The 576,716-nt window shown below is 38.0% G+C and overlaps 29 protein-coding genes, 3 long non-coding RNA genes and 7 other non-coding genes across 103 annotated transcripts in view; 23 read left to right on the top strand and 16 right to left on the bottom strand.

Moving 5' to 3' along the window:
• Positions 1-1,932, bottom strand: part of LOC139995889 (phospholipase A1) — a 2,239-nt gene extending 307 nt beyond the window's left edge. Inside the window, exons 1-5 of one of the 2 annotated variants that reach the window (XM_072019816.1) lie at positions 1,171-1,930; positions 878-981; positions 498-808; positions 318-413; positions 1-221 (exon numbers count right to left, since the gene is read on the bottom strand). The exon at positions 1-221 is cut by the window's left edge and continues 25 nt beyond it. In XM_072019816.1, the coding sequence (XP_071875917.1) occupies positions 1-221; positions 318-413; positions 498-808; positions 878-981; positions 1,171-1,656 (1,218 nt within the window). In that variant the 5' untranslated portion in view covers positions 1,657-1,930. Of the gene's footprint in view, positions 222-317; positions 809-877; positions 982-1,170 lie in introns of both variants that reach the window. The other variant, XM_072019815.1, reaches the window with a different exon arrangement.
• Positions 1,933-2,177: 245 nt separating this feature from the next.
• Positions 2,178-5,539, bottom strand: Rrp6 (exosome component Rrp6). The gene is made up of 6 exons (XM_072019771.1): positions 5,309-5,539; positions 4,967-5,212; positions 3,366-4,880; positions 2,743-3,275; positions 2,423-2,579; positions 2,178-2,349 (listed from the first exon to the last, which is right to left on the bottom strand). Exons 1-6 carry the CDS (start codon positions 5,414-5,416, stop codon positions 2,296-2,298), a joined length of 2,613 nt encoding a protein of 870 aa, XP_071875872.1. The 5' UTR covers positions 5,417-5,539; the 3' UTR covers positions 2,178-2,295.
• Positions 5,540-5,576: 37 nt separating this feature from the next.
• On the top strand, positions 5,577-24,800 carry Nuak1 (Nuak family kinase 1). Of its 7 annotated transcripts, XM_072019739.1 has the most exons (14): positions 5,577-6,314; positions 10,090-10,203; positions 10,390-10,589; positions 10,651-11,121; positions 11,204-11,720; positions 11,820-12,981; positions 13,057-13,428; positions 13,498-13,883; positions 13,987-14,283; positions 14,402-14,437; positions 14,832-15,001; positions 19,162-22,906; positions 23,018-23,350; positions 23,430-24,800. In XM_072019739.1, the coding sequence occupies exons 2-14, from the start codon at positions 10,106-10,108 to the stop codon at positions 23,518-23,520; spliced, it is 7,878 nt and encodes a 2,625-aa protein (XP_071875840.1). In that variant the 5' UTR covers positions 5,577-6,314; positions 10,090-10,105; the 3' UTR covers positions 23,521-24,800. The 7 variants fall into 7 exon arrangements, with proteins under 7 accessions (XP_071875840.1, XP_071875834.1, XP_071875837.1 ...); XM_072019733.1 differs by having other exon boundaries at positions 5,577-6,309; positions 19,162-23,350; XM_072019736.1 differs by having other exon boundaries at positions 11,820-12,969; positions 19,162-23,350.
• A 125-nt stretch (positions 24,801-24,925) lies between these two features.
• On the top strand, positions 24,926-25,431 carry LOC139995916 (uncharacterized). The gene is made up of 2 exons (XM_072019864.1): positions 24,926-25,210; positions 25,267-25,431. Exons 1-2 carry the CDS (start codon positions 24,969-24,971, stop codon positions 25,424-25,426), a joined length of 402 nt encoding a protein of 133 aa, XP_071875965.1. The 5' UTR covers positions 24,926-24,968; the 3' UTR covers positions 25,427-25,431.
• A 149-nt stretch (positions 25,432-25,580) lies between these two features.
• Positions 25,581-27,524, top strand: LOC139995899 (uncharacterized). Its single transcript, XM_072019842.1, has 6 exons — positions 25,581-25,871; positions 25,949-26,308; positions 26,381-26,500; positions 26,578-26,678; positions 26,757-27,083; positions 27,194-27,524. The coding sequence occupies exons 1-6, from the start codon at positions 25,821-25,823 to the stop codon at positions 27,261-27,263; spliced, it is 1,029 nt and encodes a 342-aa protein (XP_071875943.1). The 5' UTR covers positions 25,581-25,820; the 3' UTR covers positions 27,264-27,524.
• Positions 27,429-31,068, bottom strand: LOC139995874 (nitric oxide-associated protein 1). Its single transcript, XM_072019789.1, has 5 exons — positions 28,957-31,068; positions 28,556-28,852; positions 28,139-28,460; positions 27,793-28,013; positions 27,429-27,718 (listed from the first exon to the last, which is right to left on the bottom strand). The coding sequence occupies exons 1-5, from the start codon at positions 30,182-30,184 to the stop codon at positions 27,537-27,539; spliced, it is 2,250 nt and encodes a 749-aa protein (XP_071875890.1). The 5' UTR covers positions 30,185-31,068; the 3' UTR covers positions 27,429-27,536.
• Positions 31,069-37,113: 6,045 nt separating this feature from the next.
• Positions 37,114-41,156, bottom strand: LOC139995710 (uncharacterized). Its single transcript, XR_011802044.1, has 2 exons — positions 40,545-41,156; positions 37,114-40,430 (listed from the first exon to the last, which is right to left on the bottom strand). It is a non-coding gene; the product is annotated as an uncharacterized lncRNA (long non-coding RNA).
• A 10-nt stretch (positions 41,157-41,166) lies between these two features.
• On the top strand, positions 41,167-56,427 carry LOC139995708 (MAP kinase-interacting serine/threonine-protein kinase 1). 2 transcript variants are annotated; one of them, XM_072019409.1, is made up of 5 exons: positions 41,167-42,822; positions 46,354-46,488; positions 49,631-49,987; positions 50,111-50,681; positions 50,834-56,427. In XM_072019409.1, the coding sequence occupies exons 1-5, from the start codon at positions 42,768-42,770 to the stop codon at positions 51,294-51,296; spliced, it is 1,581 nt and encodes a 526-aa protein (XP_071875510.1). In that variant the 5' UTR covers positions 41,167-42,767; the 3' UTR covers positions 51,297-56,427. The 2 variants fall into 2 exon arrangements, with proteins under 2 accessions (XP_071875510.1, XP_071875509.1); XM_072019408.1 differs by having other exon boundaries at positions 46,351-46,488.
• A 1,523-nt stretch (positions 56,428-57,950) lies between these two features.
• Positions 57,951-62,496, top strand: Skp2 (S-phase kinase-associated protein 2). 2 transcript variants are annotated; one of them, XM_072019953.1, is made up of 6 exons: positions 57,951-58,436; positions 59,503-59,817; positions 59,896-60,193; positions 60,353-60,789; positions 60,865-60,992; positions 61,092-62,496. In XM_072019953.1, exons 1-6 carry the CDS (start codon positions 58,249-58,251, stop codon positions 61,436-61,438), a joined length of 1,713 nt encoding a protein of 570 aa, XP_071876054.1. In that variant the 5' UTR covers positions 57,951-58,248; the 3' UTR covers positions 61,439-62,496. The 2 variants fall into 2 exon arrangements, with proteins under 2 accessions (XP_071876054.1, XP_071876055.1); XM_072019954.1 differs by lacking the exon at positions 57,951-58,436 and adding an exon at positions 59,215-59,408.
• Positions 62,497-62,540: 44 nt separating this feature from the next.
• Bor (ATPase family AAA domain containing bor) lies at positions 62,541-65,884 on the bottom strand. The gene is made up of 4 exons (XM_072019952.1): positions 65,552-65,884; positions 64,656-65,130; positions 63,551-64,574; positions 62,541-63,461 (listed from the first exon to the last, which is right to left on the bottom strand). The coding sequence occupies exons 1-4, from the start codon at positions 65,745-65,747 to the stop codon at positions 63,324-63,326; spliced, it is 1,833 nt and encodes a 610-aa protein (XP_071876053.1). The 5' UTR covers positions 65,748-65,884; the 3' UTR covers positions 62,541-63,323.
• Positions 65,885-66,665: 781 nt separating this feature from the next.
• On the top strand, positions 66,666-73,643 carry LOC139995448 (uncharacterized). 2 transcript variants are annotated; one of them, XM_072018927.1, is made up of 6 exons: positions 66,666-67,188; positions 67,267-67,758; positions 67,839-68,422; positions 68,523-69,062; positions 69,127-71,664; positions 71,764-73,643. In XM_072018927.1, the coding sequence occupies exons 1-6, from the start codon at positions 66,938-66,940 to the stop codon at positions 71,925-71,927; spliced, it is 4,569 nt and encodes a 1,522-aa protein (XP_071875028.1). In that variant the 5' UTR covers positions 66,666-66,937; the 3' UTR covers positions 71,928-73,643. The 2 variants fall into 2 exon arrangements, with proteins under 2 accessions (XP_071875028.1, XP_071875027.1); XM_072018926.1 differs by having other exon boundaries at positions 66,666-67,758.
• A 562-nt stretch (positions 73,644-74,205) lies between these two features.
• Positions 74,206-82,463, top strand: Yps (Y-box binding protein ypsilon schachtel). 2 transcript variants are annotated; one of them, XM_072018992.1, is made up of 7 exons: positions 74,206-74,368; positions 75,888-75,951; positions 76,757-76,790; positions 76,894-77,155; positions 77,251-77,561; positions 78,713-78,775; positions 79,127-82,463. In XM_072018992.1, the coding sequence occupies exons 1-7, from the start codon at positions 74,308-74,310 to the stop codon at positions 79,169-79,171; spliced, it is 840 nt and encodes a 279-aa protein (XP_071875093.1). In that variant the 5' UTR covers positions 74,206-74,307; the 3' UTR covers positions 79,172-82,463. The 2 variants fall into 2 exon arrangements, with proteins under 2 accessions (XP_071875093.1, XP_071875094.1); XM_072018993.1 differs by lacking the exon at positions 78,713-78,775.
• On the bottom strand, positions 81,445-85,906 carry LOC139995449 (SET and MYND domain-containing protein 4). 3 transcript variants are annotated; one of them, XM_072018929.1, is made up of 8 exons: positions 84,873-85,906; positions 84,708-84,802; positions 84,391-84,595; positions 84,196-84,317; positions 83,707-84,111; positions 83,440-83,641; positions 83,127-83,342; positions 81,445-83,014 (listed from the first exon to the last, which is right to left on the bottom strand). In XM_072018929.1, the coding sequence occupies exons 1-8, from the start codon at positions 85,904-85,906 to the stop codon at positions 82,678-82,680; spliced, it is 2,616 nt and encodes an 871-aa protein (XP_071875030.1). In that variant the 3' UTR covers positions 81,445-82,677. The 3 variants fall into 3 exon arrangements, with proteins under 3 accessions (XP_071875030.1, XP_071875031.1, XP_071875029.1); XM_072018930.1 differs by having other exon boundaries at positions 81,445-83,342; positions 84,873-85,023; positions 85,141-85,906; XM_072018928.1 differs by having other exon boundaries at positions 81,445-83,342.
• Positions 85,907-86,268: 362 nt separating this feature from the next.
• On the top strand, positions 86,269-102,968 carry LOC139995454 (growth factor receptor-bound protein 14). 4 transcript variants are annotated; one of them, XM_072018974.1, is made up of 12 exons: positions 87,551-87,655; positions 87,835-88,268; positions 88,968-89,158; positions 89,270-89,429; positions 89,503-89,633; positions 90,032-90,118; positions 90,219-90,353; positions 98,476-98,709; positions 99,058-99,159; positions 101,361-101,629; positions 101,712-101,805; positions 101,867-102,968. In XM_072018974.1, exons 2-12 carry the CDS (start codon positions 87,875-87,877, stop codon positions 102,191-102,193), a joined length of 2,124 nt encoding a protein of 707 aa, XP_071875075.1. In that variant the 5' UTR covers positions 87,551-87,655; positions 87,835-87,874; the 3' UTR covers positions 102,194-102,968. The 4 variants fall into 4 exon arrangements, with proteins under 4 accessions (XP_071875079.1, XP_071875077.1, XP_071875076.1 ...); XM_072018978.1 differs by lacking the exons at positions 87,551-87,655; positions 87,835-88,268 and adding an exon at positions 86,269-86,399; XM_072018975.1 differs by lacking the exon at positions 98,476-98,709 and having other exon boundaries at positions 87,226-87,655.
• Positions 102,969-103,255: 287 nt separating this feature from the next.
• Positions 103,256-106,669, top strand: LOC139995465 (uncharacterized). 2 transcript variants are annotated; one of them, XM_072018995.1, is made up of 5 exons: positions 103,256-103,449; positions 104,413-104,698; positions 105,200-105,253; positions 105,341-105,495; positions 105,573-106,669. In XM_072018995.1, exons 2-5 carry the CDS (start codon positions 104,485-104,487, stop codon positions 105,951-105,953), a joined length of 804 nt encoding a protein of 267 aa, XP_071875096.1. In that variant the 5' UTR covers positions 103,256-103,449; positions 104,413-104,484; the 3' UTR covers positions 105,954-106,669. The 2 variants fall into 2 exon arrangements, with proteins under 2 accessions (XP_071875096.1, XP_071875097.1); XM_072018996.1 differs by lacking the exon at positions 103,256-103,449 and adding an exon at positions 103,625-103,878.
• On the bottom strand, positions 106,066-110,923 carry LOC139995467 (metabotropic glutamate receptor 6). Its single transcript, XM_072018998.1, has 11 exons — positions 110,349-110,923; positions 110,128-110,287; positions 109,934-110,070; positions 109,723-109,871; positions 109,445-109,641; positions 109,009-109,370; positions 108,707-108,965; positions 108,404-108,550; positions 107,895-108,218; positions 107,533-107,815; positions 106,066-107,469 (listed from the first exon to the last, which is right to left on the bottom strand). Exons 1-11 carry the CDS (start codon positions 110,679-110,681, stop codon positions 106,863-106,865), a joined length of 2,958 nt encoding a protein of 985 aa, XP_071875099.1. The 5' UTR covers positions 110,682-110,923; the 3' UTR covers positions 106,066-106,862.
• A 184-nt stretch (positions 110,924-111,107) lies between these two features.
• On the top strand, positions 111,108-114,053 carry LOC139995455 (sodium-coupled monocarboxylate transporter 1). The gene is made up of 13 exons (XM_072018979.1): positions 111,108-111,440; positions 111,521-111,680; positions 111,761-111,826; positions 111,918-112,037; positions 112,102-112,256; positions 112,329-112,469; positions 112,539-112,647; positions 112,721-112,830; positions 112,951-113,134; positions 113,208-113,294; positions 113,367-113,548; positions 113,611-113,809; positions 113,878-114,053. The coding sequence occupies exons 1-13, from the start codon at positions 111,241-111,243 to the stop codon at positions 113,941-113,943; spliced, it is 1,779 nt and encodes a 592-aa protein (XP_071875080.1). The 5' UTR covers positions 111,108-111,240; the 3' UTR covers positions 113,944-114,053.
• Positions 114,054-114,084: 31 nt separating this feature from the next.
• Positions 114,085-115,733, bottom strand: Rcd-1 (Required for cell differentiation 1). The gene is made up of 3 exons (XM_072018991.1): positions 115,311-115,733; positions 114,824-115,218; positions 114,085-114,759 (listed from the first exon to the last, which is right to left on the bottom strand). The coding sequence occupies exons 1-3, from the start codon at positions 115,644-115,646 to the stop codon at positions 114,558-114,560; spliced, it is 933 nt and encodes a 310-aa protein (XP_071875092.1). The 5' UTR covers positions 115,647-115,733; the 3' UTR covers positions 114,085-114,557.
• A 1,803-nt stretch (positions 115,734-117,536) lies between these two features.
• Positions 117,537-120,480, top strand: LOC139995458 (scavenger receptor class B member 1). Its single transcript, XM_072018983.1, has 4 exons — positions 117,537-118,680; positions 118,755-119,029; positions 119,167-119,419; positions 119,513-120,480. The coding sequence occupies exons 1-4, from the start codon at positions 118,012-118,014 to the stop codon at positions 119,843-119,845; spliced, it is 1,530 nt and encodes a 509-aa protein (XP_071875084.1). The 5' UTR covers positions 117,537-118,011; the 3' UTR covers positions 119,846-120,480.
• On the bottom strand, positions 120,402-129,643 carry Emp (epithelial membrane protein). Of its 2 annotated transcripts, none has more exons than XM_072018981.1 (6): positions 128,565-129,643; positions 124,488-124,825; positions 123,277-123,774; positions 122,984-123,182; positions 122,400-122,608; positions 120,402-121,912 (listed from the first exon to the last, which is right to left on the bottom strand). In XM_072018981.1, exons 1-6 carry the CDS (start codon positions 128,620-128,622, stop codon positions 121,655-121,657), a joined length of 1,560 nt encoding a protein of 519 aa, XP_071875082.1. In that variant the 5' UTR covers positions 128,623-129,643; the 3' UTR covers positions 120,402-121,654. The 2 variants fall into 2 exon arrangements, with proteins under 2 accessions (XP_071875082.1, XP_071875083.1); XM_072018982.1 differs by lacking the exon at positions 128,565-129,643 and adding an exon at positions 125,825-125,958.
• A 1,444-nt stretch (positions 129,644-131,087) lies between these two features.
• Nd-49 (NADH dehydrogenase (ubiquinone) 49 kDa subunit) lies at positions 131,088-133,082 on the bottom strand. Its single transcript, XM_072018984.1, has 4 exons — positions 132,807-133,082; positions 132,222-132,670; positions 131,632-132,103; positions 131,088-131,539 (listed from the first exon to the last, which is right to left on the bottom strand). Exons 1-4 carry the CDS (start codon positions 132,920-132,922, stop codon positions 131,134-131,136), a joined length of 1,443 nt encoding a protein of 480 aa, XP_071875085.1. The 5' UTR covers positions 132,923-133,082; the 3' UTR covers positions 131,088-131,133.
• Positions 133,083-133,306: 224 nt separating this feature from the next.
• LOC139995468 (uncharacterized) lies at positions 133,307-136,774 on the top strand. Its single transcript, XR_011801975.1, has 2 exons — positions 133,307-133,942; positions 134,064-136,774. It is a non-coding gene; the product is annotated as an uncharacterized lncRNA (long non-coding RNA).
• On the bottom strand, positions 134,728-139,007 carry LOC139995460 (ankyrin repeat and SOCS box protein 16). The gene is made up of 5 exons (XM_072018986.1): positions 138,478-139,007; positions 137,334-137,677; positions 136,539-136,779; positions 136,228-136,471; positions 134,728-136,033 (listed from the first exon to the last, which is right to left on the bottom strand). The coding sequence occupies exons 1-5, from the start codon at positions 138,502-138,504 to the stop codon at positions 135,480-135,482; spliced, it is 1,410 nt and encodes a 469-aa protein (XP_071875087.1). The 5' UTR covers positions 138,505-139,007; the 3' UTR covers positions 134,728-135,479.
• Positions 139,008-140,786: 1,779 nt separating this feature from the next.
• On the bottom strand, positions 140,787-148,622 carry LOC139995462 (uncharacterized). 2 transcript variants are annotated; one of them, XM_072018989.2, is made up of 4 exons: positions 147,743-148,622; positions 146,130-146,530; positions 145,550-146,012; positions 140,787-145,228 (listed from the first exon to the last, which is right to left on the bottom strand). In XM_072018989.2, exons 2-4 carry the CDS (start codon positions 146,502-146,504, stop codon positions 144,951-144,953), a joined length of 1,116 nt encoding a protein of 371 aa, XP_071875090.1. In that variant the 5' UTR covers positions 146,505-146,530; positions 147,743-148,622; the 3' UTR covers positions 140,787-144,950. The 2 variants fall into 2 exon arrangements, with proteins under 2 accessions (XP_071875090.1, XP_071875091.1); XM_072018990.2 differs by lacking the exon at positions 147,743-148,622 and adding an exon at positions 147,133-147,695.
• Positions 148,623-148,969: 347 nt separating this feature from the next.
• On the top strand, positions 148,970-149,925 carry Rpii15 (RNA polymerase II subunit RpII15). Its single transcript, XM_072018997.1, has 3 exons — positions 148,970-149,192; positions 149,323-149,396; positions 149,572-149,925. Exons 1-3 carry the CDS (start codon positions 149,064-149,066, stop codon positions 149,759-149,761), a joined length of 393 nt encoding a protein of 130 aa, XP_071875098.1. The 5' UTR covers positions 148,970-149,063; the 3' UTR covers positions 149,762-149,925.
• Positions 149,926-150,099: 174 nt separating this feature from the next.
• Positions 150,100-151,913, top strand: LOC139995461 (hsp70-binding protein 1). Of its 2 annotated transcripts, none has more exons than XM_072018987.1 (5): positions 150,100-150,356; positions 150,449-150,689; positions 150,764-151,166; positions 151,295-151,532; positions 151,599-151,913. In XM_072018987.1, the coding sequence occupies exons 1-5, from the start codon at positions 150,313-150,315 to the stop codon at positions 151,807-151,809; spliced, it is 1,137 nt and encodes a 378-aa protein (XP_071875088.1). In that variant the 5' UTR covers positions 150,100-150,312; the 3' UTR covers positions 151,810-151,913. The 2 variants fall into 2 exon arrangements, with proteins under 2 accessions (XP_071875088.1, XP_071875089.1); XM_072018988.1 differs by having other exon boundaries at positions 150,418-150,689.
• An 827-nt stretch (positions 151,914-152,740) lies between these two features.
• On the top strand, positions 152,741-155,230 carry LOC139995469 (uncharacterized). Its single transcript, XR_011801976.1, has 2 exons — positions 152,741-154,000; positions 154,685-155,230. It is a non-coding gene; the product is annotated as an uncharacterized lncRNA (long non-coding RNA).
• A 1,182-nt stretch (positions 155,231-156,412) lies between these two features.
• On the top strand, positions 156,413-197,024 carry Dsb (scavenger receptor class B member debris buster). The gene is made up of 10 exons (XM_072018980.1): positions 156,413-157,347; positions 171,719-172,508; positions 191,122-191,213; positions 192,208-192,368; positions 192,972-193,110; positions 193,397-193,600; positions 193,808-193,952; positions 194,187-194,441; positions 194,658-194,776; positions 195,166-197,024. The coding sequence occupies exons 2-10, from the start codon at positions 172,328-172,330 to the stop codon at positions 195,595-195,597; spliced, it is 1,728 nt and encodes a 575-aa protein (XP_071875081.1). The 5' UTR covers positions 156,413-157,347; positions 171,719-172,327; the 3' UTR covers positions 195,598-197,024.
• Positions 197,025-197,422: 398 nt separating this feature from the next.
• On the bottom strand, positions 197,423-210,286 carry Sw (cytoplasmic dynein 1 intermediate chain short wing). 40 transcript variants are annotated; one of them, XM_072018931.1, is made up of 14 exons: positions 210,137-210,286; positions 209,599-209,719; positions 209,425-209,521; positions 209,242-209,347; positions 209,027-209,157; positions 206,539-206,676; positions 204,856-204,876; positions 202,013-202,060; positions 200,361-200,537; positions 200,065-200,221; positions 199,573-199,945; positions 199,070-199,301; positions 198,564-198,991; positions 197,423-198,415 (listed from the first exon to the last, which is right to left on the bottom strand). In XM_072018931.1, exons 2-14 carry the CDS (start codon positions 209,698-209,700, stop codon positions 198,254-198,256), a joined length of 2,172 nt encoding a protein of 723 aa, XP_071875032.1. In that variant the 5' UTR covers positions 209,701-209,719; positions 210,137-210,286; the 3' UTR covers positions 197,423-198,253. The 40 variants fall into 40 exon arrangements, with proteins under 40 accessions (XP_071875032.1, XP_071875035.1, XP_071875036.1 ...); XM_072018934.1 differs by having other exon boundaries at positions 200,361-200,513; XM_072018935.1 differs by having other exon boundaries at positions 206,563-206,676.
• Positions 210,287-226,731: 16,445 nt separating this feature from the next.
• Positions 226,732-228,840, top strand: LOC141445917 (uncharacterized). The gene is made up of 3 exons (XM_074112114.1): positions 226,732-226,891; positions 227,223-227,540; positions 227,603-228,840. Exons 1-3 carry the CDS (start codon positions 226,861-226,863, stop codon positions 227,632-227,634), a joined length of 381 nt encoding a protein of 126 aa, XP_073968215.1. The 5' UTR covers positions 226,732-226,860; the 3' UTR covers positions 227,635-228,840.
• LOC139995980 (U1 spliceosomal RNA) lies at positions 228,671-228,832 on the top strand. Its single transcript, XR_011802105.1, has one exon. It is a non-coding gene; the product is annotated as a U1 spliceosomal RNA (small nuclear RNA).
• Positions 228,841-229,693: 853 nt separating the features above from the next.
• Positions 229,694-229,855, top strand: LOC139995975 (U1 spliceosomal RNA). The gene has a single exon (XR_011802100.1). It is a non-coding gene; the product is annotated as a U1 spliceosomal RNA (small nuclear RNA).
• A 1,815-nt stretch (positions 229,856-231,670) lies between these two features.
• Positions 231,671-231,832, top strand: LOC139995979 (U1 spliceosomal RNA). The gene has a single exon (XR_011802104.1). It is a non-coding gene; the product is annotated as a U1 spliceosomal RNA (small nuclear RNA).
• Positions 231,833-249,863: 18,031 nt separating this feature from the next.
• LOC139995433 (lachesin) lies at positions 249,864-508,633 on the top strand. 2 transcript variants are annotated; one of them, XM_072018894.1, is made up of 10 exons: positions 249,864-250,017; positions 433,071-433,165; positions 456,442-456,649; positions 487,231-487,389; positions 491,969-492,097; positions 492,894-493,031; positions 497,068-497,217; positions 498,327-498,371; positions 506,264-506,329; positions 506,791-508,633. In XM_072018894.1, exons 1-10 carry the CDS (start codon positions 249,924-249,926, stop codon positions 506,955-506,957), a joined length of 1,251 nt encoding a protein of 416 aa, XP_071874995.1. In that variant the 5' UTR covers positions 249,864-249,923; the 3' UTR covers positions 506,958-508,633. The 2 variants fall into 2 exon arrangements, with proteins under 2 accessions (XP_071874995.1, XP_071874996.1); XM_072018895.1 differs by lacking the exon at positions 498,327-498,371.
• A 4,452-nt stretch (positions 508,634-513,085) lies between these two features.
• Trnat-agu (transfer RNA threonine (anticodon AGU)) lies at positions 513,086-513,159 on the bottom strand. Its single transcript has one exon. It is a non-coding gene; the product is annotated as a tRNA-Thr (tRNA).
• A 1,136-nt stretch (positions 513,160-514,295) lies between these two features.
• On the top strand, positions 514,296-514,367 carry Trnap-agg (transfer RNA proline (anticodon AGG)). The gene has a single exon. It is a non-coding gene; the product is annotated as a tRNA-Pro (tRNA).
• Positions 514,368-514,723: 356 nt separating this feature from the next.
• Positions 514,724-514,845, bottom strand: LOC139995981 (U5 spliceosomal RNA). The gene has a single exon (XR_011802106.1). It is a non-coding gene; the product is annotated as a U5 spliceosomal RNA (small nuclear RNA).
• A 1,383-nt stretch (positions 514,846-516,228) lies between these two features.
• Positions 516,229-516,301, top strand: Trnaa-agc (transfer RNA alanine (anticodon AGC)). Its single transcript has one exon. It is a non-coding gene; the product is annotated as a tRNA-Ala (tRNA).
• An 11,519-nt stretch (positions 516,302-527,820) lies between these two features.
• Ptp10d (Protein tyrosine phosphatase 10D) lies at positions 527,821-573,970 on the bottom strand. Of its 5 annotated transcripts, XM_072019718.1 has the most exons (20): positions 573,143-573,970; positions 548,681-548,927; positions 547,551-547,826; positions 547,205-547,411; positions 546,649-547,002; positions 545,405-545,577; positions 543,921-544,284; positions 542,467-542,736; positions 541,264-541,566; positions 540,194-540,472; positions 538,286-538,695; positions 537,122-537,499; positions 534,639-534,831; positions 534,330-534,344; positions 533,758-533,926; positions 532,999-533,251; positions 532,290-532,547; positions 531,166-531,550; positions 529,360-529,449; positions 527,821-528,151 (listed from the first exon to the last, which is right to left on the bottom strand). In XM_072019718.1, exons 1-19 carry the CDS (start codon positions 573,239-573,241, stop codon positions 529,388-529,390), a joined length of 4,695 nt encoding a protein of 1,564 aa, XP_071875819.1. In that variant the 5' UTR covers positions 573,242-573,970; the 3' UTR covers positions 527,821-528,151; positions 529,360-529,387. The 5 variants fall into 5 exon arrangements, with proteins under 5 accessions (XP_071875819.1, XP_071875821.1, XP_071875820.1 ...); XM_072019720.1 differs by lacking the exon at positions 529,360-529,449; XM_072019719.1 differs by lacking the exon at positions 534,330-534,344.
• Positions 573,971-576,716: the final 2,746 nt, after the last annotated feature.

Below are 576,716 nucleotides of genomic sequence, written 5' to 3'. Positions count from 1 at the left end.
TGCGACAAAGAATGTTCCTCGTTGAGGATAATTTATCGCGTTTATGCCCATTTCGGCACAAATAGTTTTATCGCACGATTCTGTCGCTAGTTGTATCAGGTTTCGATACGATAAATCCCAATGATGTGCCCAAAAAGTACAATTATGTTTAACCTCGGATATCAAAGACTCCGTTAAGTAAACGTACGAACGTCCATGGCTGCATATAGATTTATTAATTGCTAAAATCAATTTGATATTTTATCTGAGGAAAAAAGCTTACACTAATAAACTTTTTTTAATCTGATAATAAGAAATTACTTTAAACGTATACTTACCTCGGAGAGGAATCGGTAAATATTCAAAATACGAAGAATCGATTTTTACGCAGCCAGGCTGGCTTCTGCCACCGTTAGGATAGAAATCAACATGACCTAATACAAATTGTTCGTCCGTTCGTTCATTCTCGCAATAGCATAAAACACGATGTATACACAATGTATGTACAAATATCAAACCTATCGGTTCTGGTAAACCTAATCCGATCTCCGAAAGTAATTTCCCATTAGTATGGATAATATCGACGAACGGTGCATCGGATTTGTGAAGTTTCATCGTAGAATGTGCATTCTTGAAACAAGGTTGTGCAGGATCCAATCCTGTTATTCTCTCGACTTCCCACTTACTTCGCCTTTTTTTCAGTTCTTTCGCAGCAAACCCGCAAATATGTGCTCCAAGGCTATGGCCTACTAAATGCAATGGTCCCCAATTACTGTTGTCGGAATTACTATGTGTGCTTGTTGTTGCATTCTCTATATGTTCTAGAAATCTTTACAAGACAATAAGCTCCATGAGCTTGTGCGGTTAACACCTATACAAATAGATACGTAAAGCAGACCTTGCAATTTGATATCCTATTACTTTTGTGTTAACTGCCGCTTTGTAGTAATTCCAAGTATTGCCTCCGGCACTCCAATCTACAATTACAACATTAACGTCGTTCTAAAACATATTAGAGAATAAACAAAATTATTGTTTGAATTACCGGCGATAAAAGATTAGAAAACTAACGTTGCTAACATCTGTTACAACATCCATTACTTTCTAGGGGAAAGAAGATTCCGTTCGTCTTTTAAAATGTACTTTAACGTGTATGGAAAAGAAAGAAAAAAAAGAAAAATTGTAATCTACCCATTGAAGAAATGCTTTTTCCATTTCATTGATCCACGATTGTTGACCATGCGATAAGAATCCGTGAACTATTACGATCGTCCTTCGTTCGATTTGAAAATCTGTCCACTCCAAGCCAAATTGTTTACCGATAAGTACCTGAACGCGTCGTGGTTGTTTTCTCGAAGAAAGTAAAAATTGAACATCCAAAGAATTTCCACTCGAATTGCTCATAAAAAACCATTCTAAAATCGCAGCTACTCCTTTTCCTAAACCAAAACAATCCACTTGATCTGATTGGGAATTTTTTCGATAGTCGATAAAACTCGAGGAATTCGAGAGTGTATAAATGAAAGCTGTCAGATTGCTATTACGAAAACTCGATAAATTGTTATTAATACGATCTCCACTTGTATCTATTTTTACATTTTCTTCCAAAACGTGATTCTGCATGGCAAAAATCGCAGACAATCTGACGAGCAGTAATGCAATCCACATCATTTTCATTACTGAATTTCTGATCGTAACAGAACATGTCTACATATCTATCTACGTATATACGTCTGTAACAACCAAAAAAATTGAAGTCATGACCTAACGATAACGTAGCTTACATTGCTAACTTCAAGTAAACTAACATTTCAAATTACATAATTGTGAAAACATCCTTACGTCTTTTCGACATTATAGACGTTATATTTCAATCGAAGTAAAATATTCCATTGATATTTTTTTTTTAATAATAAACTAATTTTTCTTATTTTTATTTCCAGTGTTAATATAATAAAGCGTCGTTTTTTTTTTTTTTTTACAAATAACTCCTCGATACATTAAAATAATAAAGATTTAAAAAAATCCTCAAGTTTAAAATATTCTCATAACATTGAAAGTATCAATATGAATGAGAGACATTATAAATAATTTTTATAATTTCGTTAAAAACAAAAAAAATATTAAATTTTAAATACGTCGCTATTAAAAGAATTATTTAATTCGTGCCTTCTTAAACTATTATTTAGAAGTGTATCTATAAACACCACCATTTATTACATATCATCTGTACATGAAACACGCGATGTTGCATTATTTACTATTTTCATTAGCGTCGAGAATGAGAAGATAATACATTCTAAAAAATATTGCAATTTATATATTCAATTTTTGCTTCTTCCTTTTCCGTGTTTTTTCTTTTTTCCTCTTCTGGAAACATAACAAAATAAAACGTTAATATTTGAATATAATTGCACGAAATAAATGCCATACATTTCCTTACCATTGTTTGTTCAAATTTTACTTGGTTGGATACGTTTTGACTACCTCCTTGAAAAGTACTAAAATCTACGACTTTATAGTCGAAATTTTTTGATGGCATCATACCTTTCTTTTTCAACTCCTTAATTATACGGTCCTTTTCTCCTTTTTTTCTTGCGCTATAAACACATTCAATTTATCAATAATTCTTACCTTACGAAATTTTATATATTTTAAGCATTGATAAACATTACGATATTAAAATTTCAAGATGCTTAGCTTAAAACATAGAACTGAGTAATACGACCAAAAATAAAATAACAAATTTTTGAATATACCTACCGTAACGAATTAATAGTTTCATTATTTGATGGTTGTTTCCGAATTTTTGTAATACTTTCTGGTACATTTTGCTCTTCGCTTAAACGTTCAATTTCATCTGATTCTTGTTTTACATATCGAGTGGTTTTGGTTTCTAACATCGGAGTTGGATTTGATAAATCATCTTTAATTTTTTTATCTTGTACTTCATCTTGTTTGTTAATATTTGAATCTCGTTTTCTTTTACGACCCGACATTTGACTCAGTGGCATTTGAGATGGTTTTTTTGGTAAATCTGACACACTTCCTTCTGTCACTATTTGAGAAACACGTTTAAAATGTTCATAAACTCTGTTTTTACTCTCTTCCATTTCATCTTCTTTCCTTTTTAGTTCATTCAAACGATTTTCTTCTTCTTGTCTTAGCCTTTCTCTTTCCTGTGCTTCTTGTTCCGCTATCATAGGTATAACCCGTTTGTATCGTTCAAACGGACTTACGAAGAGAAACCTTTTTTTTCTATTACCTTCCTGCTCGTCCATTTCTGCTTCCTCATTCTGTAAACAAGCAAACAACCACGAAAACTACAACCGTCGATCTTTCTTAATTTCTCTACAAGATAATTAATTTTATTATTCATACGTTACCTCGGACGTAGTTGGGCTGTCAAACACAGTCACTACATGCTTCGTCGCAATATACGAAGTTTGCTCTTCTATTACGTTGTTTCTATCTAACAAACATGGTAAATCAGCTCGTGCTTCCATACCACTGGGAATATCATGAGGCGAATACATCCACGTTTTTGAATCGTTAACAGGATTTCTTTGCGTCAATCTTTGCCTGATGTCATCTTCAATGATCGGCTTAATAAGTGGCTGTTCCCTAGCCTTCAATATTATTTTATGTAGTTTTAATAAATTCTGTCTAACCAAAGGAGGAATAGAGTCGCAGCATGCCAAAATTCCTTGCATTTCACGAGGTAACGTTTCAGCTATGTTCAATAACATATGATTCGGCAATACGTAAGCAATACTATCATCTTCTTGTCTGGCAGTTTGATCTCTCCACTTATGCAATTCTTTTAGAGCATAAAGCTGTTTATTATTAAACATTTTCTGGCTCTTTCTATACATAATCATGCAACTTTCCTCTGTCCAAACTGGTTTTATATAAGTCTTTTTACAAATCTCTGTACTTCTATCGTATACAGCTTTCAAAATATTGATTTGTCCATTAGCAACGTCAATTAAAGAGTTCTTTAATAAATCCTTTATGTACAATAAATAATGCGTATCCTCCCTGGCATATTTCATAAGTTTCTCTGGTAAAGGTCTTATGCGCCAATCTGCCATTTGAAAATGTTTATCAGGATCTACGTTACAGTAATGTTTTAGTAAATATGCTAAACTTAAGTACGGCAGGTTAAGTTGTTTCGCCGCTTGATGCGTATCAAACATATTTACTATGTACAGAGATAAGTCTCTCTGAAGCCACTGAATGTCTAAATCTGCTCCGTGAAAAACTTTTAGTATCGTAGGCTTAGTAAAAATTTCATTTAGCTCGTGTAATTCAGATCGTAACGACAGAGTATCTATCAGGTAATCTGTATCGCCTGTTGAGATCTGCATCAAACAGGTGATTCCTTGGAAGCTTCTATACGAATGATGTTCCAAATCTATAGCAATTTCTTTATACCGTTTTAGATCTTCTATCAATAACTGAATATCCGACGGATCTTTGACCATTACCAATAGCGTTTCATCCAGGGATTTATACTTTTTTGGTAGCGATTTTTTCAACTGATCATTAGGAGGGACAAACATATCCAGCTCGTATTCGTAAGGATGACTAAAGATTTCACCATTTTCACCTTCTTCCAAATAAATAGCCAAAGGTTTCAAAGAATTGGGTTTGTCTTTAATTCTAGGGCACCAAGGTTTAGAGCTATTGTCAATTTTGTCTTTGAACGTTAGCTGCGGCCTTTGAATATTTTTACCAGCTAATAAACGAACAGATTGAATATTCTCCGAGGCTTGGGATCGATAAACTTGTTTGTTCCATGAACCGTTAACTCCATCCGGTTGACTCTTTGCGCTTGACACCAGCAATTCTACTTCGGTATTCTTAGCGATGCCACATTCTACGTCCATTAAGGCATTCTGCGATGTACAGCACGTTTTGAATTCGTAAAAATTAAAATTTAAGCATAGAAAAACATAGAAAGAATATCTTTTGAAAAACTTACGGCTTGGTCCAAAAGCATGTCGTTCGCTTCTAATAGAAGATCAAACTTCTCTTCGATATCAAGATTCGATATATTGCTCTTTATGCCAGCTAATCCCAATAAATGCTGCATAACGTCCAATAACAATTTTGTATTTTCATCCTTGGTTTTGAGGAAACTAGGAAAACACGAGTAATAATTGAAATTCGATCCACTTGGTAAACTATTAGCACATTTAATTCCAAGTTTTATGACATTGAATGCTTCCTAAAACATAAAGATCATTTGATACATGATTCTTTGAATTGCGTTCGAAAGAAGAGACAAATTTTACAAATTAAACAGTTAGACGAGTGTAATTACCTGAACGTAATCGTGAAAATTCTCATATCCAGGTATTAATTGGTTAACTTGTTGATCCTCATTTTCCGACGCTTGGCATTTGCCACTGCAATCTTCCGTAGTATCCATGCCGTTAATTATAAGCAGTTATTCTTCTTCCTTCCTATAAAATTATTCGATAGCGCGAAACAAATACACAAAAATGCAACTACACTGAACGTAACCTACGTACATACATTGGCGAATCTAACCTATAATTTCCAAATTTTGTATTTCTATTACGAGTATCATGCAAACTCACCAACAACAAGTAGCCACCTACATACCGTATTACCGATTTAGCCGTGAATATGGTATAAAAATCTGTTTTCTCCAAAAACCATATCAAGTAACTTTAACAAATGCCAGTTTCGATAATTCTGATTCTGACGAGATTTCATGCATATTATGATCATTACATCCATAGAACGATCTATGATTCTATCATAAAGTAAAGATTATATCTTATATAGAAAAGGAAATTGGAAAGTAGAGCGTGGTTCGCGTATAATAAAGAATCGTGTCGCATTATATAAAAAATGTCGTTAATACATAGCCAAGGATGTTTTTTCTATAGCGGTGTTCGCATCGGCGAAATGCAATCGCGACGAAATTAGCGAAATCGTACGAAACTCTTTTAAAACGCATACACTCGCAGTGTAGAAAATGACGTCGAAGGATGGCGCTGGTATCACTATAATCTATCCATTCCCTGTTCTCAGTGTTCAAGTCCAAAATTAGTAAATAAAGATGGTGGCAGCGCATGAACTGTGTGCGGTATCGTCACGCGAAAAATGTCTGGTAAAATGAAATGGAAACGAGGAACGTGTACGATCTCTCAGAAAAATTCAAAAGTCGTAGAGACTTAGTGATCGGAGTCACGGCAAAGACGATAATAACAGTGTAAATAGTGTAACTTTCGTATAGTTCCCCGGGAGCGTAAAGCAGCCGCAAAAGAGGATAATTTGGCTCCAGAGTTCACTGTAAGGTACAAATTCTCGCTATTTTTAGACTCTACCCGAGTGTCGATTCTCATTCAGAGCGTCCGTTCGTTCCATCGACGAATATGAGTGCGAAGAAGGAACGTCTATCTCGATTAATCCTGAATAAAGAAACGTTAGGAACAAGCGTCGATTTTCTATCGTGGGCGTTTTCGATTACTCGATAACGAAGAAGGAAAGCTCGTTGTCATCGTCGTTGTCCTCCTCTTCGTCGTCGTGGTCGTCGTCGTGGTCGTCGTCGCGGTCGTCGTCGCGGTCGTCGTCGCGGTCGTCGTCGCGATCGTGGTCGTGGTCGTGGTCTTGGTTGTGGTCGTGATCGTCGACGTCACTCTCGCTTTCATTACCGTATTATCTCGGAATGACGTTCACTCGATGTTTCCTTTTACGTTTATACAGCGAACGATAACGATCGAAATAATTAACGGATGTTCCTAAAGAACTCTTCGAAATATCAGAATGCTATTTTTATCGGCAGGAACCTACATACCGCGCTACGCGCTTTAGTTGCATACGATGCACAAATACATGTACGCACACAGTGACATACATTTTATTTAACCCAATTGATAGAACGATTCTCGCGTCAATCGATACGTCTTATTACCCGCATCAGGAAATTAATTTACCGATCCTATCACCCATTACTGTCACGTTCTTACCGACAATATTTACATCGAGTTTCACCGTATACACTTGGACTCACGGAATTCGATTTCGATCCTGACCTTAGCAATTTGTCGCAGAACGTATAACGACTCGGTGTTCTCACGACGTTTTATTCGAGATTCCTTCGAACGTCGTCTATCGACTCTTTGTCTTTTCCCTAGATTGGCTCTTTATCTTTCTTTATTCTCTTGTTAATTTTCTTTTCCTCGTTAATACGGGTTTAACGTAATACCACGAAAGATTTACGAGGGCAGAAATAGCATAGATCCAGATGGTCGCGAATGAAATTCACCGAGTAGTCTATTAATTCTTGGTGACTCAAACTTTTGTCGCGAGAAATTGCGATCCACGCGTACAATCACCCACGACCAACGTACAGAGATTCATTCATATATGCAATGCGAGTCGCGCGATGGAATAATAAGGGTTTTAATAATAATACGTGAATCACAAGATGCCATACAAGCCACCGGATGACGTCACGTTCAAACGACATCCTCTGGCCCGATAAACATTCTACGTATATCGAACAGTTTGGAGAAGCACTTTCGCGCTGCTTTCTCTATGGTCGTTCGTAGCGAATGTCGACGAACCGAAAGCGAGCGCAAACGGCTGTTAACGGTGAAACGATATCGGGAAAACGGGCATATAACGGTTAACGCTTTTGCAAAGGATTGGAAACTGTAGCAGATCGCGTTTGGAAATTTCGAAAGTTTGCGGGGGAGAAAGAGCAAAGAGGAGCGGAGAGAGTGGACGAGTAGCTCGAAGAGACGAGAACGAGATGGAAGAGGCAGAGCGGTGCACGAAGATTCGTAATCCGTAGCACCGATTTGAAATAGATGAAAGAGGCGATAGGATCGGAAGAGACGTAACAACTAGGAACTAGAAGGAGGCGCGCGCGTGCTCGTACGTTTTATCGTCGACGTTTCGAGGTCGCGGGAAGAAAATCAAAGTTGGCAAATTTTTCGAGCGATCGTTGCCAAACGGCGCCTTCGCGCGTCGACCCTCTAGTTCGCGCGAATAGTTCCGCTTTAGCAGGTTTGCCGACTTGAAAAATTTCGCCGAAAAGCAAGAAGTAGACTGGATGGGAGGGAGGAGAGAAGGAGAACGAAGAAAGAAGGAAAAAAAAAAAAAAAAGGAGAAGAGAGCGAGTCGGATTTGGAAGATACGACAAAGCGCGAAGCCGCGCGAATCGGCTGTGCGATCGGCCGCGCGCGTTTATTTCTAATTGCTCGGTCGAATTTATCTCGCGTTCTTTCAGACTTCGCGCGTTGACAGAAGATATTTTAGACTCGGTCTATAAATAAGAGGTAAAAATTATCATGACCTGGCTACATCGTTCCTACTAGCGCTGTGCATCGAAATCGCTCAGCGGCGAACGTTCGTTCGCGTCGCGTCATCCGATCGTCGAATCGATCGCGATCTCCAGCCGCGTTTTCCGTCGTCCGGTCGACCTCTCGTTTCACGAACGATGCTCTCGTTCGATCGAAAAAAAAAGGTTGGCGATCGACCACCGGATTTGGTCAGGAAGTGGAGAAAGAGAGAAAAAGGGGAAATGGAAGTCATTAGGACATCAGCCCTGAAGCTGGTCTGCCCACGCGGCGGGTCTACGTGCCCGCTAAAAATATCGAAACGCACCACGATCGAATATCGAGAACAAGAAAGACTACGTATGCGCGCGCGAGCGCGCGTGCGATTTTCTACGGGCACGTGTTCCGTTCCGACCCGCGCCACGATTCTTCGACGATTCGATCCTCGCGTCCTTTGTTTTATTTCTTTGATTATTTATGCCTATATAATCCTTTTAGTATAGAGTATCCTATAGTATTTAGTCGGTATCGACTGCCGAAAAAAATTCACCGATTCGCAAAATTTGATTTCCGTTGTTCGCAATTACGCGGATAATGCAATTGCTGACGAATCGCGAATCGCAGAGTCAGACTGGACGATCTAAGAAAGAGAGGGAAAGAACGGTCGGGTGGTTTCCGTGAAAAGTTTCTCGTTTGGCAGGCGTGTTGGCGTGGCTTCTGCGCGACGATCAGCCAAACGAGCTCGCCGCGAGGAAGTCAAGGTGGGCCTCGAAAAATATTCGTACGCTTTTCGGGGAAGGAAAGGTATACAGAGGTATACGCATCGAGGTTACTCACCGAGAGGTAGCCAGGCAAAGCGAAGCAAAGCGGAATTCGCTCGGAAACGGAGGCCAAGAGTGAGGATCGCACGCGCGGTCCAGCCAAGCTTTTCGCTTTCGTTTCGTTCGCGATCGTCATTCTCCTTTCTAGGTTTTCCTTCGTCCTCGAATCGCGAACCATTCTACTCGTTGTCCGTACTCTGTCGTGGACGATGCAGAGATATCTACGCGTCGCTTTCGCTTTCGCTTTCGCCGTCTCTTGTCCGACCGCGCTGCCAGTCGTTGGAGACGACGGAACTTGCTCCGTCGGAAGAAACAACGAGATTTCGGTTCGATGAAATCCTATATCGATTCGATTCGATTCGACTGGATTCGATGGAATACGGTTGGCAGCGCGCACAGCGCGGACAGGAAACGAGCGTGCGTCGTCGGGGGGGTAAGCGTCGCTAGAGCCGTTGATCGGCGGGAGAGACGCACGCCGGCGTCTCGCAACCGAAAATAAACTCACCGCATTTTGTCCGTCTGTCCTTCCTTCTCGGTTTCACCGTAAATCCGATAATCGTACTCTGCCTCTTTGCCGTTATCCTCGATCGCGAGACCGCGGGCATTCAGCCTCCGACTTCGAACCTCCAGCTTGGAGGTCGACCCTAACAACGAGTCATCTTTCGAAAAAAATAATATCTCTCTCTCCCCACCCACCGAGTCTCTTTCTAGTCCGGTTGAATACGACCTCGTTGCCGATTCATCGTGCGCGTCTCGCACCGCGAATACAACACCGTTCCAAACGTTTTTTCGACGCGGACACTCGATATCTTGGAATTTTCTTGCTAAACGAGCATCGACGGAAACAGCTGATGAGACCAACCACCGCCACCTTCTTCTCCTTATCCTCCTCCTCCTCCTCCTCCTCTTTAAACCTTAAAGGCCTGTTTTACTCGATATTACACCGGTACTCGCTTTGTTTTCAGATAAGAATAAGAAAAAATGGTGGTAGGCGAGGCGAATATACACAACATAATGGGAGGAATGGAGAGCACGGGCGGGGTGCGACTTCACAATCACAAACGGAAATTGAAGCAGAGGTATGAAGCGGAGAAGACCGGAATTCTAGACGATTGGGGGAGGGGGCAGTAAGATTCGCGTGTTCGCTAAATACTTGCTGGAACTTACGTAACGCGAGAGAGATGATAAGAGATAGTAGTATGTAGTCGCGTTGCGGATATCACGAGCACGCGAATCAATCCGTATTCCTTTTCTCTTGCTCTCAGGTTCGACATCATCAAGAAGCTCGGTCAAGGTACTTATGGTAAAGTTCAATTGGGAATCAACAAGGAAACCGGGCAAGAAGTTGCGATAAAAACTATTAAAAAATGCAAGATAGAAACGGAAGCCGACTTGATCAGGATACGAAGGGAGATTCAGATAATGTCGAGCGTTCAACATCCCAACATTATTCACATATACGAAGGTACGGTCTGGTCTGGTTTCTTCCAGAGATCGAAACTCTCACGTCGATCGCGTTTTTCCAGTGTTCGAGAACAGGGAGAAGATGGTGCTGGTAATGGAGTACGCAGCCGGTGGCGAACTCTACGACTACTTGAGCGAGCGCAAGGTGCTGACGGAACACGAGGCTCGACGAATATTTCGACAGATAGCCACCGCAGTTTTTTACTGTCACAAGCATAAAATCTGTCATCGGGACTTGAAGCTGGAAAACATATTGCTAGATCAGGTTGGAAACGCGAAAATCGCGGATTTTGGCTTGTCGAACGTGTTCGACGAGCAACGACTGTTGAACACGTTCTGCGGCAGTCCGCTGTACGCCAGTCCCGAAATCGTCAAAGGTACCCCGTATCACGGCCCCGAAGTCGACTGCTGGAGCTTGGGCGTTCTTCTCTATACTCTGGTGTACGGTGCCATGCCCTTCGACGGCTCCAACTTCAAACGACTAGTCAAACAGATCTCACAGTCCGACTACTTCGAACCTAAGAAACCGTCGCGTAAGTGTTGACTCGTAGCTCGCTGTTTCTCCGTCTACGAGCGGCGTCAACGTGGTTCCACCTAATCCCGTGTTTCTTCCAGCCGCCTCCCCTCTTATCAAGGACATGCTGACCGTTTGTCCCGCCAGAAGAGCCGACATCGAAAGGATTTGCACCCATTGGTGGGTGAACGAAGGTTACGAGCAGAATTGCTTGGACATCGCGGAGGACTTGGCGGCTCAAACTCCCGTTCGATTGGATTTGTTGCTCTCTCTGGTACCACAGTCCGCGAGCGCGGAGAAACTGGTCGTCGGGGACCAACAGCCAGCCGCAGCGGACGTTCCGAATAACGTGTCTTCCGAAACTCTGATACCTACCAGATGCCATTCCGTCGGCAGCTTGATGGAACTGGATCAGAGCGGTTCCGATAGACGGATAAGAAGAGAGTTAATCGAGGAGGAGCAGAGGACCGCTCCGATCGGTGGCGACGCCAAAAGGAAATTGGAGACAACGCCGTCGATGGACGAAACGGCTGCCGCCGATGCCAAGAGAAAGGAACGACCTCGAAGGAAAGAAAAGCGGGACGAACCCGAGGCTAGAATGTACAAATCCGTGTCCAGGTAATCGATACGAAGCCTCTTCGTCGCGTCAACGTCCTTCCCATTGAACTCGTTCGTTACTCTGTTTTTCTCTCTTCTTTTTTTCCCCCCCTTTTGTAGGCATCACTCGGCGCCTATTCCAAACTCGATCACGGAGGAAGCTATGGAGGTGGATCCAATGGTAACCGTTCCTATTAGCAAGACCGTCGACTTGAACAAGATCGAATCTACGGCAGCTTGTCTAGAATTGATCAAAGAATGTAGCGAGAGGTCACCGAGCAAGGAGAGAAGCAAAACGCCGATGATTCACGAACCGGAACAGCGACCGCTCGCGGTGGACGAATCCCGGCGAGTCTCGTCGGAAGATCGCGCCGTCGTCAATCACGACGAGGAGCGCTTGCCGGACGAACGCCAAGCGAAATCGTTAGACGACGGACACCGTGACGAATCGTCGAAACGTTCGGAGATGGAGCACGATCAAACGATCGCGCGTTCCGCGACTCCCGTCTTCGAACCATCGAACGAGAAGACTTTGGCCGGAAACGAGAGGTTCGAGAGAACGTCGTCGACCGGCGTTCAAGAGGAATCGATCAGCCTCGAGGCGACTCAACGAGAGTTTAAGAAGCTGAAAGAAAAGGCGCTGTCTCTCGATTCGGAACTTTCCAACGAACCGCGAGACGCTGCTGGCAAGACGTTCGAAAGGAGACGCTCCAAGATATTCGAGACCGCGGAGAAGTTCAATCAGATGGCGTCGAACGTGGAAAACGAGAAACCTAAAAAGATCTTTATACCCGGCGTGAACGTTGGAGGGGCGAAGCGCGTGTTCGAAAGAAAGGCCAGTCTCTCTTCCATTGTCACGCCTCCGCCTACGAAATGCGTCGCGTCCAAAATGATCATCGACGTTCCTACGACGGACGCGAAGAGGAACGAAAATTCGAACGACAAGACGAAGCCAACGCGAATCGAACGCGAGGAACAGGAACAGCAGGAGCAGGGAGAGGAAAACGAAGAAGAGGAGAAGAAGAAGGAAGAGGCGAAAAAACGGGCTATCGACATAATAAGTGGTGCGATTGGTAAACCACCTATGCAAAGGAGGATAAACGGATCTCCGCCAATTTCGCCCTCCAGCCAAGAACCAAAGAAACTTCCGTCAAAGATATCGGTCGGTACGAACGATTCGCGTTCGGCCACGCAATCCTTGACTACGACACCCACCGAAACCAACTTCTCGTTCGATGAGAAAACAGCGGACGCGGACGGACGAGCGACGGTAAGATCGACGGTAAGATCGACGGTAGATCGGCGAACGAAAACGTTCTAACCGTGCACGCGTTTTTATTCGATCGAATGTTTTCAGGTCTCGACAGAGGCGTTCGACAACGATAACGACGACGGCGACAACGACGACGACGAACCGGAAGAACCAAAAATGTCCAGCAAAATGGAAATCACTCTAAAGAGCGCGACTCTACCCAGACCACGAAAGACGAGCAAAGCCGAGATCTCCGTGACGAGTACGAAACCCTACAAGGCCCAAGTTCCGTTCGCGTTCAAATCCGAACTCGAGGCCAAGATCGACGCGTTTCAGCCACAGAAACTGCGAACGCAACGATCGGAAGTGGCGTTTCCCGTTGCAGCCGCGGTACCGCAGACCAATCGAAGCTCCAGCTTGGAACCTGAAAGCAGACCGAGGAGCGGTGCGCCGAAGGAGAGGATAATTCCGATTCAGGTATTGAACTCGAGCGATAATCTAATTCGTCGATTCTTGATCCGTTCGATACACGATTTCCAACGACAGATGGAAGCGGATCATCGGCATTCGCGACATTCGTCGACCACGCCTCCACCTTCCAAGCCGCCACCGATGCCTCAAAGATCGGTTTCGCAGCGGTCGGGCTCGTTGTCTCGTCAATCGACCGCGGACTCGGATACCGATAGCGCTCTCGGATCGACCGTTGGTCCCGAGCCGATCCGAAAGAGTCCTCGAGAATATATTATTCCTATCGCCGTGGAAGGCGGTGGATACGTGACCCCCAGATCCGGTAGCGTGGAGCCTGAGAGCAAAACCGGTGGCACACCGTCTAGCGCCAACGTGCCCCGCTCCAGATTTGGTAGACCTCGACGAATGAGCTCGCTGTTGTCGGATGCGAGCGAGGATGAATCGCCGTTCTCTTCGTTGCACAGGTAGGGCTTTATCTCTTCGTTTCGAGTCCTGCAGCTTTCGACGCGCGTTCGAGCGTCCGTACGATAGCAAGGAGTCGATGATACGCGTTTTCGTCGCTTGCAGAGACAGCGAGGATCTATTGCAACGACACATGCATCGATTGAGAAGCTCCCGGCCATCGAGACAGCCACCGGAACACGTGGACAGCTTGTCCTCCGGCGAGGACGACGACGACGATGGATTCGAATTGTTAACCGCCGAGAACCTATTCTCCACTCTGCTGTCCAGAGTGCGAAGCTTGACACAAAGATTGAACGTGGACGACAATCGTACCACCGGCTTCCCAAGTTCCCGCCTGTTTGGAAGACTAGGATCCAATTCCTCGCAAGCGTTGTGGGGTCTAAACAAACCACTGTCGAGGTAATTTATCGATGCCGTTTAGCCATCCTTTACCGTCTGTCTTTCTCTCTTTCTCGCGCGAGATTGCTGAAATATCGAGGATACCTAATGACAACGGTTTAACGCTTGTTTGTGCAAGCTACCAGACGTATGTCGAAACGAGGACCGTGACTACGTGAGTCCAATTGTTACAACAACTTTAGAACAATGTAGTCTATGCCGATTATTTTAGAAGGTAGCGCAAAATATATCACGAGTATTCTATCTCGAACGTATCGGCTCGCTGCGATAGTAACGGCCGTTCTCCTCGCCGTTCGAAACGCGTACACTTTTGCCTCTCACGCTTTCTTTCATACGCTATACTTGGCTGTCGGAGCTGCGCTCTCGAAACGCCGGCTTTTCGGGCGATCTCGCCGGTTTCCAACAGCCAGCCAACGAACGGTTGCGTTTCGTTACGTTGACGAGATCGGAAGAATAGTTTCGACCAACGACCGATGGAACGCGCGTGAAAGCAAACGTTCGCAATCCGTAGGAGAATCACGCAAACGTTTTATCTGTTTGGAACCTAGGCGGTTGTCGGAGTCGCAGTTCAGGCATACGCTCGGTCGAGAGGGTGACATACTGTCGAGGAAAGATTGCTCGAGCACGTCGAACCCAGGAACTCCGAGCAGTCCAGGATCGCATGGTAATCCATCGAGGGAAACGGTATTCGATGTCGGCAGTAACACTTTACCAAGAGGTAAGATAAACCTGCAGCGATTATTCTACGATCGTTCTACAAATTTTACCGTAGAAAAACAACCGTATCGTGCTGCGAAATGAATCGTTCGTGTCCAACGAGGGTGAACCCTCTGCGTTCCATGTTCCACCTGCTCGTCGTCGAGTTTCGATGGAAGCAACGATCGTCGAACGGATCGTCGAATGGATCGCCGGATCACAAACGGTTCACGCGGCTCGAGATTCTACCCAGTGTCAAAATTTCCTCGTAACTTTGGATCTTCGGTTGGATCATCGTGGTTCGTGAAAAGACGAGCTTCCGCCTATTCGCGATCCTATTTAATAAGATATATTTAACGAGGATATATTTTGTCACTGGTTGAAATCGCAAGCCGTACGAGAAAATGCCGAATGCGTTTACTCGGCATGCATTTTCTGGTACAACCTAGCTGTTGTCGAGTCGTTGATAGACAGAGCGTATCTTTTTCTTTATTTTTGCCCATCACCCTCGCCCCTCCCCTCCCCTCCCCCTGCCCCCCTCCAACGATCCTCTTTCTCTCTCCAACGACCCGCTTTCTCCGTCGATCATCCATCTTTCCTCCCCTTGCCGTTTCTTTTTCATTTTCTTTTCTCTTTTCGTCTGTCTCTCTTCCTCCGCCGAGTATCTTTTTTCCGATGTTCTTGCCTGACGATGTTTTTTTGCAACATTTGATACTAACCTCGTTTAGAAATGTATAAAGATATATGGTTCGTGTTTGGCACAGGTGGGTAAACGTTTCAGTGATTTGCGACGCGTATAGCGAAATCGAGAAGGTCGAAGGCTGATCGAAACGTAACCGGTACTCGCGCGTCTCCTTTTGAATTTTGGACGAGAGAGCACCGATATTTTTTTTTTTTTTTTTTTTTTTTTTTTTTTTTTTTTTTTTCGGTGGCGGCTTACACCGGCTTCTTCGTTGCGCAAAGTACAAGTGCGCGAACGAGATACAGTTTTCTAAGCGCATGTCTGCACCGTGTTCTTTGCAAACGGTACCTGCCTGTTGTTCCGTTTTTCTTTCCTCTTCTTCTTCTTCTTCTTCTTCTTCTTTCTTACACTCTTTTTCTTCATTTTTTCCGCGATAGAACCGCGCAGACCGAAGACACGCGATTACGCGATCAAGCATCGAACGATTAATCTCCGCTCGCGTTCGAACAAGTTTGAGCATTAAAATTACTCACAGACGTGACTCGCCGTACTTTGCCTAACACGTAGAAGCCCGTAATACACGCAGTAGCAGCGAGTTGCGATGTTGTTGATTTACATACTATCCCATTAACACGAGCAGCCGCAATTCACTTTTCTTCTTTAATTTATTCAGTGTCACGCTAAAGTTTACTTTTTAAAGCATGATTGCACACGTTACCCATATACACGAATACACGAGGAAATTCAGTTCTATTACTCTCCAAGATAAAATCCATCTTTGATGAAAATTTACGCATCTACTTCGCATCTTCAAGTCTATCGTCGACTCTTCAATCAGCGATCGGAGCGGATATTCCAGAGTTGATATTTTCGGTATACGCGCACCGTCCACCACGATTGCTTCGTTTTCCATCGACCAAACCTCGATCCGAATCGGCTGCGCATTCTTTCGCTTTCTTCTTCGGTACCACGTTCGTAACCGCACGTTCGTAACGTCACGGTCGTTGGAACGAAAAAGAAAATCGAAGAGAAGCAAAGTCGGCCGTAAAATGAAAACGGTGAGAAGAGACGAGATCGATCGAGTAGCCGATTTTTCCGAACGAATTGCTAACGAGAGTTTGTTCCGCGCGAAGCGACGCCGGCCGGAATCGCGCGAAGAGGAACGTCAGCCGACAGCTGAAATTCTTTCTTGTTTATACGGGCGGTGATTCGATCGCGTGGTTCGCCAAAGTACGAGTTTCGTAAGACGCGCGCAACGCCCGAGCTAACGGCTTAACGCTTAATTATCCATTTTCCACGCGACCGGCGTAACTCTCGTGCGATTAATCGGCAAAGATGGTGGAAAGGTGGCATCGTTCTTTCGTCGGTCGGGCAACGAACGAACCGTGCCGATGGTGCGACCGATTATCGAAAATATACACTGGAAAATCACGGTAGAATCGTTTTGTCTAAATAGATGTAATTGACGGTTTTTTTCTCACGGTTGTTGCAGCGACCGTGCGAGTGACTCTACGTAGGCGGGCGGATGCTAATCCCCAGTAGGCAAAGCAAGTTAGGTACTATGCCAGCACACTTTTATCCGACGAACGTCACCTCGTCGCTCTGTTGCCGCACGATCGATCACGCGAATGTTCGCGATCGTTCGAGCGACGTGCGGCCGACGTGCGGCCGACGTTCCGATGTTTGCGCGACACTCGGCCAAACTCTGCACACCTATCGAACATCAAAGCCGCGCTCACCAACGCGCTCCACTCGTCGTAGCTCGACCGCGGTCGCGTTCGTCTAGCGCGCCGCGTGACAAACGATAGCCGACCCGGACAGAAGGAAGATCTCGCGTCGATCGAGCACGCACGCTGCTCAACGAGAAGACGTGGAAGCGATTTTCCGAGTTTCCGCCAATCGACGGACGCAGCCCGGGTCAATTGCGATCCATCGACCGGGTCGTCATCGCGCTCTTTCAAGGAATACGCCATCGTCTCGCTGTCACGACGCGTGGCAATCGGCGAAGGATCGCTGGATGCGCGAACACCAGCGATGGATCGATCGATCTCCGAGACCACGTATCCGCTGTGTACCGTCGAAAACTTACGCTATTAAGAGGAAAGATACTTGGAAAAATTGTACACCGCGAGGCGAAAGGAGCTAACCCTTGTTTGAGATGGCTGATATTTGTTGTGTTTTTAAGAGTTTAAATAACAACGTTTTATTACTTTTACATTGTTCTCAGCATGCTTTGATAACGCTATCATATCGTATTTAATACCGTACACTCTGCATTATCCTCGACTTGAGTTTACATATTTCACGCGTTCTGATTTTCGTCGCTCGACACGACATACGTATTTATTTCGATGTTACTCGACCGCCAAACGGTTGATCTTGCGAATCCGTTTGCGAGTCCTCTGTTAACGTTCGAGTCGAGTTTAACGCCGTTCGCAGCAGCCGCGGCCGGCCACCTTCCAATGGATTCGCGATGGATTCGCATAGTCAACCATCGCGATCTCCAAACACCGTTCTGATTTCTTGAAACCCCACTAAAAACCTATAACCTGGTGTCCGTACGCACATAGAAAGCCTCATATGCTGCATGTCATCGTTCGGCGAGTATACGAGTTTACTCTTGACAATTTCTCGTGTCGATATACTTGGAGACGTATGTCACGTACGCATGTATGTATGTATGTATGTATGTATGTATCTATATATATATAGATATATATAGATATGTATACACATCCGCGTGTAACTGACGCGTGTATACGTGTGAACGTGCGCGTGATGCGTGTCCGTACATCCTCGTCGATGTACGTTTTGGAAAGGGGGATGGTATCGTTACACAAGTACCGATTACACTGTACAAACCCCGAAAGTGCCAGACATCGAACTATCGACGCCTTTGCCCGTTTAGCGGCGCGTTCGGTATCAGTCCGTCCCTCGATTCGTTCGTTTCGTCCGTACGTTTCGTATCGTTTTCCAAGTCTTTTCGCCTCCTCTTTTCCCCATCTTCTCTTTGCTCATCTTCTTTATTTCTTTTTAAATTTAGTTTCCTGCGACGACATAACGGTACAGAGAGACGATCGTTCTCGGACGCTTTCCACGTAACGTTGGATCGAAACAACCGGATCAAACAACCGGGTTGTCCGTTTCGTTCTTTTTTTTTTTCCCCTTTTCTTTTCTTTCTTCTCTCTTTATCGCGTTACGATACGCTGCGCGCGGGCAAACTCGTTCATCGTTCGGTTCAGTGGCCTTGGAGCCGTTTCTCTCTCTCTCTCCCTCTATCTCTATCTCTATCTTTCTTTCTTTCATCGGTTAAATTTATTTATTAATTTTTCGAGAAATTTTATAAGAGACGAAAGAAGAAATTTCATGTATGTAGAAATAAAGGAGTGTAAATATGGAGAAAGTCGGAGTATTTTATCCGCCTCCCGTCATAAAGACAACGACGAAACTTTTGGACGATCGGCCCGAGAACACATGTCATCCGGAGGTTTGTTTTTCAGATAAAGTAGCACGCGAAGACGTAGAAGCGGAAGCAACGCGAATGAAAAAAGAGACGCAGGAATCGTTAGAGCAAAGCTTCACGCCGAGCTTGACCAGACGATTGGGCAGAACGTTGATCGAGCAAACCAGACGATCGTTGACGAGATCACCGTCCGTTTCGCGCGAAAGCCGGGCCCGTTCGGCCGAGAGAGACGCGTCCGAGGCGGCGTCGTCGTCGTCGGCGGCGGCGGCGGTCGACCGATCCGTCTCCACCGTTTCCGACCAGTCCGAGTACAAGCACCGATCGGCGAGCGATCGACGGGCCATCAGGAGAACCAACAGCCTACTGGAATCGTCGACCGGATCGCTCGCCTCGCCCCGTCGTACCGTCGTCGGTCTCTTCGACGACGAGGATGATCTCGCGGATAATCGACACCTGCACGGTCGTTCCTCCTTCTTCTCCACGTTTCCCAGGGACACGGTGGCGCGTGGCAACCTCGGCAGATGGTACAACGAAACTGGCGGTGGTCGAGCCAGCACGGGCAGACTGCGAAAGGACAGCTTCCGTTCGTATCGTACGGACAAGATTCAGGAAGAGACGTCGGACGACGCGTTCGCCGGCGACAGAAGCGGCTCGATCTCGGAGTACGCTTCGACCTCGGCCTGCGACTCCAACACGAACCCGTTGGACGACGACGCTTCGCCGACCGAGTCTTGCGCCAACAACGCGGTCGACTACAAGCCCGCGTACAAGTCGGATCCTTCGTCGAGAAACTTGGAGAACAGGTTGTTAGCCGCGGAGAACTTGATCAGGGAATCGAAACTGAAGAACTTGGGCTCATCCGGCGCGGTGAATCTAACGTCCAGCTACCGAGACACGGACAAATGCGAGAAACGATCGTTGATCTCGGTGGCGGAAACGACCGGAGCCTCGGCAACCTCGAAGCGGCGAACCTGTATCCCCAGCCTGAGGCTGCGATCCGGCTCGTTGACCAGAGAGCCGAGCGCGGTCGTCGACCGGCGAAAATCGTTGGCGGATTCGCAGGACGTGGCGAATCTCGTGGCGCGAACCCTCGTCCCGGAAAGATCGTTGCTGAGCAAGTTTTTCAAAACCGCCGCCAGCCGATCGGAGAACGAGTCGACCAGGGACAAGGAGAAGGAAACGACGGAGGTAGAGAAGGAGAAAGAGAAGCCGCAAAAGTCGAAGCAACGTCGGATATCGCGATTCCTACGGCCGGACTTTTTCGATACGCCCAGAGAGGAGAGTCGTTACGCGAAAGAGAAGGAAGCGCAGAAGGCGGCGGAGAACGAACGTCGCAAGTCTCGGTTCATGAAGCGGAAAAGCGAGAACAAGGACGCGGCAGCGGTGTCGAAAACCACCGTGCCAACGACGACGAGCCGAGAAGGCAGCGTCGAGACGGAGAAGAAACGGGAGAAGGAACTGAAGAACGAGATCAATTGTCGGAGAAGGGATCGATGCTCGCGGGAAAGGGAAACGGCGACGGAAACGACAGAGCCGATCGAAGGTTCGCGAAACGGATTTCTGCACTCGTTGGAGAAGAAGCTGGAGAGTCTTCGGTGCAACGACGAACAGCGTTCGTCGGGACGAGAGAAGACGACGGCGAGATCGGCAGCGAGCGACGAGCGAACGATCGGCAACGAAGCGTCGCGGGAACGATCCGCGCCACCGGTCGACCGTCGCCTCTCCTCGGCCTCCAACGAACGCGTTACCCTCGAAAGAGCGAGCAGCGTCGAGGATCTCTCCCGGCCGAAAAACCCGAAGCGAAACTCTCCGAAGAGCAGAGTCTCTTCCGTGCTCGGTTTGTTCAAGACCGCGGATCCGAAACAGCTGGCGAACGGCACGCGATCGCAGACCACGATCCTCGGCAAGCTGAAGAAGAGTCCGCCGAAGGTGCTCGCGGATCTCACATCCGTCGAGGATGCGACCGCCGCTCCTACCGTCGGTAGCAAGATACCGACCAAGCTGGTCGCCAACGCCGACGCCAGATCCGCGAAGAAGATCGGCGAGGCGAACAAATCGGACAAGCCGGAAAAACGCGTCTCCTCGTGCGAATCTTCGAGGCGGTTCTCGTCGAAGGAGGGACCGAGGCAGGACGGAACACCGTCGACCGCGAAAGAGAGGAGCGCGTCACGCGAGAAAGAATCGGCCGGGGAGAGAGGTAACTGGAATCGAGACGCGGAGCAAGCATCGACGGATACGAGACGCGAGAAACCAAACGACGACGAGAGAAGATCGACGGAAAAGAGATCCGTGGCGATCCCGGGCAACAGAGGTAAACGAGCGAATCGGTGTTCGCTGGAGAACGGCGCCTCGTCCACGGAACCGAGCAGATCCGAGAACGCGGAGAAAAAGACGGGAAAACCGACGAAAAAGACGTGCGAAACGTCGGAAAGCAACGACTCGGACGGCGTGAAAAAGAAGAGAATAGTACGAGTGACGAAGAAGGTGGTGAAAAAGTCGACGGTCTCCGGCGGTGGGACCGGCGACAAATCGATCGACAAATCCGGCGACGCCGATAAAACGTCGGAAGGGAAGGAGAAGCCGGCGAAACCTCGAACGAAGAAAAAGGTAGCCGGTATCTGCGACAAGAGTTCGGTCGAGTCAAAAGTCGCGACCGGTAGCGCGAAGCCGGGCAACTCGGAAGAAAACGGACTTGGGACGGAATCGGGGGACAAGAGCGAGGAAAGAGGTACCAACGACTATTCCGAGGAGGAAACCAACAACGACGAACCGAGGAAAATTCAACGGGAGTCTCAACGACCGAACAGGAACAATCTGAAGCTCGATCTGTCCAAGATACCTCAACACTCGTTCAGGAACGCTACGCCCAAGAGGGATTCGCCGAAATCCGATTCCCCGTCGTCGACGACGAACCAAGATCTCCCCGGCAAGCTGATGGAATGTCTGTCGAAGGTGACGCATCGCGCCAGCATCGCCGGCAACAAGACAATCGTCGACAAACCGTTGCGCGTCAGAGACGTTGCCGAACTGAAGCGAGAGGTGACCGAGTGCGCCAAGATCATCGAGAGCCACGCGGAATCGGCGGTGAACGCGGTGCAAGATCCGCCGGAAGCGAGAAAGTCGAGCGCGATTCCTTCGGAAGTTTCGACGGAGAACGAGCGGCCGATAACGAGCGCAACTACCGCCGTCACCGGCACCGATTATCCGAACGACGTTCTTTCGCCGATGGACGATCCCGAGAGCTTCGATTCGTGGTCGATCAGCTCGGCGGAATTGAGCCACGCGCGACCGGACTTGCACTCGCCCACGTCTCCGTCGCATTCGTTGTACGCCAGAAACGACAACTCTGACAATTCGGAATCGGTGATCGATCGAATACGCAGACGAAGCTTCTACTCGCGGTTCAACGATAGACGAAGACCGTCGTTGACGGCTCCGCCACCGGGCGTCGCTTTGCCCGGCAGCGCGACGCTGCCGAGAAAATTCAGCTTCAGCGGACACCGCGAGCACCGGGATCGCGGTAGATACGGAACCGGATACGCCGGATTCGCCTCCGCGGTCACTTCGAAGACCGGTGGCGGCGGCGGCGGCGGCAGCAGCGGCAACAGGTACGCCACTGACAAAAGGTACGGTTTCTATAGCGAGGATGGCGTCGCGATAGATCGTCGCAATCGATCGCTCGACCGAGCCGCTCGCTACTCCGATACCGGCTACGTCACCGATCTCAAGTCGCCGACCGAGCACCCGGTCGTACTCTCCTCGTCCTACGATCCTCTCAGAAGGTATCTCAGGTCGCCGACCTTCGACCTGTCCGCCTCCAGGTCGAGATATCACAGCGTCGACTTTACCGCGGATCCGGATCTAGCCACCGTGTACAGACCTTCTGCTTCCAGCTTGTCCAACGACTCTGTCAGCCTCGGTTACTCCTCTCTGCCGAGAAAGTACGCGATCGGACTTGCCGAACCGAAAACCGTCCAGTACTACGAGGAGTTGCTATCTCCGAGCACCGCGGACTACTCGCCGTCTAGGAGGTCGCCGACGTGCAGCGAGTATCCGACTAGGTGCGAGAACGGCTACTACAACGGAAATTCGGATCTACGCGCAAACGCCGCGAAACGGAAAACTTGCACGGAGAACGCGAGAACGCTGGAGCTTTACGAAGATACCGATCCTGCTTCGTCGTCAGCCGCTCCCTGCGGCGACGAACGATCCACGGAACAGAGGAGGTAATCGCTCGTCTCTCCTCCTTCTACTCCTCCTTAGTTCCTCGACGGTTGTAATATCGCGTTTCCTTTGATTTTGCAGGAGCAAAGGCGGCGAACGTACGACCCAGACGAAACATTCGCTAGCCACGTCCGCTGAAACGACGAGCCGTTGCGCCAACGACCACAGTTAATCTCGTTTTCGCCGATTCGCGCGACGACGCTTTACGCGCGCACCCAACGTCTCGCTACTTTTGTTCGTTGCGCGCATTGATTCCAGCGTTATCGTCCACGTTTCTCGGCCGAGTAATCGGTAACGTGCGTTACGGTATACGCGTATTATCCAAGTGATTGCGACAGTTCGTCTTTCGTAGAAGATACTCTCTTATTCCGCGTTGCCAGACGCAAGATCGTATTTCTCCCACCATCTCGATACGACCTCGTTCTAGTCTATTTATTTAATCGACGTAGGATTTCGAGTGCAATCGCAATTGCCCGACCGTACCGAACGCTCGTCTCGTCTCGTCTCGTCTTCGTTACGAAACGATTCAACGGCCTAAAACCACCCCGTCTCGTTTTCCCTCGAAACCGACGAAACGTACTTCTTCGTCCGCCCCGCTGTTTTCGTCGGACGTTACGTTACGTCGGACGCTCGGTCCATATTCGTTGTAGCAAATGTCTCGTCCATTCTGCCAACTTCGCGTTTTTCTCTCTTCTTTACTTAATAAATCTTAATATGCGACATTGCAATAGTTGTTTTCTATGGCTGTTATCATTATCGCTATTATCACCGTCGCCATCGTCGCGATGACCATAGCTATCGTCGTTATTATTGTTATCGTTATTGTTACATCATCGTCGTCGCTTTTATTTTTACCACTATATTATATAAAAGTGTGCCTTGAAAAAATGTTGTTGCCACGTAAATTGTATATCTTTTCCGAGAAACTCGACGTTCGTATGATCCAACGAACCGCGTATACGTTTTCTCCTTTTTCTCTAGTTTCTCCTTTCTCTTCTTTTCGTGTTATCTGCTCGAAACGCGTGTATGTGTCGTTACGAGCGGTTTTGGCTGCAGTATTTCTAAAATTGTAAGTTAAGTTAAAGCTTAAGGCTGACGCGAGATACGTAGCTGTTGGAACGGCTAGATACTCCAGCTATCGGATTGTCGCGAAAACGTGAACGCTGTACGAGAGTAACGAGAGCCAGTTGCTTCGTCACGCGCAACGTTTTCGCATTTTTCGTTGATCGATTCAACGGCATTCGTTATCCCGAAACGCGTCTCGAGCAGCGTTTCGCGTTCCCTCTCTATATTCTCGCGGAGCAAGTTTTATCTTGGTCGTATCTCTGCAAGATCCCTTCAAAACGTTGCAGGTATTCGCTGCGAATCTCTGACTGACTAGCCACGGTCTTCCGCTTCTTATGTATGCGTTTTCTACTCGTATTTTAAAATAAACCATGCTATTCGAACGAGCATCGTTCGCCTGCTCATTGTTAAACTCCGATGTTTCATTGTTCGTTTGTCCGTTCGTTTGTTTTTCTCACGCGCCGTTTCGCCAACCAATTTTCCGCGTACGAAAAATTCCAGTAGCGCGTTTCGCACGACGAAATTCGCACGGGCTGACGGACGAATAAAAGCGACATGAACCCTGTGAAACTGCGATTTTATACCGAGCGATACGAGAAGGAGAAAAAGTACTTTCGCCTGCAAGAAAAGTTCGTAGCTATCGCGCGTACGAAACCTCTAACCGGTAAGTTTTACGCAAAACACGACGCAATCCCGGCTTCCGAGGTTCGACGAGAGTACGTAGATTTGATCTCGAAACGACTGGTCCTCTCACCGAAGGATATTTACTCGTTCAAGCCACCGACGGTCAATATGGAGTACGCCCTACAAATACACGTTACATCCGGAAATATAAACGATCGCAATTTCATAGGTATGGCTGGTTCTCGGAACCCTTGATAGCTCGGACCAAGGATCCAAGGTTATCGTTTGGCCGAAAACAAACGGATTTTATCGCTAACGAGCTTCGAATACGACACGTTCAGAGAGGTTTACCGACCGAGAAGTTTCTAGGAATACCTTTCAAAGTTTAAACGACGCGGCTATGCTATCGTTTGTCGCGATCGTCGATAAAATTCAATATCGATGTTGTGTCGACTCTGTTTCCTGGCAACGAACGAGCCACACCGATCCCGCGCCGACATGGCCACTACCACCACCACTGCCACCACCACCACCACCACCACCGCCGACCACAACCGTCAGCACATCGACTCTGCACGCCGTACACTTCGTTTTTTCGAGAATACTTTTGCCAAAAACACACCGATAAAACGGTGATCGCGTCATTTATCCCGCCGATTCGCCATCTAACGGATTCCCTCCGTCTGCCAAAACCGTCATCCAAGAAAATGATCTTCAGATAAGTACCACCGGACGTTTCGATAGTCGCGCACGCTATCGCACCAAACGATCCGAGCGGCGATCATGATGGCGGGCAAGGGTTTCTGTGTGAAAATACGACTAGAGTTACACGCGGTAAGTAGTCATTCGAGAGTCGTGCAACGTCCGATCGATCTTCCGATCGAACTAATTGGAAAAATAACCTCTTTCAGATTACGTGTCCCGGTGTATGGCTATGTCCTAACGGAAAAATAGCATTGCGAATAAACAGTTTTGGTTCCACCCTAGAATCTCACAGAGTATCACCGATTTTTCCACTATTATTTCACAACGAGTTTAACTTTAAGAAAACTTTCACACGGCTGGCTGCTTTGACAGACTTGCAACGGATTCTGCAGCAACAATCTCTCTACGCGGAATTGATACAATGGCTTAGTCCGTGCAACCAGCCCATCCTTTTGGCTACATTTCAGACCAGTTTGGCCGATCTTCTCTATCCGCTAACTTATTGCAAACGGTTGCTGCCCGGAGTCGACGTCGATCTGCTCATGGACCCGACCAAATATTTCCCCGTTAGTATCCCTTCTCTTCGACTATATGATACTCACGCTATCCGTTAAACTAATTCCAAGGCGTTTCAACAGGGTATTATAGCGCCTAAAATCGAAATTTCCACGAAAACGGTGATAGAAGAGGTGAAAACGATTTACGACGGGAACCTCGACAGGCCGTACATCGTCAATCCGAAAACCATCGATTCCAAGGTAAAACGCTGTATTCGCGTTAATTTACGTTACGTTTGGCTACGCTGTTTCGTCTTTCCACCGATCGTAATTTTCAGCAAAAATCACACGCTCTCAGGAAACGACCCGTCAAAGGTATCATCAGGCAAAGAAAAGTTTGTCATAGTCGAACCAAGACGAAAGCTCGAGTTTGCCATCTGTAAGTATACCACCTTGCTTATCTATTACCCGCGATGCTTATTGCGATCTCAATTTTCTAAAATTTCGATTTTTACAGCACACAGTGTCGAAACGATCCGTGTAACCACGTGGAATATTCGCGCGAAGGCGAACTCGCTCGGACCAATCAGTGTTACCATCCGATGAAATACGAATCAAAGTGTCGGAACGATATTTACCTCGATACCGATACCGACACGGAATTCGACGTGCCGCCAAGATGCTACCGGGTATCCTCCGTTTGTGGCAACCTACACATCTTCGACAGCTGCCCCGTCTGTTTCAAGTACAAATGTTACTTTTCCAACGAATGCGACGGGATCTGTCCCGACAATCCCGCTCATCCGCAAAAAGATCATTCGATATCGCAACAGCAGATCTCTACGTAAGTTTATCGTGCGCGTAGCGCGATCCATCGTCTTTCCAACGTTTCCCACAGCTACTTCCAATCTTTTCTTCTTCTTTCTCTTCTTCTCTTTGTGCTTATTTTTGCAGAGGATTACGATCAACGTTGCGTCCGTCTTACGGAGAGAAAGGTAAAGTCGCGTTGCACGGCAAAAGATAGCGAGCAAAACGCGCAAGATCCATTGCCTGTTAACCATTTCCGTTAGCGAAATGAAATTACCAAGAGAGAAGAAAAACGAAGAGACAACGCTTTATTACATCAACGTACAAAGGGGGGGGGTGAGGGGTGGGGGAAAGGAGCAAAGTTCTCGCAAAAGATTGGCAATAGTTTTACAAAATTATGTACTTACACAGAACCAAGACATTCGGAGTAAACGTACGTGAGAATAAAGTGCTGCCTAATCCTGATAACGTAGCGTAAGCAAGTTGTCGTTTAACGTTTAACGTATACTCGCCGACCCAACAAATACATCGGAGTACCGTGCACCTTCGCACCCCGAAGACTCACCGATTTCCTTAACAATGCCGGGCATCTCAAGTATATACCACGACCTTCGGGTGTCCATGCTCTTAACGAGGCGCTTTCGTTTTCCATGGGCGTGATCGCGATCCAACCTGTCGATTATAATAGATTAAACGAAACGCGACAAAATTCACCGCCGCGACTATCGTTTACCACATCGATCTACCTATACTTGACAATACAACGTCAGCGACGGATTCCTCGCCGTTCACACCGGTTATCTGTCCGATCTCTTTCGGTTTCAATTTTGGCCATACTTTTAATCGTTCGGAATCACCGATAGGTACGCGGAAAGCACTCGTCCCCAACAATCGATCGTAGACCTCGTCCGCATCGGTGGTACAACACATCGTTATAGGCAGATGCTTGCTCGCAAACAGCGTGCATCTATCCCAAAGGCAGAGAACAAAAGAATTAAGAAGTTTAAACGATCGTCAACCAGCTAATAACTCTACGTAACATTCGTATGTATCGTATACGTATCTTCGAGATACAGAGAATATACTAATTACCGTATAAAGTGTTCTCCTTCGAGATAGTCCAACCTTCCCATACCAGCCACGAACACGGTCTGTTTCGGTTTAAACATGAACGTTCTCGGTGTGATAATTTCTTGCGGTAACGTTAACGACAGTTCGTCGGTCGTTAACAAGTTTAGTATTTGATCCGCCTGAATGGTACCGGGAGTATCGTAGCACCAACGGCTCTGTTTGTACTCTGGTCTAGATTCGTCGAAAACGGGTTTTCTAGTCAAGTCCTTGTACGATCTTTCGGAAAAAGGATCCGCACTCGCGTCGTTCAACGATTTCTTGCCGAACGATTTCCCAACGTGCTCTACAAACGAACGAACAAACAAAAATCGGACGAACGTGAGATTGTGGAACAACTCGAGGAACATTTACGATAATACGTTCAAATTGCTCGGCTACCTTCTAACGTCGCAAACTTCATATTCTTTGTCACTTTAAACTGATAGTTTTTGTAATGTGATTCTTGTATCCTATAAAACCTCTCCCTGGAAAGCCTTACTGTTCTTAACCAACGTTTTTCTTCGGTCGGATTTAAAATTGGAAACTTGAGTAAGTTCAACGTAGTTCCTGGCCAAGCGGACACCGTAGCGCGTTGCACCAGATCGATAGCTTGTACTTTACAATAATCAGAATTTAACAAAGTATTGAACAAGGAAGATTTGCCAACGTTTGTACAACCAATCAAATAAACGTCACCTGAAACATATCGACGATTAAATAAATATCGTATCTTAGACGCTGACAACTTTCTCTTTGATTTCTCTCGTTGGAACGAAAGAGACGCGATAGATGGTACGTACCTTTGTGACGCCATTTGTACTGCAACTTATTTATAAGATGCTCTATGCCGTAGCCGGTTTTCGCGGAGGTAAGTTCCACGTGCGTAATGTTTTCCCTCTTTACGCCGGTTACATTGATCACGGAATCTAATAAACATTGTTTTACGTTCTCGAGGAATGACGGGCTATCAGTGGGCAGCAGGTCGACTTTGTTCCCAATCAGGAAAATAGGAGTAAAAGGATGCAAAACGCTCTTCAAATCCGGCCAAATACTGCAAGGGAAATCGGTCAGATCGATTATCAGTATGACGGCGCATTTTTTACTTTTGATCACTCTCAATAACTTGGGATAATCTTCGATCGATACTTTCACTTCTAAAGCCGTGTTGTAGAACTTTAAAAAATGACACCTTTGACATGTCATGGATTTCAAGTCTTCGTCGTCTTTAAAGGAAAACAATTCCGACGGTAAATATCCAGGGATCGCTGGATCCCTGCAGTGCAATAACGCACCGCAACCACCGCACGGTACACAACTTATTTTCGAATTAGAATCCGATGTACCGTAACAATTCACGTTGACCAAAGTATCGTCGAATTGTTCGTAATCGGACATCCAAGTATCTGAAACTTTCCGCAATTCTGCATTTGGCATATCGTCCGTATCTGATAGATCGACATCGTCTTCCATGGACTTTACGAAATCTTTGAAACTAATCGCGCTCAAACCGCTCTTCTTCATCTCCAAATACTTTTCGTACAAATTCTTGTACTCTTCGTTTGATACGGTCGTCGAACTCGTTTCTTCGGTGTCATCCGATATTCTCGAATCGATCATTTCATACGAATCTACCATCTCGTACGGCATGTGTACAGGCTTTCGTTTCTCTACAGTTTCCTTTTCAGAATTATTATCCTCTTGGTCAAAGACCATCTTACTTTTACCTTCCGTTAGATCGTTCAGCAGTACACTGAAAGTAGGTTTATGAGCAATTTCTTCGTACCTTTGCATTTTCTTGTAGTCGAATTTCATTTTCTCCAACTTTTTCCGCTTTAGAAATCCCATTTTTACATTTCCAGAATCCAAGTAATCGCAATACAGCAATTTATCTCGGAGAGCGAGAATCCTTGAATCTACTTCTGCTTTGATCGACTCAGCGTTTCTATACAAAGTCGCATGCCCAAAGTGCCGTAATTTCAAATTACGGAATACACCGTAATTATGCGATCGAAACAACCAAAATTTCATATCTGAGTTTTGTACGATGATTCGTGCGAAGATACAATGTCAATAGTCAACGATATCACGTTTTATAGAGATACTACCTCTTATAATCTATCGATATATTATTCAAACTTGTAACGTCCGACATTTTACGATCGAAAAATCTATCAAAATCGTTGCACTGTATCAACCGTTACGTCCAGCTTGGTAAAATAAAATACATATCGCCTTGTGAGATTGTACATAACCTCGAAATACTTTTGGCCCATTGAAGACGTACACACGTGAACGAAGTTACGAGTCGAATGAATCGACACTACCGTGTTAGCGAAACGTTGAAAAGTGATGTATCGATCGATCGATATGTCGATCAAGTTCGACATTTGTTGTACATCCGAAGTATATCTCAAACAGTTAATACTATAAAACATGTTCGATCGATTAACAGATTATATTAGGGATAAACGCTTTAACGTTTATATTTATCGTTTATATTTCATTGTTAAATTGATGAAAAAGTTGTAGAAATACGTACGAGTAGCGGCATTTTATAACATATTATCTGGTATTATACAACGTTATTATACAACGTTTTGATTATTTTAGCTCGTTACTCGCACGCAAATAAAAACTGTCATTTTTGTGTAAACGGTGTGCAACTCGCAAAAGTCTTTCCACTGTCGTTTCTACCATAACAAATTTAAGTACTAAAAAGAAAAATTGAAAAAATGTTTCGATAGTAGGGGAAGGGTGCGGTGCGAGCTATATCGGTCGAAGACACGAAAGGCGGTCAGGGTTGAATACCTGAATCTCTGCATATTTACCGCACTCCATATAGTAACTGTAATCGTATTGGTTTATTTTTAACGGTCTTGTTTAAAAAATTCCATCAACAATATTTTTTTTACTATATACATATGTATATGCGAGCATAGATTAGTGTTATTTTACATTTGCTATAATTGAATACATATGTATGTAATACATACATACATACATACATATATATATATTCGAATCCATAAGAATGCCAATAGGAATGAGACGACAGTTTATCGAATTCAAACACAGTTCATTACGATTTTCATGAAATGCATTAGGTATAACGTTTCAAGGATAAAGGTAAAACAATGTTCATCTCCGTGATGTTTTTTTTGTACGTATGTACATACGTACATACTGCGAGCTACAGATGGCAGTAACGTCTCCGTTACTTGATCATCGATTTCGTTCAAATATTATATTATACGTGTTCCCATAAAGGGATAATGAAGATACAATTGAGACAAAAGGCGATAACGTAAGTAATATAAGAATACAGCTTGCGATGCTTATAAAATAAATTCATTCAATGTTGTATGCAAGCATGTTTATATACGTGTCTTGCGACAATTTGCATACGAATAATAAAAGTCAATGAAAAATGCGAATCTTGGGATTCTATCACACGTAGCGCGTTTGTTTCTCTCTCAATGCTTTGACATTAAAATAGTTCAACGTAGAAAAAACATACGTATAAATAGTTATCGACAAAGCATACGTGACTAGTGACATGCACGTACGAGGTCGTCGAGTTTAACTCGTGTCAGCTGCACAGAGGTCGTCCATCCTTTAGTCGTGATATCGAATAACGTTAATTTATGATACGACAACGTATAATTCGTGATATTGAGACAATTTTTATCTTTTTCTCGTAGAAATTTCGGTAGGTGGGCTCATCGAACTAGGAGGAAGGACAAATTTACCGGAAGTCATCCACTGATCAAGCTTGCTTCACGGACGCGGGAAAAGGCGGTTCTTCGATCGTAAAAGATATATGTACGCATATATGTATATGCGTATATAGGTAATATGTAGGTAGGTAAGTAGGTAGGTAGGTAGGTAGGCAGGCAATAAGCAGTAGACAGATAAAAGCGGACGAGATCGTGCACAGACACGTTACACGCAATTGTTATTCTCGGGAAAGGAAGAACAGAGAAGGAAGGAGAGCGACAAGAATTATGCGTTAACAAAGTAAATATTACCGATAGTCAAAATATCCCAAAAAAGTTCAAGCTAATAAAGCAACGATCTGTACCGATGCTAATTCACGATCAAATAGAAAATATTTTAACAAATAAATCTTTCAAAGAACTTGGTACGAAATTTAACGCGCCGGATCGTAAGCAATTTTCAAACGGCTTAGAAGTTCCGAAATATCGCTTAACTCGGCAGCTCGTTGTCGCCGATTAAGCGTATTTTTATAGAATTATTTTAATTTCTAAATACGCATTTGTCCCAACGAACAGACAACACTCCGAGTGTGCCGATTGGATGATCGTCGTCCGTCGTTCTTGGATATTTCAAACGTCTAAAATAGACTTTCTCAAAACTGCTCGGTACGATAGTCTTACCGAGTTGAACAAAGTCACGGTTAACGACGAAAGGATATCATTGAGCAAAAATCTAAATCCATACAGAGATCGATGTACGCTTAGTGTTAACATCCCGAGGAAGAAACGCGAGACGCGTGGAACGAGAGAGTACAGGAGAAAGGAAAGAGAGTATAACTACCAAAATCAATGCGACGCGTTTTATCGTCAGGAATCTGTAATCGAACGAGTGCATTTAACTTTGACACTCTAACCTCTGGATAAACAAATCCATTTGCATCTCCCAGTCTTACGCGTTGCGGTAGAAAATTATTGTCATCGAATCGATTACTTAATATTCCATTTCGATGTTGCATCTATCTAGAAACGATCGTTCATTTGGGTGAATTCGGCTCAAAGCCCAGAGGTCGAAACGATTCTATCTCTGGACGGTCATGGCCACGCGTATAAGCGCGAGTGATGCAATAAGCTAGTTGGAACCTACGACGTATGGATTCGCCTGCGTACACAGATACGAGATCGCTCGAATACTGGTAACGACGTAGTTTCGCTTCTTGATCTATCAACGGCGTGATCGTTATGCCGCCGAGCCAATAACCTCCTAACTGAAAACCTTGACGAAGACGCGTTATTAATGTTTCATTCCGTTCAGGTCCTCGACGTTTAATTTAATTAATTTAGTGTCACTTTTAAACCCTCAATGTTGTTTCTACATCGTTTTATTTCTAGTCTAGCTTTCCCGCATCTCGTAACATAATTCAATTTCTAATTAAATTTATTGCATACGCGCGAGAATTAAAACTATGCAAATGGCATCGATTATGTTTTATTATATATTATGAATAATGTTATTTTAGTTGATTTATTTGCACTGTTTAGTACAACACGGAGAGTATGATCGTGTTGGCGAAGATTGTTTGAAGAGTGATTTAAGATGATCAACCTCTTTGTGAGGCCCGAATAGTAATGTTTACAACTTGGGAAATTACGGTCCGAGTTATAAACAAAGTTCCGTTCAAAATCTTGAAGATTACGAATTTCTTTGTATATACCTAAAATAAATATTTTCCAAAAATTATAAAGTACCGTAAAATGAAGAAGAATAAAAGTACCGGTTTTGCAGCTTCAATTCAATTGTAGACAATCGGATAGGAAGTGTTGTACGGTTAGGTCATACCGTCGCGTAAATTTCTTTCCTAACCAAACAATATTTTCTGTTGGATTTACATTCTGGAAAATGGTTTGGTAATGACTATATGACGTAGCTATAAAATTTTCGTCAGATTTACATTTTGAACATTACGGTTCATGACTAAGCTTAAGTCGCTCAAAAACGGTACTTTTATACGATATTGTATTTTTTTTCTTCTTTTGTCCCGAAAATCACAACTGTCCTGATCACAAAACAGGACAGTTCGATAGCACGAATTTGTGTGTTCCTCGAAGTTACGTGAACGGGCCTTGTAATAATAGTCCGCGTTCGTTAAACACTCCGCCTCTATAAATCCTTCCAAGAAGGTATGAATTTCAACCGTAAATACGACTCGATAGCGAGCGAAGAGTCGGAACGGAATGAGAAACAACGTGGTCGATCGGAGAAGAAACGTAAATACGTAACAAGCAGAAACACGATATTTCTTACATGTTCGGTTTGGGTTAAGCTTTTCGCTTTTCTACTCTTCTTCCTTTCAGATCAATATGAATCGATCGTCGACAAAAAAATCGCTTTGAGGCTGCGTCACGTATTCAGGATTAATTAAACGTATCCAGGGCGGAATATATATTCCGAAAGCTTTCGAATACGATCCGGTATCTACCTTTTCCTTTCCAACGAATCGTTCTTCGTTTTGCGAGTGTATTTTGTTAATCGTATGTCCTAGTTTCAATAATTCAGATACCGACACTCAATGCCGAGTTATCTCGCTTTCATCTTAAACACCATCGAAATCCGTCTTTGATTATAGCGATCATCTCACCACGCATACAATATGAATGATACTGTTCTATTGCGAACACAACGACGTACACTAATAGTTTGAATAAGCGTTTATTTTAAATTTCGTTATCGTGTCTGGTCGTATCGAATCGAGGCTGCTCGGATTTATTTGCGCTCGAGCTAATTTTCTGCGTGGATCATTTTCTTCCCGTCTTACGCTTACACGTGTAGAGATATGTGCTTTCTATCGTTCACCGTCGCGCGTTGCTATATTCTTTTATTTATATACATACATATATGATAGTTTCGGCTAACACGCGGTGCTCATCATCGTTATAACTCTGTTGGGTCTATACGAAATAATTAATCAGGCCCGCATTCCTTGCGCTAACATTTTCTTCGGCTCTGCATTATACAAAGTTCTTTTATTGTTCACTCACACGGTATATTTGCTTGTCCACGCTAGTGTCAGAAAATAACTATGCAACTACGCGTTTGGCGTCCGATTATACAATGTATGTACCTATATTTTGAGGTGTACGAACAGCAAGTTCGTGCTAACAGAAAAATCTCTCTGATTAATTTCATTTCATTAATTCTAAATTCATGCAAAATATTTGGTTCGCGTTTATTCGGTGCCAATATTTCGGCATTGCCATTCGCTAGAATGGAACAAATAACGGGGGAATAAACGACTATTATATATCTACATCAAAGAACGAAAAAGGTCGATTAGGGTATATGTAACAATACAGAAGATACCTGTAGAGCAAAAGAACGCTTCTCTTTTCCTTTCTGATGACAGTTTTCTTATTATGTACATGTATATCGAACGCGTGAAATCACGATTCGATGAACTTGTCTAAAACCTAGTTTCTCTTCGTTTTCGATGATTTTCAAATACGTCGTGAAGCTCAACATTCTGAACAACTTTCTCCTATACGTATAATCGGCGATCGGCCTTAGTTTTCCAGCTACATGTAAAAATATATCGCCGCTGGGGGCCTTAGCTTTCAAGCTATATTTTATTAGTAGTACATAGTACGATCGAATAGTTGAGTAATTATTCATTGAATCTCGCTAAGTTGAAAACAGATAAAAAAACACGTGGAAAAGAGAAAAAACGTTAATGTTTGGAATCGCATGGCACGGGAAGTTTGAAACTCGTAAACAATTCTTTTTCTTCAAAAAGCAACGAACTTGGCTGTATTACGATTGAAACAGAGTGACGATTCATTCTTAATTAAGAGTTAAACGATGCCCGGTTAAATGCGGTTAAATGCAGCGGCCCTTACTACCATGTACTACCAGAGAGGTAATTTCCTCTCTGATACTGCTAATCCAACTCAACTTAAAAACTAAAACCGTGCGGCGAGATATTTTTGTGTATAATTCAAAAACTATGGCCGACCGTCTGTTATAAAAAGCTGTTCAGGATGTTGAGCTTTAGAACATATTTGAAAATCCGAGAGGATATAGCTTTTGAACAAGATCACCCGCGTTTCTTTGTATTTATTCGAGTTTTGACATGGAGAGTCGAACAGGTGTGCAGATGGCGACCAAATTTTCGACGATGCGCGGGAAATGCTCGTTTTCGAGAGTAAAACGGGTCCAAATCGCTTTTACGCGTCTGGCACGAGTCCCGTGCCTAACATATCGTTATAAATATCGTTTATGCTAACTGGTGTGTTCGTTGCGACTCGTTCGACCGTCCGAAAGGTACGTAGTATAATATAATATAAAATTCAGCAATATTCAGCATTTCCGAGTCCGCCTGCTCGGTTACAAGTGATCGTACCGATTCAATCCTTTCGATCGTTTCGAGACCTATCGAACGATTCCATCGGAAAGCGAATCGTATCAAGGTCTACAGAGATATCAGACGAAACGTCTAAACGTCGTTTCAGTTTATGGTGTATTATTAGAAATAATTTTCGATTATGTAGGGCGCTTAGGCAACAATTTCGTAAACTTGCACGAAGCTGTAGATTACAGAACTTATTGTTTATTTACAAGCTTATCAATAACGACGTTATCGTGTCGTGCAAAATTGTGTAATTTTATCGTAAAAATACCAACGCGCAAGCAACCTTATTCTCTTCTCTCTCTCGCAAAATTTGTTTTGTAAAAACATTTCTGGTCAATGTCGCGCAGCAAGTACACGAATATATCACGCAAGATGAACTCGTTATCTCGTTTCTCGTAATAGGTCAGATTACACGTAATACGATTCGTCCAAAACGTCGAATCTTTGAAAATTATCTGACAATTCGGATCTCGTTGCATTTCTATTCGAGTATTCGCCTTTAATTCGCTCCTAATATTCTCATTATCTATTCACGAGTTTGCCTTCGATTCGCTTGTTCGACGGTTCGCCTTTATCGCAAGGATTCGCGCTTTGTACATCGCAAGAAACGAAAAAGAAATACCACTTGCTTAATCTTATCGGGCTCGTTCGGCAGAAAATATTTACCATTTTCCATCTTTTTATTTGGTGTGCGTTGAACTGTCGCGAGACATCATTGATCGTATGTACATACCTAAGTGGTACGTACGTTACGTGTCAGCGCAAAAAGGATCCTTATGAAGGCGAATCTATAAGGATGTTCGTTTCTGGGAAATAAGATAAAAGAAGAAGAGACGGATACATGCGACCAGTTTCGCTGATGAATATAATTTGCATGTCGTTGCTACAAAAAAAAGGGGAGGAGGGGAAAGAGATAGCGATATCGCGACACAGTCATAATAAAGGTACTTAGACACATATGTATGTAAATCTGTACTCGTTTGCTACAATAAAGTCAAGGTTACAGAGCCTACAGGGTAGATCGTAAAAACTGGCAAATACGAGGTTGCTATTGGATAGTACCGGTACGATGTTTTAGCGATCCGATCGGCGAAAAAAAATGGAATACGGTAAAGCTACGAAACGCAGAATCGTAGAAAATTTGATGTGTGATCGATACCAGATCAGGCCACTGGTCTTTCTCTCGGGTCAAGCAAGTTCGTTGGCATTTTTCACGCAGGATGGTTTCGTCCGTTTTTCAAACCGTACACTGTTAATCATCGAAATTCTCGTATCCACTCCTTAATTTACAGTTTACTAAGTGTTTATAAATGTCGGTTCAATTTATAAACTAAGACCTTGATTAATTCGCTCGCGAAAACGTGGATTTGCAATTAATTCTGCTACTATCTGTACCGATGCGCTCACGAACGAACTAAATTATTTCCGCGTCTTATTACGTCGTCGTAAGAATCTACTAGATTTAGTGAGAACTTTAAGCAGTACCTAACGATGAAATTACAAATAAAAATCTTTTCCGAAATATGACTGATACTTTTCTCTCTCTCTCTCTCTCTCTCTCTCTTGGTTCTACATTCTATACTCTACACTATTCAAGGTGCTCGTTCTCTCTTTCTCTCGCTCTCGATACCATTCGATAATATCTATCAACGGATATATCTATACACGTCCCTTTGATCTTAAGATAACAAGTAATGAATTACATATAAATACATTTATGTATTTAGACGATACGAGGTGTGCGAATATTGCGCGTATATACATCGTCGTGGCGAATCAAAAGGATGAAACTTTGAAAGGAAAAAGGAGCTCCGAATTCTTGTGCATTGTAACAAGATATCTGTTTACTATGATATCGAATAGAATTAGATTAGTCGTAATAACCAAACATATATCTAGAACGCATCGCTCTCTTTTCGAGTAGGTATAAGCAGATATAAATCTGTATGTAATTTATCGGTTCTCAAGCATAAATAAGTTTGCCATTTAAACAAAAAATACAAAACATCGAAGGTGTTGTGTAAAATTTCGTGCGATAAAACAGTCGACCAAAACTGAATATCATGCGGAAGACCTTGGACAAAGAAACTTTTGCGCGTCCTATTATTTGACCCTGAATCGTGGATCCACGTGCTGCGTGAAATCATGCCTTCACGCTCGACGCTCGACAATCGACGCTCGTCGAGTATATCGTTCTCGCTCCTTTTATCTTCGTTGCTTGTGAATCAATTAACTCTCGAGAAAATTTATTCGACGGCAATTTCTTTTCGAAAATATTTCGAAATATTTCGCGAATTCGCATAGCCATGTGCGAACGCTGGAAACGAGAAAATCACAATTACTTCTCGCTATCTTTTAAACGAGTAGCGTAATTCGAACAAATTCGGTTCTTTTCCGCTCTCTATCGTATTTACCACCTTCTTTTTTTTTTTTCCGCGTATTAATACCGATTGTTTTATCCAACGATTTATATTACGTAAAACTCTGAAAATCTATCTGCTTCGGTATTACTACTCGTTTAAACTATCTTATCGGTTTTCATAACCTGTTGTCGTTGTTGTTGCTCAACTTATTAAAGGTTATATTAGACGCCAAGATATTCAAATTCGAATCGTCACAACCTATTTCTTAACCGTCAGACGATCCTGCTTCTAATAAGCAGGCTATACCTTCGTTCAAAGACATCCATAAGCTTGCGAATAAAAGTTTTAGAGAGATGAACAATTCGTTCCGAGTGACGATCGACTTGGCAAATTACATAACATAGTATGCGCGGCTTGTATCACACCGTAATTGTTCTGCTTTAACTTTATTAACACCGGATATGTAATACACACGTCGTTCGCATTATCTGTCTTCTTCTCTCACTGCTAGACTAAATGCCATTAACCATTATTCGAAATCGAATTCCAACGATAACAGCTTGGCAATTCGATTAGCTATTCAAGAACCAAATATCGCTGCGATTTATCCAAAATTTCGTTTATTTTTGAAAGACGGCACTAGGTGAATTCGCAGTACAAGTTCGCAACGCGCATTTCTCTCGCTTCGTTAAACGATAAAAGATAGAGTATAGCGATAATCCCATTTGGATGAGTCACTGACTACCGAAGAGCGATACAAACTCGTTAAAATTAATGAATTCTCGATGATTTCATCGCGTTATACATAGAACCTGAAGTAATTAGATAAATTTTTACCAGTGCGGTATCGTGGTCACCTCTTTGATTTTACAAATATTGTTCGATGAGTTACAAGCAATGGAGCTTCCTAACGTCGCCGTTATAAATACGTGTATTCCAAATCGATTTAAACGATCGATTCTATCTAAAACAGTCGATATCACGCGCCAGAATCGAGACAACTCGAAAAACGATTATGAACTAGCAGTGACCATTTTGAAAATTCAACTTTTGTTATCTTTTTTCATCCTTGGTTTCTCCGCGATTACGCCTTCCCCTTTGGCACCTGCTTACATTGCCCTCCTTCGTTTATTATTCATAGCTACGAAGCCTCTTCAAGTTACATATATACTTACATAACCCGCAACCCTTAAACTCCTTTTCACGTTGTAGTCAAACGCACATTTCGCCTTATCTTGTGTTTCGTCATCGTGAAACGTCAAAATAACGTAGGGAGGAATGTGTGTCAAAAGTGGAAGAAAGTTACGTAAATCGATGGCATGGTGGTAGGTATTGTAGTCGGGTACTGCCGGTTCACCGGGCACGATCGAGCAACTCTTGCCACGTGCAGAAACCGGTTTATGCTGTTATTTTGTGCGACCGAACAACATTGTCCTTTAAATTTTCTGTTTAGACAAGAAATCGCGTTCTCAGGGTAAAAACTCGTTCGATGCATTCCATTTTTACGTAATAATATTTGTTGATTCCGATCAACGATTAAATCTCCTCGATGTTTAAATTAAACATTGTTTTCAAGCGATTATTCGAAAAATCGTGTAAAAAGCCAGAAGCGCAATTTCCCATTCGTTTATACAAACGCACTGTACAAAGATGTACATAAAGTATATATGCTCCTTCTATAATCGAACATTTTTCTCGATTTATTAATTCGATGCGATATGATCGATATCTGATTGATTATCACATCTATGATGTGGATGATGCAACCAATGATGTGCTTTTGTTCGTTAAACTTTCTGCAAGACGATATCGGAGTTGAAGTCAAATATGTAAAACGGTGGCTGAAACATCCAGGTAAACAATCGACCTTACAACCTTACGTAATATAAGAATACGGCTAATAAACTTATCACGCAATACTATACCAATTATACGGGCAACAAGTTCACGCGATGCTGGCTGATTGAAAACAAACTTCGATAGTCAACACGAGTCTGCGCGTAGCGTAAAAATTATAAGCGCTGTTATGTGTGCGTGCGTGTTTCAACTACTATAGAACTCGACAACGTTGCGTCTATCTCTTTCTGTTTCTCTTTTCCATACGTACTTCTTTCTTTGTCTTCTTTCCTGGTGTTTCATCTCACCGTGACGCTCCCTCGCGCGAGCACGCGTACACACACAACCGCAACAACAAAAACACACACACACACACACACGCTAGAAACAACCGATGTACGTATTCTCTCTCGGTCGTCTCTCTCGATTCTTTTTCTATGTCGCGTGATGTTATACGTGGCCATTGTGCGCGCGCATCTCTTCCTAAAACAACGCACGTCGCAATCACCCGCCGATATTTCCCGTTCCTCTGCGTTTATCTGGCACTCATCCTATATAATGTGGGTATAAATGATGCTAGATCGTAAACATTTCGAGAATATAATCACACCATTCGCTCGAAAAATGCGTCGTGTCCAAACTCTTAGTAAAAACGTTTACGATGAATATTACGTATGAAATGGCGTTATTACCGGCAAGTCGATTCCAAACATACGAGAGCGAATCAGTGATTCTCAAGCGTTCTTCATCGATTTAATATTCAAGGAAATAGAGGAAGAAGCAACGTCAAAAAGTGAAAGAGAGGAAGAAAGGGGGAAAGTGTTTTTAACGTTTAATTTTCCTATTGTTAGCCCGAGTATTAAATTACTTACGACTACTTTCAATCGCGATTCGTAATTCATAGGACAGCTTTCTAAGCGAAATTTGTATGGTAACAAGCAAATGTCAAAGTAAGTATTCGATTATAAAATATCCGACGATGAATTCATTGAAAATAGAATTGCAAATCACGTAAAGATTGCATCATACGATTCGGTAATTACGCGAGTGTAGTTCGAAGCGTTCGAGAACCCCTGGCTAGAAGCTACGTGACGCGGCGTCGTTTCAGAGGGCGTCGACGAAGTCGCCCGATCCTACGTAGAAGTAAAACGACACGGGAGTGGGGATGTTAGAGGGAACGGCTCGAGCGTGGTGGGAGTAGCCAACATCGATGCTGCCGGGAGTGCCGGGACGAGAACAGCGAGGTTGGAGTGGGGAGCAGGCTGTTAGTAAGCGAAGTGGCCATCTTGCAGAGTTCAGTCGGAAACCAACTGCCGAGCAGTGAGGGAAGGTAAAAGGAAAGACTCGATGTGTTAGCTGAAGGATTTTTAATGCGCTTCCGAGCCGGGCTACCGCTACGTGCGAAAGGCTGTGCGATACCGACAACGGAACAGCGACCATCCGCGGAGATTTTCGTATACGGAGAAACTTTAGTTTATCCGGCGAAAAGTCTCGGAGTACGAGCAGGAGATTCGAGGGTACAGAAGTAGCCGAAGTTTCGACGTTATAGAGAGGAAATCGAGGAGGAGTTTGGTTCCAGCGGAGAAGATTTATCCGCTGACAAAACGTCTCATCGGTTCGAAAGTGATAGGCAAGACGATAGAACTATTCGTATACCTATAGTTCTGAAGACAGTGAAGAGATAGAAATAGAAGAAAAGGAGGAAAAGGCGCGCAGTGTTTAAGTCTGTGATAGTATTTATTCAAACGATTCAGCTACGACGCGTATCATCTACCATAGTAGTGTAGCATCGTTTGTCACTTCTGTAAATCACGAGAGCTACAGAAACAGAGAAATAGTCTTTATATATTTATTTATATCTGTGATACCGACACTGATATACATCGAATTATCCCGAGACAGAAACATCGAGAACGAGCGAGATAGAGAGCGAAAGCAAAAACGGGAGTACGTCGGTAAAGGGAGAAGAGAAAGGATCGAAGAAAGCAACGTACAGTGGTTTGAGAAATTGAAATAGTGGGAAAAAAGATTATATCAGTAACTTAGTGGATTTACATGTTTTTGTATATACGACTGACTCTTTTTTATAATTATTGATATCGGATTAAGAGATAGGAGGAGAAAGAGTTTCGTTGCTGTTCGCTAAACGAAACGGAAAGGAGACTCGAAGAGAAGAAGACGAAAAGGGAGCAGAACGAAGTTTTGCTTCGAACGAGAACTACGTTTTCCTCTTTTACCCCTTTTATTTGGGATATTAAACCATCGAAACTAAGTGGAATTGTTTCGTGCAAAAATGGTGGAGAAAATCTTGGAAGAACGAGGAGACGGGAGTCAAGAAGTTACAAGAGGTAAGAATATCTTTCCTTGTCCAAATATTTACTTCGAACCAAACGCGATCGCAACGATATGACATACGAAAATCATTCGAGACAATTTTAACATTGCTGGTAATGTCATGAACCAATCGAAACAATGCGATGAAACGAATGAACACATCCGTTTATATTAAACTTTTTCTCTGTACTTTTCGATACGCGACACTTTGTTTCGAATAAATTTCATCGCGATGTCGTTTTCGTTTCGTGCGAGCTTCGTACTTCGTTGGTCGAGGAAAAAGAAAAATATTTCGATCGATTAACTGTTAAATTAATCGACTGTATGATTTGGATAGAAAGGAAAGAAAACGTGTAAAATAAGCAATCCGCGCGAGGTGATAGAAATTTTCAAGTTCAATCGGCGAAGAGAAACGCGGGACGTGACAATCGAAGTCGGTTGACGGAAGAACTTTCTCGAAGCCGGTGCACCGTGTTCCCAGTGTTTCTCGCTTCGAGTTTTCTATCTCGAAACCTTTCGTTTAAATTCGTTCTAAATTTGTTCCTATCAGAAAAATTAAAACTCGAAATAAGATCTCTATCGCATACTTAGTCTTGTAGGTTAGGTATATTTTTGTATAACTAAGTTACGACCATATAATTCGAACGGTCGTTAAACATTTATAATAATCGAATCGACGTTTCCGTCGAATCCTACTTAATTTATATTAAATATAATTTTACATTTCTCGTTTTTTTTTTTTTTTAACTATACCGTTCTAACTCTTCTTTTAACTACTTCATATATGTATGTATATGTCTACGCCTAAAAATGCCGATTGAAAAACTTGACAGTATCAAAATGGACACATACACACATCGATCGCACTACATCATATGTATTTTATCTCGTTATTTTGACGCGTGTAATAGGTTATTCTTAGCATTTCGCTTATGTGTACTTTATTCGTATTTTTTTTATCGTTTCAATCGTTTGTTTCGATGTTTCGTTGTAAAATCGTTTCTCGTACGTCGAAATCGAACAAATCGTAACGTATAAAAATAATGTAAATTCGCAATATCGGTAAGAAGGAATAAGAAACGAAAATGTACAGCGAGACAAAGTGCAGCGAAGGGTGCAAAAGTTGATACGTATTATGAAAGAAAACGAAGCATAGCCGGATGAAAGCGCGACACGACGCTAAGACGATGCAACGTGCATCGTTGAATTATTTTTGAGGGTCGAAGTGGGTTAGTCGGTTCGCGTTCGAGTTGGACGCAAATCGCAAAGGGTGTCGGTAAGGGTAACCCAAACAAAGAATTGAAGGAGCGAGAGAGAGGGAGAGAGGAGAGGAGAGATCCTCGCGCGCATGTCAAATTCGTTAGTAAATACTCTTCGTTTTAAAGAGAATGGTTTCTTTCGAAATGCGAAACGTAATCGTAAGGTAACAATTTTCTAATTGATATCGCATACGCCATGATCGATCGTTTTGAAAATTTTCGCAGAAAGGACCAAACGGTATTGCCGCGAACGAAAAGACAATTAGTCGTTGCTAGATCCGTCGAAAAGCGAGCCTCGGAGAATTTTTAACCTTGAAATGCGTTAAAGTTAGAATACAGTGTTCGTGTATATCGATTGTACACATTGTCAAGCGTGAAATGACATTAGACAAACGTTCAAGAGTGAAACTGAATTTCGTAAAGGAGGCGTTTTTTTTTCTATTTTTCCACTTTTCTTTTCTTTCTTCGTGAAAATTCATAGACGAGAAAGGAAATATACCTCGTTCTCTATATATACATATGTATATATATAGATTTACGTTTAGGTTTTTTATATCGAATGGACGATTGTCGCTGGTTTTGCGGATACAGCAACATTATCGTACGTGTGTATATCTCGCGTAAGATGGCGGCGTTCCTTTTCTGTGCCAGTCATTGAACCCTGAGCTCTTGGTACTTGCCGTGCTTGGTTGTGTTTCTTCTTGCATCGAGTTTCATTGCGTTGCATCGCATCGTTGATACAGGCAACAGAAGAGTATACACATTCGCTCTTGGCCAAATTGCGATTCGCTTCAACGTTAACGATTAACCACGATGTCTATCGTATTTGACCGGGGCTAAATCATTTTTTGGCACGTTGAGATTGCGATTATTTTCGTACCGAGAGAATTTATGATATCAGAACGCGATAACCTTTATTCGATTGCATATTGAAAGTAAACGTATCTTTCGGTCGGATCTTTCCGCCGATAAACGCGAACTTTTGTTCGCGACAGATTCAAACACTCGTCGTCGATCGGATCGTTTAAATTCGAGTTGCGAGTTTGAAATTGAAACAAAGATCGTCGCTCTTTATCGATTCATTAAATACATATTTGCAGACGCGGTGTTACTCGATGACCCACGCGTTGTCGGCAAATACGGTGATCACGCGCGATTCCTCATATTTCATCGAACAGCTTCGTGCGTCTAGTCAACTTGATCTTGACCTTTTAAACATCTTTTATGCTACTTTTCGACGCTCCGCTTAATTTTTAATCGTAGTTTTTCTTGCGTAACGACAGATGGTTTCACATGGTTCTCGCTAACTTGTTGTGCACCTAAATCAGAAAGCCGTATTAAAAAAAAAAAAAATTTTTGAAACTAGCTTCGTGTTTCAACGTGTCGTATTATTTACAAAATTCGTCGTGCCTTCTTCGCTTGCACGTGTATATCACGGCCAACGAAGACTCTATCGACATTTTATAATTTCCTTCAAGAGAGTGTATGACGCTAGATAGAAGTCGCGTTAACTCGACCGTAACGATGTATTTATACATTCAGTTATAGGAACGAATCAAATAATGTAATCGTCCATGGTTGCTAATATAAATATTATTAATATGTATCGAGCGAAATGCGTAACGTACTGGTGTTTGTAATTTTTTAAGATTTGTAATATTTTCGTGTACAAATAAACAAGCCGTGTCGCATTTGATATAGCGTTAATGAACGCGTGGGATCGTCACGTGTATGTATCTATGTACATACATATGTATGTATATACTTGGTCGGTTGATTCTCGAGAAATTGTTTTCACGGATAAACAAGAGTTGCCCGATTCCCGCTTATTATCGTATATCGAGACTTTGCAAAATTTTTCTACATATTACTTTTCTATACTCTCGGTCAGTTTTTCTTTCTGTTTTTATTATTCTTCGTTTGTCCCTGATAATTACTACTGTAGCTATAAAACACGAGACACGGCTCGTTTTTAATTCTATAACAATTTACACATAGAACAGATATTCATCGTTTAATTTTGCGATTATGTTTTTTCATGTACTCTATAAAACGAGAATAACGAACGAAGAACGGCAACACTTTCTATTCGTTTTCCCACGTGATTTCCATATTATTTATATCTATAATTATACTATAATTTAGTTATTACTGTGTTACGATATTGTGATATTATACGTACATTCTCGTATGAACGTTTAACCATATACGTTTATATATGTTTAGTCTTAGAACATCTTGCAATTAATCGAGCATATATCAACAATTTTTGTTTTGTTTTAGAAGAAGCAAGTTGTAGAGAGACTGTGAATTCCACGGGAGAATCAATGAGCGCCGTGCAAGCTCGACAAGAGGAAGCTAGGCGCAAAAGACGCAAGAAGAAACGCTCTGGATCGTCTTTGATGTCAGCTTGTTTTCAAGGTAAAATTTCATCCGCGGAAAGACTCGTGACACGCTGCGAGAAAACGAAAAAACTTGTAGACTCTCGCGCTGTGATAAATATCGATAATGGTGGATGGGTAATTGAATATTCGGGTACTGTTCTTGTGTCGTTGGCCGAGCAGCAAAGAATTTCTTCCCGGTCGACTTCATCGAATAGCGTGCGCGTTGTTCGGCCAACGACAACATACGCATAGTTTATCGCTCATTTATCGCGTAGCGATTATCGAATAATTCTTCTTATAAACGTATATATTTTTGAAAAATTTCTCATTGGTTGATCTCGAGATTCGATGTACATACCTATCAAAGATCGCATGTACGTAGTTTTAATTCAGCTACTTCGGTCGAACGATATAAGTAGGATACAAAGATTTTTCTAACGTGTACCATTATGTTATCATATAGTACGAAAATCAACGGGGAAAAAAAGAGAAAAGAAATAAAGAGGAGAAGAGTGCAAAGATCGATCAGGGTGGGTTACGGCAAGGTAGAAATGTAAATAATAGTAAACAGTCAATTCGTCGTTTGACTGCGGACACGTGTTTGTGTTAACGATCTGTCACTCGTGCTTCGATGACTCACCTCACGCAGGTGTGTTATCCTATACAAATTTAGAATCTTTGAGAAATTCATACGAAACGAATATATTAGTCGATTATGCGCGCAATCTCGATTTTTTTCTCGCAATAATAATAATAATAATAAAAATATATGCGGACTGTACTACCTATAGTAAATACATCGCTTGCTACAATATGAAAAGTAGTTACCGCGGGGGAATAGAAAGTAAAGCACGCCCGAAGGCGTAGGAAGTACAGAAAAAGTTGATTTATTCGTAGTAAAGATTATTAACGTTTATAACAAGCTTATTTAAACAATTTTATTGCGTATAAAGAGTACGGTGCGATTCCTATCTAAAAAGAAGACAACGCCTAATAGAGGATCGATGTATCCATAAATTGAATTGTGATGTAATTTCGGGGCCACTCGCAAGGGCCACTAAGTATCTTGTAAGCAAAAATTAAATCGAGCATTGAACGTCGATGTAGAAGCGACATAAGGCTTCGGACGGTTTAAGATCGGAGAATAGTCGCGAAAAACAAGATATCGGACAAACTAAAAAGCGAATAGCAAAGCGTATTTGTTTTATTCGATTATTTGGACGATGTGTCGTTTGATTCGGTTTTTAGTTCGTCTATCGTGTATTCTAGAATTGGATTAAACGAATACACAACCTCCTTTTGAAAAATTATTAGCCGAATCGATTAGTCGAAACTATTATGTCACGTTATACGATCGATTTCGTACAGTTCAGTAGACTAGTAGAATTTCAGTGTTCGAGAAGCTTCCGTTTCGTATTGCTAGTAGTAAACTAGGCATGAGCGCACCCGTATACGTTCAAATCTGGGCCACGGGTTAACTCGTCGATACGTCTCGAGTCTCGAGCTCCTCCATCGCCTCTTCAGATTTCTACCTTCTCTTTCTAATCTTTATTATCCTTTCCCCTCGTTCCTTTCCATCGTTTACTCTCACGTACACGCGCATCTTTTAACCGTAATTCTTTTGTAGTTTTCACAATTTTATTGTTACGAAATAATTTTCTTCCTATGAGATACTTCCATCTTTCCTTCGTGTAAAAATGTTATATCTCTATGTTACTCGTTCCTGGATGATACTCTTGCTTCGTTTGATATTTCCCAGTCGGGGGAGTCTCGTAACTCGCAGCTTCTTGTTTCAAGCGGTCCCTTGTTCGTTATCGTTATACACAGATCAAATCCTCGTATGATCAACAGTCACGTGTATTCTAACGCGTACTCGTTAAATATGCTAAAATTGTCAAACTTACAAAGTGTTCCGTTTCCCTATATCGTCGATTATATTTACTCGCAATACGAAACTAGTTAACAAGGATCATAGAAATATCACTGGTAAATACACACTTTACGGTGTTAAGTGTATGTTATGAGAATCAAATAAAACGCATAGGTTATGCATCAGGACGTCGGATTGAAGAATATATGCCATGTGTACGTGTACAATAGAATCGGTGCGGCGGTGCAATTTAACATAGAGGGGGAGAAGGAAAGGCAGCGGAGAGACGGTGGAGGCATGAAAATGTATTATCGGCTTCTGGTTGCTAGGTATTCGTCGGCGGTGTTGCCAAGCAGAGAGAGAATCGTATCTTTGGCGCGAGAGGCAAATGGGTGGGAGCTAAGGGGAGAGCAAAACTGTTGATTAGGGAACAGAAAAGGAAAGGTAAAAAGAGAGTTGATAGCAGCTTACGATACACCGAAGCGACGTAACGTTGTAACGTTGTAACCAGGCAATGAACAAACGAACGAGCAGCCGTACAGAATGAAACGGAAGCGTCGCGTTATTGCGTCGTTATTGAGGAAGCAAGAAGCAAGCGGACACGCGACGAGAGAGGGTCGGGCAACGGCTAACGGAGATCGAAAGTTCTCGGTCAGGAAAAAAAAAAAACAGAAAAAATATATTAGTTATACGCGTACGAAACTCTTAACGATTCGTTCGTTGATACTCTTCCGATTAGACGATCGATCGCGCTATAGGCGGAGCTCTCGGCTATGATCGATCCTTTTTAGAATCGTCGATATTCAGCAACGTAACGATGCTGTATCTAACAACAGCGTCTTTCGTTTCTTTGAACTCCGATAACGCATCGTAATGTTAATTACACTATAGAATATACAGAGAAGAATAGACGCGATCCGAATCTTACGCGAATTTTACGTTACTGTACTAGCGATCTTTGCTTTGAATAAAGTACGAGTTACTCCGATAAACGCGATAATAAAGGATGTTGTGCTTACTACGAAACTCTGTTCGTTTTGGCGTACGTGACGCGATGCGATTATTTTTGGTCAACCTCGCTCCTCTCTCTCTCTCTCTCTCTCTCTCTCTCTCTCTCTCTCTCTCTCTCTGATCCAGCCTCTCCTTCCCCTCTCCATCCCTATTCGTTTCTATCCCCTTTTCCCCTCTTTTATTATATTCCTTTCTATGTTCCTCTCCGTTCTCGAAATTATTCTATTACGTTTTATTTATTGTTGTATCACTGCAGTTATAAAATTAGTATTAAACTACGACTGCGTGTTTGTTTCAGAACTGTACAAATTGACCGGCGAAGTTCTTGGAGAAGGTGCTTACGCTTCAGTTCAAACTTGTAGGTCGCTTTATACCGATCTGGAGTATGCTGTTAAAATTATCGACAAAATTCCCGGTCACGCACGAGCACGTGTGTTCAAAGAAGTGGAAACGTTTCATCATTGCCAGGGCCATCCAAATATCATCCAATTGATTGAGTTTTTCGAAGACGAAGAAAAGTTTTATCTGGTATTCGAGAAAATAAACGGTGGCCAACTGTTGAGCCGGATACAAGAAAGAGTTCATTTCACCGAACGGGAAGCCAGCGAGATAATTCAAGAAATCGCAAGCGCGTTAAATTTCCTTCACAAGAAAGGTAAAGCCACTTTTATTTGAATTATTTTAATTAACATACACATCCGGTGTGTGATTACGGTATGCACGTGCAACACCTTCAAGTTTATCCTCTTAACGAACGCGTTATCTTTGCTGTTATCAGGTATCGCCCATAGGGATCTGAAACCCGAAAACATTTTGTGCGTGTGTCCGGATAAGCTGATACCGATTAAATTATGCGACTTCGATCTTGGTTCGGGTATCAAGTTCAACAATTCGTTGTCGAGTCCTATAGCTACGCCGCAACTCTTGACGCCAGTCGGTAGCGCCGACTTCATGGCTCCAGAAGTTGTGGGAGCTTTCACCGGGGAAGCGAATTATTACGATAAGCGTTGCGATCTCTGGAGCCTTGGTGTGATTATGTATATACTCCTCTGCGGTTATCCACCTTTTTATGGAAATTGCGGATCCGATTGTGGTTGGGAGAGAGGAGAAAATTGCGAGGATTGCCAAAACCTTCTATTTAGCAGTATTCAAGAAGGCAGGTACGAATTTCCGGATAACGAATGGAGGTGTATTTCGGAAGATGCGAAGGATTTGATCAGGGGCTTGCTGGTCAAAGAAGCCCGTCAAAGGTTCAGCGCCGAGAGTATTCTGAAACATCCGTGGATCAATCCCGGCCCAAGCTCCGTTGAAAATACAGAAAAATCTCTCGTAACTCCTAGTATTATCAGGTTCGTTATTCTTGGTATTTACCGATCGATCAATTTTAGCTAGTTGTATCAATCGACGTAAGAGATTTCAGTCGCGAATTAGTTTAACGTAATGCGGTAATACGCGTAATAAACGTAAGAAATGAAATTAACGGATACGTTTCTCTTTATAGGAGGAATAATTCTGCTAGAGAACTGTCAGCGTTCGCCGAATCGGCGATAGCCGTGAACCGAGTGATATTTCAACATTTTTCCGTAAATTTGGAGAATTTGGCGGAGAAGAGGGAACCGAGATTATCCACTTCGTCGACGGACGAAGATAACCATCCTTACGGGCACATGTCCGACTCGAACAGTGAATTATCGGAACACAGTAAGGTTTGCGCGACTCATTCCTCCAACGAATTTGACGTAAACTCGCGCTTGAAATCTTGTTCGATTCGTTCGAGTACCGATCTGACCGATTCGAAAATCATGGCAAAGAATCGATTGATCTACAAGGAAACGTCGGTACCTCAGGTGTTGGGTTTGTCACCGCCGAGCGAGAGTCGTCTGATGCAGCGCCGTTTAAAAGCTCGTTCGGATCTACTCGAACGTCAGACCAACAAAACAGTTATCGAGTCCGTTAGTGGCTGAAAGGTGACATTCCTACGAACGAAACGACAGTCTCCTTTCTTGGTAGCGCGTATAATTCATGTTTACACGGATACGAAGAAAGCGTGTACAGTAATGTTATCTATCGTTAATTGACAAAGAGTAACAATGACATAAGTGCGACATTACGATTGGCTAAGCGAAGGTTGTGTTTCATTAAAAATAACAAGAGCTGCGTTACAATGATTCGCGCAACGATCGACGGTTATTAAACACACACACACACACACACACGAACATATCTATACAGCAACACACGGAGCGACGACATAAAACGACGTGTCTTTGCTCCGATACACGATTAACCACGCGCGACGCCAACGATACACAACACTCGATCAGACAATAATTTTTCCTGAATTTCTATATTTCCTACAGAATTCAGAGAAATATCGTGTCCGAATATATCTTTAACTTTATATTTTTCTCCATTTTTCTTTTGTGCTCTTGTTTCGTTTCGACGAGTCTGTTCAATATGCTCCTCGTCTTTGCGCTACAAATTTTTTAAATCGATACAAGCTATTCGTTCGGTTTATTTGTTGAACGTTCTTTTATACGATACATTCGTTAAATAGTATGAACGAACATAAGCAGAGGCAGCACAGATTCGATACACATACATATGTACATACGAAAAATTGAACGATCGCGCATCTTTTAATTTCGGTTCAGATTACATTTAGCACAGAACTTGAAGGAACGTACAAAAATGAAAAAAAATTTGTAATATGTACATTCCACTGTCGGTATCCGTTAGACGAGAACATATAGCATAATATAAAAAATAAGTCACATTAGATATACAACGTTTCTGTACTTTCGCTATTATATGATATCTAGAAAAGTACATACATAGTATATGCTCGTTCATATCAATTTATCGAAACGGATATACAGAGACGCAAAAGAAAGAAAGAAAGAAAGAAAGAAAGAAAAAAAAAAATAATTTTGATGAATATTTTTACCGATCGTGTACGCGTATATTTGCTTCGTTTCTTTTTATTAAATCGATTTCTTTTTAGTTCGGCCTTAAATATTTTTGCAACTATAGCTATTATTCAACAAAATATCTCCGAGTTACGTTTCTCTTTTCTTTTTTTAACGATAACTTGTTCGAGAATTATGAAAAGCAGCTACAGCAACGCATCTTCGGACGAAAAAAAAAACCAAAAAAAAAAAAACAAAAAAAGAAAAAAAAAGCAGCGGTAAGAAGAGTAAACCGCGCATCTTGGTGCATGTTACAAATAGTTTGCTCAGTAGGTTTCTAAGAATGTAGTAGAGTGTAAGTTCGAAAATACTGTAAAGCAAATTCCAAGGAAGGAACAACGCGCATTTGTATCGAAGGGAAAAAGGGGACGACAACTACGGCCATTTTTTGTAATTTTCTCTTAAGCACCTTCATAGAGAGTTAGTACGTAAGGAAGATTAAAAGATTAGTTTAACAAAAAGGAAAAAAAAGAAAAAAAAAAATACAGAAAAAAATTGTACCTGCGTCGTAAGTGATTAAGAGTATACGGAGCGAAAGAGAGAAAAGGGAAAGTACATGGAGCAGGAATATGAGAGAAAGAGAGGGAGGGAGAGGGAGAGGGAGAGAGTCACATCCGATAACGTGCGCGTGCGTACGCACGTTAACGGACAAACTTTCTCAAAGAACCTAGATTACATGAATATCACATCCAATTAATTACTGTTACGTATTTTTGTAGAGTTTTATCGACGAAACGTCGTTCTATCGTCTGCCCACCTACTACGCGTTTACTCTGTCGATTATGATCGATCTCTCTTGTTCCGTCTGATGATTTTCGTTGTCATAAAATGTAAATATCTCGCATTCCCATTACCTCGCGGTACACGATGCAGAGGAAGATCGTGACGCTACAAATTTCCAATGTCGTGTATCGTCAAGTTTGACAGAACTTTCGTATCGTGTAAAGGACATTTTTATGGATAAAATTTTGCGTGTTCTTTCGGATTGATATCGTAAGCAAATAATATAGAAAAGAACGAAACGATGAAAAATTGCGAACATTTTCCTCCGAACGGTAAACGAACAACTCGTTTCGATTTATTTTACGTATCATAGTTGCATAGAGTCGTGTTGTATGGCGGGGAGACTCTTTACTCAGGGCAGTTACGATGAGCTGCGCAAATTTGTTACAAATTACATACACACTATCGTGTTTGAAGAAAAGAATGAGGAAAAAGAGCTTATAATGTCTGTATGCGATCGAAGTCCATCCAGGGTTGAAAATTAATCGTTACTTGTTCTTTCTTCTTACGAATTAACCCTGAAAAGCTTTGTCCAATGACATTACGATATACATTGCATATACACAGACTAATAGTCGACGCAAATATCTCGACAGCAGCGTTATTAGACTTTCCTCCCAAGGATGGAGGATCATAAAACGGAACTCTCCTATAGCAGATATCATTTTGCCATATACATCAACATACATACATACATACATACATATTTTATTCGAATCCCATGGACAACAGACGCCACAGAGACTAATGCGTATAAACGATCGTTAACAAATGTTTGGTTACGGTTACACCATCAAATTCGTCCATCCAAATGTTTCAAGTTCCAAGGAAAATTGGCAATTCCCTTGAAAATGAAAACATTTGTTAGCGGAAGTAGCGTTAGCGATTTCTCGTAATGAGAAAAATTATGTATGAATACGCATGCATCGTTGTTTGCATGTGCTTACGACGTAGAAACGAAAAAAAGCATTACACGTTAATTACATCCGTGACTTTTTTAATCACGAAAACCATTAAGAAACACGAATATACCGCGAGTTCTTGGCCTTTTCTTCCTTTTTCTTTTTTTTTTTTTTTTTTCCCTAAATTTTCTCACAAATTGAAAAATACGATGACGCGTGACCGAAGGAGTATGCGCGCGAACAAGAGAATAACGACGACTGGAAGAATACGTTACCATTTGCGCGGGATCGTATCTTTCGAGTTACAATATTCCTCAGCATTATTGTCATGTGTTATCAATGGACGCCTTTCTTTAGGATCTACGCATCTTTCTTTTTCGATTTTCTAGCGATGCATTTTTATTATTCGTTTCGTTTGTTCGATTACAATAACGTATGGCGTAACCAATCACAGCCTTGGTAATGCAATATTTTCATGAAAACTGAATGCATTCTCGACCGATATCCATTTTTCACACGGTATGTTTTTCTTACAAAGTATTTCGTTCAATTAGCGTTCCCTCAAATTGCCATCATCTCGATAAAAATCTCGATAAAAATCTCGATAAAAATCTCGATAAAAATGTCGATAAAATCTCGATATCGATCGAGCGTGCGTCGTAACAAACGTGTATCATCAGTATGTTAGCGATATATAACGATAATAATTTGTCGAAGAAACATTGAAATGCAAGAAGAGAGTACGTAGAGTAAAGGACGAGCAGCGACAAGTCTTGCGTCAAGGAAAGCAACCGAATCGCACTAAGGATCCATGGCCATAATAATATAGATCTATAAATTGTAATAGCGCGAATGAATTTACGTCCGAGTGCGAAAGTGTACATGCTGGAGAGCATGTGTATTTTGTGTATTTTGTATGCGTGTACGAATGTATGTATATATTTGTATGTTCGTTAATGCGTATGCGTGTGCGTATGTGTCGTTGCAAGCTCGAATGATAAAACAATATTTAGCCTATAAGCGAAATGGTAAACACCTTTGTATAGGTTTGTAAAATTAACAGTTAAGGTAAGATATTACTGCGCTACTCTATCGACGAGTCTTTCTTCGATCATCGTGAAAAAAATTCGCGCGTCTTATAATTGTTTCGTATTTATGTTTAGGACGATGTATACGCAAACGCGTCTGTAGCGTAGAATTTCGTTTGCTGGTTCATCGAACAGCGTGATATATAGCGATTTAAAGCGTATACTATTCCAATAAAGAAAAAACTAAGATATCGCATGCGTATTCCCCATTCTCAAAGTCGAACGATTCCCGCTTAAAATTTAAACGACGCGTAACTTTCTAATAGATCGTATAATCGGCACGTTGACGATCTTCGATCGATCGAAAATTATAAGAACCGGTGAAAGAGTATTGCGAACATATCCCAATGGTATGCTAACACAGTATACGCACGAGATGCGCAACGTTACTTGTGAGTTTCTTCCTGGCAATACGCAGCAAACCTATCTTGTTTCGCATTACCGCCCTGGCATCTTCGAACTACGGTTCCTAATCTTAAACGAAAGAAAAAAGAAGCGCGTTGCATGCTGGTGCGTGCTATTGTACGCTGTTGTATGTCCCGGAAGAAGCAGCATTTTTGTTACGTTCTTTTTTATATTATACAAAAGAGCAGTATAAAAAGAGGGGGAGAGGGGGAGAGAGAGGAAAAAAGAAAAAAGGCCCTTAAAAGACGAATAAAGAATATTACGAATGTTTTTTAAACGAACGTCAGTTCCTTTTCTTTTTCTTTTTTTCCTCGTCTGCTTCTTATTTTAGCTATTCGCAAGCCTGAAGGTGCGTGTTGCGATTCCTTTACGTTTTATCGATATTCACGAAGAAGCCCGTCGTTGCTCTCCTTCGTCGATTTTTGCATGACCTATCAGCTATATCGAGTCAAAAGTAACAAACTGACCGTGTGGACGATGCTCGTCCATTTTTTCTGTGAAAAAAAAAACCGCGAAATTTTAGGATTCTCTTCTGCACGGAAACCGACCAACCAACCGAGAAAGAGAAAACGGACAACGATGATGGTAAGAATGGAGAGAATGCATTTTACCATACGAAAATATTGTAAGTGTGAAGCATTATTGCTAACTCTATACATATGTATGTATGGTTTTTTTTCGATCGTACGAACAGAAACAGTTTCCAAAATACACAATCTCTTACGAAGTAATTTTGGCTGGAATTCGAACTCAAGATACGAGAGAGAGAGAGAGAGAGAGAGAGAGTATAGTGAAAGAAAGAACGAGGGAGAGAAAGAGAGGAAGAGAAACATTTTCAAAACTTGGAATTGTCCGAGTTGCGAACGGCATTGTTTTTTCCGTGTAAAAGCGAGCAAGTCTTATGAAAACTTTGTAAGCTTCCTAATAAAATAGCATTTAATCGATAAACTAGCACCTATACGCATATATTGCTCCTTTCTGTTTAATAGCTTCGCCTACGAAGGTATCGTTGCTTGCCACAAGAATACTTTCCTCGATTTGTTGCCACGATCGTTGTCGAACAAAAGACACACGGTACAATTCTTCCGATTAATTCGTTGGATTTTATTTCAAACTCAATTGTAAGTCGTCAAGGTTTGATTCTCTAATTTTGATCAAAATGTGGTGCTCCATTTGAATTCCAAGTACACGCAACTGAACTGCAAAAGAAGAAGTTCATTTTGGATTATAACGTCTTCGAAATTGCATAGCTTAAATATACAGAGCGCCCTTCTAACTCATGCTTGAATATTCTTTGATTTGTCACGATACACAGAAATGTTTGATGGTGGAAATTCGATTGTCAGAATGATTATCTCACGTTGACATCTTATGAAACTTGGTAATAGCGATGTTTCTTTAAATTTAAATAAACATGTACCGCGCCCCATGTCCCATGACCTCGAAGCGACTTGGGTCGAAAATAACTGACTGATGTGGGAATTCGAGGAAAATGAATTACGATGTATGTAAATGAATGTGACGATCGGTGAACGCAGGCAACGCAAGACGCGAAACAACTCCCATCCCTGTTTCCTTTCGTTTATAATGTACGTGTATTATTGCTCCGAAGCGTATCGACCAAATATATCCCCACCTGCATCTCCTTCATTGTATAGATTGTCATCCGTGTTAACGCGACACAGCTGATCTTCGATAAACGTAACTGTCGTCGTCGCCGTAGGTCGAGCAGGACAACTATGGATCGAACGAATTCTCACGGTTCCAACTCATCCGCGGTGGGCAAACAATTAGAAAAACTACCACCTTTTAAATTAGGCTTTTCCAAAGATAGATTAATTGGCAAATCGAACATACGTGTATCGAAAATCAACGGTATAGTTTATACGATTTTTAAAACGTATCGTTTTCCTATCGCGTGGAACAAAGAAAATCTATTTACTAAGAAATTATTATTTATTATTATAAAAACTATGATATCGATTAGATAGTGTGTTACAATTACAGGAGAATCGATCACACCAAAATTTTACTCGAAGGAATACGAAAATAGAGCGAACAATTTCAACACGGTTCGTACGTTGGAGAAAAGTACGGAAGAGCAGGAAAACGGTGGCACAAGTGGTAGACGGCCACCAGTTTTACTTAGCAGCAATGCGTAATTTAAATCTTATGAGAACGATACAAGGCTCTTCTTTCTTCGTTTCTCTTTATTCTATTTTAATCGATCAATGATTCCGATTTCAGGTACGGCTGGTGGCACGAACGAGGATTGCAGCCGCTTCGATCTCGATTCGACTTCCATAAAAAAACGTCCGATTTAGTCAATTTCGGGACAAACGTGCGAAACGAGAAACGGAAGATCGAAAATTAAGAGAATCGAAGTAGCGACGTATGCATATAAATATTGCCAGAGACAAATTCCTTTGTTTATTTATTAGATTTTTTAGTTAAAAGCTATACGCACGTACGTTCGTTAAAACGTAAACGAAACAACTTGTAATAAATAGAAACAGGGTGAGTAGAAATGAAAATAAATTTTCCGACTTGGAATCGGCCGGATCGAAGTCTCTAAGGAAGCAGTCGCGGTTACGCAAACTTTTAAAACAATAACAATCGGAAAAAACATAGCAGCGCCGATCGGATGGTTTAGAGTTTAAGTAAGTAATGTTAAACAGTTGGCGCGCACGATCGATCCCTCAATTTCCCGCCGTCTCGAGATCATTGAACCGTCAACCAATCGGATAAGAGACCAAGGGAATAGATCGAATGGTCGCGAGTTATTCGAGCAATTGGGATTCGTCGCTAACGATTGTTTTCCATGCGTGGAACCAGTGGCGATCGAAAAAAGGTTACGGTGACCGGATTCCGCCAAAAATGAATTCTGTCGTGGCGGAGCACACGAGGCTCAACGAGCACTGTCTCGAGGATTCCAAAGAATTTTCGCCTCCCGAAAGGTAATCTTATTTTACTGCAATTTCCCGCCTTCGAAACAAAACTACCCAGTTTTTCGTAATCATCGTATACATCTCTCTTACCTGTTGCTCAGGGTGATGCAGGTGCATATTTCGCGCCCACAGGTAAGGTTAAGAACCTTTCCCAGTGAATAATTCTTGCCAAATCTATTCGCAAGATATAACAAATTTTCATTCTTTTCATCGAAAAGATCAAAATTCGTTCACGATTTGTTTGTCACTCCAGATACTCCAAGTTTATAAATGACAAATTCACCAACGAAAAATATTGAAATCACTTTTTTTCCCAATTACGTTCTTCGACTGGTTGCTCTACCACAAAAAAACTATTTTTTCTCTTCATTCGGAAAATTAATAAACTGTCGGTTGGAGAATTGGTTGAATCAACGTAATTTCTTCTGTTTCGATGCTTTTGTAGTTTCTTTTTTTCTTTTAGTAAGATAGTGGGAAGATCGTGTTTTTTGATTTATAAGTATAATTACTAAATTATCAAACTCACAAATATTTCTTTAAAAATATCCAGTTAATAGCTATACTAATTCCATCCTTATCGCACCATATCTTTTAAATTGCTTTCCTCTAGTGATTTTCACTAACTACGAGTTATATTAATCATGTTCAGTTACTCGTATGATTATTTATACTCACTAGATTCAAATACAAATGTTTACTAAAAATTGCTTGGTGTACATTCTGGTCGATGTGGATTACCAGTTTTTTTTTTTGTCCATCTATTTGTAATTAGAAGTTCTATTTATGTTCAGTTTGACAGTGCCCTTTGACCTACAAATATCGAGCTATTTATGATGTAAGTCGAACATAATTTTTCCTATATGCCAATCTGTAGGTTTCTACACAATTTGTGCACTTCTGCATGACAAAACATACTAGTCTTAAGGAAGACTTAGAATTTACTATGTCCAAAGGATCACCTCCTTCACCCTGGTGGAACAGGTTGCCCTTTTTCTACTCTCTTTTTTATCTGATCATACTATGCAAACGTAAGCTTGTTGGTAATTAATTTTGTACATGCAAATATGTTTGACAGCAAACAACTACGCTTAGACGACAGCTGTAATAACAACTTAAACGACAGTTTGAACAGTATCTCCAAACATAGTGCAAAATGGTCGTATTCTGGTGATACGAGCCTTGTAGAACCTGAAATCTTAGAAGAAATGGGTGTCAGTATGTTAGAAGATGAAGCATCGAATTGTGAAAGTACAAAAAAATCTCATTCTTTGGAACAAACAATCTCGCCTACTATATTGGATAACAATGGGCAATGTAAAAAGATGAAAGATTCTCAAAGTCAAGAGTGCATTTATAGAGGTTCCAGCTTGGATAACACTAGTATAGACAGGTTTGTATTTTAACTGTAAAAATTCTTTTCATCGGTTTGCTTACGTGTTCATACATTTCTTAACGTATTTTTCAAAAGTTTGGAAGCTACTCGAAGATTGGATTCCAATCCGTACGAACTGGATGAATTTGCAACGTATTCGACAAGTGGAAACGAATCTGGTTATTCCCCCAGGGTGGAAATAGATAATTTTATCGATACGAAAGAAACTTTTCCTAAAGACAATCTTAATGTTTCAACCAGGGAAAGTAGTCTTGAACAGTTCTATCTATGTAGGAGAAAAAGAAAACCTTTGATCCTTGGCGAAAATAAGTTTAACAAATTATCCGATGAGATGATTTTAATGATATTAAAATGGCTTCCAAAGAAATGTCTGGTAAGATTACAAATTAATAGAAATAAATAACACAGATAATTAATGGGCAAAGCATATGAGTAACATCAAATATTTTATGTCCTGTTCGCCTTTTTCTCTCTCTCTATTTTTTTGTCTTCTTTTCTTTTTTTCTTTTTTCTTTTTTCTTTTTTTTGTTAGGTACGTTCCATGTTGGTCTGTAAACGATGGTGTCAAATAGCGCGAGACGAAGCGTTATGGAGCAGGTTGGATTTAGGCAGTAAAGTCTTGAACGAAGGTACATTGGGTCATATTTTGCCACGAGGTGTTCAAATACTTCGACTTGCACAAGCAGAAATTGCAGATCCTGTATTTCTTGAAAACAGTGAAGTTCTTATCGACGGTTATATTAGTAAACTGCAGTACTTTGACCTTTCGATGGCAGTGATTTCTCCAGATGGATTGGCTATGTTATTATCTAAGTGTAAATACCTTAAAAAATTATCTCTAGAAAAGTGTATAGTGAATAGATCATGTTGCAAAGCTATCAGTGATAATAATGACTTAGAAATTTTAAATTTAACGATGTGCGAGGGTATGGACATTGAATGTATCAAGCATTTGACGAAGCTTACAAAGTAAGAAAAATTATTTGCAATAGCGTCGTTGGTTAGCGAGAAATGTTTTTTAACGTGTTATTTTAATATTTTCAGCCTCAATGCTGTCAATATGGCTTGGTGTGGTTTAGATGCCGATACTATGGCGTTACTTTGTAAATCGTTACCTTCATCCGTTATGCGTTTAAATATAGCTGGATGCAGAAAAACCATTACAGATGATAGTAAGTACAAGTTTCGTGGTTTCGAAAATTTATGTTAAATCTGGTTATCCGTCATGCTAGTTCGAGTGACAGTATTTTTCTTTTTTTCCCTGGTTTCAGATGTTAAGGATTTAGTGAAAAGTTGCCCAAATATGATAGAATTAGATTTGAGCGATTGTACTATGCTTACAATGAATACTGTCCGTAATTTACTTGATTTGTCAAAATTAGAACATCTGTCGCTAAGTCGTTGTTATGGTATACCTCCGTCGACGTACGTAACATTGGCGTATATGCCATCTTTGTTATATTTGGATGTTTTTGGTGTAATACCCGAACCAGTACTGAAATCATTACAAGTTACCTGTGGCGAAACCCAACTTAATAAGTTCCTATACAGTTCCATTGCAAGACCAACCATTGGTGTCCGAAGAACAAGTATTTGGGGGCTTCGCGTTAGAGATTGAACGTAATTACTGTAACTAATTGATTTTGTACACAAATAGTGGTAAAGACCAACTAAATACCAAAGGGAACCTGAAATGTACGTGCGTGCCTTTTTACAAAATATCTTCTTAAGAAGAGACTGATTTTACAATCCTATTGAAATAAAATTAAAATAATATGCTTTTTCTATATCATTATCTTTGTCTTTCGTTCTTTCTTTTTTTTTTTTTTTTTCTTCTAAATTAAATACATTTTAAATTCGTTTCTTTGCCAGTATTTACGTAGAGAGGGTAAAAATAATTGAATGCTGAGAAAAGTAGTTGAGAAAATATATGTATATTTGAAAACTTGCGCGTCTTCTGTATCAATGAACTCGTAAAATTCACATAGCTCGATTCATATAGCGTGCGAAATGTGAATGTACTAAGCACGATTGTATGCTACATAGAGTTCGAAAGAATTACATGCACTCCTGTCCATAAGCCACCGGACACTTGCTTATTTTGACCACAGTGATTGTTTGAATGTAAATACGTCTTTCTGTATTGATACTTATTGTTTACCCATAAGTTACTCAATTAAATCAAGATATACATGATTTTATACTATGACCTATATCATAAAATAAAGTTAGCATTTATATCAAATATTAAAATTACATTATGTCACGAACATGTACGATACATTAATTTTGTTCAAAGTATGCAAGCGTCAAGTAACTTGTAGATGGGAGTGTATATAATTTACTGAAAGAGTTAAGTATGCAAATGTTGCATGTGTATATAAAATTAAATATGACAGTATCAGCTTAATTTTAATCTCACCAGCGGTATTTTTTGAATAAATAATACTTCTAATGAAAAAATAATTTTTTTCGCTTGATATGTAAAAGTTTATATTTTTAGCACTATCTTACTCTTTCTTTCCTTGCTATTCATTTTATTACAGATGTCACATCTCGTGTTAACATGTTAATTAATATTTCTTTTCAAATCGAATTTATATTTTAGTGCTTGTAATTTCTTTTATACATAATGTCGATGTTGGTAATAAAGAACATTTATTTTTCAAACAATAAGTAATTAATTTAAAAGAATTTAATTTTTTAAATAAATAACAATAAAAAGATATTAAATATTTATTAATAATTATAAGAGTACACTTGAACTTAAATGTTTTTTCTTAAATGTTTATATCGAATTATTTTAATGTGTATATATCTATGATTATTGTAATGTAGATACAGAATTTTATAAGATAGGATACATGTACATGAACTCTTTAGTAGTACTGTTGAATGATCCTGCATCCTATTTTCCACAATTTCTTATCAATTTAAAACCTACTAGTCTGGATTCCTGAGAATTTTCAATTACTACATATTTAATCCGATAAATTCGCTAATACGAAATTGACAATATACAGTACATCTCAAGAAACTTACTACTTAGAAATAAGTAAAAAAAAAAAAAAAAAAAAATGACAAAACTGGTAGTAAAATATTAAAGTACATATTTTAATTTTAATGATTCGTGTAAGTTTTTTAGGATTTGTACGACTTCTGTCTCTATTAAATTGTAACCGAAGTACGTCTTAGAGCTTATTCGCTGTCAGTCAAGCACTCTTATATACAAATACATGCACACACGCACACAAATATATATATATATGTATGTATATATATATAGAAGTGTACGTAATGTTTAATCCAGCTAGGAATTTACAACAAATATACTTCTACCTTAAAATATTTATACACGTATATTTTGTATAGAAAACAAAAAGTCAGTATTAATTACGTCCTCTCGTAACAATATCATTTACACCTTCTCCACTGTCGTTTACTAATAATTGATTTCTTAATAAAATATCGTTTGCAACATTTTGTGCAATTACGGTAATTAATTAAGCCGTCGCTATGGTTGTTGTGTCCGATGATGATTCGACTGGCGTCTTGGATTTTATAGGCTGAATCTCTATTTCTTTTTCAGTGGCGTAAATCGATTTCGCCTCTTGCTTTTCTTGTTCGCTCTGCCACTGAACCTATACAAGTCGCAAATAGAAACAAATATTATAAATAATTTCTAAACATTATAAAAAAGTGAGAACGGTAAAAAGTAATTATATATCACCTTTTGCTTGTGTTGCTTAACAGCCTCGTTACACTTATCTATAACCATTTGTTCCGTTAATACACCATCTTCGGAAGCATAAGCTGCTGCTTGCCAGGTGACGCCTAATTTCGCTAGTTCTCTTCCAGACATTCCTTCGGTTATTTCGGCTACTTTACTACAAAGCGCGTTATAATCAAATTGTGCAACTTTTAATCTTTTATTGCCCTCGATCGCTGGTTGAAGAACGAATTTGTCGAAATAAAGTCGAACTAGACGTTCACGTTCTGCCCGACCTGGTAGGTGAAACTCTACCATTTCATCTAATCTATCGTTTACAGCCCAATCGAATTGTTCTGGAGTGTTTGAAGCGAGAATCAACATGAATTTGTTGCTCTGCTCACCAGTTCTGTAGAGGAACGCATTTAACATCGCTCTCAAATCTTCTGAAATATGCTCACTCGATCGCTTCCTTAAAAAGGCATCCGCCTCGTCGATGAAAAGCAAAAGACCTTTCCTGGATGTTGCTGCCCAGTCGAAAACTTTATGAATAGCAGTAACACCATCTCGACCCAATGGTGCCAAATCACCACCAGTCACAATCGCGTAGTCCATACCAGAGTGTTCCGCCAACTTCTTTGCGAACATTGTTTTACCCGTCCCAGGAGGGCCATGCATCAATATATTTCTATACATCCCGCGATTTTGTTTCGTATTCTTCGTAGCTATCGCGATATCGCGTAATCTTTCTTCGAGCTTTGGTGCTAAAACAACACCGGATAAAGCATCGGTTTGCTTAGTCTTTAATTTCTTTGTCGCTTGGATAGGATGCTGCAACGTATCCAATACTGTAAATCTAGAAGTTTCTCGAACGAGAGACGGTTTTCCTAGCCGCGATTCTATGTATCGTGCAGCGACACCCGTTGTACCTTTCGCGGTATATACTCCGAAAGCCAACAAAGACAAGCCTCCAGCTGCAGCGATAACTTTATCCCAGTCTTGAAGAAAAGCTGTGAGACCAGTGCCTAATACCGAACCAGCGGTTCTGAAATTAATATTCAATAAATATCATTCGATACATTCAACTCCGCTATCGTATCGACGCCCAAATTCTTTTTTTACTCACTTTATCGACTCCAAAACTGTTACTCGTTTTTCGGACGCTTTCACCCTAATTTGCTCTATATTCAGATCTTGATTTTCTCTGTCTATTTTTGCTTTCGCTTTAACCTCTGCTTCCAACTTTTTCATTTCATTTTTGTGTCTCAATTCCATTTCATGTTCTATCGTCGCTTTCCTCATTGCTTCTTGCTTCGCCACTGATTCTTCCTGCCTCCTCAAATTTTCGTCGTTCATTCTCTGTTGTTGTATCAGTTGGTCATCGTATCGCTTTCTTGCTAATTGATCTTGATATTGAGCTCTCATTTGATGTTGTTTAGTTTCTTCTTGCAAGACTTTTCTCCTTTCCTCACCGTCAATACGTTTTTGTTCTGCTTTCATTTGCTCTATGCTAGCTTCGTACTTTTTTACTTCTGCTTGTCTTTCCATTTGTTTGGTAGTTTCTTGCATTTTAGATAGCTCCAAAGCCTCTTTGGCATGCACTATAAAAACAAGAAGAGAATAAGAATTTCGTTTGAGATACGCCGAATAAAATGCAAAAACTCAAATAACTTACATTACAAAATTTTTTATTTTACGCATCAATGTAACGTAATTATGAGAAAAATAAAAAAAAAAAATAAAGGAAAGAAATTATAGAATGATTGAGAAATGAAAAATTATTAATAAAAGTATTGCAAGTTGCGTAAAAGTTTACCGCTTCGTAACTATTTTCATTGATGAAAATAATTTCTGAAGACGGTATTCGATAACGAATCATTGCATCATCATAGAATTAGACTATTATCGGAGTATCATGTTATACAGAACATGAGGTCCTTAACCTAAGAAATCGTTGTTTGCTTACGTAACTTCGCGTAACAATATTTAATCGAAAGAAAAAATGAAAGTAACCGATCATACAAGATTTTTCGAGCTCCTTGGCAGCTGATGCTGCTCTTTCTAAAGCACTCGAGTCAAATCGATACGGTTCCATTTGAGAAATTCTAGGCGGTGGTGCACGATCATCTCCGCCTCCAGCCCCATCGGATGCCGGTGGTTGTACAAATTGCGAAAAGTCTTGCGGTTGTGCATTACGATACCCAAAAAGCCACGACATGGTTTACCGTACTTTAAAATGCTGTTATAATCGTTAGCCGACTAGGTCGATAGTACTCGTGTCTATTAACCTTCCTGTTTTTACTATCACGAGGAATTCCCACGTGCGCTGCCAGCGTGAAAACTGAAACAAGTGGATTGTGGACCCATTTATCTTTCTTAAAACCTTATCTGAACAACGAAACGGACGGAAATGGAAAGTCCAAATTATATTATATGTACCTTACATCACATCAGTTTACATATTTTCAGTAAATTTGTTTCTATATAATAATCTGTATAATAATGAACAATAAATAAATAAATGACATTTAAAAGTAGCTAAAAAATTCAAAAGTAGAAATTTGGATATTTAAAAATATTATTTATATCTTCGTTATTTTCTACTGCAACGCATTTCATAATAATTGATATATATTCTTCCAATTTTATTTCAAACTAGAAACACTCGTTATTCGAAAATAATCATATATAATTCAAATAATAATATCATGTTATGTATATTATATATGCGTATGTATTCCGAATTCCAATCTTATTGTTATTCCAAGTAGGTATATAATTTAATTTAGTATATTATAATATAATAATTTGCCCATTGCTTATTGCTTTGAATTGTTTTTCATGTAAGATACATATAATAGGGTTTTTTTTTCTCAGCAAATGGTAATGGTACAGCTATTATTAATAAATAAATAAACATATACATTCTATTCGAAAATTATAAAGTTCGCATTCTTTTTATTAGGTTATAATTTATTTGAATTTGAAACGGAAGTGTGTATGTAACTGCTGAACTGATGTAACATTAAATTTTCAAAAGGAAAGATGCCGCTCCGTGCTCCGTGTATGAATCAATTTAGTTGAAGCAACGCCGGGAAATTTGACTTTTGTCCGCCATATTATAGTATGTTCGTACTATAATAGCGGAAGGTTAATCGCAATAAAAGTTGTAAAATATTTTATAGAAATGATCATTCGATCGGCGATTTAATAAGAAAATGTAATGTTTTAGTCGAAATTTTTTCTAATAAATTACAAAATATGTAAATAACTCGGAAGACGATGATTAATATGTACTACGTAGTAGTTGCTACGTCGATAATGTCGTCGAGTATAACGCAGCAAGGTTCCGGTAATTCAGTGAATGTGCTCTTTTCAAACATGGAGAGGTTACTTGTTTGAAATAATATGTGGGAATTAAGAAATCGGAGTGTGATCATTTTAGTAAGTGTGTTGAGTGGGTGCGTGTTTCTGTACAGCGTTTGGGGATCGATTTTTATTCTTACCATTTCATTGTTTCTTACGATTTATGCGTGCTATTTTTTAATTATCAACGACAGCTTATTGTCGCCGCACGCGTTCCTTTTACTGGATTACTGCAAACACATTTCTTTCGAAGTTCGTACGAGTTTTGGGACCGTCATCGATCACGTATACCGGTACATCCGACAATATTTTGAGGCTGCGATTCGCTGTTTTCGAAAACGATACCTAACCCAAAGACAACCCTACTCTAGGATGGAAAGACGACGAGGATCGAATTATCAGCTTAGTACCGATCCTTATCCAAGTAGGAAAAGTTCTTCCCATTTTGGATCGATCACGCAGCTTAGCCCGATTCCAAAGAATTTACAAAAAGCCAGTGTGTCAAACGATATCAGTTCGAAAATTTATTTTTATCCTAATTCCGAACATTCGTCGTACAATCACGATTCCTTTGTTGCCAAACGTACTTCGACACCAATGTTGTCACGAAATAAAGAGGAATTGGAAAATCAAACGTTCAAGTTGTCACCTTCTGGTCAAGTATTATCAAAGAGACCGTCTCCTCTGTATGGACAGAATCATGTTCTGATGCAGGTAGAAAATTCAACGTATTTTGATGCCGAAGGTTCTTCGTGGAATTCTAGCATAACCTCTAAAGTAGATACAAAAGTAGGAGAAAGAAAAGGTATTCAAACAGCTACAGGGCCTCTCTTAGCATCGACTAGATACAACATCGATCCCAAGTAAGTAGCCTAAACTACCTTAATCGATCATAGATATTCGTAGCTCTATGCGAGTACAGAAATTTGTAATATAATTGCAGAGTATACAATGACGTAACCTCTCCAGGACTTACGGCTCGATTGACTAAATATGCAACCGAAGCAAGCAACAAATTGGCTCATCAATCCAAATATCGGGTAGGGCAATTTCCAAAAGTAAATCTCCATGCTAGTTCAGTTCCATTGATAAATGTGAAGTCTATGAAAACAAGGACACCGGCGACAGTCAGAGTAGCACCGTCTCATACCATACGATATTCTCCACCGTCGAAGCAAAGTATTTTGTCGAATGTGCATCACTCTGACAATAGTTGTTCCTCGCCTAGCGTCGCCCAAGCTCTAAGGGAAATATCGCTAAAAAGACACGCTTCGAGGGAAGATGTTGCTTTCGACCCGGCAAAGAAACAACGAAGAGATATCGTTGCTAGTAAGGAATTTGAGGTACAGGATGAAACAAAACAGAAAAGGAGCAGAGAAGAATCCTTGAAATCCGAAGAAGATAGTTCTCCCCAAAGTAATAAAATTGTTCGACCCACGAAACGTACCAAGACACCGTCGTGTTACGATATTATAAATTCACTCAGTTCTAGCAAGCACGTTGTTTCCGGCGTCAAAAGGAAAGCTAGTAAGTAGTAGATCGAAATAATTTGTAATCTTGTAACGATAACGATAACGATAACGATAAAATACTTGGATTTGTTTTACATTTGGTTTGTTTATCTTAGGAGATTTTTCACGAAGCGGAACTCCAGATTTTGAAAAGCATTTTAAATCGTTGGAATGTGTTCAAAGTGCTAGTACGGAAACGATAGCACAAGTTCCGAGCACAAGTCCAAAATATCCTGACTACGAGTTAGCGGAGAGAAGAAATAATTCACATGCGTGTAACTCTGTCGATAAGCTACAAGAACAATCACCGTTGAAGGGAATTTTAAAAGCAAAAGGAAATTTTAACAATAGAAGCGTAGAAAATGAATCAGACCGCAAACACACAGAACGTTCGAATGCGCAGAATAGCGATAAAGATAGTTCCGTAGAATCGGTCGAGTCCATCGAATCAGCCAAGTTAACACACAAGTTATTTATGAGGGCAGAACCGGAAAGAAACGAGAAGTTACGGATGTTGGTGGAAGAGCAGGGTAATATACGAGCAAAGTTTACTACCGACGATGTAGAAGAGATAAAGAAGGAAGATATTACAGACATGAGGCAAACGAGCATGAAAGCAAGACTTCAAAGCATGTTTGATGCCATATCTGGTAAAGGTAAGGAAATTCAACGTACGAGTACGTTCATTTTTAATTTACGAATATTCGTTTTTATTTCCAGCTGCCAGTCGGATTAATCCAGATGTGGTGATTCAAGCGGAGGAAGTAAATACCGTCAAGTCTGTTGCATGTACTGTCACTTGTGCGACCCTTAATTCTTCAACTACCACTACGAACGTTAATACCACACCCATTTCCACATCGGCTGTGGCACCTAGTCTTGGTAAAAGCGAATCGAATACAAAGTCGCCAAAGTACGTGGCTTTTAATTTACCAGCCAAAAATACTTCCTCGAATACGAACGTTCAGTTTGCCGATACGTCTGAGAGGAAAATCGAAAACGTCGTAACTTCCGTGGCAGATAAAACATCCAATTCTACTCTTGGGATTACGTTTTCGACTACGAAATCTGAAATCGTATCTCAGCCTGTTGTTTCGAACTCAACTGCGACTAGTTCGACAAGTTTGAACGTACAAAATTTCGATTCTAACAAATCGAATACGTTCACATCGACAACAAGTACTTCGCCGATTCGTACCACGTTCATCTTCGATACCGTGTCTGCCAATAATAAATCTCCTTTACTCGCTGTTCCCGCAACAACTAGCATTTTTGGGACAGTAACCACCGCTGCTCCAATACCTTCGGTAATTTCTATGAGTACGACTGCGGTAAACGCTAAAAACGAGCCGAGCGAAAGCAACCCAAAGACAAACGTTTCGCAAGTTGCAGCAATTTGTTCGTCGAGTGTGAACGTATCGATCGGAAATATGAAAGGCGGTATGATCTTCACATCGCCACACACAAATCTAGTAAATTTGAGCAGTGTCGCGGGAAAGACAGAACAGAATACAGGATTTACATCGATCGACACGAAAGCAAACGTTATGCCATTTACAAGTGTCGCAAATATTACTGGCTCGAATGACGCATTCAATAGAAAATCGAACGTGAACGTATCGACGCCGTTGTTTACATTTGGAAGCAAAACCAACAATCTACCGACAACGTCCACCAAGACCGAAGGATTCGTATTTGGGTCAGCAGGGAATACGTCAGGAAATAGCGAAACGTTTGGCGCTTCGACGAGTACGTCTCGACAGGCTTCGATGATTCCTAACGCAGCCACGTCTTCGAACAATGGTAATAGTGGCACGCAAGCTAATAGCGTTACGAATGCAAGCTCAGCCAATACCGGTTTCGAAGCAAACGCAAAAGTTAGCTTACCTACTTTCGGATCATCGACGAACTCGACCTTTGCGTCGTATCCTTCGTCCAGTTCGTCCGTAAACGATAACAAAACTGGCTTTTCTTTCGGTAAAGCATCGATGACGACAAATACAGCGACCGGTACCTCGAACGTAGGTCTATTCGCCGTTGCTAAAAATAATTTGCCTTCGAGCTTTGGAGCTTCATCGTCGACGTCGACGACGTCGACAACGATCAATAGTAGTATGGCCCAGATCGCTCCGAATACCGGCTCGATATTTACTAACTCGTCGTCCGCTCCATCGATCTTCGGGACAACGACAGTGAGCAATCAGTCAGTTTTTGGTACGTCTTCTAACTTAAGCGCCAGCACAGCAACCTTCACTCTGCCGAAGAGCACGACCACGTCAGTTTTTGGTTCTAACGTTGCCACTACTTCTGTTGGATTCGCATCCACGAATTCGATGCCGATCTTCTCGAGCATAGCCGGTGGATCATCTATGGGAGCAATAAGCACAACTTCCATTCCGATGTTTGGTTCTAGCGCGAGTACGTCCACATCGGGAATAAACACCAGCGAAAAAAACAACGTCAATAGTAACTTGTTCTCAAGCACGAATTTGACCACCTCGATATCTATGTTTTCTACGACGAGCAATATCTTTGGTCAGGCGAATTCGGCAACAGGTACGAGTTTCAAAAGCAGTTCGGGAGTGTTTGGAAGCAACAGCGGTTCCACGTTATTCGGTTCGACGCAAACAACTACGTCATCGACGTTCGGCGCTACGAATGTTTCCAGCAATTCGACCGCTTCCACCTTTGGTTCTACCAATATTCCCGTGAGCAACGCATCCGTCCCAGTTTTTGGCACTACGACTACCGGTACCCCCGATTTTGCCTCGCAAAATCAAAATAAGGAGAATCCAGGAACGCAAACTTCTACCTCGCAAAACTTTGGTATGACCTCGATATTCAGACGCGACAATACCGGTGGTGCTCCCGTGTTTGGAGGCGCGAACAGTGCTACCGGTCATTTCAATTCTCCCGTGCCGAATAACACGTTTGCCGGGCAAAACGTGCCTATCTCGTCGAACCCTACGTTCGGCATGGGAACTGCACCCACGTCAAACGGTCCACCAGCATTTAGCGACAGCAACAAGGTATCACCGTTCGGAGCGCAATCTTCCACCTTTGGGGCTGCCAACGTGTCCTCTACTCCCACTTTTGGAAATGCTAATGCAAACGAAAGCAACACATCTGGAATATTCACATTTGGAGCAAACCAAAAACCACCGCAACAGAACGCTACTACCGCGTTTACCTTTGGCAGCAATAACAATACTTCCGCTTCTACACCTTTCCAGTTTGGCACGACAACTTCGAATTCAGGTGAGAACGATTTTCCATCTTTCTTACAACTTTAATTACACCAATATCTTCTCGTATCCTCGGTTATACGTTTCGATTAATACATTCTAAACAATTCAGGTACAGGATTTAATTTCGCCGCTCCAACAACAACCCCATCCATCAACTTCGGCACAACTAATTCCACAACGACATTCAATGCTTCCGCACCTGGTATGTTCAGCATCGGAAGCGGCTCTACCGCCTCAAGATCCAGAAATACACGGACCAGAAAATTGAGATGATGGAGAATGTAAATCTCGCTAGCATCTTACCGAATATTCTTCGTCGAAATATGTAAACGCGTCATTTGATTTTTTTAATACCGTTATTCTGTAATTCTAGCATCGTAATTCGACAGAATCTTGTCAAACAATGATGTCCCTCAAATTCATGCAACACTGAGAACAGAATTATAGAATAGAATCGACATTTTAACGTTACAGTTTTCACCATCGTTGATCTTATCCATCTTGTACATACGAAAAATGTTAAAGCGGGTCTTTATCTGTCACTGTGTTAAAGTCTGCTTAAGTTACATTACGTGTAATGCACATGCATATATATATGTATATACATATATATATACACGTACAGATATATAGAAGAATAAAATGCGTGATTGTTTTATTAAGGAAAATCGAATACCTATTACAAGCGTGTTTGCTGACGGAACATTGTATATTTATAACTTTTAACGTTCATCGATCTATGAATCGTCGAGCACGCTAATTACTCTTTATCTGCTAACTTCTTACCAAGAATCGAGTTTTGATAAACGTTAAAGGTTCTTTAAATTTATACGAGTGGCATTTATTATACTATATCCGGCTACCAAAATGTTTTGGACATACGATATTTAAATATTGTAAATTTTCTTCCTTTTTGTTCTTTTCTTTTCTTTTTAAACATTTTCTTTTGTATTTTTTTTTTTTTTTTTTTTTTTTTTTTTTTTTTTTTTTTTTTTTTTTTTTTTAAACACGAACAAAAAGATTCGAGCGACGAAAACGCTTCGTGTTTCGAAATAAGTTATCAATTTCCAGATTTCGATAAACATATTTTTTGTTTTGAACGTGACGAGATCGTTAATTGCAATAGTTTATATTTCGTTTTTATTTTTCGTATTACTTTTGTCCCTTTTCCTTTTTTCTTGATACGATAGCTACTTCGGATACAGAAATAAGACTTATAGGTGTGTAAACGAAGATCATTTTCGTCTTCTTTATTCGATACAAAGGAAAAAGTAAAACAATTGTAGAAGAGAATGGGCGAAGAAGAAGTAAAAGGGCAACAAAGAGTATTAACGCTCGCCGACAAATTGGTGTAAGTACGTCGAATAAAAAAAAGTAAGTGAAACGTCCACGACGTTTATAATCGAACGATTGTATCTTACGATCGAGGAGAACAAAATACTCGATCGATATGTGAAAGTAACGTGATAGCGAGGCAACGGAACATACAGGCGCGGCTCTCTATGCCATGTAAGAAACGCGTAATTATTTTTTTCTACATTTTCAGTCAGATATATCATCTCCGTAAGGAAACGTTGTAAACTTTGAAAATTGTCAGAAATACGAATAGCAATAGTGTTGGAGAAATACATTTTACACTTGCGATGTGGTTTTCCCTTACAACCTTTGTCCTTGGTTGTTTATATGTACATATGTATGTATACTAATACATAATTCCACTGTGTATTCGCTACGATTCGGTTTCCTAGTCTATAGCGTTAGTCGAATTTCACTGTAAAAGGTTCGTTCGTTAAAAATCGAGCCGATCTATGCCTATGACCTGTATCTTGTGCCTCTGGTATGTGTTTCAAAACAAGGTGACATAAAATCTATCCGATAATGTCGTTAAAATTATTACAAGTACGAACGGTACGTCAATGCTTGTCACGATATCCCAATAACTGCTCTACGTTTGTATTACAAAAACAAATAATAATTCTAGTACAAGAATTTAGTAGCAATGTTATTCGCGGCTAATATTAAGAACGTTCCGACGCGAAATTGTATCGCCCATCCAAATTCCGTTGGAAATGTCGTTTTAGATTTGGTGGTAAGCCAAAACGGTGAAAAAGTCTAATCGAATTTCATTGGTACTTAACGAAGAGAAGGAGGGTGAGGAGAGGGGAGCGGGGGGAGGGAGACAGAGAGGGGCAGAAATTCGGAATGAAAGCGCAATTGAAAAAAGAAGAAGAAGAAAGGAACGAAGAAGGGGAGAAGAGACACGAAAAGAAGAAATGTCAAGTAATGTAAATCGTATCGATATCGTTAAATGGTTAGCGATCGGTAAAAAAGATCGAACAGAAAAGTAAAGGCGCGCGCGGCCGAACGAGGAAGAAAGCATGGTGGTGAGCGAGCGTGCGAGGAAGAAACCGAGGAAGTAACGCGTGAGTTACGTCACGCGCGTTCCGTGAAACTCTAGCCAGGATTGGTCAAACGAGCGGGTTTGTTTGCGAGCCAACCTATCATAGAGCTCGTTAGACGGGAAGGATGTTTGTACGGTCGCCTGGAGGCGCAGCCATGTTGGGAACATTAGAAGGGAACCAACACCACAACCAGAAAGACGGGAACATCTAGGTTCGGCAGCGGCGTGTCTTAACACCTTAACACCACCACCATGGCTGACCCGGAAAAACAGCCCGAACAACCAAAGGCTGGCCAGCAGAAGCTGATCATCGGTAAGCGAGTCGTGCATGTACCTTAAATATCGTGTCGCGTTTAGTTTGCCGGTATGATAATCAACTAGAACGAGAGCGTGTTGGTTTCTGCGACGATCGCTCGCATGTAATAATGGCGTCTATGAGAGCAGCAGACGTTCAGCCATGTGGCATGCGTCCGGCAAGCCGGTTACCATTCCTCTTTGCTTTATCTACGTTTTCTCTAATTTTTTCCATAGAAGATCGTCGAATTTACAATACGTTTATTTCTCTTTCGTCCCTCCCCACTCCCTCTTTCTATAGTTCTTCCCTCCTTCTCTCTCTCTCTCTCTCTCTCTCTCTCTCTTTCTTTCTCTCTTTCCGAAACGGAATAGCTTACACGCGCTTATCGAACATCGAGTTGTACGAAATTTCTCTTCGATTCAAACACGATGAAAAAAAAAAAAAAAAAAAAAACGAAAGAGAATAGAAACGCGTAGATCAGAATGTCTGCATTTTCTGTTTCTTTTTCTTTCCGTTTTCTTGTTTTTCTTTACTCCATTTTACTTCGGTTCGTTATCCCTCTTTATTTCACCCTGCCATTTACGTTTACATCATAACCTTAACCCGTGTATCGAACAAATAAAATATATAATGTATAATTCGTAATTCGTAGTTACGTCATAGTTACATGCAGTAGTAATTTCTGGAAATTTCCCTACTGCCTCTCTCGTACGTTTTCAACGTTTTTTTCGCAAATCGACCTAAACACTAGTTGGGTTACGTAAGTTTCGGTATACCTATTCGTTAACGTTCGCTTCCGTTCGAACGGTTCGTTTTCGGAACGGACTTGAGCGCGCTGCCATCGTCAGTTTCCACTTTAGATTGGCTTCGCGGAAACTTATTTTCTTCGAATGAAAAACGAAATAGGAGCGAAACTGCATTTTCAGTTGAAGTTTAGAAACGTCGGCTCATTACGGATCGCTGTTCGTTTCCATTTAGAACTGGATATTCTCGTTCGTTGATACGATTCGAAGGAAAATTGAAATGTTAACGGGCAAAAGTCCAAGAAACTGTTACCCAAGGAAATTCCAAAATTTCAACGTATTGTTTACCCTGCTGCGAAAGATCGGTAACGCGGGCTGTTTGCTATATAAACATGGAATTATCCTAAGAATAATTGGCTTTTGATTACGAACACATCGCAACAGTTAGTAAATATAAATATTTCTCGCGAATGGTAAGGTAAATACTTGCTGCAAAGAGGATAACAAGCTAAACGATATACGTGCCTTGATTTTACAATTAGATCAGTGGTGCGTTTATTCAGAGCGGACGAGACATTTTTAATATATCGCCATTGATTTTTGGTTTTCACGCTGTCGTTTTATCAATTTCGATATTTAGTCGTACCGTCTGCTCCGGTTTCCATTTTTTCGAACAAACCGAATCGCCGGATTCCCGAGAAATGGCTCGATTGATTTGTTTATCGACTAATACGACGCATAAGATTCTGTGCTAGATATTTAATTAATACTATTTTGTTTTCGTTGGGTTTCAGCTAACAAAGTGACCGGGACTGTAAAGTGGTTCAACGTGAAGAGTGGGTACGGATTCATCAACAGGTTAGTAGTAACGATTTACCGTTTTTCATTTGTTTTTTTTTTTTTCTCTTTTTGATCGATCGATCGATCGATCGTATCGAGAAGATTTGGATTTCTAAATTTTCGAACTCGGAATGGCCGGCGAAGCTTTCCAAGCGCGGGTTCGTACTCAAGCTCGATCCAAACGTTCTAACATTGGCGAAGTAGACGCTTGCTTCGACACGTGCATCGTCGAATCACATTCGTTCGTCCACGGTTCCTCCTTTATCTTTGGCTATTTCTAGCATTTTCCTATCCGCATCCCCACCTTAGTCCATGGCACTCCACCCCACTCTATGCTACTTCTTTTCTAGTTCCTTTTCATTCTCTTCCTTTCGCTTCTTCGCGCCACTATACATATACCATACATACCATGTATACATGTGCGTACGCGTATACGTATAAGTAGGTATCGGACGCGCTATGCCTTTGCACAGTGGCCAAAGCATCGTTCGTTTTCGCGCAGCGCAACGATCTTCGTCGTAACGCGAGTTTACCGTAGGTCAGAGAAAAGTAAATAGTCGGACATTTCTTTCGCGATCGAATCACCACCGTTCGCTCATTCGTACCTTTGTTCGCGCCGTTTGCGCGGATTCAATGGTATCGTTTCAAGTACACGGTGGTAGAGAAAACGACTGTCTGGATACCCATTGGATCACACATGGAAATGCTTTCCATTTGGTCCATGTTCCCAGACGCACAACGAATTTTCATCGAATCACGAACAAACTCGTCTCCTCTTGGACAATTCGATCGATTTAACGACGAACCGTTTGATCTGTTTTAGGAACGACACCAAGGAAGATGTATTTGTTCATCAAGTGAGTAGTACATTTATTTTGGTAGTGGTTGAAAGGAACGAGCCACGATCGGATCTCGAATATGCAAATCGCTGATCACGATGATAATTTTCTGCTCTTACAGTCAGCCATCGTGAAGAACAACCCGAGAAAGGCTGTGCGCAGTGTCGGCGACGGTGAAGTGGTCGAATTTGACGTGGTAATAGGCGAGAAGGGTCATGAAGCGGCCAACGTTACCGGTCCATCCGGGGAAGCAGTAAAAGGTTCGCCTTATGCTGCCGATAGGCGACGTGGGTATCGCGGAGGTCATTGGTACATCAGTCAAAGACGTGGAAACACTCGACCTCAACGTAGACCTCGAGAAGGTCAAGACGGTTACGAAACCGGTGAGTAAAAGGCGGATAACGTTGTCTTTTGTTGTCGAGTTTGAAATGGAACGAAGGAAGGTAGGAGAAACGTGTTTGCTCGTCGTTGGTTTCAGGTGAGGGTAAGACCGGGGACGAAGCGAATGTCGGCGAGGGAGGCGGTCAGCAACGACGTTACAGGGTTCGACGACAATACGATGGCTACTATCGTGGATCGCGCCGTTCTGGCCCATCGGCGCAACAACAAGGAGATAACACCGGCGACGGTGGCGAACAAGGTGGCGAGACTGGCGGGGACGGAGGCGTGCCACGTGGTGGCGGACGCGGACGCGGAGGACCCTCTCGTCGTTACTTCCGTCGTAATTTCCGCGGGGGAAGAGGTGGCGGACCTCCGCGTCGTCCTCGTAGCCAGGACGGCCAAGTAAAAGTCCGTAACGATTACCTTCTTACCTAATCTGTTTTTCTAGCGACTTTTGCGATATCGAATCTCTATCCTTCGGTCTTTGCTTTCTATCGCTCCATTTAGCGTGAAATTATCATTGTTTCTCGTTAACTCCTCTAGTCTACTCGATCTACCTCTCATTCGCTCTATCGTCGTACATTTCGAACGTCGATTACCGGAGAATCGGCCGAGGAATAACGCGACGCCACGAAAATCATTGTCTAGTGTTTCACTCAGCTTAGTAATTCGATAATCCTGCATGGTAGATTTCGTTATCGATTTCGACTTCGATCTCGACAACGTCGTTGTCGTCGTCGTCGTTGTCGATTCGATAAAAACCTTTCGATTTTCCTATTAGATATCACGTGAAAAACTCGTGGTAGATTTAGAGTCATTCCATATACTTCGAAAACCATTCGATGCGCTATCGTTATCGTTCTCTTTAAATATACATGAAGAATTATTTTCAGTTGTAACTTTTTCCTATACGATTTTTCGCTTATCGAGTCGTTATTTCGAAACGACTTTAAAAAGCGATAACTCCAGTACGAACGGTTATATGGATCGATTAGAAAGCTAGTCCGGAGATTTTGCATTGTTCCTTTTCAAATCTTTAGTTCTTCTTCGTACGATACACTTGTAAATACTCACATCGTAATCAACGGATCGCACATATTACGTGTCTCTTCCGTTCCTATGTTGTACTCTTATTTCTTTTTTATTCTATTCTCTAAGTTTGGTCGTTTGTACATTTCTTCAATTACTTTTTTTTTTGTTATCTCTACTTATTTATTCATCTATGTATCTATCTATTAATCTATCCATCCATCAATCCACCCGCCCATCCATCCATCCATCCATCCATTTGTTCGTTCGTTCGTTCATTCGTTTGTTTATTTATTTCTATGTATGTATGTATATATATATGTGTGTGTGTTTATATACATTATATTTACACACACACGCACACGCGCGCGGGCACACATATACACACACACACACACACTCTTTCGTTAGTTCCCTGTCGTATTGTTATCACGGCGATCACAGAAATCGTGACTGTTCGGTCCGTTGACGAATCTTTGGCGTAGAGCTTAGCACACACTATTGCACGTATCTTTTTGTACTCTTTTCAGTCGGAGCAGAAGTCGGATGCACCTAAAGATAAGGATGCACCTGTCGCTGTCCCTGCTCCACAGGTAACGTGGCTTTATTTTTCTCTGATCCTCGCTTCGTATCCTCCCGATTGTACATCCGTCGCTCTACGCTCTCCTATGCTGTAACTATTCTCGACTTACCATTTATACACTACTTTCTTTCTGCACTTTACACCTTGGGATCAGTTTCTCCCGGTATCTCGTTAGCCTTGATCCTTTTTTCAGCGTGGACATCCTGTTTCCGCGCCTCGATGCTTTTCATCGCTCTTTCGTGTCGTGCATCTTTCTTATCGTCAAATTATTTCCGTTTTGCCGTCTGTTTTGCGAATCAGCAAAGCATGGCTTCTAATTCGGATATAAACGATCGTTGAACTTTGTTCGTTTGACTTGCAGGAAAGTCAGCCGGTTCAGAACACCACCACCGAAAGCACCGCTTAACCAAGAGTAATGGTACCACTACAACAAAAACACTCCTTTTAATATATAACACCAACACCCGTTATACACCGAAGCAACAGCAACGACAACAGCAACCGCAGCAGCAACAATATAACATAACAAATGAAAAAAGTTAAAAAAAAAAAAAGCGAAACAAAAAAAAGCAAGAAATGGAAGGAAATTGCGGAACATCGCTCCACACTCTCCCCGGCAGAAGAAGAAGATTAAGAAGCGTGTCCGATATGCTGCCGGAATTAGTTGATAGAATACGCTGGAAAGCCTCGTCGCGAAGAAGAAACACGATCCACGACATGTATCGACTACGAGCGAACAAACTCTCGAGTTGGACTTACCGCCGTACGACCACTGTTTTCCATTATATTTCTGTGAAATTTTACGGATTTTCGATTGTGTAAATCTGTCACTCGTCGAAATTCTAAAGATTCTAAGAAAAAGCGATCGGAAGAGACGCGGAAAAGAAACGTAGCCGACGAATGACGGTTTTATTCCGCGAATTGGGACGAAACGGCGGTAAGTCGTGTATTTTGGAGTATTTCGTCCGACGACGGCGGTGAATATGGTAAAGAAAATGCGCGATTGTAACGCAACGAATTTCGTTCTGCGTCAAGTTACGAAAGTTAGGTAATCTCGATCGTGGAAGAAACAACGAAGAGAGAGAAGAGAAGAAACACGGTGATGGGCTACACAATACGAATTCGAATAGGCGAAAGTGGTATTTTTGTTCTTGTTTTTGCGTATTTATTGTTTCATACGTTTTAATTTTTCTTCAACGAAACGCATTCGATCGTTTTACGCATATATATATGTCTTTGAGTTTAACGCGATGCTCGCAGAGTTTTTCTCTTGTCCGTGTACATGTAATCGGTAAATGCGCGCGCGCGCCCCTGAAATCATAGGAATACGTTACTACGCGCGCTTACCTGTCATTGTGCCAGCCAGCTTAATCGTTTCAGTTTCTCTCGAAATTAATCCGTTCTTTTTTTTGCTCCCCCCCCTTCATTGAAATGCAATGTTCGATTCGTTCGGAAAATCAGTCGTCCGTCGTGTCGCTTTTGTCTCTTCGGTCCTCGTTGGTTCGTGGCTTTATATGCTTTGTAAAATCGCAACGAGAAGATTCGTTCGATGATCAGCGACTAAATGCAATTACAAATCTCATTGAATTTTCTGTCTGATCGCGTAATTTAGTGACGCGAAACAAATTGGTGCAGTACCTTTTACGATCGCTCGTATCAAATGACGCGATCGATGCCCCAGGAGGGCACGAAACGTATTATCCGACGATAAGCAACGAGATGTCACGCGTAAGGCGTTAACCGAGAATCCGATCAATTTTTGCCGTAATTTTCGGTCTAACGAGTCGATAACGTTCGATCATGATGGAAGAACATTGCCGTCGTTGCTCGAACGTATCGATCCTCGGAGATATCGGAAATTTCCTCTCGATTGACAATGCAAACCTGCGGTTTGTCAGTGAGTAAATGAGCGAGCGAGCGAGCAAATGCGCGAACGAGTGGGATAGAGAGAATGAGAGATAGAGAGATAGATGTGTGTGTGAGAGAGAGAGAGAGAGAGAAATATATATATATATATAGAGAGAGAGAGAATAAGAGAGGACGAAAGATTTATACACTTTTGCATGAAAAACGGAACAATTTTTTAAATTTTAGTTTGTAGTTCTATCGTCGGAAAATAAAATGTACAATTTTCTTTCCAAACGCTTCGAAGTTGAGCGCGCAAATCCGTTGCATCAGATTTTATTTCATTTCAAGCGAACAAGATATCTTTTAGTTTTTTTGTCTCTGTCTCAATATGTGTTGTCTGTGTCGTCATCGTAATCTTTACGGTCGCTATCGTTCTATCGTAAGGCCTTTTTGCGATCTTGGGTAAAAAGGCTTGTGCGTTAGTCGCCTCGAGTGCTTTTTGCGATAGAGCCTGGAACGGTGAAAAACACGATCGGGAGAAAAGAGCGACGAGGTGAAGACAGAGTGGAGAGTGTGTGTGCGTGCATGCGTACAAATATAGCGTAAAATGAGGAATAACAACTGCTGATCCTCGTGTTCCTCCGCGGTCGATCGAAATGAAAGCGGGAACAGGGAAGATAGTAGCGCGTCGGTTCGTCGTCGATTCGTCGTCGATTCGTCGTCGAATGCGCGCTGCTTGACGTTTCGCGTTTTTTTGTACGCGATCCATACAGAAGGATGTGTTGCCGCGGGACGCGAGCTAGCGACGAGGAAGAGGAGACGAAGAGCGTGAAAGAAAATAAGGTAAACGACTCCTAGATGCAGAACGTTGTAATTGTATGCGGAAAAAAGAACGATGCATGTGTTGGAAGTGAATATCGGAATTAAAAAAAAAAAAAAGAAAAAAAAAAAGAGGAGTCGTGCGCGGACCAGTATGCTAGCAGGCAACGCAACGTCGAACTCGAACCGCGTTTGAAGTGAACGGCGAGCACGGAGCGCGCACGGTCGCGAACGGTGATCCCTCGAACGAATTGTAACGTCGGCTCGTTCGCGTTTCGAAGGCCTGTGGAAATGCGTCGAGTAGAAATCGTACTCTGCGCTCTCGATACTCTCGTATCGTTCCCCCTAGCGCGGCGCGTGTCTTTGAAATCGCGCTCGTTTCTCGACCAGGAACGAGAACGAGAAGATGGCGCGTCACGATTCGCGTACCACTCGCTGCGACAGTCAATTAGTTTTAATTCAGCTTTTCGCGAGGAGCGATCTCAATGATGAGAGAGTCGTCCCGGATCGCGCGGGACGCAACGGATGATGAAAAAAGAAAGGAGCGAAAGAAAGGGGAGAATCGAGAGAACGCTGCCGTGTCTCTCGAAGAAGAAAGGGTAGTCATCTAATTACACGTAAAGGAGGAGACGTAAATGTTGCCGGTCGCGACACGGATGCGTCGCGTTTGCCGCGCGCGTCCCACGTGTCGCCGCTCGATCGAAACCACCCCGGCGATCCATCCTGCTCTCCTCGTCCTTGCCCCTTACCTTCATCTTTACCTTCCCCCATTATCCCTGTCTTCGCTTTCACCTTTACCCTTGTCCTTATCCTTACCCTTACCCTCACCCTTACCCTTACCCTTACCCTTACCCTTTCCTTATCCGGTTTCCGATCCGTATCTTTCATATTCTCATTTCCTCGAAACCCCAGTGAATTTTGTACCGAAATGCGAAACTTTGAAAAGCTACTTTCATATACGGAATTTAATTTTTTCACGAAACATGTGCATTATAAAAAATAAATGCCAAAAAAATCGCAAAACTCACGAACCGAAGGTGAAGTTTCTTACGTTTGCATCGAGCTCACTTTCTTCTCCCTTTTCCCCGATCCTTTCGCGCGCGATTTCAACAAAAGAAGCTGCGCTCCTCAACGTTTTAACGGTTTTATTCGAACGACCTTCGAGACGAGAGAAAGCTGCCTGGAACTAGCGTACGACGGTCGTTCGATTTCCTGTTGGTTTCGGGATCGGTTGGTTCCGGTGATTCATTCACGGAAAGCAATCGGCAAGGAATCGGGCCGATAGACGTTGCCTTCGTCCGCCATACAGGCACTGGCTGCGATTTCAGCCAGGTGCGTGTCCTTGTGAGGCGGTACAGCCACTCTGTGAAATTTGCTCGCTGCCTCGAAGAACGCCTTCGACGCTCTCTCGGGTTGTTCCTCTTCCATCGCGGCGAATCCCTCGGCGTACAGGTGCTCGCACTCGCGCACCCGGTCCAGCGGTTCTCGCAGATTGATTCTTCGTCGACAGGACGAACATTCGATGGATCTGCTGGGATCTCGGGGACGCGGGTGTAACTTGGAGCATCCCTCGGTCGGACACCTGCGATCGAAAACCAATTCTCTCTCCCTCGCTCGCTCTCTCTTTATGCCTCGCTTTGCGAATGCAGGCGCGGATACGCGGTGTACTATACGTTGAAGAAACAAGTTCACACCTCAGTCTGACCATGTCGTTGGTCAAAGTCTCGAAGCGTGGCCAATCTTCGCGGCAAGCGGTACACTCGCAACGAAACCAGTATCTCGCGGCGAGAGTTTTCCGTCGATCCTCCAGGCTTCGTTTGGTGAAAATCGGCCCGTAGTTTTCAGCCACCACGTCTCCGGCTCGGAGACTGCGAATCGCTCGAATCACGATAGATCGACCGACAAAGTATCTGTGGGAAGAGAGAGCACGATTTATCGAGTTTAAGCTACGCGTAGTAGCTATACAGTGAACGGTCGGTCGGTATAGCTACTAAAGCTGTGGGATACCTGGTTACCGCGGGATAACAGTCGTGATTGAAGCGTGCAACGGTCGGATAGATGGCCACCCCGATGTAAAGGGGCCTGCTACCGCGGAACCGATGTTCATTTCCGAGTCGCGTCTCAAACACCTCGTGAGCGTTGAACTGCAGCAGCTGAAGATGTTTCAGCAGCAGGCCGGCCACCGCGATTTCTCGATCGTTGGGCGTCTCTGAAACGCGAACAGCACGCTGCTGAAATTGCCGATCGATCGCGACACGGTCCGCGCTCAAGTACCTCCGTCCCTCGTCGCTGTCTCGAAAAAGCCGACTCTCTGCAAACACTTGAGAAGAAACGCTGCCATCAGCGATCTCTCGAAAAAATCCTTAGCCGTTCGGTGTTTCTCGTGCGTAACGAGATCGTACACCCGCAGATCGACCGCGTCTCCTTCCACGAGTTTCTCTCGCTCCGTTCCACCAGAGACTTCCTCCACGGGTTGCTCGCGCCTCGAATCACGCAGTTTCTTCCTTCGCGAACGACGTTTCGCCGACTTGCTGAGTTTCGCCTGTGCTTGCGTGGACGGTCGTGCGACCTGTTCCTTCTCGTTGCAACTTAACGCGCGGCAAATCTCGATGCAGCCGGCCGGTCCGCTCTGAGTGATCATTCGCAGAGCGAGCATGCTCAAAACGCTCATACCCGAACCTGACGAAACGACAGAAGCGGTTGCATTTCGACGCGAAACACGGCCTATATGGATTATCTCGAGAATCGCTACTTATATACTACCTATCAGTAGCGCGAGAACTTTGCACTCGTATTTATGATAGCTGGCCATCGCGACGTCTCTGCACTCTCTGCCGCAGAAGGCGACGCTGCTGCAGTCCGGACATCCTACCGGTGCTACGAATCTGAAAGGACGACGGTGGTCCGTAGGAAGCTGCCGATACAGAGCGTGCGTAGCGAAATCGTGCCGTGACTCACCTCGAGAAACAATGTTGACAATGCGTACCGAAGAATTCCGGCAACAGAGTAGCCGCAAACGGCGCCTCCACGACCAACCTGTCCCCCGGTTCGATCGGTTTGGCGGCGATCGCTCGTTTGCCCGCGTTCTCCGTCTCCTCGATGTCGAGCAGGCTGGAGGCGCCCGGCAGCCGCGGATTCTCGTCGCTGGTCAATCGGGTCGCAGCTGCGAGCGAATAGAAAGCCAATCTATCGTCTTTTCGCGATATTCTTTCGATCGACGGAGCAAACGTACGTTCTTCTCCGTTGGTGACAGCTACGAATCGCGACTCACCTACCTTTATCTTGCGACGGTGTGCTCGCGGGCAACAGTTTCTTTCCGTTCGCTCGTACGAACGTCTCGCACGCCTCCTTCGTCCGAGCAAACGTCGCCCTGAAACAGCACTTTTCCTTTCAGCCGGGTTTTATCTTTCGCTTCGTCGTCCCGACTCGTCCAGGCTCACCGTAACTCGTTGGGCAGATCGGCGTCCATTTCCTCGACGAAACTTAAATCACGAAGAGCAAGCTCGTGCTCGTTGCAGGCAAGAAACGTTTCGGCTCTGGCTAGGAACGCGAGCGGTAGTCCGAGACCTCGATCGACCGTGCGACATTTTCCTGAAACGGGACAAGGGGAGAAGAGAGAGCGAACGAGAGTGGAAGCGGAGGAAGCCGATCGGAGGATCGATCGATGGATCGATCGTCGCGAGTCTACTCGCAAAGAGAGAAACAAACCTGGAAGGGGAGCGCGAAGAACGGCCTGACCGAAGAGCAACAGAGCTTTCCGTCGTTGGGCCGCGGCCGCGGCCTCGAATCCCTCGAGCCTTCTCGCTCTGGACACGTTGGCGTCTTTCCCGCGGTACAAAATCTCTGTTCGGTTTAACGTTTCCAACACCGTGTCCTTCACCTTGGCATCGGTGAAGATGGCTCGAATCCTTTGCTCGTCGCTGGTCAGCCGTCCGAAAACCTGGCAGATCCACCGCTCTCCTGCGACTCGCGTCACGTTTTCGCTGAAATCTCGGAAGAATCCCTTCTTTCCGGATCTGAGAGTCTCCAGGGAGCACAGATCCCTGTAAGATGGTGGGTCCGCTCGCGCCTCGTCGATCGCGTTAGTTCGCTGCATTTCCAACTCGCTCGGATCTCCGCGAACGCTCGCCCTCGAAATCGGTGAATTTCGGCAGAATTTCGGCAGAATTTCGACAGATTCGGTGGAGATAGCGCGTTTACGAGCGAGAAAAGCGGCAAGATCGGGTCGCGAACGATCCAGGAGAACGAATGGCGAACGTAGCTTCGTTGTAGCCGTTGCGACCCTTTCGCCAACCGGTCGAATAATTTTAGACAAAGTCGACCTTGCTATTTCCGTCTCGAATTTTCTCGCGAGTGCGCCGCGCTTCTGCCAGCGTGTCTCCGTCGACGTCCATCGTAGCTGCCGCTGTTGCACCATCTTGCGCGTCCTTCTCACCTTCTCGTTTCTACCAGAAATCGAAAGATTCCGCCGCATGGAGGAAAAAGCGGGCAATGTGGCGTGGAAGACGACTCGCGAGGCTCGTTCCGCGCGCGTCGCGTTTCGGCCGGTTAGCGAGCGCCGCGAGTCTGCTCCGTCAAGCCCGCGACCGATTCTCAGATCGTCAGTCGCGCGTCGGAAATCGCGGACGTCGCGCGTCGAAATATCGCGACCGCGACCGCGATCACGGCCATTCGCGTTCGCTTGGCTGGTATTTTGCGGCCCGGCCGCATCCGCGGTGAATCCGCGACGGAGATATCGGCGCTGGAGGCTGCTGTTCTCGGTGTCGAAGCGACGAGACGGAGACGGAACCGGAAATCGAAACGGAAACGGAGACGAAACGAGGTTCGATCGAGAGAAGCGCCGATGCGACGCTGCGACGCGGACCAGAGCAACGATTTACCGAGATAAGCCGTGGGAACGGCGATAACGATAGAGAAAAAAGGCGAGTTCGTCGAAGCGCGGCTGACTCCGAGTATCTTCGTGTGACGTAAGTCGATAAGTCGACCCGCGAACGCCTCCTTTTCTCGTCGGCCAACGGAACGCGGATTTTATCACGCGCGCACCGCGATTTCGACAATTTCCACTCGAAACGATCGTCGTCGTGTACCCACCCGTCCCCTCTCCTTCTCCATCTGCTTTACGACGCGTCTCTTTCTTTATCGCCTCTCCTTTCTATCGACGTCGAACGCGCGTATCGTCTCGCGCCTCGTTTCTTCCTCCTTCGTTCGAGAGGAACGCGCTCATCGCAACGATATACTGCTTCGAATCCGTTCGCACGAGTTCGGGAGTCGCCGAGAGAGAAGGTAACTAGCGCGCGAGCTTAACAAACGACCGCGAAACCGACAGGCTCCAAAGTCGAGAAAACGAGAGAGGAATTTGCATCGTCGCGTATTACGCCAACGGAATTTCCACGGACACTCGTCCTTTTCTTCTTCTTCCCTTTCCTCTCATTCTTCTCGTTCTTCTCGTTCTTCTTATTCTTCTCTTCCATCTCCTTCTTCGCTTCTGTTTTCGCGCTCGAACGCGCCGCATAGGTGTACGCGCGTCTCTCTCCCAGTCGAAACCGAGATCGAGCGCGCGCGCTCTTACCATCGACCTGCCAATTTAGACACGCGCTGTCAATTGAGAGTCGAGTTAACCCTCGTTAGCCTTGCTGCGTCTCGCCAGCAAATGTACGAAAATGGACGACCGATGAACAATCCCTCGAGTATAGATGTCGATCGATCGCGTTCGTATACGTTCGTCCGACCCTATCCTCTACCGATCGCGTTCTTTTCGATTTCGTATCACCGCCGATCTTGCACCTTTGCTTCGGCTCTCGCTGCTAAACTCTCTCTCTCTCTCTCTCTCTCTCTCTCGTTCGCTCTACTTCTTTTTCCTTCTTCGATCGATAGATCGCGAGAACGATCGCGTGATCGCAACCGACCTCTCGCGCTACGTAGTTTTATGTCGGTAAACGCTGGACAAGTACCCGTACCTTTGAAACAGCGGTGCGATCCGTTGGACGAAATGCTCCGTGCATTAGATCGCGAGGTGCACGCGTTCGTCGCGCGAGTACGAGGATCCGAGCGATCGTCGGCCCCGTGCCTGTCGCGCTGCGCCGCGTTGCGTCGTGCCACGATCCTACATACTTCATAGCATACGGCAACTAGAGACTGAATCGATCTTTCTTTCGAATATCAGGAATCGTGACGTAACGCGAGCCGAACAATGACGCACAAGGCGAATCGGAACGAACGCCACGTAAGTATGTATATGTTGACCTCGAGCCGCTTCGTCTTCGACCGCGCGCTTATCTTAACGGTTTCATTTCCCGGTAATCGAACACGAAACTTGCCCCACGTTTTCACGACGACGAGGACAACGCGAGCTCGAAACCCGCTTCATCTACTAACCCGCTACGATTCGTTCGTTTGTTTCAGAATCGGTGACACGATAGTAAACGTCGCGTTTTCGAATACGATGTTGCAAGCTGGCGACCACGATTCCGTCACCGACCGCCCCCTTTATCGTCGTTTACCGCACCATGATCCATCGTCCATCGACCCGAAACGTCCGCTTCCCGACGCTATGGAACCCACCGTCGAAATCCACGACGTTTCCATCGACTTGCCGCTAACCGCTATATCCTCGATCGGAAGCACGCCGACGCTCGAATCCGCCGTAACTACCACGGCGACCGCCTCGTCGGAGAGTTTGCGCGTCGAGACGGACAACGAGCAAAGCGTTTACAACGTCGCCTTACTAGACCGATGCACGGATCTCGTCACTCGTAACGATTCCATCTGCGACAGACAACGCTATGCCTCTACCACTTGGTTCTCTCTAGTTCGTCGACGATGTTCCAACATTCGCGGTAAGTTGAACGATTTCGATCGGTTGCTCGGAATCGAACCGTTCGTCTTCCCACAGATTACCGATCTCTTTCGTTTCGGATTACGTTTCTCGTCGATCGCGATTCTTCCTAACGCTCCGACGGCGTGTCAGAGAAACGAATAAACAGGTGAAATCGTCTAAACGCGTACAACCGAGTAAGAAGCGGTTGGAGCGATTTTTCCCTGGTATACGTACTTGCACTTGCAACGATCGTGCGTCGCTAATCGCTGGCAAGCACGCGCGCCTATTCAAACCGAAAGCTGTCACGTACGTGTATTCGCGGACGACGCCAGAGTTTCACCTTCGTCGACGGATTCGCGCTAAAAACGCGTAACACTGGTACGCAGCGTGGAACGCCTCGCTGTTGGATTTTCCGCCGATCGCCGATTCCTCGAATACTCGTAGCGCGTATCACGCGCCAATTAATCGCCCATTCGAGTTTTCCTTCCGTCCTTTGCGAAGGCTCCTCGACTCTTGACGGAATTAATGTTTCGAACAGTCGTGTTCTACCGACGTCGGAAATACGATGGTTCGCCTGGTATCGCTCTAGTCGATGAAAAGCAAACGTCAACAGCCTCTTTCTTTATCTTCTTTTTCAAACGTCCGCCCGATTCGTTCGCGTCTAGAAAAATAGTTCGTTTAATTCACGAAACGTTTGTTTCGTACGCGTTCGTAACAGGTTGGCTGCCAAGGATGTGTTCCTGCCTGGACGCCGACAACGCACAGTTTCTCGGTCCATCCACGTGCAGCAGGTATCAACGACTCAGTCCCAGGAGGAATCTGTTCGAGATCGCCTACCGATCGATGAACAGAAATCGTACGGCGAAAAGATTCGCGCGACCGGACGAAAGCGAGGTAGACGAGGAACAGGTAAATGGACGCGTCGCGTACCGACCGAACAACGAAAGTGGCGTCGAAAAACCACTGACGACGTTTTTTCTTTCTACCCCTGCTGGCACCCTCTTCACCGGTAACGCGTAGACGGAGGAATTACGTTTTTACTGCGACGACGACGCTTGCTACGACGTGATCGTCGAGCACGATCTCCGTGCCATCGACTTGTGCAAACTTCTGAAAGCGAAAAGAAGTACGGTGGGAGTCGACTGGTCGATCGTGGAGACATGGCCAGAGCTAGGAATAGGTCAGTATCTGTCGTTTACCGTTTCTTCTTGAAGCCGTCCTAACGACTTTCACGAGTTACGAAACCGTTACAGAGCGCGCGTTGGAGGACCACGAGGACATTTTGGCTGTGCACAAGGAGACGAAAACGTTTTCCGCGGAGCGCGCACGGAAATTTATCTTTCGCGAAGATTGCCTCAAGTACGAGTTCTTCCACGATCCGGAGGTCAGTATGAAGATCGAAGTTGTCAGCTCGTGTCGCGCGTCCGTATTTCATCGGTTTTGCGCCAGTTCGCGTTGATCGATCGTTAAACGGCAAACACTGGCTTTCGTAGAATCGCGCGATGCGTTACGAAATTGCAAAGTTCGCGCGCTTCCTCGCGCGTTCTGCCTCGGCCGTTCGCTGTAGCGCCAATTTCATCGATAACTCGACCAGTAGTTGCTCGACGGCTTTCGACCTACTATTACCGACAGCGGTCGCGTCGCTGCCTCCGAGAGCCGTTCTTATCCCTCGGCGGAAACGCAAAACGCTTAGACGCGTGCCTTTGCTCGTGCCACGTGCTGGCGATTCGCGTATCCGTTGGCAAAACACGAACGACGACGTAAACGAGTGTCGCGTTGCAGCTCTTCCTTTCCACCGAGATGATCGACGTTCCCACCGTTTTCGCCGAAGACTGGCACGCCTTGGACGAAACGGAAGCGGCATTACGAGTGAGTGGAAATTCGATCGATCTTCCAGTCGACGCACTTTGTCGCGCGCACGCAGTTCCCTCGTAATTCTTTGATCAGCGATTCCCTTTCGACGTTTCAGGACTACCTGGAGAACGAAGAGATAACGGAATGTCCAGAGGTATTCGGTTTAGCGTGGATACAGAACGGACGCTTGAACATTTGGAGGAAGATCTGTTTGCTTCTTCGAGATCGAGAGCTCTACCACGCGAAAAAGGTAAGTCCGCCGAAAGACGAAACGCGTTCGCGGATCGTTGGTCAAGAACGAAACGTTTCTCACTACGCTGTTACCTTCTTCCTACGTCTAACTGTACTCTTAGATTATCGGGTCGTCGGGTTGTTGGATTCGCGACGCGCGATCGAAACGCGGCGAACGCGTGGTGCACGTGCTACCGCCACGCGGTTATGCCATTCGCTCCATATCGAGCAACCACCACCGAACACCGTTGAAACGTCGACGGACTCGCACGACAGTAACGACGGAATAACTGCGAACGGGTAGAACCGGCGCGAGTCACCGAAAACCCGTTTCGCCGGTTTACCGAGCGAACAGCTGACAGCGACAGCGTTCGCGTGAAGCAGCGTTTATATTATCCCGCGCGATACGACAAGAATACGACACGGTTCCGTTCCGACAAACGTTCTTGCCGCCGATAACATAGGGGTGTTCGTATATGGCGTAGCTTGTCCGTCGTAGCGGACGGCATCGGCACGACGAAATACGCGAAACGTGCTCTTTAAACGGGACGAAAGAGCCTGTTGTTTCTTTTCCTATTAAGAACAGCGCAAAGGCAGACGCGTACGCGGATCGCGCGGTAAAACGTATTTCGTCGATCGTTTCTCGCCACCCGTTTTAATTCGATTTGCTCTTTCCACGATTCTCGCCGGATCGTCGCTCGCCAGAGTCGTGGATCAACGATCGTGGCGATCGCATCGAAAGGGACTGCGAGAAGAGAGTGTCGCGAAAGAAGGTCAAGGGGAAACGTCAAGGGGCCGATGAATCGACAGACGGAACGATTCGCCTCGCGCGTTCCACGTCTGGTTTCTGTAGGGTTCGATATGTCGTCTCGGCGTCATAACGCGTCGACGCGCGAACGTTAAATCGACGAGGCAGGAGGAAGTTGGAAAGAAGCGTTCCACGAAACGGCGAACGCAGCACGATAGGTGGGAACGTGCACGCGCGACGGATTTCCATGCGAGTGAATTTCAGCGAATAGAAAGTTTACTCTAAAACGCAACCGCTGCTACATCTACAACGGCGGTCGATCATTGCTATGCCGATCACGGCTGTCTCATTCGCGCTTCGCGAGTAGCTTGCCGGGCTGTCGAGGACGTCGATCTTACGACGCTCGATGCTCCGAGTCTTGGCGCGCCTTCGTTCGCAGCTGTGTCTATACGGCATCGACTTTCGTCTCCGATGACATCAGCCTCTGAACTACGCGTCCAGCGTCCAAATTCGCGCCAACAGAAACATCGGTTCCTGAAAGCTACGACACCATCTCCGTCCGACGCAGAACCAAACGACGCGACGCTATACGCGCAGTCAACGCGAAACGATCGCTCGCGGCCTACGTACGCCTTTCTAGGATGCTTTCCGCTTTCCTAGTTGCTTTCACCGACGACGAACGCCGAATCGTCGTCTCGCTACTCTCGCCACCGCGAGATCCTCTCTCCCTATCGGTTCTCCTCCTTTTCTCGTTTCCTTTTATCTCTTCGCTTTTCGTGTCGTTTCGCACGCTTGAAATACGCGGCCGACACTAGTCAGAGAACGAGCACGGAGACGAGACGGATCGCAAGAGACGGTACGGCACGGTTCGAACCGCGCGTCGCTGATTCGAAACCGTTCGTCGAGTTCGCCGTGGCACGGCGGCGAATCGGTCGGGGCTGACACACATTCGCCCTGGCAAAAGAGCTATTCTGCTATGAACGCTGCTCCCTGGGTCGTCGACCTGCCTTCTGTTGCTTCCTCTTCCACCTCCTCCACTCTCCTTTCTCTTCTACGCCGCTCTACGCTTTCCTCTCCTCTCCGCCTCCTCTCCGCGCGTTTCCTCCACGCTCCTCGGTTCTTTTCTTATTTTCCACGCGTTTCCCTCCTTTCTCTTTTGTCGCGCGGTGTTGGCCGGCCTCGTCCTTTGCCGGCTTTTTTTCCGCTTCGGCTCCATCCACCGCTTCTTCGTCCTGCTACATCGCACTCTGCTTTCTTCCGCTTCTCTCCGATCTCTGCGATTCTAGTTTCTTTCGCCGATCGATCCGTTCGGTCGTTCGCGTTGCAGAAATTCCGAAGCGAAACCAACGACGATTTCAAGATCGAGGCGAATCGCGCAACGTCTTGGTCGACGCGTCCACCACCCTAGTCGGAAATCCGATTCGAGCGCAAACCGTTCGCGGTTCCGGAATCAAGAGTTTCGCGACAATATTCCGTTCGTCGATGGTCTCCAACGGCGGACCTCGAATATCGTTCGAGTCTCTTTCGTCCACAAGATGGGTATCGCATCCGCGTTCAAAAAATTGCCAGCGCGCGTTTCTAATGCCAAGTTGTTCGCGCTACGCTCTTCTTCTCCTTTCGTCCGTGTCCGCTTCTCTCTCCCTCCCTCCTTTTCCTTCTCTTCCTCTTCCTCGGCGTCCGGCACGTCGTACTTGCTACACCGTTTCCTCGTTCAGGGTGTTGCCCAAACACAATACGTTTTCGCAATGCGCGCGCGATATTACGATGTCCGTTGCATCCACGTCATTGTTCGCGTTCGCGATGCGTAACGCACCACGAGAGTGGTTCGTGGTTTTTCGTTTCCATCCTTCTCTTCGTCGTCTGACACGCGATCGTCGCTCGATGCTCCGTTGCAAACTCTACCCTACTGTTGTCGCCAGGTGAAAACCAGTCGATTCCAAAGGTGACGATCTTTGCGAGAAAACAACGCCAGTTCGATCGAACGTGTATGTCCCTGGAACCTATACGCTTCAGACTTTATCGCGTAAACTTGTTGGAACCACGTTCGATCACGAGTCGTATATGTTTAGCACACGACGTTTATTCGTAAATGTTGCTTGTAAAAAGAGAAAGAGAGAGAAAAAGAAAGTTTGTAAACAATCTGGAAAGTTGTTGCAGGCGCTGCGAAAAGCTTTAAAAGTTTCCAAGGTGTCAGAATTCGACGATACAGAGGCTGAAATAACCGCGTGCAATTGTAACAGCGACGATCGTTTGAAATTTTTAATTATCTAGTAACGAAATAACAAATACATTTTTCTTAATGTTCGTTGCAAAAGGATACAGAAGCAACGCCAACGATTACGATCGACGACTAACGTTAACGACGAAAGTAACGAACGAAATGTAAACAAATAGAACGTTTTCGTTTCTCGAATCGATTTATTTTTAAATTATGTTCGAGAACTTGTAAATGTCCCGATCAGCTACCTGAAATTAGAACGGAACGTCCGATTTCGACCATCGGTCGTTGAGCGAGATAACGAACGCTGATCCGTTTTGAACGCGCGAGATCGATTCTTCGCGCTGTAGCCGTTGCCGCCGCTCGGCTATCCGGCCAACGCAACGCGTCCTCGTCCGTTATTACGTTCGTTGTCGCGCGTTTCAAATTCAAAGCAACTTTGCGACGAAATCTCAAGCGGCAATCGTACAGGATTTCCTAACGCTTTTTGTCACGCCGAAGATTAATTTGACAAAACTGGTAGACCGGAGATCACGCTGTTCCTGCGAAACGAAACAGTGTAAATTCGGATTAACCCAAACCGATTCGTGTCACGCTCGATTCCTCCTTTCTCGCGTACCGTGCGAGACCGAAACGATCGTGCCCGCAACGGGATGTTCGCCTCAACACCCATCGAATCGGCGGCTGTTTCGTCGAATTCAGCGAAAGGTCGCGCCTATTACGCCTTCGAAAGCAACGAATTCGATCGCGAATCCGAAAACGAACATTATCGATCTCGTTCCTCTTCGCGAGACTCGGGTATTTCAACGAATTTTCTGGGTTAAGGTGTGCTCGAGGTAAAACGAGCGTCGTCTTCTGGCACGCGGCCGAAAGGTGTGGATTTTCCAACCGCGTAACCGTCGTTTTTAGTGTCATCGGTCGAAATACGCGACCCTTGCGTCTTCCTCCTTCCTTCTCTCGTCCCTATTTCCTTTTACCGGCTTTCGTTTAAAAGCGGATCTTTTCAACAAGCTGGACAAAAATCGATTACCAAAAGATGCGAACGAGAAGGAACGAACGGGCAAACGATGGCACGCGGCTGTCACATATCCATTTGGTCAACCGTCGATCGATCGATTTGCTCAAAGTTTCTCGTAGCCGCCGGCATTCTCGCGAACCAAACGTTAGTTTTCCAGTTTGGTTTACCGAGCTACCGTAACGATTCGTCTTGGTAAAGTTCGAAACACTTTGCTTCTTTCCTACGAATCGCCCACGATCGCGATATTATAGAAAGAAAATCATAACTCGCAAAGGAAAAATATCATTTCTCCTTTTCAAAGTTCTTTCTTCTTCGACGAATCGAAAGCGATGGTCGATTACGAAGTTTCAAAGTTTCGTATTGGACGATTAGGCATAGTTTTGATTTTCTTCTCTGAAGGCATGCTACGTATACGTATAACAAGACGAAGAAAAAACGAAAGACATGGAGCGTTCGTTGATTCGACTCGAAGACGGAAGAAAGTTTGGACTCTGTCATTTCGCACGCTACGATTTATTTACCACGGCCGACGCTCGTGTCTTCTTCCTGCTTCCCCTCCTCGACGACCTTACCATTCGACGGTTCGCATCCGTAAGGTTTCGCGAGGCTGCGAAATCGCGTCCTCCAGAAACCGTCGCATTTTCGAGACGGTTTGCGACGATGCCATAAATTGCCGATTCCAAGTTCGCTCGACGAACGATCGCGAGATTTTAAACACGTAACACGTCGTCGAACGTGTAAAGACGAGCATCCAAACGGTCGGCTGCGTAGGCAAATCGGCGGGACAGGGGAGGGAAGGAGCGGAGAAAGAGAGAGCGAGCGAGCGAGAGAGAGAGAGAGAGAGAGAGAGAGAGAGAGAGAGAGAGAGAACTGCTTATTCGTTGGAACACAAGATCGGGGTCGAAGAAGACGGGGGTGGGCAGCAGCCAGCTGATTCGGGAGAGTTCGTGAACGACCGTAATCGAAACGCGAGGGAACGAAAGAGGCGAGGTAGCGCAGCAGCGCACGTCCGATGCAGTCTGCCGCGACCACCGGGAAACCAGCTGACTGGTCGGTTCGGTCGCGTTCGTCGAATCGTTCGGCAGTCTTCGGATCTTTGTTCGTCTCCGTGCACGAGGCGGCTACCGGCAAGCGACAAACCTTTCCGTCAGTCGTCAGTCGCCGTTTCGACACTGTCGAAGGGTAATGCGCGCGCGTGTCTATTACCTCTTTGACACGATCAGCGTTACCTTGGTTGCTTGAAACTCGCGATCGGCCATCTCGTTACCGCATCGGTCGACCGTAGACGGTCGATCAGAACGACGATCGTTCGTCGTTCCGAGACATACAACGGAGAACGAAAGAACGCGATTAGCGTCGTCGCGCAGTCTACTCGTTACCGGTAGTCGCTTCAGTCTCTGTGTGCCACCCCTCCATCGCTTGTTTCTCCCCGTCCAGTTCTTACACCCACCTACCCATCCTACATCCCTCTTGTCTCTCTCTCTCTCTCTCTCTCTCTCTCTCTCTCTCATTCTCTCCCTGTCCTTCCCCACTCCTCTCTCTCTCTCTCTCACTCTCACTCTTTCTTTATTTTGCCCGTCGGCTACCCGGTCTCTGTCTATCCATCTGATTTTCCGCTTCTCGCTTTTCTCGCAGGCCTCCTCGTTCGCGTCGTTGTCGCGTAGTCGGAGGAGAAGACGCGAGAGAAATCGTTGGCAAGGATACGAATTTTGTGGAACGAGAGCGTGATTTTTGGTTGCGTGCTCGTCTGCTCGGTCGTGACGACGAGCAACTGTCGCGGTTGCGATCCAAGGAAAAAAAACGGATCTTGTGTTTTAAAACGAAGGAAAGCGGAGGAAAAAGTACGGCTAGAGAGGACGAAGAAAGGAAAGGGGAGGAAGAGAAGAAGGAAGGAAGGAAGGAAGGAAGGAAGGAAGGAAGAAGGGAAGAAGAAAAAGAAGGAGAAACGACTGTAAGCGAAGCGCTATGAAATCCGATCGGTACGATAGGTCGGTATTTCCGAGCGGAAAGGACACGGTGGTATCGCGTAACGGATAGCTGGTTCGCGCGACACACACGTATCGCCAGTTCACCGTCGAAATCGTCGATTTCCACCGGCCGGATCGGAAATCCAGTTCCCTTGGCGTTTGGATTTACGCGAAGATTTCGAGCGTGAAAGCCGAATTGCCGTGGCTCGACATTGCTCGGGTGGTAAGTGAAAACGCTACGCGACCACAGACGGTGATGCGAAAATGAAATTTTTCGACCAGTGTACGCTCTTACTTGCTCGTTGTCGGTCGATCGGCGATAACTCGATACGACGACGGGGTACATCATAGAACAACCAACTACGACCGTTTGCCAGTAGTTTGGATAGCGACCCGCTAGAAAACCAGACCATCGACGCTCGATTCGCGAACACGCGATTTATCGAGAATCTCGAATGCCAATGATAAACCAATCAAAGTCCGTTGGGATTTGCGTACGAACGATGAATCGAATCGGATATCATCGTAGCGTTTGGTTCGTAGCTCTCGTTAGGGAAAAAGAGCAGAAGCCAGCGTACATATATAGATAGGAGAAAGTATCGAGCGGAGGGTAGGTTCCGATGATAATTTACGGCGGACCCCGTTAACGACCGATCGGATCGGAGCCGGTGCCGAAATCCCCCTCGTTTCGAAACACGACGCAGAGCTTCGTATCAGCAAACTGACGATAGCGCGATCCGAGACTCGCCGCGTTATTCAGTCGTTACGATTCACTTTCTATCGAGATCGCCTCGTCCAATTTTCTTCCTACCTATGCGCCTGTTCGTCTATTTTTCCATTCTCTGATTCGGAATCTCTCCATCGACGATCGTCGATTTCGAAATCGATATTGGCATCGGCAGTGGCGCCGGTCGGTATCGTCTTCGCTTTCGTCGTCGTGATCGTAACGGTCGGTTGCCACCATAGCCGGTAAGATTCGGATAAGCCATTTTTGCAAATTCCTTTAGTCCGTCGAAACGCGAGGTTCGCGCGAATCGCGATGAATAGAGTTAACGTCGCGCCTATCGCACCGCCGATACTCGTTTACCTGATCGAAATTAAGCGGTCTGGCGTCCGATCGTCCGATCGTCCTCGCGAGCCATCCTTCGAGCGTCAAAAGTGGCAACGAGCGACCGATCGCGCGTTTGTTTCACAACGCACGTTTCGCAAAACTCGATTCCAGCGATTACGTTCGAGTAATCTCTTTTGTCGAATTCGTTGTCTCGCGCCGATCGAATCTTGTTCGAAATATACTATACGCGGAGAACGACGCGGATAACGGCAACGAAAGACGCGTAAGAATCTGGAAAAATTAACTCGACTCCGATTAATCGGTTTCCGATTACTCGGCCAGCCGCCTACACGTTATACTCACGGTTTTCTTTTCTCGGTGCCGCGTTTCGCTACTCCGTTTCGCTACTCCGTTTCGCCGTTGTGTTTCCCCTTTCACGAACTTCTACCGTTACACGTTCTCGCGTTATTATCGTAATCGTAATACGGCGGCGTGGCCCACATACAGCCGATTCACATTCGTTCGTTCGTATTATCCGCAAAACTCTCTCTTTCCCACCTTCGTCCGTGACGCGTTTCATCTTTCGCGATCCGAGTATCTAAAAACTGAAACTTGGCAGATCGTTGGCCGTAATTTCCAGTTGTGCCACCGTTCGTTGGTTCGGATAAGCTCTTATCTTTTTCTTTTGCGTTCGACGCGATGCGACGGTTGCACGTTGGCGCACGTGACCAACAGGAACCCAACGGAACGTTATCCGCACGAAACGCGAATCTTGTCGCTCGTCGTCTCTCTATCTCTGTAATCGCGAGTGCTCGCGCGCTTCTGGCGTTACCCTTTCCAGCAAACCGGTTTCAATTTGATCCCGGCTACACGTCTTTGCCGTCCGATGCCTTTCGATCATCGTCGTTCTTCCCCTCGAATCGGCAAAACGCATTCGCCTTCGTCTCTCGAACGATCGTAAATTACGAACGAACGAACGAACGAACGAACGAACGAACGAACGAACGAACGAACCGGTGGTCGAATCGAGAATCGATCGGTCGAGATAGGACACGTTCGCCGCGCGGTAGACGAGAGTGATCGATGTTGCAGCAACGATGACACGAGCGATGACGTAACGATTTCGATTTCGATTTCAGAAAAGCGAACGAGCGTTTCCGTTCGCCCACTTGTCGGATTACGCGGTGTACAAGATCACGAACGCCAGGAAGAGATACAGAGCGCCCTTCCCCTGGGGCATCTGTCTCAGGTCGACCAGCACCGCCCCCAAATCCAAAACCACCGCGGAGCGTGGAGAAACCGGACTCAAGGTCATCGTTTTTCACAGTGAAAAATCCCGCGCCTGTTGGCTAACGGCCATGAGGCTCGCCAAGGTAATCGAACGTTCCTTCGCCGTCTTTCCTAACTTCCGTCTCCGTTTCCTTTCTCGTCCGTCCGATTCGCCCCGTCTTCGCCCCGTTCCGCTCTTCGACGCGGAAACCCCTTTGCCTCTTTTCGCCTTTGTCACCATCGAGAAAGCCTCGTTGTTTGCAGCCGCGTCAACGTGGTTTCCATCGGCCGCGCGGTTACCGTTGATCGATGCCGAGGTGTTTCCTTTCGCGGATAATTTCGACCAAGACGCGAGAATCGCGGCCGTTTTCCTTCGCCACGGTGACGAGAGCAAGCCGCGCGTCGAAACAAATCTGGCTGACATTAACCCGTTTCGTTTCGTTTGGTTACAGTACGGCAAGCAACTCAGGGAAAACTACAGAGCATTTAAGAACAAACAGTGCGAGCAAACCGACAGCCCGAAGGATCGATACGTCAACTACAACGTATCCAATGTGAGTTGAAGTTTTTCGCTGGCCGCAGGCTTTCGCCGATCGCGCGCGCGCGTCCGCAAAAAACGATCGGCGAATCATCTCGGATCGAGGTTGCATCGCGACGCGCGGTTAGTCGCGGCTCTCGCGATCCGCGATTCCATCTTCGACCAGGGGGAAAAAATGCAGCGAAAAGAGCGGGCGGGGTAAAGAGGTGGCGGCGAGGCGTGACGAGGCGGAGCGGGGCGCGATGGGACCAGCGAAGAACAGCGCAGAGAGAGAAGAGAGGAGAGGAGAGGAGAGGAGAGAAAGGGTGGGAGGCGGCAGAGTGGCCGAGAGCGGGTCGCGTCGAAACAGAGTTTCGAAAATCGAGCAAAAAGCCCGAGGCGGTTAGTTGTTGCTACGCGGCGACTATCGATCATCTAGGAGGTAGACGCGAGCGAGAACGGGTACGTCGCCGTGCGTCTCTTCGACCACGGACCCGGGTACGGCGAGTATCGCGTGCAGCGTCTTTCGCTCGTCGACCGATGGTCGTGCCGTGCACGCGTCACGCGTCGCGCGATCGATACCGCCGACGTTCGACGACTAGTCGTCTCTCTGTCGCGTTTCGTGATCCACCGCGACAACCGTATCGACTCTCCGACGTTGATCGATCGTTTGCCGGTGCCGAGTAGATCCGGAAGTTGGCCGTTGCCTCTGCCTCTGCCCCTCTGCCTCTTCTTCTTCTCGGCATCTTGACGTTCTTCGTTCTTTCTCCCTCCCCACCGAACCACCGAGACACGCTCGCGCGCATCATCCCTCTCCACTGCTTTCCCCTGTCGACCGACCGTCTCTGACTGCTGCCGCCACCGCCGAGGCATCGTCGCGCTGTGTCACCCGGTTTCCAGCTAGTCTGCTGGACGACCCTCTCGCCACGGGGATTACTCGCCACCGATCCCGTTCTCGTTCTCGTTTTCGCGCGTCTGCGCTGCCGCTTGACTCGACCAATCCTACGGAAATTCGTTTCTCTCGTTTAGCGAATCGTTGTTTCGTGTCGTGTCCGCTCTCCTCTCGACACACGGCCATGGTGGAAGTACGTAGCTCGTTGCTTATCGCAGCTGGAAAAAAGAGTCGATCTCGTCAACGTCGTCGCCGATTACGAAATCGAACAGCGGTGTCTCGTTTCGTAAGATCGCGTCTTCCTTTCCCGAAGGAATCGTCGTTCGCGTCGCAACCGTTCGCCAGTGTCCGTCGACGAAAACGCACGGTTGACCTACATTCGACTCTCGTGTATTTCCGTTCGAAGGAAATATCGTAACGGCATTGGGCGCAGGTGCGGCATCGTTACATAAGCTAGTACCGCCTCTCGCGTCGTCCCCCTGTGACGAACATCGTCTAGTATCGACGAGGACGTACCTTGGGGGAACGCGGCGAATAGTCGCGCGCAATAGGAGGACGATAGCGCAACGGGAAGGAACGTGTAGAGCCGTTGTCGAGCATTCGCAAAGATCGAGTCGAGTAGCCGAGAGAACCGAACCGGCGGCGCGTACATCTTTTGTTCGTGTCAAGGGCTTTTTCTTTTCCGTTACGATCATCGAGTATTTGTATTATTATTATTTTCCATGTAGATCATAGGTACCGTTTCATTCGATTATTTCGAACGCGAGGTGTTTCGACCGTTCCACTGTCGCTCGTTTCTCTCTCTCTCTCTCGGCTACTCGGATCCGATCGAAAGTCAAGTCTGGAATCGCGAACTGCTCGATCGTTCGAACGTACCGGCATCCCCGAGCGAAAAACGAGACCGAGTCGAAACCTGATATTCCGATTGCGAACGAAATCCGCGCGTGGCTCGACGTCTGGTCTGGTCCCCTATCGTCTCGCCTCGTCCCATGCCGCACCGCTCGATGCTCGCCTAGCAACAGGCGTCAGGGGTTATCATCCCCTCTTCGTCTTGCGATTCCTACTTCCGCTTTTTAAGTCGTTCTTCGAACCGTTGTTGTTCGCGACCGTGGACGCGATCTTTTCCCCGCCTGTCTCGATCCATGCTCCGCTCGCTCTCCGACTTTTCCCGATCGGCGGTAATCATCCCGTTCCTTTTCGCTGCACGACGAGAGGGCGACGAGAAGGCGTCGAGAAGGCGAACGATACCGGAGGGATCTCGCTCGCGGTCTCTCGAGTCTTTAGCCTCTCGTTCACGGTTTCGATCGAACGATCCAAAGTCGTAAGACGGAGTGTGGCGTTCGCAGGAATCGGTGCGATCTCGCGTGGCCATGGATTTTACCGGCAGCGTCGGAAGAATCGTGGACGACCCGAAGGAAGCGAAGAACATCGCGGAAAGCGAGGGTATGAACTGGCGACGAACCTGGAGGCCGTTCTCGAGACCGCCGCCGGGCTGCACGGTGGTTAGACTGCACGGACTCGACGACGGTATCCACGTTTTGCAACCGTGGTTTCACAGAGGCCTGAAGAGAGATATCGCGGCGGCGATCGTTCGAGACCAGGGTTCGGTGGACGGGTAAGTCGAGTTCCCGCTTTCGAGTCGTTGGTTTCCAAACTACACGAAACTATCTATCTTATCGTCTCGCGTGTTCTTTCAGCGTGTTCCTGGTAAGGGAGAGCAAGAGCAATTTGGGCGCTTACGTGCTCACCTACAAGTACAGCGAGAAGGTGTTTCACGCGCAAATTCAACCCGTGAGTAGAGCTGTCGCGAATGTTTCGCGTTCGACGTAACTTACATCTCCGTTGGTTACAGGTTTTCGACGAACGATGCAACTGCTGGCTGTACACCCTCGACAAAGGCGTAACCCGATTCTACGATTTGCTGCAGCTGATCGAATTTTATCAGTTGAACGCGGGCTGCTTGCCCACGCGATTGACCCACTACGTGCAGAACGGCGTGCCGGAAGTGTTGCCGCTTCCGGTTCCGATGGCGTTGACGCAGACGGAGGATGGCGGTGGTTCACCGGCGTCGCCGACCGAGCTCAATCGACGGCGACTCGGTGCCGCGACCGAGAGCACGATGGCCGAAGGCACCGCGGCCGCCGCCTCGTCCTACACCGTCAGCTACAAGAGCATCTGAGGATAGGAATTCCAGCGGCCCGTCAGCGTCGACGAGCGTTTGGTCGCCACCCACTGTTCGCTGGATCACGCCTCTCGACCAAACGGAATCGCGAACGGGTATCGCTCCGGCGACGCGAACGTTCGATCCGCGCGCTCGGGTTGCTGGAGTTTGTGCCTCTGCAGCTACAGCAAGTGGAATCCGTAGCGCGAATCGCGTCGATAGCCGTCCGGCGGAAACAGAGAACGTTCAAAGATACGAGAAAGAAGAAGGAGAAACGGACGAAGGAGAGACGCGGCTCGGGGTAAAACCCCCCCGAGGAGGTTTTGGCCGAGGGACCGAGAGCGTCGCGGCGTCGCGCTTCTCTGCCGTTCTCGCGAGCCACTCGTCGCTCTCGGCGAACGGATTCGTTCCGGCGAGGATCGCCGGTTTTTCGAAAATCGGCTTTGATAGCGGTTGATCAATCCCGATGTTTCGAGCCGACGCCTCGACGGTTGCACCGGCAGACGCGCCTGTCGCGTTGTCACGAATCGATTCGTCGACGCGCGCGCGAGCTCGTCGACGAGTAACGGAGAGCGAACGCGTAGCCAGCGACGCGACGACAGACAGAGAGAGGAGAATAGCCGCCAGAGTTGGCGCTCGGTACGCAAAACGACGTTAATATTAAGACGATCATTATCGATGCAAATTACGATAAAATATATATTTTGTACGAAAGGTAGTAGAACGGACGATCGAGTCGCGTTCCGTGAGATCTCGACGTTCGGGCGGAGAACAATAAAAAGTTAACGAACAACGGAAGACGGTTGGCTTGTTTTTCTCTTCTCATCCTTCCTCGTTTTCGCGGGAAACGCCTCGGCGTAGACGACCCATCGTGTCCCGATGGCGCGAGGGTCGTCGCAACAGGTAAGCGGCGCGCGGCTACGACGCCTGAGAAAAGGTATTCCGGCAGGTAACGGTCGCAAACGGAGGAGGAGCATCGTCGTCGCGTTCGGTCTACGAGAGGAAAGGAGAAGGGGGATCGATGGAACGTTCCGGCGGAGAGGTGGAATTCAGGTGCGAGTCGTAGTTGGCTCGACGATCCTCAGTTTACCGCGGCCAGTCGACGCGACGCAGTCCGATCTTCGACCCTCGCTTTTCCGCGTCTCGTTCCTTTCTTCTCGCGTTTTCTCCTCTTACGTCATCGCGTTCCTCTTGGTGGTGCTTTCGTTCCTCGCGATCGACGAGATGCGAATCGATGTCTTCTCGGACCAACAAATTCGACGCATCCGCAACGAGTAAGTCACAGTCGAGTAACGCAACCTGTTACGGCGAACGCGCGTCCACCGATCGACTCTGGTGTCGTAACGCGCGATTCGTCGTCGCACGAGGATAGACTCCGAAGATGGAAGACCCGTTCTCACCGGGCAACGAACACTAGCTGGTTGGAATCGACGGCAAAGCGGTTTCGTCAGTCGTCTTGTAAACTTACAACGCGCGCGATATACCCGCTGTACGCGATACGCCGCACTCGAAACCGGTTCGGTGACGTACTCGTCGATCGTCGGCGCAGCTACGAGTGCCAGTCTTCGCGGTCCTCCTAGTTTGTCAACTACGATCGTTCGTTGTTCCGTCGCGAGTTACGGAATTTCGCGTTTCCATCGCGCGGATTCCGCTTTTCGCTAGACGCTACGACGGGGGCCCGTTTATCCGTGTTGCGGTACCAGGTACGACCGACCGGTTCTCTCTCCCTCCTCGCTCCTCCTTTCTTTCTTGCCTCCTCCTCTCTCTCTCTCTCTCTCTCTTTTTGTCTTCCTCTGTCGCGTCCGGCGTTCTTCGATACGCCATAGTCCCAAAGTCGCGCGACGATCCACGAGTTCCGTTCGGTTGGCATACGGACGCCGAAGAAGACTCGGCAAAGTGACGCGTCGGAATTTCCATAGCGCGGCGATCGAAGGTTTTGCCTGTCGTTCGGATCGAAACTCGACGAGGTGGAATCGGTGGACGCGCGGCTGGCGACGCGGCGATCGTTTCGAACCAATTGGTCGTCGTCGTCGTCGTCGTCGTTCGTTCTCCGCGCGTACGATACCGCTGCGTGCGATGAGTCACGTCTCCGCGTTTCGCTCGTTTTGCTCGCATCGCGTCATCTCTCGCGGCCATAGTTTTGCCGCGTTTTCCATCGCGTGATCGACGCATCGAACCTTCGTTCGATATCTTTTTGTCCGGCGTTGGATCGCGAGCGCGTGCGCTTTCTTTTCCAGAACCGGTATGACTGCGATGCAGAAGGTCGCGTTCCAACAACCACGCTGATCGAACGACGCGACGGCTCCGAGATGAATCCGTCGATCGGACTGTTGACGGTGGCAGTGCTCGCGATCGGTACCGCGATCGCCGGCTTGAATCCAGGGGGGGCCGATTGCGGCGAGCAACGCTGCTCCACCGTCGAGTATTGCAGCCCCTACGACAAGCGGTGCAAACCGTGTTCCTCCATCTGCGACGCCACGGGTCGCAACTATCAGCAAAACGAGTGCATCAAAGATTGTCAAGGTGAGCGACTCGCGTAATTTTCGTTGTTCGGCTGGAACGGTATTTCTCGGCTTTTTCGGTCGATTGGCCGAACGAGCCGAGGATACCGAGCATCGACGTTTCCAGATCGATCGGAAGAAAAGCCAGGTAGCGCGGGCCGAGCGTTTCCGAGCGTCGTACACCTGAACCCGAAGGGGGTTCGAGTCCGTTGACTTTACACCTGACCACCGTCCCTCCGTCCACTTCCCACACACGCGACCGTGCACGATGACTCATCCTGCCGACCTCCTATTCGCCTGCCAGCCTGCTTGCCTTCTTTTCTTTCCTCGCTCTTGCTTCCTCTCGGCTCCTTTCGCCCGCTATCTCCTTCTCCTTCTCCGTCTTAGGCCGTTAGTCGCCTCTCGCCCCGCTACCGTCCGAACAACGACGTTCCCTTCCCCGGCCGAAGCCAACCGTCCAACCTCTCCCTTGGAAAATATCGCTACGGCCAATAGCTTTTCATCCTTTGCCTTTCCATTTCAGAATACCTGCACGACAAACGATACGTTCTTCTCGAGCAATACGAGGATTTACGAGGTAAGTAAACGACCGTGATCGCGTCGTCCTAGTCGTGAGAAAAGAAGGGAAAAAGAAAAAGAAAAAACGAACGTTGACGATCCGCAGGGGAGATGGAACGATTGTGGATACTGGCGGCGATATCTATCGCTGTAGCCTTTACGTCTCTCGTATCGAGCCTGTACCTGTACGTGCAAAAGTGTCAACGATGGGAAAAGATGCGAACCACCCTGAGTCGAGCTATCGCCGGTAAACGAGCAAAGGTGAGAGCGAGCGAGTTTTTCCGTCTGGCGATCGAACGCACCGCGTCGACCGTACCAACCGATATCTTGTTTCTCAGAGAACGTCGAACGGCGGCGGCGGCGACGACAACGACAACAACAACGATCGCGGTAAATCGACGCTTCGAGACGCGGAATCGGGCACGTCCAGGCACAACGGATTGAAGCTGACGATGCCAACGATAAGCGCGAGCGTGGCTCCTTCCCGATTCTTGGAAAACGAAAACGGACATGGTGGGAACGGTACCGGAAGCGCGAGCGGAAGCGGCAGCGCTAATGGAAGCGGAACCGGTAACGCCACGCCGAACACGACCACCACTTCGCTGTCGAGAAGGCATCCCAGCGAGGACACTACTCTCGATTACGCTTACGACAATCCAGCAATGACGCCCAGCCCGGAAACCGTCCAACACAGAACGAAGCGCGAGAGCTCGTTTTGAACGGGATATCCGATCGATTCGCCACTGTACATAGGTTAATTCTAAGCATCGTACTTAATCGCGCTCGTCCGCGCGAGAACGCGCGCGACCTTCCGCGGATCCTTATCAGCCATTCCGTCCACGAAAGGCCTTTCGAGCGAAGTTTGCCCGATTTACGGTAACGGGGTCGAGCTTCGCATAGGTCAGCGACGGCGCGTAACCCGCCGACCGATCGATGGAGAAGCGCGCGCTCCACGCTCAATTCGAATGCTCAACCGTCGAGTTTTACTCTTTTTCGCGATCGCGCTCTTCTCTCTCTCTCTCTCTCTCTTCCTTTTTCTTTTCCTCCTGCGCTATCGACGGCGAGACCCGGGACAGAGGCAAAGAGAGGGAGAGAGAGAGAAATCGTTTACGTTCGGCTGTTCGCGCGAACCTCGCTGATCTTAGTTTAATAAGTCGTAAGACAGCGATTCGAATCGTCGCGATCTTTCTTCGTCCAGCGTTCGTCCGATGTTCCTCGTCGTGAACGATCACCGTACCGGTGGCCGTCGACGACCAGGAATCCGATGTCTTCCAGCGAACGAAACGTCGCGGTTGCTCGAGCCGCGAACATAAGGAAAGAAACGAAGAGAAAAAGTTTGCCGCTCGTTCGCAAGTATTCCTAGTTTTAAGACGTTTTTTTCGTTATCGATCCGGTAGTTTGCGTCGGAGTAAGCAATAAACGCAATAACGCACGACGTTCCCGTTTTGCGTGTACCTTTCGTCCTTGTGCATTTCCGCACGGGCAGGATATCGGGCCGGAGATGGGAATAAGGAAGGGGTGACAATGTTTGACGTGAGAAAAGAAAAGAAAAGAACTCAACGTTCTCGTCGATGCACAGAAATCATCGTGTATGTTGGAACGAGGTGACCGATAGATCTAGCGGCGCGTTAGGCGGAAATTTGCTCGAACCGGAGAGAATCGCCGACGACCGGTTTCGATCGATCGCCGACGAACGACGGCGAGGCGGACACGAGCTCCGGCGTGATCGGCGTACCGGGCGTCGTCGGGTGAGACGAGTGTCTGGCCATCACCAACTCCCTCGTGTTCTTCTCCGGTTTGATCAACACCACGTAGACCTTGGGTAGAAACAGGCAGAGCAGCTGGACCAATCCGTTCAGCGACAGCGACAACGCCAGAGTAATCACCCTGACGACGTTGCTCGTGGAGGCCAAGTAGAGGGGCACGAACGCCAGCCACAGCACGATCGTCGCGTAATTGGCGAACGCGATGCGTCGGGTCTCGTTGAATCCCTCCGGGCACTTTCTCGTCTTGATCGCGTAGAACGTGGACGCGACGGTCAACAGGAACGGGTAGATCAAACCGATCACGTAGGAGCCGTCTTCGGAGCCTCGACACACTCTTACGTTCGCGTCCCTGCTGGGATACGAGCGCTGGATCGCCGGTGGTTCCTTGAGCAGCCAGCCGACGTCGAACGCGATCTCCACCAGAACGAGAATCGACGCGATCGTCAGCTGAGATCTCGGGCTGGTAAACCTGTGGACACGCGTGGAATCGCGTTACTACGGGTTACCATCGCGCGTTACCATCGAAATTTACCGTCGTTTGCGGGGACTGCGGCCGGGATCGTTGAATATCCTGTGGATTCGATTGATCTTGGTGGAGAGCGCGGCGTAGCAGATGGTGTAGCAGAATCCGATGCCGAATCGGACCACGGCGCAACTTTCCACGCTTGGCTTGGACACCACGGCAAACGTCATCGAGAAACAGCCGAACGCACCGACCAGCAGCAGAAACGACAGCTCTCGACCGGACGCTTTGATCATCGGCGTGTGCCGATAGATCCAAAACACCGAGCAGACGAACGCCGTCAATGCCATACCTGCGAACGGAACGCGAATCCGTCAACGTTCTCGTCCTCCGATCGTCGACGCGGCGACAGGCCGACGAACGGAGATTACCGGAAACGGCTACCGTCATCGCGACGATCGCCCACGGATTCGAGTAGTCGACGAACTGTTCGGGAATAGGTTCGCAGCCGGATCCGTTCTTCGTCGGAATCGTGCCGGGGACGCACTCTTCGCATCTCAGCTCGTCCACCTTGTACCGATAGAAACCGCAGCTTTGACACCTCCAGCAGCACGGGTCCTCTTTGCTTCTCACCATGATTCGATTCGAGCCGCACGGCCGGGAACACGTCGACGTCGGAAAATCGCCGGGTTGTTCGTCTCGAAACCACAACTTGTCCCGATCCAGCCGCAACACCGCTTGCCCGTTTTCGTTCACTGCGTGCAACCCCGTACGCGTCTTTCCGTTTATTCGTCTCTTTCTCTCCCCCTCCTCTCTCTCTCTCTCTCTCTCTCTCTCTCTGATTCTACTCGCGGTTTCACGGAGAAGAGAGAGAGAGAGAGAGAGAGAGAGAGAGAGAGAGAGGAGTGGGGAGAGGAAGAGAGACAGAGAGTAATCTTACGCGTGTAGTTGCCGATGACCGCCCAGTGATAGAAACCGTTTGCCTTGCGCTGATAATTCAGGATGGAGTATCTCGGAGGTCCGTCGACCGCATCCACGAATTCGAATGCGTTGCCAGCTTCGTCTGAAATTGTAGTTCTTATGGAACTTTACGTTTAGCTGTGCCCTCGCCCTCCCATCTCCGAAGGTAAAACTACTTTTCATATTGTAACAAACGATGTATACCGTAGAGCGTACAGCCCGCAGATACAATATAATAATTATAATTATAATAGTAATAATAATAATAATAATAAGACGAAGAATAAGGAAGGAAGGAGAATAACGATAATCTTACCTTTGAAAGATACGTTGGTTAGATATTCGAAGAACGCGTCCATGTTCGGAGGACGCATCTCGTCGCAAAGTCCGATCGAACCTTGGCCGCAAACCTCTGTTCGCATGTTGTGAAGAGCATGAGCCACCGCGTATACAGCGTCTCGAACGAAATGCAGAAATCTCCGCTGTTTGTAGCCGGTGCTGCGCTCGATCTTTAATCTCGGATCTTGGCAATCGACATGCCGCTAGAAAACGTTCGAACGGCACCTCTCTCTCTGTTTAATTTACCTCCGTCTCGTTTACCTGGTCGATGTAAAGACTTACCCTGCCGGGCAGAGTGGCAGCGATCGTCGTTGCCTCGAACTCGTCCGTGCAGTTGTGGTAGGTTCGCCAAAACTCTCGAAACCAAGGATTGCTGCGCTCGTGGTCGAGCGTCAACGTCGTAAAGTATTCGTCGAAGCCGGAGAGCGGCGCGTACAACGGTTGAACCGCGAGAGCACCCTCCAACATCGCGGTTTCTCGAGTCTCCACGTCGCGATTATCCGGCCACGAGTCGCTGCCCAGCCAAACGAATCGCGAGCCCACGCCGACGCGTCTCGCCGCCTCCAGCACCCGCAGAGTCGTCGATTTTTCCGCGAACAATACCACCACTGCGACATTCCGTCGTACGTGTACGTCGTACGCCGCATCGCTCTCGTTCAGAGCATAGACTCGAGATACGTACCTCGGACGTCCGTCTTCTCGGCGATCGTGCGCACCACGTTGTCGTAATCGTCGTCGGTGAAACGATCTTCGCTGATCCGATGCGGAGCGCTGAAGCATATGGAGTACTCCGAGGCGAAGGAAACCAGCGTCTCGTATCCGTGGTCTCCGTACTCCGAGTCCGTGTAAACCACCGACACGTACGACCATTCGAACCGGCTTGCGGAAACGTCGTCGAACGGATTAATCGAACGAATCGAGGTAAGTCGGACGGAGAAGGAGCGTGGAATGCCGACTCACCGAAGAACTTCCAGCATCGCTCGCGCCTGGTTCACGTCGCTCGGAACCGTGCGGAAGAACCGTGGGAATCTCTCCTTGCTGCTGAGAAACGGCGACGTGGCCATGTACGAGATCTGCGGCACCGGGAACAGAGCCAGCACCGACGCTACCTGCGAACCGTTGGATCTCGAGTGGTTGGAGCGCGCGTTCATCGACGGCCGATGCTACCAACCTGGATGGTGACGGAGCTCGATTGAGCGCCGAGCACCGCGACCACGCGTTCGAACTCCCCGTTTAAGAACTTTGCCACGCTGCGATCCGCGCATCGGTATCCCTCCTCGCCGGACCGGTTCTCACGCGCCATGAAACCTACGAACATGGACGCTCTCGAATGGGGTGGACCGCGAGATCGCGCGCCTCGCTTACCCTTCACGAAGTAGAACGCTTGCTCCAGAGCGTAGATCGGGTGATCGCAGGTGTCGAAGGCCAGCGCGCCGAGCCGCACACCCGGAAGTATCCGCGGATTCTCGTTGATACGTTCGATCGTGTACAGCATCGCTTCCAACGGTTGAACGCCGTCTTCCCCCTGCGAATAAACGTTCGAACCAGGTGACATCAGCTGCCCGCGATTCGCCCTCGTATCTCACCTGTATCTCGCCGCAACTCTTGCCGTTGTTGCCTTTACGATGCACGGGAAACAGACCTCCCAGCAGCAGCTCGCCCGTCACGTTGGCGTACCGGACCCGACCGTCCCCGATAGTCGTACGCGGAGAACGTTCGACGGAATTGGACAGAACGGTGGCGAACAGGCTGATCGTGCATAGCACGCGAATCATGACCGTCATCGCCACCGTCAACGTCGTCGTTATCGTCGTTATCGCGCGTCCTTCCACCGTTCCGCTGTGCGTCGACCGTCGAAGAATCAGCCAGCGAGGCAAGCAACCTGCGTGCGACGAACGCGATTCGACGAACGAAAGCATCTGACCCGCAGGATTATACGCCGGTGGACGTAGGGAGTGGCCGATCGCGGCGAGAACGCGAGGTCGTTGCGGAAAAACGGAGATCGATCGCGGGGGGAAAGACGCGGGTCGCGGGCGGGAAAACAACGATACGCGAGAGAAGGTAAACGGAATCGGGCGGGTAAACAGAGAGAACAGCGGGCGGACAGCAATTTCGTTAAATGCGTTGCCGTCTCGTGGCTGGGCCGCGCGCTCGGTGGCACACGAGCACGAGGAAGAGGGAGAGAAGAGGAAGTTAGCATAGGTAACGGAGGAAGCGGAGTGGGAACGATAACGATGGAATCTCCAATTATTCAATCGTGTCTCCGAGCTGGTCCGTTTAAGCGACGCGCTCCTCGTCCGTTTCCCGACTTAGAAGCGAAGCAGCGACCGTTCTCTTCAGCCACGTGCTTCTCGCTCCGTTTCCTTCGTTCTCTTCTTCGCTTCGAAAGTCGCTGTGTGAATCGTCGAGCGATACCGGTGAAATCGGTGGCGAGACACCGAGATCGACGCGAAAGGAAAGCAAAGAGCGCCGGCAACGATGGACGGTAGCGGCGGTTCGACGCAGAGGTCGTTCGATACGATCGATTGTGTGGTGTTTGCCGGAATGCTGGCGATCTCGGTTATCATCGGCGTATATCAGGCGTACAAGTCGCGAAAAAACGAGGACGCGGTTCGCGAGTACTTGGTGGGCGGACAAAACATGTCCATCTTCCCTATAACGATGTCGCTGATAGCCAGGTAATAGGAAGAAACGATCCACCACCGTTCTTCTCCTCTTCGTTTCTTCTTCGACCATCAATTTTCTTTCGTCTTTTCAGCTACATATCGGGAATAACGATTCTCGGTCTACCAGCCGAGATGTACGTCTACGGAACGCAGTACTGGTGCGTGGTGATCGCCGATTTGTTCGTCTCGTTGACGATGACCATGGTCTATCTACCGGTGTTTTACGGTCTCGGCATCACTTCGTCTTACGAGGTAACGCGGACACCACCGCTCCTCCTCTAGTCAAACGTCGCGTTCGCTGATCCTTTTCTTTGAATTTCGTTGATTCGCAGTATCTCAAGCTGAGGTTCAACGGCGCCGTTCGACTCATGGGTTCCGTCATGTTTGTCATAAAAATGGTAAGACCGAGCAAGAGTTGTGTGAGTGCGTGCGTGCGTACGCGAGAGAGGAAGGACGAATTAAAGCGAAACGTTTGGCGTTTCGTTGCAGTTGCTGTATATCCCCCTCGTGATATACGTTCCCGCGGTGGCGTTCAATCAAGTCACTGGAATAAACCTGCACGCGATCGCGGTGCTAGTCTGCGTTGTTTGCATATTTTATACCACTTTGGTAAGAACACGATCGACCGACTCGAGAGAAAAACGTGGACGAGCGTGTCTCTGTGTTGTTTCAGGGTGGCTTGAAAGCGGTTGTTTGGACCGACGCGATTCAGACGATCGTCATGTTCGGCGGAGTGATAGCGATTGCGATAATCGGTACGAACCAAGTAGGCGGATTCGAACAAGTTTGGAGGAGAAATCGCGACACCGATCGAATCGAATTTTTCGAGTAAGCGATTTACTCTTGTCTGTATCGTACGACTGCTCCTTCCTTTTACTCTTCGTATTGCCCGATCCACAGTATGGACTTTGATCCAACGACGAGACACACCTTCTGGACCGTCGTGGTCGGTAACTACTTCAACTGGTTGGCCAGCTGTTCCGTGAATCAATCGATGGTGCAACGATGCTTGGCCATGTCCAACTTGAAGAGGGCCAACGTGTGAGTCGTCTCTATCCTTTTTCCTATCTGCCTCGTGTTCGCTGAGATCCGTAATCTTGCCTTCTTTAGAACGATCGCGATCATGGCGATCGGTATAATCAGCATCGTTTCGCTGAGCTGCTACACCGGCATCGTCATCTTTGCGGCGTTCTACGATTGCGACCCTATCAAGACCAAGGTACAGGATCCATCTCTGCCCCTTCTTTCTTCTTCTTGTACCAAATACAGCGAAACGAATTCACGCGTTACAGCGAATAAAAAAATCGGACCAACTCCTACCGTTTTTCGTGATGGAGATGACCGAGTCGATTCCAGGACTGCCTGGACTATTCGTCGCGGGGGTGTTTAGCGCGGCGCTCAGGTACATTCGCACGTATCGTTTGAACGTGTCGAGAAAGCGAGAGAAAAGAAAAGAAAAGAAAATAGAAAAAACATACAGAGAAAGGGAAGGGAAGAGATCGTCGTCTCTGTTTCCTTTTAGCACCATGTCAACCGGATTGAACTCCATGTCTGGCGTCATCTACGAGGACATGATAAAACCGTGGCTGCGAATATCTCTGTCGGAAGTGGCGGCCAGTCGAGTGATGAAGCTGACGGTGCTGTTGATGGGGACCGTTTGCGTGACGCTCGTTTACCTCGTCGAGAAACTCAGCGGATTGATTCAGGTAGGGATTGGCGGATCGACGCGCGCCGCGTTTCTATTCGTCGCGAGTACACGCGTTCTGGTTTCGTTGTCAGGCTGCCAAAAGCTTGTCGGGGATCACAGCGGGACCGTTGCTCGGAGTCTTTACGCTGGGCATGTTTTTCCCGCTCGCAAATTCCGCGGTAAGATAAACCTTGAAACGTTTCCTCCGTTCGCGCGACATTCCGCCTTTACCCGAATCGATGACGTCGCAGGGAGCGTTGGTCGGCGGGTTTGTTAGTTTGAACTTGGTCGCTTGGATCTCGTTCGGCACTCAGGCAGCCATATCCAGTGGAGAGATTCGTTTCCCGACCAAGCCAGTGTCCATCGACGGATGTCCGGAATCGCTCAAGAGTCAGGCTACGAATTTTACGCTGGTCGTCGAAACCGCGATCAAGTGAGAAAATAGTCGATTCCTTCGGTCGGCCGGATACATTCTCGCGTTCTACCTATTTCCAGGGAACCACCCTTCTTCCTCTACAGAATGTCGTATCTTTGGTACACGTGGCTCGGCTGTATAACAGCGATACTCGTCGGACTGCTCGTCTCGTGGATCACGGGGCCGAACAAACGCACGCCGGGCGATGAGAAGCTCTACACGCCCGTTATTCACGGTCTGTTGCGCGATTCGGTCGCGATCGCCGCCAAACGGCAACAGGTACGACCTGGTCGCGGTCTTCTCCTACCCGATACATCTCATTTTCTCCGTTCTCTCGGTATTTTCAGGAGGACGTGGTCACGGAACTCGAGAAAATGGACGGACGGAAAAGTGGTGGCGCGACCACAGCTTGAAGCAGCGTTCGAATGGGTATCGTCGGATGCAGGAGCCGTTACGATTTTCGCGATTAAAAAACAGACAAAATAAACGCAAAATAGAGATGTACAGACGCGCGTGTATATATGTACGCATATATACACAAGAGCAAGCATACATACACACGTATATTTTTTTGTATTTTCCATTTACAACCTTCGTACAAAGAATAATTACAAGCGTAGAGGGCGTTCGTCGAAATGGGGGTAAAAGGTACGCAAGGAGGAAGCGAAAGGGAAAAGTAGAGAAGGAAAAAAGATATGCGGAAGAAGAACACGGCCACGGTTTCTCCTATCGTTTCGTTCGGAGACTGTCGATTCCGTATCTCGAAGGCCACCATCCTTTCTCTTCCACCAATGGCAACGTTTCGTCGTTTCTCCGTCTGTTTTTAGATTTCACCGTCGTATCGAGTTTCCCACCACTCGTCGCGGTGGTAATCCCACATCACGTCCCACGAGGCGACATGGGACGACGATCCATTTCGTATTCGGATCTATCGCTCGGCCGACACTCTGCCGTCTGACAGACTGCGGTCGCGTAACTGACGATGGCGTATCCGTGTTTCGTCTCGACTCTGGGAGGCGAGCACGGTCTAAGAAGCAAGAGGCGACAAGCCGATAGTTCTAGGATCCTGTTGACCCGGTTGCGTCGGAGGCACGGGTTGAGGGCCGGTCTCTAAATTCTTTAAAAGCTGATTCAACCAATGTTTCGTAGACGCGTCTTCTTGCAGACAGGTGGCGAACGTGTTGTCCCTCAGCTGGTCGGGTAAACACTGTCTGAGCGCCAGCAATGCCCTATCGAACGATAAACAGATGTATAGTTTTCGTCGTTGGTTCGTTGCTTCGTTCGCCTTCTTACCTCGGATTGTCCGACAGTCTGAGATAACATCTGACCACGTGCTTCAACAGCCTGGCGGAAGGATCTTTGGCCAAGGATAAGACCATCTTTCCTAGAATCATGGCAACGTGACTGAATCGATCGTACGTTTGGCAGATGTAGGAAAGACCGCTATCGTCGAGCAAAATCTTCTGCAGGATGAACGTAGCCACCGTCTTGCTTAATTCGGAGCCGCTTTCCATGATGCGTAAGCAAAGCGGGATAATTTCCGTAGTGAGCAGGAACGTAATCACCTCTTGCTCGTCGGTCTTTACCAAAGCTCCTATCACTCCCAAACTGGTCAATCGTAGATACTCGAACGGACGGGTCTTGCTGACCGTGTGCAGAAACGGATATAGGAACAGCGGTACGTGAGCCTGAAAAAGAAAGAAAGAAAGAAAAAAAGAAAATGGTCGAAGAACGGAGCATGCGCAAGTATATATATATATTAGTACGCGCGTAAACTCACCTGCAGAAACGAGGATCTGGTTTCCGGGTGACTGGCAACGCACTGCAACAGAGCCAACGCGTTGCACACTCGATTGCTCTGATACGCGGTTAGAGTGGCTGGATTGATAGCGGGATATATGTTTATTATCTCTTGAAGCAGCGACGCGATCGTTCCGAACGAATGCCAAAGCATCGGAGCCAAATCGGGCACGACCTCTCGTTTCTTGCTAAGTTCCAGCAACGCGTTCTCTCTCGTCTCCGAATTCGACAATTCGATTATCCACGCGTAAACTTTCTCGCGATCCACCGCCGATTGCAACGCGGCCGGACTTTGCTGCGAACTCATTTTCGTCATCGGGTCTTTCGGGGCCAAAGCTTTCACGGCACGACCGTTATCGCTGTGATCGATCGATTCCTTCCTTCTTCCTTATTTACGTCTTCCTCGTCCTAACGAAACACGCACGATACGCCGCCGATCGACCGGTTTCGTCGCAAAGCCACGGCAAACTTTGAGGTTAGGCGAGACAAGCTTGCACGATACGATCGGCCAGAAATTACCGAGAAGCGAAATTTATCGCGGCACGCGTGCGCTCTTTAGCGAATCGATTACGCGACACACGGACGGCAAACACGTTCGTCCTCTGGAAAACGAGCAAATATTTTCTTCTCCAGACATTCGTCTTCTTTGACACCGAAAAACGATACCTTCTTACTACGTGCATCTACTTCGAGTTAACGACGGACGTTTATCGCCATCTATCCAGAACTATAGAAAGCTTCCGCTCCATCTATCCGTATACACGCGTATCGACGGTTAATACGAGCAACCGGTTAATACACCGTACTTGCGTGCTAGATACGCGTTTATATAGGGCAGCGCGTCGCGTGCCAAACGACGGGAAATTGTTCCGTGCTGATTAGATGGCGCGCAAAATTTGTTCGCGCGACGACAACGATCGTACTTGACGAAAGATTCCAACAACCAAAAAAATTTCAACAGCCGAACATAGTCAAAAGCGAAAATGAAAGCACGCCAGCTTCGCTTTTTTCGAATTATCGCTGTCGCGCGGAAATCTGCATCACGACGATTCGAGTCCGATTATCGAGAGTTTTTTTTTCATTTTCTACGCCCATTTCTCCAATTCCAAGCGATTTTTATTTACCGCTCTCTTTCGATATTCGAGATCCCGCAAACTTTCGATCCTTATTTACTACGTACGTTCGCAACGAATACGTACGTTGGTATGGGTACGTATCTCCGACGCGTGTTTCATATCGTTCGGACGTATCGCAGGAAGGAAGAGGAACGATAAACGATTTGGCGAATAGCGTGTCGTACGAGCATAGATAGGGAGGAACGCGTGGTAAGGGATGGTATAACGCGATTGCAGTCGACCGATACTTTGTTGCAACTGTGAAATCGAAGCGCGACAAGTGAGAGACGTTTGTAAGACGATCGCCGTTTCGGTAAACTCGTCGTCGTTTTAGCGAGTCGAGTAACGCGCTCGCCAGTTTCTTACGTAATCGTGTTCGCACGAAGAAGACGGGAGGATAAAAATCGGAGCCTCGGGTCGCAGCTACCGTACGTACGAGTATCGTTACGTCCGCGCTTAAAAGGCGAATGGTAAAGACAATATTACGCGAGACATCGCGGCAGAAGCGGGTGAAAAGGGCATCTGCCAGTCACAACATGCCAAACACTCGCGATAAGTTGGAATCGTTTGCGTCGCGTCGCTTCAACGTATTGACGTATTTGAAATCGATTTGCGTGGAAGCGGAGAGAATTGGCGGCGCGTTTCGATCGATCGGATGAAACGCGACCCGACCGTCTGATATCTCGTTCCCTTGAACGAATTTTTAGATCCGTGCAGTTGCCGTTGGCACGGCGGCGATCAGGCTACAGGCGTCGGACGAGAAACGTGGGCCGACGGGTCGCGTCGCAACTCGCGACGGTAGTTGGGTGTTATCGTCGATCGTCATCCGAGCCTTTTTTCGTCTACGAGCGATAAACGGTAGCTGAGTGGCCGCGAATCGATTTGGCGGACGAAGCACGCGGGATCTGATCCTAATTCGGCACAGCCACCGTTGTTACGGAGCGCAGGGTTGGGCCAAACGGGATGCAGAAAAATAAACGCGCGCGAATATGCGGCCACTGTCGCGTTCGGGAAAAAGGAAGGGAGGGAAGGAGAGATAAAAGGAAGAAAATAATCGAATGGAAAGAAGGGAAAGAAGGGAGAGAAGGGAGAGAAGGGAAAGGAGGGAAAGAAGGAAACGCGCGATAGGCGCGATAGGTTTGGGTATGTAAAACGCGGGGCAAGGCAGAGAGGAAGTTTTTCGATGGTCTGTGCACGGATTCAAAGAATATCCCAAGTTTGGCGGCGAACGGGGGTCATCGCCGCTACGACGAGGTTATCGATGAATCGAAGAAAGGTGGGGAGATTTTTGTACGTCGTCGTGAACGTTCCGCGGAAACGTGGAAGTAAAGCTCAGTAAAGCGTGGAAAACGCGTCGAAAATCAACGGAACGCAGCGTCTCGCATCGGAAAGAAAGGCTGCTGGCGTTCGTCGTTCGACGAGAGAAAGGGTGCGCGACTTTGAAATCGAAGAGTAGCAAAGGCTAGACGGAATCGAGAGCGGGACGCTGGGTTGATTTGGAAGCGCGAGCGCGCCAACTTCGAACTCGAGTAGAAGCGATCGAAAGAACGCGGCGAAGGTGGCACCATGGGAGAGAAGAGTGTAGCGTGGGCGATTCGAAAAAACTTGAACGGAGGATCGCAAAAACGGCGAGCCAGATTGGTATACGGATTCGCCGCGTTGATCAGTCTCGCGACGTTCGTTCTGTTTTGGTGCACGAACGTGTTTCGCGATGCGATTCTCTCGAATCTCGAGCTACGGAACGGTACGCCGACGTTTCTTATGTGGCAACGGCCGCCGGTCGGCCTTCGAGTCAACGTTTACGTTTTCAATTATACGAACGTGCACGAGTTCGAAAGCGGTAACGCGAGCAAGCTGAAGGTGCAAGAGGTTGGCCCGTTCGTCTATCGAGAGAATTTCAGCCGAGCGAACGTCCGTCTCGACGAGAATCGAACGGTCACGTATCAGGAGCAGAGGAGCTTTCAATGGATCGCCGGGAAATCGGAAAGTCAGAAGGTGATCGTACCGAACGTGTTGCTCATGTCGACGCTCGCGTATTCCCGAGATCTCAACTACCTGCTGCAAATCGGCTTCACGATGCTTCTGGCTGGATTGAAGTTACGCGCGAAACCGTTTCTCGAATTGCCGGTCGGCGAATTCTTTTGGGGCTACGAGGACGAACTGTTCGAAATGGGCAAACGGTTTCTACCGTCGCGAAAGGTCCTACCCTACGATAAATTTGGAATTCTGGCATTCGTACGTATTATTTGCGTTTATGCGGCGCAACCGTCTGTTCGATACGCTGTTCCATACGCCGTGGCGTGTTGCAGAGAAGCGGCTTGAACGGAGATCGCATCACGATGCACACGGGAATCGACGATCTTCGCAATCTCGGGCTGATCCAGCGAATCAATGGACGCGAAAGTCATCGAGTGTGGGATGACGAGAAATGCGACCGAATCTACGGTACCGACGGCAGCATGTTTCCACCGGACTGGATCGAACAGCCGAACGCCACGCTTTACATCTACGCGAAAGAGTTTTGCAGGCAATTGCCGTTTCGTTACGAGGGTCGCAGCTTCTCCAACGGTATTCCCACTTTAAGGTCAGTTCTTACTCCCTCGTCTCCGTGCTGTTCCATTCCTAGTCCGTTCCTTCCTAGTCGAATAAAAAACCCTTACTTACCGATCCGAAAGCAAAAGTGTCGTCGCTCTAAACGATTCATCGATCGAATTACCATAGGTACAAATTACCTAGCAACGTTTTCACGTCGAGCCGTGGCAAAGACTCGTGTTTTTGCCCGAAGGAATCGTACGATTCGATCAACAGAATATGCCCTCCAGCTGGAACGTTGAACGTTTCCGCTTGCAATCTCGGATCACCGTTGATCGTCTCCTTTCCCCATTTTTACTCGGGCGACGAGTCCTTGTTCAAGAAGATCGAAGGACTGACACCCCGAAAGGAACTTCACGATAGCTACGTGGATCTGCATTCGGTAGGTATTTCGATCTGCGACGCTACGCGCGTCCTTACCAACCGTTTACGCGGATACTCGTTTTTGCGGCTTACGCGAGCTTATTCGTTTCAGCGTTTGGGCGTTACAGTGGCTACCAGAATGAGATTTCAGCTGAATCTAGAAGTACGAAAAGCGGTTGGCATGCCGTTCTCGGGAAATCTCGAAGACGGCACGATCCTGCCCTTGATCTGGATCGACACCAGAATGGACGATCTGCCGGAATCGATTCGCCAGATATTTTATCGCGGTCACTACCTGGTGAACGCCATCGAGGCCGGATTTCAATGGTGCAGCCTGATCGGTGTCGTCATCTCGTTCGGTGCTTTACTCGTCGCTTTGAAGAGAGAAGACGAATCGAACGACGCGAAACCGGTCGTCGATCGAACCGAACTCGATCGGCTTTGACAGTTTAGCTACCTACCTTGTCCGTGTTCGGCTAATATATACCACCGATCCCTTGTCTCGGCTCCGACCTCGGGCCCCGACTAATTCGCGTCAGTTCAAATAAAGATCGATCGCGCGATCGTGCAAAGAGGTCGCTCTTGCGCGCTCGGATCGCGCGATCGTCGCTACAGTCCAATCATTATCCTCGCTCTACTCCCATACTCCCCCCGCGATCGTATCGTAACAGCTATACACGCGAATTCACGTGCGTGTGCTTGTCAGCGCGTTTGTCGATTATCCAAGGAAAATCGCTTCGAAAAAAACAAACAAAGGCCGGTTGCAGCCGCGAGTACCACGCGCGTTTCGCTTCGATGCCTCTCCGCGTTTCGGCGTACCGATAACCTAGGTCGCATCCGACGACAACTTCGAAGAAACCAGATAAACGTTTTCGTCGTTTTTCCCGTCTCCTACGATCGCGAACGTTCGTGCGAACGTTTAACCATCTATCGCAACATCTGCGATAGCTTTCGCGACCGTATCGACCGACTTTTATCCGCGAAATCAACCGGTAAACAAATACTTGTCGCACGCGGTTTTATTGTAAATTTCCACGACGTCGTTCGAAATCGTCTCCGATCGATCCGATTTCAAAACTATTTGGCTACTTTATATTTCTGTCTTCCTCCACCTCCTCCTCCTCCTCCTCCTCCTCCACCTCCTCCAATTTCTCCCCCTTCTTCTGCTTTCCCTCTCTCTCTTTCTCTACCTCTCCCGCACCTCCTCTCCACCCCCTTTACTGCATCGTAAAAAACTAAATTCATCTAGAAATCTAACCGTAGTCTATCTCGAATAACGTGTTTACAACGAAATACAAATAAACGAAGGTAAATGAATAACAATTAGATCTCGACGGCCACCAGGTACGTCAAAGTCCGAGGACGACGACTTGGCTCGCGTCTGATCTCGCACACTCGATCGAGTGTACGTTGGACGGAAGGATTTTCTCTTGTACGGTAACGAGAGACGAGAATCTTTATCGATCGCTGACGCACACGGTCTTCGATAAATCGGCCATCGATGACGATGATTCCTCCGGACGATGGAGCTCGTTCCACGATAGAAATTCGTCCGCACTTTCTTCCTACTACTTTTACACCCCACCTCTGTTCCTAATTCCTTTCTCCTCTTCGCACGCTCTCGTAATTGCTCTTCTCTTCCTGTACGCGCGTATGCATGCGCGCGCACACACGTACACGCACACGACACGCAACACGTTGAAACTTCGATGCGTACTTCCGTCTTTTCCGCCTAGCTTTCCTACCTCGTTCGCTTTAATTCGCACGAATCTACAAAGACGCGAACGATTCGGTGGAAACCGAGGTGTATCGCTCGAGTGGAATACACGAGCGAACAAAGCGAGAAACGGCCGGCCGTCGTTATACTATCCGGCGAAAGTCCTCGTAAAAGGTAAACGTTATCGTTACGCGAAACAACGTGATTGCCCTCTCTCCCCTTTTCTCTGAGAGGGAATATGAACGACGACAACGACAACGGCAACGACAACGACAACGACAACGACAACGACAACGACAACGACAACGGCAACGACGCGACAACGATAACGACAGCGATTCGAGACCGAAACGATTCTTACGCAGCGATCTTAATTGTTTCTCTCTCTCTCTCTCTCTCATTTATATATCTCTCTCTATACGTCTCTCGCTCTCTCGATCGTTGTGTATCCCTTGGAAAATTGCCAGGGTGAAAACATAACGCGTACACGGTCGAGATCGCAAGACGTAGAAACGGTCGACCGAGCAACCGGACGATCTACTTGGAACTCGATGAATTCTGGAAAGCCGGGTTCAGCTGACCGGTTTTGCCCGCGGTCGCGTTCGACGGCAACGGATTGGTGAGGTGTAGCTTCTCTTGTCGTTTGGCGGCGCGCGCCAGGCACAGGAGCGCTCCTATCAAAACGATCGCTCCTATCGCTGCCAGAGCTCCGGATACCGCCGCTCGAGCTATCGGTGGCACGTCCACGGCCATCTTCATCAGGCTTCGCATCTCTGCCGGAAGTTCGTCGATACCCTGCGTAACGAAAGAATGCAGAATAACATCGTTAGCGCGGCGCGATCGATTCTGGCCGGGTGGCCGTCGTGTCATTCGACCGAAAGCGTGATAACGTAGCGGCAATAAACCATCGATAATAGGACGCTATAGCTACGACAAAGCAACGACGACGAGCATGGAGAGAGGCGACAACCGCAACAGTGCGTACATACTGAATTATCGACACGAACGGTCATTCCATCGAAATGAATCACGCGTAGAGGCGTCGAACGACGCGACCGCGCGTACTCCTTCCATATTACCGTCACGAATACTTAGCCGCGTAACGAGTATCGGCATCATCGCTTCAGCCATTGTCACCGTCACTGTCGTCGTGGCTAATCATCGCTCCCCCGTCGTAGCTTCTTTTCACGCGATCGATCCGTCCCGACCGATAGAAACAACGATTCGAATGATCGTGTCCGCGGTGAAACGATCGAACGCGGTATGCGATCGATATACTCACGTCTTCGAACCACATGATCGGGAAAACGATATCCGGGAACGAGGCGACGTGTTTAATGTCCCGTACTTGCTTCACCGCTAGATTTATCTGAATTCTTGCTTTCGCTCTCAATGATGTGCCCATCATCGGTTGAACGTCGATGTAGAATTGATGTTTCTCCTCGACGGGCGGCGATATTCCGCTTACCGACTCTCGAAGCGACGGATCAGCTGAAAATCGTCGTTCGAACGACATTTGTGAAAGTTAGTTTTGGGAAAAAAAAGGCCCGATCGTGCACGGACCGCGAGTTCTCAGCCACGGTTCTTCGGCCCCCCAGCTCGCGAAACCTGCTCGATTTCATCAACCGTATTCAAAACCGTATTCAACCTATGTACCGCCGACGATTTCCCCAAGCGAGAAAAGTTCTCACGCGCGCTCCACCGGCCCCGCGCCGACCGAATTCGTCTGTGAATTCGTGTTTGCCAGAGCGAGAGAGGTACGACGAGCCGGAGCGGGGCAGTAGATACAACGAGATAACGGACGCGGACGTAACGAGCACGGATATACGTATGTTAACGCCGAGTATCGTAGATCGGCCATCTTACCAAGGTAAAAATGCGGAAAACTGAGCAACACCGGCGAATCGTACTGGCAGAGCGAGACGTTGAAGGTTCCCTCGGGAGCGCAAGGTGGTCCCGCTGGGCAGAAACATCGCTGTGTTTCCAATCTGTTCGGAGAAGCGAACGCGCCGTTCGCGGGCACGAACCTATACCCGGGTACTCCGCCAGCGATGGTCACCTCCTCCTGAAACGAATCGGTCAAACGACCACGTGCGAACGAGCGATTCGATGCTGAAAGAGGGGATGCCCCTACTTTTACTGCTGCGACCACGCGTTACCTTAAACACCAGGGGCAATGCCCTGCAAAGATCTTTGTCGAACACTTTCAGCACCGTCTGTTTGGTGATGCGAGGCGGAAAGATGCTTCCGTCGCTGCCAGCGACGCTGTCGCACTCCGCCGTGGTCCAATGGCCCAGGCTGCTCTTTCCGTTCCACTTGTCCAGAATTCCGTATTTACCGATGTCTCCTTGGCCGGTGTAGATGGTATACCAGTCGGGCGTTGTCCCGTTCTTTCCGTACAACAAACCGAACTGATCGTACGGCAACTTTTGATCCTTCGAAACCACGTCCTTGGCCAACCTGAGCAACGGGTCCTCGTAGCCCCAGAGCAGTTGACCGATCGAAACCTCGACGAACGGCTTTATGTTCAGTATGTCCATGATCGAGGCTATCGCCAGCCTCAAGAAACGCGCTGCATTCTTGGACTGGGTGGTGGCCGAAAGCATCGGTATGTTCGGCACCACGACCAAATCCTCCTCCGAGCCGACCGACAATTCCTGCAAATTTTCCTCCGATAAGATTCGTTTTCCACGCGATCGTTATTCGTCGACGTGTTCGATCGCCAATACCGGCTTCCCTTTTTCATTGAAAACGAACGAAACCACGTTTTCACGGTTCTCCCGAAGGGATAGCGTTACGATTCCCCTTTTCTACGCGAACGCTACCGCGTGTACGCCTCCGCGTGTACGCCACAGCGTGTACACCGTCGACAAACATATTGCGTTCGATCGTTCGCACTCGCTAGCGACCCATATTGTTATCGTTGCCCGCAAAAGTAACAATCCTGGGAAAGAAGGTGTAACGCGTGCGACGCACACCTCTCGGAGAGAATCGTGCCACGTCGACCGAACGCACCTCGTCGTTGCCGTACACCTTTGCTTTTAATTCGCGGAAGCGCGTTGCTCCGCTATTACGATCTTACTCAACTCGCGTTGATCGTTACCAACACATAGAGCGTTACGTCACACCGCGCGAACAAACTTACTCTCCGTAGCCGTCTCCTACGAAACGAGAAACTATCTCGCCCGCTCTCTGCTATGCTCTCCTCTTACACCCCAGCCACGATTCAAACCTAATGTATCTTCTCTCTCTCTCTCTCTCTCTCTCTCCCTCTACTTCTCAGTCTCAGACTGCTGAAATCTTTTTGCCGTTACTTTTATCGTCGCGAAAGGGAACGCGATTAGGTATGGATAAAGATCGGCAGGCTCACCGGTACGAAAACGAACTCCTTCTTCATTTTGTACGACAGCGTATCGTTATCGTTGAATTTTACGTCGACCTTTTCCCAGTGTTGCGTGTACACGTACGGCCCGAGTTCCATCAATGCTGGTTTCTCGCCATCGTTTAAAAATTCATCGGCGTTCGTCACATTGTAAATGTAGACGCTCAATCGAGGTGACACCGGAGGTTCCCTCCACCAGTTGAACGTGCGGCCACCATCTCGAAGGGCGATCTCTCTGTTCAGCAAAACGTCGACCAATTTTGGAAAGACCGCGGCCAAAATCGCGGCAACGATGATCATCAGTGCCCCGACAGCCACCGCTGCCCCTGCGATCAAAGTATACGCGTTAGTCGCGCGTTGCGTATGCTCGAGGAAAAGGAAAGAAAGTTGGTCGGGTCGCGACGCCTCGCAATCTCGGTCGTCCCCAGGCTCCCCTCCCCCTCCCCCTGCCCCTGTCTCTCACACCATGCCCCGCTTCTCGTCGGAATCGTCGCGTTTCCATCTCGCTACACGGCTATTTTACCGTTTCTCGGTCAATTTCCGTATTCGTATTCACGTTCTTCACATATAAACCATTAGGAATCGGAGTTGCGACCAAAAATCGAAGAGCCGTCGATACCGATACCGACGACTACAACGACACGATGTCGCGCCAACTTACCGCTCGCCATATCGCGATATCCTCGATTCGGACGATAATTTATTCAAACGAATCTAAACAGGAATCGAGAAACGAGTATCACCGTAGATTTCTCGGTAAACTTTTCATCGCGCTGAAACTAGTCGGGTTCGTTCGTTTCGTTGGAGAACTCGAAACGATTTTCGAAACGATTACGAAACGAGTCGATAGCGTAACGTTTAAATCGATCGATCGGTGGATGGTGCGCGTTAACGCACCGAGCCAACGTCGCGTCGCTTAATTTTCTAATCACGTAACGCGAAAGACACGAGTGGTACGAGCGGTGACCTTCGAAACGAACGGTCCTACCTTTTCAATTTCCATAAACGAAACACAAAGTTTGGATCGCGTGGCTGACCTCGACCAACTCAACCGACCGATCGGAACTCGATCGATTCGTCGGCGTTCCATCTGCGAGCAAAGAAAGCCGGTGAAGTCCGGCTTGTAAAACGGAACGAAAAGAAACGCACTGCCGAGAAGAAGCACGCATCGGACATGCGAGGCACGGCTTACCGAGTCGCGGACGTCACGCGTCCGACCTTACAAAATCCTTGGAGTCGTCGCGTGTAGCATCGTGACCTCGCGATCGAACTTTCGAAAGATCGCCACGACGCGTTACGACGCTCGACGTAACGACTTTGCTTACCGTGTTCTACTTTTCGACGCGAAGCTCCGGCGATTTCAAAAGTCGACGCGCGCTCGGAGGTCGCAGCGAATCGTCGACCAAGTTTGCACCGTCTCGTACGGCAAACGCTTCTCTCGAACACGACCGATCGTGGGTCGTGCGCGTTTTCCACATCGACGACCTTGCGGTGCTCAGCCTTCCAATTCAGCTACGATCGTGACGGACAACCATCGAGCCACCGGTTTTATCTAGGATAACTAACTCGCGGTCGAGATCGATAGGCCGTAAGATCGGTCCGAAGCTGAATCGCTCGCTTATACATACGTGATGCGCATCGTCTCGCTGTTAAACATCGCTCGTAGCGACCCAGCGACGAAGGTCGCGGCCACCAACATCCGTCCGTGGTACACGTACGACGTCGCGTTTTGTACGTTGTTTGCTCGGTGGCCGTGCTCGATCGTACGATGCAACGCAGAACCGCCCGATCAGCCGAAATGTCAAATTGGCAAATATCATCGATGACATCGACGGGACCATCGAGTCGGCGGAAAAAACGAGCCCACGTTTCAGGTTCGCGCGTTACGAATCTTCTTGCGCAACTATCGATTCGCTAGTGGACAGACATCACCGACGAGGAAAAATGACGTTCCGATCGAATGGACTACAAAAGAGAGAAAGCCACGTTTGGCCGTCGCGTCGTAAAGCTTGGTAAAATCTCGTAAAACGTACCGTTTCTTGCACGATTCTTTCGCGCTAAGTCTAATCGTACGAGTTAGGATCATCGGTGTCGCTTTTATTTGTATTCGATTACTCTTACATCGGAGAAGGGGGGGGTGGAGGTCGCGCGCGAATTGCGCGTAGCACCGAAGAAATTACACCTAGGTGAAAGCGCGATCACGCGAAGCGCCGGTCAACGGGTGTGCGTGCACCGCGGTGCACGCGCACGCTCGACCGTTCGTTTACGCAACTGGCAAAATCGAGGCGAGAATGGAATTTCGTAGGTCGCGTTCCGCGAGAGCGGTTCACCTTCGGCGCGAGTAAACGGACCGAGTAAGTTGCCGACACCAGTCCCCAACGAGCAACTTCTTTTCTCGATCGAGCGCGGACTCCCTTGCACCGCTCTCCTTTCAACAGATCGCTAACACGGAATACCGTCGCGACCTCCAAATTTTCCAATCGTCTTTCGCGACCTTATGGTCCCTCCTGTCGAGCAAACGTTCTCGTCGACCATCGACCATCGACCAACGACCAACGACCAACCGCGTTATCCGACATCGATTAACCGCGTTCGCGTCCAACGCCTCGCTCTCTCCCTTGCCGTCAGAGCCGACGATATTAACTCGAAAGGAATGTAACGCGTTCGCTCTATCGACTAGTCGGTGTAATCGCGACACGTACGACTTGGAACGAGAGAGAGCTCGTAGCTACCGCGCGATTCTCCCTTTCCTCTGTCTTCCCCTTCGTTGCATTCCGTTCCATTCCTTTCCATACCATTCGATTCTCTCTCGCTCGTTCCAGTATCAAGGTGTCGTGTCGCGTTACGTTCGATCGCGAGCAAATCGATCCGTCGGAGATCAACGACAGTGACAAGCTATGGAAACAACGCACCCGAGTGATCGCGAATTTGTTCACTCGAAACATCGAGTCGAGCATCGCGCGAGTATCATCCTCCTCGGAACGCACGTAACCCTCTTCGATTTTGAAATGCCGAACCTATATACCTACCTACGCGTACAAACCGGCAATTACTCGCGATTATATAAGCTCGTACGCTTCCTGCTCTTACTCGGAAGGTTTCACGCTCAACGGACGAAACCAACTACGATCGGACCGATTCAACCTGAATTATCGTTCCGTCTTTTGCGCCGGTTTTCTGTCATCGTTGACGGATCGCCGAGACGTCGGAGAATTCCGTTGAAGGCACGGTAAATGGATATCGAGCCAGAAAATTGCATAACTAGACGATGGACGTCAGAGACAAACCAAACGAGTTCCCGGAATCGTACGCGCGGACGTAACGAGTTCCCTCTACATCTTCCCCTCGACTTATTAGCCGCAACCCCACTCCCTCGATATTATTCATTTTCCGATACGAAAACGATACTCGTAAACTGCACGGTACGCGAGTCGATCGCACCAGTTTATACGTATCTTCTTCCATCGGCTTGCGACAATTTTTTCTTCGCCGCTCAACTTTTCTCATCTTTTACGCCGATTTTCGCCAACTTTCAATCTCTTTCTAGCAAATCATAGATGTTGGTCGCTCGGTCGATATGCATAATAATGTATTCGAACGAGAGCGAACCGTTGCACACGGGCATTCGCGTTCGAAACTCCCGGTCTTCGAGTGAAAGTAAGCGAGACTTTGATTCGCGCTCACGCTCGACGGATTTTCATCGTCGCGATCGATTTTCCTTGGAAATTTCGTTGAAAATCGCAACCTGACACGATCCGATCCGATCCAGCTCGACCCGATCCGATTCGAGGTACGACACGACGAATACGGCGCAACGCACGGTGAATCATCGCGAGCTAAGCGTACGAGATGACACGTTCGCTAAATTGAATTAAAAACGCACCGAGCGCGATGCCTGTGTAGCGCCGGTAACAACGTCTTTAACTGTCTCGTTAATATTGGCCCCTCGTGGCCTACGAAACAGCGATGCGCGATCGAGCCGACTACATCATAACGGACAAACCGTTTCTCTTTTAGTTTCAACTTTAGCCTGCTTTAAAACGTTATATCCTCACGATTACTTACACCATCGCCTAAGGAATCCTCCTTGCAGTTTCGCGCAAATCCCACGATGTACTCTCATCTTGATCAACCGATTGTTCTCTCTTTCTCTCTCAATCCGTTCTTCCTATTCTCTTCTTTCTTTTTTTCCTTTCTTCGTTTCTTCCTTTCGACTCAATGCTATCCCTCGATTATCGTCTCTCTAACGATCAAACGCTCACTGCACGCCTTTTTTATTCGATTTTAATACAAGTTCTCTTCTTTTCTTCATCAGACGCGCCGCCACGTTTCTTTTCGCTTCTTCGTTCTTTGCTTCTCGTTCGGATCTTCCTTCTAGCTTCGCTCCTCGTACTCGTCCTCGCCCTCGTCCTCGCCGTCGTCACTGTCGCTCCCGCTGTCGTCTTCGTCGTCGTTATGGTTACGGTTGTCGTCGTTGACGTCCAAGCCTTTGACCGCGATGCTTCCTATACAAGAACGAGAGGAAAGGCGGCGGTGGTACGAAGAACGACGAGAAGGAGAAAGTCTATTCTCCTTTCCAAGCGACAAGTGTGCCACTGGCGGTACGTCACGTCGCCAACGAACCAACGATACCGCTCCGTTGTACGGTAGACGATCTACGCCAAATACGCGTTATAACGCGGCCAAAGTACGATTCACCTCTCTCTCTCTAGTCAACCAGTTAACCCGCCTTTTTACACCGATACCTAGGACCACCGCACGACCAACGGTAAAACGACGATGATTTCTTCTTTTGTACCACGACGGAACTGCTTTTATCCGCTCCTGATATACGTATGTTGAACGCGGGGGAGCGCGTGCGTGCGTTCGTGCGCGCGCGCGCGCGCTCGAAATCAAAACGACCGAACGCGGGCACGATTGAGCTTCGATCTTTCAAATAATCGCGACCGACTTACGCTCGTGCGGTGATCGCGAATGAAACTAAAACTACGCAGGATCTCGAGGGAAATCGAGCGGAAATCTGTGTTACGTCGCTGGGCGAAACGTTCGCTGCGAGGTCAGCCGATACACTGCTCGACGGACAACCCAAAGAACGTTACTACTCTCTTACCGTTCCACTGGATCCTGAACGGCGAGCATGCGGTTCAGGTGAACGATTTATCATTGCCCCACTCCTTTTCCACTTCTCCGCTCTTCCTTCTTCGTTTCGTCTCCATTCATCCGCTCTTTCCTTCGTTTCTTCGTTCCGTTGTACTCTTCCTCGCGTCGCGCTGCCGCCATCACCTTTGCCTGCCCACTTCTCTCTCTCGCTCTCTCTCTCTCTCTCTGTCGCTGTTTCCACTTTTACATTATGCCTACGTTCCCTCACCCCTCCTACGATTTCTTACCAGCTAATTCCTCTCCTTCTCTTGTCTCGCCTCATCTCGTTTTCGCGTTCTACCTCCTACATCGTGTCATCCCTTTTCTCTCTCGTTTTGCTAGTTCACTTTTCGTCGCTGTTCTTCTACCCACCTATACCACTTACTTTTCCACTTCTACCTACTAGATCTACTTTGACGTACCGTCGTCACACCCCATCATACGCAATGCCGACCACTCGTCCTTATCGGCTCTCTTTACCTTCTCTACGATCTTCCATTACCTTGTTTCCTTGCAATTTGTATTCTCTACTTCGCTCTTTCCTCACTTTTTGTTCCCTACTTGTTCTTTTACTTTTCCATCGAATTGTCGTGTTTGCATCAACTCGCGCGTCAAAACGTTTAGCATAGTAGAATAATCGTACAAACGGATGTAGCGGAAAGATCGCGGGAACGTTCATGAACGCATTAATCACTTTTAATGCGTAAATGATACCGCTAAAAACGATAATTCGCAGAATTAATATACTTGATTGTATAATTCAATGGGAAAAAACGTGTAAAATCCTGCTCTATAATCTAGGCGATTGCAAGCTGGTAACAGGGAGGAAGGATGAATAAGGCGCGTGCAAGGGAACAGACGAAACGGAGCGTTCGTTGGTGCGAACGAGTACATAATTGCCATCGAATAATTGTGTAACGAACGTCCTGCCTTTGTCCGATATATGCCGGGATCACGGAGAACGAACACCTTGACCCTTCGGTTGGAAACTAATCCCTGTAATTTCGTGGAAATGGAAAGACATTTCCGGACATCTCGGACAATCCGGAAACGATCGTGATAATGTTACATTATTCGTAGAATCGTGTTTGTTCAAATATATTACGTAAATGACGCGTGACATTGTTCGCGCTGCAAGTAACGCGGCATTATTATTTCATCCACGTGCGCATACCACGAGTAGATTTTCCTCCTTCCTGCTTTTTCCAACCAACCAACCCACCTGCCCCTTCCTTCCCGTCTTTCGTCATTTCCGTTCTTATTCTTTTCGACTAAAATCAAACATCTGCAACACGAGTTATATTATAGGTAAGGATAAGGGGTCAACATATCATCAAACATTTCGACCTAAACGGTAATGAATATATTTTATTTTTCTTACTTATCTCTCATCCCCATGTACTACGTACACAAACGAGAATGAATAATAACGTAATGGTACCTACGAAATTTTCTACGCACGAGATATATTTAACGAAGAAACAAGATGAACGGCTTATCTATCGATTTCACCGAATACTACATCCAAGGTACCGATAATTGCCACAATATCGGCGAGGAAGCACCCAGGACCCATGTGACGCATAGCTGCCAAATGGGCAAATCCCGGTGCTTTGATTTTGCATCTGTAAGGTTTGCTACTACCATCGCTCACAAGGTAAACGCCAAATTCTCCCTTTGGCGCTTCGATCGCAGTATACGTAGCTCCAGGAGGCACTTGGAATCCTTGAGTGAACAACTTGAAATGATGTATCAACGCTTCCATGCTAGTTTTCATTTCTTCCCTTCTAGGAGGTACGATCTTTGCATCGTCGACTTTCACTTCACCTTCCGGCATTTGATTCAAGCACTGATAAATGATTCGTAATGATTGACGCATCTCCTCCATGCGGCACAGATATCTAAAAAAACAGCGGAAAGGTTCGATCAATGATTTATCGCGAGATACGATAGGTGATCTTTATCTTTTTTTCCATTTTCATCCTTTTATTACCGATCGAGACAATCTCCGTTTACACCAATTGGAACGTCAAATTCGACTAAATCGTACGCATCGTATGGTGCTTTTTTCCTTATATCCCACTTTATTCCGGAACCTCTTAGCATCACACCACTGAAGCCCCAATCCAACGCCTGCTGCATCGTTACCGTTCCAATGTCCTTTGTACGTCCGACCCATACTCTGTTTTCCGACAACATATCCTCCACTTCGTCTAATCGTTCTCCGAACTTCGAGGCCCATTCGTATATGTCATCCATTAAACCCAACGGCATATCCAAAGCAACACCACCGGGACGAATGTAAGCAGCGTGCATACGAGCGCCACTCACGCGTTCGTAAAATTCCATCAGTTTTTCTCGTTCTTCGAACAGCCAGAAAAACGGTGTCATAGCTCCTATATCAAGGGCGTGTGTTCCAATATTCATAAGGTGATTCAGGATTCTTGTGATCTCTGCAAACAGAGCTAAAGCACACAAACGATTTTAACCAAACCAACTTTTATTTACCTCTCTATATGCCTCTTTCTTTCTCTTTCTCTCATCCCTCGTCAATACTATATTTCACAAATGTCAGTCACTTACTTCTGATATATTTTGCTCGTAAGGGTACTTCGATATTCAATAATTTCTCGATAGCCATGGAGAAGCACTGTTCGTTGCACATCATTGAAACATAGTCTAAACGATCGAAATAAGGTAAAGCTTGCATGTATGTTTTATATTCGATCAATTTCTCTGTACCCCGGTGTAAAAGACCTATATGAGGATCTGCACGTACTACATACTCGGCATCCATTTCAAGGATTAACCGTAATACTCCGTGTGCTGCTGGATGCTGAGGACCAAAATTGATTACAATGTTTCTATATTCCGTTGATGACACGTTCGATAAACTGCGCGGCATCTCATTCCAACGTAGTTTTGCTTCAGGCAATTTGCCGTCAGGTATGAGCACTTGGCTATTTTGTTCTTTTAAGAACTTTTCGTACTCCTCTTGCCCTGGAAACCACTGATGCGCGCCTCGTCGTTGGCTGCAATATTTCCAATACTTGCTTCATAACTTTGCGTTAGAATACATAACTGTTTCTTATAGGTTATAATATCGTTACATAACCAAACATATAAACGACTTTGGTGAAAATTGGAAGCTATTTACGCTAAGCTTACCTTTCAACATTAACCAACGCTTCTATCTTCTTGGCAAGAATATTTCCTCTCTCGTTCCATATTCCAGTCGATAACCTATTAAAACGTAGAAAAGATCCAATCGCCTTGACAGCCATTGTCGCTTCAAATGGTATTGCTTTAGTGTATCGTTCAAACTATACACTTCTCTATTCCTTGTTCCTCCTCACCTTCTTTCTTACGTTTTCCCTTACATATAATATTATTCTTCCTATTAATATGATTACCTATTGTTAGCCACCACCTCCCTGTCAGCATCCTCTATAGCGTTTTCATTTCGTAGCGCTTTAAATCGACTTTACTCGAAGCAACCCTACTCTCGATCGGCTGTAAATCGATAATCGGCTATATCTCGATTCGATAAAATCATGTCTTCGTACGACAGCGTGAATACCGCTATTGCCGCAGCACATCTTACCACAATTTCTTCGTTTACCCTGTACCTACCTATTTATGCATATGTACATAAATGCATCGTCCGCATTCTTGTTTGTACGATGATGATAATTGTAACAATGTATCGAACGATCTGTGTATTTATATTATGTAACTAAACGTGTCTGTTCGGTATATTAAATAGACTGCTAGAAATATCGTCTATTGTCGTAATATTCGTACGGAAGAGCTTAGTCACCGTATTCCTACGAATTCAGAATACACGTAGGAAAAAAGAGAAAGAATTACGCATAAACATTTTATCGTTTATACAGCAATCATCTGTTCCATTTTATCTGAAAATATTATACATATATTGTATGTACGTACATATGTTTATATTTCTTAAATATTTAGTTGATCATAGCGATATCGAGTAAGCAAGCAGAAGCTGAAAACTATACAAAGTTGAGACAGAACATCTACCGCTACAAGAATATGGAAATATTTTGCCGAGGAAACGTAATGAGAATATCAGGTACGAAGAAACGTCGAGAACTCGCAGAATTAGAATTACGAGTTTGGATGCAACAGTCACGCGATTCGTCGAAACAGCGACATTCCTACGCCTTCTTTTCAATTTGATTCTGATTATCGGTATGATTGTTTGTTTAAACCGCGAATAAACTCGAGTAATTCATTTGATCGATATGGAGGGAAATTAGCTAAACTCGTATACACTTGTATGTATCATTTCATTCCATCTATCTTTTCACGTCTTACGACATTTCCTAACCAATATATGTATTATGTACATATACATATTTATTTGTACATATCGTTTTTTTTTTTTCTTAATTCAAGATATTTAATGGGAGAAAAATTATTGCAATTGCAATCTCTCGATGAGCTGCGTTTAGGAAAGAAACGTGCGTACTTGTAAGTACATGTATACACATACATCAGAAAAAGAAATAAATTTATCGCTATGTTCGTTATACGAGAAAAAGATTAAAGAAGGAAAAGAGAATTGTTATATATCTCGAGATTCGTATAAGCAATCAATTGCGCATGTTCGTACTCGCAATTTCTACGCTGATGCAACCGATTGCCAATGCTTTGACGCGGGTCACCGTATCGGGGTTGCTATTTCGAGGATGGAATAAGAAAGGGTAAGATGAGGTAGTTGAGAATGAATCGACGTCACACTATCACTGGCCAACATTCCACGCGTTGCATTTCGTGGGCAACCCAGCTACGTATATTTGTGCCTGTTGTACACACGCACATTACACTTTTTCTATATCTATATATGTTTTTTTTTCCAGATTTACACACGATACCTTGTTTTCCTCTCTCCAACCATTTTTCGTCTGCCGTCCGTTCCCCGTTCCATTCAATTTCAATCGTTTCGTTCCGTTCCGTTCCGTTTTACATATTTTTCGAATTATTCGAAACACTTTGTACAAAGAATCACATGTTCAGCGTTCGTGAAACGAGGCGGTTTCTTTAATCATGATATACAATATAACACGGAGATATCGTTTATTTCGTTTCACCTCGTAAATCTTATGCAGCACCACAAGTGTGCAAAACATGTATATACAATGACACATGTAAGTATATGTATAAGAACGGCTACGTATACGACAAACGTACACACACATCCGCGCTATTCAGGCCCTTATTTTATTTACGCGGATATACAAATTTACAAATATTAGGACGCGTGCTAAATAAATATACAAAAGTTTAATGGATAAGTCGGTGGTAGGAAAGGGAATAATGGCGTGTACGTAAAAATCACGAACACGATTTTCAATCATGACGAAAATGAAAGATCTGTCTGAAATGAAAATATATACCCTCATAGGAATAGAATTCGACTCTGTATCTTTTTTCGTAATTCCGGTCAAATGGATAGTACATGGACGAACGCTCAGACTCAGAATGAAAAGATGCGCCGGTTGACATCGATCGCTATATTCGTGAAGCACGGTCAGAAATACGTTCGAACGAAATGCACATGTTCCTTAAACATGCTAGGTCAAACAACACCGAGATATGCGAACCGATAATTTCAAACGAATCGTATCAACGAATAGACAAGAATAGCGAGAACAACGCAGCGACGAAAGAGTCGACGAGAGAGGCAGCGATGGTGACCGAGCGCAACGAAGAAGGAGGAGAAACAATAGCACGCTTGCGCCATATGCGATACGATACGATCATGTTGCGAACAGAAAGCCGCAACGAGACGTCGATTGGATCCGACGACGATCAGTGAAAATCGTAGAGGAGATAGCGATGCAACGACTGAGGTAATTGTAGCGTACGAACAATTTTGGGCAATTTAGTACCGCAAAGTTTGCGAACTATTAGTCTGGCTTGATGAGTCAAGGGCAATGGAGTCCGTGCTGCTTCCATCACAAGGGCTTTTTGCGCGTCTGTCAAACTACTCGATCTTCTTATCATGCAAGGATCGAAACTTTCTGCCGCTTCCAACAACACCTTCAGCAATCGTGGCTTATCCGCCGTGTTCTGAAGAAAGTTCAATATGCCGTGAGGGTCGCGGAACTGCGTCTTGATGACAACTCTTGCCCCATATTTGAGTAAAAGGGCTACCACCTCGACCGAAGGATTCTCGTTCGAAGCGACGTATTCTGCGAGAACCGGTCTCAACGCGGGACCTTCGTCGCTGCGTATCACCAAGTTCGGGTCCGCTCCTCGTTCCAGCAACATTGATAGGATTTCCAGTCTATTCGGAATGTTGTCCGCGCAGGCAACGTGTAGGGGCGATCCGATGATCGGCGAGGTAGCGTTCACATCAGCACCTAAATTCGAGATCGTTTAGTCGCAAGGTTATCCAGAGATCGTTTAAAACAACTTTAGATATATTCTACTTATGCCATAGGATGGAATTATCGAGCGATTAAGCGAGAAATTCGAGGAATTTTGTACAGAAAGGCAGCGGATGCACGGCGATATTAGATGGTGAGTCGAGACAAACACGAACGCGTGAACTTACCCGATTTCAACAGCATTTGTACTATCGAGGGATCTCCTTTCAAAATGGCCAGGTCAAGAGCCGTGGGTTTCTGATACTCGGGTCCGAGATCGAGACGAGCGCCTTGCTTTAGCAGCAGATCGATCACCGTCGGATCGCCGCCGAGGATCGCGTAATGCAGAACAGTCCTGTAGTCGTGTCGCGAATCGGCCATCGAATTAACGTCAGCTCCATAGCTCAGCAGAAGCAGCACCGAAGCTATACCCTGACACGAACACCACGTTTTCATCCAATAAATATAGCTCTCGGTTTTCGCCAACTCGATCATTTACCTGTGGCAGTCTCGCCGCTTTCATCAACGGTGTGAGTCCAGCGCGATCCCGCGTATTCGGTTGAGCCCCGAACGCTAACAACAACTCCATGCATTGCAGATCCAACGGAGAGACCAGATTAATTTCCGATCCAAAGAAGTATCTTTTATTCGGATTCGCGCCAGCTTCCAGCAGAACTCTGGCCACCTCTACGTGCCGATTTCTCAAAGCCAGCCGCAGCGGTTCGTCGCACAAAGTTGTCCTGCGCAAATCATCGTATATATTACCGTTATATCTATTCTATTCTCTCTATCCCTTAATTTTAATATTATCCAGTCCGTTTTCTTCCCTTTCTTTAGCCGTGCTTCTCCTTTCTCGATCTTTTCCCGGTTTCCCTCCCTCCCGCTCCATCTCTTCGTCTCCCTCTACCATCCATCGTTTCTTAACATCGACAAAAATAAATGACGACAATTTTATGCGCGTATACAGGAGATGTAATTAAATCTAGCGATAGGAATTCATAGTATGGAAAGCGGCTAATCTTTGGCTCCTGCTCCAAGGTCGTTGAGGCAATTAATTTCTCATCAAAAGATCACGCATCGACGTCAGCCATGCTATCTGTATAATTACGGTTGGTGTTTGTCGATCAAGATCAAGATCGTGACTAACGTAGGATGGATAAACATTGATAAACAGACTAGAGTAATTAGCAGAGAAAAGAAAGGCTCCACAAAGGGCGAACGAGAAAGAGGAAGAGAGGGAAGAGGATGGATAGTAAGGAGATGGAAGAAAAAAGGAGAAGACAGATCATCGTACCTTGGAAAAAGTTCTCCAGTTTCCGGTCTATGATCGACTTTGGCACCATGCTCGAGCAATACTTTTACTAAATCCAAATAACCATGTTCAGCAGCAAGATGCAACGCCGAATAGCCACATTCGTCGGTCGCATCGATGTCCGCGCCACGTACCAGCAACAACTGAGCCGCTTCCGTGTACCTCTGCCACACGGCGTAATGCAACGGTCTCAATCCCTGCGTTACAGGCTCGTTCGCCTTTGCTCCGCAGGCCAACAGGATTCGAATCTCGTCGAGCGATTGCAATCGAATTATAGCATCGGCTAGCTCTCGCTGCAATGGATTGGCGATGCATTCCGAAGGCATCTGTTGTGCATATACGAATTGAAAAAAACAAGGATTAACTGTACAGTTGCAGATTCTCCTTATCGCTATAATTTTTTAGCTACAAAAGAACCGTTTTATGGTCACATCACTTCCATCTAGTACTTCTCCAGTTCCCGATTCTACGGTCGCCGTGTTTATTGCTTGTTGAACCTCGAGTCGACGCGCAGTGTCGCTTGATTCTCGCGCGCACGAATCACTGAACCAACCGCAACAGATACGATTTGCTCTCCGACGGAACGATCGAGATCTCGTCTGTTTCGAACGTCGCCGCGTCGAGACCGTGCCAAAGTGGTGATACAATTTTGGCGATGATATCGGAAGCGCGTCGATCGAACCGATCGAGAAACATCTCTTAGCCTATTTTTCTTCGGGAACCACTCTACTACCGTTTATTCTTCTTTCTTACACCATTTTGTGTCCTCGCACACTATCTTTTATTACTTTGTCTCTCGAACGCGCATCTTCTTGCCGCTCGTTTATTCTTTTCTTTCACCTTGGCTCACACGCCTCGAAACGTACGTAGAATGGAATCGTTGATTCGTCGATTTTTAGGCAAGATAGAATTCGATGGCCCGTTAAATGACACTACGCGAAGATGCGATGCAACGCAACTACTTGCGAGACACAGCATGACGCGATGATGCGACGCGATGCCACGCGACGATTCGAGGTGAAAGAGAAAAACGTTCGTGCGACAGTCTTTCTAAATTACGCGTGATTGCAGAAAATATCGCGTTTGACGTTTCTTTCGCAAATCTCGTTCATGGTTATTTACTCACGGTGAATACTCTGCGATGCTCCAGCATGTAGAATCGATGTTGTAAACTGTCTTCTTTGTCGGAAAGTCGGTCCTATTTAAAGCTTCGAACGGTGATTCCGCCCGAAAATAACACAAAGGGAACGCGCGGGAGTGTGCGCACCAAATCATCTGTTCGCGACAACTACGCAATTTTCGTTTCGAAGAACTCGATTCGAAGTCGAGTACTCTTGTTCTTGTCTCTTTCTTCGATCCTCCGTTTTACAAGCCCATTTCTTTCAAAATTTCCCAATGTATCATCGACTTTTCTCTCTTTCTCTCTCTCCTTCCTCTATTCTTTTTCTTCGCAGCTTGCTTCGCATCCTCTCGAGTTTTCGCCCATCGAAATCAAAATCGATGCACGCGTCTTTGGCGAATCGGCATTCATGTCCGTACGTCGAGATAAACTGTCCAGTCATTATCGCTCTAGCCGTCTCGGTCCGTTCACTGAGCATCTCTTCTCAACTGTGGCTCGATGCTAAATCGAATCGACAGCACACGAGTTCCAATATTTGCGGGCCTCTCTCTCGTAGCAAAATCCCTCGCAAACTTGGGAACTCGCAAATATACGAAGAATCACGATATATCAATACCTTTTACATTTACACGGTGTGTATAGAATTGTTTGTTTAGGCAACCCGAAAAGGGAAAATTCGCGAAAGACCGTGCTTCCAAGAGAAGACTACGGTTCGTGAAAAACAACCAAAGTACTTGAGTGTTTCGCATTTCCTTCGTCTGCCAAATACGTTCTAATTATCGCAACTCAACGAAACGCAATAACATCCCCGTAGAATTTTCGGAAAGATCGATATTGATATTCCTCTACTAGCATAGATATTAACTATCGGATTTTAACGACGAAACAACGTGATTTATCGTTAATATCATACATGGGACCGTGGCAACGAAAATAAGTGAAACACAATTTACGATTTAACGAAATAACTGAACGCAGTCTCATTTTTGGAAGTACTTTTATTAAGAAATACTTTGCACTTATTAAATGCCTTATATTCTTAATTCATTTTAATTATAATAATTATTGTTATAGCGTTGTCCTATCTTTCTACTTAGAAGCATGCTTCGCTAACACACGTTACACGACCCTAAATTATAAGCAATTTTTTTTTTTGTCCTTAACGTACAGCTTATGCGTAAATCAAACAACAATACTTTAATTTCACGAAGCCGACAAGTGCAGAGTTTTCAATGGAAATCTTCGCAACCTACGAAAAATTCTGTACAGAAGTGCCTATGTGTTGCGATTCGAGGAAACTTCAAATTCGTTATCGTTGCTGCGATTTTAGTGTTCTTATTATCGAATAATAGATATTTTTATGAGCTACGATATCGATCGTTATGCTGGAGGGCCGATTTATCGGAAGTTTCCTCTCTCGAAATCAGTTCGGTAATCGTGCGAACGATGCCGTTGCCCTTTTACCGTCTCTCTGCCTCGTCATACACGCCATTCCATGCGTTTTTATATCCTTTAAGGGCCACGACAGAAATTCTAGAAACAAGGAAGAAAAAGAAATACAATTCGATACTTTCTCCTTCTCCCACACCCTCTATACTTCTCTCCTTTTACTTCCTCTTCTCCTTGGTAATCTTTTAAATTTCAATTTTTCACAATAAGAGACTCAGAGTGACGAGTGCAACACACTTTCACCAGAACGCGGTCCAACTTAATAGCGCAGGGCTTTGCGCGACATTTCCATATCATGTATCTATATTTGCCGCTAATCGCTAATTTATCCGTCTATTTGCGACGCGTACTCGCGTTCCAAACGCGCGTGCGTGCCTCCCGAAAACACGTGTCACATCGGACGATCCCGTCTTTTCATCGGGAACAAATTATCGCCCGATCGCATTTCATTTCCTTCCGAACGATAAACGTTCCAAGACGGACCTCGCTCGATACGACGCGACGTTACGTTTAATACGTATACACGCTACACTTTCTTAACGGTTACACTAAATTTGTTATTCTTAAGGAACCTACGTTTAGAAAATTGGACTTTTTATAGGCTTGTGTTTTCTTCGAAAAATATCTATAGAACGTTCTTCACGATTGTAATTCGAGCAAGGAATCGATCGATCGGTCTGTTATACTTCGGGACGGGAAGATCGACCGAGAGTTTTACCAAATGGACAAATCTTCTAATAAAGTACTCATCGTTCAAGCGGAGTTCGGAAAGTGCAATTTTCCATCATCGCCACCTCTCCCTCACTCCTTGTCTTCTATTCTTTCTCACTCATTCTTTGTTTCACTCACCCAGTTTATTCTCTCCCTCGTATAATACCATATCTCGGAAAACATGTTTCTCACGGTAAAAGTTCAATACTTTAGCATTTTAATGGAAGATATAATACAAAATATATGTATATAAGTATATGTATTTATGTAAATATGGATCAAGCAAAATGTGATAAAAGAGAAGAAACAATGGGTGTGTAATAAGACCAATGCAAAGACCGATCGATCGCATTCTCCGCTATTCACAGGATATTGATCTCGGTAACTGTAAAATAAAATCTTAATATAGCAATCGATTGATTATCGTACGAAATATAATAGCAAAGTCTATCTACAAATAATAATACCGCCATAAAAACGTATTCCGAAGCGATAACCTAATTAAATATAACGTAAACTGCCTCGAAATGGCTACGATCTACGTACTGCTAAGGAAATGACTATAATAATAATAAGAGTAGTAGTAGTAATAATAATAATAATAATAGTAGTAGTAGTAGTAGTAGTAGTAGTAGTAGTAGTAGTAGTAGTAGTAGTAGTAGTAATAATAGTAGTAGTAATAGTAATAATAATAATAATAATAATAATAATAATTAATAATAATAATAATAATTAATAATAATCGTAGTAGTAGTAATAATAACAATAGTCATCAATTATCGTTCACGCTTCTTTGATTGTTGTTTAGTTACATATTTTAAGGGCATTATAATACACGTGAGTATGACACGGCTTTCCACTAAAAATATTTGTTAGATACGCTGAGCATTACTGACTTAAGCACTGTACTAAATTTACGTAAAATGTATCGTTATTATTAGAAAACTAATTATTCTTCATTGGTTTGAAATACTGGTTTTTAATAGATCTGTATAAAACCTTTGTCAACTGGAACTCTTTGAACGATGATTCGCGCGATACGAAATCTCAAGCGACGATACTATGTATCTTAATAAAAAACTACTCTCCGTTACTTATTCGTTATTCCAACATCCGATTTTAACCGTACAACACTCGCACATACGCTGTACCCTTTATCCCTTCCTTTGTTCTTATTCGACGAAGATCTTGGATCGAATTGAATGTCAACGACCAAACAGTATGAAACGAAACATAAATCATTAGGCTTAACAGAAGGAAACGAAACCGGATCCATTTTAAAAAGGAAGAGCAGGAGAAAGGATAGATAAAAACATAAAAATTACAGAATGTCGCAAACGTTTCTCCCTCCTCTCTTTCTCTCTCTCTCTCTTCCCCCCTTCCCTCCTTTGTGCAATTCGAAACATTTTATCCAGCTACAATACAAAATTAAACAGATTGAAAAAGAGCGAGGGTAAGGGAGGGAAAGATGGAAGGAGAGGAGGGAAAAAGAATTTCCCGCATATAACAGATTTTTCCAATTCGTTTCCAACTCGATTTTGCGCGAACGAGATTGAATATCAGGTCTTGCCATGTATCGCGAGTAACCAAATGTTCACAAAGTTTCCTAACCTAATTTTTAGTTGTTTTTTTTTACACGGTATTCCGTATATTGTCAAGTATAAATAAAGTCAGGATTTATCACGAGGCCAGAATAAAAGGCAGATACGTTCTGAATGTTAGGAAATTGTATAGCGTTTTACTCTGAATACTTTTCTTATTTTTCCCTTCTTTCTCTTTCTTTCTGTTTATCATCATCAGCAGCAGCATCATTGTCGCCATCATCAATATCATTATCAACGTCATCATCATGGTTGTCGTCCTCGTCGTTATCATCATAATTATCATCATCATCATCTTCTTCATTATCATCATCATTATCATCATCAACACCATCATCATCGCCATCATAATCAACATCAATTATTATCGTCAATATCATCATTACTCATCATCATCATTATCATTATCATCATCATCATCATCATTATCGTCATAATATTTTCTTTTCTTTTTCTTCTTCTTTTCTTTTTTCTCGTATCTGGCACTCTTCTATTTAGGCTGTTTCACATTTACGGTAATTTACTTTGCTGGATTATTGCATTGCATGGAAAAATATGGCTTTATCCGAATGCTATTTAACAAAGGCAATACACTGTACGATTATAGTCTGTGTGTGTGTGTTTGTGTGTGTATATCTGCGTGCGCGCGTGTGCACATACGTGTATTCTACGTTAAGATATACGTGCACGCGCGCTGGTCGTGTATGCACAACTTCAAGTGTATGTAATCATTGTAATCTTTCGAAAAGGCAGATCCAGTATTCATAAAAGGATCGTACAATGTATATTCGATCACCTCTATGAAAACTGCTGGATTTTGACGATAGATTATGTTATTTGTACACTAGCATGTAAAAAGCATTATGCTACGTATGTCATGATCGTTCATTTTCCGTTTCTTTTTTTTGTTTTCTTCTTTCCTTGACAAAGTTAAATTCCAACGAATACCGGTTCATCGAGCATTTGAATGTGTATAGCTATCGATTTATGTATACATGTTCATATGCTCATGTATAATTATCGATGCAACAACTTCTGTTCTCATAACTGTATATTTATAGGTGTATGTATATACGTGCTTATGTGTGTACATGTATGTGTATATATATATGCATATATAAATATATAAACACACGCATATACAAAGGCAGAAAGAAGACACCTTCCACGCGCAAAGTGTCTACAAAAATATTTGTATAGTAGATCCAGATTTGCGGTATAAGAAGATTCGACGTGGTTGCGAATCAGCCACGTGTTACCAGTCTTGAACGTAGTGACTAATTCGTTCATGGACGAAGCTAATGATCTTGTAACAACTACAATATATATCGTACGTCTTTTTGAACCGCGAGCTTCGATACCATTCTTACCGATTTAATTTCGCGCTAAATGAAAGCAAGCAAATAAACAACATTCACGAACCTGTTAATTTGTCCAATTTGTTGAACATTTTGTTCGCTTCAATAGGGCCAAAATTCAATGTCTAGAATATCGGATTAATTCCGATTATTGTTCGGATTCGAAAGAAGCAACTTAACTGAGTATGCATACATTTTATTCAAGTATATATATATATATATCATATATAATATATACCATATAAATATTTATATATATAATATAAATATTTACATTATAAATATTATAATATATTATATAATACTATAATATAGATATATATATACATACACTTTTATATATATATATTTATATACATACATATCTATGTACGTATGTACACATGTACGTACGCACGCGCGCATACACTCAAACACAGGCGCAGACACAGACTTACACTAGGCAGACAGATAGAGACGGACAGACAGGCAGGCCGAACATGACGTGCGCGCACGCCTACGTATATACACACACATATACATATATATATGTATAAATAGGACGTAATAAAAAATAACCTATTCTACAGATACGTATTATCAAAAGATTTCGAGTGATCGTAAAAATATGATTTGCGTGACACGTTCAAACTTTTCCATGAACCGTATTTTGTAAATCTGTTGTAGCAATCTGTGTATAGGACTCAAAAAAATACCTCTTACGTTATCCATGTACGCAAGGTGTATGTGTCACTAAGTAGAAGAACGGAACACGGCCCAAAACTGAACCGTACGGATGGTCTTCGAACGCTGCATCGAGACGCGTTATTTCCTTTGATTACAGTATTACAATATAGTATGGAAAACCAGAAAAGAAGAAAACTAGTATTATTTACAATCAATATTAAATTATTTCCAACTGAATCGTATGAAATGAGCGAAAATTCAATCATTAAATGAACGAAATGCTCTTGCATAACTTTTAGATGATCTTTCTTCCCTTTTTTCCATCACTCTGCTCTTTTCATTTTGATGCTGCGTTCGAAAACTCGCATATGATGCATATGTACACAGAACCGAGCTGTTCGAGACTAAAATCGTGTCTACTGTGTACGATACGTACACTTTGTTAATTATTTTCTATTAAATTACTATCTTCTGTAAATGCAATGAATGTGTATAGTATAACGAGTTTGGCGAAAACGCACTCGCATTGGACATACGTGATCACGTGAATCGTGAATGTATAAACGAGAAACGGATAACTCAGTGTGAGTCAATAAAGATGGGAAGAATGACAGTCTGGAACAGCTCCGACGTGGCAATAAAAAATTTGTTCGATTCAACTCAAGTCTAAAAACTGGCTACTTTTCGTACAGCACTACGGTAGGCTGGAGTTTAGGCTTTCTGGCAAACGATAGTTCATCATATGATATGGCGGACTTGCAGGACTTCCCGGTTGACTATTCATACCAAGATTACTTGAACCACGACCGCGTTTTCGCCTTTGCAATATACCTTTTCTAACCATATAGAATCGAATCGTACTTATCGGAATTTTGTACTTTTCCGAAGCAACTTGAAATGTCATACCACGTGCTACCATATCCGAAGCTTGCTTCAATTCTTCTTCCGAACGTCTTTGTCGTCTCTGATAACCTGAAAATTAAATAATGATAATGAAAATTACACAAAACGCGATGGAAACGACTTTATCCTGTTATCGCTTGATCCGGTAAAACTTCAACTTTTTTATATAAATATAATGCCTAATGTACACGATGACTACATAATTATTTCTCGATAATTATCGTCCAGTGTCCAATGTTTATGTTCAATATCAAAATGTTACGAAAAGAAGAACATACATCATTTTATATAAATTTTAATTGTAAAACAATAAAGTCCTTGGGCTTTTTTCTCAATTCTTTTTTTATTATTTGTTCTTTTTTTTTCTTCCACTCTACTTTCGTTTCTTACCTTCGATCGCAGGAAACGGACTACTAGGATTACAATTACTGCTTGGAACCATACTAATAGAGTATGGTTTGACATCATGCTGTTGGGTAAACTGCTCATCCGGCTCCATTTTAACCATTCCCGGCGTTTCAGTTAATGTCGCTTCACAAGCGCTAAGGGCTTTTTCCAAATGCTGTAACGCCTCGCTATGTTCCATATTCATAAAATTTGATGAATTTGGATTCTGCGGAACTGGTGTAGTACTGTGTGATGGAGCGCTTGCTGTACTAGTCGCAGCAATTGACGTAGTCTCTAAAAAAGTAGCACTCGAAGTTCCGTCATCAGATGGAGTTTCCTCGCCTTTGTAATCAGATCCATCCTGCTGTGCAGCTGTAGATGGTACAACAGCGGCGTTAGAGTCACATTGTTGAGAACTACTTTCACTCGAAGAATTATCATTCCCTTGAGTGGATAAACCACGAACCTAGTAATGATATTAATGCCATAAAGGATGAATCGAATCAAAATGTACTTGTTCTAAAACATAATTTACAAAGATAAATAGTAAATCGGTACTTGAACAGTATTATTATACATTTACCTGTAAAACTTCAGCAGCTTGCATTAATTTACCTAGCTGCTGTTGCTCCACATATACTTCACCACGATACATAAACTCCACTAAAGCTTGAAGTTCCCACATTCTCATATCTCTCAAAAATATAATAGGATGAGTGCATGGTATTTCTAATAGCAAACGTTCCAAATAATCACTACAAGCGGACAATACCACTTTGTGACATTTTATAGAGCCTCCGTCGCAGGCTAAAGTGACATCGACAAATTGTTCAGAACTTAAAAGTTTTGGAAATGCACTGTGCATATTTGACTGATGAGAGTTCCATGAAACACAAAATTGTTGGCGGTCCCCACCGGGATAATTACCCGGGTTATGTAAATTGCTCCCGCCTTCCATTATTCTGCAGCTTTAGAGCAATCTTCCTGTCAATAACAGATTTCCTTTTATATATTACTTATTTTATACTTTAACAACCCAAAAAATATTTTTTATATTATCAGAGAAATGCTACAAACAATCCAACATTGAACAATACATAAAGCACAATTTCAATCGTTATGGAATGAATATCATAGATAATTCTTCAATTTCTGTATCGTTGTAAAATTTATGACATCACTTTATATATTATTCCAAATGCTTTCTATCTTATCATAGATATTGTTTGTGTTGATATTATTATCAAATTTTCTCTTTCCCTGTATCTACTAAACGATGTTATCTTCTACCTTCATTTACATCAAGGTATGTGATGTTAAGAATATTTGATGTATTTCGAAGAAAATCATTAATGCAAATTCATTGAACTTCAAACCTAACATAAATAGCAATAAATAAAAACTACATACAATGATTCGATAGGCAAATAGATTATCAAATTTCTTTTACTAGATCATTGTAATTTGGTAAGCCGATTAAACAATAAATTTGACAATAGAGTCCATTCATAAAAATAAGAAATATAAAATGCTTGCTAAATGTAAAATATGAAAAAACCAAATATAAACATAGGAGATAGACTTACTTAAGAAAATTTGTTTAATACAATGTACAATATGGCTGTATTACCAAAGAAACTTTAGTATCAGTAATACGCGTTCGACTACTGCCATAAGTAATTATATATAAATACACAATATACCATTGGAAAATGTAAAAGATACAATTACGATCGGATATTCGAATTGGTAATTCTGCCGTAGCTTAGTAGAATTAGAAACGAGGAGACCAACATCGAGAAACTTTTAAAGAAATTCCATGGCACTAGCCGAGAACGAATGTGCAACAAAACAAATCTGTCGTCGGAAGCACATAAACGAATTCCTCGGGAAAAATGTTTAAATACAAACTTTAGTTACGCGGCGTTTATCGTAATCACGTGCTCAAAGCACACTAGCCGACAGGTTAACCAAAAAATATTCAATGTACGCGATCAAGTATAAGATTTTTTTGTCAATAGAAAAATGGTGAAATCTTTGTGGGAGACGCTGTCGGCGTGAGTGCCATCACCCCCCAGGAACGCCTTGAACACAAGTTTCGTCTTTCTTTTTAATTTCCGATATCAAATCCTATGAACTGTCTGAATGTAGACAACGAAATGTAACATGAATTTCCCAATAAATGATTTCACTCACGAATTTCCAGCTCGATCAACTCCTCTCAGATTTTCGCGTCGCTTTCGGGAAGAATCCCTTAAGAAAACATTCATCCGCCGAGATTTGCACTAGCTAGGGGAGCTGGAACGAAAGGGTGGGGGTAGTAAGGCTGGGGGTAGCTTAGTGGAACACTAGCGCACCTCTTGCCTTTCCTGTGAAAACTCTTACGAACGTTCAACTCCCTGAGCCTCACTCTAAAATTTTTCTATCTATACTTATGCATTATTTATCTACCTATATATTTTTACTATACGTCGTACAAATTTCTTGCTCTTTTAGTACAATAATTTCACCGTTTTATACAATCTCTATTAGCAAATTAATATTTCAATCAAAATATTTCTATTCCACGCTTTCTATCATACTAATCTTCTATCATATTAACGGATTATTTCTCATTTTATATTAAATCTCATCTTCTATCGAATAACTACACTAACGACACGTACTTCATGTTTTTAGCGGTTGAGTAGTTTGAAAATAATAATTCCTGAAAATTCGTTTCTTTGTTAACGTCTCTCCATTTTTCCTTAATGCTAAAATTTTTACGAATCTCGACAAATCTAATTATGTTGCATACTTGTTAATTAAAATAAGACGCTGTTTCTTCAAACTGAATTCTATATTCTATGCACATTCGCGCCATTACATGAGAACGCGCCACAAATTTTAACGAAATTAGGTTATCAACATCTTCATCGATTCAAGCTTCCAACGTATAGCACCAAAATATTAAAACACTACTCAGACGACAATTGGTTAAAGCGGTTATTTTTATATTAACAACTTTATACCTCTATGTTTTTAAATTTTCTCTTTTTTCACTATATAATTTATAGATTCCTGTATTATATAATTTTCACCTATATAACCGATTCAGACATATCTTCTATTAAAATTATCGATTGTGTCGCAACCAATCAAAATAAATTGCTGTTTGGTTAATTTCATTCGTGAATTTAATTGGTTTAGAAAAATGTTCCAAAATAAAATACTTATGTATCTCTTTTTCTTTTATTGACAAATAATTATTATTTGATACGATTCTGAGTGTTTCTATAATTAGTTATGACGAGATGTAATTTCATGAAATAGACATATATACGAAATTGTCATTAATCTCTAATACGTTGATTCATTGTATAATCTTAAATCTATGTATACCATGATTAAAAGATAACTATCTTTTTTTGTGCATGGTATTGGATAAACATTGATTTCGTTGCATTTTATATCTGTCTATCTATCTATCTATATATATTATATTTTACTGCAAAAGAAGGAAGCGTGAACGCGCAATATGTCTAAAATAGGTGGTTATGATACGCACGATGATGGTCCAGGTTTCGTCGGCATTAGATTTTGTCAAGAATGTAATAACATGCTATATCCAAAAGAAGATAAGGAGAATAAAGTACTAATGTACGCAGTAAGTATTATATATATATAAGTATGTGTGTGTGTGTGTGTGTGTGTGTGTGTATATATATATGAAATGTACGTTGTTTTTTGAATCAATACATTGAAATTTGTTTAATTTAATCAATTTGTTTTTTTAGTGTAGAAATTGTGATTTCAAACAACTTGCTGATAGCAATTGTATCTACGTAAATAAAATTATGCACGAAATAGAGTAAGTGAAAATAATAACTTGTATATTCATACATTCACAGCAACATTTATGAAATTTTGACAAAAACTTGTACAAGAGTACTTTCTTTTTAAGCATATACTTAAAGGCTCTTAAAAAAGGATTTATTTAATACATTTACTGCTATTCCATCTTACTATAATTTTTATGATTTCAGCGAGCTGACACACATTGTTGCGGATGTGATATCAGATCCTACTTTACCAAGAACCGAAGAGCATCCATGTCCAAAGTGTAACCACAGAGAAGCAGTATTCTTTCAAGCACAAACAAGACGAGCAGAAGAAGAAATGAGATTATATTATGTGTGTACTAACCAGCATTGTTCTCATAGGTGGACAGAATGAAGTTCTACAAATAGTTTGTACATATTGAAAATTTGTATTTTTATAATATACAATTCGTATTACATACAATAATACATAATAATATGTGATATATACAATATGTGTTATGTAAAAAGGAAAAGAAATGTAATAAAATATATAAATGTTTTGTTTTCTTATTGATATACTTGATTGCAAAATGTGTGTGTGTGTGTGTGTGTATATGATATTGTATTAAATTTTAATAAATACATGTATTTAATGGTAAAATATAAAATTCTTCAATAATCTACAGTTATAATCTAAAGCTGATAATTGATGGATTTATATTTTTTTTTGAAGTTTCCAAGCACTTTCGCGCACGCGTGTGACAAAGTTATTTACGCCTTTAACCAATTTTGTCTAGTCTCAAAATTGTTTCCAATAAGAAAAACACGCCATCTGGAAATTCTCCTCGTTTCTGGAATTTGCATCTAGGAGGTCATTAGCAGTGATACAGATTGAACTCTATAATGCTCTCTTGTCTTTATTTTATTAGAGAAACGTTTACGCGAGACTGATTTAATTGATTAATGGGTGCAGCGCAGACGACTAAAGTTACAGAAAAAATGGAGAAGTAAAACTGACTTTTTATAATGTCATATTTATTTATGATTGATATCTGAAAGTAATTATAGGTTATCCGTTTTCGGATACCACATATTTCAGTTCTCAACATCCAAACAGTCGAGAAAAAACAGAAGAACAACCTCGCGTAAACAGCAACGCGAGGCCACTATCAATTGAAGGACCATCTAACATGAATAACACTGATCCGCAAGTATTTGAACCATTACCAAATCAACCTAGGCAACCAACAACTGTACAAGGATTGCTTAGATTTGCTGTAGAAGCAGGCAATTCTCAGAATAGAAACAGTAATATCCAATTACAACCTATGGATGAAGAAGTTGGTAACATAAATGTATTTTAACATTATAGAATATCCATTGGAAATTGATCAAAATTAAACCATATTTACAGAGGCGTGAATTTCTGAAACAAACACTCAACTCATTATCGTGTAATGTAACCGAGGAACTACAGAAAGCTATTGAATTGTTATCAACTGTAGTTGACCTGTGGTCAGACAATGACACAGCAGAACATGAAGCTGCATTAGAAAGGATTGCAGATTTTGTAGATAATATAGATATTGCTAATGATTTTTATAAAATAGGAGGTTTTGCAATATTTGGTCCATGTTTAAACTGTCCTTATAGCAGTATTAGATGGAGAGCAGCAGATATAATTGCCGAACTAGCTCAAAATAATCCCTTTTGCCAAGAAAGATTTCTAGAAACTGGCCTATTTCCCATGTTATTGAATATGATAGATACAGATCCTGCAGAAATTGTTAAGATCAAAGCCCTATATGCAATTTCCTGTAAGTAAAAGACTTTTATTCAAATAGCAATTGTATTGATTTATACTTTGTTCATTATTCATTGCACCTATGTCATATTTACATTCATTTATAATTGACGATTCAAATTATTTATACACTAAATATAGGCATTGTTCGAGGGCATCCAATATCCCTGAAATACATGGACATAAACGATGGATATTCTGTCCTCTTGAGAGCTATGCAAAGTTCGATAAAGAAGTTGCAAATTAAATCTGCGTTTCTCTTATCGTCTCTTTGTAACAAGGAAAATGTAAATAATTTAAAATTGACCTTGGTAAATATGGGTTTGATCGAGCAAGCGATAGGTTTACTGGCCATCGGTGATCTGCTTCCAGAGATAAGGTAGTATATAATTTTCATCATTTTTTATACAAGCGAAACAAAGTAAAACGATCCTTCGTGTTTCAGAGATCAATTGTTAAATATTCTCGATGGTTTGACCAACGATGATTTTCTGCCTGCTTTAAAAGAATGTCGGCGCCCGGAACTGGACTTACAATCTACATTGGAGCAATACATAAGGGATTTAAAGCAAGAAGAAAATCCCGAGCAGATAGAAGTATGTTATCGGGTGTTGAAGAAAGTTTTCTCTGACCAAGATACAAATCAAGAAAGATAATTATAGTTTATAATAATATTGGATTTCCTTTACGTGAATTAAATTTGTATATCGTAAAATATTATGATTAATAAATAAAACAAGTGTATTTTGTTTTTATCATATTCTATATATTTTGTTTTATCAACCGATTAATGAAGCTATGAGAATGAAATTTTTTCAATTGGAACGTGCAATGAATGAAACGATATGAAATGGTGAAAAAAATATTGCAATCGAAGGATAAGATATAAGTAACAATTTAAAGACAAATAATTATTATGATATATTACGTCATCTCTTTTAATGTATATACAGAGTGGTCTAGTTAAATGGAATCACCTAAGTGTCTACCTTATTTATTTTTGTATGGAAGAACTTTCCATACTCTGTACATTGGATTTTGTTTTTCGTTACATAGATGACATGCCGATAATACTTGTCAGTGTAGAAGAGCACGAGAAGCAGTTAAGTCTAGAATAAGTAGAAGCGAAAGAATACAGGCATCTCCATTAACGTGGATAAATGCATTTTCGGTGCTGAGAAGGTACAATATCTGGGTTTAATAGAGAAAGAGAGGGAACCAGATTACTGGAGCCAGGTTACCGAAGGAAGTAGTTGCTAGAATAGAAACGAAAGAGCCTTTTTTGTGCACGTAGCACAAATACAATCACCACTGAACAAACAGCTAGAGAGCACGAAGAAAAAGAATAAAACGCCGATACAGAAGTGTAAATGATCGCTGGGAGATGTTTCATTATTGCGTCACATCCCGCAGAAAATGTAGAATTCTTTTCAGTGTCCCAGCAGAAGATAGGAGATTCATGAGGATTAGTCGGATCCATTTTTTTTTTTAATTTTTTGATCAGTAAAAACGATATTTTCAGCGTTGCTAAATTTTTAGACGTATGTTAGAGGGTATCATAGCATATCACACGTAGACTACATAGGTCAATTCTCGACATTCAATATACAGGATTATTTACTGAAGCGGGAATCCGCACTCGCGAGAATTTGACAGTATAGTCACGTGTACGCTTATTACTACGATCAGTTACAAACAAAACATGACTCGCCATCTATAAGTTATTGCTAGAAGTAGAGTTAGTTACAGGCCAGAACACAGAGGGAGTTTGGTATCATCGATCACTACGGCGCGTGGTGTTGTACATTTATTTGAAAAATAATCGTGTACTACGATATCGCTACATATTTACGTTTTTACAAACATTATGACCCATTTTCTACTTCGTTCGGTATTTTTCATTCTTAACGATTCGAACATTTTCTGTGACATTGTAATTTAAAATGTTTGTTAACGATTATTCTTTGTAAATTGATCCCTACTATCTGATTTTGATTGCTCGGCTATAAATACATCGAGTGCAAGAATAAAAAAGGAAACAAAGAAAGTGACACGGCAAAACGTTTTATAAAATTCATTTATAAATTGTTCGCACAGCTAAACTTTAAAATATTTTCTGATATATCTTGGAAACTATTCGAGATAAAGGAACGATGTTAATAGACAGGCTTTTTTGAGCGAGGAATATGATCGTGTAAACAAGTCTGGTGACATCAAACTTTCTCTGTGTTCTCGCCTATAATTAATTCTAGTTTTAGTAACAACTCGGAGATGACGCCACACGTTTTAATCGTAGCAATAAACGTACATGTGATCACGTTGGTACATGTTCCTATTACAAGTTTGTGTCTTTTAGTTATGGAGGTAACGATCTTACATAGATATGATTAATAATTGACAATACGATTTTACATAATATAAATCATGTTTTATGTTACACCCTTGTATGTAGCAGTAATATTAACTGCAGAACTTCAGATGCAAATAAAATAATGGTAAGCTAAAATAAATATATTTGAGAAATACATATCTATGATTCCATTTAAAAAATCGCACTCGTAAGTGCATTGCTTGATTTATGGAAAGAAAAAGATTCTAGAAGGATAAAATTGGTCCCATTACTTAAACAGGAGCTACAATCTGGCTTATTGCATATTATATATAGCATTGCTCTGTTTGTATACCTTCATTCGCGTTTTCTAACTATAGTTGGTGATAACATAAGTTTAGTAATTGGAAACACAATGGGTTAGCTGTGATTTATGAACTTGTCGAAGAAAAATAATCGTAACGATTTCCCTTTCACGTATAATATCATTTTGCACAAGAAACAATCACGACGCGCAAGTAAATTTGAGTAACTCAAGCTTATACATTTAATTGGTTACTTAACGTGAAACACGCGAAACAAGAAAGTCATGGGGTTAACCAATTCGTTTTTGTTGGTTAGAAACGTTGCCTGTTTCCCAATTTTGCATTCTTTCAAATTTTGCAATATTTCTTTGTATCTTACCTGAACCATCTTTATACCATATTTTCTCTTTACGATTATACGATTATTAAATTACGTCAAATTATGAAATTTCTAATTTTACGTGCTACCATATTATGGAACGATAAATTTGCAAATTATATTTCTTCTATGAAAATAAATATTATTTGATAATTCCAAATATTTAAGGTATCTGTATTCGAGATATAGCGTAAAAGGATAAAAATATTTCATCAATAAATATTTTTGATTGAAATAGAAAGGAAATATTCTATATCGGTATGGTTATTAAAAAACGAATGGAAGTTTTAAGGATGTTGAGGAATTTGTTTTACAGTCAAGCGCGTTGTTCAAGTGAATTGTTTTAGCCAACGACAGGTCATTTATTTTCGAAGAAACGTTTTCCAAATGACTGACATTGGTATTGTGAAAAAGTATCGCGACGTGAATTTTAGATTTTTGCGCCAATATTGACATATTTTCTAATTACACAACTCTGACGTACGTTCTTTTCGGCTAAAATTCGTATATTTTTTCAGGTTGGACGTCTTCTGGCTGCAAATACATATTAAACCTCATGCCTGGAATAAAATTTAAACGAATGTTCTACGAATGGTCAACATTTTGTTAACGGATACTCGAATAATTAAATATCCTATATCATAAACATTATTTCAATAAAATAATGTGTTAAAATTCTCCTTTACATCTATGAGAATCTACGAGAATCTATGAAAATCTATGAAAATCTATGAAATATGCGAAAGAATACGTATATATTTTGCAAACATTTAATAGGAATTCAAACGATGTAAACCGAGATTAGAAAGAGTCGAACAAAATAGCGCGGAAAATTGTATTCATTTGATCGTAGCGTCATTAATTTTGAGCGTAGTCGAAACACTTACACATTATTCGTTATGCGCATATGTACTATTTTTTTCTATTCAGTCGATAAACTAGGTCGGTCCAAATCCGGATATTATCAGAAGTATGAATTCACGATTAACTTATTATACTTAATTATCCGTTTGTATCTGACAGTGTACGTTTTAACGGTCCGTAAAAAATAATTAGAAACTATTGTTAAAATAAAAATGCTTTATAATAATTTTCTGTTCATATATATATATATATATATATAAAAGGATATACAAATTAGTTTGACCAGAATATAAATCTTTCATTATTAATAGTAGGAAAGTTAATGGAATTCTTTGTCGTACGAGATTATATGTACACTCTACAAGATTGTTAGAATAAGTTTAAAAATAAGATTGTTGAAGATCGTTCTATGCAACAGAGCCAATTTCGCTGTAATTTTAATTATATTTCATTAGAATTGCATGTTAATTACTCCAAATACATGGACAAATGATTTATTCTATATTATCGTATATTAAATTTACGATAAAGAATAATTAAAATTACGATTAAGAATAAATTTAATTTATTATGCCCTACATAGCGTATGAAATTCCCATTTTACTTGGAATAATTCAAAGCAAATTAGTTTGTGAATTCTCTCGTGTTATACAACCTCGTATCAATTATCGCTAATTAATTATCGAATTGTGCCACTACATGCATCGCTGCGATGTATTTATACGAAACAAAGCTTTAAAGCTTATCCTTCATCGTGCTCATTCTCTCTATCCGTCTTTTACAATCCCGTTTTGCAATTTTCTAGGATTCTGACATAAAAAATATACGAGACGAAGCGTTTTACGAAAATATATTAATATATTAATTTATTATTTATTTAATATTTATGCCGACCACGAAGAAGTTAAACGGATTAATTTCATGACCAACGTGCTGTAACTATTTTCTTTGCATAGATTTTTATAGTAAACATTTATCTTTTTACGTTCGTTGGTTCGTCGACATTCTGGAAACGATTGTTCGAAGCGTGCGAGATAGTTTCATCATCGAATAAGCGACGAATATTATCCGTGGAACCGTGACGCGACCTTCCAAGGGTTGAAACGCGGTCGAAAGTAATCCGCGCGACACGCTGTAACATTAGCCACATAGTTTTCCACGGCGTTTCCAGCGTTTTCCACGCGATAAGAGAGATTTTCAGTTCGCATCGGACTGGTTAAAGCGAGCAAAGTTTCGTTAAAGAGAATCCGACAAGAGAGCGAGGTTCGACGAGTGGCGTATAGACAGTTCTCGGGACGTACCTTTACCTGCTGTCCCTACCACTTTCTTTGGCCGGTTGGTGGGCACCGCGTTCTCGTTACCGTGGTCCACGCTGCAATACCGTTTCGCTATCTCCTCATTCACCTCGCGATTCGACAGGATCGAACAGCACGCGCGCGTATCTTTCGAACATTCGTCTTCGAGCTGTCAAACTTTCGGAAACCAACGATCCTTTGTTCGATTCTACGCCTTTTCACGTTCGTGCGGCGAATCTTCGTCGAGGAAGAGGTCGAACCGTTCTCAGAATTTTTCAAATTTTGTCCCGCCAAAGTGATGGATTCGGCGAAAGTCTGCCCGTTCGACGTTGCTACGCACAGAAAGAGATACGTTCGTTCTTTTGGATTTTGATCTCTCTATCTTGATCTCGCGCAAGCAAATGTAGAGAGTAAGATACCAAATTTTCAACAATAAAAATAAAGGATAAGAGTTTGCGATAGAAAACTCGACTGCCTCCCTTCCTTCGGTCGCTGATCGCTCCTGAAAAATCATGTGCCATCGCTGCTTCGAGGGTCACGATTAGTCGTATACTACCCCGCTGGAAGCTTCGCCTTTGGTACTCAAGTTTTTCACGCATCGCTCGACAAATTTTCAAAAAGAATCGTCGATGCTTGATTTCTTTGGATAGACGATACGCGCGAGGAAGATACGCAAAATCGATGAAAGGGACGAATCCGACGGTGATCGTCGGTCAGTGGAGAAACAATCAAACGATAAGGTGACAAGCAGGCTTGGTTGCAAGGTGGAAAGTAGGTTGAAGAGGAAATCCTACGAGGGATATCGTGAGCAAGGGAAACGGCGATCACGGTCTAAATGAGTACGACCGACAAATATGCGCGTGTAGCACCTTGCTGATAGAGAAACCTGCCTCGTATGGTTTTGTTCCTTCCAATCGCTTACCTCGACGAAACTGTTGTGCGTTACATAAAGAGGGATTTTACCGACCAGTTAACGAACCTGGTTGTGCGCGCATATAGGGAACGTCTGTCGGCTACTTTACGTAAGTAAATATGAATAATTTCTTATCTGAAAGTGGCGAAGAACGTGGATGTTACGCATTCTATCATCTACGATAGAGCAAAGAATACGCTCACGAGTCTAATACCATGATCTATCTAATACGGTGATAGCCCTGTTTTGCGATAATTTTATTGGAAACTTTCAGAGGAGTCGTGGAAAAGAGGGATCGTCTCGTTCGTTCGATAAAAGTTGCGTTTTCTGTAAACGACGCGCGGCTCACTGGTCGATCCTGTAACAAGAAAATTGTTGGAATTTAAAGGCCAACGAACGGATACAGAATCTATCAGATGATTTCCAGCGTAGAAAATTATCTGCTAATTCGTGAATTAATATTCTATATTATTTTACACGATAAACGAAGAAAGCATGCGAAACATCGATCGCGTACGCGAATTACAGCGGATGGCGGAGAATTTGATCGAACTCGTCGCGCTCGAGCCTTCTAACGGCTGATCAAATTTTTCGCGTTGATAGAATAGACTCGTGAAATATTTCTGTATCCGTGGATCGAATAACCCGCGAATTTTGTTAAACCACCGATAAGAGAAATATTTCGATTTGTATATCGTATATATATCGATATGTACGTATTCGTACGTGCAATTTTAAAGACAGCTACGAAGATGTTGAACGATCACGTATTGTTTACCTAATTAAATGCAATAATTAAAGAGTGACTTACATAAAATTTTTTCAAATAACATTTGATCCTGAGGTGAAATAGAAAATGTACCGTGTACTCGATGAGCTAATTTTCGTAAAAACGATAAAATGGTAAATTTTGAAGTTTTAAGATAAGACGATTCTGCGTTCATGGAGAATATTTTCTTCTCGACAGGTATTAAACGATCTGCGATCGCGTTTTCACATAAATCGTTTTCACGTAAATTGGATTTTTTGTAAAAAAGAACTTGACGAAGCTTTCTTCGCTAAACGATATTACCCTAGTAATCAGGCTGCAGATTCTTGCGCGAATTTATATTTTCATCGGCACGATTAAAATTTTGAAAATTCTAACTAGTATTCTCCTTTGGATATTTTATCCATTTTTGTACATTAGATACGCGTCCTCTGTATTTCTGTATCGTTGGATTTTGCAAAACTGCGCAAAAATCTCCAGTCAATCCGATAATTATATAGACTACGTATTATTTTCGTTTTACTAACCCGATCATTGATAGAGTCTCGTTGGCACTGCAAAGTTTCGGCATAAATCTAAATATTGCGCTATGCGCGTGTTGGATGCAACAGGACATCGAGGTATGACCTTTCACCTTAACGATTACCGCAAGGTTCGGGTAGCGTTTCTTTCCGTTTACAAGGCGCTTAGTTTCTTTCTCGCAATGTCGTTAAACCGTCGTTACGGCACGTCCTCGTGAATTCAGATAAACGTCTTAACTTAAATATCATGGCGACGACTTGGTATTTGTTGGATCATTGTTAACAGAACAGGAACAGTCGAAATTTCGTTCGAACTCGCTCGAATTTGATTTAATAATTATACCGTATTTTTCTACGATACTATTTCACCCCTTTAAACGCAATTAAACAAATAGGTCATTTATACCGCTTAGAAATCGAGATTAAATAATTCGTAATTTACATATAACTTTCTTTTGTAACGAACGATATCTGTTCGATCGATCTTACACAGAACCATTAACCCGAACTTTTCTTTGTATCGTTTCACCTGTAGGCATGTTTCGCTGTATTATTACACGGTACGTTGACTGGAACTACTGGAACTACTCAAACTATTATTTGATATTTAGGGCAAGTTCAGCTGCCTCGCAACGTTGATCAGTCACTGTCAAAACGTTTAAATGTCGCTGCAAACACGCTTGTTCGCCTTAAAACGGAAATAACTCTTTATTCGTTTGCTTCTGTAAATAAATACGTATTTCTCAAATATATACGCGAACATGTAGTTTTATTGATACAGAAAATCACGTTTTATCTTATCTCGAGTAAAAGTTTCGAGCAAACGTTTCTGTCAAAACGTTAAGTATAATTTCTATATTTTTATATAACTTCGGGATGTAACAATTTCGCATGGAATCGTTCTTAATGAAAAAAAAAAAAAAAAAAACGCATTTGGAAATAGTAAATGCTATAAAATTACGTGGTCCACTCTGAACAGGCTTTCGCAAAGATATCACTTTCTCTTTATGATCGCATCAATTTTTTGACCATTCAAATAAGTATACTTATCCAGAGCCTTTCGAAAGTAAATTGGAAGAATTTACCTTTTTTTTAACATCTTCGGCAAATCGAGACTCGGCATATCCTCGAAAACAAGTCAAAATTTGCCAAATTACGACAAACCTAACCGTAAACGTAAGCCTTTATGTAATTGTTTAAATAAATTTAAATAACAGCAAATAGCGTAGAGGACTTTTAAATGTTTAACGTTCGAGTAATTTCGCGGGTATTTTGTCGATATTTTACAAAGATCGTCCGCATTAACATGTTATTACATAAAGCAAGAGCAAAGATAAAGCAATACTCGGTAAAAAGTGACAAAGTCGACTTTCCCTTTATTTTTAAAGACCTTGATATAGCAACGTATTTTTGGACCTTTACCGTTTTGAGACAAAATGGATTTTACACGTCGAGGTGTACTCCTTTGCTTAAATATTCATAATCTTATAAATATAAAATTAACGTAATACAACTTTTTTAATGACGTAAAAATTAATTATCGTTTCACAATTGCAGAAAGTTGGTTATTTAAATTTCGAATTCGACGATCTAGTAGACGATATCGTTGCTAATTTACTGTTGCAAAAACACGAACGAAACGCAGTCGTGCTTCATAGGTGACCGAAGAACCAGTGAACTTGAATATTTTATCTCACCGGCGACGTATCGATGATTCGCGTTTCAACATCGCCAAGCTAGATTTCTCGCAATTGTCCAACAGTTCACGGTATAACGAGGAAGGCATCGATCTTCTTCGTAATATTACCGAATCATTCGGTGAAAATTACCTAACGCTTTTGAAAATGTATTTATTCCACTGTTACATGTTCTTAGAAGGTGAAATCGTTCGAGTAATAATTTTTTCTTTCACCTTTCGCGAATAGTGTGACGTAATTGATTAGAACCGTGATACGTTACTGTCATCGATCTTTCGATGAAATCCAACTGATTTAGGACAATGACGAAGAAAACGTAAAGGATGAACGTAATAAATTTTGCGACAAATATATCTTCCGCGTTCTGGAAGATAGCTTGGAAACTGAAAAATCTATGATTTGTGAAAATTGATATTTATAAAACGAGACGCGTCCGTACGCGATGAGGTAATTTTTATAAGCTGTCACTAATAATTTTATCTAGGCGAAATAAGGGACTGGAAGCAAGCTAATGGTACAAACGATATAAACTTTTATCACGATTCACGTAGAATATCGTAAAAATATCGAGAATTGCGGTTTCAAATGGAAACCACAAGCTCGGGATAAATGCTTTCCTGTATCTTTTCCACGATATCTGGAATGTTTACTTCGAACCGTCTGCCTCTTCGCTTACTAGGATTTTTCTGTAATAGTAGCATCGGTTCTATAAAGATAAAGCGTTTTCAAAATCTTCGATCGAAAAATTACAACTTTTGCTGAAAACTTGATAACAAAAAGAATTCTTTCTTTTATACATATTATTCTTTACATATTCTTACACATATAAATATATTCTTTACAATTTGTCCAGATGTGGACTTTCGGTAAATTGGTTTAACGATGTTGCGATTGTAGTACGTAAACGTCCGTGTCACTGAAGAAACGACGGAAATAACTGTATAAATGCGATTGCGTTGTGTTCGTTTTATGGGAATTGCGAAGAATTCGCAGATAATCAGAGTGGAAGATCGATCGAGCGTTTTCTTCGTAGTCTTGTTGGTCGATCGGATGGGTAGCAGTATTGGGAAGCATTGGCTGCGGTATTGGCACGATGATCTAATCCAAACGAAAGAAATAGAATATTCGATTTTCTTTGCATATAATCTCATTTCTGAACGAGGAGTAGAAACAGATTTCCAAGTAGAATTTATAGAGCGAGATACAAGGTGCAAAAATATGTAAAATATCCGAAATGGAACGCTCGTTATCATATTTGATGGATGAAACAAATCTGTGTTTAAGTCGTATCTCTTTAGCCATACTATTTTATTTAGCGCATGCAAATCGATCGACGAACCCGTTACTAATTCAACTTGGAGCCTATCATTTAGGATTTCGTTATATTTATAACGCAATATATACGAATACAATATCTATTCGATTGTTGTCGATCTATATCGACGAGTATAACGTCCACCGTAGTTAAGCTCGTAATATCGTACTTATGACAAAAACGGTTGCGTTAGACTTTCGTTTTCGAAACTATTTCTATATATTTTCTATAAATAACAGGAAACTGTGGAATTAATCGGCATTTCTATATTAGTGACCGTTTTAGAAAAAGGAAATTAAGTAGCCGTTAACGTACACCAACTCGATCGAAAAAGATTTCAAGGTTCGATAGCTATCGAAGGCGATAGATACTGTAGTTTTACCGTAAGTCATCCATAACCACCATCGTTTTCTTCGCATTTGTTTATTCTAGTACTAAGCACGTCGTACATTGCCTTGTCGTGTTTGCATCAAGTCGGATTATTACTGCAACCTAATGTACAATCTCTCGTAAGATAGTACCATAGACAAATGCTGATTATTTATTGCCGATGTACGGAGCAAATATGTTTGACGGAGGCAACGCTCGAGCGTGGAATGCGTAGCGATATGTAATTTGATGAAATGATTTCCATTTATAGGACGTGTTCTTATTTCACGCGACGTATACAGTCCTATTTTTTATTCGTATTATTTATACATTTGCATATCAACGGTTTAACAAAATTATTATAAAACTCGATTTTCCTTTCGGTCTCTAATTATGGTTAGATCGTACGTATATCCTTGATATTGTGACTTTGCTTTCTTTGGAAATATCGAAAGGTTGTGAAAGCCCGATCTGGTTGTAGGTTCTCGGTGCAATAACGGTAGGAAATGTGCGTCACGCTTGTTTCTGTCCCTCCTCGCGGGGACGCAAATAGAAAGTCAGGAATCGCAGTTCCTCCTTCGCAAATAGACGGCAAGTGAACTCTGTCAGGCACACCATTCGTCCTTGCGGTCATTATATCTACGTATTTCTACATAGTCAGCGGATACAAAATACATCGTACCATCGTTATCGATCGAACATACTTAGAATTTGTTAAATTCCACCTTCGAATTAAATTTCGCTTCTCTCCCTTTTGGATCTTAACGAATTGAAAATTTTGCATTGGCCGTAATGAAATTTAATTTTTTAAATATTTGAGAAAATACTTTCTATGATACGTCTAGCACTCTCGTAGCATTTGACAAGTTAAATAGAAAAAGCTCGGTCAATATTGACATACCCACTATTAATGTAATAGCAATTAGGACATCGCAGATAATCGTTTACTGTTATTTTCCTGTTTTTAAAGAGAAAAATATACATATCGAGTTCGTCGATGAAAGATATAACAGAGCGAATTAACTTTGAGTAACTTTTATCATCTTTTTATTTGAATTGTCGATAGATGACGCATCTAAGTACATTCGATGTAAATTACGACGATTGGTCGACGTTTGATTCGTAATTAAATCGAAATACGTATTTAAATTATCGATAATTGGAAGAAGATTCGGCGTTGTCACCGAGGTAGCGAGCTTTAGAAAATAATCCTTTAATGAAACAATTGTATGGAAAGAATCCTTGAGAAACCGTTTGAATCGTTAAATCGTTGATACGTTATTAACGTGTAAAGTTTCAAGGTGCCTAATAATTACCTTGAAATACGTTGTCAAGGTCTTCGTTTTTAACAATTTTTTCTTATACATATAATGGGTGATCGGTTTTAGTTTTCAAGCGGTACACAGGACATACGACCGGTATCACGCATGCCGCGTGGAGCTGTCCGTGTGTTACCTCCTCATAAATCTTAACATTAAATCTTTCAAATACCTTCATAGAAACGTATAAACAATGAAAAAGTAATAAAAATTCCTTAATGTTTCTTAATATCTCTTTATTTATATACTTTTGTAAAGAAAATGTAAAAATGTAAAATTGTTGTATCTTTACTACAAAACAAACGTAACGTATATAATACAAATTCTATTTTGGATACGCTTTTATAATAACGATGACTGTTATTACTTTACTTTAAGCTTAACGTTTAGTTTTAGAAAAATATCTCGAACATATCTTTCCAAAAGTATACAATACGACGTCTTAATAGAATATAACGATCACTGTAAGCTCGCATAGTTTTGTAACACGATATAAAAAATTGAAAGTAAGGTGTAGCATATCGATGAAAGTAAATGTAGCTTGAAACATTATACAGAATCATTGCTATACCAAATTTCAGAAATGGTTTACGCTCCAAATACGAAACGAAATAGTAGGAATCAGACGCGACCATGCATTGCCGCTTTCTCTAAAACGTTCGATACGATCGAATCGCAATAATACCAACAGTATTATCCTGATACATCATTGAATAACTTTTATGATCATTCAATGAAGAAATCGTAACAGGTACCAGAAACATCAAATCCATATTTTTATAGATTTCAACACTTTTCGTGCGATACATAAAGTAACTCACGAAAGTGCTCGAACGTTCTTGAAAACAGAGTAATTTTTTTTTTTTAATCGGGCCAATCAGTTTGTGTTTTTTCGAGGATTTAGAAAGACTGGTTTACTAGATGAGACGTAAAATCGAACTTGGTATGCACTAGCTTTTGGTAACTGACAACTTCCGACGATTTTTCGACATCTCTCCACTTAGCTCAGGCTGATTTTTATAAATCGAATATCTTAGCGAGACTTTGCTTGACTTCGTATGACGATTTTGTTTAAAAAATTTGGTAATTATTGGAAATAGAAATGACATCACCGACTTTAGTGATCTTCAAATATATATATATATCATAGCAAGATTAACATTCTGAACAACTATTTTTTATACGTCGTAAAATCGCTCGCTCTTTTTATTCGTGGTAATCGTCGCTCGGTCTTAATTTTTAGGATGTCCGCAAAAATCGTTCAATAATACATATAGTATCAAATATAAATTGAAAAGTATGAAAGAGTTGTTCAAAATATTGACCTAGACAATATATTTTAACGTTCTTAAAATCGGAGAGATCGTCCATATTGCCAATAATTACCAAAAATTCTTCTCTCCATTGTATAAACTATTTTCTAAAACAACATCTTAATCTTTATGTATGAACTTTCCTTTCGCGAAAACATGACACAAAATTTTTAAGATCGATAGCACCGAGAACCTTGTTATCGAAGAGATGCGTTGCGTTTAAAATGTTCATCCTTTCTGTTCACGTAGTAATCATAAAATACGTAATTATGAAAATACAAAAAAGAAAAAGAAAAAAACATAAAGAAAGAAACGAACGCGCTTCGACGTTAATCTCGATCAAAGCGTACTCTACCAACCAAGAGGAGAAGAAGAAGAAAGAATGTTAGCGAGAGCAAGGAAAGGCAATATAGGATTGCGTTATAGGCGTTGAAAATTTCAAATGCGTGTAAAATGTACATGTACAATGTACTTACGTGCATATGTATCTACGCATCTACATGTACTTCGATCTGCATTTGTAGCGAATACACATGATCGTTAAACATTTCTTAAGGCCCTGGAGCAACCCAACGTAATTCTTTCTTAATTTATCGAGTCTTGCAAACTTCTATGCAATCGCGAGCTACTGTAACATTTACGTTTCGTTACGTTTACTAAACAGATTTTTACAAAATAGATTTGTCTTTTCAGGATATCAAAAAGCAGTAACGTTATAATATACTCGGATGGCTTGATTCTAATCGGTAATTTAATATTTGAATTTTTAACGTGGGTTAACAAATTCATTTTACAAAACATAGATTAAAACGACCATTTCCAAAACGATATATTTTAAAAAGAATTATTGAAAATTTCTTAAGAATACAACTTGTATGTAACTTTTTCAGTTTCGTATTTGCATTTTCGTATTTGTCGTACAAATTAGTATTCAGAGAAAATTAGTATTTACAGAAAAGTAGAGGATTAGTACAAAGTACATAGATCCATTGTTTGCACAAATAGATAGAACACTGTTACGTTATAATTGATCTACGATGTTATTTATGTCGTACGGGGCATTTGATCGTAAAGATATTGTTATATTTTTTAAAAGATTATACAAATTTTATAAAAGACTATATTTTTCTCTAATTGCGTCGATCATTTTTAACGAGTATATCAGCTACGTAAGGACTATATTAGTATACTCTCTCATTGATATAATCTGTCATAACACGCTTCATTAAAAATATATGGAAATGAAAGTTGTATAGAGATAATTTCTAGGAAAGAAAGTATTTAAGACTTCCGGTATTTAACACCTAAGTATTAAATGCATCTTTGTAGAGAGTAGAAAACCACATGACGTTTAGAGCAGCTATAATCCTAGAATTTCATTTCAAGCAAATTTCTAACGTAAATGTTAATTAGATATATATATAATAAAACGCATAAAATTACACCTATCTGGAGTGTATTTCGTTCTAATAACTCGAAACAGTTTCAACTTGTTCCAATTGTACAGAACGCTATACGCTATCGTCACAAATTTGAAATCACTTTTCCAACTGTACTCACCTTCGATCATCCGCTAATTTTATTATCAATACGTTAATGCAGCGAGTATCGATATTAACATCTATTAAAATTTTGTCGTTAAACGATTTTCTAAGACAATAGAGTTTTAATCATAAATTCATTTGCTACTCCTTTGATTCTCAATGGAATGCGTAGTAATCCCAAATTACTCATCACTGACAGGTCTTTGAAAACATCGACATTCGGCGTGTTTGACGTTGATGGAATGTATCGTGGAATATTAACGCAATGCTAACGTCAGAAGTAACCTCTATAACGAAGAAAATGTATCGTAACACATATGTATGTGTACGTATACGTGTTTTGTAAATTAGACAGTTGAAACTTGATAATTTCTGTGACTCGAATGTATAATTATTTCTTCCTAGTTACGATTGTATGATTATGCCATTTTTCGTTAATCATTCGTGCCATATAATTTATCCGGGGAAATACGAAGAAACTATAACAGATTACGATGCACTTGTATCATATTTACATGAAAAAAGTTCGGTTTCGGTATTAATTTTCATTAAGAACTATTTACTTGTTCTACGAGGTACTTCTCGTAAATATTACAATATCTCGATTACGTTAATCGTATTTCTTCTTGTACTATTAATATGTAAATATGTATCATTAAATAATTTACTTGTATATACATAATAAACATATCTGTTATTATATTTCTATTCAAAAGCCAATCGTTATTCAAATTTTTTGTATTTAGCATTTGGATCCTCGAATCACGCTTAATTCAGCTATACAAGTATTTATTATATTTGTTTGGAAAAGGAGTATTTAACTAAAGCAGAGTACAATATTCGTACAAATAAGAAGCGTGTACATAAAAAGTAAATCTCCAGTTACAAACCAATGTTCTTACGTGTGTTTAATGTTTATTTGTCGAATATTTATAAAATAGTTCAAAACAAATATCTCGTACGAAGAGTTAGTCGATCGTCCAAAGAGTATGATTCTGTCTGTAGCTACTTTGTTTGACGAGCAATAACGTATTCCATTTTGTATTATTAAACGTTTCAAAATACTAATATTAGGTATATGTTTGCCTTTGAAAATCAAATCTTAGAAGATTATCAATATGGATAAGTGAAACCCGCGTAGAAACAACCAATTATTCTATGTGTTTAAGTAATCGCTCGATTAATGTTTCAGTAACGAGTAACGTACATATGTACACGGATAAGTACATAGCAAGTCCACTGTATTCATATATAATTTCTCAATAATTGTAAGATATTTGTACAGAAATTTAAATGATCAACAAGCTTTCCAAGGATATTATATTCATTTCGTCATTTTTCGAAATCTAGGCACTGAAAGTTTGAAATAGTTTTCACTTCTAACACTCGTTCATTTCTATAGCGTATACGTCGGTGAAATCGGTTCGTCGTTGAATCACTGTCATGAAATATCAAATTTTTCACAAAGTTCGTGCGATTTTTACGCAAGATAATTTCTGCATTTGCCGTCAAAATATGCAGTTGATTACGATGCTTACATACCACGAAATTAGAAAAATTTATAAACTTCTCGTTAACACATTATCGTAATATAAAACGATTTAATTTATTAACAATCTAACTCGCGATTGGTAGACTGATCGCAGATGTTTATGTAAATTCACATTTTTATGAACGCAAGCGAAGAATATACAAGTCCAGATATTAATGGTTTAAGGAGAGAAACCAATGTAATCGAAGTAGTTGTCAAGTTTTTGTAATAAAGTTGGCAATCGTTTTAATAAAATGAATAATTGGTTACTAGTTGAAATATCGTGCAATGATCTATCAAGTATCTCGTATTCTTGTCGAGGAAATTCTCAGTTCTCAGGACTACAGAACCATTATCTTGTCTCTTCGGGGATGTAACGGTTTCATTGCGTGTCTATCGTTGGACAAATCCTATTTTCGTTATGCATAACAGCTCTAGTCATCTGACAAGGCTATTTCTTTGTTGTTCGAGTTTTTTCCTCGGCTCGGGACTTTTCACGGTATGTTAACGTAAGCTATAATTGGCTTAAACGATTAATACGATCTTATAACTAACTTTTTTATCAATTTTGTAATTTGTTTACTATTTTGCGATCTATATTTATTTGGAATTTGTTTTATTTATCGTGTATAATTCTCGTCTGACGGCTTCAGAGTTTTACACGCGACTCTTATCTCCTCTTCCTTCGTCCTTCTCCACCTACGCTTTCACTACTCTATATAGCCTAAACGCTTGGCCTATAGACTACACGTATAGTATAGTATGTATATTTCTACATTAACATGTCACGGTTGAGATCGCGGTTCATCCGTCAGGCACGCGTAAAATCTAATTCTAGATATTTTTAAGTTCATAATTATTCGTTCTTTATACTTCAATTGGTAATTATGTAGTTTATATATACCTCGAGTATATCTATATTTTATGTTTTGCTGATCGGGAACGAGTGGTTCCAGCGCGGTATGATCGTTGGCTGGTATATTACACTTTGCATTAATTTTAGTACAATCAAAGACTTTTCGTATATTTAGTTTCTTTCGCAAAAAATAAGCGCTACGGCATAGTTAGACTTTAAGCTACTGTATCCGTCAGATGCACCGCGATCTCTGAGATGCACACGAGCGGCACGACACCGGTTGCGATCCCGTTGCGGTGCCGCTATGCGATTGTCGCGGACAACCGATACGACGTTGCTGCGATTTCAAACTGGCTATGGATAGAACGTAGCTATACACGAAGCAGTGCCTTGCGTATTTAGTATACAAATATTTTATTACAGGAAATGGTAGAAAATACTATACAATGGTAATGTTCTGAAAGGTGCTATCGCCACGATGCTTAGGAGTTGAAAGAGGATGAAACAAACTTTTTAATTACTTTCTTACTTACGAGTATCGAGTCGTTCGATGAATCGGCAGCGGGATTCAGCTAAAGGATACCGGTACTGTAATGCGACTTGCCATATTCGACGACTTGCTCTTTCAATGTGTGATCGAAAACGAATAAAATATACATATCGAGCCTTCCAGTCGTATTCGTGTATAATCTTTTACGGACATATTAGAATATTCGAAAATAATGGTAAATAGGTGTTCGCTACACCATACGTGTATATGTATAATTGTTTTAAAAAGAGAAAGGCTTTCGGTATAATTTTCGAATTTCTTCCGCTAACAATACGATGTCAAAAGAATCCGTTCGATGGAGAAAGGTAATTAACGATGCACGGTAACGTTAAAACAAAAATATCGATATTATATTTGGTTGTTATGCTGTGCGACAATTTTGCGATTTGGCAAATGACGTGCAATCACTGCAGTATCGTTTGTTCGGTTGTGACATCGCAGACTTGTATACATTGCATAACTACAAATAAATCGCACAACGTCGCTGACGAGATCGCAACGAGACGTCGCACTTGCGATATCGTAGGGGGATCGTGTGCATTGCACAATTAAAAATATTATCCTGCCGAATCGCACAAGGACACCGCAACGACGAAGCGTTGCTCGCCTGCACCGAGTCTGAAGGAATTTTTACAAAGAAAAAGCTCCGCGGGGTTAAGTGACTATGTATACGAAAGTATGTACACATATATAGGTATAAAATTAGAAAATCTTTATCCAAAATATTTTATCAACAAATTCGTGGACTAAAGTAGATAAGCCAAGTATGTGTGATAAAATAATACTACTTTTTAACGTAATAATCAGACAAATTACTTAAGGTACATATTAATGAATCGGTATAAAAAATATGGGAAGTGAAAATAACATGGAAATTGTCGTAATATTTGTATCGAAGTGAAATATATATTCGTGCGACGACTATCGTCGAAGACAAATTGCTCGTGGAAATAAGAATACAGTTAAGCAAATTACTCTCTGATACCTTTCCGGAATTCGATATTTACAGAATGTAATCTCTAATATCTTGCAAAATATCCCGTTATGATCCTGTTACACAAATATTAGTTTAGTAAATCAGGGAAGTTTACGTTTACAAAGTCGGCAATTATATACCAAGGAACGTAGTTATTTTTAATTAAACCATATCTGGTTAAAAAGGAAGTTTAAAAGTGGAAAGTATCGAAGATTAATGAAATTAGATGAAACTTTATATCGCGGAGGATCCCCTACTAGGAATATATTTATCTTCATACGTGTAATTGGAACAAAATATGCTGCTGTATTGCAATGCATATAAAGAATAAGAATGAAAATATAAATAATGTTGCGTCATAAAATCATAAAGTCGTTTTCGAAATAATTGTGTCTTATAAACAGTAAGACGATATAAGGTTTAATATATGTAAATAGTTCTTACACGAATATACAATGGTACGAAAATTATGAAATATTGTATACGCAAGGGAATAAACTGTAACAGTAATAAGATGCTTCAGTCATGCTTAAAGTAGAATTCACTCAACACGAATTACATGTATTCGTATGTTTCGTAACGTATGTTGGACAGATTAACAGTTTTTTCCAATCGGCGCTTTCTATTTTTTGCATGTACGTGTTAAAAATTAGGATATTTTAAGATAGATTTCATTAAAAATTCAAAAGTAAATAACAGCTGATTGAAATAGCTTTCTCGAGGTTCTCTCGTAATGGGTCAACGAGTAGCTTCGTACCTCCAACTCGAACGTAAGAACTCTGATTTTACAAAATTTATGAAGTTCGTCGATTCGTTCGATCGAAAGTCAGTCGTACTTCGTTAAAAGATTTAAACTTTTCCCTAATTTTTAATAAACTATACGCGTATCTACAAATTCTGACAAAGTAGTAGTACCTTTTTTATCTCGAGACAATATTTTTCCTTTAAAACACGATTATATTTTATGTAACACAATGCGGTGTTATATTATAACGAGAGAAATATTCTTTACTACTTTCCCGATCATATATAACCATCGTATATAGCACACGAGTAAATACTAAGTACTTGTGCTAACTAGCAGTGAAAGTGTAAGTACTATTAGGAATTCTCTGTGTTGTTCGAAATTTCGTTTTCTTTAACCTTTAACCCTGTTACCATTGTACGTATAGAGACCGAAATAACTTTCATATTCCATGACGAAACTATTTACGCTTTCTATGATGTTGTTATATTTTTATCGAGGTTTCGCTTATAGTATACATTTATTAAAAATTATTTGCGTATAAGTAAAAATGCGGGTTTGCGATTCATTTTTATACAGAAATATAGGAAAGTAAGAAGCGCAATAATACAAAGAGATAGAACGATGTATTTGATACATTTAAAAATTAAACCAAAGAACATTTGTTACAGAGTGTACTGAAAATTTCAATACGAAAAACTTATAAGTTCTAGGTAGTTTTACTTTTTACGAGTTATAATGATACGTACGTACTTATATCTACGCTTCTTCGCTTTTGTTTTCGCCCGCGATTTATTAAAATTATTTATTTATTAAAATCTTTCCTCGCTATCATCGATAGATCTTTTCCCCTCTATATTACTTCTTCAGATACTGCTTTTCTCCCTTTTACGTGTCTTTGATACATCGTGGACAGAAAACTTAACAATTTAAATTAACTCACTTTACTAACATCGACTCTTTTTTCTATTTCAGAAGACGACCCTACAAAGATAGAAGCGTGCGATACCCGAGCGAAAGTCGCAGAGGATCGTTGAGGTTAAAGATGGAGAATAGCATCTCGTAAACGGTCGTGAAAGCGTAATTCGAGCTATTAAGTAACAGCGAAGAAGAGAGATATAGGGGGAAATAAGTTCGAGCAAGGAAGAATCGATCCCGATCGCGAAGAAATAAGCAAACGATTCCTGTTAACGATGTTTTAAGAAGAGATCGCGTACATCCCCGGGAACAATGTTCGGAGAAGTGACGTGAAACGATACTTTCAAAACGTAACAAATCGTAGATTAACCGAAACAAAATTTCTACGGTATAGTGGCGATAAACAGAGCACGAATTATCCAATTACCCAAATTACCGTGAATCTTAATAGTGAGATCATTAACAGTAAACTAACTCTAGCAACGGTAATTATCGCTTTCGTGATCTCTTCGACGTTTCTCATAGTATATTACATCGTGCTTAATATCGAGGAACTTTGACGAAGCCCGATCGGTATAGCGTTAGAAAAGCAAAGTTAGAACAAGTTTCAAGAAAATTGTGAAATTTCTATGATTATCGTGAAATCTGATTGCGCAATAGCTCAAAATGAAGTTCTTGGGGTCATTGTTAGGGATCAGTTCGCCAAAGAAGATGGGCAAAGAATACATGAAAGTAGGAAGAAACGCTTTATTCGGACAAAGAACGAGTCAACACGATGGCCTGTGCACGGACAAGGTTCCACGACCTTTGTCCTTCCTCGTTTCAAAGAACGGGAAACTCAAGCACGGTAAGCATATCGCAGCTACTCTATGATTTTCTGTACGGTTCCGTTAGATCGTGATGAAACGATCCGGTGTTCAAAAGCATTAGCGCGTGTATTGTACCGCGGAAGTACGACGATCAGAATCTCAATTCCGTGAGATAATGCGGTTCAATTCTTTTCCAAATTTAAATACGTCGGTAATCGTAATTCTTGCCAAGCTTTGATGAAACGACAGACTAGAATCGGCAGATCATTTTTTAAGTTAGCAAACATTGAAAATTGCTTTTCTGGTATTTAAACGATATTATCGCTGGTTATGGCTTTCTTCAGATACAAGTCTGAGTATTTCTACAAATACTATATTCTTTTAAACCTATGCAATTATACCTAAATATTTAGTTAGCTGCCGTCTTAGTCCATTATTCTGTATAAGAAAATTTTTCAATGTTTTTGCAACTAACATAATAGCGATTATTGGAAGCAAATGCGTAATTATAAGATCTTCGTGTTTTATTATAATATCGATATAAAAGTTACATATTACACATAGTAAACTTTTCACGATAGTTTCGGTTTTATATTTTTGCGTAATAAATAAACTTAAAACGACACGTCGCGATATTAAAAGGGATGAAAAAAGTAGCTGTAGAAATCCTTAAAAGGCATGTTACTCTGAAAGTTAAACTTCCTTCGAAGATGTGTAACAGACTAGAGAGTTTTCCTGCTTCCACCTTAAAATCAGGAAGAAATTCTTAATGTTACCAGAGAAACTTGAATTATCATAAGAGGTTCTCGTTTTCTCCATGTATCGTAAGGAATGCGTTTGCTAGTCGTTTTCAACTTAACTTTAATTCACCAAATGCGCTCGCTGCATAACGTTGTTTCAATGAACTTGAAATCGATATTTTATCTTATTTGGAAAAACTTTCTTGCAAAGAATCTTCCGATATGAATACTATTAACTAAAAAGAATGTAACTAGAGACAAAAATAACTGAACTGTAAGTAGGTATGCAAGTACGTACCAATAAAGTTTATTACATATATATAATATGCTCAAATTTTATTTATTATATATTCTTCTACAGATCATTTACTAAATGGTTGAAATTAATATTTATAGTTTTGTGTAAATTATCTTCATAATACAGTATTATATATTTTACCTTCAATTGTAACGATTTGATGATTATCATAATTTGATAACGTTATTAATGGACAAACGAGTATATTTTCTTTGTAACGAACGAACGTTTCGACGATTGCAAAACTTACAAACGTTCATGATTATGCGTTTAGAGAAGTATCTCATAAATATTCGATACCACAAGGATCAAACCTATATCGTCGTTTGCATAAATGTAAGAATGCAACATGGATGTACGGCAATTTAAGTTATTTCTTTAATTTCATTGGAATCTTTCTACTTTTTCAAACTTTCCATGCAATTGGCCAGTGGCTATTGCCGGGAATTTCACTCGATTGAAAAGTTTCGAAGAGAACGGGACGTCGCGTCGCGCTGCAGCGTTCAGATCGGATTCTGACCAAGCCATGCACCGACGCTCGTGACTGTAAAGCATGTTGGTTATAGTCGAACATAATCCGAAGGATGCGTAACATACGCGATAGTAGGACAACCTGTTCTACTAGCCTACTGCACCTCGACCTCCGATATTGGAAATAGTTTCTTCATAGGCTATTGTCACATCGATATCGTGTCCTGTATTTTCGCTTTTAGCAAACGCTACAGAGAAACCAGACAGTTGTTTCTACAAATCGCGTTGCCTGCTTTTATGGGATCGCACTTTCGACGTGGTGTATCATTTCAGGATGTGCCTTTCATTCCGAACCAGTTTTTCTCAGTTTTTATCTTCCGCTCTAATAAGGTGAAAGCAACGTCTTCTTAAACACTACCGAATTAAGAGGATCGTCAGAATGATATCTCGTCGGTGCTCTTATGGATTTCGTAGTTTAATTTCGGTTTCTTTGGCACGAGTTTAGCGATATTATTAAAGATTTGTTGTCTTTGCAATCACTCATCGACGAGCTCTCTGGGAGAAGGAACCTATAAGAAAAAGTCGCGAATCAAGCAATCTTCTTGGCAAAGAAGCTTTGATTCTAACTTTCCAATATTAACTACGGTTAAGCTGCCAATTATAACAGCTCTCTTACAGAACTTTCTTTTCTTTCTACATGCTCGAAATAAATAAATATTTCATAACAATTCAACTATTTGTCGATCGATACCCTCGATACATTTTTCATAGACTTATAGACTATTTTTCCAGACATCTCGTCCCATTGTCAATCCCAGGAACGTGAAAGTGCTTTTGGTAGAATTGTCTTAATGTCTTTTGACGTTTTTATCTTATCGTTTGACGTCGATGGCTAACGTTGTTCGACATTTGAAGAATTAGAAGCTGGTTTCGTTGCTATAGCATCGATATCGTGAACGATACAGTGTACTATCTTTTTAATTACGAAATCAGAGGTTTCGTTTTTACTCTTTTATTCTCTTTCATTGACCACGATACGAGATTAAAAGCAGGTAACGCGTTTGACATACGCGAGAGATCATTGAAAGTAACGTCTTACGAGAATGTACATATACATATAAACTTCGATCTTGTACTTGTTATAATGCTGTTCGTTTTTGTAGCGTAGTCCTAGTTTTTGTAGCGCAGTTTTACTTCTTGAACGACGAACGACGGAATCACGGTTTCTGCAACGCAATTGTGAAATACTGTTCGAAATGAGCGTTTGGGTACAGCGGTAAATTACACGAGTTGGTAGCGCGTTCCATTTTCTATTTAAATTATAAATCGTTTTTCAGTAAAAATAGGTAGTATAATGAATTTTACTTAAAAACCGTAGCTTCTTGTTTCGACTCTCACTCGGCTAGCTAAATATTAATTATAACGTGTTAAAAAAATTGAGTTGAAAGATTCGTGCAGGATCTGTGAGAGCGTTTCCCGAGGAAGGAAAAATCTCCTTATTCCGTTCCCGAAAATTGATAGGAAAGTTATAAACCAAGAAACCATCCTCGAGGTTAGAATTATATATCGGTAAAACAAAAATTGTTAAAAATGAATCCAGGCATGGGAATATGATAATGATCGAACTCACCTAGCTCGTTATATCTCGTCCTCTTCTTTTTCGGATATTGAATCATTTTCAAAGTAATTAGTGAAAAAATCAGCTGACAAATCGATCGAAGTTTGTACTATAAGTTAAGTACAAGCAGAGTACCATAAAATCGTCGCTACATGGCAATATCGATCTATAACGCGTTCACCGTTCTGTATCCGAAGACGAGCATGTGTACTAATCGTAATATCGTAAGTTGAACAACTTAATGGTATTCGGTTTACAGATAGGAATAATGTAAAATACACGCCTATATATATATATGTATATTTGAGATTATCGTTGAAATGTAATTAGTAGAAAAAATCAAGGTAAAGGGATACCACAGTAACCAGAACAATTACAATTGTTTTCTGTCGCAACTGTAAACGCTGATGTTTATCGTTATAAGATTACTTCATTCTTTTACAGCCCACTCCAACCGGGGAATAATTAAATAAATGAGACGCGTTATATAAGCAAATAAACGTCGTTAAATATCATAAAGGAAGGAAGAAAGTACGATATATCTTACGAAATAAAAAAACGAAAATAGCGCAATCGGGTTAATGAAATTTCTAAATAGGTACGTCAAAGATGAATCACAAAGATGATGGCACAAGTCGGCCATCGATACGGTCTATATCTTCCTTAATTTATTAAAATAGAATTGATCGAAATTACATATGGAACGGTTAGGTCTTCTTAAACTTTTTTTTTTATTCGAGAAACCTCGATGAAAGTTAATATAAGATGCCGCACATTCTGGAAAATTGACGCTACGTCCGAGCTCGTAAAAAGATTTTGAAGGATAGAACATCGTTAATGAACCGCCTTATATCGAAATAAACGATTTAACGAGTATAAAGATTGCGAATGCTTATGCATTTGTGGAAAATTTTAGACGCACAAACGTACAGAATGCATCCAATATGCAAAGATATATAAAATACATATTCATATGGTGCCCGCTATAACGTTTTGCGGATGAAGCAAGCTTCTATTTAACTTTTATTTCCTTAGCTTCTACATTCGTAAAAATGCGAGTTTATATTAAGAATCCGCGGTTTAAAACCAACGTGTGTAAAAATCAATGTTTAACGCGTACCATTGGAAAATGTGAAAGCTTCACAGTTTTATCAAAGAACGATTTTTCGGACGATCGTCGCTATATCCCTATCCAAACCATCACATACATCTCCGATCTAAATCTGTTTCAATAGCCGATAGCAGACAGAAACTTTCCTTGGCTGGGAAAAAATCATGCACGGTTATTCGTAACGCGTCGAAGTTCTTCTCGCAGCGTAAACCCGATTAACGAATAGCCCCTTCCGCTGGAATGCAGTCAGGGTTACAAAACCGCACCTGTTCAAACATTTTTACACGGTGGGTTGCAAAATATATGTACCAGGGCTAGCGCGTTTCCGAAGCATAAGCCGGAGAGCTAGAGAGAGAGAGAGAGAGAGAGAGAGAGAGATGTAAGGCGCTCGTAGCGATCGAAAGCAAGAGGGATACGCACGTATTCGTGGACTTGGCAATTTTGAGATTACTTTCACTCTCGGCCGTTCAGAGAAACTCTGGAAGAAGTACGGTCCACAGTAACGCAGACATTTTTGACTTGCTCGACCGGCTCCGTCACGTATTCGATATTACGTGATTCATAGGCTATTAAGTAACCGTACTGATGAGATAAAAGTACATAACATCTATAACAACTTGCCGATGGTCCTCCCAGTGTTGTAACCTACTTCGTACTGACGACGAGTCGCGTTATTTCGTTTCTATGGAATCATCCGTTTCGAGTAGTAACGCAAGCTCTTTATATTTCTATGACAACTGACCATTGACGACTGAAAGAATTTACTAAGACAATGTAAAGTCGTATTAACCGATTACGAGGAGTTTTTGGAGCTTAACAAAAAAAAAAAAAAATAAATAAATAAAAACAAATTAAAAAAGTACAGGACAAGCAAACAAATAATTCCTTTCAGCAAGCTTTTGATTTTCAAAGGAAGATCAATATTTTTGTATATATATTTTGTTCTTCCGTTACTGATAGATTATTTTTCAACGATTGTTGTTGAGACACGTTCGAAAGGGAAGAAGGAGGAAGAAACTCCGGTATTTGCAGTGTTAAATAGCATTATAGCGAAGCCGATTAACTCGCTATGGTATACACGACAAGAAAGAAAAATGGTTAGAGAAAGTATTTGCATACCATTTTGTCTATATTATAGCATTTAGTACTAGGTATATGAATTTTCGTACGGCTATAAAAATTTGATATCAAGAAAATGATACGCAGAACTTGATGAAAAAATGCTTCATTTGAAAATCGGAGTATGTGTAAACATCGTTCAGAACCGTGGAATATTTAGTTTTCGTAGAAAATGGACGTTCCTTTGCCTCATTATACTCGTAATACGAGCAATAGCATTGTATAGTTACGAAGTACTATAATAATAACAGTATTCGATCAAAGGGAAGTAAAGTTTGCTTCAGTGAAGTAAAGTGGTTATATAGTTAATTACATCCTGATATTTCATCTGTGTAATTAGTAATAAATTGTTCTAGCATATCAGAATGAAATATTGTCGCTACGTATAAAGATAATTATATGCAAGCGCTACTATACTTATGAAATAATAACATACAAGTCTCTTAGAACCTGTGTATTTATTGGAATGCCGTATGAAATCTAGGGCATTTTAGCGACTTTGATATTTTATACGTGGAATTATTATAAAGCTTTTAAACACTACGTTTCACGGGATATTTCAGATTTTATATGTAGCAATACATACGTTGGAAAGTTAGGATTCGTTTGAAAAAGGTAAAAGTCATCTTTTACAACTTTTTCATGCGTAATGTTTCGTAATTAAAATTTAAACAACACATTTTGGAGATTAATGCCAGTTAGATATATCGTGTATATATATATATATATATATTCCAACAATAACCGATAGCTTTCGATAACTGTCGCTTGTTACAACATCAACCGATTTCGATAAAATGTCCAGCATGCTCATACGTGTATAAATGACTCCTATCGATATTTTGTACAAATTGGATACTCTTCTCCGTTTTTATTTTCCAATTGTTTTATTATAAACCAATTATTTAATTTATACAATACGGCACGAGTCGTTACGTCTCGACATCTAAACGAGTGACGAATAGTATGAACGGCCTTGTATCAAACGCATGTTTCGATGTTCTGTCGTGCCGGTGCCGCATCTTTATACGCGTCTTAAAATATAAAAAGTATTTTACATCAAAAAAGTAAATAAAGTAAAAGTTGAAATTTTCCAATAGATGAAACGAGTACCTGTCGTAACATGTTTGTTGGCCAGCGGTATACATATTTTATTCCGATACGAAGGTAATCTGTGAGATACTCGTTTCGTTCTTATTTTAATGTTTGCATAGTGTACGCGCAAGAACGTTCGATCCGAACATCTATTTCGAGAAGTCGATATTTACGATCGCTTCCTCGATGCCAGTTCAGTGAAATTCCTTTTAACCGAACGAAGATTTAGCTTCAGCCCCTGACATTTCCTTTTCCTTCTTGATCGTTACCTTGATCGTTAATATTTCCACATTCGTCAGACGCGAAGCATTTTTTTACTCTTCATTTCTCAAGGAATATGTATAGCTTCCTTTATTGTATATCTCTATCATTCGTACGTGACAATAATATATAAATGTTACAACTTACTACTAGACTTTGGATTTTTACGCATTTATGGGAAATTCCAAGGTGCAAAAGTCACCAAAAGCAAAACGGCACCTGATCTTGTACCATCAGCATTATTCTTCTCGATTAACGAAATAGGTAGTGTGTTACAATCGAAAACTATTCTTTGTATCTTTCGAGGAATCAACGTCTTTAAGTCGTACTACTTTTAAAGCAAGAATGCGATATATTACCGCACTATTGCTTATCAGTTTGCTTTTTAAAAGTTCGAGAAATAAAAATTATATCAATGACCTATAATAGATCTACCTTTTATCAAGATCAAGATATTTCGCCATAGTGCATCGTTTACATTTACGTCACAGGAAATGTAAAACGATTCGGAATAGATGGTGCGCGTAAAAACGAAATACGAGCGAATTTATTCTACAAGAATTCCTCGGATATTGCCCGTTATCCTACTTTCAGGATATACACTTTCTACGATTGTTGCTTTGCCAATCTTTTGTGGTAAATTGCTTATGTTTAAACGGGAATTGGTAAATGAAGCGTACATACGTACGAGTTAACTGTTCCTCTGTACTGTGAGTCACTCGTTCTTAAACTCATCGACAGCAAATTTCAGCATAAAAATGATTTAATACCTCAGTTTGCGATGATGTATTGCTATAACAGTAGCGAGGAAGCGAAACTATCTTTCTTTCGAACGATATTAGTAAAAACGATATTTAACAGGTAAATAATGAAATTTGTAAAACGCTATTAACGTCTTAAGGTAATTTATAATTTTGTTAGAAATATAAAAATATATATTCGATCGAAGCTAACGCAAAATGTGTTAAAAAATATAAAATTCATTTCATCAACGATCTAAAGACAACTCTACAACTATATTTCTACTTAGACGTACAAGATGTGACGCACAACTACTTTAAGGATATTCCTCGTTACATTTACTTTTCTATAAAGAGCTGTTAACATTAACATCGACAACAAAATATCAAAGTTGCACGGCTATATGTTTGCTATTCGTCTCGTGCGTCTTTATAAATAACGTTCTTCCGTTTCGTGCCGGTGACAAATGTATTAAGTGCATTTACTTCGTGGAAGTATTTACTAACCGTTAAATACGCTAAGATTGACGATAACAAATAAATGATTGACATTTAGCGTCACTGCTACACGTACTATTTCCTTAAAAATGTGTAAAAAAACTAAAGTGTTTGGAAAGATTAAAAGATGATAGCGCTTAAAATAACATAATTCTATATAGCTTCTTCGGAAGAGCAAATTTAATTTCTCTTTTCATTATAACTAGAATAAAAAGTTGTATAGTATATAAATTTATATTTTCGTCAATTGATAGAAAATACGAACGGACTATGGTTTTTGAAAGATATTTTAAGACTTTTTGAGATGCGATAGTTATACGACGCGAGGAATAAAAATATTTATTCGTAACTTTTAAACTATACAATAAAACATATACGCGTGTCATCGCACGACTTCATTTAAAAAACAGCGTAAATACCTGTAGGACATCTGTATATTTATTCGTCTCTTTACGAGGTACGTCTACTATGTATGCAGGATGTCACACGCAATTAGGGCAAGCCGCAGCATTAAAGCGGCAGAGGATAGAAAAAGCGATCGTTAGGAAAAACGAAATGCTTTCGAATGATGCATCACGCGATGCATGTATCTTCTTCGAAAGTGGAAACGTTTCATAGATTTCAAGGTCACCTCGATCTTTTTAAATGGAACTATCTATCTCTTTTATTCGCCATACGTTGGATGTTTAATTCTCTACAAAATGTATTAACGTACTTGCATCGAAAGATAATTGATTTAACGTGGTAAAATTTATCGTACGAAAGGCAAGGAGAGCATAAAGAAAAACAAGTATTGCGTTGTCTTTCCGCCTTAAAATCTGGGACTTGTCGACTATTTCGCGCGTGATAATTTCCGCGCCAAAAGGATCGGTCTCGATCTTAGCCTAACGTTCGTGTCCCGCTACGACGACCAGCTCTCCTCTTTACGTTTGCCGTCTTGTCGTGACACGCACCAGCATCAAATTGCCGGAATTGCTTCCAGGATTGGCTCCAGATACTGTCGAACGTATCGAGATGGAGATCGACGAAGGCGCTTCCCCGAGGTTCGTTTGCGCAGTCTTGGATGCGGTACCGGGTCTGTCGAGTCTACCGAGTCTATCCTTAATGCGATTCTCTTTGATTTCACTATCTCCTAATTGTTCCTCGCGGGAGGCAACAACTGCCGGCACTCGGCCCATACCGGGATGACGCGCGTTTTGTTTGATCCGACGGCGAGGCGTCACGGACGCTGCGTCTTTCCGCCGGTCGTCTTTACGGATCGATGTTGACGCTGGCACCTCGTCGATGTAGCGGCTCAGACATCCTGGGAGGCGTAAATCATACGTATTTCCCAGGATGGCAAGGTATCGCGGATTTCTTGCCGCTACTTTTTTGGATTCTTGCATGTAGGATATGCCTCTCCCTCGGACGAGTTCTTCTTAGCGGGATCAACGTTCCGTGGCACGGACATTCATAGACATTCATAGAGAGTTCAGGACGCACAAATCCGACTTGCAAGGTACTCCGATAATTTCGATTCAGTTTCCTCAAGTGGTAGTGACGTCGTCGTTTCGTACTACGCTCTCGATTGTTTGATAATCGTGAAACGGGAATGTCCCTGCACCCGTTAACGTCCCTGCTTACACGCCGACGCTGTGGAAAATATCGTTTTTCGGGAGATAGTCGTTCCTGTTGCAGAGGATCGCTCTTGCCTCTTCAGAAACGTCACCATCGGCGTCCGATCGTCCTTATGTCTCCGCAGAATTGACCCAAGTTCCGAGTTACGAGAATTTCGCGTTATCCACGTTTGGGCTCGTCGGAGATACTAGCAGGCGGCGAGCTCCCCGAGGAGTTTAAACGCTTGGAGTTTCTTCGATAGAAGGCAGATACTCACCGTATGATCCTCGCACATTGAGTGTGACAGCTGTATATAGCACACATTTTGTATTATTTACAACAAACATTATAGATTTTCAGTTTCGAGTCTGATTTTTCAGTTACGAAGGAGTCCAAATGTTTAAATAAAATCTGGGATAAGTTAAGAATGGGAAATTCTTTTGTCCGAATAAAACTTTGTTAAACGTCTAAAATTGTAATCTTTTAGGACTTATCCGAGTTATTTAGAGTCTTCGATGAACGAAAAGCAACGATTGTCGATCTTTAAAGAAATTCTTTGATCAGCGTGGGAAATTAAAACGAATTAACGGCTTAAGCCTAATCTCTTCAATGACCTTGGCGTAGAATTACATCTGTTCCAGATTCCCTGACTTAAAAGAAAAGGAAAATGGAAAATCAAGCCGAGCACGTTTTAGTTCGCGTGCTACTTTTGAAGACCTTTCACATATTTTCCTAATAATAGTCTGGGAATCGATTGTCGCAACGTTCAAAGCAAAATAAAGCTAAGACCTTCGTCTATTCACGATCGTACGTAACACTCGCATTTTTTTTCGAAACTTTGTGCAACCTAGAGACATGGTTTTTGTTCTACCGGATGAAAATTATTAGAATCATCGATTTAACATTGAAACGTCCATTGTCGAATTGGCGGACTTTTATTTTTTTTGTTCAATATCCAGGTACAACCCTTCTGCAGTTTTATTGTACGCATATAGATGAAGATACTTAATGCTGATACACCTATGGAGAAATATACAGATGTTATTACACTGTGGATTTTTATGCAAATATTTTTACGAACGCGGCTAAAGAGATGGAACCCAAAATAAAGACTCGGCTTACCTGTTAAAAATTATAACGATTATCGTACTTTATATATTTATTTATTAAATTCATTCCGCGTGTGTGATATGATATATTTTATCAATAATATAATTAGCGAATGGTAGAAAATTTTATCGATCGATTTGGACGCTCGATATGAAGGGATTGTTCGAATTATAATAAAGCGTACAAACGCGTCTAGTTTGGTGGACCTGAAGGAAAGATACCATAAAACACGAATGAACCGTAAATTTCATTCCTGAGAGATCGTTGGCCTTATATGGTGCAAGAAATAGCTGCAAACGTAGCTTCCGTTCAGCGATTCTTGACAAGCAAGCAATTTTTGCAAAGCACCGTGATTATATTCGACTTAAGGGAGATTTTTAAATTCCGTTTCGTACGACTACCATTGACTTCTTTCGTCTGTTTTTACCTAAATCCTAAGTAATTAAAGCTTCACGTAAATACCTACTCGTATTTCCTTGTCTCCACCAGCATTAAAAATTGAATAAATTTAATATTTTCGATTAAGAAACATTATGTAATATCGATAATAGAAGTCCATATTTAAAAAGAACAATATTAATTACCATAAATATATATATTTCATAAATTATAAGCAATTAAAATAATTTTCGAGCGTTAAACACTAATAAAACGATAATAGATTGAATAATTTGCTTCATTTATACTTTCAATGTTCATGTTTTATGCAAAAGTATCTTATCAAAGAAATAAATTCGCGTCATTGAATAAATATTGAATATGATCGTTAAATAAATATTCGAACTTAATAAATCGCTTTGATATTCATTGAATTATAAATTACATTTAACGTCTAATAAAAATCGGACTAGTAATCGAATTATTTATAAAAAGGAAAAGCAAGGTGATCGAGTGTACTTAATTGGTTCGTTTCATGTACATAATAGCAACGCTCCGTTCTTGTCTTAGTAAAAAGTACATTTTATTAACCAATTCGTTTAGAAATCTACGTATAATGAAATTATTAATAATTAAATTATAACAACTAAATCGAAGAGAAAGAACGTGCAAATTAATAAAATTAATATCGTATCTACGGATGTATTAAAACTGATAAATATTTGCGATTCGAATCGATTGAAAATTACTGAATAATTTATAAAGTATCGATAAATGGTTATAAATTAAGCCTACAACAAGTAAGAATAAGTTAAACTTAAAATAATTAAATAAATTCGTAAACTCGCATCTGTTAACTTACAAAAATATGTTTGAAAAATTTGTATAAATAGGAAAACGCTTCAAGTAGGCAAGCAACGAATAGTCATGAATAGTCTCGTGAATAAATAGTACTTCTTGCTAACAGATAATCGCGAGAGTTCTTGCATTACAGTACTCTAACGATGATGATAGTTAAGAATGCGAAACCGTAGGAATTATTATAGGTGTTAGCAGGAATAATATGGGTTTTTTTTTATACAGAACATATAAGTTTACACAACAGGTGCGATTAAAAGCGAATTTACGTCGTAAATTATACAATATCGCTAAATATTCAGCAGAAATTTAACTAATATTGAAAGTATCGCGACAATATGACAAAATGTGTCGAGTAGTTTAAAATATTTTACGATATTTACATATTTAGAGGAGGGCAATTTTTTATTTGTATAATTTCGATAGAATTATATTTACGATCCAGCTAGTTTAGAATAACATTTGCGATCGAATATTATGAAACAGGTTTCGATTATGTATGGATATTGTAAAAAAGAAAATAGTAATTTCATCAGGGTTAGATTATTTATTGATAGGTTAACAACAATGTTAGATAAGAGGCATTTCAAGGAGAAAATATTTTTAACTTGCACGAGATTAAATTTAATGCTCGCTAAATCTTTGGTAAACAATCCTTAAACGGATCTGAAAACTTTCTACAAGATAGATACGATTTCTAACTTTTTAACTAAAAGAACTGAAAATAATAATCGTAAAATTGGAAAATAAAAATAAACGATGCCATATTTCAATCTGATATTCATCTATAGTCGTAGTTTAGTGTCTAGCATTTAAATGATAAATTAGAGCGTAATAGCATATCTAGAAGAATATAAAAACTAAGCGCAGCACGACCTGATGAAGATTATAAATATGATTAGGTACGTGATAATCGTCTAGTTAACTTATAGTATAATAAATTAGAAAATAAATGTCAGCGATCAACGGAAATATCACAAAATACTATAACTTAATATTTTATAGTAGGTAGTATTATAGTTATCGAATAGCAGTTGCAATTTAGCTTTCTGTCAACGCTACAAAATATATTACAAAACCATAGGCTATCGATTTAATCGAAATACCTATTTTTCGATAAATTTGAAATTGATTTTTGTCGCTATTGGTCAGATCAAAACTTTACCTTAAAACAGTTATTCAGCTTCGAACACTTAGTTTCATTGCGAATCAAAAAAATAGTAACGGATACGCGTAACGCTTGTCGATAAATTTCACAAAGTCATTTTTTATTCATACGTTGTACAATTTAATACAGGAGTAAGACCTTGGTTTTCAGATAATCATTTTCAGATAATCATACGAGACAGTACGCTTTATTCTAAACTGTTTTATAAATATTAAACAAGAACGAAGTGTCTGAATAAAAATGTAACAATTTCATTAAGTCTTTATTCATATTTTCTAATTACGGTCTCCTGCAAGAAATTTTTCAAGAAATCATTTTAAAATTTTCCACCAATCAACGTTCTGTTACGATGATCGTGCCACGTAAATAAAACTTCTCGCGACGATAAAAACTTTGTTTCTCAAGAAAACCAAAATTATTACGATATTCAAGTATCGGCTCGCACTTCAGACTAACTTTGTCATCGATATTCAGAGTTTATATACTAAGTGAAAACAATGGAAACGAAGGTGAGGATATCATTCTTGGAAGGTCTTTATCAGGGTGCCGATGTATCAACTGCCTGGAAGAGATCTAGAGGTGGTCGCCTGAAGTGACGTTAGGGTAGAAGAATTTGAGGTTGAACAATCGACCTTCTACCATAATATAGAAGATTAACATTAGACGTGCTTCGAACAGCCGAATAGACAAGGCTATCGAAGATTGAAATACGGCTGACCGAGGCGCGTGTTATCACGACGCGTCAACAGATTTTCATCTCCAGGTTGTCAGCATTTCGAGGACACACAAGCAAAGCGAACTAGTAATCAACAGCGGAGGTCGAGAAGGGAGAGATCGTAAAATTATGCAATGACTTTGATAATTTATACCGCTCATGGTTTACGAGCAATAAGTTACTTTACAGTGTCGTTTAAGTCGCCAAACATTTTGAGCTAAATGATAAAAATTTTATCAATCGTCCGTACATGATAAAACGAAATTCTTTTTTAACGTATAACGCATCCATTGTTTGTAAACGTAGATACAGACTATCCCGTCGATCGTATTTAGATTTTTGTAGTAGACTGCGCGTTATATAATTTTAATAAACATTTTTAATTGCGCCCTTGTAGGTCTTGCAAATAGTCCTTGCAAGTTTTTACCGTACTTTGGATGATCATCTTGCGCGAATACACAGTTCTGTTCAGTTAATCGGTTGCTCGTTCATTTGGCAAATCATATTTTTTATGAGATGACTCAGACCGATGGATGTCATAATAATTAGAAACAAGAATATACGTATATTTCGACATGTCGTTAATTTGCATAGTTCCCAATGTCGCGAGAGGCGGGATTTAACGAAAAAGTTGTAAGCAAATTCCTCAAGATTTTATAAGCTAAACACGGAAAAGTTAATTTCTAAATGGGTAAGACTCGATAGGAAACGAGGAGAAATACCTTGATAATCGAATTCACGATGCTTTACTAAAATTTCATACCCATCGACAAAGAATGACAAAACTTACGAATGTGAAAAAATCTGGTACCGATCATTCAGATATTTCTAGCGTCGAGTATAAATAAGATTAGAACGAAGATTGGATGGAATCGTGTCATATTAGATACTCGTCGCTATATTGGTTTCTTTAGCAGTTTAATTTCTTTCAAAAATTTAATAAAATCCATTATCTCTTATTCTCTGCTCTTGAATGTATAGGAAGATTTTAATATTCTATTTATAGATGATGCTATTTTTAGGATCATGACCTAGAAAACGAGTATCCCACAACATTCAGCCGAGGGGCATTATTGATCTATGAACTCGCGATTACGCTAAACTGCGTGCTACTTGCCTGTATAACACGTAGGGTTGTCGGAAAGTTATCACGGTTTCAGTTACCGGGTAAGAAAATAAGAACGTTGGAAACTCTTCTATCGTAGAACGTAATAGATACTGCCGCGTCTTTCTGGCATCGAAGTCTCCGATCAACACGTTGCACGCTATAGCGTTTGTTTTTACGTTGTCAAAAGTCTTGTCGAAGTTGTACAACTCGCAATTACATAAAGTGAAATAAGTAAATTACCAATAATATTTACAAAAATTCAAGTGCAAGCATTTGCGGCGTTATAACATGCTTTTAATGGTAATAACTAAATACTAGTACAACTGCTGCAAATATAGGTATTATATTATAATACTATATATGCTGTTTGCGCTTCTCTTGTAACGCGCGTATGATCAAGGCTTTTCTCGTTTATGCTCACCATTTGTAATTTAATTTCTTATACAGTTGTTCCTAATCGATCGAAAGCTTTCTCGAAAGAGAAAGAGTAACTTTTACTCAAAATATTCTTCCGTCAAATTATCGAAAGTGTCTGAAAAACCGTGGTACAGCCTGTATATACATGTATATGTATTTATGAATCAGAAAAAGATATGACATAACAGGAATTCCATCAAATAAGTCACCAAGTATCTAAAAACGGGGATCTCCAGGGACGCCTGATTTAAGAAAATGTCCTTGGAATAGTGTATCGATCCATTCTCGATATGGAGTCTCTATTGATATACGTGTACTACCCATCCAATGTTTTGAAGCACAAGGTTATCGAATATCAAGAAAGAAAGAGAGGAAGATGAATTTCAAAAGATCGGCAAGAAACGTATCTTATGCTCGATGAAGCGACGTTATAGAATCGTTACTCGTCCTTGAAGTGAGAGTGAAATTTTTCGAAGGCAAATCGAAGAGCGAGTTCGTCGATATTAACCTTGGGTTTAAATCACGTTCCCGTAAAAATCCACGGAGTCGGTAGTTATATTAGAAACGTTACACATACGTGTAGCAGTAATATACCATTACCTATACGTTTAGAGCGTATATGATAGAAATATCGTTTTCGTTATGCATCGGACTCTTTAAAGTCACGATGACTGTCGCCTACGTATATACGTTGATTACCTAAATAACGATTAGATATTCAGGCACGAAAACGATGCGTTCTTGGTTTTATTCGCTTTCAAATTTTTCACTTTATAGTAACATAAAGTAACATACGTACTACTTAAAACTGGAAAATTGAAAAATTTTTAATATCTCCGAGAACGAGCTTCGCAATTCGTCTTATCTTCATATCTTGGAGACTGGACTATTCCTTCTTCTTTTCTTACCAATTTCTATTCGCCATGCCAGAGAAACGATTAATTACAAGGTTTTGAAATTAAATTTTGTTCCACGAGATTATTCGTGTTTCATATCGGTGTCGTATTCGCTGTCTCGATCTAACAATTTCAAAACTTTACGTTAGTTTCGTAACTGAAACGTCCACGCTTTAAGACAACCAGCGATCTTACGACGAGTTTTAATTTCACATTGACATATATTCGATATTACAAATATGCATCTGTGAATTGTAAACGAGCACACCAGGTCGAAGAAATTAGATGGACGGAAGTTGACCGTGCATTTTCAACTCCACTTATCCTACTTTCCTAACGATATATGTTGATTTTAAAGTATTACGTGAATAAATATCACATCCTCGTTCCCAAAGTAACCTTTCACTCTAACGCAAGTCGATTCTGCTTCGATGATATCCCAGCTTTCCTTTCGGATACTCCAGCGACTAAATGCGAATTAACATTTCGGCACGAGTTAACCATTTATATAATTTTTCCATTACATATCGAGCTATCGTAGGGAAAATGTTCGTTCATCGAAAACATCGGTGATATCTTTTATGATAATTATCCAGCGGAACTATAAATTATACGTAATTATTACGTGTATAGGATGACTCAATAAGGAGTACTGTCCAAAATAATGCTACTTAGTTACCTATCGGTTCTATCGAAAAATGTTTTGAACGAATTGTATCGCATTTGTATCGCATGCGGATGAAAATGACCCAAAAAACACGATGCGTTTAACTTCGTTTCGGGACAGGTTCGAAGAAAGAGAGAGTCGAGAGGATGAGAAAGGCGAGGAATAGGCTAGAAAGGTGAAGGATAATGAGACTCGGGGAAAACCGTGACTAAAGAGAAGTTCTTGGAAGGTATAGCATATTGAGGAAACTTTGCTTGTCAAGGTTATCAGGGCAACGCTAATGGTCTGTCAACCAGCTTGTACCTTAAATATACAAGGAAGGACGAAGCGAACCTTGTTTTGTCGTTTTAATAATTTCACAACGGTTGGGAAAAGTGGAATCGTCAGAAATGTCGCGATGCTTATCGTTTAATAAAGTAAAGGAGACGTACAAACTATGGCGTACATGGCAGACAAGTAAAGTAAATTAAATTTTATTATCTCCATACCATGTAATTTAATTAAAAATATAAACTGTAATGATATAGGAAGCATAGTGGTGCGTTTATAGAAGAGTAAAATCGAACGATTTAATTTTATAATTACATACAATAGAATCTTCCGTTGTTAAAACTTTATTATCCATATCTACTCGTTATATCAAATCGCCGTAACATCCAAACGTTCTACTTTCTCAACGTAATATCTGCTAGTAAGAGATGTCTTTTTCTGTTATAGATAGTATAATGCGTACGGTGTGGTTTTCATACCCGCAAAACATCTTACTAAAATACGAAATACAAAGTTTTGCTAAGAAACAGTATCGATTCAACGTATAAGAAATTATATTTCATTCCGCGATAGATGAATGCTTATTTCATAAACGACGAACATGTACACTATGCTAGACAGCAATTTTACTACACAAAGTGAAGCAGCAAACGAGCAAGAGTATATAACTTTGCAGAATTGCTTATATTTTGTATTAAAATGTTTACGTAATTCAACAGGCAAGAAAATAGGTCCCTTAAACGTTTAAACAAACTATCGGTTTTCTCTATTTTTGTTCGAATAAGTGAACTTCAATGGTCCCAGAAACGTTTGTTCCATTTATACGCGATATTTATTGTCTTTAATCATTTTGCCTGTTTCGAGTATACGCAAAATGAAATATCGTTGAAAGTACTCAGTTCCTAAACATTCGAGTCATCTTGTTCTAATTGCGACATAAAATTACGAAATGGTTGGTCGTAATTTTAATCTGTTTCTACTTTATTAAACGCAATCGTAGAAACTGCAGGAGTGCATAAAGCGAGGTGACATTATCGGTAAATCTTGATGTACAAAATGACACGCAATGTACTTTACGAAGACATAGATACATTTAATTCTCATAATATACATTTCATATTCAAACGTTTACGTAAACTTTACAAAACTTTCTCCTTAACAAAATCCTTTTGATCGTATCATTAAATAATTGATACTCGTTTGAATGTCACGATGTAGTATTTTCAGAGTAGGCTAAATGTAACAGGATTATCTAATAATACATCGCTTTAACGAGATAGTTACTATGACTCGGAATGTTATGTCATTGAAACTCTTGGGAAGCTACTTTACATTATTATTTTACATTTCTTAAAGTAGGAAAACGATGATATATACAAGCGATAAAAAAAAAAAAAGTAAAATTCACGTGAATTGTAATATAACGCGTAAGACATATTAACTTTTTTCACACTGATATTGATATTTCGATAAAATGATTTGTTAATTCGTTTATTCTACTTGTTTGTACTTTGCAGGTAGATTGTCAGCGATTTTCATAGGAATTTTAACGCTTGTGATCGGTATCATATTGAGCAGCATTCCTTGGGTGGATTATATCATATTAAAGGTAAGTAATCACAGATTTTTTCATTTATGATTTATTATTGAGTACAGCTTACTATAAAGTAACGTAACAAGTACAAAATCGTTACTTTTATTGTTAACATTAGTTTTTGCATCGATCGGTTCTGCGAGTCAACGCAACGGATAACGTTATAGATATCCTACACGAGGAATAGTCGTATCTGTTAAAGCTACATATCGAGTCTAAATACTTTATAATTTTATTTGAAAAATTTAAAAGAAAGATTAATCATCTCGTTGGACTCGCAACTTCATCGAATCGAACGAGTACTGTTATCTACTTAACAAGATACACGACTCGATAATGTTTATTAATATTTATTCTGTCGCGTAATATCCAATAATAATATCCTCTCAAGATCTTGAGACATTGAAAACATTGTTTGACGAAATTTCATTTCAACTTTATGTTTGCAGTTAGTATCGGCATTAGATATAAGAAAGAACAAGTTAAAGTTAAAATAATACTAATGTCTAACGTCTAATAGAACAGTTCGAATGTGCACAAATCTTGAATTACTGGTATTAACAAGAAATGGAATTTATTTCTTATTTATGTATTATTTGCGCTTTCACGAAGAACAAACCATGTATATATACGTAGAATTTATAATTTCCGCTGACAATATTAATTTTAAATTAGTTTTTGTATTTATTGTTCGACGGTATCGATCGTTTCCATCTTCTCTAAAATTCAAATTTGAAATTCCAATTTGTTCTTTCCCGTTGTACACGCGAGTCTAAAAAAGATTTATGAAACGAAAATAAAATAGACTGTTTAGAAGAGTAAGGTAAGAATGTAAATTTGGAATTAAATTCAAGCTCAAAAGATAATGATTTTTTCCCAATGTACGTACAATTACTTAAAATTAACTTCATAAACTAGCTGTACGTGTTTAGCGTATATGTTTTAGCTTTAGATTTTATCGACTCGTTTTAACATTTATTCCGTGTACAACGTTGTGTTTTTCGTTTAGCAACTACGATTATGGAATGGTTCTCTTTCGTTTCAATACTGGCAGAAGCCGGGGGTAGTTAGACTGACAAAAGTATACATATTCAACGTAACTAACGCAGAAAACTTTCTGCAATATAACGAGAAGCCAAAATTGCAAGAAATTGGTCCATTCGTATATAAGTAAGTACGTCGATGAAGTAACATCGAAACTAATATTCCGACGATAATTTATTTTTTATTTTATTTTTCTCCAAAATCTTAAATCTTATCCGATCTGTTCCAAAAATCATAAATTTTAACTTATAATTTCAACCGAGTTAGTAATAATCCACTATGATTTATGTAATTGTAAAGTACGACTGCTTTTATATTTCTTTTTTATCTTTATAAATGTACAAGTATTTGTAGTTTTAAATTACAAAATACTTGTAGTTCTCACAATTTAAGAAACTGAATTGCACGCTTTGAATCCTCGTGGTATTTCAGTTCAATATTTTGATCGATACTTTCGTACAGTAATCGCAGTTCGATGAATTTTAAATTGCCCAATTAGTAATTATTTTAGAACGTTTGGAATATTTTGTTACGGAAAATAATTTTGATCGATCTATTTCTAAGTTTTCTCGTAAGAAGTCTAAAGGCAATTCGTTCTCTCTCTCTCTATATATATATATATATCGAATTAAGTATGTTAAGATTCGAAATTTAGACTATTATATATCTTTAGGCTTGTTCGACCGAAGAAAATATTTTATTAAAGTATTTCAAACTTATAATTTACAGAGAAGATATGGAAAAGGTAAATATCGTTTTCCATAATAATGGTACTGTAAGTTATCAACACAAGAAGATATTAAACTTTGTACCAGAAATGTCGAAAGACAAGAACCTTAAAGTAATAGTACCAAACATTCCGTTATTAGTAAGTAAATTTTTCTTATAACATACGAATTTGAGAGTAGTGGAAAGATTTATTCTGGAATTTTATAATTACGCTTTAAATATATATCGATGTTAATTATCGATGATATCGTAAAATATAAAAATACGCCACGTCGTTAACATTACTTTACTAAAATATTTTTCTATTTTTTATACGATAGCTTTTACGCAAATATCGACACATTCGAGAATACGTTTCAAAATCTAAACGATTTCTACGAAAGAATTTTTTATCCGATACTCGCGTGCGTCACATTATTTTTCAGACGTTGTCGACACAAAGCAAGGGACTACCTCGAATTATTAATTTGGGATTACACATGTTTTTGGGAGGAATGCACATGACACCGTTTGTTCCGGTAACTGCTCAACAACTTGTCTTTGGATACGACGATCCGCTAGTTAGCATCGCGCATCAATTTTTTCCGAAAGCAAGACGTCCCATGAGTCAAATGGGGCTTCTTCTTGGGGTAATTACAAAAATATGCGATCAATGTAGCGTATGCGATTGAAGTACAGATAAAAGATATAAAAGTGAAAGATTAATCGTTTATCTTTAAATACGATTAATTGATTATTTTTACGTATCCATATTTTATAGGTATCGTATAAAAGAAACGAAATGAATTTTGTTTACTTTTACAATAGGCATAATGACGATTGAACTTTAATTGCAGAGGAACGGCACGTTAGAAGAAGTGTCCACTATTTTTACGGGGCATACAGACATGAAAGAGTTTGGATTAATAAATCGTTTAAATGGATTAGATCGTTTGCCATATTGGCCAAACTCACCTTGCAATTCCATTCGAGCTTCGGAAGGTAGATTTGACTAATTCAATCATTACTTATCCTGTAGGTGAATTATTTGTTATTACATTTGATAAATATAAGCGCACCTCTGAACGATTCAATTCTAAACGTAATACGTTTAAGCGTTCAATTTATAAAAATTATAACGAAAAAATACTAATTGCTGCAATTAATATTTTTTCTCTAGTACGACGTATAATAAATTCGTATGTTACATTATAATAACATATTTATTACCCATAGGATCGTTTTTTCCACCCCGTGATAAAACTGGCTCGGATATCGTACATATTTGGGACAAAGATCTTTGTCGCGTTTTACCTTTGAGATATCGTGGTCCAGTTAAAAAATCTGGAATCAAAGCAGATTTATATACACCGCCTGATTCTGTGTTTGGACGTCCCAATGAAACTAGCCCAGAAAACGAATGCTTCTGTTCAGACGACATGTCCACCTGTCCTTTCAACGGATTGCAAAATATCAGTCCTTGTCAGTACAGTAAGTACCAGCTAAACTGTACTACGCGTGTAACTGTAATACCAAATAAACTGAAAATTGTTTTTCGTTAAATTTGATTAATTCGGTAGAATATATCTATATTTTTACGAGCGTGTAAAAATTAAAAGTATCGTAAAATATTTTCTAAGAACGTACCTATATAACACGCGGCAAACTTTCTTTTTATTATTACTTAAACTACTCTTGAAATTTCAGCTGCACCTGTTTACCTTTCCTTTCCGCATTTTTACAAAGCTGATCCCAAGTTATTAGACGCGGTACACGGATTAAAACCAAATCGGGACATACATGAAACTTACTTTAAAATTCAACCGGTAAGTAATTTTCAAAAAACAAGAAAAAGAAAAGAAAAAAAGAAAAAATAAATGTATCGTATAAGAAAACGAATAATATCAGATTTGCAATTATATGCTAAATGCAATTTAATCCTCCGTGATCGAAATCTCTTGTTTCCTTATAAGAGAACGAGGAAAAGATTACGATCGATCGTAATTTTTTGCTCTGATCCAAAATCTATAAACTGTTAATCGTCGTCGTTTGGTATCGTTGGAATGATAATACGTCGATGAAATACTATAAGACGATGGAATAAAATAAAATTTAAAAAATAACATACGGATGTGCGTAGCTTATAAGCCACGTGACGTTAATACAATCGATATCTATAAGACATATACTACAACGCAACTTGTTTGATTTCTAGAAACTTGGCGTGCCGTTGGAAGGAAAAGTGCGCGTTCAGTTAAACCTAAAGGTGGAACACCAACCATACATCGGTGTGGTGTCGAATTTTCCCGACATAGTATTTCCTATTATGTGGATCGAAGAGGGTATCGAAGAACTGACACCTTCTATCCGCAGATGGATTTATTTAGCAACAACATTTAGCGACGTTGCTGCCCCTTGTACCTCGTATGGATTAATTCTAGTCGGTATAACAATCGTATTCGCGGTTTTCGTGAAGGCTTACAACAACGTGATGTTTACGCACGAAGCGATCGAACTAGGCAAACGAACCATAAGAAGAGGTTCCACGTTGTTAGTAAATGGACAGCACAAGTTATTAATTACACGAGAACAATACGTTTTGCTCAGTAACGATAACGACGAGAAGTCAGCAAGAATAGAAAAATAATAAATGTCTAGCTGTAATAGTAATACGATTGTATTTTTAACGATTAACGAATAGTATTGGATTCACATTTAGGTGAGTAATCGCCAACAGCGGCAGCGAGTAATCGCGTAAATCGCCTCGTAGCATAGGATTTGTAATCGTTTGATACTATAGACCAAAGTTTTCGTTCCAATTACCTGAAGAATAGTTTGATGTATATCGATTGCAATAGCATGGGTTTGGCAAACATTCGACGATCATCTACATATTCTTTTTTGATCTTTCTCTTTTCTTCGACCGTATCTGTGATTTCATCTTTTTATTTATATCGTCGATGTACGAAACAAATCGTGCTTGGACGAACAAAAACGGGTAATAAAGCGGTCAGAGAATAACGTTCGACAAGTTTAGTGGCTACAAAAAGTATTTGCTTCTTTTCCCAATAAAGTATTTCTCTTTTTATCGGACTCTACATCTCATTTTCATAATACGTATCAAACTTTTATCCTCGTACGAAGGTACTACTAAATAACACGAAATATATTTGATTTGTAAGAGTAGGCCTCGGTGTGATGGGACTGTCTTAATTATCTATTCAGCTATTAATCTATACATATAAAAAAAAAAAAAAAATGATAGAAGAATTATGTTTGTATATTGAATAAAAAGAAAAAAAAAGACAATCATCCAGGAACAGCTCCTCAGCTACAAAGTCCAAGAAACTAATTTTTGGAATTTTTGTCTGTCTGTTGGTTATTGTTACGTCGTACTTCTCAAAAAATCGAATACTTTTATAATTTTTTGTTCTTTTTTCCTTGCTTTTTCCCTCTCATTTCACTCCTCCTCTTACAGAACCTAATTAAACAGCGTATAAATGCAATAATAAACAGAGTGTTGTGCAAATACTTTTTCTAATCACTGTACATATATACGTTCAACGAATTTGTTTAACTACGATAGAGTACGCCTTGTACATAAACTTACTTCTGCACGATCAAAATCAAGTGGAATATTAGCACTATGTATGTATGTGTATGCTAGTTGTTAATTGCAAGCGATAGGAATTGATATTATCGAATAATATGTTTGATTTTTATTATTTAGGATTTTGTTGTTTTTAGAATCATAATAAATGAGAAAATCGAAGAGTTCGATAAAATTTCAATCTTCGAATGTAACTAAAAATAATGTTCCAAGTGAAAATCACATATAATATTATATATATGCATTACATTTTACAGCTGGCAACTAATAAAATTTACTTACTCGTAAAATGATACTTTATAAAAGTAATATGTCGTTTAATTAGTTTCGTTATAGGCATGTTTTAGTAGGTCTAAAAGATATACTTGAGAACAACTGAACGATCAAAATTTTTATTTTATTTTAATTGTTTGTAAAAGTACGTAATTTTGCGCTTTATTATATTTTTAGGTCGATTGGTAAATGAATCATTGTTACTGATAATAAAATTTATTATTATTCTATATGCTATATATTCTATATTTTTGTTGAAACAAGAAATATCCGAAAGGGTCAACTTTATATCTGAAAATACGAGGATTAATTTTAACGTGTGAATTTTTTAAATAAAATTTTATTTGTATCACTGAAAAAAATAATTAACTTATTTACTACCATAATTATTATTATTCATTATAACTTAAATTTAAAAATACGCATTACAAAACACATTTAACAAAGTTATATCAGATTGTATCTAGAATATTACCGAGTGTGTAAAGAATTGTAAGCTAAATAATTCCTTCGTAAAAAAAATTTATACTTTAGAATATGCTTGACTTGAGCTGAAGTACGCATTTGGATATAGCACTATACAACGATATCACATTTTAGATAAAGCCCAGCAGTTTATTATAACGCAAGGATAATATTATATTTACATTTTTAATCGACGATAATCTTCGTTCAATAAATTTTACTATTCTTGCTATGCTATAAATTACACATTACAAAAAAAATGATGAGGTTTATATTACGTCAAACTTTTTATAAGAATATAAATAATAATATAATTATTTAATAGTTATCGTACTAAATTAGATGAATGTTTAGAATTTTTTAAATGTTTAAATATTGGTGTTATTTTCCACGTGTTAGTGGTAAGAACGTTAGCGTGAAAAGAATTTACATTTTTGAAAATTAATTCTGAAAACAATACATGTATATTTTGAAAAAAAAAGAAAAAAAGCTCAGAAGAATAAAATATCATATTACAATTTATCCGATGGTGTCAAGTCTCTTCTCTTAATTACGTTCTCGTTTTCCTTAATTTGTCGTTTTAAATCGTGCTTAATAGCGTTTCATTATTTACATGCACAGATATGTTCTACACATCCTTAATAAGCTACTGATTCTGAGCTAAAGTTGCTCCGTACAGGTAGGTATTTCTATTGGACACGTGGACTCTGTAGCCGTTTCGATACGCAGCAATTACGAATGAACGAAGTACTAATACGTTAGTTTTGCCGTTGAATAATTTATACAGAATAAAGGTGTCTTAATTAAGGATACACCTATAAATTATAATTAGTGCAATACACTTTTCTTTTGCTTCTCGTAAGTTCTTTTTTAGGATTATAGATATTTTATAAATTCATTTGATTTTTAAATTTAAAGTATTCAAGCCGATCTTACCGATAATTTCTAAAGAAAATTATCTGAGGGGACATGTCGCTAGCAGCGGAGGCATGGAAGTTAACGAAGTAGGTTCTCTTAAATTAAGTTTATGCAGTTCTTCGTCCGCTTTGTTGTGTTTCAGCTCTTGCTGAGTGTACAAGAATTTGTTCCACTCGTCGATTCTTGGATGTGCTAGATGCTATATTTACAGAAACACGTATATTTACAATTTTCAGCGTTGAAGAATAATTAGAAAGTGAATTAAACGATATATCGATAATTTAAAATAATTATTTACGAAGCTAACACATTAGTCAAATACTAGATTAATAAAAAAGCGTTATTACCTCAGCAACATCGTACACCCAAATCTTTCCGGTATCATCACCAACGGTTACGTGTAAACCGCTCGGTGTCCATGAAACTCTGTTGAGAGCCGGAGAACCATTGATCACGACACTAGCGGTGGGTACTTCGGTATCTTGATTCAGATTCCATAAATCTAATCGTCCTGAATCGTCTACCGCGGCAAAGAGAGCTGGATGGGTCGGTGACCACGCAACGTCATAAACATAATCACCATTGTGCTCGAAAGAATATAGAGGTTTGCTCTCTTTAAGACTCCAGAGCTTAATCGTCCAATCGATGGACGATGTTAAGAATAGATGTGAGAAATCTATTCCACCTTGTACGGCGTGTGTGCTAATTCCTGTAACTGGTCCTTGATGACCTTCGTAAGAATCTAATACACCAGCTTTTGTACCATGACGACAAGCTATCGAACAAATGCAGCGAGTTAGAACGGTTTGTAGATTAATTATTAATTTAATTTCTTTTCACAAAATTCGTTTACCGGAATATACAGTTCCTTCTTCGCTGCCTACAACGAAATTATTAACATCGCCATGAGGGAACGCCAAACAAGTGGCGGCAATTGCTTTCGATTGTTTAGTGTGAAGCTCCAATGTCTCTTGCGGTTGTGACAACATGTCTAAACTCCAGGAGCATAGTTTGCCATCGGTTGATATGCTTATCAAATTGTGCGCGTTTTGTGCCCCAACAACGTTTAGACAATATACAGGATGCTGAAAATAAAAACTAGGATATGTATATCGATCAAGTCACGTTTATACCGTCACGGATAAAATTTCATCCTTCACGGTACATTTTGTATTATTTTACAGATCAATAAAGTTAAATAAATACGTTAGGCGAAAAGTAGAAAGCTATTGTTCAACAGGATTACAAATAACATCGCGATGGTATTATTACAGGACAACAATATTTAAAACAAAATTCATCTGGGCTGAAATTTCACCGACGATGGTAAAGTGACCTTTTTATCGAACGACTTACAGTATGTGCGCTTGCTGATAGTGGAGTACGTTGAATAGGAGTTCTCTTTTGTACTCTATTGTCCCAGAGAACGATTTGTCCGGAATAAGTACCTCCTAAGATTAAATTAGGATGAAATCTTGCGAACGTGGTCGACATAACCGGAGACTGACAATGGAAAATAAATTCCGGCGTTGTTTTCTTAAACTTTGTGTTCCAAACCAAACACACTCCATCGGGATCGTTTGGAGTGTCGTCGTTATTGTTATAGGAGGCTGCAAGAAGTTCTGGAAACTGAGGTGACCAATCCATCGAGGTCACGCAACGATTACGAGACCATCGATCGCAGAAGAACCATCGATTTAACCACAAACGCTGATGACTCTTTTCGTCCCTATAAAATTGACGAACCTTTTCGTGTATTAATTTATTTACGAAGAATGAGCAAACGATTGGCGTATAGTAATAAGAATAATTAAAGTCTAATGTTAAATAACGTTTATCTTTACTCACATTCCATCTTCACCATCCATGGTACCGGTATAATCGCTATAAATATTAACAGATTCTCCTAATGCCCTTTCCACAATTCTACTAGTACGATCAAGGAATCGTTGAAAATCTTCAGATAGTATAATCATTTGTTTCTCTTCTTCGCTGAGTTCTTGTACTGTAAATTAGTATTTATATAATTAATTATATAGTTCGACGGCAGTAAAAACTATTTTGATTACTTTCAACGAAGATTGAAAGAAGATTCGGATACGAAAGTCTCTGCGTTGTATAATTTAAGACAAAATAAAAATCACCTTCTTTAGGTTTTTCCTTTTCCTTTTCTTGCTCCACTTGTGTAACCGCTGGTTGCACTTCCTTAACCTGTGGTAAACCATGGGGAAGAATTCCAGGAGGAAGCTTGCTTTGGAAACCATCCATATGCGGCAAACTGTTCTCTTCGTCTTCGGCTTGGCCATCATCAAATGTCAAAACTGTGGTGAATAAGCTGGTTCCGCCACGAGTACCCTAACTTGGATATATCTATCTACCTCTGGCAAATGCCCTACTTTAAGAATTCGAATGCTCTACGTTGAAAAAAAAAAAAAGAAGAAAAAGATAGCTATACTATCTCGTAACGCTACATAATAAACGTCATTGGCATCTCCTACAAGATATTCTACGTAAAATAATAATTGCAAGAACCTATCGCGTTAAAATCCGAACTAGGACAGAAATGCATAAAAGTAAAGAGCAAAACCGCGATGCATTCGTATATTTGTGCAAGTTGTGCAACTCTTATATTGATTATTACGTTTAACTTTGAAATGTATTAGCTACCATGTAATTGAAACGTCGTAAAAAATAAAATAAACTTTTTGCAAATAAAGAAACTGTGAAAGCGTCAAGTTTAAGGGATGCAACTCTCTTTCAAAAGTTTTCGTAAAAGCGTATAAAAGTTACATATGTGTATACAAAAAATAATATAAGAATAATAACTGATTGAAAGATGAAAAATTATACAGACATTAGGAAAGGCGACTAGGTTGAATCGCATGCATTGACATTAGTCACGTATGTATAAGAAGGTGGACTGCTTGTTGGTGGATTACGTAAATAAAAATCGAATTTTAATCTGAGATATTTTACGATTGACATGAAAATCATCCGAAAACATATCTCTCCACCCTTGGTTTTAACATAAATGCAGATGAAATGGAAGAATGAGCCGAAGTAAATGAAAGATCGATCGATGATTTTTTAAGTGAAGTATACGTTACGTTATACTCTAGGTATATAAAACATCGATTCATAAATGCTTTGAATAACAGTACCCATTAACGAATAGAGCTCTCTTTTTTTCTCGTCAACTTTTGAACATCGAAGATTATACAGAATCAAAAAATAAAAATACAAAAATTGTGATATGTTAACGCAACTTCCCAAGTCTCATGCAGCAGCTAGAGAATATGTAATTTATATAAGAAGAAAAAAAAAAATATTAAAAAAAATTTTCTAGTTCATATCTATACTTGAAAAAAGAAAAAAAGAGAAAAAGAGAAAAAGAAAAAAAGAATTGCCCAAGTGAGAAACGAAATGAAAATGATAATGATGATTTATTATATTGTACTTTGATCATGCGTAGTGAAATATGACGAATGATTGAACAAAACCATAAAATTGTACGTATGACATCTACGCATGCAGGACGAACGAAGCAAGTTTTTACAGTTATGAAACAAAACCATAGAAAACTACTTAACAATCTGATGATTTATCAAGCAAGTTCGAGTGTAATTTGATAGTACAAGTTCCCTCCTTTCAGTGCATACAAATACAATAACTGAATAGAAGAAAAAAAACGAACAAAAAATTATTGGTCGAATGCAATTTTGTGAAAATGAATATAATCCTTGTATCGGTGATATTAATTAGGTAGAGTGAATCGTCTCTAGAGAGGATTACCTACCTGTAAATTCGTCCTCCCATTCTAAACCAGGATTTAGATTGTACTCGTCTTGAAGGAGGGAAAAGAAAATGTCAATCAATCACGTGTTTTATCATGTTAGTTATGTTTGTATCTAATTTCACGTCTCTCATAGAAAATTATTGATGTATGCCACGAAAATATATTTACGATATCCTTCATGGATATAACAAAACCTGTTAATTATTCTCGAAAATAGCACGCGAAATATACGCTATAATTAGCCTATCGATTAATTTTCAATTTTGATCGATAGCATTTTGATCGAAAACAGTTACAATTTACGTATAAGATCTATTCGTTAATGTTTTCTCCTTGATCATGCAAGATACATCAACAATTAGCTAGAAAGATTGAAATGGTAATATTGGATTGGAGACGATAATATTAATTATAAATATATTTATATACATGCAAATAGTATAGTAATATACCCTATAAACATCATCATATTTGTTAACAAGATTATGCTCTAAAGGGATCGATGAAGAATATAAAACTTTTTCTCATCTTTGTATAAAATACTTATTATATACTTTTAAATTTGATTTTCTAACGAAATTCCTCATCTTCGCAATATATACATACTGAATTAATAAATCCATTTCTTATAACACTTTTTTCTAATATTAATTTTTGCAAATTAAATCAACGATACACGTACATCTTACGAAATTGCAATCCCTTTAGGCTTTTCAACAAACTTCAGTTAAAAATCATCATATATATGTATACTGTAATCTCTTTATTCATTTACAACTACGTCGCTAATTTAACGATCTAAGGGAGTAGTAATTTTTTTAATAAATCAATCTCATCGTAAAACACATTATTACAAAATTTGGGAAATAACTTTTTGTAGAACGACAACAACAACAACAACAACAAAAAAAAAAAAAGAAAAAAAAAGAAAAAAAAAGGAAGAAGAAACGAAGACGAAGAAAAATTGACAAAATTTAACTATTTTTACATAATAGACTGACATCTCCGACTATTAATTTACATGAATAAATTCACCATATTTCAATCCGTTTGAAAGATATGAAATAAAAATAGCTTCTATTAAAAGAAAAGTATTATCACAAAGTTTAAATAATACGAAGAGACGTTTTATCGGAAGAAACATATTAATAACATTTGAAATACGTATTATTTTCACAAAATGTATTTCTATGTGAACAAACAATTTCTAATTTTTACTAATTGAATGAACTTTCTTGCTATATCATTTTCACAAAAAACGAAACCGTGCTGTTAAAAAGCAACATCTGCAAATCGAACTTTTGCGACACTAAAAGCTCAAGCCACAGAACTCGTTGCTGTGTGTTCTTTTCTTCTATTTAAAAAAAGAAGACTTTGTTTATACAATATTTACCAACTCTAACACCATAATATCCGCTCCCATGTTAGTATACTGTAGTAACCCAAGTAACTACGAAAACTATAACCGTGAAATCGCGCCGAGAACTCTGGAAGGTGCGTTAAGTTGTGACAAGATTTGTCAATGGATATTCATACAATAAAATGTTTTTTTTGTTTCAGACAATCCCAGTTTCAAACAATATCGAATAATTCGATAAATTATTTAAATGTACTTTTTATTATAAAATCTTATCGAACATCAGAATGTTAAAACATCTATAGTTTACTTTATAAACTTTTATAGTGCGAAAAATTTTTACTAATAAAAAAATTGACAAGGATTACTTAATACAGATCGGCCATATCGCTTTTATAAAGTTTTATCAGCAAATATGATTTTATTCTGTAAGAATTACTCTATACTATAATATATGTTATAATTCGAGAAATATTTCGGTTAATAGAAAAGATATCATTAAGTGTAATAGAAATATAAATAAAGTACAAAATTTAAATTTCTTATAATAGAATTTTTTAACTCTGTCTGTAAACGGATAGTTAAGTACTCCAAAGGTAGTCTACAAATTTTCCAAATATATTTATTTAATGCTAACGAATATAAAGGCTAAATATTTTTACTATGTATTTAAAGTATCGAAAACATGGAATTACATTTTGCAATTCAACTTCTGTACAATAATCTTTTGTATGTGTTCTGTACATTGTGTTTTGCATATAAATTGGTTTCCAATTTTTAACAAGTATTTAGCATTATTGTACTTCGAATTGTAAAATTTATACATTTATGCGTGTTTATTTCTTCTTATTCATTTAAATAATATAGTACATGCTTTCATAAATGTATAAACGTTAAAATATATCCGTTTCGGAATCGGGATGTCAGATAAATTTTCAAAAAATTAAAAATACAGAAACTAAAGATAGAATACACCAATAAAAAAAAAAAAATATATATCGATATAAGAAGTAAAAGAGCCAAAAGGTCCAAAGCAAGATATAAGGTAGCGAAGATATTCTAAATTCTGGGTGGAGAGTCATTTTGTATGTCTACAATACTGATAAATTTTATTCAAATATAGCTCACTTTGCTATTAAACTTTTACATAAGTACTTGAGCTGAAGAGAAAGGTAGAAAGAAAGAGGCAGAGAGAGAGAGAGAGAGAGAGAGAGAGAGAGAGAGAGAGAGAGAGAGAGTGCATTCTCTAGCTTACTAGCTAATCCATGTAATGGTTCTCTTACCTTTAATTAATTTATTATAATTTTAAAAATTTAGATTTTCGCATATGGAATTCATCTTTTACATATCTATTTCGTCCTAATGCTTTAAATTTGTATCTCGTTTACATTTTACATATTGTCAATTCTAAGAGAATAAATGGAATATATCTAAACCTAAATCTGAACCTAAAACTTGTTGAAAACCAAGAGAAATCATAACTTACCGTAATAGTCGAATGCATGAGCTGAGAAGAGGAGGGAAAAAAATTGCACTTAGTTACAATCTTTTAAGAATGCACTACGCTAATAGCACCTCTCTACACTCAGACCATAAGCATTTTAATAGAAAAAAAGTTTCAATAATAAAATATCTAGAAAAAATCAAATAAAAAGAAAACAATATACGATACTTCTGCGCCAAATGTTTATAATTTGAATTTTAAATAATATGTTTCGTTCTTACTATTTTATTTCAAAGAATTTGTAGCATTTTTTCTTATTAAAATTTATATTGCACGTGCTCGGTAAAAATATGTTTGCCTTTATAAAAGTAAGTTATTTCTTGTAATCGTTTGTTAGATATTAAATAGAACTGAATTTTTAATCGTACTAAGGAAAAAAAGAAAAAAAGAAAAAAACAAAAAAAGAATTTTATACGCTGAATGTAGTTAGGTGGGTATAGATTTGTAAATTTTTATATTGTGCTGTGCTGCGGTTCCTACACGTAAGAGGAAACATACATATTCAATACTTCTTGCATTATTGAAGCACGATTCAAACAGTATAATTTCAATCTTTGCCGTAATTCAACACCTCTCAAAATTTTGTACTGTGACGTTTTGTACTGTAAAGTTTTGTAATGTGACTACCAATGGATGCTTTTAATAAGCAATATTCAATATCTCACTTACATTCCTTGTCACACTTATTTCCACCCCCCTAAGTTTCTCAGAAATAAATTTTGCTATAAATTGTTCAAAATAAAAGTTTTGTTAGAGTACTGGACAAGTTTATAATGCACTACATTTTGCACACTATAATAGATAAAAAACAATGGACATGACATACAAACATTTTTGAACATAATATCCCTTTTTAAGTACTAAACAAAATACTAAGTAACTGGATTGCTAATATGTTATAATAATTGTTACAATTAAAACAATGTTGCTTTCTACGAATATTCATATTCACAAATTATTAAAGCATCGATAATAATCATCTATCTGTTTGCTATAATAAATTTAATGCTAGCACACATGAATCAAGGTATACTAACTTATTGTTGTAATAAACTTTAAATTTTCCCAACAAACAGGACGCCTAATGTTAATATATTGTATAACTTTGATAGACTGTTAGTATATTATTAAATTAAATTATATAAAGCATGTTAGAAGCCTATTTATGCAAACAAGTGGACGTTGTATATGGTAGTGATAGATAAAATATATATATTACAACTGCATAGCGTTAGAAAACTAAAATTTTTAATATTCTTTAAAAATTCCTTTCTTCTACTTAATACAGCTGAAAATATTTCTACTTAACTCAACTTTACTCTCTATTGTACTCAATTCAGAGATTAAAATGAGAAATTTCTAAATTCTTAATATTTCAATACATCTATATATCTTGTATATCTATCTCCATATACAATATTTGTAAATTAACTGAGATTGTAGAATCAATCAAACGTAATCATCGTTCGGTTCAATTTTGATAATATTCGATACTACATAGAAATACGAATAGAAAAGTTGATAAAAGTTGATATAAATAGAAACTATTATCAGTTTTGATTCTACACTCCTCTGTTGCAAATATAGATATCTGTGTATCTACCTCTATTATATATTGTTGTACAACAATTATAGGAAAGGTAATAAAAAGAAGACAGAACATACATAGGTAGTTTGGTGCAGACCCACCTTTCCTGGGACGCCACCAGTCAGTCTCAAAGTAGCCTGCGGAGTAAGAGTGAGTTGGTGTTGTTGTTGAACAGGAGGAGTAGATGGTGTATGCAGAAGAAGATGCGGACAGTCCTTATGTCCAACACCAGTTGATTTGACCGTTTGTATCGCAAGACAATGGAATACGCGTATATTTAATAATGCCGCAAGTTCAGTTAGGTAACGGGACACGCATGTAACACGTAATATACCCCACATTTTTATACCAAATATCTTTCTTAAGTTTAACAATCATAAATAAAATAATACTTTTTTAATAGAAACACTAAAAAAGTAAATTTTATTTAAAAAAAATATATACGAATGAATTATGTTTTATTTTAAGAATGATATATTCAAAAATATTAATGTTTAGTATTTGAATAATTCAAAAAATTTGTAGTAAAGTAGGTGGTATAAGAAGTGGAATTATTTAAAAAAAACCCAACTATTCGACAGTTTTTATAAATGTTTATGTAATTAAGAAGAAAATTCCAAGATAAATAAAAAATTAAGAATCACAACCAACTGAAATTGCGGTTTAATAAAACGAAAGTGAAAATAAAAAAAGGAAATAGTTTCCATCACCAAGAAAAATAATATTTGTTTCCATAACCCGATTTTGTTAAATGTTATCCATTTCTACTAATACTTCTTCTACAAAGTATGTAAAAGTGTACAAATAAAAATATTACAACATACGCTATGTAATTGTTAGAATACCCTTACATAATATACTTGAATATCACGATAGACTTATTATTTCCTCGATAACATTAAATTTACATTGAAAGCACAATCTTCTTTGTTATTATTCTTATTAATGGTAACAACAAAACATTATTAAAGATAAATGAATTCACTTGTTAATATATGCAAAAACTGTTCAAGCAGATATCTATATTCATGATTATAATTATTCTTTTTTAAGTGTTGAAAACTGCTGGAAACTTAGTTCAACAAAAGCTAATACACACAACAAAAAAATAAATAAATAAAATACCAATATCGCTACAAATATGTGACATGCTATTTTTAAATATGAACAAACTTTAAGAATATGTAAGTTTCCTCATTAGTTAAAATTAAACATAAAATACAACATAAATGAGTAAACCAATTCTCAATATTATCACAACAAAATCAAGATCACAAGTAAAATAACGTGACTGGTCGTGTGTTATTACACAATGTACGTATTATTACATCTGGCTATGGTATTAGGTACCTATTAATATTGTCAGTAATGGCATATATGTTTTAAAAATATACATTCTTATATACACCACCCACTTTACCATATTCAACCATATATAGGCATATGTGAAAGTGATAGCATGTTTTAAAATACTAAAAAGGTATCAAAAATTTTATAATCCTTTGTATTCTTCTGTAAACATAATTCATAAATTTAGATATTAATATCTTTGAATTTTCAAAATTCAACTATAATGATTTTCAGTCTTTAATAATGCATAGGAAAACAAGCTATAAGTTAGTATGAAAAAATTATCCTTATTTACAAAAATCTTATTGCGTAAGATTTTTTTTACTAACTTTTCTGACTTTACCTACTTTATCAACAAACAAATATATATTGATTTGAATTTATTGATGAATATACCGATCCGACCAAAATCTTGGTCACAGAATAGCTAATTTTTTTATAGAAAAACATTTTTATAAAAGTATTTACTTTCTTAGAACACAAACGGATTGAAAATTCAACTGAAATCAGATAATTGATCTGCACTTATCATTGTGTAACCTACTATCTTTATCTATGCCTAAGTATTATGAGACCAAAATAATTCTAATCCTTATTGTTATTTTACAAGCTTGATAACGTTCTTACTTGTGTCATCGGATTACATCTATTCATCGATGCATCAAACTATAGTAATAGAGAATTTTATTGAACTATAACAATTGTAAAGATATATTAAATGTCTTATATTGTAAATAAATGTAATCATACATGATCAAGTAACTACTAAAAGTTAATTCTTTTCTACAAAAAGCTGTGCGAAAATTTTTTATATAAAGATCTACTCTTTTTGTAATTCAACTACTAATTTTCTTTGGGTTTTAATTCTTTACTATGAGGAAATATAAATTTACATTTAAATGAATGAATTTAAATGAAATTGAGAATTTTAGAATACAAAGGATTAACAATCGATGCAATAAATAAATAAATATATAAATGTGACTAAATAAAAAGTATATAATAATAACATATATTTCATTATAATCAATTCATTCTTTATAAACGTCAAAAAGATTATATTTTCTTATATTCGCGTGATATTTTAATTCGATTAAATTAACATTAGTGTAACACAAATATTAAAATGTTTTAAATTATTATATATAGTTCTAAATTCACAATTAAGAGCGACACAAAAGTGCAATTATTTAAAAATTGAATATAGTGACTCACCGTCGTGAGATGTGTGCGATGTTTGAATAGTTTGTGTTTGTTTGGTATAAACAACTGGTTCTTTTGGAGGAATATTGGTATGTGCCACAGAAACAATCGTTAGTTCCCGATTCTTCTTCCTGGCACTGCTGCTATCAAAAAAAGATAGAACTTAAATAATCCAAATATATCTTTATATAATATATACGAAGAACTATCCAATATAATATAAATACCTCTGAGCAGAATTTATACTGGATGGCTGTAAACTAGCATCAGGAGTAGCATTAGTACTTTGTTCTGGAGTCAAAGAATTCATACTAGATAAACTGGATAAGACATCTGCGAACAAAATAAATTGTGTCAAAGTAATATCTACGAAACTAAAATAAACATAACATTAAAATTTAATTATTTACCTGACACTGGTGCTACCCCCAAGGATGAAAGCATAGCATCTAGTTCTTTCCGATGATCTTTATCCGTTCCTGCAGCACGAACTGTAGCTTCCTCGACCTTCGATACAAAATTTTAAGAGATACATAACCATGTAAAATGATTAAGAACATTAAATTTATATAAAAATTTCTTACATCTTTCTGTTCTTTTTCTCTTCTACGTCTTTCCTTTTCTTCTCTAATAGCCTGAAGTTTGGCTTTTTTTCTTTCAAGTTCTGCTTTTCTGTCAGACATCATTGTGCTACTTTCTTAATACCTAAACAATATTCAACAATATAACATTAATAAAAGACTTTGAGACTATGCGAAGGGATTTTGATCATTATCAGGATTATAAAATCCTTGACAGGTTTCACGAAATTTATTAACGGAACTTCAGCCGGATTTACTGCGATTATTGATTTCTGTTCCGTGACGTCAGTTTTAGGTCAATTTTTGTCCCATGATAAATATATATATATATAAATAATAAATATTCGCAGATATGAAGAAGCAAACGATTTAAAAAGTGAGAAATGTGGTATAGATATGAGTAACACAATAATTAATATTCATGTTACAACGTTCTGCACTGAATTCAACGAAGAATGTCCGTCTGTCATGTAATAATATTTACGCAATGAATTAATTCGAAACCTTACATTTTAGTTAGAAAAACGTAGAATACATTCACCTTTTATCGTGCAACGTATTTCACAGGTACGAATGCCAAAAATGATCGTAGTTTCGATTTCTACATCATCTAATCGACCCGCCCGACATGCAAACCTTTTGCATTGCAACAACAGCACCACGGTATCAATGTTTGGTACTAAGTACTAACGGAATACTCGATACGATTTCCTGCATGTCCATATATGTAATTTGTAAATGTTTTCGATAGATGGCAGTAAAGAAATCTTCTATGGGCCACTATATATATGTATCTGTATTTTATAAAATTATTCTTGTATTTAGCAAGAGAAAATAAACGTTAATGTTGAGATATATATATACATATATTTGCAAGTAATACGTCCTCAATAATTTTCTCAAAAAGTCCAAAATTATTTTTTCACAATTTACAAAAAAGATCAAGAATTGCAAATAAAGATTTCATAAACATTTTTCCTAAATTAAGCATACTAGTTTTAAAGCTGTTATAACATAATTGAGAATCTTGTTACACAAATAGAATCAACATTTCTTAAATCAGAAATATGTACTATGCACGTTATGTATGTTCATGTACAATGTATACATTTGATTTTATGATTCATATTGCTCTTTGCGCACTCTTGCGGTAGGAATAGAATCAAAATAGTTTACGAGTTTAATTTGAACGCGTCGTGTGTGTGTATTCAAAATAGTGATCGTTTTTCCTTTTTCTGCTCATTTAACGAAGTTTTCATCAGGCATCATAAGCAAGTAAGTGTCATTGATGTACTTTTAATACATTAATCGATACAGTAGAGTATTTTGTAGAGTATTCTCTACAAAAAGGTATTAATCTATTTATGTCGAAAAACTGTTAGTTTGGTAGATAGATTAACTTTAATTTGTCAAATTCAGCGCATAAAAGACGAGAAAACGTAAACATACGTAAACGTAAACATAAGAATACTGCTCTGCGTCTTTTTCTCTTTTTCATACGTTAAATTTCATATATACTTACATATATGTCGTATTACATATCATAAATATATGCAAGTATATGTTGTAATATACGAGCATTGAATAGAGGCGCCAAATTCAAACATTGAACGGTATAGAAATAATTCTAACTATCGAATAGGCACTAAATCGATAAAGTAAAGTATTTCAATAGTATTTTTAACTAAAGTATAGCAATGTGTAAATATAAACAATAATGTTTTTTGGTTTGATACTATAATATGTATATTATGTATATGTATATACTTGATGAGAATGAAACAAAAATTTGAATGTACAATGTATGATGCACATGTAGGTGATGTAAAATGTTAAATCATATATTAATTTATACTTATTTTAAATGTTTTGATAATTCGATTCTTGTCGCAATATTGGTAATATTATCTTATTAAATAACGACTTTTTATTTGCTGCTTCGTTTTTGAGAAAAGCAAATTTGAATTTCCCGAAAAAAATTCCTCTTATTCCTAGAATTCCTATAATAAACACCTGTATTGAATCGATTCTGGAACTGTTTTGGAACCGACCCAGAATCAAAAGAATAATCCACCGAGATAGAGAGATCCCTCGTAGCAATTATCCAAAATAAAGTTTAAACGCAATTGTTTAAAAAACTAAAGTCAATATCAAAACAATTTTCGCACACAATTCCCTATTTTTTATATTTCATAAAAAGATTGAGAATAAAGAATCATGTTTTTTACAAATCCACACAGGAATTTACTACGTTAGCTGGTCTGTGCCAATACTGTTGTTCATCGCTATTCTTATTGTATGTATATTCTTATTCGATATAATAGACTGCCTGGCGAATATCACTTGGCGAGACAAAATTCAACGGTTCATAATTTATCGTAAGACACGAAAAAAGAAAAAGAAAGAAATAAAAAGTACATATTCGATATCAGCGAAAGTTGGACTGCTTAAAGAATCGCATGCATATTCCTTTTCGCAAAAGCGTGAAAGTCGAAAAGTAACTCGGTAAGAAGTTCCGTAATGTACTCGACGTTACAAAGCAATTGCTATTTCAAGGAAATAGCGTAGTGGCAGGAAGGGAAAGAAAAGAATAAGGGAGAAGGTTGATCATGGAGAGTTAGTTGGGTAGCATTGAGACGCACGATCAAAGAAGTTTTCTAAATTCAGCCGCGAAATTAGCTTGACACTAATTTCACAAGGAAGCACGGGCAAGGCTAAGAAACCAGGGAAAAGATTGGCCAAGGGGGAGGCCATAGCTCGCGTGATGCTTCATACCGACTTCGCGTGTCGAACTCTGATTTGCTTTGTTGAATCAAGTGTATACCGGCTGCTATATCGCTCACAAAACCGAATAAGATAGTGCATTTTCCCTTCTTTTATATCTTGTTACCCACTTCGACTTCGTTATTTTCGTCAATAATTAGATTCACGATAAAACGTCATGATTGTCAGTCACTTTCTGGTATTTTAGACCTGGTACTATTAGGATCCCCACACTAACTCGCTTATTTTAATACTAATTTACCAAGCGGTCGTTTAATTACATACGATATTTTCAGTAGGAAAAAGGTACGTATAGAGTTATTTTTGATAGATAATACATATAATCTACGTAAATAATATAAATATCCATTTTAATATATATCCATGTTTCGTTTATATATGCGACACTCGAGAATAGAAAATTTCAATATCAATGTTTAATTAATCCGTTATAATGCCATAATTATTTCTAAAAGTCATGTACCTACGTTCTTTTTCATTCGTATTTTATTTATTTCTTACAGTACCGTACAATAACCTATTTTATTAGTCGTGAAATTTTTAACCATAATTGGAAATTATAACGAATTAGAAGTTTTTAGAAAGTTAAATATATTTTCAATAACTTTATGCGTATATGGCCTTCTATTAAAAGGTTGTTGGATTATTGTTTGTCAAAAGTTCGAAAGAAATTACTCGAGTAACGATAATTCTATAGAGGATTAAAATGTCACGTAGTCTTCACACTGATAAATCAATGTTTTAAAAGTGTTATCAATAAATACATAAAATTATCAAGTAATTAGATAAAACAACGAAGCAAATTACGTTTTCATTTAAATAAAACATAGCTGCAATTCGAGTTTACTCATCTTGAGTTTAGTTTATAGTTCGACATTGGTTTGATTATGCTGATTGATATTTTCGATATATACATAATTTAAATGAACGGTGTTTGGAGAACACAAATAAAGATTTATCGATATACATAAACCACGACGTATAAATGAAATTTGGATGCTAGATACTGGTTATAAACATTGTGTTCGCGTTACATCCGATAGTCAATGTATGAAATAGCTATTTGCCATATTTGATTTTTTGAATCAAGTATTTTGAGTGTTATCGGGATAAACAGAAATAAGAATGCGATTCGTTAAAATAAGAATTTACGATAGCATCAACGAATGAGAAAATGAAAAATATACTTACAATCGCTAGATAATAATTATTTATTATATGAAAATTTGTTTGATTTCCCTTCGATAGAAATTTTTATATACGATTAATTACATACAAATACGTATATCACTTACTTATATCGTATCGGGAAATTAACTGCTTCTCTAGATTTTCCTATCTCATCTGTATTAGCTCAAATTCGGCGATTTGTCGGATCCATAGTGTTATGAATACACGTTGTTGGCTGTACCTATTACGTGTCCCGCAGGAATCGAATATCCCGCTAATATTTCGCTAGTTCGACAGTAATGGTAGATAGCCGAATATCGCTTTTCAGGAAAAGGAAACTGGAATTTACATGGATTTCCTTTCGTCGTTACGTCGCAATTTCTGTTCATCGTGTCGGAAACTATATAGTCTCGTATGTTCCCACGAACCTTGTATGTTTGCCAGATAAGTGGAAAGCCAGTGACGTAGGTCAAACTTTTGGTGGATTTACGGAATCTCAAATTCGTAGCAGCGTAAGCGGATCTCTGACCTCTCTGGTCAAACGAGTAAAGGTCAGTCTTGTCTGGTTTTCAGGCTAGGGGTGTAGGAAGAGGGAAAGTGTGGGATTCTCTATAGATCAGCAAGGGGACAGGGAGTTGATAGCCTCGAGAGAAAGTACGGGTGAACGAAGGGATGAAAGAGGATGGAAGTAACCTCACATTTGCCACAGACTGAACTGATGAACCACCTAGCGGATCTACACTAGTCCTGAGAGCTAGAAAGCAAAGTTACAACAACGTACCTCGTTTCATCTACCTTAGTTACTTCATTACCTGTCCTCGTTTCTACCCGTAGCTTTCATACTACATATAATGCTTTTAACCAACGAGTTGTTCGCCTAGTTAATACGTTGTAGTATAAACAACGAGTTTCGGTTCATCTTTAAAAATTTCATCAACGTGATATTCCTTCCATCTGTTTCTCTAAATACGTCCACGCGATGAGACGAGTTAGAGAATTTCGTCTTTCGTTTCATGCAACATTAATTTACGTATTTTCTGGCAATTTCAAATTCCATTCTCATGAAATTTTCCTATCAGTAGGTGTTTAACGTAGCAAAAATTTGTCCGTACGATAGCTCGCAAAAGTACTTGATCGTTTATCGTAAAAAACTTTTATCGTCACTTTAAGGAGGCGCGACTGACACGATCGTATTGGTAAAATTTGCAACCGATTTGAAAATGTACGTAGATGTTACAAAATATTTACAGCAAACATATACTTAATAAAAAGTTAGTACATAACACGAATAGTCGCTTAAAAATAAAATAATAATAGTATCTGACTGGTTGTTTAAATGTTTTTACGATCTTGTAACTTTTATACGTACACATCTTCGGATTTATTTCAAATTTTACCAATATAATCATAATAGTCGAGTCTCGTAACAACGCTAACGAAATTTCAAAATTTCTTTCGCACAAAACGCGTAATATATCTGTAAAAAATTTCTACGAATGTTGGAACACTTGCTCGAGACACTGTGTTTCGTGTATATAGTTATGTTAAATAATGCCAACAAACGATAGAAATATCTATTTTCTCTCAAATGAAAGTTACTTTCGAAAAATATCTCGTATAATTTAACTTGCTCACTGTTCATAATCGAAGCAAATATTTTTATTCAAGTTCGCATATTAAAATTTATGAATCTTCATCGGAATATGTATTTGACTCGATAGGCGTTTATTTAACTGGAATCGTAAAGAGAACGAAATAGGGTTGAACAACGTGGAAAATGGTTAGAAAAGTTTATCGGCGCTAATTCGTCGATCAAACGAGCCTCGTATGCACAACGCAGTTTACCTAAAGGTTCGGTAAAATCAATACTCCGTAAGTTTCCTAATACGAAAGGCCCGTTAACGCGATATTATCGGTCCTTTGAATACTAATTTCCACGGTATGCTGTACGTCAGATAGGTAATATTTTTTTTTTTTTCGATGTTATCGGCTCGACACGTTAATGCGATGTACTTTTCGCGTGTATCAAAGATTAATGAAAGCGTACAGAGGAGAACCATGACGAATTTTTGATTAATAACGCATCAAATTGAAACAGCCGAGCTAAGAGATTCGGTAAATGCGTATATCGTAAACATAGCTGGTAGACCGAACGATGAATGCTTATTGCGATAATTACGATTTTTTACCTGCTATGTCTGCTGTCTATACATCTGATTACATTACGTATGTATACTGATTGCATCGTATTTACGTATAGATAATATCTTAATATTTCAAGTGCGAAATGCGCTTTATTTGCATCTTGGTGATATTACGGTAATTACGCTTTGCTATAGCGGAGTATATTCTAGGAAGGAAAAGCATATTTTATTCCCTATATTCCTGTGAACACCTTGAATATTTGTTTATACATGCATCAGCGAATAATTTGATATACCTGTTATATAACATGTTTTTAATTTATGATCACTAAAATCAAGTAGATCTTGTAAATTATATTACGTTGTATTTGTTACATTTTCATCGAATACGATTTCTTGACACTCTTTGCATGCAGTTTACTTTATGAATTAAATACGTATCGTTGACAGATGTATAACACGAAATGCATATTCATGGAGAAAAAAGATAAATTAACGTAAAGCGCTGCATACAATTTTTCAAAGAATGAATAAACCAACGATAAAATTAAACGATGTAATTTTTCCTAAAGGTTATTACATGACATTAGGAAAATTTTATTTGAGAATATTTTTAACATGTTTTAACTGTTAATATGAAAGAAAATATGCCTTTTCAACGTTAGCGAGACATTTCTCAGTGTATCTTTGCACAAGGCTGCGGGAGAAATGTTGAGTTTGCAAAATTCAGGATCGCCATATTTATCTCGTGGAAACGAGAATTTCAGCATATCAACGTAGGATTAACCGGTATCCTTACATGTTATCCCATGTACATAATACTCCAGTAATGAACGTTACCCATTAGTATCCAACAAACTTACGTTGCGAAAATATTTTGGTTAATATCTTCGAATTAATATACGAGTACGAATAACCACTTTAATATCTAAGTAGATATTTTAAAAGATTTACACGTTATGTATTGTATTATAAAACGACTGTTTCGGCACATTAAAATTCTTTAAAACTGTTGCGTTAATTTTGTAAACTAATTAATATTGTATTATTACAATTTTATTATTGTATAACAATTTTTATGTATACTTTTAATTGCATTAAATTGAAACAACAATAGATTTTAGTAGAATATAATTATTTATGAAATATATATTAACAGGATATACATACTCAGGAATATTTTACTATTATAAATTGCACTATGAATTAATAATATTTACTAAATGTCATCCAAATGGAAAATGATGTTATTATTGGATTATCGTGAAAGTTTCTATGGCGTTTAAACTATTCAATCCGATAGAATATTACTTTTATAGTAATATCTCACGATCATTCTTATCGTGATATATTATTCGCGATTAATGCGAGGTGTTATTAAATTTTTCATTTTATTACTGTTAGTATTAAAATTAAATCACTATACTAAAGATAGACTCGAGCTTAACATGAATTGAGAAAGGTATTAAAGTAATGCCGTAACCATATTTAATTTGTGAAGGAGACTATTCATTATTTATCGCAAGCATTATGTTTAAGTGGTATATATCACCTCATATATCCATCTACTTGTAGCTTGATTTCAATTTCGATTTAGATATGTTACAGAAATATACGTTAACGAACAGTTCGTTTCAAAACAGCATATTCCTTTCAATAATTATATAACGTGTCGAGTACTTTTTTCACTTTTTCCTACGAATTATATCAAACTAGTAACCACCTGAATAAATAATAAACACAATGTAATTTTTTAAATAAAACGAGCCAAGTATCGGTGCAATTTATCGCGATACAGTTAATTCATCGGTAGGATTCCAAACTATGATTGAAATTTCAATTTAATAGTGATTCCAACATTAACAGAAAGTACTTTCGAAAATTGGAAAATTCAATCCATTAATGTCATAGCCGTCTATGTTACCTTCGTATCGTTTTAACTGTAGATTTTAAGGGAGGAAAGACCTCTGCCAGTCACTTCTTGGATCTTGTATGCTCGGAGAAATGTCCAATGTCACCACTCTTCGCAGACTTTCTTTGCGATTCCTTGGAAATGCGACAAAATTAGCTTCTCCTTTGCGCGAACAGTTAATTAAGTTTTTTTATCTTTCTCTTCTCTTCTCCGGTAGGCCAGTAGTACCATTAACGTCGAGACCAGTAAAATTTCTTGCATTTAATTGCTTGACTGATATATCTGATACGCCCCGTAAGCGTGAACATCGATCAGAATACCAGCTACGGTATTAATACTTAATGTCTATTCAAATCGTGTTTGAAACTTTTATTTTTATAATTATAATTTTACAATTATTCTACAATTTTAATACAGTTATTCTACAATTACAGAATAATAATTGGAAGCTTCACATTTTTCGTACATTTTTTTAACATTCCTTTCTCGTACACATTTTAAGTATATTAATATTTAATGAAAATTTGTTGTTTTACGAGGAATATCAATAATAAATGCAAGCAATAAAAGAATAAACGATAAAGATAATAATATAGTAATGAAATTTAGTAATTTTTAAGTCATTATAAGCATAATTTATTGTTTTTATTAATTGTTCCCGCGGCTATGCCCGCGTTAGCTTCCGACGATAACAGATACCATTGGTTTGTTAGGGTCATCGTTATAGTCTAAGTCTATTGCGATAAACTATTCTTTTCAACTTTATTAGATATAGATATTCTTTGTATCGGTCTCGTTTCTGAATTTGTCGCGTTACACTGTTATAGTTGCGAATAATTAGTTATCTGACTTGTATTCGATTGATCGACGAATATTGACAATTCATTTGGACTCGATTTTGGTTTAGAACAGCTTACCCTTTTTCATTCGTGTAAGGATTGACTTCCGAGAAACGCTGAAACGCGTATTTATTTATTGTTTAACGAGGAGTCCATATGCCGAATTTCACGTCTCCCACATTATCGACTTACGAGATACGAGTATTCCTTTAGGATTCGTATTTTCAAAACTCTTTTCTTATCCGATGTTTATGTCATAAAAGAAGCATACCGTTCGTACCGTTGACGTTTTTAGTTTGGCCCGAGCGTCGATGAATATCACTTTGCCTTTTATACATTTTTTAGGTGGATAAACGAAGCTTCGAACGAATAAGATAGACCGAAAAATTCAAATAAACGATAACTCTTAATAATTGCAACTTGTAAATATTGTTTCAAATTATATAAATTATACAGACACTACACAGATTATATAGTTATATCGATTTAATTGCGTTATTTATAAATCATATTTTTAGATATATCCTTTAGATATATTAATTGCTCGATTTATTCTTTATGTATTCTATATTTTATCTATATATTCCTATACGTATCTATATATGTATAGGTTCGTTGTACGAATAAAATCGTTTCCAAGTTTATGTGATCTTTTATGCCACATAATGTCCAACACGTGTCGTAATCTTTTATTTGACACATTGCATGTGCGCAACTGTAGCTGGATAAATTGTATTATCTGAAAATTCTTTCAGAAATTGCTTCCGTTGATCTCGAGCACGTGCTTTCAATATGCTCGTAAATCAGAACAAATTCATTGGTTGTAGGAAATAAACTCACAAGAATTGCTATGCGTGCCTTTTAGTCTTCGATAATAATAAGAGATTTATCATTCTACGAATTTTAAATATCCACGTTGTAATCTCATCTTTTAATATTAAAATCTATCATTTTCTATAATCTTGTTGTTCATTTCCTATAAAGGAAGCAATTTATTCTTTATTCAATAAAATCTATATCAACGAACTTAAATTAATAAATTTATTAGAAACTTAATCCCAAAGAATTCATGGTTCGCGTTAAAGAGCTTTTTAACGGAAAAATTAAATTTTGGCGAGTAGTCAGTGTATTTAAAATAGAATATAATTATGTTTGAGAATAATTCTACGAACGAAGTGCTTGAAATAAATTATGTTGTAACAAAAATTCAAAGATAACTCGATCGGAAATAACGACGAGAAATTGGATTAATTGCATATAATGAATTTCCGGATGAACTGTATGAATTACAAACTTTCCTCGACAGGATAGGCAGACATCGCTCTTTTATCTGATCTTCTCTTAAAGAGATTTTCTTAACTCCCTTCTAAGCTTCTGTACACACTGAGGAACAATCTTACTTTCACTCTCTTCAATCGAAACTACGAGTCACTTAGGGGTGAATGAAGGATGGTTGACGCCTACGTATGTACATACTCACATATACGTGCGTACGTTGGTTCATTCATGTATCTTGTGCCGTGTGAACTCTTACTCCTCTGTAATCATATAAGCACGTGCGACATGGTTGGTGAGACACACGTACAGCGACTGTTCCATGGTCCATGGGACACGCTTGCATCGACTAACTGTTATTATTGACACGAGAATAGATCAGGGGTGAATAGGTTGACAAACGGGGATGAACGTTGGTAGTCACGTGTCTGGAAGTGACGCGTATGCTCTTATCAATCGATTCTCTTGATTGCACTCTATTCTTTATATTACGTTTGATTTTCACAATGCTTTTCCTAATTTCAACAACGAACAACAAAGATAGTTAATAGCGTGATAGAACCGTCTTTGGATAGATAGATATTATGTTTCGATTATTGTTAGTTGAGTTTTGAATTTCATATTGAAACGTGTAAAGTGCGTGAATACAATTAGAGACGATACCTAAATAGAGCTTTGTTTCACCTCTTCGATGTTATAACAGCCGCTTCGCTTTGGGTAGCTTGCATATATCACGCGCATTACGTATTTTTGCATATTTAAATTTCCAATAAAAATATAAATATTCGCAGTCGAGAATTTTATATTAGGAGTATAATATCCTCGTGTAATAACTATAGAATTTTCTGTTCGATATATTCACAATTTTTAGAATCATAGGAATTTTTAATGTACAAATCAAATTTTTAAGTTTAATAACTTTTCATTAAGCATTATTATAAATTTTATGTTATCGTTAATATGTATACATTGGAAAATCGAAATTGTCGTAAGACCGTAACTTAACAATTAATTTTACATAGAAGTAACACGTTTAAATATTTAAGACAACATATTCCACGTTAAACATTGAATTTAGGATACGCCCTGAAGGCCTTGGATATCTATTTAAGTGTATGTTTCTGCATAAAATTCGTTCTTATGCTATGGTTTTATAGCAAATTTGATCTTGCAATATCCACCGTACATTAGCATTAAAATAACACGAAGATTTCAAAATATCGTAAAATCTGTAATAATTTTTAATAGAATTACTCGTCAATCTCGAGGTTGGATACATATTGATTTTATAAATTACAAAAACGATAAATTTTTTCTTCGCAAATACGATTATAATTATAATTAACTCTACATATCATTTAAAATGCTTGATTTGAATTGACAATTATTAAATATATTTAACTACCGTCGAACTGTTACACGGAGGCATGGCATTGGTCGAAATTGTTTTGATCGCATATCAATGCAGATAGAAAAATAAACCAAAAGGGGATTGAAAGCCGATTGAATGTGAAATCAAGAGTTAGAATTGTCTAGAAACGTGTATATGTATGGATGTGATGTATGAGTATGCATATTCACATACGGACTACGACTAAATTCCATTTCATCGGAAACAACTATATGTACATACGAATATGGTGTTTGTAAAATATTGAAAATTCTTAAGTGAGAGTATAACATTACAAATATTTGTATGCATACATATATAAAACAAGCTTTTTATTTTTAAGATGTATTTATTCTATAATTTCACATTTCTCGATATCGCAGCAAAGTAAAATTTATTCCTCATAATTAAATTTAATAAGAAACGAAAATTAAATGCAATAACGTTAAATATAAATTTCTGATACTCTTACATCCATGTAGTAATGTTCCTATGACCTGCCAATGAACTTTTCTTCAATTTTCTTCATGATCTACTTACAAAGGGCTATTTATTCGATACAGTATTTTTCCTTTGGCCTACATCTTTTCGATATTGTAATATAGCACAGAGGTTAGCTCTCGGACTTAATTTGTTTACGTTGTAAGAATATAAATAATGCCCCACATTAACCTTGAAAGTTGTCCTTTTTATCTATAATATCAAATCTCGTAAAGAAATAGATAAAATGTACGATAATCTGTAATATCCTTGATTGTATTAAAACACAGAATTATTATTATTCTGTTATTATGCCTTATACTTATATCCTATTTCTAATAAATATTGAGAAACGTATACATATATGTTATTTTTATAAAATAATATTCTTTCGTTTATTAATACGATAATCTAATTAACACGTTTGCTTTAATAACGTTTATTAATACGATTCTATTCCTTCGTTTATTAAGACGATATTACGTAAAAAGGGAAATACCTATACTTGTCCTAGGTTATAGGAAATACGTATTTAACATTTTATTATTTTATGCAACAACATTCGCGCGAAAGTTATACAGCATAGTGTTAGAAAGTTAATTGACCCAAAGAAAGAAAATGATTATTAAGACAAACAAATAAAATAACCAATATTCACGAATGACTATAGTTTGTGAATTATTAGAAAATGAATTAAAAAAAAAAAAAAAAAAACGAGATACGAAAAACAATACTCTAGATATATATTAAAGAAATGTTACGAACTATACCACCTAACATAAAGTAGGCTAAAATGACAAAGGAAATGTCTAGAAAGGGTAAACGATAAAACCGCAAATATTTATTACTGATATAAGGGTAACTGAACCTCGCTATCTCAGCATAAAAATTCATCCACCTCCGAAACATCGAAACAAACTGCAAGTCCAATGCTGGAGTTGTAATCAAGTCTAGATGGTTCGTACTGATTGACAATTTTCCATGACCTCTTCACCCTCCAATACCCTTTTCTACCATCACCACTCCTCACACTATCCATCACTTCAATACCCCTCTTTTGAAATCGCGTTTCGTTTCTGTTGCATATAAAGCCGCGTTCGTACTGATTATTACGGATATGCGAAAATTGTTATTCGGATTAATCAGAATTGTACAGCTTCGTTCGAATCGATGTTAATCGAATAAACGAAGCCCATACAGCAGTTAAGGGAATTACTTACGCTGAAAACGATGGAATATTTTAAAAGCCCGTTCGGTAAACGAAAGGCAATAAACAAATTGATCAGAAACAGGTTCTGCAAGCCCTTGAAATAAATATCGAAAGTAATTGAAAATAAACAAAGTTAATAGAGTTCAATTTATAGGCCAAAGAGTTTATACGTATAAGCGAATGTATTTATTTTTTAATAGATTTCACTTTTAAAAATTACGTACATAATTTTTACTTCGATAATACTTTCTCTAGAATACCATTGTTGCGTTATATATCGTCATCTTAATGTTATAAAAATGTTCACTCGTTTAAAAAAATAGCGGTGCTATTTAAAGTAGAAGAAAAGTTAGTTTCAACGTAGCAAGCATCAGTCAGGAATTGATCGATGCAAAATTTTGTAATTAGAAGAATATCTATGAGATACCTAATATTGATTACACTTGACTTCCTTTATAATGAATTTATCGAAAATGATAATGTAAAGGCAGAACGATAGGGTCTGGAAGCGGCTTAATGGAGTCAAGTGCTGGACGAGAAAGAACGAATAAAAAAGAAAAAGACGCGCTATGTCATCTGAAAATTGGAATATTCGTTTGCTCGATGGCAACCCCGCTTACTACGTTCGTTTATATTCGTTTAGAGATTGGTGTACAATCGGACGTTTCATGTTCCGAAGAGAAGATTAAATATGACGAAATTAATTAACGGTGGCGTCCATTTTTATACGACATATCGAAAACAGGTAGCCTCTTGATTTGATACGAAACTAAATTAAATTACAAGAAATTACTAACGAGAGAGAGGGAGAGAGAGAGAGAGAGAGAGAGAGAGAGAGAGAAGGGACAGAAGTTGGAATTTGTTTTTCGACAAATTCGTACAAGTATCTTAACTCCTTATCGTTCAAAAATTTTCAATATAAATTGTTACGAAAGAACGGCATATTTATTTTACTTTTTATTAATCGCTTTTCATCCTACCATAATAGAAATATTTTATACACGTATTTCGTATTCGGAGCCATTGATAGAACTGCGAATCGACGAGTGTAAATACGACGTGTTTTTACAGCCCTTCGAAGTTTGCCACCTTAGACACAAGTGAGCTCTTGAGTAACAATAGCGTCAAACAATGGCCACTCGGATTAAGATGTAAATTAGTTCATAAGTCACAACATTATGCAATTGTCAGCCGCCACGAAATACCCATTGTTATGCCAATAAACTTCAAAGATTCGAGCATTAAATTACAAGTCGGAAAGGCTTTCCACTTTTATCGACATTTCTAGACGTTATGGTACGAGCTTAATTTCCTACAATAATCATGGGTGTATGCGAAGTTGTTATTGAATTACTTTCTTCATGAAGCAACCTTATTACTCTCATAAGCTTAATGGCCTAAATGAAAGAATGTCGTTTTATTATACGCCACGACATACTCTAAAGTTATGAAATATTCCAAACGTCTTGCTAAATAATTCGTAACTGTTTCGTTATGCGAGAAGAAACTGAGAAGCATTTTTTATTAACATATTTTCTCTAACTATATTATCAATTTGTCACAAAACTAAAAATATTAACGAAAAAAGTTACTTATATCCATAGACTAGTTATATAATCAAAAATTTCGTTTATTTTTAATTTGCTACTTAACTATGATACTGATACGATTACGTATCGGAAAGATTGTTTGAAAAATGTAAAGGTAAAAATTAAAATATATCTGGATTTATGTTTTACAACTAGCATCTTTTTCAAAGACCATATCTATGTATAGTGGAACAGAATTATTATTATTAGGATCCATAAATGACACGTTTTTGCTGCATTAGCTCACTGCTCGCCTATTTACTAAATCCAATAAGTTAGAAAAAGAATCGGTAATGAGTTCTTTCCATTATGTTACTTTTACGTTTCAGTTTCGTAATAACGTATAACTTCTGATTCTTGTAATTCTGTTGCTGAAAGCTTCCGGCAAATAATTCCGCATTCATTAAGGAGATATTATTTTAACATGCATATACGCGACGCCAGCGATTTACCAGTTAATTCATGGAAATAAAGTGGGAACTTTAGCGTTCATTATTTTCCTTTCGGGTCAAGGTAGAAACGAGCGCAGAGCTCAGTGTTATTGCTTCTGTGTCCCTGGACCCATAACTATATCACCTTGAGCGTCGCTATCCGCAAACAATTAGCATAAAGATAATAACACCGTGGAGAAGCTAACGACAAATATTTCCTTATAAAAAGAAGCAAAAATTCAAAAGGTTTCAAATAAAGATACGCTTAAATGTACCTATTTCTGAAAATTTGAATGAAAAGGGAGCGCACATTCATGTTGTTGAATACTATGTACGTACTATAAATAGTTGCACCGTTCAATCGATTGTATCTATGCTCCTAAGAATGCTTTAGAAAATTTACAACATGCAAGTCGAAAAGATGAAAATAATCGGAGGAAATATTTTTACTCTTTAATCATTTTACAAATGTTATCATTATCTGAAACATGATATTATTTATCTTTATCGTCCCTATGATTGAAAAACTTGTTAACCTTCTATACAGTATATACAGCGTATAACGAATCAGACTCTAATAGTCTGGCCTTGTTTCCAAAAGGACCGTATTATACCTTAAATTAATGAACACATTAATTCATATAGCGAATAACGAAGGTACTCGAACGGCGTGATAGAAAATAATTCATCGTGTAGAAATTGTACAATGGATTGCGATTTGTTGAAACAGCTTATATTTATATTACCATATGTATTTAAAATTTGTAAAAAAATTCTACGACATGTAAACAATATTTATTGTGAATATAATTGTGAATACAAAGAACACGTAGCAAAAGGTTTCGAGCGCTGTGCTTTAAGAGTTCGTAATTTATAAGCATGTATGTATTTACTTAAAAAGGCCTGACTATGAACAAATAGTTTTCTCAATGCTTCTAACAATACCTACTCGAGAGCAAATGGAAACGAAAAGTCAACGTCTGTGGAATGCTGAATGGGAAGAAATTGGAAACAAGTAAACTGGAATGAAAAATTATTATTAGATTACACAAGGAAGGAAAATTGCATAGAGCAATCGTAGCTTTTCTATACAGAATTGAACGAATGATTCGCTACATGATAAAAGTGTATAATACTGACAGAAATATTGAAAATAAATCACGATCCGAGCGTCGAAAGAAATTAGCTCTAAGAAGACAAATTAGTTCTTCGTGAGGTAACGAAAAATTCCTTTATAATATTTACATCGAGATTGGCATCGATGATCGTTGTAAACTTTAACAAAGAAATATTCGCGCAGTTACGCCAAAGAATTTTATTGAAAAATAATATTGCCATCGGTTCGATAAAATAACAATAGAATAAAAAGTTTAAGCGATTTTTGATTTTAGTTTATTAATATAGCCCCATTTTGTCAATACTTAATAATCAAACATTAAGTCTTTTTTGTTAGCCGACTAAATGTATGTCACTGTAACAGTGATACGTATTGAATTTTTTGCTGCGTTGATAGCAAAGGTCACGTGTCGATATCTTTGACACATAATAAAACAGTAACGTACTTACTTGCATTTAATGTTTTTCATACATCTTCTACACGTGTGTAAAGTTTAACGTTCGGGTCGTAATTCTACATATAATATACATACACGTACATCGTATAATTTCGTATATTTTAATCGCCTCGTCTAATGCAAACATTTCATGTGTTTGTAATCTCTGCTCGAATCTATTGTAATAAATTTCGCCTTATTCGTATACCGCATTATAAATGCTGAAATTCATTTTTTTATTCCTGAATTTATTAGATTTTGTTTCTAGTTAACATTATTTTAACGTTCGCCGTTGGTGAAATAATGTTTGAATAAAAATGATAAAAATAAATTTGGCACGGCACTGCAATACGCTAAATACAACATCGTACAATCATCGAATAGTTTCAGTTTGAACTGGCAACGTTTGCAAGCTCGTTCATTCATCGATTTTGGTGACTTTGGTTTTTGTATACGTAATTCCAGTTTCCTTCGCTCGATCTCCTGCCATGCTGTCGTTGTATAGAGCAATTATAATATGTATGTATGCAGGTTTACGTACCAAATACATGTATTTCACGATTTTCATGCTATAAGAGCCATAATTACCAGTATAACATAATGAATACACATAATTAAAAGTATCGTAACTAACAGTCAACATTACTGCCATTCATCTTTAAAGTGCCATTTAAATATGAAACATAGAAAGCGTAACTGTCAGTATAACAAGTATAATGGAGTAAATATACGTCACTGTTAATATTTTACTCTAACAATCAGTACTACCACCATTCTCTCGCTTCAAAGTTTCATTCTCAATAGAGATAAATATAGCGATACAATTTACATGAAAATGTGGTATATTTAGTACTTGTAGTTGTCACGGTGTACACTTATGCACGTCCAGAAAACCAACCGTCTTGTAATTGCGATCATTGCGATAACGAAGTAAAAACTGATGTAAAGGAGGAAAATGAAAATGTATTATCGACGACGAAATTGTTATATAAAGAAGACAGCGATGGCGATGGCAATCGTACTATTTGCGCTCGAAGTCGCGATTTCAATGACCGTACCTTCCCAAGCGTTTGTCATATGTTATGTTACAATCGATGTCTCGTACTGCGACTTTCTACTGTCACAGTAAGTGACACGAAGAAATATGTCGTGCTCGCATATAGAAACAGTAAGTAATAATAATGAATCACTCAGTACGTAATTTGATCAATGTGTTTTATCGATCCATAGATTACTACAAACTACGGGACGGTGAATGCTGAAGGGTTCCATGGAACTACGCTGTGACGTCATGACGTTAATTGGCAGTACCACGAGGTTAGTAAATTCTTCGCAGTTTAGTAAGCATCGATATGTAAACAATTTTATACTTGAAATTACCATATGTATACTTTATACAAATAGTAATAGATATATTTGAATGTGGATACTTAATAAATTCAAAGTAAAACGACGAAACATGTATTGCCTATGTTACGAGTGATTACCGGGAATGTAATATTGTAACTCGAATAGCAATATTCTTTGATTATTGTACAATAAGCAGTAACAAAACAATTATACGTATACGAGATTATAGCGAATAATATATTTTAGGTAAATGATATTTTTAACTGGCAATGACCAAAATATTTTATCCTTTTCTTTCAATATTTTGATATATAAAAATTACCTGTTACACTTAGTAATTTTTATCCATAATATATGAGTATACTGTTATACAAGATAGTGTTAACACATGCACATTATACACCCATAAATATATATTAGTATTGACAAATATTCTATGTGAGCTTAATTTTGTATAATATAGATTAAAAATTATTCTATATTAATAAACAAATGGTACATGTACATTTTTTCACGTTTTACCAGTTCAACGATATTGCCTCATCTCATTTATATACGGTAGTTTTACCAAAGAAACAAAAATTAATGCGTAGATACACAGTGTGTTCCATTTCAACCTATTATTGCAAATATTTCGAAAAATATATTATACATATAATAACGCAAAACATCTTTTTCCATTCAACGTATTTTCTGAAATATTTATATATTATATTTGTATATATATATATTCTAACAGAAAGTATTTATTACATTAAATGTATTATACATTATTTAAAATATATAGATTATATGTTACATATCTCTCAGAAAGAAACACAGCTTGTCTCAAAAGGTAGAACATAGTTCCTGAATCGGTCGCTATGGTGCGTTTTGAACGACCATCTATTCTCGCTTATGAAAACAAAATGTAGCTATAGTAAATACCATGGAACGCAACAAGAAAGCATACTTACCTGGCGTAGAGATTACCATGATCAAGAAGGTGGTTTCTCCAGGGTGAGGCTCTCCCATTGCACTACGGTTGAGCTGACCTCTGCGAATACCCCTAATGTGGGTATCTCGGACGTACAATTTTTGATAGTCGGGACTGCGTTCGCGCTATCCCGGATAATTAATTTTCAAAGTTAATAAACTTTTAGATTTATTATGCAATTCCGTATAATAATTCCTTGCAAATGTGATTTACGGAAAGTAAGTGATCTCTTTCGAAGTTGCATAATTTAGCAACTATATAGGTGAAAATTGAATTGGAAGGGGAGAACCAGGCTAGTACGAAAGTAGTGTATTCTAGCTGTGTATATATAAATATTACTGTATGCTGTAACAAAAAGTTAGTCAAATTCTATCGTGTACGCAAAATATACTCTTATCTTTGAAATTGCAGTTAATTCGTAGATAACTTTTGGAGAAATATTTACAAAATAATTTAATAGTAAAATTAAGTATAATACGTTAACAACTAATGAATTAAAATATCGTTCAGAAAGTTGAGAAGTACCAATATTAGCAATGTATAAAACCATGCTATATCACACATACAAATCATTAAATTCTTTTTAATTATTAAATATATATCTTCTTTGAATCTTCAGCATGCTTTATTTACCGATTTCTTTAAGTCAAGTAGCATTATCATTATTTTTTTTGGCATATATGTAGGTCCTACAATGTCATAAAATTTAAAATTACGACGTACGAATTAATTTGTTAATATGTATGTAGGAATTTGTAATTTATATTAAACACAGAAATTTAAAGATATATAAAGTCGAAATCTACAACCACATTTTGAGATTGTACGTAAAAATTGAGAATTATTATGTATAGATGGTCCTATAGATAGTTCCAAGTCGGATCAGCCTTTTAGTTCCAAAAGTTGCCGTTATGCAGTGCTAGCTACGCGTACGGTTTCTCGCAGTTACGTTCGGACTGTATGGGCATAAGTAACTCGAAAAACGGGTCGAAAGCATACTTACCTGGCGTAGAGGTTACCGTGATCAAGAAGGCGGTTCCTCCAGGGTGAGGCTCTTCCATTGCACTACGGTTGAGCTGACCTCTGCGAATACCCCTAATGTGGGTATCTCGGACGTACAATTTTTGGTAGTCGGGACTGCGTTCGCGCTATCCCGGATAATATTATTGGAAAAAGTAATTTTCTTTTACAGTTTTAAAAATTTCGCAGATTATAGAGTAAGAAATTTTCATTTACTCTTAACTCTGTTAGAGTTATTTAAAAATATTCTACATTGCGTTACTTAATTTATGGTGTAGAAATTCAAATTGGAATTTGTAACTAACTTCAGTGAACAAATATACCTTTACCAAAGGTTTTCTTTAAGTGTAAAGAAGGTTATTGTGAGAAACGAAGTTATTCCAGGATTAAAGTTGTTACGTTGTACTGCCATTTGGCTTGAGCTGATTTATTTGAATATTTCTGACATGAATATCTCGTATAATGTACAATATTTGGATTTTATCATTAAAAGTCACATTTTAAATAAGCAATTTACACACATAAGATAGGTAAAATCTTACAATATACATATTACAATAAGTTTTATTATTATTTATTATAAATAGTATCGTTATGATAATCGGTTAGTAATGAACTTAATAATCAACCTACGATCATACTTGATGTAGCTCTTTTGTTTATATGCATTTTTCGTTATACAGTTGTTTACGACTGTTTTTGGTACTTTCTTGTGTGATTTTACAAGTAATTTGTGACGAGCTTATACGTGAATGTTTTAATTTTCCTTTCCTTATTGAAGTGGTTGCTTTCATTCCTTCTTACGAATATGTATTTAATTCCTTTTGTTTCCGAGAAGCTGCTTTTTGTACTGTATTCTTATAATTCTTTGTTTTACGATTCTGTTAGAACTAGGATATTTTCTTTACATACGTAAGTAACTTATTTAATATTTAAATGTTGTATAGCGTTGTAAGCAGGGTCTAATAACAAAACGATGAAATTGAAGGAAGAAATAATTAAGAACGTTCAATCGACTCAAACAACGAAGATTCTCCCTGCAAAAAATTTTATTTATTATTTCACAAAATTGTACATCATATGTTTTTTTATATATTAAAAATAGAGGTAAAAATTTAAAAGAGTTTCCAAGTATAAGTCTGTGTGAATATCACAAATAACGGCTTCGTAACTCTATGTTCATAGTTCTAAAAAATATAAATAGTAGGATCTATTTTTGAAATCGAATGTTTCAGTTATATGTTCTTAGCTTTTTATATTTCGTGTCTCGTAATCATTATCTCATTCAAACTACTTATCGGTCTAATAATGTTCTATAATTACTGTGCCAATATACAAAGTAATTAAATATTACCTTCGTGTCTCGTTTTCGTACACAACATCCGAACACGTGCATATTCCTGATAATGATTTCACATTCAAATGAACATTTTGAATGTTAATTCACGTATTTGTGCCAACAATAATAGTGAGCCAAATTATAGACAGCGGAGTACAACTTCCAAGAAATTCATACTCCATAGCTTGTAATGCGACATGCAGTCGAAGGAAATTAGTTGAAATAATTTTAGAAGTTTTCGGCTACTTGGAGAGCTTGAACGAAGTTTAGTTCGATTAAAAAAAAAGTCAAATTTTTTACAAGTATACAAATTATATATAAAAATGTTTCGTTCGAACAATAATTTATAACAAGTCTATTAACATATATTACACAAAGAAAGTTAATTAAATCTAATCTTCAAAGTAAAGTTGAATTTTGCTTGGTACTTGTCATCGATAATTGTTTCTTCAGATTATGTTAAAGACAGCATCAGATAGTTGCATGAGTCACAAGGTCGAATCACACGTTAGTTCCAAATATCACCGTTACGTAGTGCTAGCTGTGAACATAATTTCTCGCAGTTGTAGTTACACCCTATGGGTTTAAGTAACTGGAAGAGCCGGAAGAAAGCATACTTACCTGGCGTAGAGGCTACCGTGATCATGAAGGCGGTTCCTCCAGGGTGAGGCTCTTCCATTGCACTACGGTTGAGCTGACCTCTGCGAATACCCCTAATGTGGGTATCTCGGACGTACAATTTTTGATAGTCGGGACTGCGTTCGCGCTATCCCGGACAAAATAATTTTTAAAATTAAATTTGTTTTAGCAGACTTTGTTGAGCTTTTCTTGTTTATGCAACAAGAGAGTATTCTTCGTGAGTCGCAAACTAGTTGTGTTTATAAAATATGTTATGGGTGTGTAAGTGGACCTTAAAAATAACATATTGTAATAATGGAAAAATAGCTTCAGTTATGTTTCCCATTCTATATATTATGATTAACAAAATGACAGTCATTTTGTATGATTTCTAAATTATGAGATATTATAGTTTCGACGACATACATATACATAGAACCAAAATTTGGAAATTCCTTTTCGAACATAGATTTTTAATTATAGACTTTTTTCATACTGAAAATTTAAAGATAGCAATTTTTATAACAAGATCGTTCAATCCCAATGTGATTACAATATCCGAATAACACCAAAGATATAATAAATAAACAGAATTAAGGATATGTATATAGACGTAGAATTTGGTGAGTTGCAACTTGCTTATAAGGAAGGATTGGATTAATATGATCGGTCGTATAACAATTATGTAATCATCGACTTGTGATTAAACTGCGATGTAACCTGTAACAAGTATTTAGACTTCTCATTAGGAAGATAATTAGAAGGGGGTACGAAACGTAAGATCACAGTGTAAAGCACAGGTGGCAGTCTCTAGTTAAACGATATGGGAAGCACATGGCCCGTTTAAGCATCCGTGTGAGGGGCTGTCGGACGTTTCCGTATGTCGGCCGCTCGAAACGTGTTGGAAGTTAACAGGCCAGCTGGTCTGGTTTAGTGGTGGTTGATGCAGGTACGGTTTGGATAGCGGCACGAAGGAAAGGAATTAAACAGACGCAGAGTCCTCGCAAATTGAGTTGAACGGGCCCGGAATTTAAACATTCAAATTAACCTATTTAGCAAGTCAAAGGGGCTAATGCGTGCTCGTTGATTTTGCATGTTCTCGGATTCTAATATTCAATCGATATTGCTGCATCTTTTCTTCGTTTTCCACTTTTATTTTTTGCCCTCGTACTATGTAATTTCGGCGCAGAATTATCATTTCGCTCGTGTTTTCGACCCGTTTCCTTTCGGATCATATATTAAAATAAATATAATATTGTTTTCATCGAATAGATTTCCCGAACGTTGAATGTTCGTTTAGTTTGAATTAGAATTTCTATCGAAATTTGAATTGTATTTGAATCGAATTTTGGATCGAAATTTTTGGCATTATTTTAGATTTTATCTCTACTTTTACCTATAGTTTTCGTCGTTTATGTATTATTTTCACCAAAAAATGTTATCACTATCGCTTTTGTATTTAGTTTTACTTATTGCTAGAGATATACAATTATATTTACTTAATTCTACAAATATAGCTCTCGCGAATAGACAGCGAAACGAAAACTTTATTAAACCCGGTTGTTGGTAATCAGCGATATTAAAATTTTAATCAACTTCACTTGAGCTTTTGTATTTATTTAAAAACATGAATATCGTCCTGTATTATCTGTTTTATGATTACGAATAATTAATACGAGTACTTATAGTTGAGTTTATGCTATATTCTTTCCTACGAACTAAATATTTCTATTTATATGGCAGGTTTGTGCTCATTGACACGTATCGTATCTATCATTTTGTTATTTTGCTCGCGATCGGACGGAACGATACAAAGATATAAAATTAATTTGCAATTATTTGTTAAAATTAATTTTTAAATAGCACAATTCAGTTATGTTATCTGTATAATTGTAGATTGTTTTATGCATACATAAATAATTATTCCAATTAAATGGGTACTTTTTACGCCTTTCTTCTCCTGATTTCGAGGAGGAGGGTTATTAGTCAATTAATCTCCAAGATGACAAATAAAATTGCGCCGAGGAGACCGCGGCTTGATAACGCGTGGCAAAATGCAAGGCTATTAAACTTTAGTATTTCTAGAATCGAGGAAGGGGTAGACCGCCTCAGGACGAGCAGAGCATCTCGATGCGATACGCTATGAACCGTTCGAAAGAAATGGTGCTATTAGCGGAATAAAGCATTTTCTTTAAAAGTTTCTTTCTATGGAATCATAATAACGGTCTAAGAAAAATTTCGTCAATTCAACGAATACCCATCGAGTTACTTGGTTACTGCTCCGTAGAAAACAATCGTAATATAAACGACGAGATAATTTGATACTTGTCAAGTTTTAACAACTCGATCGAATCGTTCGAATTACGATCTTTTTAGGAATTGCCGAACATTTTGAAAGAAAATGTGGTATGAATTAAGGAAGTTGGAAAATGTATTTTTCCGTGATTTTAATCTTTGTTATCGAAAGGATACAAAGGAGGTCTAATATTTCAATACGCTTTAGTCTTTAAAAGAGATCAATTTAACGTAAAAAATTACTATTTTTATCTTTAAACGTTCCATTATCTACGATTTATTATCTTTATACAATAAATTATCTACAAATATTAACTACGATATCGTCTATGACGACTTATGCCGCGTCATTAATATTAATTAAAGAGAAACCAATTAAATGGGAAGGACGATTGAACGCATCGATCAAAATGATCGTTTGTATCTAATAATATTTGCACCGAATTAACATTGGTTCGATTATACGTTTTATGTATCTGCATGGCTATGTCAGCATGACTATACATAGCCATACAGTGTACTTATAAATATGTAAATAACTTCAAAGGGGATGTCACCGGTAGCTTCGTACGAAGCCAATAAAACTATGTAGTGCAGGATCCAATAAAATCCGTACTTCTGAAACACACGTATGTCTGCTCTAGCTGGTTTCAAGTAGTAGTTACAAAATTTCCATAGTTGATCGGTGCCTTTGAGAAATCAAGAAATAAAGACGTCAGACAGCAGTTTGAACGAAAGAAAAGGGAACCGGTGAAACGTATCACGGAATATACGTTACTCGTATATTTACATACACGTCTGGTGCGCTTCCTCGTCTTTCATACGAATGTAAACAGTAACTTATTTAGCCACTTGGATAGCTTATTCCGTCTATTCGATCTCTCGTTAATGCTATTTTTATCGGAGTCACGCCGGATGTTAATATTTCATGTCATAGTTAAGATAATAAATATTTACGATCTAAGCGATAGTATTTCGCTCGCGAAAGTATCTAACACGTAGAAAAATTTTAAACATATAGGTACGTACATTGTATACGCTTTGTACGTTTTGTACAGTCGCATATAACGGCACAACGGAAAAAGTAAGTCGAAACAAAAGAAGAACGTTTCTTCGCCCGAAACTTAGTTTTCGATAAAATCGTTTCGAGTTTGAAAATTTCTCAAGTAAAAATAGTCGACTTTACTCGAACGGGCGACGTTACAGTGAAATTTCCAAATCTTTTGTATAACACTCTCGTGAGTCGTTGTAGATACAAATACGTATGTAACTTTAATCGAAAGTAATGGAAAAGTGCAAATATACGTATCTACTATTTTGATACGTATCTTGTATACAGAGATTTCTGTGAGGAAGAAGAAATAAGAAAGATTACCAAAAGTTATTTTCATTTTTTAAATAATATTTTATTAAATTTTTGTGCGTGTGCTTGCTGGATTAACGTGTTAGTGCTTCTATTACCTAAGATATCGCAAAAGATATAAATTCAACCCTCGCAATTTTAAAGACTGTTTCGTTGGATTGATGAGCCAATATTTTTCCGAGAATTATTTTCTATATACATATCATTGAAAATGGTATCTATGGGCTCTACGTTCTTTCGTTAGCAGTGGAATATTATATATGATTCGGGTAAGTAATAGATTTGTAATGATTTTTTAATTTTAGATTATTTTATTCAAATTACTCGGTAATCAACTAGTTACCGGGTTATTTATTACCATACTAAAGCAAGAATTTTATTTGCAATTTATTCGTTGCGATAAAAATAGGAACGGTGGAACAGGTATTTGAGATGCAAAGGTATTTTGAAATTAAAATTTTATGTTTATAAGAAAAATAAAAGGAACCATAACTTAAATAATTATAGAATAACTATGGCGATATAAATTAATAATAAAATTCCAGATTCTTTTCCTTCCATTCCATACACTTATAGTCTTAAGGTATTGGTTAGTGCTATTATAAAGCAAACCTTGGAAATATCTTCGATTCATAAATGGAATGTGTGGCTCGTGGTCTATCGTATCGCATTTCTTCGATAGTTTCCTGAGACGAATAATGCAAGGTAATGGAAATAAATTCGATATCGTTCGTTCACTTATAGATTTTTTATGTGCGTAGATGGCATAATAAATCTTTTCGAATAATCTTTACGTAACTACTTCTCTTCAATCCCTTATGCAAAATGTTAAAAAATAAAATCACGTTTAAATCATGTTTTTTTCAGTAACGTGTAATTGTAGCGAAATAATATCATCGAAATATAGAAAAAGAGGAGAAACATATATTTTTTGAAACGTATCGATAAAAGAAATCCAAGAGAAAATAATAAAAGGTAAAAAATTGTCATTAATATGGATAAAACCTCGTCTTAAGGTATCAAATTTTTCTTTTCTTGCGTGTTTTCTTTTATTTAAATGTAAAATTACAAAGTGACGTACAAATGTTATTAAATATTTCTACTTTATTCTCCTTTATAAACTCGTAATGTCATTCTTAACATTCTGTATAACATTATTCGCATTATCTTCTCTCGTGGAAACGCATTTAGTTTCTATATTCAAAAACCAAACGCGGTTATAACGAAAATTAACTGTAAGTTCTATTAACGGAGGTTCCACTCGTCGGTATATTCATATTCGTGATTAAAGCATCGGTGTGTTCTTCAAAGCGAGCCCTCTATTATTGGATGGTCTAACTTACGATAACGATTATTCGGTCAAAACAAAACTCATAGACGACCGTATTGCTACCGTAGCAATTACTTTTCTACCGCTTTAAACGCAGTTCAACTAATCAGAATTTGTCAAATAATATTTTCGCGCGCGGCATCGCCACGGATTCATAACGAGTAACGTGAAAATATAGGAAGGGAAAACAGTGACCTGTTTTTCGGTCTATCGAGACTCGAATAATATTACTCGTGCAGGCACGATCGTCGGAGAGCGCTGGAGGAACTGGGTAAAATGTAGCCGTTTCCAGTCGTGTCGGAGGGAGTTACGAAATTGTAATTCCGTAGCTTTCAAGTGGTCGTTCTGCGGCGATCGTTATCGATTCGATTATTCGACGGCTGTTTTCACCGTGTTATCGGCACGAGGCAGGGCGCGAAACTCGGGGATGAAACGCGAAAAACAAGTTAGGTAGCTCACGGAAGGGGACATCTCTTCTCCGCACGCCGGCGCCGTTTCTCCAAAGGATTTTGAGTAAACAAGACCAGCCAAACTAAACTCGCCTGGCGTTACTCGTTCTTACTCTCGTCGCTTACATATCGCGTTTTCCCCATGCTTCCCCTTTAAAGGGACGAGCTATCATTTGTCTGCCTCGTCTGTCGACTAACTAAGAGCGCATAGAAACTCTGCCAGAATCGTTTCTGACTGATGTCGAATGATCGCTCAACCGTTTTTACTCCTCATTGTTCCGATAACACCGCCATCCTCGCCTAACCCTCCTCCTATTATGCAAGGATCGCTGCAAACGAACGACTCGAACGTACGATATCGTCACGCGCTACATTTTTGTTATACTTTCGATAGTTAGACAAACGATTATACACGTACAACGTATACATTGAAACAAATACACCGTGTAACACTTTGCACGCGCAAAGTTGTTATTTAACGCGCTGCGATTTCCTTTAGCGTGCGATCAAATGAAATTTCTGCAAATCAAGAGTATCGAGTTTCAAAGTCTTTTCGATTTCTTTTGAATGGAAATTCTTTGAGATTACTTTAATTTCCGTTCTTATACAAGTAGCGCGGTATGCAGCATCGGAATGTAATTTACTTTTTCAATACGTAAAATTCACGAAAGGTTTAGAAATACGTACACGGAATGCGCGCCATACCTATACATTGAAGTTTTGGAATTCGAACGATGCGCCGTTTTAACAGATCTTAGTAACATAGGTTTTTGTTTTTTCGTCGTATTTTCACAAAGTATATGTTATATTCCCTTTCAACTTTTAAACAGCGTATCGTAGTAGCTTAAAAAGTTGCATACGGTCGGAAAAAAGAAATAAACGCGACAGGCAGTGGAAATAATTGTCAATGAAGTTTCGTTAAAGCCAAGTTCGTGTGTCTACACGGTAAGGTAAATATTAATTTCAGTCATTTACGAACTAATCTATGTACCATAAGAATATATAGTAAACAAACACTAGGTCGATCGAACTTTATTGTTATCTACTTCCATTATCTATTCCAGTTATTTTTGTCTCTCATCGTATACATTTAAATAATTATATATTACTACGACAATACGTATGAATCCAGTATATAAATTTAATATTTTACCCATACGATAAACATTATTAATAGCTATATAATATGAATTTGATAACGATACACGACACAATATGTTTTGTTTTCTTATAATTGCTTTGTATCGTTTATATGTATATCACCCGTGTTGGAATACAACGATTTCACGCATAGGCACAATACCCTTACACAGACCACACACACACACACAGGCATTTGAACAGGACACTTACACAGGTCATTCTCGTTACTGTATAGAGAGTGGGGCTCAAAATATTTAAGGGATCATGGGTCACTACCTACGTCTAGTCTGAGAGTAACTGGCCAACGATCAACAATCTCCTTATATACATCAGGTTCTGTAGTTCTGTTTAATAAACATCACTGAATATTATTTCAACTCAAACATCGTGTCTTCCGCAGATTATTAATCTTAACTTCAAGATTAAATTCTAACAACCCGAGTTCAATAAAATCAAACGATACATATTACGTAGATTCATTAATTTCTAAGAAAGAAATGCAATTTACGTTAGAAGAAAAAAGATCCGTTCTATCGCCGATAGTTTCTATGACATTAGCTTTTCTACCTTACGGAAACCTGTCCATTTGTTGACACGTGCTATTACTAAAAATAATCCGATGAGAAACATGCAGCTCAAACGATAACCGTAATGATATAGAGTCATGAGAAAAGTTAGCGTTCGACATTACTGCTTTATTCTTCCGCGCCGCTCTTTCTTCCATTGTGTGGTTATGCAATCAGGGGCAATAAAGACGCAACTATTTGAAGGAATCATGATTGCCAATTGCCATGGTAAGCTCTAAGGGTACAACGTTAATGTTCCTTTTCCATGAACCAAATAACTCTCGCTTGGAAAGGGGACTGATTGACATAGCGGCTCGTAGCACGAGAGTTACTCCGACAAATCGTAGAAAGCATACGAACGAAAGTATCGTAGAACGGAAGCTTGCCATTGCGTGCATTTGCACGGACTCCTAGCGTTAGTAACTTCCGTTGTTATTGGCCTGATCATACTTGTGGAAAGAACCTTTCGAGGGAACGATATCGTTTACAATTATGCCTGTAATGACGGTGTCGTTATAAGCTCTTGACACTCGATAAATTCGTTTATTTAAATATACAGCAGATTACGAAAGTATTTCAAAACTTATAGAACATACAACTTTGTTAACATAATATCGTAACGATATATTCCGTAGAATCGGCACTTTCTCAGTTTTTCCGTCGATTATCTTTCTTCATCCGATCCTAAATTTCATTGACGCTCCGTTGTACTTCCGTTTTTTGTTATATCGCTTAAAGTCGAGGTATTCTCCACACCAGTAAGGAGTGTTAACATAAAGAGGTTGTTATAAAGCGGTAAAACACGCTTCCGTAGTAAGGTCGATGCCCGTAATAACGCACGAAGAAGCAGAAGGCAAACGCGTTGACATCGTTCGATGATCGCGTCGTAAGAACTGTAAGGTTCATCGGTGAAGCAGTAGAAAGGAACAATTTCATAATATCCCCTTTATGACGCGATAAATCATCAGTAGCGATGTCTCGCGAAGTCATTAAAGTTTGATCTCTGCTACATCTTGACACCTTACGGAGTAGCTTTTTTACCGCACACAGAATATGACACCTACAGGTACGATAAAATTTTATCGATTCGTGAGATATCATCGAGTAATTTATAACGTATTTGTAGAAATAGTGAAATTAATCTTTGCTCGATCAATTACCTATCTATATATTCGATTAAATGATATTTCGTTAATATACATCTTCAGTCTTATTTCTGAATTGTTACTTTATTCGATATCAAACAAACATATTTATCGTCTTACCTGTATTTCTTGATATTTATTTATGTCGCAAGAGCTACGTCTTCGTGATTATTAATAATTATCTTTGCCTGTGGGTTGTTTGCAATTTATTATCTGTCAAAGAGCGTTGAATTCCTGAGAACCTGTATATATTGTGGTAATTTGCAACGATTAAACTTTCTCTTTCTTTAAATTTCCTATTTTCCGTTGTGTAATCTATCGTTACGATGTCTTGTATAGTAGTTGGAAAAGGTGTCGAGGATGAGGCGTTTGATCGTTATTAGACAGTTACGTGTATTGTACGTTGGATAGTTTAGCTTACTTAGAGATTAAGTGAAAGTGTATTAGTCTAGTGCGACCGATCTTAGGTCCACTTAATACTACTTGTTCCCAAGTTTAATCATAGTTTTACTCTTGCTTGGTATTTATTGTTACATATACCGCGGTTACATACACTATGGTATATATAACAGATGATGATATGAGACGAATAAGACATCGAGGGCAAGGGTGGACCGAGCCACAGTTTTTCTGCGAACGTCAGTTTACGATTAATATACAATGTGTATTAATTATAGAAAAGTAGAGATTTAATCTGGAAAAAACATTTTTTCCAAATTGAATCCGGATATGTGCCTATGTAACGCGACGAAATTAGTTGTTGCGTTGAATAATTTCTGCTCATACTTGTTTTACACAAGGAATCGATAGTCTGCTTACGAGGATTCGAATTACTTGAATAAAACAAGATTGCTAGTTTCTTGAGTGTCGAGGTTACCCTTAGAGTTAGTCGAGGTTAGAGTCAGTATCTTTGCCCAATCCCTCGGATAATGTGTCACGTTCGTCGATATTTAAATATTTTTACTTAGTATATTTCGTCGAATATTTTTACTTAAAAAATTACAATACTACTTTGTTGTTTGATTTATCGAAGATCAATATGCTTTGCTAATTTTGTAAGTTTTTAATAGAAAGTATAAGAAAAAGCAGGTGGGCAGCATAGTTTAGGTATCGAAATCATTAGCTCGGTTGTACAATAGTTTCGTGAGTCCTTTTATTTCCGTATGGTGGTTCAGGGTGGCACGCAATAACCTTTGAACGATTTCTATCGCGTGGCACCATCGTTCGCTATCTTTATCAAGAATTTCGATCGTCCCTAATCGACCAATTATTTCACGGCACTTCAATTTTTCGCCATAAACCACTATCGGGATTCTCGAGTCAAAGGCCGCGTATAACGTGTACCAATTTATCGAATAATACAATATTTTCTGATCGTTTCCTAACAGTTTGCACCGTTTCATCAGTGTTCGTATCTTTTCATTGATCTTATACTTTTGTTATTGGTTTGGCAATCTTTCTCGCAATTAATTTTTTACATCCAATCGTATTAACCACTGTATTCTTTTATTTTTTCATCCTCGATCAACATCTGATAAACCTTGTTTTGCTAATATAGACAATGGCGAGGAAAAGAACGCGTAAAAGATAAATAATTTTACGAAAGGAGATTACAGTTGATAAGAGTTACAAATTAATGTAGTTTGGCATGCTCCGCGATAAATGATTGCCACTGATGTAAGAAAAGATATCTGATATAAAGGTTTCTAATATTCACGTACACCGATAATTTTAACAATTTTAACTGTAACTTTATTACTACTACTATTGGTAATATAGCATTATATATAGTGTATAGGGGATGGTCTAAACAAGAAGCGTGAAAAATACAAATTTTTAGGCTTTATATATAAAAAAAAAATATATATATATATAACAAATAATTTATATTTAACCCCTTGAATGCTTAGTCCGTACGAGTGAAATTATTTCCATATAGCTATAATATTAATTTCCAGCCAATTTCTTTCTGCATGTATATATAGATTTGCAGTATATTTCTTATTTTCTTTCTTTGACGGTTTATTATCTCTAATGAGTATTTGCCATGACAAAGAAGGACAGTTACGATTGCATGTCACGTGAAAATCTTCTTCGCCTTTAGCGAAGTTAAATTCTCACCTAACTTGGTTGAAGCTAATCACCGGCAAACCAGGAACGTGCGTGGTTAACCACAATTGCACGCGACGTGTGACAATTGACAACAATCTCTTCATTGATATGTGTAGCATATTCAACGGAAAAGGATTGCTAGAATTCGAAACAGGAAAGTGCATGCATTTTATTTAATTTATTAGATCGTTGCATCGAATACAATTTTCACATTTCCTTCCTCTGTACTGGGTTTTGTTTTTCTTTTAAATTATTCCAGAGAACGTTGCAAGGTTTTCAATTATTCAAATTTATTTAACGGTCGAACGAAGATTTTAGATAAAAAATAACGAAATTTTTAGACAAGAGTACATAGTATATATTATTCGTTTTATTAACTCTTTGAGAAGAGTAGAATTTTACTCTCATTTTCGATGCTTCAATTTTAATTTTAATTCAGAGTACTATTGGGATACAATGTCAATAAATTTTCATAAGCTGAACGTAAACGAAGTAGTTAAAAGCGTAGGATTAATCTCAAATAGAAATCTTCGTTTTTAACTAATTTTTCGAAATGAAATATCGAATCGTCGCAGTAAATTTTGTTACGAATCTCGATCTTTTACGCTGCAATTTCCCCGTTACTTAAGTAAACAGAAAGAATTTTTGTATTATAAATGAAAAAGCGAAAGAACCGAATCTACGTACAAAGAGAAAACCGAAGCCCGTCATTTTCGAAGGTTTTAGTAGTTCTAATGAAAAGTTCAGCGGAGATTAGAAATTTTTACGTAAATATAAAGCCGTGGGTTGTGGCTCAAAGATGTTGATGAGCAGGAGGAGCGGGTTCTATTTGCGATGGTGTGTGTCGTTTAAAGATACGAACGCTATTAAAGGAAGCTAGCAACTGCTGACACGGTGTCACGACATTCGAATATATCCGAACACAGTCGTTTATATAGGTCGGAGTTGTTCGTTCGTAATCCAAATACATATCGAGTAAATATAATGAGACTCTACACCCTACAGAAAATGTCGAAGCAAATGACAAACTGCGTAGTCGGGAATAGGCGTGCACGTGGGTAAAACTCCCTTTGATCATAGTAGTACCACGCGAAAAGGGGGATGCGTCGTTGTTGTTAGCGAAGATTAGCAGTTCATACTTTCCATTTCGTATCAAGCTCGTGCAATTATTTCGGCGAGGGTTGCATTCTTTAATTCGGATCGAGTCTCGCGGATACTCGGATTATCGCCAAGAAAATAATAATTATATTAAATTGGATTAAAGATGATTGAATTTTAACTTTGCTTCAACGACGTGTCTTTAATCGACGTTCGTTTTTTGCACGTTTAGTCTTGCTAATTGAAATTGGGCGGGAAATTAAAATCGACGTATCTTGTTATTTTTGAGTAAAGATCAGAATGAATTTGATCTACTTTCGAGACTCGCATGAAATACATTTACGATGCTACGTGGCTCGGAGATACATATTTCGGCTATATAAATAATAAAATAGAAATTATCCATTTCCATTGTTACTAAAACTAGATGTGTCCAACCACTTTATTGATGCTAGATACTTTGTTCGTCGCTCACATCCCGCTCTGTTGCTCCTGACATCGTACAAAATTACGCTAATCAGAAATAGTGGTAGTAGAAAGAACGGGGATGTTCCTTGTTTCGTTCCAGTAGTGGGTAGACATTTCCCGTATTTTTTTTTAAACCAGTATATCGCAAGTTTTTAACGTTAATCGATGCAGACACGTTTGCTTTGTAACTTTTTCCAATTCGACAGTTCTGTAGTTTTAGTTGCTTTCGATAAAATGGGCTATGCGAGGTAAAACCACTAAAAATGGGTACTCCTTTTTCTTCCTATTCGTATTAGCTCTAGAATTGCTTTTGTTACATTTGGACTTTATATTGATTTAAAAACGGTTTCAACGTCGATTCTCTATTTTAAAATTTGACGATTTTACCATATTTTAAATCGCTATATAGATGCCAAGGCCGACGATTGTTTCATAAAAGTCTATTTGTACAGAATGAGTCGTATTCTAGTTCTTAGCGGCAAATAATATGTAAATAATATCGTAAATATGTAAATAAAAATTGAATACGGTAATGGTTATTTTTACCATTTATTTCTCTTTCTAAGTGTAAGTTTCAAACCGAACAGAGATGTATTTTTTCTTTTTTTATTACCATTTTAACTTTTCAATTAAAGAGCTTTGAATGTGTTTTATAGTCAAATAATCGAATTATTCATTCATTTCGCGAACATAAAAAGAAAAGAAATTCTTTAAGAGCCATTCTAATTATGAATTCGAACAAAGCAGATATTTGGAAAAACTATCCTATCTGTAGAAAGTTGTGCCCAATTGTAAAAAGATCGCTATAGAGAGAATACGAAAAAATTTCGAGTCTTCAATTATGATATTAAATTGATATTAGAAAATACGCGATATAATTTTATTAATTCCAGCATAGATGCCAACTAAGTATACGTATACATCGTTGTGTATCAGAGAATAATCTGAAAGTAAATCTCTACCAACACGCGTGGTTAGTTACAGCAACGTAGTGAATGGGCTCGCTGCCAGGATTCCCTTTATCAATGTTGGGCCTATCACAGAAGGATAAAATGTTAAGTAACGAGGTCAAGCAACTTGTACTTTTTATTTAATTACTATATGCGAATCAAATTTTGCGTCACGATGGAAATGGGAATGTTTAAATAAACATAAATTCAAGCATTCCACAAGTATCGTATAAATTGATTTTGTCAAACTAACTGTCGATTTTTTCGAAAAAATATTCTTTTGGTTTGCTGGGTAATACGGAATTGACGAAATTACTAAAGGTGAAATTTATTTTTCAAATTTTATCGTTTGAAATTTTTCAGTTTTCAGTTTATAGAGCGCAAATTTTCTACCATAGATATACCTATATTTTGGACAAAAGATTAAATAAAATATCGTTTTTCTAATAACAGGCGTATCAATCGTATATAGATTATCCATTTTATAAGAAGAAATATTCATTTTATTTTTTATTTTTCATTTTTTAAGCTCGGTATTCTTCGGTATTCTACAGTAATGATTTTTTCAAGTAAACTGTCGTGTTTTATTCATTATTTACACGAACATTTTTCAAGTAATATGCACAGAAAAAACAGACAGAAAGTCACGTGCAATTAATAGGATATCTATTAAATTGCAAATTAAGTTGAGTGAATAAATAATACGTTAAAACAAAGTTTGAGAGATGGAAATTTTTAATTTGCTCCGCAATATTATATTTTTCGATAGGTTTTCAAATAATCAATGTTTCTCGATAACACTTGCTTTATCAAATAAGATTAAAATACGTCGCTTGTATAATTAATTTTTTATTAATTTCGTTTAATTCTAAATACGTCAGAGGGAGTATTTTCGTTATTTCATATCTTATAAATCGTAGTATGGTATGGTCACAAAGCCGGAGAATATTAGCTTACGAATATAAGTTGCGTTAATTAACGCAATATTTTTAATTCGATTAAATACAACGTCGTTTCTACGTAACGTATCGCGTAATTATTTTTGTACATTTCACTGCAATTAGCAATTTTGTTGATAATCGTCGATACTTGATGTTAATCTCGTGGTATTCCAGCGATTCAAAGTAATTCTTTATGAATTCAAAATTTTAAATACCGTAATATCTCGCAAACTGCAAATAATGGAAAATATTCGCAAAAAATCGCGAACAACGAACACTGAGCTTACGTGATATAAATATTTAGGTATTAAACATTTCACGCAGAGGTGCAAAGACTGTCTGAGAGCTACGAAATAAGAATAATATACCACGAAAATTCTTTAGCCAACACTCCGTATTAAAATAACATCAACCGAAGAACGCCATATTTAAAAAAAAATAGCATCCGAACGTTGTCCATCCAATATCATATCCATTTGCCGAACGTCCATCGAACAAATTGCAAGGAAATTATATGGGTTAATAAAAAAAAAAAAAATAAAAAAAAAATGTGCCTTCTATTTGACTTTGATTTCAAGTTGTAGCCATTTCCGTACTACAGTAATACAGAGGTAGGTACTATGCTATAAGAGGTGCTCAATGCAGATACCTTCAGTTTGGATGTGTGAAATGTTAATTTTACTACAAAGGGAAATAGAGAGCAGGTTTAAAGTAGCTTGCGCCGTTGAAATCGGACTGAGATTGGATTCTTTGAAGGCCAAGAGAATGCAAGAGAAATAACGGAAGACGTCGTCCATTCTGTGAATTTATTTCACGAATATAGATTTCGACAATTCAAAGTACGTATATGTATATGTTGTAGAACGAGAGTTCGCGGCAGTCGATCGAACAAAGAGAAAAATAAAGCTCCAAGTATGTAAATGCACGGGTTAATTAAATGTGACGGATAGAGAAATTTTCAAACTTTAATATTTCTGTACGGTATATGAATATTAGTAACCTTTGTATCAGATATCTTTTACCGCGTTAATCAGTTGTTTATATCGCGGTATATAGATTTAAAAAATTGTATAAGTAGAAACGAAACGATTCGAAACGAAGCGTACATCTGCAACAATTTCATGTATTTTTGCGCATCGGGGTATTTGAAAAATGCAATTGCACCTCGTTTTTAAATTCTATCCTATAATTGAGCAATAACAAGAGAGATCCAATCGTTCGTTATAGAATGTATGGCTGACTCTCTCTACGTCGTTGAGGGATCGCTTCAACTTTATTCGTTTGGGTTTTTAAGCGCTTCTGACTAGGCTATTTACAAAATCGCCGTTTCGATAAATATCATGCTACTTGTAATAACGTTAGAATAGCGCGGTAATAAGACAAGCGCGTGTAAATTCAACGTAGAATACGAACGAGAGAAAGGAGAGTTAATTAAATTCACGGTTGTTCAAACAGAATGCAAGTTTCTAGTCACCATGTCATAGAGCAATTTAGTAGGATCAGTTACTCATTAAAAATAAAGAATAACAAATTGGTAGAATATTTAAATCATAATTATTAAATAACGTAGAGTATATTGATACATACGTTTTAAATCGATATAATTTTTTTGTCGTTAAAAACTTTTATGTGTAATCGAAGTAAGTTTCAAATAACAGTAAAGAAAGAAAAATTACTGGAATATAAGAATAGCCATAATTTGGAAACAAAGTTCGATAGATCAATTTTCCGCAAGAAATGGGTTTCACATGTTACGAAACACCTTCTATGTATATTATCTATTAAATTCGTGTTCCAGCTGTTTAAAGCATAACCAAGTCTCGAGCTTGAACGATTTCCTACACCGATTTAAATGGATAATTTCTTAAGAGATCTAATATAGAAGGTCTAATTGTAGATCCGGTTTTCGATTGTCGTTATATTTTATGAGAATCTCTAGAATAGTTCTCTGGCAATGTTAATTCCGAGTACGTGTTTTACATTAAACTGATTGACACTGATTTGTTTCTCAATAACGTCTCGCGTACTAATTTTCCGTGACTACTTTCTTTAAATAAGTTAATAAAAGAAACACGTTTCTTTAGTTTTGCAACGAACGTATCTTTCTACATTTTCGTTATAGACTGTTCAAATACGAGTCAGTCGTGGTACAGAAACGGTCAAATGGTGATTATACATGTAAAAATAAGTCGAAAAGGAAATTAACATTTTTTCATCGAAGGCTTCGTTTCCCCCCAAAAATGAGTTTGAAAAACCGTGCGTGGCCGTGTATTAATTGCAAGTTTCAAAGTATGAAACTTTTGTTTCTGCTCGTGCTTGTATTATACCTATTATAAAGATTTGCATCTGAGACTAATGTCTAAAGAATTATCGAACGTACGGAATCTACAGGCGTACAATGTTCTTCGTTTCAATCTCGATCCAAAGAGCGTACATTGAAAGGATCGAACGTGCCTCTGTTATTTTTCTGTTTCTTTCTTTTCAAGAGATTTGGAAAGTATTAAGTCATAAATACGAAAATTGTGACGCGTTGTAGATATGGAATCATCTACGATATACATCATCTACGTACAGGACGTCTCGTTTTAATCTATCCACGCAATTATTTCCTAAATTCGAAACTGTTTATCACTCGAAAAAAATGTTTCAAGTAAAACTTATCTTGTTTCGAGAGAAACATTTCGTAATTATTACAAATCTTATCTAGGTGGACGCGCCTTCGGGGTTTTAAAGCGACCTTTGTTTTTTAAAATAGAATTATACATTTTTTCATACACCATTCGGTGGATATTTTAATCTCCTCCATCAGCAGAAAAGGTATCGAGAGATTTGCGTTGAGAAACGATTAGCTTCAAAGATGTTTTAATTTTAACGTTGTAAAACTTATCGTATGAAAGACAAGGAAAACATAAACATAAAAGTATCGCATCGTCTTTTTGTCTTTTTTAATTATTCCAATTTTTCACAAGTGTCTAATCGTAGCGTACCATTCGTAAGCGTTGATAAATGCATAAATACTTATAAACGGAGATGTACATCGTTTACGATTTCAACTTCTCGATTCGTACGTATAGTGGAACATCCATTTACATAGACTTATCGGAGATCGAGCAATTTATACCTCGAAATTCGTGTAATAGGAGTTCACCGCTTCTCTCCGATACCTATGATTTTTGGTTCATTTAATGGGAATTCACATTCAAATACGTGGACTCGATCGACAGTGGTTGATTAGATCAAGCACAAACTAAAATTCTATTCAAAAAACTTGAGTTCGTACAAACGAAATTCTAACGCGTAATAACGGAGGATTTTTCTTCGTTCGTAGGATATTTAAGAACGTAAAAATGCATAGAACGCGCACAATATGCGGAAATATCCAAAACATCCAAAGTACAGTATTCGTTATAACGTTTAATAAGTAAAATAGAATTTTGTCCAAGTCCTGTTCTTTTAATTATTATTTTTACGAGGATACGAATTTGAATAATATTCACGTAAATGCGATCTAGCGATCAATTGTTCCAAGGAACGTTCTTCTTATCGAGAGCAAATCATCCAAAAATTTTCAGTTTTTATATGTCGAGGTTAATACGTATGTATTAATAAGGAACGAAATATGTAATGTTTGAAATTATAAGAAAAAAGAAAAAAATAAAAAAGAGAATAGATCATACTATAAAGAAGAACGGTAGAAATCTAGCTCACTCTTCTGTTGCATAACTATAGGGTCAGAGTATCCTTTTATATAAAAATTGAACTCGATGGTGTAGAACGAAATTGCGACGATCATTAAATCATTAAATCACTTAACCTATCCGTAACGTATACAGACATAGATCGGTTTAATCATCGATCTTTATGAATTCGAATTACGATATCTTGTTTTTAAAATGTGTTTGTACATACTACTACGAGTGATAATATATTATACGCTCAGCTTCGTTTTCGTTTCATTATTACAAAGAAATTGAATCATTCTCGGTAGCGAATCGATGAAAAATCTTTTAAAGAGTTAAAAACACAAAACGTGCACACTAATCGAGAGCTGTTCCTTTTTATTCAGCAAACATCGTCTATCGTGTAATGGGATAATTAGAAACGCGCGATTCGCAAAGGTGACGGGTGTACATAGGACACGAGCCGATTGACAGCAGTTTCTTCGAGCACGTTGTCGGAAGGGGATGAAGCATGGTGGCCAAGTGGGGATGAACAGGTCGCCCCGTGTCGGGGAGAGAGCACTCTTGCTCGACTGGGGTTGAACCGTTGCCGAGGGAGGGGGATCCTCGTGCGCTTAGGATATACAGAGAACCCCACGAACTCGGAACTTCAGTCTGGACGCGACGAGCGTTACGTTCGTTGCGCGTGTTTCGCGTTAAAGTGAAATCATGTGCGAGAAACGTGGTATGTGCACGAGTAGACGACAGGTGCCTCTTCTAGTAGTGACTACTTTGTTAGTTGGCGTGCGCCCGGAAATAGTCGGTGAGTATGGAAAACGATTCGCATGCCAATCCGTTTTCTTTTGCCCGCGACGCGACGGTACCGCCGATCATCGTGCACGCGTCCTCCATCCTTCCGCTCTTCCCAGTGTGTCGGTCGGTGTTAATAAAAGTTAACCCTTAGTACTGCGGCACTATCACCGTTTTCACGGCATCCTTCACGCGCCAATTGTCCTCTCATCTTCCTTTCCTTCGTAACAACGAATATCTCGGCCGATCTTCTTAATTAAAACGTCCTGTCTATCGTTTCGAAATCTCCATCTTGGCACATCTACCCCAGTTTTACTACACTAGCAGCCCAATTTTATTCTATCGTACTTAACGATTATACCAACCGAAAGGTAGAAAATATAACCGTCGTCCTTTGGGAATCAAAATTTTTCGTTTCAAGAAGCTATATTACCGCTCGAGTGTTACTCTTTTCAGAGTTATCGAAGTGGATCACGCGGAAAAAAGCCTCGAGGGTTAAAGCAAAGGGTTAAATTTACTTCGCTGTCGTTCGCGAATCCTATCGTGAACGGTACACGCCGACTAAAATAGGAGAAAAATGTGCATATTGTTTCGTCGTTCCGATCGGCGGAAGGTTGTCGACGTGACGCTTTCGACAAATTTCGAAATTCTCTAGGATACTTTGCCGATTATGAAGCAAGCATATCGTTTTCGTTCTTTTTCTTACAATACGTATTGAACGGAATGTTCGTGCATCGTTTAACGCCGAAGGTTCGAATGTTGATCCGAACGAAGGCTTAAACGCGACGTAACGTAGAACATTCCGAATACCGAATGCGATTAATCGCGCTTAAAATTGTATATCTCATCGTATATGAACTATCGAATGTTGAACTGTGAGGTAGAAACAGCTACGCGTTTCTTTTTTTTGCTTCAAACGGTTATTTACAGACAATGTACGTGAAAATGTAAAAGGTCATATTATGATCGTACCCTATTGCGTTTACGGTTTTGCGGTGTCATTTCGAGCGTTTATTTTGATAAGACAAACGCGGTCGAAGAACGCACGGAAGAAACTAATTCTTATACTTGTTTGTTGGCTAAATTGCATTCGTTCGATACGACGTAACATTGAAAATAATAACGACAAGTTGTTAAATCCAAAGATATAAAGTTACCAAGTTTCGTAAAAAATCCTACGACAACTAATATCGTTCGAATGCGCAAGAGCGTGACAAAACGAACATTTAATTTGCAAAGCGAATAAAAAGTTAGGATTTTAGTAGTATGGGATCGATCGACTGCGTATTGAATTTTTAAATTGTTTCTCCGTAGGAAACGATAAACGTGATATTTCTTTCTCTGCGATATTCGTATGTTTAAACGAAAGAGTGCAATATCGTTCGATCAAATATTCTTAATTTGTAAAATATTTGTCGAAATTTACGATTTTTATGCAAGCTTGCCTTCTTATATTTCTTTGCCGGCAACTTCATTTTCTCCGGACGTAGATTGCGTCTAATCAACGTTTAATGGATTAATATCGTTTATAGTTTCTCGAGGCCATCGTTTGAAACAGAATAAACATTATCCGGAAATCCGAGAGGGGAAGAGAAATTGCTTGGCAAATAGCTGGGATAAGAGCGAGGCAAAAAATCCTTTCATAAATTCGTTTTCCGTGTCTCTTTTTCCGAGTGTCAAAATTATACTCCAATTTTTTGCTCGATATAAAGAGAGAGAGAGAGAGAGTCCGTTTCAATCTTGATGGTGCCACGTATTTCTCAATTATCTACAAAATTGAATCTTAATCTGGTCCATGCAATCGAAGCGCACAATCTTGCTTACCTACGTAACGTCCATTCACAATAACATTGATACGAATCTTGATACGAAAATTTAACTGACCTGACATTTCAATAGCAATATGCAGTTATTTATATTTAACGGGAATTTACTTTTCTCCAATTGGAATATTTCATTCGCGTTTCGATCAACGGTATGATTTTAGAGAATTTCACAGAAATACAAATATTAGATATAGAAAAAAGATTCTGTTTTTCTCTTCTCGCGACTCTTTTTCACGAATCGTATCGTTAAAAACGAAACTATTGTTACTAATAATAGAAGTAAAAGTTTCATCGGCTGCAAGGATAATCGACCGTGGATCTATCCATTTACGACCATTTTTTTTCATTTTCACCACATTTTTCAAGACATCCGAATACGAAGTAACGAAGTATATGGAAGATAAACTTAGAAGCAGAAAATTTGTTACGTCTAATACATAACTAATACACAATGGAAAAAGTTTCTATTTCTAACGAAAGTATTTTAAAGGGAAAATCGCTTTGTGGTCGAGAGAGAAGTTCTTCCTTTATCAATTTCGTTATTTTACAAACATGAAAGAGAAAGAAGTATACACCGTAAAGAGGACGTGGACACGCAGAAATTGGTTGTAACAGAGGTATAAAGCGATAGGAAGGATCGGTTTTTATTTAACATCGTGGACGATTTACTTTCTTGTTGACGCGGCTACGGCAGTCGTATAAATCGTAAGTTCAATTCGCACTCGTTTGAAATTTTATTCGCTTTATGACGTCCATCGTGGCGTAGTCCAATCCATTGTACGAAGTTTGACAGATGCGTTACGCGGTATATAGTAAAGTTGCGATTTCGCAAATATTGCCGTGTCACGTAGCTACTCCGTTTGGTTTCGCCGGATAAAATGCGAAAACACGTGGAGGCATAATGTCGAAATATTGAGCAGGTCAATTTGTACGCGTCGCGCTCTCGCAATGGCGCCGTTACCCCGCGAAATTTGTAAAAATTATCGCGATGAAAGCTCGCTTGTCATCGTTATTCGATAGTTTGCCTACAGGTTTCTTGTTTCTTATTCTTTTACATTCTCCTTCCTTGTTTTCCCTTTTTTTTTGTCGATAGAATATTTTACTTAAACATACACGCTCGTTCGTTTCTTAGCCTACTAAAAATGGTGAAATATAGGAAAAAAGAATTATTCGAACAAAAATCGTTTAGTTCGGGGTCGATAGAGGAAAATATGTCACTAAAATTGGATTTTTTTGTCCAAATTCGCACCTTTCCGAGAATTTTATTTTATCTTTATTTTTATAAATAAAATTTTATTTTTTTCAGCGAGTTCAATGCGCTGGATTTTCAATAGGCACCGAACCGGTTGGGAAACGTAACATCGATCGATCGTTTATGAAATATCGCGAATAATCGAGTTAAATACGAAACGAAATTTTTTTGAAAAATTTGTTAACAATAATCTCTTTTTTCTGTGTATTATTTTTACTTCGATTAACTTCCATAGGCAATGTCGTGTTTATCTGTCCGACTTATCTGTATGATTTCATAAAATTGAACCTCGATTTATGCTCTTCCTCTTTCCCGTATCTTTGAGATAGTATTTCAAGTTCTTTAATATCTTCTTTTTCCCGAATATATTCGTATTATTCGTTTTACGCTTCAAGTTACTTGTCGTTGGTTTAAACAAATTTTTTTTTCATTTTCTCTTAACGATACCAATCTTGAAAATGAAGAGCTTAAATCCGCGAAGAAGCTAACAAAGATTCGAAAGTTTCGGTAGAAGAAAATTCATGCCAAAGAACTTGCGGCATAACTTGTTACGATTTTGATGGAACATAGTAGGTACATCCTCGTCCATAAATTACCGAGCATTTAGTTAGCAGACGTAGAATAATGGTAAATTAATTTTACACTTGCAAAATCAAGTTGATACTTGCTAACTGTTTACATTGCGAGGAAAATTCAATTATTCTACGGAATTTGTAAAATCTTGTTATTACCTCGATGAATACTTTGTTTAAATTTAGCAACAGTCTAGTGCGTTATTTTTATGAAAAGTTTCTACGAAGAATCGTCAAATTTATTTCGATATCAAGTTACTTTGATCACTCTGGTCGTTCTAACGTTAAACACGATGTTAAATGTTAAAAAAGACCTTTCCTTTTGCAAATATTTTTATTCTTATATTTCTCGTTCAGCGGCAAAAAGTAATGGAAATTAACTCGACAAAAGATCGATTCGCGTCGCCAAAATTAGGACGTTTTAATTAGCAAAATCTCACCCTCTTTCATCAGGTACTTTAGTTTTTCATTTGCACGCGTTCGCTTTCTTATTATTTATTGTGGCGTAGTAGTGACTGTGTGTTTACAGCAACGTGACGTTTAACTTGGCGAGTACTAAAGCCAAATTAATTAGAATTAAGAAGGAAAGTTTCATTCGAAGCGCGTGGCACGGTTATGAACGATCGTTCTGCAACTCTCGTTAATTTTTTCCCTTCCATTTTCCTTCTTTCTTTTACGACAATTTATGGTGCAACGTTCGCTTCCGTGTTTCTTTCCTCTTATTCGTCGTGTTAATTCTATCGACCTTGAAACGCGAAATAGAAGCAAATTAAGCTCGCATCGTCAAATATCGCGTTACAAATTGAATCTAGTAACGCTAAAACTATCAAAATGACGGTTTTCGCTTGTTTGTTCAAATCTCCAGTTCTTGTTTGCATAGTTATTTAAAACGTAGAAGTCTTTTTGTCAATACCGATGGACATTTTTATCGAGACAAAAACGACGAGCGAAGTAGAAAAATGGTCCAAGCACATTTTTTTTGAAACTAAGATAGATACAGGATTTCTATTTAGACTTAATAATTTCTATTATTTTCCAAATCTTTATTCACAAAGATACGTATTCACGTATAGCAACGTGTCTTAATGTTTGGAAGTATACAGATTTTTTTATCAAAATTTATCTTTATCCAGTGCTTTCGCGAACTCGGCATATTTTCGCTCGGAATGATTTTCTCTTTGCGTGTCCTTCGCACGTGTTACGTTGATTCAGGTTTATTGTACCGTAATCATGTATGTATGTATGTACGTACAATATATTTAGGTAAACAAACACGTTACAAGTTTGTAGTTAGTAGCTAGTATGGGACTCGAAAACACGATCACAGTTTTTTAATTTCGTATGAAACTTTGAAATCGGTAATCGTTACATCGTAGACAAATCGGTGTGTGATCTGGTGTCGTCGATATAATCACGGATAAGATAAAATGTCACAGCGGCAAGCGAGCAAACGCGAGGAAAACGACATTTTCGAAATATATTCGTAGCCGCAAGGCGTGTCATTTTCACTTTACGTAACGTCACGAAAGTATCACCGGCTATGATTGGAATTTTTGTTTTAATTGATCGCTTATGATCGTATCAATCGCTACAGCAGGTTATCAACGATTCCCTCGAAATTCTACATCGAGTTTCGACTTTCGCAGTTTCTCGCTTTGAGTCGAAAAATATAAAACGTTAAACTGCGATAAATAAATTATTTGGCGTTAACGTAACGACATAGCGATAATATCAAATAATACGCTGATTGATAAAATTTAAAAGACGTTTAAAAAATATATATGTAACTCGTATACGTTGTTGCGTATAAGTTTGAAGTTATACTACGTTATAGAGGGACAACGGTTATTATAGCAATCGTTAAATAGGTAATCTCGTTGAAGAACAAGTAAAGACGAAGAAGAGGAGAGAGATTGATAATAAATCTTTACGATTTTCTGTTAACGGATTGCGGTAGCGCAGATTTGTTTCGTATGATTGAAAATTATTCGATGTCGATGAAGTCGAAGCGAAGTCGGAAAACCAATTTGTTTGTTCAGGATCAGTGTTTGACCGGACACATTTATTACACAGAGGAAACTCTTTATAATTATCGGCTGGTTTAATTACTCGACCTATGGCGAAACGTCGATGATTACGCGGTATAGAATAGAATTTCGTTGAAAGTGTTATAGAATTTCCTTGGAAATATTCTTACGCAACTTTACGTTCTATATTTTTGAAAATATAAATTTCAATCGACGTCGATTGGTTTTTTTTATTTACAGATTTCATTGAAGCGACGGAAAGGAGTTTGTGCTTTAAATATAATTCAGTTATATGTGGAATACGAATATAATGATACGATTTGAAAGTTTCTTTATCGTTTTCAACCATTCGATAGATGTAGTAGCTGTAATAGTTGTATATGATTGGATATAATATCAATACGATATCTATACTATCGTTAATTTTATAATCTCTTATTTATCGACAATCGCATTTTGAAGAATTTACCGTTTAAAGATAAAAAGTATATTTTTTGCTATAAGATTATCAGTTAAATTAAACTTTTTGATATTTAGCGACCTATATATATATATATATAATCAATTTTATTATCGAACGTCTAAGAATCAATACTTTCTTGAAGAATTGAACTGGAAACTAATTAGGTCGAGATGCTAAAACTGACATAGAATACGAATGTCTAATAAGAAGCAGAATCTGCTATTAGAAATCGAGAGGTCGAGATTTTCAAAACATCTGAAAATACGCTATTTCAAAAGACCGTCGTTAGACATATTTTGGAACATACCATTAAATATTTTTTACCACGAGAGTTTCTATTTGCGATCTTACCAGCTGGAAGAATTTGTTAAATCGTTAAATCGAACTCTATGGAACTAACGAACATAATAGTTGTGAAAGCAGCTTTTTAAAGTATTTGTCGTTCATTTTTTAACTCATTGACCAATTTTATGCAGTTATACGTTTTCAGGCAACGAAGTATTCTGCTTTCGTCGAATATTTGTTTCATCGATATAGCGTGAAATAATCTGGAGCAAAAAGGAACAGCGCTGATTAGCCTCGCAACGCAAGAATATTTGCAAACGAAGAAAAATATTTCGTTACAACAGAATAAAATTACAGACTATTATGGATTTATTTAACGCGGCTTTGCTCAACTACGCTCACTTTTCATATTCTTCGACTGTTGTTTCTATGCTTTTCAATCATTTTATTCTCGTAATTATCATTCGTTCAGTCACTTTCAATCGCTACGTTCATGCAAAGCAGATACGTTCGTATTCGTATAATAATATTTTTCGATACGATTCGTTTGATAGATACGATAATTTAAAACTCGATCGAACAAGATGTAAGATAATTACTAACGTCGATGAAAAAATTCTATAAAAATTATTAGACGAAACCGAAGCCACGAATTTCAAGTCCACCTTTTCACGTTATATCAGTTGATGGTTCAACTGTTCCCAGCTTGTTCGGATCGGTGTAATAACGTTTAAAATGACTGTAAAATGAGAATTGTCAGTTTTATCTCTTACGTATTTTTTAACGACAATGATACACAAAACGTCACAGTTGTACGAAATGTACCGTTGCAGTAATCGTCGTTTTGAAAAGATTACTCATATACTAATTTTAATCGAAGGGAAAGGTCGATCCCAGTATGTATTCAGTCCAAAATATTACTAAACACTGTAAAATGTCACGACCTAAAAAAGCATTCGTAATTCGTTGATTCAATGATTATCTACGCTTTGAAAATTTAACGTAGAGATACGTTGATCGCTCTGAAAAACCTATGTACGATAACTACGAGAATGAAAATTGATTCAACGATTAACCATAATAAACATTTCAGCTTAATAAACGGTTTGATGAAATATCCTTCTTTCGTTAAAAATATCCAACGATTTGCAAAATAGCACAAGTTCAGGCTCTACGGTTCTATTTACAAAAAAAGGTGATTGTTTAACAATGTCAGAAATATGAAATTAACGAAGATGTATATATGAACGATACTGAAAACGAGGCAGGAAAAATTGATAACAAATTTTAAAAAATACACGAAACGACTATTTTTTCGAGATATTTATCGGTAAATTTGTGCCGTTGGAATTCGTAGCTACAATTACTAAAATATGATTCAGGATATACACACATGCCTTTATAGATAGCAGAAATAATTCAAGGTGAATCGAATTTATTAACTATTCAGCTTGCTTCGTTTTGTTAATTTAATAAACGAATCGTCGTATTCTTAGCTTTTCCATTGTCCTTTCTACGACGAGATACTTCGGCATAAAAACTTGATCATTTTGCATCAACGTTTCGTAACTTCCGTGACTGGGGCACGTAGCAAAATTTCAGCCTGGGAACATCTTGGCCGTTACGTTCAAATTTATTACTCATTTGGGTATCGTTCTGACAAGTTAAAGCAAATAAAACGCAACGAATTGGGAAAATGGGAAATGGAAGAGTGTCGCTAGATGATAAACGTCGCCTTAATAAATTCTCCTTACCGACAAAATTGATTTAAACTATCAATTATAGCAAAATACAGCGCGAAATTGTAGATCAATTAGGTTAGAATAGGAAATCCTATGAAATATTGACGATGAGAGTCGGTTCAATTTGCCAAGTATATAAATATTCTACGCAGGATTTTCACTCGAAAATTTGGATTGCATTATAAATATTCAATATTCGTTTATACTTGTGTAATATACGAGGTAATATAGCATAATATGCGTACTAGGGTGGTGGGAAGTATTATCTAATATTAATATTTATGCATACGATGCGTATTATGCAAATAATTCTATGAATGCGGCTTATTACGATATTACGAAACGCAGTGTATCATGATGTATAGAAAACGGAAAATATTACGCGCAGAAAGCACGTATCTAAATTTGTCAATGTTCTTCTCAGCGAGTGAAATGAAAATTTAGTTAAAAATAATAAAGTAAAGATCGTAATTGGAAGTAGAATATAATCGATATTTCTCAAACTACAGTATTTTTGCCGTTTCAAATTTTTCTGCTCTTTAAGCGATACCAAGTATTCTACCATAAGATGCTTAATACCTTCAGAATTTAGCGTGTAAATAATTAACGCTATCTCGGATTAACTTCCTTTAACTTTGCTTTATTGCGACTTAATCTTGATTACATGCTTGGTAGAGGCGTGAAAAGTAACAAAATGATTTTTAGCAACATAGCTAAGCTAGGATTTAAATCGATACTGATTTAAACTACTAATTGCCTGCTTATGAATAAAATTGAACGAATTGTTATTTTTACTAAGAAAAACGACATTTGCGAAATGCTTATGCACGTTTGATACGACTTAAAAGTACTTTTCATTTCTAGTTTTCTTTAACGTTCGTGATTTTTTTGAAAGCTCTATTTGTACTCGTAATTTTGGAACTCTGCATAATTAGTACGTATAATAGAGTTATCATATGAAGCCTACCGCGAAACGCGGCTTGGACTTCAAAGGAACATCCAACGTACAAAAGTGATGATACACGTCATTTGTATAAATGCCAGCTAGTTCCACGTAATTTCGCTTACAACTTTCGCGGGGCCTTTGTGTTTCAACAACTTCAATTATAAAGTAATCTTGTGTAATTAATTCCATTGTCGAATATTTCAAACTCTTTATTTTCCATTTTTGATCGCGTTGGTCATTTAAAAATATTTTTACAATATTCTCCTAACTATTTCGGCATTGTTCTCGGCTTTAAACGTTACGTTTATAAACATAAAATTGAAAACAATAATTTTTTTATAACTATATATTCATTCATAGATTATTTCAACGTGCAATATCTTTCTGCTTACAGGTATGTAACAGATTCGTGATATACACGTAAGAAGGATTTTTAAGTACCATTCGTACGAAATTCAGCCTTGTTTCAATTACAAATAGAAAGTTCAGCTACGACGTAAGTACATATTTCGGTCATTTTATTTCACGGTAATGACTTTTTTTTTTTATAAAATGCCAGCGATCGAACCGTATACGAAGTCTTCGAATAAAACACGTTTTTAAAGAAGCGATCCTCGCAAAAACAGGAAAATAAATTCGACAAAGTAATTTATGAAATTATCTACACGTGCAACGAGTACCGCGTCGAATGCATGGCTTTTTCAAATAGAATAAAACGTTTCAATTTTTTCCAATTTTTCATATGTACGTGTTAGCGCGATAACTTTTAAAATACTTCAGCGTAATAACAAATACTCCAAATATAGAAAGAAGTAATAACCACGAATAACAATAAAATATTCATGCTATAAAAATGATAGAACGCTTATTAGTACAAATAAAAGTACTGGGAAACATCACGCGATAAATGTTATAATTTTGATGTATCAACAAGTACAGATTATGCTATCAAACGATAACATTAGATATTTTAAAGTAACGTTTTAAAGGTTGACTAAATATAGAATAATGGAAATTTGAAGGAATTATCGCTCGACCGTGGATTCTTACGCGTTTTTTTTTACACAAAAATACATAAAGTGCGTTTAACTCGTGATAACGTATTTAATAGGTGAAACGAATCTCTGTTTAGATTCCATTTCTTTAAATTCGGTTCACAAAGATACGAATTTGAATAAATATTCGCAGTCTAATCGTTATTAACTTATTAGCGTCAGTTTTATCAGTCGGAATGACCTCTATGTTCCATACGTATAAAAATCGGTTGTGACAACCCCTTAGCTATTTAGAAGTGCTCTCTTTGCCGAATTAAAGTAGTGAATGGGGTAGGTCAAGGAGCAAGGGTTGCAGTTAATAACGCTATCTCGATGACGGTATAATTTCATTGAAGGTCAATAGACAGATGGTCGGTCCGCAAGTATCATCGAGATCCTTTGCCCATAAAATTGATCAAATTCTGAGATACGGTGTACCGGCAAACGCTTTGAATCCAATAAAGAGGATTAAGTGTACTGAGCTGTAAACACGGTGTGATTGAATTCTAGGGGTGACGAGGAAACGCTCTCTCTCTCTCTCTCTCACTCACTCACTCTCTTCTCTTTGCCATCTCGTATCCATTTTTTTCTTCTTGCTTTCGTTCTCTTCCCTCTTTCGTTTCAACTCGCTTGTCTTTAACCCTCGATGCTACTCTCGATCTCTATTTTTCTCTCTCTCTCTCTCCTTCTCTCGATTTTCTTCCCCGGTGTCTGTTTCCTTAGATTTCATGGCGAGGAACAGTGCAAGGACGTGACGCCGCTGCGTCGACGTTTCTTAACTTTCATTACAACGGAGAATGTCGCGACATTAACCTCTTTTGAAATCGAGTACCGTCTGTATATGGGCCGGATGTCTCGCAAAACCTGCGCGTATGCTTCAGTTCGAAGTTTCTCTTCGTTCGAATACCGATACGTTGGAGTTTTTTTGAACTGAGAAATTTTTTTATAGATTTACGGGCCCTTTCTCGATAAATAATATTATCAGTTTGCTCGAAAAGTTCTGTCCCTTATTGAGGCCACTTCTTTCGTGATTTATAGTTTTCGTTCATAAGTATACTACGGATTTTTATGAAAATTCATATTTTTGCGAATATATTCGAACAAGTAAGAGCTCGATAGAAAATTCTTTCACCCATCAAACGTCATAGAAAGCGCTATATCTTAAATACTTTGCTTAAAATTTTGTCGTATCGTGTTCGTTCTGCGCAATTTTGCATTTTCAAATTTCAACCAACTGCATTTGTATTTATTACGTGTACATATACGTATAGCTCGTTATTAAAGGGGTTCTTGTCGAAACACTCCGTTTTTCCTAATTTACGTGGAAGAAGAAACACACACGTTGTACCTTTGCAATACGTTAGTTTATTTATACGATGGTATCGTTATAAGTAACAAATTTATGTTTTACATTTTATGGAAACAGGACAAATTTTTAAGGACTTCTTCGTTTAAAGACACAGTTGTCAATTAAAAGAAAGAACCGAAACCTTCGTTTCAATTTATCGCTTTTTCTCACGAGACCTTTTCCCAAAAGTTTTTCAATTGCCATTTACTTTTAATGCACGATAACAGGTTTGTAGGGATCTATATAGCGTCAGATGTTTCCTAAATATCATTTTACGAACAACGCGAATTTTGTATCCTTAAAATTTTGCAACTGACAATTCAGTGATACGTGTAGTATAGTATAGACACACAGGTATTTATGATAATTGGAATTATGTATTGGTTTCGTCTGTATACAAGTTTACTTATAAATTATTTATATTTACCTAATTATCAATTGTGAAATTATTTCACGAAATTATCATTCTGTTGTATTTAGATTATAAATACACAGATATATATATATATATCGATGTGATTATATTAAACGTTATTTGTCGTTTCCTCGTATTTTTCTGATTATAAACAAAGGAGTTTATAGCAGTAATATTTCACCGTGATTTGTTCGTTCGCTTGAAATTTACGATTATAAATATTTTACAGAATACTATCATCGGTGGATCGATATTAAAAATACAATTCAGCAGGGTACATGTGCTCAAAATTACCATACGTTAATTACGCGTATCTTTGTACGAACGTACTCGCTTGGTGAAAATATTGAATCTGCCGCGTACAAGTGTTACGTGTTGCAAATTCATCTTGCTTACGCGAGGAGAGCAAATACATAAATAAAAAATCGGCGCTCTTCTCCAGGATCACAGGGAAAAGCAAATTGAACGTAGAGAGAATATTCTATCAGACAAATTATATTATTTTCGTGAAAAATACGTATTATTCGTATTTAGGAAAATGTATCGGATTAATATGTATATTCGCATTGCGATTACTCTCCATATTCGTATCGCGACACGCTAAGGACGAAGTTTCAAAGTTGACACTTCTTGCAAATACGAACAAATTCAACGAATCGCTGAACGATATATTTTCGTTTAAAAACGTTTGACGTAAAACGTTTTGATAATAATTTGTTTGTAAAATATTAATTTTCTGTTGTTCTCGAATTCTCTCGTTAAGGTGTCTTTGTTAGCTCCGAATGTCTCTGTTTAATTGCAACGACGGTTGAACGATCAAAGTGAAAATTAATATATCGCGCAATCATTTATTCCAATAAAATACTAAGGCATTTTTCCGAAAGAGACCTTTGTTTTTTCTTGTTCAGCGTGCGATCGATATCGCTACAATGCTATCTGTTTTATTTCGTTTTCAAAAGCGAATTCTAGTCGTGGTTCGTTAGTTCAGCGCTTAAACACTAACTAAACAAACTCGACTCTACAACGATCGACAACTTGGCGAAAATCATTTGGATACCTGTCGCTGTATTTTACATATAAACTTTTTACCGCGAGTTCGCTTCCTGTTTCATTCCTTATCGACTGTTTAACATCTTTAAGGCAAGACTTTGTTAACGTAGGGGTAATTATTGTCCTCTATTTTCTAGTTGTATTCGTTCGTTCGAAACGTATCGACGAATATGTAAGTGACAAGACAAGTGACGTACTGAAAAGTATTTTTAAAATGCTGGAAGATAACAACGCGTTCCTACTCAACTATATTTTTGTCTCTGTTTGTTTCTGCTCGTTGTATCTTTGAATCTTTTGAGATGAAACGAACACGATGAAGCGTTTTAACAGGGGTTAAAAACACGCGTTTTTTTTTTTTTTAATTGCAACGAGTCGTTTCGTTAAACATAGTAACGCGTTACTTCGTTAACGAAATTTGTCTGTAAGGAGAATAATACACGTAAAACAGGATAAACTGTTGTATTTTTTCTTCTATTTTTAGTTTATAACCCTAAGGAACCATAAAGAATTTCCTCCTAGTCATAACTCGAAAAACACGTTTGTGTCACGTTTCTAACAAAGGTGCGGTACGTGCCCAATATTCCTCGAGATATTAATTCTTTTGGGAGAAATTTTACCTTCGTAAAACTTAATTAAATAATTACAATAAAAAGTTTTATTTCAAATTTTTCAACGCACCATACCATTTGGTTCGGCGTCTGTGAACGAGATTGTCTTGCTCGTAGTAACGACGTAATATACGTATAAAACGAATGGTCGTAGAAGATGGCCGAATTCTGTCGATGCAAAAACATTAAATTCGATGGTATTGTTTTGTTTATGACGTCGAGGGAAAACGATTTGAAGAAAGTTAGCTCAGCTTGTAAAATCGTTTATCAAGATTTCCTTTCCACGATGACATCGACATTCTTTGCACGATTTCCCACGATTTCCACGAAGCTCCCAATCGATGGCAAACTGCAGTAATAGTTTCCAGTACAAGAGAAGTGCTCTGTGCCCTTAAACTTACCCCCATCCATGCCTATCATCGGCTATTACGAGAATTCTGTTAGCTGGAAAGTTTCGAAGTGGTAATTCCCAAATGTGCAATTATTCGTCACATTGACTATCAACCCGTGTTTCGTGCTCCTCCGGATTCGTTTGAATTTGTGCATTCTGTATGAATTATATCGCGACAAAGTTACCTAATCTCTCGTTATCGAAGAAGAATTTTTCCTTGCTAACAAAGTTTGGATAGAAGAAAATGCATCTCTTATACGATAAAAATATTCGTCACTGGAATATCGTGATTCGACATCCGTTTCTTCCTTTCGTTTCTACGCTGTTCGACGATATCTTTTGAACATCTACTTCTTTATTTTCTCTATCGACATTTTCTTTTCGATTTTCGCTTATCCAAAAAATTTGGTCGAAGTAACGGTCTTAGGTATCAACTTGTAACGCTAATAGTAAGAAATACGTACGGTAAATATATAGAGTAATAAATACACAGTCATCGGAAGAAAGGGAAGGAAGTATCGCGATCGAACAATCTTTCGCTGTTGTTGTAACTGTTCGCGGTAATCTTATAATTTCCATCGTCGATTATAAATGTTTTTTAATCAGTGTTGGTAATTTCACTCGTCGTTACATATCACGTTCAGGTTCTTAAGCTATTAGCATGTTGTATGGTACATCTACTGGCAGACTATCATCGGCTAATGTATTCAACGCCAGTTTTCTTGGGCATAAACGTATTTCGTTGTCGCAGAGGTGCAAATCATAACTAATACGACACTTACTTGTACGTGAATTATGTACTTGTACTCAGTGGCCTGACTGTAATTTCGCGAGGATAATACGAGCTATGGCCCAGTAAGATTTGAATATCCGCAAGTTCGCAGTAACCAGCAGTGATATCGATCCTAGGTTAAGGGACTGCTGTGCACGCGATCGAATTCTGTAACGCGATTCGCTGTCAAACCTGGTCTCTCCTATCAATTTGTGCCCGGTATAATTCATTCAGATTGTAAATTAACATGAAAGTCAAACATATTGCGAAGTCATATTAGATGACGATGACTCGGGATTTTCGGCAGTTTTCTACAGAAATTCCATTATTTCGCATTTACCGTCAAAGTGTATTTTATGATATTTACAACGTACAATTAATCATAATGATTAATTGTTTCCCGTGTGATGTGATTTTCAGTGCATATTCAGTGCATATTCAGTGCATATTCAGTGCATACGTAATACGGATAATACGTTTGATTCTAAATTTCATTTAAATTAAACGCGACAATAAAAAAGGAATGTTAACGACACGAACAGTAGCGCAACTTATTAAAGCTACCTCGTATAAAATAACTTACGTATAATTTCTATTAAGAAGCTTTGCTTTGTATTATCGGTCGAGATAGAATTAAGGCACATTTGTCAGAAACGGTTTTTCATCCGTGGTGTATAATTTGAAGCAAAATGGTTGCCCGATACGATAGAATTTCATCGCTTTATCGGTTATCTTACCGAACAATTGCCGTTTCGAGGTTTCTTATTTCGCGTTGCTGATTTGTTGTATAACTCGATACCAACAATTTTTCTTTCTAAATATAGAACATCGCATGATACACCTACGACCTTATAATAGCTTGCTTTTCAGTATTTGTAAGCTTTCACTCTGTCCGACCGAATCTCTGTAAGACCTGAACAGCTTGCATCGCGTAAAGTTCACGAGTTTTCGTAGTAAATACTAATGTTAACAACAATGTTAATTAATACCGCTGTAAATTTGTTCATATTTAAGTAGTACCCGATACGCGAAAAAACATGAAATTTGAAAATTATATATCGATCGTGTTTATCGTACGAAATTACTTTCAGCGAAACTCATTTATCGATTAACTTCAGCGAAAGTCATTCGCGTATTAAATATTAATCTACTTTTTACCAGTTGCTACATCGATGTTGCTTCTTTTCCGCGTTTTCCATTGTGTACATCGTTTCTTACCCCTTCTCTGTATAACTTTTACAGGAAGTCGAGTAACCTGAAGATCGGTGCTTAGTGACTTTGTGTAACAGAGACTTGGTCGCTTCGTTTATCTTTTCCCTTAAAATCTGGACAAAAGCGAAAGAAATATCGCGTACTTCGCTTTGCTCAAGCAAGCGCCTAAGATTTACTCGTCTTACGTTTCTCGAAAAAGTAATATTCTTTTGATCGATTCGTTTCTATATTATACGACGCGAACTATTTTGATAAACGTTTCTCGAGAAAATGAATGTCACAAAAAGAAACCGAAAGAATCACGCGGTAAAACATTTGTTTCGCTAAGTTCTATTCGTCAAATCGATATCTCGATAAATACCCGTTGTAAATTAACACGTTAAACGAGTGAGAAAATAAATTCTGAAAACAGTTATTTTTAACACGAAAAATGCAATTTTAGATTATGACGATGCATTTTATTCGGGAAATATTAATTACGTATTATGCGTATAGTTCAATAATTTGACCATAATCGGTATGGCAGTCAGCGTCCAGATACAACTTGTTGCAGAAGGCAAGAACGATGCGACGTTACTTCTGAAATTTCAGACGATTTTAATAGGTAGAAAATAACACCACGCATCTGCCTACCGTCTACCATACGACAGCCGCTTTATGTTCTTACGTTGCGACGTTTTCGTGATCGCTTAATTCACTACCCGACCGAAAGAATATTGCTTTCTCGTAACCAACATTTTTTCTAAATTAAAAGAATACTGTTCGTTTTTATCTAGTAAAAAGTTATCCTTTATCTAATGTCTAACACGAGAAAATATTTCTAACTAGTAGTTAGGGAGAATTCGTACTCTCGACGTTTAATAAAGCGTGAAAAGTATGAAAAATATAATTTTATACTTAATTTTATACCAGAGTGTCGTATAGCGGATAACGAGCCTTAGGAAGCGAATTTTCTTCGTAAAAATGTATCGAATGCATGGTGTAATTTTTGTTTAACGGGGATTATTTATAAAGTACTTTTTCCAAGTGTTATTCGTAAATCTGGCGAACAATTATAATTACGAGAAAGTAAAGTTTGGAAATAGGAAAACTCGGAAACGCGAGGTTTCATAACGTTTTGAAGCTAATCTTTCTCATATTTTTCCTTCTAATTTCTTTTCTATGTCCCGCGATTAAATTTTATAATACATCCCTGTCATCGAATCCCATTCTTTGCGTTCTCTTCGTCGATCTGGGCTATCGTATTCTTTTCCCAATTTCACTTTGCATACGATTACATCGTATAAAAAGATCATTTTTGTCTAATATATTTTCTGATTATTACGACCTTATGTCCAATACGGTCGTAATACTATACAATAATATTTAACAATACGGCTTTTGTACCACACGCAATACCGATTTGAAAATTACCGATAAGCATAGGTGAAAAGTTAATAATTAATTCGTCGTAATTTAATTAAAGTCTTGTTTAACCAAGGAGTACATACAGATTAAGACAGAGCCCGGAATATGATATAACTAATTAAGGAACCATACCGCTGGTTCGACGCGATAACGACAGAACTCGAAAAGGGTAAACTTTAGAGGGGAGATGTTTTGAAATTTACAAACAAATTTTCGCCAGTCGTTTCAACGATATTACAAGACGGTACGACGAAAGGAGTACAACCTACCGCTGCTCGTGGCGTCACGAAACAACCGAAGACGAGCCAGTCTGTTGTAAGACTAAGGCCAGATTAGTAACGATATAAGTATATAATTTTGCTCTCTGACGCAAAACTGATGAGATTGTAAATATATCGTTTCACACGATCGATAAAAGCGAAAACATAACGCGCAGACCTTGTCTATTCGATAGAAGCAAATTTCACATTTTTTGAGTAGTGCCACTATCGAAGCAACGCGATTCAGCGATTTGCGAATCTAGAGAATTCCAGGAATAAACGAATATTTAAATAGCAGGGAAACGCGGCGAATAAACGACGAAATATAAATTAAAAGGAATAAGTTTGAACACAGTGGTCAAAGTATCAGTGAAATTCCGGCAACAGGTTTGCTTTTATTCGAAACATTTAGCTTTTACCAAACGTCGAATCGGTAGATACGCATTTTTGAGTAAAAATATTTATGGAATGAAATTCTTTGCGTTCTTCTTTTTCCGCGTTGTTTCCACGTTTATGCTTTTTTCTATTTTCGTTGACGATGGAGAATATTCGAAATATTTAACTCGGCTCGTTTGAACGATTCCACGTCCACTTGGAACGATCCAACTTCATTTTCATTTGGAAGAATTAAAACGATACGAAATCCGAACGAGATACAACGGTGAATTAAAACTTGCGTACATTGCGCGATGCGTTATAATTAATGACGTTTGGAAACAGCCTCGGGATTCATTATTGTTGATTCTTCGTAGCCAGTGATTCGGCTTCTGACAGAGTAATGCAAAGTAGACGAGAAAACCGAATTAATCATTCGTATCGGCGCTTCGGGGCGTTTCTGTTTATCGCGTCGTTTTTTTTTCCACCTGATCGAGTTAATTATATCACGATCGGACGCGGGACTGGTTCCGGTCCATGTCGATACTTTATTTGTTCGTGGCTGCTCGTTAGAATTTTCGTCGTATTTGTAAGCTGAATATCGTTATCGTTAACGCGAACCGCCTTCCGCGTCGCTTGCTTCGTTTCGAGCTTATTTGTTAAAAGTATAAACGCCCTACGAATATTTATAAATGCGAATCGATATACAAAGATGACAGAAAAGTATATTTAGCGATAAGTATATTTTCGTCGATTTTTAATTCGTTATATTTCTTTAAAGAAACATTCCGAAAATGTTTGGGCGTAGCTTGAATCTCCGTGTCTGTCAAACTATCCTTTACATATATACGTACATAGACATACGTAGATTTATATCGAATTATAACGGTTTGTAAAAACGTACAAACACGACAAATTAATAATTCTAACCAGTTTTCAGAGGACACGATCGTTGGAACAGGAGTGTCCAATGTAATAAAGTTTGATTACGTGGAAATAACGCGAGGGAAGCGTGTCGCTCATTGTCGGCTAACGCGGTTATCTATACTATTTTCCGAAGATGAATATTTCCGATAATGACACGTACGGTAAAGAGAAAATAGAACAAACAACGTGTAATTCATCGGTGATGGTAAGCAGAGGCACGTCGAGTGATTTCAGCGTGTGCTCGGTGAACGGGAGAATAATTCATAGATGAAACGCGGATCCTTGTGCGGCCGGTATAAAATATGTGCGGCTGGTATTGAAGCCACAACTTGGCGGGTTTATATGCACGTCGTAGGGTATACATAACTCTATGTGGCTTGATCGAAAAAGAAAGAGGACGGCGAAGAGAGAGAAAATAGAGGTAGCGAAAGATGCGAAGAAAGACATAAAATTTTATTCTCGTACAAACGTGGATAAACTGACAACGGACGACGGACAGTTTCCTAGATCATGAGACGATCGTATCGAGCGTAAGCTTTCCTCTCGTAATCATCGGAATATAGCATCGATGTGTTTCTCTCGAGTGAATACGCACGGTTACCAAGAGTTATGGTGAATTTAAAATGGTTCTCTTGTAGAGATTATCAACGACTCGGTACCACGACGAGTATTTTTTCATTACTGCGATTTTTCCGATGATTTTCCGAAATGTCCCCTGGACGCGATATTAACAAGAATAAGCGTAGAAAATATAAAGAAGAATGTACTAAATTAACATTTGCACCTTCGAACAAAAACATGTTCAGAATTTATTTTTACCTCATAATTTTGTTTAATCTAGACGCATAGTTAATTAACTGTGTTATTTATCGCTATCATTATTATTATAAAAGAATACACGCGTCTTTATGATAGAGTTTATCATATCATTTCCTATAATTAATTTTCATTTATATTCTGTAACGCAATTCATTTTCCAGCGATTATAGTGTAATTAACATAAAAGATCTGAATGCACATATTTTCTCGTGCATTGTTCTAGATAAACTTATCGTTCGGACTATACAATTTTATTGTAGACAAAGTACGACAAACGGTATCGTAAGACGAGATACACGCATAAATGTAATAAATACAATATTCGACGATGCCTTGATTAAAATAATTAAAAACTCGCATGATCGCTGTTGGAACAAAGCAAAGTTACCACCTAACCCGTCAAAGATCGTATTTTTGATCGACTTTCCAAAGGAACTTAAGACACACGGGTTTGCAAACTTTAAACGATGTAGCGTTGTAAGAAATTGTAGAACTGAAAAAAAGTATCTTAGGTGAAAAACGCACGCAGGATAAAGTGATATTCTATGCGCGATAAAACAAGATGAGCATAAATTTGTCGGTGAATTTGCATGAGGAGGCTGAGTCCAGGCAGGCGGTAGGACTTAGCGATAAATTTTTATGAACTTTCTAGAAAGATATTGATTTACTTCCTCGTGCGGTTCGTTTTATAATTGAACGAGAAAGCAGGAATGTAAGATTATTTAAAAGAAAAGAAACCGTTTCATTTCGATGTAAATTATTAGAATTCAAGTTTTGTTTGCTTATCGTTAATCGAGTCGTTCTTCGTTAAATTTTTTAATTATTTTATTTATCGTTCGTCATATTCTCGCAATCACGTTAATCCGCCAACTTACGCTCTTTTACGTTCTACTTGCATTCCTATCCTTCCTTAACCACTATCTTCAGAGAGAAGATAATTTTTAGAAATTTTCTAAAAGTAGATAGCCAGTTTTTATGTTTAGCTTTAGGTTTATTTGTTTATAAGTTAGGTTTAAAAACTATTTCTTACGGTTTTGCCAGTTGCTTACCTACCTTCCGAGAAATAGCTCGAGGTGACCAGATCCGATGCAAGCGAAAATGCATCGCATCGTAGATCGTCGAAGTTGTTCGAACAGCTTACGTGGATTTGTCGGCGGCAACTTTGGTCAACTTTTCCTCGAAAGAAAGAAAGGGAGAAATGAGATATCCAATGGTGTGTTTGGAATATGTATTCAGTGTGACGAGAAACGCCATTTATTTAATGATATTATAAAGAAAATCACTTTTATACGCATGTATAGAATTAACGAGACTCTGTCGTCTCTTTTGTAATCGAACGGTCCGAGGGAAGCGATCCGAGGTTCCTTCGAGGCTTTAGATCTTCGCGATGAGTAGAGTACGATGTATTTTAATCTGACACTGAATTTCAAGGCGAAACTCGATCTCGCGGTAATGTTTTTCAACGCGTCTCTGCCGATTCGAAGGTGTAAAATCACCTGTCAATACCGTGACAAATAATCGTTGGAAAGTAACTTATTAACATATTATAAAGGTTAACGCAAAATGCGCGTCGAAAGGTTTAAACAATCGGAGAATATTTAAAAATGTTATCAAGTTTCGTTGCGGATAATATTAATTATAATTTCTTAAATTTTTATTATTCAGACGTCGCGGTTGGAAGCAAGTTTTCGAAGCATTTTCACGCAGGTCTTCGTTTATTCTTAAGGCCAAGAATTTGTTCAAAAAGTCACAGGAAATAACGAACGATCGACGTTATACGAAAGTTTGTCAAATATCATTGAAAACGAAGTATTAGTAGTTTGAAATTCAAATTCAGAAAATCACTTTTCGGTGACAATCCAGAATCTCTGAAAGTGCAAACTTTTACGGCTATTGTTTCACTTTTCGCTTCTAAACTTGCGTACATTCTGCTTAGCAACTTTGATAACGGTGGATAAGAACGAAGAGGGTAGACTGGCTAAAATGATCTTGTTCTACACGTATCGCTGTACTCGTTATAATCTTACCAAGTAAAATTTACTCGTCGTTACAAATTTTATAAATATCTATGATGAAAAGTGTATAGACTCGGTATAGAGAAGTAGAATGGATTACGAATTCAAGTAAATTTTAGCTTCGAATAAGTTCGAAGTATTCGCGAATTATTATAAAAGATATACTTGTAATTTTCAAGTATATTTATATATGTATATTTATGTGTAAAAAACGAAATAAATAAAACGAAAGGAAACGGTACACAAGTTCCGTGTTTATCTACAAAAATGGCACATACGCAAAAATAGTAATGCGACGGATGTTCGATAGTATACGGATTTTTCTATCAAACTTTGTTTTTAATTCAGAGAATTAAAAATATCATCATCGATCGAAAATACACGAAACCTACAACTTGTACAAGTTAGTTAAAAAAGCGGTATTCGTCCTATAAAAAGTAAGTGACATTCACATACGTGCATTCCCCTTCGCAAGTATTAGAATATCCACAGCTTTCTACTTTAGATCCTATATAAAATATTCAAATCCGTGTTATATAATCGTTAATAGCGATAATAATAATTTTATTATATCAAGTTGATCAGATCGCTACTATAACGTCGAATACGAATAATTCCTTATGGTCTAACGTTCCAATCGAGATAATAATTGTCAAACGTTTTAACAATTTCGTAATAATATTTCAAGTTCCTGTTGGAGATGTAATACTCGCGAAGGGGGATGTATATATCGTTATTACTCGTCAAACATACAGACACGAGTGTTTTCTATCGTAAACAACAATCGGTTTTACGTTTTAGCGAGAACTCTCGCCACCTATGATGATTCGATGTTAACGAATCCAGCTCGATAGCAACCGTTTCACCTCCCATTAACGAACTTTTGCAGTTTCTGCTTTTAAGCCATTCCGATAGCGAAGGAGGCACAGCGAGGTAGAAGTTATAGGGGTGAACTAAGGGAGGTAATCGTGCCAAACCGCATCTGCTAATACAACCAGTGCATCGACTAAGCGATTCCGCTAATCTATACTGTCCGCTCTGATAACATGTAGAAGGTAAAGCAATCACGTACCCTCAACCTAGTAACTCTGCCTCTCTGATCATTTTCCTCGGAGCGATAATTTTTCGAGATTTAAAAGATTATCGACTTGGAGGGACTTGCAAAGATCCTAAGGATTATTTTATAGAGATTATGTTAGGTTACCGTTATCCGACGTCATTATTTTTCCGTCGTTTCCTTCTCGTCTTGTTACATGTTTATTATTTTAAAAAGCGCCAAGTCGCAACGGATGTAAAATCATGTTTCGCGAATTATGTTTCTTTTTTAAACTACGAACGATCGATCGCTAAACTGTTACAGCTTTTAGCGACTTCTTTTGTATATTTCTTTTTTCCCCCCGATATTCTTCGTTAGATTCGTAACAATTGCGTAGAAAAGAAATACGAAGGCCCTGATAGATCGATTAAAAAGGCGATAATGCTCGATGGCTGATTAAAATTATCGATTTAATTACCTTTGATATACGAGATTCTATATCATTTCATCCTTGAACGAGAAAAATCAACTTTCGTTTGTTCGCTAATGAACTTCAATTTTTCGTTAATTCGAAACGCGTTTCATTCAATTATTCGTTCGTCTCTACTCCTGCAAGATAATAAAGTCGAAGAATAGGTCGAAAAAGCATTGAAAAATTTTATAAAGGTAATAGATACTTGTCTCAACCGAATGAATTCGATCGAGAGTAAAAATGATTCAAATAAAATTAAAAATCAATAATATCTTTTCGTAAAAAATTGTTCTTTTGTTCTAATTGTCGTTTGGAAATTTATTTTACCTTTCCAAAAATTAACGATTCCAAAAAGCTCGAAATATACATACATGCGATTGTTATGTTACAACGTATATGTGTACTGTAAAAAGCAGTCGGTAGAGAGACTTTATTAAAAAATGAAAGAAAAAAGAAAATTGTTTAATCCAATAATTACGATTATTAGTATGAATAGCCTTTTCCTTTGGTCCTTTGAGCGAAAATAGGTCGCCTTTGATTACTTTGCTTCAAAGTTTATATCCGCTACACGTCGCTGCGACAATAAACAAGAACAGTTAATGAAGAAGCTGTTTTGAAAATTCGTACAGCGATTCTTCGCGGCAGTACACGATAGTATAAATACTTAAGTTGAAGCTGATGGAACTGGATGTTACTTAGGCAACGCTGGGGAACGAAGGCTCGAGAGGGTGAGGAAACCTCATCTTGTGAATCCTTCATATCTTGTGATAAATATAATTTTGTATCATTTATCGTGGCTCGCAAAGCCCGGGTGAAAGTGGCTTGATTATGTTTGCTTTGCAACCAAAATGAGATGCACCTTTCAAAGGGCGAACGCTCCTTCTAGTTTTATTGCTGTCTTTCTTTGCCAGTCGTATTTAAACGATATACTTGCAAATCAGAAATTGCAGCTCATCTATCTGTGCAGTTTCGTTTGACTATGACGAAAACTTGCGAAACACAGAATAGCTTCGATGGAATAATTTCCCTCTTCCTTCTTTCTCTGTCATTAGAAAACTGTAGATACATTGATATAGTAGAATCTCGGTTATTCGAATTAATCGGAGATAAAGATACTAGATAATAGAACGGTTACTTTCCTGATGTTCATCTTCATGTATGAATTTAAGAAAAGAACACAAATATTAATAACAGCGATACGAATAACGCGATTAAACGATTCGGTTAAAGATTTATAGGTTCCAAATCCTTATAGCCGCTAAGTCGCGCAACCTTTTTAACAGATTTAATTCGATAAAGCCTTGTTACATTCGTGTTTCGATTGTTCGTTATTCGAAGCACACGTAACATCGGTACGATGGTGAATCGCAGAAGATTCATCAGCTTGAAACCATTCTATCACGTCGCGTTGGCTTTATTACAAGCACCGTCGAATCCTATGTTGTATACCCTGTGTGCAATGCAGAAAAATACATCTGTCGTAATATAATCTTCCACTTCGTCCTATATATATAGTATCCGTAAAGTAGTTCACTAGTTCACTTTTTTCGTAGTACCATATATTTAACAGCCAGCCGACTCTATATGCCACCATATAACAGCAATCGTTTTAATTGCTTGTAAAGTTGTATCACCTTCCCGCCAGTAGTCTCGTTGATCGTTAACAGAAATTGTTGGAGAGCAGCGAAGTTTTTACATGCGAAACGTGTTCGGATAATGGAACGTTTGGATAACAGAACGTTCGGATCATAGAGAAATCGGATAATCGGTTCTATTGTGTCTCTTTTAATAGCGATATACACGTAGGAATTTTTACTTTTATTTTTACTTTTTCTTACTTCGTTAATTTGTATTCGCGCGAAAACCCTGTTTAATAATTGTTTTTTTATATCTCTTGCTCTCTTTGTTCTGCGATAGGGCGATTACAAAAATACGACATGGATAATAATTTAATGATATAAGATTTATTTACTCGACTTCTATAAAAATAACGTTTAACGTCGAACGATAGATTAAAGTAAACGTATTATATTAAATGCACGGTGAAAGATATTAAAGCGTGAAAAATAAGAAAGGAGATAAAAGTTTGAAAAGAATAAAACACAAAGCATAATAATAAATATTCGCGTAGAAATAAATTATTCGAGTTAAAAAAATTCAATAACGATAAATTACTTGCGTTATCGATGAAGAGCAAACGTATCGAACAAATATAAAGGAAAGAGATTTTTTAATCAATTGTTTCATTCGTTTTGATATACTTGGAAAAAGAATCGTAGATCTATCGTATCATTTATCATTTACGATTACAAATAGAGATCACGGGAGAAAAACATCTGAAGCCATACTTTTCGATTTCGATATGAAAGCAATTTTGGAATTCAATTCTGTATTATTAAACATTATTTTAGATTAAATATTTATTTTCGTCATTTTTCTGAATATTTCAAAAAATTAATCGTTACGAAACTAATTGCACCGTTAACAGTTTTAATTAGTTGTTTAATTAAAATTTCGTGTATCGATAATACAAGCTGTTCCTGTTCCAACCTCGTAGCAATGTACTTCCTTTCTACCAACGATCGACAGAAATATCAGAAAATCAAGAAATATGGATTTATCGCGTTGACCTCGCATACTCCTCAAACGAAATAGTAAATAAAATAGTAACTATTTTCCGATTATCAAAGTACGATATTTTCAAAAGAGACAGATATCGCATAAATAAGTAGAAACGCAGCTAACAAAAATTAAAAATATAAATCCTTTATTACTTTACTTGAGAAGTTGCTTCGAGAGGTGCGCGAAGAAACGATGTGATCTATTTTTCAAGAGACAAGCCGAAACCGAGTTACCGACTTGTACTTATCGCGTCGCAGTTTCGTCCTATGAATCACATATACGTAAGTACTTTCTGTGATGAGAATCGGGTAACGATCATTGTGATATCGTGGCCAAATTTAGATAACCGGCGTTGAAACTGATTCGCGAAATAACGAGGCAACGATGGAAGTGTATCGGAAAATAGAGAAAATTTCACGAGCATTTTATCAGAGATAAAAAGCTCGTAATAACTAAAAGTAAAGAATGGAAAGAGAACTGCGAAAGAGATAAAAAAAAAGAAAAAAAGTAAAAGAAAACGTCAACTGAATTTAGTAAGAATCAATCAGATATTTGTCTTCTTACCCGAACCTGTCTGTTAAATATCGCACACAAGAGTCCACTAGAGAGAACCCAAAGGTGACTATGTGAATTTGCATACGTTGGAAAGTTGTGGCTAGAACTCTCCATGGCTCGGTTCGGTGATTTCGCGGGTTATCTCCTTCGAGGGGTGAAATATACACAGACGTATGCGTACGAGTGTGTACGCCATGTATCTTGATTCGTATATAGCGAGGTGGTCCGAAAGGATCAAGCCTGACCATTCACAGCTAGTTCATCTTTACACCTTCGCGTTGAAACGTCGCGAAGACGATGATTGGATCAGTTTTACTCTTGGATCAGAATCCTCTTGGGATAAACAGAACGTCGATTTCAAATCAACAGCATCCCCATCGTTTCCATCGTTATCCCGAGAACAGAATACAACGTACCATATGATATGGAAGGGAAAACGTGGTGTCAGTTTGCATGTTAAAGCTGCGGAAACCCTTGGCTCCTTCCCTTATTAAATCGTTCTATATGTATTCGACTTATCGTCGAGGAACTCTTTTTCCTTTTCCTTGGTCTCTTATTCTTCGTTATCCCTACCGACGATCACGGATGATTCAGTCCGGTATTTTAGATTTGAAATAGCCCCCAGGGATATCCGATGGATTTTCTTCTGGCTATCTTCTTCGGCTTCGTCAGATTCAATTTCAACGATCGAGAAGTTCCTGGAGACCAGGGTTGTATAAGGTATTTCGTTCCACTTTTTTCTCTCTCCTGTTCTTCACCGTTCTTTTTCCTATTCGTTTGTCTTAATCAGTTGAACGTAATGGCGTGGCTGAATCGTGTTTTTAAAGTTTTAGTGGAAATTCGTGGTCAGGGACGTCGGCGTTAAGTTTCGCTGGAATCCTTTCTTCCTCAAGTATACACCGAAGGTACATAGGGAAAAATTCTTCGAAAATAAAAGTTTCCGGGTATATTACCTTCCTTTTCTTCACCTTCCAAGTTTAAAGTTAATTGCTCTCTCTCTCCCTCTCTCTCTCTCTCTCTCTTTCTCTCAAATTTTTGAGATTATGTTTCTTTTTATCGACTGGAAGGATAAAGAACGTGTTTGGAAAGTCCGTTGGTTTAAAAGGTAGTTCGTATCGAAATTTCGATGGATGATTTACGATACGGTTTATTTGTTCGATGTTTTATTTAACTCGTCAAATAACAGGTTGAATATGTATGCGCAGAAAATAGAGAAAAGACGGGAATAGATACAATAAGTACTCGAGCCACGAAAACGTTAGAGTACTCTTTCATTCAATTTTGCTCGTTTGCTTTGTCCAATCTCGATTGGACTGCACGGATTCACTTCCATCAGCGATATTATTTCACCAGATCTTCCATTCCTGTGCGCCGTAGCTCTTTCATTCCCAGAAAATACCGTGACTCGGTGTGTTTTAGATATTGTTCCCCGAAACCGGAATAGAAATTATTGAATACCATCGATTGTTGGTGATACTGGAACCACTCTTATGGCATCAGTGTCAAGCTAACAGACAGTAAGTAATCAAAATCAATGAGAGTAGGTTTGGCTGCTACTTTGAAGTTTCTCCGATATGTCGATAAGAATATCGTATAGAAAGATTTATCGATGACAAGTCAGTCGCTCTAATTCGAAGAATCTTCCGATCGCTTTAAACGTGCATAAATTAAATATCTTTAGGTTTTATTTCAAATATTACAAAATTATTGCTTGCCATTATTAAATAAAATAATTTAACGGTGTATTGGAAATAACAGTGCCGATAGATAGTAACGATATCGATAGATTGCACGCTGATTGAAGCAGCGCTTTTTATATTTTAAATTTATTTTTTAATCTTAAGATAACTTTTAAGTTTTATTCGTTGATACAAAATATAGGATGTCGAATTTCAATCGATAAACGAGAATTGCTGGTAAGCTGTATAAAATTCGCCGTATAAAGAAAATGTTCAGACAAAAATGGAATGGTTCCGAGGGGGACGTAATCTGGTGTAATTAGATTTTTTTTTGAAAATGGTCACACGGAGATTAATTGAAATCGTATAATATTGAATCCACTGATCGAACCGGATTGACATTCTCTAAAAAAAAATTATCGATCTTGTCATGTCGATAAACGCATATTTTAGTGGAACGAAATACAATACATTCCGATTTTGCTCTGCAAACTAATTCAATTATTATTCCAGATATATATAAAAGTATTAAAAGATTCAAGCACGACATCGGCATCTTTATAAAGTACAGGAGCTGTCGAATTATTTGTATTATTAATAAACGAAGCAACTAAAATTTAAAGAAACGATATTTTTATATTACAATCTAAGATCCGCAAAAATTCTAAAATTTAAAGAAATTTTGCTTCATTTTCGACTTCACGTATTTTTATCGTGTTTTAGTTTAACGCTCATACCGGCAAGTTCAAACGATCGTATCACGAAAGATATTATTTCCATCTCTTTTCTATAATATAAAACTTTAGAATGATTTCCTTATACTTCCAAGTATTATAAATATTTTTAATAAGGGTAATAATCGTAAATTAAACTATGTAGAATTTCATATAAAGATTTTCGTTTATTTATGTGTTCGATATAAAAGATGGAAAGAAACATACCGCTAATTGTATCTGTCATATACTAGATATCGTTTAATTATTAATAACACAAAGTTTTAAAGCTCGATGACTTTTCTACTTTCTAAACATTTTTTGATAAACACATGCAAATCCAATACGAAAATTTACTATACAACCTAGTTAGAAACTCGGCATAGACTGTTTAGAACACGCAACGAAATTAATTACACTACTATTAACCTTCTGTGCTATTAAAACGTAAACAAGCGTAATAACATATTCGTAGGCTATGAATACGTATGCTTCTTAAACTCGGGTGTTCACAAGTCAACGACGCTATAATCTTGAAATTTTTGTCGAGTTAGTTTCACAGACGAAAGACTGTTAACCTGAAAATTTTTTCAAAAGTTAACAGTGGCTTAAGTATCCAGCCGGGGTGTACGTATCATAATTCTAGAGAACGCTGAAAGAAAGAGGGAACGAAAAGGAAGAGAAAAGAAAAGAAAGAAGAAAAATACAGGTTTGCCAGGGGAGAAACAGAGTCGCGACGTGAGGACGGACGTCAGATTCGCGGCTTAAAGATCTTAAAGAAAGATCTTGAGGACAACGTTCGTGGCTTAAGGACTTTTGTCCGTTTACAGATTCTCTAGTGGTAAAAAATTCTCGTTTCATTGGTATCCGATTCAATTGGTATATTAATGCGTGAAATTGGAAAACACGTTGACATCCGAACGCGGCAGTAATCTCTGCTGCGCGTATTAATTATGTTACGTGTTTCTACTCCATTGGGTGATTTTTTCTTCTTTTTCTTTTTTTTTTTTGTTTTTCCCTTGAGAGAAGATGAAAGCAAACGATACGAAAAACGATGGAAATTGTTCTGCAGCTTTACGAATTTTTATTTTTTAAATGAAACGAACTAGAGAGTTTTGAATTTTTTTTTGAAGTAGTATGCTCTCCTCGTTAGTTGATTGACTTATTTCATTACTTTGTGTGGAACATATTCGTATAAAATTTCTAAACATATTTCTCTTTCGTTTTTTATTATTTTCTGTTATGAAATAACAAGCAAATATTTTACAGTCGACGGTAGTGTAATTACTTCTAGATACTAAAATCATAAGATGTAATCGTTATCTCGATTAAACTTTCGAGAGATCAATTTAACGTATCTATTCGAACGATACGTTGTAACGAACAAATAATTATGCGTATATAATAAATAAAGTGAACACGTAGTTGGGAACAAAATTATAACAAAAATTAGATACATATTATTGTTCGCACCGATGAAAGTTTATCCAGTTTACAAAGCATATGTAAAATATATCATATAAGAAACAATTATTAAACATAAAGCAAATTTTTTACTACTTTCGATTATTATAAGCACTTAAATGATAAAAATATCGTTTAATTTAATGCTGTCGCCAGTATTATTCATTTTATGTATAAAAATGAAAAGATTACGTTCTTAATAAATAAATAAATACGAAATGTACGAAAAGATAAAGATATTTAATAAAATTACACTTTGACGCGTTGTTACGTTGAATTATAGTTTACTGCGCCGAAGCTTTTAAGGATATCGGGACGTAAAATTAACTATTTTCCGACGATTTTTGTTATCTCGTTCGATCCATGTAAAATCCAATATATACGTAGATAAATCCGAACGAACGAACGAATTAAGAGACCATTGGTGGGTTTCGTGCACGAGAAATTCCACATCTTTCAAACTATGAGCTGATAATAAAAAGCAAATTATCACGATCGCCTTCTCGTCCTTGCAATCGAATAAGAGATCGTTAGCCGTAAAGTAGCAGACACGATCGACGTAATCCTATTTAATTGTTGATTATCGAAAGGGTACTTACAACGTTTGCATTAAACATGGCCGCAGCTAAAGTTGCCACAAAGCAAATTATCAAAGGTTAACTGGGATTCCCATGCAAAAAGCTAACATCAATTTTATCCTTAGCTTATACCGGTCGTTACGCCGGGGGTTTTCCGATTGGATCGACTATTTACACAATTATGGCATAATTGTTATCCACAGTTTTATTTGATTTGCGCGAGCCAACGAAGATGAATCGATAAATCATCCCCCTCCCCCCCCCCCCCCTCCCCGTCCAACACACGACCACTTTGCCATGCACTGCCACCCCTCTCCTTTTATTCGATTGCGTGTACGGTTCGCAACGTCAGTAATTCGGAAAATATTTTACGTGTCGCAGCAGCCTGATAATTGACAGTTGAACCGTTGATTGTCTGACAAGAATACATTATCAAAAGATTGAATGAAAATAAACGTCCAGTTCCGCGTTTCTGTTGGTCTGCACCTGTGCGTAATATTTAAATGTGTGCGGTGAGCGGTGTGCGGTGTGCGGTACACAGACTGCGGCCAGGAATTACCGTTTGCAATCAACGCGTCACGAGTTACAACGATTCAAAAATTCCCCTGAAACAAAAACGTACGAGAGGGACTATTGGTCGATTTGCTTGAATGGTATTGCCGTTCAATTGTGAATGGGAAAAGGGAGATTGGTTTTTAGTCATTTTCAATTTTCAGATGTCAGTAGGTTAATTTTCCGCATACGAAGATGATTTTTCGAAAAATTTCTTTATTAAGAAGCTAAATGCTTTTAAAGCTTTTTACTGTAAAACGATAGAACTTGTGAAAATATATCACGAAATTTAAGTAGTTTTTAATTCCAACTTCGAGATAGCTTTAATCGCAAAATAATTTGGAATATATCGTGTTATAGTATCGAGAGAAAAAATTGAAAACGGAACAATTTTTAAGGAACAAGTTGTGCGAAAGGCAAGTCGATACAATACCGAGGCAAAGTTGTCAACAGATCATTTTTCTGGAAGAACAAGATCTCGTACAAACAAATTATTTTATATTTTTGCTTTACATTTGTTCAATAATTTATCTTAAAAAATCTGTTTCAGCGATATATATCTATATCCCTTGGAGATTAGGCGATTTCTTTACAAATATTTTCACGCAGAACGTATCGTTTACAATTTTTTTTATAAGTTACAATGATCAAATTTAACGGCCTGTCTGGTAAACGAAGAGAAGTAACTTGAAACGGTAATACAAGTACCATGCAATTCAGACCGATAATAATAGTAATAATAATAATAGTAATTAGTAATTGTCACGCGATAATAATGTTAGGTGTAGGGATATATAAGTATATGAAAGAATTTTCTGGCTTCCATTAAGCGTCTAATTTACGCTTATTTACGCTGCTTTAATATTCGTGAGTGGAATAACGCAAATAATTAAATCAGCCAAAGTACGAAAGATCAAGCGTGGGCAGACTGTAGAGTTTAAATTAATTTATGTTTGAATTAATTATCTAAAGTGCTGCATTGTTAAATACGACGTGTATCTTTAATAATACATCGATAGAATATGATGTTTAAACGAGTCGTTTAAATCTTTTTATTCGTAGATATTACAAAGGAACATGAAGATTATAACTTCCGTCGATGGCAATAGAGTTCGTAAATATCAGTAATTGATTAGTCAAATTTGGATACATTTCCATCAGTTGAATTAACAAGCTTCGTTGTTTCATACTTCATGTAGAATTTCAATGTTACACGAATCGAATAATTTAACGTGTTTCTATCTTTTGTTTTAAAAAAGGTCGAACCTTCGTCGGATTGTCAGAGAACATCAAATAAATTATTTGGTATGCAGTTTTACAACTGGTTACCGCTATGACGCTCAAAATTTTATAATTAAATCCTGCGTTTCTTTCCTTCTAAGATCACGGGAGAAGATTTAATTAGCGAATATGGTAATAATAATACGTTTTCTTTAACGACGTCGTAGTGTCGGTCGCATCACGAGCAGAACCTTTAGAATCAGGTGTATCTGCCGCTCAAGGTACGCAAGTGAAAAAAGTCTGGGGGAATCGAAAAATAGGAGAAAGACTAATAGAAATACGTAACTGGATGTAATTGAATGAATATATTTGCGCGTGGAATTACACAAACCGCATATCCATTTGCATATCTGCAGTCACGTCCTGTAACATTTCCATTTGTATTTCAAACTTCTCTTTATCAAGCAAATTTAGATAACTAATGTTCGGATCGGTAGCTAATTGTAAAATGAAGAACGCGGGGATTTCGATATATTTTCAACATTATCGACCATTATTACGAGCATGGTTATTTTGTTTCACGCGAGCACGTACCACGATATTCATCGAATTAACAATGTCCAGGTGAAATTGTTGCAAATTTGTACGAGATAATCTCTAAATAGGAAATATCAATTTACTTTACATTAGCGGAAAAAATATTTCAAATAAGTTTCGGATGTATACGAAGATACGAGAGATAGTTCTTCAAGACGAAGCTTTTAACCACGAGCGTTTTCATTCGACGAGCAACGTCGTTTCCTTTCTCTTTGCTCGTCGCGAAAAGCTCGCAAAGATATATCGACTCGCGACGAAAAACGAAGTTTAATTTTTCGAGGTAGTGGAAAATCGGTCACCGATTTCGTAATTTCGAGTACGTCGACGTGGCTCGATTTAAGCGGTTCACCCCCAACCTCCTCGTCCCTCGCTCCGTCCTTTTTCTTTCGCCCAGCCACCTTTGCATTCCCCGATTCTCGCGTGGTATAAAGCCGTAATGTCGACTTCGGAGAGGTAATGTCTACCCTGTGTACATTGTACAATGCATACACAGACTGCATTCTCGCGTTCCACTTCTTGCGTCCTTCCTTCGCTGTTCCTGCGAACCTAACTTGTACGTACACTGTCAACTACACGAATACGTTCTTCTTCCTCGTGTGTAGAGCGCATCGAAATATCGAACTGGTATTTCGGTAACCGGTTGTTACGGGAGAGATTTTCCGAGTCCATTACGATACGTCTCTCTCGTACTTAAGGCAGATTAGCGTTACGTTTATTCCTTTCTACGTAAGTTTTATCGTAATTTCTGGAATAACAGCGAGGCTTATTACCTTTTTTGCGATTTCGCTTGAAGATGAAGTTAGATTTTGCTATGTCGTAGTGAAATTTACGTTTTTCTAATTTGTTCTAGATATTTGTGTTACATGTAACGGAAAATATACAATACGTATGAGTAATATAAATATGTACATATCGCATGTATAAATGAATATATATATATGTACTTTCTGCTATATCTATAAGATGTATCTCATTAATTGCATCGTTCTATTATCTTTAATTTAATAAGTTCCTTTTATAGTTAAAGTTTAATGAAATAATGATAAACCTACTTATTAGTTATTGTAAATGTAACTTTTCTAATAAAGTGATATAGATTAAATCAAATTAAAATTTCGGTTATCTTGTCTTTCCAAGTTGATCGATTAGAACGATGCAAGTATAGAACGTAGAAAGTAGAAAAAATGGAGAGAGGTATGTATGTGCATAAAATATATAAAGAAAGGGAAGATGGCATTTGTATATTATTTGAAGCACAAAACGTATTTAAACGATACGGGACGATATCTCGTCTACGTAATAACACGCAACAAGTAACGAGAAGTACAATAACTTGAAAAACTTTGTCATCCAACCTTTGAACGTTTCTTTAAATATCGTTCGATCTAAATCCTTGAGTTTCTTCGGTTATGTCGCGTTTTAACAATGAGAAGATTCTGTGCTAATTATAAGTCGAATGTATGTCACAGGCAAAATTAAATCTCGAAGATAAGATCTCAAATGAAAAACCTATTCTTTCTTTTCTTATTCTTTATTTTTGCACGTTGAATAAGCTTCTATCCGATCGTGTAATTCGTCTCAAGACTCTCTTTGTATGTTAATGTAACAACAGTAACGATCGAATTATCGGAAACTGGAAATATTCGATCCAGCGAAACATATAACCCAATCTCAAGTTACATCGCTACGCTATTTTCAGTTGGCCGATGTAAATTGTTCATCCGAATCAATAAGCTAGTCTTCGAACGTGAAATTAGAAAGATAAACCGGTCCTTATTCGTGGCAGATCCCATTTTCTCTGCAATCGTTGAGATCCCATTTTCCTAGACTGTCTTTTAATTTTATCTGATTTATTATTAATCTAACAATCTAGCAATTTTCAGCACGATGTTCTGTAGTAGGTATACATAGAACATAGTGCCAGATGTCTGCTACAATTGTTACTCGGAGACACGCGTGCTGCTCGTTAAATGCAGAGGGTCTTTTATGCATCCTTAAACTAGGTCCGCACGTGCGTACCGCAATTAGTAGAAAATATGCGCTTGCCACGTGGTACGTTTCGGTGTCAATGGACGAAGACGTATATACTCGTGCGAACGGCTATTGTACAATATATACGTACATATATACTATTTGACAGGCTGCGTGTGTCGAAACTGTCGTCATGGAAGACCCTTCGATTCGATCCTACTAACAATTTTACTCCATCTCGAATAATTTTTTGTCATTCGATGAAATCGTAGAAAAATTAGATAACGGGATTGCTGTTTGCGCGATTTAACGTCAATTTATTTCACTTTGACGCTTTACTCGCTTCTTACATTTCGAACGTATATTTCAAGGATAATACTCCCGATCGAGTATGAAAGTAGATTTGTTCAAATGGAAATTTCTAAGTGAAATTGTACGTGCAAATTTGCAATTGCCGGAAGAATTTATCAATACGTAATAGATTTATCGGTAAGCGATATTTCTTTTTATTTTATTTTTTCATTATTTATAACAATATGCTTACTTGTTGATAGATCGGTAATGGACAAAGGTGCATCAAATGGATTTTTACAAAAATTCGAAAATTCGCATGCTACAGGATTTCTCGTATCGTTGTAAAATATTTGGAATTTTTTAAGCATTTTTATTAACAGAAACCTATTAATACCAATAACTATTTATCTATTGTTGCAAGTATAAAGGTAAGACACCTTATAATCCTACTTAAGTTTCACGGAGAACTTTATTTTCTTAGAAAATATCTGAAAAAAATATATTCTAATAATCCTATAGATATTTGTTTTATTAAATAAAATCGTTGGAACGTATTAAAACATTTATAACAAATCATTCGATTTGTATATGGTCAGTGACTTCTGATATATCTACGATCTTTCAAATATTTCGCTCGTTGTAAGTAATTAAAGAAAAGGCAAAATAATAGAAACGTAGAGAATTGTACGATATTTGTTCACAATCGTCAACGTCTATGAACGACGTACATCTGTCAGACTTAATTCTTTATTAAATAGAGCAAGCAGGGACTTTTCGATCGAAACGGCAGTTTCGATGAACCGTGAAATTCGCTAGAACTAGCAACCATCGGAGCATGAAATTTGTCATCGAGACTTTCATAGGCTCCAACGATATTCAACCATATTGTGCCATACGCATATAAGGAAGGAAATTCGACTATGAATATAACGTATATACAGTTATTTCCGTTAGCGGAGTTACACCATTTATTCAACATACACAAGGGATTCGAGTACTATGCTTGTTTTCTAAATGCAACGATATGCGATGTATCTTTCATCGAAAGAGCGGAATAGCTAGCTATTTCTTCGATATAAATATAGAAATTGCGAGAATTTCAATCGAATTATCGATATTTAGTGAAAATAGAATATAGCTCGTAATTGCAGTTTGTTATATAATATATAATAAATACATAATTGATCAAAGAAAGAGAATAATACATTATGATTATATTAAAAAAGTTTGAAACAAAGCGAGAAATGAAATGCGTTACACTACGAGCTATAAAATATGTGAGCGTTTCAAAAGAACACTGATGTTATTACCGTTCAAACACCGTTTTTTTAACTTTACCTTTGAATTTATCATTATCAATGTTATTTTCTTGTCACGAATGATCTCGTGGAAATAAGTTATTTGTTTTATTTGTTCATTTGCAATTAAAATTACGTATTAAAAACAAAATAATGAAATTAAAAAAATTAATAAAGAGCGGAGTTAATTAGTTTGGCTTCTGACAGGCTCGTTTACCGCCAATATGAACTTCCCAGATATCAAAGATGCATAGGAACTGTCGATTATATTCGTGATACTAATCGGCTTCCATATTTTGCGGCACTAGCTTTCTTAATAAATTCGTTTAATGTAAAATTATTCACGCTGTATACGTAATCATTTTCTGTCAACTACGTACGAAGAGCAAACGATTTGTAATTTTTATATGGTGTACACGTTCGGAATGGTTTTAGATTCTACCAGTGCGGTCTAATCATGATAATTCGTGCCTCGTTACATCTTAATAAAACTTTAACAATAATCAAAATTTTTTATTAAACGCATGTATATATATATATATATACACATTTTTAGATTGGTATTTATGTAAACTTTTATGCTGTTTTTAGATATTACCAACTATAAAAAATTGATTATATTTCACTTGAATTTAATCCTCATGTAGCTGCACTAAATTCTTATAAAATTCTGCTTCTCGAATAGCCTAGATTGGAAGCATAAAAATAGAGAAAGTAAATTAAAGAGGAATTCAAGTTCAAGGATTTTTATTTTTTTTTCATAAAATCTTGCGGATGTGATGGCATTAATTTCATAAAACGAAGACCGAAAGAGGAGAAAGTTACGTGTTTAATTCGGACGCATGAATAGAGGTTGACCTATTAAGACAAGTTGGTTGACATAATTGGGAAGAAAATATAGGCAGCGGCAGTGAAACTGCTGGAAGTTGTTTAAATTTTTAAATTTTCCATAAGGGAGAAATGCTCGTCGGCTTTTCGTCAGGAAAGCTTGTTAGTCGGTATATAAAGGCAAACGTCTTTTTATGTGTTTATTGCACAACGGTGAAAAAAGGGTAAGGAAATAAGCAGTGTCATAGCAGCCAGAAAATTGTAACGAGGAAGGCGAAAGCCAGAGAGAAAGTGGGATAGAACGGCGAGACCGGTCCGATTGTAATAGACTTCTTTCTTCTTTTCTTTTTCGGATGGAAGCGTTAAATTGTTTCTCGTTTCTTCTTCGTCTACTTCTCTTCTTCGTTTTATTTGTTAAGCGTTTTTAGTACCAACGTTTCGTAACAAACGCGTCACACTAGTCGAGCCGACTCGAAACAGAAAGGATAAGCGAACTAATTCCTACGAAATGAGACATATATGTTTTCGAGAGACGGGAAAAATATCCTGGCCGTCGATTTTCCTGGCCGCCATTGAACGTTGCTCTCTTGCTTTCATCGTCCAGTTTGGTGATGAAACGAGAAGTACGAAAGAAATGTAAATTTTTGCGAACAATTATAACGTTGGAATGTGACGCTATATCTGTCCAGCGTACGAAATAGTCTTATAATTAAAAGATGTTTCTTGGAGTTAATTAAACGCAGGAATATGGCCGGTCGCCGCTTCGTCAGGTTACGAGGGATGCAGCCCGGGGGGAGGGGGGTAGCAAAGAATTATTTTCCGGGTTAATTGTGTACGTTACACGTGTTTCTTCCATTTAGATAGACAACCTTGGCTGCCCCTCTGCTTCCCTTCGCGTAACAATAAAATTCTTGTAGTATAATTTCCCGTCCTCTGGAAATTTTTCCAGGAAAAATGCGGCCTCCGGTCTAATCATAGTTCGCTGAACGATCGTTACTGATTTCACGAGCGAAAAATTCTTCTTCTTCTTCTTCTTCTTCTTCTTCTTAACTTAATTTTGATTCTCTACGTCTTACTATGCAAATTTTGCTAAGACGTATTTATATTATTATTTATATACGATAATATTTCATCTTTTACATTTAGTAGAATACATTTCATCTTTTCATAACGGAATACTCATTATGCTATTTAATCGCTATTGGTAAATCTGTAATTATATCGCGAAAGAACTGTATTTAATTAATTCACGAAGCTGTACACATCGGGACAAAGGTCGATTTTACAAAACTGATTAATTTTGATACGACGATAAGTCAAGATATTAATCGTATTTTGTAATATCTACTTCGCTACACTACGAGTCTCGCTTCCGACTACTGGAGTTATCCAAAAGGTTGACAAATTCTACAATTCTATCGCTTTTCTATTAATCCCTCAATTTAAATCTGATTGTTTCATATTGTAAATAGTAAATCTTAAATGGATCGTAAAGCTGTTGCGTACAAAGTGGCCATTTTTAGAAACGTGTAAAGTCTTTCAGAATTTAGTGGCACAATGTATCGTCAAATCGTATTTGTTATACAGGAATTTAAAACTCGAAACTAATCGAACGGAACATGATCGATATTATAAAATTGCATAGCAGATCGTTTATCAAACGATACCATGGTTCAATATGAAATTTGTAAAGAAAGAGTAAGCGCAAAAACGGTCACGGTTAAATTCTACGTCTTTGGATCGATGGACATTTGTAAAAAGGAGTCCACGCGAAATTGACCTGGAAATTCAAGATCATGGTTTTTTTATTGCATCGTATTCCACTCGGGTAAAAGCCTACTGAGGTAAAAGGTCTCGAACGAAGTATGGATCGCGACCCAACTGTTCCCTTGGAAATTGATGTTAAAGTTTTATTAATTAGACAATATATACATATGCAGGATGGTCCATGCAATTACGTCGGATTGTAACTCCGTTATCAGTTCAATTACTGCAAAATATCAAAGGAGAAGGACGAATGCTTCGAATGTTACTTCAAAATATTTCGCAGCGTTGCAATAACACCGGTCCAAATGTATCAAACGTCATGGATTGCTTGATGAATATCATTTTCATGCGCAACGACTTTGTATTTAGTTTTCACATTTTACCTAGTGAAATTTGTTCGTAAATTTACTTAATTGTCAATAATTTGCAAGTTGTCGTCCTATCCTACAAATATCGACTGAGAATATTTTTCTTCGATTTTGACGAACATAAATACGACTCTTTTAGAAATAACTTATATACCGAATCAGTAAAGTTTCAGCTCTTTCAATTGAATAGTTTACCTACCTAAGTGAATACTTAATTTATACAATTCAAATAACACGAATAAAAAAACACTGTGGATTATTCAGAATATTATTTGAATAAACATAGAGAAAAGTTCGTTCATTTTAAACAGTGATAAAATGATTTAACTACTACGTAACAGTTGTAATATTTGTACCGAACCTGTAAATCCCCCCCTCTCTGTTTATCTATCTATCCATCTCTCTCGAAAAAACACCAGTCACCGTAGGAAACGAAATCGGATCGAAAAGGAACAAAGGACGATTCCGATTGAAAGTTATAAATTGACGCGTTATTCGATATGATTAAGTTGTACTTGGGTAACGATCGAAAACCTGCGTTTCTATTTCGTTCTCTCATTGTCGCTCTTTCATCATGCGTTTCGTTCGGTATGCAAATCGGTGGTATGCAAATCACTTCGATCGTTATCGACCTCTGGCATTCTCGACTCCCTTTTCTACATAAACAATATGACCCGCAGGAACGAGCAAAGTACAAAGAACGTTATAGATCGTATGGTTTCGCTTTGCTCGGATAAAAGGACGAATAGAGGGTTGGGAAGATACGGAGAACGAAAAAGAGAGAATCGTTTCTGAAAGAAAATAACAGTGGTAATTAACATAGTTCTCTGTGAGCAGCACAGCGGGAGGATCGTTTCGAAATGTACAAGGCGGTACATTAAATATTGCAAAAGTATGATTCTTTTGAGACAACGTTGACACCCATTCTCTGGCAAAGTCCGAAGCAGTGTCCCTGTCTTTCTTTGGCTGGTCTAACCTTTCTCGAGCGTGAAATGTCGCTACACAGGATTATCCCTATTGTTTCAGCTATTTCAACGATTTGCTGATGTACGAAGCGAGACGAGGCGCGAGCAGTGCGCGTTAGTAGGGCTTGTATTGTTTTTTTTTTTTTTTTTTTTTTTTTTTTGAAACAGTTTTTGATTAAACTCTCGTCTCTCCGCGTTTCTAACGCACAAGCAAGCAGAGAACCGTGATCGTTGAATAGCTGTTTTCAAAGTTAATTATACAAAGCCATACCGTTGCAGATGAATTTCATACTCTCTTTCTCACTGCTATAGTACGTTGTTGTATTACTTGCTAGTTGGCACGAGGCTTTTAAATTCTCTAACCTCGGATCTCGGTGTAAACGCCTATCAAAGGCGAATTACTCGGATTTTCTTCGTAATATTGGAAATACTTTGTCTCTGTGAAGCGAAAGTCTTTCTGGAAATTCGTTAGCTCCGATAGGAGGACAAAGCTGCCGAACCTGATCAAGCGACTGCAGATTTACTCGCCACATTTTTTAAATCGTTGTACTCTTCCTTCTACCCTCGTTCACGCTCTATCGAAGATTTAGATTAGTATAAACGATGTCTTGACTGCCGATCGATCACCCGAGCAAGTCTCCCGAAGATGATGGCATCCCCGCCGCTTCTATGAAAAGATCGTCGATATATTGCGTCTCGTTCGTTGTGAATTATATTTAATAAATCACCGATACCTTCCCATCTAAATGGAAGTGCAGTTCACTCGTTAAAGACCACGCGGTTGAAACTAACTAAGCGACACGAAGACGCGAAGATATGGGAGGATCGCAAAAGGGTTAAAAGGATAACGTTAATAAGGAAGAGGATAGATAATGCAGAGACAAAGTTGGTGAGATTAGTCCATTGATAATATGCGATTGTAAACGCAGCTCGTTCCAGTTACTTAACTGTCACGATAGTTCAGGTCGGTCGAGAACCTCTAGAGACCTTTGAATTGCCAGTGTCGCGATTCGGTTCGGTTCGGTACGATTCGGTTCGGCAACTTCTATAATAACAGGTCCAGAAGTTGCACGGAATTCGATTATACCCGGTGTAAACATACCGAAGAACTTGCAGACTTAACGCGCGAGCCGCGAAAGCCGCTAAGCTCGTTACGGGTCCATCATTGTCCCCTCCTATTCGTCATCGAGTTTACTGCGAATGCGATTTTCCACCTGCACCGCCAGTCACTTTGTGACTGTTAATTTGCGTAGTTAACTAAATTTGCTAATTAAAACGAAAGGACTCGCAGTTTGCCGCGCGTCATTCTAATTAGCGATCGAAGAAGTGGCTGCTGAAAGGAGCAACTTCATTGACATTTTGGATGGTGTTACATAGCGTTTAATATCGGTCAACTTTGTCAAAGACTTTCATACACAAAATGATTGTTAATATTCGGATATCATTCAAAAGCCAGGCTATTTAACATTTTCTGTAAATGTTGTAGTTTTAGTTGTAGTTGGACGAAGTCGATTAGTTCGACTTTCGCGTGCTTTATTTGTCGAAACATTTGCTTTTAAATTTTCTCTATGTGTCGTTTATTTTATGCAAGTAATTATGCCATCGTTATAATTAATAGTAACAGTAGTAATTAAGGAGTATCGTGCTTCAAGGAGAACAGAATGTCTCGACGTCAAAGTATGCTTTCGAAATTATTACAAAGTTGCTTGTTGATCTCGTCGACTCAAGTCCATCCTTTTACGCAACTATAATTATCTACTTTATAAATAAATTTTGCGATCAAACAGGAAACTCAGTATCGTTTATTTTTATACATTTTCCGAGAAAAATAAGTACATATGTAGAGACCTAATGCCATCCCGCGAGAACCTTCGGTTCCGTTCCTACGTACGTAGGCGTATCTATCGTGATTTACGTAAAGTTGATACCGTTGTCTGTGTCGAACACGAGTATGATTTCCGAAACGTAACGCGCAGAGCGGTATCAGCCAGGTACTAGTATTTTCTATGAAATAATTATTTCGTTGGATGTAACAATCGTTACATAAATATAGAAAACATTTCATTTACTTTGACACAACCGTTTTAAAAATACTATAGAGTCTAAGTGAACTAAAAATATCATAGAATATCAGTACGACGTAAAAGATTTCTGTGTTGATTTATTTGCGATTAAATTTTCACAAAACTTATAAAACGTAGTAAATAAACGATCATTCGAATCGATCATTTCGAAAAGAAAAGCGAAAAATTACGTGAAATGGAATGGCGTGTACGACCTTACATACATAAAATAACAGTTTAACGATATTGTTAAAATTTAAATTTAATTTGCATCTAATTTTTCGATTGGATCGAATATTTTAATTAAAAGTGGCGTGAAAATTTTGAAACGAATTTTTACTTTCGTTTTAATCTTGCGATAAAGGCAAACGTTATGCGGGAAATTTATGCTAACAATTTTTCCATTAAAATTATCGCAATCGATCGAGAGAACCCTGGGTATTACATTTTCATTCGTGAAATAAAATTGTTTCCGATAGTTTTGTATATATCGCGCTCGGTTAAACCTTTTCAAGTTTTCTATTGAGAATTTTGTCAATAATACATCCGTTTCGTGAATAAAAACCGATCGTATTTCGAGATATTTAGTTTCAAATAATACCTTTTGATTGGATACTAAAATTTTTTGTACTTTTAAATTTATGATATGGAAATCAATAGTATATAAAAAATGTCATTATATAATAGATTGTTTCTTTTTATAAATAAATTTTCCACTGATTTTATCGGACATATTGCTTTCTGTTTGGTATGACCGACGAACCACGACCAGTCTCTATATTATCGAGAGTATTCCATTTGATATACTTATTCGCTATTTGAACATATGTATATATCGTTTTACAATTGGAATGGCATATCGGTCGCGTAATTTTATTATCATAAAAGAATTCGATTTAATAGGTTTAATCGTGGCTCGTTGATCGGTGGCTCAAGCTGGCCATCGCGATTCACGAGTGAAAACTTGTGAACGGACGTGGAAGCGACACGTCCGTTTCCTCGGCTGTACGCGTTCAGGACTCGCAACGCGAGTGTACACAAGCGAACAAACGCGGAACGGAAACCAAAGCCTTGTGGTCTCGACAATTTCGGAGCTTCTACACGGACAGTGCAGTTCGACGCACCTGCCACTGCAACCAACTTGCGATGCTGGATTGATAGAATTCGTTCAAATCCTGAATCACAAATACACATTACGATCCTCAGTTACCTCATTGTTGTTATTTGTTGTTTACCGAGTAGAACAACAGTTTTCCTACTATTCCATTAATGATAAGTAGAATCGATCGTAATATAACGTTTATAAGTAGGCCATTAATAAATCGATGATCGACGACCGATAAACATACGTATTGTTAAATCGTTGATAAGACTGTTCATTGAAGCAAATGGCAGATAGTTATTTTCCAGAGAAATTATAAAAAAGCTAGCGTATATCGTTTGTATGTATTTCTTTTTTAAAGAAATGACTTGTTTGCTTCTTTTTCGTTTTTTTTTTTTTTTTTTTTTTTTTTTTTAAGTAAAAAGCAAATTCTTCATTCGTTCCGTGTTGTATTTTACAGGAAAAGCAAATTGTGGAATATTGTTTTGTGTCTCATTTTGTAACTGAATACACTGAACAGATTACAGATGAGATTACACGTGAGAAATATGAAAAGCCTTCCGAATTTTATGGCTTTAAAATATAGTAAAACATTCGGAAATTAGCTTTTAACGTATAACAGAAAGATGGGAAGATAATTTAAAAAATTAATTCAAAAAAAGGCTTAGCGCAAATTGGTTATTACGTGGAACACTTAAACAAATCGTAGATTAATTATCGTGGAAATGTAACTTTGTCTCATCGGTTGCATATCACAGGATTTCTCGTCTACTGTAGCGTAGTAACTCTTCGAATACAATGGAGGATAACGTTTATTCGCTTGCCTCCGCCTCCTCCCCACTTGATATTCTAGCCAAATGTACAAACGCTAAGCGCTAAATATTCTATATATTTAGATATGCTCGAAAAGAAATTAGGTTCGAAGATATAAACCTTTTAAAAATAGACCGTATATCCGTGAAGTTTTGTGGAAAATATAATTAGGCAAAGCTAAGCATTGGATTTGATTTTTTTTAGCATAACCATGAACAACATGTTATCAATGTTGTTCGAGTCTCGGTATCGATTAGCGATCTCGATTAGCGATCTCGATTAGCTCCGCAAAACGAGATCGTTCGGTGTACTCGTAGCACGAACGCGAACCTTCCTCTAGGTTGCTCGTTTAAAGCGTTCTCGTAAAAATAACGATTGCACACGTAGTCCTGGGGTCATTAAAGAACTCATGGGTGCAATACGAGATCGCAGCCAAGCGAAACGTCGCGTCTCGTTTTAGCGTGACTGCTGGAGGCGTCTCACGAAGCTTGCCCACATCATGGCCGGACCGTGCTGATTTAAACGCTTCTTCTGGACTTATCTTTCAACCTTTTCTTGTCGTACCTTCATCTATTTCTTGCTGTTGTTGCTGCCAGTTCCTCATGTTGGTTTATTCATCGTAAAGTCGGTAACTTGAAAGTCTTTTTGCACGGTTCGTTTCTTATCTTCGTAAGAAGGTATACAAAAACTGACGATTATAGTTTTAACAAAATCGAGCTGTAAGAGCATTACGTATATCAATTGTATGAAATTTTAATTATGCTCCATCTTGTCATTGTCGTTTCTGCTAATACGCTAGCTAATACTGGTATTATACGAAAAGGTGGATTATTTCATCAGCATGCGCCATGATCAGTTTGGATAGTCGAGCGTTCTAGGCTTATTCAATATCCTATATCTTCTTGTGTAAGAACAAAGTATAAGCGGTATAACGGAAATTGTACGTAATCGGTCGAATGTTAATTTTAAGTTTGAATATCTTTAAATTTACGTTTATCGTATCCTTCGACAGATATTATAAACGTAAAAAACTAACGACATCGTCATACGTATATTTATTTACGAACTTTTAAATTCTTACACGTAACATCCATCGTTACTATGCCGGTATCGAGTTTACCTAATAAACTTCGACGCTGCTCGATCGAAGTACTTTTTACGTAATTAACAACTTCACGAGGATGCTTCTGATCGTAAACGTTGAAAAGTAACCGTTGAAAAATCCTTATAAAATTGTACGAGAAAATATGTTATTAAACCAGTTTTATCTCATAATACTTTTCAAGTATTTTCATATCCTTTAAAATATTAATCACAGTTATATCGACCTATGACGTCGTAATTTTTTCAATTATTACTTAATTATTGCTATATAAAAAATCACTAACTTAAAGATTTCGTTTATTTCTACGAGCGAGTTGTATAAAATCTGTAGCTTTATGAAAATTTATATGCATCATAAAGCTTCGTATAATTTTATCAATCATTATTAAAGTACGTCTATAATAGATTCATTTGATATGTACACAAATATCTACGTATAAACATATTTTCTATTTAGTAGTTCAAATGTCGTGTAGTCGAATAACTGTTCACACAATCTTACGGAAACCAACGTTCCATTAAAACATCTTCTATGCATAAGTAGCTTTGATCTATACATGTATATACACGTGTACGTTTACTGGCAGCTAAAGCTTTAGAATCAAATATCTGGTTGAAGGAACATCTTTTCTCTACAAACATTTCTCTATATTTTTCTATCTTTCGTTAGATCGATGCATGGAAATGTCGTGTCTCTGAAGTTCAACGCGATATAATTAATTCAATGTTATCTTATTGTTAATACATGATCAACTATATTAAGGAAATAGATCTGCTATAAATGTTACATCGAACGCGAAAAAGATTTATGACAAAGAAAGCAAACCGCTATTAGCCGTCATGAATATTCGTATAACTTTTTTCTATCAACATAAATTTGAAGAAATCAATATGAAAATTGTTAGAAATGTAACGACCATAAGGATCTTCTAACCAAATCCACCTAAATAATCTTTATCGCATAAATTATTCCAAAGGAAATTACGAATGGAGGAACAAACAGTTTCAACCTAAAAATTTTTTAATTCTAGAACTAATAATCTTACAAATCCTGTACAAAAAATACATAGTTATTCACCGAACCATATGGAAATTATGTAGTTTGTCCAAGTACGCGATATTAAAGTTTTTAATATTTAATATTTTATTTTTTGTGGTTATTTTTATACTGTATATTTTCATAAATAAATTTCTACAGAGTATTTATATTTTTGTATCTTATTTTTTCAAAAATTTTCACATTCCTGGCATCCGCGTTTCCCCAAAAAACATCCACGTCTTTTGTATTTTCTTCGCTGAAAATTCATACGTTTATTTTAGCCTGGCTCGTACGAAATCTTCTATTTTTCTCATTCTCTCGCCTTCCCCAAAATTAATACTTTCTCTTCGTCTTAACTTCTATAAAGATTCCTCGGTTCCTCGTAATCCGGCTGCCATAGAAATTCTTCTCTTCCCTGTGTTCTCAACTTTAACGAATTATTACATTGCTACCCTCCGCCCGACCCACCGACCCACCCTAGCGTAGGTACGCATCTATGAATGTAGTAGATTTTGCGAGTTACAATGAACACATATCGTAACTAAGGGAGGTAAGAATCAGGCGAGCATAGACTTTTCACGATTACGTCACTGTGGGTGTCCGCATCTTTTGGCCTTTGCCATCTGCCTACCGGCTAAAAACCATTGCCAGGTGCAATAAAGTAGCCTTATCTCAACCAGCTGCAATCCAAATGGCACCGGAGATTTTGAATTTCATTGGGCAAACTGGTGGCGGAAGAGGCCAGAAGTGGCTCGCTTACCTCGGCAATGGTCCAGCTTTTACACAGTCTGTATGAGATGTTTCAGCATAAGAGATCATATATATATATATATTTTTTTTTCTTTTTGTAGTTTATAGATCGTGAATCGGGATAACGAAAAAATGAGATTCCGTATATCGGGCTCTTAATGTAAGAGGTATCAACCCCGCAAAATGGATGGGTGAGTGAAATATAAAGACAGGGATAAGATATTTATTGCATATGTAGAGACGTACATATGTACGCGTAAAGGAAAATCTAAATAAAGATATTGTCTATGAAAATATGGAAATCTTATCGAACACGGTGCTCTTCGGACGGAAAAATGTAGCGAAGCAGCTCTTACTGATTTATTTTTTCAAGAATTCCCGTCTACGAAGTAGGCTATTGTCTTGAATGCACATATTGAAACGTACATATTTCAATGTGTTCGTTTAAAAAATATTTTCAAGTTTCTAAATATTAGAGAGATGAATGAACTTGAAACGTATAGCCGAGTGCTTGAGTTAATTAAAATAACAATACACGTATTAGGCATATTAGATATTAGGTATGAGAACGATATCGCACGCCGTTTTAAAATAACGGAGATCATTTCCTAGTGATTATTTCCGTAAATAGTAAAACTGCTAAATTTGTATTTCTCGAAATTACAGAAAGTTTACAAAACTCTCAACATTCGATAATAAAACACGCGATCGTTACATTATATTTCCACGATATCTAAGAAATAACAGGCGGTACATGGTTACAGTTCTTGTTAATCAATTTATTAAACGATCGCATTCCATACATCGAGAAACGGGGTTCACTAATAATACATTGATAAAGCAGTTAACTAAAACCAGGATAACCTGGATTATACTTCGTAGAACGTGACCTAGTGCTTCTATCTACGATATCGTAATTTGTGTTTCAAGTTCATCGTACTTCTGGGAAGAAGCTTTCAAAGTGTACACTCTCGCTTTAGTACACAAGCACGATATAATACGTAATCTCTTCGACATAATGATATTCTTTGCCTAACACGGTACGCATAACACGTGCACTGTATATATTTCTATTTCGTTTTTGACGTAAATAGAGATCTCTAAATCGACGTTTCCATTGAAATAAACATAAATATAAAATAATATATCTGTTTTAAATAGCTTTTGAACAATGAGAAAATTATCTTTTCTTATTTTTTAATGAATATGTTGGAATATATACGTTAATTAATATTTATATTTTCTTATTTTAAACGATATTTAGTTGGAATCTTTGTTTTTCGTAATTTATATTAATGCAATTATTAATATAGTAACTTACTTTCTAAACTACCATTGATATTTACTTTGCAATAATCCACACGAATACTTCCATACGACGCATGTACGATACAAGTTATACCTTTTACAATTGAACATGCGTGGGAAAGAACGTTTCTTCGGAAAAGTAGAAAAACGAAGAGAGAAAAGGGATAGAGGAAAGGAAAAAAAACTTTGTAATTGACGTAGAAAAGATCAGACTGTTTTCTTTCAACGTGGCTCGCATCGAAACGAACAAAAAGCGTACGTCAGTGATGTTACAGGTGATTGGTTGCGCGTCGATTTAAAAACATCCGTCTTGTCGATAATTCATCGATGAAGCTACGAATGGCGCGATAGAAACTACTCTGGTACAGAGTGTTGCGAATCTCGATCGAGCAATTAACGAGACGAAGATGATACATACAGAGTAAGAATGCTCGTTCGTTGTTGTGTTCCCATTTGTACGGATAATGCGATATCGACCAAATATCGAGTTGGCAGGAACGAGACACGACCGACTAACGAGCAACAGCTATTCTTTCCATACGACCGTAAGATTCGATGGTTCATAACGCTCTCGTTTCTGTTATTTCGTTTTGCAGAAAGCTTCTTCGAGCTGGTATCGTTGGAAAATCTAAAAAAGGAACATGGAGTTTTATCGATAAGGTTGGAACGTATAGCGCGGAACAATGTTGACGTAGCACTGGTGTACAGTGGGTAAAGAGATACATATAACGTATAATTTTCATATTTCTCAAGGAATTATTCATCCTCCGTATAAAGGGATATAGCACAATGCCGAAGAAGGAACGCAGAGTCTAAGACACGGCATAAATCTAACGGTTTGTTACATTTGCGTTTATAATGCTATTGGTTAGCCGTTGGTAGTCGGCTGGTATTCGTCCGTAATGCATTTTGCTCGCACAATCTCGGTTAGGCGAAATAGCGTGCAAGCCAAGGTGGTACCTATAAACTAGCCAAGCGGGCCTATACAGTCGGCGAGGCTGCTAAGGCGTCTGCGTTATAATATATTACGAGGGCTGCAGGCATCGTTGAAGGAAGGTCTGGGAGGTAGGAAGAGGCGGTTTCGTCGCCTAAAGGGAGCCGCGGTGTGCCACACGCCGTTACAGATAACATCTCATTGTCACAGAACGTCGCGTGAATATATCACACGCTGGCACCATCGGCTGTATCCTTGCCGGGCCGATTTTACGTGCCTCGGCTAACTACTTCTCGAGCTCCCGCGAACAGGAAGCCGATAAACGGACACGAAGGAAAGGTTGCCGAGAGTCGTTGTTAATGTCGTTGCTCTGTTCATCGTAGAAAGATGCATTTCGGTAAATTGATATGGACGGTGAATTTGTACGGGTATCGATAAATTGTAAAAATGCTGCGAATTTTCTCGACAATTCACGTATTTAAAACAGTGGTAATAAATACGCAACTAATAAATAGATACGGAAGAAAGGTTTTAAACGAGATCTTATCGTTAAGAGGAGATAATCGAGCTTTTTAAAAATCATACCGATTAATTCCACCTAAATCTACGTACTAAGAAGTAAAGAAAATTAACCGGGCTGTAACGTTGTTTTGTAGAATTTACGGTTCCTTTTGAAATTTATGATTCCTTGTATCCTCATTTTGAAATAAACAAACTAACGCGAGGAAACAATTTATAAAGTTTAAAAGTTATCACGCGCTTGAGTAAAAAGGAAAGCTACGGTTGATTAAGTTCGATTAGGTAACGAGTGTAATAATAATTTTCGAGAATAGCAAATTTCTAAGTTAGCGAAACAGGAAGCGTAGGCCTGGTAAAACTTTTATCGCTTCTAGACCAGAAGTTTCCTTTCGGATATTGAGACGTACGAACGAACTCGACGCGAAGTCGACGCAAAGTCAGACGGATAGACGAGCGTAGTAACGTGTCAAACCTTACCGTTTGATCGTTCGCTTTTCACGCACAATTTTAATACATATATAATAAATATTGAGCCGATAAAAATAAGAATTTGGATGACAACGTAAATTTTATTTTACAAAAAAATTAAACGACTCTCGAGCAAAATACGTTTCTCTATATTTATTTATTCCCACAGACTTTCGCAAAAAAAAAAAAAAGAAAAAGGAAATAAAGAAGACGAAACATAAGCAAGGTCATTAAAAACAGAAATTAAATACACGCAAATTTATACGCGATGACTAGAAAATTATAGAACCCTTTCGCAAGTGTCCGCGACACGGCACTTATGGTTGCTTATCTCTGTGATTAGACCAGGTAGAGGACGAAAAGAGGCAAGGCTCCTCTTACGTTACGGATAACGTGTTACTGTCAAAGTAGAGTGTATAAATAAATTACACGGCAACGCGTCATCGACACCTTGCGAGAGACCGAAGGTGCGGAAGCAGTCGTGGCGAGCAACGTGTATCGCCGTGGGGCTTGTAAATGAGGGAATAACAATCGCGGATGGGGAGATAAAAGGGGAGCGCGGGAAGCACCGCGGCGTTCTACACGGTCGAGAGCAAATTCTCCCCAATTACGGTGTTCCCCGCGAACCGTACAACCTGCTTCCTTGTATAATAACGTAACGGTTGCCCCGAGGGTCTAAGGAGCTGCCTACTAGTGGCAACACTTTATCCCTTTTCCCCCAGGATCATTTCGATGTTGGACGTGCACGATTTAGTTTTATTCGAGAAATTGATCGTAAGACCTAGAACTAACGAGTACATTAAATAATATATTCTTCTTTTCCCTTGTTTTTCTTGATCGACGATACGGGTTAAACGTTACGTGTACATATAGTATACTTGTTAAAATTACGTTAAAAGAACGTTTCACTTTTCTCCCTTTACGAAGCATATTTTATCAAGTAAATCCGTTCGTTCGTCGCGGCTAACATTTCTGAAATCGACGTACGTACAATCGTGTACGTGTTTACGTGTTTTCGATCGAACAACGGTTCTTTCCAAACTAACGCCGTATCAATTTTTATGATATTTTGAAAATTATTCTATGGAACGTTACAATATGTCTGTGATGCCAAAGTCTGTGAACGTCTCTATGGTGTATACACCTCTGTAGATCTGTCATTCCAATTTATTTGGAAGAAAAAGTCAAGAAGTCGGTGATCTGACCTGCGGTTCGGTATGAATAAAACAAAAGCGTCGAGGAAACAAAGCGTCATCGATTTGACGTAAACGTGTCTGGAAACTTGCCAATCGAAGCACTGCATTTTGTTATCTAAAATAAATGAAAGTAAATTTGCTATTTGCAAAGCATTTGTACTCTTTCCAAGAAAAATGAAAGGCGATACCGTTTGTCTTTCAAATTCCATCGTGAAGACTTGGAACTTGCAAACATCTACAGGATCTCCGAAAGTAAGTAACAAAAAATTAGAAATTTAACGATCTATGGTACGTGTTTTGTTGGCAAAGGTAACAAAATTTTGCTTTTAAAGCAGGATGTAATTACATACAAAAAATTGTCTATATCGTATGTATTACTGACAAATTGCAGATATCGAAATTAATTTTATCGAAGAATCGTAACATTCGCGTAATAGTAGATATTACTCAATTTTCTACTTGATTTTTCTCGATTCACTTGACTCGATGTATTCTAAGAAGTTTGAAATCAACAATTGGATACAGATAGTCCGTATTCAATACGTTTCATATGTATTTCATGCATATATGCATACATGCGCGTTATTCGAAACGAAATAAGTCGATTTAATACAATCATTTCTTAAAATAAACATTCAGAATTTGTGCCAAACGATATTTTACTAATTCATACCGCAAACGAGAGTTGTATTTTTTTTCAAGTTTCGATCAGACGTCGATGCGACGACGTCTACCATCCATAGGACGCGACCCTCGACTGTGAGCGTTCGTAGCTTAAGGATCGATTTTTCACGGCGATATTTCACGTGAAATGGCTATCCTTCTGTCGCAGCAATGTATCGCGATTTTCGCCGCGAGCAAAATGCCCCGGGGCTGTAATTACACACTCCCTTTGTAATTATAGCCTTCCTAATTGAAAACGATCCTTTAACAGCGCCAAGACTTTGATCTCCGCTCTCGCAGACGATTGCCGCGTCTCTGCGAATTTCAATTTGCCAGATTTAAATTCATCCGCGCGTATGCTTACGACCGATACAATGCTGTTCGTTCCTGTTTCGCGTGCTCGCAACTCGCGGTAAGCTCCCTCGAGCTGATACGCGCGCGATACGTACGCACCTACAATACGTAAATCGGTATTTATGTACGACCTCTGGTTGATAGAAATCTATATGTTTGATCTGACTTTGTATACACGCGTAGAATCAACTCGTACGAATATGAAGGATCAATAGGATTTCGTAGATACCCTCTTTCTAGGCAAGATTCTACTGCAACCATTCTTCGTAATAAAATCTGTTGAGAAGATCCGGTGACAAAGGCGTACGAAAGTATTCGAACAACATTTTGCTGCGTATAATCTTTTTATATTTCCAACTGTTTCAAACATGTTCAAATACTCTATTCAGTCGACAAAGCATCCAATAGACGAATATAAGCTTGAATATGAAATATCGTTGATATTTAGCGAAATTGTTCGAATGAAATTATTTGGTGATACAATTGATCGACTAACTGTTGGTACAAATTGAAGTATCTACTTATTTGGACGCTTTAATTCGCCAATATGCGTTCCAAATATTTTATCCGTTTAATTACTTTTATTAAATACATACGTGTATCCCAATTTCCTGTTTTATTTTAACTTAAACGTTTATACGTAGCTGATTCCGTCGATCTTGTTAACTATCGAAAGAGAAAAACATTTTTGCCAAATATCCGACACGAACCGCTCGGAAGTGTAAAGTTTTACGTGCAAAGTTCAACTATTTGACAAAATAAAACTCGGTTTGCAGTTATATAGAAGAAGCTGATCTATCGTATTTTATGGAAAAATTGTTTGTTCTACCAACTATAGAACGTTGGAACTGTACATCATCATTTTCGTTACCTTCAAAGAAAAATGGTACAACGAAATTAAGGAGTTAAAATGGTAAACGATGTAAGTGACAAAAAATATATAAAACGATTCTTTTTAGCGAAGGAAAATATAAATTTTAAGAACGTAAAAGGGACTTACGAGATATAACGAAAAAGTTAGAAGTACGAGAATAGGTTATTTTAGCTTTTGGAGCAATCGCAGGATGATACTGTGATCGTAGGTATCGACCAGACTCGAATGTTGAAGATAGCGAAGTTGTGTAGTGTGCGAATAAATAATCTCATTCCGACACATTTTCATCGTTTATTCTTCTCTGATTTAAATCTATAAACGTGATATACCGAACTGAAAGTAACGTTCACGATGAATAATGCAAATGCCAAAATCAGCAGAGAAATGTGTTTCCTGTTTCTATCGAAAATCATCTCTTTTATTTAGCACATTGCCGCTATAATTGCGTAGTTTCGAAGATTTCTATGAAGATTACATCGTTGTATTATTATTATCGTATCGTTACGCTGTTGCTGCAACTTTTCGGATCTCCTGTTATATTAAATATTTCACCCTTCATACTATGAACGTACTGTAAATAAAACAAAATGGCAGAAACAAGGTAAATATATTGTAAACGAATTACAGTAAAACAATGTAATATATTACTTTTATAACAATTTCATAGTAAACGAGATATAAAAGAAAATTTCTGGTTGCCAATTGTAAGTCTAGAGAGTAGATGGAATAACGTAACGATTTTCAATTATAAACGCTTCGTTCGGCCTTACTTTTACTATATACGTACACACTGCGTCGAAACAATTTCTCTTAAGAATTTCTCAAAAGGAGAATTTGAAAATTACCAAAAAGTTGAATCTTAGTCCTATAGAACGATGATATAATGTATCAAAGATGATACATTATTCGTTAACAAACGCGTTAAACGTTCCACGTTAAAACAAGTTTTACGAGTTGGTTAGATAATTCGTTACGTAAGATTACTTGTGGAATTATCTAATATTTTCGTTGTTTATTATGGCTTTCAGCGAGCGGCACAGGCACGATATGATATCAAAGGTAATTCGAAGAGTAGTCGCGAAGATAAATACGGCACATTTCCCAGACAAGATAAACGAGCTTTCAATCGTACTACGGAAATCGAAAACTCCCGGCGAATCACTTAAAAATAAACTGTCAGAAACTCGTGCCTAATGCGATCAGACTGCAACGATCATACACGGTTTTCATAAATGATTCGCAAATGTACGTTCCATATATTATACGCGGTGAAAAACTTACGACTCTGACTTTTCAGAGGGTGGCTTTTATGCGACTACAATGCTCTTGTAGCCTATCTCTATATAGCACGTCGTTATCGTACGAACGCTATTTTACATATTCGATTTCGCGAGTAAATATGTACGTAATAACGTCTATTTATTCGATTATTTCATAACTCTTGCATCATTATTTAATGCTGTATTTCTATGCGAATATTTATTATTTTATTTCGTGCAATTTCATAGTCTTACAAATAGAACTAAAGAATATAGAATATGTATTATATTTTGAATGTTTTATGCAGTTTTGTATATTATACGCGTCGTATGCATCTCCGCGTCTTTAAATTTTCCATAAGTGTAAAAGTATTCGTTGCCAAAAATTCCTTTTTTTCTCCGCGGAAAATTCTCTTTCATCTGTTATTAATAATACAAAAACAAGCAAAGTTATAAAATAAAGGAAAACGTTTTATTATTCCAATATTAAATATAAAAGGGTTGATAAAATAATCGTAAAATTAAATAGAAGACAGGAAAAGATCTTTTTTGTGAATTTTGATTGAAAATTCTATGACTGGGATTCTACGACGGTCATATCAATCTATCATGGTAATATGCAGACGAAATAGTAAGAGTTCGATAAAAATCAAATGCCGTGAAACTTTTGAAATTGTCTAGAAAAGTAATAGCGTGACATGAAAGACGATTTGTAATAAGCCATTTTCAGCCGATTTATTGTACGAACGTTGGATGGAATATATAGTTGGATTCGCTGGGAGTTTGAATTAGATTAAAATGAATTTGATATCCGATAATAAAATATTACTTTAATCGTTTAATCTTGAGATATCGTTCCTTAGAATTCTGGTAAATTACAACTTTTACTCGATTATAACTCATCGTTGATTCGGAACGTCTCATATTTCGTCGAATTTATTTCATTTCTACGTAAAATTAACACAAGTATTTCATTCATTACTTTCTATTTCGAACCAAAAAGATTATAACACAGGAGAAAATGTTTTAAACATATAGATATAGATTTGTTTGTAAAATGTATTATATAATAGTAGTAATGGAATTGTAGTCGTGTATGTTAGCGAGAACGCATTTTTTAAAGGATATCGCGTCAAATAGCCCCCTGCTTAGCTATTTAGCCTTAGCGTAATTTGCGATTGGGCCAAGAGCTCGCAATTAGTAAGAACCTCGGTAGGGTGCTCGAGCGATTGGTTGAAAAGTCGACTGGAAATCGCCGAGCAAGGTAGTTTACAGGTGGTAAGCGACCCGATACGCCGCGTTGCCAAAGAATAGGGTCTTTGTTTAAAGGATCTGGTCACGGAGCGGAGAAGTCATCGATGCGTTTTTTGGTAAGCGATCGCGAGGTACCGCACGGCATTTGACCCGAACACTTAGACAGAGTAAAGTTTCTCTATAAAAACATCTAACATCTATATCGGTTCATTGGTTTATAGGTAAGCGTAAGAGGTTAGGCTATTTGGCTCTGTTTTATGCTTTACGTTTAAATTTGATCTCGCATATGACAAGAGGTAAAGAATCGATGGTAGATGAACATCATTTTGTTAAACGCTAACAATGTAATAAAAATTACACCCTTTTAATCGAATTGCGCCAGATGCCGAAATACCCATGGACGGTAGCGTATTTATGGCGGAAAGTGAATTCGTTGTCTCCATTATGATATCGGATGCGAATCCGTAATTTACCTGTCGTCAGAGCGCAAACATTTCTAATCGATCGAGAATATATCGCGATGCGAGCGTGATCGAGGCTCGAAAAAATCATAACTCGTCGATCGGAGATATCTTGATTCAGCTGGGAAAGCACAACGATATCGTACCGAACTGGTTCGCCGGTTTTCTGCTCGCCGATATAAATCAAACGGACCGTGGTAAATGTTTGTACACGACAATCGTCACCGTATGAAAATTAAAACGGTATATCATGCTGAATCTGGTTAAAAACAAGCGTGTTTAGAAAAAAGAGGATATCCATTTATACCAGCTTGTGTTCCTTTCTTATGTATACTGCAAAACCGAACAGGACGCCAGCGTAAACGTTGTTTGCTCTTCAGTCGCGGCAATTTGGGTCACTTTTTCGTATGAACTTTTTCGTTTTCCTCTGTTTTTTTAAAACCATCGTACCCCTACGTGACGGTGTATCAACCTACGCATAAACTCGGAACTCTCTCCGTGTAGTGGCAAATATAAACGCAAATAATTGGACCTCTATGTACAGTTGTAATGTCTGACTCGTTCTTTTCGATCTACCGAAATAACAGTGGCAGAAGGATCGTAGAAAAAACGATACAATTACATTCTACAAACTTACGAGCGTATAAATATGATATTCAAAATTATTCTATGTTTAATTTCAGAGAATTTAACGGGATCTCGTGTATTTAGTAAAAATTTGATGTATCATCCTTTGCACGGTTTAGTTCGTTAAAAATAATATATTTAAGAAAGGTTCATTAGCCGATTCATTGACTTCGAGTGCTGGCAGTACGTTTCCGGCGCAAAATTAAATTGTTTGTTATTTAAAAAATGTCACAAACGATATTTTTATTCGTGAATTTTCCTCGTTAACCTAATGTTTGTGAAATCACGTCCTTTAGGAAGTATGATACTATATTAATATCATTGTAGTTACGTTAAGTAGTTACCAAGATACAGCGAATTCGTATTTCGTAATGAAACAGAGAAATTCAGCTGCAGTTTCAACGAAACAAATGTTTAACTTGTACGATTACTAAGTTTAATTAAATTATCATGGTTATTTAGAATATATTAAAAGTATTGGCCGTGCGCGCAACAAGCTTCTTCTGTATCTGATTTCTCCTCGAAAGATGGCTTCCTGTATTCCGACATAGAGCGATAAATCCTTTGATTTCACGGAACCAAGCGCAATTTCAATTTACATTAAGTTTCTCTTTCGCGAGATGATATTTTCATCTATAAATCTCGCGACACACGCTCTTCTTAATGAAATCGTATTCGACACAAAAGATACACGAACACGAGTATAATTAGAGGTATAACGTTGGCTCGAGTTTGAAACTGCCGCTTTATTGCCTCTACTTGCAGGCAAATTCGAATAATGAAAGCGCATAATCCGTTTTACACGGTCAAACGTCGATGCGATTCGCGCGTTAAAATATCACGATCTTAGACGAAACGGACGAAGCATCGTTCGAAATGGACGTTCCTCCGCTTCATCGAAAAGTAGAACGAGAATATACCGGACGAACAAGTTGGCGAAAACAGCCCGTACGTAACATTAGCCGGCCGGCGCAAGTAAAAGTAAATTTATTTCCAGAACTTTAATCATAATAAATCAAAATGTAGCACTGTGCGCGCGGCTGGTGGCGGCTGAAAACGGGCCATAGAGCGTTATTATGTCAACTCGGTATGCAATGTTCCTCGCGTAGAACGCAAGCGGGTTTCATCTTGCCGCCATTGTTATCCTCCTGGTATTGTTATCGAATCTGTTGACGCGGCGCTGCTGCGAGTCATATCTACCCGAGGCTATGACCACTCTCGCGTTCCACCATCTTCTTTCGTTTGCTGCTAAAGTAGACAGATGAAAGAACAAAAGGTCTCTCAAAAGAGATTGTTATTCGATCGAACGTTCAAGCGAGACGTAACTCGGTAAATTTTTAAATTGATAGTACGTGCGAACGCGCGGCTGGTAGTTCTACGAACTACGAGTTGCAGCTCGGTACGAGAACAGGTATTAAGTTTGTTCACGTCGGTTGCACTTTTCGCACTTCCGGCAGGCGAAAAAAAAACCTGCAAATATCCGACGAACGGAGCGACGGCGAAAAAACCGACCGGTTACGAAGCTACAGTTTTCGCAGGGGCCTGAAAATTTAGTCAACAAGAGAGAATTCATTGTTTGACCGGTTGGTCGTTTTAAATTGTTCTTCCTACGTCAATAAGGAGAAATAAGATTTGAATATTCAACCAGCGGACGCAACGATCGATTAAAGATTCGTCGTCTCTTTCAGACACGGATATATTTTCATCGACGCATCTACGGGTCCCTCGTCATCAATTTGATTTTTTCGGGAATTTCGGTGCAAATGATTATTGGAAGAAACTGCCTAGTGGAAAGTGGAACTTTAGGGGTTAGTACAAAGAAACGAAAGAACGAAGAGAGTGGAGGATAAATGTAAACTTTAAAATTAACAATATATACATATATATATATATATTCCTTTTGCAATTTGTTTAATAATCGCGTTTTCGATATTATACCGACACCTACGTAACTTTTGTTATAACGGAAACTTTTCGTTTTCTTTCTTCTTTTAATTAGAGTTTTTCGTCAAACCATCAAGTCGCTTAATAATTTAAATACGAGCTGTAAATTTCTTCCGTTCCGTTCCGTTCGTGTTTCCTTCTATTGGATTCTATCTATCTATTCATCGTGATTTAAATGGCAGTTCCATAATTTTTTACAAGGTACGTTCGACAATTTACGATTAAACGACTACTATAGTGCGTTTATAACGTCTTTAATATTAGAATTATTGCATCTGAGTGTTAAATATGAGCCAAATATATGTGACGTTTATGGCTCACAAATTACGCTCTAAAGCGAAAACATGTACTTTTATTACAGAATACTCGCGGGGTGCTATAAACATAGAAGCTATCTATTTTATCGAAATATAACGTTTTTTTTTTGTCATAATTGATCTCAAAAGTTCGTTGCAAATAAAACATCTTCGAGTTATTTTTTTCTCAAGTTCTGTATAATTTTACAAATTATTATTCGTTGGTTTCGTACTTAACTATTTAATATTTTCCTATCTTCTACCGTTTCAGAGGTATAGCTTGTCCCTGTTATACGACACATCCTGTAAAATTAACATCGTTATAATTATCGAGGAACACGCGCTCGACACCATAGAGACCAGCTCTGGTAATGAAAACGTGATTTTTAAACCCTCGATGAAACTTCGTAAGAAACACGAACGCTGATAATTAAGTCGATCAGAATGTTTCCAATCTATTTCGGTTCTCTTTCCTTTCGATTGGATGGGAATCGGCTGGGGACGTCCATAAAGTAAATCGTTTAAGCGTCTTCTGGCAGTTATCCGCCGGATAATTACGGCACGTGGCTCGAAACGCTTTGTTGGTAATTAAACTTGCGGTTGGCGGAGCGCAGGCGGGATTCGTGGAACACCGAGGAAATATCATGGGCAAAGGGAGGATAGAATGGGCGAGGGACGTCGGAAGGGAGGCTTTAAGGATAACGTCGCGAATAGAGATGTCACGAGGCGACACGTTCGACGTCGTTGCTCTACACGGATTTTGCGAATCGTCCACCGCTTATGGGTACCTCTTCGAACACCAGAAATGCCCTTTTGCCCGAATAGCGTTTGTTAACACGGGGATAATTCTCCGTGTCGAATGGACGAAGAAGATTTCGCGTAATTAGGACAGTCGTAGCTAATGTCTGAACTAACCGACGACGAAAATATACAGCTCGTATCGAGTAAATCAAAATGGAAAGTATAGAGAAAAGGTGCGTACAAGGAGACGAGCAAGCTTTAGCGGTTGATAGAACATTACGATCTCAACTACTCTCAAAAGGCTAAAAGAATAGTTTGGCATCTTTAGTTCGTCATTTTTATTTTTATCAATTACCATTTTGGGATATACCGTAAGAAACATTTATATTCGACCATATATTTCGGTCATAATTTACTAGACATTCGTTGTCAGTGCGTTACTTGTCCTATTATATGTATTGTAACAAATTTATTTCGTACACGGAATTTTAGGATCTCATCTGTGAACTAATTATAAATTGATAGATTATTGGCAACGTGTCAACGATAGATTGGTTCGAATACAAAATTCAGTAGATACGTATCGAAAATGCTCTATGCATTGGATGTAGACGCTCGCATTATTAGTTTATAGAGTCAAAATTAATACGACAATCGTCGTAACGTAAACGTGGATAACGAGAAGAAATTGCGTAACGGCATGAAAAATATGGCTAAAGGAAACTTGAGAAATTAAAATAAATTCTACTTATTTGCGTATAATTTATCGTATACGACGGACAAAATAAAATTAAACAGAAAAAGACGATAAAAAAGAAAGTTTTACCGAGTTTAAAATGCTGCTATTCTAACAATTATCTTAAATTAAATAATTAATTTAGTTTACATTATCTGTAATGCACTTTACGTTGTATAGATCAATCGTTAAATGTATCACATCGGTTGCAGGTATGCGAGCAAAGAAAATGACTTACACGATCGACGTAAAAGATTGTGAACGTAACGCTAGTCATTGCCAAAGTTAAAATTGAAATTTCACGAAATTCCTATATAAAGGAAATAATTCTTATCAAAAACGATGAATCGTTCCCACGTTCTCTTCGCCGATTACGATAGGTAATACGATTTTCAAAGCTTTTTTATGGAAGTCTCGAAAGTCGATTCGAAAGGGAGTATCGACTTTAACGAGTTAAGGATGAAAGTTTTTTAAAGCTTGGTGTGTTACGTCCTCCCTTTCATAGAACGAAATAAGAAGGGAGTCAAAGTGTTCTCGTGAACGGATACTAAAACTAAGACTTTTAGAAACGTGTAACAGCAAACGACGATTCAGTAAAGGAACCGTGGAATTGCTTCCTCATGATTGTTTCGACGAACGGAACAGCCTGGCAAGTTTCGTTACCCACTGAAACGATCACAGTAGCATGAAAATGTGTTTCGCATCGTTTCGACCGAAAGTCGAAATTTATGCCGTAGCTAGCGAATTTATTATGCAGACTGCTCGGTTATTAGTCATGTAAAAGTTATTTTAGTCGCTTCGAAATTCGAATATGTTAAATCTACTTTTAAATGTATTCAATAAGGCAACATTTATGCGATTTAAACTATCTTTTAAATTTTATCGACATAAAAATCCACAAATCGTATGCGCGTTATTTTTTAAGGTAACATTTTCCCACGTATAACGTCACGAACCCACGATCAAACATATTTTTCCTCCACTTTCGTCCATTTAAAAGATTTTATCTGTTCTTCACCGATATCCCGAAATCTAACGTCACGTCGTTTCGCTGAACAACGAAACCTCTTTCTATTCTGGAAAGTTGTCTTTTAATTCTCTTTAGTATCCGATACTTGTTCGAACTCGGCATTTTGCTCTTCGAGACAAAATTATTCTACTTAATTTTCTAATCCTATCAAATTTAGAGCAGACGTTACCGAGTCTCGAAAACGCTATACATCTTTCAAACAATCTAATATATGTATAATTTATTTGACCATCTTCTCGAACTATAGTTAATTTTTTAATATAGCGATTATTTCGATAAACCTTTTTCGGTCAAGATGGTGTAGCCCCAAGTATTGTAGTTATACCGGAACCTCGCGCATTTCTTGCGAAGACGTTATCCCGATATTTAAATAAAAATACACGCGTTTACGAGGAGAAATAAATTCAAATGGAAGAGAAAGAAACTTAAAATCGTTCTAAGAATTCTTACAGTCAAATATATTTCACATTTATATACGTACATCTAGTCATTTAGTCGTTCATACACTAAATTTATTTATTTAGTCATTCATTTTCCAAGTCCTCGGTAGAATTATATTTATCGTATTATGTAATATCGATATCGAGAAAGGAAAAACCATCGTACAAATTGACAAAAAAGTGACGACAGTAAAGTTTCTAGTTTAGAATTACATTTCGATGCAGTTTTACGTAAAGTATAAAATATTTATAATCAAGGAACAACTACGTCAGAGATGTACGATCTTAAAAATTTCATGTTGCGATCGTAATCTCATAAATCTACAACTAAGTCAATTAAATAAATTTTTTATCTCGAAGTAACAATTTTTCTTTGAAATCGATTAGAATTTTAAAATAGAATAGCATTAATTTAAATATCTTTCTGCTTCCTTCTCGTCTCAATTTCTTGGCCACGATAATGGTGAAGTAAGCATAAACTATAACCCGGAGCAAGACTAGCCAAACGAGACAAAAGATCGTAGAAAAGGTTCACTTTCAAAGGCTGTTCCACAAAGCAATTTAGTGGTGCTTTAAAACGAATGCTATAACAAAGATGGTATCTCAGAATCAACATCAAAGTAGCGTAGTTTTAGGAAGTTGGCGGTTTTCATTACACGTGAGCGCTATTCATAGGATCCTTGCGTAAATGGAAGAAAGATTGCCTATACTGTTAGCCAACTAATTCTATAAAAGTGGTTCGGGGTTGTTTCATAAATCATAAATATTATAAGAAAAGTTTCGCGGCTGTGAAAAAGTGAGCCTGCTTTCGAATGTAAAGCCTTTAAGTGATTGTTCACAGGATAGGAGAGATGTATTATTCTCGCGCGAGATGCGAAGAAAGTATTCGCGGATAGACAAAAGCGCGGAAATGTGGCGTTGTTCCTGAAAATTTTTATTAATGAAACTTTTAACAACATCTTCGTTCACCGGAAGAGATGATTATGCATTTATTGCGAAAGCAATTTCTCAAACAACGATAAAGCGTTATTTCAATTATATTCCATATAAGTCATTATATCGTGTATTTTCGAACGAAACGTTGTTAACGCGTCTCTATAACATAGGGGGTCACGGTAATAAATAATTTTTAATTTTCTGGCGATACAGTCTTGTAAACAAACATGAAAACGTATATTTATGCTTTACACGACAAGTGGAATGTGTCAACGTAAGACAGATATGTACGCATTTACGTAGATACGTTAATAACAATTGAAAAGTTGCAACGGTAAACGAAAAGTTGTCGACCGTAAAGAAAGAAATACACGTTTATTGAAAAATATTACAGATTCCAGATAAACTTAATTTTTCTAATTCCAAGTATATTTGAAGTACCGATACGAAGCCGATACGACGTCAAATTGATCCGTCAAATACTTTAAAAATGCTCGATCCTATATACGCGTAACTCTGGAATCGGTAAATTCCGCATCTTAAAATGTGTTTTAAAATGTTTTTTAGATCGAAAAAATCGCAAAAAAGAAAAAAGAATCAATAATCTTGAGTGCCGTAAAGTAAAGTTTAGCCCAAGAGATGAATACCGTACGATGTTCTCGTGACGATTTTACTGGAACAATGAATATGAAATAGGATGAAAAGGTATTTGCTATGAGAAAAGAAATGCATGTTCGCTAAACAAATTTAAAGATTCGAAATAAAGTTAATTTTTTCGATTCTAAAATTATGTAGCATTTATTGTATCGACTCTCTTCTTTAACAATATGCACATATCCATTAGGTATAAAAGGACGATACCAAAGGATTATATTAAAAGCTTTAAAGACGACAGTATCAGACGGTTCGGGAAGCAAAGAAAATATTTCTACCTTAAATTTGTATCGCTTTCGAACTCGTTTCAGTCAGCTGCGTGGTTACTGGTTTACGAGGACAGTGGGAAACGATGAACACGAACCGCGAAAGAAGGGCGGCCAAGGTGAATGAAGAGACCCTAACCGGTTCATCGCGCAGAATAACGAGGGTTTGGAAAACGAGGATTTAATGAAGGGTTGGTAACCGAGTATAAAAGGCATCTATCCCAGGAAGTTGAAAGGATATAAAATATTAAATTGGTAAATCCCCTGGACGGACGAGGGAGTTGCTCATAGATTTGCTTTTATTCGATCGATTACCGTTTTATCGAGATCTGTAGGAACAAATTGGCATAGAGAATAAATGCTGCTGCTGCGCAAGAGTTTACTCGAATCGAACGAGGAATTTGATTCTACTTCGCGATCGTTATTATTACGCTGAAGTTAGTTCTAGAACCATATTTTTGAATCGCTAAAATAATACAATATTTTAGACGTTAATATAAATTGGCAACGAGATGAAACGAAATAGTTTTCCTTCGATACTTGGTTATCCGTACAAATTTACGCATTTTTCATCAAATATTAGTCGTTATCGAACGTTTCAACGAAAAGTCGCAAGCAATGAAAAATGACACAGAAATAAAAGACCGATGGAAATTTTTCTAACAATATATAGGTACCTACGAAACTTCGTTCTGAATTTCTGCCATTTTTCATTGCTAATCTTAATTTTTACGTACAGTTTATAGGAGATAGATAAAATTTGATAAATTAAAGCGAAGTAGTTTTAAATGATACATCACACCGTATAAATAGCTATCTGTTTCAAAAATGTGAAAGTCATTCGTAAGGAAACGTTAGTTTCTTCATTTTGAACAAGAAGCTATTAAGATATTCGCGTTTGATAACAATTATATTTAATTTTCATTTTATAATACAATTAGCAACAAGAAAAGGAACTAAATCGTAAACGCTAGTACTACTATGGCTTCGTGTCGCTCAATAAATTTCGTCTTATTTCTTATCACTTTTAAACCATGATTTGTAGTATCGTTGCTAGTGTAATCTCCAAAACTATACGTCAAAAAACCCACAAATATAAAGTTCCATTCAAGCTAAAGTAGCTTCGAATTACTTTCTTAGAAACGAAGCAGATGTCGTAAGACAATTGCGTGTTGCCGGCCGAAATGTCGAAGAAAAATCTATAGTGATATAAAAACGTTTATGCTTGGCACCGTGGAAACGGCACGAAGTTGCCGGAACGATTTAATAGGATGGATGGAAAAAGCATCGTGGAACAAATCGACGAACGTTGGTAGTCTCGTAAATAAGGCGAGATCGTAGGCTCGAGTGGCGAAATAGCAGAGTCAAACAATCGGTCGTCCCGGACAACGAGGATTCAATCGAAGGTCGACAATCGGGGGATAAAAGTTATCTATGCAAGTGGAGAGAGAGAGAGAGAGAGGAGTGAGGGGATGGTGTAGCGAGCGTGTGAACGACAGGCTCGAAACTAGCGGCGGCGCACGCAATCGTCATGAGGCGACCTCGCGCTTCATGGTACAAATGACTCTCCCTATTCGCATGCTGCACCACCCCTTCGCCCTGCTGTCTGCTCCTTAACTCGCCAACTCCTTCCAAAATGGGCTTTCCTGCCGTGGTGGTCCCAAGGGGTAAAAGAGCGCGGTCGACCACGTGGAACCACCGGCAATCTTCCATGATCGTAATTTGATATTATCCGACGTAAATCAACGCCGAGAGAGCGAACGTAGTAACCGAACCAGCTTTTCGTATCACCCTCCCTCTTCCTCCTCCTCCTCCTCCTTTTTCTCTTTTCGATATCTCTCCCGTCTCTTCTTTTCATTCCGACTCTTGGACTCGTCTATTCATCTTTCTATCTAGCGAACACCGGTCCAGGCCAGTCACGATAATTTTCACAATTACGGGGCTGACTGGACGATGATAGATTCCCGCGAGATTCGTGGCTTTTGTAATCCCTGGCAGCGGTTTGTTCCCCAGCTGCAATTTAGCTTCTGTGTTTTGTATTGTACCCGGGATACAATTGGCTAGATTGTTAACGCGGTGGTCGGATGATATCTTGCGGATGCTGCAGCGCGTGCGGAGAAGAGTTTTTATATTGGGTATTCACAGGCTGGTTTAGGCGAAAACACTCGCGTGCATGGTAGTTATAGACCATCGATAACAAATCGATGGAGTTGAAAATTATCCTACGCGGACTAAGCGTTGTTCGAATAATAGGTATTGTGTTTAACAAATTTTGCAGAATACATCGCGCTGCTGCCTAAAGAAGCATTTATGCAAAAAGCATTTAGTCTAGCAAAAAGTCAAAATATATTCATTTAATACACTATCCTTGAAAATACGCGAATAATTGCTTATTTTAAACGGAATTAAAAATAACATTTATTCTTAAAAATCGCACCTTACATTATGGAACAGGTTTATCGCGTAAAGAGTTTATTATCTTTAGCTTTCGTTTCATTGTCAAGATACAGATAAAATAGAGAAGGTTCTTCCCTAATTGATATACCGTCATGATCAGACTGCGGGTATTTCTGCAAATTTATATTTTTACCAAGACGATGAAATTTTCCAATTTAGATTCTATAGAGTTTTGCACTCTCAAATTTCCCATAATCCACGATCTAATCACGATTAATCCTAGCAATCATAGTTAAAGGACCGACAAATATATAAAATATATCCGATAATTTGTGTATTTCATTTTAATATGCTATTGATAAAAGCTTAAATAAACGACTTAAATTTCGTATCATATATTATCTCTATTATTACGTATAATCATACTCGTGTATGATCATACTGTATTACTTCTGCAAAGAAATTCTAAGCATCGCTTTCGATTATTAGTTTTCTACTAGTTCATATATTTTGATATATTCGCGTGTCGTTAATATAAGTTGGTCAAATTGTACAGATACCTTTAGTACTATAATTCTATATAAGAATACAAATCTATAAATTTGATTTCTATTAAGCGGATAATTGATACAAGAACGATGAGACGGAAAGTTAAAAGCAATTACGTATACGGATGTCGGTTTTTACTTTTTGTTCCATATTTTGGAAAGTTTGAAGGAGTAGAACTCGCAGACCAAACAGGAAAAAACGGGAGCATCGAGAGTTCGATCGTGAACCCTTGTTGCTTTTAACTCTATCCAGTCACGTCGGTGATGATGGCAGATTATGGTCTAAACGTGTCAAGCGCGAGTTACGCGTACGCACAATCCTAGATTTCTGTGTATAGACGAAAGATAACACGATGTTTCATACCCATGATTTTTCACGGCCTTTAACTGGTGAATAAATAAATCTGGCAAATGGAATCCCTGAGAGAATGGTCGGAACGGCAAGTTAATAACTTGACGAGACACGTTGGTGTAATCCACTCTAAAAGTGATTCTTGCCAGCAAACAAAGACAAGCGTGCGGACCTTCCGACAACTGGCTACAATCGTAATTTGATATTATCCTACCTAAATCAACGCCATGGAGGCATACGTGCGTTTTCTCTCTCTCTCTCTCTCTCTCTCCTTCTCTCTCTGTTACGTGTACACGAGCCACATTGCGGAGATCGATCGATAATGCATTGAGATTTATTGGCCCGCGAAGCGCTAGTAGTCGGAGCTGCTGTCGGATCTTCTCGGCCGTCGGTCAATCTCGTGAATCATGGCGGATTTGCTTGCAAAGGTTACTCGTTACAAAGATATACGTACGACATTGTTCGTTTATTTAACGTCGAAACTACAATAATACAATATATATATATACAAATTAGAACCTCGCGGTGGTATTGTTACAAGGCTATTACACGAAAACAAAATTATATGGGTTAATCGAACGTCTTAAAAATAGGCCTTCGCATTTCTATCTATCGAATGATTAATCTCATTGGGAATTGCGATAAAACGGACATTCGTATACGCGATTGAATGAGATACTATGAAAGGGGCGAAAACAATGCCCGAAGATCACTTTATTATTGACCAGTAGAGAGCTGACTTTCGCGTTTCGAAAAGAAAAATTTGAACCCATTGAACCACGTATTCGAATGTGATGAATTACAAGACGGACTCGCGATAGAGCAGAAAGAATCGATTTCCTCAGTTTTCAACGGCGAATCGATGGAAAAATTATAGAGTGCCGGTTCAATCTGATATAGAATTCAAAGAGTAAGACTTCGTTTTAGAAATTGAAAGAGAAAATCAATTAAAAGCTCGCAGGTTTTGAAGCGAGTTTTGTTAAAAGGTTACTATTCGTATAACTAGACTTTCAAGTCCTTAAAAGTAACATGTTCTTTAACGTATCAGAAATGAATATTTTCTTTAGTATATTCGTAATTAATTAACGCAATTGTTGGATTTAACGTTGTGGGCTATCTTTTTATATATGCTTTGATATATCGATAAAATATTACAAGTGGGCGATGTTACCTTTAAATATAGTAATAAATGTCATAGTAATAAATCGTAGCCGTGGTACACTTATAAAGAACTATCTCGTAAGTTCATCGCTGTAGTTATGTAATTGTCGTAGAGTCGATCGTTACTACATGGCTGCGTAATATTCTCGTGTATCTGTTATTAAGAATTCAACAGGCGTATGTAACAATGGAATTCAACATGCGAATCATGTTTATATCAACTCTCTCTCTCTCTCTCTCTTCTCTGTTATCGTGTTTTTTAGTATTTTTCAAATCTCGATTCTTTAAGTTGGCAATTTTTATCTTATCGAAACTCGTTACTTAAAATCTTAAATCCGTTAAGTCTGGAAATGAATTCTAAGAAATTAGATTCCGTACGGGTTCGTCCTTTTTCGGTATTCCGATACAACTCGTCGTCTAAACGATATCCGTTAATTAAAAATTATGTTAAATTCGCGAAACTCGCTTTTACCACCATAAAAAATCGTTTCGCGTTATTTGTCCGTAGTAAGCCATGCAAGCAGGTCTTTGGTATTATACCGCGCGTTTCCTATGGCGGTTTAAATTGTAGCAGTGATGTTAATCTGAAATCTTTAATGCTTTCCTGCTCGGTATCTTCTTAGGCAAAACGCAATTAACGCATACAGATAATATTTATGAAATGAAGCAATAACGCGGGGAGAACGGCACGGAGCAGCACTCATTACGCGCTTCGTTATTTCTTTCAGCTAATATTGTAAGGATAATTTACCGAGTTTTCGCTCCGGTATAACGGCTCGCAGGATGTTTTATCTTGCTATAGTCAACCGGAACGGACTAATTGAAAATTGATCTTCGATTCGCGACAAGGTTTCCATTTAATCGGCGACATATTAAATTGGCTACGTTTCATCGATAACTGTAATCAGTTGTACAGCGATTCATTAATTTACAGGTGTTTAGGGTTTATCGCGGTGTACGAGGAATTCCAGCAATTCGTTGTTGAATTTTACGTAATTCGTTGTCGATGAATGAACAACACGCGGAGAAACATCGACGCATCGTAAACCCGTTCGGCCTACGATAATTGTCGCATTTTGTTTAATTAAATCGCTCGTTGACTCGTTTAATCAGGCCAAACCAGCGTAACAGGAGTTTCGTTCGATTAAAAGTCCCAACGGTGTTCGAAGATTTTTCGCCTCCTCTCGCATTCTTTGCGTTACTTTTGTACCGATATTGTTCCATTAGTTTGTTATGCGCAATTCGTCCTTGGTCTCGATCGAGCGTTGTTAACTGCTATCTAACCGCAAGCGCGTCCTTTAAGCATCGAACGAAGCAAAGGAATATATCTTTAATACTCCGTACGATGTTCAAACAGAAAATACGTGTTACCAAAAAGATTCGATTTTGTTAGTTTAATATCTGACACGTGCGACAGTGGATATTTATAGAAACCTTTGAGAATAAGCGGAGAAGTATTTACACGATGCGACTATCACGATCACATTATTATAGTTGAAGACAGATAAAAAAATCGTATAAGATACATGGTATTTGTAATCTTTATATATATTTTAAGATTATTTTTCAATTTTATGATAATCGTATCTCGTTACGATACTAATAATATTCGCACAATACTCCAGAAACAATATTCAACGATATTGAAGCAATTCTCTATTTCGTAGTTTAAGTTCTCGATGAAAAGACGGTAACGACGCGTATATATATTTATTGCAGAAAATTTATAATGTCTTATTTTTTGTATTCGTTTTCAACGATGAATTTACTTTAAATAATAAAATTGTATATATTCTCCGACATGATGTAAAGAGCACACATGTCGGAAATAACCCTCCGGCAATTGTCTGTACTCGAACAAGAGAGAGTTAATACATCGCGGCTGTATAACGAGATACATATGTCGTCCTTCGTGTTCTATCGTTAGAGGGCGTTAACGAGATATCTCGCATTTTACATTATCAATCAAAGAAAATTATAGTTCACTCGGTACAAGTGATAATAATTAGAAGTTTTTTCAGCAATTTGTTACTTGTATCGACTTTCTAACCCAGTGAAAATAGTGGCATGGAAATTAACGATGTCGCAGAAATACTAGCAGACAATTTGTTGGAAGTAGCAAATGGCAAACATGCGAGAGCGATTACGACTACGAACGAAGTATGTTCCGTTATAATTATAATTTTTCAAGCGGCGACTGATGAAATCGACGAAAGACGTTCAACCGAATTAGGCAAATTTTGAAGGTAAAGAATAAACCAGATAGAAATAGATTTTTAATTTAATATTTATCGATATTTTTCTGAATTGATCGTTTGGTATCAGCGTTTAGTTAATGATTTCTAGCCACTAACGAATCTATAACGTATCTATATCTGTTTAAGGTATTTCTCCGATAAAATGAGTTTCTTAGCAGTTCCTCCAAATTTTAACTGCGCGTTAAAAAACATAGAACGTACAGTGTGCCAAAATTCAGAGTAAGATTTGAGAGAGCAATAACTTTCTTGTTTGTTTCGCTTCGTTTTATGTCCATTTATGTCAGAGCTGAAACTTGGGAAATTTATTACAACGAGTTACACTAAGGAACGACGCGTAAAAACAGTAGAGTTTTATTATCGAAGTAGCAAGTCCGTTGCTGACCGCCATGTTCTTTCGGGGTTTATCTAGAGGAACGGATTTATGTAAATAAATCACGTACATTCGAAGAGTCGAAGGAAAACGTTTGCGCGGACATTCGAATATCAGAACCTTGGACATTTAACTTTGTTTCGAAACATGCTATCGAAAGACAGCCGACTGTGCCAAGCAGCGAATGGAGGCCGTTCAAAAGATGTTATTCTCCATGCATAAACCGCATACTATAAACATTATATGTTTAACAATATCGTACAAATACGATATAAAATAGAAAAATTGTGTACGTTTTAAATTCTACTCTGAATTTTGGCCCACCCTGTACATATGGTTAAAATTTATGGAAACCTAGCGGTATCAAAGTCGAGATATTGAACCTCGGAGTTTTCATATTTAACGCGTAATCCCCTTATACCAAGTCGTCGCCAAGATGATATTTTTATTTATTACAGCGAAAATTTTTGCGGTATTTTTTTAAAAAGCTAACGCGCCGCGCGAAACTGTGTTAGAAATCTTACGTTAAAAGACAGGAGAGGCCTAGCGGTACCGTTTTTGAGGTAAAGAAGTACAAAGTATGTCATTCGATGAAGGTCTGGATGAATGTAAAGTTTCTTTTTCACCCGCATGTGCTGACGTGCACTCTCTCGCGCCTTTGCTATGCTTTTGCGAGCGATTGTACTCGGAGAAAAACTTTAAAGTAAGTAATTATACATATATGTACAATAGGGGGTTGAAAAGATTTCGCTTGGAAGGAAGTACGTATGACCTTAATATAAGACATTTTTAAACGTTTTTCCTGTGATATTTTGCAGAAGAAGAAATTTATCGAGAAGAACTTGGCTAAACAAAACGTACATGTAAACCTAACGAGAAATCATAGTCAGAACGACGTCTATTTGAAACATCTTTTCGGACAACGAATAGTTCGGCAAAGAATTCCGCGAACGAATTAAAAATAAGACCCTCGGTATAAGAACGTGTAAGAATGACAAAATATCTGGTTCACGATGTATTGACATTAACCTATTCGCTTACATATTGTTATCATGGAATATTTTTATAATATATTTTTACAAAACTATTGCGAGTTTCTGCGTCTCTGCAAAAGGATTTAAGAATAACGGCAAAATAGCGAGAAACGTGTTAAAATAAAAATTACATACGTGTTGCTTGAAACAAAGGACTTTCCGACGAAAGAGATACGAGCGGGAGACTGGCGTGTTTCAGAAACAACGAATGGATTAATATGTAATATGTATGTATGTATGTACGTATAATATTAGATGTCTGGAGGATGTTCGTCGTGCTTCTGATTTCGAGTCGCTGGTTTCTACGCAGAATACTTCGTTATAAATTTCGTAACAGCGAGAGGAAAGTTGTTCTACAGGTGACGAAAGATGCACCGTGTCCCCGAGGAATAATTGAAAAATAAAAAAAATGTATTAATTAATGTCTGCAAGGGGCTGGCGCGGGTGTTTTAATTAAAAACTTTGAAAGTGAGAATCATTTTGTTCAACCGTGAAACGTTAGGCAGAGTTTTAATGGAAACAAAAGATCGGAGTAATCAACGAAGTAACAGATGTAATTAAATTCTGTTTAAACAGTTCGTTGTTACGCAATTAAATTGCTGCTTATACGCGTTCTAGCGGTATCTCACGGCCGAGAAATTTTTTAATACATTACCCATTGTTATCTCTATTATGTAAATTTTAATAAAGATCCCGTTTCCGAATAATCCGTTCGAGATTATGAGAGGTGCTCATTGTCCGATGTAACTAAAGCTAAATATCAAACGAAGTAGCTCTTAAACGGCGAAATTCTCTCCGAGTGAGAATTTCCTGAATTATGCTTTGAAATAATGTTAACAAAACGTGTGTGAATCTTTGATAGCGCAACGTTTAATTCTTTAATTGTTTCCGTTTCTTGTAAAACCACGGATAAAGTGATTATCTCGATAGATCGCAAATTACGGCAATGCATTTTAACGTTAGATAAATTAGACGTTTAATTTGGTAAAATATTTTCCGATTGTAACGGGTTTTGTCAGTCGAAAGTATTACATTTTTAATCGTATCGCTGTGTTACGTTCTACATAAAATAAATATTCAGCGTCACTCTATTCATAACGCTTTAATATAAATTGCAATGATGTACGCTTTCATATCGTAACTTTGCAAAAACGGATATGTGCAACTCTAATTTAAAAAAATTACGCAAGATCTAATTAAACAACTAAAAAGCGGGGAGAGTATAACTAAATTAATAACATGAAATGTAGTAAAGCAAGTGAATGGAATGTTGCGAAACAGCAACGAGGGACGTATAAATTGACACGAAATTTGTAAATATATTAACGACAAATGTATTCTTCGCCTATGATTCATCGATATTCGATAAAATACCAAGGAAAAATAAACATTTAGAATATTTATCTTAGATAATTTCATACTTTTAGTTATCGTACTACCTTCAATAACAACATTCATTTCGTTTAATCGCAATACGAACAGATTAATCTCGAATCGCAATATCAAAACGACAATAAAATTACGTCCGCATAGATAGCTACGTACATAAGCAGAGATTAAAATTTCAGAAAGTAATTGCGCGGTGTCTAACACGAGGAAAGATTATAATCAACGTGCATCGACGTTTAAAAGTATGCCACGTAACATTTTCAATCATACCTTACTTTGCAATTATCCATATTAAATCGCTTCTTTCTTTAACAAACTCCATTGTGATTATTCCATATGCATATATTTAGTGTGCTTATATCGTTGCAAACAGCTTATTTAGATTCGATTATGATAAAACGTTCGCTTTGAACTTTCGTGGTTAACATATTGCAGAAATTTCTCATATTCGAACAAATATTTTCGTAACTCGCATGATCATACATTCCTAATACCTTCGTCGAACATACATAGCATCGCGAATTTCGTCGTAAACATTCAGCTGTATGGAAACGCGTTTAACAAACAAACAAGAAAAGAGAAAAAAGGAAATCGTAGATTTAAAATTTCATTTAATAGCGAAGAGGACGTTGTTCGCGCGGATCACACGCCGATTCGTGGCAAGAAAGTTTCGTTCGTCGAGTTGCTCTAAGAAACGTGAGCGGCGTGGTAGTTTGTTAAAAGTTGAAATTGGCAGAGGCTCGATTTTCCTTCGAAATAATTTCTGTGCAACGCAAGAGGATCGCGGGTCGATCGATCACCGCGAAAGACCAAGTAAACCCACAACTCATCTTGTAATTATTGTGTACGATGCCAATAATATCAACACCCGTGGAACGTCGTGACGCTGGCTTGAAAGAGAGAGAAAGAGAGAGGAGGGAGAGGGTGGAAAGGCAGGCAGCAAAGGGTGGACGCGGTGGAAAAATGGCGGAAGTTTACGAAGAAAGTTAGCCCGATACGAGGACGTACTTTAACGTGTCGACGTACCTACATGAGGGAAAACTGATTACGCGTTTTATCGGGTTCCAAGGTGCGCGTCAGGCAACTTCGTTTCGATCTCTATCAACGAAGCAAACTTTGCTATCTCCTATAATCGTGGCTCATCCAGCTCGGTTTTGCATAATGTGATCTTCTAACCTTGGATTTCATACTGTAAATTCAGCTATCGAGGCAGAATGTTTATGTCGTTTTAAATAGGTCGTATTGCGGTAGAGATCAAGCTTAGTATCGTTCTTTGATAACTGGGCGGAAGTATAACGGGAAACATATCAGGTTGATGGATGTGAAATGTTGCTTTTTTTTCGTAATTACGTATATGCTTATGCATGACAACTATGTTCATCGCTAGTCACCATTTTGTCGTTCGAACGAAGCGGGTACCGATTCCATCTTACGGCGATTATTTTATATGTTTGTTTTTACGAAATCAATACGTATTTTTTTGTTAAAAATTATGGTACGATTTAAAAATTGATCGTATTTTTTGTTCTCTAACATAACGAGGTAATTCCCTCCACTCGTTTAATCTTCTATATACACGTAGTACATTGATTAATCCACGAGGAGAACCCATTTGTCCATTTTCTTCGTTATCCTATTTAACCTAACTGACGAATAACGATAATAGATTGTTCCAAGTAATATCCCTTCAAATATCATTGTTAATGACACCTTCTAGCTTTTCTCTCTTAATTCATTTTTTAACGAAAGATCAGCAGATTTCAATTTTACGAGCCAACGCTGAACAATTCTAATTTCAACCAGTTTTTCAACACTTTTCCTAAAATTAAATTTATATGAAAGATTAATTATTATTCGTGATGTTAAACAAATAATATTTCTATCTTAAATCTTGTTGACATCCAATATCTGTATGCGATCGACGACCAGAGCAATCTTAATAAAATTTTTCAATTAAAAAGTTTCAAATAGAAAAACTTAGAAATAAACGAATAACATTTTAAATCCGAAAACTTATTCCTAAAATTTTAGAGAATAGAATTACGGAATTGCCGATAAAATTGTGTTTACAGTAAATAAAAAATCTTCTGCCATTCGATATCTTAAGTAGAGTGCGGGCTATCGAGTGGTACAATTGGGCAGAGGTAGATTCCACGCGAAACAGTAGATGGAAAGTATAAAATATAATCTTTTCATGAGATGTTTTGTTCGCGAGAAAAATAGATTTGAAAATGTATCGTGCGTACGTATCAGACAGGTCTTTAGCTAAAGACGTCCAAATCTCGTTTTTCTAAAAATCAGGCCTTAAGCCGAAAAATTTAATTTTACATCTTCGACTTACTTTCGCTATTTGATGGGTACGATGTCGATATAAAGATAGAACTACTAAACGACTTTTATTAAATATCGTCTATATTATTTACTCGCAATTATCATTATTATTACATAGATAATCTAAAATCGTACAAAGCTGATAAAATATATTTTTATAAAGCTGCAATGCATGCGCGTGATTACAAGAAGATTTAATGCGGCGTATAGTAAAAACGGGAGTCACGAGACTTTGAAATTGCTTCTCAAAGATGTAGCTAAATCGGTTGATTTATAGATCACAACGACTACTCCGTCTAGTTATTTTTATATAGATATTCAAGTGACAAATGATGTTGGAACGTTGTGCTATGTTAAAAACTTGAGTCACGTAACTTTCGAGCTGACTCCTTTTCGACGTGATTCTTGAATAAATAACTAAATGACATAACGACTTAAACGTTAACCACTTTTCATAAGATAATTAATAATATCGTATGTCTTTGTAAATTAATGAATGCCTGTGAGGATGAAATGAAATTATTAATGCATTGGTGCGATCTCATATTTAAAAATGGAATAGTTGCGTTTATACTACTCATCACGTTCATATTATTCATTGTATATATTAATAGAAATGCGATAGGATGAAACGATAAAATTCAAGTTTAGACGTTTTTCTCTATTCTCAGTTGTTAAAATATAAAAACGAATTAATATTTTATTCTTCCACTGGATTCTACTCTTTAGTTACATTTGATTTTATTTAAACATTCGATATAAATGTTTCTACTCGTGGTATTTAATTCATTCTCCTAACTTATCGATGTTTTAACGTTGCCCAGCAGCTTGAGACAAATAGTGATCGTTAAAAGATAATAAAATATATTATTTGAAGAAGAAAATGTAGATTTCTCGTGAGAATTCTTTGTGGCAAACTCGTAGAATCTTCTCAAGTTTCTATTAAAATTCTTACAACCGCCGTGTCATACTTTCATTCTTTTATTTATACTTCATAAACGAACGTAACCTGCAACGAAATTTTAAAGATTATGAAATAAAACAATAAATTACAAATAAGTAGACGATAAGAGATAGCGATGCTGGAATTCTAGAAATATCGATACCGAATAGATCGACATGTCTGAAAAATGAATAGAAAATATTTACCGATATCGATGCAGGATATTTGAACGATCGAAATTATATCTATTTTTTTTTTTTTTTTTTTTAAATAAAAATTTCGTTTATGAAAATACATAATATTTGTCTACGTTTAGAAATAAATATCGGGACAACGAATTACATTGTATCTTAATTTTATTTTCTCGCATAAGCCATGAATATTGAAAGCGATCTCGATCTGTTGAGCGGCGGTGGTCTATATCTCGGAGAATTGTGTCAACTTTAATGGTACGTTTCTTTCGAACGCATCGATTGTGGCTTAAAGTGGAAATTCATAATTAAAGGCAATCCTTATTATTCTGTCCGTACCTTCGACAATCGAAAGCTTGTGAATGGCACTTGAAGCATTTTAGCTCGACGGAATGGTACGTACAATGCCACTTTCCACATGTTCCAATCTCGCGTAAAGGCACACAGAGTATTAAGTAGTGTTCCCATTGAACGGTATACTAATTATATCGAGTGTGGAATCATTTTAATTGGACAAAGTTCCAGTCGAGTCTTTGTGTTTTTCACGCGTTAATTATGTCAGATTATTGGTTCCTATTATATCCGTGCCAGTACGAAATGCAAGCATGCAATGTGGGAAACGAGAGCCAGCAAAATTGTAATCAAACGGTAGACCGCGTCGCGTTACGGAGTTTGATATTTTATCGTTAGTTTTATTTGCGGAATATACGATTCTTGTCTAAATAAACATGTACGTATGCGTATGTGTCGCTCGTACGAATCAAATGCGCAAAGTTGTGTTTTATCCAATTTTGATTTTGTTACTTCGTAGACGGACAACATAATTGCTATGGAAGTAAAATTTTATTCGTTCCGTCTAAAAATCACAGAAGGTTTTTAGCGATTTTTCGTAACATTCTTATTCGTTTCCTTTACGTCGCTTTATAACTGACACGGAGGATTTTAATACGACACAATCGAAAATGAAGACAACCTATTAAGACTCGAAAAGATCGAAACCTTTTAGAACTGTCTGATAAATCGGTCAAGTTTTGTGGCGTCCGGAGATTTAATTAAAGCGACCAATATTTCGATATCTTCGATGCTATAACGACTAATACTTGAAAATATTTTGCAGGCAGTTGAATGGGAAGACACGCGTTCAACTCCAAAATCGTCGATACGAGATTGATCGACGACATAGTATATTTTGAAACAATTTTTCTGTCAAAAGTAGAAAATGTGCTTTGTTTCTTCCTCTGTGCTGTTTGTTTGTACAGAATCAAGAATCGTAACGATACAAATTATATTTGAAGCGTAACGTAAAACCAACAGATTCTCTCAGCTTAGAAATCGATGCTTTTCCTTGACGAATGAGGGCATTTCGAGGCAACGTTTAAAAACTCGGTGGGCCCGTGCAAAGAGATTCGCGCGTATCGCGCGTGATAACGTCCCTCTGGTTCTCCGTGGCGGTCTTCTACGGCGCTCCATAGCTCGCGTAAAGATTTAGGGGATGAGACTGGTAGAAACGGCAGTGTCGAGATTCGCGCATACGCGACGGAAGTTGGGAATTGTAACAGGGAAATATCACAATGGGTCTTTTCCTTGTAACAGAGCACTAGAGCTGAATGATGATCGTTGGCGGTCGCGTGAGTGTCGCACGTGGGCGCGCGGGTTGGGAGACAGAAGGATCTCGATGACACTCAAGACACTCGACTGTTACACTCGGTAGTAGCGCAACAATGCGCGCATGCCACGATGCGCGAATTCAATGGCTTTATGTCGCGTTCTCGTGTGCACACCCGCTTGTCCGCGGAACGTAACTGCATCCGCCTACGAAACTGTGCTTCCACGTGCTATGCCCGTCTCATTAAATGGAATGCATATTTATGGAGTCACTGGCTGGCTTGGCTGGTTGGCGTGACGTACACGTTGCTGGATCAGAGGGATGTAGATGGTGATTCGCAGGGTGCAGAGAGAGAGAGAGAGAGAGAGAGAGAGAGAGAGAGAGAGAGAGAGGAATGAGAGGAGGGATGGGGAAACCGGGGAAAAAAGAGGCTACCGCAACAGCGCCCTCGACGTGTCTGGCTGCGCCGTCAAGCGTTACAAATCTCAATGGCACACTTTGTGCTCCGATTGCCAGCGCATGCCTTTTGATTTTAACCCTCCGACAACGACGACGACGACGACGACGACGACGACGACGACGACGACGACTCGCAGGATTTTTATCATCGACCAGGCATGGCGGCGTGCACGTGCTAGCGCCACGTCGCGCGTCGCGTCGCGCTTCGACGCTCGCCCTGATTATTATCGCGTTCCGTTAAGTTTCTATGGCCCGATTTCTCCTGTTACCGTGATTGTGCGATCAAATTTTTGGTACGTGGTCCGAGAGCACTGGATTTTCGGATCTGAAACGGGAGAGCGTGTAAGGGACGTTAATCCCGACTTTGTGATTATTTCGTGAGAGAATCGTGGACAGTATTGAATTTTTCTCTCGTCAACTATGATTCATTGATGGTCTTTTTGCTCTTTTGGACCTTTTTCGATTATGAATCTTTAGTTCTCATGTTGTAGGGCCACTTTGGTTGTTATTTAAAAATATCTTCTATATGAAAATAATATGAAAAGTAATATTAACGATATAAAACAATTATCCGTCTAAGCATCCAGAGTAACGGTCGACGTATTCCGCGTACCAATCTGCTAATTTATGAATCATAGCGTAGTTTGGTGGTTGACGGCAAAAATGTCGATATGTTCCTAATACGTAACATCGTGTGTTTCTGGACGACGGGTAACGGTGCGCACAGGTTGATTTGTTCCAAAAGAGATGCGAAGTCGATTCCATCGTGTTATGTATTTTGTTTTATTCTCGAAACTTGTTACGCGAGAAAACTTGCGCGATATCGTTTATAAAAATATCGCAAAGAAACCGGTTAAGGAGCGAATCTTGGGGGACATCGGACGTAGCTGCTATAGACGATGAAAACGTATCGCTGATGCGAACATTCTGGTAGCGGCCCGATAAATAACTTTTAAGCTAAGGTAGCAAGTTACCTGTAACGGCTATTGACCAAAGCTTAGTCAATAGAATTAAACGATCTACAGTGTGAAAAGCTTTCCTGATATCGATGTAGGTAGAGTCGACCTCGGATTTGCGTTCAGATTAATGGCGACATACTTGCAGAAGATCGTTGAATCGCTGGAAGTAGATCTATCGTGCGGAAATTTACGTTGCTCGTCGCAAATTAAACGAGAAAGCATTAGATAGAGTTTTCCGGTGAGAATATTTTCAAAAAGTTTTGCAGCGACACCGTTGATAGAGATTGACCTATAATTGCGTATAATATCACGAGCCAGAAGCATTTCCAGTCTTGCAAGTTACTAATGATATTTTCCAGAGAGACGGGTTATATAAGCGAATACGAAACATATCATTTCTCTTCCATTTAGAAAATTATAATTTCTATATTTCGCGTATAGTTTTCATCTGGTTAATTTTCATAAGTTTAAATAGGAATCATAAAGAATAGAAATCTTACGTGATCTCACGTATTAATTCTTCGACGTATCTCCTCGTGTAAAGATATATTTTCGCTGAATGTAAATATCATTGTTAGTCGTTTCAAGTACTATCTTATTTATTCTGTAAAAAAAATTATAAAGTACATAAAGATGAAATAATCAAGTATTATACGATAACGATAAACAAATACAGATTTGTATCAAGAGCGTATTACACTTGCTGGGTTAGAAACACGACGCGGTTTATCGTCTTGATTGCGATCGTATTTTGTTAAGAAGTTTCTACTTCATTTGCGGTCTTTCTAAAGTTACGGCCCCAATCGTACAATTCGAACAATCTCTACGATTGAATTCCAGTCGAGATTAAGGTAATCGATTCGTTCATTGGAAACTATTTAAAAAATGAGTTTGTATTCTTTTTTCTTTTTTTCTTTTCTCAAATTCACGATTAATAGAAGATTCGTGAAATCAAATATGATTACAAATATAAATTATGTTGTAATTTCGCGTCGTATGCGATTCTCGTCTATTAGTAAAAAAAAGTTTGAACGTAAAAGAAACTTTTATCCGATCACCTACAAATAAGACGTCTTTCCGGATAATACCTCTTTCCGTCATAAATCGAACTAATTGGCAATAAATGCATATATTCTATGAATTTGAATTTTTAACGTAGTTTCCATATAACGTAATTTTTAACTCTAAAATAAATCTTATATTTAAATTCCTGCTTTATGTAAACTGCTAAAAAAATCTTCTCGTATTTATTCCTAGGATGCTTAAGGGAGAGCCAAAGAATGTGCACAGAATTCGAAAACCTTTGAAAAAAAAAAAAAAAGAAACCCCCGGCATCGCATTTTCGTGCAGAACACATTCCCCATTTTTAACCTAAAATTCTTTTATTCGATTTAGCAAATTGTTTTCCTGCGTGATCTTCTTCTACTCCGCCTGTAATATTCGTAGAACATTTTCTGATAAATCGAGAATGCTGATCAATTTCAGTCTCGCATAATCTGAACGATATCCGCGTTTAGCTGAGAGAGGCGATAATGAGCTCCACTAAATATTGTATCATCTATTCAGGCTGTCTGCGATTTAGCAACGAGGTTTGATACAAGTGTACTCGATCATTATCATTTGCTCTATACGAAATGACGAGCTTTCCTACGTTCGCATCGATGGCATGAATTATCGCAGCTAAAATTTCAGTATCGATAAAATTATTACGAATAGATAATCGATCGTATAGGGTAAAAGAGACACGAGATATATATCTTATATTTACGATCAGTTTAGAACAACGTAGATTTTTTATCCGAGTAATACTTTTACGGGACACTTGTAGCTAAAAATAAATCGAAGAATACTCTACGAATAGAATTTCATCGATAAAATTTTTTCATTTACCTTTCTAAAAAGTTATAAACTTTTAAATATTTTCTGTTGAAACACTCGTAGCAGCGCAATGAAAAAGTTTCCGATATTTTAAATACGGTCTTTCATCTAGCTGTTATGACTCCAAATTTTAACTGATTTTTTCGGTTTATATAGTCTGCATTAACGCAGCTTATCGAAACACGTATAGTTTTAGATAAAACTATGACAACTTTAGCGTAATTCATTTTTTAATAAATATTATATCGCTTTACTATCAGTTTTACTTTATCGTTCGTACATTGAAAGATAGAAAAATGAATAAAATGTAAATAACTTATTTTAAAAGTCCAATAGAAAAAACATCGGAGGGTTTTATTTCTAAGCAATTACTCTAAAATTATTATAGAAGTATGTAATAGTCATAGTAACAAATGAGTAACTGTCTGAGTATACACCGTAATAATTGTCAAGAAATAAATAAATAAGAGAAAGAAAATAAAATTGACTTTGACAAAGAAACGCATAAATTGGTTGACTGTATCGAGCAATTCGTAGCGGCCTATTTTATCCTAATTGTAAACGTTCCATTAAAACATTATGCGGTAAAACGTCGATTATCAGAACACCAAAGAACGACTGTACTTTTCGTTTTACGCTCGATAGCGGTACTTGATACGTATTTAGTCACGTATCTTCTTCGTACATTCGTACTTTGTAACATGTTTGAAGGATTTATATTTAATTTGTAAAATATCGTTTAGTTTATTATTTTATCTACGATAATAATTTAACACGTAAGACGAAGTAATCGAATGTAGCGGTAAAATTATACGGAAAGTTCAAATACCCTAGCAACGTGTATTATTACTTCGGATAATGAAGTCTCTACCGTATTAATTGCAATGTTCTATCGAAAACGTATACGATTCTGCGTAGGTATAGCAACTAAATATGCTAAAAAAACGGAAACGACGTACCATTGAATTTGATTGTCATGCATATCCCACATTTACGAAGCTGGGTCGACATTACACAGAACTGTGAACTATTACATTTATGTGGATCCAGTAGGTTACATTCCAAGAAGATGATCTAGGTCGTTCCGACTATAGTTAACTGGTTTCCATACTTCTTACCAAGAAATCATGATATTCCTATTACGTGTACCGTTTCGTGTACGACAGTTCGATAATGCCAGCTATACATATGTATATTAGAATCGGTAGAATAGAAGTAAAAATATCACAGACCAGAGAAATTGTTTGATAGAAATTGTAATCGGTTCCATTCTTACTACTATTATAAAACCGAAGATTTAATTGACATTTCGTTAGATTTAAAATAGGGAAAAATTGTACGAGAATCGAGCGATGCTTGTCAGAAGTGGTTAGTAGTTAAATAAAAGCGAAACTTTTGTACGAATCGAAATGAGAAAAGGAAAATTAAGGGAATACCTATGGCAAAGGAACATTCCGTTTCTACCAAAACATTTAAACCCACCAACTTTATCGAGATCGCGGTAACTTTTTAACGAAACCGCTTAATTCTTTTGGTCGGATCGAATCTTACAAAATAGATAAGAACTACCAGATGAATAGATTTTCTTCTGAAAAATAGAAATTTAATAGAAAAATCCAAATTCGTATAATTAGATCGTTTGATAAATATAATTTCTTTTAAAATGAAAGTGTTCGATCAAAGTATCGATTACAAATAACGTACGAATAGATACATTTCTTTCCCTACAATTGCGTATATTGATTTTAATTTCACACTAACGTTCTTACCGTCTTGGTTCAATTTCGCTAAGTTTAGCTGTATAGATAAGAAGAAATTGCGTACATCTTTGTTTCTCGATATATTACACTTTGAAAGAAGTAGAATACGTCGAACTAATTAAGAAAGGAATCAAAATATAGGATACATTCTGGCCATTGCAAAATTAATGCCCCTTTAAAAGTAAATTTCATTCAAAGACATTCCATAGCAAATCGATCGTTCTTTGGTGTTGACATTCTGAATTTTTTCAAAGCGGAATATCACCTAATCCACGCGAAATTAGATTTGAAAATTGGATTTAAGTCGTTATTCTATCGATTTCGAATTTGTTCGGGATACGAAGCTCTGAATTTTGCAATTTTTGTCCATTGTCGCGTAAACGGACCGCACTTGTGAATTTTTATGTCGGAAACTACTTATCTGATCAGATTAACTGCTTCTTTCTCGTTTCACTCTGAAGAGTTTAACGTATTCCAATAAAACTTCTTTTATATCGAAAAACGAATTTCTTTTCACCTAAATGTAGAATATAATATTTCAATCGCAGGTAGTCATTTGCATGTAAAATAATCGATACCATTCTACGGCATACTTATAAAGGAACGGTTTGAGGTGTTTCAAACGTAACAATTATATACAAATAAAAATAATTATCGAATATTTTATGTTTTTTAAGTCGGTTGTGAAACGAGACGTCGTTTGGCCCAATTTATGTTATACAATTTAATAGTAAAGCTCTATAAGAACATTGACAAAGTTATTCAAATTACGCGGAGTTAATCGTTGGAGTGTTTAATAGCTGATATCCGATTAACTGATACTCGGTGTTTAGCAATTGCTAAAAGTCGCCGAGAAAAATGAGACGAGCTGAAAGTTAAACTAGATAAGTCGTGGAAAATTAATCTCGGTAATAATTGCGAGGAAGTGCGCTTGGCCACAGGCTACAGTTGCGTTTCCATCTACCTAATTGTATTTACTAATTCTATCCGTAACAACCTGAAGATTTTCACGCAGATTCAATCAGTCGAGAATTGTTCAACTGCTGGCGATTCAATTTATTTCGAAGTGTCGCCTGCGTTGCATTAAGATCAGCGCATTATATTAATACAAACACGTATTATTAGTGCGATTATCGTATTACCTATATTAATGCAAATACACGCTATATGCACACTATGAAATAAGCTATATGTAACGAATTTGCAATCATCTCGTAAAGTATCTTCAGTTTACAGCAACACATCAAATGCTTCTTTCATATTATTTTTTATTTGATGTGTATTATTATTATTATTTTATAATATAGTAGTAATTGTACTGGCTCGTATCGACAAAATTTTAAGGGCTTTTCGAAGAAGGAATTTTCCATAAATTGCAAATTTTTTCATCGCTTACAGATCTTCTTCTTAACACAGAAAGCAGAATTAATTCGAAGAATTTTTAACGGCGAACGTTTCGCGTTTCGCGTCGCCACTGTCACACGCTCATGCATATTCTGCAGGTCACAGCTATCGAAACAATAACCAGATAGTAACAGAATAGCCGCGTCTGATATACACCCGACGATAACCCCTCCAGGGACAAAACCTTAGTATAACAACCCTCCCAAATCGCCACTCGAAACACCTTTTTCGTTATAACACTCTGAACCGTCACTCTGTCGAATTGGTACAACAAAATTTGCTACCGTATCTAAAGTTCAAATTTTGTTACCTTATTTGTGAAACGTTCGAACTACGACCCGAGGAGATCACCGGTGATCCGTCAATTTCGTGATTTCTTGTGTCTCCTACGTGACACGACCAAAGGTTTCGTTCGCATTTTCTACAAGCGATCAATTTAGCAATTATACCGTGCAAACGCTTCCTTTTTCTCCGCGTGATTCAACTTCCGAAAGAAACACAGCGAAGAGTTGTTTCGTTCGATCACACGCTTCAGGATTCTATAGTTTCGTTGTTTTTTCTTCGGTTTCTGTCCATACGTGCATCGATGCAGATGACCGTCTGTAGCGGTATTGTTAATTCGCTTATATCTTAGTTGCTTGGGCGGAAAAATAATTATTTTGATTCGGACACCGGCAAGCGCGATCTTGACGAAGCGATCTTGCACGCACATCGTCGCTTTGCTTATCGCGATACTTATTTCCATTCGCGCTCTGGCTCGCTATTTAACGCGATTCACGCGAGTTAATCTCTCTACTGGAGCGTAGAACTTCAAAAATACAGCTCGCTTACATATTTTACGTATTTCATTAATTTATTTACCGTCAGGAATACAGTAAAATATTCCATTTATCAGGCGGCATTTATCACAGTCGGGATAAAAGACGTTCCGGGTAACTGGATCAGCCGGATAATAGAAGTCCATCAGCTCTCCCTTCCTTCGCGTTTTCTTCGTTCTTATAACCGGACTTAATTTTCATACAACTGGATTTTGCTTGTCATCCGTTTATATACAAACAGAAAAACTAGATGAAATTTGTAAATACTAATTGTAAGGCAAAGATTTCGCGTAACCTAGAATCGAGTAATAATAGGAGTCGAGCAACATGTTCGGTGAATTTACGACATTATGAACAAATCATATCTTCTATCGTATCTTGCAAGATACGATAAAACAGGTGCGATTCTTGTATGAGAAAAATTGGTGCAGTTCCCATTATATAAATTGTGCGAAACACGCACAATGTGAAATTGCTAAAAGTAAATGGATACCTATAGAAATTTCACGTATCTGTTCTACAAGCATATTTATCGCAGAGTAATCGGTAATGATACGAGAACTCGAGTACGTTATCTTGTCAAATTGTTTCTCGATAATGGATTAACGATCGGTGTCTGAGTAGATATACATTCGTAAACAGCGGCTACATAGTCGTGACGTTATCCATGGTCTATTATTTAATCGATTTAGCATCGTACAATTTGTTTCAAGCCTTCGCACAAATATTTAAATAGTTTGCTTCTATTTGATAAATTAATTGTAATATCTGTGGATGCTATAAAATTTCGTGCATCTAACGATATTTAAACTAACAAATAACAATTACTCTAATATGTAAGATCGAGCGGGACGTTTGAAAAGACGATTAAACGTTAAAAATAATCGTGCATTTTATACGGATCGAAATTTTATGAAAGACTAAGTAAAGCGTAAAATAAAAATATCCAGCGACGTTTGGTCACATACATATAAAAATTATTAAATGCTTATTAACTCATTTACGTTCTGTTCGTATCGACAGGAAGATTATTTTTAAGGTTCATTAACTTCATTCGAACCGGAAAGTGTGTTCAACGAAGCGTCTCTCGCATTCCCCGTTTGATTGCTCACAGTTCGATGTCTGCTTTGCGTTTGCTAACTAGAATCATTTGACGCTTCTAGGTTCTATTGCAACTTCAAACGGTTACAGCGAGTGATAAAAGCGAGCACAGCAGCGAGGAGAAAGAGGTTGAGCTCTCTATATATAAAACACAGTTTGTTTAACGAAAACTATTATAAGAGCTATACATAGTAATGGAAATGGAGGAAAAGTTATTTGTGATTTTATATCGTTAGTTTCTGACGGGAGAAACATGTACAAGCCAAAGTAACGAACCTCGTTCGGAATAATTGTGTTTATTTCGAAAAAATTAAACGTTAGTTATTTTCTTTTCGATAGAATTAAGAAATTTTCAAGAAATGGAGTAACCAGTTCAGCTGTCTGAGTGACATATAATTTATATAATGTGGCCATTTAAGTATTATACCATGGAAACGGAAAGGTTACATAATACTCTCATGACATCATGTTTCAGCATAGTTCCACACTTTGAGTATGACGTAATTTTATCATAGTTACATAATTGGACGAGCGAAATTTTGCTATAAAAAAATATTTAATAATTCTATTTATATACGCGTCGCTGACAAAGAAAATTAATCGTTTGATTTGATAAAAATTACTTTTACTCGCTTTTTTACAATTATAAGTTTCCTTATTCCTCTGTAAGAGCACTAAGAGCACAGAGAAGATAAGAGAATAGAGAATAGGAAAAATGTAGAAAAATTATTTTGCTTGGATTTCATTTCATTTTATACACTCGTACAACCTCTAAAGAATTATATTCTTTTTAGAATTTCGTTTCTTTCTACGATGTGAAAATTACGCGACATAACGAAAAGAGGAACGTTAGAGTTTTCTAGCTTACGGTCATCTACTTTCTATTAAACGCGTTCCCTCGCTTGTTTATACCGTGGTAGATTTTACGAATAATTTTCAAATGAAATAGCGTTGAAATTTCCAAGACCTATATTAATATCGATAACATATCTGGCGTTTTATATCGAACCCTTGTAATATCGATTCAACGAGATGTTAATCTTTTCGACGGATATAATTTTTGCACCGACAAATTATATACAACGGTTGGAAAAATGTTTTATTTCTTGTTTTACATTTTAGATATTTGTTATAAACTTAGTAAACTTAGTCAGTAAACTTAGTAAATAATATCAGAGCAAATTTTCGTACATTTCGATTTCCATAACTGTTTGCCATAAGCTTGGTGAAACGCTATAACATTCTTTTATTCAATGTCAGACGTTTCTTTACTTGTAACAAACGAAAACTTTCTTCGAAGCTATTCGAGAAAACAAACAAGAAGAAGTAACTTACAAATATGCGGTGTCAATCTCTTTTTGCTCTATGTTTCGCTAAAACAAACGCGGTTGATCTATATTTATATTTTGTAAGAGAGATATTAAATCGTAATAATTACCAACTTCTATATTTTCTAAGATATCTAGGACGTTGTTTGTTTAAAATATGAAATATGTTCGAAAGATTTAAATAAATATTACTTTGACTAAACATTATTGGAGAACCGAAGGAATATCGTTCCAGTTTGGTCTGCGGTTATACGAAAATTGATTGACACTCGGAGAAGAATTTATTGGGCGGGATGTATTCCTTGATTGGAAGTTCGCTACGTTTCATTCGATGAAATTTTGTATATGGTAGTATCGTGTCAAAGAACGTAGAGATTCGTTCGTATAATTTCATCCTGCTTACAGCCAAATTATTTCATAATAACGCATCGTATAGCTTTTCCTTTCTTTTCTTTTCAATTTCTTCTGCAAACATATAGTTCAGCATAATCAGTATGGAAAATGAATTTTTCGTCTTCTTGCACTTTCTCTGTAACAAGAAATTGTTTACTCGAAATTGATCGCTTTTATCAGCTTGAGTTTACCAAACGACTGATTACTTAAATACGTCCTATTAATATTCATATTCGAGTAAATCTTACTTTCCTTCTATTTCGTAAATAAAATTCACTACTATAGAAATGTTTCATTTAACTGGGACATGTATCGTTATCGAAACGTAGTATAAATCATTCTCTATCCAAACCTATCTAATCTAACACCTTGACATATATTTCATGCACGATACAATTTTACTTTAAAAGTACTAATTATTATAGACCACGTATCTTTGCAATTTGTCAAAAATGTATTTTCCTTAACCTAGCTCTGTCGGTAAACCGACGGAGTTAAAAATTGAAGATTTATATAATATTGCGACAGTTGCCGGAAAATCACAGAGAAATAGCATAAGAAGCTCTTTTCGTTTGTTGTTAATGTTTTTGTTCGAAGAAAGGATTTATTTTTTCGCTTCTAGAACGATAACGAACTCGAAATAATAAAATACTGGCTGCCTGAAATTCTATTTCTGCCTGATTCGTATCAATTGATATCGTTCGCAAGCTTTAGGTCTCAAGACACGCCAAAAGCATAGAGTAGCGTGTGTCGAGCACGAGGCAAACGCTCGGAACGCTTTCTTTAGTCATCCATATAACTCGAAAAGTAAGGTATGTAGGACGCGTGTTTATCTGACCTTTTTTTTTTGCATATTTCAATGTTTAGATTCATCCCCGTTCATGCATTTATAAATATATATATATATATATATACCCTTTATAGCATGCAACGATAACGATCGGACAACAAACGATCGATTCTTTTCCCTTTAGTTCGTGTTTTACGTTGCACTGACTTCCCGGTTAACGTCTCGTTTTCATTTCCCTCTTCTATATCTGTGTACGTCAAATGCATTTTCTAGAAATACCTTATACTTGGACAATAAGAATATAGCGCGGTGTGTAGCGCAACGCTACGTATTCAAGGATGAGACAGCCATAAACTTGTCAATCTGTGCCGATATTCGACTTGTTTTCGTTTTCATAGCGGATTTAGCGCGCGTTGCGTAGGCTTCTTACCGTCGTCGCTTTGAAAAGATCTTTCAAGATCTCGCGAAGATCTAGCATCTTCGAGGACTGTTATTTCCGGCCGAGGTAACGCGTTAGAAAAACGAACGAGGAGAAAAAGTGCGAGCAACTAATTATTTTTTCGAACTGGAGAAAGCTTGAGAAAATTGGACGAAAACGAGATGGAAGGAGAAAGAGCGGAGCGAAACGTAATTGCAACGACATCGCGCGAAATTCTCTACGCAAATACCTCACACCATTCTGTTTCATTCTAGTACGCCGTTCGAAACGTGGAATTTGTATTTCAAAGCAATTAAACACGCGTACGCGATTCATACGTGCGCGTAGCTTTCTGTAGTAAATTAATTACTGTTCGTGTTTCTCGACAACTTCGATTTGTGTCTCCGTAAGAGCGTAGTATCGAAGAAAAATTGCGAGCAATTCACGGTTTTCTCCTTGAAACGACGTATGTAATAATGCCGTTGAAATTTCGAACTGTTGTCTCGCTTTTTAGAATTATTAATTTTCCATAGCTGAAATTAACTATAAACGTGAAAACACAATGATCGTTACAACGTTAATTGACTAAGATACTATCTCTGGTTTTAGGAATGTTCGCGATATTCTTGCTTTTAAAGGATCGAGTGTCGTGAATTTATCTCTGTCTTTTTTTTTTTTTTTTTTTTTCAGAAAATTCAATCTCGAAAGACTATCCTGGATGACTTTCCATCGCGTGAATTTTGTTTTAATAAATTTTATCCAAGTTTTATGATATCGTAACGAAAATAGTACGATAATACAAGTACGTACGTTGCACTTGTATGTACTTTTATAAAGTCACAATATAGAAATAATTTTGCCATGAAAATTATATTATACCACGGAACATCGTAGGTAATGAAAATGGGATCAGTGGCGATCCGATGCAGCATGAAAATTTTCTTTCCTTTACCTTGCTCCTTTAAAAACATTTCCATGGTTTCGTTATCGGTACGGAAACAGTCCGGTATAATAGCTAATTGAACCATTGCACGAGTCCGCGCAACGATGTCTCGAGGTGCGTGAAATATTTCCAGCGAGGGACACGGATGCCTGTGTCGCAGAAACTGAAGGAGAAGCGAAAAAAGCTTCTAATTATCCCGTAGCATTTTTACGGGTTGAATATAAAGCCAGCGGAGCGAAAAGGACAATCGGAGAATCCTCGTGGACGTGTTTCGTCGCTCGACTTACCGTCGAACACAATTCCCTGGAATAGAGTGTGTATATATACAAACGTGCTTAAATTTTCCTACGCTTTGGCTGGTGGAAGTTTTACGTGCTAGAAATTGCGACGAAAGTTTTAATCACATACTTCCATTAGTCATGCACCCACATTCGACGCATACTCGCGCGCAGAAGTGTCTGTAAACTAGGCTAGTTCACAGCTAGTCCTTCGTAGAAGTCCAGATATACACGTACACCTGACATATGATAGCCGCTCTCGTCGAATCATCCTGGATTACTTTAATTCCATGTACTCCACTTGGAGGATCGTGCCCGATACTCCGGCTACACGTAATACGTTCGAAAGTTTTACGATATACCGTAGCCTCGCCGCAGCAGATCGCGTTTCAACGTTTTGCGTAATCAACGATAATGATAACGATATCGACAGGAGCGCAGTAACGAAGATTTAACGCGACTCTTCCTCTTTTCCTTTTTAACAACGCTAAATTTGAAAGCAACGTTCGTTGAGAAACGATCAAGAGGTTGCGAGATTCTAACAACGGGGTAGATCGTTGCAAAATTTACTACGAAAGAACGAATAAATTGACAAGTTCTTTCATTCATCGATTCGTGGGATTATTTTCTGTTTCGTGTAATTCGATATAATCGTCGTAATTGGGAATTCGAAAAATTGACATTAAGATTCGTCTTATGGTGTACCGTTATTCGAAAACCAATGAAAGTACATCGTAAAAATAAAAATAACGCGAAGCCAATAACGTTGATCGATTAACAGGTTTCGTCACTTAAACGTGAATTTCACGAATATTTTATTTAACTAAATTCGATATAGTCACGGTATTCGGGAATCCGAAAATTATCAAATCAAAATTAATTTGCATACCAAAAATTCCACGGTATTTCGATCGAGTAGATATATATGGTGTTAAGATCGATATCGAGTCGGAGTTAATAACCCATTTCTCTTAGCAAATACATAGAACACTTGTACATGGTTATTAGATAGATAGCTATAATTACTTTCATTAATTTCATTTCAAAATACAAACTTAAACTTGAATTTATCAAACGTTTACTTATTTCGGTGGTTTTACCTTTATACTTGTGTTTTCATCGAATTTGATCTTTTCGTTAGATTTACTCTATGACGACAAATTATTATAATAAATTAGCGGGAAATAAGTAGCTCTCCTGATACATTTCGTAACACATAACTGAAATATCTCAGTTCCTCTAGTACTCCAGAGACCACGTTGTAACACGTAAGTTACATGTCCTGGAAAGGCGATCACTCGTGAAACGTTTGGCGATTAACGCGTGACAATTCCGCTAAAACTTATCTTCATGAAAATTTCTAATCTCCAAGTTTCCACGAAGATTTCCATAATTGAGCCTCTCGAAAGCTAAATCAGTCGACTGCATTTTTTGTAAATCAACTAACGTCGAAAAGCGTACTCTTTGTCTTCTCGTGGAATCGCTGGCTATACAATCGTGAAATTTCAATTATCTATCAAAGAGAAAAGATAATATCGAGCAAAAGCGATCGATAATTCGTAGGAATATATTTGCGCTTATTATCCCTATTTGTTCGTAAAAGCCCGAATGACAAGCAAAAAGGAAGTATTTCTCGTAACCTAATTATCTACGTGGCCGAAAAGCGCTGTACGTATACACCTGTCTTCCTGCTCGATCTCAATCTCCCTTTCTTAGAATAACTTCCGAAAACCACGTAAATTTCAAACAAGACCCAATTCGTTCAACTCGTCATCCGCATTCAGGTTATTAACGTCACGCGTTTCTTTTCACCAATCACGTGAAACATCATCGTGTTTGTTTTGGAAACTCGCAAAATCCTTAAATAAGGACGGGTGTTCGATCGATCGAGATGGTATCAGGCGCGTGACGCGTGCGTTATTAAATTCATCCAAGGGTCGGCGTCGTTAGCCCGAAAAACGGCATAATTCCGAGAAGCGGTCAGAAATCGTCGAGTTAATATCGGTCCTACGATGGAAAGGGAAGATCGGCGTGTGCTCGGTTAGGTAAGAAAAGGACGATGGCATGCCGTGTGCAATACGGACGTCATGCAATGGCGCACGCGACCACAAAAATCTCGTGCAACACACCGCCGCTTTACGCCTTTCTACGCGCCTCCGCGTCTACACGCCTCTCTACGTTCAATTGTCCGAGTACGCTTAGATCCTTCGCTTCGTACAGGGTGATCTCGAAACCTCGTAATCCGACATATATAATTTAAACGTTGAAGAAATGAAATTGTTAGAATTAAGTTTTCCTGCAACGTTATAGTAGTTTCGAATTGCTATGTTTTTCTTTTTTTTTTTTTTGAATTCCTATTAATATATATAGTATGTTTCGAATTCTTCTGGCCCGATTTAGCTGATCCATATCTTGATCGGTATCGTTAAAATACCAATGAAAGAGAAATGCAAAAGGCTCGCTGAAAACGAGTTTCAAAAATAACAGTAAAATTATGAGTGGTCTACGAGAAAGTTGCTCGTCGCGTGAACGCTTTGTATTATTAGATTAATTTAGTTCGATATACATACTTGATTGCTCGCCGCTTGAACTCGTTGTCAGTGGTTGCCGTCGACTGGCCCGACAGTGTTTATTCTCAAACATTACTTTCAATTCTCGTTAGAATTGTGTATAACGGGTACGAAACACGTGCATGTAAGTTACACGAATTGGAAAATATTTGCAAAAGGGGAGCCACGTCCGATTTCGATAACTTTTTAACGCGACGTCTCGAGTAGCGTCGGTGATGGTCTTGGTATGCCGGTCGTCGTTTATTAAAACGTTATCGAAAAATGTTTACGAAAAAGTACACGGTTTTCCGATAATACTATCTACGTTTAATAGAGTGCGGATAACCGAGACCTTTTTTTCTACGTAACTCAGGTAACTCAGACTTAAGTAACCTAAATTCGATTCTGACTATTTTGAAACTAGATTTCGGTTAGGTCAGGTTAGATTTTTCTTTGGATAGGGGTGCAGGAGAAGATCCGAAGCCTTTCGGATAACGCTTGATAATATTAGAACTTTTCTGATAATAACTTTTCCATAAACAGCGACTCTGGGTTGAAACGTTCGCGAGGCTACTCAGGGTGATGAGCCAAACAACGTATTAAAAACTTTCTGCGAATATTTACGTACCAATGAATTAATATCGACGATAGCGAGACGAAAATTATCAAACGCTTAAAGAGCAGTGCTATCACATCACAGGGGAAATTTTAGACTATTTGAAAATATCACAAATAAAAATAGCGAATAGAAGCAGCGAAAAAGTAGTAAAAGTAGCGAGTACGAAAAAGAAAAATAGAAAACTTTAAAATTCGCTTCGTTCAAAGCAGAAACATTTTCTGATGGATACGTCGTGCTTCTAAAGTTTAACCTTATAATCTTGATTCCGCTTTCATACGTTTAAACGTGTATAGTTGAATCGAAGAGAAAACACTTACGAGCAGTAATTTACAAAAAATAGAATTATCAAAAATTTCAAAGACGAAAAAATTCGAGGATATCTCGATAGAGCTCTCTAAAAGAGCGATCTTAATTTTGATCCACCCTGTATTCGAGTCTGCATGTCTTGATACGTGTTACGTGAACGTATAGTTAGCGCACACTGTCGCGAACACCTTCACCGTTGTATGAAACGGGCGAGCTAGCGGGAGGTTGTTCCGTCGCAAATCATAGGTGTTGCGACGAACGGGTGCACGATCTGGTCGACGATTTCTTTGTAAACCACCGTTGTCGCCACGAACACTCATTATATTCGATCACGGAAATACAACGCGAAGCTTATATTTAAAATTCTGAATTCTCCGTTGAATTGCTTCGCCGTCTGACGAACCCTCAACAGCTCGTATTAAAGGACTGGTTAATAATTCTGACGTAATTCGTCCTAATTTGAAATCTCTCGCTCTTTATTCGTCAATATTTCGTGAAACATTTCTCTCGTCTTGTAAAAAACATTGTGCGCTTATATCTGATTATTATTTATTTTATAGTATACGTTCGATTAATTTCATTTTTCCTTTGTTCGTTTCGTCTTTAATTATTCCGTATACGATTACGTTTGCCTATTTATTATACTAATTTACTATTGCTATTGTATCGGACTAATTATCTTATTGTTGATACTACGTGCGATTCTATCTGGTTATTTACTATACTAGACGTTCGATTAATCTTCTGACTTTTGCTTATTTCGATGTTCATACTGTATAGAATTAATTTACCTTGGCGATATTTATCAATACGACATCAACTAGCTAAATATTAAATAACTGTATCGTTGAACGTGTTTCTTTCGATCGTGACTAAATGCGTAATAGATCTAAATTAACTTTAATGAAAAAAAAAAAAAATAAGAAGAAGATGATACTACTAACTATAACCTAATAAACATTGTTTGGTTATAATTTATAAACGTTAATTGGATTACACAATTGCAAGGAATTTTGTTAAAAGAAAATCAACTAGAAGTAAGATCGAATAATAATCTGGTTAAATTAAACGATCGACAATAATGTCTTGGATCAACCGCAATTGTTTATTTTGGCAACGCCAATTGTTATTTACTCGTGCATGCGTTAGGTATGCGACTTGCAATATTACCTTTCTATTCGTAAATAATTATTGCATGCATAATGCAATAATAATAGGCAAATGTTGAAATATTATTCTCGTATTTGTAAACACGAATAATTCAATAACATTAGGCAAATCCAGTTTATAGTCACGCACATAGAGAAAATGAAGATTATTACGATATTAAATATAATTATTTAGATAACTTTCTACTATCAAATAAATGATATAATTATTTAAATAAATAATGCTACTCTATAGTACAAAAGCTAAAAATATTAAAAAAATAGTAAACTATATAGAAAATAATTTACAAAACTTGATAAACATGATAAACAATATCAATTTTATGTACTGTTCTAGCTGTAATCTTACCCTCAACGCTTATCGGGTTATGGACGAGCTACAATAGTTTGAACCAATCGTTGAGTTAACAACTTAATTTTAAAGTACATTTTAATTTATATTTCGTATTTTATGCGATAAAGACTGCGAATGTTGAACAAATACTTATCTATTCTGGAAAAAAGGGGGTGAAATCTAATTTAACTTATAGTAGTCGTTCAGAACGAGAGTGTCAGCTAGGGATTAAACTCAGAGGGAAAATATCTGGAATTTCGTGTATATTCGTTACATAATTGCAAAAAGCTACTACTGCTATGTACATACATACTGACATACCAATTACTATACAACTATTAATATAACAACCGATACGACGGAATAGACGCGCTATTTAAACATTAAATGCATAATGATAAATGTAATTATACAATGATGTTTCAAATAAGATACACACGATAAGCAATTTTATAATAAAGCTCGAATATTACAAGCAAATTATCCTTGATACAGTCTAATTGTACAGAATCTAGAAGGTTTAAATTGAACTTTCACGCGTTGAAACCTAATAGGTATTTATACTAATGGAAAGAATACTCATTTACTCCACGCGAAACCAATTCAATTTTACCGAGTTGACGCAGCTTCATTTTCCGCGTCTTACCGACACGTAATTTCGAAATTTTGTTATCACTGCTGAAACTTTTTTTAACCAACCTCTTCCTCTCTATCTCTGTTTCTTGTCTAATATCACGAGGAAATAGTAATTTACTTGAACAATATACTCGCGAAACCACTATGTCCTTTGCTCGGAACAATGTAAATGCGATTAAACGCGCTCTACGTTGGGGATCAAATATTGTTGCCAACATTTATTTACATACACATACCGATCGATATACAAGAATTAGTGGGTTTCGTCATTTTCACCATGTAAGCCTGAAACGTCCATTAGTATTTGCCTTATTTATTTATTTATTAAATTTATTTATTTAGGCAAACTAGAAAAAATAAATTTTTCTGAATCATTTTGAAATAGAAAATTATTTATAACGTATTTGTCAGCGTGATTGTAATAATCTTATACGCGTGTAATCTTATCGTGCATCGCATCGCATTGCATCGCATTGCATCGTATAAGATACCGCATGAAAAATAAATACAATTGAACGATAACTCGCTGAGATTGAATATCATGGTAGCTTTTAAGTTTTAACAATAACACGCGTATCAAATGATATTACGAACAAAGAAAATCTTCCATCAAATTTTATCGATGTAATTTATATTCTGTTCCGATTCTGATATTCCGATTTGTTACAACTTTTATTTCAAAATATCTCCAACGCTTCCATAATAGATCGTACAATGTAAATTACCATTTAAAACGTGAACTGAAAAGTGATGGAACCAACGACCGTTTCTCAGGTTTATTAATTACTCTGGTACAATAATTCGTTTTATTGAAATTATTACTCCATTTGTTGGTTCACGGAGGATGACAGAAAATATCAGCAGAACGAATGTACGAATAACACCGGCCCGGAAGGATGTAACTCGTACACAATTTTCCCTTATTTCGTGGCCACTTCCTTTATTACATATTATGGCCTCTCGTTCTTTCATTTTCTCCTTTCTCATCTGCCCGTTGCCCTGTTTATTACTATCTCCTATCTTCTTCTCGTATCGTTGGTGTTTCTTTCACCCTGTGCTGTGCTTTCTTTCCTTTCTTCCGTCTATCTCTTTATACGTTTTCTTCGTTTCAGACCGCGATAAGAGTGATCACAAGCTAACAGAATATTGTCTGCAACTTACGACTACTCTCTGGAACGCAATATGTGCGTGCAGTAAATGTGTATATCCTGTACGTCAGGAATCGTACATTTCGTCATTTTCAATTATTTACGCGATGTACTTCGGATTTCACGTACGAAAATGTAATTAACTTGAACGACGTGCATATGACGCAAGTTGTAAAATTCTAGCCAAAACGCTACATTATTATGGCTGCAGTTCTTTGTTTAACTATCGATCGATTAATTGCTTTACGTTGAAATCGTGTAATTGCATATTAACGGGTACTTCTGTTTCAAAATGTAATTGGAAGCTCGATGGTATAATTTTAGTAACTTATTATCGAATTTTAACAGTGATAATTAACTTTCAAAACGCACGCGTAGTAATTATAACACGCATAATATAGCGTACGTATTGAAGTTTTCTATGATACATGATCAGATACTTTTAACGAATCACTATATTAGCCGCAACATTGGAATCATTATTACTGCAATATTATTATATGACGCACAAAGTATACGATACTGACTAATATAATAATGATTTTACTAAAATATGGATGCAATTTAAAATTCATAGTCACAAAATGCTACAGTTTTATCAAAAATGAAAGAGTCTCAAAATTTTTTAGTGGGAATGTAGACGTCGTTTCTTGTCTCTAGTTCGCTTAAGTACCATTTCCAATTAAATTGTAGTTAATAGTACACTTCTGCTGGAAACACTAGTTAACCGTACTTGATAGAGCGCAAGATGCCTGGAAGGGTCACAGATAATATTTACAATTCATGATGCGGCCAACGGTACAGTTTCAATTATTCAAAGGAATACACTATAGTGCATTCATGGCGTTAATTTCGATTATTCCAAAGTACTCTATCCAAAACAATTTGCATGATACGAAAGAGTAATTTCAGGCCCATTAATGCATGCAACTGGAACGTTATTTCGCTATAATGTACCTGCTTATCTGGCATCGCCTGAAATCGATTCGTATGAAATTCACTTATAAGATCGCGTATTAAATTTTCATGACGTTTCTTTCTAACATAGTGTCGCGGAATAAGTATGTATAATGCTTGGAAATTAGCGAATGTTTATGTAAATTCCAAATCGACCTATTTCACGTGAATACTTTTTGCATATTAATTTATTGTGAAATTCATTCCGAAAATCTAACGTAATATCCCAATGATTGCGAGATATAAATATCTATGGTTAATATTTATCGAGAAACTGTCATCCATACGTCATCAAGTGTGATCAAATAAATTTTATCGAAATTTCTTTTTCGTACGGTCAATGAAATTTCCTACTAATTGCTCGTAACTCGTAAATAATCTCGAATTCTTGTATCGTTGTTCTACGTCTGTTCCATGTCGTTCCAAGCAAATAATCGTTTATTTCGAAAGCTTTCAGAAACGCTAAAACGTGATTTTCTGACTAATCCTCCTTTTTTTTTTTTTTTTTTTTTAACCAAACACTCGAAAGTTCTTTCGGACTGCTCCAATTGTTCTACGCATCGTTCCAAAGTATTATTTCAGTATCATATTTGGCGTAGGAAATAATTTGAAACAGTTCTGTCCGTAAGACAATGGACGTTTCTCTTCGTCTTAACAGCGATAATATACAAAGTAAAGGGTGCTGCTTTTGGAACACATACTTACACTCCTGGACCAACCCAGAACAAAACTTTAAAGACCGGAACGTTCAACGTTCCCCCTAGAACGTGAACCTTGGGGTTCGAGTACCGAGGTTCGACTTTAATACGTTCACAATGCAATTCTTGACGCTCAGCTTCCTAAAGCAACTAAGTACTCAACGAGTGTGTGTTAAATCTTCGCTTATATGCAAGTACGAAATAAGATACGTTTTCTATGGAACAATTTTTTGAACGTAAACGTGTTAGTATTTTTGTTCGGTTAAGTTGTTTTGTTAAGTTGTTTAAATAACGATATATGTATACGTTTGTTTATATAAAAGTTTTTACCATATATCGTTGATTTTAGTCGATAAATTTTAATCTTTTCTTTCAAAATTTTACTTAATATACTTTTAAACCAGGGATGATCAATATCTCTTGGTTCTGATTAGGAAGGAAGATTTCAGTCAATCCTTAATGGAATGAAATTATCGCATGCTCAGTTAAAAGGAATCTGTATTTTATTGAAACAAATGAGCAGTTATAAATACAGGTTAGTGACGGATGGGTTTGTTCAGTAGGTAATTTTCATTTTCAGACATTTTATTCGATGACGGATAAGAAATAGATTCAAACAGATGGTTCTTAAGATTATCCTTATCCTAATTTTCTCAATTTAATCTATTAAAAATTAATTCTGCAATAGAACAATTGCGAATTAGAGGAAAATTAACTTTCTTAAAAATTTCTATCATTTGATCGCGTAACTTCCAATGTATTTTTTCTAATCCACATTTCTTTGAATTTTAATCCGAAGCAAACACTTTATACAGGTAATGTAACTGTTTCGAAAATTCAAATGCATACTTTGATTTAACGTTCTGTAAATACATTTCTCGTTTCCATTAGAAATTCTTCGTTTTCTCGTAAAAAAGAAAGATTTATTTAGCAACAACGTATACAAGAACTTTGCGAATATATTTATCGATACAATGAATTCAAAGAAATTCAATAACAGGTATTCTCTTCGCTGTGTAGTATAAAAAACATTTGTATAACCTTCGAGTAGCGCACAGCTGCGCGCTTATCGTTAGAATAGAACTGTGTCCTGCTCGCATGCCGCATCCCCAGGGATAGCTCGTAAAAATTTCGAACTCGAATATTGTTTAGCCGTGTTCTCTCAGCTGCAGTTTTACACGTTGAAAAGTTTCAAGAAAAGATTAAATCGTTTAATTTCTGAAAATTGCTACAAATCGACGGCCCAGTCTTCCGCTAAGAAATTCTCAAATATTTACATTAACGCTTAAAAGTAAAATCTATATATATGCACACGTTGTCGTATAAATACATCACGTCCTGTCGTTTTGTATTATATCGCGATGCAAATGGCAGAGCTCGATTTGATTTTTGTTAAACGATAGTGTAATGTGTTTTAATTACAAAGCTATGGTATAGAGCTACCGTAAACAGTTTAAACAATCTATCCTCGCATTTATATAGATTCTATGATAATAATAAATTACGTTTGAATTACAGTATAGTAGTAGTGCGAGTCATTGCACTGCTAATTATTCAAACCGAACAGTAGATATATATATATATTATATTGAACATGCAAATTATGCGTGTATATGTTTGTTGTTTGATGATATATACCGTATGCGTATATCCTATAATATTAAATATGCAAATTCTTTAAATACTCGCTTCGCAAATTTTCATGTTTCAAATTATGCAATTTGTAGTAATAATGTGAAGAATAATATAAAATCATAATTTGAGAAGTCGTCCAATAAGAATTAACTTTATCCACCGTTTTCGTCGATATGTCTGACGGATAAGCGATCATTGGAATATTAAGCGGATATACAGTGGCCCACGAAAGCATCCAAACACTTGGCAGAGAAAACTTTCACGCGTATATCGCGCACATTACGTCAAACGGTCTAAAACTTCATTAGCACTGCGACGAGACACAACTGACGCGATCACGTCGATAAGATCTGAAACTAATCTGAAAACGTAGCAACGTATAGCGACGTCTATTCAAGATTTTTTCCATTTAGAGGGTATAACTCCAGTTCGGTATAAGACCAGTTCCATAATAATTCTGCAATCGGGTTAACACCATCAAAGGACGTCATTGTTTAACGTGTGTCCGCTCGCTTGACTTGCGTACACTCGTGTTACATAGGTGTACGAAGTTGATTAAATCGCTTGGCGAGATTCGGCCGGGAGAGCGCGATAATTATCGCTCGTTAGCTCGTTATGTTATCTGAATTTGTAATCAACACCGGTGAAAGTCCGAAGTGTCGGACGGGCACCCGGTCCCTCTGCGTGTCTATCGCGTCTCCTTTGCGACGACTACGCGTGTTTTAATTGAAACAGTCGCGAATTACCCACTTAATTCGCGATCGTTCGTATTGTTCTATGGATCGTACTTGTGAAATATTATTCGATGGTAATGTTGGTAACGAAACTGAATCGTGCGGAACGGTCGTGCGTTTACGTTTGAATTGACCAGGATTGATATTGACCATTGTGGTCGGTTAAATTAGTTTTCGATTATGTTCTGAATGTTGAGCAATGATATATTAATTCAAATATAGGAACTACATAGTAATCTATGGAAGTTCATTTTTATTACGATATCTGAAAATATCGGTTGCCTTTTTTTCAAACGGAACCGTGTATCGTATATGCTCTACATTTTAATCTTACTGCATATTAATATCGATTTAAATACGAGGTATCGCGGTAATTTTTAACGAAGATTCATCTTTCATTACAATGGTTAAAAAATATCCATCGTACTTTTTAAACATAATTACGTATCATGTACATGCAGTCTATGCTTTACATTTTACTACTTCCGAAGAGGAACATTGTTTTATAATGATTGAAATAATAATAATTATTATTGGATCAACTTTTACATGGAATTTAATGAAAATCTCCCTGCATTTTATTCGCAGAATATATTACAGAGAACGGTACGTAAAATAAAAAATCAATGCAAAGCTTGCAAAGTTCATTCAATGTATTTTCAATCAGAGATTATTCCGTGTATGTCATTATTTCAGGTTGAACGAATAACCACGTAAAGCGTATACAGAATATCTGAATTGACTCGCTAAAGTTAACTGAGTTTATGACGTATAATTAAGAATATATAGAGGCAGAGGGACATGTATAAGTTTAGCTATTAAGTCCTTTAATCGGAACAGAGATCTCATCTTTGAATTATCAAAGTCTGAAACGATCTTAAAACCATCTTATTACCTATATTATCTATGTATTTACTTGTACTTTAGTGTTCATCTATTTCTATCTTTGTGTCAAAGAACAGTGTATTATATTTATTTACAAAATATTTATTTCGTCGAACAATTTGTAGACTCGCAAATTGTTAATTTAATAATTTCAGTTGAATACGTACATACATATATTTTAGTGGAAACAATTTAAATACAAAAATAAGAAATAATATTAAAATTCAGAAAAGAATAGCGATTGTGAACTTGATCGATCATATATTCACTCGTGGAATAATCGTATTAAGAATTAACAAGATATCGCGGAATTAGTTATGATAGCTATTGGAGAGAGTAATAGGGTGGTACTTTAATTAAACGCAAATTAAACGGCTAATTTATCCATCCAATTCGGTGAGTCTGCAGCAAAGAACAACGGACGAAGCACGAGAACGTGCGAATGCGTGAAAGTGCCGCAGCTGCAAGAAAGAAGTTACGCTCTATGTAAAAACTTGGCAAAAGTTTCTAGACGGTCGAGTAAACGACAAATTTGCGAGTCGTTATGCACGAACTGTGATGCCTTAAATCTTTCAGAAGATTCTCCTTACGTAAGTCTCCCAAATTTTTCATGTAAGAATTTTATGATCTACTTACGTCATTACTCTACCAAATATTAATTATACATATATATCATGTAAATTAACTCTCAAACTCGTTATCGATATATTAGATATAACGTCGAGTTAAAGAAAGGTAAATTTCTTTAAAATCTATCGATATTTGTAATTTATTTCATCACATCGTAATTGTAATAGAGAATACGATAGAATATTTTCTAACGTAGTTTTACCTGCTAAACTTATTGAGAAATTTGTCTGGAAATTTTGTCGCAAAGACGCTAAAGGAATATTTGTAATTAAACGAACGTACTCTGATTCTTCCAATTAATTAACTTTTAATTGTAAATATAGATACAGTGAGTTATTTTGGTAGAAACATTTTGTGTCCTTTTATTAATATAATGTATCATTTTTATTCACATTAATGAATAAACATTACATTATATATATATATTTCTATGATATCTATATGATATAGGAAATGTGGTTAATGCGCCGAGTATTGTTGTTCAGACTATGAACCGAAGAAACAACTTAATTCACACATAGGTAATTTTAAAGTTATACCATATTATATAAAGCATATAAAATTTATATGTTAATAACAATAATAACAATAATTTATGTAAATTGAATCGCAGATGTCTGAATTGAAACGTAAATCGAGAAAGCTCACGTGTCAAGGTAGTTTATATTCGATACCGACGTTTCCGAAGATTTCTTTGGGGATCTTTAAACCGATCGAGTTTCGCACAACCGCGTAAATAGAAGAAGGAATCTAGGACACGTACTAGAAAATTCTATACAATAAAGTAGAATTACTTAATATTTTGTGTCAAAATCTACAAAACTATTCACACGTAAGATTCAATTTCCCATGATAGAAATAAACGTGTAACATATTTTTTGCTTTAGATATATTTATTAATAAAAAGAAAGCGATATCTATTATGATAGAATTTATTATCAAACGTTGGAATTTGGTAGATACGTAACAATTTAACGAAGGAATAAAAAAAGATATGGACGAAGAAAGATAAAACATAGAAACTGTACAAAAGCATCGGAGGTCGTGTTTCAATCTTTGCCGACCCACTTTTTATTTATCAAACATGGTGAATAAATGAATAAATAACGTTAAAAAAGGAATTACTTTATTTAATTATAATATTAATTTTTATATCGTTAATAATTAAATCTATTTATCGAGACATTTAACGTTCATGATTTGCAATTTATCAAATGTGTTCTGAAAAAATTTATATTATTCTACTATCAAGATCAAGCTCTAATGCAAATTACTGATTAGAAATTTAAGAATCTAATCCATCGAAGTAATACGGTATAATAATAATTTATTAACGAAACGTCTATAATTCTGTAGAAATCAATTTGACAACACTATTCTCCTTACAACCAATACATGGATCTGGAATACAATACATTTATGTGAAAACTAATTTCATTATAATACATTATGAAATAATACATTATATAATACATTATAAGTTGCGAATGTTAATATATCGCGTTAAAAATGTCTGAATCTATATATAAATTTCAATAGCGTGTATCGTTAATTTTACTTATTGTTGCAGAGGTGTAGGGACGATTCTTTTAAGCGAATTTCATTTTTATTATCAAAAATTACCGGAGCATTCTGTCTACCGAATAAATTTCAGCCCAATTGAATGCTGTCGGACTTTCAAGAGTCAGATAATTAGACAGGTTGAAAAATGTATTCGCGCGCGACTCGACTGCCTTTGACGTACTACGCTGGCTTCTAGTGTACCGACAGAGCACGATGATGCTTAAAAAGCGACATTTGGAAAAAGCGTGGACGAGCACGGTCGAGGAAATTCCGCAAAGAGAAGAACGGAAAAATATATTTCTTCAATTACGTTATCTCTGCTCCCTTTCTATTATTTTATGGTTATATCCATAAAACTTTTACCAAAGAATTATTTACATAAAAAATCATTTCAACGAGCGATTGTACTAGTAAAGTACTTTTGATTTTACTTTGTTATCTCGATTACTTACGAAGGTGCTGATAATTTTAATTTAAATCTTTATCGTTTTTTTCAATTGCAAAATGCATTGGAAACGTTATAGTATGTTCGAAGGTCATAGAAAAAACGTAACAAGTACGTTTCCTTTGACTTTTTAAAATTTTAATATCACATTATGATCAGACGGGAACATTTTAATATAAAATAATTTGCTAAAAATAACACTATGTCGAAACATACGGTTGACTATGTTTCGTAGAAGCAAAGATGTAGCTGCCATCGCCAACAATATATTTAACTTATTTATATATTTTCAATATTTTAATATTAAACGGGCAGTATTTCTAAAATTATAGAGTAGACGAAGAGAAATACATGCTCAGCCTCGAAATAAAGTAACGTGGAAACTGACAATATACCGAGTTTTAAGAATACTCCTTTCTGAAATAGTAGTTATACAAATAGAAAATAAACGACGAAGAAATCTTATCTTCTTACATTCTCTGGATCTTTATTAATTTTGAGAAAGGTTGAATTTGGATTCGCTAAGCTTTTTGTGTAGTTTTTGTTGGCATAATTTTGTATGTGGATTTTGTTATATATATATTGGCATAAAATATGTACACGAATGAAATATTTACTCGAAACAATTTTAAAATGTCAGTATTTCCGAAATAAATGCATATAATTTTATCGTTATCGCGTTGTAACCGACATCAAGCGCGTGCAACGACCTATCACGTTGCGTCACATAGAATCGCATGGAATTTGTGCATCTCTCTTATAGTAAGATCGCACAGTCGATAATAAGTTTCGTTCAAATCAATAAAAACTAAATATCATCAACGTGTTCGTAGTAAAAAGCGAAAAGGTATCGTTGAATTAACGCGTAAGCGAAGTAACCGCATTTCCTTCTCGTTCGTGTGTCTTTTCATAATTCAACTTACATAAGTATCTTACGCGGCCTTTCGTTTCTTTCGCCGAGTTCAGGTTTTTGTAGGGTGTATTACTTCGAACGTCATCTTTGAACGTCCAATGCTATTCCGCAAACTGCATTTTCTTCCTTCGACCATTTAAAACGGTACCTACGTGCGATACGTAATCCATTACTTATAAAACGCGAGTTAGTTCGTTAAAACGGAATCGCGTATTAAATAAATGTAACGCTTCATAGAAACTCTGCCACGTAGCGTGCTAATATTTTTTATAGCCATTTTTATAGTAGCAGAAATTGTCACACAATTTACACGCATAGAGATCTTAAAATTATTCACACGAAGTGAAAAGAATAATCCTTTGCGAAAGTGTACACCAATTATTCTAATTACAAAGGTATTTTGGTATCACGCAACGAAACGAAGCGACTCGTTTAAGCCGCCAATTAACAACATCCAACGAAATCATGTTGCATATACGCGAAATTTTAAAGCAACGCAACAACGAAAATCAATGGACGTCGTTGTAGCGGGTCGTGCCTGATCGTAGGTGAGGGAAACAATAGCCGGAATGAAAATCGGTTTTTGGTAAACAATTTACAGCTCTGGTAAACAACCATTGTGGCAATTTGAAACTTTTTTTTCACCAGAGTTGTCTCTTTTTGCGTGTGATCGATGGAAATTTAGCGTATTCGAAACTGTATTAACGAGTTAAAATTGTTACCTTTTTTAAGTAATTCGAGTAACAAGATGTTCAGAATCAAAACATACTTACTATGGCACTCTCAATATAGTTGAAAATTAAAGGTGTCGCGAGACAAGGGTGTTTAGATGCTTTATATTGATTCAAATAAACGGCTATTAAAATAGATTGAAGTTGTAAAATCGTATATAATTCCTTTAGTCGTATAATTTTTAATTTACCAAGGAAATAGTCAAACAATGTTTGTGTTTCTTCCTTATCCTTACTTATGCGTAGGATACGCGTTAAAGAATAGTTTTCGATATTATATTTATGAAAAATTTGCAATATAACGACGAGAAAGGATGTAGTCGCGTACTTATTACTTTTTTTATATTTTCAACGACTTTGCATGTTCTTATATACGTTGTATGTAAATTTCGGTTGTATAAGACTTACGTGTATATATGTATATATAACTTTTTGGTAAAAATACACAGATAAAGTAACCTACGTGTTACTTTGTTAAAATAATGTAAACTGTTTAAGATCGTAATTAACGAATTAGACAGAGGATGATATGCAGTGGTACAAAAAGTATTTGCACGTATCTTTTACCTAGATATAAATCGTAGCTTCGACTATAAAAGTATTTGATACATGCTTTCGAGTATAAAATATATTATTTTTGAAAATGAAGTAATGCGTGTATTCAAAATCCACGTATCTTCGATATATTTTCGAAACGCAGCCACGGTTTCTGCGTTAAAATACTCGACGCGCACGAAGGTGTAGGAATTAGAAACAGAAAATGAGAAAGATCGAAGCAAAGAAGTTCGTAATCGTCGTTTCACTTTCCTCCTCGCTTTTTGCGATTAGCTATCGGTCGAAACTGCGAGCGAGAAGACGCGCGTACCAAAGATCAGTTTCGCGCACACGAAACTTTATGCTATCCGAGCGGCTGCGCTCCACCTACATCGCCGTGCACAAACGCGGGCAATACTTTTCTGTGATACGACGTGTGGTATCGCAAGTTATGGGACATCCTGGTTGTACGTGGTGCAGGTCGGATACATAAGTACGTGTAATATGTACACACCAGCGTCCAGAAAGGCGGCTAGCAGCTGGTGCCAGTTTCGGGTTACATATCGTCTTGGTAGATTCCACCAAATACGTATTCTCGCCGTCTGGCCCGGTTGGCACGCCATGCGTTATGTTAAGAAGTGCAGTTAATTACGAAGATAATTTCGAGTCGTGTGTTTGCGTGCTGCACATAACGAGCTTCCGACTTCGGGAGTTTCTGCCATGCAAGCCAATCTGCTTGAAACCCACCCCATCGTCTCGTGCTAGGGCCACCTCAACCAACCGGTGTAACCACCCCTTGCCGCGCGCTTTACCTCTTTTACCATATCCAACGGTAGCAGACCGATCGTTATCCGTCGAACAGATTAGAACGAAATCCCATGATCGTTTCCCAGAATTCTTTTTAACGCCAACCCCGTGTACCCCTACCTATCCTCGAGTCGGTTCGTCGTGAAACCAGGATGACGATGCCCTTGCCCTCGCAAAGATCGTCTTCCATTCGCCGTTTTCCAACTCTGTTATTCCACTAACCATCTACGACACGATAGCCAGCGGCATTTGCTTTCAATCGTTCGATCGCATATACTCGTAATCAGATTAATACCAGGGGAGCACACGTGTCAACAGCATTGTCGTCTTTGCGAATTGCGCGGCTGTAAATTTAAACGGCGCTTCGAAATGAGATGATAAAGCGATCACTGAGAGGGGAAATCGTATTTGCCATGGGAACGTGATTAGCGTAATAAAGGGAGGGATTAGCACGGTGTTAGCTAGATTCACAGATTTCACAGATACGAATCATAGAATAAAACTTACGACAAGCTCGTTTTCAATATATGGTATGTCGTACGAACCGTTGGGAAGTTTTCCGATCTACACCGCAAATTGGAAAGTACAAAAAACCCATCGTATTACGGATACTGATTTTTTACAAATTTGTCTCAGAATACGAATACCTATAAGCCTTTCGAAAATAGATGACAAGTTTATAATTTTTTGTTTAGCTATTATGTTATCTTAATTTTTAATATTTAAATAACAATGTTCAGTATATGTTATAGATATTCGATAATATTCACTATATATTCAATATATCGAGGTAATAAGTCTCGATATTCAATATTTCTCTAATATTTATTGCACGCTTCAAATAGTTGTTCATATCGGATACTAATTTTTTACTAAATATATATTTGCAGCGAATATGCGAATATCTTGTAAGTCCTACTTACATTTGCAAATATACGATCGTGTCTCGCCAATAGCGCATATAGCGCATATAGCGCCAATGAAATTCTAGAATGTTTTATATAACACGCACGAGGCTCGGTATCATAATCAGTGGTGTACGTTGCGCGATGAATGGCCGAGTTGTAAATTTCAAATTCCATTCGATTCATTGCCACGAATAGAAACGGCGACGTCATCTTCATACGTTTGGCGGACGATGTTTCCAGGATTTCATATTTCATATCAGATTAATGTCCCGAAAGGCTGTGGTTATTGCGAACTGCAGAGATAAATTCGAATCAAACCTAGATCTAACTAGATTCATCCAACACTTAGCAAAATTAGAAATAAGCTTCAAAGTATCATCTACTTGCAGTCGCATTCGAAGCAATCCGTTACCGGTATTGCTTCTTCGCTCGCGTCTTATCGTAAAACGCAAATCTGTCAACGTGATTGTTACCATAAATTTTAATAACGCGTTGTTAAAACTTTCGAGAATGTTGCGATACGAAAACTAGAAAGTTTGTACTTTCGATGAAATTAAAAGCGCGTTAAGATTTTATGGTTCACTGAAATAACGTTAGATTCGCTGTTTAAGACGAAACAGTATACTCGAATATTTACGAATATTTACGATACCTAATTATGTAATGTAACAAACGACGCGAAAAGGTCGCCTAAGAAACGGTACTTAGCTAAATTTAACGTCCACTAAATTTGTCGTTTCACGTTCCTAAATTTGTAAATCACATTTTACTTGGTGTAACGAGATACAAGTAACGCGCAGGAAGAGCGGAATAACGGTGGAGTATATCGGACGGCGTACAGGTACGATGCAAGAAAGGAAAGAAGCGCGGGGTATTCACGCGAGGGAAAAGAACGTGCCATAAATTACGAGCGTGTAAATCCGAAGCGTTTCGCGGAGCGGTTTCGGACGGTATAGATTAAGCTTCTCCGAAAGTTGTATCCAAATGCGAGAAACTTCTTGATCTCGCCGTGAACTTTTCAACGGGAATTCCTACTAATGCATCTGCGTTGTTCGCACGTCGTGCGTTGATGCCCGATGCCCACAAACTACTTTATTCCGGTTTATCGGAAATCAAGTTGAATTAGATTAGTTGTTAAACTGCGTCCAGCAACCCAAGAACGATCCTGCAAACCAGATACTTTAAAAGCGAGATTTCCTATGAGCGACCGATCGTTTGAAAGAATATCTCTTGGAATAAAGCACGACATTTAAAACATCTGCTCTTGTACAGACCAACAAATAAGGAGATAGTGCTGTGTCGGAATATCAATGCGAGCAACTAATATATGTATTCGTAAACGGTGTCTATAAGTATCCGAAACTTGCGTGCATGAGTACCGAGTGCACGAGAGCTTATAGGAAGTCCGACCTTAATATCATTGCATTAAATCACGAAACATATCTGTTCGATATTCCCGTGGTTCTTGCTCTGTTCCGTAAAAGGGACGATTTTGAACGATATTGCTCGAGAGATATTTCTCCTTTCCTCTTTCCCCTTTCTAAGGAATTCTTATTAGAAAAGGTTTCAACGATGTACGGTGAAAAATTATATCCGAAGTAACGATTAATTGAGTCGCTATTCGGCTAAAATATGATAAAACGATATCTGTTTTATCTTTTTTAATTTTATATTTTAGAAATACGATCGCAATGATCGTTGGTACGTTAGCGACAACGCATTTTTTAACGATATTACGGCAGAAGTCCGCTGTTATTTAGCCTTAACGTAATTTATGACTGGGTGGACGGCTCACAATCGGTAATGACCTCGGCAGGATGGTTGAGCGAATGTTTGGAAAGTGAATAGTCGGCGACTCGAAGTCCCATTGCCAAAGAATAAAGTCTTTGTCTACAAATCTGGTCACGAAGCGAAGAACGTCGAAAAAGCGAAATCTCCTTATAAACTTAATTGGAAATAGCAACGTAAAGTATACCGAGTGGTATAATTTTGATAAACAGCAGCTCTTATCCTAAAAAAAAAAGAACATACCAAAACAGGATAAAACACGAGCATGCAAATATAAAATTACAATGTTCTTAGTACACTTGCCAAGAGTCGTTACATTTTAGGTGACCAAATACAAACTTGGGTTGCTGTGTAACACGGCGAACTAAAGTTTTACTTTCTCGCTTACTTCAGGACGAACATGCAAAATCTGACGACAAAAGCGTTAAACTCATAATGTAATTTAAACGTCGTAGTCGACGTTTCCCGTGATAGAAACAGGAACTCTTCGTTCAAACACAAACGAAACATCGTTTTGCTTCCTGCGCTTAATATTCCACTTGCTTTATTACTTCGTTCACATTTATTTATTTGTAAGCGCCTGTATTTGGAAAACTAATATATTCTCTTCCAATCTAAATAAACGTCGTTTCGCTTCTCTAAATTCTACTTTGGATAAAAGCTCACCGATGTTGATATTAATACGTCATACAGGCGATAGAATACTCGCAGAGAATTATTTATTATATCACATTTACTTAATAATACATCGTATAAGCTACATATACGTATACTATAATTATAAACGATAAAAGATTTGGATTTAGATAGTTTATACGATTTACGATCTATCAAAATTTTCTTCGATTCTGTACACGTGATAAATTTTATAGAAACTCGATGGTCTCGATACTCGCGTATACGCAACGTATGATAGATTGTATGTATTTGTACGATATCATTTATTATATTATATATTTACTGTTACTCTTTGAGAATTAAAATTACAAGGCGCTTCAATTTATCATCCGTCATACCTGCAACTTCCAATCTATTAATATCTTAACGAACTTTAATCTCATACGCTATAAATCTTACAAAATTTTATCATATTAAACGATCATTTCTTTACCTTTTCTCTTTTGCCGATCGTTAATTCCAAATTTCTATCGCCTCTCGCACTTAACCCTACTCCAGTTCTCGATTTTGTATGCCCAGCCTCGCTCTTCTCTTAACGAGCCAAGAGATTTTTAACGTCTTCCAAGAAACTTAACTTGCGTTACCGACCGTAAGTATCGACACACCTATTACTATTTAGCGCAAATTTAATACGAATCACGAAAGTTTTTATTTATATTTCTGCTTCGTATAGACGAGTTTCTATCTTATTATCTTAATACGTCTTTATGCCTTAATCCCATTGTGATCGTTTCTTATTAAGTTAATCGTTTTGCTAATCGCTATTCCTCCTAAATATTCGCGGTTCCAAAAGAAGGGAACGCCAAAGAAGAACCGCAAGCCCAGGAAAGGAACTGAGAAGACTTTTCAAAAATAGTAATTCTTTTAAAAATAGTAATACTTTTGCGGTATAGAATAATAATTTTACAAGAGTGTCTGTGAGCCAGATTTTCGTCCGCGAATTGAAAGGAATTACAAGTTGGCTGTTAGTGCGAGTTTCGATTTCGATAAAAAGAGGAAGAAAGTACAAAGGCAGATAGGCGGTGGCTCATTTTTCTAGTGCCAACAACAAGCTTCAGCTGTCGGATCAGCGACAGCACGCGGGCAGATGTCGATCGACCGCGTGTGCAAGTATGTCCGGGAGCCGTAATTGATTCACATTCTGTAACGAGAAAGGGTAAAAGGGGCAGCGACGAACGGCAGAGAAGCTCTATTGCGGATTTACAGACAGGGCGGCAGACTGCCGGGCGGCAAGGGATGCTAAATTATTTACTGCCTAGTCTATCTGTACGTTGGATACTTACCGACACGTGTTGCATGTCTATAGTTGTATACCCTTGCTTGTTCCTCCGCTACACGGGCAACACTCCGCACGGTACACGAAGTAAAAATTTTCCATAGCGAGAAATCTTTCTTATTGATATAATCGTATCGCAAATAGGGGATGTTGCGCGATCGAGACTGGCTGTATTATCGATGAAGATGCATTATCAGGTGCATTATCGGGGATCGCTTATTCGATCGAAGGAAAGTTGGATTTTTTTCACGTTACAACTATCGTTTCACCGATTTTGTAAAAGTAGTACTTTCTCCAGTTTTACTTTTGCTTCGCGGTCTTTGCAAATAAAATATATGCAAAGTTTGATTCTGATGATCGACTTTAATAATATTTCTCAAAGAATCGCCTAGTGTGCCGTTTCCACTATATATAAAAAGAGAAGAAAATTTTCCTAACATATTTGTATTTCGCAATCAGAAACTCGAACCTTTCCCAACCGATATTTCCATCGATATTCAACGGTGAATTTATCCGTTTTAAAACCATTTCAAGCTCAGATTTCAACTTTTAATTACACAACGTGTAGCAATTAGCGTGGAGAAGCATGGTAATAAAATGTAACAAATACGAGAAACGTTATTAACTCTCGTATTTGTGTTTCTGTCGAGATACGTTAAATAAATTTAATACACCATACGTTTAATCGATGTCTACATTTTTTGGACCATTGGTTCGTTGATTAAACGTTGGCGGCCAGCTTGAACTCGAATGGCTCCTCTTTAATCCTTCATGTCGATGTCTACCCCTTAACGGTTGACTCATTCTCATGGGCATCGTTATCGAGTGTCGGGTTTGCGTTCTTATCCACGAAATCTTGAATTACGTATCGTTCGACCACTTGATCGTCCGTCTGGTCGTTTACCGCCGTTTTTCCATGTCCTCGTTGGTTTTGATTGTCCTAGCGATTCCTGCAAGTTGTTCTATCGATTTTAAATTCAATATCCCCTTTGAAGAATGTTCTTGTCCATCGACTTAAAAAATTAGAAATTGTTTCTACTTCTGCCTTTATCGTTTAGCTACAAAATTTGCAAAGTGAACATATCCATAGGTATATCTATGAAAATTACAAATTTTAGACTACTCCGTAGGTAATTAGATATAATGTATCTGCGGTATATTTAAATACGCATCATCGATCGATAAATCTAGCGTCAACGAATAATTTTTTAATATCAATATTTCTGACCGACTTACGGAATAAACTGAATCGTATAGAGTTTTATATACACGCAAGTTCAACGTAGTAATTCTGGTACTGCGTATTGTAAATGCGATTCGATCAGTTAAAAATCGCATTTTATTTCGAACAAGCAATCGTAAAATATCTAGCGACGCGTGGAAATTAATCGATGCTTTAGAATTAAAATTTGTCAGGAGATTTCGAGTTCTTTGATAGGTGGTACAGATTTTGCAATGCTCTATTTTTTGATCTTCGAAATAATTTTCTCTCTCTTACAGAGATGCTAATACCGAATTTTCTTTTCCAGGTGAGTGTACCAATTAATTTCAAGTACGAGACAACGTCGCAAAAATATAATTCGTAAGTATCGCTCAAAAATGGTGTGAACGCGATTGTGATTGGTAGAGACTCGACTAAGAGAAAAGAATTCCTGTGATTAAAATAATTCTACGTACGTATGCTACGTATATGCATATTATATCCATCAATGACTCAACGTGTTTCTATCGCCTTAGACGTCAATCTGTTTCCTTCGCTTATTTTTTAAATAATTCAAGTTCGTATGTCCCCAGTCCCACTGTTGTTACTTATGCCACGCTATACAAGAGGGTTGATAAGTTCGAGGAAATTACATTGTCAGTACACTTGCACTTTTACTGAATTTGTTTTCAAAACAAGCGGTAATTTACTTCTTCTTTCTGCAATTGAAGCAATCTTTATAGTAGCAAATTTATCGATAAGTAAGTTTTTAATTAATTTAAATCAAGATAGTATTCTTGTACAAAAGAATAGCTTTATTATCGAATATCTTATTATCATGCTCTCGTAGTTTATTTTGCGCTTTTACATTAATTCTTATCGTTCGTTTATCGTAGTTGATCAATCGGAAGTTATTTGATACGAACGTATACGTGTTCTGCGAAGATTAAACAGCGAATTATATTAATAAGTCTTTAGTTACTAAATACATTGTCCACAAAAAGTGTCGACGCATACGTTTATTTTACATCGAAGCATTTTTTAAATCAGGTTTCATTTTCATGGTATCAAATTTTTCTAATCGTGTCACGGTAGTACGTAACAAATGATACTTGCGCCTAATTAATTAATACGTGGATGCTGTAATAAGTACAATGGAGTGCCAATAGCCTTCATAGTTATTGTATATATTTGCAGTAAATATCTTATAACTTTTATGCACATAGACTTTAAAAATGCCAAGTATACTGTTAGAATTCGCGTAAAACTGACAAAACACAAAGACCTTGTTCGACATTGTACGACGATAAAATGAAAAATCTCATATCGTGTAGGATAGAAGTAATTTATCATGCCGATTCTCACAGAAGTAGCGAAATATTTCTAAAGTCCATGAGAAATTAAATAGGTGAAACAGAATATCCGGTATGCGAGCAATTCGGTGAGCAACGCGTAGAAGCATGAAAAATAAGCATTTGATCAGCGTAAATATTTAAGCGATTTAATAAATAACGATATGAGATACGAAAAATAAAACTCGGTATTTCGTCAGGGAAACTGTCGTATTATATGTGTTTGCATTCGTACCATCGAGGAATTATCAAGAACGAGTCCTGAAAGAAGTCTCGATCGCGATATCACTTTCATTCTCGTTCTTGTCACAGCATTCGCCGGAATGAAAGTCGAACGAACGTCGGGCCATTTAAAAATCCAAAAGGATACGTCAGAATCGAATGAACTGTAACCGATCGAAATTCTTGGGAAATGGTATGACGTTCGAGAGTTTGCAGAAAAGTGCTGATACCGCGTTCTTCGGCTCTATCTTTGTCCTCGGCAGACAAGCAGTTAGTACTTCCAGCTGATCGTGGGAACTTTCCGGATAGCAATACGAAACGAATGTAAATCAATGTCAATCGCACCTTCGCGTTTAACGCCCGTTAACTCGGGCTGCGGGAACCTCAAACAGAACTTTCTCAAATAGTCTGATTTATCGCGAAATTCTTTTGCATTAATATTCCGTTTCGTTTTATCAATATGTCGTTATATGTTGATCCTTTGGTCTTCGATGACATTGATAACGTAGAAGTTCTTAATTTCTTTTTCATCGATGCAAAAATGCAAACTATAAACTAGACCTCTACAATCTCCCTGCCATAAAGCGGATAAAACTTTTGGTTTCAACGAGATTCGTCGCAAAGATGGATTCGAATTGTCGATCAAATATCGCTATCGTCCAAGTGCTAAAGGTTTAAAACAGCTTGCAGAGTACAATGTACTGTTAGTTTGCGATTCGTTTGTACGTTCCGCGGATGTCATAGCCATTTAGCGGAAAATCTTTTCGCGGCTAAAAAGTGATAATATTAAGATGAATTTATTATATTTCAAAATGCTTTATTATATTTAAGAAAGCTACGCACCCGAAGATTGGTTCAACGGAACATCTTTGAACGTACAAGAATATTCTTGATAAAACACATTCATTACAGGCCAAAGACCATCCTTTATAAGTATTTTTGGTGTTCCTATCTTTGTGGCCACTTAGATATCGTTTTGGTAGATAGCGTACGTAAAATAGCGTATTTTGGATAGCAACGAGCTTTTAATGGAATATTTTAATTACAAGAACAGATTTTACGTCGTCATTTTGTGGTTAGTGGATCGATCGGAAATTTGTTTGTCCTATATAACGTGCTCTAAGAAGATCTTTAATACGATTATAGTAAATTTCTTTTCCACTCTTCTCTCGGACTTTCAAAAAGTCACCTTCTTGCTTTTTATAGGTAAAGCTATACCTTCTCTTACATCTATCTTTTAGCAGGTTGAAACCAATTCGACAAGCATCACAAAAAATATTCTTTACCTTAATTAAGCTACTATTTGCGTAGACGGCAAATTATTAAATTATTTGATACTTGCCGAATTCGTTTCAATATCTGCGAAGCGATCTTAAAAGCTTGGGAATAGAAGAATCGACAAAAAAGTTTTCGATCGATTCAGTAATAAAAGAATAATCGAAGCCGATCGCTTTTCGTGTCTCGCTTGATACATTAGACGCTACGGTATCTCCTAATAATTTGTATAATTTGTACATTAATATTTTTAAAACGAAACGTAATATATCACATCGTAGGAATTATCATAAATCGAATCACGTCTTGTTTTCAATGTCGCTCCAACAGACTCGCACGAACGAAATCTACGCACCTGTTTATCCGAGGGATTAATTCGTTTCACCATACGCCGCTATCGATATTACCGCCGTTGACATTGTCTCTTGTCACGATCGTTATTTACGGTTGTTTATGGAAAGAGAATCTAGACGCGCATTAATCGGTCCGACTCTAACGAAAATAAATATTTCAACCCGCTAAAAGATTACCATGACCTTTCACGCTGCACGTCGATCACAATTACTTCGATTCGGCAAATTCGGGACCGGCATGCGCTCGGAGTTCGGAAGAAAAAAAAAACTGCCGGCTGACCTCCGCGTTGGCCGAATGTGAGCGCAAAAGCTTGCGTTAATAGGAATAAAATAGCATGGGTGAATTATCCTCTTTGAATGCGCAAATCCTCCGGGCACAATTAATCGGACATGGTTGTCTCGTCGCTTAAAACTCCAGTCTTCGGTCGTTCGTATCATCCTCTCGCCCCCTCGTCGTCCCTTTACCCCACTCGCAGACTTCTTTTCAGTATTGTTCAACATAACAGGAGAATCCTGTGGGCAAGGCAGGCTGAGATGGGAGAGGGCGAAGGGAGTGCGAGGGTCGAAGCCCGCAAAAATGAGTAGAGTTATGAAGTCAACGGCTTTATTATTTATCTGCTTTCTGAGCTCTCTTTTGCGCGTCTCTCTTTGAATTTTCCTCGCTCCTCTGCCGCGGCGTCGCTCTCTCGCTCCTTCTTTTATCGTCTCTCCCCTCGCTACTTTGCCCCTCTCCTCCCCCACTGAAAAACCAGTTACGAGAAACAATACTTGGGACGAGAGCGACGAGCCTACTAATTAAAGAGAACGACCGAGACGAAGATCTATCCGCGAACGTCGGTCGCGTCGTCGGTTCGCTGTGACGAATTAAACGCGCGCTACGATCCGCTTACGAGCTTCCTTTCGATTTTACTCGATGTTCGTTAAGGTGCGCGCTACGACGGAAATAGCAAAGGTGCGATTTAGAGCAATCACGTTTAATCCTCAAAGGGAATAATCGTGGCGCGAGTGAGAAAAATTTGATCGCTCGCGGAGTTGATGACGAAATACTTGTGTCAGAAACCGGCGGATAATGCGAAGCACATTCGTTCATTCATATTCATATATATACATAGTGGCTGCGAAAAGTATAGTATCGTTGTATTTGTTGTAGCATTTACATGATTAATCTGGTTGGCGTCGTTCTCGAATCATAGCCAAGAGAGAGGCAATCATCCGGTACTTCGTTACTTCGTCCAAACAAACGTTCCGTATCATTATGTATCGATAGCTCTTCGAACGTTTCATCTACGTATTTCCTTCTTTTTTTCCTCGCAAGTAAATGTTTTACCTGTACGTTGTACGAGCGAAGGTAAAGAATCTGTTTATGAAAGCAGATGCGTGTAAGTACACGCGTCGACGTTCGTCGTTGTGACGTCAATGTTGCGAACACATCTCTCGAGTGTTTTATATCTTTCATCGCATCTGCTAACGCTCCGAGTATGAATGCAAATGATGCGTCAAAGACCAATGGAAAAGCTCACTTTGTAGTTTGGCTTGTGCGTTCTTTTTTAACGCGTAGACTTTCCTTTACGATTTCTCTAATAAGCGATTAAAGAAGATTTCCGAAACTTTTGGTACATTCCTGTTGCAACGATAAAATAGTGGCCAGAATACAGATATATAAAGAATTTCTTAAATTTTCCTTCGTTACAAGAAATAATCGCAGAAATGTTCGTCCATGTTTAGTCGATATAAATGTGCATGACACACGCATCTGAAATAATTTCACGTTGAAGTTGCGATGTACGAACATCGCGAAAATCGGTTTACGATATTTTCCACTGATACTCGATTTTGAAAGAACGTCAAAGAGCATTATATGCGAGATTCGAACTATAGATGTGCTTGGTACGCATTAAAGAACACACTATGTATTTCCGTCTTCTTTTTATGAAATACATTAATTTCTAAGAACATGCTAGTTAGAAATATAGGTGTTATAATTTTCTATTATAAATATAGCGATATTATTCTAGATTTATAGAATTTTATCGTATAATTTTATTACATCGACTCGTAGGAAGCGATCCGATTAATTATCTTAAACATAAAATGTACATATAAGAACTTGATATACAGCCGATATAAAATGAATGTTTAAAATGTTATTAACTCGGTTCATAACGTACTTTTAATTGACGCGTGAAAAAAACAAATTTTATCGGATATACCCAGATTCCATTATCATCGTTTTCATTTTAAAAGCAAACGTTACGTTTCGTCGTGTTGATTTATTGTAAAAACAAATGCAAAAAGAAAATACACGCGTATGCTCATTGCGATGCATCCAGATACGAACGACCGTCGGTCCGAGGACAGATAAAATGTCTATTAGATGGTGCCACGAGGAAAATATTGTTTCTCCGTGGCGGAAATTTTGAGATTAAAGCAAAGTTCTGTGCTCAGAAATTAGATCGTATCGTGGCGATTGTTTCCCCGAGGACGTTGCGCACAACTCGGACATTATCTCTGCCTCTAAACTACGCATTCATACGACGACTTTCAGGCATTACAGCGTATTTCTTGCATTATACGTAGAAATATGTAGCTGGCTCTCCATTAATTGCTCCTTGCAAGCAGCATTCTTTCGAATTTTATTTACTCTCTAATTAAATTGACAAAAGCGACGTTTTCCTCTCGATCGAAAGTAAGATAATACATAAGTTTCGTGAAAATGTAAAGTTTATTTTAAAATTAAGCGCACGTTAACATCGAATTACGGAGATTTTGTAAATAATTGCACGGTGTTTATTCTTAAATTTTATCATAATGGATACACTGCTATCCGCGTGATACTTAGATATTTAGACAGTGGGATACTTAGAAAACCAAGATAAACCGAAAAGGTATCATCAAGAAGTTGTGAAAATCTCTGAGATGGATATTTTAATATTGTAATAGCAGATACGTATACAGTAGTTTCTAATTAGAAAGACGAGCGTTGTCTCTAATTATTAATTCGAACATCTTGGTGAAATCTACATACTACGGCTACAAATTGAGTAAAAATTTGAATAGATCTATGGAATTTTGTAGCCAAGAGGCAATGCAGGTAAATGCGAACTGGGTCAAGATGGTAAGGTGAAATCGATATTTTCGATAAGATGATGGCAAATGTTACAATCATTTGTCAAATACGAATGAACCGTGGAAAATGAAATTGGAATGGAAACAAATATTTGAGAAGATACGACAACGTTGAGAGCTTTTGAAGTATTAAATAAATACGAGTGCAACAATTCGGTCTGAAAGGAAGGCACACGAGAATAAAACAAAACATACATTTTTATTCGTAAAGAATTATTTTGGATTTTATAAATTAGTTTATCTACATGCCCGTACGAACAAACAACGACTGTATAAACGATCGTATAAATAGAGTTTTCTAAATGTGAAATAACGCGTATAAATATTCTTTATTTATTTTAATGTACATGTCGCTATAAGCGACTATATCTATAGGCATTTCCATGGAGATCGTAGGAGAAAGAAAGAGTAGAGCGTTAGAGTTATTAAGTTATTCGAGAAAGATTTATGATCTTTCGGTATTACGCAACAGCGAATACTCGATATTTCAAAAATATAAGATAAAGACGAAATTCTGAAAGCGAAACGAATCTAAAATGACTAAAAGCGAAACCACTTTGTACGAAGTATTTATATTAACGCGTGTTCCATGCTAACACGTTTGACGCTAGACGAGACAGAATAAACCGTAATACGACGGTTTATTTCGACCGAACTGTATTAGCTGACTATTTTAGCCGAATATATCGCGGAATAAATTAAATACAACGTATAGAGGCATAAAAATTAACAGTATATCGCTCACCTTCTAGTTTAACTTTGTACACGATAAATGCTTACAAGCGAACTACCTTTTTATATTTGTTACTTTAATTTCCTTGACATTTGCATTTATTCCAACCGTAATAAAATACCGTAATATGAAATTCAGCATATGTACTTGTTAAATTCGTAAAACGTAATTGGACCATGATAATGTTTATCCTTTGTCTTGTCGTCGCATGAATTGAGTAAATTCGATTAATTTTACTTTTAATTACTTTCTCGTTACAAATTAATTTTCACGCTCAATTTCTCTTAAAATTTTATATCTATGTAATATATTTATTTAAACCTCCTCGATATATAGAACATTCGCTCAAACGAAAATATTCTGTAAAGTTACGATAGAAAGCTTTGCCAAAATGTAGTACGACGAAAATAACGTAATCACGACAAATTTCTGCAAGTGTCCAAATACCTTCGCGAACAATCGTACGTAGGTACATGGTACACACGTCGGACGATTAAATACTTTGTTACAGAATTTTCTACGAACTAAAACTATCACATTTACATATTATTTCTAGCACATAAAATATCAAATCGAATTAATTTTACTACCCTTGGAAGGACGAACGTTTCATTGCAGATGAGCGGATAACGCGTCCATCAGGAACAATTTAATCAAGTCATAAAACATCGTTTGCATCAGCGTTCTTAACAGACTATAAAACGTTATTATATCGAAGGTTGATTCAGAAGGATAGCTGTAAATTCCTTGTTCGAGTGGCCCGCGCGTGGAAAATGATCGGCAGAGTGGGTGCCGTTGAAGACGACGGGGCACGAGGGGCGCGGAGGTTAATGGGCGTACATAACGAGAAGGGCCTACATTATGCAAATAGCCGTGGATGGCCACCAGCCGTCGACTTATATCTTATCACTTTGACTGGACGCTCATTCATATGAATATCGCACCCTCGGGAGTGTGTGTTCAGCTTATGCCGGGGTGGTTTTTACTCCGGTTAGAGGAGGGCAGCGACTTGTTTTTTTCCTTTTGGTTTTCGCTGGCTCGTGCGTAGTATTCTTCTTGGTTTTATCGTCGACCGCTAGAGGATAAACTCTTGCAATTAGTATGACGAGATTGTTATTCACACTTACGGCAGACGTCTCAAAGTTTCTCGCGCGATTCCTTTTTTATTCGTACTTTGTTCCGTCCTACTTTTTATTCTCGCTTTTATCATACCTATTTATCTATTTGTTCGCGTTATTGAGTATAGAAATTCACGAATAAGGATAATTCTACTCGTATCTAAATCTGTTTAACGGTTAATTTTTGACTTTTAATCGAGTAACATGTTAAATCCTTACCCATAAATATAAATAAATAAATAGATAAATTATCAACACAAAGTGTCGTAAAGATAAAGAGAAGTTCTCTTACCAGCGTTCGTATTAAAACGAAGATCGAACAACTTTCGTATTCTACGGTCAAAAATTATGGAAATCTTAAAGCATCGAGAGAAAGATGACTATTCGATTCGTTGAGTTATAAGATTTATCAGGATTCCTAACACAGTTTATAAACGGTGAAATCTCCACAAATTGTACGAAATCGAAGTAGCAGAAATATGGAGGAAAAACGTGGACAAATATTAACTTAGTTGATTAAATAAATATTAGCGTACCTTCGGTCGGAATCACTCTTCCCTTGTGTGTTTCTAACGCGTCGACACGGCAATCGTTGATCAAAATAAAACGTCGCTTCGTGTCTCGAAACGATCGAAACTCTTTGTGGAAGATTAACACTTCATTCCTGCGGAGTCGAGCGGGCGATCTTTAAGATCTGGTACCACGTTTCGCGCGGATCACGATTTGTCACGACACGTCTACATGCCCGCGCATGAAATTGCTCTTATCGAGGCTTTGGATTTTTAGGTATACGTGGAAATGCTTTGAAAGGGGGAACGAATGCCAGCGAGGTGAAATTATCGTCGAAACACCGATATTAAGTCTCATAAAGTCGTGCTCGCTTCGAAGAAATGCTTAAGCGCAGTCCCCTTGTTTCCACTCACGAACCGTAATTTCAAGTTTCCGATCATTTTCGGGAAAAAAAGTAGAAAATGCGTTATCACCGTGTTGTACTTGCCCTTTTTCTTCCACGTGTATACGTACAGGTACACATGCAATTTTCTTCTGTAGCTTTTAATGAATTACGACGTCAAGATTTCGTTTTTCTGGCTTGTCGACGATGAACGTGCTTTATTAGCAAATTGCGTTTAATTAGACGATATCGAGACAGCTCTGTTTTAACGATGGATCGCGAAAAACAGAGGAAACCCGATTAAGTCAGTCGCGAGCTTCGAAACAGTTTTGAAATACAGTCGGTAAATGTGAACGTGAGTCGATAGCGAGACTGCGTAAAGATGGGAAATCTTACGAAGAAATTGCGAAATTTTCAATAAATAGAAGCAAATTGACTATATATTTCACGGGTATTTGAGAAGTAAAAAAATGAGAAGCTCGTCGCAAATAGCTGGTACAGGACGACCGAGAAGATTATCTTCCGGAGAAGAGAAACGTATTACGTATATGGGATATATAGGATAACCCTGGGATTTCTGTTGCCAAAACTTGTTAGGGTAATTGCTAGTAATTTCGAAAAGAATATCCAAGCCGAATTGCGTCGCAGAATTTCGCGGGACGATGATTATCACGGAAGAATACCGCGAGAAAGGCCGTATATCAGCAAAGTAAATACAAAGGAAAGATTAGCTTTTCCGAGATACAATATTAACAGAGACAATACATTCTGGAATAAAATCATCTTCTCGGATGGTCAGCATTATACGTATACGGAGAAAGTGAAATACCGAGCTATAAGAGCAAAATTTATTTCCGACTGTAGAACACGGAGACGACTCCATCGTGGCATGGGGATGTATAGCGACGAATAGAACTGGAAATCTGGTCTGCGATAACGGAATTTTAAACAAATTTACCTAAGTATCTATACATTTCGAACAAATTTAAAGAAAATTGCGAATAAATTTGGGTTGACGAAAGATTTTTATTTCCAACAAGATAACGATTCAAAGCGTTAATCCTATACGATACTTACGAGCCAAGATAGCAAGAAGACTTAAAAATTACGAAATGAAAACATTCGGTTTCACAGAAGAAAATACATTAGACACGCTATTGCATAGCATGGAATATCGATTGCGACAAGAAGTAATTATTGCCAAAAGTGGTAATAAGACAAAATTCTAAGTGCTGTCTACGATCTAAAAGTCTGCGTAACTGGCAATTTATACATGCATGTCGATGTATTATCTTTCGAAAAATTTTCTTCGCAATAATCTACGACTGCGCAATTTATAGAGTCGTTAGATTAAAAACAAATTTGTTTGTAAACTGTTCAAGCGTTGCAGTAGATATTAAGCTATCTAACGTATAATTAAAATGAAAGACAATTCGGTAATAAACGCTTAAAGGAAAAAATGTGCGGCACCTCGATTTATTATTAGCATAAGTACCGATATGAATTAATACAGAGATAATTCATTCTGGAATTCGAATACTTTTCTGACGTCTTTAATAAAAGGTACGTCATGGTTAAAGTTCCATCAATTATGAATACATTATTGCATTTCCTTCTAAGTCTACTAGCACATTCTTAATAATTTCCATTACATCGTATTCTTTGATAGATTAACAATGCGTCCTGCTCGATTCAGTCTCTCACTTTCATCGAAGAAAACTTTTAAACGAATTGCGTAACAAATATTCTAAATATTTTTTAAATAAATATACATCCGAAATTTATATCATAAATTATGCGTTTCAGTACGACGCTCAGGTTCGAATACGTGCAGCGTTTTGCAACAAAAAAAAAAAGCTTCTCAGTTGTATTCATCTCATAATATGTGGAATGCAAATCAGAATTAAATACCTTAAAATGGAATAAACCAGCTCAAGTGCGATAAAACGGTTTGTGATCGGAGTAGTCACGTACGAATCGACGACGCTAAATGAAATTTAATATTATCTTTCTCTATCTTAAATTGCTTCAAAGTTTGCTTAGATTTTGTGATTACGTATGCCGTGTATTAATCAGATAATAAATAACAATCATAAAATTATTAATTACACAAAAATGTATTATAAATGAACGAACGAAGGAAAAGTATCGTAAGTGAGAGGATCTATAGTTCAAGTAGAATGGAGATAAAGTTAAAGTCTGATAAACAGATCCATATGATTTTAAACATTAAAACATATTGCTGTACGTACACATATTACTCACCTTAATCGAATTTCGTTCAAAATTTAGTATTTGCGAGATAATAGGTAGAAGTTCATAGGTACCAGTTCTCGTTCTCTTTACAGCCTTGTCCGACTAGATTTAAAGTTTGACGAGTTTCAGTAACATGTATGGATATGTATACACAGTCCTAGACAGAGGTTACTCTGGATACAACATGCTACGTCTTCGAGGGAGAAAACCACCTGTTAAAACTCGTTAGCTCGCACTTACTATACCGTAGTACCTACCGCATTATTTTATAAGTGACGTAATGTTTCAAATTAGTTCCAGGTATTTTAACAGATTAATATTTGGTTCGTATTCGTTTTCGACACTGATATATTAATCGTACGAAATATTTTCCACAAATATCTTCCACTTTTTATAAACTTAATAGTCGTAGAAAATAAAATATTTAGTTTTCATTTAGGTAATTATTAACATCGTTATTTTCGATAAGCTTACGAGCATTCGTGGAATTTAAATAATTTTACGCTTGAAACTTTTCACGATGTTTTTAACGGTACTGGCCATGTCCTAATCAGCTTCGAAGAACTAAACTGCGATATTCACGAAACATTTGTTTGCAACATGATTCTACGCTCTTCGCGCGATGCTATTAACAAACACGATAGAAAAATTACAAATACCTTAGAATTCAGCTTACATTAAGCTTGAATTGATTTTTGGACACGAGAGGCGTTTCATTTTTTCCTCCTATTACAGAGAATTCATCTTCGAACTCGCATTACAATACGATTAAAGAGTAGTCGTTTCACCAATTTTGCAATAAAGCATGTACGATATGCAACTCTTTATCGACAGGTCATACAGAATTCATTTTCCGATCCTTATACGATATTTTTCCAATCTTTGCAAAGTGTCGATGCCCATGCTATCGATAGAGTTCTTTTTGTTGTATTCTCTTCGTGATTTCCTGCTCCGTTTCAAATTTCGAAGAATGTTATCGAATCTTAACGAACGATTGAATTTTGTTCACTCGTATAGATTCGAGATATTTTTGTGAAATGTTGGAAACAATGAGAAAAATGAAATTAATTGCATTCAAATTGACTTTAACGTTTCAAATTGGATTTTAAATGTTCAGCTTTTAAATAAAGCAAAGATATAAAATAGACGTCCTATGTAACCATTAGAAACGAAAAAATATTCCAAGCTAAATTTAAAAGAATGGATAAAGCGTATTCGATATATTTATCGACAAAACAGGAGAAAATAGTTTCTAAATAAACGAATCGCGTTCTTACCTATATCGAATTACTGTCACCGAGGATTAACGAATTATGTGACTATGTTTCGCGACTGTTTTATCCATTTTTTTATCTATAAATTAAAAAATCGTCGAATCAACTTGCGTCAAAACTAAATAGATTTAAAGTGATCTATTCGTCTAACGTAAATTACAATGTAATTCGTAAGAAGAAAAAATTCTTTCCGATTCTTCTCATTCCGATAAATAAATATTTTGTATTATGCTATAAGGAGAAGCACTCGGCTGATATATATGTATTTTATACGACAAACTTCGAAGGAAAGGGAATTCTGACTAGGAACGTATTAAGAATTACTGGTAATAGATTCAGCAGCGAACGAGATATTTAGGTTTATCGAAAATATTCTTTGCGTAACACGAAGCCCTGATATTCGGTCACATCGGAGTTATTGGAGTCGGATTGGATATCGAATTTCCAACATGATATATACGCGTGCAGTAGATTAAAATTTAAAAGAAAAAAAAAGAAAAAAACGTGCAACACGTAACGATTTGACGATTTCATGAATTTTCATTGTTCGAATCGCTCGATTAATACGATATTACATCGTTAAATCGCGTCAGCAGTGTTCAAACGTGATTGTTAAATCTGTCAATAAGTTAATTAATTTGGACGATTTAATAATCTGTTCTAATAATATTATTTGTAGTAATTAGAGCACGTTACACGCGTAGGATTATCAGAATTAATTTAACCGGACCGTAACTGATACTGCTTCCTTTTGTATCTGCTACAACAAATCAATCAAATACATAGTACATTCGTATCGATTAGAGCGCTAGAAATTTCAATCACCGAGTAGTGACGATAAGAGATGATAGAGATGAACAATGAAATAGCGATATAAATAGAATAAACGACAATAAGAAATACGTGCGATTAAAAGTCGTATCCTAATGGTAATTAAAATCGAATGCTGCAACAACATTATTCTTTTAATCAACCATATCTTTTTCTCAAATTTTCTCAACTTCGAAACGAATTTGGAAACAACTCGTGTTTCTGAACATCGAAGAGATTAAGTTTTATTCGTAATTCTAATTCTACTTTTACCTCGCAAATTTTGTATCGTATTATCCGTTCGATGCGAGACGAATGTAAAATATCAGAAAAAAAAAAAGCGAACGTTATCCATTCAAGTTCTTTAATTAACGTTATAACTGTAACGAGATCGGAAGCTAATTTATCTTTTATTTACATGGAAACGACAAAAAGCAGTATTCATTCCTGGCGCGAGTCTCCTTCAATTTCCCTTCCTTTGATTATATTTCGCGCGATGCTAAAGAAAGTTCTCCGGTTAATGCTGTCTCAATATTTATATCTGCCGGAAGCTAATTGTTCAAAAGAGATCCTTTTATTTCACGGCCCGGCCGGAGCGTCGCTTCTTCAGCTCTGTGTTTTACCTTCTCTCTTTCCCTTTTCGAATCGTAATTCGAGTTTCAAAGGAAAAGCTAAGTAGAATCCGAAACAAAACCACGTGGTCAGCCAGCTGGTAATTATTAACGCGACGGCAAGAAGCTTGCCGCGATTAATAAGGGGAAAGGAAAAATTCCGACGGAAGGAAATAAGAGAGAGGAAGAGAGAAGGACAGCGGAGAGATTGGTTGAATGGCCCGACAACGTGTTTCACCCACATACACCCACATGCACACACCTGCGTTGTAATGTTTTGCAATATGATATTATGCGGCACTCACAATATGACAGGGTATTATCCTCACGCAGCGCGGATTTCCATATTGCGGCTAACGTGGCATTACGCGAAATCAACTGCATAACTACGAGTTTACCGTTAAACGTCGTTAGCTACCGCGCCGTGAGTCTAAATGCACGTTGTGTCTCAATATCAAGAGGACTTTTCTCGATTACCGACCTCTTAATCCACAATCGCCATTTTCTAGCGGAACAACTCGCGCCTAAAATATTTATATCTTACGTTGGATGCTCGACTTTGATTCCAGACCGAACTGTCGTTTCATTCTTGCCAAATCGGATAAATAGCAGCTAACATTTTCAACGTACAACGTAGAATCGAAGTGTATAGGATAATAAGAGAACGTCGATTTTTTTGCTATTACCAATTAAAATATGAATTTTGAAATACGAATTGAAATATTTTAAAATATGAAAAGCACAAGCCACGTTTCTCGGTTTTTATAGAAAAACAGTTTTCAATAACAAAATGGTGGTAGAATAGCCGAAGGTAATTATAGAAAATATATAGAAAAAAGATAGGAAAATAGTAGCTTTTATACTTAACGATTATTAACTAGTAATCCGTTGATAACGCGACTTGTTAATTATTATACGTAAATAGAAGTTTCATACAGCACGCAATCGCACCCATGTATGTTGGTCGAATATACGTTTTCCTTCTAGAAAGTAATAAAATCTTGTTTCAAGCTTTCAAGCTTTCTGATACTAAATCCTTACTAGATAAATACGCTACACTCGTAATTAGCCTCCGTAAGGAAAAAACCGTTTCAGTTAGTTACCTAAAAAAATATGGAAAATATTTCATTTTTTAAGCTCGTTATACCGGCTTCGTAATTATACCTATTTTTGTACCGGCTAACTAACGTTCAATTTCCTTTATTATCCTTATACGATAAACATGTACAGAATGTCCTCCTCCTACGTCTTCTTGAATATATTGTATATAATTAAAAATTACACGAAAACGCATGAAAACGTATCATCGCATTATTATAGCGTACTATTAACGTATAATGTTGCATTTGAACGAAATAAGTTTTACTTTTATTCCTATATTTACCTACAACTATATTTACGATAAAGACTTACAGTCTACGTAACATCTACAGAAAATATCCAAAATTTTAAGGTTTAGAGAATGGAACAAATCTCTGTTCACGTACCATTTCCTCGATTGCGTTCATGAAAGTGTGAATTTGCGCGAACATCCGCATTCTAATGATCTCGAACGGTCGATTATAATTTCGATGATAACGTCGATAATAGTCTCACGTATGTTTCAGACTAAAATTATATTTGCGAAAAATGGCGAATTATTAGAAAGCATGGGAAGCGATCAGATAAATTAAAAGTAGCGTTAAGTAAGACCAATATGAGTATAAATAAAGGATGTTAACGCCGAGCGGAATGTTGGCACATGTTATCGTGCCAATCATCCTAAGGAACGGTGTTTTAATATATGGCACGTAAAACCGTATACCTTGTATCGAAACTCGGAAGTATAGTTGCTTTTAAAACGGATGCCCACACCCCGCGTAAAACTTCTGTTTGAATGATAGGTGGGAGTGTCCGGAAGTCAGTGGCATAGCGCGAGCTAGCCAACGTGAATTACGAATTCCTTTGTTCGTCCTTTGAAGAAAGTCCGCCCTTGTCGGCATTAAAAGAGCATTAAAACGTAGGAATAAAAAGTCTCTCTATCGACTGATATACTTTATAAGGATCTGGCTATTCTCGACTGTGACACGGTATTACAGCAGGTGCATGCTCGTACTTTGCGAAAACCATTTTGGTAAATATCCAGGTTCTCGCGCAGTTCTAATAGCTCGATTTTTATTTTACTTTTTGATTTTATTTGCTTACTCGCCAATAAAAAAACGTATTTAACAAAAGTGACAACGTTGCTTTATCTACAGCGATTCCATAAAATTTCTAATGATCCTAATATCTCGAAGTTTTCTCGGTTCTTCGAGTTTTTCGAGTTGAGAGCTCGAGTGTCCTACGTATATAATACGCGAAAGTCTTGAATTTTAGAGATCTATGAAATTGTTAATTATAGAATCCGTGATTCCTGTGCAATTCTTAAAAAGTGCAAATAACTCTATTCTATACAGTAAATAGTAAAAATTGATAGTACAGCATGGCAATAGGTAAACTAAAAATTTATACTTTATAACGTTTTAACGCTAAACAGTGGTTTAATTCCACCAGCAGACTTAACAGCAGAATTTAATCAATAGTATTATCACATGTTATTTCATCTTTTCTCGCGAGCACATAATTCCACTGTTCTAACATAAAAATAACGAACGCCGTTCGTTTGAATATCAATTTCAATGTCTCCTACTATCAACGACAGAGTACTCGTTACTTAATTAACGATCTTAACCAACTACATTTCGGTTTTATTAGCCTCGATCGAGCAACGAGCGAAAGGCAAGAGCGACCGCCGTCGGTTTCGTCCCTTTTCCGTTCTTTAATCAGAATCTTCATCTATGAAATTAAAGCTTGCAGCAGCATATCGAATTAAAGTGGGAGCACGTATCGGTGAATAAATAGTCGACCGTTCGAATCGTTCGTACGTCTCTTCGCGTGTATTCGCGTTCGTTTTAGTTACGGCTTGTAAAATTTTTTAAGCGCTACGCCGGATCATTAATTTTTGTAACCCCGCTTCGCGAATATCGTAACAAAAGACAGAAAGAGAAAAGCGTCGTTAACGGAGATATGCACGGGGCCGATGCGTTCTCAGGACCGTATCGCGTCTCTCTGTCTCACACAAGCCACGTAATGTTTCCTGACGGGACCGATCCGCTTCGATCGATCCATATTTGAGAGACAAAGAAGAAAATGAAACATTGAATTTTTCACGCGGACAGGAAATTGCGAGTGCTTTTTAAACATCCCTGCCTTTTAAGCGCAACTTTCCGTAATAAATCTGTCGTTAGTAAGATATTGACAAATGCAACAGGATTGCGTGTTATTCCGCAAAACGGTATGAAAAATGCAACGACAAGGGTAATCATTTCTTAGTAGCCAAAGTATCGGATTGTTGGGAAAGTTTAGAACTTTTGATATTTTTTGTTCATTTTCACGCGGTAAAGAGCGACATATATTTGTAAATAATTCGATTTTATCGCGAAATCTCGTAAATGATCGATAAAGAGTCGTTTCGTATTTACGTTGGTGTAACGCGAAGGAATACCGTCGTACAGAAATTTCCAAATATAACCACGCGTTAAACGATTATCCTTAGGTGTTACATCTGTAATTAAATCCTTTGAGAAGGATCTTGGTTTCCAGATTAATCTTCAGACGACTAGGATAACAGTTTGCCTGTTGCGATAGTTAACAACGAAATTACTTGGAATATCTGTATTTAGTATAATTAAGTCCGTATAATTAATCGATCGCGCCACATCTATTACGCGCATTTCTTATTAATACGCAGATTTTACAAGCGACGAATTTTTATAAACGATGTTTTGGTTATGCTTTAATTAAAACCCTTGTTAACGACTTACCAATTTATACAAATAATACGTATTATAAGTTTTAGACACTCGGTTGACATTTTCAATTTCGACGATCGATACAACTAATACATTTTACACAGTAAAGCGTACGCGAGTGGATATTCGAGATTCCAAATGATCGTATTTATCTTTTACGATTATTCCACGATACAAAATTATCTATTTCACTATTCGTTTACTTATTTGCACAGTAATCGCTAGTGATTATTATTTATTTTTAATTAGAATGTTTAAGGCGAGTTCAAACAATTTCGTTGTTTTCGTCGAATTATTTATGTCTACTCGTATAAGGTTGCGCATAATACATACTGCGCGGTATGAAAGTTATAAAATTTCAACCTCTTAAAGGGGAACGAGTACATAAATTTGCAGTTCGCAAGAAAGTTGTAGATCGAGGCAGCGTAAAGGATGTTCTAACGCCATAAAAAACATTTCCTTGCGTTTTTCTGCGTTGGTGGTAATGATATCATTAGTAACTATGATAGCACAGTATAATTGGTAACACGATACCTTAGTGCTGCGTGAAACTTTGAGACACTTTGTATAAAATATAAACGAAGGCCAGTAATTATTTTCTAGCGCTAATGCTCCTTACAAACTTAACTTCCTTTTTCCTCTGTAACCAGTCTTGTTACTTTGTTTCTCAAATTAATAAACGATAATTGCATAGTAGCGAACCTCTGGAAACTCAACAACCATCGAACATTCCATTATTTGTCATATGTAGGCTATTTGCGAAAAAACAAAGCAGGCAAGTTACGATATAAGCGCCGTATACGACGTTTCGATATAATTAATTCGATATAAAAATCTAAAACTCTCGCAAAAGCTTTCTTATCGACATCGGTTAAAAATATATAGACTATGGTACTCGTAAGTACACTTTTCGACATAAAGATCGGCAATCTATTAGCAAACTTTCACAAATTTTATTTTATTTGGAATTGTACGTGTTATTATAAGACACGTATGACGCGAATGAAATAATATACAGAGGATAAAAGCGGCGATGAAAAGCATCGAATTTGTGGTATACGTCGGCAGAGTCCTCTCGCACGATCGAATTAATATTGTTAATGGAAAGTTTCGAAATCGCAAGTTACAAGTCGCTAATATCGATATGACAAATATCCTGCATAACGCGTTCACAAGTTTAATAACGAAATAAACGAAATTTCATAAGTAAATTTCACAAATTATAAATTATTTGATCGTCTCGTTTGATGAAAAATTACAGAATTACAAATAAGAAGTCTATAATCTACGACATGTAACTCGTCGATTTATTAATATTGTTCGTAGGTAAATTACCGTGTAAAAAGACCGAAGCCCGGTTGAATTATATCAAAGTATACGAATCACGAGACAAAACGAACGACTAGTAGCAAAATTTGTCGTAATATGTCTGAATGGCCCGTTAAAAGTACACGTGGCTTAGCTTCGTTCGCTAAAACCTCGCGTCGACTTTAAATATCGCTGCTTGAATCAAATCGGCGGAAATATTTACGCTAATTTAAAAGAACTTTTGATAACACAATCGTTCCACAAGGTTTACCTATGCGGTAGTTTAGTAATAATCAGTTGGATTCATTCAATAAGAAAACTCGTACAATCTAATTACGATATAGTAAATTAATGATCGATATTGGCAATATTATTCGTAACACGTTAACACAAGAGTAAAAATAAGATGTAAAAGATGTTCGTATCGCGTACGATTACGCTCGATGATATGCTAAACAAGTATAAAACTTGCAAGCCCATCATCGTTTATCCAATTTAATTGAGTCGTGGACGGCAAGAAGGATTATTGAAGGATAATGATAGATTTTCTCGAAGCAAGCAGCCGCAATTGGGTTATCTGTATAGGAGTATTTACTGACCCCGGTCTGTTGCGCCACTCCATCACTTAGGGCAGGGCGTTTTCTCCATGAAGTTCCCTTGGGCTTCCGAGATTATGTCCCAGCGAAAAAGGAAACTTTGTGCGAGCTGCGTTTCAAACATGTCCTAAATCTTTCGGATATCCACTCGAATAGAGCCAATCGATCTTTCCATTTGGAAAAGGAAACGATGAAAGAGAAACCAAGTATCAATTTAACGATCTTCTTGATTTTTCTTCATTTCGCGTCGTTGCGATTTTTAATATTTTACAATTTCTTTTGCATTATCTTTTCTATGATCTTCTGTTTGTAGGATTTTTCAAATTTAAGTAGTACCGTTCGCGATTATTTGGAGAATTATTAACAGTTATTAAGAAGTTTAATGAAAATGGTTTTACTATCGTATATTATATCGTAATTGTAAATATCTACTTAGTTCTTATCGTTAGTAAAGGATTTTATATATTATTTTTACTAGGTTTTTCTTCTTGAAATAATTCTGTCTTATATTCGCTACGTTCACCATCTTTTTCACAATAATCTCGATGCTTTCTAATTAAAAAAGAAAAATTAGTAGTTAGCAACTTTGCGTCGTCTGAAATATATAATCTATTCTTTATTCTATAAAATATCTAGCTATCAGCGTGACGTGTCAGCGTTCTATGCTGACAGTAGACGTACTTTCGTTCGAGAAGTAGCGTACAAATGCAACACGCATGTTATCTACGTATATTGCAATTTAACGTGAAATCGTCATTAAAAACTAGACCGGGTATTTCGATCGAAATTTCGTCAAATATCTCTAGAATAGCTCCATAGAATAAAGTCACTATATAAAGTGAATTTAGCGAAATTTTCCTTGACTCCATTTCCTCTGAATTTCAAGTAACATGTATCTGGAGATCACCATTATCCGCATTCAATTCAATTTTTAAATAATGCATATTTTATTAAATACATTGTTACGATACACATTGCAGAATTCCAATTACTTCTCCAATTATATCTTCAGTATGGGAATACTACCGTAATCCCCCTATCTTTCCTACAGTTACATCGATCAATGCTCATTCTGTAACTTTGCGTTACATAATAATAATAACAATAATAACAACAACAATAATAATAATAATGGTTCTAATTGTGCCGCTTTAAATGTTGATTTCGCAAAATGCGTTACGCGATATAACGTTGTACACGATGCAAGCGAAATCAAAGAGTGGAACCATTAGTAATGCCACAGTTACTATTATTCGCAGTTAATTAAAGATTACACGCATGCTGTACGATCGAACAAGCAGAAATATTCCGCGATTTTCAGAAACAATTATTTCAATACCCGAAGGAAGTAAATCGCCAAACTGAGTAGAAAACATATAATATATTCGTTTTCGATTTACTATTTCGCAATTACTATTCGTACTGTTTCACGAATGAAAAATATCATTTGAAAATAAGAAACGAAAGCTGTTCGCTAATATTCGAATTACATTTTCCGATATTCTGTTTTGCGCCGTGACAGTTTTTGTCAGTGTCTAAACAATGTCCAGTCTATGACGCTTTATATGCTTACATCCGCTTGCCGATGTTCGACAATAGGCTCGATGATCGAGTGAAAATTTAACAATTTGCGCCTGAAAGCTCGATCGAATTCACCGTCACGCCTCTCTGCACTTGATACCGTATTTAAGAACAATGCCAGATAGACGATATCGGGTACAATATGAAATCGAAGAGTGAAATTAGTAGCGATATTGTCAACGATAAAGGTTAATTAACCTTTGATTCTGGGAAAGAAGAGAATACGACTCGTATGAATCGTCGAAACAGAATCAATCGTGCTAGCGTATGGATAATAGATTACTAATTAATTGGCAATTAGCGATTTATCGAACGCTGAATATTTCTCTATAGATTCTCACACAAAAGTGTTCTTATCTTCTTTTCGTATAGGGATACGGGAAATAAGTCTTGTTATATTGAATTAATATTATGTTCTAAGAATTTATGCGGTAAATACACGCGGATAAATATGCTATTAATAAAGTGATCTGAGAATTAAACGTAGGAATTTCATCGGGTTGATAGAATGGATCGAAAATAGATTCGAGTCTGAATTAATCCATCGATGTACATTTTTTACTTTTATTTCATAATTTATGCGGATCCCATTTTTCCTCTGGAAAAGATCTACTTATGGAAATGGGATAGATAAAGAATCGAATAAGGACAAGATAAGAGAAGAATCAAGCAGTGATTGTAAAAGAGCGATAAAAATGATTAATTAACCTTCTCCGTTTTCTCCCCTTTATGATATTCATTTACGTTTTTTAAATTGTCTTTGAAAGGATTATTTCCCAGTTATTAGTAAGAAATTACTCACAAACCATTACGCTGGAATTAATATAAAATTTCCGTTATTTTACCTCGACTTATAAATTATCAAATTTATTTAAAAGACAAAAGGTATAAAAAGAAGCAACTGATTTTAATTATGTAATTAAATCTATCAAAAAATAGATGTAGACACAAATGAGTTTCATTTTTGGAATTATTGATTTCTTCCATTTATTATATTATATAATCTTCCTTTATTTATACTTTGCGATGACAATGAAAAAGAAAATGAGTAGAATAAAAATATCCGATAAGATCGAAACGATATTCCTTCTGAATTTTTAACGCTGCGAGATTCGCTGCGGAAAATTATATCGATATAGATCTTCGTTAGATTTTTCTTTGATACCGAACGCAGGCTACCTGATCAGTGAACACGAATCGATCCTAAGGTGTCTCCGAACCATTAATCGATATCGCTTCGTCGTCCACTTACGTCTTCGAGCGCGTTGTTTCATCTTATCGCAAGAACGGGTCTTCTCGTATTCTTATAAACCAATGATGCTTTCGACCTAACGGTATTTGAAAAAAGTTAATGTCTTTTACTCAAATCGAAACGAATCGAATTATTAATATAAAAATAATACGTGTATTAATTGTGCAATTAGGCGATGTAATTGCGATTACACCGATTAAAATAATTTTTATGCTGCGACGAGAATCAACGAAAATTGGTAAGAATAGAATACTCCAATTGAAAAACGAATTGATTATTAGACGAAAGAAAATCTAAATCAAGGTCGATGAATAGATAATAAATCTGCGGTATTCATAAAACTGAGTAACTAACTAGGATAAAGGTGGTCAGCTGTGTACACAAAGCGGATTAGCTTTATTATTAAGTAGTCAGCAACGAAACTTTATGGCCAGCGATATTGGTTTTCATTGTTCGTATCATGGTACATAAACTACATTTATATTGTTGCGTGCCCGTGGCATAACATGCTTTATTCGCATCTTTGTACAATGGATTAACGTTCATGCAGTTTTCTGATTAAGACGAGATCGAAACACGTCCGCGCGATTCGAACTTTCGCGAGCGATTCGCATCCTCGAATATTTAATCGATATCGCCGAGGATCGAGAATCGTTTTCTCTCCTATTTCACCGCGGTTCGCGTTGGCAATGACATTTCACACTGCGACTGTCAAATACTCGCGATCCACACTGCGGCTGTCACATGCTCGAATCATTGCCCCCTCTCGTGAAAAGGCGGGCGACTTGATCGCGGCAACTTTATTCTGTCTATCGGCAACTTTGCATCTCAACGACCAGACGCAACGAATATTTCTGCCTGAAAAACAGATACTTTACGATTTATCCGCGTGGCTTTTTACAGACAACCAACGCCTCGAAATTCGTCCAAAGTCCCAGGGGGAAACCACGTAAAAATCCCCAGTAAGACATCGGTATCCGTATCCGAATTTTCTCTATCCTCTGCACGACTAATTTACATTCTCGCCTTCACTTTGCTTTTCCAGTCTTGAACTTTTCGTTTCCTGAAACCTTCTTTCCCTCGCAAACCGGCACCAGAATCCCATCGGTGGTGCAATTATGGAACACCGGTTGATCGGCCACCCTCTGCTTAGTCTGGCCTTTTCCAACGAGACGCCCTCTTTTTGGTCGAGACCGCGGAATTCTGCCTTCCCCTCTGTGCAACAGTCGGTCTGAGAACGTGTATTTCCCCCACAAGCGCTCTTACATTCTGCTCGCGTCTTGCTCAGAGCAACGTTCTACAGGCGCGTTCTTCGTGATCGCGTTGACCCGGAAGGGGATTTGCTTCTGTATTATTCAGGCTTCTTCATAAGACCGCCACAATCAGAGCTCGTTCGTACTCGCAAGTGGCCCCGGAGCTCCGAAGCGAATCCACGTTCCAGCGGCCCCGACATTCACCGATTTCAGAGTCCCAACTTTCTCCTTCCGATACCACTCTTCGGATGACACGATTTTCCCATTCTTCAACATCTTTCAACCGACCTTCGCTCTCGTGGATTAAAACGAGTTCTTCTTCCGAAGCATTCACGACGGTTCCCGCGATTCGAAACGAGTTTGACAACCGAGGAAGCAGTTGACGAAATTGTACGTGTATCCGCTACGTCGTCCTCTTCCCGTACCCCTGGACCTTTTCCCTTTTCCAGCAATCCTTCTGCGGCTGTCTTGACTTCCAACAGACGTCCAACAGGTTTCAATCTCGTGATTCCTGTCCTCGATCTTTCTCCCGTCCATCGACGTTCGTGCCTCCGAACGAGCAACGTCCACGGCCACCTACCGCTCTTATTGCAACCGACGCTGTTCTTCCCAGCGTGTCCAAAGTGCTTCTCTGTCGGGTACTAGAGTTTCTTCGCTAATTTCCAGAGTACCGGATCTGCACACCTTTATACAATACAGTTTTCTGATTATACAACATCAAAAAACGTTCTCAAATACTTGATCGATATCACCGAGGACCGACTGTCTAACAATATTATAACATAAAAGAGAGAGAGAGAGATAAATGAAATATCGTAATCTTATGATATCGAAGATTATCTATTAAATGTGGTTTCGTGGGTATAATAAATTTTTATTATTAATTTAACGAAATATACAAAAATGCAGACTTTTCACTTTTTACAGTGAAATCGTTTAAAAATTAAACACGATGTCAATTAATCTCATGTCATCAAAATTATTTTCTCATATGATTTTGAGATTAAAGAATTATCTGTTTCCTCTGCACCCTCCACATAGTATCGAAAGTATGTATCTTTGGCTCCTATAAAACTTCGTTAATTATATCTTTATGCCTAACAGGTTCTTTCATCTTCTGACTATTTTATATTAAAATATTTCGTTTTAGTCATAAGATGAAACAAAATTAGAGTGGAAGAGTCAGATAGTGAAATATTAAAGGAACGTCTGAAAGAGATAGAAAGAGAGAGTAGCACGATGACGAAGTGACAAGAAGAAAGGAGAGAATTTTACCAAAGAAATGACCTATCAACAACAGAAGTAGAAAGAAGAAGGGATGCTTTAGAGAGTAAAATAGGCGAGAAGAGAGAAATAAAACTACAAAGGCAGTGGCTGTGCAGTAAGAAACAAAAATCAAAATATAATCGAAGATAGAAGGAAATCGAGAGAAATTGGCTGAAACGTCAAAATACCTAACAAAAGGAAGAAGGAATATACTACTACCATCGTTCTATACGTTTTTGCATCTTGAAATTTTCCAGTTTAGACATTAATATTCTATCGAACACTGTTGCTCCATTAAAATTGACGTATCTCAAATTTTCAACTAATTTCGGGTATGGTTAGTAGTAGGGTTTCCCTCTTTTTTACGGTTAGTTACCTTTTGGAAATTTGAGCATTCGATCTGATCGTTAACGGTTGATCGGTCGATGAATACTGCCTCGGTCCTTTCTGTTTCGATCGGAGCTGAACCACGTGTCTAGGGAATTAGTGCATCATTGAGGATGATACTAACCGATTGGTTTACGTACTAAAATTGTTCGCTATCGATTCACTGCCGAATATGTGATTGTCGAAAAGGATGCTTTTATCAAAGGGATATCGTAATCCGGAATACAAAGTAAAATTTTGTTGATATAGACTTTTTACACCACGCGTTTATTTACGTTTCAATTTGTAATAGTCTTTTAAAAAGACGGTTCTCCGATGTTGCGGTCATTTTGTTTGTCCGATTCGAAAAAACGATATGATTCTCGATACGAGTATGAGAGTGGTCATAACGTAAACCGGAATGAAAAAGAATATTTTGAAAGTTAACAAACGTTCTATACTCTGAAATTTGTATGTCCTTGGCCTTTTTTGTATTTTGCGCGTTAAAAAATCGGAAAAGGAAATTTCATAAGGGCGGAAAAATTCCTCGTGTACGACAAGTATCTATAAGTTATCGGTAATTTTACGCTCCTTCAACGTAAAACAGGAACAAGACTAACGATATTCAAGTTGCGTTTATCATAAATGGAAAGGGGGAATGTAGGTGTAACGATAAATGGAAGATTTTACTATTACCGTATTAGCCGATTACAAATTTATAGCATGTTTGAAAAGCAACTGGATTTTTAAATGCCTCTTTTTTAGTTACTGTCTAAAAATGCTGATTCGTTATAATTATACAATATGATTAGAATACTTACTTTATTCGGAACTATTAACTGGAATTAAATAATCAAATATTCATAAAAATATAACGCATAGTTAATTCGTTTTCGGACTACAGACAAAACAAGATTCAATAATCGAGCCAAGAATATCGACCAACATTTTTTTCGCAATTTGTCAGCTTATCAACTTTTCTGAAAGCATGCAGCGAAATATTAAACTGGCCTTTGAATTTCAATTCGACGTTATTCTAGTTCCGTGGTTGGAAATTAGTTGGGAATATTTTTATAAACGGTCCGGGGAATATGAAATACCATGCATATTGTAAAATAGGATGAAAATTGTGGCGTACGTGAATACACGCATGCAAACTTCTGCATAACTGTTTAAATGCAGATGAAGCAGAGTGGACGTTCGAATAGAGTGATTTAAATCAACTAACCCCCGCTAGCTCTGGCTGACCTTATATGTAGATAATACTGGTACGGGTGGCAGTGCTCATAAATCTCGTAAGGAAATTTCAGTAGAAAGAAAAATAGTTCTCGGCTACAGTGATTAATTGATTTACGAGCCACGAGATGCGCTTCATTGTATATTAGTCTCGCTATATAAGCATGCATGATCTTATATAATACATGTAGTAGAGGAGTTCCGTTTTAACTGCATGTATCGTTGGAAACGTATTAAATCGGAAAGGTTGAACACAAGAATTTTGAGAACACGAGGTAGACAGCATTTAAGATGCCACGAAAACTAAACAGTTAAATAATATACTGTTAAAATCGTTTGATTTACCTAAAATACCGTTTTATTTTTTTCCCCTGTTATCTCATACGTTTCTAATATAAGATCAAATAATCTAATAATCTAGCGATACTGACAATATGATTATTACTTCGTATCGTGTTTTCGAAACAGACGCGATATCGATTCTGAATTTTAGCTCACAGTGAAAATTAATAATAACTTTCGAAACACGAATATCGATTCTTAGAAACGTAACATTTAGAGCTAAAAGTTGAAAAATTGAAGACAAATTTTTCAGAATTTCGTAACGTTTAATTTGTGTTTTAGAGATTCGTACGACATGGATCTCGGACGTACGCGAATGAATATATCAATCTAAAACATGCGACAAACTAATAATCGTTGTAAGTAGATGGTTAGTGCGTAGCTGTTATAACTAGATACGTGGGAAAAACTTTTGAATTATAACAATGTTACAGAGAACTAAGTATGAATTTCGATGAAGCGTTGATCGGCTACAAAATGATAAACGTCGAAGGCAACATTATTTTCCAACTAGTTCGCAAAATAAGTTCCCAATAGGCTGACGTAGATGGAAAAGCATTACGACTATATTTTTTTCGAGTGGAAACAATATCGGCAATGAAGAAAAATGTAGATTTTTATGTTACAATCAACCGGTATGTGTCGTAGCCGATATCCAGGCTCAGCAATACCCAGACAATAGAAGCCAAATGAGAGTTGTACGTTGCGGCGACTCTGCTGGACCGACGCTCACCCTCTGCTCCTCCCATCGTACCAAATCCTCGCTAAACAGCTCTTCCTCCATTTCTTTAACTAAATGTCAACAAATAAATTTGTTACGCGTCATTGGCTAAACTTTAATGCGCGTTATAGTGTGCTGCGTAATATAGCATTTCAATTTATTGACTGCCACTCCTATCTATTTTCATACCGTTCTATTGCAATAAAAGCTTCCTTGACCTGCGAAGCGTCGCATAAAATTGTTCAGGTAGTGCAGGAAAGAGAACGAAGGAAGAACGGAAAAAGCAAAGCTTCTAACGCGTACATTGCCGTCCTTTTTTAATACTTTGAATATCCAGAAGGTTGCCGGGATAATATCGGAACGTTGAGATTCATAATGGTGTAAAACAAATCACTGCTAGTTTTCGTAAAATGGTGCTCTGCGTTTATTATTACAAAACATTCATTACATTTTTTTCGTGTCATGAACAAAGTATCATAAAAATCATACAGATAAGTTTCAAAGTTTGCTCTAAATGTCACAGTAAAAAAGAAAAAAAAAAGCGAAACGAAACAAGGGAACGGGCTAATATTACCATGCGATAGTAAATGCTTGTTCCTGCAACAGTCTTGTCCAGTCTTGTCGGCGACAGCAAATGTTCGAAAACTTCGCATCGTTCGGAGAACGTTCCTTTGTATCGCTGATAGTTCGCTGGTCGGAACATCCACTGTCTCATTCGTGAATTAATTAGTCAAGATTAATTCGGTGTCGATCGACAACGAACACGCGCTCGCATACTTACGAAAGGAATGTAACAGCGAAATTAACGGCACTGAAGAAATTGTAATTTAGCTGCCACAAAAATTTGCAATCCATTTCGATGCTTTTTATATTCCATAAAAAATAAGTAGAATCGAGCAAAATAGATTGTTTTTGATTTTATATTTACTTTATACGGTTATATTTCGTTTCGCGTTTCGCTATCTCGATTATTGTATACAAAATTCAGTGCTAAACGCTTCTTGTACCATTACGCGAAAATTCTTCCGTTTCCCAATTATCTCGTGCAATGGAAGGTCCACTATACGTACAACTTGTATAAAGAACGTTTATCTCATAATCGATATTACCTCGCTCTCTGTCTCAAATATTTTGAAATTATAACGTTAAAGAGTATTTATAAGAGTATTTAAAATAAACAGTAATACATGAATCTATTTTTTGTCAGCAGCGGTTTGTAAACTTTACGAATTTAATGGTATTTGTATTTCTTCGATAAACATTTTCTGGATGAAATTAACGGTAGGTGAATTTGGTTACTCGAGGCAGGGAAATTGATTAATAATCTACGTAATAGTAATCATAAAGTTATTGTATAATCTGCCAAGTTTACCAGTTGGCAAAGTACCATAACTTGCACATCAGTTGGAGAAATTCCCTCTTGCAAACTTATCACGTCTCGAACTCTGGCGATGCGTGACTTAAGTAAAACCTGGAATATTCGTGTTAGAAAAGACGGTTTACAAGAGTCAAAGGTACTCATGGCTCTCGTGAAACTGTTTTTAAATTATATCAAATTGTTTTAAAAAAGCGCGTGCATCGAAATGATAATACAGATCTGTATGCATATGCATATATACGTACGATATAGTATAGTATATGAGTATTTGAACAGTTTATACAAATTTTTATGGATACAGCTTGCGTCTCGATGAAATGAAACAAATAATTGATTTCGTGACTGAACGATTCGGTCGATAAGAAATGTAGAGAAAGAAACGAGAATTTCGTAATAGTGCCTATATACTGTTGTTAGTAAAATATTATCTGCAGATATATTTACCCTAATATTGAAAACTTTTTATACGTTCTTGAGAAAGTTTAGATAACGAAGTTATTTTTTAAGGTTCGATCGAAAGAGCATAGTCGATATATCATCGACTTTTATAGTTGTACTCAATTTTTGAACATTATTCGTTATTATTTTTATAATCACCCTCTCTACGTTCTTATAATTTTATAACATGTAGGTTACAGAACCGTGTGTATGTACGTATATTTCCAGAGTACCGTTTTGTATACTAATAATTATTGCTGAAATGCAAAATAATGGGTTATACACGTACACGTGTACACATATGAAAGCATAAACCACACAGGCTACAAATATGGGGTATAAACGACGATTAGTGGGCAAATTTTCGGCATTGTTTCATTGGAATTCGGTATTATCGTTCTATAACATCGTTGCATTGTTCGTATTGCCTTTGACTTGGTTTGAAAATCTGTTGGTGATTTTATGATTATTGAATTCTGCGAATGTCGAAATTAATCGTATTTATACATTATAACATATTTTCTACGTTGTATGTATTTCCGACAGCGATAAAATATCCCTTTACTCTGATATAACACGATGTATTATCTCCATTTTTGCAAATTCGTTCAATCCTTCCGTATTTTACTATTTAACGTTGATTTTCAAGTACGTCAAGTATGAAGAATCTAGATACAGAAATTACTCGTTATTACTTTTTTAAAAGGGAAGGTTCGCCATCTTTTGAATCGTGCAACGCTAACGCTACGTTGATAAAGAACGATTTAAATGATAATAAAACAACGTAATTACGAGACATAATTAAAATAAACGTTATTTGAAATATTGAAAATTTTGCAATAACTTGCGATTCGACATAAATTTTGCATTCTATTACGTTGCCAATAATCTATGACAATGTTTGATACGATTGTAAATAACAATGAAAGGAGAAAAATCATAATTGATGGCGTCGATCGTATTCTTCGCGATAATTATATTCACCGTATTTCATTACCACTTAATACCATCTACATAATGTTATAACAATACATTCCTTGATATCATCTATAAATTTCACTGGCGTACATTTTATTTATTACATTCATCGCGTGACACTCGACGCACGGCCATCGGCGGTAATTAATTTGAATTCCTCCTGTTTAATTTGATGCTGCGAAATTATTTAATGCGATTATCGTTATTTCAAGTGCAACACCATGTAATTTGATTCATCCTTGTAACCACCTGCGCATGACATACGTAAATATGCAAATTAAATAGGCTATCGTGTTCGGATTCTGTTTGTTCACAAACACACCTTCATCTTCGAGAATATACATCTACCGTCTGGTATTCTTTCTCCGTCGTGCTACGAGATAATCGGACGATCGTTATTATTACGATCGTTTCTATCGCAATTCGTTGCAAATCCATTTCCGCCGCCAACTTACCTTCGCGTTTGTTTCGTGTCGATTCTTGGTGAGTCAGAATCGTTCCAGTTCCATATACCAAATACCTATGAAAGTACAGCCGACGAAAAATATACACGGATTCGAATCGTCGCGTCGTCGACACGACGGAACCTTACAACATCGAATGCATGCGATCTCCTTGGTATGTGCGTCGTTGCGTGTTGTACAGCTTTTCCTCTGTATTTAACCTACTCGTATCGTTATTCCCTTTAAATTTTCACCAAACTCGCGTACCATTGCAAGATTAATTCGTTCAACGTAACAAATAGAAACAACAAAGGAGAAACGATGTTATTCGATGTTAAACGATGCGTTTCGCGTTTATGAGCTTGATAATTACTACAGTTACCTTTGAATTTGAACGTTTCAGCAGGGAAGTTTCAAATTTGCCTTAAACTTGTCGCTTAAATCATATTTAATTATATTTGCAGATCAGAGGAGAAAATCATGATACGTGTGCACGTTTTACCGCTAAACGAAAGAATTTTAGTACGATATGATCGAAACTGAAGACAACCTGTTAGGACCAAATCTATAACTCTTTCTCTAAAAATAGTTGACAAATTGACGAAATTTTACGAAAACCAAAGGTATAATTATTAGGATAAGCAACGTTTTAGTGCTTCCAATACCGTGATATTATTACGAGCAATATTTGTCAGATTTTGAAAAGAACAAAGAAACATGTTTAATTTCAAAATCAAATATACAAACAAACGTTATAATCGTTACGACGATTAATTAACAACGTAATGAACTTTGAAACTGTTTTCTCGTAAAAGGTAAAGGAAATGTGACTTATTATTATTATTATTGTTGTTGTTGTTGTTATTTTTATTATTATTATTATGTTTATTTATTTAATACGCATGCATCAATACGACTTACGAACTTTCCCTTTCTAGTCTTTATTCGACGATTCTATCCTATTGTACTGATTTTATTCTGTTCGATCTTATCCTAATTCGTTTCATTTTAGATTTTTATTTTAGGTGTTTGATAATCTAGTGGTCATTTCCGAGACACGGTTAAATAATTTAATACGTTCTTTGTCCACATTTTAGTTGCGCTATTGCTTCCTCTTTTAGCGTTCCGTAATCCATTCCTAATTGATCGGTCACTCACGATATCCAATTTACATCTGCCCTCGTTCCTTACTAATTGTTCCGAATTGCCTCTTCTATATTTCGTACGAAAATGTATGTGTCGTAGCTGTAAAAACAGCGCAAGAGTTATTTGCGTTCGTTTATTAAAATTCGATATGCGCGTATGTATTTTATAGTTTCCATTTACTATTACCATCTATTATTGCGTGTACATACGATCCAAAATATGTAAATATAGAAATATCATCGTTACTCACAAAAAAACATAAAGTAACGCATATGTTAATCCTTATTTAACGATTTGAACAATTCTAAGAAAATTTACGCAAATACTAACAGATATGAAGGAACGTCTATTAATAGAAAATAGACAATAGATATAGGGCAAGCAATTTCGTTCCGAGTGTAACAACATGTTCGTAACGTTTGTGTAAAGTTTCTTTTTTCGTTCACTTCCTTCCTGTGCAATCTATCAAGCGAAGATATTAATCATCATCTTTGATATACGACACGTGGCACTAAATGTGTACAACGCCCAGTGACGTGTCACGAAGCGATGCAGATATATTGTATATTAATTTGTTATTTTAATTAAACCTAGTTGATAGTCTTCGTTACGAAGATCTATCAGGTTCGTTGCCAGGCAGTTCGTATGGGATTCAGGCCTTTTGCCGCAGCGTTCGCCGAGCCTGCTGCTTCTTTAACAGGCAATGTTCCGTATATACCAGACTGCGTTTAAGATTCGTCATGCTATCGTGTTTTGCCATTTTTCAATAATCTTTAAATTTGAGTCACGCGTCATTCTCCATATAGAGCACACGTACGTTCAGATTCGTTTCAACACATTCGCTTTATGTAACAACAATTTATACAAATAACAAATAACTGCCAGACAAGTTCTAGTTGGAATTGTAAATTGTAATATGTACTGACTTCATTAACTGGCGACATTAACTTCAATTTTCCATGTTCTCAACAAGACTGCTATTTCGTTAAGCCGTGATTGTAATTTGTCCGAGGCTTCGCTGGATCAACGTTGGGAGCTAGGATTTCCGTGCCATCGGTATATCTTCCGTTTATACCAAATAAACAGTTCGAACAAACCTACTAAACACCAGCTTAACAGACATCTTTAATCTACCTCCACCTTGAACGTTAATATCGTTCAAGGTTCGCGATCTCGATCGAACAGCTGCAACCTGACTGATCGCCACTTAGTCGATAGATCGTAACAACATTGTTACACGAGTGGATCACGATCACGAATACGATTACAAGCACTTGAACATTAACTATGTTGTCAAAACAAATTCGATCCGTTCGTCTGCTATAACGCGCTTCTATTTCTGTAAAGTGAATTAATTCCGCTAACAAGTCGGAACTATTTTTCATATAAATGCGAGGATATATATATATATATATGTACATGTTACATTTCATATAAATGTCGAAAAAGGAGCGTGTTATGTTATTATACACACTTGGATAGACTGTAAGTATAATTTTAATTAAAAGCAGGTATAAGAGAAACTTTCCTCGTGCATAGTACAAAATGTCGGATATAAATTTCATTAAAGAAAGAAAATGAAATCATTTTCGCTGAAAACTTGAGACAATTGAAACAGAGTGCGTATTACGTACAATCCTTCAAACGCAAGACAAAGAACTAATTGCTAAATAAGGAACAAATCTATATTCAAATAGGCAACAAATTCCTATGCAACTGATCGAAATAAAATATTATAAAGTTTCGATCCTCGAGATTCGTATAATAGCTGCTGACTCTAAATTAGAAAGAATTCGACACGCTGTTCATAGCGCTCGTAATTCGCGGCGCGCTAACGCATCCATCCTTTCGAATGGCTCGCAGACCTATTTTGTCTCGCGGATAAGACAGCAGCCCGCCTTTTCCGCACATTTCACGATGTTCGTAATTCGTAAAAAGGAAATGTCTTCTTTAATGATTTCGGCCAAAGACGTTATCTTGAAACGAGTATAAGAGGACACGCTCGCTACGAAAAAACAGTTTTACAAAGTTAATGAAACGGGCTGTTATGACAAGGTTTCGGCTATTAAACTATGGACGGAGCGAGGCGAAGAAGTTGAAATAACATACTGTTGAAAATAGGTTAAATTCCTCACGTACCGTCCGAGTTAAAATTTTATTTCTCAAAAATAGCGACTATTCTCGACCGTGGCATAAACGAAACCCTCTGAGTTTCCAGATATAACACTCGACAGTCGCTACTAACTCTTACCAATATGAACTCGTAAATTTCACAGTATCGCCTAATAGTTCATTATCAACAAAACAAGACGACGTTGTTAAAAGATCCGAATTTAATGCCATTTTAGCAATCAACGTGTCTCAATTATCTCCTCCTTCGTATGTAGCATAAATATCTTAGTTACCGCGATAATAATCATTTCCAACATTCTTCGAGAAAAATGATGTAATAATGCGTAAGCAACAATATTATCCTCTCAAACGGTACTAAAACGAAGAAGACGTTAACGATATACATATGCCAATCTAGAAACTAGCGGCTGGTACGTGGCTAGGATTCTCTCTTCGTTTGCTCGCGCGCCGCATTGTGTCCCCTTTTTCGCATCGGTCCTCGGCTGGTCAGTCGCTCATGACGTCCAATTCATTTTTGCATTCGTTTCGTACCGATGCTTGTAAATTGGACTTGCTGTAATTCAGAGAGAGAGAGAGAGAGAGAGAGAGAGAGAAAGAGGAAAACCGTGGGTTTGGACCGGGTAATCTCGACCAAACGCCAGTCAGCAAATGTCCGTGCTACGTCCAAAACGATACGACGCGACGTACGCGTACACACACCAGTGCTCTCGTGTATGTAGAAAACGGAAAGGGAGACAGTCGGATGACAGAGCGAGGAAGGAGCCAGGGACAAAACGAAAGGGAGAGGGACGGAGAGAGGAATTCGAACCGCTTTGCAACTACCTCACAGTCACGGGTACATGAATATGCTACCAAGGGCGCACACATGACTGCAATTCACCAATAAGCCGCATATTAATCACAGCTTCAGAGTGACATTTTGTGAAGCACCGTCGACTACATAGTGAAACGAATACAGATTATAATATAGAACGGTCTTCTCCGGAATAAAAAGATTTGCGATAGCCTTATCGCTTCGTAACCGTCCTCGTAAGCCAAGGACTTTATTCCTATGAAATTACGACGTACGCCGTGGATGATACGATGCGACAAACGATTGCGAATGTCTTCTTAGATGTTGCGCGTGTAAACGTTTCTGTGTTTCGTGATTTTCTATCGTTTAATTATTATTTTCTTTATTATCGGACGTTGTACGGATCATTCTTTGAAAGTATTTCGGAACAGGTGTCCGAACACGTTCACGAGTCTGTGTTTTATTAATATAATCTTAGCTTTATGAAATAATTACGCCAAAATGTGCGTGAAATATACCGATGCAAAATATATGTAATTTAAAGCTTAGTTTGTGTAACAATCGCTAATATTAATGGAAATATTCGAGTTTGGTAAGCTTTGTAACGAAACTGCTGTCACGGCCATAATAGAATACCAATAACTTTGATAGCATCTTTGATGGTTGCGAATAGTTGGAGCACTTACGTATAATATCGAACACGTTAATATGTAGCACGCCGTGAAGGTTCGCTTGTTGATTCAAGATGGAAACTCGTTAATACACGATACAAGGCTCAAAGAAATTTCTATAGAAAATTTAATTTACAAAAATATAGAAAATTTAATTCAAATTTTATTTAATTTTCAAGAACTTGTATCGTGAACACTTTATCGCGTTAACCGTTTAGCAAACCGAACTTTTTTTTTTTTATTTTATTCATAAATAACACGACGAGATTATATATCGTTTGTTTCCGTTGTATATAAAATTATATATATTACAACGAAGATTATATTTTAAAGTATAACGTAATTATAAATATATGCTATATATTTGTTACTATCACAAAACAGAAATAAAAGCATTAACTTTGTCTAGAAAAATGATTTTACAGCGTGTATTATTATTCTTTCATCGTTTTATTACAAAATAGGATATACAGATAAAAGGCAACGATATTAAATAAAATATGTAGGAGTTATTAGTCTTTAAACTTTATTGTTACTTTATACGTTAGGAAATAAACATATTATTGTACGATATTATATATTCTTTATTTAAATAAAAGGTGACTCTTTTTTTAAGTGTACGAAGACCTGAACGAACGTGACTGTACATTTAACTTCCGATTGAAACGATCGCTGCGTAAAAAATTTATTTAAAACAAAACTCTAATCGTATCCCGATTGAATCGTCACGCAGCTGCTCGCAACAATTTATGCAATATATATCTACTTCATTTTTCCTTCCAACGTTCCTATCTTTGCTTTATCAATCCATTACTTTTTCCCTTCTCGCAAACGATTCTCTTCGTCGATCGTTCATTTCTTTGTTCAATTGGCTCAACTATCTATCGATTCTCCGGTTCCCTTCTTTCATCTTTATCTTTTTCTCTTCCGTCGCTTCCGACAAACATGCGTTGTTAACACGTAACTGTTTACGATCAGATGAAACGAATGCACGTAATTCCGTTTGATTCGAAGCTGGACAATCCCCCTGCTCTGTTTCTGTGCCGGAGCCCAGCGTTGTTCGGCCGCTGGATTGCTGGAAAAAGGAGATAAACGAATTACCCCGTTCGCCAAACAAAACCTCCATTATTTGTGCCGGCGTGGCTCAGTTCGTTACGCAAGACTGTGCCTGCCTCATTCTGTTCGACGCAGCTTCGACGCAGCTTCGACGCCCCGGATCGATGGTCGTTCGAAAAACAAGCCGTTGCTAATACTTTCCAACAAAAAAAAAAAAAAAAAAAAAAAAAAAAAAAATCGCTGTTCACCGAAATTCTCCCGTAGAGGCACATGACACGCATTCGTGTGTAGCTTAGACGCGAAAGGGCGGGCAAGTAACTACTTGCGTAACCACGAAAATTGGCGTTTCATGGTCGAGCGTCGATACAAATTGGCGAATGATTTGTTTCGATTTCGGTTTAAGCTCGCTGTTTGTTAGTTCGCTGAAAATATCGTAGAAGCTTCGCGAGTTAATTTCTCGCGGTATTATACGTATACACTGTGGCTCTAAAGTTTAGGATCTTTTTCGTGGAAACGACAGAAACGTATGTTTGAACTTTTATACATTATTTCTACCGTTGCAGTTGAATTGGCTGCATTTTTAACGAGAACGTCAATGTTCATATGGTTGTTGAAAATAATATGAATCGAAGTTCGATGTAACCAGGTTTCGACACATTTTATTTGAAATAAAGCAACAAAATAGCAATTTGAAACAATTAATCATTTCAATCAATCGATTATTCATATTTTAACAAGAACATAGAGAAAGTAACTTCATTGTGTTTCACATTCAAATAAATTATTTCAAATAATTTCTTATTTGTTATTAATAATATGCCATTATATATATTATATAATAAAAGAAGCAGTACTTTGGAGAAAATATTTAGAAATTTGTGGAAAAGTCTTTTAGGAAGCTTAATTTTTCTTTTCAAAAAAATAACAACGGAAAGATTTATCTTTATTTTCATGGAATTAATCCTTCACCTTTAATCGTCGAGAATTTAGGCCTACACGTACCACTCAAACTAATTGGAAGATTTCTTACGTGGCTGCTGCGAGCTCCATTATTTTAAAGACAAAGCTGTAAAGCACAATGCGCTATAGACGAAATTCGCGTAAAACGATTACTATACCTATTGAATTCGCGTCTATTATTTTTCTATCTATTTCTATTTAATCGCATTTCTCGTGTCAGCATCGGTATAATTGTACTTCGAAATTTCGCTTACCCTAAATTATTTCCATTAATTCGGTTAGCGGTTAATTAGTAGCGCGCGGCAAATAATATTTTAAGCGACACGTATTAAATGGAAGATGACGTTAAATGAAATATTCGACGTTCCCTATAATTTGTCAGAAGGAATATCGGTTTTATTCTTCTTGACCTGGGGAAATATTAAAGTTTACACGAGAAATCCGGCTTATACATCGTTTTTTTCCGAACGACCGAAGGTCTGCTAATTAGCCACTAGATCTCGTTTTTTGCCATCGTTAGCGGACAACAGAGACTCTTGGCCGAAGATGGTTAGAGTCAATGTAAGACCACTCGTCTTTGAGTGGGTGCTCGAAATTGGTTTTAATTAAATTTCAACAATACGTTTCCCTTTCGCGCTCTACCGATCTAAGCGAGTTATCGATATTGTTTCAGCGAAATAGTTGTTGTCAGAACCAGTCACGTTGGATTTCAGCGGGGCAAGCGATTTTAATTGCAACGAAAATAATTACTCGCGATTGGTTAGCGAGAGAGTGTCAAGTATACTATATTGATTAGCAAGGAAACGATTATGATTTTCTTTGCTCTCCCCTTGAAAGAAACGCGCATTTGAAGCTAATTAAACGGTTTCGTCGAGCAGTTCTACGGAAAAACTTTCGAACCGAGCGAAACGTAAGAATCCTCTTATTATTATATCCCAAAAAGTTAATGGCATTTATCGGCAACCGATCTTATCGTTAGTTTATATTCTCTTTCGATAATTTAGATTCGTTGCAGGATACTTAAACTGGTCAAAGAGTTTATAGGATGGAATAAATATAAAAAATAAAACAGGACGTTTGATTGACTTAATTATCGATCTATTAGATTTTAAAGATTGAGTATTTTCATCGGAATTCTCCTATCTCGATAGCTCCACTCTTCAATATTCAGAGAAATAAAATTTTATAACTGTATCTTTTGTTACTGTGTAGTCGAGCGAAGCAATCTCCAATAGCGACAGAACATTCTGTGAAATACAGTACGTGATTGAAACCTATCAATTTTTAAGACCGAATCTTTCGAAATTCATCTTGTATTCGCGTTTCGCCATTCATTTTCTACAGCTTGCAGGCGTACATTCGATATAGTCCATTGATACAACAGCCAACCCATTCTCTACTCTTTCGTTCAATTTTTATCACACATACACATGGCCTTTCCTTTTTGCCATTAATATAAGCATAATTGCCATTAAGGCGGATGAAAAATTATCGTTTCGTCCAAAACAAGGTTGCTATATTTCGTAATAGTAGACAAGTTTTCAGTTTTCTGAATAAATTCAAAGTACGAAGAAGTATAAAATATATAGTCATCGAATCAATCTTCAATGCTGAGTTAAGATCACATTGAATTTTTTATACGACACTGTATATATTTTAGCTTCTGTATTTTTCAATTACATTTTCCATTACGTACGACACAAGTAGTGATCATTCGATAATTTCGCTATTTTATTAGTGCTATCGTTTGAATCAAATGCATTAAATGCGCTAATATCGATACGAGTAAATTGAATTAGATAGTCGAATAACTACCGATAACGATAGTGAGAATGGAAAATGGGTCAGATGTTCTATAATTTTGCCCAACCAAAGGCAGCATAAATTTCAATCTGTTGCTCTAATCTCTTTGTCGTATGTCTCGTGAACTTCACATTTTCTGTGTTTACCATACGGGCGGTATGCAACATTTTATAAAATGATTAGGTTTGCTTAGATACTAGATACAAACCGTATAATACACGGAAAGTTTACCGAATCGAAAAGCAGAAACCTGGTGAAGCGTAAGTAGCACGTGTAGCCTATCTACCATTACCTTTCTTCAACTTTTCAGGCTCCAAATTCTTTTTATTTCTGGACTCGTGTCACATTTTCTACAATTTTATATATAGATTTTATATCACTTCTCGGCTATTTTATTTTATCTTCTGCGTTATACATGTGGCTTTTAATAAAGCCTTTTAACCTTTAAACCTTTAAGCCTTTAAACCTAACGAGGTTACTCGATTCGATATTACAATTTAGCTCACTTAACGTCGCGTTATGTTTTTACCAATTAAAGGAAACTTCTCGTTTGATGCGTCGCAAATCGACTGAAAATAGTATATAGTTAAAATTGAGTAAAAATATCTATGTTTTATTACCATGTGCGTTAAAAATTGCATAATTCGTTCGGATTAAAAATATTCTTGGAATACGAAGAGCACAGCTGTGGAGTATTCGCGTACTGTTTTCCACGGAAGAAGTACTTATACGATCTATGCATATAGATTGATACGGATATCTATCTAGGTGCGCGATAGGTTGACCTGCATTCAGTCAAGCTCGTTAATATCCCTTTTGCACGTGTTATCAAAAAGTGCTTCCATTTTAAGTTCGTAGATCGGATAATTCGATAGATACGATAGATAAGATAAATAGGATTCCAGCTGATGTATACCGCCGTTAAAATGTTAGCATCAAACGTATAAAGTTGTTACCTAACTTTCGTGTACTGCTATGTTCATCTTTGAATCACGTATAGCAACATTTCCAGTCCTGGGAATTATTTCGTAGTCAATTTTCCAGCATTTCGTTATCATACGAATACGCGAGAAACGTTTGAGAAGGAACTAAATGATGTTTAAAAGTAAAAGACATGTGCTCCGACTACGAGAGCGGATAATTAAAGTAATTAAAGCAATTAAAGTAAGGTTGTAATTTGTAACCAAGACCTGTGGCATCTGAAGGAAATGAAAGAAGTCTGGTAGCGTTTAAGGAGGGTCGAACAAAGTAGTAGTGTTCCGGAGATCACTTAAACGTCAATTAACATATTATATTCGGGTTTCGAAGACCTACATCGCTAATGTGATAATACATATTCAAATAAGGCTTTCGCATTTTACTAGAGAACCGTTCGAAGACTGGCACGAAGGAGGTCGAGGTGCGAGATGAAAGATCGATAGAATAAAAGACAACGAAGTCTCCCTTGCTCGAGCAATTACGTTAAACTACATTAGACATCGTTAGCTTAATCAAGCTAAATTAGACTTGGTTTAATTAATTGAACTGTATCTTTAAACTCTCCCGGAGAAGTACAATGTAATTGTATGACGTGAACTAAAATCGGTGCTCGTGCGAGTCTTAAATCGTCAATGTTCGTTATGCCCATCGTGAAGAACGATATTACATGTCGCACACGTGTGGTAGCTTTATTTTAATTACATAATATTAATAAATATCGAATGTTAATCGACATTCGATTTTACTTTAAATATCGTTCAACGTGAATTTTCTTCGACAATTTTGATTACGTTAATCAAGCTATAATTAAGCGGCCTATACACACGCGCTTTTACGGGAATTAAATTTAGCCTTTATTCTTCCATGGAACGGGAGTGAAATTTTCATTTGCCAAAGTGTAGAAAACCTGCCCAATTATCTTGCGATTCCGACAAAAGTTCTGGCACCGTCGCTGTTACATTTTCAAATTAGTTAGTTGCCTCGCCGATCGCCAAGCGAATTTTATTTTTACAACTTAGAAGAAGATTAATTTTTTCTTTCTAGCCGGGTCAGGGTCCCGTCGTAAAAACCTCGTGTATAATTTCACGCAGTTTCTCGATGCACTGATCTGTACAGGGAGGTTTGACATCGGGTCGAATTGAAATTTCAATTTCACGCTTTATCGATTTCACCATCGATAGTTGCAAATTGTGGTCGGTCTGTATAAGAATCAGCAATCGACATAATTATATAATACGTCGAGTGCACCGCGAGCTTGTAATTGCATTAACAGTATACTAGCGGCAAATAGGATTATCGTAAAATCAACTTATATTCGATATGTGAACATCGCATCGATACTAATATTAAGTTCATTTTTCGTCGTTACGATGAAGAATAGTTGAACTAATAAAGATCCTCGACATTATTATTATTAGACTGTTTACAATGGAATTTCGTATTTACTTGATATTTTCTTTTCTTTTTTTTCCACATATAGTACAATTCTATATTACATTTTTGAAGACCCTAATTGTATGTTAATTATTCGAAATACACAGTTCGTGTTTACGTAATAATGACATATTTTACATCACTAGACATCGTTACTACTATGCTTTGGATATTTTATCGTACATTCTTCGGTACTATTTTCTATTTATGATATTCAATAATATTTAATACTTTAATTTATAGTTTCGAGTAATTGAGAAGAAAGTACGTTTATTATTTCGATGCGTCGCATCCGTGCATAAATTCTTAAAAAAATATTTCGATCCGTCACGAGGATATCGATAATTTCGTTGACAACGTTTCTGCATTGAATTCTTTCTTAATTTCGTCTTAATAAAATTATAAAACTGTCTTTTACAAGAAAGGTGCGACTATCTGCTCTGAGAGAATATTTTATTCTTCTTTTAGTAGAATCTTTCTAGGCTAAAGTACAAATTCTGAAGTAATTTTTACTATAATAATAATAATAATTGTTATTACAACGATATAAAACGACTGAAATATTCAAGATACTCATAGTCGATTTAATTCGATAAAATGTTTAAAGTATCAGAACACCTTCGACTCAACGGTATTCGCTATTCGTCAAAGTGAAGCAACTCTTCGTTTTAAATAACTGATTTTTTATTTGTTATTTATAAATTTTTATTTATCTTCGCGTATATCTTCGTTGATATTCGGATTACGCAGAAATTAATTTATCAGATTATTTTACGTATTTAAAACGTGTCAGGAAAATCAAGTTGTTATATAGTTAATACGATCAACCAAAAATTAACGGAGAAAGAGGAAAGACATACGTACGACTGCCTGTAGCTCTCTCGTGAGATCTCGTGAGATCTCGTGAGATCTCGTGAGAAAGTGACAAAAATGTACGACGCATCGAAAAAACGCGGTTGGTACTTTCATTTCTAGAGACTTGATTATTATGAAAGCGCGAGCACCGTGCAGTCTGACGACTGCCACTTATCACGGAACCGTGATAACTACTTACCTACCTGCTCTTCTTCGTTTTCCCTCTCTACCTTCCCTGCCCCTCCTCTTTCTCTATTCCATCTTTACCGTAATCACAGTGTTACAAATGTGCCAACGTTTTTTTCTTCGATTCTCCTCCCAACACCTAATCATTAGATCAACGAATACACGAATACGACATAGTCGCCGTGGACTTGTTACGCGTTCCAACGAATCACCGCTGACAGATTATACTTGGATTTCCTTCTTTACACAATACAGTTGTAAATTCTGACACGTTAAAATCAAATTACGTTGTTCGATAAACGATCATTCGATGATAATATCAAGAATACCGATCGACAATTTATAATTAAATAATTTATGCTATATTAATCGTTGATCAATTGTTACAACTGTTTCGTCAATTGCGATATAATAATCCATCCTAATGGTTTATGTAACTATAAACAAGTAATTAATAAATAATAATTAGTCGGTTTATTTAAATATTTATTTATTTTTCTCCTTTCATCGTTGTATCAATTAAATATTAAAACACTTAACCCAATACGAAAATAACGTATAAATCTGGCTTTTCAGATTTGTACAAACTGCAGCCTGTCAGCTTTCTATTTTTATCAGATATATCGTTCGATGCAATTAGTTACCGATACGCTCCCAATCGAGTATTTTCGAAGAACCGCCGCGTCGCCAGTAATTGCGTAGGATTATCCAGCTGAAAAGTAATGACAGCCTGTGCAGAACTAAGTGACAGACGTTTTCACCTTTTTGACATTTCCTTGTTATCGATTGGCTGCTCGTTAACGACGCATTCGCTATCGGGTTTGACCCAGTTACTTAATTTCCTTGTTCTCTCTTTTCGACATTCTTGAAATTTTCACCCTCTTCGCGAAACAAATCCAACTCTTCCTTCCCATTTTCTGATGCGGCGTCCTTACAGATGACAAAATTACAACCATCACCACGTTGTTTCGCTTCAGGTTTTTAATCTGCATGCAGATGAAGCATGCTTGCAGTACAGCGTGAGAGGGCCAATGAAGTATATATCGCGAGATAGTTTTATAAAGAAATTTATTCTTCGGTGTACTTTAGTCGACCAACAAGGAGACACAATTTGCCGAATTGAATTGTATTCTTAACGACATTAAGTTTATATTCTGATCAGACATAAAAGGGGGAGAGGAAAAAGGACATTGTGGAATTTATATGGCAGGTAGAAAAAATAGGAGGTTTTTTAGAAAACGCGGATGGCTCGTGGATGACGAATTTTTAATACGTTGTTCGAACAAGTGGTGTGTTTTTTAATATCTGCTTACACGGTTATATCTCTCGCTCAAAAGCACGAAATTTGTTCATCGACGGCATTACTTGCTCTATCTCCTATAGTTTCCGAGAGATTCGAAAAAGTAAGACCTGACCTGAAAAATACTGACCTTCGAGGGCTATTTTCACCCCGTAAATGTAAACGACGATCGATGAAAAAATATATATATCGAACATTTTCAAGTCATTAGGTAACTGTAAAGTTTGATCAAAGTCATGTATTATACATATCAAATCAAAGTATTGTATTGTATTCTATCGTTTTAAGTAATAACAGGTCGTACGTATTTAGGAACAAAGCGATGGAAAATTTAAAGCTCGATTAACGTTTCAACTCGTAGCTGTTTGAGAAATAATTTTCTCAAATTCATCGTATACTTGTATACGTATATATCACAATTTATGTCGTTTCGAACGTCTACCGCAACGCTTTACTCGTAACTGAGTTTTATCGTTAACTTAGGAATACATAGGTGGAAACCAAAGTTTGGTCAAACGGGTGCCATATCGTAGACAGCGACGCTGAAATGATTATGTACGTCGGAAAGAAAATACGGTACGAGTAGATTCCGTGAGTGGTAACGAGTGAGAAAAATGACGAAGAGAAAAAGTAGAGGAGAAAGAAGGAAGGAGATAGAAAGAGGAAAGAAGGCACGGGTTCTCAGCGAAATTAAAGCTTAATGCCTCTAACGAATACCGCGACCGACGGGGATATAAATCCAGTACGGGCAGAGAATTTGAGAGGGTCGAACGGTAAGAAGGCGGAGAGATGAAATAGGGTAGGAAGGATAACGAGGCAGCGAAAGCCAAGCGAGAGAAGGAGGAGGGGAACGAACGTCGAACGAAAACGAAAATACTCGTCGAACGAGAAAGAAGTGCGTTTAATTAAACCGACAAATAAGTGCGGCTCTGGCATTACCGGCCGTCGCTTCCACGTTTTCTGCAGCAGTTGCTGCTTTGTGTTCGCGGATCCTTCGCGCTCTGTGGGAAAAAGGCGAACGTCGAACGTAAGTTCGATGGCAACGCTTCGACCTACGTTTCAATTTGAATACTCGGCCACGCGAATAACGCCGATCGTCGCGCCGATCGTCGCGCCGATCGTCTAATTACATTTTCAATTAATCACGCGATCGTAACGCAACGCGATAGTTATCTGCCATTGGTTCCGGGGTGGGCGGCGGACGTACGTATGACGCCGAGGAAACGGATGTGTAGCGTACAGCCAGCGGAAGTACCAAGGAGCGGGATGTGGCAGCAGGGTTGCCAAAGATACGTACGTTAAGTAAAGGCGATAGTCTTGGAAACGTAGCGCGACTCTTTGACGACTAATTCTCCATGGAATTATTGTAAAAGTTTTGTTTGCTGGCCGAGAGCACGTTTATGTTTATCTCTTTATACTCGGAATACGTAGTACGCTTTTAGTAGGTTGTACGTGTATGTACGTATCGGTTGATGGGACTTTTGCATCTAGTATTCCAACAGTGTGGCTAGAAATAAAACAGTTTTCACGCTGTTTCACGTTGTATTATTTAAAAGTTACGCGTGTACATTTTTATTTTCCTTTTATTCGTGTAGTTTTATTTGTATCTCATCGTAACGTAAATAATCTATACGAATTGTTGGTTACCGATCTTCAAATTCCATTGAGAAATTATAATCGATCATGATCTTCTTTCTCAAGTGGATAGAATTTCAAGCGTAAAGAGTTGAATATTCTCGAAGGAGAAATTTTAACAAATATTAACAAGTACCGATAACGCAATGTGATTCCTGTATTGTACAAAATAACACCGCGAAATAAGGTTATCGATAGAATATTTATTTAGTGGAATATTCCTCGTTCATCGGAGAAACGTATTTCGTTATTTATAGTAGATGGGAAAAGCATATTCTAAATAACGGAAGATGCGATTTCATTCGCGTTTCCTTTTTGCACGTTTAAAGCGGTTTCTACGCGATACGGAATTTGAGACAAACAGGCAACTTGAAGAGATTGCAAAAGATCAGTTCGGAACTCGGACTATTTCGGTTCAAAGGCATACGTATGTATATCTAAAACTTAAAAGTCTAGAAAAGAGGCTAAGATAAAGTTCGAAGAAATCCGTCAAATGCCATCAAACCGCGTTTCTGACCGTTTCATAGATCGCTAAACGTATACGTATATACGTGTACCGAAAAAGCAAAGGATTCAAGTAAAAATTGTTTTCAATTTTCAATAACATCTTTCAACTTTATTCGCAAATCGTGCGAAATTATTATTACATATACTATCGAGTTATTCGACCATTTAGAAATTTGACCATTATTTTGCAGTAAATTACATACTTTGTTATATGGTCGATATTTGAATTTTTCGTTGTAGTCAATTTTACTTAAAGAAGAAAATGTGTTATTGACAAAAAAAAAGGGGGGGAGGACGCCTTCTTTTATTGAAAAATTGCAGTAGACGTATTTTTCTCTGTTTTGTAAAAACTGAGGTAACGAGAAAAATACACGAACCTAAATCTCTAGAAAACGACTTAATAAGAAAACACGCTTCGGAATAATAAATGCGCCATATTTATTACATAATGTTTCTTTTAAGCTAAAAAATTCTTACTAATATATCACGTTGAAGCGTCATATTTTCTTCGAGTCCTTTAAATAAACGGCGATGTAAAAGAACGAAACAGATCGATAATTTGGTATGGATGAAGTTGCATTTCTCACTTGAATATTCTCCCTAGAGAGACATTAATTTTCGAAAGGCTGGCAATAATGTTTGAAACGACGCGGAACGTTTTGCATTGATCGATGAACAGTCGCATCTCCTTCGTGTCCCGTACGTACAACACGATACGTCGGAAGGAAGCCAAAGTAATCGCAACCGCAAGATAATCTTCTCCATTTCTTACCTTCGCGTTCCCTTACCGAGCGTCGCGGTAGAAAACTGCGTTATATTGCGTTTCTGCATGCATACTGTGTTTCGTGACGATTCATTCTGCGTGCTCCTAACAACAACAACTTCTTGTTCGTTTCGAGTAAGTACATATCTCGATGCGAGAAATTTCCTATCCTATTTCTTTTCTTCCTTTCTACTTTTACTTTCACTGTTATAAATATATTTTGTCTTATCGATACATTTATATTATATTATAGTATATTACTCAGATTTTCTATATATTATGTGCCATATTTTTTTTAGAAAAGTATGAGCTGTTATTGTTCCTTGTATATTTGAAAGAAGTGACACAATCAAATTATTTATTACAATAACGATATAGTAAAACTGGCAGCGATTAATAATTCAGTCTCGTATTATTTTATCGAAATCTTTTATTTTGTTATCGTTGATCGTTCAATCTGATCATAGATTCTTTCAATTCTAATATACAAGAACGTATATAACATTGAAAATCGCCACGTGCGATTAAATAGTTAAAATATCTATTTTCACAGATACTCGTAGATGAAAACCTTCTACCGGATTCCTTTCTCCCTCACCTTGACGTCTACGATCCACCATTCTTCCCTCGAACAGCTATTCTATTACGTTGATAATGAGATTTCAAAGCTATCAATTGCCATTATAATCCACCGCCAATATCCTCCCTATATCGTCCAAATAACTAAATAAGTAACTTGCTCCGTGCTTAATCGTAGCATTAAATATTTGCAATCGACGGTTGAGAATTTATTACGTGAAATTCATATCAATCGATGGCTATGAAATACACTTTTTTAAAATATTTATACGTTGTATGGTAATTTATCTCGCGATGTTTTACAGACCGATGACTACAGGCAATTTTCAATTTTAACAAATAAATTTAGAAGGTGCATAGATGACGGACGCGTTTCAAATAAATAAAAATCCATTCATTTTTATCTCTGACGAAAGCAGCGTCGAACTCGGTTGAAAAAATAACAATTCGTAACAATTTGTTACGTTCCGTAGCTTAAAATTGTCGTAGCTGAGATTGCAATTTCTTTGCGATATTGAGCGATTCGTCTTTACATATTAAGCGATTTTATATTTTTTCAAACATATCTAAACACCTGCTTATATACCGTTTTTTTTTTTTTTTTGCTATTGTCTTTTTATTACACTTCTATTTATAAGTATTAAAACATCTATATAAAATGCGGTAAATCTGAGGAACGATTGGGAAATTATTAAAATCTTTGAAAATTATCGTTTGATTTGAAATCTATAGAGATCGTAGTTATCTTAGTTATCTTATCTTCCTGTATAACAACGTTCTATCTATATCGCCTTCACAAATTACGATACCAGTGTTTCTTTTTTTTTTTTTTTATTATTATATTTATTCCTATCTAATTCCAGATCTTGATTCCGAGTTATGCATTTTAAGAGAGAAGATTAAATGGCGGGCAAAATGCGCGATTGATCGTGTTCCCTTTTTGTGATCCTCGCAAGCAGTTTCTACAAATTTTTGCACTTAGTTATCTTAGTTTTATCTTACTTTCAAAATATCGATTATAAAACACTTGGCTGATTGAATGCCGAATAAGAACAAAGTATCCAATATCGAAAATTACTCGACACGCACACACCGAGATAAAAATACACAGCCTATTGAAATATTAATTTATACATAAGCGATACATGCTCTTGCTCTTGAAAGGTAACTTTTGTCACTATCGATGAATTTATACTGGTGTTAAAATGTTACAGTATCATTTAAATATTGAAGTGAAAGCATAAACACTTACAATATTCATCAAAGCATTGTACCTAGCTTAGTTTGGTATGGAACGAATGAATATTCAAGGAAATCACGAAGCTGGTTAACGTCACCTTGTATGACACAATAGCCCGCAAGCAATCCCGTGTGCATGACTTTTGCGCTATGCATTGCATCTCTGAGAGCCGTAAACCGATCCACTTCGTACTCGCCGATGTTTATTAGTTTTATGTTTACCATTATCCGATGAAAAGTGGATAGTCGCGACGACGCTTTGTATTTCCGGCAGATTTCTCTCGATCACAGAATTCTAACCTGTAAATATGCCAACTTGAAAACTAATTTCTTTATTTATCTTTGAAAGCTACGAAATTACGATTTCATTTTCATAGGGAAGATCAGATTGAAATTTCCCACGATCCGCTTTCCGTGTTTGTTTTTTCTGTTTAATATAAGATTTATTAACAGGTGTCTTTTATCTACGATTAAGTAAAATAAAACGAAGCGTAAAAAGATGTAAAATTCTGTTTCTTTGAATTTGTTGGATCATTTTTGCTTTTCATAAATTGAAACAGAGAAATCGTTCGTGGGATTGCAACGGGTTCGCTAGAGACGACGCGTTGCTTGTTCCAGAACTGATATCGTTCCAGCCGGATCGAAAAGTTTCGTAATCTACAACAATGAACATTTAAAAGAAGCAAAAAAAGGTATATAGCGCTCATTTTAATTTTTTAAATAAAACACCATCTCGCATATGTTTATCTTTCAATTCGTTCGTTCGTTAATTTGCTGCAAGCAATCTTTTCTCAACGATCAATCAGCAAATAAAAAAATTTTACGTATTTCATCAGTGTACAAACATACGTACATACGTATGTGTGGGATTTCTAGGAAACTATGTAACAGTTTTTTGTTTTCATGGAACAATTGTTTTAATAAAAGATATATGCTAGAAAATATATCACTTGCTAAAATGAAATTCGTTCTAGGATCTTTTCAATTAACTCTTTTCATCGATCAAACCATCTAAGTTAATAGACCTTTCCCCAGCGTGCTTAAGCGATTATCTAAATTCAATTGTTGAAATAACATAGATAAATACCTTGACTCGATATTTTATTCTTGTTAAATTGTAGTGAAAATTAACGTATTAAGCTAAACGTAACTATCACGATTATTCTAAAGATATAATGGCCACGCGTGAAATTATTTTTCGTTCCTACTAAAATCATATATCGTAAATAATATTATTTTACTTTACGTTAGTTTATACTAATTTACCAATCTTGTCGCGATACAACTGCGAAAATTTGGCAATTAAATTGGCCAGAAATAATACATAAAGCTTTAACCAGAAACTGATATTATTCGTTTATCACCGGCGACCAAGCTATAGGCAGAAACACACAGTAGTGACACTTGTTCCCCAATATCTCGGAAATTAAGCTAGTCCACCCTCTATGTGTATAGGAAAGATCGTTCAAAATATCGAATTCTATAACATATGCAAACATTATCGAATCCGTGGATACAATGTTTCTACAGTTTCACCATTTATTTTTCTTGTTCAAATTTTTTCAGAATTCTTTGCTCGTCAGGTCTAAGCTCCGAGCTTCTGACTGTAGAAAAAACACTGAATCTGATCTAAAAATTCTCGTCAGACGTCTTCTTGTATAGGAAATTTCTCCAATTCTCAAACGGTATCAGAGGGTGAATTTGTGTGGTAAGAGCACTATAAGAGTATTATGGGGAAGGGGGTCTATATAATATTTATTTAATCTTTATAATCACGTACGAATATTTAATTCTATCTTCTCGTAAAAAAACATCTTACAAGAATATTTTCAAAGAAATTTATACCTGGCTTACGTTTTCCTCATGCCCAAAACTTGTTTAGTTTCATTGCTAATTTAAATTTAAATTAGTCTGGAAAGCATGTACATACGTGATATAAATTCCTACGACATATATCTTATAAAGAATTAGCTTTTCTTTATTCATGTATCGTTATTTAGGATTAAATCTTCGCAATACTAAAAGTGTCGTTAGATATTCGTTAAACGCTATATTTCAAGATGCAAATATTTTACCCGTTATCTTATTATATCGAACAAACAAAATTTGTTCGAATTTTGTACATTAACTTTGAACAGACGATCTTGGAAAGTTAAAATGACATGCATATTTATTAGAATTTATCGATCTATTCTTGATTATTGGACAGCGAATTTTTATACGTTTTCTGATAGTTAAATTTACGTTAGCATCGCTTAGGTCTTCCATCGTCGTTAGCATCAGTTAGGACACTGAGATTCCATGAAATTTCGTCGATGGTTACGCAGTAAATTTCGCGAAAGCCTACAATAGCTCGGTCTTCTTCGCTAACTTAAATTGTTTTATTTCAGCAAACTGGGAAACAAGTATATAGCAGTGCTTCCTGGAAAATTCTTAATATAATGGAAGGCCATATTTTACAAGTACGATACGAGATAATACTTTGTATACAACGTAGGTGTAATAACCTGTCAACTACTGGGAGGATGGTACAAAGTATAACGTTCAACATAGCAGGTGCAGGACGAGCTGCCTTATAGCTCTTTAACAGTAATGCTCAACGCACGTATTATAACGTCTCAAAACTTTATGGCCTTACGTTTCAAATTTTTTCCATGCGCTTTTTCCGGTACCTCGCCGTTGTTATTTTCACACTTATTTCCCCGATTATTCGTCAGAAACTAACTTGTTCGCGTTTCTACGTCCAAGCTTTAGAAATCATAACTTTATTCATTTCGTTATAACGTTTGAACTACCTATAATTATACGTGACTCGGTTGTTCATTTATTTGCCCTATATTAAAATGTATATTCGGCCTTTATGACAATTGTTCTACATTCTCATTTCAAATCGTTTATTTTCCTGGCAAATAATTTTTAAATTCATTCGGATGATCTTCCTTTCTGCGACTATTTTGCAAATATTGCTTTTCCACTTTCAAGTCGTAAACTAAAATACTATGATCATTTATAAATCCCAATTACAGGCGATTAACTCACCGTTTGTATCATTTTCATAAATTTACATACATCGTCTATTAACACATTACGAATTTATAGCATCTTTAACTCTTATACTGTATTAATCGAAGTTCGAAGTGTTTAGTGTCGTACCTTTTCATTGTATTCCAGAGACGACGTTACCGAACAGCTAGGAATAAATATACCGTATCGTTCTATAATCCGAATGCTGTTTTTAAACGTGACGATTGACGTTAAATCGGAATATAGAGCGACAGTCGAACGACGGAATTCAAAGTAGGATGGAACATTATCCGTCATATTGAAAATCGTACGGTGGCATATTATCTTCGAAATCAGATTGATTTCTTAGTTGAAATAAAATCTGTTGGAAGAAATGGGATGCAATTTTATGTAATCGATTTAGATTATATTCGATTACAGAATTTGATAAGTGCCACTTTATACGTTATCGAGCAGTGTTCTACATCCGTGATACCATCTATCGTTCGTACAATTATATCGCTAGGAAATATTACGTTGTAATTGCGAGGCTGTGAGTCAGCCAAGAACGGAATACATCTATAAATATTTTATAAAAACCGCAACAAAAATATTTTTCGAAAACTGTACTCAAGCCATTGTGTATATGTATGTATGTTGATGACAAAATTATAGATTCTAAAGAAACGGTGGTTTCATTGGCGCCTCGGCAATACGACGCGGCATGCCAACTGACATTCTTAACGATCCAATTTATACGTAACGTAGCGTTTCTTTACGTAGAAGAATATACAGTAAAGAGGAAAAATGTGAAACCATTTATTATTATACGATACCATCGCTTTTCTATAACTCGAGACACAATCGTCGATGCGAAATTTTAGCAATTTGCGCTTATTGATTTTGAAAGCGTTCGTATTTCCACTCCTTTCGTTTTTCGCCTCTCCTTGCCTCTCGCACAGGCACCAGAACGATGGCAAGGTCTAAAAGTTTCTACAACCATGTAACAACATCCTTTTTCTAACAAAACTGTCATAGATTTATCGCAAGTTTCTTCGACTTTCGCTGTCAGTGCTCTAAGAAAATATGATTTCTGGTGTTTTAACTTTATTTCGTTATCGGACGCCTGTAATTCCGTTTCTGTATTAATCTTCAAATTTGTTTATTAACGGAGACAAATTTTTGATTTGCCGTTTAATATCGAAAGCGACTTCTTAAACGTCAACGCCATTTCTATGGCTACTCTTCTTTATCGTTTTCTTTATCGTTTTCCTTTATGTAAAAAATGTCAAAAATAGGGATCTAACGTTTTCGCAATACATATATCGATTAATAAACACTTTTTAAACCGTTCGATCATTAAATAGATCGAAGCCGTGCGTTTATCAAATAGAATACATAAAATATCAACTGCATAAATTTTCTCAAAGAAATCGAACGGTACAACAAATGCCTCCACTATCGAACCATGACAGTAACTGTTTCTTATCTAGCAATGTGTGATCGATACAAGAAATTCCTCGATATTCTAAATATATTTCTTTCGTATCCGGATCTCGAAGCTTTCTGTCAAAAAGCCATGGATACCGATGAAAATATGGTACTTTCAATTTCTCCGATAACTTTGTAAGACGAAGGAAATGGCGTTCTCATAAGTCAAGGATAGCTACTCTTTTAACATTGCCGGTAGATCGTTGGAAAGCAGTCGTTTCGCTTAGAATTTCTTCCCTTCCTGGACGCGTCGTATCTCGTTTCGTCTACCACTTTTATTCCATTACATTGCCACGAACCTGCACAGGTCACTCGTCGCTTCGAAACACAACCGTCAGGTGTACGCCAATACCAACACCGACTGCGTCAACAAAACAGACACTAACGTCACTAATGATGCTAACCGAGCTAACACCGATGGAATAAGGAACACGAACGGCCAGCGAGACCGATGAAGATGTGTTGCTGAAAGCCCAGGGGTCGTTCCGGCGCACGTTTTATTACTCTACGTGGCTCTGTGTCTTTTCTTCCCGTTGACGCAGCTATCCCCATATCGCTACTTACCTTACCTATCGCGCTATTTCTTTCTTTCTTTTTCTTTTTTTTTTCACGTTTATGTATCGTTTAATGTCCACCGATAAACGATGCTTTCACGTACATCGCTCGGATATTTCAAAACTATTATTATTTTAGAGTCTTTTTATAGTCTGCTATTTGCTGGTCTAGAGAATCTCTTTTCTTTGTTTCTTATAGCGTTACAACTCCGTCTATACGAATTCCATTTATTTGGGCGAAATGTTAGCTAGTAATTAATTAACAGAATTAAACGAATTCCTGTCAACCGAGTTCATTTATTCGAACTATTAAAAACGAAGAATCATAGGTAATTAGAAAAAATTGGTCTTCGAAGTTCTATTGTATACGCTATTTAAACAACGCTTACGAAATATAGATGTGATTTATATACACTCTCGTACGACCAAATGTCATTTAATATCTAACCAAGTTGCGATCAATTTCGGCTAAGCCAGTTGTTTAATTTGAAGATGCGACTTATCTAAACGTAAACTGAAAATCTAAAAAATATTAATTTTTTTCGAAGTAAATTCTAGAGTAAAAGAAGCCAACTAAATTTCTTAATTATATCACCAATTCTTTAATGAAGGCATCCGACCTTTTTCCTGTGTCAAAGAAATGTGTATGAAAGAAATCAACATATTTTTAGGCCCTATTCTTACGAGACTCACACTATACGTATATACGATCGTTTAACGTTCATTATTGCCTCATATTTCGCAATTTGATTTAGGCGAAAATCGAATTGGTTAGAATTTGAAAGATGGCTGTTGGCGAGATTAAAAGGCAAAACTAGTTAGGAAGATTCTACGCGAAGCATCTGTGATATAGACGTTCACTGATGTATTTGCCACGTAAACAATAATTACCGCATGCAATTAAGAGGATCCTTACTACGCGAAGAGGATGTAGGTGATGGGGTTGGTGATAGTCTGGCAACTTCTCGTTCCATATATAGCGACGAGGCATCGAAACGGAACGACTGACAGCGCGTGTCGACACGGCAGATGAAGAGATTTCGACTTGGTTACACTCGATCTTGTTACTCTGTGTCAGAGCTGTGAGCTTTCCGGAAAATTTGAGTTAGCCTCGTTACTTAGCGAACGAATTTCAGTCTGTCGGCATTTTCTCTATAATCAGCATACGAGTATAGCAGCCGTGTCATTGAAAAATTAACGTGCCGTTGGATAAATTACGAAAGAATACGATAAAAAAATTCATATGTCAGATACTTGTCTGACGCAAACGTTTAAGAACTTTATATCTGACACGAAAGTCGGAGAATTTTTAATGCGATTCAGAAATGGAATGATTTCCAATAAGATATAGGATTGATAGAACGAGTGGAAAATTTTCAAGTGGTTTAGATTCATCTATCGATCTTATATCTTACATCTTATATCTTTGTAAGTGGTATAGCTGGATAATTGGCGTTATCCGCGTATAAGAAACTTCAAATATTTTTCATAATTACAGTTGCAAGATTTCATAGACAATTTAAGGAATTGAAATATCATTGTACAGAAATGTTTTGCTAATTTTCGTGTAATTGTTTGCTCTCTTTTAATAATAAAGGCTCGCTTTCAAAGCAAATGATCCGTATTAAGCGACACGAAGCATTTGTGCTTTTGCCGTAGAAATTAATAAATACACGAGTACATCGTTCGTTTCGTCGATTAAAGCTTGCAACTATAATATTTATATGTTCTAGCAGATGTTGGTTTCTTTCTTAGCGAAAGTAATAGTATCATCCTGATCTTGCCAATAATTACTGTACATTCAATGATCAATAGTAAGTTATTAGAGATTCTAATTTTTAAAATTACGCTACAGATTCTTCGGTTTTTACATTTTCGTCTCTTTTTTTTCTGAAATGTGCTACGTCTTACAAGATTTTCCTCTTACTACTAGTTCCCACTCTGCTGTAGCGATCATGTAATATCTACCTAGGCATGCATGTATATACATATACCATATCCCTGTTCCATTACCTATTTCTGCAAGACCAAAATTCCACCGCATAATCTCGCCTAGTTCTCAAGTCAAAATTATGTATACATATAACGAGACATTGATTTTTATCATACATTAAATTTTGTCCTCGGTGACATTATTTTCTTATCGTGTTTTCACATTTATACGTGTATATTTGTGTCTAGCGTTTGTTCAGTCTGGAATTAAATGCTGTTTGCATATACAATAAAGTCTTTGCTTCTGTTTATTTTATCCGAGCAATTCGATCTTAACATTTATCTCGCCAAATACAAAATGCAAATCAATACCCGCATAAACACAAAAATAGAACGAATGAAATCTTCTGTATCGAAATAATATTAACGACGACACAAATGAACCGAATCTGACAGATAGTACGCAACTGTGAGATCAAAATTCATAAATACAGTTCACGATTTCGTGATTTCGCAACTCTGTATTTTTCAAAACATTTCGAAACTAGCAAAACGACGATCTATATCCTTCTAATTTCACGAATATCAAAACTGATCGATTTTACGTAGAATGCCCTATTTACGATTTCTTTGTCTTTCGTACGATAGATTCTTAAAAATTACAATCGAAATATCTTTTTCGAACGCAAGTTATGCTTTTCGTAATACCAAGAATTAACGCTTTCCAGCTAAAATATAGTATCGCTAAAATTAACTGGCGATTAATTCAACTGAAAACTATAATAGTCACTCACCGATACATATAGCGTCAGTTTTCAGAACTAAAAATTTTTGTCACGTCTCCCTTCCCAAAATCGCTTCGTGTATCACTCTGAAAGAGAGAAAAGAGGGGGCTGGCCTTGGGGGAAGCGGAAGAAGAGCGGTAAAAGAGAAAAGAATTCAATCGGTTGCGACGAAATTGAATGCGATCGATGGAAAATCGCCGTCCAGAGAAATATTGCTCGATTAACCGTTAATGATTTCGGTTTCACGCAGAAGCCACCCTCGAATAGGTGCTTCAGTCGTGAACTTTAACTGCACCGCGTCGTCCCTTAAGCTGTAAAAGGTGCATCAGCCGGAAAGGAATTCGTGGAAGAAGCGATTTCCCTTGATATGAAAATCGTTCGACCGAGCAGGATTTGCTAGCGAGGAACATATAACGTATTGTACGAATGTGCGCTGAAGAAACGCGGAAGTACATAACGTGTCGCGTGTAGCGTTCCACGTGTTCGGTCTGCTCACGTACTTAACGGCAGGAAGAAATCTTGTGCCTATGTATGCCCGACGATTGCCAAAAACATCGGGGCAAAACGCACTCAGATCGATTTAATTCTATCCCGCAAGATTTTAGACGAATTCCTTGTGTCGTGTAGCCTTGGGATGAAAGGGACAATGTTAACGATCGGACGAATTTCTATAGTTATTCGGATTGAGAAATTCTTTGAAATCAAGGACTAATGGATAATTTGTGTGAGGGAATTTGTAAGGGAGAAATTATAAAGAAACGTTACCTCTATAGTTGTAAACAACTGAAATACAAATTATTACGATGATTTTACTCATCTAATTACTATTCGTCGTTCTCGTTTCGTTTGCAGGATGTTTCGATATAATCTGCGAATCCAATGTAATTAATAAAAAATGATACAGAAGATTATTTTCTCAGATTATTTCTCGGATTAGTGTTATACGAATATGTACGTATGTATGTATGTGTATTTGGGGGGGCTGAGAATCATAATGTTGTTATCGATCAGTTCGCTGTTCCGTTTCATGAAATAACGCTTTGCGTTTATTGTCATAAAACATTCATTTGTTTAAACCACGAAAGTGTATTGCGACAGAGAAGAGAATTATAACTTAATCGATTGTGAAATTAAAGAAATAATGTTTTTAACGATTGAAATATGTGATTAAATCCAAACTCTCAAAATCTTGAGTTACACCATTCTACTTCTGAATATCATTTTATCTCGAAAAATGTCGAAAATCGTATTATACGTGTGTATAATGTATCATAATCTTGTAAAATTTCCCAAGAATTACATTATACGTACACATATTCTGTTATCTCTTGCTTAAAAATTATCGTCGATATGACGCGTACCTGTGTGTTTACATTATACGTGTATGTATGTACATCGGATAGTAAATAATTTAGAAAACATAGGCGGTGTGAAAAAGGAAATTGAGGCCGCGGTTTATGCATCAAATGCCTATTTTCTAACGCTTTTCGAGTCGGATCGCTGAACTTGAAAAGGGCCCGCTGTCACGAACCAGGTGACAGCGCCTTGAAAACCCAAGTGGCCAAAATAAATAGACCGACAAGGGCCGGGAAACGTGAGGTCGTTTCTGGTGCATGAAAGTGTAAACCCAGGTAACAAAGTGTGTCTCGGCACGAAATGCAATCTGTTACAAGTATCACATGCTGTTTCTTTGCCAACACATCCTGCCAGCAATAAACGAGAAACGCGGTGACAAGTGAATATCGTTTATACGCGTGTTCTTCTACATTAGACGCGATATCACAGATAATCGATCGACTCTGGGTTTCGTCCTATTATTTTATTCGACGTTACGCTAGTTTTCTCGGATTCTTCGCATTCCCCGTTCAGAATTAGCAAATCTCGACCCGCGCGCACGTTACGATTGTATTTTGCTTACGGATTTTGCGTCTCTGTTTTCCCATGGAAATAGAGAGCTTTATATTTTTTCCCAACGTCCGTTAGATTTTTTTTAGCTTTGTTCGCGTACACTGCGTTTGGATAGAATATCAATAGAACCATCGCAAAGTAGATAACCGATTGTTTTGAAACTTGACAAATAGAAAAATTTGAATTGCGATTTTATTTTTTACATGCGAATTGCTAAATGTTATATCGCGGAATAAAAAGTTGCCGATAAAACTATGTGTGTAGAATTCTTTCTATTTGAAAAATTTCATTTTGGATATCGGTATTCTAAAGCATCTTTTGTTCGCTGAATTTTCGACGATGCGGAAACTCGTCTTTCCTCGTTCCGATCGAATCCTAAAACATTAGCAGTCGTTTGCTGTTTTTAACAATTGAAATTTATTAGTATAAAAGTTCGAATTACGTTCATCTATTTGAGGATCCGTTAAATTTCGCCCCTGGAGCGGAATGGCGAATCGGTTAAACGTTTTACCAAATCGTAGAATATTATACAACACGAAAAGCTAAAATTTTTTAAGGAACAAGCATTTTCTATCGTTTTTTGTTTTCAGCGATGCTCGATAAATTAATATTAGGTTTTAAAATTTTGTTAAGCTTCTACAACTATAGCGCAATGACCGATCGATCAAAGATTTGAAATATCGTCGATTTAGAAAATTACAAAGCACATATTTGGTAGCGGCGTTAGCAGTGTTAGGGAATAATTGTGTCGCACACATGTTTCAGAGAGACAAACAAAGCTCTTTGTTTTCCCGTTTCTCTTTTCCAGGTACAACGAGTTTTCAACGAGTCACAATCGCACACACGAAACTCGTGCAATTAGTTTTTTACTTATCGTCGACAAAGTTTCTCTTTCTCTACTCTAGAATATGGAACGCATTTCTGTAATTCACCTATTAGCCCGATGTATTTGTCCTTATCGTTCTCTTTACTTATCGTTCTTTTTACTTATCTAGTGTATTCAACCTGCTAGTAATTGTACAAGTCGTATTTGAACTAATATATATCTGGCCTGTAACAGTACGTATAACGTTCCTTAAAATAAAACGAAATTCTCTCGTTGCTTATGGTTTAAGTAATTTTTTATCCTACCTAACATACCTATCCTGTCTCTTCTATTTTTAATTTTTGTTTTTAACGCGAAAAGCGAAATAACACGTAATTACAATTTACGTAGCTTGAAAATAAAAAGGACGCGAAATATTTGGTAACAACGGGATGTTTCTTCTCTGTTCAAAAATTAATATTTAACGTAATTATACCTAAAACGCGTCAAATAGTAGATGAAATTTCGATACGTGAGTTTGCTTTCACCTACTATTTATACTTAATACGAGGATCATCGAAGAAAATTTCTGATTTTTCAATAGTCTCGCTTTAAATAAAACGATATTTAAAATATAACCATAATAGTCGCTTAATTTACTTTAACTTAAGGTGTTTATTTTTGGTATTATCGTTGAATTTTTGTAAATTCGTATTTTGCTCGCATACCAGTTTCTAAAAATCGTTTTGGAGACCACAGTTTGGCCAGGTCTAGTCTACGGTAAACGGTTTGCCTCAAAGTGTTTCACTTAACCTAGTTACCACCTTTGAGTCCCTTCCGACACAGCGTTTCTTTAGAAGATTTCCCAATTTTTGAAACAACAGAAAGAAATTTTTAATTCCACGCGTTATCTCCTTCCACGTTATTTTTCTCGATATTAGTTCTTTTCCCCTCGAAAGAGCACAATTGGGTCGAGGAGCACCCGTTTACCTTCGATTTAACTATTAAACTGGAATGGAAATACATTAATGGAATCTATGCCGAGATTTTCAAATACTTTCATAAAGAATCTAAGCTTGAACTATTTACAAGTTATAATTACTTCGATCTAATCGAAGATTCGTATTATATTTAAAATGAAAGTTAACGCCGTGTCAACTGCTCGATTATTAAGAGCGTTGTATTACTTTGTCAATCGTGTATTTTACTTTCTTCGGTGAATTCGTTCAGATTGTGAACGCGTCGTTTCCGCTACTATCGTTAAACAGAAGTTGCACTTTGTATTTGCTGCACGCTGTTACATCGATTAAAAGTTACGTGGATCGTTTGTAAACATAGAGACATAAAAAGACACGAAAGAGCGAACGAAAAGAGAAAGAAAACGTTGGTCCCAAGCCGATCTTACGCTTTCATGTTTACCGTACGACTAAGGTATCCAGCGTTCTATATTAATCGAGATATAACGTATATTTATAACATTTGAAGCCGATATTTCAGCGTGCGAACGATTATCGTTGTTAAGCTGGTAAGTAAAAGTTTGGATCTGAAACATGGTGATTGTAAAAATTTCACAAGCCTACCACGCTCATCCGTTGCTAGCCGCGTAACTCACGCCGATCGTTACCTTACGGTAACACGCACGTGTCCTGGCTATCTCGTTGACAACAAATCGAGCAGAGATTCTATTTTCATGTTTGGCTGTACGATCCGGCAAGCCATTCTCCGGACGGAACGAGTTTCGAATGAGTTACCGTTACGCGCATTAAGCCCACTACGAATAGGAAAGAGGCGGCTGGAGAACCGCCGGTGAAGAGAGAAGCCGGAGGGACGCGAGTTACTGGAAGCGAGCGTGAAGTGATTTCAGAGGGTCGAGATATTTCAGGCTGCAGGAACGGTGAAATAAAGCGGCCGCGTGTTGTGCTGTTCATGGCTCGTTATTATGCTATATGCCATGTCCTCGCAGCTACTAAGGTCCTTGTCGTAATGGAAATGTGAAGAGAGACGACGCGGCGCGGCGCGGCGCGGCGCGCAGCTCCCCGGCGAACTTACGAGCATGGAAGATAAATGCGAGGATGAAAGGGACGCTGTTGTTGCGATACGGCCAACCAAACGAAGCTTTAAACGCTGTTCAAGCCACGTGACAACGAGACGTAACAGAGAATTTATCGAAGTACAGATTGAATAAAATCGAACGACTTGAAATGGTTAACTGTATAAGTACCGTGCGAACAAAACACGATTGTGATTGAAAAAACATAATATTAAAAATGATAAATGACCAAAGTGTTGATATTAACGCAAATGTAGTTTTTTTTTTTTTATCTCTGATGTAAAGCTTCTTCGCCTTTGGAATATCCAATATTTACCGCAATATTTCAGTTCTTCAACTATACGTATACGTTATTCAACCTTACGAGTCTCGAACGAAATTTATATACGCGATGGAAATTAGAGTATGCGTGAAACGACATTATATCGATTTACGATCTATTAAAAGTATACTCCTACTACTAATGACATTTATATATCTATCGAATACGCGATAATGTCGCAAATAAATTCAGAATGGAAGAACGAAAGCTCGACGACTCTTTTCCTTTTTGAAAGAAATATTATTTGCGAAGCGAGCGCGCTATATATCGTAGCTGTGTGTGTACGAACGCGTGCAAAAAGTATATAGATACCTTTCGAAATATCTTAAAGACCATTGAAAGTTTAAAAGACTCGGTATTTTAGGGTGATTTGCCGAGGAAATCGGCCCGAGTGATTACGCAGTTTGCGCCTCTATCATTGCTAAGCGGAAAATGAAAAAGATGAGAATGGGCGAGTCGACCGGAGAATGCGTAACTTTGTCTCCATTATCGTTGCTCTGCCGCAGGGCTGGGCGAGGAAGTCCGAAGAAGAAAATACTCGGCAACTCGGGGATCGAGCCGTGCATATTTGCTAGCAGCTGGCATAAAGAGGCCGAGATACTGTCGTCATAAATAGGAATGTAAGCACCCACGGGACTAAGCAGACGAAATTCTTATTATTTTGCGGCATTATAAAGGGGAAGGAAGCGCGACGTCGACGTCGACGTCGGCACTCCGCTGATTTCTACCCATTCCCACGAAAATAATCTCGCGGAAGCACGCAAATCTGATTTTCTTGCATTCCCTTCCCTAAAATTTCCGAGCTTTCTCCTTATCTTCTCTTGGTTTATTTCGCTCGTTAACGCGAGATCCAACATATTTACCGATTCATACGAACGTCTATTAAACGTTTCGCAAGAATTTAGCCTGTCGTTTAGTTTCACGTTATTTTTTAACCTTATTAGAACAATTGTAATTAGTTTTCTAACGTATAATTCCTATCAACAAAATTTATCAAATTTCAAATCAAATATAGATTTTATTTTACCAAGAAATTAATTAAATATCGTTGTAGCAATATTTAGATATTTTATCGAGCGATTATGAAATAATTATCGATAATACGAATATAAGTTAATTTCGTATAAATTAATTTAACTAAGAAAAAACTGAAATTCTTTCCGTTAACTTTACTCCGTTAGCTTCTGTTATTTGTACTGTTAATCGTGAAAAATCGAATAGAAAACGTTTTATCAAATTATCAGTCCGTTAACGTTCGATTTTTATTTTTAGATGCGAAGTAATTTATACGATTAGTTTTATTAATAATTCACCACACGTTCTTTTTCGCGCTAGGTATTAAATGAAACATTCATCGCCGCTTTTTTCTCTGCCTTTCAATTCATGGAATCGATCGGTACGACCTCCGATTGGACCACTTAAAAATAATTTACCAAAAATTAATCCATGGACCTAGAGTACATTTCGAGATAAATCACCTTCGAACCATAAATCTTTACATATACTTTTGGCAAAAGGGGAAGTTTATTTCTATTTCATATCTGTTTCTCTCAATTTACATGGCAAAGTTCATTGCACCGAAGGAAAAGAAGGGAAAAAAGGGAAAGAAGGGAAAGAAGGGAAAGAAGGGGAAGAACGGGCAAGAACGGGCAAAAAACGGGCAAGAACGAGAAAGAACGAGCAAGAATGCGAAAGCCAATGGGATTGAATAAGTGACGAATATTTAACGTCGACCTTCGCTCGGTCGATTACTTTTCCCATTTACGGGCATTAATTGCTTCACTCGGAAGTACGTTTTCCAATTAAGCGAAAAGCCATTGACTAAACACAACCGGCAATGGAAATGTTTCTTACGCAATTAACGTTACGTGAACTGTTTGCGGAAAGTTCCGAAAGAGTCTGAAGGGGTTAATAACACCTTGTTTCCGTGAAATCTGATGCTTTCTATTTCAGCTTGTGTATGTTAAGATGTGATTGCCGTGTACGTACCGTGAATCTTAGATTTTTAAAAATTCATCGACTCCTTTGTATACGTGTACGTATAGAAATATGTATAGGGACGTAAACACGGATGGAAAACGACATCTTCCGTAATTGCAAAGGGAACATCAACGTGTGTGCAAATTACGTAAATCTTTTCGTACGAACAAGCAACCGTTGATGACTTTGCAGAAGAGAACGACGAAGGGGAAGAAACGTCATTTGCAACGAACACGCTGCACCACTTTTATTCGATTAACGCTTTAAATGTAATACAAATTAGAAAACGAAATGCACGGTTCGAAAGTAACGTAAACGATTCATAGCATTGACGGCGATTTAAATAGCACTTTTATTATCAGTTACTATCGTTGCCGTGTTCCGCTACTTTTTCCCACGCCCAATAAACGTACAAGCGTTTCATTAATATTTCGTTCAGTGAGAATGAAAATTCTATAAAAAATGACAACTGGATTTTGCATCGTTTTGATTTAGAAAATTGACTTGAAGCGCTACTATTATTATAAACATATTCGATATATATGTTTTATTAAATTACAATTAAATATATATCACAAGTTTTATGACAACGATTTATATTGATATCGAGAATGTAAACTTCATTGCGCGATATTAAATCAAATATTCTTGTTCCAGAAACGAACGAACGAACCTTGTAATTTTCAAAATAAAATTTGTTAAAATATTTAGTAAAAGTCATTTATGTTAGATATTTTTGCTTTATATCTTTCATATCGCAAATTGCATAGCCAAACATAATCGAAAATTAATTTTTGGAAATTCTTTGGTTTTAAATAAAGTGACGTGTAAAATTGAAATTTATTGTACAAAATATCGTGTGTTTTGAATGAGATATCGTATCTTTAACAATAATTTTGCATATTTTGACACGTTAAAAGCTTTCATTGTTTCGCTCTGATATAGGCAAAAACGTTTCTCCCGTGAGATATACGAAGCTAGTTTATTACATTTTCTGCACTTTAACGAGAACACTTATTCACTTGTCAGTTAACAAAGTCTGTACATCACTGGCACCGAAAATATGTTAAATTACTTGACACACGTGACACGTAGCGGTAGTTCATTCGAATCGATGTGGCCATATTCGCTATTTTATAGAAAACCACCGAGATCTCTTTGTTGAATTTATCGATACAATAATATTCGATTTTCCGAATAAGAAATTTTTTACGAAACAAAATTTAATCGACATTGACATTTTTTTGTTAAATACGTGCGTGTTAAATATTAACTAACGATCCTAAGTACCTTTTTACACAGATGAAAAAGAACGTTTGGAACGTAAAATGATACAAGCGAAATGTTTATAACGCTCCCCCTACTTTCATACCACACGATGCGTCACTCAAAGCCATCGAATTTTATTAAATAGAATTTTCCTGTATTTCTCATCGTTTTAAGAGTATGACTTTGCCACGTTACGAGAAAGTATCTGTATAGCGTTAAATCGTAAATAGCGTAATATCACTAATATTTTTTACATTACTGTCCATACGTCATTGGAGGCTTCTTCTTAGCGCACCTAGGATACACATATTTTATTTACGTGTATTTTACGTACGAAATGATATTGATACTTATCAATTGTCCGTATTGTAAGGAAAATAGGGAAAAATCGTCTTACGTTTGCAATATTTTATTACCGTCCTATTTTATCGAACGTATGTTTCGTTGTATCGATCGACTCGTGGACGAAAACGTACGAAATTACTCGAGACATCGTTCTTGACAAATACTTTTCTGAATCACCGGCAAACTTATAAAGTCTACTTTATTCTACGTGATTACTCGATGTTTACTCGTGTTCCATGCTCTATCTAGTGGAAAAAGCAGAATTCCAAGTAGTCTCTATAAAGGAAATAACCTGATTGATAAAAATAAGTGAAAAGCAAGAAAAAGAGCGGATTTCCAACTACATGAACGTATTCTTTAGGGGATGCGATCTAAAACGACGCTGGCATCGGTAACCATTTCGAGACAGCCGATCTATCAAACCGGCCTAGATCGAGACTTTTAATACGCTCGAATTTCCCGCGAGAGTTACCCCCCGCAAGCATCGTGGATGGATAGGCACGTACAATGGAATTATGGTTCCCCTATGTTCCCATTACTATGCCATCTACGTTATGCGTTCTATGGTTGTGGTTGCTCTCCTTTCGATGCTCTTAACGACGCCCTTCGCTGTTTTATGCCCTTCGCAAATAATCTCCGTGTAACTGGCCGTGTATCCGCCTAGGGAGCGAATGACCTTTGATCGACGATATTTCCTCCTAATGCACGATACGAATGAATCGCGTACGGCGTGCTCGGGTTTACAGCCCATTTTGTTAGCATTGTTCCGAATCCTTATTAACTTTGTATTAACTTCATAGTGTTCGTTTCGTACAGGCGTTTCAATTGATTTAGAGAAAATTCGATTTAAAGAAAAATTTCAACGCCATTAGTCGTTACTGTGTGTCAACTAAAAATTTTCACGATCATTGAACTAACGAAAAAGAGTTGAGAAAAAGAAATTGATGTCGATTTGTGTCAATGTGATACTGTATCCTTAGCAAAAAGAAGAAAACGCGTAAAAGAACAAGGGATTTCCAAGTAGAAATATTATGATATCTAAGGGCGTCCTAAGATCGTCGCTACAATATACCTACCGTTGAAATTTCAAGCTTGATCAATTTCTCAACTAAAATATGTACCGTCAATGCGATATTTATCGATAAACGCGTGGTTGGTTTAGTTAGATCCTCGATCGGACGTAATCAGGAATATCGGTCGATTTTGATCTAGGTAGGTCAATACGTCAATTTTATGGTAGTTGTATTTAATTAATTGACCCGAATGTTCCTCGTAACTAAAGTTAGAATATCGAATAAAAAAAAAAAATTTAAACGATATTTAAGCTGGATATACTCAAGCTGGAACGCGATGTAGCGAAATGTATTATTGACGAGTTTATAATTAAAACATATATAGTCTTAGGTTTAAACTAAATCTAACCGTAATATGATTGATGCCACAAAAATCGTTAATATCATACCGTGGAACGTAATTTGCAAATTGTACAACTAGGTTGTAGACGCACGGCCTGATATTTGTGTTTCCATGAAATTCTAATGAAGGCTTTAAGATTAATTGACGGAAGAACATGACAGACTGTCCTATTTCATATTCTCTGGAAACAATCCAGCAGTAAGTTTAGAACGGGTAGTCGCATTACCTTTATGAAAGCTTATTGCATCTTTGACCATTCTATTTTGACCGAAGGTTGCTCACTGATTTTTTCCATTATATTTCACGTCTGTTGCATGCTCATATAGATCGACGACAACGATCGATTTTCAAGCAGTACTTAACTGAAAAGCTTCGCATGTTTAGGTAGGTATCGAATGGCAAACTAACCGAGCAGCGATGACCGGGTTATTTCTGATCCATATATTTTCTCCATTACATCCATGACGTACCTTTATCGGATCGCGTATATAATTCTATTTTTTTCAGTAATTTCACTTCACATAAATGAGAATAGCAGATCGTAATTTTGATTTCTCTTTTCACACGATTCGAGGCGATTCGAATGGCCACGAAGAAATTATTTTGTAGTACATCGAATATTACAGCTATATCGTGTCGAACGAATTAAGACGTTGAGTGGAAAGATTCGTTTTCTTATTTTGCTAAAGAAAACCTTGTGGGTGTCAAGTAACCAGTCATAACCGGATGAAGATTCTGCGTAAATCGAACAGAATTTCTGCACCAAAACTGGAAGCCTCGCGATCCAATTTTATCTTCGTCGTGTTTATTTTCTTTATGGAAGAAATTCTGTACGTAGGATGATCTTATATTTACTCGATAAATATTTTAGATTAAAAGTATAACATGAATTTACACGAAACCCCTTAAATATCGAGTAACGATTGCAAGAGACCATATTCGACGATATATTCGACTAATATGCAAATTAAGCAAACACTAAAATATTTCATAAGACGAGCGGCTTTGTTCTTAAAATTCAGGTACACGTAAGTAAGATTTTGCAGTTGTTTTCATACTACATTTCCTTGGATAAAAGATGTTAGGGCCTTATTCTCCGGACGATTGTGGTAGCAGGTTAATTGTTAAATAACCCGATTTGTATAAAAATTTTCCAGCTAAATACCTATTTAGTTTTTAGTGGAAAATATAATTAGTGCGACAAACACGTAGCTTACCGGAATGAGAATGTTGGGTGGCTAATGACAAGTATCGATATATCAATAATTTTTATCTATGTTTGATCTATATTTTATTCTAATCGTTGCTTTAGCGAAACGTTAATCCTTCGACTTTTCTTATTTTTTAGATCCGAATTTCAAGGAACCAATTACCAATGTAACTGCACCGGTTGGAAGGGAAGCAATTTTATCTTGCGTGGTTCAAGATTTAGCAGAATACAAAGTGAGTCTCTAAATACAATTGATTCTACGTATTCTCATATTACTTTATAACGAATTTGTACTAAACAAGACAATCGTTTTGAAGATTGTTTTAAGAAATTTATCAAACTTACTCTCTAACGTATCGTAATGTTAATTATTAAAGTGTCGTCGATGATGAAATTTGTTTTTTTTAAGCTAGCACATTCAGAACAATGTCGATTATCAACAGAAGGGAAATTTACTTAATTTTCTATAACGTAACGTTACAACTTTTCCATCTTTTGAATTTGATAGCAAATCGATACTAAAATTTACTAGAATTTGTTCATAATGCTGCTTTGTTTCTCGTTGCATGCACGCGCATCTTACGGCAAGCTTGGGCGAACGACTCACGAATAAGTATGGAAAAAATTACCGTGAAATTTCTAGCTGGCCGTTTTGTCTCCGCGTATGTCCTTCGAGATAACGGATATCTACATTGCTTTAAGTTACCTTAAATGGCAGCATAGTTTCGGCGCTGATAATGTCTTTTATCAACCAAATGCCGCTTGAAAAATTGTCAACGAGGCTAAAAACTGTCACTACGTTCTTGGTCAAAACGTACCTAACTAGCTTGATAACCATTAATTTAACGATAAAAAAAAGTCTAATTTTTTTTACATTTCTTTCTTCATTTTGGTAATGGTCATCGACCCATGGTTCTTTTAGATAATAAAAGAAACTTTAGCCGTTCGATGAATTTCGATCGACTACTTAGGAAAATTAAATTTCTGCCAGTGTCTAACTTATACATACCGTATTGTTGGAGGGAAAATTTGTAGCGCGAGCTAAAATAAGAAGGAACGGTGCAACAATGCAGCTAAACTTCCGTAATCTAGCAAAGAGCAATCCAAGTTTCAAGCGGCCATGGAAATCAAGCGGGAACCGCAACTCCGTCGAGTTGAACCGTCGGCCCGTTCGCGTTAATGGCGGCGCCAACCTATCATTGCCAAAGATATTCGAAGATCCGTAATTTATAGATGGCCGTTAATCCGGATTGGCAGTCTCAGCCAGGCTCGGGTTAACTAAGATCGACTAGTTGTGTTCCCGAAACGGCAAACACTCGAATCTTATCGGATTCCATCGAGACGGTATTCTTGCCCTTTCGTATCCCATCTTACAATTAGCAGCCGTTACTGCCGACGAACATTTTCGTTCGAGCCACTCGAATCGATTCGATCGGCCCTCGAAATTCCATACGATATAGACCGAGCGAGATCGACGTCTGCCTGTCTACTTGCAACTTTCCAACCGACGGCGACGACGACAACGACGAGTATTCGTTTTTATCCGTCCACGTAATTTTGTTAATTAATTAACTAACTGCTTCGCTTTGGCGAGCAAGAGGCAGACCCTTGAAGCTTGAAAGATAGTCGGAGATAGAAGGACAAGAGAGGAGAAAGAAATGGAAAGAAGGGAGGGGGGAAGGTGGAAAAAGCGACGAAGAAACAGAGAGAAATTCACTTAACTTTTTCGTGGCCGTTTAACGAGGTCAACGGGTTAAACAACCTTTCTGGATGTCTATGCTCTAGATTGCTTTTTGCTTCCGAGTACTTTTAGTAATACCTATCTCGACCATCCGCTGGCCAGACGAGTCCCGACTACGTTTGAAAATATCAGTAGCCGGTTTTAAGTAACGGACTTCGATTCAAGCGAGATGAAATATCAAGGAAATGGCGAAGATCCCCGTTACCGCGAAGTCTTCTCGATTTCTTGTCTTGGCTCTTGGCCGATTCCTTTCTCCGGTGGACACCCGTCGAGTTACTTCCAGAAACAATTACGTTTCATAAAGAGTCGGAACATTTCTTTTTAAAAATGACATCGACTTTCAGTGTAAAACGTTAATTGGCTTTATTTTAAAGGGGGGACAAGAAAAAGTTTCCTCGCGATGAATCTCGTTCGGCAAAAGGAGAGTCCAGATGGAAAATTACGAATGCTTGGCTTCCTTTGGTAACGCTATAAAGCGTCAGACACGCCGGGCATGCTGTAAAAGAGGTTCAGTTAATTTAAGGAAAACTCCGTTCCAAGAAATGTTTGACCCGTTGAATACCTCTTTTTTTATTACGTTTTTCTTTGCTTGGTCGCGCAAAGTAAGAGCCCAACCACGATTTAAATTTGCACATGGAAAATCCGGTGTTTTTTTTTTTTTTTTTTTATATACGTATGTTTGAAATTTGAAACGCTGCGACACCGTTGCCCAGAGCTGTATATTTCTCTTAAACGCTATTATCGTCCGATTTTCTCTCAAATGTTTTTGATCTGGCACACGGTTCTCAGTGATTTCAAACAATTTCATATTCCATTTAATACAGATATAACAAAGTTATTATAAAATTCCACTGTAAAACGAAAATTACCTAAAATATTCACGCGAGTCTCTTTTGTACAATCGGACATTCGCTGTAACTAACTTGCCTTTTACACCAGATGCTATAAAGCCGACTAATACGATCTCCAGCTGTTTCAACTAGTTTCACATATTGTACGAAAGCTCCATCATCGCGTTTCCACGTTTAAAGCGGACACGTTAAATTCATGGTACGAAACGAGTCTTGCACAAATTCGCTTTTTGAAAACAGCTTCTATTCTTTCAAACGATATAGTATCTTCCTTCGTAAAGTACTATAGTTTGCGATCTATATAGAAGTCGTTGCACGTCTCTTCGAATAAATTTTTCGATATATTATTAAAAACGGCAAAGCAATTTTATCGCATTCCGTACAGTTTCGAAATAGTTTAGACGTTTTCGGGCGTTCCGTGTAAATAGCGTCTCTCGGTAATCGAAAGAAAGCGAAAATCTGACACAGAATGCGACCAACAAGTTTTCGCTACAGCTGCGACATTTTCCTTCTCTTCCGCGTTATCTATCGCATTTTATCGCCTACGATCTTTGCGTTATCCTGAATATTTAGGACGCTGTCTCGATACGTTTGCACAGTGGTTGATACTTGCTTAATTGTCAGTATAGATCGCAACTAGATAGCGACTTCAGCTTCTATCGTAGTATTCGAGCGCACGAATAAACTCGTTTCATCTACGTTACCTTTTCTAGTTAATAACTAGCAGCAAAGTAAATTCTATTTTCACGGTAGAAGAGTACGTCATATTTTACATTTGCACGTCGATTTCATTTGTTAGATTATAGTAAGAGGGAAAGATATCGAAGGGTATTCGTCCGATCGAGTCGCGTTCCATGAAATTCAAATGGATGTATTTAGAAAGGTCGGCGGTCTAATCTGCAAACGGCGTTACATTCTTCTGGACGAGAGAAATAGGTTATCGTGGTTAAGGGATGAGACATTGTAAAGGGGAGGAGGAGCTAGGTTGGAATAATCGCGCCGTTTATAAGCCGCGCCGGTGCGTCCCTCGGTCTTCCGGTTATGCATTAAGATGACGGATAACGGTTGCAACTATGCCGGAAATCTGGCAGCATCACGATCTACAGATAACAACGCCTCTCTAGTATCATTTCGTCCATATATATATAGGTGCAATACGCGGTGAAAATGTTAGCAATTTCAGTTAAACATCGATAGCGATCGTCTCTAATCGATATCGCAAATCAAAAACTAAAGTATTGGAAATGTTAACATTTTAACTAGTTTACATCGCATTCGAGATAGCTATTCGTTAGAGCATCGTACGTAACTTGAACATAAAGTTTTCGACGTAAGTTAATCGCCTACACGCTATTCCCATTTCCATGATATTAAGATTTATCGATTTTCATAAACAATCGCTGTACATCATCTTCGGAATGAAACAAATAATAGCGCGGATTTAACGTTCTCTTCTTCGTTTTATAGTAGAGGATCTCGAGTTGCATCGGTCAACGTATTAAAAAATATATTATTCCATTAAAAAGAGACAAAGAGCGATCTTTACGTGCTCGCTTACAGAAAAACTAACAACATGAAAATATGACTGCAGCCTCTCCTTCCCGCCCTCGATCCATTCAACTTTTATTCGACTGGAACATTTCCCGATAGGATTAACGGTATCGAAAATATTTCAACTGAAATTACAATATTTCAACTCTTAGGTGACTCGCTATTTGGAGAACGACGATATACATATTCGTATAACGAGGTGTCATTTTTTACAAATTATTTTATCGTAATTTTTCTATTCGAGAGATAATTGCTTTTAAATGTTCTCGGTGTCAATGCTGCGTGATTTTTTAACTTTTCACTCTTCGATGCAGCAGAATACGTTTCAGATTGGATTCTACCTACATTTTTCTCCCCAATCACGTGAAAATGCATTCACACAGTGGTTCGAGCGCAATTCATGCCTTTGAAATGGAAAAAATTTTTATTTCATCTAACGAAAGAGCTTCGATGCATACAGACCAAACTACTCTTTTTCTCTAACACTAGGTTCCCGAATGGTTCGCTCATAAGCAGTCATTTATCGACGGAACACGGTGTACGATGTAACCTCGTAGCAGCCTGTGTAATCGTCCTTCTCCAAATAGTCTTCAAATTATTCGAAATATATCGAAGAACGATTCGGAAATCGATATCGGTATTATTCGTTTCTGCGTTCGAATAAGTTATTCGGATTCGAATAAGTTACGTCGGATTTAGAAAATTCAAACGTCATAATTGTCTCAAATAAATTTCAATTCTGTAAATCAAGAAACAGAAGAAGACGACGATGTTACATATATTATTTAGAAAATTTAACATTCTTATGTACTTTGTACATTACCGTACGTATATGTGCAAGCTGCTATTACGACAACTATCGGTCGAGCTCTTCTTTCTCTCTCAATTATTATTAATCAACAGTGGTATATTTAGTATCGCACAGTTGGTGTGTGCAAATAAACTTTAACGCGCCAGAAATATAAATTAAGGCAACGATACTGTGCCGCGGATATCTTGTTTCCGTGTAAGTGTACGCTCGCAAGCAAGCACGATTTCATTCTCCATTTTTATCTAAAATTTAAAAACTATGTCCGTTTAAAGTCACGTCCGTGTGAAAATTGGAAAATATCGGCACACATTCAATCGTAATCCGACATTTTCAATTTCGAAACATTTAACATGGTAAATGTCGTCAGAGATTCCGCTCCAATAACATTTGCATAGCGTATAAATATATTTATCGAACTGTTTCTTCGAACAATTTATTTTTGCTTTCCTTTTGAATTATAGAAATTTATATTAATAAATACCTTATCGAAACCTAGTACGTATACCTATAGATTTAACGACCACCTAGGTAAGAAACGCAAGATAAGTCTCCTTTCCCGTTTTTCGCGGAAGAACAATTTCAAAATTCCATACGTCGTCGATCAGTTGCATACCGAAACCGTCTTTGCGTTTGACATTACTATTAAATATGTGTTTTGAACACTAAAAATAGATCAACAACATCGATTATACGTAGACCAACGTTAGTTGCGTCAAATCAACATAAAATCCAAGTCTAAACTAATATTAAGTAAAGATTTATGTCTATACCTGTCGCTTATTTTCTTCTTCGACTATTTCATATTAAATTCACTTCGCTTCAGCCAACAGGTGACAGAAAACTCAACGTCGAAAATCAACGAAAATATTCATATTTTTCCCAATTCTTTGTACTATTTAATGACAGCGAAAATATCATCCGTCGACAATGAAAACTCTACAATTCGATTACTTTTTTGTCAAATCGAAAAAGCATTTCCATACCATTTTCTGCCGAAAATGTTTATCACGTGGGGAAAGAAAATGTATCAAACGTGTTTGCTTCATCGTACGCGATCGAACATCGTGTGACATATACTCTTATACGCTAAGAGTTGCTTTGTTTGTTATCGTTATCGTCTAATTCGCCTTCGTACAGTCTTTCGACAACAGAGTCTGTAGCTATGCTTCTCTTAGAAAATAGATTATTAACGATTACAGGCTTCCAAATTTTTATTTCGACCGATACATGACTAAAAATTCAATGAGATTGAATCTGATATTCTCCTATCTATATACCCGTTATTTTCAAACATTTGAAAATGAGAGAAAATGAGTAAAAATAACTCAGAAGTACAACAATCGTTAAATGAAAATTGAAAACGCGATTAAAATGAAAGTCGATTATTTCGTTAGTACGCCATTTCCATCAAATACGGATGCTATAATCGAAATCGGGAAATATGCGTTCAAGTTGACCGGAAACTATTTTAAACGGTTATCCGGTTTAACAGTTTGTGCGTTTAATCCAGCAGAGGCGGAGGAGTGTCATTATATAACGGCACGATAGATCGAGCTAGAGAAATGATTGAATCGAGTGAGAGGGTCTCGGATTAACAGATGCATCACTGCTTACAGAGAGCCATGATTAATCCGTGGCCCGAAAACCAATGAATCGAATGGCCTTCGGGGTGAGCTAGAACGAAGACGATGTTTGCAAATAGGGATTGATTTGGGGCAATCTGATGCGTCGTAAACCGACGATAGAATCTACGGTACAAATCTAGTTCTGAATCGATTACAATGGAATTAACCAAACATTGAAGAAAAAACCGCATACTACGACCGGTGCACAAACGTTACGCACAATTGTAAAAGGAAATGTGATTCTTTGCGACAATTCGATTATATACACGGTAGTGATTCGACCGAATAAAAATAGAAAAACAAATGAATCGTATTTGGGAATTTTAATTGAAAATTTATTTAAATTCCCTACCGAAGCGTTCGTTTGCGCGAAATCGTTGCCAAGGAAAAGGATTTATCGAATTTCAAGTTGAATTTCAAGCAAAGTATCTTAAATATCAAATTCCTTTCAATCATAAACGTATGCACAACTTTTAAATATAGCTTCGATTATTTTACGAAAGCTTTTTAACTTATTTTCTTCCCGCTTGATTCGTAACCAAAATATTAGAGAAAAACAACTATGACGTTTACAAAGTGATACATCACTTTTTCTAGATTACGGTTATAAATATCGCTTTTTAACGTACGTTCCTTGCATCGATTCTCCCATTAGACTGATTTTTAATCGTTTCGCTCGATATATTTCCATTAACCGCAACTATAAATTTTCCACCAGCTTAAATGTCGTTTTAATGGTAAAACTTCTTCAAGGTTGATTCAGGTTAAAGCAGGTTACACGAGAAACAATTAAAAACATAAAAAAACGCTCGCTCTTTGAACTTTATTAGAGAAATAAAATAATTGAAACGATATAAGAACGATAAATAACGGTAAATCAACTAAATTCTTGTTTAATCTCTAAATCCTCCGATGTATTGCGATAACGGTCAAGCGTTTCGTGTAGATTATTTCAGTTTCATCATTTACGCCACATGTAACAATAAATGTAAATTGGATAAAACTTTAAAACAAGTTACAAATAACTACCATAAATACAACGACCGTCAAATACTCGTTCAGAGGTTATTTATCTTCTTCCGTATTGATCGCTGCCAAAAATCACGCAAAACCAACTGAAATAACTTAAAAGTGTCATAACTAAAAGACAATGAATATGCTGGATATATAACGGATGTCCTACGAATAAATATAGATAAATATATATAAATATTAAAAACACGAACTAGAAAAACCAGTACTTGAAAGGGTTCCGAAGAGAAAGAATAACAAAAATTGCTTCTATCGACTTTTGATAGTCATGATCGGAAGAAAGCATCGTTGGAACGAACGAAATCCATTGGAAAGTCTCGAAACGAAACAACTTGGAACGGCGAACGATTAGCAAACGATAAGCAAACGACAACCAAGGAACCAACTTCTACGGAATAGAATCGCTGAACGTTCCTGAATTAAGCAAGATCGTAGTTAACGGTCTCTGTTCGCTGAACGTCCGGGCCCACAGGCAGCCCTACGCTTGGCAATTAAAATTCAAAGCACGACGATACCTCTCTGGCAGGAACGTAAACCCTGGGAGAACCTATGACCAACCGGTTGCCCGTTATACCTTGCAGTAGGAACAAAGTCTCCTTGGTCTGGCAATACCGGTACTTACTCCGCCATAATACATACATGTACCCGAAACATCGAAGAAAACACTGCTTGTTATCCAACGCGTCTCGACTCTCGCAGCTCGTTGATTCAAGATCGCTTTGAAACGACTTACGTTTTGCAAAATCGATTCGGTTGCGGTAAAAACGGCAGAAAGGTTCCGTCGAGCCGAAAATTAATTTAAATTTTTCATCCGGTTCGAGAGATAATTAACGGATCAAGTGCGACGCCGATCTCCAGAACACTTTCTATTTATATCTCCGTTCGTACGCAAATATAAAATATTTGAAGAAAAGCGAAGTAAAGTGAAATTATTGATCTTTCTGTTCGGGACCTTATTAGACTAGATCTCTACATATAAAGAATTTATACGTTCAATATCGTAATAAAGATCTCGTCGATTATATAAGAAAAAATGTTCCTTCGGTTTGTGTTTGTCGTACAATTTACTTATTGTTTTAAGTTACTATTTAAATATTATTGAATCCTTCGCTATAGTTATATCTATTAGATAGTCTACATCACGATTCCACAAATCTACCGCGTATTTCGAATCGATCGACTATTTCTATATAATCTACGAGGGCAGACTGAATAATTATTATCTTTTGAATATATTATTTGATCAAGTAGCAAGTTTGTTATTTCTTATGAAAGGAAGAACATTTGGAAATAGATGTAGAATGTTTCAAGTAGAACACGTACACTGTCAACTGGTAGTACGTGTATCTCTCTTTGTTCGCGAGGTTGATTCTCTAAGAAAATTGAAGAAGTATCTATAGTCGGCGTAGAATCGTGCAAATTTTTACTTCGACGTCAAACATAGATTCTCAGAACTACGAGCATCAACAGTGAGGTCGAAAGTTTCTCGCGTTTTAAACTATTTCATCGAGAAATAAGAAAAAATGTATCAATATTATGGTCGTTAACGGGATGTTAAGACATAAACTATGCAAACTCCTAGAATGTAACCGGGATGCCGGCTAGTCGGTTGCTAACGAACTCGAAAGTTTTCCGCAACGAGTTTCTTTGGGACGAGTAAGCTCCATCGGACTAACGCGAGTTTTACGTAACGTCGAGAGGTTCGCCTCGTGAACGCGTAATTCAACTCGCTAATTTCCAAGCGATTGAGGCGCAGCCAGGCGAAACAAAAAAATTACCGAGAATTCGTTGAACGCTTTGACGTGCCACGCGATAAACGGAAGATTAATACCGTAATCGTGGTACGCTCCACCGGCGGCCAGAAAAGTAAATATTTGAAACGTCTAATACTCGCAGAATATCGCCTTTACCCGTCGCTGTAAAAGTCGTCCTGGCGAATATCGAGCGAAAGATACTTGGAACCTCAGTGTCACGATTCACTTAGTGTAATTAAAACTCGTGTAATAATTAATGGAAACTCGAGAAATCTCGCATTCTGCGTTTTTGCGAAGCGATCGTGTCCCATAGGAATAGAAATTTTTGAAAATATTCAAGTAACGGTAGTTAACTGGATTGGGACAAATCTAGCGTTAAAAATGACTTCTATAGAAATTATTTATGATCTTTCTTTCGATTAAACGACGATAGGAAAGAAGGAAAGAAAGAAGGAAGAAGGAAGAGGAAACCACCGAGTTAATGCGCGACAAACTTTTCTAGAGCGCAGCTGCTATAAAGACAAAGAAGAACGTCCTGAGCAATTTTACCCGATAAAAAGTACAGCTGTGCAAGTATGATTCGTACGATATCGCAATAAAAATTGCTTGTAGAGCAACAAGATTTTTAGATAATTATTAAAAAAATGTAAAGCGTTTAAGCGACGGGGAAAATGATCCTCAAACAGTTTTACGTAGTTGATCGAATAAAAATACCGCGTATAAATTTAAAACGTTTAACTTTTTCTCCAATAATAGACGTTACGCGTAAACAATGTTTCGTTAGAGATCTCCAAAACTTCGAATCTACTAGCTAAATCTTTGTTTTCCTTCTATCGTTCGATTTCTACCCCCTTTCTTCCTTTTTTCTTCGTTTTCGCAAACATGCAAATTAAACGACGAAAATCGTTTCGTTTTGTTCGTTCGTCGTCGTACAGCATGTTTAATCAAACCGTAGTTATCGTAGAAATACAGAAAAAAGGATATATTCGGTAGTAGCGGTAATTACGAATACAATGGAATTTTGTTTCGAGTCTCGTGGGACAAATATGCATTTAGATCGAACATTAGCGGAGAAATCGGCTGATCCTTATCCTTCTTAGAATGGCGCATAAGCGAAATAACGCGAATGTTCATCGAAGATGAGTTTATCGAAAGCGAATAAAGAAAGAAGCGTATAAAGTAGGTAAAAGATCGAATAGTTTCGCTTCCTTTCCGCTATGCTAACGACAATGTCATTCGTTTCGTAGCGTTTAATAATAATATTTGTATCAAAAACGGCATGGCAATAATAGAACAACGTTCTGAGAAATATTTATCGTTTTCCGTTTGATCATTTAATTCGTCCTTTCCTTCTTATTTTGCTTTTTACCTTGAGTTTCTAGAAGACGAAGATGCGTACGCACGTCGTCGCGTAAAATGTACGAGACCGTACAAGTTATTTTTACTTTATTTATTTGCAACGGAAACCCATAACAAGATTAAATGCTTAACAGTTATTCTATGGCTGCGTACTAAGGTATGATATAATACGATATGATATACGATATCGGTTGTACGAACTTGTTATTCTTATATTTTAGTACGCTATTCGTCGGCAATAATTATTTGTTCAGCAATAATTATAGTCACTAACACTTTGAACAACTTTTACCTATACGCGTTACCATCGTTCGGCTGTAATTTCCAAGATAATACGCATCAAAGTATAACCGCAACCTAAAGCCTCGAGTCTCGTCTACGCCGACGGACATTGTCGGTAGACAGTCTACGTATAGCGTTGTACGCCGACAGTCTATGGACAACGTACGCAGGTTATCTGAAAACAATGTCGTTTAGTCTAGTACGTACTCGTGGAAGTGTGCCATGATGCTATGAGAAATAAATCTAGAAGACAATCTTAAGATAAATCTGGAAGAGGATTTAGAAATTTTGTAAGGATGGTGAAAAGTGATTTTGAAATTTTATCAGATCGTTGCCGAAAAAAGCAAACTTGTCAGCGTAAAAACTATTAAAGATTAAATCGAACTGCGTGTGTTGTCCGATCGCACGTTCTTCCAACATATATCCCCAGACGTTGTCTTTTATTTTCCATCCTTGGATGTCTTTCCATTAACCGCGGATATACGTCTACGGACAATTGTCCGTCAGTGCAGGATTAGGTTTTCATCCGCGGAGTGTGGAATCGGGGATTTTGTCTTGCGTTGTCTACAGATTTTCCACGAAAGACAAATGCGCCCTGTCTGTGACACGCGTCTGCCAACGATCGATAGTCAGTGATAATAAATAATAAATAATTGTTCGTTGAAATAATTTGACGATCTTGCCAAGTGTATGCTTCCGATGAATATTTTATAACTTGTATATATATATTTTCAGATTCGTTTCAAACTTTGCCAATATAATCAAGACGATCGTGTCTTGTTACGGTACCGATAAGATTTCGCAATGTTTCGTGTACGTAACAAGTTTCTATCCACTGAACGCGTTTGCGATGTGTTAGGCAATTATACTGTACTTTGTTCTCGTCCGAGTTAACTCGGAGTAACTTGTTCGCGATAAATTTATCGAGAATGCGGTGAATAAAGAAAATAAAAAGGGCATTATTACAGGCGATGAGTAAAATCGTCCTTAATGATAAAATCCCGCGACTCCCACCTACCATCTTCTTGCGTGTTACAAACGCGAGCGTTATAAAGCTACCTACGGAAAACCTGGCGTTTTTGTTCCTTGGAACGGAGTACCGTATGAAAATGCATATAAAGCTAAGCAATTACGTAAAGTATAGAATTTAGAAAAATTTATTAAAAATTAAAATACATAAATATTGTTACACTGATATATGTATACACGTGTTTACATACAAATAATAATAAATAATGAACGATGCAATTACCGGGCACTGGGAAATTCGACTGTAAACGGTACGAACCTTTAAACAATATTTCTACGTTGGGAGAGATATTTAACGGTACATAATAAATACGAACTAAATAAGCAACCTGATATAAAATTTTTACACTAGGAGGTTGAAAAATAACTCTAATATGATAATCTCATCAAGAAAAGTATATGTACTTGTCTGCGTATTTTATTACATGAAATAAAAGCGAGTTAATTAAACTCTCTAGAATGGGGCAAATTTTTCTTCCGAACAAGGATGCAGTTTAATACCAAATAAAGAGATAAAATAATATTATATCGTTGCAAACACTTAACGAATACGGTGGAAAGTGCCAATGCCTACGCATACCTGTACGCGCATTCGCGACAGAAGATTACTAATTTAATCAAAACGATCGCGCTTCAACTATATCTCTCTCATCGATCTAATACTAGTAATAATAGTATATTCGCAATTTTATTGATCTTTGCAATTTAACCCTGTCTTTTGTACTGGTTCTTCGTTGTGCAAGCTACGGCCTAGCTGCATGTCGTACAGCGACAAAAGCGATCGACGCCACACCAAACAAACAAGCCGTGATCTATGGCCGCGTCCTAAAGCGGGGTACACGCGTGATGCGACAACGTCGTGTTTCTTGCTCGTTCGGAATGCATACTTTCGTAATAGAAGTCATAGCTCGTCGACTTCTAAAGTACAAAAGTGGCGTACGATGATTGGAAAAACAAACAGGCTTGATTCTTTCTATTCAAAGAAACGAAGCAGTTAGGAGACGTAAAGTTAAGGGGAGAGGGACGTAAAGATGATGTAAAGTAACAAAAACATTAAATGCATGACGGTAGTGCTTTACTATCTCGTTTATTGAGATAACATTTTTTACGACTTTCCTTGTACGTATAGCAGTTAAGCCGTAGATCCAAGACGTGCGCATTACCGCGCATAAGACGGTACAAACTGGGCGGAATATTGGCTCGTACGATGCACTTGAATCACTTTCTTACTTACTTGGATTTTTAGTGTGCATTCCTGGGAACGTTTCATCATCGATCGTAAATGTGATTACCGACAATCGCAAAGACCAGGAAATGTATCTTGCGTTAAAAGTAAAATATTCGCAACCAGGGATCAAATTAAATACGGAAACAGTAGTAAAAGATATATTTTAACAGATTTCTGAACAAAGAGTAAAATAACGGGAAATTTTTTTAAAGTAAAGCGCGAATGGCTAGAGGGAAGAAAAATTACTTTGCTCGATATAGATACATTGTTTTATGCATAATAACGCATAGTAAGACGGTAATAATAAAAGAGCTTATACATTCTTTTTGAATATATTTGAAATATATCTACGTCTCTTTAAGCGTAAGGTAAATTTTTATACGGTAAATATGCTTCTACGTAAATTTTGTAGTTTTCTTTTTTTTTTTTTTTTTTTTTTTTTAATGTTACCAAACAGTTCGAAAAGATTGAAAAAGTCTTACGCTAAAATTGATAAGAGTTTATAAACCAATATCGTTGGTATCGTACTCGATATTCTATCGTACACTTAGCTTAAAAATATTCGCGTTATAATTTCGTAATTTTTAGCTAGAACGCAAAAACGCGCACGACAATCTGCAAAGTTAAAGATAGAATACCGCGTCTTCTATAAATCTTAAAAATTGATCTTCTTCGAGACGACGGTTCGCGCAGAAATTTTTACCTCTCTGCCTCTTTTATTTAGCTTTCGGAGAAGGATTACCTTCATTCATTGTGTACCACGTACGTTGAAATATCTAGCGTGCTGCACGCATAAAATATATTTGATTTGAACCATGTCCCGAGAAATGAATTTCAAAGTAAACGTTCGTTCATCATTTGGTACGGAGATCTTCAGCCGCTGATAATAAATTTGTTTGAAACGTAGTCCTCTAGAATTCTACGTTTCAGTATGCTAGTATTTATATAGCGGACCAAGTTCGATCTCTATTCCTTTGTGCACAATTGGAGGGAGAGAATGCGAAGGAAACTTTGGTGCCGAATCTACCAGGAGAATGGAGATTCTAACGAAGCTGTAAATTTTATCGGTAATTTTTTCAATTCCCGAATAATTATCGAACCTAGACGAATTTAACGGTAGTAGAATTACGATAACTATGATAATTACGATATAAAGATAAAAATAAGATATAAATTCTGTAATCACGTTTTAATAAATTCATCGATCTAACGATATCATTAAATTTCGCTGCTTTTATTCAACGACCTACTTAGCGATCGCAATTTTATAATATACGTTTAATCAGGTTATATTTTAAATACCTTATAATTTCGAAATGGATTCGTGTAACGTAAATGTCGTACGTTCAGATCATGAATCGGTACATCGTCTCTATTTGATTTTCATCGTTTTGTGCATAACTGGAACGGGAATACGTAAAGGAACCTTTGACTCGGGGTTTGTTGAAGAGGCAAAGGATAAGCGGTGACGAGGATTACCAACGCCACACTTGTATGACATTTCGTACTGACGTTTCGGGAGATTCCCCCGGGATCGTGGTTAATGCTCTGCCAGCCGTAGATTACTTTGAAGACCATAATTAACTTAATACGCTCGTCATTATGACAAGTTACAGCGGATCTCGCGTATTATCCATTCTGATTAATTGCACGACAAACATTTGGAATGCCACCACTCTTCCTTTTACCGCTCTCCAAATTTTCATTCGTGTTTTACGATCACTAGTGATTTTGTTTATACGATCGAACTGATCGTGCGTAATATAAGAGATACTACGTTTATCACAGACATAGCGAACATATCGATATTACAACATGTTAACGCGTGAAATACGAAATAATTCTAGAAACTGTAAGTTTTATGGAAAATTGATTCTTTCCGAAGCGACGTTCGTTCGAATTATTTTCTTACTTGTATCGTTGTACGAGTATACCAATAACGCTTCGTTCGATGAATTGTCATAAAATCTTAACATAATCTTAACACGACGAAAATAAGTATTGTCTAGATATTTCTTACACGACTGTGAAATTCAAAGTTATTATATTTTAATTGTATGACGTTGATTCTATCGTTTCAATTGTTTCCGATTATTCTCGATTACTCTGAAACGTGTTTTAATATTCCTACCATATTTACAATCCTTTCCATCGAAGTATATAGATCTCTTTATTTAGAATATATTATTGGAGAGATCTAATGCTCGATTTAAAGTACAACGTATAGTTCGCAAAGTACGCGAAATTACACGTAAATTAGAACGGATACTTCCTTCTTCGCTTTTCCCTTACCGGCAGAAATTTTATTCTATCAACAGCGTTATTTTGTTGACCATTATCGATTCCATGAACTAATTCACGGCCGTAGGGATTAAAAACACGTATTTTAATCTCCGCAAGATCTAAGGAAGAGCAATTTCATATTTTCTTTCCCCCTTTACCCTCCGTTTTCCTTTTAATATTTGAAAATGTAACCAGGCAATACGAAGCATTTACCTGTCGTTAATGAAGTTACGGCAGCGGCAAGTTTCAAAGTAGCTCGGTATAGTTATCGAACAACTTAAGAGTGGTTCCCGTGAACGCGAATCGACCCTGGAAAAGTTGAGGGCGGGAAGGCTGGGACAGCTCGCTCGGCGGTTAAGGTTTTGCTAACTTTATTTCAATACAGACGGAACGAAGTGAAACGTTTACTAGTCTGATGAAAGCTTCGATTCAAAATTCGTTTCTGCCACTCAAACTGCTGTTTCGATGCACAGGACGTTTCAATCTTAAACGTCAACTCGATTTTCTTACTCATATCGAACGGACATGTAAACAAATAGCTCGCACTCGAAACGTTACTCGAGAATACGAAAGGAACAAATCGTCGCACAGCGAAAATTACGACGCGATAAGAGTAACAATTATGGTACTGTATAGCGATATGCAGCGCGATATATGTACATTGAGTTACGAAATTATTTGCGCAGAATTATTTTCGAAGATATATTAGAAATTGTTTAAATAACAAAGCGACACAAAGGACTTTTTAATACTTGTTATTTAGAAATAGATAATTAAGATTCCGAACTAACTAAATCATAAAGAAAACGATGATTTGTAGTTAAGAAGCAACGAATTGTACTGGAACTATGCTGAAGTTACAAAACGAGAACGATACCTTTCGTAAAATATATCGATACTTTTGTAATCTGAATTTGCGAATAATTTTCTAGTTCACTGTACGATAATAAATGCTCTAAAGTTGCTTCGAGATTGAAATTACTTTATCAACTTTGTTTTACAACAAAACGATTAGTTATTGGAAGTATCGTTTTTCATTTACCGAAGTAGTCGTAGAGGGTTGGAATCTTTTCGAAAAGTAACGAGACGTAGTATACTCGTACGTTATAAATGTTTACACGTTATAACGTGTAATCGGTGCATAATTATTTTACATAAAACGTCAACTAGCGTTGCAGTAAAGTATCGAGATATTCTTCAAAGTATTCCAAAACGTCATTACTTTCCAACATTTCCTGTATTCTTTGATGTATCCGTTTATTTCAAACTTTTGGTACTATACTTTTGGTACTATACTTTTGGTCTATCCTTCGTTTAATAGTCGAGGTGTCTTTAAGATTGCTCACGGTAACGTACGAATTTACCAGACGTAAATGTTTCGTCTATGTTTTATATTTTTCATTCCCTGGTATACGAATTTGTCGAATTCCCTTCGAACAAAAGATACGACTCGCGTTGAAGCGATCGAAGCCACAGTTCTAAAACTAGTCGGCCACGTTTTCAAAAAATTAGTCTTACGAAACTAGCCCGATGTTGGAGGGTTAAGGGATAGGGCATAATCACGAAGGCACAGAAATTCGAAGCTGTTATCTGGCCGTCGATCGAAGTTGGCCCTTGTCTTCCACCGCTGTTACTTATCTATCGACGGCCAAGTGACCTGTCAAGAAGTTCGAACGAGAAACGGAAATTGAGAAGTGGAAATTGAGGCGAATGTCTGGTGATCTGTGTTCCGGACGCCGAGAAAGCTTGAAAGACTCGCGGAGTGGAAGTCGTCGGCTACGACACGCTTCTGTGTTCCGTGGAAATGAGTAGTTGAAATGGTAAACGATGTAACTGGCAGAATTAAAGATCTTCGATACGAACGAACGGCGCATCTCGGTTAATTTTAGTGCCTACACAGTCGATGATTAACATTGTATTAGAACGCTCGTTATTCGCAACGTTTACCGCGAATCTTTAACAAATTTTATTCCACCTGATATCTTACGTTACGAACCTGTATGGAGGCTGTCCCGGGGTTTAACAGCCACGCATTGCTCGTATATTTTATCGGTGTAATAAGGCAAGAAACGGTCGAGTGTTAACAATATTTATTTTGCAACGTTTGTCAGATGTTACGTATTGTATTATATTATAGAGAAAATTATTTTATATTTAATTATTTTACAAGTGTAACGATGTGAACGAAAATTACCAAAAATCCGTGAGATCGTTCGTGAACAGAGCTTGAATTCTTATTTCACTGCCATAATGTGATAGAGAATATTAGAAGCTTCGGTATTTGTGTATCTTCTATCGTGAACAAATAAACTCCGCGAATAAAATAATCAAATTAACTTTTATGACTAATAATAATAAATTATTTGATTCGATAAATAGAATATCAAGGAATTTAAAGGATCGCAATTGTCCGTGACAATATTAAAAATACGAATCTCGAAAGTTAAGGATTAATGTTTCGTGCGAGTTGCAAAATCGAATTTATGCAGCTATGACATCTACACGTATCGAATATCTATATTAAAACAGATTTTAGACGATGTCTAAGTTATAATCTGGTAACGAAGGTACGTCATTCTCTTAAAGTTGTAAACGTCGTGAAAGTTCGGAAACTTGTTCTGTATGTCCTAACTGTGTTCTGACAGAGAATTTTCTCTTTTTATTTCTCCTTCTTCCGTCGTACGTACGTGTTGTAGGATTGTAAAACTAATTTCGAGTAGCGTTTACATTAAAATATATTTACGTGTATGAAAATTCGTATAATAAGCGAATTGAACACTGGTGGACGCGTATTATTGAAAACACTGCTATTGACAGAACTATAACAGAACCACCCTGCTTTTTAACTAAGTATAGCATATACGAATAGCTAGGATTAAAGCGGTATCATAAACATATGAACAAGAGAATATTATTACATAAATACGATAAAAGTTAGCATTAATTTCACCAGCGACGCCTGTACGTTTCTAGTAATAGTAAGAAATATTGAATAACTCGTTGTTACAACCTATCCACGAACGAGTAATCTCAAGACTGTATCGTTGGTATCGTTACTCGTTTGCTTATTTACGTGTCGAGATACCGCGCTTCGACAAAGTCGAACAGGATATCGTTCGTCAAACGTACCACAGCACGTTATAGAAGCGAAAACACGGAACGAAAGATCCGTCCGATTAGCAGAGGGACTTATTCGGTTGATTCATCTTGGAAGGTGCCCTCGCGGAAGCGCAAGTTGACGGAAAGTATACAGGGATCCAGGACAGGTGGAACTAGTCCAGGACTCTCGGATGCAGATATCAAACCTCTCCGCCTGTAAATCTGCCAGAGACCGGTGTGAAACGGTGGGTGGTTGGATTAGGAGGTAGAGGTCGAGGACTGGTCGACCACCTAGTCGGAAGCGCGGCATGAACTATTGCATTTGATATCCAGTCCGATGAATGGAAACGGTGAAGCCATATCCACGCTTGGCGCCATCTCTGGCCACGATGTACGCGAATGTAGGTATAATACCCCTCCATGCTTCCGCCAAGTATGATAACCAAGTATTTACGGCTTCTCTTGCGAATTTCTGTAATTTACGGAGACAACCGTCCTCGACCGTCCACAACTATGCGTCATTGTTATTTTTAATGCTCGGCACTTGCCGCAGTCTCTTTCCGACGCGATCTCCGCCCCTGCAAACAACGCAGACACCGTTCAAGTCTAGCGGCAAGAAACCGAATGTTTATTTCGTTAGTTTAATAGTATTCAAAGACGTTTATAGAGAATCGGGGATTTCTTCGAAAAGTGTCCGACTCCTGCATCCTCTTCGTCTAGGTGTGCTATCGTGCAAAAGAGATTCTCGCCATATACGCAACAACTATCGGATATCTTGAACCTTTAATGCCTGTTACTATAAAAATTTTACAACATATTTAACGAGAATGGCAGGTTTTACGAATAGCGAATCAACGACAAATTCTTTCTCAAAATGAAACGACACTTCGAACACATCGATATTTCCATTTTACATCGACGAGTCAAGAAACGAATTAAGCGAATGACACGTGTTATTACAAACGTTATCAAGTAGATGTAGAATTCGAACGAAATGGGAGCCCTGTATCGAAGCGTTAAATATTTCACGTAGAAGCGTAAAATGTTGACACAATGGGTGGAGATGTATTATTTAAGATACAGTAGAGGATGGCATATGTATGTAACGCTGTTAAGAAAAAATTGGCATTAATGTTTGCGTAATATCTTTGAGCACGAAGAAATGATTTGCATCGTTCGATCATCCTTATATTCGGTTTATCTTTGAAAATACACAACAATTTTTTAAGGTTTTAAATGGGTTTCGTTTCGAATAGGTTTAATAAAAAGTAATTCTTAAACGATACTTTCGTAAATGAATATTACAAGTACTTCACGTAGAATCATAATACACGAACATACCGAGCAAAAGCATCAGAGATACGATAGAATTCCATTTATCTAATCTCTATTTATTACGAAATTCTAATTAATGCTTGATTAACTGTGCTTCTGCCAATTGAATCTACTTATCTGAACGCAAACTCCTATTATATGAACGAGAAATTCTAGTCGGTACGAAGAATTAGCCAACTAACTATTATATAAACTTCAGTTATAGAAATAAAGTTTATTCTTCGACGGATATAAACAAACGAAATGAAAAATTAAAATCGATTTGCTTTGTTCGCCTTGTTTGCTTCGTTTGATCGATGAAACTTTCAACGCGTATTTAGAGATATTCGGGATAAAGTATTCGCGCAATATTCGACACGGAATAGTCTCTTTGAACGTTTAGTGTCATTCGTCACGTTTAAGATCACCGTTGCGAATCTCGCACATTTATCCAAAGCTAAAAGGAAATTTTCCATTTATTAAAAATCTTATTATTATTAGACGTTATTAGCAATTTATTCGAAGCTAATTTGAAACTATCAATTCTTTTTAATAAAGTTACTTGCGTCCCAACATGAATACCACCCACTTTTTATTAATTCGTCGTGTAATTAGATATCGTTTCAGGATAAACGTTATCAATGAGTGTAACTTGTTTCGTATATCCATATAATTAACAATTTTAAAAAGTCAAGATATTTATTCGCTAAATTCTAATAAATGGAAAATTTATTAAATGGATCGCAAAATTTTGAAAGGACTCCTCGTAATAATTCACATAATAAAAATTAATTTCGCATGAAAATTATTTAGCAATTAACGTACAATAAACGATGAAAGTTCGATTAGCAATGATCGTGTTAAACGATTTTGTTAAGTACTAGCAGAAATGATAATTGAACGATACTGTGTCCACTGAATGAAACAGATGGAACAGAATGTTCCAGTTAAAGACCGATAGTGTCTGCAGACTCTTTGTCGATACACGAGGGCTAATACTGTTTTATCGAAGAACGATACCTTTCTTTATTGACCATTTACGGATGTTCCATTCAATTGCTGCAATTAATGTCCGACTAAGAGCAATAATTGTCCAGATAATGAATTCAGCATTCCATTATTCAACAGAAATTTAAAATAAATAATTCTCTTTCAATGCAGTGAAATATACAGCGTTTCTCACAACTGGGCCAAACCATAGCTTCAAAATGATAGATGAAGGAAAATTTTACGAGGCAAAATTGAGTGGTTTCGTGTAGCGCATCGTACTGGTATTATGGTATTACGCGGTTGTTATGGCAGTGGAAACGTTTAACGGTGACCTCTGTTTTTCTTCTTTTTTTAAATTAAACTGTATACGAGATGTACGCAAAGAGATATACATGCAATTTAATTTAAAAAGAATGTATGTTTCTTTATATACTAATATCGATAGATGCGTTTCTTTTTTTTTTCTTCTTCATAAAAAAAAAAAGTATTAAAGCGAGTACTTGATCACCGAGGTTCGAAAATTTGCTAAATTCAGATATAATTGGTTTATAGTATGTATAACGGTTCGTCTCTCGTTGACCGTTTCGTTAGGCAACTTTCCACTCGTGCATATTACGTGTTTGAGACTGAAGGTAATTCGTTTAAAAAGTATTCTAACTCCAATTTTTCTAAAACTTCGAAATACAAGGCAAGGCACATATACGCTCCAGATTATCGTTTAACATTTTTCTTTATATTCTACGTATTTTCATAGGCATCCGATACAAAATGTATCGAAACGATATGTCAAATTTTCAATAAACGTGTAGAGCAAAGTTTTAACCGAAAAAATATCGTTTATCGTTTGTTTCAATTCTTTGTTTATCCGTCGATCAACGATAATTATATTTACTTAACAAGATTTGTAAAAATTATACTTAGGTGATGGTAAATACTCGCGTGACACGGAATATACAGTATTCGTTACTCCGCCTTTAAAAAATTGTGACTATTTAATATTCGCAAAATTACCATAGAAACGGCTCATTCTCGAACAAACATAACACCAGAGATAAGAAAGCCGCGATATTTCCGGAGGAAAACGGAAAGAGTTGCCAAGCCTCGCAGTTGCGTGCCATAGGCAAAAGTCAGAGGCACGTCGCTGTAAAAATTACAGGACTAAGAGATATCCCGCCGGATAAATGTTTACCCGACGAAACAGCAATTCCATTATCCTTCGCCTTTGAAGGCGAATGAACGCGCCGTAAACGAAAATATTGCCCGAGCCAATAGTAAAGCTCGTGTGCACATAAGCGTGGAAATAAGCGTGATCACATGTTGGTAATCGTAGCACAAAGGGGTGAATCGAAAATACAGGTATGCGTACGGACGATTCAACGTTTCGCAGCCGGAATATAACTTCAATGGAGCGTTGGTCCCCGTTGTGAATAGTCTTCCCGTATCTTGCGCTTTTTTACAAACAGATCACATTTTCTTAACAGGTTGATTTACTGCAAGCCAACGGTTACGCTTTTGCAGCTGCATGCGCTCTCGCGTAGCCTTTTTACCGTTCCCATTCCCCGCCCCTCTCTCCTTTTTCGCCGTTTCTTTGCCGACCAGCGCCAAAGTGCAGCCAACAAGCAGAATATTTACTTTTCTTTGCTGCTGCAATTTTTTTCGCCTGACTAGACCGCGAGTCTACCGGAAGTTCCTTCGACCGAAAACGTATCCAGGGACATTCTAGAATCACCTTCTTCTCAAATTACCGCTCGTGAAATCGATATATTAGCGACGGAAAAATATAACATAGGATCCTTGACGTATTAGATTATCGTAGAATGCAGGTATAGAAATACTTACGTATATATTTAAAGTAACTGTGACGTTATCTATGGATCTATAGTTTATGGATATAACGGTGGTGGTAAAAAATACGATGGAATTTTTAATGTATCGTATCGATGTTTATATAAATTTATATTTTTTCCAAATACACCTAGAGAAACGGAACCTAAATAGAGATTTATCTCGCGCTCGAAATATTATTATATAATCGAATCTCGAACTTCTTTATTGAAATTCTGTACATTTTGCGCGTATTATGCACAATTAAATATTCCATCAATTATAAACATTCGCAGTTTAGCGAAAAGTAATTACGTAAAAATGTCAAAATTTAATTGAAATTTCTTGTTTAATTTACCAATTTTTGTTGGAGATCGGAATTAAATACCTGGTTATATTTATCGCGTCGCGTTTCACAAAATTACATAGTTATATTTATTGTTTTACGCGTTACATTTTCGTGCATCGTAGTTACTTGAAATTTCGCATAGATGCGTAAGTATCCGCAATTCGATTCATAACGAAATACCTTTCTACGTCGCAAGCGTTTCAACTTTCTATAGCATTGTGTGATTAAAGAACATATGCCTGCGTATCTATATTTTTATTTCAAACTAAGTCGAGTAATATGGCGTTAAACACATCTATTATACAGCTTGTTTGCGATGTTAAATTGAAAATTAGAAATACGATTATCCTGTTGGATACTGTAGCGAAAACTTTCAATTTGTTACAGGTAGCATGGCTGCGGGTAGATACCCAAACGATATTAACGATAGCTAGTCACGTTATCACGAAAAACCATCGAATAGCCGTTTCTCATAGCGATCATCGCACGTGGTTTCTCCACATACGAGAGGTAAAAGAATCCGACAGGGGTTGGTACATGTGTCAGATTAATACGGATCCAATGAAAAGTCAAACTGGTTACCTGCAAGTTGTCGGTAAGTAACACACGATCCTTTAATTTTTTCCACTTTTATCAATTTCCATCAAAACGCGAGGAGTATATTCTTCTCTCTGGTTTTCGGTAATAATTCTTTTTTCACCGTGATATCGTATTATGACAATTTGTACGAGCGGTCATGACGATAGATCAATTTCATCGTGATAAATTGCTTTCGTTTCCATTATTGATTTATTTGCCATCATTACTACAGAAAAAACACAAAACAATATTATACCCAAATAAATCTTTATCTGAGAAATATTTATCACATAGCGATCTTTGTTTCAAAAATTTACTCGTACTTGTATCGCTTTTATTTATTTGTTTTTTTTTTTTTATATATATATACTAAAAAGCGTAATATTTTTAAAGTAAACCAGTGAAATCCGAGAGTGAAATTACAAGCAGTGACCTTTTTTTTATAGAAAGACCAAACCGTAATGTATAGAATGGATTATATCACAGAGTGACGAAACAAATAACTAATATTATACGTAACGATTCAAGGTAGTTGGTACACTCGATATACAGCAAATTCAGATTTAGCGGGGAAATTAACAATCGTCCGTTCGTTCTCGCCGGTCATCTTCTATACGCGTATGAATTTCTATCGAAAGGAGAGTGTATCACGCACTTATCAGTCGTATCCGGAACAGCTATTACAACGATTATGTCACGCGAACGTTACACAGCGATATACGGATGTAATTCGCAATATCTTAATCAAGTCTGACAAGCCGTGAGAATCTCGTTCTGTAGCAAACCCTATTCCCATCTCTTTACAGGAGTGATTTGTCGCCCGTGTACGATGAATCAGTTGCGCTTCATTAATACATATTCGTACGTAATTGACTAGTGAAATGACATTCGAACGTTTTATTATAATCTTTTTTAGTAAACGATCTTTTAACCCGTTGTTGAACACCACTTTTTCACCTATTTCTTAACATATTGAAAATTTAATTTGGACGCAACAAAATAGACGCAAGAAATCTCAGCGTTCTATGTTAAACGTTTAAATTATACGATAACATTCGAAACCACCGTTTAACGATTATTACTTAGAAGCTGTATATCTGGTAAATACTCGCTGCAAGAATTTCTAACGAGGAACAAATTTAATTTGACGCTAAAGAAGCTGAACAACGTTGCGCGTTTACGAATCTAATAAAATTTACAAATTCAAGCATTTAAACTAGAATAACACATATAGGATATATCTACATACCTGTGTATATCGCGTAATCTATGAATCTCGTTTGGCTAAAATTAAACGAACGTCGTCTTGATGCCGTATCGCACTAATCGTGCATCGTCGACAAACATCAGGCTTCGGCAGTTTAAACGGACGTAAAGCCACGTAAAAGACCTTTCGCTTCTCTACTTAATTTGCAAGGCATTAACCTTATTATTATGGAGCAATATAGTCGCGAGTTTGCGAGAAATATGTAACTCTCTATAATATAGAAGGTTGCACGCGAGCAATCTTTACAGCCCTTCTCGGAAATGAAACCTCGTATACGCCCTTTCGCCAATACGAGCGCTCTCCCTTCTTCCTCCGTACGTTTCGTTCTTTTAATTCCCTCGGCCCTCGTATCGGCACCCTTGCCCTGACTCTTTCATTTTTACCCTATAAACGCACACGATGCTCTTTCCAGAATGACCAATTCGATTAGCTAAAAAGTTTTCAAACTTCGCATGGAAAATCCGGCCACGCGAAGGGTTTACATAGATAATTTATACAGAAGAACGTTGCATAGTATGAAAACTTATTTTATAGTCGCAGTCGTAAACGTGTTCCATGCTGCGCTCTCTTTACATTTTTTGTTCTCGTCGTATATGTGGGTTACGATATGCATGTTATTATAAATATAATGACTCTTCTGTACTGTAAAAGTATCGTAAACGTACGAACAGCGTGCTCCAATATCGTAAGATAAATACGTTTGTGGAAGGAAGAATTAGGTAATGCCGAATACAACTAAGAATTAAATTACGTTTAAATTTTGGACTCGTTTTCCAAATATCAGTAATACGAGTGCTCTATTTTGCATATTTTCTGCCTATGTTTTTGTACGTTATGCGTATTATGTCATCTAATAAATAGTTTCTATACATATATGTATGTGTATCTTCTTTAACCATCAGGATCGAAGTTTGTCGAATTATAAAAGAAACTTTCTTTTTAATCGCTCATTATATACGTGTACTTAGAGTACTTGTAGAGCGTGGTACTTAACGGTTTGAAAAAAATGTTTCCTAATAATACGATATATGATAAAAGAGATTTATCACATTGATCTGTACAAGATGATTTCTTTTTATTTAGAATATGAATTTATTCGAATTCTGTACTTGCGACACGATAGAAGGAGAAATAATTATCGTTGAAAAGTCGTTCGGTGTATAAATTAACAAACACCATTTTATATGTACTACGATAATACGTTAGATAAAAAGTTAGTTCACTCATCTTCCATAAATCGTGCTTTTAAGTGGTCTAAATCTTCACGGTAACTATGTACATTGGTCACTGTAGCTACATTATATATATATATTTTTTTGCAATTCAGTATCATTACTAATTGTAAAAGCTTTGCTACGTTTTATTAATTGGTCTTCTCGAGAAAATATATTTAGGCGCGCAATTTCTATCCGACTATTTTTAACCATCTACCGAGAGATCGTTTCAATTGTTTTCGTTTTACCATCGATTCGAATATTTCGATTACGATCTCTCGTTCGCATAAAATTAGGAAATTATGCAGAAAATTCTCAAATGTTATACCTTCTCTCTTCGAGAATTCGTTCAAAGTTTAATTCGTTCAAAAGCAGCTTAAATAACATAGACGCAAGTTATCGTCATAGAGAACAAACTGTCTAAAAAAATACAATAACGTCTCTATGTTACAACTCCTATTCGAAAAGTGAAAAGCCACGAATTAAGTGGTTTAAGAGCATTTACGGGAAATTACAATCACGGGGGTTGGATATGTCTATGAAGTCGCAGATTATACAGGAATTCGAGTACATAATGTTAAGCGTGTGCTCGTAAACAGAACTTCAACGAGATCCAATAATTGGAATTTGAAAACATTCTCCGGCGAGTCATCGATTTATCGACGTTGTTGGGAGACGTACCTTAATTAAACGCGATTCAGTTAATTCTGCTGACATAAACACGTACCATTCTTACTATTGGCAGATCGTAAAGAATTATCGAATCATAATCGATACTCTGTTCACTTCGACGGTAACGTCTTCCCATTCCTAATTGAGCCGTGAATTTTTTCATTTTTAAGTTTCCGTTGATTCTTCCGTTGAAATTGGTCATAAAAGTAGTATAATTGTCGATAGAAATCGATTAAGTTTAATCGCGTTTGTATTATTATGTTTACGTGGGTAAGAAAGAAACGTAAGACGGAATTTTAATTGACCATTTCACGCAACGCCAAATGGTGCCACGACGCTGGTGCGCGACTGTATTTCTAAAACGCAAACCACGCGACTCAGCGTCGTGATCCATCGCTGGTATAACACCGACCTCAAATTTGCTAGAATCGGGGGATGACGAAAACCAGACGATCGCACCGAGCGTTCCAAGCTTCGCGTTTTCTTACGATAGATACAGATTACTTTAAATTACCGTTTAATATATCACGTTTGTTTTTCTACATTGTTCGATGTTCGAAATACCAAAGAAAAAAAGAAAAAGAACGGAAGTAGTAGAGCATAGAGATACTTCGTTGTTCAATGAAAATATAAAATACTTTGAAATAGTAGCGAATGACAATTGTAATTGTATACGTGTATTTACTATAAAAAGAACGCTATATTTTCTCGAATTCCAATCTTTCCAAATAACTACTAACCGAATGTGAAAACAGGCGTTCGTATAAAGCACATAAATTAAAATGTAATCCAACTGGAAAAATTGAATATACCAAATTCTTGTATTTAAAACGTGCAAACGTTTAAACTCGTAGCATTAAACGAAACGACTTAAAAATGCTCGACCAACGTCAAACTGCAAATCAATTCCGTTAAAGTGGAAACCGATTTTCTCTTTCGCTAATGTAAATGACTTACTTCTGTCTATCGCGTATAACGAGTTTCAGCGAAACGTTACGAATGTGGTTTTAAGTATACTCAGGAAGCGTTTAAATCGAACTCTCGGTGGAAAATGGATGCGACGAAAAGGTCCGGTCGCATGGTTCCTTCGGATCGTTGATCTAAATTCTCCGCACGCGCCGTTTTCGACGTTATTTATACAGATAGAAATTTCCGTTCTTAAGGTACACCGTATGTAACGAATGATGTGATAACGTCATAGCTGCGTGGAGAGAACATTTGACATTTATCATTTACGAAGCTCAGGGTGTAACACCGTCAGATTAATAGACGACTCGATGGATAACGAGGATCCTGGACCTATTAACGTTTGAACATTGTTTCGCTAAAAGGTTGTTTTCTTTTTGCAGAATTCTATCCCATAAAGGAGGCTGCAATGCAACGCTAATGATTTTGTTATGGCCAGAGAGCAAGATATTTGAAGCGAGTAAAGTTAATGACCCGTACACGCGTAACACGATTTTTGGTCAAACATTTGCCGCCAACGTCGTTATTTTTATCTTTAAACGAACAACGAGACGCGAGAGAAATTTAAACAAATTACCCGATATTTGCCTTTAGACTTACGAATGATTGCATAACCGGGGTGGATACGATTCAATTAGGTAAACTCGATTCAGGATTTTTGTTTGCCACGCATCTTACGAGTCAAAAATACGAATGTTACGAAAATGAAAAATCTCGAAGAACAGGGACCGAGGTTGCTTGCTGAAGAGAAATATACATGCACGCTTCTTTTCCGTTTAACGTAAAGAACTCGACGAGTTATTCGTTCTTATATCGATTTAATTTAAAACATATGCCGATGAAAAATTCACTAAAGGAAGTGCTATGCAATTATAAAAATATATTTATTCTTAAACAAAATTTCTATTCTCGAAAGTGTATGTATTGCAAAATCCATTATATCGCTATAATAATATATGAATCGTTCAGGGACCATTTTGAACGATTCTATTCGTTCAAATGCTTACCACAAAATTTACTATTATATATGTTGTCATTTCTCTGCAATAAACGGACTTGCGGAATTAAGTCGTTTGTTTCCCGAACCTTGTAATATTATATGTGTCGATTGGCTTTTTTTTTTCGTGTAACGAAATTAACAAAAAGTAAAGTTAATTTATATTCTGACTTCTGAAAGGCTCTCGCACAAGCAATTCGATGTTGTAACATTTGCCAATAATAATCAAACTTGTAAGTTCGGAATTAGTTTAGACTAACTCTGTATTAATTACTCTCAAATTACAACTAATCGAACCAACGAGCACAAAAGTTGCTGAATTCCAAAATCGACCAAACTATTACTTGGTAGACAAAGAGAACCTTGTATAAGTTGGTAATAAGGTCAGCATTCATTAGCGAATTCTAGTAAAATGGTCGAGTCGAGACAAAAAGTCGAGCAACGTGCATGATCCTTCTTACGACCACATCAGTGGCTGAAAAAGGACTCGGGATGCGTCATCGTTCGTTCCTTAAGTACCTTCGCCTCCGGCTCGACCCTTTCGTAACGGACAGTACTTCCGGTAGTCTGCAACGGCAAGACGTAAGGTTCGTTGACCACGTTGGTTGTATACTTTACGAGCTTCCGGCTGCGTTTCCGGCGTTCCTAGCGAAATCAAATTGGTATTCTCGAGATGCGGCGGTCTCTTGCATCCTATCTACGGCAATATAATTCTACGAGTCTTTTGCTCTCTCTCTCTCTCTCTCTCTCTCTCTCTCTCTCTCTTTCTTTCTCTCCTCCTTTTAGTCGGTTCCTTCTTCGGAAATGCGAGCCTTATTCGAGCTACGAAATCGTCTGTGTGCTGGCTACGACGGACCCAACTACTTATAGAACTTTATCTTCCTCGTGAAATCGTCCACGTCATGTCGTGTACATCGCTTAAACTGCTTTTCGTGAAACTGTACGATTCGTATGATAAGAAATAAACCGAGATTCGAGCAACCTTGCCGCAGCAGCTTAATAAATCGTCTACGTAACGGGACTGGTGTAATCATCGAATGTGCGATCGAATTTTTTCACGAGACTCCCTTTGGCTGTTTCCTGATTTGACGTTAGTTTCGCAGCTTGATCTTGCACAATTCGCGTAGATTTAGTTTGGTTTGTAAGGAATAGGCAGAATTAACCATCGCCTTCTCTTCGTTGATGGGGGGTAGTCGTGCGTAATATCAACGGATAGAAAAGGAAGTAATGTTCCAACAATGTTCGGTTTGAGTCAACTACGTGTCGTAAACGGAACAAAATTTTACTTTCTCTTCTGGTTGATTAAGCGATCGTAAAGTACCACCGGCTTGTCACTGATGGAATTTATTGATATTCAATTCATTAACCGTATAGAATATAAATTGACAAAGACGTCATTGTCAGTACCGCGAATATCTTAGTTTCTTTTAAATTATCTAAAGACGCGTCAACCGTCAGGGTTATTTGTGACCGCTTTTTGCAACTTGTACACGCATACTTTTATTTTTGTTCGAGAGGTTTTAGTCTCTTTAATATCCCGGTATGAATGTAAACGTTCACACGCGGAGCTAGTAAAGACGAGTTTGTAAGTGGTTAAACATGTGGGAGCTACAGCTCTAGGTGGATACCGAACCACCAGAACCACGTTGAAATAAGCACAACGTAACTGTGAATAAATCGAGTTGCAGCAATGCCGGCCGATAATCAACCGGAACTTGAATCATGCCGCGAGACCTTTGACCACGAATCCGAACCCCAGTCAACCGAGTCAACGCGGCTCTCTAATATCTTCGCTATCGCATTTTATTTAATTTTACTTCATCGTGACAAACTACAATTTCGTGAAATCATTTTCCTAGTGTTGTATTCAACCGTCTTCGCTCTATTCGTTTTCATTTTTTAAATAATAATGATAATAATCGAAACGTTCTAACAAATTATCAGGTTTCTCGTTTAGTAGGTCACAAAGAACAGTAGGGTGCACATAAACGTGTACCGAACGATAAATTATGGAGAATCGAACGATCGTTCTGAATTTTCGAAATCTAAGTTTTCGTATTCTTTCGTACAAGTATGTATAATATTGTTCGATGATCGTAGCAATAATCAGCGCATACTCATTGAAGAAATTTCTTTCGAAAGTATTTCCAGTTACCCGGTAACCACACGGTGGAGTCCGCTTCCGCTTTCGCTTTCGTATCGGCGAGACAACGACATTAATGCAACGACGAAACTTCTTTATTTGAAATCTTCCGTGAACAAAGATTCCGATAACGCATCGATGCGATTTTCCTGATCAAAACGAGACCAAAAACGACATTGCTATTGTGCTGTTGACAATAATCAGATGCAACTACGAGCGAACCCATCGTATACTTTAACAGGGTGGGTCACGTAATTCCAGCCATTTCGGTTATCGCGCAAACAGTGATTTAACGAGATATATTTCAAATAAAATTTGGATCGTTCCGAGGGAGAACATAATTTGACGCGATTAGCTTTTTTATCAGAGGAGTAGAGGATCATACGAAGACGAACTTTGTTCTTTTTAATGAAACGATATATATATATATATATTTTTTAAATATGTGGATTCTTCGAAACGTTCTACGTCGAAAGATGTTAAGGTAAAAAAAAAAAAAAAAATGAACGATTCGCGAGATATCTTTAATTATAGCTAGGGATACTTCGTATAAAAGTCTGAAATATCTAACTTAAATAAATCTGACTCGAAGGCATTTACAAATTATACTTGAAATTCTTCTATTCGGATAATTTTCGCGCAATCGATAATTGTTGTAACTAGTCGCGATATAATTTGACAAGTACCGATAAATGTTCCTAACTCATTTAATGCGTTGTTAACACCTACATACGTATATCGCGTATGGTATATGCGAGTTGGTTGCTTTCCAAGCGGTAATTTTCCAACCGCAACTTTCACGGTATAAGTATAGTAACCCGTAAATCGATCAAGTCGTTATGTAAATATTATACTAGATGCGAACATGTTCTAATCAATTTCACGCAATTATTGGTATCCATAACGTTTTATATTTTATATATACTACAGCTGTTTTCGAGGGAAATTATCGTCTATTCGTACTTTTGTAATAGTCGAATAAAATTTACTTCTATTTTTCGATCGTTCAAATACTTAATTATTGCTTGTGTTTTATATGAAAATTACTTGATAAAATATAATTTTAACGATACAAAGGGAAAAACACGTAACCGTAAAATTGCGTAGAACGGAGAAAGAACCAAGACCAAACATAGAATGACAAATGTCAGGGTAAACGAGCAGGGTATAGTCTGCTATTAATTTTCTTTCAACATATAGCATGGTAGACAATGAAAGTTGAACTCGTATTATTTGAACGAGAAATTATAGAAATCAAAGTTGTAGAGAATCGACGAACTATTAAAAGAACGCTAAAATTTTATAACACGTTCGTACGTTGACGGATTTTACCGATGCTAAAATTACTGTTGGACTTTATCGATGCGAAGATTTAAAAAATTTCGTAAAACGGAGATGATCATTTTGCTCTTCGAGCGGCTCATATTTTTATTTTTGCTTTCATTTACGATATTACCATATACGATCATGTTCTACAGAGGAAGAGCATGGCAAGTCGCATTTCCTATTTATTACAGCAAAGTAGCTTTAACATTCGCATTACAAAATTGTCTTTATATATGATTTTCGAGATAAACAGGTGCTTTTTTATTCTCTCCGAGATTGTTAGGATACGTTACATCATAATATTACAATATCGAAGATATTAAAATATTATAAATTTGGCTTCCATACCACTTTCTTTTTGTTTTCCTTTCCAATCCATATGCCATATTGAAATTGTTTTGTTTTTAATCGTAAGGTGACATTGAAATCAAGAAAATGAAGAAAAGCGTATCTTCTCGTTCGTGTTTTTCTCTTGAAATCTTCATTTATGACAAAACGATTCGATCATAGGTTCTGATAATAACGTGTTATTTGCCATAACATATTACGCCAATGGAGAAACAAACTACTTCTTCCAGCGCTTTTCGTTATCGAGATAATTCACTGTACTGTGCGCGTATAGACGCTCGTAGACGCGCAAAGATTCGACGATGTATCGCTGCTCGACTGCACTCACGAACAGATTATAACGCTAGCAGGTACTGCTTTCATTGGTTTCATCGTTAAAGAAACTTGGCTTTGAGTTTCGAACGGGGTGCCCTGTTCTCCGCTCACCTCCACTCACCTTGTGACTCTCACCGGTTTATCAGCAAAATTTGTAGATTCGTGTTCAAGCACTTGTTTCCAATTCGCGTGCGGATTCCTTTAAAATAATACGGTAAACCATCGAGTCGCCAACTTTACTCATTAAAATATTTGTTGGAAAATTAACACTTTCAGGCGGACGCATCGGTAACATAGTTAATTACGCTTCTGCCACTTGCCACGCAACTTTGCACAATTGTTAACTATTGTCGTTATCTCTTGACTAATATCGTTAATACAATTTTATATTTGCATGAATATAGGTGAAGAAATCGGATCTAAATATTTCAGATTTCTTTCAGTTATTAAATGTTATAACTCTAATTTGTATACTTTAGATATCTTTAACCAAAAAGATAAAACAAAAAGCTTGCCAAGAGAACTACTAATTTTCTAGAATTTACAAACAATTCGAAGTTTCGATCTGTCTTTGATCTTTCTACGGAAAAAAAAATTTTCGTGCATTTTACTCTCGTGCGAAGGGGAGTTCAGATTCAAGACACTTCGTATTGGGTAGTGTTCGTTCAACTTAATCGACAACAACGCACGATCCTCCGTTGTACCTAAACATCTTTGGTAATCGTACAGTCCACGAAAAGTAATTTTTTGCCACCTTAAAGTCGTAAACCACCAAACGACTAATGTTCGGATTCGCGACGCAACATTACGATTGATATAACTTGATGCGTGGAATTGTAATATCCAATACTATACCAATATAATCCAATACAATAGTACTCCAACACAATTCATAGCATGATCTGGCAACGTAAAATTTACAAAAATAGTTTTATAAGGTATACTGGGTACGTTTCGCTAGAAAGTCGCATCATATGTCGCGTATTAAGAATTTCTGTTAAAAGCTGTAATTGCTGGCAAGATCGTTTGAAAATATTTTGCTCGAAATTGTCGGCGAATAAATTTCGTATAAAGCAAGGTGAACAGGGTAAACTTATTTTGTATACGATTAAAGGAGCGTCGTAGTTTCCATATGCATATGTATTTTCACCGAAACACTTGACTTTCTCTCGAAACAAATTGCGCGTTAAAATTTCTTTCGCGTGAAACGTCTCGTTGAATTTTACACGCGAGAGTTCAAATGATCTTAAGTTGGCGGAATTTCTTACCCCCTGTAACCTATTTGGTAAAGAAGTTCGCAACTTTCCACTGTACGCTTTGCAAGTCCATTCTAGTTTCGTCGGTATCTTTATCCACGAATATAAAGTGTGCAAAAGCGAGACTGTCAAACTGATTTTATTGCAAGTACACTATATCGTGCCATGTAAATATTACATATGCCTCTCACATACGATACAGTGAAATGAACCATTAAAATTGCACAAAGTATCCGTTCTTTGAAGTATCGGCTCGATCACCAAAGGCAAACCAGTGAATTTCTCTACAGCAAAAATATTAAATATCCATACTTCTGCATAATTTATAACAACATTCTTTTACACACGGAACATAGAATAACGTTTATGGCACTTGCTCTCTTTTCAGACTGAGATTATTGGTTGTTCTATATTTTTACTTTTTATCGGATACATAGGAGAACGTATTTTCTAGGGTAATTCTTCGATATTAATTTCATAATGACCAATATCGCGTATGCGTTTGTTCGATAAGATATATTATAACCTTTGCATGATGTAGCAAAACAAACACTCGTAGAAAATTTCATACCTTCGTATCATATTATACCTACGCGTGTTAATGGTATAGGATAATGTTATAGGATAAGTTTCATCGCTTACCCGAAGAACCACAAGTAAAATATCAATCGAACGTAACAACACAATTACCGTTAACTATATTTCAGATCAATTATCAAAATACAATTATCAAGCTAAATGTATTTTTGTTACTTGATAAATTTACGTCGTAATTGCTACGTTGCCTCGTATTCTTAGCCGTGTACCTACTATGTTCAAATATATTTATTGCATATATATGGTAGACAAAGAATCTTTTGAAGTTTATTTTTGCGTTGCTTGCTCACAATCATCGTAAAGAGACCGAAAACTTATTCAGGTCGCGAACGTATCTTACCGCTTTAAACAATCTATTCGTGTAGTTGGTACAATACAAAAATAATCGTTATTCTACGTGTCAAAGCAAAAAACTTTCCCATCGATATCCCAAAATATTCGACGATCAATGTGCAATAATTATAGTTCCTTAGTTTCCTGAGTTATATTAGCTAGACAGTACCGTAGGAGAGCGTTTTCGTACTACGAGAAGCCGAGGGTCAAAGCGCAAAGCGCATTATTAAACGAATTATTCTACACATTGTGCTGTAGTGGGCATCGTGCTCGTCCCAATTGAAACACCCTAATTAAACGTTGTAAACAGAGGAGAAAGAGAGAGAGAGAGAGAGAGAGAGAGAGAGAGAGAGAGAGAGAGTTTGCTGGAAAGTTCTTCCTTGTTGCCCGTGGCAAACACTTCATGCCGTTGTTATTCATTACGTGGCTCGGGGAGGGTTAAGCTGCACGTTAACCACTTCTTCTCATCTTTCGAGCTGTTGATCCAACCTCTTCCCGTGGTACTTTTAGCCAGAGGAGGCAGCCTCCTTCCGCGTTGCCACTCAGTGCCATTACTTTTCCTCTAATATCGCGAAATGCGCGCAATCTGGAACGCTACTAGAGCAACCAAGAAAACCATCCGATTCTCCGCCGTACGGCCAAGTAATCAGCCGTGAAGAACCCGTGGATTACCCGTTTTAAAGGTGCAAATATCACGCTTCGCCAGCGACCGTCACGCCGTAAATCCACCGTGCACCCTATCTTCGAGATTTCTTCGCGTACTCAATGGAGCCTGTGCTACCTGACGCGCTTAAACTACGCTCTTTGTGTATCTGCTTCTTTTCTCTTGAATTTCCTGCTAATACATTTGCCAAACGATGTTCCCTCGTCGCTTCTAAACGGACTAATATATCGCGATAAACTTTCTTTGATCGTAGCGTTGCGTGTAGATAGAAAAAAAGGATAGATAAAAAAACGCATAACACTACCTACAGTTTGAAAGAAAACAACTCTTTCATCGTCAAGTATAATTAATAGCTTTTTTATATAGAGCAAAATGTACTCGCGAGCCCCGGTTCCAAGTTAAGCATTTTACCCAAGAATGTAATCTGACTATTTACCGGACAAAAGATTTTATATATTCCAACGAATCTAATTAAAATAATAGTTACGCATTTGTATCGCTCTTATACCGTATAACGCATACTGCGAAATACAAAGTTTGAAGAATTTAGCATCTATCTAACGCGTTATCTTATCTCGTTTTATTTGTTACATGGTAATTCGGAGAACGTGCTATTAATCTTTGCGCGTGTATTATAAAAGATGTTATCTAATTCTTATAATTTTTGTAATTTTTAACAGCCAACTTCAAATTTCATAGTCAAATCAAAATCTGCGTTTAAACGTACCTACTACGATAAAATTAAGTAAAAAGATACGCATACCGGCATAATTTATCGATCTTTTTACGCGATATTATATATGATACAGCTTGAAAATAATATTTAAAATAATATACGCGAATACGTGAAGCAGGATAACAGTTTCTAAAAGCAAGTAAAATATTCCTGTAAACGTCTTTACCCTTCGCGTACATGGTACAAGATGATACCTTATTTTAGAATTCCAACCATTACACAACTCAGAATTATACGAATTAAAGATTTTATCTAGATACAGACATTGCGTTTCATTTATCGTTTCGAGGAATAATTTCCAGCACTCGTTTCTAACAATCTGCACAGTTACATACATATACCTGTTTACCAGTTATAATGCAAATTAACGTTCTTAAACGAAACTATGAAAAGGAACATTAAGAACGTGCAATAATCTTCTGCTATTAACGAAGTTATAAATCTATGTTACCGTACTAGGTCAATTTTATCGAGCTGTCGAGATCTTATCGTTGTTTCGAACGTTGCTGCGTAGCCTGCAGGGATATGACGCATTTAGTGATCTATACGAGAGGCAGTCGAGCTTGTGCTTTATGTACCAAGTAAGTAAACACACTCGGAACCCATGCATCCTGGCTACGTATTGCCAGCAGTCGAACAATTTCGATTGGGTCGTTGAATTGTCCTGCAGATCGTGTGTCTCAACGAAGTGATCTATCGTTCCCTGAACTCGATGCTCGTTTTGGGTGTCGAACTTTTCGCGTTTCCTCCGCCACATCGCCGTTCCAATCGCATTTTTACCTCTCCACCGTCACCCGTCCCTTTTCCCGACTGCTTTTCCTTCCTTTGTATTCTTTTCTAACTGCTTTTCCTCCCCCTTTTTCCGTTGACCTTTTGCCTTCCCCTCCGCCTTCTTATTTTCGTGTTTCTCCATTTTTCGTCTGCTTCCTTAGCAGATAACAAGATAGCAACGGACCGTGACGGAAAATATCTTCCGGTGGAGAAAATTGTCCAGAAGTCGTCACAGAAAACACAAGCAATGTCTGAGAGCAAAAAACGAAAGAAAGAACGAAAAAACGAATGGGAACCGAGGAGTAACTAGAGAGAGAGAGCGAGAGATGGCGGGGATGGGGGAAGGGAGAGATTTTCCTCGTTATCCAGTCACAACCCACAGCAACGAAATATACATACCACCAAATACATAATAAAACGGTCTACGTCTTCCTCTTCTCTCTCTCTTTGAAAAAATGGCAGATCTCTTCGTTCTACTTGTCTGGCCAGTGAAGAAACTGCTTGAATATACAATTCGCGGTAAAATGCACCTCCTCACGGTACGGAAAGCACGAACGAGTTTCCAGATAAATAAACGTCATCGCTACATATTCACGATAAGTAATAATTAATTAAAAAATTGTTATAACACGATGAGACATTTCATACGTCGGAATCTAGTATGAACTTTCCTAATTATTACACGTATTACACCATAATATTGCGTGGGAACATTCGCGTTTGAGTATCCAAATATTATTTCATATCGAAATAATTAATTCTACAAAACATATAAGCTTGTAATTTATGACAAGACTTTATTCGAAGAATAAATTATCCAATTTACCGACTCGGTAATTTCGGTGATATTTCAAACGTTGGGTTTTAATTAATATTTCCATCTCCGCATTAATCGACGCAATTCTATAGCCATTGGATGATGTTCTTCGTAATTTCGATGGCATGTTCCCGATTCAAAAATCAATCTCAGTATATCATGGGGTATAAGTCTGTTGGTATAAGTGTGCGACGATGAAGTTCACAACACGGTGACGTGGGATACTTCTAGTCGCAACACTGGATTACTAATAAGAGTAGACTCGTTAGTCTGTTGGGCGAGAAACTCGTCAAACCATATCATGGTATAAGGGCGTATAAATTTCGGAAGAGTGCTTCGGTTTCACCCATTTTGCTTGATAGATTTGATTTATTTCACAGAGTCACTGTCTATTTCCATAAAAATTCCATGGAACTGACAGACACGAGGGAAACCAAAATAACTAAAATGACCGTACAGCTTACTCGGTTAAAACCATGGTGGATTTTTTTGTATTCGTGTCATCATGTCATCTAACGAATCAGAAACGCTTCAATCAAAAAAATCAAGAATCGAAAGTTTTCCATTGCGCTTGTAACTGATTTGTTCCAGCACTCCCTGCTCGAAGAATTCAAAAAACCTGTATATATGAAATACACGCAGACATTTGGTATTGCAACTGAATATTTATTCCAACTTATCGGATCGAGAAAGTTGCAAACTTTTGTAATTCATAAAAGAAACCAAGTTGCAACATTTTTACGTATATTCACCCTCTGATTTAGTTTTGCATTGGAAAGACAATAATCGAATGCGATCTACTGTACTGTATCTGCTTAAAGCACGTACATGAACAAATTTTCAAGAGCGTTCGCGTTGATTCGAGTACACGATATTGCGTTACAACCAACGGAGAACGATACGTGGGAGTTAACGTTGTACGTTATTTTTCGAAATCCTGCAAACAACCTTTTGCAGTTTTTATATCCTTGGAGATAACAGAGCGCAAAAACATACAACGTTGTCTTTCAAGTGTACCTGGATCAACGTGAATATTCTTGAAAGTTTGATAAAGCGTGTACAGGTTTGCTCGTCGCTGTTAGAAGAAAAACGCGATGATTTAATATAATATAAATCGCACTTGTCGAATCTATCTTTCACATCCGATCCATTTTATTCCCTTTCTGTCTAGCAAGCAACCTACCGTTCATAACGATAATCCATTATCTCGACCATCTTTCCCTTTTCTCCGCTTTGTTTCGTCTCACTTTCGCCTTGTATCTCGTTATTAAACTGCCAGTTACGACCAATTTACGCTTCATCGTCGCATCTAATTAAACACTGGATGACGCGGTATCCCGTACACTGTGTAAAACTGGCACAGTATTCTGTATTCGCCAAATACAACAACGATGATCAGGGAGCACGACGTACCGCAGGTGTACACGTCGAAATCGATCGAACCTTTTGACGACTCTATAAACTGATCTATTCTAGCAGGTAATAGTCGCTCGAACGAGCTTATTCGAACGCGCAAGATGTAGACGTCGTGAGTAACCTATCGGCACACTCGATAGGCCGCGAATGCAACGCAAGACACTTTGAATTATTCACGAAGTCACGGCAAGCTCGAACGTGCTAATTAACCGACAGTCCGTTGTCACGTAAGGTTTCTCCTTAACCAGGAAATTAAACGTCAAAATAGACATCGCGTATACACGTACACAACCGAGTAATCAATCGCCGATATAAGCTGTCTTCGACTTGTATTAATAGAATCCTTGGTTGGACGTATGTCCTATGGGTTAATTAAATAGATAATTAATTAGGATCGACGTTGCTTAATTAAAGCAAACGAGTTTAAACGATAAGCATTCATAGCGATTCAAATTCAAAAAGTTCGCTTCGAGATTTCGTTTTCGCAAAAATCGAGTTTGACAATTTTTCACGCTACTACGATCGCCTTGGAGAGTCACTCGACGATCTTACGTTGCAACTTTTAGCGGCAGCGTTAACTTACCTTTCGACGCGATTATATACCGGAAATTAATATAAATTAAACTATTCCATTTTGAAAAACTCCACTCTCTGCACGTTTCATAGATTCGATCGATTGTACGAATAACCGTTGTAGAATCGAATTATGAAGTGGCAACTACTTGGTAATTCGATAATACGATTGGAAATTGCATTCGTATCGATGATTGGAAATTTGTAATATTATCTATAAACACAATGCTTCGTTTACGTTGAAATAACTCTCATTCTATATCCGTATATCGCGAAAATACCATTCATCTGCCTATGACGCGCGTGCCTGCATGATCACGCGACAAATCAGATTAGCCTTTCGCTATTGCAGAGAATTTCTAGATCACACTTTTTGATACAAATCAGAAACGTACTACCTGGTATCGTCATTTACATTCACATTTCACATCAACATTTTTAATATCTGATCCTTTGTTAATCATTGATGACAATAGTACGTCGTTAAGAATAATCTGCTGGTACAGAGATAACATTCGTACAATAATTATTCGATCGCGTTTGTCAAACGTCGAAATCAAGCCGTTTTATCGGTCGATTTATTTTGCTAGTCATTTATTAATTAAGTATATCAGCAGCGCATCGAAAGAGTGGCGAGATCGTCAGCCTATTCCCAATCGTTAATAAAGAATTCTACCCAGTCGCATGACCCAGCAGCCCGTAAGGATGAAAATTCATTTTCACATATATAATGTCTTCGCTTCCACGTGTTTTTAACTCTTTATATACATATATATGTACGTCTTATATTTATCGAAGATGTAACTCGGCATTCGAAATACTTGGAACCGCTGTGACGAATTAATCGGGAAATCGTAATATCGAAGCTCGTCTGGCGAACGAAAGCGATTGAAATTCAGGGATGACTTCGTTGCCAAGTACAAAGCGACTGTATTGTTCGTGACGTTAAATGAAAGAGAGTTGTGACGAAAAAAGTAGAAGAACAAAGGGGGTCAAAGCGAGTTGTCGGTGAATAAAGCGTTTTTTATCACCGTTAGAACAAGTGTACGACGAGCGGCGTGTATGAGTCATTATGTGCGTGCGTGCCAGCATGATACGCGCGTTAATCGCGATGAACTGCGGTGTCTGCTTTTCCGAATATAGCCTAGCCACAGAGAGACACTAGCTTACACGTGTCGGGGTAATCCGCAAACGCTACGTTCAAGCGGTCATACGTGCGTTTTAATCGTTTATTTGGCGTACCGGTACGCAAGCATCGAAGCTTTTGTGCGGCGAAAATAAATGGGCTACGATTTATTTATAAATCCAATTTGTTCTACGACACGTGAGAAAGGAGCTTTCTCTCTGCGGCCATAGGTTTCAATATTTTTCAACGAGCGAGTCCGCGCTGATTGGATATACGCGCGGCCCGACACGCACGCGTATCCACACAAAATCACTGTCCCCAGTCCCAGTATTTCTCTCTGCCATGTAACGTTTAACATCGATACATCGCGTTGCGCTGATAATCCTTTGTCCGTTTATTTGCTCCTACGAATCGACCGTGCAAGAGATCGATTTCCAAGATGGACAAAATTTCCAAAGTTGTCACGACTAAAACGATCAGTGACCGATTTTATAATGACCCTTTGAACGATGCGTGGCTTCGATCACTTTTTTGTAAACGTTATCTTTTTGTTTGATAGATGCGCGATCGAAAATCGAGCAATTCATGCGCGCTCGAACGTTTTTATCGAAAATATAAAAAGATTCGTTAATACTTTCGATACGACAGTGAGATTGATCGAACAATCGTTGATACAGGCTGTACCGTGCTAATGCTAATATATCGAACGATATAAAGGTTGCGACATATCGATCGTTGTAATCGCACACTGACGTAAAAATTCCTAATATCTTTTAGCTAAGTCAATTACAACAGAGCACCGTTGAATTAGAAACGAAATTTGAATTAGCGGTCGATTAAAGTTCTGCCAATTGAATTCATTTGCCTGAACGTATTATTACTTACTACACACGTATAAACGTATAATCGTAGTAACAGGGAAAATCAGTGAACTACTACTATGCGAACTTACATCATATACATATATATACTGTTTATTTCCTGATGGATACTCAGTTCTGCTGTATGTAGTTGCAACATTAGAGATCGTTGGCTCGCATCGCTCTATCGAGATAAATCACCTATTCTAGAGCCAGAGTTTTAACACGTTGCAAAATTGAATCGAGATATTCGATAAATACAGCTACGCGCGTGAAGAAATACCGGAAAATGTTAATTGTCTGCCACTCTAATCGATATATTCTTTCTTTTCCCGCGGGTAGTCCTCCCTGTTAAAGATACGCGAACGAAGTAGCGCGAGTGCTTGAGATCGGGGTAAAAGAAGAACGCGTGGCTACCCAACATTTAGAGCGAACGTAATCGAATGTTTTCATCGTTGCTAACTAAGCGATATACTGAAAATTAATCACACGGATTGCTTGATACTCCTTCCAAAGTAAATTCTCCGTTCTTTCCATTTAAACGAATAAAAGACGATTATCGGTATTTCGTATAAAAGATGGTGACTTTTAATTCGTAACGTCTACTTTTAAATCACAGTTTATATTAGAATATTACGATTGTTTGCTGCTCTCCGATCGTATAAAACCTTCATTATCTTATTAAACGTACGGCTCCGATATTTCCAAATACTTATAATTCTGCCGCGAACTTTGATCACTTTTCGCCACCTAGTGTATTTATATTATCCTTTGTCGACAGCTAATGCCGTATTTTTCTTCTTTATTGTATATTTAATTACACATTATCATCCAGTTTGTTATTTTATTTATAATTATTAACAGCTAATTACCATTAACTCTTAACATCCAGAATTATTCATAATATCGCAGAGGGTATAATTAAGCTGTTTAAAATCAAAGCTAACGTCGAGTTACACGTCGTATTATACCGTCGTATCGATTCGTAGATTTAATGCAACGCAAACTGATAACGCTGCGAAGAAAGGGCTTCGCGTATTATTCTTGAAAACGCGTCATTGAATTTTTATTTTCGTTTTAACGTTTCGACAAAGAAATAACAGGTAAAACGCCTCTTTGCGCCGCGTAACGAATTTAAGTTTATGAATATTCAGGCTGGATATGAAATTGCAAGTGTCGAGACAACAAAGTTCTGATTAAAAGCAGCAACAGTTTTGTTTGTGGAAGCACAATGTTCAGCGAAAAATTTTCGACGAATTTTAGAGTAATTATTCCATGATTTCGAAACACGCTGTGAAAATTCAGATTACACTACAAATGATAAATTACGGAATTACGGAAAACGGAGAAACGATCTAAAATATCGTACGATTATTTAGCACGTTGACTTTTATTTCATTCATTTACGATTTATAACACGGTTGATTAATTTTTCAAGTTGCTTTAAAAACGATTAATTTAGTTCCATAATAGATGCAAATTTCACGTTGTGCGAAATTTTTTTACAAACTAGTTGTTCACGAAATATAGAAACTAACTTGCTCTTGTCACTTTTATAATCTTCTTGTGGGAATATCCAGCTTGCTGGTAGCATCAAACTTGTAAGTTGCATATTTTATATGTGATAAAGTGCTTCGTTTCTGTATTCTGCCCGCAATAGAGTTTAGCTCTGTCGAGGATGTAGTTCCTTTTTCCGTGATTGCAAATGGTTCTCGCATAGGTATACAGGTAGGTAACAGCAAATAGAAAGAAACGATTTTTCGTTTGAAAATTCAAAACTGGATGGTAATTTGTTAATTTTAATATTACGACGAATATTATCCACGTTATACCGCGTTCAAATTAAACAAAGAACCTTTCTTACTATGACAGAAATAAAAAATTCGACCAACTTTTCTATCGCGTGTAATTACAAATATTCCGTTGTTCTACGTTTATTAGAAAAAGACGATTACACATAGTTTTCGACCGAACGAATTTTTACCAACGACGTTTAGAAATATCTTTTCAAATTAACTGAGAGTCACGTTTTTTGTTCTTGTATCAAGATTTAGATCCAACCGTAATAATGTTTTATCCAAATGTTATATTTGCTCATAAATAAAAATCGAACACGTCGCTCTTTACGTAACGAAGCTTTATTTACGGCCGAAGCATTTCTTCCACACGACGGTTATTTATGTCACTGTGTTCATAATCTACGACTAAATGGCTCTCTTCTATACGTCTCATATCAACTCATTCGTATCTCGAGACACTCGTGTTTTACTTAAATATATATTTTACTACGCTATATCTATATGTATATGGAAATTGGGTAGAGAATCAAACGTACATAGGTTTATCTATTTCGATAAGAGACGCAAAAGAGAATGAAACTAAAAGCTAACATTTTACAAGTACCATTTTAATAATTACCGGAGGGTCTTTGGTCCGAATTCCTAGTCTCAGTCGGCTTTCAGCCGGCATCTCTGCGACTTCATTTATATTCGTAGTTGTATCGTGTTTATTTCAGCACGGTTTCTACTGGCTTCCAGTGATTCGGGATCTACCCAAAACTATAAGTCTCGCGTGTCTGCGACTAATAACCTTGCAGTTGACGCGACTTCAAATAACGATAACAACAACAACGGCAACAACAACAGTAAGATACATAAAATTTATAGTTAACGATTTAGTCAAATCGAAGAGAGGAGTTTTTTCCATATTAGATATTTTAAAATATGAGAAACGAACATGTCGAATATACCGTAGAAAAGGATCGTGTACGTATACTTTTAGCCAAACATAATCAATTAGGTAATTACGAAAAGGAATATCACACGCGAACGATACCATCCAGTAAAAGCTACCAAACTTTTATCGGTGAGTAATAACTTGTCAAATTTTCTGTTATCGCGTGCAATCAAGCTAATCAGTCGTATGTACACCAACCGTCTAATTTTGATAATGGAAAGAAACGGCTGTTCCATAAAAAGCTATTACTTTTTCCTTGCGTCGTTGCTAGCTTCCTCGTGAACGGAACTTAACTCAGACCCTTTATTCGAGGGAAATTTATTAGACGCTGTCCCGCGTGCTAGTCCGCTGCACGGGTTACAATATCGTTCGGACTCAATAACGAATCCTTTATTTTTGTACATGCCATGTCCAGTGGCGCACGCGAAAGTATCGAACGATCGTTCGCTTTACGCATCGAAATTAAGCCACGCTCGGGTTGCGGTGATCGTTCGGTGAACGGCTCTTTTTCAACCATCTGGTTTCAATCCTAGCCGGGCTGGCACGAAATGTCAGTGTGATCGCTAGGAAGGACGTTTCACGAAGCTACCGCCTCGGTTACGCTGGAAAAGGGTGAATTCCGGCGAGTGTAGAAGCGATGGAAGCACGGCACAGAATAAACGAGCCAGATTCAGATTGATGCAGGATGCAAGAAGTTGCTTTCGAACTAACAGACCTACCTCGCCCCCTAGACAAAAGGGATAATGGCCGGAGAAAAATTCCCTTGTTAACGATTATAAATTATACGCGAATCGTGCTGTGCTTTTCGCCCTTGTCGTCAGCTTCGTTTTAAGGATACAGCACAGTTTCAAAGATGTTCCTTCGTCAGATATATCGAGGAAATCCTTCTCAAAGAAAATTCCATCAGCTGTTAATTAAATTCGAGAACAGTCTCGATATTACGATGCATATAAAACGTTACATTAAGTCCTAAGCGAAAGAGAGGTCGTCAAATATAGATTACGTACAAACAGTTCTAAACTTCTTGGATGTTACACGTACAATAGTTACGTCTTTTGGTTAGTTTTACTCGTACATCGTATCGACAAACTTGGATTATTCGACTCTGAGACACACGGTAATTTATCGCACGCGTAATTAATTTTTCGATCGTCGAATAATGATCGAATATAGGGCAACACAGATTCTGATTTACGTTTTTGTTTAAAGCTAGAGAGATAGTCTAATTTCCCTGGAGTCTATCTTTATCGCGGATCTTACTTCGCCATTACGAATCAAGTCTCGCAAGTAGCCTGCTCAACTAGTTTATCGTAATCGAATCGCTCAATCCCTCTTTGAAACTTTATAAACAAATCACTTTGTTTCTTTTCTAATTTCATGTCGAACAGGGCAGCGTAATCACCATACCGCTACGTCTAATACTCGGTTGATAAAAAGCAAATAACAATCTTAACGTTATGTAGCTACTTCGCTTGATGTTAATAAAACTATCGAGAAGCCAAATATAGCCAAAAATACCATATCGATGGCACTTTTGGTGTCGTATCTCGTCTACCTTTTCACTCTCCATCGAATTCACTTTAATCCGTAACGAAAATGGGATATAAAGTGTCTTCGGCGAAACGACTGTACGTACCGTCATATCGAAAACGAAAGAGAAATGAAATAAACGAAACAGATTCAAATCGATTCAGTTGGTTGATCTTTTTCGATAAAAGCTATTTATCGTTTAGCTTGTCGTAGAATGTCGCAAAAAATGTATTCGTATAAATACATTCTACATTCCGTCTGCAAATAAAAGCTCTGCTAAATAAAATTTCCGATTTTCTATTTAAATCGTTTGTACTTAATTAATCGATTACACGCTTATCTTCGTTAATAATGCCGCGGAAATATTTAAGAGGGATTGACGTAAAGCTTCGTCTCTTTAAAATGTAAATTTTCATAACGGCCAACATATTAGTCAGACAGGAACATAGTTTTCGTAATTGAACAACGCAGATAGTCAAACGTATTAAACCGAAGATGAAGAAATATATCGTTATATATTTATAGCGTTTTAAAATGGTAAAGACGATCGCTGTAGCTAAACGGAATAGCTGTATTCTATATTTAGATCGTTAGATGAATAGGAATAATTCCTCGGGGCTTCGTCGAATAACCCGGAGCAATGTCAATTACGTTTACAATAAGAGTAAAATAACTCTGTAACTTTAAATATTCTCCATATATTTTCCCATTCTACGCGTAACAATTCGAGGTTGCTGGTGCGCCGGTAGTTACTTGTCTGTTTCGATCCCTCTTGCGTCGCGTTGCGTCGTTCGCATGTTCGTGTTACGGATAAAGTTGGACGTACGAAGAATTTAGATAAAAATATAAATTCTAATTTTTTAGTTACATTTCGCCGTTACATCCCACTTTAACCTCCTTCGAAATTAGCACTTTAACTTTCAAATGCTTGATCATCTGTATCAATACTGGATTATGCGAATATTTCATATTTACAGCCCGGAATCGTAGCTATGCTATATTTTCCTGTTATCGTTCTATCCAACTGGTTAACCAATTTTGTCGCTTCTAAAACAATAGCATTTCGCGACTAAATTTTCCTATCACATAGTGGAAATAGGGAATTATAGTCGTAAATATCATAGCTAAAGTTGTTCAAGGTGTAAACGGTGGTAAATAATCAGAATTTAAATTTTTCGATCTTATATTAAACTAAAAAAGCTGTATATTAACCGATACTTTTGTTAGAATTATTATAAAACGAAACTGGCTCGATAATCGGCCATGGATTCAACTAAATCCAAGCTAGAGACGCGAACAAAAGTGGAAACAAAGTATACCATCGTGCTATTCCCAGTAGTTCAAAACGCGGACTTTCGTGTGCCAAAGCAACGACTTGTAAACGTCATTCTCGCTTAATCTTTGACGATGAAAGCATCACACCATCTCGAAAAACCAATCTCGCTGCCGGGATCTAAATGGAACGTTCAAACTACGAGTAAATATCACGAAGCCGTCATTACGACTGGCATGGCGGAATCGGAGGTAGCATCAGGAAACTAAACGCGAAGCTGTACGTTAATCTCGAACACGCTTCCTTCGCGCGTTGGCTTTCGTCATTTCGACGGAGTACCGCGTGTCTCCGTATCTAATTCGATCGCATCGAGTTAGCAGGTGTTAGGTAGCCACCGGGTTTCAAACAGCGCGTGTACGTCACCGTAAGGTTAGAGGGTAGAGGGCAAGCGTGCGAGCTGAAACGAGCGTATGGACGTTTCGTGAGCACTGCGAGGGAAACGAACGCGGGCACGAAGAGAGTGGTAGGAACGGCAGAGTGAACGGGGATAGCGTACAAGTGGGGGAGGGCATCGATAGACTAACCGGGTGGCTTTGACCCGCCAATTCAGCATCACCCATACGGGTACTCAACCGCAAATCGAGTTCCGGCCGTAGGGCGGAATAAAATCGACTTCATCCCCCGAACAACCCTTCGCTCTCCACCTGTTCTCTCCTTTCCCTGCTAACCACACTAGCTTCCGGCCGATTCGCATGTAGGCGAATCCGGTAAGACATTACTCGCCAGGGACGCGTTTATTCGACGCTGTGGGAGGAAAAGCAAGCTGGAAAGAAAGAACGGAGGAGAGAGTCAGCGCGCCTATAATCGACATCGGCGAATGGAAGATAGCGAGATATCTAGTTGCTCGATGCGTGCGTATTTATAATATCGTATATCCGTCTATGATACGCGAGTCTGCGCTTTCGCTTTAGATGGATGCGAGAGAAAATTGCCTTCCGACCTATTACATCTTTAATGCCGAATCCGCTTTTAAATTGTTCAAATCGGTGAATTCATTTTTACGTTAATTCGCTCTTGTTTCTTTATCTCGAACCGTCTAGCTATACAGCTTAATCGATAATAATAGAAAAGCGTGTTATTTTCCTCCAAGTTCCTTGGAAACGATCGTTCGCTAACTACTACCAGTTTCAAGTTGCTATTCAATCGTCAAAAGTATTTAAATACCTCGCGTAAGTAAATTATAACCCCTTGAAGCATTCTGCGTTAAACGAAAACTAATCTTCGGCGCATAAAGATCTATCGGCACACACGATATAGAAGAATGTACGTACATATGAAATATCCAAGGCGAATTACTCGTCGTTATATTGCTATATCTAATATGTCAAACAAATCTCTAATTACATTAATTAGATTCCATCTGTTTAGCTGCAGTCGTAAAAATATGAATTTGCATAAATACCCGCGGCCTACTAATAACAGCCACCTATTCGGTTTCCTGAAATTTTTATCTAGATGCTGCTCCATATGCTACTCTATATGTATATAACGCGATATAAAAGTAAAGAAAAATATTTCTTCGTAAAGTACACCAAAGAATTTAAACGCATCTCGTTTGATTTAACCACGATGGTTAATCGCCAGCAAAAAATACGAACCGCCGAATCCTACAAATTCCGTAGAAATGTAAAAAAAAAAAAAAAAAGGATAGGACATAAAGGACTTGTCTGTCTATGAACAAGTTCGGTACATGGAAACGATCCAACGTAGGAACTCTCGGTTGCGCAAATGGCAACCTAAATGCAAAGCCCGTTTCTGTCGTCGACAAAAGTAAACGGCGGTGCGTTTGGGGTTTGAAGAGTCAGCCTGTTGGACAGGAGACACACGGAGGTCAAGTTAAAAGAGTCGGATTTTAATTGTTCCAACTGGAAGTCTCGGGGCCAGAGGAGATTCACAGGGATCCGTTACGATTTTGTTTCCGTTGATGTCGTAGCTGCGTCGGTCACCGTTATCGTTCTCCTCTTTATTACGCGTATCGTACGGTCTCTTCGCTTACGCGAATGCACAGAGTTATCCGCCATGTATTTTACTCCCGTCCGTGTAATATACGTGCTGTATGAACGAATGCGCGTACGACGTAGTAGAATTTATGGCTGAACAGATATACTTAGCCGGTGTGGACGGCGTCGAGTGTAACTCGGGGGCACGTTATTGTTGCGTTAAGTGTTACGACAACCGGTGAAACTCGTTCCGTAAACGGAATGCGAATGAGAGAGGGATAGATTTATTGCTTCGAAAATACGGGAACGCCGACCGTATGTACACGCGAACACGAATTTCCGGCCACCGAATGGAACACCGATTGATTTCCCCGTTTGTCATTTTATGAATCTCGTTGTGTTTCGTTTTACGTAGCGAGGCTGACACGTGTTCGCTCCAAGCTTATGACGCTCCGGTGCTAAACAGTACCGCTGGGTGATAACAAAATTGATGTCTGGCCAAGTAGTACGACACGATAATAACGTGGACGATGAAAAGAAATGAGAAAGCGAAGATTACGCTTTATCACAGTATTTCAACGCGATATTGACTTTACAATTTTCGTTTTTACTCTATATAATACGCTTACATAATACATCTCATACGTAATACCTTATATGTACATATATATCGTATAGTATGTAGTACAGTAATGTATAGTAATCACTGTATAACCAGAAACGTGTTTATTCGTTTAAATATTACGTAAATAACTAAAATTATCAAACTGTATTATAATAGCTGTAATATTATAATTATTAACGTCAACGAGTCTGTATGCACGCCAGATATAATTGACAAATAATTCATAAAAATCTATTTTACTATTCTGTACGACTTCTTTCTTACTTGTATGAACGTTTCGATATTATAAATTATAAATACCACGGAATAATATTAAATTTTTATAAATAATTAATATTTAATATACAATATATACATGTGCTTTATATTTATTTTAATTTATCCTTTTAATTTATTTTTCTAACTTATTCCGGAAATTTGCTGTATTAGTTTACTAGTTCTACGCGCTTCTATATTTTTAGATTTATTCTTCCCTTGACATGTACCGTATCAAGTTACTAGTTTTACGCGTTTCTATACTTTTAAATTTACTCTTCCCTCGGAATGTGCTGTATCAAGTTACTAGTTCTACGTTCCTATATTTTCTTTTCTTTTTTTTTTTTTTTTTTTTTTGTTTTTTAAATAAGCCCGCTCCTTACGCGATACACACACGAATCACATAAATTTACGTAATAGCAAGCAAATCTCCGCATGTACGATGATTACGTAGATACAAGGCTAAAAGGTGTTACGGTTTTATGAAAGCGCTTGTATGGCTCTTCAAACGCGGAAAGAAAACATTCTCTCGTGTATTAATTAATACTTCTCGATTAAATACAAACACGTAGTCACGCAAGAACAGAGGCGATGGAGATTCAGATCCCTTTGTACGCGGAACGTCACGCATGACCTAATGCGATGTTGGATGGCACGGGGTCAGTGTGATGTCAACTTGCAGAAATAAACGTGGACCGGACGACTTTGTACATTTTGCGGCCGTTTCGTATTTACTGGTTTCACTTCATATATATTTTTATACACTCACGTAAAAAAAAATTCAGTTTATAAAAGACTAATTGTAAAAAATAATAAATTTAACATATATTCCCTTCTTCGTGCACGAAACGAGTCCTATTATTCTAAAAATTGTTATCTATTTAACAAAGAGATAAATTGGTAAAATACAAAAGTACCGTTACTATTACCGCGATAATGCTAAACGTTTTACCGACGATACATCGTCCAATATCGTAAAACGAATCACGTAGACACGGATGTTTATGATCCGACGTAACAGATCATTACCACTGATAAATCTGAATTTATGTTTCGTAAACTGAAAACAGGTTGCAATTTTATTTCCGCAAAACACCTGCTGACCCCGTTACGAGAAACGATACAAAATGTACAATACAAAGCTAGAAACTGCGCTTGTAAAAGTATCAAACGTTCTCCCTGGCACAATGTCGGTACTCGACAAAGGTGGAGACGTGGAATGCGATGGTAGAGAATCGTGGCTCGGAATTATAAAGAATAATTTACGACTGCTTGAAATTAAGATAGCGATGCTAATAAATCTGAATTCTCTGCAGGCGAAATTACGAGCATCGAGACAAAAGAAGCTTTCCGTAATATGAAAGAAATTTATTCGTTTAAGTGATAAACTCGCAGCTGTTCCATAGATCGACTCGTACGATTCTAAATGAAATAATTCGCTACGTTTCTATAGGTATCGTAACTGTTGGAAACCAAATTACGAAGCAAACGTAATCGCAAGTTCATACTTCTTATCTTGGATATATGTTTGCACGTAGATTTAAAAGGATACGTCAGTCCGAATGGCACGAATATTCCAAGAAGCCCTCTGTGCGCGCGCGCGCGTTGTGTGCTTACTCTTTGACCGAAATTCCGATTTCTTTTGTCGCGAATATCTCAGAGATGACAATTTTCTGTTCCACCAACATACAAAGAATACTCACTGCGAATAAACAAAATAATTTTAAACCCGACATTTTTAACTAGTTGTTCTAAATTATTGCAGGGATCTTTTTAAACTTTTAAAAATTTGAACATAACCGGGATAAATACGAGATACATTTACTTTTATCGGTCAAACGTAACTTTTAATTATTAACCTCTTGAAACATACACATTTGTTAGAGACAATCGTTGCTTTTAAATTTGGATGAAACTTCTGGTATTAATTATTAGAAATTAATTATACATTTTTATTAAAACTTTTTATCACGATGTAAATGTATTTTTTCCACAGATTATCTTGTACAAGAAGATAAACGTTTTTCGTGCGATACAAATCTATATACACGTGGAAAAATTTATTTTTCTTAATATCTTTGTTAAACGATATTATCACGGAGAATTTTACGTAAATGTTTTATATTGCACAGCTTTGTTTCTCTCTGTCCCGGCAAGTCCTCGTTCCGCTTGACGTTGCCTTATTAATTATTAATACACGTTGATTGGCTAGTTTTCATGAAATCAAATTACCAATCAGCGTGTCTTGCATAGGTCGCTTTCTCCCTTCCCACGAGCTTCTATCTAGAAGTGGGAGAGAGGGAGACAATTTTCCGCGGTGATGAATGACGGCTACTTTTTAGCGATATCGCGGCGGAGAAATTCTCCAAACTTTCACCGTTACAAACTGACCATTTGGAATTTCTGCTTTATGATGCATACGTAATCAGGGGATTAAGAGGTAGGCGCGAAACTCTAAAAAAAATCCCTAAACGATACCAAGCGCCGTCCACGCACGGTATCAAATCGACACGATCCCGACTACATCGTAAACCGTGTCAAAAATCTAACAACCTTTTTGCGTTAAAAATATACATATAACCAATTTTAATTTACGTGATAAAATAATAAATACGTAATAAAGTCGTGCATTCTGTAAAATACTCCAATTGCGTGAACAGATCACGCGACCGTTACGGAAAAAGGTATGGAAATTAAAATTCCTCAAACTTGACTCTTGCTGTGCAAGAATTTCGTCGCTGTTTCATCCAGTGTGAAGCAAATGTATTGAAATTCACAAGATACTCGGTTAAATGTTATTTGGTTTAGTTAATATCAAGTAAACTTGCAACTTTTATATCATCTTCTATATATAAAATTACTTTATTGCCATATCCGGATAACGAATACAAACTGAAACAAAATTAGCGATAAAACTATAATCTTCGGTTAATCGGGGAGATTTTTTCTTCAACGCAATTTGTGATATGACGCGCACTGGAAACAGGATATGACTTAGCAACGTGTAAGTTGTCAGAGTGGAAAAGAGGGATATAATGCATAGCAGTGAGAAATAGGTCGCAAAGGGAAACGGATCGTTTATTGTCAGACGTATTTTGCAACTAGAGAGAAGCTACGATATTATAAGCGCGGCAGCTACTTCAAAGTCAAAAGATTTCCAAGTTATCGTCGCATTTAACGCGCGTATTATTATTAAAAATAGTGCATCGATCCAGAGAATTTAATTATTTTTAATACAATATATCGATACGTTGATACGACGTTTAGTATAATACGAGATCTTTGAATTAATGTTAAAAGCGATAACATTCGTAGCTCTTCGAAAGGATTTACAAAAGCAATTATTAACTATTAATTTATGAGAAACTATTATTTTACTCTTTACGTCGCGTCATTTTTCTGTCCAAAAATAAATTATTCGTTTAAAGAGTCGAAGAAAAGAGTCAAAAGTTTTCTCTAAATAATCATTATCGATATAAATCGGAAAGTATAGCAAAAGTACTATTATCTCTATATTTCAGTCTGTAAATTCCTAGTATTAGTTATAACGCGCAACGTATTAAATGTCCGATTTTGTTGGATGAACAGTCTAAGTTGCTTCTTCCAATAATTGCACGTATATATCGTTATATATCGCTCTCAGCCGAGAATTTTTCTTCGCATTCGCCATTCGTTCCTTTCAATATTCGATAAACTATTTTAAGTCTCCCATAATTTGTATTATACGATGCAAATACAATAGTACACGCGTGACAATTCTATCTATTTTTATTTGTTCAAGTTCCTCCAAATATTCTGGACTATTCAACGAGCACAGACATGGTGGTACCAGAAGGCAGCAAAGTGACTTTGCACTGCGAAGCGACGGGATCACCGGGACCTAACATCACCTGGCGACGCGAGGATGGCCAATTAATACCCTTGGCAAATGGACGAAAAGGTCGGGTTTAATCCTTGTCAGAGTTTACGTTTACCAGTAATTCGAAAAATACATTTTAAATAGTTTCAAATTCATCCACGAACAAAAGTAATATCGCAAATGACGCAACAAATGGAAGATCGATACGGTTTCCTCTGTTTCTTCGTAACATCGATAATCTTGATTGTTAAAAAGCTCACAATTTCTAACAATTTTCATAATTCTTTCTCTACTCTACTTTACTTTACTTTCTCTACTCTATCGTTTATTAATTTTTTAAAACCGTTGAAACAAAGTTTCGAAAAGTCGTAACAAAGAATGCACGGTGTTCTGCAAAATAATCTCTTGGTGGAGAATCAAATTGACTCTCGGGTAAAGAAAAAGGAAGGATGCTACGAAAGTGAGAATTTATCGTTAACGATAAAACTCATTATCTGTCATCGGCTATTCCATTCGATCGAATTATTCGAAAGCCAATATCTTTGCGACTTAGTTGCGCGTTCAATTACATCGCGTACAAAAGTGATCAACGTATGCGCGATAGCGATATCGTGTATTATACTCGAACGTTTACGCTTATCCACAAGTGTCGGTATGCGTTACAAGCATTAGGTTTCGTGTAATCGTGTAATCGTGTAACAACTTTTACTTCGTATGAGCAAACTGAAGATTTTCAAGTATCGGTGTTAAGCTGCAGAAGCATATTCGCCAGATTCGCTGTAACCGAGTCTTGTAATCTCCAGTGAGAGCAAACACACCGCGTTCGAGCAAGGCCAATAGGTTAGAGGCTGGTGATACGTTTGCATAGGTGGGGAAGATCTGCTATATTTGCATTGAAATTGGCAAACACCGGCAGATTGCTATGCGTACTGAGTTTCGCGTGGCTGACTTTTGCGTCCGACAATGAAACACCGAATGGGTTGTGACCGACGTTTGTTTAAACGCGACCACCTTGCCCGCTATGTAATTTCATCTTTCGTGTCTTAAACGACGATCAACGAGCGATCGACGATACGATTCTGTCAGAAGCGAAATTCCTAAATGTCTCACTTTCGTTAATCAAATACGAAGCAACAAAAAAACGCTCGCTTCTAAATTTCAATTATTCAAATAAAAATATGAGACAAGTACTAGTAACTTACAAAATAAATTAAGACGATAATGTTTGTCTAGTATAACGTACATTTGTCCGCGACCGATACGGCGATCAGAGATTACGCGATAAGTATGTATTCGATCGTAGCTATCGATGACTCGTCCCCTAATTTTATTTTATTATCTACGACTTATGTTCTCTCTGCTCGCAAGATCCATCTCGATCGTCGTACAATAGATTGCCCGCTAGCAACAAGATCAAGGATCGAGAGTGCAAAAGCGAAGGTTGTATACTATTATTTTATTCTTCGAGATTTCAATAGAATATTTGGCTATACGAAGGATTTGTTTCGATTCGAGAAATGATTTTCGAAAACTATAATCTATTTAATTGGAAAACGATTGAAAGAAGGTTCCTGGTAAAAAGTAAAGTAAACACGCATATCGTGTTGAAGCTTTTATCGCAATATTTACGCTGTTTGCTATTTACGTCGGTCTGTAAATGTTGTTTAAAAATACTATTTATTTGGCTCAAAACTAAAGTAGACAGAACCGGGACAAAGGGAAACACCGAGGCAAAGTGAAATATTGTTTTCTACACGCTGCTAGCACTAATAGATACTTCGCAAAAAGAATCCAATATTATACGCGATATTATATTTGCGTTTGTGATATAAAGTCTTTAGAGTTTTTATTGAAAATTTAAACATTTCACGTATCTATTTTATTTTTGGATAACTGATGTTTCATCGATATAAATGTATATAAATGGTATTCTTTCTCAGCTCATTATCGTCATACGGACGATATCATTCAGAGCGGAAGAAAAAATACGTTATTTTTTATTTTTTAGCGAATTAGTTAGGATATATCGTTCGTAAGCTTTCGTTTCATAAAAATAATTTAACAAAAGTAATTTTTCTCCATCTTATTTACTTTATAATTTACTTTCCATTTTACACTTTGCATTTTGCATTTTATATTTTACGTTTAATTCGTTAACGTTTACTTTACTTTTACCTCACCAACAGAGAAACGTTGTTACAACAAATTTTTTGAACAAATACTTAATCAAGTTTTATAGTAAAGAAGTTTTTATATTGTTTCGTGCGCTTTTAGATTTTAAAAAACTTCTCTTGCTTCTGTCCCTTTTATCCTTTTTGTTATTTTATTTTGTTGTTTCACTTTGTTCCATATTCCACCACATTTCATAATCTGCCAACAATAACATCGCCATCATATTTTCAGATACATGGTACGATAGCGAACACATACCTATCGTTGCAGAAAATCTCAGACGTTTATAATATTTAAATAAATCCGATATTGTATTATAACGCGTGTTTACAGTAGAACTCTATCCATTTATCGGAATAAAATTTTAGTTAATACCAGATTAATTGAAATTTTATGCTGGTTAATTCGCTTATCTGAACGTGAGCTCCTGTTATGTAAACGAAAGACGATAAGTAGCGAAGAAAATCGGCCAACTTTTACTATATGAACTGCAATTACGTAAACTGTCTGTCTTCGAGTCGTCGACAAATTCGGATGAATCGAATTCGGATGAATCGAATTTGGAAACCGTACTCGGATATTGCTCTGAAAATTTCGTCGTAACGAAATTCAATAATAAAACGTTTTAAACGCGTAAGCCGCGTGACCGATTAATCGCGATTTGTTTTGTAAGAAATGTAACGAAGGGCTGGTAACTGGTTACTCGTTAGGTTTCGGGCAGTTTTCGTTCTTTCGTATTTGACGTCGTTCAGTTTGTTAGCCGGGCACAAATATTCCACTAGATTTAATCGTGGTTACACGACGTACGTAGACTACCCAGACTTTCGGATAAGTAAACTGAATTTGCCGACCTGTAGCTGGACAAGACAACACCAAAACTGTGTTACTGCCGGTTGTCTGTTTCCTGCAAATATCCGTTTGGCCTTTGACCATATGAACGAAAAATTTCATTTTATATAGCTGTCGAAACTAATTTTCTAGTAACGCAACACGCGAGATTTAGACTTTAAAAAATTGTTCGCGTTCCGTCGGAGAAACAACTTTGCTGAACGCAGAAATAGCAAAACAAAGAAATAAATTAATTTTATACGATATAATATATTCGAGATAAATCGATAAACGAACAAAGGCTAACATTAAATAAGAAGATCAAGTAATCAGGTATTAGATGATAAACGTAAGAAAAAACATTTAAATTATGTTTTTATGTGATCTGTACACGAATAAAAGTTCATCAAAATCGTATGATCCACAAGATATCGTTAAATTAGATTTTATACGATAAATGTATATAATATATTCTATTTGTACGATATGTAAAGCAATTAAGAGAAAAGTTTGTTTTTTCAGACAGACGAATTTTCCAAAACCTTTCAGTGTTCGACTGCGAATTTGAAGTTTTGCGCTACTTTACGTTCGATGACGTTCCGTTAAAAACATTTGACATTTGATATGTGTATATATGTATATTATTCACGATACAGTTTACACTTTTCGATGTAATCTATCGCTTTGAATAAAAATTAATACTCTGTGAAATTGCAAAAAAAAAAAAAGATGTGACTTTAAAAATTATATTAAAATTGGGGAGAAAATTTGTGAACTCAGCTACGCTTTTGATTACTTTGCAAAACAAATTATAGGAGAAAATTTCGACGTAGTTTTCATCGTATTGCAGGTAGTACTGCCGGGAAATATACTGACGCTGAAAAAGTTGTTCTAGCCCATTTCAAAAACTTCATGCTCGTATACCAAACTGTCTGAAAGTGTAACTTCACCGAAACTTCCCGGAAAAAAAGGCGTACATTCAGGAAGCTTCAACGAGCAGTATCACGCCACTCTATATGTGAAATCTGTTTAATCGAAAATAGCGTACGTAAATATCAATTTCAAGAAGAGATACGTTATATATAAAAATTCGTTTCCTTTGCCATGTACACTGTGTTCCAGCATTTTCTGATCTGAACGAGACACTGTAGCGAGAATAAAAAAAATATGAAGAAAGTGGTACTTTAGCTTGCAATACCATCCGCTACTACTTCCATATTACTACATTTTCATGGATAATTTCATCTTTACCGATATCGACGACTTCTTTCTCCCTCTTCCGTGCTTCAGCCCCTTTCGCTTCCGGAATACTTATTATTTTTGAATGTCCAACTCACAGGGAATAGGACATTGTCGGTTTCGATTCTTTTATTATGCAATAAGGACAGAACAAATCGTATTAGTAACATTTCATCAAATTTATGGTATAAAGTGGAACGCAAAAACGTGCGAATACTTATGACGAAAGCAATGTTGACTTTTATTGGATAAAATATAACTTTATACGACAGCTTATCTTAAAATATTTGAATTTTAAGTAACGTTAGAAAACGTTATATTGTAAAACGGATAATTTGCATATAAAGATTAGATTTATACCGTTTAGCAAACGTGAGCTTGAACGAGTTAAGCTTAACTATCGTTAAAATTTATTTTACAGTGCAGAGTGTCGAAGGACCAAATTTTAATATTTCTAAAGTAAATCGGTTACATATGGGCTTCTACCTTTGCATCGCGTCCAATGGGGTGCCACCATCAGTTAGTAAAAGAATTATGCTGACTGTTCAATGTAAGTACATATTATCGATAGCCAATTAAAATCTCCTTTAATTCTTTCGCTATTGTAACACGTATGTACGTACATCGAGCAACGTACATTAATACAATATAATATAAGATAAGTAATTATTTGCTGAAAAACGCGTGCCATATAATATAAAAATATCTTTATCTCCACTTGTGCAATATATATCATGCAATGCCATAATTAATATTACCATATTCATATTAGAAGAAAAATATATTTAATGATTAAAGTAGGCAAAGCATTTAGCTGTTCAACTTCATATCTTATTAGTCTAATAATCCGATAAGACGCGTTAACTCGTCACTGAGATTCCAAAATTCTTGGATGCAATAATTTCTTTGCTTAGAAACCATTTATCTTTTTACGTGTCTTTCACGTAAAATTAACTTGTTCCATATATATATTTGCAAGGATTAAGACCGATTTGATCGAAATTAATCCGACTTCGTTATCTTTTAATTCCACGATTAAGTATGTATATATGAAAGGGACAGTCCGCTTAACGGATTATTAATTTCGATATCAAAAGATCTCTCTTATTTTAAAACTACCATAGCGAAAGAATTTAAAAGGGACTTTCCCAAATTCGTGTTCTCTATTTTGGACACGATTAATTAGCAAAAAATCTTGAATCATGTCGTTTTATCGTTATATCGTGCTTTCTATTATTCGACGGCAATTTATCAGCCACGACGATAAAATGCAAAAGCCAAGCGAACACGAAGGGAAAAGCAAACGTTTATTTACGCGATGGGGAGATCTGTATTTCTTCTTCCAGTTCCACCCATGATTTCGGTGCAGAATCAATTGGTGGGCGCTCAGGAGGGACAACAGTTGACTCTGGAGTGCCACTCGGAGGCTTATCCTAAATCCATCAATTATTGGACAAGGGATAAGGACGAGATAGTTCCGCAAGGTAGATTAAAACAATGATTCACCGTTTATTTTCTCCAGCAGTCGTTTATGCAAAACTTCCGATAGCCTTCAACCTGGTCTTTCCAAGGTGTAATAGCGTATCCGCGTACACTCTTCTTGCATTTATCTTCCAAGAGGAAGAGGAAGAGGAAGAGGAAGAGGAAGAAGAAGTAGAAGAAGAAGCAGCAGAAGAAGAAAAAGAAGGAAAAGAGAGTAATTGGTTGTAACGAGACTTTTGAATAACGAAAGCTTCGTACCAAACGCATAAACACGCGTGGAAGGAAGCGCGAATATAAACGTTCAGCTCCGCTTTATGTCAGGGCAGCTATAAAAGGCAGCTTTAGTACTCTTCATCGATCCACCTTTCCTTTCAGATCCTCGTATTTTCCTCGTATCACGATCTCCGCTCGTTTAGTGGTTTCCGTCAAATACATTTTGCAAGTCCATCCTTTCCTAACTGTGTGTAAGGTCATGCGTCAGCAACCTCCATGCTGGCCGAAATTTATTTTCTTTCAATTGCCACTTCCATCGTCAGATACTCGATCGATTTTCCGGTCGTCCATTTGAATTACGCCAATTTTTTGTATTTTTGCAGTATACTCCGAATGTTTTGAACCGTTGGTTTTGCTAGAATTTCGGTATTAACGACAGTCGATCTATGTCGGCTACGATAAACACGAGACAAGTATTATGAAATAAAAACCGAATCGTACAAATGTGTCGACTTCAAAAAATATGTTACCGTCATGGTTTTTAATGAAGAAAATTTGGATAAATCGATGAATCTTGTTCTATAAAGACGATAAATTTAATAATAAAAGAAATTAAATTCTACGAATTAGCAGAAATTTGACGATCGATATAGAATTAGAAAATTGTAACTGAAAAGCCTAGATATTATTAATAGATTGTTATGCAATGATTATCGTTTAATTCCATTTTCGCTCTACACGGACGCTTTATGTTGCATATAATTTCCTAATACTTTGAAATATTCTCTGCGACTTTACAATCGACTTGGAAAGCTCTTTACATGTATATGGATTGATGCGTCGATTGAAAAACCGAATCGACCGTCTAACGCGTTTATCCGATTGATACATCACGCGCCTAACCAAATGTTTCGTCTGATTTAGCTTTCAGTCGGTTGTTCGAACAGAATTAGCTTTTGAATAATGCATGAGAATCGAAGCAAGACGTTAGAAGTATAACGTGATTTCATCTGGCATTTATGAGAAGAGTCGAGGATGCGTGTATGTATACGAAGACCGAAGCGTCAACGTGTGGCCTTTTCCGCTGTCGTTATTACGTCGATAACCTTGTTCATATTTGCATCTGTATCGAAGGCAATAATAATACTTGCAACGTGAATTTCGATGCCACAATCTGGTTGCTACACAATTTCCACCGTCGTTATGCTCGATGATGCGTCATATTTTTCTTTTTTTTTTTTTTTTCTTCTTTTTCTTCTTGTTTTACCGCGCATTTTTTAAAGTCGATGAAGAACCGAGGATAAAAGATCAAGAGATTTAAGCACGATACATTTTAATTTGCCAGGTACCGATAACGCTAACAGCGTTGAACTAATCTCCTTGTTAAGTGAATTCAATTCGATACAAATACAAGCAATTTTTGTCAATGTACATTTACTCCTTGCTTAATATTTTCTTGCGTAAATGTGAATTTCAAACATAGGAACTTTGTATATCGAATAATTCAAAAATCGAAATATTCCAAAAGCCTAAATGCCTCTCGCTGTAATTACAGCTGTAATTCAATCGATATTTTACCTTGGAACTTAGCATCGGAACGAATAAGAAATTCGTTTCTTTCCTTGTGTATCTTCCTATTATTTATTGCGCTTTAAAATTTTTATCTACAGCTTTCTACGTAATTTTTCCGTAAGCATCTCGTCGATTTTCGCTTTACTTATTCTTTATACGGACGAAATTGAAAATTGACGCTACTACGATAATTCGAATGCGAACGACGATAATAATCATTACTTAGCAGAAAATATTTAGCTTATTCTCGGAAAATGATCGTTCGTGCTTATCGAAGCATGGATCGAGGCATCGTCATTGCGATCGTAGGATTCGGTTATCCGGCTCGGTAAACGTAAAATTCATTCAAGATTCTCAAAGAGATTCCCAAATAGCAAACTGTTTTTAACCATTCGAAACTGAATCGTGGACATTCCCGGTAGTTATTCACCTCGCAATCGTACTTTCCTTTCATTATTTCGCTTTGCATCCACGTAGCCTTTCTATTCGCGTAAGATAGCTACCATCGTTCGATAGAATCTCGAATCTTACGAGTCGGAGAACGGAAACGTCTGTGAATGGTGTCGATCTAAACAGAAATCACGTTAACTTAGACTGCTGCACGACGAATACTAAAATAAGCCGGCCCATCTTTCAAACTGATTGAACTATTGTGACGTTCGTTCGAAAGACGCTGAAATTTCTATACTCGTTTTGCACGGTACACGACCATTTCCGTAAAAAAAAAAAAAAAAAAAACGGCGAGCGAAGAGTTATTTATTATCTATCAGATCGATCGTCAGGACTCGTCGTCATTTTAAAACGACGACGTGGTTACGAGGCGCCAGTGTTTTGTTAGAAATAGAACTAACCTGCCGATTTTATGATTATAATTTGCCGATGATAATCGATCATATGATTCATAAATTGACTTATTTTTTATATTTTCTCGTAATTGCAACATTACGAGCTTTTTAAATTCGAGCATTTAAATTAAATTAAATATTAGGTGTAAGTAGAAATTCCTCTAAATTATGCCGACAATGTTTAACTATCGAACGTAATGATATAAGGGAAAGAAGGAACGCACGGTCGCGCTGAACCGCGTAGAATGAAAATGAAAGCACAAATTAAGGAAAATATAGAGTAACGAATGAAATGTACAAAACATAATTTCCTACTAAATTTCTTTCAACGCAGAATCAACGTTTTACTATGCTGTTTTCGCGACTTAAAGAAACCGCTATGCTGTAAACGTGCGAGATAACTATCCTGTAAACAGTTTTTGTAAGCGGTGTCAAGCGGCAAAAAATATCAGTCGTTTAAATACATTTCGCTTTTCCATCGTTTTAGCGCCCACCAATTAAAGAACTGAATTTTTCTCTGTAAATTACGGTGCGTAGATGTTTTATTTCGTGACCGTCTAGAAATCTAAACGGGTTGTTTCGTAAAAAAACGAAAGCTTTTAATTGCAACCGAACATGTTTGATACGCAGCGGCGAAATACTCGTTAGATACGAAACCGTAACACGCACGACACTCGCCATTCCAGAAGACGATACACTAGATTTTGCTTATTAAAAATTTGATTTTGATCGTCTAACGTACTACGTTATTGAAGGCAATTTGAATCCTCCAATTTGAGAGGATACGCGAATTTGCACCTGGTTAAGAATACAAAGTTCCTTTTCTTTTTATCCATAATATCAATAAAATTTACAATATCATCGACATTTTACTAAAATAATAGTATTCCGACGCATGATAGTTATCTCGTTAAAGCAAATTACAAATTTTAACTTTATCTTTAAACTTTATCCCTAAGTAATTTGTCTTCATACATATATGTAATTGTTACCCTACTTTACTTTATCCTAATCGATATATCGATTTATATGTAATAAAATTACCTATTCGATTTAATAATTTTAAACGTAATAGTGGTCGTAATCGGAATTTCGATATTTATGTGATATTTTGTAAAATATTTTATACGATTCGCAAAATACTGCAATTTCAAATTTTAATACAATACTTCGGGATATATGTTTCATTAAACTGCAATAAAGTTTTGCATAAGTACTGAATAAATATTCCTTCGAATAACATTTATTAATATATTCTTTATTTAATGCCGAATGAAAAATATTATCCGCGTCAGGTGTATGTAGACCTCTATTTTAATAACGTGTCAAAATAATAAAGCGATATAATTTCAATAGTAATTAACGTCGACATCGATTCGTGAATTGACAGGATTGTAATTTCTTTCAGGAGGGAAATACGAGCCTATACTATTGGACAACGCGTATAAAGTTCATATGAAATTAACGATAAGTTCCGTCAGTCCATCCGATTTTGGATCGTACAAGTGTGTCTCTAGAAACGCATTAGGAGACACCGATGGCACCATCAAAGTTTATCGTGAGTATAATCAAGTATTTTTCCAACGTTCCTATAACGCTGCCTGTACACTGCCTGTATACAGAAACAAAATTTTACGGAACTTGCGACAAATCTTTATTTCAAAATATGTATCGTCTCGACGGCGCTTTAATTTTCTTTCGACGACTATATTTTTTTAAAACGACGAAAGGATCGCGTTATTTTTACAAATAGAAGCGATTTTATTGCTAATAAAGTAGAAAATTATTTCGATCTTAAACGGTATATGAATGAAAAATGTCGATACACTTTTCTGAATTTTGCAGGCGATTTTTCAGCCTACAGTAAGACGAGCGGGCGACTCGTCTCGTTAAAACAACCACGCTTAAGGAAACTCATCGAAAATTACTTCCTAGTTGAAGCCTTTTGTTAAACTCTTTAAATACCTCGTAACGGCAGCTTTGTCGTGATATAAAATTTTATCAGAATAATCTCTCCGTGTTTTCAACGCGTTTCTTCTAAAAAGCAGATTTCATTGTTTCACCGGAATATCGCGATAACAAATTTTATCTTTTTTTACTACAATTTTAAAGTTATCGTGTTTTTTATTAGAAATTGCAGAATTATACCGTCGAAAGTATTCTCCATCGATCCGGCGGTCGCGAAACTTAGTTTCCGATCATCCAGTACATATCGTTTAATCAGTTGATATCGAAGAATATTATACGATCTTTCATATTTTATATCGTTATTTTATAATATTCGTATCCTAGCGCGACAAATAGCTCTTTTTATTTAAAGTCGTAGTTACACGAGACCTTTAAATTCTGCGGAAAGAGATAAAATCTTTTGAATTTATTTATACAACGAAACGTATAACGTTTATACGATAAAATTCTATTCTCTAAAATTCAATCTTGTATGTTTTTATAAAATTCTCCGTTGTTGTTTATACTAACGTTACGCGTTAAAATATTAGGATACGAATATCTTAACGTACATATTCTAAATATCCAATATATATAGCCATATATGTATCTAACGATAAGACGTTTCGTCCGATCTAATCATCGTATCTGGCTGTATATATATATATATTTTTTAGTATAAAATAAGTAATTATAATGTATCTTTTCCATATGTTTTAGCAATAACATCTTCGAACTCTACTGGTAGTAATACAAAATACAAAGGTAAATCCCTAGTTTACATTTTATTTTTCTTCGCCAGGAATATTATTTATTTGAGAATCATAGTTTGTAAGATAGTACGATAATAAGATCAAAGTAGTTTTTTACACAGATCCAGGGCCAATTCTAAATGTATGTGATATACGTTTAGAAATTATCCTTGCTGCAAATTTGCCACTAAATCGATTTAGAAAAATTTATCTCAGCGAAATTTTATTCAAAGTTTATGTAACTTAATAAACATACCACTAAACGCTACGTTTATTAATTACTCGAACTATTTCCGAGCATTAGGCTCGCTCGCTATATTAATACGTGTACACGTACAAACATGCCTTTAAATCAGGAACAAATTATCAGTAATCCAAATAGTTGGTTAGGGAATAGAATCAATTTGGAGTGGTGTTAATGCATTAGTTGGTTCAAACATAATCACGACACAATTTGAAACGCAAATGGGATTTCTTATCACCAATCTCTGATAATATTCAAATTCCAATAAATTGTTACTTTGCGAACTCTTTCAACAAGCTCGGTAATTTTTACCTCAATTACAGTAATTTTACCGTTCTCACGTTACAATTGATCAAAATATATAATTGGTTCGAAATGTTGCTTTAAACGATATTTATTGGTACGGAATAAAGTTAGTTATTTATTTCGTTTAAATTTAATTTATAAAAATCGGACATGGAACTACCAGTCTCAAAAATGCGGAGGTTTCCAATTTTGTTATAATAGAAAAGACACGTACGTATATCTTATACCTCGATATCCCTTTTGTCGCATGACCTTCCACGCGCGATACATTTTCCAAATAATATTGCATTTTTATCACGGAAGGCCACACTTGGTGGATTAACGATTTCGAAATCTATTTGTTATTCCGTTTGGTATTTTGCATTTTTTTTTTAAATTCTTTCCTTCTGTTTTATTTTTTTCCTTTTTTTTTTTTTTTTTTTTTTTTGTGTGTAAGTCTCAGGGAATCCAGATCGTCCGCGGTGGTGCTTTATTTTTTATGCTCGACACGCAAGCCAGAAATCGCTCGCTGTGTTATTGCTCGCTTTGTGTCGAGTAGTACTTTCCGAATGATGCAGCGTAACGTACTTGCGATGAAATAACGGGTCGCTGATTAATTAGATCGAGTGTCTGGTTTGTGCATGCCAATCCACTCAACGGATATTCTCTTGAATCACAACCTCTACAAAAGCTAGACACGAGTCCCTTGCTTTCACCGACGTGGCCCCCATCAAAGCTTATTTCGCCCTGGGATAATCGCGTGTCAGTTTCGAAAATAAAATTGCCTTTCCTCTGATGAGCCACAGGATAGCATCACCAGCGGTAATGTGGATCGAATCCACGTGGATTAGTTTTGTAAGGTAATAACTGGTCCGGAATTGTCCGAACTTTGTCGACCCAACTTTATTACGTTTACCATGCACGGCGCGATAACATTTCGTTTTTTCGCCAACTCCAATGAACCGAGTAACTCGGTTAAATTTCTTTTTTCTGTTTGTTTATTTCTTCGCGTTTGACGTTGATCGAACGCTCGCAGAAGAACAAAGATATCAAAGGAATTTCAGCGTCCGTATTTGTCTCGCGTAATATCACAGTGACAACGCTGTATACACAGTGACAACTTCGTTCGATAAAATACCAGTATACTTTTTGCGTAAATACATTTTTATTACAAGTTTCTCGAATATATCGAACTTTCCACGCGTTTTTTTGATGTTTTATGATATACAGCGACGAACATACGATAGTATGTATAAATATTACTAACATCTTTTTCGTAACTCGCGTGAAACTACTTATTTCGCACGTAATAATATGATTATGGTATAGAATAAAATATTCGCGAGAAGTAGTTATAGCTACGTTTCATTTCACGATGCGTAACTGTCAAACTGGGCGGAAATGCGCTTCTATTTATCTAATTCGCATCGCTTACCGATTTAATACTAAAATATGTTTCGACTACGTCAGATTCATTTATCGTGGAAGCAAACGAACGAGGTTATTCGACCATAGTCAGATGCCGATCGACAATTGTTTGTCAGTTAGCAGTCGTGTTGCTAAGCTTTGTCGATTTCTGGTAAACAAATCGACACTTTTATATCCGTCCAACGTGTACTCTACCGGCGTCACCTTCGATATCGATTTTGTTAACCGTTGATATACCGTCCGATGTCAGTATCCTTCGTACCTGTATAAAACGTACTAGTATCCTCTGTGTAAATTGAATTGGCCGTTTAAGGCTATCGAAGGATAAATCCCACGATATTGTTTGGTCGCTCTATCGCTGTATCTCGATCCTATTGTTTGCTTTAAAGCCACGAAGCGCAACTTTGCAGATATACGCCTATTTCGTTCCAAATGTACGGCGTTGTAACGCTTGAACCAAACTGAGGCAAATATCAGCGATATCGTAAAAGCGTGGAGAAGACGCGTCAAAATATAACGCTTCTTTCGTATATTAGATCGATCGAAAAATTCTATTAGCTTATTATATTTACGTTTCTGTTACGAAATTTCCACGAAACGCAGTTAAGTCTGTATCCCTATCTTAACGATGAAAGTACAAGCTATAGATAAAAGCGAAGCACCTAATATCGTTGAACGAATCATCCGTTGTTGAAATTTCATCGCTCAATCGTTCTATAACAAAGCGCACCTTGTATTTGCAATTGGAGATAACGAAACTTGCGACAGAGGCAGCTTTCACAGCCTGAAATCCTTAGGAAACTATGCGACGAAATTTCGAGGAAATATATTCGATACTTTGATAGATCGATCCGTAGAGATACAGACTTTAAGAGAATAAAAGTGGCAGGACACTTCGATGAACCTAGTATAAAACGGTTCGTCCGAGCTTAAAAATTATTTTACTTGACGTTTACGCGTTAAGTTTCTCTGAAATACAAACGTTGGCAAAGTCGGATTTTACTGCGAAAAATTCACAGAGATCTATACGTGTAACTCTTGAAAGTCTCTCCAAGGACAGTTCAGGTTCAACATGATCACGACGCTCGTTTTTCAAGTCGAGACGGAACCATTTCTGTGTGAAATCGTGAATGAATAGGAACCGCCGTGTCAGATTTACAAGCTCACCATCTCATTTGCTTTCGACAGGCAGCTGGTTGCGAAAAAGACGTACAAAAGTCGATAGAACCCGTTTCAGAGAAGCTAGACGTTTAGAAGAACGCCTCTATAAAAAGCCACGGTTGAATGCCATTTTGAACTTACACCTTGTTCATCAAACCCTTTTCCCTACGAGCAGAATGCCAGGCTTTTGCTAAACTTCCAGTTCGTTTTTCAATACACGCGCAAATTTCCGAAAATCCTACGGATATTCAACGTTCTATCTTATATGAATTATAAATTCTTACCTGGTTTATAATAGCTTCTTCATCCAAGTTTTGTACTCTTCGATAAAACGTCGATTCTCTCTGTTATACCTTTTTATATTTACATTTAAAATATATCTTGTGGATATTCGATGTTGAAAAAGTTACGATATAATCAATTTTCTCAATTTTCCCTCTAATAAATAATTCCAAAGCCATTACTAGAATTCGCGCAGCGCTCAAAATAAAATGCTATGTAATGTTCGAAATTCATGGGATAGAGGAAAAATTGGATTAATTTAGTACGATGGCGGAAGGTAAATCGTAAACGAAGAATAAAATATTCGATAGAAGAATTTCTTTCTTTCGCTTTTTTAACGTATCCGTAGTATACGTATTTCTGTATATCTCTATCCGTAGCGTTCTTTTAGAAAAATCTAACAATAACTTTTTATATCTCTGTACCTTGCCCGAAGATAACATATAGCGCGTAGCTGTATTAAATAGTAATAAAACTTGCGAAATCAATTTTTACGCTTCGGTTTGAGATATTTCAAATATACCGTTTCAACTAATATCGAAAATTTTAGTGAAAGGTGTTCGTTCGTTTCTCGATAATAATAAAACTTGTGTAACGGATGAACTGCACTTTCGTGTAACTGAAATATTCGTGAATCGATGGTTTTGGTATTTGCAACAAATTATCGTCAATAGTGTCAATAGTCATCAGCTTGAACAGTGCGTACGAATAGTTGCCCATTCTATCGCTAGTTTCTGAACAACTTTGGACAACATTATTCGCGATTTTTATCCGGAGCAACTAAATTCGGCCGTGTTTTTTAAACTACCTCTCGCAGAGAATATTTTTTTCAGCACTTCATAATACTGGAATATTCGAAAGAAATATAAATATGCGCAAATACGAAGAAGTACGACTGCATAAAATTTTGATCGTACAAAGAAATACTATACGTAACGGTATTGAAATTTATACTTTTAAGTTTGATTTTCAAATATTTCGAATATCGTTCTAACTAATATCGAGAACATCAAGAAAAATAGTTCCAACTGAAAGATGTAAAAATAATCTAAACTGTACATATAATGGTAATAGCTCGTATTAAATATTTGAAATTAAAATATTTTGGAATTTTTATTTTGTATATAACGCGAACACAAAAATTTCCGACTCGTTAAAATAGTTCGCGCGTGCTTCAACTTTTTATCGTACGTTCCGTCATAGTTGAAGTCATATTTTATTGGTAACAATTTTAAATACGGAGAAGTATGTACGAACGTTGTATTAAAATACTTTGCAGTTAATCGTATCTTAATGTAGAATTACTAGGCTGCGGATGTTCGCGCAAATACATAGTTTTACGAACGCGATCGATTAAAAAATAGTACAATCCAAGCACAGATTAGTTTCAGTCTCTAAATATTATAAAAAATCTTACCTTGGATACTTTATATATAATTGTATATTATCGTTATTGTATATTATTATGCGTTCTATGCATTTTTGTACATTTAAATTTACATAAATTTATAATATTACATGATATATATATATATACACACACATATGCAACCTCCCTCAGCTATATCATCCGATATACCTTTACGTCTATTATCTTCTTTCCCTTTGAACCAGTTCCGTACGGAGCTTCTTTTCATTTATACCACATTTACATTTTCTCAGGGATTTTCTTTGAAAAATGAACAATGGAAGGATTTCTTCATTTTCATAATCTCGTACCTGCTGGATGATTTATAATTCGGGTATGTTTAAATAACCTCTTGAGAACGCTATTTGATATAATTACACAGGGAGTAAAAGCTCATTGTTTTTCCTAGTTAATATTCAAGTTGTAATCCATCGTAAATCGATGTAAATTTATTACTAAATTATTATATTTAGTCAACGTTGTCTATTTATTTGTAAATTATGTACTATCTAAGCGTATATACACGTATATATTTATGTATATCGATCGAAAAAGTGTAATGCTATTAATTATGAATATTGTTTGGATATTTATACTTGATCGATCACTCGTTAAGATTGAAATTCTTTTATTAATATTCGGATGATTCATTTCATCGGAGGGAAAACGCGTAGAATAATTTTAGTGTCGACGTCTCTATTAATTTCTTTGATCGATTTGAATTTAATACTTAATAGGCATGTTTCTTAACAAGGGATACCATTCGCTTTTCCATTTCATGAATACTCTCTCTTCCTCTCTCTCTCTCTCTCTGTTCTATTGTAATGAAAAATCCAGGATTTATTATTGGCTCAGTGTCCAGCCGCATTTGCGTGTACACTCGAAGGCCGGAAATCGATATATGCAAAATATTTTGATGCTAACAGATTGAGAGGCGACGTTGCGTTCGATGGAAGATTTATAGAGCCGTTTCGAGCCATAGGTCAACTTTATTGAACTCTGTCCACTCTTCTCTGCGCGAGTACCTGCTTCGGGATTTAGAGCAAATATCGCAGTATTAGCAACGAACAAAATCACGAGAATGAAATGTGACGCGTTGGTATTCAACTATTAAACGTTCGATGTCTAAGTCGAGTTTCGATTCCGCGATCTATGCTAGACTATCGTCGGTAAACATCTTTTGGTAGCTTCTTCCGGAAAGGAAAGACTAAAAGACTCCTTTCCATTCTATGAACGTCTATAGGCGTTAAATACATTTTATCTCTTTGGCCTCGGAAGATATATATAGGCGGGAAAAAGTCAATTGTAGCCTATGTACATTCGACGCTTGCAATTATTTTCTTTCGATAAAAATATGCTTTGTGGTAGGAATCTTCCTTGGAATTAAAAAATTGAATATTTCGTTTACCATTTAGCGTTATTTATCATTTAACACTCGCTGGTTTTATAGAAAATATGACGATCGATTTAGATAGTTAGACAATTTGGAAAACGTGAAAAATTTTAGATTTCTAAAAGATAACGGCCTAAAAATAATTCTATATAATTAGGAGGCCTGAAATCTGAATTCTGAATTCTGAATCTAAATCTATTTATAGGGATGTTTGACATTAGACGCGATAGGAAAAACCAGCGATACGAATAACGAGACTAGATGAAACAGTGGATGAATATACCGGTATCTTTCGCGATACACTTTTCGTCAACATGCATATGTGAAAAGACTTGGCGATAAAAGTTGCTTTTTGCTTTCCTCGTATAAAACCCAAAAAATCGATGGAGCTGAAACGTGGCGGAGGTAGTCGTGCAGAGGCCAGTTTTTTAAGATTATTTCTGCGCTATTCGTTCACCATCTTTATAAAAACATGAAAAACGTACTCGCGCATAGATTAAGCCCTCGAAAAGGTTAATCGCGTTAGCTCTTGCCAAGAGACGATGAAATCTCCCAATTAGAATTTCTGCCGATGCCAGAAGCAATTGGAAGAGAATAGCGATTGGCGATTGCTCGCTTTAAAACGTTGTATCGGTGCCGATAGCTATCGCTTTGACTATTTATAAAGAGACAAATTACAAACAAAAACAGCGCGCATGGTCCTAGCACCGTTTCGAATTTTTTAATTTTTATATTCAAGATCATCCGAAAATCATAATCGATACGTACATCCGATAGATAAAATGGATTAATATAGAAAATAAATTTTCTTTCCTCCTGCAAAATTATTCACGTTGCAGTTTAAACGTTTGCGATATCGTTAGAGACACAAGAGAGACGTTTAACTGCTTTTCGTTCCGATACTCTATAGTGTTTACTGATTTTTCGCGCAAAAACATTGGCATCTAGCGATCATTTTGTTTAGCGTTTAGAACAGAGAACTGCGGATAAAGATATTAAAAGAAACGAAAAGAAATACGAGTGAATGGAACAAGATGAGTTTTAAACAGGGATGAGTGAGAATTTAGCGAGAATCTTTATCAAGGCACAAAGAAACGTGCCAATTATTACTCGATCGTTGCGTCGATCTACGTTAGTTTATCCTGTCGTTTCGCAACGACCTCCTGTTCTTAACTTCTTCCCTCGTTACTCGAGAAAATACACAGCTCTAAGATGCATTTTTCACAGTGACAAACGAACTTAGATTTGAACTTCGACAAAACGTCCGATCGATTTTCCGGTTGCAGCGAAAAGGCAACCACGGTTTTCCATTTTCCATTTTCATTCGTATTTAACGTCAACTCTGGTTCAAGCTGTTTACTTGAAAAAAAAACCGGATAAAAATGCAACGATTCCTTTTTCTCTTTCACCTATTTGTCCTTCTTCGAGGAGAAATGGACGACAAACTAGAGTATGGAACGCAGAATATGTTGAAAGGTTGAAAAAGACAAAAAGACAAAAAGATAATAAGACGATAAAGGAAGCAATTGCGGAGAAAAAAAAATTGGAAAAGATATTTCAAGTTCTTTCCCCTGTCAAGTATTTATATTACGATCTGTAACGATAAATGCCGTGCCGTGTTTACAGGATTGTTTAAATTCTCCTATCTCGATAAGATGTCACGATTCCATATGATTTATCTGATAAACATCGATATTGTTACAGGGAAATTAAGGCACAATTCGAGAAACGATATTTTCGAAGGAAACCAAGACATGCTGAAAGAAAGAGGTAAATTGTAAATTCGTATAAAATCCATCTCTATAACGATTGTCATTATTAATTACATAGGTTTGATATTATACGATATATCGGATAAGATATACATGAACAATGTTAATGAATCCAATTAAGAAAGTAACGTATCGTCATGTTGCTGGCAATTATGTCGTATTCAAAGACTCTCCTCTACGCGTTCTCTTGAATATTTTCGAATTTTCTCATTTTCGAAGCAAAGGCGCGTTTCGATAGGTTATTTCGCGTTTCGTTCGGAAACTTGGCCACTAGGCCACTGCGTGCGCATAACTAAATTTGTTGTTATCGTATTACTCGCTAAATCTACTCTTCCTTTCTCTCTCATTTTTCTATTCTCTTCACTGAATCGGAAATAAACGAAACACCTTACGTTAAACTATTTTCTTCGAATCGATCTGTACACGCCGCCCTAACAGTATCGTGATTTCCTCTTGCAGATCTAAAGTTACGAGGCCGCAAAGAAACCAGCGGAAACGAAGAGGATGATTACGAAGATTCCGCCGCGGCGTCGAACAAGGACTCTTTCAGCTTGATTTTCGCTTTGGTCACATTCACCGTTTACCTCTACCATCGTCCGCAGTTAAGAACGCTACATCCGGCTTGAAGAGCGGCCCCCACCGTGCCAGCACATTATCATCAAATCCTTCTTTCGATCGCGACCCATCGACAATTTGTAAATCCACTTAAAAATCCATCGCTCAGGGACTCCATACCGAGGATAAATTAAATCACGAAATCGCGCTGACCACCCATCACACCTGTATTATAAGACGACATACTCTATTACGATTAGTAGCATTATTATTGCGTAACGATATTAGCTGTCGTAAGTTATTCGTAAACCGTAATCGCGTAGATTAAGCGGATGGAAAAATTCTTTTATCACGGAGAACGTCGCGTAGCGAGCAATAAGTAAGGGAACACGAGAAGACGCTGTGCTGCGATTGAATTTACAGGTGCGTTATGTAGCGAGCCTGGATCATGCTCAATGGTACGACGCTATACTTCGAGATAGTAGTCGATGTCAAATTTCGTTCTTAATCTTCGCGTAGTCAGTTGCGTTAACGTTTTACGACGAGATTAAGATCGTGGTAGCCGTTCTTCGTTCGCCATGTTTCACGCGTTAAATTCGAAAACTTTGTTTAATTTATCTTTGTATTTCGCTAGTGAGAAATTAGTACTCTTACTCTTTCTTATATCCTTCGCAGTGTAGACAGACGCGGTAAAGATAATCGAACACAGGAAAACGAAGATAATAATAAAGTAAGAGATATACAGAGTCACATAGATTTTCTCGCAGAGCGTGTGTAAAATGCTCATTTCGAAAGAAGGAATTACGATATATATAGCGCTTTGCTTTTACTCTTATTTACGAATATCTAATTTTTACCTCTATCTGTTGCTTCAAGTTATATCTCTTGTGACAACGATATTGCAAACTATTTATCGCTGCGTAATAAAAAAAGAACGTTAAGTTACGATAGATCAAACTTTTCGTTTCCATCGTTTTAGTTTCGAGGAAGATCGATAAGATATAAAAATCTGATATAATCGATTTTGCGAATACGTAGTAACGAGCGCTCGACAACTAGCACCAACAGCCTCGGTGGAAGCCTCCAGTGATTCGTATTTATACCAAGGACAATGTGTATCGAACAAAACGATTATCGATATGCATTCGTGTATATATACATATATATATACATATACATATGCATATGCATATACGACCGCATATTATATATGATTATATATATAAAGTATTATAATACGGCCCATGTATTTGTATAGGTAATCGTATATTCGTATATATGTATATAATATAGCTGTACGTAGTACGTTAAATATAGTATTATCCAAAGACTGAGAGCATCGTTTCGACGCTCTTGAACTGCATTAAATAATCGAATAACGAAAGATGGCCGAAACTGAATCACACCTCGCGTGGCTCGTAAAAATCATGGATCAATCGAAGATGGAATCTTTCTGTGAAACAGCGCGCAGGAAAAACTGTACAGTCCCTCGATCGTAATTTCTCCGCAAGCTATCCGTGAAAATTGTGCTAGTGTTTTCCAAGATAACGATTGATCTTCCTTCGCGAAGAAAAGAAATTTCTTTACAGTTAAGAAGGATTAACTAACTAAAATTTGAAACATTCGATGTCAGGCGAAAAAACAGATTTGAACAACTTCAAAGATATACACTATATACGTATACATAACTACGTCAAAGTTTTGTAATAACGGGGACATTAAGCAGTCTCAAATAACAAAAAAGAAACGCCATTAACTTTACTATATAGTCTATAAATGTAATACGAGTGAAATGTAAATTGAAACTTATAGATTTAATTAAGCGATACACTAACATAGAGATTTTATTAAAATGTACGAAAGAGCGTGAAGCTTATAGGCTTTAGAATTAAAACACATTTAAATACAAAGATTATAGATGTATGTACTTAGAATACGTCGAAATTGAACGCATATACCGGTATAATGATTACATTAGTACGTAAATAGAGAAGTTTGTTTATATTCAAGCATCGTGAAACGTCGATAGATATTTGAGAAAGTTTATCCGTTACGTGGATATGACAGAATAATGTCGAAAAATATTTGTAAAATCAGGAAAATTTGTTCCCTATTTATGGAAATGCGCAACGTGTTTCGGAAATAAAAAGAATTGTTTCTTTCGATGAAATACACGAAACACGTTTAAAAAGTCCTTCGACAATACTAGACTTCAATTATTTACTATACGTTTGTCGTAGCTCAAGGACCAAAGGTTTATGGTAATTTTAAAACGAATATTTCTTAATGCCAAACACAAGATTTCTTTTGTCTTTTATTTCGAACTCGAACATATTGCATAAATAAATTACAAAGTGGAATTTTCGGTCCGCGTACTTATCGGTTTTGTTGTATTTCGAATGTATAACGAAGGTACGAAGCTTATCGTTCGAAATAACCGTAAACCGAACGTACCGATTATTTCGATCTGACGCGTTAAGAAAACCTATTAATTCTAATTTATTCGTAACTTTCGTATCGTTCGTTTCGTTTCGTAACAACGTATCGTTCAACGACCGACAACTTACGTGAAAATTCGTTGTTACGTGGAAAAGCAATCGTTGTTATCTTTGTGTATCTGCAATTTTATTTGCGAATTAATGCGACAGTAGCATGAAAATTAATCAATTTTCCGAAATAAATAGCGTTTTAATGTTTTAACGACGCTAGTTGAAAAATATAGAGTTGCTCGCGAAGGTATAAACACGTTATAGGCATTGTAGACAATTTTTCGAAATTTCAATAGTACTGCAACGAGACATCGTTACCGTGACGACTATTGCCGTCTGGTTAAGACTCGTATTAAGAGCTACAAGACGTTTATCGCGAGCATACGCTTAGTAGATAATTAATAGCAAACAAATGAAACATGTAATTAACGCTAAAAATGATCTCACCGAAAGTTGCCCGATATTAATACAATGAATAATCGACACTTTGCCGATCTTTACGAAGCGTCGTACGCTTGCATTAAATATCTTGTAATCGCTATTATATTTTACATCTTCAAATTCGTTTCAAATTTGACCAATATACTCGCGGTCTTGACGGTCGAGCCTCGTTACGTTGCTAATGAAATTTCCAAATATTTTCCTCCTACATCTTCACCTACATAATACGTAATACATAATACGTCAATGAAAGGATTCAATGAGCGTACAAATACTTTCGTGAGCCACTCTATATACACCAGTTCCATGTGTTGAGCCTGTTTAGAGATAGAAACACTTTAATTTTGACAAGTAATCCTTTATCGTCGCTTAAACTGCATACTTTTAGACGATTGAAATAAAGGTTTATAGTTTTTCATAAAGATCTCGACATAACGGTTCTACGTTTCACATATTATGTACATACAATTTTCACTGGTCGAGCGACCACGTGTTTATGAATCGGATGATCGATCGTTTCACGTTCGATACGTCAATTCGTAAACGCGACGTACTCAAAAAGGCGGAGGGGAAAAAAATAAAGCCGTTTATGGGATTTTAGCGATCAACGTAAGAAATAATATCACAAGGATCGCGAGACAGGATAAAAGGATCGTTGATAATGTCACGGACAATGTGGTATTCCGCTTTGAGATTCTCCGCACACGCATTCTACAGCGATCGTAAAAGAACCGAGGGGAAACGAATTTACGATCTTTTTATTATCCAACGACGCGAAACATATCCGAACGCGCGAATGTTTCTTTAAAACTATTACCGTTTACGTTACGGAGATATCGATGAATATCATTTACACCTCTTTATCGGCTGCGCGGTTAATACAATTATCGCTTGACAATTCCAAGTTCTGCGCTAAAATTTCCTATCAAAATAATTAACGCGTTTTTAGTTTAGTCTTCTCGTTTGTTTGCTTTAAGTTGATCTTCAAATGTAATTTTAAATCGGAATACGATTCGACGATCGAATAAACGAGTAAATTTTGCAAACAGCGAATACAGTGTGAAACGTGCTAGACGACTAAACTAATTACATGACATTAACCAATTGTGAGAGTAAGAATTATTACGGAACGTTAGATAAAATATTTCATTAAATTCTAATTTATCATACCACTTTTATTCGTAATTAGTTTCTTATGTGAAATTCTGTTAACGAATATTTGTATCTCTTCTGTGTAAATATTCGAGACGTCCGACGGATAAATATCTGTGAAAAATCATGATATTAAGCACTTAGACACGATTCGTTGTCCAATTGTATAGCATTTAACGTTCGAGTAACGGATTTTAACGAAGAATGTCCACCAGAACATATCAAATGTCCGCGTTCTTGTTCAATCGTAAGGAACCCTTGTTAGAAAAGTCAATTATCATCTGTCTTTCGTTACGTTTTAGGCATTCGTGCAATTCCACCTTTCAAATAGTTTGCTTTGTAATAATGTAAATTATGTAAAAAGTTACTTGACGCCATACATATCTAGCAAATAATTGGCCATACGTTTAAAAATGTCGAAACTTATTCCACGATTTATTCCTCGTACCAATTGCAAAATACATCGTAGAAAAAATTGAATCGATCTGTCGCGACGACCAAAAAACTTCTATTTTATATCACATAAACGTGCATTAGTAGAACTAACAACGATTGACTAAATATACAAGACGTTTAAGCAAGCTACGGAACTGTAAACGTTCGTAATGCAAACTAAAAGGAATAAAATATGTTCGATCGATATAGATACTAAAACCAATATTTTCGGTGTGAAAATCTAATTTTTTATTTGCCTGTGTATAATGCTTAAACGGTACGGTTGAATTACCAAAGTGATCGAAAGATATACGTATGTTGGATAACTGCCGAATAAGGAAAATGTACTTGCATATCGATGAATTCATGATTCGCAAATGTGAACGTTGTATCCAAAGAAGAGGATGATGCTTGAAATAAAGTTTTACGCCTTACATAATCTTAATTGATGTGATATAACGATATTATATCTCGTACGTTGATTTAATATATCGTCAAAGTAAATTTTTAACATACAAATATAAAATTACATTCTACTCTATTCTCGGGGAAAATTAATTTTAGATTCCACGTTAATCGAACATTCTTTAGCGCGTATCATATAGATTCTTCAAATCTGAAATCGTAACGCAAATTAGTTGCAATTAAATTTTCTGTTCCGTTTGAACATTTGTAAATCGTATCTAGCACGTGTAACGTTTAATCTAACGATACATAATGCGAACAATTGTGCGCAGAGTACCACATACTTTTGTATCATCCGCATTGTAGATACCATTCCAATCAATGTTGAATGATCGATGTAATTGAGTAACGCGAAAGTTGAATATAACTGTGAGAGATGAAGCGAGTCGTGCGAATGCTTGTAAGTAGACCTTAAGCATAGTATACTATGTACGAAGAGATTAAGTTCGACGAGTATAGACGAAAAGAAATGTAATACATTATACAGAGTGTACAGATAGGCTGCATTTTCCCTGCTAACGATAGGTAGTGGCGTGACTATATATGCCTTCGTCGTATATAACGTTATTTATAAATATAGGTACACGAAGAATATAAGAATTATAAGAAATAAACATGATTTTCAAACGTCCACGCGTTAAAGTAGAACGGTGAACGACGCTAAAACGCTAAAACCGTTCTTTCGTTTTATAAGGAATCTGCTTCGAAGGAATGTTATTTCAATTTCGAATGCAATAATCGTATGAATTCAAACGAACAGCTTTGAAATTATAGGACGGAACAAAATTAAACTGCCATCGGTAAACGATACGTTTCGTTATTGCTTTCGCAATATGGTTACGCCATACATCGTGCTTTCGGCACGCAATCTAGTCTTTTAAGCACCGTCGAGACCAGGAGATTGTCCACTGTCCGTGTACACATGAAAATACAAATTTATCACATATTATTATCTCGAATTTATTTCATCTCCAATGACGTTTGAATATGGTTGTTATTGGAATTTCGTTTTTTTTCCTACGTTTATACGTCTAGAAATTTCTTAGTTACGATGATCTAAATAAATATAATGATATATCATATAATGATCGCTTAACGTTCATCGATATTTCTAAAATATGTAATTACGTAAATATTGACACTTTCGATGTTACGTTAAAAAAAAAAAAAGTAAACCAACCCCTCTTAACGCTATGCGAGGATCAGGGTTTTGATTTAGGCTCCGGAGGGATTCGAACCCTCGATCTCCTGTTTACTAGACAGGCGCTTTAACCAACTAAGCCACGGCGCCGCTTGTTTTCACGCTTTTTTAATATTTCAATCACTATAAATAGCAACATTTAAAAAATATATCGACTCGAATATATCACAATTATCTAAAAGAAGTATTTATAAATCTATCTGATGAGGTTTACGCTTAGGGACAAGGCCCTTCGTGTGCCGCGGCGTGTCGGAAAAAATTGTAAACAGCGACTCTTTTGCACAAAATGAGTTGAAAGATCGTCAAAAATGAAACGTACGTGTTTGAAACTTTGTTGAAAAATTGAGCAGCATTGTTAAAAAAAAAAAGACATACAGGTTTGAAAAACGGATTTTTCGCACATAGAAAGATCTATAAAACGAGTCCTGTAAAGCTAAAATCGGATCACATGTTGACATGTAAAAGAAAAAATATGAAAACCATCGAAATAAACCTTTTTTCGTTTCTTTGTTATTCATAGATATTTAAACAACATTGTGACTTTAAAATTTTGGTAAAATATGGTCTTCGTAGTGATAAAAGAGCCCGATAAATTTCAGCTCAAAGCTTTTCTTAGTCTTTGCATAAAGCTATTTATTTATTCCAAAAGTTTATCCGTAGAGGATAATTTCTACAGCTTCGACAAGTTGAGCAACAAGCTTCAAGCAACAAGCGAGGGTGCTTTTTCTATTCTTTGACAGTTTTACTCTATCATGCACACTTTGGAACGAAGTAATCTTTAAAATTATCGTGGAAAAACGACTCCGCGGAACAGGTACGTTCTTTCTTCTAAGGAAGATGAAACAATTCCTCTAATTTCTATCGTAGCGAATCGACATAAAAACCGTTATTTATATACGAATGTACAGAGAAAGATTTTTAATCCATATCAATTATCAACCGAGACATTTAAGGGGTGCGATTTTTCTAGGTAGATGCCACGGTGGACGACGTATGAGGGTCAATTTTGTTTATCTAAGGAAAATTATATATATATTAAAACTATTGAACCTAAAAACTATCAGATGACAAACAAGAAAGGCAATAACGTTATGTTCGACAACACGAAATCAGCTCCGAAGTTAAACCGAATTTACAATTAATTGTGCAATTATTTTATTATTATTATTATTACAATATGACTATTCACACTCATAAGATTTCATCGATCAACCTGTGTACATAACGGCTCGTTGGTCTAGGGGTATGATTCTCGCTTAGGGTGCGAGAGGTCCCGGGTTCAAATCCCGGACGAGCCCACTTTTCTTTTTTTTTTAATTTATGTAATTATCGTTATAAATTTTATTTATTTTCCCTATGTGATTGCTAGTTTTTACTTGAAAAAACTCTCTCTTGACAAACAATGGTCACGATTAAAATAGCAATTACGTATTTCCCCTATTTACTAGTTTCCTATTTTCGTTGTATCCTTAAGCGAAGCTATCCACTTTCTATAGCCAAAATTCAAAATAATACACATACCCAAACGCATATACCATGATTTTCATTTTACTGCAGTTGTAACTAAATTGTTTATCTGTGCAAAATATCATATATGTATATATATACTTTTTGCACTAACAATCGTTTAATTAATTATGCTTTGAATTATTTATTACCCGACGGATGTCGGATATAACAAAAATTAAGTTATAGACTTATCGAGTGTTCCCCTCCACGGAAATCTTTAGTAAAAGGCGAAAGATTTATACGTTATTTGAAGGGGAACAAAAGTGTAGATATCGTCGTTACGTTGAAATTTATCTTACGCCAGTGCCCTTTTCGCAAGCGAGAAACGTATCCCTCTGGTGAGAATTTGGTGCATTTACGCCATAGTAATTCGTCGAAGCATTAAAAACTTTATCAAGTATTTATTTATTTACTATACTATATACGTTTATTCTTAGAGATTTCCATGAAAGCGTATTGCTTCAAAGTATTTATGTTCTATTTGAAAGACTTTTTTACTTATATAAACAGATTCATTCATGGGAAAATTGTTTGAGATAAAATAATTTCGATCGTTTAATATTTATATAGGGGATAACATAGAAAAGTTGTTTTTCCTCAATGTAAATTACAAAATCTAATAAAAGTAATTTAATAAATACACGATAATAAAACAATAATTCTATGATAACAAAATTACATCTATGGACAATTCATTTGTTCCACTATAGAATGTGTTTCGGAACAGACAGTATAGAATGACAACGGTGAATTACTTATGAAAAGATAAATCAAAGATATAGGATAACGATTATTTGTTTGCGGCTTCGTTTTCGAAAAAATTACGTCCAAAAATTGGTAACAACCGATTGTACTATATGTACGTTATTATTTTGACAATATTGCGACGGATACTTATTAATACCGGACTTGTTAATATTCTAGCGGGATTTTTTATATCGACGGAAAACTTATATCGACGAAAAAATTACTGAAATTGTCGTTCATCCCGCCATAAACAAATTGTTGCCCGACGAATCACGGAAGCATCGACCAACGTCAATGAATTTTCATAGTTGTTCAAATGCCTGTATACTTCGCTTTTACAGTTATTGTTAAGATTTGTATACTCTTTGGCATACACAAATTCTACAATACGATCGGAATGAGGTCCGACTATCTTGCAGAGTAAATCACTGTTCTATCAAGATCAAACATGACATTGCTAATGCTTGCATGATCGTAAATACAGGAACGATGCGATCTAAGACCCACTGTCCACATTATACCTACATTGTGACGCGTATTAGGCATAGAACCGCTGAGAACTAACGGTAAGCGTCCATGCAGCGGTCGTTGTAAAATAACGTGAACCTGTCTGAGAAACAGTAGCGAACCGTTTTCGATGCTACGCGTTTTTGTCACGATGAGTGGCGTTACTGACATTGTCGGTAGCGAAGCGTGCGTTGCAGCTACAAACGAACGTAGCAATGTAAGATGAAAGCATCTTCTTGTGGTTGCTTGACCTCGTGTCTTGCCGTGTACGCTGAATACCGGCATAGTTATATCGACACCTTCGATAAATTACGGTTATGCGACTCTGAGCTTTATAATTTGTATAAAAGAAAATAATGATCAGAAAATTGTAAAATAAAAATTATATCTGTATTGGGGGGCGTAGCTCAGATGGTAGAGCGCTCGCTTAGCATGCGAGAGGTACCGGGATCGATACCCGGCGCCTCCATTCCAGAATATATATTATTCGTAGAATAATATATTGTCTAATTTTATTTTTTATATATCGAAGCTTTCAAATCTTTGTACACCTTATTTTATACGTTAATATTCCACCCCACATTTTTGACGAACGATAAGAGACAATTTCACGCAAGTATATTCGCTTTGGCAACTGAACTCGTCATACAGTGGTACTCATAGAGGCGATGGTGACTTGAGTTCTAGAAATCGTACTAGTTTTATTTTTCGGGTATCGAACAAAGCGTATCGCCGTATAATACGACCAAGTGTTGTAATGCATTGCGAGTAATGCGTTCCAGGCAATCCATGATCGTTGACGAGACACAAGAAAGATTAATTACTCTGGAAACGATGTAAAAGGAGGATTAGTATCCCGACTACCAGCGAATTATTTCTATAAAAATTCCTCTTTCTTAAATACAATTCTATCTAATCTTCTATTTCGTGTACACAGGAATAAAATAAAAAATGTTAATTCACATGGAAGAGAATGTAGCTTAGATACTGTAATGAAAGTTCTTGCGCTCCGGGCAATATAAATATTCTTGACGCGAAAAAGCCTTAATAATGGAAATATATTCGATAGCATCTACTACGTTTTCAGCTCGCGAAACAACGAACGGTCATTCCGCCATTGCTGGTCAGGGATGAAAAAGGAAAACGCTCGTACATCGATTCTGACGAGGTATAATTACTTTTTACCGATAGAATGTCGTGAGACGACAACGTTGAACCACGTTTTCGTGCACGTTTCGTGAATTTGCACCGAGAGAATGGAAACGTTAACTTATTGTTGGCGAATGTTTAAGCTTTGAAGAGAATCTCGAGGTTGAAAACCAAGATCGGAGAGACGGAAGCGGAGGCATGAACGACGCGCATCGTCAATCAAAAAGTCAAGCGAGGAAAAAACAAACGCAACCACGTTTCAATCCTTCTCGATTACTTTCACGGATTCGCGTTCCGTTCGTTGGCTAAAGAAACGAACGAAAAATGAACGACGGTGCTCAGAAAGGAGTAAAAGCACAGAAATCGGTAAGTCGCTTCTTTTTCCGCGTCAATCGCTCGTTCATCTTGCTTTTTTCTCCTCTTCCACTCTCCTTATCGAACAGTACAAATCTCAACGCCATTATATCAAAACGCGTGATATCAACTATATTGCCATCTTGTATTTTCAACGCGTTAAACATCACGAGCTACAGACTTTCAATTTATTCCTATTCGTTTCTATAATGCTACTTTACGATTCAATCTTTTGAAACTATCGTAATTTAACTTCCAATCGTGCCGGTTGCAAGAGAACTACCGTGGCTTCCATTTGCCGGTACACAGATAAAACCTGAATCATTGAAAGATTCGTTAAAAGAATTTCGAACGTCGTTTAAAATGATAAAAACTTTTATCGTGTGACCGCGCGACTAAGAAACGAAATAAAAAGACGAAGCTTAATTTAACAGGCTACGGCAGGAGCAACCGGTTTGGATGAATCTCACGGTTCGACGAATCGTTCTTCCACGCAACAGGATGCAATTAAGGATTCGCGATCGATCGTGTTGCGGACCACATCGAGTAAGTAAACTAATTTACACGGAAGTAGCTGTCAATCGTTTATCGCGAAAGGAGCACGTTAAGCTCTTCGAGAAAAGAACGATTACGCGTGAAAGGGAAAAGCAGCAGAATTTAAAATAGTCAGGTGTAAATAGATAATCGAACAAACGTGGTTGACATTCGCCTGAGTGATAGCGAGATCGAAACGAAAAGTTTGACGTTGAGCGTTGACTTTGAATTAATCTTAACCATTAATCCAAACGATCGACGAGCTCGGCTAAGAATTAGCCTTGTAAAGGGTTCTAAGCACAGCGAGGAGTTTAACGTTCCGACAAAGGAAACGAGCGAAACGTATAAAGCGAATGTACTATTCTCGGTGAGTGATTCGTCTCGTAGTGCACCAGTTTATCCTCGCTCGCTTAATATCGAGTGGTTAAATCGTATATACTTTATCCGGCGTGGTAAAACCTATCGGTGATTTGTTTCAACGTAAAGTAGCAAAAAAATTTCAACGATGCGAAGCAAAGTATGAAATACTTCTGCTTTTAGCGAGAGCGTTAACTTGCCTTCCGAGGTGACTGAACGTACCTTAAAATTAAGCGTGCCCTGCAGGTTGTATGGCCTGTCGAGGAGAAAACACGTATCTGTTGGAAAATCTGAAAGTAAATCAACTTGAACGGTTTAATTTGTTTGCTTAGGTTCGGACGAAGACAAAAGCGTTTCGAAGAAAAAGGATGGGTCCGCGGAGTTGACGCAAAGACTGTCAAGGACCGAGACTGTCAGACAAGATGCCAGAAAATTGAAGACTGCTACGCTCAATCGAATGGGGAAAATGTTTAAGCAGCGCTCCCAAACACCTGTAACCATGGATAAATCATGCCTGGATATCGACAGCGATATCGTAAGCAACTCGACACTGCAAAAAAAAATATCAGATAGAAAGGAGCGGATAGAAATTTAACGAAAGGGGAACAGTGAAAAATAATTGGGCAGAAAAGCAGTTACATGTTTGGAAATTTTACGTAAATTCGTACTAGAAAATTGTTCGTTTCAAGTTCCTATCGAAGACGGGCCTCGACTTTTTTTTAACGAGCCGAATAATCGATTCGAGCGTAACAACGAGTTATTAATACGAGACCCGTCGCTATAAAACTACAAGTACGGCGAATACGAAGTAAACGAGCGATTTTCAGAAATAACGTCGCATTTTACGCGTATAAGAATAGCTATTGTAAAATCAAAATCATCGCCTCTACAACTTTCTTAAATCCTCTTTTTTATAACGCACTTCGGATCACAAATATCATCGTTCATTGTGTATTTCTTTATCCGTTAACATATAAAACGGCCGAGTGATTTTAGATCGTAGATTTACGACGGTAGATATCTTTCTAACAAAAGACAAACGATATTTCAAATGTTTTTTCTCAGAATCCGGCTAAAACTATGGAAAGCGAGGACGCGGCAAAAAAAGAGAAGAGCAACTCTTTAGGTAGAATGCTGAAGCTGGTGGATAAAGATGGCTCGCCGAAAAAAATGTTCCATCCTCGAGCTGGCTCTCTGAGCCGCATCCTGCGTCGCAATCCTAACAACGAGGACAACGATGACAAAAAGCATATAGAAGAAAACGCACCGGGCATTTTTTCAAGAATGCTGAATCAGTTGAGAGGAAAGTAAAAAGAGCTGCAAACTTTTAACATACATTCGTAAAAATATAAGAAATATAAAAATTCGCGGTAAAAATCGTAAATCACGCGGTATTTACGCGGTATTTATGTAGATTTTCGATGTTCAGGACGACCGCAAAGTGGAAATGCCACGCTGGAGCCTAACTTAAAGACACGGGAGAAAATAAGCTCGTTACCTCCGAAAGTGCCATTAAATTCAAGAACGGTTAATTTATCTTCGTCAACGTCCACTTCGTCGCCACAGACGCGAGTCACCGAATCGCCGCAAAAATTGTCAAATTTCGAATATTCGATTTAAGTGGCCGCCTTCCAAGTATCGATACGCGATAAAAAATGATAGTAATTAACGCTTCGTCTATTATATTACAATTACGGTAGTAATTATAATCGATGTTAAACGTTTTTAGATTCGTTGCAGCGTCGTCCTATTTAACTCGTATAGTAACGAGATTCATTTTCGTTTGTATTTTTCAGATACGACGGCACGTGAAACGAAACGATCAAGTATGGTGCATTAAGAAAAAGGAAGAAAAAGACGAATACATTTACCCGTATAATCGTAACACAGAATCGACGAGTAAAAATTTTTGTCTCGTTCGGTGTTCGAGCTTTAGCGTTATTGAAAATCAATCGGCACGTTGCGAATGCATTATATATTATGGAAATCGTTTCAATACGTGTAAACGTGACTGTAGAATAAAGAAAAGAAAAGAAAACGATAGAACGAAGTTTACCTTTACTCGTATTTCAACGTGTAGCATTTTTTAGCGTATCAGTATTAATTCAGACCGACGTAGACCATTTTCCGCGTAGAAAGAAATTTTTATTCTTATCTTTGCATCGAAATTACTTGGGCGTGCGTTTATCCTGCATATTCTTTTATCTCGTTACATATTTAGAACGAGACCAAGATTATCCGACTAACGAGTTGATCGAAGAATTCCAAATTCGTGTCATTTAATCGAAAGAAAATCGATGAAATTCCTCCGTTTCCGGTTATCGGTCGAAAGAAAGAGTAACGATAAACGCGACGTACAAAGAACAACGACGTCCAAATAGATTGGCAAAGATCGGCAAAGCAAAATTATCCTACGATAATCGGCCCTGCAGTGATCCTGCCGGAAGGACGAAAGCAAGCGTATTTAAAGCATATTTAAGCTTGAAAAGAGTTTAAAGAGAGACTTAGAATCGGAAAATCATTTCGGAGAAACGATTTTTATCGTCCATTTGCGGAACGACGATGTATATTTATTGGAAAAACTAAGGAAAGAAAGAAACTCTAGTTTATTGGAAGAACCATATTTATTACGTACGCATATTTCGTCTTTCGTTTTGTTTCTGCGAGACAACCGGTGTCCCTTCGTACTGCGCACGCTGTACCATTTTTTTAGATACGGATAAACGCGTTTTACTAGTAGCATTACGACAAAATTATCGCGAGATAGTTTTACGAATCTTAAAAGAAATCGCACGAGTCGATGATTCGTAAAATCATCCCTCGTACAGGATCGGCTGTTCTGACAGCTGGTACAAAATTCTATATTTACAAAAGAAAAAACGTAGCTTACGTAATTTCCTTTTTGCGCACGCAAATCTCGCCACTACTGCTTCGAAAGAAAAACGTTATAGCGGCACGTGCTCGATGAAACTCTGCGAATTTTCATATCTAAACATATACTTCGTTCCCACGCAACAAAAGTTTCATATTTCGTACGTTGCTTCGATCAAACTTTTATTTAACCTGTATTCCTTTCTTATTTAACCCCTTGCCTTACGATTTCTTAGTAGCTACTTACGCGAGTGTCAGCTATTCGCTGCTATAATATCGAAACGTTACACATATACAGATACGATCCGCGTTCAACCTTCTTTGCGTTTGCGCGTAAAATCAAAAGTCAACAACTGCCGTTCAACGAGTACTATAATTTGATTTGGATCGTTTCGAGTAAATAATACACGATGTATCAATGATAACGACAACGATGTAATAACGTACAGTTTTATCGAAAATAAATACATTTAAAATAATTAGTCGTTGCCGCAGTAATTTAGTAAATAGACGCGACAACGCGTTCGAGATTAAAAGTACGAATTGGATGGAGCGTGACTTAAAATGTGATAAGGCAAAGAGTTTAATAGGTTTATGTTATAATATGTATAAAAATACATATTACGACAAAATAGAATTAGTATGTTACCAAAGTATACGTTTTTAACCGATATTTCTGTACAAATATTTGCGTAGAAGCAAATATTTCTGTACAAGCAAATCGTTCGTTCGAACGATTTAACGACGAATCACCCATTCAAGAATAAAATATAATTTACTTTCGTGCAGCTGCGTTCTAGAAACGATAAATTCGAAAGAAAGACAACGGTTATTACCATGAAAGTTGATATTCGAGCATCGTGTGAATCCTTTAATTCGTTTATAATATCGATTCGTTGATAATAACTTTAGTTACAAGCATAAGGGATCTGTTTTTAGCTTGCCTTTTATGATCTTCGTTCGAAAAGATCGGTTTGTCCGAGAAATTTTAGCGATTCTTTCACAGTTTCGTCTCGAATGGTAACATAATTTCAACAGACTAGCTACACATCGTCTAACACCTTCGACTTAATCGCGGACACCGTTATTTAAGCACGTTTCATGGTATCCAACGGATCTGTGATTTGTGCGCGCTGTTTAAAAAATATAAACGTACATATATATATATATATCTTTCCATCCTTAATTATCATACTATGTACAGCAGCGATAACGCGCGTTATCGTATCATATTTATTATACAACAGCGTCGTTCTCTTACACCGTACACTTGGATATTTATCGATCGACTAAAAAGTAATTGGCACGAATCGATGATCGATCGAACATTGTTTCTAATTAATCATCCGTGCAAACCAAAACATCTTTCCAACTCAGGTGCATAGAATCTTGCATACTCGGCCGACAGTTACGACTTATCACAGAATAACACATTCATTGTATCAAATGACAACGCAATTTTCACACCGGATATCCCTGTGCTCGATCTTCTCAATGGTTAGCTGGTGTCCCTTGACCAATTCTGTACGAACAGCGAACATATTAAATATATCGAGAAAAATGTTTTTTTCCGACCTAGATTATAATACCATTGGTATCGAGCACCGTAGAAACCAAAATAATTTCAATTCGATCGATGGCCAGTACCGCTCTCCTTTCTTACCTGTCGTGATATGTCTTGGAAATATCGTTACGAGACGCGTCGAAAAACTTACATCTCGTAGCGTCGATCCTCCAATTAATCTCCATATATAGAAATATTTGACGGGTCTGTGAATTTTGTTCCAATGAAATTCTTATTTATTTTCGTCGAATCGTTCGATAAATTTTTCCCTTTTACAAGTAAATCTATTTAAGCGAAAATATCAATTACGATAAATAAAAATTAAATTGCATATTTTTAGAATTCACGCAAGCGCGGTATTCACATTTTGATACTTTTGAAACGGTAATCGCAATGAACGGTAAAACTTGTCCAATTAAACGGACAAAATTTATCCAACGATTTTTCCTTCTTTCTCTCGTACAAAAATAATACGATATAACGGAATACAATAACGAAACGCTAAACGCTTTAGCATAGAATAATCGAGAGCTTACCACGTATACATAGATCGTTCTTATATTACATTGCGACGATGGTATCTACACATTTGCAAGGACAATGACCGAATTTTTCAATTGCTCGTGCATTACGTTGCAAATATACCGACAATCTGAACGGACGAAACCGATTCACAATTTTTCCGAAGCTGATACAATGAAAGCAATACACCGACATTTACTTTGAAATCGTTAACAGTAACGAAGCGTGAAAATCTTTTTCACAAGCGATACGATATCTCCTTTGAATCGGAGTGCAAATATATATATATATGTACATACATACATACATATAGCCGATAATCTTTAATAAAAGATCGCGTATAATAATTACTGTACAAGTTAATCAAATTTATGTTTTAAATAATTGCCTAATTAATTTTTAGCACATGTAATGTAATGTAAATGTATTTAGTTTAATACATAGAAATAATTATTACGTTACAGATTTTCCGATATCCTAAGAAAAAACAAAATAATATCCTTTGCTTCGATTTTTATCTTACCATATTTACACGAAGATTCCTCTGTATATCGATAGTGTTATCGCGTTAAAATTTTACCGAAATGTGAAAATTATGATGTTCCCATAAGAAACGAGCCTAAAAAGAGAGAGGGAGAGAGAGAAACAGACAGAGAGCGAAATTTAATGACAGCATACTTATAAAAATGGGAAAGGTTCGTTTAAACGTTGATCGATAAATTTTACTGAAAATTATCCACGATCGTCGTAAATCGATGACGTTACGAGCATCCTGTTAAAACTATCCAAGTACTTTTTCAACGAGCAAACCAATTGAAACGCGTTATAGAACCTGCGTCTTACGATCAACAAAATTGCATTGGTTTCTAGATTTAAGGAAAGAAAAGACGTACAAATCGTAGAATTATTTCCTATTCCCGCGATCGTATTAACAAGATCCGTTGATCAAAACGTTGAAACGGGAAACATCGATGATACGGTTGATAATATATCCGCGCAAATGTACAGCCATAGTGTTATACATATACAATACGTATAGCAAAGAAGTAAATTCGATGGATTGGAAACTGCGGTTGTCCGATCGATCTCTTCTTTATCGATCTGTTAGCCTACGCGTGTGAGTCTGTTTTTTCGTTTGCTAAATATAAGCGAGTATAATTATATTTACGACGTCTTGGGATGTTCGAAGCGACGAAATGTTCGCTACAAAGGAGACAAGCTCGGAATTAGATTCGACTATATACGTATATGTTGGTCTTATCGCTTTGTAACACTCTAACGCATTTGGCGATCAATTGGCGATTTTCTTAATTAACGGTCAACCGATATCGTTGTATAGTACACGACTTACGATTCAGGAGCTTCTTGCGCGATTCGAGCAACGCTATTAACGAAATTTAACGAGTCAAAGGTTACAAACGGTCGGAATCGATAAAAAGCCTCTTTCATTACAGTAACGACAAATTTGGTAAAAAGAGAAACGAAATTTTACGCTATTACACTCTTATTCTATGCGACCTACGAGTCTATAATCTGTAACACGTAACTCGTTAAATTCGCTAATATTTACTAATAAAGCAGCTCGAATGGTAATCATCGACTCGTTGTTGTTTACAACGGTTTATCAATACCTATCGGTCGATAAGTTATCGTGCAAGTTGAATTTGTATGATTTTAAACTACTTGTTTACAATTTGCAGTCCGTTTACGCGATAAAGAATTTCGCTAGTATTTGAGCCACAGAAATTTACGCGAAATTTAAAGATAGAAAAATGCGTGCACGCGAAAGATGTAAAACATCGAGGGCACACCGAACGATCGATAAAAGAACATCGAGTCGATCGGACGTTTTTCTCTCTGATACAAGTACGATCGCGCGTTTTACGAATCGTTCTACGTACGTGCTTAAGCGATATAAAAATGTTTCTCCAAAAATACATATGGGCAGTGAATTTCAATCCCTTTGTCGGTTCTTTTCTTTCTCCGTTACGGGGAAACCATCATCACGGGGAAACCATCACGGGGAAACCATTACGGGGAAATCATTAACTACGGGGAAAGCGGGTAATCGACTTTCCCGTTGCTCTTAAACATCTAAAAATTTACCGATCACGCCTACTTTTTGCCTCACCTGTAAATAGAAAATTAAGTACACGACTTTGTAGCATCGAGCAAATCCCACTCTAAGTACTCCACCTTTAAACGCGTCGTCGTTCAACGTTTCCTACTTACTCGATCGTTACTGGTAACTAAGGATTTTCTATCGCTAATATCGAAAAATATTATAAGAATCGTTAAAAAAAAGATACGAAATACGTGTATTTGAATTGACGTGTAATGAAACGTATATGTATATGTATGTTAGTCTTTGATCAGATGAATTTCGTATAAAACTAATAATACTTGGCGATCCTTTTGGAAATACGTAAGTAAATGTACTTGTCACTACGCCTAATGCGTACACATTTCCATTCAGTTCGATGGTAAGTGAAATTAACAACGAGTCATAGATTTGACGTTTTTCCTCGGACATTTGGCTGTTGATATTCTCTAAATCGTAGCCCTATCAATCGTCTAAATTGTATAAAGTTTTGTTCTTGAAACTCTCGCATAGAAGAGACATGTTCACAGTTCGATGGTCGTTTGGTTTACCTTCTTTCCTTTTGTTTTCTTTCTTTTCGTTCGTTTCCTTCTTTTCTTTCAACAAATTAGTCTCACGTTAATAATAAACGGCACGAGACGTTGACGACGATGTCAAAGAACGAACGATCTACGCTATAATTAACTTCGGAACGATATCGCGATCGTCGTTTCGAATCCACTGTTAATAAGTAAATATGTATATTATACGGATCGTCGAATGATTCTTGTGAAAAGTGATATGATTTCTACGAAGATGCGAGTTTCTTGTTCCCACTGACGTGTCTTTTTCCTATCATGAAAAAAAAAGGAAATCCTTCTTCTCTCTCACGTTTCTGACCTTCCCTTTTTTCTTCATTCTAGGTAATGTTTTACGTTTAATTTGCGTCTCTACTACAGCCCTTGGACGGATAGTTGCCACTCACGATTCGAATCGGCAATCGTTGTTCGCACAGCCAACTCTCGTCGGGTTCCCAACAAGTCATGTTTCAATTTACAACGTAATTTTAGAATTTTGTTTTAGTGTTAGAGAAACGAGCAACAGATTCGATAATAGATGCCACGTATTTATCATAGTTTCACGAATCGTCGTAAAGCGCGTGTAGATAAATAATAGTAAAAGTTTATTGATCAACGGAGAATAATTTATACAAGTGGAAACAAACGAAAACGGAAAAAAAAGAAAACAAAAAAAAAAAAACGAAAAAACAAAATAAGAGAATATTTAAACGTTAAATAAACGTTCGTTTGAAAATAAGATTGAAAATTCGTAAAAATATTTTGGAAAAATTGATTTTTATACATATATAATTACATTAGAGAAAGATGCGTCGAATTTGTTTAATTATACGCGGAATAAAATAAAAATAAAATTGGAATAACAAGCGGAATCCGTCTATAAAACGTACAAACGAAAAGAACGTAGGATTTCTCAGGGTTTTGCAGCATTTGTCATTTTTCTTAGGAAAATCGATTTGTTGCGAACCGAACGTCTGGATCGAAACGGTGGCAACCCAATGCGGGATACGCATCTTACAATCCTTAAGATATGCAACCTGGACTTATCTACATCACGATAGGTACTTTAAACACGAGCATCGATCGCGTCGACGTGAAAATCGAGGCAGAAACATCGTCTCGGCCAGACATCGTGATCGAATACGCCAAAATCGTCTAATCAAGTGGAAAATAAAACATCGATTTATATTTACACGGTGAGACCAGATCAACGATCGAACGTACGTGGCGATCCGTAAGAATTCGTTACGATGCTACATCGTCGTACGTTCTCTCGTTGCGAATACTCGTTGCCGAAACATACCGTCTTTGAAACAATCGTTGAAAAATAACACCATCGTTGCTGCATTTTCTATTCTCTTTTAGTCTACTTTCGATTCAGTATGTTTCGATAAAACGATCCATTTTTAAAGCTATACGTGTACAGCTGCCTTCGATCGAAGTTCCTATGCGCGTTACGAATTATCCGACGTCTGAAAAATTTCAGAGAATTCCATCGTCGTTCGTTGGAGCGGTCCTTTCAGCGTCCTTGTCCATTTTTCACCTCGGTCGTCGTAATTCGATTCCTTGGCTAGTTACTTTCAACGTGTTCCAACGTCTTGCTTAAGAAACGAAATTCCTCTTTTTACGTGGCTCGCGAAACGAACGTTTCCGAGTATGATCGGACGAAGGTAAACTACATCGTCGTCTACCACGCGAAAAATAGGGATAGCGTTTTCCTTCGCATCGATCGATTAACACGGGTCTATCGCTCCGATGTTTCGACAGCCGTTCGTGAAACATCGAATCGTTGATACTTTCGCTCGGTCGACCAACGTTCTCGTCGTGAAAGTTCGACGTAAACACGCGATTATCCGTTTACGCGATATAAACGGATTTGTCGTTCGCGCGAAACATCTTCGACCACGCTTTTACCAAGCAAAGTCGCGAGTCGTCGCTAAAGAAGGTAACACGCATCGTCCTTCTTTTAACGTCCAGCGCTGATTAATCGGTTTTCTCCTTTAGAGCACGTTTACAAGCACCGTGTGGCTTCGTGCTATCGTATTACCGAATTAACTTTCGTAACAATTAACTATCGATCGAAACGAACCGAACGAAAACCATCCGGTCGACGATTATTCTTCGCTTTTACACCCTCGCTTTCATTACCATTGTCACGCTTTAGATAACACGTTACGTACGTATCATCGTAATACTATTCTTCGCACGGTGCGCTGCACCTCTTCAAAATATCTCTAAAATATCCTCGTGTTCCTGCATCAGACGAGGTATTCGAACATCACATTCCTGACTCTGCTATTCCTTCGTCGTCTGTAAAAATACACGAGAACGAGAATGAAACGTTTGATTAATTTTACTTAATTCCAAACTTAAATGCTTAAATGCTTGAATCGAATAAAAGATCATGCTGTTTGCGATCATAGAAACAAATCGTAAAGCTGTTTGATCGATTAATAAAGCAAATTAATGTAATATCGTGGCAGGGGGGAGTGGCTTTGTCACATAAACGAGAAATAACGTTAGCTCTTTTCATCGCGCTACGTTTCATTACCGATTTATTAGTCGCGTATTATTTACTACAGCGATCGTCCGTAATATCGTTAAATGACAATTATACGTACTAATTATTGGAAATTTGAAAACAGCAAGCTTATTTCTCACCGTTGAACGTTTTGATCATCGATGGAAAAAATTCTGCTTGTTTGCTAGGTCGAGAGATAATTTTACAGTTTCTTCTTCGTAAAAATTTTACGTCGCGAAAAATATTTAACTCGTAAACGTTTCTATTCGCTGTTTTTCTCTTTACACAGATACAGATCCCCGAGAAAAAGTAAAAGATCCGTTCCTTTACGAACGATAAGTCGTTTACGAATAGATTTTTTTTTCTTCAGACTTGAAATCAGCCGTTCAACGTTACGAATTATCCGTCTGTCGGCGAAACGTAATAAATTTATATGACGCGCGCGAAACGACAATTTTGAACATTGAAAAGAATTTCCACGATTTCGAAGAATTTCGAAGAAAATTTCCAAAGCTCGATCGTTGTTGCCATTTTATTTCGCACGAGGTAGCTTTCGTATAATTTTTCCGTAAAACGAAGAAATGTGGCAAGGAATAGCGTCGATCGAAATCAAACTGCGCGAAAAAAGAAAATTAGATTGTCTTTTGTGAATTTGGTGAAACCGTGAAAGAATAAAACAAAACGATTTTGTTGTTTGCTATTCAAACTCACGATTATTAGAAATCGAAGCTACAGCAAATGCAATTTTTTAAAGTCTACGAAATATAAAAAAGATCTCTGGTTACATGCTTTCGCTAGTCTATGATGTTTACTCTTGAAATGGATCGTATATCGATCGACGTCGTTGTTGTCTGTACGTTCGAAACGTACGTGCCACTTTCTATCGATTAGCTTTCATGCCACGTGCATTGGTAAGACTAGTGGTCGCATGCAACACGCTGTACAACAGAGAAATAGAAAACAGGTCGAAAATGAAATAAGCGAGGATCGAAATTACCATCGACGCCGGAATCGCAGTTCGAGGGTCACCTTTCCTTTTCATCCTCAGCAGAACTCTTTGTGTTTTCAACGGAGCTTCGATTCTTGCCTGGATTCAAAGGGATTACGAGGTTGGAGAAGGGAAGTGATTCACTACGTACGGATGTGATACGATTTACCAAAAGCAACGAACACTTTTGCACGTGACACAAAACCGAATATATCTTTTCTTTTCCTTTTCCTCAAAACCACTACTACACCGTCACCGTCACCGTCACCACCACCAAGCCTCTTACGATTCGTTAATTATTAACGTACCCGAATCGTTAATAATTTCCTTCTTTTTTATGAAATTATATTTAATCTTTTGTTACTAAAATACTATTTATATGCTAATTCGAGCTACCGCTCAAAAGTTTGCGAACGCTTGCTTGTATTTGCTAAAACGTAGTTTAATTATAAGATTAAGAACGATCTTATCGTTTATTAAAGCTGTCGTAGAATATTACGACAGGGTAACGTTAATTAAAAAACTGGTATCTGTAACTTAACTTCTCTAATTACACGTTGTTGTTACACGGTTACGCGGTTCTTTTATTTAAGCGATTCATTATCCTCGGCTGTATACAAGATAAAGAAGCCCGTTCCAAATTAAGGGGCCTACGCGATGTAACGAATATTTTCTTGAAATGCAAGTTGAAACGTACATACTGAACTCGTAATTCACTTGCACGGCCATAAATATTGCTTTCGATCGTTAGTTCGCCATTAAATCATACACTTTAGTAAGATTCGTCTATCTATATTAGTAGAAATCGACCGTTTAAGCAGCGTCCACATACTTACGAGCGGCAGCGAACATATTCGTCGCTGATGTAATTTCAGTAATTTCCGATATTAAAAATATTAAAAATCGATGAAAACTCGAGTTCGTAAATTACCGAGATTAAGAGACGAAGAATTACGATGGGAATTTTAAAATTATGGATTCACTTTCTCCTCCAAAGCGCGTATCTCGCACCTTGGTAGATGTTTCGTCCATTGCGAATCACTCATGCACTACTGTTCTCTGTTTGTAACGATTTAACTCGCGCAAAAGAGAAAAATGCATCGGTTGTCCAACAAAAAAGCAAAGTAATAAATATCCAAAGTTACGTTTCAATGAATTTCTCTCCTGCACATTTACTTGTGATACTTTAAGATAAAATATACCTGAGTTTTTAACATACGTATATACCATGTACATATATTAAAAAATCTCGTACTTTTATTTATTATATATATATATATGAAAAAATGTACTCATAAAGTGAATAGCATTTACAAAGGTGAATTATATTTAGGAAATAAGTCGAGCAAACTTTTATCATCAACGTTCTCGCATTTTTCCCTGATTCGAACATCGTTAACTTAAATTTCCATTCTAAGAAGTAACTCTTTACTTCGCGGATCTTCGAGCATCGTTTCTATTAACGTATAAAATGTAACACGAACACGTGGTATACTCGATGCTCGAAGTATATCCGTATTGTCGCTAGGGATGTGTGTGCGCGTATTCTCCAAATTTTGAAATTCCGTTAGGATTCTGAACGCTTTTCGTCGTAGAAAATATTCGTAACGCTTTAGAGAGTTGATCTAAACCGACGGTATATACGTATGAATCTTTTTCGGTTGATTCGTAGCCAATGTTCTGATTTACGTTAATCACGAGTGTCGAAGAGTCGTTAATACGCGCACATCCCTGCTTATCTCGCAAAGAACGAAGCTTCTTCCTCGAATTCGCTAAAATTACTAAATTATGGAACTGAAAAATGGAAACTCTCACCTTCGAAACCTTGGTTGTCGTGAATCTCCCGCGGTGGTCCTGTCATATCTTGACCTTCCAGCACTGCCAGAAGACACTGATGTATGCAAATGTACTGTTGTTCCGTTTGGACCATCCAAACACGCTCCTTTCTCATTGCCCAGACTATTCCAAAGATGTCGACGTACTTCGATACCAAAATCTGTTGAAGTATTCTGTCCAACGTGATGAACGTACCACTGCGACCAACCCCCGCGCTGCAATGGACGACGATAGGCCTTTGATCCGGCCTAACTCTCTCTCTGAATGCCCGAACGAATCTGGCTAACGTTTGAGGCGGACTTGGAACACCGAAGTCTGGCCACGTTGTGAAATGGAAGTGCTGAATGACCCTCTTCACGTCTCCCTGTCGAAGAAACGTTTACCTATTTTTCTTTTCCTCCTTCTCCCCCCCCCCCCTTCCCCTCTTTTCTATAGGTATTCGTACAGTATCGAAAAGCGTTATTTCTCTAAAAAGAAGCAAACAAAATAGACATTTGACAAAAATAATAACCGACTACGCAAAGCTAAAAAGACGAAGAAAGCAAGATACACGTGTTTTAATCGTCGTTGCGACCATCAAAGCGGGTACACGATCATGACCATTTTAACGTTACTCGTCTGTAGATTCGCTAACTATATCGGTCTTCTATCTCTTATTTTTCTTAGGTTTCCGTAGCGGGACTATCATTTTTTAACAAATATTTATTTTATTTCGCAAGGAATCGCCTATATACGTGTACGTATAATATTATTTCGTCCTATTTTAACGAGTCGATCGCTTTCGTTTTACAAATTATATATCGTTGTAAAACCATTATCTTCGAGAAACGTAGAACGATAATACAGTCTTGGATAGTCTTTTTATTTTTAGTTTAGATAAGAATCGGTAAGAATATCGCAAAACTTAGAAACACGTAACTTCGCGTGCTTTCGCGAGAATGAAGCAAGCAAGTACGAAGAGTCGAAGATACTAAAACAGGCTCTATCAGGGTAGCATAACGGTATATCTTTGTAAAAATATACGCGATCCTTTTTTTCTTTTCTATTTTCATACGCGATACGATATAGACAGAATTTTATAGGAATAACAGATGTTTCCTTACTCTGCACAACATGAATTCCGTGATACTCCAATCGGGGTAATGCGTCTCGTTTAATATCGTGACGCAAATGTCTCCGTAATAAACAGGATGGGTATCCATAGGCCAATAGTGATCACATTTTTCTCTGCCCTTTTCGATACACCTCGTTAACATCACGATGGCTCTGCTGTTACTTTCCCACACCATTCTCCAGAAATCGTCGCGAGTCGAGTGTAAAGGTCCTTGCGTGACGATAAATTCTCTCGGAGAATTGTGACCCTGGTGCATAAAATATACCTATTACTTCAAATCTTATATTTTCGCTCAACTTTATCGATTTTTCAAAGAGTAACGCGGATCATCCACTAAGCTAAGACATGCTATCCGTTTTTAATATCAAAATACAAGATAGGCGAACAACGAAGATATGGATGAATCCTTAGGCCGGGCACGATGAGTTTACTCGTCGTTGTAAAACGAGCCACGATATACCGAAAGTCAACGTATCGTTCGTTCTTTGTTTTCATTGCGTCGGTGCGACGTTTTACCACTTTCGTGTTATCCGCTAGATCCTGACTCGTTGTTCACTCCAGTCGTAACGTCGCAAGTATCGATATAGCTATTTATAAGCCATCGTGCTTTTAAATACAATTTTCATCGATAATCTTTCCAATCACGTAAATCCTTTAAATTACAAAATTCCAAATGCGACAGAGAGGTTGAAACTTACGGGAACGTAATTGGCGTTAATATAATCAGAACCCTCTTCGTCGTCTACAGGTTGCAGCTTAAATCTGCTGTGGTCGTAAGGTAAAATATTCGTGAAACGATTCTTTGGCCTGTTGCACGGTAAATCCGCAGCTGTGCACGGTTGATCTCTTCCGACGTGCTTCAGTTCTTCGAATTCTTCCGAAAAACGGAAATCAGAATCCGCCGACATCGTGCGATAATGTTCCGAAAAATCTTCTATCTTAATTGGCCGACTGTAAGGAAGAGATTTAATTATCGTTTATGATCGATTCGCGTTACTTTCGCTTGACAATTTAACAAATAAATTCCATAAATCGAACATGAAACGCTCTTCGAATTAACTCGATCTCCTTTTTTTTCTTCTCTTACAAAACACTCGAACAAACGGTTTTCGATAGTCCAGATAATAAAATAGTAGTTTTCGTAAAATGTCGAGGATCGTCTTAAGTTTCGTACGCCGCAACTGCTCGATTACAAAATTAATAAAGTTTGCCGATATATTTTAACTCGTATCCTCGCTTCCTGCCTCTGTTCTTTCTAATAAAAGATAAAATTAAATCGAGAAATCGATCGTTATTACGTGCTACGGTACAAACGATATATATATATATATATCAATTTTTATAAAGCCTTTATTCCTCTGGTTCGCGTATAGAGAATATAGAAATTTAAAACGAATCTTTGCTCGTAATCGACGACTGATTTCATCAAAATACCTAAAACTTGCGATCCTACTTGCCTAGTATCGATCACGCTATCCGGCAAAGACAAGTTGTCGGTGGTCCTCGTTTCGGTCGTTTTACGTCCTTGACTTCTTCTTCGCCTCACCAACAGTCCGATGCCCAATAAGGTCAATAAGAGTACTATTGGAACCGTGACCCCAACTATGATAGCCGTATTGTCCTTATCTGTGTCGAATACGACAAAATATCAATCGAAAACTCTGTTTATCGAATGGTTTCGGACTAAAATGTTACGTTTATCCGTCGTGTATAAGCGTTTATAATTGCACGATCTACGTTTGGTTTTTATCGTGCGGAATTCGAATCGCGTACTATAGAAAATACAATACCGTTACTTGTACGTTTTCGTAATCAAAATATTAAATACGTTAACCATTCTAAAGAGATTTAGAAATGGAAATGCAAAAATCAATATGGCGAAATAGAACGTGTGTGAATTAACAGAAATTAATAAAAGGTAATAAAGGAACCGCGTCTTACTAATCTAGATTGTTAATTTAGAATTGTAATGGATCGTAAATTTATAATTAATTATTCGTAATAACCTTGTTTATCTCTATTACTTTACCTGCCAGCAGCAATCCTTGAGCAGACATGCGCATGAAATAACGAGGCATGAATTTAGCTATGTTGCAACAAGCAGGCTCCCATGGAAAGGATCTTTAATCTAGATGTCGAATTTGAAACGAGACTGTACGCGAGACAAAGTAAAAGAAAAATACGTTCTTAACGAAGAAGGAAAAATGACCGTATCCGGAATCCTTGCGAAGCGTAAAGACTGTGTCTTTGTCGCGTTGTCGTTCCGTAAATTAGAAGAATCTCCCAACATCGATGAGTCGAACGAACGTTAGCGTGTTCGCTCATCGATCATTCTCACCTGTTTGAATTGGGAAACTGTAACTGGTGTCCGTGAATTTGTCCGGCGCGGTGAACGCTCGAACTTTTACTCTGTACGTGGATCCTGACTTCAATGGCCCGTTACAGTATCCAATCTTGTTGTCGCAATTCTCGCTACCGATCGTGAAATCCTCCACGGAGCCGTTTTTGAAAGGATAGTAAGGTTCCATCACCTGCGAATCAAACAAGCATCGAATCGCGTAAACGTCTTGCTAATTCGATCACGTATATCGTGATTCTGATTTACGAACGCCGCAGAGATTGTTGCCAGAGAAATATATCTACGTAGTTTAACCCGACCAATACTACAGCGATAACGTTCATAGTGTCAACAAAGACTTACGTTTTAACGGTCTATCTTCTGTGGTAGACTAAAAGTATCAAACTTTTGAACCAACAGATCCCGACTACTATCGGGTACTGCAAAAAAGTAAAAAAAAAAAAAAAAGAAAAAGAAGAAAAAGACGTTTAAAGAAGAGTGGCGCTCCGAAACGAAGTTTAACGGTTGATCGTAAACGATTCGTCGATATCGCGACAGCAATTACTATCTGTGAAGCAATTGTTTACGTTTATTTACGTTCACAGGCTCCCTACAGCTACTAGATATAGCTTTCGCGTAGAACTTTAATTTTTCAAGTTCAAGATCGTTTCAACATGGTGTTATTTCACATATCTGAACACGGATAACTATAAAAGTTCCGGAGAGAACAGACACTTAGGTGGAATTTAGGAAGAAGAGACATTTAGGCGGAGACATTACTTGTACGGTCCGCCTGTCCACCCTGTATACCGTATAACGATATAATTATATCGACCATATGTAACGACTGACGGCAAAAGAATGATTATTACCTGCGTAATTATTTTTCTTGTGTTCACGATCAAATTTTTTAGAACATCCATAGTATAACTGGAGTAATCGTATGTCAACGTTCGTTTATCCGTATTCCATCAAAAAGAAAAAAGACACACTCGACAAACGCACAAACCGAAAGAAAAATGCTTCAACTCCATCGTAAGTAAAACTTGACTATACGTAATACGGGACGTGTATCGTGTCAAAGAAAAAAGTTGTATTTTTTAGTTGAAATCTTTTTTCACGCGGAAACGTTTAATCTGAGAAACTTTTACGAACGAACTATACTTTTCAGGATTACCGTCGTGTTCGAAATCAAACTTGTTATTGACAACCGCGTTTCTCATCTTATTTACAACGATTATACGACGATTATACGACGATTATACGACGATTATACGACGATCGCTATCGGTAGAACTCAACTGTCGAATAAAGTCAATTCGAACGATATTTCTTACAATTCCGTATTTCTTACGATTGTATTTCCCTGATTTCTATGTAGCACAAAGATGCTACCTATTTCATTTCTACGCGTTTCACCATTACAACGTCCGAATATTTCGTTTCGGCCTCGTTAACTCGTCTCTTTAACGACAACTAGAAACACGCACGCTCGCCCATCGACTGTTGCACGCCAAGACGCACATACGACACATATACGTATAACACATAATGCAACGATCGTAGAAACGCTAATTGTTTATGCGTGGTCTTGAGTCTACGTATTTCTTGGTCGTTCGCGTTGTTTGTTCGTGATCTTGCAAGCCAACGAGTTGTAACGCGCTGCATTACTTATTTTACATCTCGATTGCAATATCATTCGCCATGTCGATGACGCATCGCATCTCGTCGCTCGATTTGCAATGAAAAAAGCTTGACGTAACCGACAAGTATATGTCTTCTCGATGGCATTTGGATTTCCTTCTATTACGTTGATATTTGTTTGCGCGGTACTTGGATCGAAGAACCGCGTTGGAAAATGATACGATATTCCTATCGCTTTCGTTTATTATTTACGTCTTTACCGTTTCCAATTGTTTCGTTTAACGTAGAAAAACCATAGAAAAAGCAATTAAAAGCATTTCTAGTTAATTACAGATCGAAGCGATCCGTACGTTAGACCCGAATAAGGTAAATACGTAAGTTAACGACAACGCGTTTGCTCAACGATATTACGGCATGTATAACATATATAATATATATAATATTGTATTATATACAATAGTAACCGGCCGTTATTTAGCCTTAGCGTAATTTACGAGGGCTTACGATCAAGGGCAGGGTGCTTGACCGATCGTTTGGAAAGTGGATAGCCGGTGGAGTAGAAGACGCCGAGCTACGAGATGTTGCTTATACGACTGTTTAGAGGACGTAATTTACAGATGACAAACGAACAGACGTCGCTTTGCCAAAGAACAGAGACGTTGGATAGTTTTCCAAAGGATCTGACCACGAACCAGTCGAACATGGAGCTCTAAACTGTTAGAATTTATATTCGTTCATCGTAGAATTTATATTCATGTACGTACGTACAACGTACGACACGTCTGTATCTAGAATAGAGATATTCTTAAATATTGGAGAAATTACTCGAATATTCTTACCTGATACGGTGGCCAGATGCTGTACGCCTGGACGTCCCTCCAGCTGGGCATTTCCAAACCAGAGGCGTTCTTGCTGTCATCTTCAGCCACGATGATCGTGTAAGACGTAACCGCGCCGTTCTGCTCGCTGAAATAGTTCTTCCGGAACCGTATTTGTATCGTGGTACTGCTCCTGCACACTTCGGTTGGCACTACTTGGGTGGAGGGTTTCGGCGGTGCCAGAATCGGCATTTTCTGTTTCCACACCGCTTCGGGACCAAAGCCGATCCTCGTTTGCGCTTGAATCCGAAAGATGTACGTTTTTCCAGGTATGAGAGACTTGACGATGCCGCGATATTCGTTCGGCCTGAAGTCCTGCATTTGAGTATGAGTCGAACCCTAATGACAGTAACAAGAAACAACGTGTTAATTTTATCCGATCGCTATTCTTCGCGCGAGCTAATTAAAATACTGTTTTAAAATGCCGCATCTAATTTCGATCGAATCTCGTTTCCTTCGTTTCCTTTTTAAATTTTAAATATTACCAGACGTTCTCGTTTATGTGCGCCATATGCCGAATGTGTGGTGGGGAAAGTGCGTGAATCACGATTGACTCAATGCTAATACTCGTTCTTCGAATGTAAATTACCTGAAACGTCAAGTTTTCGCGAATCCTACTTCGCAATTACGACAAAGTAAATCTTCGTTTATTACAGTTGCTTTATTTTGGTTTATTCGATAATAGAAATTTATAACGTGCAAGGTAGTTTTTGTCCGGTGGTTCGATCAAACTAATCGAAATATACTATATATATATCGCTATATATCGCTATATATCGTTTACTAAATTTTCATTATCGGATCAATTATATTCAGAAGACATACGTATTCGCGCAGGATATCCCATACACATGGGCCGAACTGTAATTCCGAAGCAATGAAAGAGAGAAAGCTAACGAACGTAACACAGCGTACTCGTGTACTTGAGATGTGTTTTAAATTAATTAATTTTCCGCCAATGTGTCTTAATACTTTCATATATAGGGAATAATAGTTAATAGTATGATAAATGGATTTATAATTTCATTCGCCTAACAGACAATCTGAAAGTCTTCAAACCGCTACGTCTTTCAAAGAAACCGTTCGATTTTGCCTAATAAAGTTCTTTTTTTAAAATATGCTTACCTCCAACCCGTACGTGATCGTATATTTTCTAATGATTCCATTTTGTTCCTGACTAGGCAACGACCACTCGAAACTAATATCGCTAGGCTGAATATCCGTAGGATGAAACTTTTCCACCTTGCCGGGATAAGATTCGCTTGTTGTAAAACTTGCGCTCACAGGATTCGATATTCTCAAATAAGAGGACGCCGTACCGGAACGTACTACCAACGTAAAAGTATAATTTCTGTGCGGCTTCAAATCGGAGATGGTTATTAAATTCGTGCTCGTGACATTTTGTATATAATTTTCCTCCGTGTTTATATATTGAACTTCGAAAGCGTCGTACTGTCCACGCGGAATATCCCAGGTTAACGTAATTCTTGTATCATTCACCTCTATTGCTTGAATGGATGTGACTGGTTCGGGATCTGAAAATAGATTTTGCCAAGTTACCAACAAAAGCAACCATGTTTGTCAGTAATTTACCTATTTATATTACGCGCAAAACGGAATTTCAAGTGTTTTGGAGAGACGTAAACTACAAGTAAAATCGGTACTTTACGATACAAACAATGGTAATTGTTTTCTTTAATCGTCTAAAATAAACAGACGACAAATAGACGATAATCTTGAAACTTTTCTTTTACTTCGTACGATATCGCGATAGACGCCATTAGGCAAACGATTAAAATCTCTCGCTAACTCGCTTACTATTAACTCTATGACGAGTTTGCTAATTTCAAGGCTACAACTATCGATAGATCTTCTAAGATAACAGGAGTCGAAGCTGACTTTTTTTTTTTTTTTTAAATTCTTACTTTCTATTAATTTTTCCATCGCGTACGTAACGATTCCAAATTTTTCGTCGATCGTCTACGACATTTTACTCCGTACGGTGTTCTTTAAACCGGAAATTGGTCGAACAACGAATCGTGAATTATCCAGGATCAAAGAAATATCGTACGTTTAAGTTGACGACGCGTCGTACATCTTTAAAACGTGGTCCATCTCGATTTCTTAATAACGATTCGCCTCTCTGATTTCGTTATCTTTCATAAGGAAAGGAGATTATTCTCGAACAATTACCATTAATTCTTCGGGTTCTTATCTTTGCATCGCAACGACTTAACCATGGAAGAATACAATTCTGAAGTACTACTTTGCCAACACATTTTCAGACTAAAATGCGCTTGAAACGACTTACGAGGAAGATAACACGGTTACTTCGAAGAAGTTCGTTTAAATCGTTATTTCTTTACTCTCGTTGGTTAATTACATTCACGTGTGATTTCGAGCATTATCGGCAAGTTGAACTTCGACGAAGAGAAAAGCACCACGTTCTTAAGTGGAGTTTCATTGGAGCTCGTACTGTCTCGATGTACGCTTCAATAAGCATTATTAACACAAGCTGCGCAATGAACGTTTCAAACGAATATATAGTAACTTAATATCGAGTTCCGTTACGAAACGATAAGTAGAGGCTTCACGCAATTAACCTGTGTTAACTGGGTAAATTGATTCAAACCTTAGCGTTTAAACGTACCTATCGGCAAATTAATACTAAACCTCTTCTTCCTACAATACAAAATATAATCACAAATGTTAATTTTCATAAAAAATTTTCAATTTTACAATTTTATTTGAAATGAAACGAAATTGTTCGACTTTGGTCGTTTTCGAATAAAAATCAGTGAATCGTCGTTTTCTTTTCTTTTCTGTTTTTTTTTTTTTTCTTTTTTTCAATTTTATAATTACATTTGCCATTACAGGTAAACTTCTCGTCGCTTTACGAATCGCAATTAACTTTTCCAATTTTTAAATCTCGCGTATTCGCCACTGCCTGAATTTACTTTTACGCTCGTGCATCGAAAAAGTCTAATCACAGTGAAATACATGAAGATGCTTCTCCACAGGCAAAATACTCACAAAGTCGATCCTGCCTAAGCAAAGGTCTGCTCTCCACGTTATCGCTGACAGTCCAAACTGTGACGTTGTATAGTTTACCAGGTATAAGGCCCGTGAACGTCACCTTGGTGTCGATGTCGTCGACCATCCGCTCCTTCGTCGTGTTGTTCTCGTCGCTAATCCGAAATCGATACAAATCGAACTTGGATGACTGAACGGGGGTCCGTGTGTATCTCAATGTTAACGAGTCGGGCTGATCCTGATCGACCACCACAACGACTTCCGATTGGATCAGCGGCACTGAATTCGATAGACTCGTGTTTTTCTTTTTTTTTTTTTTCTTTCTTTTCTTTTTTCTGTTTTCTTTTATAGGGAACTTTGTTTTTTACCGCAGTTTTAATCACGTTTCTCTTTATTTAGATCGACTTCGAACGGATTTACTCTTTTACATTTTCAATACGATTTCCTAACATTTTAAATTTCCCTCTTATATTTGGAATATATATACGATTGATTTTCTCAATGAAAGACAAATTGAACGAAGTCGACTACAATAGATACAAGATCTTTCTATCTTTCTCTTATACGCGTAATCAGAATTTCTTACTGTATTTACGATATCTATGTTCAAAATGTTGTAAAATTAGATTATTATATACGATAGGTTTTTAACGAAATGCTTTAATGCAAATAATTTAATGCTTCAAATTAGACAAAGTAATTTAAACGTGTTATATATCGTAGGATTTCGGTTAAACAGAGATAAAACGATGCGTTTTCCAATTACACGAAATGATATGTACGCGTTATGTCAACGATGATAAATTATTTTACGGAATAAGATTGTTTCCAAGGTGTTTGCACGTGTGACAAATGCATTTAAAGGTTTCACTGTATCACGCGGCACACACGCGATTAGTAACGAAATAACCATGAATGGTATTGATTCAAGTATAGGGTTAGTACTCGTGATAAAGCAAATTTTTACTATTTCGGTGAAATAGTTGGACAATCCATCGAAAAAGAGAAACGTAGCCATTAGTTAAATTACGCGAGGATTGCTGTGAGAACAAACGAATAATAAGACTTACTTGTTCTAGTTGTTAGATTGGTGATATCACTGAATAGATTATAAGAGACCGTGTAGATTACAAAGGAATATTGAACACCTGGCATCAGATCGCTAACAAGCACCCTTTGCACCGAATTTTCTTCGAAAAGAACGCTAGTCACGTCGTTACTCTCCGTCACATTTTTGCTACGTATGTCTTGAGGGTTTTCGACCGGCCACCATCTTATCACGTAAGTTTCGATTCTACCCTCTGGTCTTGGCCATTCTAGAGTCACGTTCGTTGAATCGATGATCGGAGTGATGTTAAGTACCGGATTGGGTCCTGAAACGGGATATAATTTTTCAATTATCAGCGAAACAAGAAAATTAAGTTACGATCGAAGCGTTTGCGGATTACAGAAAAGAAATATGATGCAGCGGCTCGTCAAAATATTTCAACATATTGAAAACTTTTGATAAACGCTGTAGCGAAACACGACTATCACGATCGTGTCGGTATAATTTCAATAGAATTTGAAAATATACGTCAAAGTTTCAACATATTTATCGTAAACATGCACGAATCGTCATATTCGATCGTATCGGTAAAAGATATCTACGATAATATCTAGCCAGACTATCTTTGGCACTAATTACACCTTCAAGACCACTATTTTTTGCAACGTACTAACGTTTTACCAGGTACACCTCTGCGATAAATTACTTACCTTTGTATATATATTTTCGGATCTGTTTCAAATTTTGTCAATGCAATCACGATAGTCGTGTCTCGTAATACTATCGATGAAATTCCAAAAGGTTTCGTACGACGCGTATAATACATGTATTCATAAAAATGTTCTATACTTTCGCGAGCCACTGTAAATAGATTATGGACGTATATGCATATACGAAAAAAGTTAAGTGTGCAAAAACGTACAGGATAGACACACCTTCTATACCTTTATTTGCTTTTACTAAATAAAACTAAGTAAAGATTGTTTGCTTCTATCAACGCATACGACGATTCTTTTTTCGAACAATTCTTTCCTTCGATGGATATTTCAATCTCAATCTCTTCAAACAGTTTCTCAATTTTTCAACAGTTATTTCTATTTACGTATAACTTCTTAACTTAAAAATTGTACAACGATAACGATAGCAATGATTACAGAACAAGATTCAAGAACAAAATTCAACGGTATCAAAGTTATTTAAATGTAGAATTTTGTTATTTACTTACGAACTGTATGATTCACTTGAAGGGGATAGAGACTTTCGACTCCGTAACTCACGGTATTCACTTGAATCGTGTATTTCTCTCCCGGGGTCATATCCGCCACTTCCGCTTCCGTTTCTCGAACGCTGGGCAATTTTACCCATCTTGGATCATCCTCCGTTCGATATCGTATCGAAAATTCGGAATACAACGAATCGGTTGGTGCCTCCCAATGCACGACAACCGTGTTGCTCGTTACCTTCTCGATACTTAAATTCTTTGGTGGGTGAGGCACTGCGATCGAACAATCGTGTCGATTACCACAAGAGAAAAGTAAAATTCGAGTATTGTACATCTTTTAGAGATGAACAGCGATGAACAAAAATATCGGCAGGTACTGTATTTTCCTATAAAATCTTCTGCAAAGTTGAAAAACTTACGATTGCGTATACAACGTTTCCGCAAAATATCATTATAATACGCTATCTCTGTGGAAACGTAAAATTCTCGAAAGAATCGATCGCAGAGCAGTTTTGCGATCGATAGAGAGAAAAGAACAGAAATTTAAGTTTAAGAAGCAAAACCGACGTCTACCTTTTTTTTATCCTCTACATTGTATATTTGACAAAAACAAAAGTTTACGTAAAGAATCGTGCGCTTTACGAACTCTCAGAGCTTTACGCGATAAATTAGTCCGTGTGACGATACTTTTGATCATCGCTGTATAGTATCTTATATAAATCTATATATATATATATAAACTATCTGTATAATCTCTTTATACACGAACGTAAGAATGTTTCGCAATCTATCGCACGAGGATATAACGAGACTCGACGTTCTTTCTAATCATAATAAAACACTGTAACAAAAACTATATCTTGTCGATTTTTTGAATAAAAGTTGAAGCTAGCCGATCGTCATGGCGTTAAAAACGAAATGCTCGATGCATCGATAAGGAATATTTCGTAAACGGGACGAATCTCTGTATAACTTCTTTCTACGAATAAAACAAAAGTTTAACTTATTTTTATGCTTAACGTTCGTCTTTCGATGTTAAATTTCGCGGGATATCGTAGAGGCTTTACCAGTACGATATTAATCGTTCCAATATGTGAAAATTTGTTTTCACGAGTAATCGTTAAATAATTTAAGAAATGTAAATATTCGTATAGCGTGCGTCGGTTTTATCTGGAAACGTGTAAATATGTGGAAGAGTATGAACGATACAGAAAAATATTTGAAAGAAACGTTGTACCGATATTTTTGTATTCCATATTCTTGTAGCGCGAAACGTTAAACGCGTTAAAATTTGTTGAAATATTGGAAAAAAATGCAACGAATCGTAAAATCTTAAAATCTTGCTCATCGGCGTCTTAATGCTTGTTGCATAACCCGATTTTATAATTTTTTAAATTATTAATCATCTAAATTTAACGATTTTGAATTTGAGAATTTTCACGTGATATCATATTTACAAACGGCTTGAAGATAATCGTGTGGTTCGCTCCTCAGACCATGGCTAATGGCGAAAACTTTAACTTCGTACGCTGCACCAGGATAAAGGTCTTCCAGGACTATATGAGATTCCGTGGTTAACGTAGTCGCGCTCTCCCCGGTATCGTTCCTATTGTGCGTTACTTCGAATTTCTCCTGTCTCGAATTAACGTCGCTCTTCCACGAGATATTCAATCCCATCTCGGTCGGCCTCAAATCCTCGATTATGGGACTCGAGGGTCGTGTGACTTGGTATAACACAGTCTCGTTTGATTCGATTTTATTGCTAATCGCCTGAACGATTATCGAATAGTTTCTGCCGGGTAATAAAGCTTCTAACGTAACCTGAAAACAAATAATTATACGATATTACGTAAATATTAGTTGATGAAACAAATATACAAAATTATCGATCAACTATTAACTTGTTGATAATGGGCCGTCTTTTAATCGATTAAGTTTTAGTTACCACGGTTTTATCCTTCGATACGAAAATATCGTTGGAAGATTGGAAATCTGAACAAAGGATTGAAGCAATTTGAATTTCAAATTCCCTCCTATTTTATAAAATGAGGATAGTTAATACTTTGTTACATATCCACGTATATGTACACGTACGTAAATCGGTATCAGCTTGAAATTACAGTTTTTTTTTTTTTTTTAGACTTCAAATGCCTTTCAAGTCTTTTTACACGTATATATTTGGGGAAAAAAGCATGACGTACATGCAAAAAATTATACAGCACGATACTTCGTACCACGTACTTCGTGAATATTTTCGCTAGTCGTTTCGAAAGATCCGATCATCTTGGATTTCGATGATTTATGAGATGTGTCTTCTTAATGTGTGTCTTCTTAATGTGTGTTCTTAATCTATAAGTTTGATTTTATTTTCTGTCGGTCAGCCGTCGCTTCTTCTACCGCTCTGCCGCTTTCGCGCTTCTTTATAATCGCGGTCTTAGGCATCGCGCTGTTACGGCCGCACGATAAAATTACAGACAGAATTCGCCGTATCGGCACCGACATATTTTTTCCAAATATCTCGAAACATGAAAACGGTAACGCGCAGAAGAGAAAGTTGTTCGAAACGTTGATTATCGTTAAAACGAATCATCGAGATCATCGAGCTCGTCGATCGATTCATCAAAATGCCGACGTTTTTCAAATTTCCGACGGTTTTTCGGCTAAACGCGAGAAACCATTAGTGCCGTTACGCTTCTCTGTCGATACCCTAACGAACGACGACATCCTTTTCATAGGAATCCATCGCTATGTATACAACGAAACGCAACCCTGACTCGATAGACACGTTTGTTTCCTTTAACATTCTTCCAATATCGTCGCAAAATATTTAAGATACGAGTCACATTGTAAATTATGGAAACGTACGTTCCTATGCGATAAATGAAATCTTAATTCATCGAATCGTACATTTGTTAAAATAAAAATAAGATAAAATACTTGCCTTGGTCTTATCAGTTGTTAACATATTGCTATCGCCGCCGATCGTAGTTTCCACTTCGTGATACTGAAGCTTATAGCTATCCTGAGTACTTGAATTTTCAGGATGCCAAGAAACTTCGACCATGCCGGTTTTTTCGTCGATGACAGTGCGAAGATCCCGTACGGGCAACGGTTCTAGAGATATTAAAGTTAAAAGCGATATTTTAAAGAACGATATATCGAGAAATCTACTACATTTGTCGATTTATTTAAGAAAAATCCTGTAGTTCGCTGTTTGCAAAATAATGGAAAGCGAAGGAAAGTTCGTGTTTTTTAGAACACGACGAAATAAACAAGAATTGGTAACCAAGAGAGCAAGTCGCTGTAAACTCTACGCTAGATTACCAATAATAGAAATTTCATCGAGTCGTCGTCCGATCCTGCGCACGTGCTTATCCTGCGAGGAACCAATTTTTTCAGTTTTTACTCGCGTTATAATTCGCTTCAAAATTACGATATACATCTCGTTAATTTTTTTCTCCTTCGCCTTTGATATCGAACCCCTAGAAAGTTAAAACGGTCCTACGAGAAGGTCCGCGTACGGGTACGGGTGGAAATTAGGCTATCTATCTGCTCACCCACGGACAAAATTATTTTCAACCGTAATTGCATATCAGTGCTGTAATAACGTTTTATAGCGTTTTATCCATGACAGGTCGTACTATACGTCGCACGTTATCACTTGCGCGTTGCGTCTTAAGAACGACTACGAACGGGTGGACCGAGTTCTACTTCTCGCCAATCGATCATCGGTCGAGCAAATTTGCATCCACGCAAAGCGACTCGTTAAAATTTTTCGTCGGTCGACCGCTTAGTCGACCGCTTAGTCGACCGCCCGACTCGACACCGCGTATCGTCGCCTACGTATTTTACACGACGCACGCACAAGCACGTCCGAGGCGCTCGATCGAACGTAACAAAATATATAACGACTCGGAAAAATATTTCAACGCTCGTATGATTAGAGTTAAAAAGAAATCGGAAAATGTACATAAATCGTGCGATACCAAGACGTCGAATAACTTTTGTCGCTAGCAACGCGTATCTTAATTTTCAAATGATATTTATAAATTATTTCCTACTCGAACACTGACTGTACACGTACACGTATACACTCTATACGTCTATACATCTACACAGAGGATTGGGAAAAGACGAAATAGAAAGAAAGTTGTCGACAACGAAGTAGAAAGTAGGAAAACTTACTTAAAGTAACGTCTCCGTTAGCTGGCCAACTGGTAACCTTGCCCGAGACCGTCTTCACAACCACCTGGTAAGTTTTGCCCGGCTCCAAGTCTTTGAATTCCCATTTGCTCTCGTCGTCTCTGTTCCTGGTGACCGGCGCCAGTCTTCTGTTACCTCCCAAAGATATCTGATACTTGTCAAATTCGGAGTTTCCTTCGGGACGATTCCAGAAAACGCGAAAGGAGGTGGACGTTATGGAAGACTTGTCGAACGTAACGTTGAGGGGACGTAACGGCACCGTTCGATACTGCGCGGTCGTGGGAGCGGAGGTTTCGTCCTCTGACACCGTTTGAACGGAAATATTGTAAGCTCTGCCTGCGATGACCAGAAATAGGATGTGAAAACGACAAGTTACAATCGGTAACGTTAGTTTGAAATTAGAGACGTAAGCGCGAGGCGAAAAACAGAAAATCGAACAGCAACGAAACAACTACTTGACAAATATTTGAGAAACTAGAAATTCCGATTAATCGAATTATCGATCAATTAAGTTAAATTATTCGAGTAAATATCTTACCAGGGACGAGTCCTTTGAAAGCAGCCTGTGCAGGTCCAGGAGGTTCTCCTTCTTTCTCCACGTAAAGAACGGATTCTATGGCATCGGCGGGATCTATACTAACTTTGTAATGGGTGTAAATGCCAGCAGGATAGGGCGGTTGCCAGAGGACTAGCAAAGTCGTCTCGTTCCTGAACCACACGATAAACTTGCCCGGTGTGTTGGGCTCTATAAGAATAAAAGAAACGTGCTGTCTATACGCGAAACTGTCGTTGGTTGTTTTGTAAGCAAATGGTCGCGTCGAAATAATTTGTAATCTCGCGGAGCGGAAGCGTAACGAAGCGCGCGTGTAATTTGATCGACTCACTAGTGGTGAAATTCCTGCTGGTGTACGCCACGCTTTCTTTGGTGTCTAATACGGTGAAAAGTTGAAGAGAATACGTAGCCCCAGGAATGAGATCTCGTAGCACGTAGGGAACCGCGTCCGCAGGAATGACGCTGGTTTTTGGATTTCCGGTATCGCTGAAACTTTGCACCCTTAACCGAAAACCGGAATAATTGCCTTGGGCTGGTGGCGCCCAATAAACTATCGCCGTCTTTCCATTTCGCACCGAGACCGTCAGGTTCGATGGCGGATCCGGGGCTGCAAAACGAACGTTTCTCAACAAAAACGCTATTTATTTTCACTCGATACCTCCTGCCCTCTCCGGTTATCGCGAGTAATTCGCAACACCGAGCAGAGAGCAAAGTAAGAACGCGATTAAAAGTCTATCTCTCGTTAAGAGTTTTAATCGATATCCCGTGATACTTTCGATGATACTTTCGTCTATTTGTATAATTTTATACGAGAATTATAGAATTCCAGAAGAATACCAGACTAATTTCAAGTATTGAAAAATGTTTACGCTGTGTCGACTAATTATCGTTACATTGTGTTAGATTAGATCGGATTGGATCGGATTAAATTAGATTATACAAACACTTTACAATTACGAAATTACGAAGAAAGAGTAAGGAAGGAAAAGAGAGAAACAGCATACGGAGGAGGAGTTGACGGACGAGGGAATTTCAATAGAACAAAGTAAATTAAAGAAAAAAGAAAAAAAAAACAGCGGTAATGGAATCCCGGGGGAAGCATAGAGACATAGCATAGGAGACCTGAGAGAGGGAGAAAGAAAGAGAGAGAGAGAGGTGAGTAAGAAGGAAGGAAAAATGTTCGCGTTCGGAATTTGCTACAACGATATCGACAGTTTTTTCCGAATATCCCGGAAACTAATTCCGACCGCCGATTATTTATAGGATTATATATAAATAATATAGATTAATATAGGAACAATTTTTTCGTTACGTCGATTTTTATAATGTACTTCAAAGTCATCGAAATCAGGGAGGAGATAAGTTTTCTGCAGTTTCAGCGAAAGTAGACTCCGCCTGGTCCGAATAACTCGAACGATAGATTTCGTCTAAAACACGTATCGTGAGTAAAATTTACGATACCTGTAGTTATCGACGCAGTCCATGTCAGCCAATCGTGAAGCGTGCTATTGCTATAGTATAACCAAAATTCGTATCTAGTGCCAGGAAGTCCGTCCTTGAATTTGATCACATCACCGATGTCGGTAGCGGCTATGGTGGTATTCGGTGGCGGATAACCAACGGCAGGACTGTAGTCTAAACGATACCAGGAACCGCCTTGACTCAAGTTTCCTGGTATCTCGATTGCGAGATCCGCCGAATACGTGACCTAAAAAGAATCGATTAACACCTTTGACAACGGTATGCATTTGTACGAACGGCCGAGAAAATGAAAAATCGAAAATTTACTATAAATAAGAAACATCGGTAATAGCGGGTGGTAATTTGGTCCGTAATGCGTTAAAAAGGGTAATCGATAGTCGTACGTACGGATCGACAAAGATCGAAATTCTCTTATCTATTAGGTTGTCCGAAAAGTGTTTTTCTTTTACAGACGCGTCTCTTACAACGACGCATCTTCGTACAAACATGAAAATTAATCTGTCGAACGTTGTAATCGATAGAACAAAATGGATCATACGTAATTCGATAAAATAATATAGAAGGGAAAATGTTGTGCATTCGTTATTTTCTTATAAAACGAAAGAAACTTTTCGGACGACCTAATAATTTAAAAATCGTCTCGTAGGAATATTATCGACGACGATGCTCGTAACTATGATTTCCGATAGAATGCTATCGCTGGTACATACTTACAATGTACAGCGTATACTGTACAGTGTTCACGGTATGCCGGAAGCGGTGAGACAGACGTGGGAAAGAGGCGCACCGCAAATTTATAATGCCGTTACTCAACCGTAACGCGACAGCTTGCAGCGGACAGCGAATAATATATATATATATAAAAAGAAAAACGATATCAATTTGATCGTTCTATCTGTCATTGGTACCTCCGTTTTAGCGAAGGAACGAAAGCAAACTGTACCGTATTTCAACGTCACAGGGAGCAATACGTTCGTTCGAGCAACTCTTATAGCGTCGTTTGGTTATTGGGTTGAGATTTTCGTAACCTCGGCTGCTTATATACCATGAAAAGCCGAAAATTTCATGGTAGGATAGATCCTGAGTTTATCGTTTGACGTACGAGTTTGCATACGACAAGCAATCGAGATTCTTCTTCCCTTCGAGATCTCTGAGAAACGATAGGATACCAACATCCTCGGTCCTTGTCTCTCTCGCTCGTCTCCAACGTTCTACCGTTCAAGTTCTCGTCATCGTTCGAACAGTATCGACGCAACATTCTCGACCATATCGGTAATTTCAAATTTCTAACATATTGGAATTCAGCCTGCTCTGATAAACTATCGCCTATTCGCGTAACAAGTTTTCCAACTTCTTCTTTACCAATTTCGAAAAATTGTCTCCGTCGCGACGACGGCGCGCGTGCAAGCCTCGAGCCGCTTTTCCTAGATCCAGTCGCGACGTTCGGGTCGCTACATATCGATCCCTCCTTCGCTTCGCCTCTCCGTTTCCCACAGAATCCACCAGCTCGCGCGCTCCCTTTTCCTCGTCGTAGCTCTTTTCATCTGGCGCTTGGGCGCGCGTCGACGAACGCGCGTCGTCGCGAACGACAGGAATTCCTAATTGTACGAAGAACAGCGAAATAACCCATCGCTGGGTCGCGCCATGTGTACACTCCCGTTCATAAATACCGTAAAAGAAGATTTACCACTTTAAACGAAACCGGCTACACGTATTAGTATAACTTTTACGCGTGTATTACGCAAAGTATAACAACGCGTGATGTACAACATTTCGTATTATGTTGGTAAAAATTGAAATCAATCCGAAAAAAAGTATTTGCGCGCTTATAGACATTTTTCATCGATATATTATGCGCGTTATATGGTAAATAATATTGTATGAGAAATATTTCGTACCTTCATTTTATATTATACCGTATGTACGTGAAACGTTTTAGACTTTATCGTATCGTGTATTTATTGCATCGGTATCCTATCGGTAGGCCACGATATTTCGCAATACTTTTAAGCCTATTTAATCTCGTAGTACGAAATTTTTCTAGTCGTACAAAAATACGAAATGCTACAACGACAACAAGTACAACGTACACCGTACATTTTCAAACGATCTTTTTATAACTGTGCCGATACTCTGGTTTCACCCAATTTTTCGCAAATGTGTCGATACTTATGAATCGGGATGTACAAGGGCATATGGCGTCTGTATGTACGTGTGTGTATGCGCGCGTGTATATACGCGCGTGGGAAACCGACGGAGAATTTCATTCGGACAGGGTTGGAACGGAATTTGCCGGGAATTATTTTACGCGCGTACGTTGCCGCTGATTATGGGTGTTCGTCGTTGAAACGCGACGCCAACGTAGATTTAGCTATCACCGGTCCTCTCTCGGTTCGGTCCCGGTTTCATCTCGGTTCGATCAAATTATTATCTCGTGGCTCCGATCGATCCAAAGATTTCTAGCGTTATTTCCAGATCTTTCAGAGTCGAATCTAAAAGGAAAGGTTAGGATCGATATTGCTTTGCAAAATGCAGATGAAAATATAAAAAAAAAAAGAACTTATATATATAAGCACCATACTTGATTCTTTCGTTAACGAGATTTCGATAGTACGATTCGATTCTTGGAACGGCCTCGGCTACCCGGGGTCGTCCTGCTATGAATAGAACGAAACTCGGATAATAATCAGACTTGTGCTGTATAACTTATCCAGTAGCAAAGAATATGAGCGTTCACTATGATACTATAAATGTATACTATAAATACCACAAAGGTTTATGCCTCTTTGCCATTGACTGGTGGCCTCGTCTGGTCGGGTGTCTCTGTATCACGATCCAGATACGCAATATCGCGGCACAGAAATGCTACGATTTCGCTTTATGTAACACGCGATCGCAACATCACAATAGTCGTGCGTAATAATTATTCCAACGTAAATCGTCGCGTTACCATCTCTGGTTTTTAGAAAGAGAAATGGGTCTAAACGTAACGATATCGTAAATTTAACTGGAACGCACGATAAATATTTAATTGTAACGATAATCGATAAATAAGGTGCCCGTGAACGAAATCGATCGGATTTCGCCACCTCGTCGAGGATATCGTCGAGCGTATACGGCCTTCTTCAACGAATATGGCATTAAACCGTAGTAAAATGAAATATCGAACGAATGCAAAGAGGACGCGACGCAACGACAATTTTCTAATAGAGCAAAAATTAAGATATACAATAAGATTAATCTCGACGTCTAAGATCAACGTTAACGAATTCGTATTTCCTCGTTAAATCCTCGGAAAGTAAAATATTTTGATTCTCACTCGAAACAACCGACGCAACTTGCGATTAGTCTACGATACTGTGTACTCATCGTCACGCTATAGAAGATATCGTTATTCTATTCGAAACACGAGGAACGTGTTTTTACACCGTATCGGATGAAATGGAAAATATCGAGTACGCATAAAATAATCCAAATCTTTTTATCATCGAAACTCGATAAGTTTTATCCAAATCTTATATACAAAAGCGAATGCACCTACTTCAAATTTGATATAAAAAAATCTCTCTTTGTTGATCTATTTACTAGGTTTGAGAGAAATTTATCAGGTACTATACTCTCTTACTTTGAAATTAAACGTCAAGCTCGTTTAATGCGAAAACTACCGCTACGATGTAGCCATCGCTCGTCTCGACGCTTTCAAGAGCGGACAGACGAAAGGCATTGTTCTACAATGAGAATTCAAATTAAGCGAATCGACTCGACTTCGTCGATGTATAAAATATTTCAAATACGTTCGAGTAGCACAAAAGCAGGCTGACATGGTTTTACGTGTATCGGTTCACTTGTCGCGATACAACAACACGATTACATTAGGAATTTAGACGACCCTGTATTGATTTAGAATCGCAAGCAAACGTGACGTAGCGCGCGTGACTCGTGTCGCGCTTAACGAATACTAACCGTAAGAATCACCGCGCGACATCTCGTGCGTATGTAAATTGCTGAATTCTAAGAGGTAAATGAGAGGGATGTTTCGTAGTTTAACGAACGTATCGAGTTACAACGCTTAAGACGAAGATGCACGCGTTCCTAGCAAATAAAATATCACCTACGAATAAACTGCGAATAAACTACGAATTTCGATCGTCGGCATTCTAACGAAAATGATCGCCTTTTTTCGGTCTTTTCTAACAAAGTATTCGTCGTATTTACCTAGTACTGGCGAATATTTATGCAGATTCCTTCTGCTAAGCCTAAGGCGATTCTCGCGGCATCGATCCCATCGCGTTATAAGCCTCTCCTCCGGTTAGCGGAATACGTTAGCATCTAAAGAGCCTGAAAAATTTCAGCGAGACTGTCTTCGTTACGAGCTGCTCAATTTTCCCAATATCGATGGAACGGTACCAGCGAAAAAGATAAATCACGTTCTCGACGATCTACTGGAATTTTCTTTTTTCTTTTCTCCGTCAGTCTTCGATTCGTTCGATTCGTTAAAAAAACCGCGAGTCGTTTATTCTCTGTTGGCGAGTGGTGTCTAACGCGCGCGAATGCCTCGAACACCGAACACGCTGGAGTACGAGGATTAGATGGTGCAGCGAACGTTACGCGTATACCGATGCGATGTGTCGCGCGAAATTCCAAAGCAGCTCGTACACCGTCTATCTTGTCCTGTACGGAAAGAGAGACAGATGGATAGACGGTCGTCGCAACTCGCGCGATGCGACCGAGCACGATGCGACGACTCGGCGTAAATAGAGACGCGTTCGTCGTGCCGTTTAACGAGATAAATCATAATGGAGCAGGGGTGCAACAATCTATACGTTAGCTGCCAGCTCACCAGTCGGCGAGTACTAAAAATACCACGAGAATTCACGTTCGTATTCCGTCAGGCGTAAGTATCGCCACCACGATCGGTACCGAATGTCATTGATTCTGATTCTGACTCGTGGACTCGTACGAGACATAAAAACGTGAGAATATCTCTGCAAGAATCCTCGTACATCTCTATCGACATCTCGTCGATATATGTTACTGCTTTTTGCGTATTCGAATCGACGTTTGCCATCGAGGGATACCGTTAAACTTTACGATAGCCCTTTATTTCTATTTCTTATTTGTAAGTTTCAAGTATCGTTGATTCCGACTGTTTTTCCCGATCTTCTTTTGCCTTTCCTTTGATATATTTCCTATTTAGATATATATCTAAACAGAATGTTCCTATTTCGCGTAATCGTTCTTGACTTGCCATTTTTCAATTTTACCAAAGTGCATCTTTCAGTTGCTTTATACATCTTTTAGTTGCGACCAATGTAACTATTATCATTATATGAACGAAAAATTTCCAATTCTACGATTTATTACAATGCTAAAATCAAAACTTTCACTTTCGAAATTAGACGTTGAAACGCAGACGTTTCCTGACTTTTGGAAAAAAAATACCGTATCCCTGACAGCGTATCACACATACGTACGTACATAAAAGTCCCACATATAACGTCGAGAAGAATTATTCGGAAAATCGTTTCACGTTTTCCAACAATTTCAACGATTCGCCCATTAAAGAAGTCACGATCAAGAAGGCTCGCGGAGCAGGTAACGTACATTCCACTGTCGTCGAAATGGAAATTCTTCACCCTCGCCAGCAACATTTTTTCGTTAGATCCCTTTTACTTATCAATTATTTCTCTTTCTTTGCAAAATTCGCCGTCTGGCGTTTTTCTGTATTCCACCTACGTACGATCCAACTCTATAGCGTAGGATATTTTCGCGGTACATATTCGGAAAATATCTAGCGCGACTATCGTGAAAAGAATACCAAAGCACGCGAGAACGCTTGCTTCGAACGATTACCTCCTAACTCGCATCAACTAGTTCTCGAGACTTTGACACAAGTTCCAATAACGTGGAACAGCACCTGTAAACTCAAGCGCAAATAACCCTCGTGGAACAGTGGTGCGATCAAATTTCTCTTCCTTCCGAGTTTAACAACGTTTCCACGTAAAACCGATATAAATTAATCTTGTTCTATGAAAGGACAGCGAGTAACTAAGAAACTCCTTGCTACATATTCTCGAAACTATCAAAACAATTAATAGTTTATATCGTATAATATGAAATATTTGATAGAAACGGCAGAGATAAGAAATCACGAGAACGAACGATCGTTTTAAGAAACTATTAGATCTATCGAGGCCCGTTTACTTTCAACCTATGTACAATGTACACGTAGGCTTTCTCCGTGTTCGCTTTCAATGTCCACGACCAGCGAGGAAGAGCGTCTGCCATGGGCAAGTCTGTATTAATGCGGCCGAATCGGTCGCGGTTTTTGTCGCCGTTCGACTTACACGCTTTCGATCGCAAACACGTGGCCCAAGTACAACGCGTTTTCTTCTCATTTACGCGTACGCCTGCAGGCAGGAAGCGACTTACTCGTAACAACGCTTTGCGTATATAACGCTCGACGTCGTTTCTATATATCGTTAACGAGTTACGTAAGTCACAGGTATGTTACATACGTACATCGTTTGGCCGAAGGAAGGTCACGCTCGCCGATCCACGTTGCGCAATCGATGCACGGATTTATTTTACGACTCGATTGAAAAATCGTACGACATCCACCGCTTCTGCCAGTGGTAATCGTTCGATTTCGACGACTTTCGAACACGTCGTCGGGGGCATGATTCGGTGGCAACTTTTTCCTATACGTATATCCGCCGCTCGGCTTTAGTTCGCCAGATATTCGCGAAAAACCGTCGATATCGTTACGCTGAATTCTGTTTATAATTCGCGTCGTTTGCCAGCACGCTTACGACGGCCGGATAAAATAACGCCGACAGCGTGTATCTCGAAGGCTAAGGCGAAAGCGAGGCTGGTACGATTCCGAACTATCATCGATATTTTGATTAAACAAATTCTACCGATAGACTCTAATTCGCTCAGATTCTAGTTTCATGAACGAATGTTCGTCGCCGTTACAGGAACCCCGTGTATATTCGTTTTGTTCCGCTCCGGTTTTCCGTTCACGGATGAGTCCCGAATCTCTAAATAAACTATACGTGGCGTCCCTGCGTGGAATACCTAATGGCGTAAACCGAAAGGTCTTGGGTTTGTCAAAGACAAACATTCTCGAGAAAAACGAGCAGCACGGTCCCTTTGAATCGAATTTCAGAGAGAAAGTCCTTACCTTCGTGAAAATTTTACTAATCGAATGGAAAAAAGTGTACGCGACGAACTCGATTGTTCCTCCTTCTTTTCTCGTCGAAAGGACAAAAAAAAGAAAAAAAGAAAAAAGAAAGTCCTTCTTTATAATTTTGCGATCTTCGCTGGACGATGCATATCCTTTCTTTTTCTAATTTTTGAAAGATCAATTTTGAAAAAAATTGAAATTTTTCAAATTTGCCGATGTATTGCGTTTTTAATCGACACGGAACATTTTTGCGCATTTTTCCGGATTAAACGATATAGATCGTCGTGGCTCAGGAAAATTTACAAAAATCGCCCGTTAAAAACTTTTAATTGTAAAAATCGTAAAAAAGTTAAAATTTATAACGAATTGGATGGCGATCCTAAATAATCATCGAGATCGTTGTCACGCGCATTTCCCGTGACAAACACTCCTTGGTACTATCGATCGTTCATTGGTCATAGCCGTGTTACGAATCTGTTACGAACCTTATGAATTCGACGAAGGAAAAATATAAAGAGTTACTTTGATTCAGTTATTTCGTAAGATATTTTGTTTAAATTGAAGAAAATTAACATACGTTATCTTTATTCCGAAATATATCAAATTGTATACATCTAAAATCGTATGTCTTTTATTTTATAAATTTTATCGATCCATTGAAAAATATGCAGGAAAATAACATATAAATGCGATACGAAAGTAGAATATTGGAAAGTACAGATAAAATATATCGTTTTAAAGTATAAAATACGTATCGAAATAACAGATATTCGACAAGGGATCGCTACGCGAATTCGAGACATAAAAAAGATTTCTTGCTTCAAGGAAAATGGTTTATCATAGCGCTATAAATATCTCTTTAAATGTTACGTAATCGTAGAATCTAGATAAAGAAAGAAATAGTAATAAAAAAAATATATATATATAAATGAAACTTTTAAAACTTTCCTTTATTTATTTTTCACGTAAATGCTCGTGTCACGAATGTTGGTTATTAAGCAATAGGTATAATTTTTAAATACGTGTCGTAAACGTTCTTGTCATACGAATGGTGCAGCTAACATAGAAATCAAACAAAATGAGATAACGTTCGCTCATTCACTGTAATTTGTCACTTAACTCGTGGAATATGCGTACGTTAAACGACTAAAATGCTACGGTATATTCGATAAGGTATCTCAAACAAGAAACATTTAGAATTTCAAGCATGTATTTCTATTATTGGCTTGACTAAATGTTGGCTTAACTATAAAACACTCTGTATACGTGCGTGCGTGCGTACGCGCGCGTGTTTTTATGCGACTACGCATAAAAGAAATAATTTCCGCTGACCGATCGTAGGAATAAGAAAAATAATAGATTAACCGCTTTTCTTAAATAGTATTACTAGCTTTTACCGTTCCATTGAAAACGATTAAACCAAAATTCGTTCTTCAATCTGTTAACCGAGGAAGACGAGTTACATCGTCGTTTAATTGCTTAATCGCGAGTCTCTCGAATATAGAATGTAACTGTTCCTTTTCTTAGGGACGCTTAGAGATTTCTTTAGGTGTTGTTTCGTTTGTTTCAAAGATATAAACTATATTCAAGTTACGATCGACCCGACCAAAAGAGTCGACGTATCTGTATTATTAGTTTAACGATTCAGTTAACGAAAATAGTAAATAGAAAAAGTAACCGTTAACATTTATATATCGCTAAATACAATAAACGAGCATTCGTTTCACGAAACTACTATATGTGCAAAATACGAATAATTCAAGCGATTTGAGATTAAAAGCATCGAAACTAGGTAACGACAGTTACAATAGTTTACGCGTAGAGAATTAGATGATGATAATCGTTCTTGTTAAAAACGAAAAATTATTTTTACGGTAAATCACTCGCGTACGTAATTGGGGCTTAATAAAATCTTATCTGTCTATCTCTCTCTAATTTACATAAACGTAATCGTAAAGCGATAACCTTCGACGTTCGATAAATACGCTGAAATTTCGAGCAAAATTAGGACTAGAGTTAAAATGAAAATTCATATCCCCGTGATAATTTAAATAATAAGTAAAATAATAAAATATTACGAAGGAAAGTTCTGTCCTTCCGCATGGAAGAACCTGCATGCACCTGTATAAAAAACGTACATGTACGATTATCTTTAAGTTAAAGTTTCTTAAGATTTTATCGTTGTACCGTACAGGCATATGCAAAGGTAATAACATAGCGATTCCAGGTAACCAAAATCGCAACACTCGCAAATAAAAGGAAATCGCAGCTTCGATCAATTTAATACGCAAGAGACTATCCGCGAAACTGCCAGCAACGACCATCCTTCCGCGAAACGATCTAATCCGACGATGCAATATCCTGACAATAGCTGAATCCAACCGGTAATCGTCGGATAAGATCTGCGTGTGCTTAACGATCCGACTTCCTGTTTACCAGATGCTCGATACGTTTCTGCTAACTTGTGTAATACGACGTTTTACGCAATCGATGAATTCTGCAAAAAAGGAAACAGGAAAAAGAGAAAGAACAAAAGAGAAACGATCGAACCAAAACTGCGGGAAATCTTCGTTTATTCGAGTTATTAGTCACGTTCCAAGTCGCTCTTTCCACATCGTCTGTCATTTTTCGAACAGAGTCGAAGCTTTAAATTTTAGGTAACTGATAATTTGCCTGTCCTTTGAGTTATTATTATCGTATTACTGTATTATTATTATTATGCGAATCGATTTCTAGTTTTTAATTATACAGCTGTACGTACCGCTCGAAAGTGTACAACAGCTCGGTACGATACCTGCTCCGTTCGCAATCTATTAATTTAATAACAATAATAAATTTAATAATAATAATAAAATAATAAAATCACGATGCCTCGGTACCTTGTTGCGTGGAAAACTCTTTATCTCGAGATCGTGTAATTTTCAAATCATCGATAAAGAAGATTTTTCTTTAAGCGCTGTAAGAAGAAGTAGTAGCTACGTGGTATTTGAAATAGACGTTACATGGATTTATTTTATTTGGTTTATTATTTCTTCGAATTTATCGTCTTTTCGTTCCACCAATCACTTTGTTCCATCCATTAATAATTAATTAATTATTATGTACGGTGGCAGAGTTTACATTTCGTGCCGCGATATATCAAAGCGCGTGGATATTTATCGGAACGGTGGGGCGTATGCCAGTAACAGCGTTTCGAACGAAAGCTCGCAAGCCGTTTGCGAGCCCTGGAACAGGAAGGTCAGGCAAAATTTAGATATTTCGCTAATAAGTAGGCGTTGATTAATACAGGAAAAATAGAGAATTTCCTTAAAAACTCGATGGAAAAATATATAGAAAATATATAGTTTGCAAAGTCCGATCGTCTTATCGAAATAAAAAGTAATCTATCGTTTTAATTTTAATTTAACTAGAAACGATGATATATGGAGAAAAAAGGAGCGATCGAACGATCTTATTTATACACGTTCGAATAAAAGAACAGAAATTTAACAACGGCGATCGATCGTCATAAATGTTTCATACACGCGGTATCGCTATTTTCTTCCCACCAAGCGTTATTCGTTCAAAATTTTCTCGTTTAACCGAATATCGAATTATTATCGTTAGAAATTATTTACACGTCGCTGTACAGTGAGCAATTACGTTAGAAAAGAGAAAAGAAAAAGCAGAATTCACGTCGATTCGTGAGACGAAAGCGATTTACTTGAGCGAAAAATAGAAACCGTGACGAAACCGTGACATAATTAATCGGAAAAGGAGCAACGCGATGCAAGAAGCAAACGGTTTCCAAACGCGTTTGGTACACTGCGCGTTCCACTTTGACCGATGACGGTATGTGCGTGCGCGCGCTCCTCTAACTTTTGGCTGTGCGTAATTAAAGATTTACGTAATCGCCCCTACGAGCATGCAACTCTCCGAGTGCACCAACTGCGAAAATTTTTCACAGTAGTTGGTTAATTGATTTCCAAACAAAGATATTTCGGTTATTCGTAAGATCCTAAGAACGTAAGATATTCGTAGTTGCAGCAACATCATATTTTTGATATGTAATTGTGGTTTCGAAACGACTTACATATATCGAAATTTTTTTTTAAAGAGAACAGCAAGCAACGAAAAATTATTATTATTATTATTATTATTATTATTATTATTAGTCTTAAAGGATGTTTAGAGCATGTATGGTAGAGTAGGAAATAAGTAATTAAGTATCGTTATTATTAGTATCGTTATATTAGAAAGGATCAAATTGAAAAATTCACTGCATATTCCATCATCTATTCTATCTGCGTGTATTTATCGAAAACGTACGTGTCTAAGAGAAAATAATATTAAATCTAGACTGGAGCCCATTGTTCGTAATGTAACTTGTAAAATATAAAGTCTCTTCTAACTAAATTATTTTCTATTCGTATTACCGGACGGATACTTTTTAATTTGTCCATTGGATAATATTAGATGCGAGAAAATACGAGAGATTCGATATTTTATAAGAATATAAGTCATCGATGAAAGATCCTGGATGCGCTCTATCTCCGGGAAACAGCGCTAACGACACACGTATCTACGTTCTTGGGAAATCCGACTTATACCTGAACGATAATTACATTCGACCAAAGTGCTATTTGCAAAAGATCGCGTGAAATTTGCTCGTTTACGGAAGACCGTCCCTTCCCAACTTTTTTCTCCCACCTTCGCCTAGATTATCACATTTTATGGTTACTAGTCGACTCTATGGTTAAAACATCGAATACATACGATAAGCAGCGGAAGTTGTTATTCGATTCTACAATAAATTAATCTCTCTTCGTACCTCTTTCATAACCGATTGGAAAAACGAACAAAAGATCGGTAAAACGAATGAATTATTTAGGATTTCCATTTCTTTGTTCACCTTGCTAAACGTATAAATTTCCGTTTCTACGTAATAGTCGTAATAGTCGCCTCGAATATAGTTCTATCTGTTTTATCTAGTTGTATCTAGTTTTCTGTGAACGCTACCCGTGTAAAATATACGCGTTTTAGAATCTTTTCGCTCCTATTATCTCTATTTTTCATCAATTTCGTTCTGTTCTCTTTGTTTTCGTTTCTCCTCTTTTTCAAAGTATAAACGTACAAAGCATTCGTATTTCTTGCAAATTTTTTGTACCCTTTTTCTCTTTTTCGCAAGTACGCGCTAAACAAATAATACGAACGCAATTTTCACTTCAACGTTCCAGTATCTTTTATAAAAGATTTTCGCGCAACGTATGTATTCGTATTTCGTATCTCGCATTTTCCTTTCGCACACACGTAGAAATATCCATGCAATTTTCACCTTAACGTTCAGCTATCTTCTTTCAAAAGTTTCCACGCAAAGTTTCAGCCTTTGCTGCAAACTTTTCTCCGTCTCCCGTCGTACACGTGTCAAATAAGAAACGCCAATACGATTTTCACCTGAACGTGCAAGTATCCGTTTCAAGAGATCGCCGTGCAATGTATCCGCGTTCCCTCGCATCTCTTCCGATAGACGTCGTTAGATTCGATATCGCTGGCTACATTAGCTCGAGTTAGCTCGATGGTTCTAGCTATTGTACCCACGCAAAACGCGTTTCTAGATGTCCGAGTTGGACTCGCGTAATTATGCGCAGCCTAACGGAACTTTGCAGATACACGCATACACACACATCTCGAAAGAGCGGAGGCGGCGGAGAACGGTTCTTCGACCAGTCATAAAACGCTTTTAATCCACGCAAACACCAAACATCGAAACGCCTTTTTTTCCGTCGTACGCGACCAGAGATCTTACGCGGTGCGTTGAAATTTACCCTTTTCCGTTTGACGATTTTACGCTTGACGTTTGACGTCAAACGTCGTGGCTTTAAAAAGAAAAATCGTCTGCCGACACGTCAGATGCAGATTAGTGAAAGGCAGTCCCCTTGAGAACCGAGCAAGCTGTTCGTAACAAAGGAACGCGCACAGACGACCAGAAACGTTCAACGACAACGTCTTAACCTTTCTGGACTGGGAAGAGTACCGATCGTACGAGTGCGAACGCATCGTACGTAGAGAGAAACGTAGGCATTAAATTACGATAGAAGTAGAAAAAAGTTACTTTAGTTACGTTACATTCGTTAGAACATTCACGAAGCTGATATCTCCGTCAGTTTTACCGCGTCTCTGCGATCAAAAGATGATTTATATCCGATTAAAGACGAGACACGAAAGTCAACACGTCGATAGACCGACGTGTATCAGATCGAAATGTCGATGAAATATTAAAGTTTCGAACGAATGGCCAAGCAGCGAAGGACCGATGTTCGACCAAAGTTCGGTTGCGATGCACGTTGCGTTGGCAAACTGTTTCGAATTTCCAGTTCCAGGAACAGGATGCAACCGCCTACCTCGATTACCAAAGAAGTTTGCACTTTTCAAAATGAAAAATTACGCCGACGAAACGCTATAAGTAAAAGTTGAAAAATACAGCATTCGTACAACGATGATCCGAGGCAAGTTAATTTATACAAAGAACGAGAGAAACGAAATCCGTCGGTATGCATTACGATAAGTGGAAACATTGTATGCAAATTTGGGGACATTCGTGGCGAAGTACTATAAACAGGTAACGAGTTACGAGGATCGTTTTACAGCGAGGATCGTAGAAATGCGTAGAAAATGAACTTGGACGGCAAAGAAATTTAAATTTTCAAAATATTTGGAAATATTTCGTTTATTTGTCCAATTATTATATCGATATCGATTATTTTATTTTTATGGGTATAATTAAAAAAATAAAATTTACATAAAGATTACGCGTTTCGTGCGTTTCTGCATCTTTGAATTTCGAATACATAGATAGCTATCTAAATGCTATCTAAATTAAGATCCATCGGTTTTTTGTATCGAAAAATGTTAGCTTTTTTGTACCCGTCGAGTTTTCTTTTCGCGCTCGATATCGCATACGCTCCAATGAAATCGAATCAAATTTCCGTTGCATTTGTCTACTCGCGTAGCATCTCCATTTTTCGATATTGTCTCGTTTCAACGCAAACGTGTTCCGCGTTATCGTTCAGATCGACGACCGCTTCTTAAAAATCTGCGATTAGAAATTCCCACTGCAGAATATTCCCACGCGTGGAAAATCGTCCAATTTTTTTCACTCGCGCGGATATTCCGCGCGCGAAAGTAGATATCAAATGACGAGCGATAAAAATGCAAATGATGCACCACGTGCGTCAAAAGGATCCCGGAATTCTGATGTCACAGGGTGTAAAAGAAAAGTAGCCGACTGGTGGTCGGAACCAGAGATCTTTCGATCGTTCCTTTTTCTCACGCCTGCGTTATGTATCCACGTTTAAACGACTCTTTTATCATCCACTTGGAACGACTAGGATGCATCTCGTTCAGCGCTGGATTTCCAATTTTCGTAATTTTTCGATTCTGTTTAAATTATTTCAGTTACTTAAACTCGATTTACTATTCGACGTAGAATCATTAACGAAAAAATATCTCAGATAGGAATTTCACGTACTCTTTAAAACGTTTTCGCTCGAAATTATTAGCTTTGTAGACGTTTCAAAAGATGGAGTACGGTGAGAAACGTACACGCGGTAAAATCATCGAATTATTCGATTTTCCATTGCTTCGACGTCGTTATTATCGTCCGTAATAAATGATTCCACGAGTCAGATTCAAATTTTAGGAGATTTCTCTGAATTTCGTAACTAAATCGATCGTGGTACTTGGATCGAAGAACGAACGAAACGTGCGTAAATATTCGCCCGCACAAAGTGTGTGCGCGCACTTTCACCGCGCGCTTCATCAACATGTAGGTCTGAATTCGTTGTTCGTTATTATGACTCTTCGATATCTTTACCACGTATTTTGGATCGTCATCGCGAAAACACATAATCTCGATCGATAAATCTTTCCTTTCGCCATCTACGTCCGTTACTACGTTCCATACGAAACTAGCAGATGTCCCGATCGACTCGTGAACGAGAGTGTAAGCGGCACAAGCATAGACGGAACAAAGAACGCGGTTAATCGTTAATTTTACCATCCAATTATCGAACAACGTTTGTCACTAGTACGGTATGCACTTTCACGGTTTACCATTTACTTTACAGAATCACAGCGAGAATAAATGACAAAAAATCACTTGAAATTTATTTGTACGATAATCTACTCTTGCGTTATCCGGTGTGTTAAGTTCGAAACAATGGAAATTGTTGGCGTCGAAATTTCATGAAATTCGAATGGGGAAAGACGTGGTCATTTTTATCCAGTACGTGAAAACCAATTCGATATCGATCGATATCTGGACCGTATTACGTACGGAACAGGCCAATAGTTGGAATTTACTTAATCATAGCTCTATCTTACAAAACAAATATAAAATACTAAATATAACGTTTTTCACCGTATTCGTTGAAATTTACATTGAAATTGATATTCTCCGTCGCTAAAGAATCGCTTTTTATTTCGTTAGTACTCGCGTTTCGATCGCCCGAATCTCACACGTGACGAAGGAAACGCGTATAGTTTGCGATTAAAATTTTTCTTCGCGCCGTTCAAGTTTCTTTCGAGATCGCGCGTTTCTTTTCCTCGAATGTTATTCCATTGTGGCGTGTAAGTAGCTGGATCTCGTGACAACGCGATACACGCGAGGTCTCGGTACGACGCGATGCGTCGAGTAGTTTGCTCGTTTATTTCTCCCGTCTGCTCTATTTTCGTTGTGCACGCGGCCGCATCCTCTCTGGCTAGACCAGGATGTACTCCGACCTCACATCCGGATGCAAGACACACGTAGCAGAGCGACGAGCGATCACAGGCAACCGCACGCAGCCTCTGCACTTGCCTCTGCACTTGCCCTTGCACGCGTTTTCGAGCGTCGCTACGCTGCCCGACCCGAGTTCCGGTGCTTGGCCGAGCTCGACTTACGGCCAGCGTATTTCCTCCGTTGGTTTATCACGATCTCTTCGTACCAATGATCGATTCTTCTTCGATTCGAAGAAGAGTGAAAAATTCTGCCGAATTACAACGTCCTACTCCTATAATCGCCAACAAAATCCTACCTAGATACGGTAATAACGACGACGATCACGAACATAATAATAACGATGATGATGATAATAATGATAATAAAGTAATAACGATTGTCCTTCCTTTTTCTTTTGATTATTTCCTAAGATTTCTAAACGACAGATATGACGATTCAAAGCTCTGCCTTTCCGCAGTAATCAAATTCAATGAAAAATCGTCCTACTTATGATACGATAAATGTTTGAAATATCGCTTCTAAACGCTTCTATTCTTTTTGTTCTTTTTAATATCTTATACGCGCGTACAGTTAAGAAGAATTTAATATACAATTTCGTAAAAATGTAATTTTTATTCGTTCGGATGCAGTAACGTATCGATCGAATAACATAGGAAAACAAAGCGTATTTAACGTTCCACGACGAACGACGAACGACGAACGACGAACGTCGAGCGCGCATACGCGTCAATTTCTGCATCGCTATCCAACTGCCAGGTTGCAAAACTTTTACACGACACGCGAACCAACGAATAAAGAGCACAGCGTACACGCGTTGTCGTCGTACTAAATGCAAACTGATTGCTTGTCACGTGCACGCTCATTACTCGTAATACGGCCATCTCGATATCGTTACAATTCCGAGCCGATAACGTGCCAGGCTAAATCAGAGCACTCGTTGTACGACTCTTTTAAAACATTAACCGTTTTCCTATCAAACGTTCACCGAATAATTCGTACGTTCGATTTTATTATATTTTATTTTCCGTTTACAAACAGAACATTTTTCGTAAGAACTCGCAGTTTAGTAATAAGCGCAAACAACGACGATAAATAGCGAAATAACGATTCGACTGGCAATATCCGCAAAATAACAACCTATAAAAATAATAATATTCCGCAAATTATCAAAGAAAATTAGAATCGATTTTTACGTCGAAGCATAACCTACATATTTCGTTTATCTATTTATTTATCTTTCGAATATTCGCGTCGTTATTTTTCTCATTTACTTTAGAGACAATGTCTCTGACCATTAGAAAATTATGAGAGCGCAACTGATTGCTTCTATACGCATAACCGTATAAAAGCAAAGCCTCGTGGAAGCGAATCGAAAAACAAAATTAAGTAGAATAAATATCGTAAAATGGTAAATGATCGTGACTATAATTGTTTCGTCCTGTATCGTAGGTATTGAAAGCTGGTAGATCTAAAACAGTAGGGATAAAGTATCGAAGAGGAACGAACGGAGAATAACGAAGGTCGTTTATGACGCCACGTATTATCAATGAAAAGTTTTCTCAAGATGTTTTCAAAGACACAATTTTGTCGTTAGCTCGATGACGGGTCGATATCGATGAGAAACACGGTGCTGACGGAAGTCTTTCGCGGTATATTGACCAACGAAACGTCCACGCGGCGACGTAACACATCGTAAGCGGTAAGCAGCAAGCAGCGAACAGCGAGCAAACAGTAAGCGTATATAACGCAACGCGCACAATATGAAGCCGACAACTCGATACGTCACAGTTATTTGCCGTCCATTCGACCGACAGGGTCCTCGTAGCAAGTACTTAAATTAGCACGCGGTCATGAGCCCCGAATTCTGGGCCAATAATGTCACGGCTTTCTCTCGATCCCATCACGTCTAGCGAAAATACCGCAAACAATTCGCATGCTAGCTCGCGAACACGAGCGGAATCGCTTTTGCATCGACCAACCTCTGTCCCCGTTCGTGAAAAGATATCGAAACGATACCGTGGAAGAAGAAACGAACATGCGAATAATAACTTGACGAGACGCATCAACGTCTTGATCTACGCGACGTTTCGAGGAAAAGAAGGCGAGAGAAAACATTTTTATCCACAGCTCGATTTGCACACGATTCGACGATGATTCGAGAGATCTATACGAAACCTGCGGTTCTCCTCTAAGCATCTGCTCTAAGATGCGGCAAGTTGCTCGCAAGAGAAAGTATATATGGTCCAGCGAGGTATTATACGTTTCTAACGTGATCTTTCTTCGCTGCTAGCACCGATATCCCATTATACCTCTGCTTCCACATAATCGTCTACTTCCACGCGATAAATCTTTCCTTATTTACCCGAAAGAACGTGAAAAGCTCGTATCTTTCTTTGCTACGCGTATTTCTTGCCTTTTGCCGAAGAAAATTATCCTTCGCGTTCGTTTAAAACAGATTCGATAACGGTAAATATACATTTTCTGGATTTATTGTATATTTAGCGCGCGCTAATATTTGTAAGAGCACGCATGAGCTAAAAATCGACGATTTTATTAGTTTTTTTATTTCGACGTCGCTCATTTACGACTGGTGATTAGGATTGGAGAAATTAGCTTGACGAAGGAATTTTTTACATCCAAAGGTATATAAGGTATGTAAAAGTACAAAAATAATATTCTAACGATCGACGATCGAAAAATGTCACTACGCTATATAATAAATTGCTTATCACGATCTTTCCCTTTGGTCTTCCCTTTGGTTTCTCAATTTATCTACTTGTTGAAAGATTTGTCGATGTTAAGATTCATCGCGAACTTTTGAAGTTTAAAAGAGTAGAAAATATATCAATATCGATCATACAACGTCCATATTTATGTTTATATAATAGACGTTTTATTTTATATAAACATTATATACGTATAAGAGAATATATATATCATTTTGCCATTCGATTTCACGGCTTCAATGGAAAATTAACGAAAGCGGTCCTTTCGAAATACCATCGACGCAAAATATTAGAAATTTTCCAATTTTATAACATTTTCGTACACAATTCGAAAGTATCACAATTATGAACGTTTTCGATCGTTAATTATCGCGATCGATCTAAAGATCAATTTATATATGAAAATCGTTAGAGTCGTAATTAATTACGTACGAACGAGAAAAACAGAAAAAAGTACTCGTTTGTCCATAAGGCCGACTCGTTCCAATAAATTGAAACAGATGGCCTTTACTTTATCGGTTCTATCGCATAGTCTCGAGTTAATTATTATTTTATTACTTGTATTCCAGACTACCATTGGTTGGTTTTCTTCGTTCAAAATCTACATTTTCCTATTAAAGCTTATAAATCTTTCATCTATGTTATTTGTGTTATTACAGTACATCGATGGTATTTTACACGCGCAAAAACGTAATAAATTAAACTAATAAATTTATCTTAACTATGGCAAATAAAAGAACGTAAAGTCTATTCACTTTGTACAATTGAAGTTAAAAAGGGATGATTAAATTTTTTAACTTTATTTTCAAGTAAATCGAAAATATACGCCTGATTTGTTGAAACAAAATTGAAAGAAAGTATGAACGTTTATGACGACTGCGAACAAAATTTACATTCAAAGAACGATGTTACGATCTGGAAGTAGTCTGCAGATATAACTTTTCGTCCGTTATTTCGCCGAAATATTGAAATCTTCAAACTGAAAGCCGGACCAAATACACGATCAAGTTGATTACGTTCGTCGATTACGTTTCGAATATTTACGATTGTCCGAATATTTAACAATTACTAAGATAACCTTTCTTCGATCTGGCAGGTAATTATAAAAGGTATAACAATCGAAACGACACATTTACCTCGCACATCCTGCTACAGTTTATAATAGAATGTTAAAGTGATGTAAAAGTAACGTTCAACGAATAATATGCTATACGGTAAGGTAAAATGACCTACCGACTTTGTCGTGTACCCATATAAATTTGGTAAAGTTCTATTACGTTAAATATTACGAATCCACCTCTATCTCTCGTAATAGCAACAGCGTTCTAACGTTTCGATATACTGTAAAACCCACGAAAATTCTACTATTTTTTCTGCCCTTCGACGCGCACTGTCCGCACCCCGGGTATTCGCTTTGCATCGCGTTTATGCCGATCCTTGCTTTATTCACTTTCACTTAGCCTAGTTACCGTGCACCAGCATACGTGAATAACCTAGAGTAGTTTCCAGCGGCTCGGCGCTCAACCATCGATTTTCTACACGAAACGACATTCGAAAACGATAAACAATATCTTGGTCTTTAAAAACAATCGAAATGGGCGTTGTCCGATCGAACGAATGGCGATTTCATTCGCCACGGGTCTCGCAGAACAGGTACTTTCGCTAAAGAAACTTTCCTTTAGTCGATAAACCGTGAGACACCTGGTAATCCTTCGTGCTTGAACTTTCATTTATTCCAACGATATTCTACGTACTTTGTTCGATTTCACGGTACTCGTTAATCGGTAAATAAAAGCGTTTGCACAATATTATCTTGCATTTTTGTACTTTCCTATACATATTATTTGCTAATCGCAGGAAAATAATTCCAAGAAATATACTTCAAAGAACTCTTCGATGTCTTGCAATGTCTCGAGGTATTAAGAATAATTTAACGAACGTATATATAGGTCCCTAGGTACTGCTAATGCCTTAGTATGTACGTATGTATGCATGCATGCATGTACGTACGTACACACCTGTACACGCGCAGGGGCCCCTAGCTGGTTCGAGTACCTTAAATATCCAACTCATTATCGAGCACGTGAAGAAATGTCAGAGGAAGAGCGTTATTTGACATGGCATTCGATTAACATCGCAAATACGATAGTAATCGTGAAATTATCCTCAAAGTCGTATTTTTCGTTATTTCAAGGTCGACGATGATCTCTTTAAGCCTTCAAGTACGAACCTGTATACTTTTTATCGTCGTGCTTATATTTGTTGTATATTCGCGTGATCTTCGATACCAAAATGTTAGAAACTCGGAAAACCTGATCTCACGACTTTAAGTCTGTTTCCGAGGAGCGTAATCGAACAAACGGTTTATCGCGACGTGTCTACGACGTTTGAAAATATTCGAGAACGCGTTAAAACTGCAAGTTACATGAAAAGTGGATGATCATCGTTTCGAACGTTTGTTGAAATAAATTTTCCTTCCTCCATCTGCCTATCGTAGTCATCGAATTATTCCCGGCTATTATCAAACGTTTCCGAGTTCTTCGTATTCAACGTCACGTGGATATCACGGTATTATAAATAAATCTTTGAATCGGTCTTAACCTTAGCTACGATATAACGCCGTGATGATAAATAATAGTGTACGTAGAGTCCGGTTTAAAAAGAGCATCGACGAGCTTGAAATCTGGAAACGCACGACTTTGAAAAACATGTCACGTTCACCATCGTATTTACCCTTCTAGATTAAATTTTCCCTATTATCGATAATAAGAGATCTGTACGCGTAGAGGGTAAGTCAATAAAAATAATCACTCGAGATATTTAAGGCACTCGAATAAAAGTTTTCTGACGTTGACATCCTGATATCTTCGAGTAAATTCCGATTACCATTATACGAACTGCGTCAGAAATACCGATTTCTTTACAGTCTTACGAATATGTACGTTATCACGGGCATCGCGTCGTACATGCAAATTCAGACACGTACAATGAAAAAATAATGAAAATTAAAACGATTCTAAGAACAAATATTATTTGTTCGTTTGTTCGTTTGTTCAATGTGACAACGATACGCATATACGATATTGAAACAAATATTACGTTCTAAGATAATTCGGTTATATCGTTTGCAACTGAGATATATACAAAGCACGAAATGTAAAATCCAAGGTATTTATTATTTGCTTGAAACAGACATGTAAAATAGAAATTAGTTGAAAGCGATCTATCTCGTCTTATGACAAAATAAAAGCTACTTTCGGTGCGTTTCCTTCGTAACAGGAATATTCTACTTATAAACAACAATTTAATACAAAAAAAAAAAAAAAGCGAGTTAAACGAATAGAAAAACTAGTAAATTACGTAAAATGCAATTAAATTGTACGATAATATGTAATCGTAACTTCTCGTTCTTTTGTGTCGTTAATGACCGAAAGCCACTAATTGACGCAACTATAAATAAATGAAAAAGAAGAACAATCCCGTATAACAAGCCCTCCAAAAGCCACGCGCTTTCCTATTCTTATCTCGATCTTTTTAAATCGAACAACTCGACGGAACTCGCTTAGCCAAACCATAAACGAAACCCGCCGCCTTATCAAACTCTAAAACATCGAGTGCCACCGGATAAGATCGGATACGAATCGCAATTACGTCGATACAAGCGAGCGGTCGAAAGCAATATACCTGGATACGGGGAGCCACGAGTTTGCACAAGAAGCATTCAATAAAATCGCCAAGCAAAATTCTCGCGGCAAACGCAAAATTATTCCGGTGGCAATTTCGCAATTCGCAACTTCCGCGATACGAAACGTTTCAAAACCGACGGAAATCCAGCGTGTCGAGACGTCGAAACGCCATACATCGACGTTTGGATAAACAACGTTCGCGTGGTCGAACGGATCGTTGAAAATCAAAGGTCAGTGGGCATCGCACCGGATACGAGGCGACGTTCTCTCACGTTGGGAAAGTCAACCGAGTTTCGCAACCCGGAGACACAAATCAGCCGAGCAAAAGAAGACTAGATACCGACCGTGCGTTCCCCTTCACCGATCTCGCTGACCACAGCTCGAGACCAGATCCGATTCGCATCTATCGCGAAACTCTCGTGAAATCTACTATCGAGTCGGGCAACTTTTCAACCGACGAGTCCGCTGCTAATTTTATTCTGCAAAACGGTGGAAAAATATTTGATAGCAGAGATATTATTCTCTTGCGATACGCGATGCGCGCGTCCATCTACGGTAGCTGACGAAAGTATCGAAACGCTTGGCCACGGACGAACCTTCTACGAATGCGCTTAAACATCTTAAAATTCAACGTCTGCAACGTTCGCACAGAATAATCAAATTCGTTGCGTATTGCAAACACTTTGATGTAACAACGTGAAAGGGCGTGAGAAAATAACGCGCGGTTTACATCCAACAAGGATAGATACGATCGAACAAAACATATAACAAACTTAAAAAAAAAAAAAAAAAAAAATATGAAAAACGACAAAACGATTCGGATAACTGCTATGGTTAGCTTCACTGAGACAGCGAGAAGATGTTATACGAGACAACTAGTGAAATAAACAAGAAAACCACTTGGAGAATAATATTACGCACGCGCTACTGAATTATAATAACAACAGCTGAGAATAGTTATTATTATTATTATTATTATTACCATTATCGTCGACGTTGTTGTTCTTGTTCTTGATCTTGTTATTATATTCATGATATATATATATTATTAAGACAAACTTGTTTGCGTTGGACGAAGAGGAGTCGTCGACGTTTCACCCTTTATTATTTATAGCCAAAATCGACCTACTCTTAGACTGCGTAGACTTAAATAGTTTAAAATAAAGTTTAAAGATAAAGGGAAATTACTTGACTCAGACAGCTGGAATAACGCTAACTTTACCCTACTGTTACATATCCTGCACGAAAATTTAGCGGACGATCACGACGGTTACGTTGGTAAAGATCGAAACAAATTTCTAAATTCTATATACACGTACTCATATGCAAAGTCTACATTTGTACTTTACATTGCGTACTTTAACGCAAGTAGGTATTTTGCAGAGATCACGATCATTTGTCGTATTTAATTGTCGTATTCGCCTTCATTGGAAATTAGATAACAGTAAACTAACAGTTCGATACTGACGATCGAATCGGTACAACGATTAGGAAATAGAAAAGAAGAATTTATAATAAATATAACAGAGATTCGAATAATTTTCAGATAAATTTCACAATTTTTCATCTATCGTTTACTTCTATACTTTAAGAAACGTCGAACAAAGTATCTGGTCAGGAAGAAGAACCTATTACCATCGATGACTCGTAGAATTTCGCTAATATTACAACTTCGATGGTGCGGGAGGGCTTACGTGTATGCTGCTTCTATGTATACGTTGCAAAGGTAGATTTAAATTCTGGATAAAAACTAAGAACAATTTCGATCGTTCCAAAGACTAATTTTACCCATGGAATATACTTTCAAAGAGAAAAGAAAGAATTTCAAAAACGATTAATCGCGGATCGGTACAACGAATAGCAACACGAAGATTGGAAAAGACGGAAAGGTAGAGTTTCCGTGGCTGCGACAAGTCACGGCAGACAGTTGCTTCGCCAAGGAATCGGACTAAAAGTTTACGCTTGCAAAGAACTTTGATCTCGTGTACGTAGAGGATTGTGGGCGTACGCGCGGATTCTGTGACGGAAAGGCGTTCGAACAACGCCGTCCTAGATTCGTACGATTTTACCCATCCTACTCACCTCCGCGAGTAACGTCAGAAGCAGAAGAAGGTTGCCGCGAAGCCTGGAAATCGGTCGCGGAGAATCGACGGCCACGTCCTTCATCCTTAACGAGATCATAGAGCACAGTTATCAAGATATACGGAATTACGCGCGATTCTCGATCTTCCGTTAGCAGTTCGAAGCTTTCTTCTTTCGATCGACGGTACTCTTCTGCCCCTTTCTCTTCTTCTCTGGCCTACTTGCTCGCGACGATCGATTCACCGAAACTCACGATATCACGCACACTGTCGGCGAACACTTTGGCCGTCGCTAAGAATGCGCGCGAGCAACGCTCGTCCGGTGTCTGTCGATCGATCGACGACGCACCGTGGATTGCCGCGAACCTGCTATCACGAGGAATCGCGTATCCCAGCAGCCTGGACGACACCTTGCGACGATACCTGTTCGCTGGATTCGCGGATAGCACGATGCCGACGATAGGCTTGTCGAGCGAGATGCAATCGTGGAAAAACAACCAGGGGAGGAACGACAGCTGCCATATCCATCGGCAAGCTGACTCGAGTTTGGCTAACCGGAACGCTCCTCTCCTTCTATCCTCGTCCGTCCCTCTGTCGTTGTTCCGGCTAGCTCGCTCTACACGCTATAGGTAGAAACGTTGCAAACGGTACACCACAACCACGTGTCGCCGTGTGTCACGAACGCGTGCCTCTTGGCTTTCTTGGCTCTTGGCTCCGCTACTTCCCATACATTTTCTACCCTTCGCTTTACAACGATCGTTACGCGGTTAACCGAAATCTTTTCTAATCAACGTCCGTGGAAATTGTCTCTTACGAACGGATCGTTTCGTCTCTCTCTCTCTCTGCGCTGTAGAACATAATTTCGGACCTTGACCAGCAACCACCTCTCCGTCTTTCCTACTTTGGCAAGTTGTATTCGTTGATTTGTTTACAAATCCAAGAGAATGAAACGTCGAGTTAGAAAATCGATGAACCACGATCGCACCAACGACATGCCGTTTCGACGAAACGACCGATCGAATTAGCACCAACCGCACGGATAAACGCTTTCGTCGACAACAGGCATGTAACGTTCGATAACGAGATCGTGCATTATCGTTTCTTCTCTTCGAGAAACGTGCAACGCGAAACAGTTCCAACTAGATAAGACTCCGCCTCGTCCTTCTTCTCCGCTTCCTCCTTCTTCTGCTGCTGCTCCTCCTCCTCCTCTTTCTCCTCCTTCTCCACCTCCTTCTCCTCCTCCTCCGCCTCCTCCACCTCTTCTTTCACCTCTTCTTCCTCGCCGCGCGCGCTCCTATTGCTTCTAGTTGCGAGCCCTTCAACGCGTGCAATGGAATAACGAGCCGGAGGGAGGATGCTACACCCTCCGCATCCGAGACAACGACAACGTAACGAACCGAGCGTTACAAAATCCGAGCTGACGTGGTTATTAATCGCGAGATTGTCTCGATATTCCCTCGAGCGATCTAGTTGCTCGAAACAAACGAATTTTCTCCGATATCCTGTAATTTCCTTTGATAATTTCCTTCCTCTCTCTCTCTCTCTCTCTTTCTCCTTTTTCTTTTCTTTCTCTTACAACGAAAAGTATTATTCGATTATGAATTTTTAACATTAAATCAGAATGTTTATTTTTACGCTTTCTTCTATCGAATACTTTCTTTTAAGAGTAAATGGAATGTACGACGAGGTAATTTCACTTTGTGAAAAGAAAATGCTAACGATATGAAAATACGAATCGCTAAAATTATTTAGCTTGTTTGTGCTATCGCGTTTCCCTTCTCGTCTACCAAACAACTTGCGTTAACGTCGTACAATTATGTAAATAACGAACGTCACAGAACGTCGAACGAATTCGAATCGATCTTCGAGCCAGTCCAGCGTCGCTTCGTTTCTCTCCTTATCACGCACTTTTCTCTATTTCCAGTCGAATCGTATCTCCAAACGAGATTCGTCGAGTTAAGACGCGTGAAAAATGGAAACTTTTTTCGAAAGGGAACGTTTCCGCGTATGTTGCTGCGATCGAAGATACGATCGTTGGAACAACGAAAGAACCTGATGCATCAACGATCGTTTGGATAATTTCATACGGTTGTCACTCTCGATTCCGCTCGATGATGATGAGAATATCAGCCGAAACGTGGCAGTACGTTCGATGTTTCAACGTCAAGGTGAAAGACGCCAGCTAGGGAACGGTGTCGAGTGGTTATCGAATGTGAAACTCGAACAATCTTTTATACCTTGGTCCGATATAGGCGTGTCTGCCGATTCATATAAACGGGTTTTCATATTTTTTTCCGATTCGACTCGATTCACGACGCGTCAAAGAACACCAACGTACCGTACCAACGAGATCGATATGTCAATAACAACTACCGTTCGATATAGGTATCCAACGAATATCGTACGAAAAGGAGAAAACCATCGCACGTACGTCCTCTTTTCTTTGTAGGACAGGAACCTGTTGTCCTGCTTCGCCAACTTGACGGGCGTCGATGTCAAAGGTAGACCAAAACATACGTGATCGATCCGTCGCGCACAACACGCACCACACACCGTTAAACCGTGAGATTCTCCGCGATACGAGTATACACGACTTGGCAATAACGAAATCGAATACGTTTCATCGTCGAACGACACGCGTTCGTCGCCGTATCCCGGATTCTTGCTGCGTGAAAACCAACTAGCAACCAGCGAAACGAGACTATACGGCAGCGAAGGGGACTCGTGACAGCCAGCAGCAGCAGCAGGCAGGCCCACGAGTCGAATCCTCGCCACGAAAGCAGAAATCCAGAGGCAAGGTAGCTTCAACGACGACGAATACGCGATTTCGTCCGAGCTGAGGTGCACTCGGTCGACTGGCGCGCTTTCATGACGCCTCTCCCGCTGCAGGCACGGCCAACAGGACCTCGGCTACTCTCACGGCACTCCAACTCGTGGGCTCGCCGAACCAGCAGCAGCAGCAGCAGCAGCAGCTAAATCGCTTGCCTTGCCTCGTCCCTGGCCTCTCCGCTCCTCTCCTCTCCTCTCCTCTTCACTCCTCTCCTACCGTCGCACGGCTAACCTGACTGCCTTTTCATTCCATCCGTTTTTCTCGCTCTCTCACTCTCTCCTCTCTCTCTCCCTCTTGCTCACGCTCGTTCGTCTCACCATCGTTCGAATCACCGCCGACTACTGCCCCGGCCGGATACCCGACGCAACCGCCACCACCTCCAACGTTTCCCCTCTGCCTCCCCCAGCCCCGTTCGCCGCTTTCCGTCGTTTCCCTACCATCGAGTTAGAACCCCCAACCTAGTACTCCCACTACCGCCACCTTTTGTATTCCCTGCTGCTACGAACCGTCGCGCCGCCATCGTCCCCGTCCATGTTCGCCGCTCCGAGTTTCCTCCCTCGCTCGCTGCATGTTCCTTCAACTAGAGCTGCTTCGCTACCTATCCCAATAGAACGTTTCTCTGTTCAGTCGGTCGTGTATGCGTGTACGCGTGTATGCGTATAGACTAGTAGCCAGGAACGTAGCTTGCCGAACAGATACTTGGTTCTTCGACTGCGTCGGTTCGTTGACTTACTTCACCATCTTT

Source organism: Bombus fervidus, chromosome 16, assembly GCF_041682495.2.
Source record: "Bombus fervidus isolate BK054 chromosome 16, iyBomFerv1, whole genome shotgun sequence".
Taxonomy (NCBI): Eukaryota; Metazoa; Arthropoda; class Insecta; order Hymenoptera; family Apidae; genus Bombus; species Bombus fervidus.
Note: the sequence above shows the minus strand (reverse complement) of the source record. Positions and strands in the feature narration are given on the sequence as shown.

What these genes read in the sequence shown, in the direction of transcription:
- Rrp6 (XM_072019771.1), bottom strand. Translation starts at nt 5,416, where the DNA reads ATGGATACTACGGAAGATTGCAGTGGCAAATGCCAAGCGTCGGAAAAT. An exon ending in ACATGCTTTTGGACCAAGCC is followed by an intron (nt 4,881 to 4,966) that starts GTAAGTTTTTCA and finishes TGTACATCGCAG; the next exon opens with AATGCCTTAATGGACGTAGA. An exon ending in TAAAATTTGAACAAACAATG is followed by an intron (nt 2,350 to 2,422) that starts GTAAGGAAATGT and finishes TTATGTTTCCAG; the next exon opens with AAGAGGAAAAAAGAAAAAAC.
- Nuak1 (XM_072019733.1), top strand. Translation starts at nt 10,106, where the DNA reads ATGGTGGTAGGCGAGGCGAATATACACAACATAATGGGAGGAATGGAG. An exon ending in AAACGGAAATTGAAGCAGAG is followed by an intron (nt 10,204 to 10,389) that starts GTATGAAGCGGA and finishes TCTTGCTCTCAG; the next exon opens with GTTCGACATCATCAAGAAGC. An exon ending in CCGTTCTCTTCGTTGCACAG is followed by an intron (nt 13,884 to 13,986) that starts GTAGGGCTTTAT and finishes CGTCGCTTGCAG; the next exon opens with AGACAGCGAGGATCTATTGC.
- LOC139995916 (XM_072019864.1), top strand. Translation starts at nt 24,969, where the DNA reads ATGAACCCTGTGAAACTGCGATTTTATACCGAGCGATACGAGAAGGAG. An exon ending in CCACCGACGGTCAATATGGA is followed by an intron (nt 25,211 to 25,266) that starts GTACGCCCTACA and finishes GCAATTTCATAG; the next exon opens with GTATGGCTGGTTCTCGGAAC.
- LOC139995899 (XM_072019842.1), top strand. Translation starts at nt 25,821, where the DNA reads ATGATGGCGGGCAAGGGTTTCTGTGTGAAAATACGACTAGAGTTACAC. An exon ending in ACCCGACCAAATATTTCCCC is followed by an intron (nt 26,309 to 26,380) that starts GTTAGTATCCCT and finishes GCGTTTCAACAG; the next exon opens with GGTATTATAGCGCCTAAAAT. An exon ending in TCGCAACAGCAGATCTCTAC is followed by an intron (nt 27,084 to 27,193) that starts GTAAGTTTATCG and finishes TTATTTTTGCAG; the next exon opens with AGGATTACGATCAACGTTGC.
- LOC139995874 (XM_072019789.1), bottom strand. Translation starts at nt 30,184, where the DNA reads ATGAAATTTTGGTTGTTTCGATCGCATAATTACGGTGTATTCCGTAAT. An exon ending in GAAGTTTGCGACGTTAGAAG is followed by an intron (nt 28,461 to 28,555) that starts GTAGCCGAGCAA and finishes GTTCGTTTGTAG; the next exon opens with AGCACGTTGGGAAATCGTTC. An exon ending in CGTTGTATTGTCAAGTATAG is followed by an intron (nt 27,719 to 27,792) that starts GTAGATCGATGT and finishes TATAATCGACAG; the next exon opens with GTTGGATCGCGATCACGCCC.
- LOC139995708 (XM_072019408.1), top strand. Translation starts at nt 42,768, where the DNA reads ATGGTGGAGAAAATCTTGGAAGAACGAGGAGACGGGAGTCAAGAAGTT. An exon ending in GAGTCAAGAAGTTACAAGAG is followed by an intron (nt 42,823 to 46,350) that starts GTAAGAATATCT and finishes GTTTTGTTTTAG; the next exon opens with AAGAAGCAAGTTGTAGAGAG. An exon ending in AAATTTCCTTCACAAGAAAG is followed by an intron (nt 49,988 to 50,110) that starts GTAAAGCCACTT and finishes TGCTGTTATCAG; the next exon opens with GTATCGCCCATAGGGATCTG.
- Skp2 (XM_072019953.1), top strand. Translation starts at nt 58,249, where the DNA reads ATGGTCGCGAGTTATTCGAGCAATTGGGATTCGTCGCTAACGATTGTT. An exon ending in GAATTTTCGCCTCCCGAAAG is followed by an intron (nt 58,437 to 59,502) that starts GTAATCTTATTT and finishes TATGTTTGACAG; the next exon opens with CAAACAACTACGCTTAGACG. An exon ending in CATTTGACGAAGCTTACAAA is followed by an intron (nt 60,790 to 60,864) that starts GTAAGAAAAATT and finishes TAATATTTTCAG; the next exon opens with CCTCAATGCTGTCAATATGG.
- Bor (XM_072019952.1), bottom strand. Translation starts at nt 65,747, where the DNA reads ATGTCGTGGCTTTTTGGGTATCGTAATGCACAACCGCAAGACTTTTCG. An exon ending in CAAGGAGCTCGAAAAATCTT is followed by an intron (nt 65,131 to 65,551) that starts GTATGATCGGTT and finishes TTGTTTTTATAG; the next exon opens with TGCATGCCAAAGAGGCTTTG. An exon ending in TTAAGCAACACAAGCAAAAG is followed by an intron (nt 63,462 to 63,550) that starts GTGATATATAAT and finishes CGACTTGTATAG; the next exon opens with GTTCAGTGGCAGAGCGAACA.
- LOC139995448 (XM_072018926.1), top strand. Translation starts at nt 66,938, where the DNA reads ATGTGGGAATTAAGAAATCGGAGTGTGATCATTTTAGTAAGTGTGTTG. An exon ending in TGATGCCATATCTGGTAAAG is followed by an intron (nt 69,063 to 69,126) that starts GTAAGGAAATTC and finishes TTTTATTTCCAG; the next exon opens with CTGCCAGTCGGATTAATCCA. An exon ending in CACGACAACTTCGAATTCAG is followed by an intron (nt 71,665 to 71,763) that starts GTGAGAACGATT and finishes TAAACAATTCAG; the next exon opens with GTACAGGATTTAATTTCGCC.
- Yps (XM_072018992.1), top strand. Translation starts at nt 74,308, where the DNA reads ATGGCTGACCCGGAAAAACAGCCCGAACAACCAAAGGCTGGCCAGCAG. An exon ending in GCCAGGACGGCCAAGTAAAA is followed by an intron (nt 77,562 to 78,712) that starts GTCCGTAACGAT and finishes TACTCTTTTCAG; the next exon opens with TCGGAGCAGAAGTCGGATGC. An exon ending in TCGCTGTCCCTGCTCCACAG is followed by an intron (nt 78,776 to 79,126) that starts GTAACGTGGCTT and finishes TTTGACTTGCAG; the next exon opens with GAAAGTCAGCCGGTTCAGAA.
- LOC139995449 (XM_072018928.1), bottom strand. Translation starts at nt 85,906, where the DNA reads ATGCGGCGGAATCTTTCGATTTCTGGTAGAAACGAGAAGGTGAGAAGG. An exon ending in TGTCAACATTGTTTCTCGAG is followed by an intron (nt 84,318 to 84,390) that starts GTGAGTCACGGC and finishes TCGTCCTTTCAG; the next exon opens with ATTCGTAGCACCGGTAGGAT. An exon ending in GACAGCGACGAGGGACGGAG is followed by an intron (nt 83,642 to 83,706) that starts GTACTTGAGCGC and finishes TTCGCGTTTCAG; the next exon opens with AGACGCCCAACGATCGAGAA.
- LOC139995454 (XM_072018974.1), top strand. Translation starts at nt 87,875, where the DNA reads ATGTTGCAAGCTGGCGACCACGATTCCGTCACCGACCGCCCCCTTTAT. An exon ending in ACGATGTTCCAACATTCGCG is followed by an intron (nt 88,269 to 88,967) that starts GTAAGTTGAACG and finishes CGTTCGTAACAG; the next exon opens with GTTGGCTGCCAAGGATGTGT. An exon ending in AAACGGAAGCGGCATTACGA is followed by an intron (nt 90,119 to 90,218) that starts GTGAGTGGAAAT and finishes TCGACGTTTCAG; the next exon opens with GACTACCTGGAGAACGAAGA.
- LOC139995465 (XM_072018995.1), top strand. Translation starts at nt 104,485, where the DNA reads ATGAATCCGTCGATCGGACTGTTGACGGTGGCAGTGCTCGCGATCGGT. An exon ending in GTGCATCAAAGATTGTCAAG is followed by an intron (nt 104,699 to 105,199) that starts GTGAGCGACTCG and finishes TTTCCATTTCAG; the next exon opens with AATACCTGCACGACAAACGA. An exon ending in TCGCCGGTAAACGAGCAAAG is followed by an intron (nt 105,496 to 105,572) that starts GTGAGAGCGAGC and finishes CTTGTTTCTCAG; the next exon opens with AGAACGTCGAACGGCGGCGG.
- LOC139995467 (XM_072018998.1), bottom strand. Translation starts at nt 110,681, where the DNA reads ATGCTTTCGTTCGTCGAATCGCGTTCGTCGCACGCAGGTTGCTTGCCT. An exon ending in GCGATGCTGGAAGTTCTTCG is followed by an intron (nt 109,642 to 109,722) that starts GTGAGTCGGCAT and finishes CGTTTCCGCAAG; the next exon opens with CCGGTTCGAATGGTCGTACG. An exon ending in GATGACGGTAGCCGTTTCCG is followed by an intron (nt 107,816 to 107,894) that starts GTAATCTCCGTT and finishes TTCCGTTCGCAG; the next exon opens with GTATGGCATTGACGGCGTTC.
- LOC139995455 (XM_072018979.1), top strand. Translation starts at nt 111,241, where the DNA reads ATGGACGGTAGCGGCGGTTCGACGCAGAGGTCGTTCGATACGATCGAT. An exon ending in GCATATTTTATACCACTTTG is followed by an intron (nt 112,038 to 112,101) that starts GTAAGAACACGA and finishes GTGTTGTTTCAG; the next exon opens with GGTGGCTTGAAAGCGGTTGT. An exon ending in GTGTTTAGCGCGGCGCTCAG is followed by an intron (nt 112,831 to 112,950) that starts GTACATTCGCAC and finishes GTTTCCTTTTAG; the next exon opens with CACCATGTCAACCGGATTGA.
- Rcd-1 (XM_072018991.1), bottom strand. Translation starts at nt 115,646, where the DNA reads ATGACGAAAATGAGTTCGCAGCAAAGTCCGGCCGCGTTGCAATCGGCG. An exon ending in CCAGATCCTCGTTTCTGCAG is followed by an intron (nt 115,219 to 115,310) that starts GTGAGTTTACGC and finishes TTTCTTTTTCAG; the next exon opens with GCTCACGTACCGCTGTTCCT. An exon ending in AGACTGTCGGACAATCCGAG is followed by an intron (nt 114,760 to 114,823) that starts GTAAGAAGGCGA and finishes ATCGTTCGATAG; the next exon opens with GGCATTGCTGGCGCTCAGAC.
- LOC139995458 (XM_072018983.1), top strand. Translation starts at nt 118,012, where the DNA reads ATGGGAGAGAAGAGTGTAGCGTGGGCGATTCGAAAAAACTTGAACGGA. An exon ending in AATTTGGAATTCTGGCATTC is followed by an intron (nt 118,681 to 118,754) that starts GTACGTATTATT and finishes GGCGTGTTGCAG; the next exon opens with AGAAGCGGCTTGAACGGAGA. An exon ending in AACGGTATTCCCACTTTAAG is followed by an intron (nt 119,030 to 119,166) that starts GTCAGTTCTTAC and finishes GAATTACCATAG; the next exon opens with GTACAAATTACCTAGCAACG.
- Emp (XM_072018981.1), bottom strand. Translation starts at nt 128,622, where the DNA reads ATGAGAGTACATCGTGGGATTTGCGCGAAACTGCAAGGAGGATTCCTT. An exon ending in AGGATTCCTTAGGCGATGGT is followed by an intron (nt 124,826 to 128,564) that starts GTAAGTAATCGT and finishes CTTTGATCGCAG; the next exon opens with GGGCAGCGGTGGCTGTCGGG. An exon ending in AGGAGTTCGTTTTCGTACCG is followed by an intron (nt 123,775 to 124,487) that starts GTGAGCCTGCCG and finishes GAAAATTTGCAG; the next exon opens with GAATTGTCGGTCGGCTCGGA.
- Nd-49 (XM_072018984.1), bottom strand. Translation starts at nt 132,922, where the DNA reads ATGGCTGTCAAGGCGATTGGATCTTTTCTACGTTTTAATAGGTTATCG. An exon ending in GCGTTGGTTAATGTTGAAAG is followed by an intron (nt 132,671 to 132,806) that starts GTAAGCTTAGCG and finishes GAAATATTGCAG; the next exon opens with CCAACGACGAGGCGCGCATC. An exon ending in AACGGAGATTGTCTCGATCG is followed by an intron (nt 131,540 to 131,631) that starts GTAATAAAAGGA and finishes CTGTTTTTTTAG; the next exon opens with ATATCTGTGCCGCATGGAGG.
- LOC139995460 (XM_072018986.1), bottom strand. Translation starts at nt 138,504, where the DNA reads ATGCTGGAGCATCGCAGAGTATTCACC. An exon ending in AGCATCGCAGAGTATTCACC is followed by an intron (nt 137,678 to 138,477) that starts GTGAGTAAATAA and finishes TATGCACAACAG; the next exon opens with ATGCCTTCGGAATGCATCGC. An exon ending in AAGCGGCGAGACTGCCACAG is followed by an intron (nt 136,472 to 136,538) that starts GTAAATGATCGA and finishes TGTTCGTGTCAG; the next exon opens with GGTATAGCTTCGGTGCTGCT.
- LOC139995462 (XM_072018989.2), bottom strand. Translation starts at nt 146,504, where the DNA reads ATGGAAGGCGGGAGCAATTTACATAACCCGGGTAATTATCCCGGTGGG. An exon ending in AAGCTGCTGAAGTTTTACAG is followed by an intron (nt 146,013 to 146,129) that starts GTAAATGTATAA and finishes TATCATTACTAG; the next exon opens with GTTCGTGGTTTATCCACTCA. An exon ending in TCCGTTTCCTGCGATCGAAG is followed by an intron (nt 145,229 to 145,549) that starts GTAAGAAACGAA and finishes TTTAATTTTCAG; the next exon opens with GTTATCAGAGACGACAAAGA.
- Rpii15 (XM_072018997.1), top strand. Translation starts at nt 149,064, where the DNA reads ATGTCTAAAATAGGTGGTTATGATACGCACGATGATGGTCCAGGTTTC. An exon ending in ATAAAGTACTAATGTACGCA is followed by an intron (nt 149,193 to 149,322) that starts GTAAGTATTATA and finishes TTGTTTTTTTAG; the next exon opens with TGTAGAAATTGTGATTTCAA. An exon ending in AAAATTATGCACGAAATAGA is followed by an intron (nt 149,397 to 149,571) that starts GTAAGTGAAAAT and finishes TTATGATTTCAG; the next exon opens with CGAGCTGACACACATTGTTG.
- LOC139995461 (XM_072018987.1), top strand. Translation starts at nt 150,313, where the DNA reads ATGGGTGCAGCGCAGACGACTAAAGTTACAGAAAAAATGGAGAA. An exon ending in TACAACCTATGGATGAAGAA is followed by an intron (nt 150,690 to 150,763) that starts GTTGGTAACATA and finishes CCATATTTACAG; the next exon opens with AGGCGTGAATTTCTGAAACA. An exon ending in AGCCCTATATGCAATTTCCT is followed by an intron (nt 151,167 to 151,294) that starts GTAAGTAAAAGA and finishes CACTAAATATAG; the next exon opens with GCATTGTTCGAGGGCATCCA.
- Dsb (XM_072018980.1), top strand. Translation starts at nt 172,328, where the DNA reads ATGAAGTTCTTGGGGTCATTGTTAGGGATCAGTTCGCCAAAGAAGATG. An exon ending in GAACGGGAAACTCAAGCACG is followed by an intron (nt 172,509 to 191,121) that starts GTAAGCATATCG and finishes TGTACTTTGCAG; the next exon opens with GTAGATTGTCAGCGATTTTC. An exon ending in ATTGGTCCATTCGTATATAA is followed by an intron (nt 192,369 to 192,971) that starts GTAAGTACGTCG and finishes TATAATTTACAG; the next exon opens with AGAAGATATGGAAAAGGTAA.
- Sw (XM_072018931.1), bottom strand. Translation starts at nt 209,700, where the DNA reads ATGATGTCTGACAGAAAAGCAGAACTTGAAAGAAAAAAAGCCAAACTT. An exon ending in GTCTGCACCAAACTACCTAT is followed by an intron (nt 204,877 to 206,538) that starts GTATGTTCTGTC and finishes TCCTCTTCTCAG; the next exon opens with CTCATGCATTCGACTATTAC. An exon ending in GGGTGTACGATGTTGCTGAG is followed by an intron (nt 198,416 to 198,563) that starts GTAATAACGCTT and finishes CTGTAAATATAG; the next exon opens with CATCTAGCACATCCAAGAAT.
- LOC141445917 (XM_074112114.1), top strand. Translation starts at nt 226,861, where the DNA reads ATGCTGTCGTTGTATAGAGCAATTATAATAT. An exon ending in GTATAGAGCAATTATAATAT is followed by an intron (nt 226,892 to 227,222) that starts GTATGTATGCAG and finishes TGGTATATTTAG; the next exon opens with TACTTGTAGTTGTCACGGTG. An exon ending in CGTGCTCGCATATAGAAACA is followed by an intron (nt 227,541 to 227,602) that starts GTAAGTAATAAT and finishes ATCGATCCATAG; the next exon opens with ATTACTACAAACTACGGGAC.
- LOC139995433 (XM_072018894.1), top strand. Translation starts at nt 249,924, where the DNA reads ATGTGCGAGAAACGTGGTATGTGCACGAGTAGACGACAGGTGCCTCTT. An exon ending in TGGTTACCTGCAAGTTGTCG is followed by an intron (nt 456,650 to 487,230) that starts GTAAGTAACACA and finishes TATTTGTTCAAG; the next exon opens with TTCCTCCAAATATTCTGGAC. An exon ending in AATTATGCTGACTGTTCAAT is followed by an intron (nt 492,098 to 492,893) that starts GTAAGTACATAT and finishes TTCTTCTTCCAG; the next exon opens with TTCCACCCATGATTTCGGTG.
- Ptp10d (XM_072019718.1), bottom strand. Translation starts at nt 573,241, where the DNA reads ATGATCTCGTTAAGGATGAAGGACGTGGCCGTCGATTCTCCGCGACCG. An exon ending in GACTGCGTCGATAACTACAG is followed by an intron (nt 547,827 to 548,680) that starts GTATCGTAAATT and finishes TTCGTTTTGCAG; the next exon opens with CCCCGGATCCGCCATCGAAC. An exon ending in TAACGGAGACGTTACTTTAA is followed by an intron (nt 545,578 to 546,648) that starts GTAAGTTTTCCT and finishes TAATATCTCTAG; the next exon opens with AACCGTTGCCCGTACGGGAT.